This window comes from Tursiops truncatus, chromosome 4 (genome assembly GCF_011762595.2).
Source record: "Tursiops truncatus isolate mTurTru1 chromosome 4, mTurTru1.mat.Y, whole genome shotgun sequence".
Lineage (NCBI taxonomy): Eukaryota > Metazoa > Chordata > Mammalia > Artiodactyla > Delphinidae > Tursiops > Tursiops truncatus.
Window position 1 is genome coordinate 87994733 of NC_047037.1, and position 532331 is coordinate 88527063.

Sequence of the window (532331 nt, forward strand, 5' to 3'; positions counted from 1 at the left end):
GAAAACCCAGGGTGCAACGCCACAACCTCCCAGGTGAAAACCATGGCTACCTATTTGGGGATACCCCATAAACACCTGGGAGGTGCGGCCAATCAGTGCCAAACCCATCACCATCCTTTAATATGACAGAATGACTACACAGTTCCGGTGATATCCATCCCATATCTCTGGTGTCATTGGGTTGGTTCTGTTTAGAGGGATTTTTCTCTTCCCAGCATAGAGGTACCTGGGTTCAAATGTTCATAACCCCAGGTGAACGACATGAACCCATCCCAAATCTGAGTGTAGCCACCCGTGGCTCTGATGGTGGTGTTACAGGGACCTTTCCAGTCAGCAGTTTGACGGGTTCCTTGTGTAATTTGACAGAAAAAGAATACCCATGCCCAGTGTTATTGGTAGCGTATGCCACAGGTAAGCCTTCAGGATCAGTATTGGTAATATCAGGTGAATTAAGACCACTAGTCCTGAGAATTCCCTGTTGGTCCAGTGGTTAGGACTCTGCACTTTCACTGACGGGTTCAATCCCTGGCCAGAGAACTAAGATCCCGCAAGTTGCATGGTGCAGCCAAAAGAAAAAAAAAAAAAAGACCACTAGTCCTAGTTTGTTCTCTTTCAATATACTGCTATAGGGCCTTCCAATCCCCTCCCTGGAGTGATGATGCCAGTCATGGCAATCCTGATGAGCTAGAGAGGAGCAGCTGCCCGCATACCCATCAGCTGGATCGATTGCGTTACCAGGCACACATGTGGGCCCACTGTAGAAAGGTATTTCCATCATGTGCCCATCCCTTGACCAGACACCACAGAGCAGCAGAAGTCTAAGGTGGAAAATACAGATATTTAGTAGGAACTTACATGGAAGGTCTTCCCCTTGTATAAAAATTACATCTGTGGCCTGACCCTTAGAGGTTAACATGGCAGCAGCTTTAGGAATCTGACCTGGTTGTGTATACCACACACACTGGCCGGGGGGGGGCAGCACTGAGAGGCATGAGGAGATAGACTGGGGTGGGATATGCCAGATCAGGACCCCCACCTTCTCCCTCTTTCCGTGCTGTGTGTTCCATGCAGGTACAGTGCATTTCAACGGGTCCAGGTTGCAGTAAAACAACGGGTCCTAGTGGAGACAGTAGTTCTCCCTCACCCGGAGGGAGCAAGTAACTCACCCATCCCGGTGAGATGTCCTATTGCAAATTCCCGTAGGTAATGCCTTTCCCAGGTGTGCTGGGGCTTGGTGTTCTGCGCAGCATAGCACATGGGTTCACACTGAGAGTCAGGGCAATGGCTGTCTCCCATGACTTCCATACCTTTACGGTGCTGGGTGTCTCAGCAAGGGTACCCAGTCCAGCATATGGTGCAACAGGCCCTACTTGTTAATCATTCAAATGTATTAAAGCCTGGGACAGTACTTTAGTCCTCCCAGCCAAAGTGGTTTTACCTGTTAGTAATTTAATCTGCTGCTTTAATATCCTATTTTTCCTTTCTACCAATTCTGCTGCTTACAGGTTCTAGGGGAGATGGAACCTCCATCCAATGTCATGGTTTTTTGCCCAGTCTTACATATCATGACCTTTGAAATGGTACCCCGCCCATAACTGTCTATTCAGCAAGGGTAAGGGTATCTGTACATGGTACTCAGCTTCTCTAATCCCCTAACAGTAGCAGCCTGGTTTGCATGGTGACAGGGGAAAGCCTGGGTAAGGCCAGATGCAGTGCCCAAACAAAACAAGGCATATTTGGAACCCTCACTCAGAGGGAAGAGGCCAATATAATCAATTGTCCAATCCCTCACCAGATGGGAACTCCGAGTGGATGGCCCTTGGCATCCTTTAGCAACAATGCCTTGGGCATTACTTAGAACACATAGGACATGCTGTTACTGCAATAATGAAGTCACTGTATTTCGAGGGCAATCCAGCATCCTTGGCAATATGCCATCCCACCCAGGCACTATGGTGGCCACTCTCTATACACGCAATCTGCTGTACCTACTGAAGGGTCAGTTGCTAGAGCTTGTAGGGAGCTAGGTCATGTCAGTGCCTTATCAGCTGGGACACAGAAGGCAGTGAGACTACCTCAGGCTCTGGCAGGCAAACCTAAATGTCTTTCCCCATATCCTGACCCCATAATGGCTTATTCATGATCAGTCACCTCTTGGCTTTCCGTTGCCCAAGTCATTTAGTGAATCCCTTTAGAACAGTCCAACTGTCAATGCAAAGAATTAACGGCCAGGGCTCAAGAGTGAGCTTCAGCCAAACCACTGAGTTGAGCCCACTGGCTGCTGTGGTTTGTTCCTGTTTCCATCCAGATGGTGTCAGTGTTGGGCTGAATAGCAACTGCAGTCCCTGTGGATGGGTTGCCCCCAATAGACCATCTGTATAGCGGGTGTCAGCGGGAATTCCCCCACTCCCTCTCTACAGGCTGCACGGGCCTCCGCAAGAACAGGGGGATCTATGTTTGGAGGATCAACATACTCCACAGGGCCTAGTAGCACCCACGTTTCTAGAGACAGTGGCTGGTGGACACGGTGCTCCTCTGCTGCAAGTAGGCCACTCAGTTAACCTGGGAGTATAAGCCATGGCAGAGGTGGGTGGATGGAATGTATTCTCAACCCACCACCCCTTCATAGGAAAGGAAGTTCTTACCATGATAAGAACTTACCATGATATGAACTTCTTCAGGAAGGAAATTCCTTCATGAGAGGCTCTACCTGGAGGAATGCTGTGTACACTGCTAGGAGCTGTTCCTCTATGGGATATTTGGGGTATCTGCCCCTTCCAGAGCTGGGACCAAAACCCTAGGGGTGGGCTTCCCTGGTGGCGCAGTGGTTGAGAGTCCGCCTGCCGATGCAGGGGACACGGGTTCGTGCCCCGGTCTGGGAAGATCCCACATGCCCTGGAGCGGCTGGGCCTGTGAGCCATGGCCGCTGAGCCTGAGCATCCAGAGCCTGTGCTCCGCAATGGGAGAGGCCACACAGTGAGAGGCCCGCGTACTGCAAAAAAAAAAAAAAAAAAAAAAAAAAAAAAAAAAAAAAAACACCCTAGGGGTGCTCTCTCTTTCTGTTGTCTCTGCCACAATGCCCAGCCCAGCCCTTCCAGAGTCACAGACACATCTACCCAGATGGTGCCCTGCTTGGGAGATGCCCAGAGCTTTAGTCTGCTTCACTGGTATTTTTGGCTTCTCAAAGGTGACTTGATGCTCTGATCCCCAGTCCTACATGTGCTCTTTCCTTACCAGGTGGTATAAGGGACGGAGGCATTGTGCTGGGTGAGGAATAAAAGTGCTCCAAAGCCCCCCAAATCCCTACATAGGCTTGTACCTCTTTCATGTTTTGGGGGGTTGGATAGGCTAGTACTTTATCAATCACAGTTTCTAGGACAACTCAGATCTTACTCAACCAAATGACTCCCAAAAACTTTACAGCAGTGCCTGGGCCTTGAATTTTCTGTGGGTTCACTGTCCATCCCCTCACTCATAGATGTTCCAACAAAGTCTGCAGAGTGTCCTGCAGCAGAGGCAAGCCTTCACATGCTAACAGTTTATCATTAACACAATGAGCCCATTTTACTAATGTGGGGAAGGAGAACAGAGATACATCTCAGGCTGCCATCCCATGACATATGGTGGGGCTGGGCAGATAGCCTTGGGGAAGCACTTGAAAAGTCCATTGTTCCTCCCCTGTGAAGGAAAATTGATCTTGTGACTCAGTGACAAGGGGTATACTAAAAAGAACATTTGCTAAGTCCAGTACAGTAGGATACACTCCTAGGACCAGGGCCAAGGCATCTAAGATGGTGGCAATGTTGAGCATAGCCACGTGGATGGGGCCACTACCTTGTTCAGTTCTCTGTAGTTCATGGTCATCTGCCATGAGCCATCTGGCTTTTTTCCAGCAACTCTGAGCTGTTGAAAGCACTGTGGGCAGGATGTACAATGCCCACCCAGTGCAGTTCTTCCATAGTTTCTCCTATTTCCTTATGGCCCCCAGGCAGTTTATATTGTTTGACAGTTACCACTCTTCACAGGGGGTGGTACCTTACTGGTTCTCAGTTGGTGTTTCCCCTCAGTGCTGGTTTGATTACTCACTGAAAGCAGAATTCACTGACAGAGGTTTGCAGAGTTTGACATTGTTAGGATATCAATGCCCAGTATATTCTCTGGTATTGAAGAGATAAAAACCTAGTGTTCTCATAGGGGAGAACGCCCAATTTTCAGGGTCAAAGGGACCTTTCTGACCATAACAGTTGATCCTCCATAACCATTCAATGGCACTGAGGGGTCCAGAAAACTTCTGGGAGTGACCATGTATTGGAATACATTTGGTTCCAACATCAACAGAGCCATCCCCTTTTGCTTGTTTCCGGGGATCAGTGAATAGTGAGTTCAACATGAAGCCTCCAGTCACCTCCAACAGCCCTCCCTGGAGGCTGTCTTGGCCTGCATCCTATGCCTGGGCTGTACAAGCACCCACTCCGAGTAGGACTGTATCCCTGAGGCCTCTGCTGGAGCAGGTGGGGCATCAGGAATGGTAGGGGCAGGTGGAGCAGCTCTGAACTGCTCTTCAGGTTTTAAGGCTTTCCACGGGCCAACTAATGCATCATTGGGTTGCTGGTCTATTTTTTTCAGGTGGGGTCCTGGTAGCAATGAGGTCAAACTACATTTGTTCCCAGGTTACTTTTACCAGACTCTGTATAGAGGATTGGGATAGCATTTTGGCTTTTCAAGTTCCCTCTCTCTTGGGCCTTCCCCGTAGCTCATACTTGTTCCCAGGAGTTGTCAGTTTCCCCCAGGTGAGCAACTGATTTTCTGGCTTTCACTCCTGCAGTGAATGTGACTGGATCAGAGCCTTCAAAGACAGGGTGTAGGAGGCCTGTCTCATTCCCAACTCCCTAAGAATTTGTTGCACCTCCTCTACGGATTTCCAGGGCCTCACATGCCCAGGGAGATCCTCTTCATGGGGCCAAGGCTCCCTGCAGCTAGAATAGTCCAATCTACAAGGGAGTGAGTTCCTCGAAATCCCCCCACACCCTAGAACCATGCAGGAACTGCCAGAGGGGCTCATTTTCTCTCCCTCCTGCCCAGTCAGAGAAATGCTATCATACCCCATAACCCACTGCTGCACTAACCAGCCTGGATACCTTCCCTGGCCTTTCCCTGGAACTTGGTGGCTATGTCAGTAAGCTCAGCAGGAGTATATTCTCTCATCATGAACATTACATGAATTGGGGGTTGCCCTGCTGGCTGGGGTTATGGTTTCTGTGCATTGCCTTTCCTTTGTATTAGGGGTCAGACTGTGCTGGGCATTTTGTCCATTTCATCGTCAGTCACCACAATATCTTCCTCTTCACTCTCCTCACTTTCCCAGGGATTTCACTTCTTAGTGTCCCAAACAAGTAGCTTCATTTCCTAGAAGTTGCTGCTTTTTGTCAGATAAAGGAAGCTCCAAGAAGGCTTTTCTCTGAATCTGTTGAATCTCATATATCTTCAGCTTAAAATAATCTTCATATCAACTCTGGAATTCCAAATGGGTCCCCACCATTTATAGCAGGCTGGCTTCCTGGGCTGTTTATTATAGATAAGGGGGTTGCTTTCCTGCACAGGTTGCTGCAGGTTGTGAGTCAGAGTTCTATTTGTATACATGGTCCAGCCGTTGTCCGTCGTATATTCAGTTTCTCATAGTCATGTGTGATGCCATTTTTCAGGAAAGAAAGGATAGAACTTTTTCTCCTCCTTTTCTGATATATCCACATTGTAATAAATGTAGGCATATGTGCCTGAGGTTTAAAGGAATTCAGAATGAATATAGAATACTTTCAGCATAGTCAGCTTCTCCTTTTTGTTTCCAATTTAATTGTGCTGCAGTTAGACTATATTTGAGGAAGAACTGCATTCCTTCGCCAATAGACACAAAGAGAATGTAATGAAGATGAATAAAGGGGAGAAAAATCTAAAGGTAAATGAAGATAGACTCAAGACAACAGGTTGGTGCTTTCACTGGGAAGGACTCCTGCAGTGACTGGTCGACTGGCTTTAGCCCAAGAAAAGGGTCATGGGGGCTGCTTGGCAAGGTGCTGGAGAGGGACAGAGATGGAAAGAAACAGGACAAACAGGAAAGGACAACGAGCCTCGATAATTCTAATTAGCATTTAACTTTCTTTCTATCCAAAGGGGTCAGAATGATCTTCATCCACACAGGCCAGTGTCCCTCTCTGTCTTTTCCTCTACCAACTCTCAGTTGGATTTTTCTACCATTCTGAGACTAACCACAAGGTCTCACTCTCATTAAGAGAGAGTATAAAGACTTACACATACAGAGTGAAGTAAGTCAGAAAGAAAAACAAATATCGTATAATAACGCACCTATGTGGAACCTAGAAAAATGGTACAGATGAACCGGTTTGCAGGGCAGAAATTGAGACACAGATGTAGAGAACAAACGTATGGACACCAAGGGGGAAAAGTGGCGGGGGGTGGAGGTGGTGGTGTGATGAATTGGGAGATTGGGATTGACATGTATACACTGATGTGTATAAAATGGATGACTAAGAAGAACCTGCTGTATAAAAAAAAAAAGAGAGTACAAAGACTTATAGGGCAAAATCAGTCGACCCAAGCAAAATAACAAATTGCAAGGAAAATAAAAAGCAGAAAGAGGGGCTTCCCTGGTGGCACAGTGGTTAAGAATCTGCCTGCCAATGCAGGGGACACGGGTTCAAGCCCTGGTCCGGAAAGATCCCACATGCTGCAGAGCAACTAACCCCGTGCACCACAACTACTGAGCCTGCACTCTAGAGCCCACGAGCCACAACTACTGAAGCCTGTGCGCCTAGAGCAACAAGAGAAGCCACTGCAATGAGAAGGCCACGCACCACAACCAAGAGTAGCCCCTCTCGCCACAGCTAGAGAAAGCCCGTGTGCAGCAACAAAGACCCAATGCAGCCCAAAATAAATAAATAAATTTTTAAAAATTTAAAAAAATAAGTAGAAAGAAAACGTTATTAATGATACCAGGGAAAAGAAGTGCAATGAAAATGCTGCCCTCTTTTTACATGGCATACTCCATAACTGATACCTCTAAGTAGGCTAGAAGTTCTCAAACCTTAATCTTAACTTTTTAAAAAAGTAACTGCAATTTAATACACCTAATATGTGCCAGCTGTACCAAGAGAGTGGCAGACAAATCAAGACTGACTTGTCTTGGGAAAAAAATGTTGAAATGTTTTTTAGATAGGGAGGGCTAATTGGCATCCAACTTAAAATACTTAAGAAATTAGCCTACACCGCCAAGACATCAGCTTACTAAGCAACACTGGAAGATAGGACATATATGCTATGCTTGAAAAGGGCAAAAGTTATGTTTATTTTTAATGAGAAATTATGATAGCCCTGTAAATGATAGACTATTCAGCTTCACTTGGAGTCCCCAAAAGATACTGGATTTAATCTTCGTATAATCAGTGCAAAAATATCAACAGTGCCAGGTATAGAAGAATGCTCAGCCTGACTCTATGAAGAAGAAATGCCATCAAAGCCACTTCCTATTCTATGACAGCATGCCAGGCTATGTAGATAAGGTGACTACAACTGATGGAATGTTGTGGACTTGAGTAAGATTTTAATTCTGTAATACCAGATTTCTTTCTCATCAACAAAAAAGGCTTAGAGTTATAGTATAGGATTTGTAAAACTTAGGTGAAGGGTTCAAAAGTTCAGGAATTCAATATTGCCAAAAGGACATTGCAAGGAGTGCCCCATTTAAAGACAGATATTTTGGTAACCCCCTGCAGCCTCCTGAAGCCCCACCATGATTAGTCAGGAAAAGGCACCCTTCTCCCCGGCAGATTGGCTGCATTTCAGCCCCTACTTACGCCTCTCAGGCATCCTTATGTAGGACAAACTGTATTGCAACTCCCTCTACCCTCTCTCTGATCCTTTTTCCCTGCTTTATTTTTCTCCACAGCATATAACAGCCTGTAATATACTATATAAATTAACTTATTTTGTTTCCTTTTGGTCCCCTCATACTAGAATATATGCTCCATGATGGCAAAGACTTTTGTCTGTTTTGTTCACTGTTGTGTCACCAGCATCTGGTATGCCTGAGCAATCATGATAGTACTCAATAAACACTTGTTGAAGAAACTACAGGGGAAATGGATAAGACCAAATGAAAACAATGAAGGCAAATAAAATAATTTTTGAAGGCAAAAAGGAAGAGGGTATCCTTATTATCCCCTGGCTTGTCAATAATGTCCTACTGTGATAGCCAAAACCAAGAGGTGATTCATGGGGACTCATTGGCCTTGATCTAGACCGAAACACCTAGGCATAGCATTAAAATCTTCCCTCCTAACTCCTTTCAGCCCTCCTGTTGGCTCTGCCTGAATTCACCAATATCAATCCCATTTCCAAGGGAGTGTGACAAGTCCGCCCTCTAGTGATTTGCTGCTCTGCAAAAGTCTGAAACCGGGATGTACTGGGGAGACTGGGTTCATCATTTCCATGGTTTAAAAGCCCCATCCATTTCAAGGATTTTCAGGAAATTTTCACTTTGCAAAAGCTACAATTAAATACAACCACTTTAAAGGGGGTATGGGGAAGAGAGGTGAAGGCTTGATTCAAAGACTAACAGATGAGCTACCACTTAATTTTATGCCACTCATTCTAGAATCTAAGCATGCCTCTTCCAAGAAAGATGTGCAAATTAAAATTCTTTTCTTTAGCAAAGTAAATATTCTCTATTGTTTTCCATCTTAAAAAAATGTTTTTTAAATCTTTTCCTTGAGCTTGTACCTCTACCAACTGCCCCAATCTCTTGCCTTCCTTACATAAACCACATTTCAGGATGAAATGGCCTGAATCACTGGTCTCCCCTTTCTTACCTCCAAATACCACACATGTCAACTCACTTCCATCAGGCTTCCATCCACACACATGCTCTCCTGGTTCTCCTTTCTCCCAGGTTGTTCTTTCTCCTCCCTTTTGCTGGATCTTTTTGCTCACCTCTTACATAGTGGCTGTCTCCTCTTATCCTTCTCCCTATATACTATTCTTGGACAATGACATTCACTCCTTGAAATATCAGCCCATGACCCCAACCGTAACCTCTGTGCAGAGCTCCAGATTAATATCTCACAGTTGGTCATCTCCTCCTGGATAGACTTCAGTCACATCAAAATTAAAAGTACAAAACTGAAATCTTAAACTCTAATACGACAACCTCTCATTATACGTTTCCTCTTCAAGCTGCCCCTCCTCTTTTGGGCGCCCTTCTCTCACCCTTTTGGGCACCCTTAAAGTAATGGCATCATCGTCCACTAGGACAAGCAAACCAGCTCAGAGTTGTCCTTCACTCCTCTCTCTCCCATGTTCAAAAGGTCATGGGTGCAGGTTGAGTTCTCCAGATAGCAGGCTCTGAGGTGGAGGTTAGTGGGTCAGAAGCTTATGACGGAATACCCTTGGCACTTGTAGACGAAAGGGGAATCAAGCAGGATTAAGCTAGAGGAGACATAAAGTCAAGTTTTTTTGTTTTTGTTTTTGTTTTTGTTTTTTTGCGGTACGTGGACCTCTCACTGTTGTGGCCTCTCCCGTTGCGGAGCACAGGCTCCAGACGCGCAGGCTCGGCGGCCGTGGTTCACGGGCCCAGCCGCTCCGCAGCATGTGGGATCTTCCCGGACCAGGGCACGAACCCGTGTCCCCTGCATCGGCAGGCGGACTCTCAACCACTGCGCCACCAGGTAAGCCCAAAGTCCAGTTTTAATGCAGTCCCAACAACTGCCTAAGCTGACTCCATTGGGAGCTCTAAAGCTTAGAAGCGACTTTTCAGAGTTACCTGAGATGGGCTTAGGTGGCAAGGCCTTTATGCTCCATCATCAATACCAGCTACATGATTTGCAGAGTCCAGTGCAAGACAAAAATACAAGACTCTATTTGAAAATTAAGATTTCCAAGAGGGTGACGGCAGAACAGCAGAACATTAAACCAAGCGGTAGTCCCCTTCTGTGCACGGGGCACTGTGTGACTGCATAGGTTGTATGTACATGAAGCTGGGGCTGTTCCTCATCAGTCACTGCATGTGGTCAAGGTCTCTCTGTAGTTGAGATCATCCCTGAAGGGGCTGGCAGCTGAAGGTTGTTTGCCAATGGCACCCCCAGCAACTGGAGCAACTGAACATCACTCATGAGGCATCTGGGCCTGGATCACAGTATCCACCACAGCCACCAAGCCTGTCCTCTTTACCACCTTGAAATTTCTTGCATCAATTCTCTCTTCTCAATTGACCCTGCTAATCAATAGAATTAAGGTTCTCATCATCTCTTGCCTTAACTGCTGAAACAGTCCCATGCCTGTTATTTCTCTACTTCTAGTCTAGCCTTCTCATCCTCCATTAGTGGAAGTGAGGCTGTCATTCCCATTCTTAAAATATGAAATAGCTTCCCATTGCCCATAAAATTAAAATCTAAGCCAACATTTCCCAAATTGTGCTTCACAAAACACTAGTCTTCAGAGTAGAAGAAATACAATGCTTGCAAACTTTCTTCTGAGTTATTTTAAAAATACTTATGTAATAAAAATACTAAGCCATTTACACTGTTCTATTATTTTATGATATTCGCTCTGAAGGATTGGTGAGTTACACCTCAGAACTTCAGAGGTAGCAGGAAAAATCTCCTAATCAAAGGGTTTTATTCTGTCTGCAAATTGACCCCTAAACAGTATTTACTAAGTACTACCTAGTTGTATATCATCTTGTTGATAATCACTAAATTTTTTGTATTTTCTATCTACTTTTAATAATAGCTGTGATATTATTCAATGTTTTTGATTTTATGCATGGATTTTATAAAATATTTTCCCCATTGGATTTGTGGATTATAGAAGTTAGTCTGTCACTACTTTTGAGAATCCACTTTTTTTTTTTACTAACAAACATTAAATATATTTACAGAAGTAGTACATGCGGAAAGATGTAGGCATCATAATTGTACAGCCTGATGAATTATCACAAAATGAACATACTCATGTAACAACCACCAAAATCAAGAAATAAAATATCGGGAATTCCCTGGCAGTCCGGTGGTGAGGGCTCGGCACTTTCACTGTGGTGGCCTGGGTCTGGGTTCAATCCCCAGTCGGGGAATTAAGATCCCACAAGCCATGCGGTGTGGCGAAAAATAAATAAATAAAATATTAGCATCTATCTAACAGCCTCCCTTTGCCCTTATAGTCACTACTTCTTTCCTTCTCCCCAAAGTTAACCACTAACCAACCTCTAACAATTTGTGATCTACATGAATCCAAGTTTGACTTACATGAGCTCCTGTTGGTATTTCATTATTGTGCCAACTAATGGTGGAGCTGAGGTTCAAATTTGACTCTATATACAAAGCCTATGCTTTTGGAATGTTCCTAATGGTTGTTTCCATTCCCTACTGACATAGTAAAATTGCCAAGAAAAAGAAAACATAATTATTTCTTCAAATTACACAGGTTCCCACACTGCACCTTGACAGGGAAAAAAGAATGCCCTTCACACAGCCAAGCAAAGTATATGAATGAAGATGGAGTTAAATACAATTGTTTATTAAATAATGAAGCTACTAAATCTAACATTCTTGGATTGATATAAGAACTGCATATAGGTGTGTGTGTATGTGTGTGTGTGTATGTATGTATGCAAACACATATATGTATATATATTATGGTCATATAATCCCATATCCGCAATGCAATAAAATATATTTCCTAGGTTTGGCACAAATTCATTTGGCAGTAAGACCTGCCCAGAACCTATATGAAACTAAATATAGTCTTTATTTATTATGTAAATATTATAAATAACTATATTTTGCTGGTGAAACGTTAATGTGTTTGGAAAAGTTGTATGATCCCTGACCTCCTGGGTGTGTCATGTACTGTGGCATATATATTTAATCTGTAGTATAGTGAACATACATAGGTTTTTATGTTTTTATTTTATGTTATTTATTTTTTTTAATATTTATTTATTCTATTTAGTTTTTTGGCTGCGTCGGGTCTTAGTTGCAGCATTCAGGATCTTTCGCTGCAGGATGGTCTTCTCTCTAATTGTGGTATGTGGGTTTTCTCTCTCTAGCTGTGGCACAAGGGCTCTGTAGTTGTGGCACACAGGCTTAGTTGCCCCGTACCATGTGGGATCTTAGTTCCCCGACCAGGGATCGTACCCACGTCCCCTGCACTGGAAGGCGGATTCTTTACCACTGGACCACCAGGGAAGTCCCAGGTTTTTATGTTTTTAAAAAGAAAAATCCTGAAGGAAAACTGTAGCCTCTTGACCTGTTAAAGGCAAAAGAAAAATAATGCAAACAACGCCCTCACCCACTAAAAAGTAACTAAAAAATAAAACTATGGCATTGGGAAACAATAACCATAGTAAATGGAAAAATCTATGAGATGCCATAGTATAACAAGCTACCCTCTTTCATCATTTCTCCCTATCAAGGTAAACAGAAATGTCTTTTAAATATCATAGATACTTGATTTTAAGACTTTTTTCACATCTGATCATTTCTGAAATCCAAATGTATCTTACAATTAATATGTACATTTAGTGTATAAGAAAAATAGCTATGTATAAATCAGGGATGAACATTACAGTCACGATATCTAAGGAAGTAAGTTATGTCTCATCATACCTAAAGCATTCACCTGTTTCTACTAGTGAAGCGTAATTCAATAAAATTACAGAGTAATTATGACATAGCCACTATGTCAAAGACAGTTACAGAATTCCAAATGATGTGTGTGTCTAAGGTTATGAGAACTGACTTACACAGACCTAGTCAGCAATCCTTTCACAGTGTGTACATTACTTTTCGGAGCAACCCCTCAAGTTAGCAGACAAAATACATTTGTTCATTAAACACACTGTTATATCATTGAGCTATAAATATTTAAAAGGTTAAGTTAGATTGTGGAAATACCACAATAAAGAGCACCTAATTCTTAATCATTATTTATTGATTGTAAACATGAAATTATACATATGTTTATTTATTTATTTGTATATATATTTCTATGTAACATTATTATGTGTGTTTAAAAGGAAGATATCACAATGAACACATCATTCTGCAATTTACTTTTTTAATTGCTACATGGTACCCAAAGGGTACCTATTCCACAGACATTTCCCATACTGATGAATATTTTGATTTCTTATATTTTGCTGTTTCAAATGTGTTTCAGAATATCTCTAAAGGACACATTAAAAATTGGTATATCCTGGTTGCCTCTAAGAAGAACAAATCATAGAATAGAAATCTGGGTTTGAGAAGGAAACTTACTTTTCCCTGAACATCCTTTTATACTATTTGAATTTTTTGTATGTGAAAAAAACAACAATTACAATATTTATTATTATTTTTTAAATTTATTTTATTTATTTATGTTTGGCTATATTGGGTCTTCATTGCTGCGCGCAGGCTTTCCCTAGTTGCAGCGTGCAGGGCTACTCTTCCTTGTGGTGTGCAGGCTTCTCATTGCGGTGGCTTCTCTTGTTGCGGAGCACGGGCTCTAGGCGTGCGGGCTTCAGTAGTTGTGGCACGCAGGCTCAGTAGTTGCTCATGGACTCTAGAGCGTGGGCTCAGTAGTTGTGGCACATGGGCTTAGTTGCTCCGTGGCATGTGGGATCTGCCTGGACCAGGGATCGAACCCATGTGCCCTGCTTTGGCAGGCGGATTCTTAACCACTGCACAACCAGGGAAGTCCCACAATATTTATTTTTAAAAAGCTTTAAATACAATTCAGTACTGTGTAGTCATTAAAATTGAAAAAGCAAAAGGCAAAGCTGCAATGAACTTCCCCTCTTTGGCATATTTTTTGGTTACAATCTACCAGGCACTGTGTTAAGAGGTGTACACATATTGCCTCATTTAACCTTCATAGTAATCTTACTAGACAGGTATTATTGTCCTCACTTTACAGATAAGGAAAATGAGTGTGAACAATTTAATTTTCCTGAGTCACAGAGAGAGAAAAAAGGTGACAAAACCAAGATTTAAACCAAATTTTTATGATTCAAAAACTCTTGTTCTGGGACTTCCCTGGTGGCACAGTGTTTAAGAATCTGCCTGCCAATGCAGGGGACATGGGTTCGAGCCCTGGTCCTGGAAAATCCTACATGCCACAGGGCAACAAAACCCCTGCGCCACAACTACTGAGTCTGCACTCTAGAGCCCGCAAGCCACAACTACTGAGCCCACGTGCCACAACTACTGAAGCTCACAAGCCTAGAAACCGTGCTCTGCAACAAGAGAAGCCACCACAATGAGAAGCCCGCGCACCACAACAAAGAGTAGCCCCTACTTGCTGCAACTAGAGAAAGCCCGCGTGCAGCAACGAAGACCCAACACAGCCATAAATAAATAAATAAATATTACATTAAAAAAAAAACTCTTGCTCTCAGCCACTGAGGCAGAACAATAGCTTCTTCTCCAGAGACTTCTCCTAAACTCTACCAACTCTGGCTGTGCTACAACTTTGGGAATCATTTATAGGAGTCTAGTGAACTAGATTTTCTCATGTTCCTGGACTTTTGCACATTCTGTCCTTTCTGTTTATGTACCTTTCCCTCTTGGTTAATTCTTACCCAACCTTCAATGACCAACTCAAGTTTCATCTCCTCTTGCAATCTCTCTCTAAACCTCAGATTGAGGAGAATGCTTTTTGTCTGCCTTTTTCCCATCCTGTGCTACCAACATGTTCAAAATGCTGTTAAATCACCTTAGTATCTCTCAGCCAACAAGTCCTCAATGTCAGGAAATCGAAATATTCCTAACGTACTAGTCCCAGTGCTAGAAATATTTAGCATATATTAGGTCCTCAATCACAATATGCTGAATTCAAGCCAAGGACTAATATATACAAAGAACTATAGGGTATTAGAACTGATTCAGGATTTCCAACCCTGGCTGCGCACTGTAACCTCCAGAGCTTTTAAAATAGGTTATCTAGCCTTGCCCAAGAGCTAATAAATCAGAGTGGCTATAGGTGGAACTACACATTCTGTATTATTTAAAAGTCTTTCCAGGCGATGCCAAGTTTGAGAATTCTACTTGTCTCACTTCATGAAATATGGAGATTGAGACCTAAGGACATTAAATTACTGGTCAAATTTACACAGACAGAGGTAAAGATAGGACTTGAACCCTGGTCTCTTGACTTATACCTGCTTTACTTAATCACTCAAAACTATTTGTTAAATGCCTTTTATATGAAAAACATTGTGGTAGGCACTGGAGACACAGTGGTGGATAAACTAGAGCTTGCAATGTAATGGGAAAGACAGTATTAAACACATGCCCATATAATTAATAACTCTGATTGTATTAAAGAAGAACCTCTCTGTACATATACAAGTAAATGGGGGACCTGGCTTAGTCTGGGGGCAGTTGAGGGTTGTCACATAAATCTTACTCCAGCTGAAGAGTATATATACAGAACTAATAAGGTTTGTGTTTCTCAACCTAAGATATTCTTGGGCCCATAGGTCCTCTATAATACTTTTTAAAAATTTCCTATTTTCATTTTGATGACAACCTTAAAGATTGACAGAAACATTTTCTGGAAGTTCCCTGGTGGTCTAGTGGTTAGGATATGATGCTTTCACTGCCATGGCCCAGGTTCATTCCCTGGTCGGGGAACTGAGATCCCACAAGCCAAGCAGTGTGGCCAAAAAAAAAAGAAAAAAGAAACATTTTCTGGATTTTTTTTTTTTTTAATGACTGAGTTCTGCCCAAAGCTTCAAAAGCCTACATGAACATGTGTGTTTTTGATTGAGTTGGCCACAAGTAGTACTACTCTGTCTCGGGCTAATATGAAAAGAACAGAGACTGACAGTGTGTCTATATTGCATTCCTGCCGAGTGAAGATCAAATGCCCACCATAAACGCTGCAAGAATGAAAGTTTCATGGTAGTTCGAATAGGGGGCAGCAGTGGGTGAAGTGTGTCATTGCACGTCACCATGGCACTGGCCATGCTGAACTCAAAAGAACCTGGCCCTGGGCCATGGGAGTCAGGTGCAGGCACTGCGCAAATGGGACTTCAACAAAACATCATCTACTCTACTAAGTTAGTAATGCGAATTCTTATTTGAAAAAGAATGCAGCAAATCTGAGTAAAAATAAACTAAGACTAAAAAACCTATATATCTCTGGAGATATATATATATATATATATATATATATATATATATATATTTCCCCTTTAGGAAGGGGAACTGCAAGGCTGAGACAAAGTGTAAGAGGGAGAATTGCTTTTTATTACATACCCCTTTGTACATTTTTAGTAATTACATAATTTCTTTCTTTTTAGTTATTGTTTTTATTTTGTATGTGATGTTGTATATGAACTGCCAACATAAGGAGTTAACAATTTTATGTCTGTACTATTTTACATTGTAATAAAGTAATTTAAATCAATAGCTGAACACCAGAAGGTATACATTTTTTACTCGAAAGTGATTGTTGCATTACTCACTAAGCAAGGAGGGAGTGTGTGTGCGTGTTGGAAGTCAGCAGGAGGAAGCAGCTTCCACGGAGTTGAGAAGGCTCACGGGAGACAAGGTTCCCTCAGGAGGAACTAGGCAGCCCTGAGCACGGCTGGTGCAGAACCAGCAGGGGGCAGGCCAGGCAGACCAGTCCCTGCAGCAGATCTGCAGCGAGGAATCTACTCTTCTCTGTAAGAGTAATGGGGGTTTCCCTGGTGGTGCAGTGGTTAAGAATCCGCCGGCCAATGCAGGGGACACAAGTTCGAGTCCTTGTTCGGGAAGATCCCACATGCCGTGGAGCAACTAAGCCCGTGCACCACAACTACTGAGCCTGCGCTCTTGAGCTGCGAGCCACAACTACTGAAGCCTGCGCGCCTAGAGCTCGTGCTCCCGACAAAAGAAGCCACCGCAATGAAGAGTAACCCCACGCGCTGCGACTAGAGAAAGCCCATGCGCAGCCACGAAGACCCAACGCAGCCATAAATAAATACATAAATTTTAAAAATAAATAAATAAATAATAATGAGAAGCCCTTGTGGTTTCAGTCACGTTAAGCGTTTTAGAAATCAATGTTTGTTGTAGGCATTTGAAATTCTAAAACCACGTTAGTTTAAATACTATTTACTTCTCTCCAAATTCATCCAAAATATTAATATTTTACAATATCCAAGTGAAAAAGAAATGCTATTATTTGAATAGAGTAAAAAAGTTAAGTTTATAGATTAATATGTACAGACCTGCTCTGTCCAATATAGTAGCTGCCGGCCACGTGCAGCTTGTGGGCAATTGAATTGGGGTTCGTGCCAGGTGAGGTATTCTTTAAGCATGAAATGCACATGAAATTTCAAATAATTAATACCAAAAAAGATTATAGATTATCACATTAAAATATGTTCACATTATTCCATGTTGAAATATTACTTGGGATATATTCAGGCAAATAATATATATTACTAAAACCTTTCCATTTGTTTCTTTTTATTTTTCCAATGTTGCTACTAGAAAATTAAAATTACATATGTGGATCACTTTATATTTCTATTTGGACAGCACTGCTATACTTCATACTAGTATACACATAACAATTTTAAAAACTCATAAAATTCATGGTATATACCCTTGTAAGTGCTTTTACATGCGTTAATGCATTTAATTCTCGTATGAACCTGATAAGATAGGCACTATTATTACCCCATTTTGCAGATTAATAAACTGAAGCACAGATGCTGCATAGAACATTTTTGTAAGGGTACACAAGAAACTGACAACAGTGATGGTCTCCTGAGGAAGAATTGGGGGTTAAGGTGTGGAAATAAATTTCTAGGCCCAAGATAGCACCACTCCTGCCCAGGGTACCATGTTAGCAAACCAACACTTAGGTGATATGTGTGTCCCTGTAAATGCTCTGCTTGACCAGAAACGTGGTATATCCAATCAGCCAATCCCCAAACACCAAACCAACTCTGACTTACTTCCTTGCTCCTTATTCTTTTCCTATAAATCTTCCTACCTTCCACCCCAGCTTGCAATTCTCTTAGGAACAGAGACTGCCTGCTTCGTGAAGTGTTAAAGTGTTTGTTATCAGCTAAATTGTCTTCTTTAACCATTTTTAACAAAGGTCAGGGATGAAAGGGAGGTTGATTTTCATTGTTTATCTTTTTGTACAGATTGAATTTTGTTACAATGTGAATATGTCATCTGTTAACCACTTCAAACTAACTATAAAAATACATAGGGGCTACCTGCAAAACCACAGTGTTAAGAGCACAAACTCAAGTACATTAAGTACAAATGAGCACTTAATTAAGAGTAATTGAGAGAAGATCAACTAGAAATCAAAGCATAAAAACCACTGAATAATTTGTACCTTCTAATCTAATCACAGACATGTCTTCCTAGCTTATTACCTGTAATCTGCCAAAGTGACTGTTTCCTGAGTATTCAATTGGTCTAAGTGTCAAAGCTTTCACACCAAGAAACCAGGCTCAGCAATCACTTCCCAGGACTATGGTTTTCACCAAGACAAAAGGCCTAAAAAAAGCAAAAGCCTATTGCTTTAGTTTATGCCTGCAGACTTTTATTTTTTATAAATTTATTTATGTATGTATTTATTTATTTTTGGCTGCGTTGGGTCTTCGTTGCTGCACATGAGCTTTCTTTAGTTGCGTCAAGTGGAGGCTGCTCTTCGTTCTGGTGTGCAGCCTTCTCATGGTGGTGGCTTCTCTTGCTGCGGAGCACAGGCTCTAGGTGCGCGGGCTTCAGTAGTTGTGGCACGCAGGCTCAGTGGTTGTGGCTCATGGGCTCTAGAGCACAGGATCAGTAGTTGTGGCGAACGGGCTTAGTTGCTCCGTGGCATGTGGGATCTTCCTGGACCAGGGCTCAAACATATGTGCCCTGCATTGGCAGGCGGCTTCTTAACCACTGTGCCACCAGGGAAGTCCCCTATGCCTGCAGTCTTTTTTTTAATAAACTGGGTAATGTTCTTCCTTAATGCAAATGTGAATTCACCTTCTTTTTCCTAAAAACATGGATTAGAAGTCCCATGTGAACGAAGGTCAGGCTCACTATGGAGTTGTTTCAATCATACTTCTACTATATTAATCACCACTATCAAAGAAACCCAGATTAAGATCTCTTAATTAACAGCTTGTATTCACTGAAAATTCTGTCTGTCTGTTTGTCTGTCTGTCTGTCTCTCTGTCTCTCTCTCTCTCTCTCTCTCTGTCTCTCTCTCTCTCTCTCTCTATATATATATACACACACACACACCTGATATTCCTACCATTCATTTTCATTTTGCATGTGTATATTCCTCTATGTGGCAGGCTGTTCTCTAGGGTCTGGGATCATAGCACTGGTGGCCCAGACAGACAGCAGCTTTTCTCTCATGGCTAATATTCTTGTGGAGGTGCAGAGAAAAGCAATAAGCAAACAAATAGGCAGACCAATTTCAAACAGTGATCAGCACTATGTGGGGAGAGAGTCAGGAGACTGAGTGGTGGAGGGGAGGTGGCTTCTTTAGAATGGGTGATGAAGGGAGGGCTAAGGTGGTGACATCTGAGCCGAATGAAGAGGGAAGGAGCCATGAGGCTATGTAGGGGGAAAGTATTCCAAGCAGAAGGCACCGCAGGAATGAAGACCTTGAAAGGAGAGGTCAGGTGTGGGAGGAACAGCAACAGTACCTGCTCCCTGGAGCAGCTGAGCCAGAGGAGAGTTGGGGAGAGTTCAGAGAGGTGGGCTGAATCCCCACCACCACATTAAAATATTTGTAAGCCACAGTCACACGTTTAGATTTTACTCTAAGTTTAATGGGATTTTCAAGATTTCTATTTTAAAAGGTCTGGCACTCAAATGTTGATCACTGGTTTAATGATAGACAGCCAAGTCACTGCACAGAATCAGCCGGTATCTGGAGCTTATATCCAAGGGCTTGCGCTGCTCAGCTCCCCTCCCCCTTCCAGCATGGGTGATTCCTGGGAGCTGGACTGGAAATGCCCTGCTCCAGTCAGGCCCTGCCCCAGACTGGATCACAACCTGCATTTTTATTTATTTATATTTATTTATTTTATTTTTGGCTGCAATGGGTCGTTGTTACTGCATGCGGCCTTCAGTAGTTGTGGCACGCAGGCTTCATAATTGTGGCATGTGGACTCTAGAGTGCAGGCTCAGTAGTTGTGGCACATGGGCTTAGTTGCATGTGGCATGTGGGATCTTCCCGGACCAGAGCTCGAACCCGTGTCCCCTGCATTGGCAGGCAGATTCTTAACAACTGCACCACCAGGAAAGTCCCAGAACCTGCATTTTAATAAGCTCCCCAGGTGATTCATGAGCACTTTAAAGTTTGAGGAATGCTTCCTAAGCCAGGAGTCTCAACCTTGACTGGAATCACCTGGGGGAGATATAAAAAATACTGATGCCAGCATCTTTCCAGAGAGGATGGTGTTATTGGTCCGGGGTGCAACCAGAACATTGGGAAATTTGGAAGCCATTCATCTTCCAAAGGCTAAAAACCACTGCCCAAAAGGCACAGTGGGTGACCAGCAGCTGTTTTTCCTGCTCAGCTGATTTCCTCTGCTCCTTTTTTCCTTATTGTCCCTCCTAGCAGTCCCCAGGGGTTCACCTTGTTTTCCTTTCTCTGGTCACTAGCAAAAGTACTTTTCTCCCTGGGGATTTTCAACTGCCCACACTGAAGGAGAGCAGTCCTGCTGTCCCTGAAGACAGACACACTGGCTTTTAATGGTAAGGATTAACTGCTTTCTCTACTAGGCCACAGGCTGTCAAATAGAACAACCCTGAACAAGTTACAAGACTAACAGTGTTCTTACAAAAGTGATCCTGAGTCTAAAGTGCCTAATTCCCTTCAAACAGAAGGCCTAGAATGAAGAAGTCCACTCTCCATCAGTCCTCAGCTTTTCAAAAGTCCAAGGTGTCCTGCATTCAGGAAAGGCTTTTTCTTCAAACAGAATACAGTCAGCAGTCCCAATCCCCGGGTTTCGCATCCGCAGATTCTACCAAGACACTGGCGGATATGACCAATGGATGTGCGGCTGGTTGAATCCGCAAATGCGAAACCTGGGGATAAGTATGGCAGACTGTATTCATTGTACTTCGCCCTCTTATATAAGGGACTTGAGCAGCCAAGGATTTTGATATCCGCGGGGGCTCCTGGAACCAGTTCCCCCCCACCCCCCACCCCCGCAGATTCCAAGGGAGACTGTAATTGTGCGTCTCTGAGGAGTTGGTTCCTCCCAAATCCCACCCAGCACAGGAATGAGCCCCCTGGGCATTTTTTGCCAGCCCTCTTAGTCACGTCTGTGGCTGACTTTTGGAGCCAACAAGTAGGGTTCCATGATCCCTAAATTACAGCAAAGGGTCTACAACATCTCTCCCTTCTTTAATAAAGTGATTTCTTTTCACATTAAACTTCTCATATTGGGGCAATATGAGTGTAAGGGAAAAGGGAAAGGGACACTCCAAATTTTCACACAATGATTTAGCCTCAGGGCTTCAATGTAGTACTGCAAAAGGTTTAGCTTAAATCGCCTTTCTAAAAGATCATTACTCATTTAAGAGGAAAACTGCCAAGAGAGCATCTCATTGTCTTTAGGTTTTCTAAACTTTCAGCCTCAACAAGTAGTTATCATTTAAATCTACCGCTTGACAACTTATAGCGAAAGCATTGAAACTACCAATGACGAATCAGACTAGGCTGACAAATAACCTCATGAGAATGCAAACTTCGCTCAAAACTAATCTAAAATAATTAGATTAAGAGGGGAAAGGAAATGTAAGACACCTTTCCCTTACTAATGATGAATACGAATATTTACTGACCAGCACTGTTACCTGAAAAAGTTGGTTCACCTTTTGGTAGGTGTCAAAAGACACAACCAAAGACACAGCCAAGTCAAAGGTCAGGAGAAGGAGGTTTTATTACTTGCAGCAAGTAAGGAGACTACCGGGGAATCTTTCCTAAAGCAGTGTCTCCCCAACGGCAAAATTGGGGAAGTTTTAAGCTAAGGGTACATGAATATTCATGAAGGGGCTTCAGCAGAAGAGAATTCAGCATGGAATTGGGACAAAGGTTGCCAGAGTCAAAGTTTTAGTTGATTGAAGTCATGAGGGTCAGAAAAGGTCAACATCATCATCCCTTAGGTTCCAACCAGTCTAGGGTCTCAGCTTGTAGTTACCATCCTCCACCAGAAGGGAGGCCTTAGGTCCTGCAGAACTTAAAGGTATGTATCAGATTGTCATGTATATGCCTTAGAGAGGAAATAGGACTCTGTTTTATCACTGAACCACTGTTTCTTCATTGCTTTTCCTTTGTGCCTTCATTAATTATGAAAACTGTTCCAGGGAAAGCATTGTGGCCAGGCCTAGATCACAAAATTGCTTAGGCCAAAAATGGTTTCTCTTATGTCAAGAAAGCCATTCCTGGTTCTCTTTTTCTGGGGACCCCCCTACTCTATCTGCTTACAATACTGCAAGGGAACTGAAAGATATTTTATGAAATATCTTTGCAGTGCTTTTTCAGGACAGGTTTAAAACGAGATGGGAGTTATTACAAGCCGTTGCCTTTTGCAATAGTGATGTTATAGTCTGCCTTCTTCCTAATGTTCAGTCAGTGAAAACATATTCTACTCTTTGAGTCCATTTGGATGGTGTTCTTATGTTGATTTTGAGTCTAGGCCAAGAATAATTGGAATTAATTCAGGAGTTAAGTTCATTCATCCTGTAATATCTGGGCCTTTGTCAACCGGCCTTGCTTGTTCTTGCAGCACATTGCAATCATCAGCACCACTCTTGGATACTTTGCATTTAATTGCTCTCAGAACTAGTTTTTCCGCTGTCATCTTAAGCATATGTAACACAATCGGTGACTTCATTAACATGTGCATTATATTTTCCATGCTTTGTCCCTTATCAAGTTTATTTGATAAACTTGACAACAAGAAAGTATGTTCTGCCCTAGGGCCTTAGCACTAGCTCTGTCCTCTGTCTAGAATGTTCTTGCCTCAGCTTTCAATATAACTGGCTGCTTGTTTTTTAATTCTCAGTTATATGTTCCCTCCTCAGAGAGCATTTGCCTGACTGCTCAATCTAAAGGAGTCCCCCAGACACTCTCTTATCATACCACCCTATGCTATTTTCCCCCAGCACTGGGCACTGTCTGAAATGGTTTGGCTTATTTTTTGGTCTCTCTTTTCCCTAAAATGAAGCTTCCTATGCTTGAGGCCCTTGTTTGCTTCTTACAGCTGTATCCCTAGCACCTAGAATTCTATCTGAGACATACCGGGTGCTCAGTAAATACTGACTATCTTTCAGAAACATGGTGTGGATTAGCTGTCACCATCTCATCCAGTTGTGGTAACTGTGGTAATAAAACATTATGAATCTTTACCTTTAAGGCATCAGAAAGAAAACAGAAACTTTTCAATATATTATTGTTTTTTAAAAGACTTGAAAATTACAATTCTTCAATAATGAAACATCAAATCATGAACGTAGAATTGCAAACCTGAGGAATTTTTTTTCCCTCAAAGTCAGAGGATAACAAAAAAGAGATTGGATCTTTGATGCTATTTTAATTTCTGTCACTGTGACTAAAACTCAAATTGGATTCACTGTCTCAGAAAGATATCCCAAGCCATGGTGATATAAAATATAGAGAGGATCAAGAAGAGAAATCTTGGCAAGAAACGCATCTTAATAATATTGATAACTCACAGAGCATTTTACAAGTAAATTTATATCAAAGAAAAGTTTTATTGCAGTCATGGGTCCATGGGTCTGTAACTGGTTACCAATGTTTTGTTTCTGAAAAAAATATTTATATAAGCTTTGCCTTGTAAGCACTGCTGATATTCTGATAAACCATAGCAATTTTAGGAGGAAGACAAATTTGCTGTATTTATACTGTAACTCACTACCAGAGTTAATACACCATTTAAGTTTTCTATAAACTGCCTTCTTCTCATATACCATACTGTCTTAATTCCAGCTGTGTATTCCACATATGTTTAAAGGAGAATTTTTTCTTTAAGTGTATCTTTGGTTTTCACATATAACATGACTTACTTTGGGCTGTTATATTCCTGAGAAAGATAAAGAAATCATCTACTACTTGGACTTTTGTTTAGCTTGTTAGGTATTTAACTTAACTCTAATGTACCAGATGTTATGCAGTTGGCAAAACAGTGCTTTCTTACCCATCTGTGTGCTCATCTCTCCACTTAATTCTCCAGCTGTATTGCTCTCTGCTTCCTTGTATAAATAACAATATTGAAATGTTTCCCAAGAAACATGCCACTTTTTCTTAGCTTTTACTTCCTTGTCCACACAGAACTTGGGAGTCATCTGCATTCCCCTCCCGGGACCCTCTGGATCTCCTCCCATTGTACTAAAAGCATCACAGTTGCAATACTGTCATCCCATCTGTAAGGGTAAGACAGTTCTGAAGCTGACTAAATCAACTGGGATTATAGCTTACTTCTAAATTCAGCTAGGCTTCATAAAGAGCTTTAGCAAAGATGTTTACCTTTCCTGAAGAATGCACATAGATTATTTGTGCAAACTAAGAGCAAGGCATGCTGTACTAGCATCAATGAATCATGAAAGTATGTTTAAAATCATTTTCCCAAGCCCCAAAACCCACTGAAATATTTTAATATCATTAACAAATGTTATATATTTAAATAATCTTCTAAGCTTATAAATCAACTATGCCAGTAGAGCTCATCACATTAAAATTCATTATTTAGACAACATTCTTACTATTAGTTAATCTCCTCTACAAATGCTCAGAATGAGAAGAAAGTAACTCCCGATTCACTAGAAGAATAGGAAAGAAAAATATTTATATAATAATAACTAATGTTAATTGAATGGTATGATACTATGTATCAGACCCTGTGTAAAGAGATATTACATCCATCATCTTTTTTGGGGGGGGGAGCCACCCCTCGCAGCTTGTGGGATTTTAGTTCCCCAACCAGGGATTGAACCTGGAAGTGAGAGTTCACAGTCCTAACCACTGGACAGGACTGCCAGGGAATTCCCTACATCCATTATCTTTTTAATCCTCGTAAGGACCCTGAAGTTGATAGTATTATTACTGCCATTTGACCAAAAAGTAACCAGATAATTACTTTGCTCAAGGTCACATGGTAGATTCGTAATGCAGGTAAGATTCTAAATAGAATATCAGGACAATAGAAATTTACCTTGAAGGGCTTCCCTGGTGGCGCAGTGGTTGAGAGTCCGCCTGCCGATGCAGGAGACACGGGTTCGTGCCGCGGTCTGGGAGCATCCCACATGCCGCGGAGCGGCTGGGCCCGTGAGCCATGGCCGCTGAACCTGCGCCTCAGGAGCCATGACCGCTGAGCCTGCGCATCAGGAGCCATAACCGCTGAGCCTGCGCGTCCGGAGCCTGCGCGTCCGGAGCCTGCGCGTCTGGAGCCTGTGCTCCGCAACGGCAGAAGCCACAACACTGAGAGGCCCAAGTACCAAAAAAAAAAAAAAAAAAAAAAAAAAAGAAATTTACCTCGAATTTTTAAATTTTCATAAATCAGGATTAAGAGAGGAAAAACTATGGAGGTTGGGTTTCTCTTTCCATTTTTATTATGATAACTTTTAAACACATGCAAAGTAGAGAGAATACTAAAATGCATTCGTAAACCAATTATCCACATATATCTCACCAAACTTGTCACTTTCCTTCACCTATTCCTTTTTTCCCTTTGCAACCCTATTTTAAAACAGATCCTAGATATCATATTATTTCGTATCTACATATTTTAGCATGCGTCTCTTTAAAATGTGGCCATTTTCCTACTGACTGGAATGTCAAAATCAACCAAAATTAAGAATAATATGTGATGTTGGCTAATACCCAAGCCATGCATTTCCGTGTCTTAAAATGTCTAAAGTAGACTACTCAAGGGACTTCCCCGGCGGTCCAGTGGTTAAGACTCCATGCTTCCACTGCAGGGGACACAGGTTCAATCGCTAGTCCGGGAACTAAGATCCCCCGCATCCCGCGTGCGGTGTGGCGTGGCCAAAAATAAATAAATAAATAAAATTAAAGTAGACTGCTCAAACTTTTCCCCCTGTGTCATTGATTTGTCCTGTAGAACAGTGGTCCCCAACGTTTTTAATACCAGGGACCGGTTTCGTGGAAGACAATTTTTCTATGGGGGCGGGGGGCGTTGGAGGGGGAGAAGAGACGGTTCAGATGGTAATGCAAGCGATGGGGAGTGATGGTGAGGGGTTTGGCAGACCATTTTAGTTCTTTTATTTTTCTTGTACAGTTTTAAAGTAGAAACAATAAAATATTCATACGAGTCATAAAAACAAGTGTCCAATTTTCATGTAAGAAAATGTGATATATTTATTTCTCAAACAAACAGACAATGATAAGGGACAAGGACGATAGAGTTCATTTGTAACTGCTGCTTTGTTTACAGTGGGCGAAAAAAAAATTGCTTTCCAAAGCAAGGTCAGTGCTTTTAAAAAAACGTACATTTAAATCTGTTTTTTAACCAATATATTACTTGAGAGCATCATAAATCCAAAGCAGATATTGGACCTATATGAGAATCACTGAGAAAGAGGCTTGCTTTAAAATATTAAATATTACTATTGGAACTTTGCTGAATCTCATGGACAATTATAAAGATGCCACTAAATTGAAAAGGAAAGTAAACGCATATCTTACAACAGTAACATATACAGTAAAACCCCAATGTTAGTTTTTATTAAGGTTAAAATATTCTTCCCATGAAATAGAAGATCGTTGAGAAGATTTTTAAGTAAGATGGATTTTATTATGCATTTCTTTGAGTAAGAGAAAATCTTTCAAAAAGAAATGATGCAATATAAGATGAACATGGGCTATATTGCACTGTAAAGCAAGAAGGCTAATAAAGAGTAACTGGGCTTGGACTTCCCTGGAGGTCCAGTGGTTAAGACTCCGTGCTCCCAATGTAGGGGGGCATGGATTCGATCCCTGGTTGGGGAACTAAGATCCCGCATGCCGCATGGCACGGCCAAAAAGAAAAAAAGGTTAATAAGATTAACTGGGCATGCCAACATGAGCCGCAAAAGAACAGTGCAGGCCCCATGGGTGGAATACCTTGCACCCCAGGACTTGCTCTTTGTATTTCGTATCCCAGTGCTTAACACAGTTCCTGGTACCTATTACCTCTTAGGTATAGGGATATAAGAATTAGGAAAAGGAAAATCAAACTTTGATCAGATGAGTAGAAAGGGAAGTAGAGGGCACTAGAAATAAATGTACCTACTTAGATGTCTTCTATTCTGTTTTCTTTACACCCATCACCACAACACCCTCCCCTGAGCTCATACCACAAACCACCACCACCACCGTCTCCACCACGGCTTGTTAACCAAAGCCCTGACTAGTCACACATACCCAACATCAATATACACCAACTAGAGGAGCAATCTGAGCCGATGTCAGGATTCCTGTGACCACACACCCAAACTTAGTCTCAGCAACAATGAGAAGAACTAAACCAAGCACTGGAAAATTTGTCTGCTCATCCATTCAGTCATTTACTCATTACTTAGCCAATATTTATTTGTGTGCTAGGCTCTTAGACAAGGGCTGGCAACACAAAGTTAAATAAGACAGAGTCCTTTTAATCCAGGAAATCCTAATCTAGGAAATCATTATACTATAGGATAAAAGTCGTGCAAGATCTGCAAAAGTCAAGAAGGGAAGAATTAAATGGGGTGAAGCAATTTGTCAGATAACTAATTAGGATATTTTATCAAGCTGGCTATGCTTTGGACCACTAAATGGACACCAGAATTTGCAATTCCAGGTTCTTTAACAAAGAAAGATATATTATAGTTCTATCCTCTACGCTGTCTTCAGAATCTTAGCTAAAGCCTGGTAGATATTTGATTACACAACTTTGGATTTATTTTATGCCAGGTGGGTCATGGCAGGAAATAACACCTATCAACAGTTACTAAGGGCTGCGATCCCTTAAGTCCATGACACATCTCCCTTCCACATTCTCTTTGGTTCAAATGTGGTGTTAATAATACCACCGTTTTCCTGGTACCCATATTTAAACCTCACTTTCATAACAAATTTCAATCCCTCGATACCTAATAAGTTCCCATGGAATTCTACCTCATCGTGCTTCACATAATCTTCCTTGCCTTTCCAGTTCCACCGAAAACCACTTCATGCTGGTCTTCATGGTCCCTTGAGGGGAATCCCACAATCACTCCTTACCAGGGTAATTTTCCTAAAGCCCAATTCCCATGATGCTTCTCTAAGAAACACAGCTGTGCTCATCATTAAATTCTCATCAGTGCTGACCCATAAGCAGTCAACAAATGTTTGTTGGAATTCACCCCTGGCTCCTGCTAACAAACTTCCCAAGGTAAGCAGAGGGGATTTAATATTCACAGGATCGGCTTCTCTGTAGTATCAAGAATGTTTATGTCCAGTAGCTGGAGTTTCTCTCTCCTTTGGACAATTGTAAATAAATTCAAGCACTGACACGTTCTTTTTTTCTACCCTACTCTTTGGTTTATAACAGGGCATGATCACACTGCCTCTCTGCATTGCCACCACTTTCAAACTGGGTTACTATTTTGAAGTTTACAGACTTTTTAACATTTATGGTATTTCAGGTTGACTACTTCCTAGTGGTATAAAGGGCCTTCTTGTCAGAAAATTGCCTTTGAATCACATCAGATGAGTTATCATACCTGTATATACTTGCATGCTTTATTTTATTTTTTGGGTATCATGGTTGTGACTTTTATTTATTTATTTATATACATTTATTTATTTATTTTTGGCTACATTGGGTCTTCCTTGCTGTGCATGGGCTTTCTCTAGTTGTGGCGAGCAGGAGCAATGCTTCATTGAGGTGCACGGGCTTCTCATTGTGGTGGCTTCTCTAGTTGCAGAGCACGGGATCTAGGTGCTCAGGCTTCAGCAGTTGCAAAACATGGGCCCTAGAGTGCATGGGCTTCAGTAGTTGTGGCTCGTGTGCTCAGTTTAGTTGTGGCTCGTGGGCTCCAGAGCTTAGGCTCAGTAGTTGTGGTGCACAGGCTTAGTTGCTCCAGGGCATGTGGGATCTTCCCGGACCAGGGATCGAACCCATGTCCCCTGCATTGGCAGGCGGATTCGTAACCACTGCACCACCAGGGAAGACCCTTGCATGCTTTTTAAAAAAAAAAAAAAAAAACAAAAAGGATATATTCCGTAAGGATTTTTATGACCCTTTACCAAAGTCATATCTAGGTCAATATTTATGGGATTCATCTTACTCATGCATCAGAACTGTTATTCACTGTCTGTACAGGATCATCAATCTGTGTAAACAAGCTAATCACCACATTTGGTACCGTGTGGACTAATATAAGGGTCGTGTGGTTTGAATGCTCTCACCTGTTCTTTTTAAAACTAATTCTACACATAGGCAATATGGGAAACTTCGTGGATAATGTATCCCACACAAGGCTGCACTTATCCCAATGTACTCCTATCGCCATTCTGCTATGCTTGTTGCTGATTGACTGCATTAGTAGTGCTCCTTAGAGCTGAGGGATGATCTACAAAAGAACCGTAGGCCAGAATGTAAGGAGGCAATAGCTGTGCCATCCAACCTAGCAGCCACTACCATATGTGGCTATTTAAATTTCAATTAAAATTAAATAAAATTTAAAATGTGGTTTCTCAGGAGTTCCCTGGTGGTCTAGTGGTTTGGCGCTTCCACTGCCGTGGCCTGGGTTCAATCCCTGGTCGGGGAACTGAGATCCCCCAAGCCACACAGCAGAGCCAAAAAAAAGGGGGGGGTTTTCAGTTACACTAGCTGCATGTCAAATGCTCAATAGCCACATGTGGCTAGTAGCTACCTTATTGGACAGCATATTGTATAAAACATTTCCATCATCACGAAAAGTTCAATTGGACGACTCTGCTCTATAATTTAGGACATTGATGTGCTTTAAAATCACCTGCAGCACATTAAAAAAAAAAAAGCTTGAAAAATAGATGGGTCCCAAAGTTTTTTATCCATTAGATCTGAGGTAGAGACAGAGAATTTGCATTTCTAGTAAGTTCCCAGGTGATACTGATGCTTCTGGTCAGGGTCTACATTTTGATAAGCACTGGTTTAGGAGTTAACGTCTCAGGTTACTGAGACAGAAACATCTGAGTTTGAATCTTAACTCCACTTCTCATTAAGTGTATGACACTGAGTAAACTTCTGGGCACTAGTTTTCTTATCTGTAAAATAGGAACAATAATGCAATAATGTAAATATAATACTTATCACATATACGCTCAATAAATGTTCATTGTTATAATTATCTATGTCTACCTAGTTTTCCGAGTACCTAACTGATTCCTAGACAAAACTGAATCCTATTGCCTAACTGACTCACAACTAGAGGAAATCAGTCAAAAACCAGGTAGCTTTTGATGGATGAGTAGGAAATGAGCACTAGGGATCACGATTAGGGTGCTCAGAGTGGTCCCTAAGAAGAATGCCCTAGTGCTTAAGATTCTGGGCTCTTGGGGTGCTACCTGTATCTCTGGGTAAGGAACATCAGAGGATTTTTAAGGATGGCGACACTAAACACAGTCTTTACCAGTTTCACCACTTTCTAAGGATGTCCTAACCCTCTCACCTTTAGTAAAATTCAGAATATCTCTGTTCCATTCAGACATCTTGTCTGATGAATTGGAAAGTTATACTTTCCTTTCTTCTAGTTGGCCTGAATCCATGCTCCATCTTTCACTCTAATACACAATGATTAATGTTGTACATAACAAATTAAATATCTTTTTAGTGTGGTTTGAATGTCATGCGCTTAAAATACTTTTAGGTAAAGAAATAGTGTATTTTAAAATACAATTTTCTAACATAGGAAACAGTGCTTAAATCATTTTAATGCTTTTTGGGTTTTGTTTTTACTAATTATAAAAATATTGCAGGCTAATTGCAAGAATTTCAAATATTGGGACTTCTCTCGTGGCGCAGTGGTTAAGAATCCGCCTGCCAATGCAGGGGACGGGGTTTGATCCCTGGTTCAGGAAGATCCCACATGCCTCGGAGCAACTAAGCCTGTGCGCCACAACTACTGAGCCCGTGCTCCTAGAGCCTGTGCTCTGCAGCAAAAGAAGCCGCTGCAATGAGAAGCCCGAGCATGAAGAGTTGCACCCGCTCGCCACTAGAGAAAGCCCACGTGCAGCAACAAAGACCCAATGCAGCCAAAAATAGAATTAAAAAAAAAAAAAGAATTTCAAATACTACAGAAATGTCAGAAACTGACAATGAGCAATAATCTCTTCCCTCATTCTCCACATTATTACTGTACAAAAATGGTGTCAGCACACACATTGCTCTGAAATTTGCTTTTTTACTTAAAAGCATACCTAAGATTTCTTTACTATGTGAGAGTACATTTCTCTACTTCATTATTTTCAGTGGCAGGAAAGCATCGTGTTGTATGAATGCATCACAAATTTACCTCTCCAGTTACCTATGGCTGGATATTTGGGCTACTTTAAGTTTTTCACTATTTCAGACAGCGAGTATCTCATATTTTCTAAAGAACTTTCATATTGTGGAACACTTTTATGTGTTGTAACATACTTTCTTCCAATGAAACTTTGTTTCACTGTTCAAATGTACTATATTTTGTCTTTGTGATGTATTAGACTGAAAAATACACTAATTTTCTTTGACATATTCTGTACTTTAGACCCTTCATTCAATAGAACAGATCGTATCCAGTAATTCTGAATGAATGCATGTGAAGCATAAAGGACACAGATAAGAGAGAGGCTGGAGGACTTTGGGCCACCCCCACGAGCGGACCTCTCCTGGCCCAGAATTCCAGGACCTTACACTCCAGTTTATAAGCCTGGAAATCTAAGTCCTTCAGCACTAAGCAAATTACTAAGCAACCTCACGGGAGACAGAGGCATAAACCAGAATGATGCCAATTTACAAGGACAAATGTAACTCTCAAGAGAATCAGATAGCCTCCTTGGGGTGGTCATTTCCTCTTTCTAGCCAGTTGTTCATAAGAAGCCAAGTTAGGGCTTCCCTGGTGGCACAGTGGTTGAGAGTCCGCCTGCCGATGCAGGGGACGCGGGTTCTTGCCCTGGTCCGCGAGGATCCCACGTGCCGCGGAGCGGCTGGGCCCGTGAGCCATGGTCGCTGGGCCTGCGCGTCCGGAGCCTGTGCTCCGCAACGGGAGAGGCCGCAGCAGTGAGAGGCCCGCGTACCGCAAAAAAAAAAAAAAAAAAAGAAGCCAAGTTAAACATGGAATGTAGTTCGGTGAGTAAGAAAACATGGCCTGAAGAATTGGAGGTTCTCCAAGGCTCCTGTCATCAGGCCCTAACAGTAGATAGCACCTATCTTTCCCTGGCTGGACAGTTGGACAGCAAAACACTCTGGAAGCAGGACACTGCACAGTTATAATATTTGACTGTAATTTCCAATGTGTTCACTATAAGGCAAACAATACAGAAATATATAAAGTTAATATTAAACATATAGCCCCTACCTTTCTCTTTATCCCGTTGCTCTTCTTTGCTTCTGTGTTTATATCCCTCCCTGAAACTTCTACTTTGTGCTCTTTTTTTTTTTTTTTTTTTTTTTTTTGCAGTACGCGGGCCTCTCACTGTTGTGGCTTCTCCCGTTGCAGAACACAGGCTCCGGACGCGCAGGCTCAGCGGCCATGGCTCACGGGCCCAGCCGCTCTGCGGCATGTGGGATCTTCCCAGACCGGGGCACGCACCCGTGTCTCCTGCATCGGCGGGCGATCTCTCAACCACTGCGCCACCAGGGAAGCCTCCACTCTGTGCTCTTTTTACCCCCGTTTTGTGTCTTTGTGTTTCTCTCTTTCCTCTTTTCCTTCCTATCCTCTTCCTTTCGCTGATAACAATGTATGAATGAAGCATATTTTCTAATGAGTAAGGGTTCTGCCCCCATTTCCCCCTTGGGGCCGTGGGGTTGTTCCCGACAACAAGCTATTCCCTGACACCGGCTGGGTGTCCTACAATTTAACTCAATTCTGACACTATGTTCACAGAGATCGCTTCAGATCCCACAGTCCCACAGACTGCCCCTAGCCCCACTTCAGACACCAGTCGCAAGTCCAGGCAATCACCTGTACTTCTGAACAACCAGCTAGGGATTGGAGGTTCCAACAATCTCCCCCTTGGGTTCTATTAATGTACTAGAGCAGCTCACAGGACTCAGAGAAACATTGTACTTACTAGATCACTGGCTTATTATAAAAGGATATAGCTCCGCAACAGCCAGATGGAAGAGATGCATAGAGCAACGCGTGGGGAAGAGGCACAAGTGTCACTCTCCCAGCACTTCCCAAGTTCACCAATCCCCACCCTTTTGGGGGTTTTATGGATGCTTCATTAGGTACACTGGATTAAATCATTGGCCACTGGTGAATGATTCAATCTCCATTCCCTTTCCCCTTCCCAAAAGTCAGGTGGGGGTGAGGGAGGGACTGGAAGTTCCAATCCTCTAATCCTGTACTTGGTTCTCCTGGCAACCAGCCCCCATCCTTGAGAGCTTTCCAAAGGTCACCTCATTAACAAAACAAAAGATGCCTTTACTGCTCTGTCAATTAGGAAATTCCAAGGGTTTTAGAAGCTCTGCCCCAAAAAAGGGGAAGGAAGACAAAATTCGTATTTCTTATTATAAATCACAATGAGCAAGGTCCAAGACAATACCATTTTTTGAAATTCCACGTATATAGCAAAATGAAGAAATGACAATGTAAATTTACCAAAAATGTACAATTGTAGAAAGTGTTTACTTCTAACAGTTACATTGAACAATTGATGTATATTTTCTTTTAATCCTGATGGTACATCTCTGGCTATAGGGATAATCTCCTTTGGAGATCTTTGAATTGTCTAAACGTGAGGCCCTTTGAAAATGCGAAGCTTGGATCTCTTGGTTTCCTTTACGGCATTGACAAAACAATCAGTCAATCTAAGAAAGAGGTGGAAACTTTTATGGGAGCCAAACTGAGGATTATAACCCAGGAACAGCTTCTCAGAAATCTCCAGGAACTGTTCCACTCTAGAGGTCAAAGCACAGTTATATAAGTTGTTGAGACAGACAGCTATACATTAAATGATGTATTATTGACAGTTCGCACAGTCCATATCTACACATACAAAGCGAGTAGTAGGTCAGGAAGGTGATCTCCTAAGGATTTGTGACCCTTGGTGAGATTAGAAGGAATGTTATCTCCTAAGGAGGTTTGGTGAATGTGGATTCGCAATATACACTAAAGGGGAGGGAGGAGGCCCGAAGGGACAGAGAAAAATTTTACGTTTAAATTTTTTTTTGTCTTGCCACAAAATATGAATTTTATTTCATCAATGGTAACACCTGTTCTTATTTATCGTGAAAATTTTAATTACCTTGGGAAAAATATATTGTCTACTCTTTTCTTATCTTAATTTTTCTGTGAGTGATTAACCGTCAAAAAAGGTTTTTTTTTCTCCAATTTATTTAGAGATTTAGGGTCTCACTGTTTAACTTCTCTTACGTCAGTAATCAAAAATGCATGCACCGGGCTTCCCTGGTGGCACAGTGGTTAAGAATCCGCCTGCCAATGAAGGGGACACGGGTTCGAGCACTGGTCTTGGAAGATCCTGCGTGCCGCAGAGCAATTAAACCCGTGAGCCACAACTACTGAGCCTGCGCTCTAGAACCTGCAAGTCATAACTACTGAGCCCGTGAGCCAAGAGCCCGTTCTCTGCCACAAGAGAAGCACTGCAATGAGAAGCCCGCACACCGCAACAAAGAGTAGTCCCCACTCACTGCAACTAGAGAAAGCCCGTTCGCAGCAACGAAGACCCAACTCAGCCAAAAATAAATTAAATACATTTTTTTAAAAAATGCATGTACCTATAGACAGGTACAATATGAATATTTTAAAGTCACCAAAAAAATACAAGGTGACAACCTCACAAGAGAAAGTGTGAAGAGGATCAGTCACAATGTATTTCTGAAAATTTCTAGACCTACTATCAATATGCAGCACACTTACAGTAGTGCAATTCAGGGCTCTAATAGGAAAAATTTCCATTTATACCACTGAGCACATCCTGTAACTCTTTTGCTTCAGTAGAGTGAAGAGGCCAGTTCTCCGACACATTCTTGACGTGTTTGTTAGCACCATGATTGAATTGATTCTGGGGAGTAAAAGATGTTTTATCTCCTTCTTCATCTCTGTATTTTTCCAGCGCAACTTCAGAACAGCTCAGAAAAATGCCCATTCATCACTTATCATTATGTTTTTCTCCCATGATAGCAAATGCCTCAATGCCACAAAGGCAGGTGGTCCGTCGATGCCTTTGCACCTTGAGGTTGATGTTAGAGGGGAGGAAAAAAGAGAGAGAAACCTGTGTTCAAAATCAATATACACTGAATTCTAGAGATGCTTTGACTCATTATCATATTTGAGAAGGGAAACACTCAGGAATAAGGAAATTGCACAGTTGTAATTTTCAACTATAACACAGAATCAGCTACATTTTGCCTTCCTTTGAGATACTCAGATGAAAGGCAGGCTTGTCTGAATGCAAAATATTACCTGTCTTCTCTTTGAGGTTGCAGTTATTTAGTGATCATTCTCATTTAAGTTACTCTTACTGTTCTCTGCATGGTTATGCTTTTAGCTCAGGAGGAAAGCAATTCTTATAAAAGCCACCCTATTTCAGAGCTGGGTAACATTTAAAGTCAAAGAAAGAGAATTATATTTAACAGAAGTTAAGGCTTTTGAGCAAAAATGCATACATGCCGCAGAATTAAATTAAGCCTGCTTTTATACAAAATCGCAGTACTAAATTCCTTGAGATGGTCGTCTAGGTAAAAAAACCTCATGTACGCCTGTTTTCTATTCCCTGCATCACTGGGACACTAGAGCTGAAAGGACTCTAGGGGACACCACTTGCGTCGTACTCGTGTCCCCTGGAGGTGGAGAGCACAGCCTTCTATAGTAAGCCTCGCGTGGAGGATGGTTTGGAAGGGGAAGGCTGAATGAAGATAAGAACAGCATAAGGAGGCTATTACAGTGGTGCAGGTGAGAAGAAATGAAATCCTGAGTACAACGGTAGCTGCGGGGATGAAGATGAAGAATGGCAGTATTGTGAAACATTGAGGAGGTGGACCCAGTAGGACTTGGTGGGGAATGAGGATGAGGAAGGAGGGATTCATCCCTCACACTGGGAAATGGAGGAATGGTCTTGTTACTGAGGCCAAGCTAATACTGCACAATATGCCAATGAATTGAGAAATGAGTTGTTGGGGGCAAGGAATAGCAACTTTATTTAAAAAGCCAGCAGACTGAGAAGATGGTGGACTCCTGCCCCAAAGAACCATCTTGTCTGCGTTAGAATTCAGGCTTCTGGGACTTCTCTGGCGATCCAGTGGTTAAGACTCCGTGCTTCCACTGTTACAAGCACGAGTTCGATCCCTGGGGGGAGCTAATACCCTGCGTGCCGCATGACGTGGCCAAAAAGAAAAAAAAAAAAGAATTTGGGCTTCTTTTATGCTAAAGGGGGAGGGAGTAAACATTTCCTTGTCAGCCTCCGGAGATGTGTTAATTTCTTCTTCCCTGTAGTCATTCACAGGTGGACCTGTTCAGGATGTTTCCTGTGAACTAAACAAAGGTATTTTAGCTTAATGGTCATTACCTGGGAGACAGGGTTCCCAGAGATGGGCCATTATGTATAGTCTAAGCTTACAGGCAACATCCCTTTACTGATTGACTTGTACTAGAATACAAAATGTTCTTTCCTATTGTATTCTCTTTCCTTTACTTTGAAGTAGGTGACTGTATCCAGGAGAGTTTATATGATCACAAAGACTAGTACAGAGCCAGGTATTTCTCTGTTTTCAGTTCAAATAGGTTCATTAAGGCCTACAGGCTCACAGTTGCCTCTCTTCCCCAGTAAAATACAAACAAAGACTTGGGAAATCAACACTGACCTATCTACAGACACTAACAGTTGGCTTGGTGAAGAACAACCTTTGGGAAACATCAATATCCTCCACGGCAGTGATGAATCTCCTGGAGTGTTGATAGATATAATTTATTTTGGCTTCAAAAAGCTTTTGAATTGGGCTTCCCTGCTGGCGCAGTGGTTGAGAGTCCGCCTGCCGATGCAGGGGACGCGGGTTCGTGCCCCGGTCCGGGAAGATCCCACATGCCACAGAGCGGCTGGGCCCATGAGCCATGGCCGCTGAGCCTGCACGTCCGGAGCCTGTGCTCCGCAACGGGAGAGGCCACAGCAGTGAGAGGCCTGCGTACCCAAAAAAAAAAAAAAAAAAAAAAAAAAAAAAAGCTTTTGAAGATGTCCTCAATAACATATTTGAAATGAACCAGGCACACAGAACTGCTGTGGTAATAGTACAAGTAGTGGTCTCCACACGGAAGCTCCAGAGAAAGGATGTGAATTGAAGCTGGAATAAAGCTCAGGAGGCTCTTGTCAATCCTTGTGGCCTCACTCAGAGCTGCATCAGCCTGGAGAAAGTGGCAACTTTTTTCTAACTGGTCCACTTGAGTGGATACTTTTTTGCAACTTGTCAGCTCCAAAGTGTTATCGGTTTCAGATGTATACTAAATTTCATAACGGCTGATAATGGCCCTAGGACACAAAATTACTTTGGCACTTAGCACATACAGGAAGATCAGAAGCTAGAAACCTAATAATTGAGTAATGATTCTCCTGGAGCAGTTAATTGGGAGGAGAGAGGGGAAGAAAAAGGAGAACATATTAGGTGAGATTGTCAAGGAATGTTATTGTTTTATGCAAACATTTCAGTATTTATATATAATCACTGGGACAGATCTATAAGGTCTGAAGCTTATACAACTTTGGAGTTCCCTTTTTAAGAAAAAGAATATAAAATTATGAATGCACAATTGCTAGAGCCCTCACAGGAACTTGGGAAGGGCCAGTGAAAGTCAAGTACTCAAAGCTTAAACTTTAGTAGTTTCATGGTAAATCTGCCCTGATTAGCACAATGCGTCCTGTTCTTTAAAGTAGATGCCAAAGAAAACTAGGTATGTAATTCACACCATTAGGTTTGTTCACATTTTGGGAACTTCTTCTACTGTGAACAAATTAAGGACCCAAACCACCTTTTTGTTACTAGTGCCTAAGACACAAAGAAAGGAAGGCAGAAAAGAAGGAGGGAAGTTGGGAGAGAGATAGTTTATAAAGAGACAGGTTTTTTTTTTTTTTTAATTTCATTATCAGCTCTATCAGCTCCCTCCAACTTTTCCCTTTTTAAACCAAAGTTATTAACAAAGCTGATGGCCTACTTTACTGTTTAGATTTTTTTTTTTTTTTTTTTTTTTTTTTGCGGTACGCGGGCCTCTCACTGCCGTGGCCCCTCCCGTTGCGGAGCACAGGCTCCGGACGCACAGCCTCAGCGGCCACAGCTCACGGGCCCAGCCGCTCCACGGCATGTGGGATCTTCCCAGACCGGGGCACGAACCCACGTCCCCTGCATCGGCAGGCGGACTCTCAACCACTGCGCCACCAGGGAAGCCCTACTGTTTAGATTTACTTCTAAATGACTGACCTGTTTCTTAAAATAAAATAACCTAATAAAGAGCAATAATTTCCCACTATAAGAGATACTATTTGAAAGGTACATTGTCATAAATTAGGTGTGTCAAGTTCCAGTGTACTTGTAAAAGTACCAGTCTCTTGGATATGGAGAAAGAGGGGTTCTCATACACTTTTAAATTGGTAAAATCTCTCTGCATATGAATTGAGTTATGCATACATTTTAAATAAGCCTAACTTTGGACACAGCACTTCTAGGAATACACAGTGCAGAAAGATTCAGGCAAATTCTCCAACCAGCCTCCACAGTCACACCTCCCACAAAATCTCTTTATCCCATCAAATATGAAATGGTGGTCATGTATGATATAATCCTGTTTCATCTAGTGTCAATGCAGATTAATGGCTTTTTAAACATCATTGCCTCCAGGTAAACAACTATAGGCCTCATTGACTCAGCTCATTTTATTCAATCAAAATTTGGGGGGAAGAGAAAATACACATAAAAACAAAGACAAAAGAAAACCTGGCAGAAATACCCCCATATCTCTCAAATCTGTCTTCCTTTCCAACATGATAATAATAGAAACATTTAACACTGATCCAACATGTGCTGTGCCAGACACCATATATTGGGACATGTGAGAGCCCGCTCCACTCTCCCACAACCCTTTGAGCAAGGGGTATCATTTTCATCACCCCCATTTTACAAGTGAAGAAAGGGAAAGACCTAGAGGTGTTAAATAACTTGGCCAAGATCACACAGCTAGAAGAGGAGAGGTTGAGGTTCAAATGCAGTCTGGCTTTGGAGTCTGTTTTTCTTAGTTCCCCGACCAGGAATCGAACCCGTGCCCCCTGCACTGGGAGCAGAGAGTCTTAACCACTGGACCGCCAGGGAAGTCCCTGGAGTCTGTTTTCTTAACCACAACTCTACATCACCACCCACTCACAAGTTTTCACAGGCCTAAAAATGCCTCAGTAGCCTCCTAACTCATCTTCCAGTGTCTGTGCTGATTCATCTCCACTTTTCTCCTCACTGCAGTTGAGAGACCTTTAAAGTACGCTCATCAGAGTTCACTCACCCCCATCCCATCCCCACTGCCACCTTGAACTTTTCAATAGCTTTCCATTGCTCTTAGCCTACAGATCAAAAGGCCAAACTATCCAGACTCAATTTACACTGTCCTCCTCCCCCTCAGAACAGAGCGGGGCTGATCCCTCCCCACCTTCCTCTATTCAGTTAGGCAGCTCACCTGGTCCTTCAGATCTGCTACTTTCTTGACTTCCTCCATGAAGTCTAAACCCCTGTTGCAGGCTGCCAAATGTAGGAAATTTAGTCCTTTTCAAGGGTCATAATTGAATAGTTTACATTTGTTTGGATAATACATATGTATATATAAGATAAAAAGATATTTGGATTTTTACTTCATTCAATAATTCAGTAGTATTAATTATGCTCAAATATTTTAAATTGTACTAATCCTCTTTATATTGAATATATAGGACATTATTTAACCCATTTTTTTTTTGAATGGTTGGTGCAATTCTTTTTTTTTGTCTTTGTTTTTATTTTTTGGCCATGCCGTGCAGCTTGTGGGATCTTAGTTCCCTGACCGGGTATCGAACCAGGGAACACGGCAGTGAAAGCCTGCGTCTTAATCACTGGACCACTGGGGAATTCCAGGTGCAATTCTTTTAGAATTGTGTTTCTCCAAATAGCGGTTGGCCTAAGAATTTCTAAATTATAATCTCAACACACACTCCCATCTATTAACGTACAAATCACGGATTATATCTTGCCCAGGATTAGGTATCTCTTAATTTAGAACTCTGTAATGTTACACTGCGAAATTACACTGCGAAAAAGAAGATGATTCAATGAAATACCTGAATCAGCCAAACCTAAACTTGATTTCTGGTTCTTTCACTTACTGTGCCAAGCAAGTTACCAACACAATCTTATAAATGCTTTTGTCATCTATGAAATGGAGAACAATAAAATAATGGCTGTGTGGGACTTCCCTGGTGGTCCAGTGGTTAAGACTCCATGCTTCCACTGCAGGGGGCATGGGTTTGATCCCTGGTCAGGGAACTAAGATCTCGCAAGCCGTGTGGCATGGCCAAGAAAAAAATTTAATAATGATAATAATAATAATAATAGCTGTGAACCTTTAAAACCAGAATTAGTACAAAACAAATACTCAATGGACTTTAAAAAAAATTTTTATTTTAATTTTGGCTGCGTTGGGTCTTCATTGCTGTGCACGGGCTTTCTCTAGTTGCAGTGAGAAGGAGCTAGGCTTCGTTGCGGTGCGCAGGCTTCCCATTGTGGTGGCTTCGCTTGTGGAGCTAGGGCTCTAGGCACGCAGGCTTCAGTAGTTGTGGTGCACGGTCTCAGTAGTTGTGGTGCACAGACTTAGTTGTTCCACAGCATGTGGCGTCTTCCCAAACTAGGGCTCAAACCCGTGTCCGCTACATTGGCAGGTAGATTCTCAACCACTGAGCCACCAGGGAAGTCCCTCAATGGACTTTTTTTTTTTTAAGATATTGGGGGTAGGAGTTTATTAATTAATTAATTAATTAATTTTGGCTGTGTTGGGTTTTCATTTCTGTGCGAGGGCTTTCTCTAGTTGTGGCAAGCGGGGGCCACTCTTCATCACGGTGCACAGGCCTCTCACTATCGCGGCCTCTCTTGTTGTGGAGCACAGGCTCCAGACACGCAGGCTCAGTAGTTGTAGCTCATGGGCCTAGTTGCTCCGTGGCATGTGGGATCCTCACCAGGGCTCGAACCCGTGTCCCCTGCATTAACAGGCAGATTCTCAACCACTGCGCCACCAGGGAAGCCCCCTCAATGGACTTTTAAAACTTTTATTATTGTTAGTTGTTGGCAGATGGGAAGGTTCTAATTATTAGTACTGATGGAAAACTGAAGTTTTAATAAGTTGAGTAACTTGCTTAAGAAATGAAACGTATATGGTACAAGAAAACAGTTTTGCTTTCTTCAAGCCACTGGTTTGGCCCAGAATTCTGTTGTTTCCACAAGTTTCATCATTAAATCCTGTCACACATCCCCTTCAGAAGTCTCTAGCAACTTTTCTTTTTCCCTTGGAATTTTTCTGAAGGAATTTTCAACTTCCCAATGTCTCCGGAACCACACCCTGCGTAATAACGTTAAAAAAAACTCACAGGAAAGGGCCCGGAATGTTATTATGTATTCATTCATACAATAGTCACTCATGAATAAGAAAGTGTGCAAGCTTAGCTTTCACGGGTTGTGGGGGAAGGAACAGAGGGGAGGAGAAAAGGAAAAGTGCCGGAAGAAGGAGGAGCCTTTAAAAGAGCAACCTTGGGCCAGGGGCCGTTTCAGAAGTAAGGAGAGTATCAACAAGCTTGAGATTTCTGATCATGGAGAGTGCAAAGAACAAGGAGGTAAGTACAATCTGCACGGGTTTGCTTTTGTCTGTCTTTGTAAATCTTCGTGTTTCTCTTTCTCTTGGGCACACTTACTCCCTCTTTTGAGGAGAAAAGAAGGTCCCTTAGAATTTCCTTCCCTTCACTTGTTGAAAAAAAAAAATCAAGTTCCTGGATATAATTGCTCCCCGGTATACTGAACCAGATCCTTTAATTTTGCTTCTACAGACACAGGTTCGAGACCAAAATTGCTGCGTCTGGATTCATCTTTTCTTAGGGTTGTTAGGGCCAAGGAACAATGGGAAACCAGACGTATTGAGGAACACTGAGGACAGCAACTAAAGTCAGACAGGCTGTGGGGCTTTGTTGAGAAAAATTGAATCCCTCTGCCGGTGCAGCCTGACCACTCTCCGGGTCTCTTTCCTAGAGCTAGGTCATTTTTTGCCCTCCCAATTTTAACTAAGACTTTTGGGAGGCCCCAAAGTGAGTGAGGTACAAAGTGCACTTTGTGTAAGTGTTATGCCAATGTGAGATTTGAATATGAATGTAAACCTGCTATAGAGATGTAAAAATGTAATTCGTACTCCCTTCTTGGAGGTGATAGGAATTAGATTTGGAAGCAAATCTGGGATTTAGTATTGACTTGGGGTTTAATTTCTATCGCAAGTGTCTACCTGTGTGCCCTTAGTTATGTAACCTCTGAGCCTCAGCTTCTGCATCTGAAAAACAAAATAATAGATTGTTGCTGGATTGATGTGGGGATTAAAAGAAGGAAAATAAGGAGTCTGTGGTGCGGAACAATGCCTGATGGAAACTATAGCCTCAAAAAATGTTGTTTCTTTGTATCAAACAGCTTTATTCTCACTGTTCTCTTGTTTCTTTTGAATTAACCAATATTTATTGAGTGCCTACAACCAGAGGGAAAGGAATTCTACCCTTGGGGAGTTTATAATCAAATGGAGTAACAGTCATGGATCAAATCACACAAGCAAATGTAAAACTGCAACTGACAAGTGGTAGGAATGTGGCAATGGTGCAGTAGATTTGTACTGGTCTATAAAGTGGAGAAAAGGTTACCAGCTGAACTAACACTTGAAGTGAGATTCTGAAAGCGGATTAAGGGTTTAAGAACATGAATATAAGGGAAGGTTGTGTGTGTGGAGCTGAGTGATATCCTTTCAGGCAAAGTAACTAGGTTGGAAAGGAAAGTAGTTTTGTGGCAGTACCTTGGGGCAATAGTATGGGAAAGGTTTATCTGGAAGAGGTAAATGGGAGGGAGGGGGGGATGGGGAAAGAGGGGAAAAAAAACCTTCCAGGTGAGGGATAATGGATATTGTGGGTGATGTAAGGGCTTTCTCCAAAGCAGAGGCTAGTTTCTTCTATGAATTTTGTTTATATATATATATATATATATTTTTTTTTTTTTTTTGTCTTTTCTCGTACATTTTTGGACCTTGCCGCCGAGGCTTGTGGGATCTTAATTCCCCAACCAGGGACTGAACCCTGGCCCTTGCAGTGAAAGTGCTGAGTCCTAACCACTGGACAACCAGGGAATTCCCCTTTTCTCATACTTTCAGATTGGCCTTCCACTTCTCTATCACTGCTTCCCTTTCTTATAAGTAAACCTGAGTATTAAGATGATACCCAGAAGAGAACCCATGTTGCCAGTGGAGTTCAATGATTATCTTGGTACCTTGGATGTGAGGTGTCATAAGTCAGGTAGTGTATATGGTGGGTTGGACGCCCAGAGGAGTGACTTTCTGGTTCCTCTATCCCCAGTGCAACTCCACAAAGAAGACAGAGGAAGAATATATGAGCTGCAAATTCAAACGTACATCAGTAGATGCCGAAGAGGGACAGGGGGCTTCTGGTAAACCAGATATACTAGAAAACTCGGCAAAGAGGACCAAAAGTAAAAGATCTATAAAAAATAACAGAGGTAAGAGATCTATAGTTCCTCAAATCCTATTTCCCTGGGTCCGAGAAGACAGGGATTTTTCTGAAAAAGTAGGGAAGAAATTTCAGTCCTGTATTCTGCAAATCCTACACTTCCTTCGAAGCCTAGTTTAAATCTCACCTCCTGGTCGTGATCATTATTTTGCCTACTCTAGATTCTGGGAGTTAAGGATCTTCATGTGCAATGATCTGGGGACAGAGACCTATAAATTCAAAATCCCATCCTTGAAACTCTACTTCCTGTCTTAAAAATATGAGGAAAGTAGCTACCCTGCTGAGTTGGATTGAGGTCAGGGTGGAGGGTCAGTTGTAATTTACACAGAATAATTAGGTAAACAGCCTACACTTCATCTGACTGAATGGGCGCTCAGTCAAACCTAGTGACTATTAATGTCAGTCTTTCCTGAATGGTGAGAGCGTGTGAGGTGCAGCAGGAGACCAGAGTGCTGCCCTAGTGGGGTGGGCTGCCGGAATTATGGGTATTAGTCATTGTGTAGCATTTCTGGGTGGCTTATTTTGTTTTTTGCGATGAGAGGGCAAGGCATGGCCTAGTAGTTATGACCTCAGGTCTAAAACTTCTATCATTCCCTGCATCGGAAGTGCGATCTCTAGGTCAACCTCCTCAGGGTCTGTGGTTTAGAGCCCTCACAAAAGAGCAAGTGTGCATGAGTAGTGGGGAGTTTTAGGAAGTAAAAATACTGAGGGATTCAGAAATATTGTCAGTTTTAGTTTTGAGGTTCTATCCCTTGAAGGTTACGTGGTCTTTGGCAAGTCATTTAATTTTACAGTGGGGATTAGACTATAAGGACTAAAAGTGATTGTACTTTTGACATTTTAAAAGGCAACACAAAAGTTAATTATTGCTAATTTTATCTCATTCTCCTTCAGCTTGTTGTCCACGAAAAATGCCACAATGTTGTGACAGTGTGAAACCTCAGAAGAAGACGATGCCAATTCCTCCTTTACCTTCTATACTGCCGCCTGTCAATCTGATTCATAGGGATGTTGTGCGCGCTTGGTGCCAGCAGTTAAAACTAAGCACCAAAGGCCCGGTGAGTGTCCAGGGTAGGAGTTGATGCTCTTGGGAGGAAGACTACGAGCCTCAGTTTGATTATTAACTCATTTTTCTCTTGTCTTAGAAACTAGACGGATATAAACGACTCTGTGAACATGCCTACCCTCATCAAAAAGTGAGTAATTTGTAGGGAATTTGGCCAAGTCGAAGGTTTAGTTATTCTCATCCTAATCACCTATTTTAGCGTTAAAAGGTGAGTAGAGGGCTTCCCTGGTGGCGCAGTGGTTGAGAGTCCGCCTGCCGATGCAGGGGACACGGGTTTGTGCCCCGGTCCGGGAAGATCCCACATGCCGCGGAGAAGCTGGGCCCGTGAGCCATAGCCGCTGAGCCTCGCATCCGGAGCCTGTGTTCCGCAACGGGAGAGGCCACAACGGTGAGAGGCCCGCGTACCGCAAAAAAAAAAAAAAAAAAAGGTGAGTAGAAGAATTGTCTTTAATCTTTTAAACCCTCTATGTAGAACATTCCTGCCACAGCCGAGGAGGCCAGGATCCTATCACTAGCGAGAAGAAAATCAAAGATGGACGAGGGGGAACTACCTCTGGAATGTTCTGATGAAAAGATGTCTTCTGAAGTGGCTGCTCCTCCTGAGGAGGGAGCTCCTGCCCTTGAAGAAGTTCCTGCCCTTGAAGGAGATCCTACTCTTCAGGAAGTTGTATCGACTTCTGCCTCTGACCCAGGAACTGTGTTTGCCTCTTGGAGCAGAATGACGGCCAGGGCCATGAAGATGGAGTCGGTGCAATCACAGGAGACCTGTGGTAAGCTCACTAGTAAGAACTGCTTCTGGTTCAGGTGGGAAAATAAGTTTAATTGATATTAACCGCTGATTAACTTCAGGGTGTTATCAAAATCATCTGAAGACCTGGTGATTCCTGGGCCCCACCCACACATTTTCCTGGTTCAGGTCTGGGTAGGCCCTAGGAATTTACATTTCTAACAATCTCCCAGGCACGGCTAATCTGGGGACCACATTTTGAGAACCAGTGATCTAAATTAATGAGGTCATCAGAAGGGGATAGAAATCTGGCTTCATTTCTTTTCGCCTCCTTTAAAGAACTAAAAGTAAAAGCAGTCTCTAAAATCAACTGCCTGAGCTAAAGCCTTGGATCTTCTAGCATCTGTCAAGTAAGTGGCATTAACTGTTATTTACTCTAGTTCTCAGTTTATTCGTGGTGATGTAGGTTAATAATAATACCTACCTCATGATGTTATCGTGAGAGTTACAGGAGATAAAATTAAGGCCATGAACTGGTTAGCACATTACAATGCCTGTTGAGACCCCTGTCCCCCTATAACTGGTAACCTCCCCCGCCCCTTGGGAGCAAAGCCTGGGGCCAGGCCCTGTCCACTGTCTGTTGCACATAGTGGGGTGTTGCTCCAGGATCTTTCTTCAGACATGTAAGATCCCCCATCCATTAAGCCATTGATATTGCTAAAAAAAAAAAAAAGAGTTGAGACCTCTGAACTTGTTTTATGAGGGCCTTCCCAGACCACTCTGGTTTAGCCTTTCTATTGAAGGAAACCAGAACGTCACCCCAAAATATGCCTCTTTGCCATAAATATCTTGAGCTGAAGGCAATCAAAAAGCAGCAACCCCAAAAAAGCTCTCCTTTTTTGCCCTAAGGCAGGATTATCTATTCTCCTTTTGCTGGAGACAGACTTATCCACTGAGAGTGGGCACCAGAGCAACCAGCAAAGAAACCTCATCCATTAGTTTCCTCCCATATATTTACCTTCCCACCGTTTGCCACCCTTGGGAGCCTGCTTCCCTTTGTCCTGTCATTTCTTTGCAAATGTATTGTTCTTTGTCAAAGATGTTACATAAGATGGAATTCTAAGCTGCCATTTTGAGCTAGTGTTTGCATTTTTCCTGCACTATGTGCACTGCATGAATTCATCAACTGTTTTTCCCTTGTTAGTCTTTTTGTTAGAGTCCCAGGTGAAAACCTAAGATGGGCAGAGGAAAAGCTTTGCCACCCTCCCAGCCACACTGTCATCTACCCACTTGCCTCTACACATCCAGATGTATTTTTTGTTTCTTTTAAAATATTTAACAGGAACTGTTTTTGCATTATTTTCTAAAGGGGAACAGGGTAGAGTAAGTTAGGTTTCAGGGTTCATATCTGGGAGCTGGCACTTGAGGAAGACAGTAGCATCAAAGGCCATGATGCAAACTCGAAGTTTAGACTTTGGTCTTGCTATGCTCGTACTGAACCTCTCTTTCCTTCCCCAGGGGTCTGGTGGTGTGTGGTTCACGGGAGAGGTCTCCCTGCTAACACAGAGGGCTGGGTTCATTTACAATTTCATGCCGGACAGGCTTGGGTGCCTGAAAAACGAAGGAGGGTGTCTGCGCTCTTCTTGCCTCCTGCGGGCAATCATCCTCCCCCACACCTGGAGGACAACATGCTGTGCCCTGAGTGTGTGCACAGGTAAACACATGGTACCCTTCTACACACTAAAAGTGGGCATCTGGGTTTTAGTTGGGGGAAAAAGGAGATACATATTCATCTTAATTAGCCCTGTATTTCAAGCACAAGTTGTCAATAAAGATTTTCACAAAACGTTTTACTTGAGTAAGTGTCTTCCTAGGAGAAAGGGCATTTTTATGTCAAGGCATAATGCTTCTACCTGGAGACCCATAATTTTGGAGCAGTAACCAATTGTATAATTACTATGTTCCCAGTATACGCACTACACAGAAATAATGACTAGCAAAAAAACCCTTCTTTTAGGTGGCCTACAGTCTAAGGGGGATGACTGGTACGTAAACGACTGTATCACCATGTGATGACTGGTATCAAAGAAGAGGTTTCTTAATTTAAGGGAAGAATTTTCTAGATGGAAAGGAGGAAGTAAGAAAAACCTGGCTTCTAGATAGTTTTTCGGTAATTACTTGAACATTGATAAGGAGAACAGTTGCATTGGGACAGAGCTTCAAGGAACAGCAGTGTTTTAGGGGCATGTTAAAGGAGACAAAAGAAATAAGGAGAAAACCTGAAATATGAAGTCAGTGGGGAGAATTTGCATGGGGAAATTGTCTTATAAAGGAGGTAGAGATAACATACTTGCTTGGAAAAGATAAGGGATTCAAAGCAATAAAGAATATAGATAATTTGGGGGTGGTTGAATAAGGGGAGGAGAGAAATAGAGGCTACAACTGGAGGTATTTTCTGAAAGATACGAATGGAGAAGGGGAGCAGTAGGATGCTTGGAGGGGATTGCCATGTGTTTTCTGTTAAATTGGGCCACGTGTGTTCCCGGGCTTAGCTTGGAAGAGGGGCCTGCAGAGGAGGAGGATGGAGAGAAGCCCATCCCTCTGAATAGAGGGGCTTGGAGCAGCCCAGACTTGGCTCCCAGGGATCCATTTCCTCACCCTGTAATTGTCCAGGAATCATCCTGGGCTTCGTCCCGTGCTCTCTGTTGGCCTGTTGGGGACCCACTTTTGGCGTCATGATGACTGAACACCAGGGATCTAGGGCAGCTGGCAGAGGATAGAAGCCTCAAGTGGGGCGGGGTGGGGGGAGCTCAAGCTGCGGGATCTTAGTTCCCTGACCAGGGATTGAACCTGGGGCTATGGTAGTGAAAGAACTGAGTCCTAACCACTGGACCACCAGGGAAGTCCCAAGGGCAATTTTGTTGGCATTCCAGGAGTGGGTTTCTTGGTTATTTTCAAGAATGCAATTTGATATTTCGTCTTGATTCTAAAACATTTCATTTGCTTTTTAGGAATAAAGTATTAATGAAAAGCCTGCAGTGAGATCACAATACCAGTAAAAAGGGTACAGCTATGATTATAATTAATGATAGAGAAGTGACTACAAATCAACTCCACGGCTATGATTATAATTAATGATAGAGAAGTGACTACAAATCAACTCCACGGTGCTATTTGACAGCTGAACTCTGGGCCACTCTGCACTCTCCATGCTTCCTGCTTACAGGGTTGCATGAAGAAAAGCCTGTGAACTGCCAAAAGTGGAAGTGGCTATCTCTCCAAAGACTCCCAGCCCTAAGGGAGCAGACGAGAAAGGAGATGGGGACATTTTAAAAATGCTAACTCGATGAATGGAATTAATTTACTTGAAAGTGCCTCAAGTGAATTTCTACATTGGGAAAAATGGGGCTTATAGGCAAAAGTTCAAATTTGGTTATGTACACCTTAACCAAGTATTCAAACTTATCATCACCAGGAATGGTAAGAGTAGCAATGTGTTTCCTGATGTGATACAATATATCACTGATAATATATTCTTGCCCCAAAGAATCTATTCACAAGGAAGCAGTCAGCCCTGATTATGCCTCTTGTCTCCTCATAATTAAGTGAGCTTACCTTGTTTTGGGTGGCAGTTACTTAGATGCACCCATATGTAAATATTCACAGAGCTATGCACTTAAGATGTCTGTATTTTACTTATATGTAAATTATATATAATTTGTTTAAGTGTCCCACATTGAATGATAAGTTATAGTGCCTCTAGGAAAAAGGCAACTAGAAAATTTTGAAATTAAAGCTTTTACTTTAAAACAAAATTCTCAATTGTGTATGTGAAATGATTCTTTTGAAATATGTCAGATCATGACACTGCTCAAAACCCTCCCATGGATCCCATTCAGAGGGAAAACCAAAGTCATTGTAATGACCTCCAAGACCTTAACTAAAGTGCATTCTACCCCGTGCCCCTTCATCTCCTGCCTCATCTCCAACACCCTGCCTTTGCTGTTCTTCGACCATGCCTCACACGCTCTTACCTCAGGGCCTCGTCACTGGCTGGAATGCTCTTTTCCCCATATGTCAATATGGTAAACTTTCTTTTAATTCTTTCTTCGAATGCCACTTTGTCAAAAAGGCATACTGTGACCCCCTATTTAAAATCACAAGCTGTTTCTCCAGCCCTATAAGCACCCTGGGTCCCAATTTCTATTTTTCCATAACACTTGTCTCCTCTAACATGTTAATTTGTAATTTATTGTTTGTCTTCCCCTAACAATACAAAAGGATTTCTGGGGTACTTCCCTGGTGGTGCAGTGGATAAGAATCTGCCTGCCAGTGCTGGGGACACAGGTTCAAGCCCTGTTCCGGGAAGATCCCACATGCCTCGGAGCAACTAAGCCCGTGAGCCACAACTACTGAGCCCACGTGCCACAACTACTGAGGCTCACGTGCCTAGAGCCCGTGCTCCGCAGCAAGAGAAGCCACCACAATGAGAAGTCCATGCACTGCAACGAAGAGTAGCCCCCGCTCGCCACAACGAGAAAAAGCCTGTGTGCAGCAACAAAGACCCAACACAGCCAAAAATAAAAATAAATTTTTTTAAAAAATGGATTTCTGTCGGTTTTGTGCACTTAGGTATCACAGTCTCCTAGAACAGCCTGACACGTAGTTGGTACTCAATAAATGTTTATTCAATGGATGATGAATGAGAAGGTATGAAGTGAATTATAAAAGGAGATGGATTACAAGTTTCTTGGAAACCAATATTAAAAAATAAATCTCTGTCCTGTCTATCTATATTCTCTGGGAAAATAAATTGCTTTGAGTTACCTTTTGGAAAAAAAAAAACTTCTCTGTTGTAACACGCAGTATTCTGTTTTCTAGTTCCGCCATAAAACTCATAGTTTAATTTCCTCCAAAATACAATTTTGGAAGGTCTCTAGTAAATTCTTTTAAAACTGTTTAGCAGGATTTGTGTTTCCCCCATGAGCCACCCTCCTGTTTTAGAATATGAAGGGCCGAAGTGTTAAGAATGCCAGTAATCACCCAATATTTCAATCAGCCTTACCTGAAGGATATAGCTGAAATTGTATTTTTTGAAAGATAAGGAGAGGAAAAAGAACTTCCATTACTAAGGGGTAGACATCAGATGACAAAAGATGAAGTAAATGGGTCCACAAGACATTTCTCTTTAGAAGAATTAACTTGAGTCATCTTTTGTTCCTGGCCAGGAAAACCTAGATTGGAATGGCCTGCAGGAGGTAAATTGCTCCAAAAGATGTTACTTTTCATTTCTGAGTCCACTACTTAAAGGGACAGATTTCTCTGAGAAAGAGTTTTGAGCTGACATCAGATTGAATGGCAAATAAGAATTAAAAAAAGGAGAAGAAAGGACATTCCAGCCAGTAGAACGGGTTGTGAGGCTCCTGAGGTGGGAAACAAGAAAACTGAAAGGCCAGTGCGTTGGGAGTTCAGAACCAGGGAACACAGATATTGGATGAGGCTGGAAAGGAATGGAAGCCCAGACAAGAGAAATCCTTTGTTTTGCCTTTATCTTAAAAAATAGAGGGGGTCTTCCCGGTGGCCCAGTGGTTGAGAGTCCGCCTGCCGATGCAGGGGACACAGGTTCGTGCCCCGGTCCGTGAAGATCCCACATGCCGCGGAGTGGCTAAGCCCGTGAGCCATGGCCCCTGAGCCTGCGCGTCTGTAATGGGATGGGATATTGGAGGGAGGATAATAGAAAGTAAGGAAAAAGTGATTCTAAAACTGATGTCTATCAACAAATTACCACTTCCATTGTTCAATTTTTTAGTCTCTTCATTTTTTTAAAAATTTTATTTTTTATTGGAGTATAGTTGATTAACAACGTTGTGTTCTCTTCATCATCTTTTATATTAAAAACCATTTGGTAATCAAGATGAGTAAGAAGAGGGACAGTCCACCTACCCAAAGTAAATAGGATGCCACTTCTTTATCCAACTAACCCATGGGGTGGGAGTGGCCAGAATCTCCTGGAAGGGGCAAAGAGAAAATTCTGTGGTGATGGAAATATTTTCTGTCTCGACTAGGGAGTTGCCTACCATTTTTCAAAACTTATCAAACTGTACACTTAAGATCTGTGTATTTTAGGACTTCCCTGGCAGATCCAGTGGTTAAGACTTTGCCTTCCAATGCAGGGTGTGTGGGTTTGATCCCTGGTCAGGGAGCTAAGATCCCACATGACTCATGGCCAAAAATCAAAACATAAAACAGAAGCAGTATTGTAACAAATTCAATAAAGACTTTAAAAAATGGTCCACATCAAAAAAAAAATCTGTATATTTTACTGTAAATTTTACCTCAAAGGAAAAAAAAAAGGTTTAGTTTGGAGATCAAAGAGAAAATTGCATCAGTCACATGACTCCTAGGATTTGTATACAGAGGCCTCAGAGTAGAGTTTGAGGAGGTCGTTTATTCTCATGATGGATGACGAAGAGGAGTGGCCCAATACATTAGGGAGATTTATAACACTGAGAAGGGTTATAGAAGAAGTTCACAGAGACTGGACAAGATTTCCTCAGTAACTCAGAACTCCTGTAGCTCTAACACTGGAAAACGAAGGTCAGAACTTGATTCCTTCTGCTCTTCCTCAAAAGCCCTGATTAAATCTTCTCTGATAACTTTATTTGATATATTCCTTTTTTTTTTTTTTTGACCGCGCAGTGCAGCATGGGGGATCTTAGTTCCCAGACCAGCAATTAAACCCATGCCCCCTGCAGTGGAAGCGCAGAGTCTTAACCACTGGGCCACCAGGGAAGTCTCTATATTTCAATTCTTAAAACTACTACCTCTTTTATCCATACTGGATTGGAAGTCACCACTTATTTCTTACTATTAAGAAACACAAGAGCCCAAGCTTTGGGGGCAGCTAGATATGTTTACACGTTTCTATCCTGAAAGCTCAGTTCACTTGATTTTTAAAATGAAGGTAACAACTCACACTTGCGAGGTTGCTAGGTTGAAAAAAATAATGTATGTAAACCAGTTATGTTAGGAAAGTGATAGGCACTCAGCTAAGAGTAACTGCTGTAATTTCTACTATGTTTTGTCTCTATCTTTCTTTTCTGCACTGAACTGATATGTAATTACCAAGCACTTATTAGCCACTTCAAAGCTGTGTGGCTTTGGGAATTTAATTAATCTCTCTAGGCTTAGTCAGGTTTATTGAACATATAGGTTTATTTACATACAGTGAAATTCACCCATTTTAATGTATAATCCTTTGAGTTTTGATAAACGCATGCATCCATGTAACTACCATCACAAGAGCTAGAACTTCCATCGCTCCAGAAAATTCCTTCTTGCCTCTTTGTAGTTAACTCCTTTCCCCTCCTCAACTCCTGAAAACCAAAGATCTATTTTCTGTTCCTATAGTTTCGTCTTTTCCAGGATGTCTTATGAATGGAATGAGACTGGGTTCTTTAATTTAGTATAAGGCATTTGAGGTTGACTCATATTTTTGAATGTATCACCAGTTTGTTCCTTTTTATTGATGAACAGTAGTATTCCATTGTGTGGATATGCCATGTTTGTTTATCCATTGAAGGGGAGCAGAATATGCCACCCCAGAATGTGGCTTTGGCATATGGATTATTTTGAGCTGAAGACAAGCAGGGACCAGCAGATTCAGAAAGAGCTTTTTACCTTCCCCTTAACTGCCTCAAAGAATTTAGATAGAGGACCTATACTAGGAAGAAAGCTATTACTAGAGATAATATTTTATATAAGAAAGACTTATTAATAGGACTTCCCCAGCAGTCCAGTGGTTAAAACTCCACACTCTCAATACAGGGGGCACAGGTTTGATCCCTGGTCAGGGAACTAAGATCCCGCATGACGCATGACATGGTCAAAAAATAAAAGACTCATCTACATGGCAGAGCAAACATTTGTTTACCAAACATTTGCTCTTCTCATCTTCCTGAGAACTGTCTTCCTCCGCCTTGAAGCCCCAGACCCCTACCCCTTCTCTTTAGCTTGGGATGGTATATACGCCTCAGTTACCTGACTGCCAGGGAGTCCACATATTTTTATGGGGCTCCCACACATACAAAATTTGATTTTCTCCTGTTAATTTGTCTCATGTCAATTTAATTATTAGACCAGTCAAACTACCTAGAAGAGTTTTCTGCTCCTACACCATTCACCAGTTGAAAGATATTTGGTTATTTCTAGGTTTTGGTGATCATAAATAAGCCCTCTATAAACCATCATATACAGTTTTTTGAGTGAACACTCAAGTTTCACTCATTTGGGGGTAAATATCTAAGGAGGAAGATTGCTGAGTCATATATTAAGTATGTTTAGCTTTACAAGAAACTCTCACACAGTTTTCCAAAATGGTGGTGACATATTGCATTCTCACCAGAAACGTATGATATCCTCATCAACACTTGATATGATCAGACTTTAATTTTAGCTATTCTAATAGGTGTATAGTGGTATCTTAATTGTGATATTAATTTGCCCTCCATATAGCTTCTTGATGGAATGGCTGTTAAAGTATTTTGCTCTTTTTTTGGCAGCGGGGTTGAGGGGGATTGTTTTCTTATTATTGCGCTTGAGGAGTTCTTTATATATAAATTTAGAATCAGCATGTCACCTTCTGCAGCAAAAATCCTTTAGGGATTTTGATGAGTTTTCCGGGTCAGTGAGCAATGGGAAAAGCAGCTTGTTGCAGGTCCAACGGAGAGACTAACTCTAGAAAAATGATATTTGGTATTGTGTTGTAATGTGTTAGGGATAGTTATGTTTCTTACAAGAAGAATACATTTAAGTACGTTCCTCTATAAGAAAATATCTAGCCTTAAGTAGAATGCAGTGTGTAAGGAGTTCTGCAAAGTAGCAGAAGGCAATAATGGAATGCAGGTGGGTTGTATGTAGTGTGGAAGGTATTCGGAAATGAAGATGACAGTCAACTGTGTTAAATTCTAAGACTTCATTGCCCTAGATGGTTAATATAACTCAACTACAATCTAATGCAAAGATATGACCTGTGAGTGGGGACTACAGAAACAAAAAGATGACACACATGTATGTTGCGCAAAGTATTAATGACCCGCCAAGATTAAGGAAGTAAGAAGTCTAAGACCTAGGTTTGAGACCAGATGTGCTATTTTAGTAGATGGTTGATATTGAGTATCTGTTACCTGAATAGCAGTGATCATAATATTTATCTCACAGGATTATAAGAATTAATGAGATAATATATATAATATACTTCATAAATTGACAGTCTATGCAAATGCTCTTTATGACTATTTTATTAAACTCTTTCTTAGCTTCTGTTCTTCAATGTTAAGTTGCCCCGTATAGAATACTTCCCTAGCCGAGCAGTCTGCCTCCTATGGATGGGCTGTCTTGAACACTTTGGGTAGTTGGTGCCAACAACATAATTTGAGTAGTGACAGCAAGGTTAGCAAACTGGGAATTTGTGCTGCTCAGAACAAAGATGGGAATGTGAATCCTTTTATTAACTTTTATTTCCCTCTCATTCTCTCCAGAAAAAATAAACAATTTATGAGAGATTGTGTAAACATGCATTTTTTTTTAAAAGTCACTTGTTGGGAAGACATTAATGCTACAAAATCATAATTCTTACGTTGAATCATTTTGCCTAATTTGGGTATAAAGCAAGGCCAGAGAAAGCAGACAGAGAAGGGGAGGATATTATTCTTAGTGTCTACTACCATACATTACTCTCTCCATACTCTATTTTGAACTATTGAGATAAATAATGTTCATCTTTTGTTTTTTTTTTTGTTTGTTTGTTTTGTTTTGTTTTGTTTTTTGAGGTAAGTGGGCCTCTAACTGTTGTGGCCTCTCCCATTGCGGAGCACAGGCTCCGGACGCGCAGGCTCAGCGGCCATGGCTCACGGGCCCAGCCGCTCCGCGGCATGTGGGATCTTCCCAGACCGGGGCACGAACTCGTGTCCCCTGCATTGGCAGGCGGACTCTCAACCACTGCGACACCAGGGAGGCCCCGATAACAAGTATTTCTTATAATTATTCCCCCGTCTTTCTCCAAAGGGATGTATAGGCATTTAACGATGTGACTGTACACTGGAAAAGAGAAATGAGACATTTTAAAGACTATTGGACACAGGATCTGAATTGACTTTGATACCCAAATTATCATCATGACCCCCTTTTTGTTAGGTTGGGGGCTTAAAGCAGCCCCATAATAGCTGAGTCCTGGCTAAAGTCTAGCTCCGGTAGGCCCACTGTTTTTATGAAGACACCCAGGGATCATTTTCTCAGTCTCTGAATGTATAATTGGAATTGATATACTTGACAGATGAAGTAACCACCTCATTGGATCCTTGGCCTGTGGGATAAGAGCTATCACAGTGGGGACGCCAATTCTAAACCTCTAAAACTACTTTCTGTGACTTCTCTGGTGGTCCAGTAGTTAAGACTCTGCACTTCCCCTGCAAGGGGAGCAGGTTCGATCCCTGGTCGGAGAAATAAGACCCTGCATGCTACGCAGTGCGGCCAATAAATAAATAAATAGAGTAATTTCATTAAAAATAAATAAATAAAACTGCTTCCTATCTCACCCTGGTGCGCACAGCACAGACACTAAATTCCCTAGTTATGAAACTCAACTTGAGGTAACATACATCAAGCATCATCGAGAATGGGTTGGGAGACTTCCTTCGTGGCACAGTGGTTAAGAATCCACCTGCCAATGCAGGGGACACGGGTTCAATCCCTGGTTCAAGAACATACCGCATGCTGTAAAGCAACTAAGCCCGTGTGCCACAACTACTGAAGCCCCCTCGCCTAGAGCCCGTGCTCCACAACAAGAAAAGCCACTGCAATGAGAAGCCCGTGCACTGCAACGAAGAGTAGCCCCCACTCTCTGCAATTAGAGAAAGCCCACGTGCAGCAACAAAGACCCAATACAACCAAAAAAAATAACTAAATAAAATTAAAAATAAATAAATTAAGAAAAAAGAATGGGTTAAGGATTTCCCTGATCTGCCCTCCAATGCAGGGGACACGGGTTAGATCCTCAGTCGCGAAACTAAAATCCCACATGTCACGGGGCAACTAAGCCTACGCACTCTGGAGCCCTCATGCCGCTGCAAGGAAGAGCCCACGGGCTGCGACTAAGACCTGATGGAGACAAAAAAAAAAAAAAAAACAAACAAAAAAAACCACACAGAATGGGTTGAATCTGAAAAAGAATGTGTGTGTGTGTGTGTGTGTGTGTGTGTGTGTGTGTGTGTATAAAACTGAATCATTTTGATGTACACCTGAAACTAACACAACATTGTAAATCAACTATACTTCAATTAAAAAAAGACAGGATAGGTTGGCTGGGAGGTAATCTGATCAGTGAGAGATTTGAATAACGGGTTAGAGATGCTTTAGACAAGAAATAAGGCAATGGCAGTAGAATTATAGGAGAGGCAAAATCAAGCAAGATGTGTACATGTTTGACTCCACAGGACTTTGACCTATTGGAGTTTAAGGAGAAGGGGTGTTTTAAGTAGTTGTTACGTTTCTGCCTTTAGATGACTGGGTGGATGATAACACATCTCAAGAAGAAATACCAAAGGAGGTGAACGTTGGTAAGGATGTCACTGAGTTTACTTCTTACTAAGTTTGAAGTGCATAGCCTGATATGCCAAAACTTGGGTCAGTAAGGCAGGCAAAAAGATTGGGCTAGAAATACATATATGGGAGTCGTCAGCATGTAGGTGGAGGTTGAAATTGGAAAAATGGATGAAGCTGCTCTAGAAAAGCATGAAGCATGATCAAGAATAGAGAAATGCAACCTCATGGGACATCAGTGTTTTAGGAGTTAGGTGGGGAAAAGGAGACAGAAAAACTATTCAACCAGAAAGGAAAGGAACTAGACAGAATAAAAAGTTGTGTTCAAAAAGTTGAACTGGGCTTCCCTGGTGGCGCAGTGGTTGAGAGTCCGCCTGCCGATGCAGGGGACATGGGTTCGTGCCCCGGTCCGGGAAGATCCCACATGCCGCGGAGCGTATGGGCCCGTGAGCCATGGCCGCTGAGCTTGCGCGTCCGGAGCCTGTGCTCTCACAGCAGTGAGAGGCCCGTGTACCGCAAAACAACAGCAACAAAATTGTCCTTCCCACCTCATCTCCCCTGACTGCCATGCTCTGTCCTAACCACATCTTCTGAGTCATACAGAACAGAGGATAGACCTTACTTGTCTGGATTCTGAATTTAAGATTCTCCTAATTGTGACTGTTGCTTCATGATAGAGAAGAGATATTTTTTTCAGAAAAAAAAAAAAAAAAGCAAAAATGCTCATTTGTTCTTGATCAGAAGACAAAGATCTGTAACTACCGTTCTAAAGTAGAATTGAATTTTCAGTAGTGCTTGGAAGTGGGAATTTCTTGAAATGAAGGATGTGGCAAAGTTGGGAACATCTTTCAGAGTGCATCTTTTATCTTCCTCCTCAGAAAACTGAAGAACTCAGTAGCTGTCCCTTCCACATGAGAGTGATACCGAACCATAGTTTCCAAACTGTTTCTCAGCACCTGAGGGTTCTGTGGGGATGTCTTATGGTTTTTTATTTTTCAACCAGAGTTGCTCCACTTTTATCTGTTACATGTTGGTGCTCCATGAACATTTACTATTACAGAGCATGTTCCTTTGATTTAAAAAAAAAAAAAAGAAAAATTTTGAAAAACATTTATCTAAACAAAAAAATACAATGTATTTAAATATTTAACTTACAATATGGTAAATAAAATATATTTGAAATAGGTAATGCATTTTTATTTCAGAACTATTCTCTATTATTGGAATAATATTAGAATCCAAGTATACATAAACAATTTTTTTTCTTTTTAAAATCTCTACCCTACAGTCTAGGTTATTTTTAATAGCTTAACATCCATTTAGTGGCTGCTTTTCAGCTCTGAGGTATATACTGAGCCCTAAACTGAAATTGGTGTAATATGATTTGAGTCCTTTGTTGTACCTTATTAAGAGCCTTCTCTAAACCAGGCACTGAGCTGAGCATGGGGAGAATAAAGGTGAGTCTGAGAACTTCACAATGTCACAGTCTGACAGGAGAGAGCCAGGTCAGTCCGTTATCAGCATTTATAACATATCCATTAGAGCAGCAGCACAGAGAGGACCATCTACTCAAAAGGGAGTTGGTGGCATGGTGTGGGGGGCAGGGAATAGAGGCTGATGCAGGATGAATAACCAGCATTGATTGAGCCTCTGTTCTGAGCCAGATACAGTGCAATGCTCTAGGTTAGACCATTGCTCTCTGGAGCCTGCTGTCTAACTGGGGAGATGAAGTTAAACAATCAAAATTTCAAATATATACAGATTTAAAGAAATTCTATGAAGAAAAGGAATAAGAGAATAACAGGAGTAAACTCTTTTAGGGTCACTACAGGAAACTGGCATTTACACTTAAAGAACAGGATAGAATGCTAATTATAGCTACAATGGCAACAGTATTACAATATACAGATGTATCAAATTAACACGTACACCTTAAATTTACACAATGTTATATGTCAGATATACTTGAATTAAAAATAAGTTAAAAAAATAAGTTTAAAGAATGCGGAGTCAAATGAGTGAAGAGAAAGGGAAAGAGTGTTTTTGTTTTTTTTGCGGTACGCGGGCCTCTCACTGTTGTGGCCTCTCCCACTGCGGAGCACAGGCTCCGGAAGCGCAGGCTCAGCGGGCCATGGCTCACAGGCCCAGCCGCTCTGCGGCATGTGGGATCTTCCCGGGCCGGGGCACGAACCCGTGTCCCCTGTATTGACAGGCGGAGTCTCAACCACTGCGCCACCAGGGAAGCCTGATCAAGCTCATTTACAATAAATGCAGAGGATAGAAGACTAGCTTAAAGTGGAAGTACAAATGAAATTAGCAAAACCTAGGTATAAAACTACAGGAAATTCACACAATTCTTTAAGCAATAATAAGAACAAAAACAAAATTTGTGAGGAAAATAAAAGATGGAGGGAGAATTTACAGATTGAAGAAAATTTAAGGTGGGAATTCCCAGGCGGTCCAGTGATTAGGACTCCGTGCTCTCCCTGACTAGGGCCCGGGGTTGGATCCCTGGTCTGCTCAGGGAACTAATATCCCACGTGCAGCGTGGCCAAAAAAAAAAGAAGAAGAAAAACGAAAAGAAAATTTAAGGCACATATCCTTTTTTAAAAAAATTTTTTATTGGAGTATAGTTGATTTAAAATGTTGTGTTAGTTTCTGTTCTACAGCAAAGTGAATCAGTTATACATATATATATCCACTCTTTTTTGTTTTGTTTTTTTGGCCACGCTGCGCAGCTTTCGGGATCTTAGTTCCACTACCAGGAATTGAACTCGTGTCCCCTGCAGTGGAAGTGCAGAGTCCTAACCACGGGACTGCCAGGGAATTCCCATATCCACTGTTTTTTAGATTCTTTTCCCATATAGGTCATTACAGAGTTTTGAGAAACATGCCCTGTGCTATACGGTAGGTCCTTATCTATTTTATATTAAGGCACGTATCTAATCACGGTGTGTAGCCCTTATGTGATTCCAACAGATTGTTAAAACAAGAAAATGAGAGTATGAGATAATTGCATATTTAAATACTGCTGGATGTTTAAAGAGACTGAATAGTGCAATAATATTAAAAAATTATTTTAAATTATTTTTAGATATGAAAAAGATATTGTAACTATAGTTGGAAAAAGTCTTTTTTCCCCCCGAATTTATGAATGAAAACTATGAAGTCTGGTATTTCTTTTAAAATAACCCAAGAGAGGGGGAATAGGTGGTGGTTTAGATGAAAACAGATTGGCTGAGAGTCGATAGTTGTTCAAAGCTGGATGATGGATCCATGAGGGCTGGTGATATTACTGTCTTCTTTTATTCTTTTTTTTCAGCTTTATTGAGATATAATTGACAAATAAAATTCTAAGATGTTTAAAGTGTACATTGTGATGATTTGATATAGGTATACACTGTGAACTGTCTGCTTTTATATGTTTGAACTTTCCCATAATATAATATTTTAAAAAAACAGAGGGGAAAACCAAAGAAAATAAATAAGATAATTATATTGTAATAAATGCTAAGAAAAGAAATATGGTAATGAATGGTCTTCCCACTTGAAGTCCCATCCTAACCTAAGGCACTGGAATCAAACTGTTCAGGTTACCAGGTCAACTCCCTTCTAAATCATCCAGAAAAAGCCTGTAAGTAGGGGCCACACCCAAGTGGGGAGATGGAGTGTTTTCTTGGCTGAATCTCTATGGGTCAATTCAGTTTCCATCTTGGAAGGGAGGAGCCAGGATTCCAAGCATTATCTGCCTAATCCAAAACCATTTGGTCACACCCTTATCTAGCCAATGTTTACAGACTTTTAGGTGCATAAGAACAACCCTGAGGGCTGGTTGAAGCACAGATTTCTGGGTCCTGCCCTTAAGGATCTGATTCTGAAGGTCTGGGGTAGAGTCTCATAGTTTAATTTTCCAACCAGTTCTTCAGCAAACTGAGGCAGAGCCCTTGCACTTTGAATATAATATAATATTTAAGTTAAACTGATCTCGGCTCCCTGGGTCCTGAGACTGATGGACCAGACCATTTACCTAGGGGAAGAGAAAGCCCATCGTGAGACCAACGAATGTCAGAGTTGCCATACTGTTTGTGAATATATTTTCCTTTAGAAACTCTGGCTCCTTTAGAGTGACCTATAAAAACATCTGTGACTTTTCCTACCTCCTGTCTCATCACATCCTGCCCCCAACATTATCCTCCAGCAATTCCCAAGTTTTTGCAGTTCCTTCTCCTGCATTCATTAGTACATCACTTGCCTTAGCATTATGGCTTCTGCTGTTCTTATTCTGAATAGCCAAACCTTTCCCTTCGACTCAGCTCGCCATTATTGCAGGCTTAAAACCTGTGTTTAGATCTAGATCCAGAAGAGATCATGTTATCCAGTCCCTACAATCTAAATCTAATCTCCCAGTGAGTGAAACACCCATGGGCATAAATCAGTTATAAAATACCTTTGAACTTCTATTCCCTCCACAAAGCATCATTCAATCCATCACCAATATTGTTTACAAAGATTGTTTATTTGTTTGTAACTTGTCAACAAGTGTTTGTCATTTTCAAGTTTCACCTAAGTCTCACCTTAAAGGAATAAAACCCAAAAATTTTTTTAAAAATCAGGAGTGATATTAATTACCCAATAACTTAACTCTTGCCTAATAGACAAGCCTGGGTATAAAACTGATGAAATTATCACACTGTCAGATAACAAGGGAGGGGGAAAAAGAGGAGGAAGGAAGACAGCTCTTCTGGAAAACAGGAAGTAGGAGACATTTGCTTATAAAAGGAGAAATTGGACTAGAAACCTCAGGTTAAGAGGATTAAATTGCAGATATCCTTAACATTGCCGGCTCTGCCTTTCTCTGAGAGTTCCTTGGAATGGCACACCCAAATTGTGAGAAGGTAAGTTTGGTTTGAATTTCATTTATTTTCCCACAGATTCACTTTTTAAAGCCTTTCTAGAGCTCACTTATATTTCCGTCTTTCTGGATGTAAGACATCTCTATCTGAGAATCCTCCCTTTGCAAGCGAATTATTACTTTTCTTTCATGTGATTGCGGTATACAACTTGGGTGAAAGTAAAAAAGGAGAAACTAAATATTTCTGTTCCTAGTTCAAAGTAAGATATTTATTTTGTAGAAAGACATGTTGTAGCTGGGCAAGATAAAACGGTAAAGAAATGGAGAGCTGCCGTAAAAAGAAAGTGAAAAGGGTAACGTGGATAAGGTCAGAAAGTGACGTGACTAGTAGGTTTCTTTCCCCCAGGAGTAAGAAGCAAATCTACTCCCAATGTCCTTGGTACCAAAGGGTTTCCTGACTAGGTTTGGGTAGTCCTGGACTAGAGGAAAATATAAATTGAGTAGGTTTCATAGGTATTTGCAGGGGCCACTATACCGGGCTAGAGAACTGAATTGGCCAATATGAAGTATATGATTATGGGCAAGTCATATAGCTGCTTACCTCTTGAGTGGAGTGATACTCTCCCAATATAATGTCCTTTTTTTTTTTAAGCTGACCAGTGAAATGTTTCCTGGAGTGCTTTGAAAAAGTGGTGTACAAAGGCAAAATCCTTTTTGCTAGCTAAAGTGCAGAGCAAGGGGAAGTCTTTGAAGAGATTTAAACCGGCTGCGGAGGGACGGGCGGGCGGGGAGTGGGGGGACGGGGACTGGCCTGGCCGCATCGGATACACTTAGCTGTTCAGAGAAAAGAATATTGCAATTGAGCTGGAATGGAGTTTATTCACCCTTGGATTGGAGAGGAAAAGCTAGAAACTTAAGCATATGTGACTCTATGTTATTGGTCATTTAATTTCTGAGCCTCAGTTGCCTAATTTCTAAAATATGAAAACTAATAAATTACTACAAGTATGTTATAGGATTAAATGAGAAATACAAAAAGCTCCTGGCACAGTGCATGAGGACTGTACAAAACCAGTAAATATCAGTTCCTTCCTACCTATCCACTTTATCTTTCATTCATGAAATTGTTAAAAGAACACTGAGCGTCCACTCTGTGCTGGGCACTGTGTAAGCCCTGCGATAGCAATGGAGGGTAAGACAGATACCTTTGCTCCCCTCCGGTCGTGGGGCTGAAACAAGGTTGGTATGGCTGAAGCTCAGAAAGCTCAGGGCTCTTAAGCTGGAAAGGCAGGCAGGGGGCCCGGCTGTTCAAGAACTTACAGGCTACACCAGGGAGTTTTGTCTTTTAACTGAAGTATTTTGAACAAGCAGGAGAGCAGTCTGCAGAAAGGAGCCAGAATGGATTGGAATCACAGGAGATTACTGATCCTGCCAGTGATGATAACGTGAATCATGCAACAGAAGATGAAAAGGCAGAAACACCTTCTACACAGATTTAGGAGATAAAATGAAAGTATTTGGTGTTTTAACTGATGGAGAGGAAGGCCATGAAGGAAATGGTTTCCCCAAACCCAAGATCTATGCTTTAATTTCCTCTTATCATCCACATGTAAATCTGCTTTTGCCCATTTCCTCATTGTTTTTCCCATCTAATAAAGGACCTATGAATCAATACCAAATTCAGGGAATCTCAGTCTCTCCATCCAGCTATTGGCTTCTCTTATTCATTAGTTGTGCCATGAAAGTAAATATGTTAGTTGTACAGCATTAAATGAGAATCAATGATTGAGCCTTGCTTTTCCAGAATTTCTTTGAAGAGGTCTTAGGTGAAGAAAATATGGTTCTTACATTGATTCCAGTTAATGAGGAAATTGTTGAAGACCATCTAACGGAACCAAGTGTTTCTTCAACTTCAGAAGTCAAAGTGGAGTCACTGAGTCCAGATAACCAAGGTATGAGAACAACAGGGTGAGCTCAGTTTGCTGCTCCTCCAGCTCTGGAAGATTCTTCTTCACCTGTCCTTTAACTATGCAACACCCAGCTTAAATCTCACCTTGATTATCTGTGGTAGGAGATTTCTCAAACTCTCATACTGCTCATTTGCTAAGCACCATTACTGTCTTGCTTTTAAAAAGACACAAAAACTAGGCATGTGGGCTTCCCTGGTGGCGCAGTGGTTGAGAGTCCGCCTGCCGATGCAGGGGACACAGATTCGTGCCCCGGTCCGGGAAGATCCCACATGCCGCAGAGCGGCTGGGCCCGTGAGCCATGGCCACTGAGCCTGCGCGTTCGGGGCCTGTGCTCTGCAACGGGAGAGGCCACAACAGTGAGAGGCCCGCGTACCGCAAAAAAAAAAAACAAAAACAAAAACAAAACAAAAACCCAAAAAACTAGGCATGTGTAGTGCTTTGGACAGAGCATGACCTCATGGGGCAGCTAGATGTGAGCTCAAATTCCCAACCCATGAAGCTCAATCTTCTTTCCATTTTTACATACTTCTTATGAAAACCAAATCATTCCGAGCTTTTTTCATTTTCTTTTATTTCGAGCTTTTTTGAGATATAACTGACACATAAAACATGGTGTAATTTTAAGGTGTACAGGGTGATGATTGACGTACATATATATTGCAAAATGATTACCAAAATAAGGCTAATTAACACATCCATCACCTCACTTAGTTAACTTTTCCCCCACTGTGGTGAGAACATTTTAAGATTTACTGTCTTCTCAATTTTTAAGCATACATTATACGATTAACTGTAGTCACCATGCTATACATTAGATCCCTAGAACTTACTCATAACTGAAAATTTGTACCCTTTGATCAATATCTTCCCATTTCCCCTACTCCCAATTCCTGGCAACCACCAATCTACTCTCCGTTCCTGAGTTCAGCCTTTTTAGATTCCACATATAAGATCAGATGGTATTTGGGAGACTAAATCATTTTGAAAAGCATCTAGTCTTTTGCTTGGTGAGCAATTGTTGATCAAATATCTAGCAGCTCTGAATATGATCCTTTGTATCAGGGCTTCATATGAAGGCATTGAATAAGTATTTTCAGAATGATTTTATTTTGGGGGCAAATAACGAGGGCTTCCAGATAAAGTAGACAGTGATAAGTTAAGCAAAGTGATGTGAGACAAGGTACATTTTCTCTGTAGAGAAAAATGAGGCAGGTTGACAGAATGGAGGACCATTGTTGGATGGGGTGGTTTTAATTATTTCTGTAGGGACAGATATTTTGTGGTCCAACATCTACACATTTTGGAGGAGCAATCCAATATAATGTTCTATCCAGGTGGTTGTTTATGGCTGCAAAAAGCAGGTTGCTATAGGTAGTGTGAAAAAAGTGGAATTTAGAATTTCAAAATGTGTATTTGAGTCCCAGTTCTGCCATTTTAATGGTGGTGTGATCTTGGGCAAGTCCTTTAACTCCTGAATCTATTACCTTATTTGTAAGATGAAGAAAAATAGTTGATATGTATATGTACAAATTGGGTTATGAGAGATAAGTGAGAACTTCGTAAAATTTTAAAGAATTTACAAATATTACATTATTACTACTTTGGTTCTCTTCTTTTCTCAGTTCATCCTCCTCAAACAGATGAACAGTTCAAAGCTTGCTCAACATCTAGTTGTAGTAAACCAATTTATCCCTTGCCAACCATATTGCCTCCAATTAACAACGTGAGTCGGGACACTTTGCGGAAATGGTGCCAACAACTTAATTTGAGTACCGATGGTCAGGTGAGTGCACTGGTAGGAATCTCTGGTGCTTGCAACAAGTATGGGAGCTCTGCCAGCTTTTAATTTTTGAAATTAATTTTTAATTAATTAATTTTAAATTTATTTATTTATTTTTGGGTCTTCGTTGTGGTGCATGGACTTCTCATTACGGTGGCTTCTCTTGTTGTGGAGCATGGGCTCTAGGTGTGCAGGCTTAGTAGTTGTGGCATGTGGGCTTCAGTAGTTGTGGGCCTGGGGCTCTAGAGCATAGGCTCAGTAGTTGTGGTGCAGGGAATTAGTTGCTCCACGGCATGTGGGACCTTCCTGGACCAGGGATTGAACCCATGTCCCCTGTACTGGCAGGCAGATTCTTAACCACTGTGCCACCAGGGAAGTTTGCAGGTTTTAATTTTTATTTCCCTTCTTAATTTCCTTAGAAAATAGAGGTTTATCTGAGACTCCAGAAACATGCTTATCCTGAAAAAGATCAGGTGAGTGAGGAGTGTCGTGATGTAAGTTCTGATTGTGAATTTTTCCTCCTCTTCACCATCTCTATATGGTGGCAAGGTTTCTCAACCAAGACAATTGACATTTCCAGCCAATTAATTTCTTTTTGTCCTGGGGCTTGTCCTGTGCATTTTAGGATGTTTAGTAGCCTAAATATCTATGGATTCTACCCACAGTCTGTCAGTGATCTCCCTCCCCCTACACACAGTTTTGACAATCAAAGTTTCTCTCAGTTAAGAACCACTGCTCTGAGGGAACTAATATTCCTAAACCCTTCCCACACTGACATACACAGGTCAATGTACGAAGAATGATAAAATCAACCCAAATGTCCTTGGGGCAGTGACGCTTCCCTGCATACTCATCGTGAATTCCATTTGCAGTATATTCCTGAATCATCACGGGAGGCCAGATTGCAGTCATGTCCAGGGAAACACAAGACGGTGACCAAGACAGCAAGTGTTCAGAAAAGGAAGATGAGTGAGAATGAGGAAAGGACTAACATGGTTGAAGTGATAACTTCAGCTCAGGCAGCCATGTTGGCAGCATGGTCAAGAATTGCTGCAAGAGCTGTTCAACCTAAGGCTGTAAATTCACGTCCCCTGCCTACCTCTGTTGAGTGCTTTCTGCCGCAAGCTTCCGGTAAGATCAACCTTAAAAAATGGTTACCATGCCAGAGAAAAAAGGCACACTTTTATTAGTCCAATACTGATGGTAGTTAAAGGGAAAGCGTTATTAAAATATCTGCAGATGGGACGTTAGGTTCATAGAGGGCTTATCTTGTGATTGATACAAAGCCAAGTTTTGCCTGAATGGCTCTCTGAGCCAGGTGGCTGAGTGGGGACACTTTCTCATCGCTAAGCACAGATCCAAGGTGGGAAGAAAGCATAATCTGGTAATGTGGTCAGCCACAGCCTGAGGTCTTCCCCTTTCTATTGGATCGGAAGAATTAATTAAAATGACCATGGTTCAAACCCTTGTCTTACCACTTCCTAGGTATGTGACATTGGCCAGTTACTCAGCATAAACCCTGGTATCCTGATTTATAAAATGAAGATTTCAGCTATTCTACTTGATAGAATGATTGTGAGGCTTATGAAATACAACTTGGTATCCTAAAAGTAGGCAATGATAATTAAAATATTTGGGGCCCCTGTCCTCTTGAGAAATCTCGAGAATAGCTTAGCCCCATCTTTCTCCAATTCCTGCTCCACTCTTTGATATTTCTGTTTTCATTTCCATCAGACCCTACCTCAGGCCAGCACAAAGTCATTCTCTTTTTTGGCTTGAATTCCTTTCCTCTCTCCATCCCATTTCCAGAGGTGTTCTGGATCCTCTTTTTCTATTATTAATTAACTTATTTATTTTTGGCTGCATTAGGTCTTCGTTGCTGCGGGCAGGCGATCTCTAGTTGCTGCGATCCAGGGCTACTCTTTGTGGCAGTGCGCAGGCTTCTCCTTGTGGTGGTGGCTTCTCTTGCTGCAGAGCACGGGCTCTAGGTGTGCGGGCTTCAGTAGTTGTGGCACGCAGGCTCAGAAGTTGTGGCTCGTGGGCTCTAGAGCGCAGGCTCAGCAGTTGTGGTGCATGAGCTTAGTTGCTCCGTGGCATGTGGGATCTTCCTGGGCCAGGGCTTGAACCTGTGTCCCCTGCATTGGCAGGTAGATTCTTAACCACTGCACCACCAGGGAAGCCCTACTCATCCTTTTAGTTCCTCTTCATTCAGCAGTTATCAAGCACCTACTGGGATCCAGGAGTGTGCCTAGCCACATTCTTTAAATTACTCTTTTAAAATTTATTTTTTTAAATTTATTTTATTGAAGTATAGTTGATTTACAATGTTGTGTTAATTCCTACTGTACAGCAAAGTGACTCAGTTATACATATACGTATATATTCTTTTTCATATTCTATTCCATATGGTTTATCACAGGATATTGAATATAGTTCCATGTGCTATACAGTAAGGCCTTGTTTTTCATCCATTCTGTGTATAATAGTTTGCATCTGCTAATCCCAAACTCCCAATCCATCCCTCTCACACCTCCTCACCCTTGGCAACCACAAGTCTGTGTTCTCTATGTCTGTGTGTCTGTTTCTGTTTTGTAGATAAGTTCATTTGTGTCATATTTTAGATTCCACATGTAAGTGATATCATATGGTATTTATCTTTCTATTTATGACTTACTTAGTATGATAATCTCTAGGTACATCCATGTTGCTGCAAATGGCATTGTTTCATTCTTTGTTATGGCTAATACTCCATTGTGTATATATGCCACATCTTTTTTATCTGTCAGTGGACATTTAGGTTGCTTCCATGTCTTGACTATTGTAAACAGCTCTGCAATGAACACTGGGGTGCATGTATTCTTTCGAACCATGTTTTTCTCCAGATATATGCCCAGGAGTGGGATTGCTGGATCACATGGTAGCTCTGTTTTTAGTTTTTTAAGGAACTCTGTACTGTTCTCCATAGTGGCTATACCAATTTACATTCCCACCAACAGTGTAGGAGGGTTCCCCCTTTTCTCCACATCCTCTCCAGCATTTGTTATTTGTAGACTTTTTAATGATGGCCGTTCTGTATGGTGTGAGGTGGTACCTCAGTGTAGTTTTGATTTGCATTTCTCTAATAATTAGTGGTATTGAGCATCTTTTCATGTGCCCGTTGGTCACCTGTACGTCTTCTTTGGAGAAATGTCTATTTAGGTATTCTGCCCATTATTTGACTGGGTTGTTTGTCTTTTTGTTATGAACTGTTTGTATATTTCAGAAATTAAGCCTTTGGCGGTCTTGTCATTTGCAGATATTTTCTCCCAGTTCATAAGTTTTTTTGTTTGTTTGTTTATGGTTTTCTTTGCTGTACAAAAGCTTGTAAGTTTGATTAGGCCCCATTTATTTATTTTTGCTTTTATTTCTTTTGCCTTGGGAAACTGACCTAAGAAAACACTGCTACAATTTATGTCAGAGAATGTTTTGCCTATGTTCTCTTATAGTATCATGTCTTATATTTAAGTCTTTAAGCCATTTTGAGTTTATTTTTGTATATGGTGTTAGTATGTGTTCTAACATCATTGATTTACATGCAGCTGTCCAACTTTTCCAACACCATTTGCTGAAGAGGATGTCTTTTCTCTATTGTATGTTGTATATTCTATTATATATGTCTTTTCTCTATTGTATATTGTATATTCTTGCCTTCTTTGTCAAAGATTAATTGAGCATAGTGTGTGTGTTTATTTCTGGGCTCTCTATTCTGTTCCATTGATCCATATGTCTGTTTTTGTGCCAATACCATGCTGTTTTGTCTTTTTTTTTCATGCTGTTTTGATTACTGCAGATTTGTAGTGTTATCTGAAGTCTGGGAGGGTTATGCCTCCTACTTTGTTCTTTTTCCTCAGGATTGCTTTGGCAATTCTGGGTCTTTTATGGTTCCGTATAAACTGTAGGATTATTTTTTTAGTTCTGTGAAAAATCATGGGTTATTTGATAGGGATCACGTTAAATCTGTAGATTGCTTTGTGTAGTATGGCCATTTAAATAATATTAATTCTTCCAATCCAAGAGCGTGGTCATCTCTACTCTTATTTTATAGTCTGACTGGGGAGATTTTATAGATATTTAAGCCTACAGTGATTGCTCCTTTCTCTCAATTTCAGACACTTGATATCTATAGGACTTACTACTCTGTTGTCTCTCAAATATCCCATCTCTCCAATTAGATTGTTCCTTAGACTTTTAAAAAAGATCCTTTTGCCTGTTTTCTATAGTTGAGGCAGTACAATGTAATGGTTAGGCAAATTGGCTGTGAATCAGAATACCTAGATCCTTGTTTTGGTTCTGGGAAAATTATGATATTTTAACACTGTAAGCTTCACTTACTTCACCTGTAAATAAGAAAAGTAAATAGAAGGTAAATATTAATGATGTTCTTAAGAATAAATGTATTAATACATGTAAGTCACTTAGCAAAATCCTGGACACAAAGCAAGTTTTCCAAAAGTTAATTGTTATTGTCCTCTGTGCTATGTAGTTTGTGAAGTTAGATTACACTGTCTTTTGGTCTACATTTTCCATGCTTCTCATTCAGTTGATTCAAGAGTGACTCACTGAGGGGTTGGATTGGGGTACGGTTACCTGATTGTAGCAGTTTATGTTTGCTTCTTTTTCCTTGCCTAGGTGTCCGGTGGTGTGTGGTCCATGGCAGACCACTCTTGGCAGACACAGAAGGTTGGGTTCGCCTGCAGTTCCATGCAGGTCAGACCTGGGTGCCTAACACTCCCAGGAGGATGATCTCTCTCTTCATGTTACCTGCCTGCACTTTCCCATCCCCAGACCTAGAAGATAATATGTTATGTCCTGAATGTGCTAAGAGGTAATCCTTAAGTATCTTTCTAAATATGACACACAGAACAATAGATGTCTAGATGGGTTTCTGAAAAATTTAGTAGGAGAAGGCAGAGGGCAAACATGCTGTTTTCTTAATTTGCCATATAGATCAGGCAAAAATAGGAAGCAAAAATAATTTAGCAGGGGCTTCCCTGGTGGCGCAGTGGTTAGGAATCCACCTGCCAATGCAGGGGACACGGGTTCGAGCCCTGGTCCGGGAAGATCCCACATGCCGCGGAGCAACTAAGCCCGTGCGCCACAACTACTGAGCCTGTGCTCTGGAGCCCGTGAGCCACAACTACTGAAGCCTGTGAACCTATAGCCCGTGCTCCGCAACAAGAGAAGCCACTGCAATGAGAAGCCATGCACAGTGAGCCCCTGCTCGTCACAACTAGAGAAAAGCCCACACGCGGCAACGGAAACCCAATGCAGCCAAAAATAAAAATAAATAAAATAAATTAAAAAAAAATTTAGCCGTGGATTAGAACTCAGATAAATGTGGCTTCTTCTTAGCAACCTTAACAAGGTAGTTGACAAGTTAAGACCTTAACTGCCTCAATTTTAGAGAGATCTGTTTTAAGAAAGAAAAAATTAGGTTCTCACCGTATGTCAGATACTTAGCTGGGGATACAAAAATTAGTAAGACAAAACCCATGTAGCATGCTGAGATGAAAATGAGTAAGAGATGCTATGAAACTATCTGGAAAGGACCTATATTGCAGTGACTTAGGGAAACTTCAGAAGGGATTACATGTACTGAGGAAGAGTTTACCAGTTAGAAAGTAAAAACTTGGGCATTTTGGTAGTCAAAACAGCCCCTACCAATACATGGAAGAATATGACCTACTTACATTGCAAATAGGCCAATATGATTGAAGCTTATATTGACAAATAAGTCTGAGAAGGGAAGGAGCAGACTATTGAAGGTTTTATATCTATATTAAAGGTCTCATATTATCCTGTGGGTCATAGTTTCTCAGTCACTTTTGGGACATAGATTTCTTTGAGAAAATAATGATAACAACATCTTCTCCACTCAAGAAAATACACATTGTGCATACACATAAGCAATGCTTTAGGTTCTATATAGACGTGGAACTCATGAGCACAAAATTCAGCTTTTGGTGATAGAATTGGATGGAGGTGATGCAAGATGGGTGTGAAGGGAAATTAGATTTTTATTTTTTTATAGTTATATATTTTTAAAATATTTACTTATTTGGCTGCATCAAGTCTTAGCTGCAGCACACAGGCTCTTCACTGTGGCATGCAGGATCTTTCATTGCGGTGTGCGGGCTCTTTGTTGAGGCTCGTGGGCTTCTTTCTAGCTGTGGAGTGTGGGCTTAGTAGTTGTAGCACATGCGGACTCAGTAGTTGTGGCATGCGGGCTCTAGAGCATGTGGACTTTGTTGCCCCATGGCATGTGGGATCTTAGTTCCCAGACCAGGGATCGATCCTGCATCCCCTACATTGGAAGGCAGATTCTTAACCACTGGACCACCAGGGAAGTCCTGAGGTTTTTTCTTTTTTAAGAAAGTAGATTGAAATCTTGTGACAGAGACTAGATTGGAGCGTCAGAGATTACTATAATAATTTTGGAAAGATGTAATTTATGACCTTGGTAAAGAATTTGAAGCGGAATGGGACAAATGTAAGAGTTGCAGGAGTATAGAGAACAGAATGCCATCTTATTAGAGGAAAGGCAGAAGTTCAGTTCAAGGGCAAAGAATGATACATGGGACATGCTTCACATGGGTCTAGTGTTCAGAGAAGTATGGGTTAGAGAGAAACATCTTTGGGAGTCATTAACATGCAAACTGAACATAAGAATATGTAAGAATTAGAAGGGACTGCAGAAGAACCTTAAAAGAGAATCAGCTTATCGATGGCAGGTGAGCAATGAAGACTGAAAAAGTGCAGTTAGAGGTTGGGAGATAAATGAGAAAAAAAGCAACGGGTCGAGAGTTTCAGAAGGAAATAGTTGGTAGTGAGATGGCCATGTAAGATTATGGTTAATGCAGTGTTGCTGGGAGTGTGAATTTGGTACACCATTGGCGGTCTTTTTGAGAGTATGTTGAGAGGGTCAGGTGATAGTTGGAGCAGAGCATGTGAAAAACTAGGAACAGGTCATATTGATGATCTCTACTACCTGAGCTAGAGGAGATAGCAGTTAGTTGAGGCAGTAATATCAAAGGAGCTTGTTTGTGTCTTCCTTTCCTTCCTTCCTTCCTTCCCTCCTCTGTTTCTTTTTAATTTTTAATGGGAATACCAAGAGTAGTGTGAACAGAGAGAGGATGTGGGGAGAAGCTGTGAGGAGGAAAGGGAGAGTATGAAGATAAAGGAAGTAGAACCAATTGTAGTTTAGAGAATAGGAGCCCTGATATTAAGTGGACAATGTTGTTCCTTTGCTTATTACATAAAATCTTTTTACCCACCATCCTAGGGTTGTGGGGCAAACTACTCACAAACTCCAGAAGGGTATTCCTCATTTTACTGGTCATTTTCAAGGGGCTGGTATGTAATGGTCTATCTTATTCTAACCATTTTCCAAAATTTTTTTCTGACTTGCTTTATAGGAATAAGAAAATTATGAAAAGATTAATTGCAATGGGGAAGAAGAAGAAACCTGGTTTGGACATACCAACATCATTGCTTTTAGATGGGCCATGTCTTAATACAAAATAAATAGTTAGCGGAGGGGAAGGGGTGGGGTGTGGATGAAATGTGTGAAGGGGGGTAATTGTATGGTAATGATGGTAACTAGACTTATATCAGTTTTGTAGTGTACACAAATATAGAATTACTATGTTGTACACCTGTAACATAATGTTATATACCAATTTTACCTCAATATAAAAAAATGTTTGTTAGAATACACCAGTGAAGCCATCTAGTCCTGGACTTTTGTTGTTGGGAAGTCTTTGATTATGATTCAAACTCCTTACTAGTAATCATGAAAAAAAAAAGAGATAAATGATGGAGAGCCCACAGTTAAAGTGACTTGCATCCCAATGATTGCTATGCTCTGTCCTCGCCATCCTCAATGTTGCCTGATGCTTTAAGTACAGATGAGAATGTCTGGATTCTGTACTGAGGTTTACCAAAAAATGACTGTGACTGCTGCTTCAAGTACTAGCTATATAGAATGTAATTTGGTTTTATTTTAGTTAATAGATTTTTGTTTTTTTTTAGCAGTCTTAAGCTTTCAGAAAAATTGAGCAGAAAGTACAGAATTCTCAAATACCACCCGTCCTCCCCACCCCATTTCCTCTACTATCAACATCCTGCCCCCGAGAGGCACAGTTGTTGAACCTACATTGACCCATCATTGTCACCCAAAGCCCATAGTTTATATTAGGGTTCATTCTTTGTGTTGTACACTCTATGGGTTTTGACCAATGTATAATGACATACTCATCATTTTAGTGTCATACAAAATAGTTTCACTGTGCTATAAAAATGTTCTGTGCTCCACCTATTGAATACTTTCTCCCCCCAGCTCCAGACCACTGATCTTCCTGTCGGCATAGCTCTGCCTCTTTACAGAATGTCATACATTTGGAATCATACAGTAGCCTTTTCAGATTGACTTCTTTCGCAACAGGAAATGTATTTAAAATTCTTTCATGTTTTTTCATGGCTGGATTGCCCACTTTTTAATGCTGAATACTCCATTGCTTGGGTGTACCATAATTTATCCATTCACATATTGAAGGCCACCTTGGTTGCTTCCAAGTTTTGGCAATTATGAATAAAGCTTCTATAAACATTTGTGTGCAGGTTTTTGTGTGAACATACATTTTCAACTCATTTGGATAAATATCAAGGAACAGGATTTTTGAATCATAAGAGTATGTTTAGTTTTGTAATAAATTGCCAAACTATCTTCCAAAATGACCGTACCCTTTTACATTCCCACCAGCAATGAATGAGAGTTCCTTCTGCTCCACATCCTCCCTAGCATTTGGGGTTGTCAGGGCTTTGGATTTTGGCCATTCTATCTTATTTTTAATAAATTTATTTATTTTATTTATTTATTTTTGGCTGCGTTGGGTCTTCGTTGCTGCACGCAGGCTTTCTTTAGTTGCAGCAAGCAGGGGCTACTCTTTGTTGCAGTGTGCGGGCTTCTCATTGTGGTGGCTTCTTTTTGTTAATTTTTCTGGATTAATTAGTATATTTAGAAAATCGATGTTCAACATGATTGATATAGATGGATTAAGATCTGTATTTGTTTTCATCACCCTCTTTTTGAATTTTTTTGTCTTCCCCTCTTTTCCTTCTCATTTTAGTTGAACGTTTTATATGACTCCATTTTTTTCCCCTCTCCTGTATATCAATTACACTTTCACTACTGTTTTTTCTTTGTGTGTGCTTGCCCTTGAGTTTGCTATGGTTACTAGCAATCAAGTTCTTTTTCTTTTCTTTTTTAAATATAAGTCTTTTTTTAAAAATGAATTTATTTATTATTTATTTTTGGCTACGTAGGGTCTTTGTTGCTGTGTGTGGGCTTTCTCTAGTTGCGGTGAGCAGGGGCTACTCTTTGTTGCAGTGCGCGGGCTTCTCATTGCGGTAGCTTCTCTTGCTGCAGAGTATAGGCTCTAGGCGCGTGGGCTTCAGTAGTTGTGGCACACAGGCTCAGTAGTTGTAGCTTGCGGGCTCTAGAGTGCAGGCTCAGTAGTTGTGGCACAGGGGCTTAGTTGATCCGTGGCATGTGGGATCTTCCTGGACCAGGGCTCAAACCCGTGTCCCCTGCATTGGCAGGCAGATTCTTAACCACTGTGCCACCAGGGAAGTCCCTAGACTCTTTTTCAAATAACAATATAGCAATTCATGAGTATTGCAAGTGCCTTGTAATATAGTATTTCCAACTCCTACTTCTCCCTTATAACATTGCTGTCATTCATTTTATTTATCCATCTATTTATTTTGAACAAACATATGTTAGATCAACTAGGAATAAGAAAAATAAAAGATTTTATCTCCTTTTACTTCTTTTCTAGAACTCTTCTTTAGAGCTGAGTTTCTGACCTATATCATATTCTTTCTGAAGATTTTTTTTTAAAGAATCCAGGTTTATGAAGCCAGACATTAATTTGCAAGAGATTTGTAAAACAATGTTACTCTTCTGACTAAATTTCTTTATGAAAATATATTATTTTTCATAAAGATATTTATGTTAACATGTAATGGGTTTATTATTTTTAGTGAAAAAATATTTTTAAAAGTTACTCAGTTTTAATGTCTAATCTGGCAAATATTGATAGACAAACAAAATCTCAATAATTCTCAATAATTTTTAAGAGTGTGAAGGAGTTCCAAGACCAAAACAGTTGAGAATAGTTGATCTAGTCCAACCCTCTCTCTCTTGCTCCCCCAATTTTTACAGGCTTGGAGTGGGAAGGGGCCCTTCCCAGGAAGATTGTGGCTCTGGTCCTGACACTCCATATTTGGTGAAAGCCTTTGAAAAAGATAACTCCTCTCCGGTGTATTCACTCTCTCTTCATTGGGTCCTTATCTGGATTTAAATGTCTTTGAACTTTTTTAAAAAAGGCCTTTCTCTATACATATACCTCCTTCCACCTAACAATTGCTAGGTCGTTGTAACAAACTTCTTGAAGAAATTGTTTACACTCATATCCCTACTTTCTCATCTTTCACTCACTCATTCAATATATATTTATTGAGAGCTATGTACCATATAGAGTTTTAAGTGCTCATAACTCAACAATGAATTAAACAAAATCCTTGTTCTTTTAAATCTTACATTCTAGTGAGGGTAGACATGTCCAGAAAAATTGTCCAGAACTTGTAAATGGGCAGAAGAGGATTACTGGGTCATCTTTCATTGTAGTGCTGGGGTATACCTTTGATTGCCTTTATATTGACTAAGCTATCATACAACTTTGTAGGTAGAGGCTAACTTGTAGAAAACTGATAGCAATGCAAATAATTCTTGTCTGAGAACAATGCAAATACTTCCTATTCCTAGTAATGCAAATGGATTTTGTCTAGTAGAGATGGAATCCATTTCCATCTGGTTGAAGAAATAACTCCCAGAATTACAGTTTTTTGCTTCATAGGATATTAGTATTTTTGCAACTATTAGCAAATTCATTTCAGTATTCCTTTGGCTGATAATCTAAATCTCTGAAACTCAAATTCTCATTTGAACAAGTCTTACCTACCATCTTACTGGTTCCTTCATTATTTAAGATAATAATGGATGAGTAGTTTATTATGATGAATAAAATCTTTGTCATGTGTTCATTTTATATTTTTATAAGAGATATGTTTTCATTCAACCTTTTGAAAATTATTTAGCAGACTAAAAGAAAATAAAATACATATCAGGTGGTAATAAGTCAAAAGTATAAAACAGGGCAAAAGGACAGCTATTAACTGGTGGTGTAGTATGGTACTGTTTATTTATTTATTTATTTATTTTGTGGCACGCGGGCCTCTCACTGTTGGGGCCTCTCCCGTTGCGGAGCACAGGCTCCGGACGCGCAAGCTCAGCGGCCATGGCTTACGGGCCCAGCCGCTCCGCGGCATGTGGGATCTTCCCGGATTGGGGCACGAACCCATGTCCCCTGCATCGTCAGGTGGACTCTCAACCACTGCGCCACCAGGGAAGCCTATGGTACTGTTTTAGATAGGGCCAATCAGTCAAAGTCCTGCACTACTCTCTCTTAACTGTAAGTGGAATCCATTCTCTCCTCTCCATCTTCACTGCCACCACACTAATCCAGACCATTACCTTCTCTCATCTGATCTCCTCGCCTTACTCCTACCTACTCCGATCATAGGCTATCAGATGATCATTTTTATAAACAATTATCTGATCATGTCCCTCTTTTCCACTGGCTCCCTATGTGGAGTCAAGTTTTGTGGGGTCTAAACCTTACACAATTCGGGAGGCCCTCGAGAAAAATAATGCAAAAATTAGGTACCGAGCCTTGAAAGGGGTAGTGCAAATGACAGGTTCTGAAACTTAAGCTTCATTAGCTTCACTATAAGTCTGCCTCTGCCTACAAGTCTAGCCTCCTTTTTCTCTACCTCAAGACCTTTCTCCGTACAATTTCTGCCCAGAAGGCTCTTCCTGTCCCCTTTTGCCTAGATAACTCTTGAAGTACTCAGCTCCCGATCCTCCCTGAAACCCCAACCGGATTAGGGACCTTTACAGCCTCTCCCAAGTCCAAGCATCCCAGCAGAGCCAGCTTTCTGTGCAAATGATCCTTCAAAAGATCCCTGGCTGGGCGGGGTTTGCACCTGAGATGTGTCTGTGGGCGGAGCCCCAGGCGAGAATGAGCCGTAGTCCTCCCCGCTTTACGTCCGGAGTGGGGCGCATCACCTCTCCGGAACCTGCACGGCTCCCGTTGCGGTTCCGGTCGGAATTACTGGGCGGCGCACGCCGACTTGGCTGCGCAGGTAGTGAGAGTGCTCGGGTCTTGCGGAAGCGTATGGACTTCGCGACGGTCCCGCGGTGACAAAAGAAGTGGGTAAGATCCGGTGACAGCAGCCTTTTGCCGCCGCCCCTCGGGAAACTTCTCCAGCCCTTCCAATCACTTTCCTCACCCTCCTCTGAAAATTTTCTAACATTTCTTGCGAGACACATCTACTGGTGACCAATGCCCTCAGTTTTTGTCTGAGAAATTATTTCTTCACTTTTGAAGGAAAATTTTGCCAAACATAAAATTCTAAGTTTTTTTTTTTTTCCTTTAGGTACTTTAAATATCGCTTCACTCTTTTCTTGCTTGCATGTTTCCCGACGAGAAGCCATAAATTTCCCCTTTCTCCTTCAGACCTTCATTAGAAAAACATTAAAGCACACTGAAGGGACTTTCCTGGTGGTGCGGTGGTTAAGAATCTGCCTGCCAAAGCAGGGGACACGGGTTTGAGCCCTGGTCCGGGAAGATCCCACATGCTGTGGAGCAACTAAGCCTGTGCACCACAACTACTGAGCCTTCGCTCTAGAGCCCATTCTCTGAAACAAAGAGAAGCTACCACAATGAGAATCCCGCGCACCACAACGAAGGGTAGCCCCTCCGCAACTAGAGAAAGCCCGCGCAGCAACAAAGGCCCAACACAGCCAAAAATAAATAAATAAATTTATAAAAAACAAAACAGGGCTTCCCTGGTGGCGCAGTGGTTGAGAGTCCGCCTGCCGATGCAGGGGACACGGGTTCGTGACCCGGTCTAGTAAGATCCCACATGCCGCGGAGCGGCTGGGCCCGTGAGCCATGGCCGCTGAGCCTGCGCGTCCGGAGCCTGTGCTCCGCAACAGGAGAGGCCACAACAGTGAGAGGCCCGCGTACCGCAAAACAAACAAACAAACAAAAAACAAAACACACTGAAGAACTGAAAAAAGCAATACAATGAATACTTATATTCCCTCTACCTAAATTTAGTGTGTTATATTTTTCTAAAGTTGATATATATTACAGTATATATAATATTTTTACTAAATTATTTAAAAGTTGTAGAGATCAAAACCAGAGTTTTTCAAAATTTCACATTTGTTCAAAATGTTTCTAAACAAAATCCAGTCAATGTTTACACATTATATTTGGTTACTAAAACTTTTTCAGGATCAATTCCCCCATTACTTTCTTCATTACTTTTTTTTTTGGCCCTGCCTTGTGGCTTGTGGGATCTTAGTTCCCCTATCAGGGATTGAAACTGTGCCCTGGGCAGTGAAAGAAGGGAAACCTAACCACTGGACCACCAGGGAATTCCCAGTTACAATTTTTTTTTGAAGAGTCTAAACCAGTTGTTTTGCAGAAGGTCCTACTTTTTTTAAAAAAAATTATTTATTTATTTTTGGCTGTGTTCGGTCTTCGTTGCTGCACACAGGCTTTCTCTAGTTGTGGGGAGCAGGGACTACTCTTCGTTGTAGTGTGAGGGCTTCTCATTGTGGTGGCTTCTCGTTGCAGAGCATGGGCTCTAGGGTGCTTGGGCTTCAGTAGTTGTGGTGCACGGGCTCAGTAGTTGTGGCTCACGGGCTCTAGAGCACAGGCTCAGTAGTTGTGGTGCATGGGCTTAGTTGCTCCATGGCATGTGGGATCTTCCCGGACCAGGGCTTGAACCCATGTCCCCTGCACTGGCAGGTGGATTCCTAACCACTGTGCCACCAGGGAAGCCCCCTCCTTTTTTTTTTAAAGTATAGTTGATTTATAGTATTTCAGGTATACAGCAAAGTGATTCAGTTATAGGTATACATATACATACATATACTTTTTCAGATTCTTTTCCCCTGTACATTTTTACAAGATATTAAATATAGTTCCCTGTGCTATACAGTAGGTCCTTGTTGTTTATGTATTTTATATATAGTAGTGTGTAATTGTTAATCCCAAATTCCCAATTTATCCCTCCCCCCCTTCCCCTTTGGCAACGATAAGTTTATTTTCTTTTTTTTTGTTTGTTTGTTTTTGACTATTACAAAAGTTTATTTAGCAAAAGAGTTCAGTAAGAAAATGTACATGACTCAGAATTTATCATAATAAAATGTGGAGAGGGGACACATAGAAGCAGTTGATTTCTCTGGTGAACACAGCCATTGTTTATACTTGTTCCAAGGCTTCTAACATGATGATACTATTTCCTCGTATTACCACCATTCCAGTATTGTTCTGTTGCTCACTAGTTGCCATCTCCACACATTCATCTATCACAAGATTCATAAAGGGATTGAATCCCTACAGTATTCCTTGGACATGTCTGCCACCATTTAATTTTTATGATAACTTCTTGTCCATAAATTTCTTCAACTCGGGAGGGTGAGCTTTGCTTATGATGTCTACTCAGCAAGCTCAAATATGCCTCCAAACAGAATTTGAGTCATCCCTCATGCTCCAGCAGTAGCCATGTTTGTTTTCTATGTCTGTGAGTCTATTTCTGTTTCGTAAATAAGTTCATTTGTGTCATTTTTTTAGATGCCACATATAAGTGATATGATATTTGTCTTTGTCTAATATACTTCATTTAGTATGATAATCTCTAGGTCCATCCATGTTCCTGCAAATAGCATTATTTCTTTCTTTTTTATGGTTGAGTAGTATTCCAGTGTGTGTGTGTGTGTGTGTGTGTGTGTGTGTGTGTGTGTGTGTGTGTGTGTGTGTGTATTATATATATATAATATATATGCCACATTTTCTTTATCTGTTACTCTGTCGGTGGACATTTAGGTTGCTTCCACATCTTGGCTATTGTAAATAGTGCTGCTATGAACACTGGGGTGTGTGTATCTTTTCCAACTAGAGTTTTTGTCTTTTCTGGATATATGCCCAGGAGTAGGTTTGTTGGATCACATGGCAACTCTATTTTTAGTTTTGTAAGGAACCTCCATACTGTTCTCCATAGTGGTTGCAGCCATTTACATTCCCAGCAACAGTGTAGGAGGGTTCCCTTTTCTCCATACCCTCTGCAGCATTTATTATTTGTAAACTTTTTTTTTTTCCATGCCATGCAGCTTGTGGGATCTTAGTTCCCTGAGTAGGGATTGAACCCTCGCCCCGGTAATGAAATCGCTGAGTCCTAACCACTGGATCACCAGGGAATTCCATATTTGTATACTTTTTGCTGATGGTCATTCTGACCAGTGTAAGTTGGTACCTCATTGTAGTTTTAATTTGTATCTCTCTAATAATTAGTGATGTTGAGCATCTTTTCATGTGCCTTTTGGCCATCTGTGTGTCTTCTTTGGAGAAGTGTCTGCTTAGGTCTTCTGCTCATTTTTTTGATTGGGTTGTTTGTTTTTCTGATATTGAGGTGTATGAACTGTTTGTATATTTTGGAAATTAATCTCTTGCCAGTCCTATCATTTGCAAATATTTTCTCCCATCCTGTAGCTTGTCCTTTAGTTTTGTTTATGGTTTCCTTTGTTGTGCAAAAGCTTTTAAGTTTAATTAGGTTCCCCCCCTCTTTTTTTTGCTTTTGTTTCCATTACTCTAAGAGATGGATCCAATGAAATGTTGCTGTGATTTATGTCAAAGAGTGTTCTACCTATGTTTTCTTCTAAGAGTTTTATAGTATCTGTTCTTACATTTAGGTCTTTAATCCATTTTGAGTTTATTTTTCTATATGGTGTTAGAAGATGTTTTAATTTTATTTGTTTACATGTAGCTGTCCAGCTTTTCCAGCACCACTTGTTCAGGAGGCTGTCTTTTCTCCATTGTATATTTTTGCCTCATTTGTCATAGATTAATTGACCATAAGTGTGTGGGTTTATTTCTGGGCTTCCTATCCTGTTCCATTGATCTATGTGTCTGCTTTTGTGCCAGTACCATACTGTTTTGATTACTATAGCATTGTAGTGTAGTCTGAAGTCAGGGATTCCTCCAGCTATGTTCTTCTTTCTCAGGTTGTTTTGTCTGTTCAGGGCCTTTTGTGTTTCCATACAAATTTCAAAATTTTTTGTTCTAGTTCTATGAAAAATGCCATTGGTAATTTGATAGGGAATGCATTGAATCTGTAGATTGCTTTGGGTAGTATGGTCATTTTAATGATATTGATTCTTTCAATACAAGAACATGGTATATCTTTCCATCTGTTTGTGTTGTCTTCAATTTCTTTCATCAGTGTCTTATAGTTTTTGGGGTACAGGTCTTTTACCTCCTTAGGTATGTTTATTCCTAGGTATTTTTATTCTTTTTGATGTGATGGTAAGTGGGATTGTTTCCTTAATTTCTCTTTCTGATAGTTCATTGTTAGTGTATAGAAATGCAATAGATTTCTGTATATTAATTTTGTATCCTGCAACTTTACCGAATTCATTGCTGAGCTCTAGTAGTTTTCTGGTAGTGTCTTTAGGATTTTCTATGTATAGCATCATGTCATCTGCAAAGAGTGACAGTTTTACTTCTTCTTTTCCAGTTCGAATTTCTTTTATTTCTTTTTCTTCTCTGATTGCCATGGTGAGGACTTCCAAAACTATGTTGAATAAAAGTGGTGAGAGGGCTTCCCTGGTGGCACAATGGTTGAGAGTCCGCCTGCCAATGCAGGGGACATGGGTTCGTGCCCCGGTCTGGGAGGATCCCACATGCCGCGGAGCGGCTGGGCCCGTGTCCGGAGCCTGTGCTCTGCAACGGGAGAGGCCACAACTGTGAGAGGCCTGCGTACAGCAAAAAAAAAAAAAAAAAAAAAGTGGTGAGAGTGGACATTCTTGTCTTGTTCCTCATCTTAGAGGAAATGCTTTCAGGTTTTCACTGTTGAGTATGATGTTAGCTGTGGGTTTGTCATATTTGGCCTTTATTATATTGAGGTATTTTCCTACTATGGGTCCTACATTCTGAGTGAGAAGATATTACTCCCTTTACCTTACTCTTTTTTTTTCTATTATAAAATGATTACATGCTCATTATATTCAAAAAAGAAATGTAGAAAGTAAAAACTGTATATCTGAACTTCCAAGAGACAATAAGTAATCATATATTAATGGAAGGGTCAGTTCATCAAGAAGATATAACAATTATATCTGTACCAAACACGAGCCCAGGAACGTATGACTCAAACAGAATTGAAAGAGTAAATAGACAGCTCCACAATATTTGGAAATTTCAATACCCCACTTTCCATAATATATAGATAACAGAAGTTCAGTAAGGAAATAGGAAACTTAAATAATACTATAAACCAGTTAGACCTAACAGATATCTGTAGAATACCCCAAAACAACAGAATACACATTCTTCTCTAGCATACCTGAAACATTTTCCAGGATAGACAATATATTAGGCCACAAAACAAGTCTCAGTAAGTTTTAAAAAATTGAAATCATGCAGCGTATTTTTTCTGACCAAAATGGAATGAAGAAATCAATAGAATCAATAATAGAAGGAAATGGAGCAGATACAAATGAAATCAATAATATAAGAAGAAATAACAGAAGGAAAGCTAGAAAACTCACATCTATGTGGAAATTAAACAATACAATTTAAAATAACCAATGGAGGGACTTCCCTGGTGGTCCAGTGGTAAAGCGTCTGCCTTACAATGCAGGGGACGCAGGTTCGATCCCTGGTCAGGGAACTAAGATCCCACAAGCCACAGGGAAACTAAGCCCACGTGCCACAACTACTGAGCTCATGTGCCTCAACTAGAGAGCCTGCATGGCACAAACTACAGAGCCCACACGCTCTGGAACCCATGTACCACAGCTACAGAGCCCACATGCCCCGGAGCCTCCACTCCACAGCTAGAGAGAGAAAACCCGCACACCACAGCTAGAGAGACACCCGCGCACCGCAATGAGAGAGAAGCCTGTGTGCCTCAATTAAAGATCCCGCAAGCCTCAACAAAGATCCTGCGTGCCACAACTAAGACCCGATGCAGCCAATAAATAAATAAATAATAAATAAATCTTAAAAAAAAAAAATAACCAGTGGATCAAAGAATAAATCACAAGGGAAATTAGAAAATACTTAGAGATTAATGAGAATGAAAATGCAACATACGAAAACTCATGGATGTAGTGAAAGCAGTGCTCATGGGTAAATTTTTACAGTAAGTGTCTACATTTAAAAAGAAGAAAGATCTCAAATCAATAACCTAGCTGTATACCTTAACAAACCAGAAAAAGAACTAAACCTAAAGTTAGGAGATGGAGGAAATAATAAGGATTAGAACAGATATAAATGAAGTCAATAATAGAAAAACAATGGAATTAATGAAACCAGAAGTTCTTTGAAAATATCAAGAAAATTGAGAAACCTTTAGCTAGATTAAAAAACAAAACAAAACAAACTCAAATACTAAAATTGGAAATGAAAGGTAGGCATTGTCAATTTTACATAAATAAAAAGGATAATTAAGAAAATATTGTGAATAACTGTATACCAAGAAATCGTTTAAGTTGGATGAAATGGAAAAATTCATAGAAACCCATAAACTACCAAAACCGACTCAAGAAAAACAGAATAAATCAATAACAAGGAGACTGAATCAGTAATCAAAACCTCCCAACAAAGAAAAGCTCAGGACCAGATGGCTTCACTGCTGAATTCTATCCAACATTTAAAGAAGAATTAATACCAGTCTTTCTCAAACTCTTTCTAACTTGTTCTAGGAGGCAAGCATTACCCTCATACCAGAACCAAAGACACTATAAGAAAATGATAGACCAATGTACCTTGTGAATATAGATACAAAATTCTGAACAAAAATACTAAAAAGAAGCTGAATTCAATGACATATTAAAAGAATTATACACTATTACCAAGTGGGATTTATCCCTGTGACACAAGGGTGGTTCAACATGAAAATCAGTGTAATATACCCATTAATAGAAAGAAGGAAGAAACCACATAATTGTTTCAGAAGAAACATTTAAGAAAATCTAGCACCATTTCATGATGAAAACATTGAATAATCGAGGAGTAGAAGGGAACTTCCTCAACATGATAAAGGTCATATATGTAAAGCCCACAACTAACATCGTTCTCAGTGGTGAAAAGCTGAAAGTTTTTCCCCTAAAGTCAGGAACAAGAATACACATTTTTACCACTTCTTTTCAACATGGTACTAGAGGTTCTAGCTGGAGAGGTTAGGCAAGAAAAAAAGAAAAACATAATCTTACTTCAAAAGGCAGAAATAAAGTTATGTCTATACACACATGACATGATGTTACATATAGAAAACTCTAAATCATCCATCAAAAAACTATTAGAGATAATTATAGGATTTCCCTGGTGGTCCAGTGGTTAAGACTCCACACTTCCACGGTAGGGGCACGGGTTCGATCCCTGGTTGGGGAACTAAGATCTCACAGGCTGTGTGGTGCGGCCAAAAAAACCGAAACCAAACCCCCCCCACAAAACTATTAGAGCTAATTATATTTGCAGAATATAAAAATCAACACAAAAATCAGTTGTATTTCTTTATACTAGCAGTGATGATCTGAAAAGGAAATTAAGAAAATGATTCCATTTACAATAGCATCAAAAATAGCATAAAATACTAAAGAATAACCTTAACTAAGAAGGTACAAGACTTGTACACAGAAAACTATAAAACATTGCTGAAAGAAATTACTTTTCCCCCTTAGTTAATTAGTGTGGTAAAATAAAACTGATCAGTTTCAAATGTAGAAACACACTTGTGTTTTTTATACTGCTAACTTATCGTGATTCATTTTATGATTATATTTTATATGTTTTATTTGAAAAATTTTGCACCGAAGAAAAGTTGAAAGAATAGAAATAATTTGCTATTTGTTAACATTTTGGCCATATTTGATAAACCTCTTTTTCTATTTGTTGTTGATTGGTTACCCTGCTAGATAAGCAGACACAAGAGTAAGCAGACACATTCTTGGTCCCTAAATACCTCAGCATGCATCTTCTAAGAATAAGGACATTCTTCTATGTAATCACAATATCATTATAAAACCTAAGAAATATACAGCCATTCCATAATAGCATTTAATGTCTAGTTCATATTCAAATATGCTTAATTGTCCCCAAAATATGTTTTGTAGTTTTCTTTGAAAAATCCAGGATTCAATAAAGTCTTAGGCATTCTATTTGATTGTAATATCTTTTTAGTTCCTTTTAACGAAAAAATATTTTTTTTTAATATTGACCTTTTGAAGAGAAAAGGTCAGTTTTCTTGTACAATATACCACATTCTAGTTGTTTGTCTCCTTATAGTGTTCTTTGATTAATTTTCTATATTTCCTGTAAATTAGAAATTAAGACTGGAAGCTTGATTAGATTGAGATAAAACGTTTTTGGCAAGAATACTTCATGCATGAGATTGAGGATTTTATATTCCATTGTGTGAGAAGATACACAATTCAGGTTGTCTCATCATTACATTAAAAATGTTATCACTTTATTAAAGTGATGACCACCAGATTTCTCCAAGGTCTAGATGCAGATTTCACTTTGGAATTTGTAACTACTCTTTAAGGTGATACTTTGACATTGTGTGACTATCTCGTGTCTTCCCAACAAATCTTCACCTAATGAATTTTAGCAACCAGTGGTCATCCATGTCTGAATCAATTATTACACTGAAGGTTGCAAAATCTTATCAGTCTTTATTCAATTTTTAGCTGACATTCTACTGTAAAGAAGAACTTTCCTTTTCCTCTTTCCTTTTTGAGTACCATTATGGCCTCATGGATTAAAAATGTTTAAAAAATTTATTTATTTTTTAATTAAAAAGTGTTTTCATATTTAACTTTTGCTTATGTGCTGTAACCAATTAATATTATCATAATGTGTTAAAAAACACTTGGATTCGATTAGCTCATATTTTATTTAAACTTGTTGCATTACATGAGTGATTAGCTTGATCATATTTTTTACATACCAACCTACCTGGCTTTATAATATAGATTATACTGGTTTCATTAACAGAGTTTGGAAATGTTATCTCCTTTCTGTTTTTTGGAAGAAGTTGTATAATCGCGGAATTATTTAGTACTTGAAAGGTTGTGGTATTCACATGTAAAAACATCTAGGCAGAATTTGTATTGAGGGAAGTAGGTGATCATTTCAATTTCTTACATCATTATTGGTTTATTCAAGTTTTCTATTTATTTATTTGTTTGTTTGTTTGTTTGCAATATGCGAGCCTTTCACTGCTGTGGCCTCTCCCATTGCAGAGCACAGGCTGTGGACGCTCAGGCTCAGCGGCCATGGCTCACGGGCCCAGCTGCTCCGTGGCATGTGGGATCTTCCCAGACCGGGGCACGAACCCGTGTCCCCTGCATTGGCAGGCGGACTCTCAACCACTACGCAACCAGGGAAGCCCCCTATTTATTTTTATGCTAGTTATTTCATCTTATGTTTTTGCAGAACTTTGTTTCTTGCAGGTTTCCAAAGTTATCACCATATTTTTTTGTCTGCTCTGTCAGTAGTTAATGTCTCTTTTAGATTGTATATTTTGTTTATTTGATTTTTCTCTTGTTTTCTTTTTCAGTCTTGGTAGAGATTTATTCATGTTATTAATCTTTCCAAAGACCAGTGCCCTGGTAGGGTTCTTCGGGAAGCAGACTCTGAGACAGAGGTTAGGGTACAGGATATTGGGGAGCACCTTAGGACCAACACCAATAGAAGGAAAGGGAAGAAAGTGGAATTGGGGAGAGGGAGAAATCAGAAAGTGATGCAAGCAGGAATCAAAGGCTTGACTAACCTCTAGGGGAAGTTCTGGAGCTAAAATGTCAGGGTTGGCCCACCTTAAATTAAATGTTTCTGCCTTATACCCTAGCCAAATCAGTCACTGGTTATGGGCTGCACAGGGAAGGTATGACCTTGGGAAAGGGCATTTGTCTACAGCTAAGGTGCTCTTCCAGGGGCTGACAGCTGGAGACTGTCTCCTGACAACACTCTCTTTCACTGAAGGGGAATCTGGGCAACTCACACCCAAGTCCACTATAGCTGATTTCTGGTTTTGATCACTCTCTGACTTGCTGTTTTATTTTCTATTTCCTTAATTTCTGTTATTATCTTTATTTTTTTCCTTCCTGTATGGTTCTTTGAATCTATTCAATGGTTCTTTTTGTAGCTTGAGTTGTAATTTTCCTTGAGTTAAATTATTCGCTCATTTATATTCAGTCCTTCTGTTTTCTGATCAATATTATTATTATTATATTTTTATAACCTGGGCATGCACAAACTCCATTCCTTTGTCTGCTGGGCCAACATCATCTCTTTTACCAGGAATTGAACCTGGCCATGGTAGTGAAAGTGCCAAGTCCTAACCATTGGACTGCCAGGGAATTCCCTGATCAATATTTTTAAAGCTAGAATTTTCCTCATAACAATTGCTTTCTCTATTTCTTTTTTTTTAAAATTAATTAATTAATTATTTTTTACTTATGGCTGCGTTGGGTCTTCGTTTCTGTGCGAGGGCTTTCTCTAGTTGCGGCAAGCGGGGGCCACTCTTCATCGCGGTGCGCGGGCCTCTCACTATCGCGGCCTCTCTTGTTGTGGAGCAAGGCTCCAGATGCGCAGGCTCAGTAACTGTGGCTCACGGGCCTAGTTGGTCCGTGGCATGTGGGATCTTCCCAGACCAGGGCTCGAACCCGTGTTCCCTGCACTGGCAGGCAGATTCTCAACCACTGTGCCACCAGGGAAGCCCCCGCTTTCTCTATTTCTGAGGAGTTCTCAGTCATTATTTCTTTTTTTTCAGTCATTATTTCTTCAAAACATTTTCTGCTCTGTATTTTTTCCCTCTTCCAGGTCTCTTATTAAATATTGTTAAATTTCTTCCTTAATAGCTCTTTCTTTCTTTCTTTCATAATTTTATCTTGGGTTTGTGTCTGGAAGATCAGGGTTGGTATGGCATCTGCCAGATGGAAGGACTCTAGAACAAGGAGTTCCTAGATTCTTCCTTCTCTTCTGTCTGCGCAGAGTAAATTTATGCTACCATGAAAGGCAGTAGCTCTGCTCCTCAGCAAGCTAGCAGGATTCCCACCACCTCTAGGATCACCTCAGGATCAAAGTGGGAGAAAAGCCGGCCCAAGTCATTGTTACTTTTGTCCCAGCCACAGTCTCCAAACTACTTTGCTCTTCTTTTCCATTAATATTTATATCTAATCCTCCAACGAAACAAATGGCTTCTAGTTATTGCACTCTCTCCAAATGCTTCTATTTCATACCTATGTTTTTAACCTAGCTATCTATAATTTGTCCTCTACTCTGAGGGGATGAAAGAAGGGTAGAGACGGGACAGTCTATGGTCCCAAGTAAGCACTTATTTTCATCTTTTACACATTTATTGCTTACAGTTAGAACTCTACAGGTATGAGTGTAATCTGCAATATATTTTGTAGGACTAAGGTGAGGCTAACTTGAACTCAGGCTATTGATGGGTAATGACACAGTTTCCAATCATCAGTCTATTTTAGAGGGAACCCAAACCAGCAGGGAGACTAGACCAGAAAGATCAAATGTCACTTGGAAGCCTTCCCAGTAGGGTGCTTTGTTGTGCTCTCAGGGCAAAGTAGACTTGGGGCAAAGTGATACGAGGTCTGTCTTCTAAAAGCATCATGAATGAATTGTCTGCTAGTGTAAAAACTTCTTGCCTGGAAACAAGCACAGGATTAAAAAACATATAATCAGTCTTTGTGAAATAACTAAGAAGGAGTCTAATTCAGTAACCCAAAGAAAACCAACTCTGGCTGTATGTTATTTATTTTCTACTATTTCAGTCTGTCATTCTTTCTTTTTCTTTTTTTTTTTTTTTTCGGTACGTGGGCCTCTCACTGTTGTGGCTTCTCCCGTTGCAGAGCAAGGCTCCGGACGCCCTGTCATTCTTTCTTCATTAAAAGTTCTATTAGGACTTCCCTGGTGGCGCAGTGGTTAAGAATCCGCCTACCAATGCAGGGGACACGGGTTCGATCCCTGGTCCGGGAAGATCCCACATGCCACGGAGCAACTAAGCCCGTGTGCCACAACTACTGAGCCTGCGCTTTACAGCCCGTGAGCCACACTACTGAGCCCTCGTGCCACAACTACTGAAGCCCGCGTGCCTAGAGTCCGTGCTCTGCAACAAGACAAGCCACAGCAATGAGAAGCCCGTGCACCACAACAGAGTAGCCCCCGCTCGCCGCAACTAGAGAACACCTGTGCACAGCGATGAAGACCAAACGCAGCCAAAAATAAACAAATAAATTTATTCAAAAAAAAAGTTCTATTCATTCTATTTTTTATTTTACTGCACAAAGACCCTATCTTTCTTGACCTCAAAATCAGTGTATATAGCTAGAAACTTCTCTTGATTTGTATTTACAATTTCAGGTTTGCCTCTAGGTACTAGAGAAAGAGGGGTGTACTTTCAGACCATGTAATCTAATATGAAGCAATAGAAGAGATCATTTGAATTAATCTTTGTGACCTAAAAAACAGTATAATAGTGATTAGGACTCCATAGTGAAGGTGGTTGCCTGAGTGACACAACTCCATCCGAAAAGAACCTTTTTAAGGGCCTGAAAAGCCACTAAAATAAAGTAATTGCAATTAGTCTTATATTTGTTCATTCAGTGTGTGTTAATGATCCTTCAAGGAACCAGATCCTTTTCGTCTCTGATGGGTTAAACTGATTTGAAACACTGCCCATGCTGACATTGTGGTTGGGGATATGACAAATGAAAGACAACATTACAGATGGGACACATGAGGGAGAGTACCTGACTCAAGTAGGAAGGGACAGAGTAAATGGGTCTGTTCAAGCTTAATCCTGGAAACCAGGGTAAAAAGAATAAGAATGGCTTATATCTATTAGTGGACTCTATGTGCCGCTGCTGTTAGGAGCTAACTGAACGCTGGTGAAAAAAAATAGTTGTGGTCCCTGCCCTTATATAGCTCAGAGTATGGTAGGGAAGATGGGTATTATACGATGTATGAATGGGACTTCCCTGGTGGCGCAGTGGTTAAGAATCTGCCTGCCAATGCAGGGGACACAGGTTCGAGCCCTGGTCTGGGAAGATCCCACATGCCACAGAGCAACTAAGCCCGTGTGCCACAATTACTGAGCCTGTGCTCTAGAGCCCACGAGCTACAACTAAAGAAAGCCCGTTCGCAGCAACAAAGATCCAACGCAACCAATAAATAAATAAATAAACCTACAAAGTATGAATGGAAATCCAACTTTTATAGAAAGAGAGAAGGGCCAAAAAGAGTCAGTACTAGAAGGGACCTTCTATCATTATGTGGTTTTAAATAAATCACATCTAGTCCCAAAAAAGGAAAAGGAGTCATTCAGAAAACTGAGACTCAAGGAGGCCAATAATTTGCCTACAGAAATAGAACTAATACTTTTAGAATCCAGAATTCGAATCAAGTTGACCTGACTCCAAAATCATAACTGCTATTTAACGACTCAGTAGTTCCCCAGAGTAAACTTCTCAAGGGCAGGGGCTGTATTTATATCACCCTATCTTAAATCTAACACATAGTTGGCACTTAACGAATTATTATTAAATAAATGCATTTGAAATATTGAGCTTTTATAGGAAAAAGAGTAGAATGTTAAAGGCATTATAACAGTCGTGTTTCAGAAGGAGGGAGAGACTTGCTTTCAAATCTTTGACAAACATACTACACAATTTGGGTTAGAAAGGAAATAAATAAATGAGAGTATTGGTGAAAGAGGATTAGAAATAAATATTAGCATCATTAGGGTTATGTTTGGAGAGAAAGTATTATATAAAATAACAGAAAACAGAGAAGATCAAAATAAAATTAAAGATGAGAAATTTTTGTAATGAACTGCTTTTTTTGAATATTGATCTCTTATTGAAATATAGCTGATGTACAATATTATATAAATTACAGGTGTACAATATAGTGATTCACAATTATTAAGGGTTATACTACATTTATAGTTATTATAAATATTTGTTATATTACTTGTGTTGTACAATATATCCTTGTAGCTTATTTATACATAATAGTTTGTACCTCTTACTCCCCTGTCCCTATATTGCCCCTCCCCCCTTTCTTCTCCTCACCGATTACTACTAACTTATTCTCTATATTTGTGAGTCTGCTTCTTTTTTGTTATATTCACTAGTTTGTGGTATTTTTTAGGTTCCACATGTAAGTGATATCGTACAGTATTTGTCTTTCTCTGTCTGATGTATTTCACTTAGCATAATACCCTCCAAATCCATCCGTGTTGCTTCAAATGGCAAAATCCCATGAGTCTTTTTTAATGATAAATTCCTAGAAATGGAATTGCTAAGGAAAAGTAGAGATATTAATAATTGAAAATGTATTGCCAAATTGCCCTCCATAGAGTAGAAATGTATACTTCTACTCATCTCACAATGTATAAAAATGCCTGTTTCTTTACACTCTCACCAACTGAGTGTAAAATCAAATTTTAAACATTGCCAATCTAATAACTGAAAATGGCATATCTGTATAGAATTTTTTCCTTTAAAATAAACTTTATTTTTTATTACAATTTTAGATCTATAGAAAAAAATTGTGAAGATAGAGTTTCCATATATCCCATGCCCAATTTCCCTTATTATTAATTAATATCTTACATTAATATGGTACATTTATTACAATTAATGAAGCAGTGTTGGTACCTTATTATTAACTAAATTCCATACTTTATTCAGATATCCTTAGTTTTTGCTAAAGTCCTTTTTCTGTTCCTGGATTCCATCTAGGATACCACTTCACATTTAATTGTCATATCTCAGACTTCTCTTGGCTCTGACAGTTTTTCAGACTTTCCTTATTTTTGATGATCTTGACAGTTTTGAGGAATACTGGTCAGGTGTTTTGTTTAAAATGTCCCTCTATTTGAATTTGTCTGATTTTTTTTCTCATGACTAGACTGGGGTTGAAGACCCTTTGGGGAGGAAAAGCACAGAGGTAAATTGCTATTCTCATCATATCATATCAAGAGTACATACTATCAACACCATATTACTATTGAGGTTGACCTTGGTCACCTGATTGAACTAATGTTTGTAAGATCTCTCCACCGTAAGTTTAGGTTTCCCCTCACCCCTTTCTAAACTGTACTCTTTGAGAGAAGTCACTATGTATAGCCCATCCTTAAGGAATGGGGAATTGTGCTCCACCTCCTTGAGGAAGGAGTATCAAAATACATTATTTGGAATTTTCTGCATGGGAGATTATCTGTATAGTTTTAATTTGTTGATTAATATTGAGATTGAGCATTTTTTCATAAATTAAAGAGTCATTTTTATTTCAACTTAAACTATTTGTTCAAATTTGTTGTCCATTTTTTCCAACGGGTTATTTGGGCTTTTTGTTTTGTTTGCCTTTTTGTTTTTTATGTAGTTCAGTTTATCAATTTTTTTTTCTGAATGATTTCTGGATTTTGTGTCATACTTAGAAAAATTTTCCTCATTCCTAGATTTTTTATATATGCACACACAAGTAGACAAATTTTTTTGATTTATTCTGGTTACTTTTAGAGTTTCATTTTAAATATTTAAGTCTTTTATCCACTTGGAATTATATATGGTATAAGGTGTGAGCTATGGACTCACCTTTTCCACTAGGAATTGAAATGCTACCTTTATTGTATCCTAAATACATCTGTGTATTTGAGTCTATATTTGGGCTTTCTATTTTGTTCTATTGATTTGTATGAATATTCTTAGGTTAGCATTTTTAAATGTAGATTCATAATTAATTTTAATATTGTAGGGGAGGAAAAAATTTTCCCTATACCTTTCTGAGTTCTTGGCTGAGACTCCAATAATAAAAGATAAATTAAAAAGATAAAAACAAACAAATTTATTAACTTATATACCTCATGTATACATAGGAGCTATCCACAAACAGATGAGTAACTCAAATAAGTGGCTTAGAATTTAGGCTTAAATATCATCTTAATAGGGAAGAGGGAGGGGAGATGTAGGCCTCTGAGGGGAGAGTAAGTGATTCTTAGGAAAGGTGAATGGGCCCTTGGAAGAATAGATGGGAGGTATGATAGTTTATGACAGAGTTAGGTGTCGGCTTCTAGTCTCCTCTCCTGTGATGAGTCAGTCTTCCCTGATTGATGAAATTCCTGGGGAGGGCATTTATGACAATTGAGCTCCTTTCGTCTTTAGGCAGATATTAGGAGTACAGAGAAAGCCGCTGCCTGCATTTATTGTTTTTCAACAACAATGAAAAAGCTCAAAATAATCAGTATACCAAAGCAGTGTATTTTGGGGTGGCATATTCTGCTACCCTTATTTATTTACTTATTTTAATTAATTTTTAAAAAACATTTATTTTTGGCTGCATTGGGTCTTCGTTGTTGCGCGCGGGCTTTCTCTAGTTGCAAAGAGCAGGGGCTACTCTTTGTTGAGGTGCGCAGGCTTCTCATTGCAGTGGCTTCTCTTGTTGTGGAGCACGGGATCTAGGCACGTGGGCTCAGTAGTTGTGGCTCACGGGCTCTAGAGCACAGGCTCGGTAGTTGTGGCGCACGGGCTTTGTTGCTCCACAGCACGTGGGATCTTCCCAGACCAGGGCTCGAACCCGTGTCTCTTGCATTGGCAGGCGGATTCTTAACCACTGCGCCACCACGGAAGCCCTGCTACCTTTATTTTTTAAATATTTTTCTGAGCTATCATTTAGTTTATTTTTATATATAAACTTTAAAATTGTTTAACTCCCAGAAGAAAAAAGTTTCTTAGAGTTTTATTGGAACAACATCAAATTTATAAATTGAAAGAGATTTGACTTTTTAAAATAATTTATTTTATTGAAGTATAGTTGATTTACAATGTGTTAATTTCTGCTGTACAGCAGAGTGATTCAGTTATACATACATATATATATACACACGTATTCTTTTTCATATTCTTTTCTATTATGATTTATCACAGGATATTGAATATAGTTCCCTGTGCTATACAGTAGGACCTTGTTGTTTATCCATTCTATATATAATAGTTTGCATCTGTTAATCCCAAACTCTCAATCCATCCCTCCCTATCCCCCGACACCTCCTTGGCAACCACAAGTTTGTTCAAAAGAGATTTGACATTTTTAGGTCTTAGAGTTATACCTTTCCATTTTTTCAAATCTTCATTTATGACTTTCGGTAGTATTCTATTAATTTATTCATATACATTGTTCCCATTTTCAGTGGAGTTTATTTTTCTGTGTTTTATAGGTATGTACGTCAATAAATATGCACACATATACATAATTATTGTTTTTTCTTTCATTATATCTTATAACTATTTATATTTTGAATAAAATCTATTTGAAAATAAATAGTGGTTGGGGCTTCCCTGGTGGCGCAGTGGTTGAGAGTCCACCTGCCAATGCAGGGGATACGGGTTCGTGCCCCGGTGCGGGAGGATCCCACATGCCGCGGAGCAGCTGGGCCCGTGAGCCATGGCTGCTGAGCCTGCGCGTCCGGAGCCTGTGCTCCGCAACGGGAGAGGCCACAGCGGTGAGAGGCCCGTGTACCGCAAAAAAAAAAAAAAATAGTGGTTAATAGATTTGTAATAAAAATTATTTTTTTCATGGAAAATTTGTAGCAACTAAAATTATAAAAATTATAAACATAATTATAAACATAATATATCAACATAATATATCAAAATTATAATTATAAAAATTATAAACAATATATCGATTGATAAATATATTGATTAGGATACATGGAGTAAGATAATAAAATAAGTCAGAAAATAAATGATATGAATTTTAAAAAATGGTGATGCAGGTAAACATGAAGTATACTGTAACATGTAGTGATTTGTTTTCCTTTTCCAACATTCATTTTGTCACTTCTCAGGCACACTATTATAGCCACCATTTCCACTTGCCCTTAGAATTGAGTGGATGTAGTCTTTGATGTAAATATAGTTTCTCTTCAGGGAATGCTAATAAAATGGCTTTGGATATTCATTGATAGGAATTCATGGGTGTGGCAAGGGAGAATAATAATAATAATTATTATTAATAAAAATAGCATTAATAAAATAATTTTTATTAGCAGAGCTCATCTTTTTCAATTAAAAAAATTTGGCTGGAAAACAAAGAAGAAAATCCTCAGATCTGCTCCCTTTAATGCACATCCGCCCTAATCCAATATCCAGATTCCTAAAGTTTTGTCATTCCTTATCCCCACCATACCCCCTTGCTGTCACCACCAGATCCCCCTTCGATGCTTTTCCATTGTTTTTAAGCCAATGGGAACTCCCTTACAAGGTGCTTTTGGGTCTTCCTCTTCCTATATCTTCTGTATCTCACATCCTCTCTAGCCTTCAGCTAATCTGACTTTCTTTTCATTCCTTTATACTTACCAACCTTCTCACCTCCAGTGGCTGAATACTCTTCCTGAACTGAACTTCTGCCTAGTGTTTTTTAACAATGGCTACTATTTATTTCTAATCATATCTTTCTAGTAATCTGCCAGACATGTTCCACAATTGTAGCCTTTTAAAAATTATTATTATTTTTTTATTTACTTATTTTTTATTAAGTAGTTTTTTTTTTTCTTTTTCTGGCTGCGTTGGATCTTTGCTGCTACGCGCGGGCTTCCTCTAGTTGTGGCGAGCAGGGGCTACTCTTGGTTGCTGTGTACGGGCTTCTCATTGCTGTGGCTTCTCTTTGTTGCACAGCACGGGCTCTAGGTGCATGGGCTTCAGTAGTTGTGGCTCCTGGGCTCTAGAGCTCAGGCTCAGTAGTTGTGGCGCACAGGCTTAGTTGCTTCACGGCATGTGGGATCTTCCTGGACCAGGGCTTGAACCCATGTACCCTGAATTGGCAGGCAGATTCTTAACCACTGCACCACCAGGGAAGACCCTGAATTTCTGCCTAGTTAAAAGCTGCTTCTAGTTCAAATCTTAAATCAGTCATTACTTTCTCAGAGATAGGGCCACAGTCTACCGCTTTTCTTAATTAATTCATTCTTCATATCCTCCTACCTCCTCCAAGAGGGTCAAGAGGGCTGAGATAGATTGTTCTTAATTAGCCATAAGTAGTCAAGAAAGAGTATTTGATTAAATTATTAATCAGTTTAGTGGCTACATAGTTTAGGCATAAAGTAAGTAGCCAACATGGTCAGGACTTTAGCAACATTCAGCTTTAGAGAGAAATTCTTCCAGGAAGAGTTTGTTTAGTTATTCTAAACTCGGTACTCTACTAGGATCTAGAATGCACAGATTACCAATTAATTTACAATATTATGTTAATTTCATGTGTACAGCATAGTGATTTTGATATTTTTATACATTACAAAATGACCACAGTCTAGTTACCATTTGTCACCATACAAGGTTATTGCAATATTATTGACTGTATTCCCTATGCTGTACATTATCAAGTGTACTAGTTTTTATGTGCTACTATAATTAATTACTGCAAATTTAGCAGCTTAGAACAAATTATCTTATAGTTCTAGAGTTCAAGAGTCTTAAAAATCAAGGTGTCAGCAGGGCTGCATTCCTTCTTGAGGCTCTCAGGGAGTTATCTGTTTCCTAGCCTTTTTAAGCTTTTAGACACTGTCTGCATTTCTCAGCTTATGGCCCCTTTCTCTCATTACTCCAGCCTCTGCTTCCATTGTCATGTCTCCGTTTTTGACTCTGACCCACCTCTTTTTCTCATATAAGGACCATGTGATTACATTGGGCCCACTAGGATAATCCAGGATAACTTCCCTATCTTAGAATCCTCAACTTAATCACTTTTGCTAAATCCCTTTTGCCATGTAAGGTAACATATTCACTGGTTCCAGGGAATAGGGTATCTTTGGGAGTGCATTATTTGATTTTTCACAGCAAGATAAAATCCTTGTCTTCAAACAGCTCACACGAGAGCCACAGGTGCTATGAGAATTCACAGAAGGTACCTAACTGTACATTTCCTTTCAGGGTAAGAAAGGATATATCCCAGAGGGGAGGTCCAAACCAAGTAGTATTTTGGATGGAAAGAGAAATGGAAGATATTTTGATACAGGGAAATGTGCACACAAAGCATAAAAAAGTGAGAGAAATGTGATTCATTTTAGTAACTCTAATAAGACTAAAACCTGGTGTATAGTTGTAGTGGAAGAGCCAAGAATATCATAAGTTTTGTTCAGTGGGCCAATTTTTAAATTATCTCTGGGACCTCAGCTTCTGATAATCTCATGAAATGTATAAAACCCTCTTGTCAGAAAAATGCAAATACACACTGTTGTATAAAATTTCAGCTCCTAAATAACTTATATGCATTCCTGGTTATGACACTAAGCTACTGGTCCTGAAGGTTAGGTGATTACAGGGAAGTGAACTGATTTGACTTGCATCACTGGGAAAGACTAGAAGAGGATAAAAGAAAATCAATTAGGAGGAATCAATTATTGGGTCAGGAATGTAAGAGAGAAATAATTTAGGACTGAAACTAAAGAAATGGTAGAGGGGATAAAAATGTGACAAACTCAGGAGAACTTTGGAAGGTAGAAAGAATCACTGGACTTTTTTTTTTTTACATCTTTATTGGGGTATAATTGCTTTACAATGGTGTGTTAGTTTCTGCTTTATAACAAAGTGAATCAGTTATACATATACATATGTTCCCATATCTCTTCCCTCTTGCATCTCCCTCCCTCCCACGCTCCCTATCCCACCCCAGTAGGTGGTCACAAAGCACCAAGTTGATCTCCCTGTGCTATGCGGCTGCTTCCCACTAGCTATCTATTTTACATTTGGTAGTGTATATGTCCATGCCACTCTCTCACCTTGTCACAGCTTACCCTTCCCCCTCCCCATATCCTCAAGTCCATTCTCTAGTAGGTCTGTGTCTTTATTCCTGTCTTACCCCTAGGTTCTTCATGACATTTTTTTTTTCTTAGATTCCATATATATGTGTTAGCATACGGTATTTGTCTTTCTCTTTCTGACTTATTTCACTCTGTATGACAGACTCTAGGTCCATCCACCTCACTACAAATAACTCAATTTCGTTTCTTTTTATGGCTGAGTAATATTCCATTGTATGTGCCACATCTTCTTTATGCATTCATCCGATGATGGACACTTAGGTTGTTTCCATCTCCGGGCTATTGTAAATAGAGCTGCAATGAACATTTTGGTACATGACTCTTTTTGAATTATGGTTTTCTCAGGGTATATGCCCAGTAGTGGGATTGCTGGGTCATATGGTAGTTCTATTTGTAGTTTTTTAAGGAAACTCCATACTGTTCTCCACAGTGGCTGTATCAATTTATATTCTCACCAGCAGTGCAAGAGTGTTCCCTTTTCTCCACACCCTCTCCAGCATTTATTGTTTCTAGATTTTTTGATGATGGCCATTCTGACCAGTGTGAGATGATATCTCATTGTAGGTTTGATTTGCATTTCTCTAATGATTAATGATGTTGAGCATTCTTTCATGTGTTTGTTGGCAGTCTGTATATCTTCTTTGGAGAAATGTCTATTTAGGTCTTCTGCCCATTTTTGGATTGTGTTGTTTGTTTTTTTGTTATTGAGCTGCATGAGCTGCTTGTAAATTTTGGAGATTAATCCTTTGTCAGTTGCTTCATTTGCAAATATTTTCTCCCATTCTGAGGGTTGTCTTTTGGTCTTGTTTATGGTTTCTTTTGCTGTGCAAAAGCTTTGAAGTTTCATTAGTTCCCATTTGCTTATATATATATTTTTATATCCATTTCTCTAGGAGGTGGGTCAAAAAGGATCTTGATGTGATTTATGTCATAGAGTGTTCTGCCTGTGTTTTCCTCTAAGAGTTTGATAGTTTCTGGCCTTACATTTAGGTCTTTAATCCATTTTGAGCTTATTTTTGTGTATGGTGTTAGGGAGTGTTCTAATCTCATACTTTTACATGTACCTGTCCAGTTTTCCCAGCACCACTTATTGAAGAGGCTGTCCTTTCTCCACTGTACATTCCTGCCTCCTTTATCAAAGATAAAGTGACCATATGTGTGTGGGTTTATCTTTGGGCTTTCTATCCTGTTCCATTGATCTATATTTCTGTTTTTGAGATTCACTGGACTTTTGAAGTATTGAGTGTGTAGTTGAGAGCTGAGATGCCTCATTCTAGGCTTCCTGGCTTAAGTGATGTGAGTCATTAGTGTTACAACCTAAGAGACAGGAAATAGAGGCAGGCAATTCGATTTGGTGATAAAGGCACTGAATTCAAATTCAGATCTATTTTAGGTAATTTGGAACTCAGGAGAAAAGTTTTTGTTGGAGACACAAGCAGGTACTGGTAGTTGGCACCTGTGGAATGAAGGAGGTTGCTTAAAATGCATAGAGAGAAGATTTTGTCTTGAGAAAATAGTCCTAAAGATCCCTGTATTTTTATAAACAGGTGAGCGAAGGAGACTGAAAATGGGTGGGTCAGAGATAAGATGAGAACTTGGCATTATGATCAATTGGGAATAGGATTGTCTTAATCAGTTTGGGCTGCTATAACAAAGTATCAGAGACTGGGTAGCTTAGGAACAAACAGAAATTTATTTCTCACAGTTCTGGATGCTGGAAGTCTGAGATCAGGGTGCCAGCATGGTCAGATTCTGGTGAGGACCCTCTTCCAAGTTGCAGACAACTGACTTCTTCTTGTATTCTCACATGGTGGAAAGAAAACTAGCAAGCTCTCTGGCCTCTTCTTAGGAAAGCACTAGTCATTCATGAGGCCTCCACCCTCATAACCTAATTACTTCCAAAGGCCCCACCTCCAAATACCATTACAGTGGGGATTAGATTTCAACATATAAATGTGAGAGGGGGGACACAAATAATCAGTCCATAATAGTTGATGAAGATGTAGGGAAGGGCATCATCACTAGCATGGTATGATATGAGAGGCCCAGTGAAGAATAAGAGAAAAATTCTTTCCTTTATTACATTTACCTCCTTCCCCACCCACCACTCTCAGGTGTTGCTGCAACTGTTTTCTTTATTTTCCTGACCACCTTCAAGAAAGAGGCCTATGTAAAATGGTCTCTCTGACTACCCTTCTTTGGCAAACTCACGTTTTATTTGCCCCATAAGCCTCTGAGGTTAGTGAAAAGCCCCCAGTCAATACAGATGAGCAAGAGAAGGAATTGTTACGAGCAGCTAAGAGCATCCCCTGGTTTACAAACTTTGACTAAATAAACTCCAGGTATGTTGACCATAATCTGGTTCCTACAAAGGCTGCATCTTTGTCCTCACAATGCTCCTCTCCATCATGTCTCCATTGTGAAGAGACCAGAGGATAAAAGGAGTGATCTGTTTAAGATCTACTGGACTTCAGGATCCACCCAAAGTGATTGCTACTTTGAGAGCTGGTATATAGAAGAGTTTTTTTCAAAGAAAATGATGCAGAGTGCTTGCTTCCTTCCCATGCCAGTTAAAGTAGATGTAACTCTTGGGTTTATATGCTCTGAAGTAAAAATAAGCCAGCAGTGCTTCAAAATGGAATTTTCTTGCACTAAGGGTCAAGAGAGAGTCACAAGGGAGCAAATAGAAGCTTCCTTCTGTGTTGCTTCATTTCTTTTTCCCCTAGAAGATAGATGCTAACTTAGAAGCTGTCCCTTTCAAAGTGACACATACCCTCATGATTATGAAGCTGAATTTCCAGAAGTAGAGAAATTTGTTAAAAGAGAAAAAAATCTAAAAATCCATATTTACACATTCTTTGGCATCATCTGAGCCAGCAATGTTTAAGCTATTTCTCACTGGTCAAGAAATGGATCTTACTATTATTTTTTATTTATTTGCTTTTTTCTTGTGGTATAGTTGATTTATAATATTTTATTAGTTTCAAGTGTACAATATAGTAATTCAATATTTTTATAGATTATACTCCAATTAAAGTTATTATAAAATAATGGCTATATTTCCCTGTACTATGCAATATATCCTTGTTGCATATTTATTTATTTATTTATTTATTTATTTTTTGCGGTACGCGGGCCTCTCACCTCTGTGGCCTCTCCCGTTGCGGAGCACAGGCTCCGGACGCGCAGGCTCAGCGGCCATGGCACACTGGCCCAGCCGCTCCGCGGCACGTGGGATCCTCCCGGACCGGGGCACGAACCCGCGTCCCCTGCATCGGCAGGCGGACTCTCAACCACTGTGACACCAGGAAAGCCCCATATTTATTTTATACATAACAGTTTGTGTCTCTAAATCCCATACCCCTACCTTGCCCCTCCCCATTTCCCTCTCCCAACTGGTAACCACTGTTTTATTCTCTATGTCTATGAGTCTGTTTCTGTTTTGTTATGTACATTTGTTTGTTTTATTTTTTAGATTCCACATATAAGTGATAACAGAGTATTCTCTGACTTATTTCACTAAGGATAATACTCTCTCAGTCCATCTACATTGTTGCAAATGGCAGAACTTCATTCTTTTTTATGGCTGAATAGTATTCTTGTGTGTATGTATATGTAAATATACAACATATAGATATAACATCTTCTTTATTTATTTATTTGTCGATGGACACTTAGATTTCTTCCATAGCTTGGCAGTTGTAAATGAACATTGGGGTACGTGTATCTCTTCAAAATAGTGTTTTCGTTTTCTTCAGATATATACCCAATTGTGGAATTGCTAGATCATATGGTAGTTCTATTTTTAGTTTTTTGAGGAGCCCCTGTACTGCACCAACTTACATTCCCACCACAGTGTATAAAAGATCTCTTTTCTCCACATCCTCGCCAACATTTGTTATCTGTAGACTTTTTGATGATAGCCATTTTGACAGGTGTGAGATGATATGTCATTGTGTCTTTTTTAATAAATTAAAAAAAATTATTTATTTATGTATTTATCTTTGGGTGCATTGGGTCTTCGTTGCTGCATGCAGGCTTTCTCTAGTTGCAGCGAGTAGTTGCAACTAGTTGGGGCTACTCTTCGTTGTGGTGTGCGGGCTTCTCATTGCGGTGGCTTCTCTTGTTGCAGAGCGTGGGCTCTAGGTGCATGGGCTTCAGTAGTTGTGACACATGGGCTCAGTAGTTGTGGCTTGCAGGCTCTAGAGTGCAGCCTCAGTAGTTGTGGCACACAGGCTTTGTTGCTCTGCAGCATGTGGGATCTTCCTGGACCAGGGCTCGAACCCGTGTTCTCTGCATTGGCAGGCAGATTCTTAACCGCTGCATCACCAGGGAAGCCCCTGTCATTGTGGTTTTGATTTGCATTTCTCTGATGATTAGTAATGTTGAGCATTTTTTCATGTGTCTGTTGGCCATCTGTATACCTTCTTGGAAGAATGTCTATTCAGGTCTGCTGCCTGAAATGGGCCTTTTAAAATCAGGCAGCTATACTTTATTTAGATGGATTTCATGTATGACTCTGAAGAGAATCTCTGCTACTTACCAGTTTGAAAAAATCTAACCTAAATAAAATAAAATAAAATAAAATGCATTTACAAATATTTGGCTTTATTTTATTTATTTTTAAAATTTTTGGCTGCACCCCACAGCATGCAGGACCTTAGTTCCCTGACCAGGGATCAAACCTGCATTGGAAGGTGGCGTCTTAACCACTGGACCACTGGGGAAGTCCCTGGCTTTATTTTAATTAAATGTAAAGTGTAGAAGTGAAACACCTAATTTTGTTCAAGGCATGAAATTTCAATTTCATACAAATAAATATAATATATATCTTTTTAATCTAAAGCAAGAATGGGATTAAAAAAATAAAATTTCTGTTCAACACAGGTGATCACAACTAATAAACTGCACATCCTTAGCTGAAGAAATAGTGACATGTAGATGAACCATCAGATCTTGTCTTTCTTGCTTAACAAACAGAGAAACAAATTGATAACATTGGTGTGGGTGAATTTCTCATGGGAAAATACCTGTTTTAAGTACTATAGCTATTATAAGGCACATTGGCTAGAACTTGGCTATTTGATGGAATTCTGAGCTTTCAAGTTGAATTTCAATCTTGAATGTATGTCTGTTTCAGGAAAGATGGAGAGAAACTTTGGGGTGAAATGTATAATGAAAAGTATAATGTAGAGATCTAAGAGGAAACAAATCTTAATAAACTTAAGAGAAAGAGGCATTGCTGAGAGATGTAGGGAATATGTTGCTTGTGAATGTGATCCAAAAATTTAGACATACTTGATGCTACTGGAGACTTGGCAGTGAGCTAATGATTGTTAGTGCCCCATTATTATCCTGGAAAGAATTTAATTTGGATTGTTGTCAGTTAAGGTGAATTTTATACAATATATACCAAGTAGTGAATGTTAAATCATGTTACCATGGAATATAATGGGGCTATGAAAGAGAATGAGATAGCTTTACTGTTATGAAAGCTATCTGACACATATTAAGTGAAAGAGAAACTTCTAAAATAGTTTCAAGATTTACTTAACTATATTTTCTAATTGAATCTTAATGCATCAGTATGTTGTAAACTTTATCAGTTAGTTTTTGCTGCTTAATGAACCGTCCCCCAAAACATAGACACTGAAAACAATCCCTGGGCAGTTCTTTTGGGGGGGTGTTTAGGTTCAGGACACCTCACTTACACTCTGGAGAGTACACACTACTTGGTCTAGGGGGACTCCCACTCATAAATGTGGAAGTCGGCTCCATGTCAGCTGGGCAATGACCACATAAGTTTCACCATCTCGCAGACTGGCCCAAGCTCCTTCCTATAATGGCCAGAGGGTTCCCTGTAGCAAGAGGAGGCAAGTCTTAATGCACAGCTCTTTTTAACCCTTTGCCTAAGTCACATTTTCCATTTTCCAGCTGGCCAAAGCTAGTCACACAGCCAAGCACAACATCAGAGAGGAAGGGGACTTCCCAAGGGAGGGGTGTAGAGAGATGTGAACTAATTAGGGCCATTATCACTATAATCCTACCACAAAGAACTCACGTGCATTAATACAAATTTGAAAATACCCCATTTTTTGTTTTCATTGATTAAAGTTTGAGAAAAAAATTTCTTTCGAGAAACTGCGTTTTTTTGTGAACTACAGTTCTTCTTTTGTGTAATTAAAATGAGACTCTTTGAATCTAGGCCAAGAGGCTCTCTAAACTTAGAGCCACTGTGGTCCAAAGTCAAAGTCTATTTTAGCAGAAGTCCAATCTGGAAGTGAGACTACGTACAACAAATGTGGTTGGTTAACCTTCATTTTAATTTTTTGAATAGAGAGTTCATTCACACAGTTCAAAATTCAAGATACGAGAGTGAAAATCCTCAGTCCTCTATCCACTTGGTTCTCTCCCCAGAGAGAATCAATGTTGGAGGTACTTAAATGGTCTTCTAGAGATGCTTGTGCATATGCATAGGAACATTTATATGCATTCCCTTTCAAATATGATTTAGAACCCTTAGTCTAGTTCCCAGTCAGGCTCTCAGGAAGCCAGGGGAAAGAAGGCAAAACACCATGTGGTCGGTCTTTTGAAAAAATGTTACAAGTGAATTAACAAGTAATTGAAAATGAGTGTGGCATCAGAGTTGCCATGTTATTAATCTATAATACTAAGCGTTCACTAGCCAGGGAAGGAGATGAACAACTCAGTGCAAACACAGCTGACCTTCTGCTATTTATCATCTACTGCATGAAGGTAAATTAGTGGATATATGATCAAAATTATAAGTTACCTAACATTAAAGTGACCTTAGATTTTAAAAAAAAGAGAAGGAGGCTTTCTAAAAAGACCACACTTTCCTGTTAGCAAAATATACTTTCTGAAACTCTAAATATAAGCAGTAAATGTTCCATAAAGTTTATTCCTATTTTAGAAATTGAACTTGCCCTTCAAGTTAGACAGTGGTATATGAGGTAATGAAATGAACAGTTGCCTATTTGTTGCATGTAAATGTGTGTTATTGAGACGGCTCAAGAATATTTTCCACCTTCGCTATTGGATTATGATCCCCCCATGCCTAGTAGATAGTAGGTATTAAAGAACTATGTCTTTAACATGTGAAGGAATAGCTTATACATAAAAAATCAAGTGATACTTAAGGGGGCTAGATTTCTCAGTCTTCACTTTTTTCCCACTAGATACGACTAACAGCAAAAGAAGGAGTATCATGAAGATGTTTAACCATGAAATGTAGTCATTAATAAAATTCCCACAGGTAGCGAAATTTCAGAAAGACAGAGCACTTATCTGTAGTCTTCTTCAGCTTCCCTGAATTTTAAAGGCATAGTAAAAAGAATATTGATGTTGAAGTTAAACACAGAAGTGCTCAAATTCTGGTTTCACCACTTAACAGCTGTGAGAAGGTAGAGTGCTTACCCTTCCTCATCAGCAAAAGGACAGTGATGTTTCTTACCAGGCTGGGTTTTGCTTTGTGAGAGAATGTCTGTAAAACTCCTTGCAGAAAACAGATCCGTAACAGTAAATGGTAGCTATTATTGTTATTCTTAGCAGACAGGAGAGAAAGTGTGGAAAATGAAGGAGAGCCTACACCAATATTAGGCAGGAACCTTGGAAAATTATGAAGAGTTTATAGCAGGAACTGAGATAGCACTTTGTTACCTCCGGTAGCAGTTTTCTCCAAAATATCCTGACCGTTAAATAAATAATCTTAAGCTTTTTCTCTCATTTAACTCTCCTGCTTGATATCTCTTTATCTCCCTCTGCCAGTGTCTTAATAGGAAGTTCATGTCTGTTCATAATCTGTTATTTTATTTTTTTCAAATTTCCCAGGGCAAAACCTCTACTCCTGCTGCCTGGCACTGGAGATGCTCTTCTCCTTGTCCACTTCTAGGCTTCAGTGCCAACTGTCTTCCCACCTTGCCCTGTCATCTGCACTCACCTTTGCCAGTCCCCATCCCCAGTAAAAAGACGGAACAGCAATGCCCTCCCACATAAGAGTTGAGAGCTGATTTTCATGTTTTCTGAATTCTTTTTTTGTAATTTAACTTTGCATTAGGAGTATCACTTGTCTTTTCAATAAGAGTGTTTCCTCAAGGTGGTGACTGTTCTGTTATATTTCTTGGTGTCCAACCAGGATGCTAATATCTGTAATTTATGTTTCTTAGAGAATTCTACAAAGAAGTCTGCAGGTCCAGTTACCCCTTTTCTGATAATTTTGATAATGCATCTAAGGAATTAGGACTTTTAAAATCCAAAAACCACATGGGTCTGAGGTTCCCTCAGCTATTTCTGCCTAAAGGACTATTTTCTCTATGTATTCCACTGTAAATCAGTCTATTTCAGGAGCGCCCCCTATTGGGCAAGTGGCTGTTAGAGCACATCTGTTAATTTAAGGATAGCCTCATTTCTCTGTACCAAAGTTTCAGTCTACAAGCAAAAACAGGATGCTTAAAGCAATGATGCAACCCCAGTGTAAATTAGTAGTGTTTTTTTTCCTCCTAATCCCACTATGCCCCGAAGGCTCTTGATGACTTTTTTCTTTCTTTTTTTATCCTGCAACCTTACCAAATTAATTGATTAGCTTTCGTAGTTTTCTGGTGGCATCTTTAGGATTCTCTATGTATAGTATCATGTCATCTGCAAACAGTGACAGTTTTACTTCTTCTTTTCCAGTTTTTATTCCTTTTATTTCTTTTCCTTCTCTGATTGCCATGGCTAGCACTTCCAAAACTATGTTGAATAATAGTGGCAAGAGTGGACATCCTTGTCTTGTTCCTGATCTTAGAGGAAATGGTTTCAGTTTTTCACCATTGAGAATGATGTTTGCTGTGGGTTTGTCATATATGGCTTTATTATGTTGACATAAGTTCCCTCTATGCCTACTTTCTGGAAGATTTTTAAAATTTATTTACTTATTTATTTATTTAATTTTTGGCTGCATTGGGTCCTCGCTGCGTGCGGGCTTTCTTTTATTTGTGGTGAGCGGGGGCTACTCTTCGTGGCGGTGCACAGGCTTCTTATTGCAGTGCCTTCTCTTGTTGTGGAGCATGGGCTATAGGTGCGTGGGCTTCGGTACTTGTGGCACGCAGGCTCAGTAGTTGTAGCATGCATCTCTAGAGCACAGGCTGAATAGTTGTGGTGCACAGGCTTAGTTGCTCCGCTGCATGTGGGATCTTCCCAGACCAGGGCTCGAACCCATGTCCCCTTCATAGGCAGGCGGATTCTTAACCACTGTGCCACCAGGGAAGCCCCTCTGGAGGGTTTTTATCATAAATGGGTGTTGAATTTTGTCAAAAGCTTTTTCTGCATCTATTGAGATGATCGTATGGTTTTTCTCCTTCAATTTGTTAATATGGTGTATCACATTGATTTGCGTGTATTGAAGAATCCTTGCATTCCTGGGATAAACCCCACGTGATCATGGTGTTTGATCCTTTTAATGTTTTGTTGGATTCTGTTTGCTAGTATTTTGTTGAGGATTTTTGCATCTATATTCATCAGTGATATTGGTCTGTAATTTTCTTTTTTTGTAGTATCTTTGTCTGGTTTTGGTATCAAGGTGATGGTGGCCTCATAGAAAGAGTTTGGGAGTGTTCCTTCCTCTGCAATTTTTTGGCAGAGTTTGAGAAGGATGGGTGTTAGCTCTTCTCTGAATATTTGGTAGAATTCACGTGTGAAGCCATCTTGTCCTGGACTTTTGTTTGTTGGAAGACTTTTTTTTTTTTTTTTTTTTTCGGTACACGGGCCTCTCACTGTTGCGGCCTCTCCCGTTGCGGCGCACAGGCTCCGGACGCGCAGGCTCAGCGGCCATGGCTCACGGGCCCAGCCGCTCCGCGGCATGTGGGATCTTCCCGGACCGGGGCACGAAGCCGTGTCCCCTGCATTGGCAACCCATGTCCCCTTCATAGGCAGGCGGATTCTCAACCACTGCGCCACCAGGGAAGCCCCAATGGTTCTCTTTTAAATGAAATTATTTTAATCCTAACTGAGCATATAAATATTCAGCATATAAATATTCAGCATATAAATATTTGCTAATAGCCGCAAATACTGATATGGTCCTTCACATCACCCCCCTCCCCATTTTACTGATAAAAAACTGAAGCTCAGAAAAATTAAGTAATTGGGACTTCCCTGGTGGTCCAGTGGTTAAGACTTCGCCTTCCAGTGCAGGGGGTGCGGGTTCGATGCCTGGTCAGGGAGCTAAGATCTCACATGCCTCGCGGCTGAAAAACCAAAACATAAAATAGAAGCAATATTTTAACAAATTCAATAAAGACTTTGAAAACTGTCCACATCAAAAAAAACCAAAATCTTGAAAAGAAAAGTTAAGTAATTTACCCTAAGTCATCCAACTATAAATGGTAGAGCCACAATTCAAACCCCAAGACACTGTGAACCCAGTTATTTATCTTAAAAACTATTCTGGAAGAGAGCATATCTGTTTGTGAGATAAGTTACTGAAATTAAGATACCCCTGCAGTTTAGAGTGTATTATGCAAAGGTAACATGGAGGCTGCTGGTGTCACCTTATCTTTTGAGCAGAGACCTTAAGTAGTTATCCCTGTAATGGAATTGATTTAATTAAAAATCTCTTTTGTTCATGGCCCTGCTTATAAAATCTCTGTAAATAAGCACTTTTGCTAGGTGTTAAGTTTCTAGTACATACACTTAACTAGAGGTGAGGTTGAACAATTATATGACTCCCGTTTCTCTTCCACACTCAGCATCACATTAGCACAGGTCTTCCCAGTTCCCACTCTAATGCTCTAATTCAGATCTTAGGGCATGCAGAATTTTATATGGATAATTTGTTTTTTGACACATCTAATTTCTGTATTTGTTTATTACATTATTTTAGCAGATTATGGTAACTATAGTAACATTTTGTCATTCAGTGTCCCTTGTGTAAAGAAAATGTTTAAAAAATTGTATTACCCTGTTATCTTTTTTTTTTTAAGGCTTTTTAAAAATTTATTTATTTTTGGCTGCAGTGGGTCTTTGTTGCTGTGCATGGGCTTTCTCTAGTTGTGGTGGCTTCTCTTGTTGCGGGCATGGGCTCTAGACGCGCAGGCTTCAGTAGTTGTGGCACACAGGCTCAGTAGTGGTGGCTCACGGGCTCTAGAGCGTGGGCTCAGTAGTTGTGGCACGTGGGCTTAGTTGCTCCACAGCATGTGGGGTCTTCCTGGACCAGTGCTAGAACCTGTGTCCCCTGCATTGGCAGGCGGATTCTTAACCACTGCACCACCAGGGAAGCCCTACCTTGTTATCTTATAATACCATGCAGCCACTAAAAAAGATTGAGGTAGATAGATATTCATCCTACCTACCACCAGTACTACCACCTCCACCTCCACTATTACTGTTACTAGTAGCAAAATTTGCATGGCAGTTGGTTTGAGTTAGGTAATGTTCTTAACTGTTCATGTGTATTAGGTCATTTAATCTACAGGCTATCTCTGAAAGGATATGCAAGAAACTGGTCATCGTGGTTCCTCTGGAAAGGGTGTCTGGAGCAACTAGAGTCTGACCTAGAGATTTAGTTTTCACTGAATCCCTTTTTATTGGTTTGAAATTAACATACACATTGCATTGTATTTAATTTTAATTTTAATGTAATGAAAACTTCATTAATATTAAAAGAATATGAAAATAGAAATAGAACATAGGTATGTAGAAAAACAGCAAGCAGCACATGTTCACTATGGCTGCAAATTGTTGCTTTTTAAGAAATATATTATGGCCGACACTAAAAGGCACAGCTCAAGTATTCCTTCAAGAAAAATCTCACTGCCCATCTATAAGTAGAGAAGTTAGCTGACAGCCTCCAAGTATTCAAGCTGAGCTCATTCTCTTTTTCACGTGCCCTGTTAATGACTGAGTGAGGTGGTGGAACAAGGGCCAGGCCACTTCCTCCCAATGTCAGTCTCCTCTAATCTTTGCTCCAGAATTCCCACCGGGCTATTCTGCATGGCATTGTCAGGTCTGCATGACAGTTTCCCAGCTCCCTCTGACCAATCCTGTGTCCTGCATTCTTCTTTCACAGGTTTTCCTTCCCAATAACCATTTGCATTCCTAATTCATTCTCAGTTCCAGCTTCCCAAAAAACTGAACCAGCACATACATTCAAAAGGATGTAGAGGAGGAAAAATTCTTTTCTACCCTTTTAGGATCTCTGGTTGCACCTAAGATTTAAACTGACATAAGAGGAAAGATTAATGAGAGAAAAGCATACAAGTTTTATTGTTTTTACGTGTACATGGAGACCTTTATTAGAGAATGAAGACCTGAGGAAGTGGCCAGAGCAGAAAGGTTTTATAACTTTTAAACAAAGAAATGATAAATGTGTGAGGAAATGGCAAGACAAAGGAGTTTGGAGCAGGGCCAGTTAATTGTGGGAAGTGACTAGGAGACATATTGGGGTGCAAAACTAGGGTTTGTACATTTTGCAAGTTTGTACAGATGCATTTCAGCGTCGATTCCCAGTCTCTGGGGATAAGGATGTTCTTCTCTTCCTGGTGCTGGGAGGGCACTTGTACCCTCATGGGAAATTTTATGGCCTGTTTTTAGGTAGAAAAGGGTAGGTCAGAGAGCCCTTCCTGCAACTACTGTTTCTCAAATGCTTTGAACTCAGAATAATTAATATGTCAAAGTGACATATTTTGGGGTGCATGTCCTGAACTCCTTCAGGGACAAGGACAGGACTGGAAGAAAATGTAGACGATTCCTCCCTTCTCTTAAAATTTGTTACTTCATCTTTTTCTCTTCTATACTGTCTACTTAATCATGCATCTGTGTAGTTTAAATGCACACACATAGTTTAAACATATGTACATTAAGAATCAACCAGTTCCAAAAGACTTGCTAAGATCAACAGAAGTCTCTAGTTCTTCTACTCCATTTTTCTTTCTCCAGAAGAAAATACTTTTAATACTTTAAGTTGATTTTGTTTGATTTTAGCCTCTATATTGCTAATTAACAGGCTTGTATTGCTGCTTGTTGACTTTTTATTTTAGACTTTATTGGCTCTCTACTATGAAAAGATAAGGATTTTGCTCTCCTCTTCCTTCCTATGTCCACTGTGCATAAGCACCTTCCAAATGCCTCAGTGCTTTAAATAACACTGTATCATAATATCAGTATTTAATATTCACATTATTATGACTGTGAAAATGCCATTCACATCACAACCATATAGAAAACTATCATTGCTTTTCCTTATGCCATTTTCTGTTTTTCCTGAAGTTGATTCTTCTTGTTTTTTCTTAACTGGTGGCATTTCTGTACCCTTGGAAAACTAGGGTGGAATAAGGTTTACAAGAAAGTCTCTGGAGTCAGGTTGCCTGTGTTTCAGTCCCAGTGCTCCTCCTTACTAGCTGTGTGACCTTGAGCTAGCTAGTTAATTGGCTTTGCCTTCTTTTTCTTATCTGTAAAATAGGGGCAATCGGTACATCCATTGCATAAGGTTTAGATGCAGTGTGCTTAGAAGAGTGTCTGCCCACATAGGAAGCATTCCATAAATGTTACCTATATTACTAGTCACTAATTCAACCCCAACACTCTGTCAGTTTGTCTGAGTCTCTTAATATGTTCACTCACCACAGTGAGTCTGTCAATTTCATCTTAGGGGAAGTGTCTCCCAGATTCTTCCAACCTGCCCCCACGCAGTAGTGTTCACCCAACCTACGATGGACAGTGCAAACTCTTATTCAGGATTTCCATTGGTGAAATAAAATTCACATTTTATTGCAAGACAAGAAAAATTTAACATAAAATTTCTTTGCTCATTTGGGCCTCCTCCCTCCCATTGTGCATCCACATTAACCAGACCTCCTCAGGAAATAACTTTCCTAACCTTTTTTCTTAATGTCATCAAGGGTCACAACTCCTCAAGAGATAAACCTTTCTTCTTAATCTTGTACGGGGCCACGAATGACCCACGACCCACTACTCACTTTATACCTGTAGATCTGGATGGTGTAAACCGTGTTTAATGTACAGCCCTCTGTCTCAGAAACTTATGTAACTGTGCTTTGACCTCTAATGGGCAGAGCAGTTCTCAGAGCTTTCTGAGAGACTGTTCCCAGGTTAAAATCCTCAGTTTGGATAGAATAAAAATTTCCATTTCTTTCTTAAATTGGCTGATTAATTTTTTGTCAACATCTTTTACCTTCATCTTCCCTTGTTTTTGATTTTGATCCTTTCTCTTCTGGACTCCATATTTTCCTCTTTGTTGGCCTATGACTATTTTAATGAAGAATATCTTATAGCTTCCTGAGAAAGAGTTTTCTGGGAAGTAATTTTTTTTTAAGGAAATTGCATGTCAGAAAATGTCTATATTCTATCCTTACACTAATTAATAGCTTCATTGGATATATAATTCTAAAAGAAAAGTAATTTATCTTCAGAATTATGAAGGCATTTTTTTCATTGTCTTCTCGCTTCCAGTATTGCCATTTAGAAGTCTAAAGCTATGCTAATTCCTATTTTTAAATATGACTTTCCCCCCCTTTTCTAGAATACTGTAGGTCCTTCTCTTTGACTTCAGTTTTCTACAATTTCACAGTGATGTGTAATTAAATTTTAAAAGAGATTTGTCACTTTCTGCACCATTTTGCTCCTTGCTTTTTTTCACTAAGTATATCCTCAGATCTCATATATCAGCTGTCCTTACTGGAAAGCCTGTCTCACAAAGCATAGTAAACAGAGATGGCAATGTACTTTTAGGGCAAGCTCCATCATGAGTGATAGTGGGGTTATATGGTACTTTTAAATAATTTTTCAAAATGTTTACTATATTTAGTAAAAGAAAAGGATAAACCTTTCAAACAAATTGTTTGAAACAAACCTTACAAACAAACAAAACTTACAAATTGTACACACTAAATATGTGCAGTTATTTGTCTATCAATAATACCTCAATAAAGCTTTAAAAAAATGTAGGAATTTTGGGCTGACTTCAGGTCACACTTGTTTTTATTGCCACTGCTTTTGTCTTGAATGTGACTGACAAAGAGCCTGCATAAGGATATAAATGCCTATTCTGCTTTTATTTTTGTTTGTTTTTGGCCATTGCTTTCCTTGTGTATTATCTTCAATCTACATATCCCTTGAAGGAACATTTTCAAGTCATTTGTTCATTTAGTTACAGTCACTTAACAAGGCACACATAAAGTGCAGAAAATTTCAATAAACTGAGAGCGCTGCTACTAATCTCATGAACTGTCTGGCGTACTGAGCGTAGGTAACAATGTCAACCTGAATATTAAATATTAGTATAGCTCCTTTTAAAAATAAAAATTCTAATATTTTATGCCTATACTCCATTGGATTGTTTTGTACACATCCAGGGGTAAACACCTCACTCTGAAGACAGGTCCTCCAGAATATCCTATTCTTTTGGCATATAATTATGGCAGGTTCCCCAAAAAGTATAATGTTCCTGGTATGTGCATGCTAATATAGTGCCTGCTTTTTATCTTTCTCTCTTAAACTGTTATCACGTTTTGTCTCTCAGACCTTCACACCTGGTATTTTTACAAGCTATGAAACCTTTGTGTTTTGAGGGTAATTGACACGTGTTCAATCTTTTTTTTTTTTTAGAAGATGTTTTGTATTTATTTATTACACGGATAAAAAGATTTTCGTTTTTCTTTTTTAAAAAGATGTTTTCACGTGTTCAATCTTAAGGTGTATAAGACACTATGCTAGTACCGTAGTGTTTCTTTTTTTAAAAATTAATTAATCAGTGCAGATTCTGATTCATTATGTCTGGGATTAGGCCTGTGGTTCTGTATTTCTAATAAGCTCCCAGGTGATGGCAATGATGTTGGTCTATGAAGCACACTGAGTTCTACTGTTGGAATGCAAAGATGTGCATAATCAGGCCTCCACCTTTAAAGGATTTATAATGTCATCAGGGATGAGCATGGGCATGAATAGAATACCCCAGATTTATGTAATTGTGATATAGCTCTCCTTTTTTAGTGTCTTTATAGTCCTGTTCTCCTCAAGGTCACCAAATTTTACCTACCCTCTTGGACAGTTAGCAGCATGTTCCATGTGTTTCAAAACTCACCTGCATTCCCTCCATATACCCTCCCTGAGATTTTTGCTCTTTGAGAATTAACATATTGATCATTATTTTAAAATATGTTAATGTATATTAATGTTTAATCCCTTTCAGATATTATATTGAAATTTGTACCAGGTTGTCTGACGACATAAGCCCAAAATTTCGATGGTAGGAGAAATTATAAGGACTGTGCACATGCTGGAAAGTAGATTGTGAGAGAGTCCTAGAAGCTGGGAGAAATCTGCCATGTAGTTCTATGATTAAATACTCAGGAGCTATATACATAGCATAGTCCCAGAAATTAAACATTTCCTGAATGAGCGGGACCATGGGACTGATATACAAGGAACAAAAATGCAAGAAAAGAGTGCTGTTAAACCTCTAAATGGACTCATGAAAGGATTAATCATCAGTGATAAATGTTCATTGTCTCCAAAGAGCTGAATGTGTTGTGCTATTCTGAGCAAATTCCATCTATCACTGTTGACCCATAATAGCTATCCATCTATAACACTGACTGGTGAGGCTCTGCACCCACCGAGGTCAACTTTATGACTTGCTTAGCTCCAAGTTACCACAGTGGCTGTTGCACCGTCACTATCACCAAACATCCTTCTCTTCATCATAATTGCCAACACACAAACACACACACTCACTGCTTCTTCATCCTAAAGCAAAAAAGAGAAATATGGTGCTATGGTTCGTTCTCTCTAGGTATGCCTGCTAAATTTAACTGAGCAATTAAAATATAGGCTTTCAAGTCTAATCAATTATTGAACACTGATTGAGTACCAACTTTATAAAAGCACTTTGTTAGGCCCCTGGGGGACATGAAGATTTGTAAGACCTGGTTCCCACCTTCACATAGCTTACATTCTAGTTGTTTGGATAATACATAACCTTTTGAAAAATCCACTATGAGCAACTGACCAAGTTTTTTTCACCTTTGTGTTTCCCTACCTAGGAAAAGTGAATGGTAGATAGTAGGTGACAAAAATGTTACTGAAGAATGGTAATTAAATGATGAAATTAAGCAACAGTTTTAGGCAACAATGAAGTACTCTCACAGGACATGAAACAACTAATTTTAAAATGAACTTTGTGTATAATGATATAGGAACAATATTTCTCAAACTGGGCCCACAGGTTTCTTCAAGAATATTTTTTATTTTGTAGATATATGAGAGACATACACATGAGGAATTTATATCCAGTTTCATGTTTGTATGTATCTAACTGACAATATAATTAAAATGATTTAAAGTAATGTTAGGGGTCCTCAGAAATAGTATTATTTATTATTTATCTATCTATTTATTTTTTTATTTATTGGCTGCGCTGTGCAGCATGCAGGATCTTACTTCCCCAACCAGGGATCGAACCTAGGCCCCCTGCAGTGGAAGCACAGAAGCACTGGCCCACCAGGGAAGTCCCAATATTATTCTTTTAATATTATTAAAAGAATAATTCATATTATTCAATGCTATTGAATATTATTCAATGCCATGTATGGATCTTATTTGAATTCTCTTTCAAACAAACTGTAAAGTATCTTAAAAATCATAAGGGACTATACCCCAATTAAAAAAAAAATAAGGGAAAATTATTTATTTATTTATTTATTTTGGCTGCACCTGGTCTTAGTTGCGGCATGCGGGATCTTCGTTGCGGCATGCAAACTCTTAGTTGCGGCATACGTACGGGATCTAGTTCCCGGACCAGGGATCAAACTCAGGCCCCCTCTATTGGGAGTGTGGAGTCTTACCCACTGGACCACCAGGGAAGTCCCGGGAAATTTAAATAATTACTGGATAGTTGATGATCCTAAGAAATTATTGTTATTATTTTTTAGGTGTGATTGTTTTCTTTTCAAAAGAATTTTTATCTTTTAAAAATCCATACTGAAGTAGTTATGAATGAGACGATGTGACGTCTGGGATTTTCTCTGAAATAATCCAGAGGGTGAGTGGATATTATGTGGAGGTATAGATTGTGGTAGGCAGAATAGTGGCTTCTCCAAAATGTCTGTGTCCTAATCCCCAGGAATTAAGGTAGCAGTTGGAATTAAGATTGCTAATCAGTTGACTTTAAAATAAGATTATTCTGGATTAACCATTTGGGATCAATGTAATCACAAGGGTCCTTGTATATGGAAGAGAGAGGCAGAGTCAGAGTCAGAGTGATGCACTGTGAGAAAGACTTACTTGACTGGTCATTGCTTACTTGAAGATGGAAGAGAGCCATAAGCCAAGGAAGGTGGGCAGCCTCTAGAATCTGGAAAAGGCGAGTAAACGGATTCTCCTATAGCGCCTTGAGGAAGGAACTCATTCTGGTCAACACCATGATTTTAGCCCAGTGAGACCCATTTTGGACTTCTGACTTTCAGAACTGTAAGATAATAAATTTGTCTGGTTTTAAGGCTGACATAACCCTGATACCAAATTTAGAGTGTTTCCTTCTATCACCACTTTGCTTGAAGTTTTTTTTTTTGCTTTTTAGTCATAATTTGTTGAATTTTGTCAACTGTTTTTTCTATATCTATTGAGATGATTTTTTTTTTTTTGATTTTCAAGTGTTAAACCTTCCTTGCATTCTTAGGATAACTCCAATTAGGTCATGATATATAATAATCCTTTTTATATATTGCTAATTTTAATTTACCTTTCTTTTATTAAGGATGTTTGTGTATGTTTGTAAGAGCATTATACTGGCCTTATAAAATGAGTTGGGACACATTCCATCTTCCTTTATTTTTCAGGAACAGTGTATAAGATTAGTATATATCTTACCATATAGTTGTTCAATATAGTTTCTGGGAGGGTACAAGTGCTAGAAATTCCTGTACTGCTGTCTTGCTAACATCATCCTGTTTTCACTATTGGTTTTTAAATACTTATTTATATTTTAGTGGTTGTTTAGGGTTTACATTATGCATCTATAACTTGTCCCAGTCTACCTTGAATTAATACATAACTTACACTAAGTTAAGTGTAGTCAGAATCATGTAACCCTATATTTCTACTTACCCCACTCATTCTTTTTAGTGTTATTGTCACATATTTTAAACCTACATATGTTATAATCCTTAAAATACAGTATTATAATATTTGTATTAAACAATCTATTGTCTTTTTAAAATTAACATTTCCAGTGCTCTTCATTTTTCCTCCTACTGAGCTAAGTTTCTATCTGGTGTCATTGCCCTTTAGTCTGAAAACTTTTCTTCATTATTTATTGTAGGACAGTTCTGCTTGTAACGAACTCTCCTAGGGTTTTGTTTGTTTGTTTTGCTATTGTTAATTCTCCAAAAATATACTGACCACAAAATATGAGCAAGACACTAATGGTCTAATGTATTCTTCATAAGGAAAGTCATTTGTTTTGATACTGTTTTCAATTTCCATGTTGAAATACTTTGCTTTTATTATAGACTGAAAAATAGATAGCAACAGCAAGTCAGGATCAACTAAAACTAAAAGCCACGAAGAAACTGAAATTCAAGTAATTTCATAGAAAAGAATGGTGATTCATTCAAAGAAATGTAAGTAACAAAAAAATCCTATTTAAGTTATTGACATTATCACTTTCTTTACACTTTATGATTTAGAATTATAACAGTTTTTTGGGGGGGGCGAGGGGGCGTGGCACACAGCTTGTGGGATCTTAGTTCCCTGACCAGGGATTGAACCCTTGTCCTTGGCAGTAAATGCGTGGGGTCCTAACCAGGGAACCACCAGGGAATTCCCAGATAACAGTTGTTTTAACAAAGCTATTTACAAAAGGAAGCAGTAAATAGCTACTGGTTTAAGGCCAGAGTGGCAGGTGATTGGTTCAGTGTTTTCACAATTTTAAAATTTCTCAAACAGGTTTATGTAAATAAGAGATAGGCAGAAATTTCAAATTATGTGTGTGTGTGTTTGTGTGTGTGTGTGTGTATGTGTGTGAGAGAGAGAGAGAAGAGAGAGAGACTTCTCCTCAAATGTAAGTGGGTCAAAAAATGTCCCTATGGCACCTTATTTCTAGGTTAAGAAAGTTGTATTGTTGTTTTTAATAAATGGTGTTTTCAAATGTATGGCTTTTGTCCCTTCCTAGTCACTGTAGAAAATGAACAAGCGTATAAGAATCATAGCAATTACTATCAATCTTTTTGGCCTAATTAGTTCTTTCTTAGGCATAAAGCTAAACCTGGCACTATTTGTTATTTTGTCTTGTCAGATATATTACAGTTTAAGGTGAAATGCAAAGATTTATGATGCAAAAGTATTATAATACATCATCCCAAGAATGCTGGCTGCTTGCCATTATAGAAAGTATTAGGGATGAGAAGTAACTGGCCAATGAAGTTATAACCTAGATTTATCAGCATCCAATAATCATAGGCACATGTTCATTTATTTACAGCAGAGTCTGTATTTTTAGAAGTATCTTTGAAATTTCTTTCCTCCTCACTTTTATGATTTATCCAATTGTCCATTCCATTATTATTATTTTAAAATATTTATTTATTTATTTGTGGCTGCGCCGGGTCTTAGTTGCAGCAAGCAAGATCTTCGTTGTGGCATGTGAGATCTTTTAGTTGTGGCATGCGGACACTCAATTGAAGCATACATGCAGGATCTGGTTCCCCGACCAGGGATTGGACCCGGGCCCCCTGCATTGGGAGCGCAGAATCTTACCCACTGGACCACCAGAGAAGTCCCCACCATTCCATTATTATTTTTAGAGTAAATATGTTGAAATTCTAATTTAATTCATGTATAAAGACTGATCCTGAGTAATCAGATGGATATGTCCTCTGACGTGGGGATAAATTATGCCACATAGTGACTGAAAATAGAATTAACCCAGAAAGTGATTTTGACATAAGACCTCATTTTTTTACAGAGGTTATTTCAGTCCCAGACTTTGGGGATGAGTCAAAACAACTCACAATGGGAGGGGTGAGGGAGCAATTTCATACTGAGTAGATTCTGCAGTATCCAGGCAGATTGATTGTTAGCAGGAACTTTTGAAAAATCAGGTCATGTTTATCAATCAACAGAATTTAATGAGCATTTCCTTTTTTGCCTGACACTGTTGCAAATACTGTGGGAAATATAAAAATATCTGTAAGACAAATAGAGGATCTACAGTCATGCTGGAGAAATAATACAATTGTTAAGAACAATTAAATGCTAAATTTTGTAGTAATATACAAATGTAGGTTCAATAAAGAGAGGCCTTTTGTGGATTGGAATAATTAATAAGGTTTTACCAAAGGAAATGGGGAATTAGCTGTATGCTTATTAATCTTGGTTCTGTTCTGGGTGGGATGACTGTAAAGCAAAATAAATAAACAACCAAACAACCAGATTTGTTGGTAGAAATGACTTATAATGATCTAAGTAGGGTCAGTTTAAGCCTTCCAGGCGTGGACAAATAAAGATACAAGATAAATTTCAAGAAGATCTGATTTTTATCTCATTGAGATAAAAGAGAAGAGGTGTTCAACAGATTAAATTCTGGGCTGTGCTAAGCTATTGCATTAGTTTTCTATTACTGCATAACAAATCACCAAAAATGTAGCAGCTTAAAACAGCACATATTTATTAACTTATAGTTTCTCTGGGTCAAGAGAAACTATGGGCATAGCTCAACTTGGTTCTTTACTTAGGGTTCAAAAGGCCGCAATCAGGATGTTGACCAGGCTGCATCTGGAGGCCCGAGTGGAGGAAAATCTGCTTCCAAACTCATTTAGGTTATTGGCAGATTTCTGATCCTTTGGCTATAGGACTGAGGACCGCAGCTTTTTATTGGATGTTGCCTGGAGGCTGCCTTTTGGTCCTAAAGGACACTCATAATTTCCTACTACATGAACCTTTCCACAAGCAGTTACACTGTGGCAGTTTGCTTTTTCTGGACCAGCAGGCCTTGGACATGGTCTGCTACGAGTCATATGTTTAATGATCTTAAGTGATATATTCATCTATTTGTCTGTCTAATCTATATATATGCCATGAGTCTCCTAAGATATAGATGGATAGATAGATAGATAGATGGATAGACAGACAGATAGATAGGGTAACCTAATCATGGCCGTGACATCCTATGACCTTTGGCATATTCTTTTGGTTAAAAGCAAGTCACAGGTTCTTCCTGCATTTAAGGAAGGGAGATTAACTCATTAGGTCTCACCTTAGGGTGTGTCCACCTAACTATCAAATATTAAATAATATATTTCTACCATATTTTATTGCACTAATTAACAACTCAGCACTTTAGTTGGTGACCTTAAATAATCTCTTTCTTTTCACTGAATCTCAGTGTTAGGACACAGTTTTCTATATGTCTCTCACATTTCTGCACATCTTCTGAGCAAGAGGCATTAACTTCCTTGTTCTGTTTGCTCAGATGTTTGTATAGCTATTGTCTCCCTCCAGGGCAGATGACAGATTTGTTTCCTGACCCGGGTGATAAAGATAGTTTTTCCTTCTTGTAAAACATTAGGCAGGTTTGCTAGCATCCTTCTTATAAAACTGAGGGTTTTCTAAACTCAAAATTCCTCAGCTGTGACACAAATCCTCTGCATGTCCAGCATCTACCTGAGTTCACATCCTCATACCCCCATGGGACTTGGGGAGTAAATGGTATCGACTTGAACATGAAGCTCATGTTGCCTGCTGTGCCCTGGGCACTAAAGTCCTTTGTCTCTGACCCGGATGTCTCCTGTCTTCTACTAGCATCTATGAAACTGCGATCAGGCTAAGCAGGGCAATATCTCAATCCCTTCACAATTTTTGACACTCAATTTTCCTCTATGTAATTTAAGAGATTAGAGTCAGATTATTTCTAACATTCCTTTCATGTTTCATCGTTGATATTCTAATACTCTAACTGGCTTTGTCATTTTCATCATTGGCATAGAAGAACTCAACCATTTTTGTACTTGACTTCTTTAAAGGGTGTTTAAACACTCCGCAATAGTATGGAAATAGTAAACATTATTTAAAACTACCGTTTGCAAATAAGGAAACTAAACTTTAATTTGCTGGTACTGCTAATGTGAGGCATTTACTGTTTGGCAAACAAATCTATTAGGATACTGGTTTTACTGAGGTTCTGGTGCTCATCCCTTAGCTCATGTTTTTGTTGTAGTTTTTTGGCTTATGGAAACATTATAAAATTTCATTCTTTGAATTTCTTTAAGTTGTGTATCAGTCTGAAATATTCCACATCCTGTGTTTTGTTTCAAACTTTTCCTTTCTCATATTTGCAAACATTAACTTGTCTGTGACTGTTAATTAGCATTTCTTGATTGATATTTTTTGTTTATTGTGAAAAAATGAAGTGCTTTGGCAGGGGATAGAATTGTAGTGAACCATCGAAGAGGGTTGGAGCCTGAGAGGGCATCCTGAAACAAACTCGTACAGGCAAAGTGCACAGATATAATAAGTAGGTTTTCCACAAAGTCAGCAAATGACCCACAACTGCAGGTGAGACTAGCCTGGTTTTGCTATTTTCTTCAGCTATAATTGAACGTAATAAACTCAAAATTTAATTTTTTACTGCATATGAAAAATTTATAGACTTCAGAAATAGCTAATACATATTTTTCATAGAAGATTATATTTGGCTTAATATTTTAAAACAAAAACCCCAACATAAATAAAAAATATCTAACATTCTGACATCACAGTTTGTGCCACATGTGAGCATCCTATAAGTGTGAGTGTGAGCATGTATGTGCATGTGTGTATCGGCTTGTGTTTGCATGGAGGTCAAAGTGACAGTGTACCCTTACCTCCACCTAAGGGGCCAGGTTTTAAGCAAAATGACATTTCACTGGAACCATCCTTTCTCCTCCCCTCTCAGCATCAAATGATGATGATGGTGATGACAACCATGATGAAAATAAAATGATGGTGACAGCAGTAGTTACAACAACAGCTAACGTTTATCGAAGTCTCTAATGTGTATCAGGCATTATTCTATATGCTTTACTAGTGTTTCATTTAATCCTTAAAACAGTTTGTGGATTGGATATTACTATTAAACAGATTTTCATGAAACTGTAGCAAAAACAACTTGTGTAATTTTTCCAAATTAAAATAATTTTCAAGTAGTGTCAGAACTTTATCCTAAGGATAACTTCTCAGCAGCCTGGGAATTTTTTTTTTTTCAGTTATGAGCCATGACAGAGACAAGAAAAATAAAACAAAACAAAACTGAAGGTTGAATTAGTAAAAATGAACCTAATTTAGATACCTAGAAATCTATTGTTGTTGGTGGTGGTTTTTGGCCGCACGGTGAGGCTTGTGGGATCTTAGTTTCCTGACCAGGGATTGAACCTGGGTCCTCCGTAGTGAGAGCGCAGAGTCCCAACCACTGCACCACCAGGGAATTCCCAGATACTGAGAAATCTATTAAAAGTTCCTCTTATCATTAATTTGGAACAATGAACAAAATAAGAAAAAATTACCAAAGGAAGTTGGATAAGGTTAAACAGAGAGTGCCAGAGACCAAGAGCTACATCTTGGTCTTCCTACGTGTTAGCCTCTCTGGCTGTGTCAGTTCAGAAACTGTCAGATCAGTTTCAGGAGCATTCAGCATGCCACAGTTCCTCTCATGATTTAAAGCCCTCTCTAAACTGCACATTCCTCTCCTAATTTCCACTCCATTTTTCTGCTCCACTTGCCAGAAAAAAAAAAAAAAATCCCCCAAAGAGCTGCCTATGCTTACTATCTCTACCTCCTTGATTTCTCCTCTCATCTCACTCCAGTATTCCCACAGAAACTGCCTTTGCCAAAGCCATCAGTGATGTCTTTGTTGTCATCTCCAATAGATATTTCTGCTTCTTATCTTACTATACCTCTCAACATAATCTAGTGAAGTTGTTTATTATTTTCTTCACGAAACACTCCTTCCTTTCTTTGTAACATCATCCTTGCCTGATTGGCCTCCTTTCTCACTGGTCACTCTTTCTCAGTCTTTTTTCCTGCCCTCTCCTGCATGAACAAACTCACATCAAGTTTGTTCTCTTCATCTTTGTGCCTATCCCAGTGCTTAGCTCATAAGAGCACTCAATCAGTATTTGCTGGATGTGTGAGTGAAGAAGTGAATGGATAGATAAATGAATAAATTAATAAATGAAGTGTTATGGATGTGCATAGGTAGAAGAGCTTAATTTTGCCTGAGACAGAAAAATTTTTCTGAAGAAGGTGAAAATTGACCTGTCTTGAGAGATAAGTCAAGACTTGCCTAGTGAACAAATAAAGTGTTCATTTCCAGAAATGAGTGTTCCTACAAAATTAACCTATAGTGTACCATTTCTTAGAAAGCTATGGGAGAATGTTCTATTCCAAAAGGAGAAAATAGACTAAGAAGGAGAAAAACATGAGATCCAGTAGGTCCGACACAAGTGAGAGGAAAAGGAAGTCTCCTGGAAGATGGATAAGGGAGACGCTATGATGATGGCTGGGCAACAGGCCCAGGGATGAGCAGTCCAGAGTGGACCAGGAGGGCAGAGTGCTGCAAGAAGATGAATCTGGTGCAATGTACTTCTACCAAGGAAAATGAGTCTGATAGGTACACAGAAATCCAGGTTAATTAAGAAGGGGTAGTTATTAAATAGAGGTAAAATTAAAAGATGTAAAAAAAGAGCATCATGGTGCAGGTGTAGATGGTGTTCACACAGTCATAATAATGCAAATACTGTTTTATTTAATTAAAATTATGGTTAACTCTCCTGGAAGGATTAAAGAAAGGGAAAAGTCTGTGCTTTGGGAAGGGATAAGCATGAAAGGAAACTAAATTCTCATGTTCTGTTATACATAGGAAATTCATTAAAAATGACTGAAATTGAAAAAATTAAGTAGCATTATAAATATATTATTTAGAGATAAGGAGTTAAATGCTAAAAGAAAAAGCCAAAATAGTTGGAAATGGTTGCCTCTGTGGAAGATAATGGAGGAGTCAAGTGATTACTTATTTTCGTAATAAACCATATAGAAGTATTTGGCATTAAAAGGTACGTTAAAAAGAATAAAATTAGGCAGAAGAGAGGTTAAACAACGACATTAACATAAACAATTCAGTCCTCAACACTGGGTTCTCAGTGTTGATGCCAAAACCCTTGCTTCGATGTGGGAAAGTTTTAAAAAGAATTGGTGGAAAGTTTGAGAGTTTTGTATTTAATCTTTATAAAAGTAAGTGTCTGTCAATTGATGTAATCTCAGAGGGTGATGATGTGACCATAGCCAGACCTAACTGGAAAAAAAAGTTTACCTGCCCTTAAGAAAATTCAGCTGGTAAATATCATCATATAGCTTTCAGGGCTATTTGCAGTTGTGTCTTGGTGGTAAAGTCAGAGACCGCTCGGAGACCACATTCTTTATTTATGTATTTATTTTTTGACCGCCCTGCCCGGTTTGTGGGATCTTAGTTCCCTGACCAGGGACTGAACCCGGCCCCAGCAGGGAAAGTGCCCAGTCCTAACCACTGGACCACCAGGGAATTCCCCAGAGACTGAATTCTTAATATAATCTTCTTCATAGTAAACATATATTGTGGGTTATAGTCAAGCTTGTTGTAGGAAAATGTGTTCTCTTTTACTAAAAGCACTTTGAGGAGAATCATTCTTTCTCTGAAGAGCTCTGTAATTTCATAGCTTTTATGTTACAGAATTTATTTTTAATAAGGAAAAGTCATACAGCAGAGGTGACCTATTAAATAAAGTTATAACATATCTAGAAAACTGTGTCTGGTGCTATTATAGAAGTGTTGTCACAGGATGGTAGCAACACAGATCCAAGACTATAAGCCCACAGACTTAGATTTAAGCAACTGCCCCCAGATTCAGGTCTGAGAACTTTATATTTTTTAATTAGTTAATTAATTTTTAAATTTTTGGCTGCGTTGGGTCTTTGTTGCTGCGAGCAGGCTTTCTCTAGTTGCAGCGAGCGGGGGCTACTCTTCGTTGCGGTGTGCGGGCTTCTCATTGCAGTGGCTTCTCTTGTTGCAGAGCACGGGCTCTAAGCACTGGGGCTTCAGTAGTTGCGGTGCACAGGCTTAGTTGCTCCACGACGTGTGGGATCTTCCCCGACCAGGGCTCAAACCCGTGTCCCCTGCATTGGCAGGAGGATTCTTAACCACTGCGCCACCAGGGAAGTCCCAGGTCTGAGAACTTTAGTGTGAAAAGTTCCTTCTGTTAAAAAATGAAAGGGTGACATCAGACAGTTTGTACTTGGGCAGGAGGTAATTTTCCCACAGCCTATTTATGTCTGTGGGGCTTAGTTGTGGAGGTGAAATAAATTTGGATAGAGGAAATTATTCTCTGGAATAAAGAATCTTGCCTGGTTGAGTTTCTACAGAAATGATACAGACTAGGCATCCATTTCCAAAATGGTTCCATTTCTTTGTTACATCCTAGGAGCCTTCTAGTTTTTCCCTTAAGAGCCTTGAAACGTGATTTTTGAAGAAAAAACCTTGCTTCCCAGCCAGTCTTGTTAATCCTTTCTTGTGGGGAGGGAAGGCAGCAACAGAAGTTGTAGTGGGTTGAATCGTGTCCCCCTGAAAGATATTTCCACTTGGGGCCTGTAAATGTGATCTTATTTGTAAAAAAGGTCTTTGGAGTTGTAACTAAGTGAAGGATCTCGAGATGAGATCATCCTGGATTCTAGGGGGCCTTAACTTCAATGACAAGTGTCGTTAGAAGAGAATAGAAGAGAAAGAGGAGACCCACAGGGGAGAAGGTCATGTGACGATAGAGGCAGAGGTTGGAGCAATGCACATACAAGCCAAAAAATACCAAGGATTGCCAGCAGCCACCAGAAACTAGAAGAGAGTCATAGGACAGTTTCTCCCAAGTGCCTCCAGAAGGAACAAACCCTGTGAGGCATTGATTTCAGACTTCGCCCTACAGAACTGTAAAAAAAAAGTTCCTATTGTTTTAAGACACCCAGTCTGTGGGAATTTCTTATTACCATGAGAAAAGGAAAAGGATTACAGGAAAAGGATACACAGCCATTCCAGTCTGACTGTTTTCATCAGAGCCCTCACCCAGCTGGGTCTACTGTCTCCCTGCCTCCTGTCCAATTCTCTTCAGGAGAGAGTATATATAGTCAGCCAACAGATAACACTTTTCTAAATGTTTCTATGCTACAAAAATGCTTTGTATTTTCTTAAACTTTTCTCCTAGTTTGACAAATTTTATTAACGTAACCAATGTCTGTTAGATGGCTTCATCTGAGGAAAAAGCCTGATCTCAGGGAAGCTGCAGCTAAGGCACTGGGTGTCTAACGTCATGGGAAGATCAGTGATGCCATTCAACTAATATTTACCGTGGATCTAAGATGAACCAGGCACCATGGGAGACTAAGAGGTAGAGTCAGATGTAGTCCCTGCCTTCTTCCCTCCTGTAAAGGAGGGAAGACACAATCTTAAACAACTTTCAGGGAAGAAAGGAATTGATGTTATCAAAGACAAATAAGGTTCCGTAGGAAATATCTTTTCTGATGGAGGCCATTGCAGGGCTGCTTTGTGAAAGATTTTTTTTTTGAATTTCAGCTGATTCTTTAAGAGCCAGGTCAATCACCATTTCCACCGGGAAGCCGTCTCTGACCCCCTGTTCCTGGCTGCCCAGTCTTCTGTGACCTGAGACTTTGAGATTTCTCTATTTCAGCAATTAGCACCGTTAATCTTGAGGATTTATTTGCACATCTTACTTCCCTCATTAGACTTTGTCCAACCTTTGAGTGTATGTATGTGATTTTTAATAGCACATATCCTGGCACACATTTGCTACACTAATAAATAAATGAATGCATGCTAGCAGAGATGGCCAGAGGACAGAGGTACCCAGATGGAAGAAGTGGCATGAACAGAGGCACAGAGGGTGACAAGGGAAATAATTGTCGATATTGAAAACTGTCTTCTTTACAATTTCCCTGGAGGCTGTTCCCACTTAAGGATATATCATTAAGGATGCCCTTCAGCTGCAGGTAACAGAAGCCCGACCACAGTGGTTTGTAAAACAGGAATATTTTTCCCTCTTAAATGAGAATCTAGATATAGGCAGCTGAGGGCTGAGTCCTCCACATCCGAGTCTGCCTTCCTCTTTTTATTCCAGCATCCTTAGTAAGCAGCATTACCCCAGTATTACTTCATAGTCACAGTCCAACTTCATACCTGCATTCTAGGTGGGACAAAGAAACAAAAGGTGCAACAGCAAGGAAGACTCATGTCTATGCCAGGAAAATAAAACTTTACCAGAAAGACCCAACAGATTTCTACCTATGTATCGTTGATCAAAACTGTACATGTGGCCACTTATAGCTGCACGGGAGGCTAGGAATATCCATTTTGAGGGGGACCCTCTTTTCAAAATTATTATTGGAATATTTTATGTGGAAAACGAACATTTGATATGAACAGAGTCAGCTACGATATGCATGGAAGGCAGTGAAGGGATTTTATTATTTCCTAGGGTCCAGAATCAGGGGCAGCATTTATTTTCCTGCCTCATCCTAGTTCAGAAGGCCATTTACCAATGACTCTTGAACCCACTGGCCTCACTTCCACATAACCAAAGCTCTTTGGCTTATTGGAACTTATTTTTTCTCAATATCATACATAGTGGAATAGAGTCTTTGTGTTCCTTTTAAGGAGGTTTCTTTAAAACTCCCACACTCCTGAACAGGAAAACAGCATACAGACCAAAGCTGGAGGAAAGGACATAATTCTATGCACACTAAGTTTCTCCCGTCTATCATATGTAACCACTGACATTTCCTGACAGCCACTAGGCTTCTGGTATTTTTCAAGAAGCTGAGTCATTATCCTAACTTTACAGATTGAATCAGAAAACAACTGATTTTCCAAATGTGATATTGTTAGTTTAGGGTAAAGCTGGTTTCTCTGGCTTCTTGGTGTATGTTTAGTACTCTTTCTAAATTCAGAAAATTTGAGACTCTCAGTGTAAAGATTTTGTTTGTGACATTGAACAATTTTTTTTTTAACATCTTTATTGGGGTATAATTGCTTTACAATGGTGTGTTAGTTTCTGCTTTATAACAAAGTGAATCAGTTATACATATACATATGTCCCCATATCTCTTCCCTCTTGCATCTCCCTCCCTCCCACCCTCCCTATCCCACCCCTCCAGGCGGTCACAAAGCACCGAGCTGATCTCCCTGTGCTCTGCGGCTGCTTCCCACTAGCTATCTACCTTACGTTTGGTAGTGTATATACGTCCATGCCTCTCTCTCGCTTTGTCACAGCTCACCCTTCCCCCTCCCTATATCCTCAAGTCCATTCTCTAGTAGGTCTGTGTCTTTATTCCTGTCTTACCCCTAGGTTCTTCATGACATTTTTTTTTCTTAAATTCCATATATATGTGTTAGCATATGGTATTTGTCTTTCTCTTTCTGACTTACTTCACTCTGTATGACAGACTCTAGGTCTATCCACCTCATTAAAAATAGCTCAATTTCGTTTCTTTTTATGGCTGAGTAATATTCCATTGTATATATGTGCCACATCTTCTTTATCCATTCATCCGATGATGGGCACTTAGGTTGTTTCCATTTCCGGGCTATTGTAAATAGAGCTGCAATGAACATTTCGGTACATGACTCTTTTTGAATTATGGTTTTCTCAGGGTATATGCCCAGTAGTGGGATTGCTGGGTCATATGGTAGTTCTATTTGTAGTTTTTTAAGGAACCTCCATACTGTTCTCCATAGTGGCTGTACCAATTCACATTCCCACCAGCAGTGCAAGAGTGTTCCCTTTTCTCCACACCCTCTCCAGCATTTATTGTTTCTAGATTTTTTGATGATGGCCATTCTAACTGGTGTGAGATGATATCTCATTGTAGTTTTGATTTACATTTCTCTAATGATTAATGATGTTAAGCATTCTTTCATGTGTTTGTTGGCACATTGAACAATTTTTAATAGACTAGGGAAAAAATGCTAAAATAATGATAGAACCCTGAAAAATGTCACAGATAGTTAGTATTGCCCTTCACATATGTGGATACTTGCTCTTAGATTCCATTATTCATTAATAATTGTATTTTCTGTGTTTCTAGACTATATTTATGACCCTTTGAATTATCCTAAGGCAAAAATTTAGTTATAGGCAGATTAAAGATAAAACAGGTTTTATTATATTTCTCTCACAAGTGATGTACTTCTTAAGATGATGCTATAACATCATGAAAGCTCATCAAAATAATTGTAAAATATAATGTCAAATTATGTTTTGAACAACACTGATCACAATATTTAGCAAATATATCATGTACAAATGCTCCCTAATTCTTTTTTTTTTGAATGTGTGCTGTACATTTTCTTTTTTCTTTTTTAAAATTTTTGGCTGCATTGGGTCTTTGTTGCTGCGCATGGGGTTTCTTTAGTGGTGGCGAGTGGGGGCTACTCTTTATTGCGGTGCACGGGCTTCTCATTGCGATGGCTTCTCTTGTTGTGGAGCACGGGCTCTAGGCTCACGGGGTTCCGTAGCTGTGGCACGCGGGCTCAGTAGTTGCGACGTATGGACTGAGTAGTTGTGGTGTGCGGGCTCTAGAGCACAGGCTCAGTAGTTGTGGAGCCTGGGCTTAGTTGCTCCGCAGCATGTGGGATCTTCCTGGACCAGGGATCGAACCTGTGTCCCCTGCATTGGCAGGCAGATTCTTAACCACTGCGCCAACAGGGAAGTCCTTGTAGATTGTCTTAATAAAATACTGTTCAATATGTATTTTGGGGTGAAAGGAAATATTGGTTAAACTAGTTACCCAAATCTGGAGCCTGCAAATGAGAAGTGTTTCTGTAACTGTCCGAACTTAGCATCCAGTTTCAAAGTGCCTAGATTCGAATGTCGTTGCTAATACTTATCGACTGTGTGACCTCAGGCAAGTTTCTTAACCCCTCTGTGCCTCAGTTTTATCATTGTAAAGTGGAAGAATTAAAAGTATTGATGTCATTACGTTGTTATAACAATTAAACTTGGAACAAATAGCACACTGTAAGTGTCATATAGCCTTATAAATTTGGTCATTATTGTCGGAAAGTAGAGAAATGGATATGGTCGTTTTATAGATGTCCTTGACTCCTCTAAGTCTCAGCCATTGTGGGGAAGCAAAAACTATCTCCCATACTCCCTCTAGTAAGGTGCCAATTTCTGCCTCAAGGTATGCTGAGGGCTCACTAGAATGGAGTTTTCCATGCAGTTCTCTAAAGGTAAATTTAGGGAAATGTACATGGAAAATGGGAAATAGGAGTCATGGCAATGACTTAGTCGAAGTCCAACACTGAATGAGTCCAAGCACATGATTCTTGCCTTCAAAGCTGGAGACATAAGATTTAGACACCTATATAATTTAGGAGTGTTTTCAGTTGTAAATATCAAAACACACAGTGGCTGGCCTGTTCCACAAGTGTTTTTGTTATCTCATGTCTCTTGTCTTAAAGTCTCAGCAGAAATTTTTATCTTAACATCCCCTTAAATACTCAGCCACCCAAATGGGCAATTCAAAGCCTGAGTTGAATAAAATTATATATTCACTTTTCACTTCTATACACTGAAGTAGCTAAATCTGAAGACTGATAAATTTTACATTCCTTAAAATTTACCTTCTTCAATTTATGGTATGAATTCTATGAATTTGCAGAGAGAACATTCAGCATATATTAAAGTCCCTGTTAGATGGTTTTACACTTGATTTTGCTATTCAAGCAAACTTTTCTTCTTTAAGTGAGCTCAGAACCTGGCTGCAGTTTGTCCAGAAGCATGGGAACTTCAATTGTTCAGTCATTCCTCTCATTCTTACACATAGAGTTTCTGATCTCAGTTTGATAGTTTTCTGTTTGGGCAAGAGGGGACCCTCATGTTACATCTTCTTCCAGCCGAATATAAAGATTTTATTTGTATAAGATTATGATTACTTTGTACAAAAATAGCTGACAAATGCTATGGTAGCTATGTGTTCTAGACAACTGTGAGGCCTTTGTGTTGACAGGCTAAGTCACTGGTTGTTTCAGCTTTACTTTCTTGTGTTATAAAGTTTACAGTTTCCACAGTGTATTATCAAAAGTGCTTATTAGCAATAACAGCAGTTTTCTTTTCCATTCTTAGAAACACTCCAGTATTTGCATTTTCTGTAATGAGAATTAGTGTTGCTTAGAAGAGTTTTTGCCTTTGAGCAAGAGTTTTAAGAGATTACCCATAGGCAAGAGATAACTGCATAGAAACAGAACTAGACCAGGACTCCAGGGACCTGTAGTTCAGGAATTCTTGAAAGAAACTAGGAAACTATATCATTATCTTAATTCTTAATGTTATTTTTAATGGTTTTAAAATCTTTTTTCTGTATAAGTATATTCTGTTTCAGAGTACCTCAAAATAATGTCTAATATTATTTAGCATTAATATGAATAGATAATCCCATAATTTATTTAAGCCTTTACAGTTTTTAAATAACTTTCATAAATGTAAAAACCTAGAAATGTCAAATTTTTTGAAAGATACAGCATTTATAAATCACATCAGCTTAGTCAAACACACTTTTTATTTAGAAAAAAAATCCAGCATTACAAAATATTAACGTAAAAGATAGAAGGTACCTGAAACCATTGTATTAACCACTGTTTATAGTTGAGTATACATTTCTCTGCTGTTTATTTTTCTAAACATTTACTTGTGATTTTTTCCTTTTTAAACAAAGATAGAACTATACCATCCGTGTGTTTTTTCACATACCAATAGATCTTGAATAACCTCTTGTGTTTACATTATGTTGAATCTATTTAATCTTTTAAATTGCTACGCAGTATTCTATAGTTCATTCAGTCAATCAATTGATAGACATTTAGATTGTTCTCAGTGTTTCTCTAATACAATCAAAACTGCATTAATATTCTCAAACACTTATTTTTGGAATTTCTGCAAGTACATCTGAAGGATAAATTTCTGTTTAGGATGTCTATGTTAAAGAATAATAACATTTGCAAATTTAAAAGGCATTTCCAAATTGTCTTCCAAAAAAGGTTATATCAGCTTCCACTCCCACCAACAATGCATAATCAGAGTTTGATAAACTACTTATTTTCTTATCCTCTTTTCCACATGTGTTAAATAAGCGGGCTGGAGCACATGCACTTATATTCTTGCCTGATTGTCTCCCACCATGGATGGCAAAACCCTAATGTCAGGCACTATGGCTTGCTCAACTTTAATTACTTAGTGGATAGCATGTTGCCTTGCACATAGTACATCATCAATAAATATCTGTTAAATGAACACATCTGTGGATCCCTCCAGATCTCCTATTTTATGGCTCAGTGATGATGATGATGTTGATGATGTATCTTAGTGTGCTTCCATAGATAGCTAAATATAAAGTCTCATGAACTGTTGGCAATAGGTGATTAGGATGTGTGAGATAGCAGGAAAATATATATATATATTGGTCTCTGCCTTCTGTTCTAATTAGGTAACTCTTGGTGGGCTCCTGGATGGAGGCTGGTCACCACAAAGATCAAGCCATGATTAGAAACTTGGAATTTTCAGCCCTCCTCCAGAGAAAGGAGAGGGGCTAGAAATGAAGTTAATGATCCATGATGCCTAGGTGATAATGCCTCTATAAAAATCCCTAAAGTATGGGTTTGAAGAGCTTCTGGGTTGGTGACTGCTTGGAAGTGCTAGGAGAGCAGTGCTCTGGGAGAGAGCATGGAATCTCTGTGCCCCTTCTCACATAGCTTGCTCTGCACATCTCTTTCATCTGGATGTTCATCTGTATCTTTTAGCATATCATTTTATAGTAAACCAGTAAACAGCAAGTATACTGTTTTCCTTAATTCTGTGAGCCACCCTAGCAAATTAATTGAACCCAAGGTGAGGGTTTTGGGGATTTATAGCTGATAGGTCAGAAACACAGGTGACAACCTGGACTTGCTATTTGAAATTGGGGTGGGGAGCAGTCTTGTGGGACTGAGCCCGTAAACTATGGTTCTGGCTCTATCTCCAGGTTGATAGTGTCAGGGTTGAGTTAAATTGTGGGATGCCCAGCTTGTGTCACAGAATTGCTTGGTGTGGGAAAAATTCCCACACATTTGGTGACCAGAAGTGTCAGTAGTGAAGTGTTCCGTGTGAGTAGTAAAGGGGAGATACACAAGAAAGTGAGTTTTTCCTACTCAGGATGGCTCTTAAATTCCTACAGCTCTTACATAGTCTCTTGCAATTGGAGACTATAGTAGGTTGAGGTAGGCAAAAGATCAAGAAAATCTTACTGTATCCCATCGTGAGGAGAAATAAATAAACTCTTTTTCTAGATGATCTTTAGACTACTGCCTCTCCCTCTGATTAAATCTGAGACTATTTGATCAATTAAAGGAAATGCTTCCAGACATTTATTATAAAAGTCTTAATAGGGCTTCCATTCTTCTCAGTGACAGTTTTAGATTTTCATATCTATTCTTCTCTGTGACAACTGTAATATCTTGTGTTTTCATGAGAATTTCTAAGAGTATATGGGAGAAATACAAGCCAGCAATTACTATATATTCTTTTAGCTGAGTATGGTGAGAATTGCAAGAAGGGAACAGTGTGCTGGAATTGCTAAATGAAATAAGTAATGGTGAAAAAATTCTGTGACTTGGAGAGACATACAGAGAATTTTTCTCGATCTTCAGAGACAATAGAAAAGGTATGGTATTGGGATCAGGTAGACTTGGTCCTACCAGTTATTATCTCTAAGTCAGAGTACATCTGTTTCCTCATCTATAAAATGGGAATAATTATGTTACCTACTTATGGGGATTGTTAGAGATTATGATGGAAATCAACTGTTATTCATTTTTGCGGTCCCAGTGTGATCATCTCTTCTGAGAAGCTATTCTTGACTCTCTTCTCCCACAAAATTAGGTAAAATACCCTGTCTCTGGGCATTCCTCCCACCCCTACACTTATTCCCACTCTACACCAGGACTTTCTGCTATCACTGCATTTCTTATCATATTGAAATTGCATCTATATATACTTGTCACTGCCACTAGATTGTGATATCCTTATAACCTTTATGTCTTCAACACTTAAATAGAGTACCTGCTCATCAAAGAGTATGAACTCAGTAAATGTTTGTTGAGTGAATTAATGACATATTTCAAGTGCTTGCCCGGTAGTTAAAACATTAAAAACATTCAATAATTTGTTCTTGACTTCTTTTGTAAATTTTTATCTCCAAAGTTTTATCAAGGAAAAGATTTATCTTTTGTTTATGATGCTTTAACTACTAAAATGCAGAGTTAGGACTGTTTTTGGATCCATTCTAGGTAATTAGATACACTGTGAGAGACATGGTTCATGGAAGGTTAAGATCTATCAAACTACATGAATAACAGGATGAAAATTGCTTCAGACCTTTAGTCATAGCCTATGCACATACATCTAGAAAAAAATTATTTATTTGACCCTTTGTCCATATTTTTTGTAAATACATAACTTGGCAGTGTCAATTTAGATCAATGTGTTGGAGACCTTTTTTTTGCGTTTGTCTCAGCTGCCTTATTGCACTGCATTACAAATGATGTTAATTCTGTGCTTAATTATGCTTAGCATAATATATTTGCAGCCCAGTGTTTATCAGTTGGACATAACAAAAATGCTGTTGTTTCTTCCCATCTTCCTTCTGCTTATCACTTGTTGATTTTTGAAAGCAGCTGGAGTTGTTCCATGTGAATGGAAACAATTACAAGGCTGTACAATAAATGCTTTCTCTCTAGAAACCATCTTATATCAACTGTGATCTTTGCTTTTTAAAGATTTGGTGTACGTTTTCATGCAAACTTTTAACCTGATTTTTGCTACCCTTTCAGATCAGAAGAAATCTCTTAGATAAAAAAAAAGCTCACATTTGAATTTTTCAAAAGCGTGTATATTTCATCCATTGAAACAAGAACTTCCATGTCTCCAAATTGACTATTATAATCTGTCAGGCATGTGTTGATTCATGTTTACATAGAAGACCATCTTAATATAATGACGGTATTTGTGCCTTAGGTTCTCATATTTTTAACTATTGCACATGACTTCGGAGTTGGAAAATGAGTAGCTTTTGGATAGTATTTATTTTAAAATGATCGCTTCAGCTAGTTTGTCCATTAGAGATGAATTTATTAAAAAAATGTTCTTTAAAATTTTTTTTGAGTGTAAGGTCAAAACTGCAATTAGAGCATAAGTGTAATTATTGAAAAACATTGTAGATTATGTGAGTTTTCCCGAAAGTTCTAAGGTTAAACTTCATGAAAAATATTTTTGGTGGCTATCAATACTTATTAAAAATTAACATCATCTTTTTTTGGTCCCACCATGTGGCATGCGGGATCCTAGTTCCCTGACCAAGGATCTAATCCGTACTCCCTGCAGTGGAAGAGCAGAGTCCTAACCGCTAGACTGCCAGGGAATTCCCAAATTAACATCATTTCTGAGAGTAGTTTTTTTTTTTTAATAGATCTTTATTGGAGTATAATTGCTTCACAATACTGTGTTAGTTTCTGTTGCACAACAAAGCGAATCAGCCATATGCATACACATGTCCCCATACAGAGAGTAGTTTTACAAGTAAAGCTTAGGTCATTATAAAACATATGAGTTATGCTTTAATAATAATAGCCATGCTTATTAAGCAGCTATTCTATGTCAAATGCTTTACATAAATTATACATAATTATCTCATTTATTCCTCAGAACAGTCCCTTTAAAGGAGAGGACAAGAAAGTTAAGGATTTTGTTCAAATTTGGTAAGTGGAAGATGCAGGATCAGAGGTCATGTTGGCCTGTGCTAAATCCTTGCTCTATATCTGTTGATATTGCTCATCTTCCTTCACCCATCCTGCCACCAGGGGGACCCAGGGGATATAGCCAAATGAAAGCTCCAGCCAAGGGCCTTCTCTATTCTGAACTTTGCTGACACCCTAAATCCTTGCTGCCTTTCCATTTCAGTAAACTTAACACATCCAGGAAGGAATTTTTTGGCTTACTTTATTCCATGTAAGTTTCTCTTTTGTTCTAGCAAATTCTAAATGCAAGAGAGCCTCTTCCTTTAGTGTAAGTTGCTCAAGGTGGTAACAGCAATTAAATGCCACATTTCCTTCCTTTCTCTTTCTCTCTTCCCTTCTGATCCTTTCTTTGCCACCACTGACTGCCTGGCATGTATGTAATAAGTGCTCAAGAAATGGCAGCTGCTGTTGTGTTCCAGGCTCTGGGGCTCCTCTCTGAAGGGATTTTTGGTAATAATAATAATAATCATAGCTAATATTTATAGCGCAGTATGTACCAGAATCCCTTTCAAGCACTTTAAATGCATGTGCTCTGTTATTATGTCTGTCTTTATCAAGCAAGGAAAAGGTGAGGCTCAGAAAGCACATCACCTGTCTAAGATAACAGTGATAACTGGTTGGTGTCATAGTTCTGGAGCTCGAGTTTTCTGACTTCTAGTCCTTTACTGACTGATGTGGTGGCGTAAAAATGTGCTGCTCAAATCTCCTTCAAGAGAATCTGCTGTGAGGAGCGTAGCTGATGACAGACTCCAGCTGGAAACCCCTTTAAAACCACCGTGGTGTTCATACCCAAACCATACTTCCTTCCCCTGGGCTGCCTCTGGACAATGACTGAGCATGGTGGGGATAATAGTACTAGCTCATTCCAGAAATGGAAAAATAATTCAACATTAGTAACTCTGTTAATATAATTCACCTAGAGGAGAACAAATAAGAGAAATCATGTAATCCTACCAATCAAGTATTGGAAAAAAACTCAATAAACTAGGGACTGTATGGCCACATTTTAAATTAATAGTTACCACCTAAAAGCCAGTATTATGTCAGTGAAAACACAATGAGAAAATCCCCATAATGTCAAGAATAAAGCCAGAGTGTCCACTGTCACTACATTTTTTCCTTTTTTTAATTGAAATGTAGTTGATGTAGAATAATATGTTAATTTCAGCTGTACTACATAGTGATTTGACATTTACATACATTATGAAATGATCATCATGACAAATCTAGTAACCTTCTGTCCCCATACAAAGTTATTAAGATATTATTGATCATATTCTTTATGTTGTATGTTGCATCCTTGTGGCTTATTTATAACTGAAGATTTGTGCCTATTAATCCCCTTTACTTATTTTATCTCCCACCTCCCAGCAACCATCAGTTTGTTCTCTGTTTTCATTTGTTTTGTTTGTGCTTTAGCTTCCACATATAAGTGAAATCATCTGGTATTTGTCTTTTTCTGTCTGATTTATTTTACTTAACATAATAACATTTAGATCCATTCATGTTGCCACAAATGGCAAATTGTATTCTTTTTTATGACTAATATTCCATTGTATATATGTACCACATCTTCTTTATCCATTCATTTATTGATGGACATTTAGATTGTTTCCATATCTTGGCTATTTAATGCTGCAGTGAAACAATAGCATGCATAAATCTTTTCAAATTAGTGTTTTTGTTTTCTTTGGGTAAATACCCAGAAGTGAAATTGCTGGATCATATGGCAGTTCTATTTTTAATTTTTTGAGGAAACTCCATACTGTTTTCCATAGTGACTCCACCAATTTATAATCCCACAAACAAGGGTTCCCTTTTCTCCACATCCTTGCCAATACTTGTTTCTTGTCTTTTTGATAATTGCCATTCTGACAGGTAAGATGTGGTAGCTCACCATGGTTTTGATTTGCATTTCCCTGATGATTAGTGATGTTGAGCATCTTTTCAGGTGTCTGTTGGCTATCTGTAGAAAAATTTCTATTCGGGACCTCTGCCCATTTTTTAATTGGGTTGTTTTTTTATATTGAGTTGTATGAGTTCTTTATGTATTTTAAATATCAACCCCTTATTGGATATATGTGATATTGCAAATACCCTCTCTCATTCTGTAGGCTGCCTTTTTGTTTTGTTGATAGTTTCCTTTGCTGTGCAAAGCTATTTATTTTGATGTAGTCCCATTTGTTTATTTTTGCTTTTGTGTCCCATGCCTGAGAAGAAAATATATGGAACGTATCACAAATTTCTGTGTCATCCTTGCTCAGAAGCCATGCTAATCTTCTCTGTATTGCTCCAATGTTAGCATATGTGTTGCCCAAGTGAGCACTCACTACTACTTTTTTAACATGGTTCTGAAGGTACTTGCCAGTACAATTAGAGAGGAGAGAATGAGGCATAGATATTTGAAAAAGGATGTAATATTATCATTATTTGCAAATGTTATACTTGCTTACATGAATGTACAAAAGAATCAACTGAACAATTGTAACAAACAATAGAAGAATTTATAAATGGCTGAGTATAATAATAAACAGCAAGCAACTTTCATAAGTACAGACAATAACCAACTGGAAGTTATAATGGAAGAAAATATCACATTTACAATATAAAAAAATTTATAGAAATTAATTTAACAAGAAATATACAAAATCTGTACAAATAAGGAAAGCATACATTTTCTTAAATAGGAAGATTCAATGTTATAAAGATATCAGCGCTTCCTAATGTAAGTAATAAATTCTATATCAGTAAATACAATAAGAGTGTTATTTGTTCATTTGTTTTTTGAACTGGAAGGGTTGAGTCACATGGAAAATAGGGAAAAATATTCAAGAAAAGTCTGGGCAAAGAAGAGTAACAAGTTACAGTCTCTCCCATATTTTAAAATATAGAGTTATAGTAATTGCATTAATGTAATAATAATGCATGGATAAACATGCAGATAAATGGAATAGAAAAGAAAGTCCGTAAGTAGACACAAATATGTGTTGGATATTAGTGTATGGCAAGAATGGCATAGCAAATCAGTAGGTAAGTGATGAATTATTTAATAAATGGTATTGGGACAACTGGATAGTAATCTGGAAAATAAAATTATTTTTGGACTCTTACCTCATTTTTTATCCCTAAATTCCAAATGTTTCAAAGATTTAAACTTAAAAATAAAAACTATACTATAGAAATATTATGTATGTATACACACAGGTGTGTGTGTGTGTGTGTGTGTGTGTGTGTGTGTGTGTGTGTGTGTGTGTGTATGTAAAACATTTCAAGGTTAAGAAGACATTTCTAGGGTTAATCCAAAACTAAGAAATCTTAAATTAAAAGATTAATTTGATCATATAAAATTAAAATAAAATTATCTTGTCATTAAAATCCATAAGCAAAGGAAAAAACACAAATGACAAGCCAGGGGAAAATATTTTGTCTGCAACTCATGACATAGACCAAAGGATATGTTTCTCAGCATATATAAATAAATATGTGAGAAGAAGACCAATAATCCTACAAGAAATGGACAAAGGATCAAAACAGTTGGTATCAAAGGAAATATAAATGGGTCTTAACATATGAAAAGGTATTCACTTAATATATAATAGGAAAAAAATTAATTTAAGTTAAAACTACAAGGAAGTGCCATTTTCCCTTGTTAGTTTGGCAGAGATAAAAGAATTCTGATAGCATGCTATATTGAAAGGGGTGTGAGACAATAGGTATTCAATACACTGCTATTAGTTATACAATTTGGTATAAACTCTATACAAGGCTATTTAACAATATCTTATCAAAATTACAAATGCATATATTCTTTGATCCTGCAATACTACTCTGGGAATTTATCCACAGCTATGCCTGTCACGTCTTAAGTGACAAATATACAAGGATATTCCTTATAGGGCTGTTTGAAATAAAAAGATTGGAAGCAGCATAAATACCTATATTAGGACACTGGTTAAGTAAATTATGTACCTGTATGGCATGGGATTCTATGCAACCTTTTAAAGAATGAAGCTGTTCTATATGTACTGATTTTGGACAGTTTCCAATATATAATGTTAAAAGAGTAAAGGGAAGAATATGGTGTATAGTACAAGTTTTTGTTGTTTCTGTTGTTGTTGTTTGTTTTACACTTGTATGCTTTTATATGCATTGAACATCTGTAAAATGATCAAGGTACCTCCAGGGAATGAAAGTAGGAAACTAGGGGACAGGAGAAGTGAAATAGACTAAATTTTTAATCTACAAATTTTCATTTGAATTTTTTACTGCGTGAGGTATTACATACATATAATACTCAGTGACAGCACTAAGCACACTACTCAATTCACTTGATCTTTTCTTGGTACCAAGACTTTCTAGATGGAGAATGAAATGGTCATTTACATATGGAACAAGCTTCTTATCTTGTCGAAGACTGGTAAGTTTGCTGACTGGCTGCTGCTTTAGGCTGCTTTTGAAACAGGGAGTGCATGCCTGTACTTAACAGGGACTCTGGTGACGTGCCCTGTGATTTTGATGCCAGAGATGAAAACCTAGAGAGATAGTAATAGGAGGATGAGACTAGGAATTACAGTGGGTGGGGTGAACAGACTTTGGGATAAGGAGGTGAAACTTGCCAGCAATTTTCACCCCTTTTATTAAGGTATTTATCTTGGATGGATATCTGCTTTGTACTCTGTGAAAGTCAAAAATCAGGCCATGGAGTTAACCAGAGCCTGGAGTTCTTTCTAAGGAAGCAAAGTGGCTAAGAAAACACAGCAGTAATTTAATGTTTATAAAGAATGGGCTGAAATAACTATAGTATATCAAAAGCAAATAACTGCTGAGGAAATTGGCATATTTTAATTTGGTTCAGACTATATTTTACATGTTCTGGCTGTACTGTAATGTACGAGTTTGTATGTAGAGCTTAAATGTATAATTAATACAGCTTTGAGGCTAGTTCTATCCACATGATTAAAATTTGTCATGGAATTAACTTTCACATAGAGACTTTTTAACATGTTATAGTCAATGCTATAAATTAGATCTTCTCTGATGAGCTCTGAATAAAGGATTCTAATTTATCTCAGTGGTATTTTATTAGAGACATTTTAATTGCTATGGCAGGTATAAAGCACCATCAGTATCTTGGCTAAACATTTCAGTTACTGAAATCATGCTCCCTCCTAGTAAAAATAATTGGTTTAAAGAATATTCTGTTTTATTGAAGATGAACTAAAAGTCTTTTATTTTATACTCCTCACATTGATATGATTCAGCCTCACATTGAAACTTTGTGGGAAGTTTGCTCCGTAAAGGAAAAAAGGAATGTTTTTACATCAGTGAAGGAAATTATATACTATCCCAAGGAAGAAATCCCAAATTTCCCTTCCAGAGATCTAAAAGTAAAGATCTGGGAATTGATTGCTGGTGAATAGGTTATGGGTGTGGCATTTTTAAATTGCTTTCCAATTATTTGTATTTTTTCCTTATATCTATTTTTTAAAAAATCAAAATAATAGAAATATATACTTGAAAAATTTCCAATAATCCTTTCTCGATAACTACTCTTAACAGTTTGGCATACATTCTTCCAGAAATTTTCCACACAAAGTATTTTTTTCCTCCTTAAAATTCTGGATCTGTTGCCAACAAATGTCTGAATTCTTCCTGCTCTGCCTGCTGCATTTTATCAAATTTGCCCACCCCATGCAGTTTCAATCACTTTGTTGGAATGACACATTATCTAACTATAGCCAAAATTCCCAGTTTCTGGGCCTAAGGACAGATTTTATGCCAATGCATCTGTGCCGAAGAGCAGGTTTTAGATTGTGTGCCCGTGCCGAATAGGGACTGGGTGCCAGCTTGTTCAAAGCTCAGCCGACTGCAGATACCCACATGGAGTGAGGCTGCTTCTGGTGGCTCTGCTTCTTCAACCCCAGACACGAGTGTCTGGTGGAGCACAGTGATGAAGGGCAGTGTCTTTATCGCACTTCCTCACACTTTGCTCTGTGGATGAAGTAAGGTCTCTCACTTCAGTTTCGCCCTTGTCAAAATGATTACCAAGTTTATTCCATCTTGGATTGTATGTTTCCTAGCTACTAATGGATGATTTTTATGGTTTAATATTTGACCACTAATTCACTAGACGCTAGTGAGAAGTTTTAAAAAATGTCTTAGAAGACAATTTTTGTTCAGTATGATAGGTCATTTGGAATAATATCCACCATTTAAAGAGGGGCTGAAATTAACAGTCTAAATGCCATGCTGCATTTAGTGTTGATTGAATTCTAACAAATCAAATAGATCTACTAAAGCCTAATACAAAATTCCATGGACGCTAGAATATTAATGCTGAGAAACGTTGGGTCAGAATGCATCAGAAGCTGTTAAATGTCTTACTGAATTTTGTCAACTTGCCTACCCTCCTTAATATGCCATCTTCAAGTTTTATTTTGGTATATTGAGATGCATGTAAAATTACTGAGAGGTGTCAAGTAGGTAGTTGGATATACAACCGTGGGGGCTCAGAGTGTGAAACAGATACATAAATATGGGAGTTGTCAGCATAGATGGTTTTAAAAGCTACATAATTAGATGAGATCACCTGAAGAAAATGTGGGGCGAAAACTGATCCAGGTGAATTTCTAACATTTAGATGAGGAGCAGGCAAAAGAGACTGAAATAGAGTGGCCACACTGGAAGATGATGTCAGGGAAACTAAGAGGAGAGCAATTCAAGAATGAGACAGTAGGACTTCCCTGGTTGCACAGTGGTTAAGAATCTGCCTGCCAATGCAGGGGACACGGGTTCAAGCCCTGGTCCAGGAAGATCCCACATGCCACGGAGCAACTAAGCCTGTGCGCCACAGCTACTGAGCCTGCGCTCTAGAGCCCGCGAGCCACAACTGTTGAGCCCATGTGACACAACTACTGAAGCCCGCCCACCTAGAGCCCATGCCCCACAACAAGAGAAGACACCGCAGTGAGAAGCCCGCGCACTGCAGCGAAGAGTAGCCCCCGCTCGCTGCAACTAGAGAAAGCCCATGCACAGCAACGAAGACCCAACACAGCCAAAAAATAAAATAAAATAAATTTATTTAAAAAAAAAAAGAATGAGACAGTATACAGTGAGGTCAGTGCTTCTACGTGGTCAAGTAAGATGATGTCAGAGGAGTGGATGTTTTTGGTAATCTTAGCATGAAGAACTTTCAAGTTATTGTTGAGACTGAAGTAGATTGAGAAGGTAATGGAAGGTGAAGAAGTGGAAATGACGTGTGTAGAGAGTTTTTGTAATATTTTACTGTAAGGGAGAAAAGAGAATTGGTACAGTAACTGGAGGGAATTATAAGGTCAGGAGATGTTTTATTTCATTCTGCTTTTGTTACCAACCTTCCCGAGTCCGTCCCCAACAAGGGTCCTTCTGTGCAGTGTCGTTTGAGTCAATAGAACGAGACCAAGTTTGGTTCAGAAGCAAAGGAAAGCTTTATTCTTGGATCAGAGAATGGAGAGGTGCGAACTAGTGCTTTTCCCGACAGGCTGTGGGCGGGGCTGCTTTATAGGGATCTCCTCATCAGGGAGGGAAAGGGCGGAGTTCTCCCGGGGCTGGCACAGCTGTGCTGCTCATGCTCCAGGTAGCAGTGCCAGGCACAGCATCTCCACACGCAACCTGCTGCTGAGGAACTGTGGTCCAAAGTGCTGGGTGCAAGGTCTCTGCAAGCGGCCCCCTATGAGCAAGAGAAACTAGACGAAGCGCAAAGGAAAAAACAAAACTTAGACTTATTTTACTACCCAGATTCTATTTTTATTTCCCGGGAGTTGTTAATGAGCATTGCCAGTTAAAGATCCCTCCTCTGTCATTTGACCTCCTCCTCACTCTTGAGGGGCGCTGAGGGGCGAAGGTCCATGTTCTGTAACTTCTTCCTGCTGATTTTGGGTGTCAGTCAACATAACCCTGTTTAGAGGAGCAGAACTTCTCCTCAGCTGCCTGTAGATACGTTTGATTGTCACCAGGCCTTAACACTAACTGTTCATACCCCTGAGCACCCACCATTTGTCTAACCTTTTGGAGACAAAGGACACCAGACAATTTAAGATACATGGCTCAAATATTAACAAGAGAATAATGGTCACATGACAAATGTTTTCCTAAAAATGCAGGTATCTAGGTCTTTTGCTTGTAGGCAAAAGTGTGCCCTGATGTTGAGGCTCACTGCCTTGGCCTGAATATCCCTGGTCACACTTTTGTTGTTTTTCAGAAGAGAAGCTTCAGGGCAGAGAGTGGTTCACACGAGTAGTCAAGGGGTTCCATGGCCCCAGGTTGTCTCTCAGAGGTTGGGGCTCAGGAGCCCTCTTCACTTGAGTGTGAAATACCCACAGAATGATCCCTGCAACTTCAGGGCAGAATGGGTGGTTAGGATCACCAAGTGAGGTCATTCCACTTAGGAGTGAGTTGGTTTTGTTGGCTGCCAGTTTTCCAGGTTTTTAGGTTCACCCAGTCTCCTGGCTGGAAGGGGTGCAGGGCCAGGTCAGTGGGTGAAGGCAGCACCTGGTTACCATATTCCTTAGGGGCTATCACGGTTTCTCCTACCTGGAGGGCATACTTGAGTTGTTCCATTTCAAGGGGGCTAAAGTGTTCCTTCTCTTGGGTTTGGGAATGGGTCTACCATATATGAGTTCAAATGCACTTAACTTTAACTTACTCCTTGGAGCTAACTGCATGTGGAGCAGGGCAATCAGAAGCAACTTAATCTGATTTTCTTGAGTTTCCTGACATAGTTTGGCTAAGACCCTTTTCAAGGTCTGATTGGACCTCTCTACTTTCCCCAGTGAATAGGGTCTCTGGGCTGAGTGCAAGGTCCATTTTATGCCCAGGGCACTTGTTATCCCCTTCGTCACTTAAGACACAAATGCTGGACCATTAGCACTTTGTAGGGATCCTGGGAGCCCAAACCTGAGGATTATTTCTTTTAGTAATGCCCTAGTCACTTCAGCTGAATGAGGAATGAGAAAAGGGGACTCACCCTTGGGGTATTAGCTCAAAAACTGGGACTAGTGGGGAATGCTTCTATCTGACCAGAAAATGTGTCTACTTGTACCAAGAGATATACCTGAAATTGCCTGGTACTCTGGGTATGACAGTGAAATCAACCTGCCAATCTTCTCCAGGATATGTCCCTCTGGTCTGAATGGGCCTTATCTGGGGGCCTCTGGGAGATCTGGTATTGGGGTTGTTCATTGTGTAGATGGGACATATCTCAAGAATTCAACTGATTATACTTTTCATGTCAGGAGTTACCATGACCTTAACTAACCAATTATATAGGGCTTCCCTCCCACAGTGAGTTCCTTGGTGAGCCTTTCTGATGGCTTGACAAACTGCGGTTGGGGAAAAGAAGTATTGCCCGTGTTCATCAACTAGCCACTCATGGCCTCCTCGTTCTCTACTGAAGCCCTGTTTTGAGGCTTTGTCTAACTCTTCCTTACTGTAGATTGGGTAATAATTGGATGGATCTGGCCTTCAAGGTATGAGGGGTAATTGCCAAGTTACTGGTTCTAGGGCCGCCCTTTTGGTAGTTGCATCTGCCTTGTTGTTTTCCTTTATTACCTCTGCATTCCCATTTTGATGGCACCTACAATGAATCAATGACACCTTTTTTGCAAGCTGTGCTGCTTCTAAGAGCTTCAGTATGCTTAAGCCATATTTCAACTGTTTATTCTCTGCAGTAGGCATACCTGTTTCCTTCCAAATAGCCCATGTGCATGTAGGATGGCATACACATACTGGGAATCTGTATAAACATTGAAGATCCTCCCAGTCCTGAGCTCTTAGGCTCAGGTGAGGACAATCAGTTCCACCTTTGGGGCAGAAGTCCCTGGGGATAGGTTTTGTGCTTCTTTGACTTGGGTCTGGGAGGTCACTGCATATACTGCCAGCCTTTTCCCCTCTTTCATAAAACTGCTCCTGTCTGTAAACCATTCCTCATCGGCATTTGGGAGAGGTTCACTTCCTAGGTTGGGATGACTGGAATAGATCACATCTATGGTTTCTATACAGTCATGCTCTGGGGCCCTGTTTCTGTGGGTAGCAGGGTGGCAGGATCTAGCGTGTGACAGGTTTTTATGGTAGCCACTGGGTTGTCTAAAAGCATAGGGTGAATTTGAATCGACTTTCCAGGGGATAGCCATTCTGTTCCCTTAGAACTTAACTAAAGTCTGAACCTGGTGTGGCATTCATATAGTGACTGGTGACCAAACACTAACTTTCACCCTCCTTTAGCAGGGTTGTTGTAGCTCCTACTGCCCGTAGGCAAGGAGGCCATGCCTCAGCAGTTTGATCTAATTGTTTAAAGAAATAAGCAACCACTGGAGTAAGGGGTCCTAGTTTTTGAGCTGATGTGCCAAAGGTAGTTCCCCTTCTCTCATGAATGTAAAGGTCGAAGGGTTTGGCTAAATCTGAGAGGGCTAGGGCGGGGGCCTGAAGTAATTGCTTTTTCAACTCTTGAAAGGCCTCTTCATATTCTGAATTCCATTCAAAAGGATCATTATCCTTTCCTTTCAAATTTATGTATAGAAGTCTAGTTATTAGGCCGTAGTTAGGGATCCAGATGGACAAAACCTGGCCACCCCCGAATGCTGTTTTCTACTTTTAGGAGGGGTGAGGCAGCAAATGGCTTCTTCTCCCTTCTGGGGTAGGCTTCTCTGGCCTTCTATAAAAATGAAGACTATGGACTTCCCTGGTGGTCCAGTGGGTAAGACTCCATGCTCCCAATGCAGGGGGTCCAGGTTCGATCCCTGGTTGGGGAACTAGATCGCACATGCATGCTGCAACTGAGTCCACATGCTGCAACTAAGAAGTCTGCATGCCGCAACAAAGATTCTGCGTGCTGCAACTAAGACCTGGCACAGCCAAAATAAATTAATTAATTTAAAAAAATGAAGCCTAGGTAAGTCACCTGAGTTTATAATATTTGAGCCTTTTTTTTTTGGACACCTTATATCCTTTATGGGCTAGGTGGTTCAGAGTGATTACAGTATTTTTGTCAGAAACCTCCTTAGTAGGGCTGGCAATCAGAATGTTGTCTACATACTGGAGGATTGTTCCCTCCAGATGTAGATCTTTCACGTCTTTAGCTAAAGTTTCCCCAAAGATGGTGGGGGAATTTTTGAATCCTTGGGGCAGGACTGTCTAGCAGTGTTGTTTTTCTGTTGCGTGTTTGGGTCCTGCCATTCAAAAGCAAAATATTTCTTATGACTGTGGAGCTAATGGAATACAGAAGAAGGCATCTTTAAAATCTAATACAGAATACCAGGTCCTGGTGGATGGTAGAGTGGCCAGCATGGTGTAAGGTTAGGGACTACTGGATGTATATCCCAGGTGGCTTCACTGACTGCCCTGAGCTCCTGTACAATCCGGCATTCGCCATTGGGTTTCTTTACAGGGAGAAAAGGGTATTACAGACTGATTAGCATGGTCTCATAAAGCCCTGGTCAATTAGGCTCTGTATAATGGGGGCAATGCCCAAGAAGGCCTCTCCAGGATACTGTTTTCTATGGGCCATGTATGTCCAGGTTTTAGATGGACTGTCACAGGACTGGCTCCTACAGCTCGTTCCACCTGTCCCTGATTTATTAGAGATTTACTCCAGGGAGATCAACTTGCTCTGTCTGGGGAAGTTTTTTCCTCAGCCATTAACATTACCATCTTGTGCCATTTGTCTAAGGGAATGCCAATCTCCAGTTTGTTTCCCATTAGGTGGATAGTAGCGCCCAATTTATGTAAGATATTTCTTCCTAGCAGGGATATAGACTATTCAGAAACATACAGGAAGGAATGGGTGAGCATGTGTTCATCCAATTTATATTCTAATGGCTCTATGAATGTCTGTTGTTGGGCCTGCCCTGATACCCCTGTAATTTTACACCTCTTATGACTGAGTTTACCTGATCTGGTGTTCAGAACTGAGTAAGGGGCTCTGGTGTCAGCTAAGAATTTGACAGTTTTCCCCGCTACATCCAATGCCAACCAGGGCTCCTTGGGGATCAGTTGGAGTCCTGGCTTAGGAGCCCTCTGGCCCCATCATTCTCCATCTATTTGGACCATCTGCCTTTGAGGGTAATGGCCAGGATCTGACATTTCCCTTTGGGGTCAGTGAGGGCATTCTCCTTTTCAGTGTCCCTCTGGTTTACGTATGGTGCAATGATTGGGTCCTAGTTTCCTTGGCTTGCTATCCCTCAGTGGGAGCTGGGCGCCACTCACCAGAGTTGAGTGTCTCCGTGGGCAGTTAGTTCAGATTCCCATGCCAACCAATTGACATTGGAGGGCAGCAGCTTGCCTCTGGGCCTTTTTCTTCTCTGACTTTTCTTCCTCTGTATCTGGGTTATTAAACACCCTCAACCCTCAGTAGGCAACCTTGACCAGGCGATAGGTAGGGGCATCTGGTGTGTTTCCATTTTCTGAAGTTTATGCCTAATGTTGGGGGCGTTTGGGGAAATAAAATATGACCTCAGGATTGCATTCACTTCCAATGACTCAGGGCCAGTGGTAGTAGATTTAGAGGCATTCCCTGAGGTGCTGTAGGAATCCTGGAGGGTCTTCCACTGGCTCCTGATTGATTTCCTTTATCTTATTCCAACTGACAGGTTTCTGTCCTCCTCCTTGGATTCCCTTTAGGATCATATTTTTATAATGAGTCAGTCTCTGTCTTCCACCCCCTTCTCCATTGTCTTGATGGTCCCACTTGGGTTTGGTATCTGGGATCACTTGATTCCATGGTCTGAAAACGGCATGACCTGCATTGTTTCTGTTCTCTTTGGTTTTTCTTGCCTCATTAGGAGTACTTTGAGGAGGTTCTGGGTGTCAACCCAGGTGGGGTCATGGGTCTGAAAGATTCCCCTACTCAGATACAGGACCCCTCTGGATTTTCCCACAACCCCTTACTATGACTTTTACAGCTATACAGGTCAGAAGTGGTAAATGGGATGTGTACCTAGATGAGCCCTTCTTCTCCATTGGGACCTGCTTGAAAGGAAGTACTTTTCCTGGTGGGTTGTTAGACCCTGGATGATAATTAGTCATGTAAATACCCCAAGATTTGACCCAAATAAGATTTCTGGTTCAGGATATTTGGCACAAAACTAATAATGGATTCCTCAAAAGACCAAAATAGAAGGCATCCAAATGGTGTGGACTCTGATGTAACTGGAGGTCCCCCTTGAATTTTTTGTTTTTTTTGCGGTACGCGGGCCTCTCACTGTTGTGGCCTCTCCCATTGCGGAGCACAGGCTCCGGACGCGCAGGCCCAGCGGCCATGGCTCATGGACCCAGCCGCTCCGCAGCATGTGGGATCTTCCCAGACCGGGGCACAAACCCATGTCCCCTGCATTGGCAGGCGGACTCTCAACCACTGCGCCACCAGGGAAGCCCTGAATTTTATTTTTTTATACAACAGGTTCCTATTAGTTATCTCTGTTATACATATTAGTGTATATATGTCAATCTCAGTCTCCCAATTTATCCCACCACCACCACCACCCACGCCCCCTTTCCACCCTTGGTGTACATACGTTTGTTCTTTATATCTGTGTCTCTATTTCTGCCTTGCAAACTGGTTAGTCTGCACCATTTGTCTAGATCCCACGTATATGCTTTAATATACAATATTTGTTTTACTCTTTCTGACTTACTTCACTCTGACAGTCTCTAGGTCCATCCACATCTCTACAAATGACCCAATGCCATTCCTTTTTATGGCTGAGTAATATTCCATTGTATATATGTACCACATCTTCTTTATCCATTCGTCTGTTGATGGGCATTTAGGTTGCTTCCATGACCTGGCTATTGTAAATAGTGCTACAATGAACATTAGGGTGCATGTGTCTTTTTGAATTATGGTTTTCTCTGGGCATATGCCCAGTAGTGGGATGGCTGGGTCACATGGTAATTCTAATTTTAGTTTTTTAAGGAACCTCCATACTGTTCTCCATTTTTTGACTGGGTTGTTTGTTTTTCTAATATTGAGCTTCATGAGCTGTTTATGTATTTTGGAGATTAATCCTTTGTCCATTGATTCATTTGCAAATATTTTCTCCCATTCTGAGGGTTGTTTTTTCATCTTATTTATAGTTTCCTTTGCAGTGCAAAAGCCTTTAAGTTTCATTAGGTCCCATTTGTTTATTTTTGTTTTTATTTCCACTACTTTAGGAGGTGGATCAGAAAAGATCTTGCTGTGATTTGTGTCAAAGAGTGTTCTGCCTATGTTTTCCTTTAAGAGTTTTATTGCGTCTGGTCTTATATTTAGGTCTTTAATCGATTTTGAGTTTATTTTCGTGTACGGTGTTAGGGAATGTTCTATTTTCATTCTTTTACATGTGGCTGTCCAGTTTTCCCAGCACCACTTACTGAAGAGACTGTCTTTTCTGCATTGCATATCCTTGCCTCCTTTGTCATAGATTAGTTGACCACAGGTGTGTGGGTTTCTCTCTGGGTTTTCTATCCTGTTCCATTGATCTATGTTTCTGTTTTTGTGCCAGTACCATATTGTCTTGATTACTGTAGCTTTGTTGTATAGTCTGAAGTCAGGGAGTCTGATTCCTCCAGCTCCTTTTTTTCCCTCAAGATTGCTTTGGCTATTCAGGGTCTTTTGTGTCGCCATAGAAATTTTAAAATTTTTTGTTCTAGTTCTGTGAAAAATGCCGTTGGTGGTTTGATAGGGATTGCATTGAATCTGTAGATTGCTTTGGGTAGTATAGTCACTTTCACAATGTTTATTCTTCCAATCTAAGAACATGGTATATCCATCTGTTTGTGTCATCTTTGATTTCTTTCATCAGTGTCTTATAGTTTTCTGAGTACAGGTCTTTTACCTCCTTAGGTAGGTTTATTCCTAGGTATTTCATGTTTTCAGTTGCAGTGGTGAATGGGATTGTTTCCTTAATTTCTCTTTCTGATCTTTCATTTTAGTGTATAGGAATGCAAGAGATTTCTGTGCATTAATTTTGTATCCTGCAACTTCATTCCAAATTCATTGATTAGCTCTAGTAGTTTTCTGGTGGCATCTTTAGGATTCTCTATGTATAGTATCATGTCATCTACAAACAGTGACAGTTTTACTTCTTCTTTTCCAATTTGTATTCCTTTTATTTCTTTTTCTTCTCTGATTTCCATGGCTAGGACTTCCAAAACTATGTTGAATAATAGTGGTAAGAGTGGACATCCTTGTCTTGTTCCTGATCTTAGAGGAAATGTTTTCAGTTTTTCACCATTGAGAATGATGTTTGCTGTGGGTTTGTCATGTATGGCCTTTATTATGTTGAACTAGGTTCCCTCTATGCCCACTTTTGGAGAGTTTTTATCATAAATGGGTGTTGAATTTTGTCAAAAGCTTCTTCTGCATCTACTGAGATGATCCTATGGTGTTTATTCTTCAATTTGTTAATATGGTGTATCACATTGATTGATTTGTGTATATTGAAGAATCCTTGCATCCCTGGGATAAATCCCACTTGATCGTGGTGTATGCTCCTTTTAATGTGTTGTTGGATTCTCTTTGCTAGGATTTTGTTGAGGATATTTGCATCTGTATTCACAGTGATATTGGTCTGTAGTTTTCTTTTTTTGTGGTGTCTTTGTTGGGTTTTGGTATCAGGGTGATGGTGGCTTCATAGAATGAGTTTGTGAGTGTTCCTCTGCAATTTTTTGGAAGAGTTTGAGAAGGATGGGTGTTAGCTCCTCTCTAAATGTTTGATAGAATTCACCTGTGAAGCCATCTGGTCCTGGACTTTCGTTTGTTGGAAGATTTTTAATCATAGTTTCAATTTCAGTGCTTGTGATTGGTCTGTTCATATTTTCTGTTTTTTCCTGATTCAGTCTGGAAGGCTATACCTTTCTAAGAATTGGTCCATTTCTTTGTGGTTGTCCATTTTATTGGCATAGAGTTGCTTCTAGTAGTCTCTTGTGATGCCTTGTATTTCTGCGGTGTCCATTGTAACTTCTCCTTTTTCAATTCTAATTTTATTGATTTGAGTCCTCTCCCTCTTCTTCTTGATGAGCCTGGCTAAAGGTTTATCAATTTTGTTTATCTTCTCAAAGGACCAGCTTTTAGTTTTATTGATGTCTGCTTTTGTTTTCTTTGTTTCTATTTCATTTATTTCTGCTCTGATCTTTATGATTTCTTTCCTTGTATGAACTTTGGGTTTTGTTTGTTCTTTCTCTAGTTACTTTAGGTGTAAGGTTAGATTGTTTATTTGAAATGTTTCTTGTTTCTTGAGGTAGGAGTGTATTGCTATAAACTTACCTCTTAGAACTGCTTGTGCTTCATCCCATAGGTTTTGGATCATTGTGTTTTCATTGTCATTTGTCTCTAGGTATTTTTTGATTTCCTCTTTGATGTCTTCAGAGATCTCTTGGTTATTTAATACTATATTGGTTAGCCTCCATGTGTTTGTGTTTTTTACATTTTTTTCCCCTATAATTGATTTCTAATCTCATAGCAGTGTGGTCAGAATAGATGCTTGATACGATTTCAGTTTTCTTAAATTTACCGAGACTTGATTTGTGACCCAAGACGTGATCTATCCTGGAGAATGTTCCTTATGCACTTGAGTAGAAAGTGTAATCTGCTGTTTTTGGATGGAATTTACTATAAATATCAATTATATCTGTCTGGTCTATTGTGTCATTTAAAGCTTGTGTTTCCTCATTTATTTTCTGTTAGGTTGATCTGTCCATTGATGTAAGTGAGGTGTTAAAGTCCCCCACTATTGTTGTGTTACTGTTGATTTCCTCTTTTATAGCTGTTAGCATTTGCCTCATATATGAGGTGCTCTTATGTTGGGTGCATATGTATTTATTATTGTTATATCTTCTTCTTAGATTGATCCCTTGATCATTATGTAGTGTCCTTCCTTGTCTCTTATAACATTCTTTATTTTAAAGTCTATTTTATCTGATATGAGTATTGCTACTCCAGCTTTCTTTGGATTTCCATTTGCATAGAATATCTTTTTCCATCCCCTTACCTTGAGTCTGTATGTGTCCCTAGGTCTGAAGTGGGTCTCTTGTAGACAATGTATATATGGGTCTTGTTTCTGTATACATTCAGCAAGCCTGTGTCGTTTGCTTGGAGCATTAATCCATTCACATTTAAAGTAATTATTGATATGTATGTTCCTATGACCATTTTCTTAATTGTTTTGGATTTGTTTTTGTAGGTCCTTTTCTTCTCTTGTGTTTCCCACTTAGAGAAGTTCCTTTATCATTTGTTGTAGAGCTGGTTTGGTGGTGATGAATTCTCTTAGCTTTTACTTGTCTGTAAAGCTTTTGATTTCTCCATCAAATCTGAATGAGATCCTTGCTGGGTAGAGTAATCTTGTTTGTAGTTGCTTCCCTTTCATCACTTTAAATATATTGTGCCACTCCTTTCTGGCTTGTAGAATTCCTTCTGAGAAATCAGCTGTTAACCTTATAGGGGTTCCCTTGTATGTTATTTGTTGTTTTCCCATGTTGCTTTTAATAATTTTTCTTTGTCTTTAATTTTTTTCAGTTTGAGTACTCTGTGTCTTGGTGTGTTTCTCCTTGGGTTTATCCTGCCTGGGACTCTCTGCACTTCCTGGACTTGGGTGGCTATTACCTTTCCCACGTTAGGGAAGTTTTTGACTATAAACTCTTCAAATATTTCTCGGTTCCTTTCTCTCTCTCTTCTCCTTCTGGGACCCCTAGAATGAAAATGTTGTTGCGTTTAATGTTGTCCCAGTGGTCTCTTAGGCTGTCTTCATTTCTTTTCATTCTTTTTTCTTTATTGTGTTCTGCAGCAGTGAATTCCACCATTCTGTCTTCCAGGCCCCTTATCTGTTCTTCTGCCTCAGTTATTCTGCTATTTATTCCTTCTAGTGTATTTTTCACTTCAGTTATTCTATTGTTCATCTCTGTTTATTTGTTCTTTAATTCTTCTAGGTGTTTGTTCTTTAATTCTTCTAGGTCTTTATTAAGCATTTCTTGCATCTTCTTGATCTTTGCCTCCATTGTTTTTCCAAGGTCCTGGATCATCTTCACTATAATTATCCTGAATTCTTTTTCTGGAAGATTGCCTATCTCCACTTCATTTAGTTGTTTTTCTGGGGTTTTATCTTGTTTCTTCATCTGGTACATAGTCCTCTGCCTGTTCATTTTGTCCACCTTTCTGTGAATATGGTTTTCATTCCACAGGCTGTAGAATTGTAGTTCTTCTTGCTTCTGCTGTCTTCTCTCTGGTGGATGAGGCTATCTAAGAGTCTGTGCAAGCTTCCTGATGGGAGGGGCTGGTGGTGGGTAGAGCTTGGTGTTGCTCTGGTGGGCATAGCTCAGTCAAACTTTAATTTCCTTCTCTGCTGATGGTTGGGAGTGAGTTCCCTCCCTGTTGCTTGTCTGGCCTGAGGTAACCCAGCACCGGAGCCTACAGGCTCTTTGGTGGACTCTGGGAGGGCTCATGCCAAGGAGTACTTCCCAGAACTTCTGCTGCCTGTGTCCTTGTCCCCGTGGTGAGCCATAGCCACCCCCCGCCTCTGCAGGAGACCCTCCAACACTAGCATTTAGGTCTGGCTCAGTCTCCTGTGGGGTCACTGCTCCTTCCCCCTAAGTCCTCATGTGCACATTACTTTGTGCGTGCCCTCCAAGAGTGGTGTCTCTTTTTTCCCCAGTCCTGTCAAAGTCCTGCAATCAAATCCCACTAGCCTTCAAAGACTGAATCTCTGTGAATTTCTCCTCTTGTTGCCAGACCCCCAGGTTCGGAAGCCTGAAGTGGGGCTCAGAACCTTCACTCCAGTGGGGGGACCTCTGTGGTATAATTGTTCTCCAGTTTGTGAGTCACCCACCCATCATTTATGGGATTTGATTTCATTGTGATTGTGCCTCTCCTGCCATCTCATTGTGGCTTCTCCTTTGTCTTTGGATGTGGAGTATCTTTTTTGATGAGTTCCAGTGTCTTCTTGTCTTGATTGTTCAGCAGTTAGTTGTGATTCTGGTGCTCTCACAAGAGGGAGTGAGTGCACATCCTTCTACTCTGCAACCTTGAACCAATCTGAGTGTGTCCAGGAGGATGCCTGCCTCTCCACAATTGTATCCAGATTGTCTTTCCTCCATGGAAGGTGGATTATAAACCATTTCTTAATCGTCTTCATTCTCCTTACAGATCTTGGGATTTGTTAGCCTCTGTAGTTGCATGAGCCAGTCAGCCGATTCCTTATAATGAGTCAATCTCACATAAGTCCTGTTAGCCCTTTTCCTTCACTTTTGGTCAGTAATCCTTTTCTTGGCTAGTTTGCTGACTTTTTCCATCTAAGATATGCCACAAGACTGATGGCCTGAGACCTTCAATTTCAGCTTTCCTTCTTTTGCAAGTTAGGATTGGGTTTGGGTCAACTCCTCACAAAGCTTTTTTTATTGCTACCATTTAAAGGTTAGCTCTGATCCAGGAACTATCAATTTGAACATCAATTAGATCATGTTCGAGGGGGGCAGTTCGGTACTGCTGGGTCACGGAGCTCCCTGCAATCGGCTATGTCAGACCCCTCCCCCTTGAATTTGTATTTAGTCTTTCCTCAGTCAGAATATCCCACGGGAGTTTAGATGGGACTGCCTCTGGGCCAGAACAGGTTAGCCACATTATTTCCTGACCAACTTGGTGCATTAGGGAGTGGCATAGCTGTCTGAGATGGTGGTCTTATCTTTTGTCCTTTCTGCAGAAAAGGAGGAGTTTGCAGACTTCCTGCTTTGTGAGAGCTAAAAGCACGTGGGATTCCCAGTAGGATACTCACCATATTGCTGGGCAGCTGGAATCCTGTGCTGGCACTGGGAGGAGAGCCCTTGGAACTTCAGTTGATAAAGAATCACCCAAGATTCACCTCACAAGCAGAAAGGGGAGGAGAGGTTGCACAGTGGGTATTTCCTGTTCTTGCCAGCAGCTCACAGTTTCTTAATAATGGGGTTCCTGGTCTTGTGAGTGGCTCACAGAGCTCCCCACCCCACTTCAGAGATACCAGCACTGACTGAAAGAGTCAAGCCACTGTCACATACCTACCTTGGGACCCTTTTACACTCAGGCATCTTCAGTGCCTTTCCTTGAACTCAGATTGTGCATCCTTATTCCATTTTGCTTAGCCTTTTCCTGGTCTTGCCTCTTGGCTCACAGGTCTGGCCACTTCCCTTTACCAAACCAAAAGTGACTATGGAGAATGTGACTGTTGAACCCTGGAGGTTGGTGAGCCCAGTGAATAGATGTAGGCAAAAAGGCCATGATCTATCCCTTTGTGGTTCCCAAAATTTTGTTACCAACCCTCCTACAGGTGCCCAACAAGGTTACTTCTGCCTGGTGTCATATGAGCCAATAAAACAAGACCAAAGTTCAGAAGCAAAGGAAGCCTTCATTCTTTGATCAAAGAATCGAGTGGTGTGAGCTTGCACCCTAGAGTACATGCTCTCCCTGAAAGGGCATGAGGAGCATGGCTGCTTTATAGAGTTCTTGTCTGCAGGGAGGGGAGGGAGGGAGACAGAGTTCTTACAGATGGGGTGCAGTTTTGTTGCTCACAGTGCTCCAGATTGAGGTGCCAGATGTAGCATCTCTGCAAATGGCCTGATGAGCTGAAGCATCAGTTGCAGCCATTTCGCACCAGGAACTCTGGTCTGAAGTGCCGGGTGCAGGACGTCTGCATGTGGTACCCTATGAACAAGTGAAACTAGACTAAGACAAAGAAAAAGGTTAGACTTCATTTTATTACCCAGATTCTATTTTTATTTCCTGAGAATTGTTAATAGGCTCTTACTGTGACACTTTTAAGGATGAATGATAATAGCACATCTTTGCATAAGAGGAATGATTCAGCAGGGAGGAAAGGTTGGTTGATTGTAGAAGAGAGAAGGGATAACTAAGGAGCAAAATTCTTGAGAGAAGATGAGGGACTTCTTGTTTGATGCTTAAGAGTAGGGAGAAAATATCTTAAAATATTAATCTTTGTTCTCCCCGGCCAACATCCTTGTATGAAATCTTGCATATGTAATTTTGTATTTTTTCTCTTAAAGAGGGATCCTAAACTGCATGTTTGATGCCACTAAAAACCTGAATCCAGCCATAAGGGGGAATATTGATGCCATCCCACAATGCAGAGGTAGTTGGTTTTGAGCCTGCCTGTCTTAAGTTCGGAGAATTATTCTTAGCTTTTGTTTGTTTATTTTTAATTTTAGGCTAGAATTTCTCTCAGTGGCTATGGGGCCATTTAGCAGGTAGATAATCTAGCATTATATGCACCAATCTGGGAGGCCTGTGGAGTGTGTCATTACTTATGAGAACAATTTCCAATTTTCTATAAGGGCAAGTCCAGCAGTGTTAGCACAGGCTGACCTTCATATTTAGATGTACTTTTCTCCTCATATTTATTTGCTGCTGCCTCAAAAAAGAGAGAATGGGCATATTGGCCAAACAGAGATATACACCATAAAACCCTTGCTTTTCTAACTAGAGTTGCATCCATAGTGTTTCCCAAATTAAAGTTAAAATGTTTGGATTTTTAAGACATCTCAGTACCTGATGAAGGGAACAAGAGACCAGGAAGAAAAAATTTTAAGACACCAGCAGTTGTTCTTCTAAGAATGAGAAATATGTTATGTTCAGAGAGACAACAAATAATAGGATAAAAATGATCCACTCACTTTCCAGAAGCATTCTAGATAGATTGCAAGTTCTGAAGTTGAACACATATGTGAGCATACTAAAGAGTTATTCATCAACAGCATTATGTCCAAATCCCAGAGCTTTAGGTATGGGCTAGCATGGTGGTATGAAAGGAACCTGACCAAGTATAATTCCATGGACTATGGCATTCTAAGTAATCGTGCACTAAAATAAATTAGTATTCTGTCCCTGGAGTTTGAGCCACCTTATACTGTCTGCCAGGGAGACATTGGAGGTCATACCTGGACTTGAAGAGTAAGAATGGTCAAATACCCAGGACTAAGGAGGATCAAGAGAAAAATCTACTTCATCTGCCCTGTGTATGAAATGGGGTGGGGTATCAATTTGAAAGGGTGCCCAAAAGTGTTTCCAGGGCCTCTGCCAGTTTTCAAAGTTTAATGGAGAAGGTAATTGGGGGAGTAAACTACCTAGAGGCATTTATCTATTTAGATGACAGAATCATTTTTGGCAGGATTCTGGAAAAACTAGAGCAAAGACTTCTTAAAGTTAGGAAGGGCAAGGCTTTAGATGTGCCCTGGTAAGTATTAATGCTGACAAACCTTTATTAATTCTGATAGGCAAGTAAAGACACAGCATAAAGTTCACAATTCCTGAAAAAAAAATCTGATAGCCCCAATAACATCAAATTAAAAACTTTCTTTGAGGTTAGTGATGACCAGAGGACACTGAAGAGTATTTCCTAATTGCTAAACCATTAACAATTTGACAGATTACCCCCTCAAGGAAGGCCACAGAGCACACAGCAAGTGGCCATATGGCCATGTTTCTTCTCCAACTTTTCAGGGATTACTGGTTGAAAGCCTGTGACCAGGCAATCATGGAAACACATTCTGGCTACTTACCTGGAGACTATTCAAAGCAGGAAGCCTCTGAAATCAGTGTGCATGGATTTTTCTGACCCTGGACTTGGTGCTTGTAATCTGATCCAGTTTGTTTTACAGGCTATCTTACTTGGCAACACGTATTATAAACATGAGTTTTTAAAGTACAGGAGGTTTCAACTTCCGTTCTTAAAAACTAACTCGTTTATTTTACAGCCTCTAGACAAGGTGAGATCTAGAATGCTTGTTTGGAAAGAAAGAGGAAGGACAAATTTACTTCAGGTAGGGAAGGTAGGAAGGAAGAAAGGAAGGAAGGAAGGAAGGAAGGAAGGAGAGGAGGGAGGGAGGGAGGAAGATGAGATACAAAAGATATATATATAGATAGATATATAGAGATATATCTATATCTCTCTCTCTATATATATATTCCAATTTTTCCTAAATCGGTTTTTACAGTGTGCCTTTATTTTCTGATTTCAAGAAGTGTAACTTCCCCAAAAGTCAGTTTCACAAACATAAATTAATAATTCTTAAGCCAAATGAAAATGACTTTTTAAAAAATAAATTTATTTATTATTTATTTTTGGCTGTATTGGGTCTTTGTTGCTGTGCGCGGGCTTTCTCTAGTTGGGGTGAGTGGGGCCTACTCTTCGTTGTGGTGCAGGGGCTTCTCATTGCGGTGGCTTCTCTTGTTGTGGAGCACAGGCTCTAGGCACGTGGGCTTCAGCAGTTGTGGCACGCAGGCTCAGTAGTTGTGGCACATGGGCTTAGTTGCCCCGGGCATGTGGGATCTTCCCGGGCGAGGGCTCGAACCTGTGTCCTCTGCATTGGCAGGTGGATTCTTAACCACTGCGCCACCAGGGAAGTCCCGCAAATGACTTCTGATTATCTATACTCCCATTCATCTCTGATAGTGCCAATAATCGGAAGGTACAGAATGAAAGTAGGCTCAGATTCTCCAGGTACAGAAAATAAGGCCGAGGAAAATGCAGCATGTCAATCAAAGTCTCGTGGTAAATCAGTAATAAAGATAAGAATAAAACGTTCATGTTCTAACTTCCAGTGATAGGGTCACTAATTTACACTATTCTGCTTCTAATGAGCCCTGATTATTTTAAATATAAAAGTTCAGTTCTTTCACAATGCTAAGCATGCTGCAGGCTGCGTTGTATTCATGGCATCCCTGGAAATAGAGATGAAAAAGTCCGATTAGGTCATCTTGTCCACTTCCTGGAGACACAACTACCTCCATTCAACTGCAATGGCTCAGCTGATGAAAATTTCATTGTGAGTTGAGAACTGATTGCAGAACACAGTCAGCAATAGGAATTAGGCTGAATGGGATGATGGAATGGGCTTGTTAAAAAAAAAAAAAGGCAGAAACCAATTGGGGAAACACTAGAGGGGTATTTTTCTCTTGCAGCACCACACTCTAAGTGACTGTTAGAGGTCATAATTCATCTGTGGACAAGGGTATTGGGTTTATTCTAAATAAAAGTGAAAAATAGTACATCTTTCTTAGGAAGACCATTCAACAGAACTGAATTCCTAGCAGTCCCTGAAGTCAGTTCTCTTTTGTTCTGTTCTCATAAGCTGAATTTCAAATCAGGGTAGAAACAAAAAGATCTGGTAGAAAGTGGATGTTTCTTTAACACATACGAAAATTTAGCTCCCTGATGTTTGTGCAGCTTTCCATGATACCTCATCCTCTGCTTTTGTAACCTAGCAAGTCATCAGAAAAGACACTTTACTAGTCACCTTAACAAGCCCAGGGAAACCCCTTAGGCTCACTTCCCGTCTTTACCTCATCACAGTGCCCATTTTGTTACTTCTTTGACTTTAACTCTTGGAGGTACGGTAGTTAAGTGACTTGCCTAACATCATAAGACAAATAGTTAATAGGGGAGCTTGACTAGAACCTGCCTCCTGATCTATTTCTCCTACTGCATCCCTGTTCTAGCTAATGCTATGACCATCCACCAAGATGGAATCATGAACTCCATCCTCCTTATCCGTTGGGAGGGCAAGTCTTTTAATTCTACCTCAGAACTATCTTCTGAACTGGTCACATCCTTTCCATCCTTATTTTTTTTTTATTTTTTTTTTAAAACATCTTTATTGGAGTATAATTGCTTTACAATGGTATGTTAGTTTCAGCTTCACAACAAAATGAATCAGTTATATATACACATATGTTCCCATATCTCTTCCCGCTTGCGTCTCCCTCCCTCCCACCCTCCCTATCCCACCCCTCCAGGCGGTCACAAAGCACCGAGCTGATCTCCCTGTGCTATGCGGCTGCTTCCCACTAGCTATCTACCTTACGTTTAGTAGTGTATATATGTCCATGCCTCTTTATCGCTTTGTCACCGTTTACCCTTCCCCCTCCCCATAGCCTCAAGTGCATTCTCTAGTAAGTCTGTGTCTTTATTCCTGTTTCACCCCTAGGTTTTTCATGACATTTTTTTTTTCTTAAATTCCATATATATGTGTTAGCATACGGTATTTGTCTCTCTCTTTCTGACTTACTTCACTCTGTATGACAGACTCTAGGTCTATCCACCTCATTACAAATAGCTCAATTTCATCTCTTTTTATGGCTGAGTAATATTCCATTGTATATATGTGCCACATCTTCTTTATCCATTCATCCGATGATGGACACTTAGGTTGTTTCCATCTCTGGGCTATTGTAAATAGAGCTGCAATGAACATTTTGGTACATGACTCTTTTTGAATTATGGTTTTCTCAGGGTATATGCCCAGTAGTGGGATTGCTGGGTCATATGGTAGTTCTATTTGTAGCTTTTTAAGGAACCTCCATACTGTTCTCCACAGTGGCTGTATCAATTTACATTCCCACCAACAGTGTAAGAGGGTTCCCTTTTCTCCACACCCTCTCCAGCATTTGTTGTTTCTAGATTTTTTGATGATGGCCATTCTGACTGGTGTGAGATGATATCTCATTGTCGTTTTGATTTGCATTTCTCTAATGATTAGTGATGTTGAGCATTCTTTCATGTGTTTGTTGGCACTATGTATATCTTCTTTGGAGAAATGTCTATTTAGGTCTTCTGCCCATTTTTGGATTGGGTTGTTTGTTTTTTTGTTATTAAGCTGCATGAGCTGCTTGTAAATTTTGGAGATTAATCCTTTGTCAGTTGCTTCATTTGCAAATATTTTCTCCCATTCTGAGGGTTGTCTTTTTGTCTTCTTTATGGTTTCCTTTGCTGTGCAAAAGCTTTTAAGTTTCATTAGGTCCCATTTGTTTACTTTTGTTTTTATTTCCATTACTCTAGGAGGTGGGTCAAAAAGGACCTTGCTGTGATTTATGTCATAGAGTGTTCTGCCTATGTTTTCCTCTAAGAGTTTGATAGTTTCTGGCCTTACATTTAGGTCTTTAATCCATTTTGAGCTTATTTTTGTGTATGGTGTTAGGGAGTGATCTAATCTCATACTTTTACATGTAGCTGTCCAGTTTTCCCAGCACCACTTATTGAATAGGCTGTCCTTTCTCCACTGTACATTTCTGCCTCCTTTGTCAAAGATAAGGTGACCATATGTGCGTGGGTTTATCTCTGGGCTTTCTATCCTGTTCCATTGATCTATATTTCTGTTTTTGTGCCAGTACCATACTGTCTTGATTACTGTAGCTTTGTAGTATAGTCTTAAGTCAGGAAGCCTGATTCCTCCAGCTCCATTTTTCGTTCTCAAGATTGCTTTGGCTATTCGGGGTCTTTTGTGTTTCCATACAAATTGTGAAATTTTTTGTTCTAGTTCTGTGAAATATGCCAGTGGTAGTTTCATAGGGATTGCATTGAATCTGTAGATTGCTTTGGGTAGTAGAGTCATTTTCACAATGTTGATTCTTCCAATCCAAGAACATGGTATATCTCTCCATCTATTTGTATCATCTTTAATTTCTTTCATCAGTGTCTTATAATTTTCTGCATACAGGTCTTTTGTCTCCTTAGGTAGGTTTATTCCTAGGTATTTTATTCTTTTTGTTGCAATAGTAAATGGGAGTGTTTTCTTGATTTCACTTTCAGATTTTTCATCATTAGTATATAAGAATGCCAGAGATTTCTGTGCATTAATTTTGTATCCTGCCACTTTACCAAATTCATTGATTAGCTCTAGTAGTTTTCTGGTAGCATCTTTAGGGTTCTCTATGTATAGGATCATGTCATCTGCAAACAGTGACAGCTTTACTTCTTCTTTTCCGATTTGGATTCCTTTTATTTCCTTTTCTTCTCTGATTGCTGTGGCTAAAACTTCCAAAACTATGTTGAATAAGAGTGGTGAGAGTGGGCAACCTTGTGTTGTTCCTGATCTTAGTGGAAATGCTTTCAGTTTTTCACCATTGAGGATGATGTTTGCTGTGGGCTTGTCATATATGGCCTTTATTATGTTGAGGAAAGTTCCCTCTATGCCTACTTTCTGCAGGGTTTTTATCATAAATGGGTGTTGAATTTTGTCAAAAGCTTTCTCTGCATCTATTGAGATGATCATATCTTTCCATCCTTATTGCTTCTACCTTCCTCTACCCTTTTTTATCTGTCACCTGAACTCTAGCAACAGTTTTCTAAATGATTTCCTTGCCACAGATTTCTCCCCTCTCTAATCCACCTTCATTTTATACAGTTTCCAAAGAAACAATTATGCTTATGTCCCTTTTGTATGCAAAGACATCCAAATTCCTTCAAGTGACATCCCAAATCTAATCAAACTACTTCCAGAATACCTATCTATATTTTTTTTACTATACTCCTTATCCACTCTTGCTAACCATTATGAATATTATGTCATTTTAAAAAACACAACATGCCCTTTTAAGTCTCTATGTCGTTAGAATTAAATTTGGACTTATGGGACAGAAAAAAAATGTTATAAGTGGCTCACACAAGAAATAAATTTGAATTCCTTTCACATAAAAGAAGTTGAGAGATAGGCAGTCTGAGGATGGTGTGGCAGCCCCACAATTATCTCAGCCCCAGACTCCTCTCTTTCTGTCTTACCATTGTCAGCACTTGCTTCCATACTTCTTAAATATGCTCAGAACCCAAGGTGGCTTCCAGAGCTCTAATGATCACATTTGAGTTCCAAACTGACATCAAGAAGAAATATTCCTTCCTTTCCCTTTAAGGAAACTTCTTGGAAGTCTCACATCATATTCTTACATCTCATTGTATAGAACTTTGTCACATGGCCATGCAGAGTTACTTGAGAAGCTGCAAAATGTAGATTTTGAGCTGTGTTTGTTTCCAACCCCCCATAAATGTAAGATTTCTGATAGAAAGGCAAAGTCTAACCCACAGCTTTAAAAATCAACTAAAATGCCTTTACTTTTCCCCTAACTTGCAGAAGTTTTTCCTCCCATGCTTATCAAACACTTGTTATGTATCTCAAATATGTGAGATACATATATGTATGATATATACATATATGTGTGTATTTTAATTTTTTTTTTTTTTTTACTTCTATTTCCCTTACCATATGGAAGACTTTATAGGTAGAGATCATGGCTCACTCAACATTTTATCTTGACATCTAGCACAGAGTAAGTCCTTGATAATTGTTTTTTGAATAAGTGAATGCATGCATGCATGCATTATTAAACCATGGTTTTTGAGGTCCTTGAGTGAATAGCAGTTTATGCCAATGATAAAATTTGGGCCCTATTTTTGTGTTGGTGATGAAGACAGTCTGGCTAAGCCTTACAGGCAGGGTCTCTGCATATGGTTGTGCTGGTTGGTCACTGCGTTAACACAATCAGAGGGATGACTGAGGTCTGAAATTCAGGCCTTGTTCCCTCCCCCCATATCACGTGCCCTGGAGAGGGGCTGCATCAGCCTGGAGGGGGTATTTTTTCTGTTTGCCCAGAGTTACTATATGGGCTTACACTGGGCTGCGCATGGTGGTGGCTAAGAGGCTTGGGAGGCCCTTAACCAGGGAGCGGTGTCTACCTGGCCATCTGTGGGCTACAGAGTTGCAGGAAAGCACAAGGAAGGAACATCATGTTGACCCTCAGAATCAGGAGACTGAGTATCTCATTTCATCTCTTTCTCTCTGTTCCTCTGGCCGTCACTTGAGCACCCCTTTATTTACATTTCAACTTCCAGAACACAGGTACTCCCACCACTAAAGAACTGGGGATTATAGCCTCCATGTGGAGAGCCAGAAATTTAAATCAAAGGGAAAGCATCTGAAGCCACTTGGAGTGACTGTTCTGAGGCTGCAAATGGTTCCTTGCTGAACCTACTTTAAGTCAGCAGCATGGAGGGCAACTTGGAGACTGAAAGGCAAATGCAGGGGGATGGAGAATCCCACATAGCGTGGTCATGGTCCAGCCTGCGGTCCTGGGAGAAGAAAGAACTTTCTGCATTCTCTGTGTCTGCTTCACTGGCATTCACGATGCCACTTTGAGTCCCTGATTGTTTTAGTGAGGTTGTGGAGGCCTGTGGGCTCCTGGCCCACAGAAAGCTGCTCCCTCCAGTAAGGTTGCCATATATATCTTATGAGTTGTGATGCTTGGGATTGTTTTCCCATCAGCTCCTGAAGCAGGTATTCCTGAGTTCCTCCCTGGACACTGTACATTGTAAAATGTGAGGGTCAGTTATTTATTACTGGCACCTTCCTCTCCAGCGGGTGGATCAATTTCCTTTCCTCCAGATGGTTCTCACAGGCCAGCAAAAGAAGGGACTGCTGGCCATCTGCTTCCTGTTGCCTTTTCAAGCTGGCTAGCCACTCAGCAAGGTTGGTAAAGCCCAACGCACCAGCTGTCAGTCTAGGCTGCCCCCCCTGACCTTGCACCTTGCAACACTAGGTGTGATAGCACAGGGACCATGCTGAAATCAGTTTGACACTCATGAGGCGGGAAAGCTTCCTCCCAAACCCAGGCCAGCCAGCTTCCCTGAGGACAAACATAAAAAGATTGCCTGCCCTGGGACTTCCTCTGACAGTGGTATTCCACTGACTTGATATGGGACGAAAGGGGATGACTTTGCATAGAAGAAAGGCAGTGTTTGTGGTCAACAGACAGGACAAATTGTAGCATCATTCTGAATCCCATATAAGTAAAATAATTCAATCATAATTTACCCTCCCATTTTTGTTTTCTGCTTTTTCTAATTAGGTGTTTATTTATTTACAATGACAAAATAAACGTCTGCTCATTGCAGAAAATCTGTAAAGTCCTGCTGGAGATTTAAAAAGTCACTTGTAATTCCATGAACCACAGGGATAACTTACTATTTATTTTGTTGTTTAACCATTGTCTTTTTTTCTTCTTAGCATATTTAAACTCACATTCTATATACAGTTTTTCTGTTTTGGTTTTGTGCCTTAATGCTAAATATAAACATTTTTAACAAATAAAAAATCTTTATGAAAATATTTTTGGTGACTAGTATTATAATGCATGGTAATGTCTTAATTCACTTAACCACTCCCTAATTGCTGAACACCTAAGTGTCCATCATCAGATGAATGGATAAAGAAGATGTGGCACATATATACAATGGAATATTACTCAGCCATAAAAAGAAACGAAATTGAGCTATATGTAATGAGGTGGATGGACCTAGAGTCTGTCATACAGAGTGAAGTAAGTCAGAAAGAGAAAGACAAATACCATATGCTAACACATATATATGAAATCTAAGGGAAAAAAATGTCATGAAGAACCTAGATGTAAGACAGGAATAAAGACACAGACCTACTAGAGAATGGACTTGAGGATATGGGGAGGGGGAAGGGTAAGCTGTGACAAAGCGAGAGAGTGGCATGGACATATATACACTACCAAACGTAAAATAGGTAGCTAGTGGGAAGCAGCCGCATAGCACAGGGAGATCAGCTCCGTGCTTTGTGACCATGTAGAGGGGTGGGATAGGGAGGGTGGGAGGGAGGGAGACACAAGAGGGAAGAGATATAGGAACATATGTATATGTATAACTGATTCACTTTGTTATAAAGCAGAAACTAACACACAACTGTAAAGCAATTATACTCCAATAAAGATGTAAAAAAAAAAAGATTTTCCCAACTTTTTACTATTTTAAATAATTCTATAATGAACATCTTTGTGCATAAAACTTATTTTTGTGTTTTAGATTATTTCTTGAGGATCATTTCCTTGAGATAGAATGACTGTGCCAATTTTAAGGAAAATTTACTATACTGCCAAATTGCTTAAAAAAAAAAAAAAAATATATATATATATATATATATATATATGTGGTGCTGGTTTCACAGTTTCTTCAACAATAGATATTTTCTTCCTTTTTGAAATTTCATCTGATTCAGTGCATTTTACCATCTCAAAACCATAAGTCTTAACAGGTAGGTATGGATAGAGGCATTAAACCTGTTACACTGCATCAGACCTTCATTATGCCAAGTTCCATGCAGTGGATCTAGGATTATAACCTGCACACTGATTCAGAAGTAGGGATGTATTATGAATCACTGTGCTTGAAAGGGATCCGCTGTGCTCAGAGCCCCAGAGTGATACTCCTCTTTGCACATTGCTTTCTCATTGGCTCACCTCCATTAGCTGACTCTATGGCAGTCATTGATAGCCCTGGGTCTTTAATGGCTCTTTCCCAAGGCCAGGTGGCCTCACCTACAGGGAACAGCAAGAGTGCTCTGCAGAGTGGTGAGGCTCTTAGCGCCAAGTTGGGCGTGATGGTTGGCTCTCAGAACAGAGGTTCAGCAGGAGAGCTGGAGTCCTGCTAGGAAGCCAGGCTGCTTCAGAGGCACTGGGGTGAGAGGCCAGCACACCTGGCCTTCCCTGGACTTAAGTCCATGGTCTGAAGTGCCCAATGGGTGGTGATGTATAACTGTGTTATACCATCTATCATAGCCCCAGTTCTTTCTTTAGTTCTATATTTGCTGAGCCTTTTAAGTCTCTCACTAATTAGTACAGCTTTTCCACCACTGGCCCTGTTGAAATTTGTGCCTTCTCTCAGATAAACCAAATCTTGCCTATCTTCCCAGGGACCACTAATTCCATCCCTCTAGTAATATATTCTACTAATTCTGGACTACATTTGTCTTTCGCTTTTCTATATTTCCATAGTTTTAAAAAATTATTATTGGATACCAAACATTTTGGTATTTAATCAACTATAATTTTGTATTTTTTCCTAACTTGTCCATATTGTCGCATCTTGTGGTCTCAACAATATCACAGTTTTTAGAAGAGAGATTCAAGTCTTTGTTTTATATCTCTAGTCTATACATTTCCATTGGGCTCCAGACTCATATGACAAACTCTCTACTTGATATCACTCCACGGACATCACACAATGCATCGTACTCACAGTTGGACTTATTCCAACATTGCCTAGACTGACATCTTTATTACCTCCCTACCTCTCACCCAATCACCAAGCCAAACTTTATATAAATAAAAAATAAAATTTGTACATCTCAAATCTGTCCACTTCTGTCCACCCCCACTGCAAATCTAACTGGTCTCCTCACATATATCCTGGAACTCATTCAATCCTTCTTCTATACTAAAACCCTAAAACCAAAGGGATCTTTGCAAAACCTAAATTTGATCATGTCATGCCCCACACTCCTACACAGCCTATTGTAAACTTGTTAATGGATTTCCTTTTTTTTTTTTTTTTTCCGGCGGCACCACGTGCCACTTGGGATCTTAGTTCCCTGACCAGGGATTGAACCCGTGCCCCCTGCATTGGAAGCACAGGGTCTTAACCACTGGACAACGAGGGAAGTCCAATAGCTTCCCTTTTTTTCTTTTTTTAATGTGTTATTATGGTAAAAATAGATATAACATAAAATTTGCCATTTTAACCATTTTAAGTGTACAATTCTGTGAAATTAAGTACATTCATACTGTGCAGCCATCACCACTATCTGCTTCTAAAACTTTTTCATCTTCACAAACAGAAACTCTATAACCATTAAGCAATAACTTCTCACTTCCCCTCATCACAGTGTCTACTAACATATAATCTACCTTCTTTCTCTATAAATTTATCTATTCTAGATGTTTCATACAAATGGAATCATACAATTTTTGTCCTTTTGTACCTGGCTTTTTTCATAGTATTTCCAAGATTTATCCATGTTGTATATATCAGAATTTCATGACTGAATAATATTCCATTTTAAGAATATACCACAAATTATTGATTCATTCATCTCTTGAAGGATGCTTTGTTTGTTTCCACATTTTGACTTGTGAATAATGCTGCAGTGAACATTCACATATAACTGAGTCCCTGTTTTCAATTCTTTTGCCTCCTCTTTTATTTAATATTAAAAAAATAAATATCTTAACTTGGCCTATAAGGCTCTATGTGATCTGGTCCCTCTGTTCTCATCTCCAGCACCTTCTGCTCTCCTAGCTCTAACTTTTCTTTGGAGTCCTCACACCTGTGTGGCTCCTTATTGTATCAATTGAAGAACAATTGAATTACTTGTACTTTTCGGCTATTGTAACACTGTTGTGAACATTTAGGCACAAGTTTTTGTGAGGACATGTATTTTCATTTTGTGGGGGTTTATGCCTAGAAATGGAATGTCTGGGTCATAGGGTAACTCAACGTTTAACTTCTTTAGGAATCCATGTTCTTTTTTTTTAATTGAACTATACTTGATGTACAATTATTATATAAATTGCAGGTGTACAATATAGTGAGTCACAATTTTTAAAAGTTATACTCCATTTACAGTTATTATAAAATACTGTCTATATTCCCCATGTCATATAATATATTCTTATAGCCTGTTTTATACATAATAGCTTGTACCTCTTAATTCCCTATCCCTATATTACCCCTCCCCTCTTCCCTCTCCCCACTGGTAACCACTAGTTTGTTCTCTATATCTGTGAGTTTGCTTCTTTTTTGTTGCATTTGCTAGTTTGTTTTATTTTTTTAGATTCCACATGTAAGTGATATCATACAGTATTTGTCTTTCTTTGTCTGACTTATTTCACTTAGCATAATGCCCTCCAAGTCCATCCAAGTTGCTGCAAATGGCAAAATTTCATTCTTTTTTTATGGCTGAGTAGTATTCCATTGTATGTATATGTGTGTGTGATATATATCACATCTTCTTTATCCACTCATCTGTTGATGGACACTTAGGTTGCTTCCATGTCTTGGCAATTGTAAATAAACCTGCTATGGGGGCTTCCCTGGTAGCGCAGTGGTTGAGAGTCTGCCTGCCGATGCAGGGGACACGGGTTCGTGCCCCGGTCTGGGAAGATCCCACATGCTGCGGAGCGGCTGGGCCCGTGAGCCATGGCCACTGAGTCTGCACGTCCGGAGCCTGTGCTCTGCAATGGGAGAGGCCACAACAGTGAGAGGCACGCGTACCGCAAAAAAAAAAAAAAAAAAAAAAAAAAAGCTGCTATTAACATTGAAGTTCATGTACCTTTTTTTTTTTGAGGTGAAGAGGGTTACATCCCTCCCCCCCCTTTTTTTTTTCTTCTTCTCTGCGGTACGCGGGCCTCTCACTGTTGTGGCCTCTCCCGCTGCGGAGCACGGGCTCCGGACGCGCAGGCTCAGCGGCCATGGCTCACGGGCCCAGCCGCTCCGCGGCATGTGGGATCCTCCCGGACCGGGGCTTGAACCTGTGTCACCTGCATTGGCAGTTGGATTCTTAACCACTGTGCCACCAGGGAAACCCTATTCAGTTCTTTTGCCAATTTTGTAATCAGGTTGTTTTTTTTTTGTTTTGTTTTGTTTTGTTTTGTTTTGCAGTACGCGGGCCTCTCACTGTTGTGGCCTCTCCCGTTGCGGAGCACAGGCTCCGGACGCGCAGGCTCAGCGGCCGTGGCTCACAGGCCTACCCGCTCCGCAGCATGTGGCATCTTCCCGGACCGGGGCACGAACCTGTGTCCCCTGCATCGGCAGGTGGACTCTCAACCACTGCGCCACCAGGGAAGCCCAGGTTGTTTGTTTTTTGATGTTGAGTTGTATGAGCTGTTTATATATGTTGGATATTAACCCCTTATTGGTCCTATCATTTGCAAATATTTTCTCCCATTTAGTAGGTTGTCTTTTCATTTTGTTGATGGTTTCCTTTGCTGTGCAAATGCTTTTAAGTTTAATTAGGTCCTATTCATGTATTTTTTGCTTTAATTTCCTTTGCTTTAGGAGACAGATCCAAAAAAATATTGCTTCAATTTATGCCAAAGAGTATCCTGCCTATGTTTTCCTCTAGGAGTTTTATAGTTTCTGGTCTTATATTTAGATCTTTAATCCATTTTGAGTTTATTTTTGTGAATGTTAGATATTAAAGAATGTTGTAATTTCATTCTTTTACATGTAGCTGTCTAGTTTCCCCAGCACTATTTATTGAGGAAACTGTCTTTTCTCCATTGTATATTCCTGCCTCCTTTGTTGTAGATTAATTTACCATAAGTCTGTGGGTTTATTTCTGGGATCTCTATTCTGTTCCATTGATGTATGTCAGTATTCATTCTTCCAATCCAAGAGCATGGGATATCTTTCCATTTCTTTGAATCATCTTTAATTTCCTAATTCTCAGCATATAGGTCTGTCACCTCTCTGGTCAGGTTTATTTGTAAGTAGTTTTTTTTTTTTTTTTTTGATGTGATTTTTAAAAGGGATTACTTTTTTTTTTTTACTTTCCATCTCTAATATTTCATTGTTAGTGTAAAGAAATGCAACAAATTTCTGTTTGTCAATCTTGTATCCTGCTACCTTGCTGAATTTGTTTATCAGTTCTAGTAGTTTTTATGTGGAGTCTTGTTAGGGTTTTCTATATATAGTATCATGTCCTTGGCGTATAATGACAATTTTACTTATTCCCTTCCAATTTGGATACCTTTTATTTCTTTTTCTTGTCTGATGCTGTACCTAGGACTTTCAGTACTATGTTGAATAGAAGTAGTGAGAATGAACATCTTTGTCTTGTTTCAGATTTTAGTGGGAAGGCTTTCAGCTTTTTTACCATTGAGTATTTTGTTGGCTGTGGGTTTGTCATAAATAGCTTTCATTATGCTGAGATATGTTCCCTCTATACCTCCTTGGTGAGAGTTTTTATCATGAATGGTTGTTGAATTTTATCAAAAACTTTTTCTGTACTTATTGAGATGATCATGTGGTTTTTGTCTTTTCTTTTGTTGATGTGGTGTATCATATTGATTGATTTGTGTATGTTGAACCATCCTTGTGACCCATGGATGAATCCAACCTGATCATGGTGTATGATCCTTTTTATGTGTTGTTGGATTCAGTTTGCTAATATTTAGTTGAGAATGTTGAGGATTTATGTTCATCAGTGTTATTGGCCCGTAATTTTCTTTTTTTGTGTGAGATCTTTGTCTGGTTTTGGTATCAGGGTGATGCTGGTCTCATAGAATGAGTTTGGAAGTGTTCCTTCCTCTGTAATTTTTTGGAATAGTTTCAGAAGGATAGGTGTTAACTCTTCTCTAAATGTTTGGTAGAAATCATCTGTGAAGGCTTCTGGTTCTGGACTTTTGTTTGTTGGGAGTTTTAGAATTACTGATTCAATTTCATTACTAGTAATTGGTCTGTTCATATTTTCTATTTCTTCCTGGTTCCTTGGGAGATTGTACCTTTCTATGAATTTTTCCATTTCTTCTAGGTTGTCCATTTTATTGGTATATAGTTGTTCATAGTAGTCTCTTATGATCCTCTGTATTTCTGTGGTGTTGGTTGTAACTTCTTTTCCATTTCTGATTTTAATGATTTGGGCCCTCTTCCTTTTGTTCTTGATCAGTCTGGCTAAAGGTTTATCAATTTTGTTTCTTTTCAAATAACCAGCTCTTAGTTTCACTGATTGTTTCTTTTTGTCTTTATTTCAATTATTTCTGCTCTGATCTTTATGATTTCTTTCCTTCTAAACTTTGGGGCTTGTTTGTTCTTTTATCTTTAGTTCTTTTAGGTGTAAGGTAGGTTGCTTATTTGAGATTTTTCTTGTTTCCTGAGGTAAGCTTATATTGCTATAAACTTACGTCTTAGAACTGCTTTTGCTGCATCCCATAGGTTTTGTATCATTGTATTTTCGTTTTCATTTATCTCTAGCTATTTTTTGTGTCCTCTGATTTCTTCAGTGATCCACTGGTTGTTTAGGAGCATATTGTTTAGCCTCCATGTGTTTATGGGGTTTTTTTTTTGTTTTTATTTTTTGTAGTTGATTTCTAGTCTCATAGAATTGTGGTAGGAAAAGATGCTTGATATTTCAATTTTCTTAAATTTACTGAGGGTTGTTTTGTGACCCAGTATGTGATTTATCCTGGAGAATATTTCCTGTACACTTGAAAAGAATGTGTATTCTGCTGCTTTTGGATGGAATACTCAAGTAAGTTCATCTGGCCTAATGTCATCGAGTAATTAAGGCCAGTGTTTCCTTATTGATTTTCTGTCTAGATGATCTGTCCATTGATGTAAGAGGGGTGCAAAATCCCCTATTATTATGTTATTGTCGATTTCTCCTTTTATGCTCATTAATATTTGCCTTATGTATTGAGGTGCTCCTATGGTGGGTACATAAATATTTACAATTGTTATATCTTCTTCTTGGATGGATCCCTTGATCATTATGTAGTATCTTTCTTTGTCTCTTGTAACAGTCTTTATTTTAAAGTCTATTTTGTTTGATATGAATATTGCTACTCTGGTGGCTTTCTTTTGAGTTCCATTTGCATGGAATACCTTTTTTCATCCCCTCACTTTTAATCTATATGTGTCTCTAGATCTGAAGTGAGTCTCTGGTAGGCAGCATATATATGGGTCTTGTTTTGGTATCCATTCAACCACTCTATGTCTTTTGGTTGGACCATTTAGTCCATTTACATGTAAGGTAATTATCAATGTGTATATTCTTATTGACATTTTCTTAATTGTTTTGGATTTGTTTTTATAGATTTTTTTCCCCTTTCTTCTTTTTTTATTCTCTTGTGATTTGATGACTATCTTTAGTGTTATGTTTGGATTCCTTTTTCTTTTTTGTGTGTATACCTATTAATAGATTTTTGGTTTGCAGTTTCCAGGTGTTTTAATTTCAAATGCATTTTAGATACCCTGCATTTGTACTCTCCTTCCCTCAAGAGTGCTGTTTTTGATACCATATTTTACATCTAATTGTTCTGTGTATCCCTTAGCTGCTTATCGTGACTATAGATGATTTTACTACTTTTGTCTTTTAACCTCCGTACTAGCTTTGTGTGGGGATGATTTCCTGCCTTTACTGTACGTTTGCCTTTATTGGTGAGCTTTTTCATTTTGTAATTTTCTTGTTTCTAGTTGTGGCCTTTTCTTTTTTGCCTATAGAAGCTCCTGTAACATTTGTTGTAAAGCTGGTTTGGTGGTGCTAAACTCTTTCAGCTTTTGCTTGTCTGAAAAGTGTTTGATCTCTCCATGTAATCTGAACAAGAGCTTTGCTGGGTAGAGTATTCTTGGTTGTTGGTTTTTCCTTTTCATATTTTTAAACATATTGTGCTACTCCCATCTGGCCTGTGGAGTTTCTGCTGAAAAATCAGCTGATAGCCTTATGGGAATTCCCTTGTATGTTATTTGTTGCTTTTCGCTTGCTGCTTTTAATATTCTCTCTTTATCTTTAATTTTTGTCATTTTAATTACTATGTGTCTTGGTGTGTTCTTCTTTGGGTTAGTCCTGTATGGAACTCTCTGTGCTTTCTGAACTTGGGTGACTGTTTCCTTTCCCAGATAAGTGAAATTTTCGGCTATTATGTTTCCAAATATATTCTCAGCCCCTTTCTCTCTCTCTTTTCCTTCTGGAACCTCTATAATGAGACTATTAGTGTGCTTGTTGTTGTCCCAGAGCTCTCTTAAACTGTCCTCATTTCTCTTCATTCTTTTTTCTTTTTCTGTTCAGCAGCAGTGATTTCCACTACTCTGTCTTCCAGCTCACTGATCCATTCCTCTGTAACATTTAGTCTACTATTGATTCCTTTTAGTGTATTTTTCACTTCAGTTATTGTATCTTCATCTCTGTTTGGTTGTTCTTTATATTTTCTAACTTTTTGTTAAAAACTTTCTAACTTCTCACTCTGTATATCCATTCTTCTCCCAAGTTCTTTGGTCATCTTCATGATCATTACTCTGAACTCTTTCTTGGATAGATTGCCTCTCTCTACTTCACTTAGCTTTTCTGGTGTTTTATCTTGTTCCTTCATCTGGAATATGTTCCTCTGCTGTCTCATTTGCTATTTGTATTTTTATGTGTGTTGTAGGTTAGTTACATTTCTTGACCTTTGAGAAATGACTTTCTGTAGATGTCCCTTGCATCCCAGCATCGCACTCCCCTCTCATCACCCAAGCTATATGCTCTGCGAGTTCCTCATAAGAGGGCTGTGTGGGTCCTTCTGTTGAGGCGAGTTGTCTGTGTGGGTGGTCTGTAGGCTTTGTTGTCCTCTAGCCCTTTTAGTTGCCAGGCCTTGCCTTGTGCACATGCTGTTGGTTGCTGGTTGGTGGGGCCAGGTCACAAGGTGGCTGACTGCAGACTCCCAGGCAGCTCCAGAGCTAGTGCTGGCTCACTGGTGGGTGGAATCAGGGTCCAGATGACTCCAGGGCTCTTTTCCACCCACCAGTGGTTGAAACCAGGTTCTGGAGTTAGTGCTGGATGACTTGCAGGCAGAGCCAGGTCCTGGAACCTGGCTGCAGGGCCCATGGATCCCAGGACTGGTGTCAGATCACTGGTAGGGTGGGAGGCTTGTTCCTGACACAGTTGGGTATGGGATCTGGGGTTTCCAGAAACTTGTGTTGGCTTCCTAGTAGGCAAACTAGGAACCCAGCTGGTCCCAGTGTAGGGTCTGGCCTGCTGGGGCAGGCTGGGTCTGCAGGTGGTGGGATTGTGGTTTTCTTGCATCTGATGTCTGCCCCCTGGTGGTGAGGCTGGTCTGGAGGCTAGTGCAGGCTTCCTGGAGAGCAGTGCTGGTGCCTGTACCCTGGTGGGTGGAGCTGGGTGTTGGTCCTCTGGTGGGCAGGGCCAAGTCTAGAGGCATGTCTAGAGGTGGCTGTGAGCCCAGGAAGTCTTAGGTGGCCTGTCTGATTATGGGTAGGGCTGTGTCCCTGCCCAGTTAGTTGTTTGGCTTGAGGCATCCCAGCACTGGCACCTACAGGCTATTGGGTGGGGCCAGGTCTTATCACTAATGAGCTAGAGGGAGGATACCCTGATGGCACCCACCCAAATCAGTATTCCCATGGTATAACGTTCCTAAATATGGCTGCCGCCCATGTCTGTGTCCCCAAGATGACCCACAGCCACACTTGCCTCTCCAGGAAACTTTCCAAGACCAGCATGGAGATCTGTCCCAGGCTCCTATCAAATTACTGCTTTTGCCCTGGGTCCCAGTGTGCATGAGATTTTATGTGCATCTTTTAAGAGTAAAGTTTGTATTTACCCCAGTCCTTTGGGACTTCCAAATTTAAGGCTTGCTGTCCTTCAAAGCCAAATGCTCCAGTGGCTTGTCTTCCCAGTGCATGACCCCTGGGCTGGGAAGCCTGATGTGGGCTCAGAACTCTCCCTCCTGTGGGAGAACCTTTACAATACAGTTTTTCTCCAGTTTGTGGGTTGCCCCCCTGGGGATGTGGGACTTGATTATATCGAGGGTTTGCCCCTCCTACCCATCTTGTTGTGGTTCCTTCTTTATGTCTTTAGTTTGGGAAGATCTTTTCTGGTAGATTCTGGTCATGTTCATTAATAGTTATTCTGCAGATAGTTGTGATTTTGGTGTGTTCACGAGAGGAAATGACCTAGGGCTCTTCCTACTCTGGCATCTTGGCCAGTCTCCTGCATATTCTTTCTTAATCATTGCCCCTCTGGCACCATTTCATGCAGCAGGTCTGATGTCACAACTGTATCTAAAGAAATATTTTTGGGTTATTATTGCCTCTTACAATTCAGAAACTGTGTTTTTCTTCTTTTGATGTTCTATTTCGTAATTATGTAACCTTGGACAGGTTACTTAATCTCTCTGTCTCTCAGATAATGATATTTACTTGATAAGGCTATGGTAAAAATTAAATGAATTAACATGGATAAAAGGTTTATGGAGGGACCTGGCACATAGCAAATGTTCAATAAATATAAACTTTTATTAATATTGTTTTTTCCTTGCTCTAGAAGGATTCCTCTGCAGGTGCCTAGCTCTTCAGACATGCACGTCACTTTTGACTCACATGCTTCTGGAAATGATTCACACAATCGTGATTGTTTTTCTATAGTTTATCTTGTTGGTGGCCAGTCTCCCTTCTGACCCCCCTCCTTTTTAGCATAAAATTCTTCTTTCTTCTGATTTTAATTTTTGAAATAGATTTTTCCTGGTGTTATAGCCCTCGTTTATTAAGACATGACCTTCTAGAGGAAATTTCTCCTTTCTTAATGCTAGTTTATCTTTTTTACACTTGAATACCCAACAACTCAGGAGATGGTTTCCAGAGACAGCCCTGAGTGCTGAATTGTATATTTGGAGGCAGGATAGATAGCACAATCAAAAAACTGCTGTCTCACAATTAAATAAGTATCCAAAAGTCAGAATATGTTCCTCCTTCATCCAGCCTCTGTTACCTTTCTCTTGGCCATCTAGGACATGTGGGATAAAGACTGAATAGGCTTGGATGAAAAGCCATTATTATGCCAATTATGGTATTCGCTAAACATTTTCAGATATGAGTTCTCTCTCTCTCTTTGTCATTTATTTACCACAGTATGCAATCATTTATATTCATTTCCTTATACTACTTAAACTTTCTTTTTTCTTCCATCAGTCCCATCACAGTTCCTCACAAACATCCCCATATTCAGTTCTCCTGGTATAGAGGTAGTGTCTGTGTATTTGCTTAGTCTATCTCCCCCCCATGCCCCCACGCTGGTTCATATTTCTCTTTGTTTTTTCTTTTATTCAACAAATAAATATTGTGTGCTTATTATGTGCCATGCACTATTTTAGGACAAAGTCCCTACCATCATGGAGTTTACTTACTAGGTGTGAAGAGTTAGACAATAAGTACATAAATAAAAGTATAGGTGTTATGCCAAATGGAAAGAAGTACTATGGAAAAAAAATAAAGCAGGCTAGGAGTATTGGGAGTTCTGGTAAATGTTGTTTAACGTAAAGTGTCTGTGAAGGACTCATGCATAAGGTGACATTTGAGCAGAGTCCTGGAGGAAGTGAGGGAGGCAGCCATATGGCTACCTGATGGAATTGAGATTCAGGCAGGCTGAGTTAGGAGGATAGCTAGCATGTTTGAAGAATAGCAAGGAGATTAATGTGGCTGGGACATATTAGCAGCAGGAGGGTGATGAGAGAGGAGGTCAGAGAACCGGAGGAGCAGATCACACAGGATCTGGAAGAAACTGTAAAGTTTAGATTTTACTCTGAGGGGAAGGAAAGCCAAAGGCAGATTTTGAAGAGTATTGAGATAATCGGACTTAATTTTTTCGCCAAGATTCTTTGCTTCATTGCCTAAAGAGCATCTACAAATATGTAAGAAAACAGTGACCAACAAACTAGCAGAAAAATGGGTAAAGGATGAAGACAGGTACATGACAAAAGAGTAAACACAAATGACTTTAAAAAATAATATTTTTACTTCACCTATTATATCCAAAATATTATTATTTCAACAGGTAATCAATATAAAAATTTAATGAGTTATTTAACTTTTTTTGGTATTAAGTGTTTGAAATTCAGAATGCATTTTACACTTATAGCATTTCTTTTTGTTTCTTTGTTTTGTTTTTATTTTTATTGGGCTATAGGGGATGGGTTGGGAAATATCTCTGCAAGTTATGCCTCACTAAGGAAATGTCCATTCTAATTTTCCTGGGATAGCTTTCAGAGCTTTTTCTTTTTCTTAGAGCCACTGCTCTTGCTGGCAACAACCTCTTCAGGTTCACTGCTGAGTGGCTCCTCCTTGAAAGAGAATTTCCTCTTTTTCTTAGAGACACGCTTGTTTCCTGACTCTTCAGGGTCACTAACTGGTCCTTCTTTGGGGAAAGATTTCTTCCTCTTGGGAAGAGTTCCACTGCCAGCTGTCTCTTCAAGATCACTAGTAACCAGCTCCTCCTTGGAAAGAGATTTCTTTTTCTTGGATTTGGAGAAGGAGAGAGATGGGTCTTCCATTCCAGTCTCCTGAGGAGCCTCCTGGGTACATCATGTTTCAGTTTGTATTAGCCACATTGTAGGTGCTCAGTAGTCACATGTGTGTAGTAGCTACCATATTTATTAATCCACACCAGTCTAGACTCTAAGTCTCATGAAGGCAGGAACCTTGTCTATTTTGTTCACTTCTTTGCACAGAGCCTGGCACATATTATGTATTCAAGATATATTTGTTGAGCAGACTAATAAAGTGCCAGTACGAAATTAAAGGTAATTTATAAAATGTATATTCTTTTCATATATAGTGTATTTCTAAAAGATTCCTATGACTTTTTAGATTTTTCTAAAAAAGATCATGCTATACTAAAACTCTTCAAAAGAAAAATTTGGGGGGCTTTGGTACTTATTGGTCTGCTTTCAATCTGAAGAAATTGCAATCACTTTATGCTCTGTGTGTGAGATCTCACTTCTACAAGCCTACGTTCACTTTTTTAAAAAAAATGTGGTAAGAGCACCTGACATGAGATCTACTCTCTTAAGTTTTTAAATGCACAATACAATAGAGTTACTATAGGGACAATGTCATACAGCATATCTCTAGAACGTATTCATCTTGCATAACTGAGATTTTATGCCCACTGATCAGCAACTCTCCATTTCCTCCTTCTTCCCAGCCCCTGGTGAACACCATTCTACCTTCTGATTCTATGAGTTTCACTATTTTAGATACCTCATATAAGTAGAATCATGCAGTATTAGTCCTTCTGTGACTACTTAATTTATTTAGCATAATATCCTACAATTTGTCCATGTTGTCACATATTGCCCAATTTCCTTATTTTTTTAAGTATGAATTATATGCTGTTGAATGTATATACCACATTTTCTTATCCATTCATCCATCGATGGGCATTTAGGTTGTTACCACATCTTGGCTTTGATGAGTAGTGCTGCAGTGAACATTGGAATGCTAATGTGTGTTCGAGTTCCTGATTTCAATTCTCTTGGATAAATACCCAGAGAGGGATTGCTGAATCATACAGTAGTTCTATTTTTACTTTCTTGAGGAATCTCCATACTGTTTTCTATAGTGACTGCACTATTTTACATCCCCACCAACAGTGTATGAGGGTACAAATTTCTCCACATTCTCACCAACACTTGTTGTCTTTTGGTTTTTTTGATAATAGCCATCCTAACAGGTATGAGGTGATATCTCATTCCAGTTCTGATTTGCATTTCCCTGATGACTAGTGATGTTGAGTGTCTTTTCATATATCTATAAATTATTTGTATGTTTTCTTCAGATAAATGTCTCTTGAAGTCTTTAGTCCATTTAAAAATTCTGTTATTAATTTTTTGCTATTGTTTTAGAAATTCCTTATATATTTTGGAAACTAACCCCATATCTCATATATGGTTTGAAAATATTTTCTCCCATTCTGTAGGTTGCTTTTCACTTTGTTGATTTTTCCTTATACTTTTCAAAGCTTTGTAGTTTGATGTATCCATTTTTGTTTTCATTATCCGTGTGTTTGGTGTCATGAAATCATTGCCAAGACCAATGTCATGAAGATTTGTCCCTATATTTTATTCTTGAATTTTACAACTTCAGGTACTACATTTAAGTCTTTAATCTATTTTGTGTTGATTTTTTTGTATGGTGTAAGATAAAGGTCCAATTTCATTTTTTTGCATGTGGATATCCAATTTTCCCACACAAATTTTTTTTTTCTGCAGTTTCTTTTATTTATTTATTTTAAAAATAAATTTATTTATTTATTTATTTATCGTTGGCTGGGTTGGGTCTTCGTTTCTGTGCGAGGGCTTTTTCTACTTGCAGGGAGTGGGGGCCACTCTTCATTGCGGTGCATGGGCCTCTCACTGTCGCGGCCTCTCTTGTTGCGGAGCACAGGCTCCAGACGCGCAGGCTCAGTAGTTGTGGCTCATGAGCCTAGTTGCTCCGCGGCATGTGGGATCTTCCCAGACGAGGGCTCGAACCCGTGTCCCCTGCATTGGCAGGCAGATTCTCAACAACTGCGCCACCAGGGAAGCCCGCCTATTATTTTATTTTTATTTATTTATTTACATCTTTATTGGAGTATAATTGCTTTACAATGGTGTGTTAGTTTCTGCTTTATAGCAAAGTGAATCAGTTATACATATACATATGTTCCCATATCTCTTCCCTCTTGCATCTCCCTCCCTCCCACCCTCTCTATCCCACCCCTCTAGGTGGTCACAAAGCACTGAGCTGATCTCCCTGTGCTATGCGGCTGCTTCCCACTAGCTATCTATTTTACGTTTGGTAGGGTATATATGTCCATGCCACTCTCTCGCTTTGTCACAGCTTACCCTTCCCCCTCCCCATATCCTCAAGTCCATTTTCTAGTAGGTCTGTGTCTTTATTTCTGTCTTACCCCTAGGTTCTTCATGACATTTTTTTTTCTTAGATTCCATATATATGTGTTAGCATACGGTATTTGTTTTTCTCTTTCTGACTTACTTCACTCTGTATGACACACGCTGGGTCCATCCACCTCATTACAAATAGCTCAATTTCGTTTCTTTTTATGGCTGAGTAGTATTCCATTGTATATATGTACCAAATCTTCTTTATGCATTCATCCAATGATGGACACTTAGGTTGTTTCCATCTCCGGGCTATTGTAAATAGAGCTGCAATGAACATTTTGGTACATGATTCTTTTTGAATTATGGTTTTCTCAGGGTATACGCCCAGTAGTGGGATTGCTGGGTCATATGGTAGTTCTTTTTTTTTTACATCTTTGTTGGAGTATAATTGCTTTACAATGGTGTGTTAGTTTCTGCTTTATAACAAAGTGAATCAGTTACACATATACATATGTTCCCATATGTCGTTTTCTTGTGTCTCCCTCCCTTCTACCCTCCCTATTCCACCCCTCCAGGTGGTCACAAAGCACCGAGCTGATCTCCCTGTGCTATGCGGCTGCTTCCCACTAGCTATCTACCTTACATTTGGTAGTGTATATATGTCCATGCCACTCTCTTGCTTTGTCACAGCTTACCCTTCCCCCTCCCGATATCCTCAAGTCCATTCTCTAGTAGACCTGTGTCTTTATTCCTGTCTTACCCCTAGGTTCTTCATGACATTTTTTTTTCTTAGATTCCATATATATGTGTTAGCATACGGTATTTGTCTTTCTCTTTCAGACTTACTTCACTCTGTATGACAGACTCTAGGTCTATCCACCTCATTAAAAATAGCTCAATTTCGTTTCTTTTTATGGCTGAGTAATATTCCATTGTATATATGTGCCACATCTTCTATATCCATTCATCCGATTATGGACACTTAGGTTGTTTCCATCTCTGGGCTATTGTAAATAGAGCTTCAATGAACATTTTGGTACATGACTTTTTGAATTATGATTTTCTCAGGGTATATGCCCAGTAGTGGGATTGCTGGGTCATATGGTAGTTCTATTTGTAGTTTTTTAAGGAACCTCCATACTGTTCTCCATAGTGGCTGTACCAATTCACATTCCCACCAGCAGTGCAAGAGTGTTCCCTTTTCTCCACATCCTCTCCAGCATTTATTGTTTCTAGATTTTTTGATGATGGCCATTCTGTGTGGTGTGAGATGATATCTCATTGTAGTTTTAATTTGCATTTCTCTAATGATTAATGATGTTAAGCATTCTTCCATGTGTTTGTTGGCGGTCTGTATATCTTCTTTGGAGAAATGTCTATTTAGGTCTTCTGCCCACTTTTGGATTGGGTTGTTTGTTTTTTTGTTACTGAGCTGCATGAGCTGCTTATAAATTTTGCAGATTAATCCTTTGTCAGTTGCTTCATTTGCAAATATTTTCTCCCATTCTGAGGGTTGTCTTTTGGTCTTGTTTATGGTTTCCTTTGCTGTGCAAAAGCTTTGAAGTTTCATTAGGTCCCATTTGTTTATTTTTGATTGTATTTCCATTTCTCTAGCACGTGGGTCAAAAGGGTCTTGCTGTGATTTATGTCATAGAGTGTTCTGCCTATGTTTTCCTCTAAGAGTTTGATAGTTTCTGGCCTTACATTTAGGTCTTTAATCCATTTTGCGCTTATGTTTGTGTATGGTGTTAGGGAGTGATCTAATCTCATGGTTTTACATGTACCTGTCCAGTTTTCCCAGCACCACTTATTGAAGAGGCTGTCCTTTCTCCACTGTACATTCCTGCCTCCTTTATCAAAGATAACATGACCATATGTGTATGGGTGTATCTCTGGGCTTTCTATCCTGTTCCATTGATCTATCTTTCTGTTTTTGTGCCAGTACCATACTGTCTTGATTACTGTAGCTTTGTAGTATCATCTGAATTCAGGGAGCCTGATTCCTCCAGCTCCGTTTTTCATTCTCAAGATTGCTTTGGCTATTCGGGGTCTTTTGTGTTTCCATACAAATTGTGAAATTTTTTGTTCTACTTCTGTGAAAAACGACAGTGGTAGTTTGATAGGGATTGCATTGAATCTGTAGATTGCTTTGGGTAGTAGAACCATTTTCACAATGTTGATTCTTCCAATCCAAGAACATGGTATATCTCTCCATCTATTTGCATCATCTTTAATTTCTTTCATCATCAGTGTCTTCTAATTTTCTGCATACAGGTCTTTTGTCTCCTTAGGTAGCTTTATTCCTAGATATTTTATTCTTTTTGTTGCAATGGTAAATGGCAGTGTTTTCTTGATTTCACTTTCAGATTTTTCATCATTAGTGTATAGGAATGCCAGAGATTTCTGTGCATTAATTTTGTATCCTGAAACTTTACCAAATTCATTGATTAGCTCTAGTAGTTTTCTGGTAGCATCTTTAGGAATCTCTATGTATAGTATCATGTCATCTGCAAACAGTGACAGCTTTACTTCTAGTTTTCCAAATTGGATTCCTTTTATTTCCTTTTCTTCTCTGATTGCTGTGGCTAAAACTTCCAAAACTATGTTGAATAAGAGTGGTGAGAGTGGGCAACCTTGTCTTGTTCCTGATCTTAGTGGAAATGCTTTCAGTTTTTCACCATTGAGGATGATGTTTGCTGTGGGCTTGTCATATATGGCCTTTATTATGTTGAGGAAAGTTCCCTCTATGCCCACTTTCTGCAGGGTTTTTATCATAAATATGTGTTGAATTTTGTAGAAAGCTTTCTTTGTATCTATTCAGATGATCATATGGTTTTTCTCCTTTAATTTGTTAATATAGTGTATCACGTTGATTGATTTGCGTATATTGAAGGATCCTTGCATTCCTGGAATAAACCCCACTTTATCATGGTGTATGATCCTTTTAATGTGCTGTTGGATTCTGTTTGCTAGTATTTTGTGGAGGATTTTTGCATCTATGTTCATCAGTGATATTGGCCTGTAGTTTTCTTTCTTTGAGACATCCTTGTCTGGTTTTGGCATCAAGGTGATGGTGGCCTCGTAGAATGAGTTTGGGAGTGTTCCTCCCTCTGCTATATTTTGGAAGATTTTGAGAAGGATAGGTGTTAGCTCTTCTCTAAATGTTTGATAGAATTCACCTGTGAAGCCATCTGGTCCTGGGCTTTTGTTTGTTGGAAGATTTTTAATCACAGTTTCAATTTCAGTGCTTGTCACTGGTCTGTTTATATTTTCTATTTCTTCCTGGTTTAGTCTCAGCAGGTTAGCATTTCTAAGAATTTGTCCATGTCTTCCAGGTTGTCCATTTTATTGGCATAGAGTTGCTTGTAGTAATCGCTCATGATCTTTTGTATTTCTGCAGTGTCAGTTTTTACTTCTCCTTTTTCATTTCTAATTCTATCGATTTGAGTCTTCTCCCTTTTTTTCCTTGATGAGTCTGGCTAATGGTTTATCAATTTTGTTTATCTTCTCAAAGAACCAGCTTTTAGTTTTATTGATCTTTGCTATTGTTTCCTTCATTTCTTTTTCATTTATTTCTGATGTGATTTTTATGATTTCTTTCCTTCTGCTAACTTTGGGGTTTTTTTGTTCTTCTTTCTCTAACTGCTTTAAGTGCAAGGTTAGGTTGTTTATTCAAGATGTTTCCTGTTTCTTAAGGTAGGATTGTATTGCTATAAACTTCCGTCTTAGAACTGCTTCTGCTGTATCCCATAGGTTTTGTGTCATCGTGTCTCCATTGTCATTTGTTTCTAGGTATGTTTTTTTTTTTTTTTTTTTTTTTTTTTTTTTTTTTTTGCGGTACGCGGGCCTCTCACTGTTGTGGCCTCTCCCGCTGCGGAGCACAGGCTCTGGACGCGCAGGCTCAGCGGCCATGGCTCACGGGCCCAGCCGCTCCGCGGCATGTGGAATCTTCCCGGACCGGGGCTCGAACCCGTGTCCCCTGCATCAGCAGGCGGACTCTCAACCACTGCGCCACCAGGGAAGCCCTCTAGGTATGTTTTTATTTCCTCTTTATTTTGTTCAGTGATCCCTTCATTATTAAGTAGTGTATTGTTTAACCTCCATGTGTTTGTAATTTTTACTGATCTTTTCCTGTAATTGTTATGTAGTCTCAGAGTGTTGTGGTCAGAAAAGAAACTTGATACAATTTCAATTTTCTTTAAATTTACCAAGGTTAGATTTGTGACCCAAGATATGATCTATGCTGCAGAATGTTCCATGAGCACTTTAGAAAAATGTGTATTCTGTTGTTTTTGGATGGAATGTTCTATAAATATCAATTAAGTCCATCTTGTTCAATGTATCATTTAAAGCTTGTGTTTCGTTATTTATTTTCATTTTCGATGATCTGTCCATTGGTGAAAGTGGGGTGTTAAAGTCCCCTACTATGAATGTGTTACTGTCAATTTCCCCTTTTATGGCTGTTAGTATTTGCCTTATGTATTGAGGTGTTCCTATGTTGGGTGCATAAATATTTACAATTGTTATATCTTCTTCTTGGATCGATCCCTTGATCATTACGTAGTGTCCTTCTTTTTCTCTTGTAATAGTCTTTATTTTAAAGTCTGTTTTGCCTGATATGAGAATTGCTACTCCAGGTTTCTTTTGAGTTCCATTTGCATGGAATATCTTTTTCCATCCCCTCACTTTCAGTCTGTATGTGTCTCTAGGACTGAAGTGGGTCTCTTGTAGACAGCAAATATATGGGTCTTGTTTTTGTATCCATTCAGCCAATCTGTGTCTTTTGGTGGGAGCATTTAGTCCATTTACATTTAAGGTGATTATCCATATGTATGTTCCTATTCCCATTTTCTTAATTGTTTTGGGTTCGTTATTGTAGGTCTTTTCCTTCTCTTGTGTTTCTTGCCTAGAGAAGTTCCTGTAGCATTTGTTGTAAAGCTGGTTTGGTGGTGCTGAACTCTTTCAGCTTTTGCTTGTCTGTAAAAGTTTTAATTTCTCCATCAAATCTGAATGAGATCCTTGCTGGGTAGAGTAATCTTGGTTGCAGGTTTTTCTCTTTCATCACTTTAAATATGTCCTGCCATTCCCTTCTGGCTTGCAGAGTTTCTGCTGAAAGATCAGCTGTTAACCTTATGGGGATTCCCTTCTGTGTTATTTGTTGTTTTTCCCTTGCTGCTTTTAATATGTTTTCTTTGTATTTAATTTTTGACAGTTTGATTAATATGTGTCTTGGCATATTTCTCCTTGGATTTATCCTGTATGGGACTCTCTGTGCTTCCTGGGCTTGATTAACTATTTCCTTTCCCATAATAGGGAAGTTTTCAACTATAATCTCTTCAAATATTTTCTCAGTCCCTTTCTTTTTCTATTCTTGTTCTGGGACCCCTATAATTTGAATGTTGGCGCGTTTATTGTTTTCCCAGAGGTCTCTGAGACTATCCTCAGTTCTTATCATTCTTTTTTCTTTATTCTGCTCTGCAGTAGTTATTTCCACTATTTTATCTTCCAGGTCACTTATCCGTTCTTCTGCCTCAGTTATTCTGCTATTGATCCCATCTAGAGTATTTTTAATTTCATTTATTGTGTTGTTCATCATTGCTTGTTTCGTCTTTAGTTCTTCTAGGTCCTTGTTAAATGTTTCTTGCATTTTGTTTATTCTATTTCCAAGATTTTGAATCATCTTTACTATCATTATTCTGAATTCTTTTTCAGGTAGACTGCCTATTTCCTATTCATTTGTTAGGTCTGGTGGGTTTTTATCTTGCTCCTTCATCTGCTATGTGTTTTTCTGTCTTCTCAATTTGCTTATCTTACTGTGTTTGGGGTCTCCTTTTAGCAGGCTGCAGGTTCGTAGTTCCCGTTGCTTTTGATGTCTGTCTCCAGTGGCTAAGTTTTGTTCAGTGGGTTGTGTAGGCTTCCTGGTGGAGGGGAGTAGTGCTTGTGTTCTGGTGGATTAGGCTGGATCTTGTCTTTCTGGTGGGCACGTCCACATCTGGTGGTGTGTTTTGGGGTGTCTGTGGACGTATTATGATTTTAGGCAGCCTCTCTGCTAATGCATGTGGTTATGTTCCTGTCTTGCTAGTTGTTTGGCATAGGGTGTCTAGCACTGTAGCTTGCTGTTCATTGAGTGAAGCTGGGTGCTGGTGTTGAGATGCAGATCTCTGGGAGATTTTCGCTGTTTGATGTTATGTGGAGCTGGGAGGTCTTCAAATATTTGCGCTTTGCCCCCCGCACCCCTGTTGTTGTGCTCTTCTCTGTGACTCCGAAGCTTCCCGCCTCCACCACCCACAGTCTCCGCCTGCGAAGGGGCTTCCTAGTGTGTGGAAACCTTTCCTCCTTCACAGTTCCCTCCCACTGGTGCAGGTCCAGTCCCTATTCTTTTGTCTCTGTTTATTCTTTTTTCTTTTTCCCTACCCAGGACCACTGAAGTTGGCTCTTCCACCTCAGAGGCAGAGGACTGACTCCTTGCTGCAGCACCAAGAGCCTTTCATCCACATGGCTCAGAATGAAAGGGAAAAATAGTAGATAGAAAGAAAGAAAGAAAGAAAGGAAGGAAGGAAGGAAGGAAGGAAGGAAGGGAGGGAGGGAGGAAGGAAGAAGGGAGGGAGGGAGGCGGGAGGGAAGGAAGGAAAGAAAGAAAGAAGATAAAATAAAATAATGTTAGAAAATAATAGAGTTATTAAAATAAAAAATATTTTTTAAGAAAAAATTTTAAAAAAATGGACGGATAGAACTCTAGGACAAATGGTGGAAGCAAAGCTATGCAGACAAGATCTCACACAGAAGCATACACATACACACTCACAAAAAGAAGAAAAGGGGGAAAAATCATTAATCTTGCTCTCAAAGTCCACCTCCACAATTTGGGATGATTCGTTGTCTATTCATGGATTCCACAGATACAGGGTACATCAAGTTGATTGTGAAGCTTTAATCTGCTGCTTCTGAGGCTGCTGGGAGGGACTCCCTTTTCTCTTTGTTCCCACAGCTCCCGGGGCTCAGCTTTGGATTTGACCCCGCCTCTGTGTGTAGGTCGCCGGAGGGCGTCTCTTCTTCCCTCAGACAGGATGGGGTTAAAGGAGCAGCTGCTTCGGGGACTCCGGCTCACTCAGGCCGGGGAGAGGGAGGGGCACGTAGTGCGGGACGAGCCTGCAGCGGCAGAGGCCGGTGTGACATTACACCAGCCTGAGGCACGCTGTGCCTTCTTCCGGGGAAGTTGTCCTTGGGTCCCGGGACCCTGGCAGTGGCGGGCTGCACAGGCTCCCCGGAAGGAGGGTGTGGAGAGTGACCAGTGCTCGCACACAGGCTTCTTGGTGGCGGCAGCAGCAGCCTTAGTGTCTCATGCCCGTCTCTGGGGTTTGCGCTGTTAGACACAAAGAGGGAAGAAAAAGTCTCTTGCCTTTTTGGCAGGTCCAGACTTTTTCCCGGACTCCCTCCTGGCTAGCTGTGGTGCACTAACCCCTTCAGGCTGTGTTCACGCTGCCAACCCCAGTCCTGTCCCTGGGATCCGACCTCCCAAGCGGGAGCCTCAACTCCCAGCCCCTCCCACCCTGGCCGGTGAGCAGACAAGCCTCTCGGGCTGGTGAGTGCCGGTCAGCACTGATCCTCTGTGCGGGAATCTCTCCGCTTTGCCCCCCGCACCCCTGTTGTTGTGCTCTTCTCTGTGACTCCGAAGCTTCCCGCCTCCACCACCCACAGTCTCCGCCTGCGAAGGGGCTTCCTAGTGTGTGGAAACCTTTCCTCCTTCACAGTTCCCTCCCACTGGTGCAGGTCCAGTCCCTGTTCTTTTGTCTCTGTTTATTCTTTTTTCTTTTTCCCTACCCAGGTACGTGGGGAGTTTCTTGCCTTTTAGGAGGTCTGAGGTCTCCTGCCAGTGTTCAGTAGGTATTCTGTAGGAGTTGTTCCACGTGTAGATGTATTTATGTTTTAATTTTTATTAACTTTTTTTGGCCATACCGCACGGCTTGCAGGATCTTAGTTCCCCAACCAGGGATTGAACCTGGGCCCTGAGCAATGAACGTATGGAGTCCTAACCACTTGACTGCCAGGGAATTTCCCTCCACACCAGTTGTTGAAGAGACTATCCTTTCTCCATTGTGTATTATTGGAAACCTTGTTGAAGATAAATTGACCATATATGCATGGGTTGATTTTGGGCTCTCTAGTCAATATGTCTTTCTTTACACCAGTACCATACTGTTTTAATTACTGCAACTTTGTAATATTTTTTTAAATTGGGAAGTATGATGTCTTTAGCTTTGTTCTTTCTCAAGATTGATTTCAGAAAGATAAGTTCCTAGAAACATACAACTTACTAAGACTGAATTATGGTGTAATAGCAAATCTGAACTGATCAATAATGAGTAAGGAGATTAAGTCAGTAATTGGAAATATCCCAACAAAGAAAGCCCAGGACCAGGTGGCTTTACTGGTGAATTCTGCCCAATATTTAAATAACAATTGGTGCCAAGCCTTCTCAAATTCTTCCAAAAAATTGAAGAAGAGAGAACAGTGAAACTCATTTTAGGAAGTCAGCATTACCTTGATACCAAAACCAGACAAATATACATGAGAAAAGAAAACTACAGGCCAATATCCCTGATTAATATATAGATGAAAAAATCCTCAAGAAAATACTATCAAAACCATCCAATACAACATCACACTGAAAAATTCCAGATCACATTAAAAGGATCATGCACCATGACCAACTGGGATTTACCCCTGGGATGCAAGGATGATTCAACATATGCAAATCAATTAATGTAATACACCACATTAACAGAATAAAGAATGAAAATTACAAAATTGTTTCAACAGATGAAGAAAAAGCATTTGACAAAATTCAACACCTTTTCATGATTAAAAAAATTGTCTATTTTTTTCTAAAATTTTAATTCAGAAAGATAGATGCACCCTAATGTACATAACAGCACTATTTACAATAGCAAAGACATGAAAGCAACCTAAGTGTCCATTGACAGAGGAATGGATAAAGAAGATGTGATATATGTATACGATGGAATATTACTCAGCCATAAAAAGAATGAAGTAATGTCATTTGCAGCAACATGGATGGACCTAGAGATTCTCATACTAAGCGAAGTAAGGCAAACAAAGAAACATAAATATCATATGATATAACTTATATGTGGAATCTAAAAAATGATACAAATGAACTTATTTACAAGAAGACATAGACTCACAGACATAGAAAACAAACTTATGGTTGCCAAAGGGGAAAGTGGGGGAGAGGGATAAATTAGGAGTTTGGGATTAACAGATATACACTACTACATATAAAATAGATAAACAACAAGGACCTACTGTATAGCACAGGGAACTATATTCAATATCTTGCAATAACCTAAAATGGAAAAGAATCTGAAAAGGAATATATATATATATGAATCACTTTGCTGTCCACCTGAAACTAACACAGCATTACAACATTGTAAATCAAGTATACCTCAATTAAAAAATAATTCTCAACAAACTAGGAACAGAAGGAAAGTATAATAAAGGCCATTATGAACAGCCCAAAGCTAACATTGTATTCAACAGTGAAAAACTGAAAGCTTTTTCACTAAGATCTGGAATAAGGTAAGCATGCTCACTCTCACAACTTCTATTCAGCACAGTACTTGAATTCCTAGCCAGAAATTAGGCAAGACAAAGAAATAAAGGCATCTAAATCAGAAAGAAATAAGTAAAATTATCCCCGTTTACAGAAGCATGATCTTATATATAGAAAATTCTAAATACTCCACAAAAAACTGTTAGAAGTAATAAACAGATTCAGTAAAGTTACAGTATACAAAATCAACATACAAAAATCAGCTGTTTCTATACACCAATAACAAACTATCTGAAAGAAAATTCAGAAAATAATCCCATTTATAATAGCACCAAATAGGATAAAATAGTTCTTAAGAATATAGTAAGAGGTAAAAGAGATATACACTGAAAACTACAAAACATTGATGAAAGAAATTTAAAAAGATACCAAAACCAGAAAGCTATCCTATATTCATGGTTAGGAAGATTTAATATGTTAAAATGACTTAGATTTTTAATAGGCTCCCTGTGGCTGCTTTGTTGAGAGGAGAACAAGGGTGAGAAGCAAGGAGCCCAGTAGGACACTATTTCTATAATATTCATGACATATCACAATTTTATAACAGTGTAAATGATGAGAAATGTTTAGATTCTGGATATATTTTGAGTGTAAAGTTAACCGAAATTGCTGATGATTGAATGTAGAGTGTGTAAAAAATTGGAGTCAAGAATGACTGAAACAGCAAACAAACAAACAAACAAAAAACTACTGAACTGTTTTCCAAAGTGACTATATAATTTTGCATGTGTGTCAGCAACGTATGAGTGATTCAGTTTCTCTGCATCCTTGCCAATATTGGGTGTTGTCACTATTTTTTATATTAGCCATTCTGATAAGTGGGTAGTGGTATATCACTGTGATTTTAATTTGCATTTCTCTAAAAATACCCTTACAACAACAAAAACAAAACAAAAAAAGAGTGATCGAAATGGAATTAGATAGTGATGATGGTTGCACAGCCTTGTGAATATACTAACAACCTTTGAATTGTATACTTTAAAAGAGTGAATTTTATGGTGGTGAATTATATCTCAATTAAAAACTAATGATTACTGAACTGTCTTTGTCTTGAGCAACAGGAAGAATGCATTGGCAATTACCAACATAGGAAGGATGGGGTCAAGGGAGTCAAGGGAGTCGTGGAGTGGAGGAAGAGAACAGAAGTTGTAGATATATTAAGTTTGAGATGCCCTTTAGACAACAACATATAAATGTTTAGTATGTGGTTGGATATGTGAATCTGAAATTACAGGGAAAGTTTCAGTTTGGAGGTAGAAATTGGACATTGTCAGAATGTAGAAGGTATTTAAAGCCACAAGACAGGATGAAGTCCCCTAGAAAGAGAATGTAAATAGAAAAGAGAAAGACTTACGCAGGAGCACTCCAACATTTAGAGATCAAAGAGGTGTGAAAAATCAGCCAAAGAGGCTGAAAAAGAGGAGTCGGTGAGGTAGTAGGGAGAGAATTAGATGTCCGAAAAAGCGAGTAAAGAACATGCCTCCATGTGTTTTTTACAGATCTTGTAATTGATATCTAGTCTCACATGAAAGAATGCTCAACATCATTAATCATTAGAGAAATGCAAATCAAAACTACAATGAGATATCATCTCACACCAGTCAGAATGGCCATCATCAAAAAATCTAGAAACAATAAATGCTGGAGAGGGTGTGGAGAAAAGGGAACACTCTTGCACTGCTGGTGGGAATGTGAATTGGTTCAGCCACTATGGAGAACAGTATGGAGGTTCCTTAAAAAGCTACAAATAGAACTACCATATGACCCAGCAATCCCACTACTGGGCATGTACCCTGAGAAAACTGAAATTCAAAAAGAGTCATGTACCAAAATGTTCATTGCAGCTCTATTTACAATAGCCCGGAGATGGAAACAACCTAAGTGCCCATCATCGGATGAATGGATAAAGAAGATGTGACACATATATACAATGGAATATTACTCAGCCATAAAAAGAAACGAAATTGAGCTATTTTTAATGAGGTGGATAGACCTAGAGTCTGTGATACAGAGTGAAGTAAGTCTGAAAGAGAAAGACAAATACCATATGCTAACACATATATATGGAATTTAAAAAAAAAAAAATGTCATGAAGAACCTAGGGGTAAGGCAGGAATAAAGACGCAGACCTCCTAGAGAACGGACTTGAGGTTATGGGGAGGGGGAAGGGTGAGCTGTGACAGGGCGAGAGAGAGTCATGGACATATATACACTAACAAACGTAGTAAGGTAGATAGCTAGTTGGAAGCAGCCGCATGGCACAGGGAGATTGGCTTGGTGCTTTGTGACAGCCTGGAGGGGTGGGATAGGGAGGGTGGGAGGGAGGGAGATGCAAGAGGGAAGAGATATGGGAGCATATGTATATGTATAACTGATTCACTTTGTTATAAAGCAGAAACTAACACACCATTGTAAAGCAATTATACCCCAATAAAGATGTTAAAAAAAAAAAAAAGAACATGCCTTATGAAGCAGAAGTGATCAATTCAGTTAAATCCTGCTGATGGGTTCAGTAAAATAAGAATTGAGAATTGGCCATCAGACATACAAATTGGTGATCATGACAAGAATTATTTTGACTGTCTTGGGGAGCAAAAACCCACATGGGGTTTTATGGGTGAGTGGGAGGAGAGGAATGGGGTTAATGGGAACAAAAATGTGAGAGGGAGAGGAAGGAGAATATGGTCAAGAGAGGTTTTATCTTTTCTTTTAAATTGGGAGAAATAACGCAGATATATAGGTTGATGGGAAGGAACTATGGAGAGAGTGAAAATTGATAATGCAGGGGAGAGGAAAGAGAATGGTTGTAATGATATCCTTGAATGCAGATGAAGAGAATGGGGTTCAGTGACAAGCAGAGGATTGTCCTTATATAGGAGTCCAGACAATTTATACCTTGTTTAACAGGAGGAGTGTGAATGTATAGGAGCACAGGTGCAAGTAGGCTGGTAGATGTGGTTGGGAGTGTGTAGTTTCCTTCTTACTGATTCTACTGTCTTAGAGAAATAGAAACCAAAGCCATCGACCTAGAGTTAGGATGAAGGAGGAGATACTTGAGCTTTGTAAAAGGGGAGAGTATTAAATACCTGTCTAGAAGATTGAGAGAAGGAAAGGATAAGGGAAGTATAGTTGACCTTCTAGGCAGTGCCAAAGGCCCACGTGAGAGATTACTGGTCATGAAATTTAAAGTGAGATATGTCAGCACAGTTGTGTGTGTTTTTTTTCCCACCAACAGCACAAGTATAGGTGTGGAGTAGGCAAAGTTGGATTAATCAGAATTGGAGATGTTTTTCAGAAGAATAGACTGGGAAAACATGTAAGGAGTTGTGGGTGTATACAAAAAAGTGTTGCAATAATGAGCCATGACCTTTAAGCCCAGTAAAGAAGGAAGGACCTGAGCAGAGGAAGGACAGTGAGTCATGGTGGGCATACCAACTCTGCTGCATCCCTAGACATCTAAATCCAGCAGCACAAATGGCCTAGTAAAAACTCAAGGCTCGGGCTTCCCTGGTGGCGCAGTGGTTAAGAATCTGCCTGCTAGTGCAGGGGAAACTGTTTCCAGCCCTGGTCCGGGAAGATCCCACATGTCACGAAGCAGCTAAGCCTGCAAGCCACAACTACTGAGCCCTCATGCCTCAACTGCTGAAGTTCATGAGCCTAGAGACCGTGCTCTGCAACAAGAGAAGCCACTGCAATGAGAAGCCTGTACACTGCAACAAAGAGTAGCCCCCTCTCGCTGCAACTAGAGAAAGCCTGTGCACAGCAACGAAGACCCAACACAGCCAAAAAAAAACCAACCACAAAACCTCAAGGCTCACTGAAATATTCTTCATGTGAATCCAAATGATGATATTCGAAGTTGTGAATAAAAATCCCTTTACACATTTTCTTCAAGGGAACAACAATTGACTGTGTATTATCATTGCTCAGAGGCAAGAAAAGAGCAGTAGTCTGTTCATGACTGAATGTGTCAGTGTTTAAAAACACTCCAAGAGTCAGTATTTAATTAACAAATCGCCATTCTCATTTCACAGATGGCACGATATGAGAGTGTTAGCTATAGAATAAAGAATTAATGAATCCCTGTCAGGAAAACGTGGGAATTAAATCTATATGTATCTCACTGATCATTAAAACCGTGGACAGGGGAAATTAAAAAGATTGAAGAGCAGTCACTGGAAATGTCCTTGGGTCAGATTATCTAAAGAAAGCAGCTTATGTAGAATGCAGACTTTCCTTCTGTGGTCTAAATCTTGAGTACGATAAAATGGTTTATACACAGTAGGCATAAAACAAATATTTGTTCAATGAATTGTTTGAATAAATAAATGATGACAAGGAGTCATTTCTCCAACATGACATTTGTATGTAATAAAATCTGTCCCATTTTGCCCGCCCCATGTAGGTTCAGTTTCTGGTTGGTAATTGGTGATGGTAGAATGGCTGTTCAGAATGAAGAGGCTTCTGGTGGTTCATGCACCACCATTCCCACCCAGGTGATGCTTGCAGCTCATTAGACTGTTGATACCCTTTTACACCCCATGCCTTTGCAAATACGATTCTCTCACTGTGAAAACTGCTTGTTACCAATCCCCTTGACCCCCATGACCTCTCACTCGCCTGTAGCTTGTCTACCAGGAAATTCCTTATTTCTTTCCTGGAGCAATTCAAGCATCGCCTACCTCCTTTGGGCAGCCTTTTCAACTCTGCCTTAGTCTGTTTTGGCCCCAAGTTTTGCACCTCTCCAGATTCACTGGGACTCACCTACTTTGCAGGCCTCAGTCACTCGCTTAGAGGAGAACCCTCCTCTACCATCACCACAACTCCTAACGTGCCATCTTTCTCAGCCTTTCCCAGGTGAGGACTGGCTCTGGCATGGCTCCATCACACCCACTGTGATGGCACTGCAAAGACCCTGGTTCCAGAGCCTGACCCACTGTGCCCCCTGAGTTTCAGCTACCCCAACCACTTCAGAGTCAAATGAAGCACCTTGCAGTGGGGCCTGAGTACTGACGCTCCGGCCCTGGGGTGAGGTCATATAATCCAGAAATGCAAGGCAGGGGATTCCTTTTATAGTATGAACTTCAACCAGTGAGAGACAGGCTTATTCCTATCTCTTCCTCCCTGTGCCCTAAACCCATTCAGACTATTCTAAAGCATAGAGGTGTCCATACAGCTTTTTGGAGAAGTCTAGTGTGACCAAAATGTTAGCTGTGTTTCTTAAAACCTTTGTTTCCCCTTCTTCTCTCCTTCTTGCTCCTCAATAAAATGCTAACACAGGAGCTCTGGCCTAGGTTCTGATTTCTAAGGAAGGTTCTGTCCTCTAACAACCAGGGTGGCAACGAGGGTGTACCTCTATCCTAACTTTTAATAACCTGTGTTGTAATTATTAGTTTACTTTTAGAGAGATTCTTAAGGGAAAAGACTCTCTCTCAGTAGCCTCATTACTTAGCACCATGTTTGGAACATGATGGGTGATTTAATAAACAACTGTTAATTAATTAATGGCTTAATATTAAGCTATTACATAACACATTTAAAATGAGAAGATTCCTTAGACATTTTTGTCTTAGCCCCTTACTATATGGAGGAACAAGCCCAAGGCCAAGAGAAATCAAGGGACTTTTCCAAGGTTATGCAGCTATTGAGTAGCATGAGTAGACCAGCACATTGGTTTCCTGATCTCACAACACTAGTCTCTTATTTGAAAAAGATTGCTTCCATTTCTGTGAGAGGAAACTACACCAGAACCAATCTGACAAACTTGTGTTTCTCAGGCAATTAAAATATAAGATTGGCTAACACTAACAATAGGAAAGAGTGTTTCTTTGGCTCTGACCCCACCCTCCTGTAAAAGTTCCTGCTGCCTTTTTTTCTAGATGTCGCCAGGTGGGGTCTTACATGTGATTGCAAACAGAGTTCTGCTAGCTCCCACGTGACACCTGTCATTTCATGCCCTTTCTATTTTAATTTCTAGCATGAGATCCATAGCCAGGGCTTGCCAGGTGGATATCTGTATGCTTGGCACACCTGCAGAGCCTCAGGTGTCTCCTCCTTTCTTCTGCAGGATTCTTGTATGCCGATCAGCTCATTGTTAAGAGCCGCTGTGTGGTGTCCATATTTTCATATTTACCTGAAATGGGAGAATCCCCTGCACCTCGTCACCGTGTTCTGGACCTCGGAGGACAGGCATTTCTTCCTAAGTCTCCAGTAAAGCAGAATTCTCTCTTTATTTAGTCTCAGTCACAACTCAATGTCTCAGATATGATTCTCCAAGATTGGGGAAAGGCACCTGGACGACTTGACCAAGCAAGAGTCATAATTGTGGAAGAGGGAGGAGGTAAGGTAGAAAGGAGGCTCACCAAGCCCCAGACTATCACGATACGCTCCACAAGTGCCCAGTGTCCTAGTTCAAGGGTCAGCCCATGGCCTGATTTTGTTTGATCAGTAAGCTAAGAATGATTTTAATACTTTTAAAAGGTTTTAAGCTCAAAACACAAAGGAGAATCTGCTACACAGACCCATGTGACACAGAAAGCCTAAAATATTTGCTGCCTATCCCTTTATACAGTTTGTGTACTCTTGTCCTAGAAGGAAAACAAAATGCAACAATTAGAAATGGGAAATATAGCAATGCACAATATGAACTATGTAACTGTAAACTATAAATCAGTTCCATTTGTTCTGCAACCTTATTAAAATCTTGCATTTTTCATCATGATGGGAATCAAAAGCATAGAGAAATGAGTCTCATCTGGCGATGATTTGTCACTGCCACAGCAGACCATGACTCTGCTTCCAGCCATCATGACCTTGGGCTGCCTCTGGTCTTAGTGCCTGACTTGCCATTGGAGGGAGACGCCATCCTCTCACACCCTGTCCCATTATTCTTCAACCTAAAGGGAGCACTTTACATGGGTCTTCCCTTAGGACGAGGAACCCCTTCCTCCCAGAGTAGAGGTCTTCAGGCTTGTCTGGATAGACTCTTGGGATTCTTGAACCACAGTCTTCAGTTCTGCCAAGAGGAATGAATCTGAAGAAAAACGTAGTTTAGATTCGAACTGAGGCTCCTAATACACATGAAAATAGGTTTGATTTCTATTTAATTTTATTTCAATTTGGTTTTGAATAGACCACAAGTATAAATATTTGCTTCCTCTTTGCTGCAAATTTCCTTTAAGACCTGACCTAAGTGTAAAATTTAATAAAAATTTCTTGGAAATGGTAGGATGATTATTTTTCATTTATATTTTCTTTGCCTTTGAAATTTAAATTCGTGTGCCCTTTCTGGGTGGTTGTTTGCTAGCTCATCATTGGTAGATGAAAGTTCCATATGACAAGAAATATCCTAGGGTGCTAAAACACAAGAAAACTTAAAACCTTGCCATGTGCCATGTGCTACTGCTTTATTTATTAATTTGTGCTTTATCACTCCATTTCTTTTTTTTTAACATCTTTATTGGAGTGTAGTTGCTTTACAATATTGTGTTAGTTACTGCTGTATAACAAAGTGAATCAGCTATATGTATTTCTGTTTTACAAGTGTTAATTAAAAACAGCAACAAAGTAATGCCTTCTTTAGGCTTAGGAGAAAAAGAGCCTTCAACATTAATTCAATAAACACTTCTTAGATTAGTCATGTTAGAGTAAAACAATAAGGATTGTGACACCAGTGTCACACATGTGGTTAACTTTATCCATGTGTCTATTTTCCCTTTGCTTTTTTATTAGTGGAATGAGAAGAGGAGTTTCCATAAAAAGTGGCACCAGACTGTTGTCAGTCAACTCCTGTCACCTTTGTGGTGTGGTCTCTGAATAACCAATTTCTGTTCTGAGCCTCTGTTTCCTTTCTTGTAAAACAGAGCATCAATTTGTCATTGATCTATCCCTTGTGGAAGACATTTGAAGAGAGAATGAGATAATGTCCATAGAATGTTTTATGTTTCTTGGAAGAGAGGTCCTTTGTAACATTTTAAGGACAATTTTTCTAGAAGAACATGAGGATTCACCTGAGATGGTACTGGAACTGCCACTGAGAACACAGACTGGGAAAATGAATCTGTCTGGGTGGATGATGGTCAGAAACAACCCAAAGCCTTGTATTATTTGTTTTTCGGTTCAAACATCTCTTTAGTTGTTCTTCAACCATGATCCTATTTTACTTTATTTATTTATTTGTTTGTTTGTTATTTGTTTTTTTGGGCTGCATGTGTGGCATGCAGGATCTTAGTTCCCCAACCAGGGATTGAACCTGTGCCCCCTGCAGTGGAAGTGCGCAGAATCTTAATCACTGGACCACCAGGGAAGTCCCGCATTATTCCATTTTAAATCCTATGTGAAAGAGGAGATTTGATTTGATAGAACTTTGATACCACATATTTGGAATAAATAATCTCACAACAGTACCTGTATCTTCCTTTCAGCTTTTAAGACATCTACCTTTAAGTTTTTTCCCTTTTGTCCTGTTATGGAGCTACTCTTATTTAAGCACAATAGAACCCAAGTAAATTAGACAAAAAGGAATTAAATTGGGTGTTTTCAAAGACAAGCAAGCAAACAAAAACTATAGTAGACATTTTTTTAGAGGACTCTCTGTAAACTAATGCTTGTGTTCATAATTCATAGTCACTGTTCTCTACTATGCTGACATACATCTCCCTTGAGTTGAGTTGTACATTTATCAAGATCCTGTTGTGTTTACACTCAAACTGGATTAGGCTAGTTGTGTTTGTTGTTGCAATGATCTAATTTGATCACATTTTGCCAATGCTTATTAAAATATGAATTTGAAAGAAAATTATTTTCTCAATAAGAACTAAGAATAGTCAGGAAAGGAATTTTAAAAAGAACCTCAAAAATAATTACCCTTGGATTAGATCTGAGCAGTTAGGAAAATCTGGGATAATTTTGCACTCGAATTGTTTGAAAAACATCTTCAGGTTCTTGCTCCATTAAGAAAACCCCTAAAACTGGAGATTGTAGAGTGAAATATAGGTATCTTTTAAGAAATAAAACTAATATGGAACTCTAATTGATAGAACCATGATTAAAGGAATTACCAAAAAAAGAAATAAGAAAAGATACAAATCACTACATATAAACATGGTAATGTGGTTGGATCTTAAAAACATTATGCTGGAAAAAAGGCAAGAAATTGAATAAGAACTATAACACAATACCATATGTATAAGTTTAAATTCATATACATGAAACAAAAATACACATTTCTAAGAAGTCAAATAAAAACATATGCATTAAACCTGCAGGGTATCACTGCCTTTGAAGAAAAAGATGGGAAAGAGATGGGAGTGGGAGAAGGATAGAAGAGAATAAATATACATATAAAAATATACAAGAGAAGACCCTTGTCTTGGAAAACAATGTTGATGTGTCATGAACCGAGGAGTATGATTAACTCATCCCTCTTTAACAGATGGTCCTACCCCTCACTCTCTCAAATATCATGAACCTAGAAAAGAAGAGAGGTGATGACAGCATTCAAGAGAAGACAAGAGAATTTTACAACTGGGACAGTAATGGATCAGTGTAGTAGTTGTCTTAGCAGACGTCGGTGTTTGCAGTGGGAGAAACTAAGAAGAAGCAAGCTGATTCTTGCTATAGAAGTTCAACAGACTCAGCAGGTATGTCTGGAGGCAAGAGCGCAAATACAGTTGGAAATGGGATTGACTGAAATTCTGCTCAAGGAACAGCTAATACCTTGGGTTCCTTCCTCCAGCCCAAGCAGTCAGGCAGCTTCCCCTCCCTCACTGTCAAGGAAGCTGAGAAGTTTACTTTCTAGAGTAGAGAATGATCACAGTTGGTTGCAGTAGGAGGAATCCCATCTGAAAACTGGTGAATAAAGAAAACTAGTCTATAATGAATGGTGCATCTCTTCAGCTCCTCTTTCCCTCTTGCATCCCAGAACCCCAGCAACTAAGTTTATACCTACACCTACCTCCCCAGTTAGGACATTGGGAAATCTGACACACCAAGAGAAAAGACCTCTGTATAGTGACAGCTGGGGATCTGTAAATGAAATGGCTCAAGATCCTTCCCTTCCACCTACAGTGAGCAAGCCAGCTTGATTCAGCAACACAGAGCTTTCAATCAAATTCTTGGCAACTCATTCTTTTGAGTGCATTGGCAGTCAAGGATAATCAGAAGCCAGAAATCAGTTTTGAATAGTAATTTTGCATTATAAAAATGGATTCTGGATTATTTGCTGTTTTAAATTATCCATGCCTTTGTCCTCTTTCCCTTGTTTAAGATTTTGCCTATGATCCTTAAATAAACAAACACCTATGTAAATCCTCACCACATTCCCTAACTTCCTATAACGATGTGAGGCTTCCAGTCACACTGAAAGGGGAGAAAATTGCTTGTGGTTCAGACATGTATTGACTGGGATCTAGGTCGAAGTATTCTGTCATCTGCTGTTTTGAGCGTGCATGCATGTGTGCATGTGTATGCACGTGTGTGCCTATGTACTTATGCATGCACTCATACTCACGCTCCACTGCAAACCAGTGAGTGCTTGTCAAGCTTTTTGAGAGGAAATGGGCCAGACTGCTGCTGCACTTTGACTTTTCTTCCTGAGAAATCAGGAATTTGGCAAAGCAGTCAAAACCCTAGAAGAGATGCCCTATCTGCTAAACTCAGAGCCATCTATGTGACAGTCCAGCAGAAGTCTACCAGTTTTGTCATCAGTGAACATCTTGGTTGATGAATTAAAGCCTATATACAATCTCTAGAGAGCATCTCTAGCTTTACTATAGGAAGAGAGAGAGAAATGCATGGGGAAGGACTTTCTTATCAGTAGCTTGGGATTTCCCATTAATCTTCCTTTGTGCCCGTGATGCCCTTATGCACTGTTATCTTTAAGAGTGTAAGCTGGAGGTACTATTGCAGGATGATCAGATTGTTCAAATTTCCCTCCCTTAGCCTCCTATGGAAAGTACAAAGACAAATGTTCCTGTTGCAGACTAAGACAAAAACACTTCTGAGTTTCTTAGGAAATGTGTTAACCATGTGTTTTATTTTCTGTATTCTGATGCTTTGACATTTGGGGTCTTGCTGACCCTGGAGGGACCGTTCCTTTCAGGGCTAGCCAATTCCAAGACATAGTAAACAACTCGTCCATTAGGATACCTTTCAAATGTAAACCAATCAATCCAGAGCTCATATGCCTGAGCTCCTCCTTTAAAGTCACCTCCTTTATCAGGTCCTCACACCCTGGGCTACTATCCACCAGCCTAATCAGCCCAGGGACAGGTTTCCAGACAACTAGGGACAGCCCCTATGCCCCAGAACCCACTGAAATTATTTAACCTAGCCAGTCCTAAGCCTGCTTACTCTGTCTCTCTCATTTCTTCCCATGGAAACCTAATAAAGACTCTGGTCCATGTTTTCCCCTACTCCCTCTGTTTCCTAACTGACTCTGGTGCTTCTCCCTGTGGCCCTCCATGACGTGGTATGCCCCATCTTCATGGAACTATGAGTAACAAACTATCATTTTGGTGGCAATCATCTCCTGATTTGTTGGCCTTACCATACTTAACAATGATAAAAACAATTAAAACAGGGAGGGCATGCTATACTGAGTAGCAAATCATAAGAGGCCATCCCTTGAGGTGTAATTCTTCCATGAGACTTTCCCTGACCTCATCAACTTACAATGAACTTATCCTCCTATGAACATCCAGCATTATTGCCTACGACTCTCATTTGACATTTAAATATGTTCCTTCCTGATACCTTATGTCTGTTGTTTAAATTTCTTGTGTATATCTTGTTCTTCCAACTGAAATATAAATTTCCTCAGGGTATAATTCTCAGCATCTTCAACAATAACTGATGAGTTAATGAATGAATGAACAGATGTAACCTATTAAATTTGATCCAAAACTCACAAAGATCTTACTTTTTTTTCCTTTCTGAACTTTTCTTTGCAGATAACTTTGTATGACTGTGATGAGCCCCAAATTGCAAAACTGCTAAGCATTTTCTTCAGACAAGTAAATTTCTAAGCCTAATAAATACCTAATTATTTCCCTGAATTTATAATCAGATATAATTGTCTGGAGCATCCATAACTTGTTTGCTATCTGTAGGAAGAGGAAAGTGATATTGGGTGCTAGTTAAGAGCACTGTTTTGGATTCACGCAGACCTAGTTTAAATACTAGCTATACTACTTATTAGTTGTGTCTTTGGGCAAGTTAACTGACCTTTTCAGTCCTCAGTTTCTTCACCTGTAAAATGGGGATAACAATACATACCTTAGAGGGATTTTATAAGGATTGCATGCGTAAAGTTGTTAGCATAGTACTGGCATATGGTAGAGGCCAAATAAATGGTGTGACTGTACATGTTACTTTGCCTGGGATACTCTGTTTACTCCTATTGCTCTAGCACAATTATGAACAGCACCCCCATTTTACCCAGAGTTTCAAGTTTGGACAATAAATTGGTCTATCAATGAATGTATTTTTAAACTTTTAATGCTGATTACTACTTAAATATATGTGAGATGAATATATATGTATGATTGAATATACATTTACGTTGGGGCTATGCAATAATCCTTTCCAATAAAGTCCACCCCATCCCTTTGTCTCCATTGCTGAGTAGCAGATTATGGTTTAGTGGCCAAGAGCACAGACCTAGGAGCCAAACAGTCTGGCCTTGAATCCCAGCCATGCATGTTCTAATGTGTAACTTTAGACAATCCATTTACTTAGCATGTATCAGTTTTCTCATCAGTAATACGGAAACAATATAAGCAGTACTTTTATCATACGATGTCATGAAGCCAAAAGTCTATAACTGTATATATGTAAAAATGCTTACAGCAGTGTCTAGCACACAGCAAACCCTCTGTGAGCAGGCATTATTGTTGCTGTCTCTATGTCAGTGTCAACTAAGCTGAAACCAGCTTGTTTCTGTTTCCTGTGAATTGCTATTGGTGTAGAAAACAGCCCTGATACTGCCCTCAGTTCAGATAGCAAGTCTGCATGAATGTTTTACATGATAAACTCCTTAGATGATAAAGATAGAGGAACTTTGTACAATATCATGTGTGATTCTTTAGGATACAAATGTGTTTTGATAATATTGTGGACTGAGTTATGCCCCCCACCCCCCGGCAAATTCATATGTTGAAGCTCTAACCCCTGTGACTATAGTAGGAGATAGCGCCCTTAAGGAGGTAACTAAAGTGAATGAGGTCATAAAGGTGGGACCTAATTTGATAGAACTGGTGTCCTTTATAAGAAGAGGAAGAGACACCAGAGATCTCTCTCTCTCTCTGTGCATGCACAGAGAAGAGACCTGTGAGGACAAAATGAGAAGGTGACTGCCTATAAGCCAAGAAGAGAGGTCTCACCGGATACCAACCCTGACAGCACCTCAGTCTTGGACTTCTAGCTTCCAGAAATTTGAGAAAATAAATTTATGTTATTTAAGCCACCCGATCTGTGGTATTTTGTTATTGCAGCCTATGCAGACTAATACAGGTGAAAGAGTGTGGTCAAAGATTAAATGTGGAAAGAAAAATTGTGTATAATTTGGGAATTGGGCTAAGAGCATTGGAGGAGCCCTCTATTTAGGTGAGAATTACTAAGTCAAAGGATGCTAAATGAAAAGCTGGTATTGTAAATGTATGAATCTGTTCAAGGATGATACAAAAAGTGAGGACTGTGGTCAAAGTAGACGGTGCATGTCCTGTTTAAAGGCACTGAAATTCTCATTTTCTAAAGCCCCCATACAGGTTAAATGGAACACATCAATAAGGCACTGGTCCTTTGGCCCTGCTCCAGTGAATGTCTTTGGAAGTACAGGTGAGTAGGATTTTCCTCTGGAGAGCACTGAGGTGGGGTTTCATGGGTGAGTAGAATCTACACAAGCAGAGCAATAGGGAAAGAGGGTTCCAGAGAGGAAGAATGGTACAGAACAGGATACCTACAGAACTGACTGCTAGGGTTGTTATGTGACACAGGTACATCAGTTTTTTTAGGGTCCTTTTAAGGTAGTCAATTTTGTTAGAGTAGTGGCACCATATAAAGAAGACTGGAAAATAAGAATGGAAAAATTCATATTGTGTTTGGCTACAAATCCTGGAGTAATACATGTGGAATCAAGTGATTCATTTGAGCAACAGAAAGCTACCATTAAAATAATATTTCCAAATGAATCTCAAGTACTGGTTAGAATGCTTTGGAGGAAGAAGGAATTGGAATGAGTTCCTGTGACTGCACACACTCAAGTAGAGGCTGGTTTGCCACTTAATCAGAGGTGGTACATTGCAAGTAAGCAAATCACCTGGGGACCTTGTTAAGACAGAGTGATTCAGCAGGTCTGAGATGAGGTCTGAGGTTCTACATTTTGAACAAACTGATGCTGCTGATGCTGCTGGTTCCTAACTACACTGTAAGTTGCAAGGAAATAGATGACCTGTAAATTCACTTACAACCTGTAGATCCTTGATTTTACTACCTAGCATGCTGAGAAACAAGCTAAAAATTTGCATTCAATATTAGCTTGAGTCATTTTGCTTGTCTCTATGCATGAAATTATGCATTTCATAATGCCAGGTCAAACCATGCAAAAAAAGGATTAAACACAGCTCCTTGCCTTGCAATTACCTCACCACACACTGTGAGTTAACAGGAGCAAGGAGAAAATAAGCACAAGATTCCAAAATGATTGGAACTAGACTTGAGTTTAGTGATGATGAAAGAAAGATATAAAAGAAAGAACTGTGGGACTTAATCATAGATTAGTTTTGTTTTATTTCAGAATATGGTTTGGCTATGTGGAATCTAAAACAAAAGTCAAACATAAAAACAGAGTAGAAAAGTGGTTGCCAGGGGTGGAGGGTGGGGGAAATAGGGAGAGGTTGGTAAACAGGTACAAACTTTTAGCTATAAGATGAATAAGTTCTGAGGATCTGATGTATAACATGATGACTATAGTTGATGATACTATGTTGCACAACTGAAATTTGCTAAGAGAGTAGAACTTAAACGTTCACACCAAAAAAAAAAAAGATGAATATGTGAGGTGATGGATGTGTTTATTAACTAGATGGGGAGAATTTTTTCACAATGTATACCTATATCAAATCACCACATGGTACAATTTAATCTTACAATTTTGTATGTCAATTATACCTTAATAAAGTTGAAATGAAAAAAACATATCATTTGGTCTTACCAATCAATATTATACTTAATCCTACCACATCATCATATAATTCCCATGAAACTGCATGTGAACAAAATACTTTCTCAAATCATTTTTTCCTAGTGGCTCCTTTTAGACCTTGAGGTCATATAGAAAATACTTCATCAGCAGCATGTTAAAAATATTTAAGAATCACAGATTTTCATTTTAAGGAGTTTCCTGCATGGGCACTTTTTACTTTTAGTTCCTTGACAAAATCATTTTTATAAAGTTAGTTAAACATTATTATTTTAAGATTCATTTTAATCACTCATCAAAAGCACTTACAGATTGTTTTATCTATTGGAAAGGGGTGAGGATGACCTTACAGAGGAACTGAGATGAAAGCTTATGGTGAACACAATTATTCTTAGCATGAAATATTAGGAATGGGTAATTATAAAATAGAACATGGTGTGTTCTTGGATTGGAAGAATCAATATTGTGAAAATGACTCTACTACCCAAAGCAATCTACAGATTCAATGCAATCCCTATCAAATTACCAATGGCATTTTTTACGGAACTAGAACAAAAAATCTTAAAATTTGTATGGAGACACAAAAGACCCCGAATAGCCAAAGCAGTCTTAAGGGAAAAAAACGGAGCCAGAGGAATCAGACTCCCTGACTTCTGACTATACTACAAAGCTACACTAATCAAGACAATATGGTACTGGCACAAAAACAGAAACATAGATCAATGGAACAGGATAGAAAGCCCAGAGGTAAACCCACGCACCTATGGTCAACTAATCTATGACAAAGGAGGCAAGGATATACAATGGAGAAAAGACAGTCTCTTCAATAAGTGGTGCTGGGAAAACTGGACAGCTACATGTAAAAGAATGAAATGAGAACATTCCCTAACACCATACAAAAAATAAACTCAAAATGGATTAGAGACCTCAATGTAAGACTGGACACTATAAAACTCTTAGAGGAAAACATAGGAAGAACACTCTTTGGCATAAATCACAGCAAGATCTTTTTTGGTCCACCTCCTAGAGTAATGGAAATAAAAACAAAACTAAACAAATGGGACCTAATGAAACTTCAAAGCTTTTGCACAGCAAAGGAAACCATAAACAAGACAAAAAGACAACCCTCTGAATGGGAGAAAATATTTGCAAACGAATCAATGGACAAAGGATTAATCTCCAAGATATATAAACAGCTCATGCAGCTCAATATTAAGAAAAGAAACAACCCAATCCAAAAATGGGCAGAAGACCTAAATAGACATTTCTCCAAAGAAGACACACAGATGGCCAAGAAGCACCTGAAAAGCTGCTCAACATCACTAATTATTAGAGAAATGAAAATCAAAACTACAGTGAGATATCACCTCACACCAGTTAGAATGGGATCATCAGAAAATATACAAACAACGAATGCTGGAGAGGGTGTGGAGAAAAGGGAACCTTCTTGCACTGTTGGTGGGAATGTAAATTGATACAGCCACTATGGAGAACAGTATAGATGTTCCTTACAAAACTAAAAATAGAATTACCATATGGTCCAGCAATCCCACTACTGGGCATATACCCAGAGAAAACCATAATTCAAAAAGACACATGCACCCCACTGTTCACTGCAGCACTGTTTACAATAGCCGGGTCATGGAAGCAACCTAAATGCCCATCGACAGATGAATGGATAAAGAAGGTGTGGTACATATATACAATGGAATATTACTCAGCCATAGAAAAGAATGAAATTGAGTCATTTGTAGACGTGGATGGATCTAGAGACTGTCATACAGAGTGAAGTAAGTCAGAAAGAGAAAAACAAATATTGTATATTAACGCATATATGTGGAACCGAGAAAAATGGTACAGATGAACCGGTTTATAGGGCAGAAATTGAGACACAGATGTAGAGAGCCAACATATGGACACCAAGGGGGGAAAGCGGTGGGGGGTGGGGATGTTGATGTGATGAACTGGGCGATTGGGATTGACATGTATACACTGATGTGGATAAAACTGATGACTAATAAGAACCTGCTGTATAAAAAAAAATTAAATAAATTTTAAAAATTAAAAAAAATAGAACATGGTGAATTTACTTGTTTTAAAATCAAAAGGAGATTGAACTTTAATGGGAGTAGGTCATAGGATTTTTGTTTATATCAAGTATGCTGACTATAGAATAGTGGAATTTAAGGAAAGAAAAGTGTTCTCTCTTTGAAAGAAATAAAGAATGGCTGATGTTCTTTCTTTGATTTCTTTGAAATCATGTATTCCATTGCCTTCATTTTACAAATGAGAAAATCAAGGCTCAGAGCATCTGAGTGATTTACCAATGACCACTCAGTATATTAGCAGCGAGGGAGGAATGCAGTTCTCTCTAAGCAGTGCTGAGCTGTTTCCACAACACCATATAGATATATTTTGGATAACCAATAATCTCACCATTATTCAGATTAGATATTATCCTTTCATATGTCCCATCATTTCAGAGGAAAGACGTTAGTGATACTTTTATGTGATCAGAGAAGATTTTACTGAAGAAGTAGGCCTTTAGTTTGTCAATAAAAAATTGCATAGCAAGTGAATAAGCAGAAGGATGAAGAAGGGATTTTAGAACCCAGAGGTGATAGTTTAGCAAAGTGCAAAAGCAGAAGTAGCAGGAGATAGTCCTGCGACCTGAGGATACTGACTAGTTGGAGGTATTGGGGCAGCAAAATTGGGTGAGAGGGTGGGACCAATGATCAAAGATCTAGGAAAGCCAGGCAAGTAGTTGAACTTAGTGCCAGAACTTAATTGAACTTAATGTCAGAGTGCAGGGCCAGCACCAGCGGTATGCTGGGGACCAGCTCAAACCAACTATGAGCTGATTATATGTTTCTCCTCCCAATTTGGAGGTTAGTAACATCATAGAAGCAGCTTGAAACCGGTCATGGTGGGAGTATTTACACCGTGGAAATCAGCAAACACTACCCAGAAATGTTTTTCTTCCTGGAGAGCCAGTGTAGTGGCATATCTAGACAAAATGTAAGTCTGTGTTCTGGTAGCTGGACTAGACAATGCAGAAGGAAGGAGAATTGAGAGGAGGATTGTGGGCATGGAAACCTCCATCACCCTGTCTGTTGAGAAGCTTTAGAGGCATGTTCTCCCTCTAGTTTTCACAGTAAATATTAAGTACATGTCCATGACTCCTTAATTTGTGGAACACAGAGATCCTGATTCGTATCATTCAATCTGGTGCCATACCTAGCATTCTGAATTTGGCTCAATTCCAAAGTGCTTCTGGTAGGATGAGAATGAGCAACCCCATTAGGAAAAGAATAAGCTAAGAAAAAGAGAGTCTAAACACTGAAAATAATTCTGTGTTACATTAAACTCTAACATCTGCCATGCCTAAGGCAAGATAAGATTTCTATTAAAAATTACTGTTATATTTACTCCAGTCATATAGAAGGCTCCCAGCAAACTTCTCATCATGATTTTCATCACCACCATCAGCACATCAGCAGCAGCAGCAGCAGCAGCAGCGGAACGCTCATTTATTGAGCACTTACCCTAAGCCAAGCCCTATTCTAGCAATCCAATCATTATTTTGTTAAGTGGTTACCATGTGCCAGGCTTGTGCTAAATTAGTGGTTCTTGGTTTTCTTGGTCTCAGGACCCCTTTACACTCTTAGAAATTGTTTAAGGCCTCAAAGAAACTTTGATTATGTAAGCTATAGCCATTGATATTTACTGTATTAAAAAGTACATTAAAATGTGTATTTATTAATTCTCTTAACAGTAATAATATAAATCCATTACACGTTAACATAAAACATTTTAATGTGAAAAACTATTTTTTCCAAAGCAAAATGAAGTTAGTGAGAAGAGAGTCGTTGTTTTATAATCTTGCAAATCTCTTTAATAGAAGGCAGCTGGATTTTCTCATGTCTGCTTCCTCGTTCTATCTACTGCAATATCTCTCACCATCTAGTTTCTGGAAAATTCCATTCTGCACTCATGTGAGAATGAGATAAAAAAGGCAAATAGTGTCCTAGTATTTTTACTAAAATAGTTTTGACCTCATGACCCCACCCTGCCAGAGTCTTGGGGATCCCTTAGGAGTCCCCAGACCATGCTTTAAAAACTTCTGTACTGAACTGGATATGTAAGAGTGGAGTCAAATTTCTCTCACCCTCACAGAACTTACATTGCAAGTCTCATTCTCTTATATGCCTTATTTAAGCTCACAATAACCCTATGAAATGGTTGCTTTATTGCTTCCATGTCCCACATGAGGAAACTGAGGACCAGAGAAAATATAATATTGAGGTACTATTGGCAGAATTCAAAATGGCAGAGCTGGTACTCGATCCAGAGATGATGCTCGTATCTACTACATATCCTGCTTCCTAAAGCATGACACAAAGAATGAATTTCTTACCCACTTTTCAAAGGTTCCACCTAGTAAGAAAGTGTAATCATCTTTTGAAGAGATCCTTTACAAGACAACTCCCAATCCAGGTATTCTGTCACAACTGAAAGTATTATCCCAAGGCAGGCCTTTCTTTTTTGGAATGATAGCAAGCGATTGGGATGGCTGATGTACTCTCAGAATTTGGAAGTGGAGGATAAGGATGTGTATGGGAGACCTGGCCGGGAAACTGCAGTCTTCGAACCGAGCCCTGCTGTAGTGAGAGTTAAAAAATGAAAAGGTTGTTTCTTGTTTCCAGTCAGCCAGAACAGTGAGCTGCCATGGCCCACAGGACTCTCTACTTCCCCAAAGATTCATTCCTGGCTGCAGAGACATGGTGACACAGGTTAATAGCTTTTCTCTGCTGAGATCAGGCAATAGATCTGAGTGCTACCTATCACCGTACTTACAGGGAGTAATGAATTATAGACATCATTATTGTCAGATGACCCAGTGATGAAACAGAAAATAACTGTGACATCATCATAATTTATTGAAAAATTCTCAGGACTTTTATAAATAAAACTCTCTTTACATATAATTTCTACTACCTCAGTACCATGCAATGAGCTTCTTAGGTATAACTACCATAGAATTCTTTCAAGAATTACAAGGTCTGTGAGACTTCCTTGGTGGTGCAGTGATCCTGCCAATGCAGGGGACTCTTGTTCAATCCCTGGTCTGGGAAGATCCCACATGCCGCAGAGCAACTAAGCCCATGTGCCACAACTACTGAGCCTGCATGCCACAACTACTGAAGCCCGCGCACCTAGAGCCCATGCTCTGCAACAGGAGAAGCCACCGCAATGAGAAGCCTGTGCACTGCAATGAAGAGTAGCCCCGCTCACTGCAATCAGAGAAAGCCCACGCGCAGCAACAAAGACCCAATGCAGCCAAAATAAAGAAAATTAATTAATTCAAAAAAACCTAAACCTTCAATGGCTCTCATTACATGCAACATGAAGTCTGAAAAGTCTTTGGTGATTTGCCTCTGACTCATGTTTTCCAGCCTCTCTCATCCTTGGCCACTCCTCCAAGAGCACTGTTGTCATTCTACAGTGATGTTGCTTTTTCTTGCACAGGCTGGAAGGCCCAATCCCTAATTTTCACCCCATAATCTCCTTACCTATCTTCAAGACTTAATTTAGGGAGCACCTTTTCTCTAAAGCTTACATCAGTTACCAAAGCTGAGTTTATTTATTCATTTAACAGGGAATTCATTGAGTGCCTATGTTATGCCAGAAACTGCTCTAGGGGTTGGGGGTGCTGCTGTCATCAAGGTAGAGACCAAATTCTTATTCTCAATATTACAGAATAGTGTCGGGGAAATGGGTAGATGAAGGGACTTTCATATAATAAAAGAATGTGTACTAATAAGTAAATTATAAGTAAATAAATAAACAAGAGCAAAATAAATAAGGATTTCATATGATGCTACAAAAAATAATAAGAAATAAAAAGGTAATATAACAGAGACTAGGGGAGAGTTAAGTGTGGCAGTGTGTTAGACAGAACTATGAGACCCCAAAGATGTCCACACTGTAACCCTGGGAATCTGTGATCATGTTATTTTACATGGCAAAAGGGATGTTACAGGTGTGATTAAGATTAAGAACGTTGATATGGGGAGATTATGCTGGATTATTCAGGTGCATCCAGTCTAATCACAAGTCCTTAAAAAAGGAGAACATTTCCCAGCTCTGGTCAAAGTGTGAGGGGAGAAGAGAAAGAGAGAAAGAGAGAGAGAATGATGATTAATAAAGGTGGAAAGGATGCAACATTGTTGGCTTTTGGGTTTTTTAAAAAAATAATTTATTTATTTATTTTTGGCTGTTGGGTCTTCGTTTCTGTGCGAGGGCTTTCTCCAGTTGCAGCGAGCGGGGGCCACTCTTCATCACGGTGCGCGGGCCTCTCACTGTCGTGGCCTCTCCCATTGCGGATCACAGGCTCCGGACGCGCAGGCTCAGTGGCCATGGCTCATGGGCCCAGCCACTCCGCGGCATGTGGGATCTTCCCGGACCGGGGCACGAACCCATGTCCCCTGCATTGGCAGGCGGATTCTTAACCACTGTGCCACCAGGGAAGACCCAACACTGCTGGTTTTGAGCATGGAAGAAAGGGACCATGAGCCAAGGATTTCCTAGAATCTGGGAAAGACAAGGAAACAGATTCTCACCAAGGTTGTTCCGAAAGAAACACAGCCCTGCTGATATTTGACACCTGTGAGATGGGTGTTGGACTTCTGACCTACTGAACTGTAAGATTATAAATTCATATTGTTGGAATATTACCCAGCCATAAAAAGAAAGAAATTGAGTTATCACTTTATTATTTGTAGTGAGGTGGATGGACCTAGAGTCTGTCATACAGAGTGCAGTCAGTCAGAAAGAGAAAACAATACCGTATGCTCACACATATATATGGAGTCTAAAAAAAAAAATGGTTCTGAAGAACCTAAGGGCAGGACAGGAATAAAGACGCAGATGTAGAGAATGGACTTGAGGACATGGGGAGGGGGGAGGGTAAGCTGAGATGAAGTGAGAGAGTAGCATGGACATATATGCACTACCAAATGTAAAATAGATAGCCAGTGGGAAGCAGCTGCATAGCACAGGGAGATCAGCTCGGTGCTTTGTGACCACCTAGAGGGGTGGGATAGGTAGGGTGGGAGGGAGACGCAAGAGGGAGGGGATATGGGAATATATGTATATGTATAGCTGATTCACTTTGTTACACAGCAGAAACTAACACACCATTGTAAAGCAATTATACTGCAATAAAGATGTTAAAAAATAAATTCATATTGCTGAAGCCACTACGTCTGTAAACTGATGCAGTTAGCTACTTAAGACCAGTTGGTCAGGGCTGCTTTCACTGAGGAGGAACACTTGACCTGAGATCTAAATGATAAGAAGAAGCCAACGTTGTGAACCTCATGGGAAAAAGAATCCAGGCAGAGGGAAGTGTAAGTCTCTGAGGTTGGAGCAGACTTGGCATGATTTACAATAATGGTGAAGGCCAGTGTGACTGGAACATGTCATGAGTGGGAGCCCAGGATGAGATCAGAGGTACAGGCAGACACCAGGCCATTGAGAGCCTTTTGCTGCTATAACTACCACTGTGGCACTTTCATCACCCCAGCTTACACATAAGGAGACCCCTCATTACACTTGAGTCCCTTGAGATTCTTAACAGCAGGGGCTGCTCCCATTCATCTTTGACACTCAACACAAAGTAGTTATAGTGGTTCAAACATAGCAAGTCACACATGTATAGCTGTGGGGTCACTGTTTGAGATTCTTTAGAAAAACAGAACAATAGTAAGATTAATCTCTGTTGTTTTGGAAATACCCACACTTGGGAGCTCCCTGAGTTTTAATTTCTTCCTGCTTGTCATCATTTGGGTAACCATTTTATGGTACATTAAGGGAAAATGATCTATGTTGGTCTGTGAACTAAAAAGCAGAAATTCAGGTGATAAAATTGTTGACTGGGGTCCTTAGCGGAAATGTTTTCAACACTGTTATCATAATCAGGTATATTTATAGCTTAAAAAAGAAAGTATCCCTTGTGTGTTTATGAGATGCAGAATTTTCCTAATAGTTAAATCTATTTTGGAAAACAAAGTGGAGATAACGTGCATTCCATTACTGCAAGCATGAATTTGTAGAAAGCCTGTTTTGTGCCAGAAACACATCTCGTGCAAGCCCTGCTCCACCCCACTGAGGTCGGTGCACTTATTATTCCTGTTTCACAGATGGCAAACTCAGCCACAGCAGGGATAAGTGACATGACCAAGGAGACAATGCTAGCCAAGGAACCATGACCCCAGGCCTCTGGCTCCAGAGATTACATTCTTAAATACCAGACTACATCCTTCCCATCCCTCAAGGAAGAGGCAGAATTAGGAGTTAAACTTTAAGCCTCTCAGGAAAAATGTCAGAGAGCTGTGTATGGTAAATTTAAAGGTTTCTAAAATTTCAACTATACTACAAGTCATTGTTTTCCTCTCTGTAGTTACTGCCTGGATTAAAGATCATCAAAGAACCCCTTTTAAAATATACTTTTGATGGAGCAAAAGAGGGTAGGCCTAAGAAGGCATACCTTTCCTGAAACTGTCTGCTAAAAAATAATTAGCTTGTTTTCTAACATTATGATCATAAGGAGAAAATGCAGCTGCTTTTGTCACTGTGATGGATGACATAAAATATTTTGAATTTAGATAATTTATTTTATTTTTACAGTTGAACTGCCATCCAAGACAGTTCCAATTTGTGATGTAATCTCCAAAGATTTGTTTTTTGTCTCTAATTTGAAGGAGTCTGGCAATATCTCTGCTTCAGATGGGTAGTTTATATAGTTAACCAGTCAATGCTAAATTATTTTCAATAAAATTAATTCAGGCTGCCACTAGCATTGAAGATTATATATATATATATATATATATATATATATATATATATATATATATATATATATATTCTCTGCTGGTTCAGTTGCCTAAGATGTCCTAGATCAGTTTGAAGAAAATAAATAGAATAAGTAAAATCAACACATGAAAATAAATAACTTCATTTTTAATTTGTTCTATATGTACAGTACTCCCATTCATTAGTTATTCTATTTAAATTATAATGAATTGCCACAGGAGGATGGATGTCTTTTGAGATTGGGTCTGCTCTGTGGATGAAACTAAAGGCTAGAAATGAAAAAAAAATGTTATTGAGTTCTCTTATTGATTCACTGGATAAATTATATTGCATCTTATTTGTTTGTCCGGCCACTGATACAAGAAGGTGTCTTAGTTCGTTTGTGCTGCTATAACAGAACACCATAAACAACGGAAATTTATTTCCCATAGTTCTGGAGCCTGGGAAGTTTAAAATCAAGGTGCCAGTAGATTTGGTGTCTGGTGAGAGCCTGCTTCTTGGATCCTAAATGGCCATCTTGCTGTGTCCTCACATAGCAGAAAGGGAAAGGGAGATCTCTGGGGTCTTTTTCATAAGGGCACTAATCCCATTCATGAAAGTTCCACTCTCTGACCTAATCACCTCAAAGTTCCCACCTCCAAACCCATTACATTGGGGATTAGAATACAACATATGAATTTGGGGGGAGTCACAAACGTTCAGTCTATAGCAAAAGGTAACAGGAAACTCTTGTGAATACTACTTACCTCCCTGATAGTCATCCTTCTTAACAGTACCAATTGATTCATCAAATTCTCACTGCATACCCGGCACTGTCCTGGATATTGGTGGAGTTGCAAATACAAATCTCATGTAAATCTTGATCTTAAAACACTTATACTACAATAGTGTAATAGTATAAATTTATACTATAATAATATTAGTTTAAATATATACTATAAGTATTAAATATAGTATCATAGAAAAGCTGTCATTATAGTGATGGCATATACATGTTATTCTTTTTTTTTTATTTTTTCAGTACGTGGGCCTCTCACTGTTGTGGCCTCTCCCATTGCGGAGCACAGGCTCCGGACGCGCAGGCTCAGTGGCCATGGCTCACGGGCCCAGCCGCTCCGCGGCATGTGGGATCTTCCTGGACCGGGGCACGAACCCATGTCCTCTGCATCGGCAGGTGGACTCTCAACGACTGTGCCACCAGGGAAGCCCTACATGTTATTCTTACGTGTCCTTTGAAACTAAATCTAGAGCTATCTCCTCAGTGAAGCTTTCCCTGATGCCCCCAGGCTGAGTAAGCTCTCTATCCTCTGTGCACACATGATTTGTAAATTGAGTTTCTGTAATTCATCTGTATTAATACAGTGGATACTTATATCTCTTCCTGAATTTAAAGCTCTGTGGAGAAGGGAGTGTGTCTCAGTCCTCTTTGTACCTCTACCTTGACTAGGCCAAAGAAAGATGGCCATGGTGTTTGTTAAATAAGTAAATAAATGAATCAATAAAGGATGCAACGTAGCAAGAGTATTTGAGGAGAGTAGAGGAAATAATAGGAGAGGGGCGAGATCATGGGGAGCTTTGAGTTCTGGGCAACAGAATTCAGGAGCAAAATTGTGATACAGTGAAAAGGGCATGAACTGTCATGAAACATTCGGCAAGGTAAGAATAATAGCTAACTTTTTTTTTTTTAGAATAGCTGACTTTTATTGAGTGTTTATTTACATGCCAGGCAGTGTTCTACGTGCTTTATGTATATCATTTTAAGTATTCCTCACATTAAGTAAGTCCAATTATTCCCATATTACAGAGGAGGAAACTGAGGCCCAGAGGGGTAATTAACTCCACAAGATGGCATAGCTAGCAATGGTGAAGCCAGTATTTAAATGTAGACATTCTAATTACTATTTTAGAGCTACCTCTAGTTAGCTCTATCTGGGGAATATATCTAAGTATATAAACTGTCTAGTATAGTACACAGCAAAGTCTATGTCAATAAAAAACATGTTATTTCTTCCCCTCTTCATCAGTCAAAAGTTTTAAAACAACAGGTTTTTGAGCAGGATATATAACAATATTAGAACCATGCTTCTCATGAATTGCATTGAGGAAGGCTTGGAATTATTTCCTTGGACCAGTTTAGCATTGGAACATCCACTGGGAAACTATGAAACAGAATTACAGGAATACTAGAGGGTAGAGTGTCCAAGAGACCATTAAAAGGGTCAGTCTGATCTTTGGCATATTTGTTGACTGGTTCTATAAAAATACAGGAAAACTTAACAGATACTGTTTATGCAATAAGAGTGAAGTTGGTGAGCCTCAAATTTGCACTGAAGTCTCAGGGGAGTCTGAATTTAGTGGGAATATCATTATCAGTCACTTCCACTTAAATACTGTGCCTATTTAATCAATCAGACAAAGAGGGCAAATCAACATGGTTCCCTTTAGACCTTAAAATGAAAAGCTTCTACTTAGAAGAATTCAGAGTCACCACAGCAGTTATGTTCTTAATGCTGCAGTAGAACATGTAAACACCCAACCATGGAGATCATGTAGAGGCTCAGGAAGTAAGTGAGGAAAAGTGTCATCTCTGATCCTCTCTATTTTTCCTAATATTGTCCAGATTGCTTTAGTTTGTTCTGGTCTCTTAAAAATGTTGAAAGAGGGCTTCCCTGGTGGCGCAGTGGTTGAGAGTCCGCCTGCCGATGCAGGGGACACGGGTTCGTGCCCCGGTCTGGGAAGATCCCACATGCCGCGGAGTGGCTTGGGCCCATGAGCCATGGCCGCTGAGCCTGCGCGTCCGGAACCTGCGCTCCGCAACGGGAGAGGCCACGACAGTGAGCGGCCCGCGTATCGAAAAAAAAAAAAATTGAATGAATCTTCAGTCTTTAAAAAGGCAGATTTTACATACAATTTGTAAATTAGATACAGACATAAAGGAGTCCCCCACCCCTACCAAAAAAAAATCACTATGTCAATTCACATACCACTGGGAAAATAATCAGTTAGAGTGAGTCAGCCAGATAATTGGTACCTCAATATGATCAATACCTTTAAGCCCTGAATTCAGAGTTCTTGTAGTCTAAGGCAATTTTGTATGCAGATGCTAAATATGTATTACCTGGGTTTTCTTGAATCCTATCTGTACAACTGAGTAGTCACCTCTTCCTGCTCAGCTATGTGGAAGTTAACTACTAGATTTCTACATAAATTATTTTAGGTGGACCTAGGTTGTCTCTGTTTTGTTTGTTCATTTTCTGACATCCTGTTAATTTCTAATAATTTCTTAAAATTGTTTAGACAAGAAACCACCTTTCCATGCTTGTTTGATCAGATAACAACCTAATTGCAGAATCGCTTCTTAGTGTTATCTAAATCAAAATCAACTTGGCAGCTAACTTATAATTTCCCATTATTAGTGCCCCACAAGCCACCAAGCTTCTTTCTTGTGGTATACTGAATAAAATGAATGGATGAAAGTCTTTTTCTTTTTTTTTCCACCATATGTTGCTCCAATCACAGCTTGGTGAGTGTGTGTGTGTGAATATGTGTCGACAATCTAAATAACTTAAACTATGTTGTAGTAGTTAACTTTATGTGTCAACTCAGTTGGGCCACTCTGCCCAGATATGTGGTTAAACATAATTCTGGGTGTTTCAGCAAGGGTGTTTTTGGATGAGATTAACCCTTAAATTGGTGGACTTTGAGTAAAGCAGATTGCCCTCCATAATGTGGGTAGGCCTCATCCAATCAGTTGAAGGCCTGAATAGAACAACAGGCCGACCTCTTCTGAGCAAGAGGGAATTCTACCAGCACATGGCCTGAGGACTTAGACTGCAAGATTGGCTCTTCCGTGATTTTCTAGCCCAATGGCCTTTAGACCTGAATTGCAACGTTGGTGCTTCTCTGGTCTCCAGTCTGCTAACCTACCCTGTAGTTTTGGACTTGCCAGCATCTGTAAACATGAGTCAATTCTTTAAAATAATTCTCTTTTTATTTATATACATATTCTATTGATTCCACCTCTCTGGGAAACCCTGACCAGTACATAGGCATTCTCTAATTTTTTATTAAACAATCAAAGAGTAGAACTTTGTGGTAGCAAAATGTATATCACTGTTGTCAAGTTTGTTTCTTAGTGCAAAACCAAATGATTCGTTTTCTTTCTCTTGTCTATTCAGTTGTGTTTTGATTTAAAAATCTACGTTTATATGTATTAGAGATGAATAACAGTTAACACAATAAATTATGTATTAGCCTCAAATTTCTCACTGAGAATACCTCTAAGGGATGGGATAAGAAATGCGGAATATTGAGCAGCTGCTGGTGCCCTTTTGGAGAAGAAAGTGCTGGGCCAGAGTCTTTACAGTGCAGCTTCTTGGCATCTGATTTTTGTTGCTAAAAAAGTGCTTAAGACTGTTTTAAGACCACATAAGACCAGCTATGGTCTTGTGGGGGATGTTTCTATTTACCAAAAGAAATCCCTGAAGAGACCAATTGACCTAGGTATACAGAGAAATAGACTTCTGAAGGCAAAAAGTCCACTTATCTGTGATTATGGGGGGCAGTCTTGGTGATTGGGTAGATCATCTCTCAGTACTTCTCAAGCTAGAGTACTGAAGTATTCCATGGATATATGGGAAACTCTAGGATAAATGTAGTCCAGTTTTCCATAGAGTCAATTTTTCAGCTTTATTGGAAAGATTAATAAAAGCACATGGCCAGTGAGTTTAAAATGTTATTTCTATCAGTTTTTTATAACTACAGAAAGTTTATTAGTGGTTACTAGGCCTGGGGCATGGGGGGGTTGGGGAGTGACTGATAACGGGTGTGAGATTTCTTTAAAATTATTTCATAGTGAAGCAAACATAAATATATTACAGACCAGAATGCAAAACTTGCACAAATTTTACAAAATTGCTAAGGAAGACTTTACAGATACGTGGCTTCCAGTGGATTCCTAATCATCATGTTTCCCAGTATGAGTTAAGATTTGATTCTCTATTGCCCACAGCAATACAGCTTTTTTTTTTTTTTTTTTTTTACTTATTTACTTTTGGCTGCATTGGGTCTTCATTGCTGCATGTGGGCTTTCTGTAGTTGTGGCGAGAGGGGGCTACTCTTTGTTGTGGTGTACGGGCTTCTCGTTGCAGTGGCTTCTTTTGTTGTGGAGCACGGGATCTAGGTGCGCGGGTTTCAGTAGTTGTGGCGCACCGGCTTAGTTGCTCTGCAGCACGTGGGATCTTCCTGGACCAGGGCTCGAACCCGTGTCTCCTGCATTGGCAGGCGGATTCTTAACAACTGTGCCACCAGGGAAGTCCAGCAGTACAGCGTTGATTAAAAACAGTTTCAAAAATATGGTCTTGGAATAGACTGGCTTTAGGAAATGACAAGTATTGAAGAAAAGAGGAGAGGATGAGCTCCATTTGAGAGATCCTATTTCCTTCCTTGGATTAAAAGTGAATTAACTCTCCTAAAGAAGAGTCAATAGAAAGCCGGAGCTACGAACAGAGAGGTTTTTTTTCTTTTTGGACAGACAATTTTAATGACACAACTGTTTTGTTTTATAGTTCCTTTTCCCATGAAAGCCCCTTTTTGGTAAATGTTATTACTACAGTCTCTATTTTAGTTCTTATTTTAAGAGCTACCATTTATTGAGAACTTCTAATTCTAGGTCTATATGTGGGTTTTCGTATTTACTCCTTTCAACAGCTCCATGAGGCAGACATAATAAATAACCTAGTAGACGGTATGGATTTGCCCTCAGGTCTCCAAAGCTGCTTGTTTGGGTACATCGCCACTTTTTGTCTCCCTCTATTCTTGCTATCCTGATTTAACCAGCAAAGCACATTTACTGGGCAGTAGACATGTCAAGGGTGAAAGTATTCACATTCAGATAATACTGTGCTGTTGTTTTCAAAGCAGTCCATGTTTCATGAGCCTGCAACAAAAGGAAACTCAAGTCACGATCTCTGAGTATTTAGAACACATGTTGCATCAAGTATTCTGATTATCATGCAGGTATTCTCAAAAGACTGACAGAAATACAGTGGAAGAATAATACTGAGTAAGGTTTGGTTTTCACACTTTTAGTGACCTGTTTACTTCGGTGCTCAAATGTTTTGCAGTATGTGAGGGGCCACAGTATGAACAAATGTAGTAGGGTCTTGTTACATTATGGTATTTGTCAGTTGATTACAGCAATGGTCTACAATTATAGGCAGGAGTGTGCTTGAAAATTTCAATATTCCATAAAGAAGACACAGTCTACCAGCTTATGTAATTATTTAATTTGCTGAATAAACAAATGTCTTGTTTTAATACTTCTACATGATGCCTGTTGGAGAAAAACAGGTATAAAATGCATTATTCAAGCTGGTGGTTTTCATCAACAAATGCTAAGCAGAAACTGATCCTAGTGGATGAGTTAAAACCCAGCCAAGCAGAATAAGGATAGGACCCAGGCCCCAGAAGAACAAGGACTTCAGTTTCTTTATGACATGATACAACCCTCATGCCTGGTGATAGTGAGAGCCTGATACATGTGAAAAGAAAGAAAAATAAGTGAAGGAATTAATTAAATTATTAATTGTACATTTTTGTTTTCTAAGTTGCTAAATTGTAGAGGGAAATCATGAATAATTGAAATTCTCAGATAATTCAGCAGCTTCATTTGACCCGGAGTTTCAATGTCATCTTCCATCAAAAAGGTAAGCATGAAATAAAACTGGCTAATGAAAGTTTCTTCTTTGTTTCTCTTGGGGTGAGAATATAAGTAAGTAGGAAAATGTACAAGAAGCAAGCAAATGAAGGAATGACATTAAAGGCTTAGATAATTATCATGGAGGAAAATTAGTTACTGAACAGCTAAGGGGGAACTGAAATGTGATAATGGTCCATCCATCTACCTACCCAAACATGTAATAATTAGTTCACTGAAACTTGAGAATAATGACCTTGATGGATAAGACAAGCACCTTACCTTTGTAGTCTAGCTAGGGAGATTGGGTACATACGACAAATAATTCCAGGGTGACATTTGAGAGCTATTCACATGTGAACAGCCTGCAAAGGGGAGAGAAAAAGGAAGGACAAATGCCTTCCTGGGAAGAAGGAAAAAGCTTCAGAAAGGAGGGACATTTGATCTTAGTCTTGAAAGAGGAGGTGGAATTTACCAGATGAAAGCCACTCCATGGGGAGGGAAAAGCAGGTATAGCTCAGGGCAGCTAGAGAGAAAAACTAGGAATTGGGCTTGTGGTATGTTAATGCCAGCTGAAACCTTCCTATTTAAAAAGAGAGATGGTGTGTATGTATAACTGAATCACTCTGTTGTACACCTGAAACTAACACAACATTGTTAATCAACTGTACTCCAATATAAAATAAAAAGTTTAAAAAATAAAAAAATTAAATTAAAAAAATAAAATAAAAAGAGAGATGGTGAAAGGCCATTTGTTTCTAATGCAAATACCTGATCAGTCAGTGTGTTTCCCCATGTATTCGGACTGTGATCTGGGTTCCAGTAATCCTGAAAATATATGTGTCTTTTCAGATGTAGGAACTGGTTTGATGGGTCCTCCAATAAAAATGGTGCTCCCAACGCTCCTGTAATTGAGTCCAAAAACACAGCATCTCTTAAGGCAATGTTTTACATTTCAGTGTTTCCTCTTAAAGAAACTGTGTCCTTTTAAAGCAGCTGTGGTCTTTGGGAGGATGGACAACTGAGAAGGAAACTCTGGAAAAGCTATGCCCTGGGGGAGAAGGCTGCTTCTCACTCCTGTGGCATCATTGTACTGTCACAACCCTGTGTGACCTGCATATCGTACAGCATGAAAACCAGTGCTGTGTGGTGGTGGAGAAGATTTTCAGAGTTTCTGTTCACGCATGGGAGCCTGCAGACTTAAATTAAAATTTCAGCTCTGTCACTTTTTCAGGCAAGTTGCTTAGTTTCTCTGAGCTCTAGATTTCTTGTCTGTAAAGGGTACAATAATAACACAGTAAGACAATAACAGCCTTACTATAAGGATTGGATACATTAATACATATAAACAACTTGGTTCAAACCTGGAAGTCTACAATCTTATTCTTGCTTTCCTAGCCTTCCAAAATAGAACATATCTTTCATTTTGAAGTAGACTGACCCAAATCTGACACTGTAGTTAAAATTGTTAACATTGATAGAGCCTTCTTTAAATCAAACAGGCTTGCATTTTCTATCTTCTTCCCACTCTAGAATTAAGAAAAAAAAATTTTTTTAAACCCATACTTCTTTAGGATCTTGAAATTTTAACAGTCTATATTGTGCTTTCATTCTTTAAAAAACTGCAATCATGTTCAGAGTTGTAACTTGAATCAATATAAAGCAAGAACATATTCTTGACTTATTCATGATAACAATAAAATCTGTTCATTGCTTGTGATAAAGAAGCATTTATTAAGAATCTAATTGTAAGTAATGTTACATTAGACAGTCTACATCTTCATCATTAACAAGCCTTCATTGACCAATAATCTATAGATCAGGGTTACAGTGAGTTTTCTATAAGATATGAAACCTCTCTTCTATAGGAGAGGGGATGAAGAGTCTAAGACACAAAATAAAACAAGGCAACACAGGATTTGATTGTGCTAAGGGAGCTTAGGAGAAGGTGTTGATATGAAGCATTGGAGCACTGGAGCACAAGCAGACATTTTCATGGTCAGGGAAATTGCTTAGACTATTCCTTGAAGAAAAGAATATATTTAGCATAATGGGAGAAGGGGCAAGTCTTTTAATTTGAAGCTGAAAGAATGATGTGAACAAAGGTATGACATTAGGAATCTAAAGACCAATGTCTGACAATAATGGTTAGAGGTGGCTGGATTAGAGTTTTAAATAAATAAATAAATAAGTTAACACTAATTGAGCATTATGCTGAATGTTCTACCTGAATTACCTTATTTAATACTCACAACAAACCTAAGAAGTGATACTGTCTACTTTATTATGTAGACAAGGAAACTAAGGCACAGAAAAGTTACATAATATGTTCAAGGCTACAGAGCTAGTGGGAAAGGGAGATGGAATTCTCTCTTCAGAGCCACTGCACTATATTATTACTAAGAGAGAGGAATGCTTGGGGCCAGATAACAGTAACAATAATTATAAAAATATTTTGTATTTACAGAAAAAAGGAAATAATCATTCTTTACACATTCCTTATGATCTCATGCTTTTCCAAGCTTGGCCTTGAGCTCTAAGCAGCTCAAGTTATCAGCTCTATTAGTCTAGTTATCAGCTCTAGTTATCAGCTCTGTTATTTCTACTTTAATTTGTCAGTTTAGTCAGCTCTAGTTCTAAACAGATACTGAAAATGACAGCCTCTCTGGATATTATACATCAATCAAGCTGCTTCTGAGTGCAAAACACTGTACTACTAATGGAGGATTGAAAAATGAGTCAGGGGACTTCCCTGGTGGTGCAGTGGTTAAGAATCCGCCTGCCAATGCAGGAGACACGGGTTCAAGCCGTGGTTCGGGAAATCCCACATGCTGCGGAGCAGCTAAGCCTGTGCACCACAACTACTGGGCCTGCGTGCCACAACTACTGAAGCCCGCGGACCTAGAGTCCATGCTCCGCAACAAGAGAAGCCACTGTAATGAGAAGCCCGTGCACCACAATGAAGAGTAGCCCCCATTCGCCGCAACTAGAGAAAGCCTAAATGCAGCAACAAAGACCCAATGCAGCCAAAAATAAATAAGGAAATAAATAAATTTTTTTTAAAAAGAACAAAGGAGAATGACTCAGATGTATTGTCCATTTATAAAATGTTAACAATTTTATTTATTCAATGATTTAAAAATAAAAAGCAAATGTCAACTTCAGAAGATAATAGTAACAGATGCCAGAAGTAATACTGACCCGCTGCTAGGTAATCTAATCAATATAATCAAACTAGCATGTCTGTGGAAGCTATCCTCTAAGATGACCCCCAAAGATCACCGCCTCCTAGTATTCCTATCCTGGGTTGTCCCCTCTTTCACTTAGTAGGGTTGACATGTATAACCACAGGATAGTGAGGCAATGACAGTGTGTGATTTCTGTGGCTAAGACATAAAAGACATTACAGCTCCTGCCGTGCCCCGCTCTTGGATCACTTGCTCTAAAGGCATTCAGCTGCCATGTGTGAGGGCACTCAAGCAGCCCTGAGGGAGAGACCTCCATGTCAAAGAACTGAAGTGTCCCACCAACAGTCATGTAAGTGAACCACCTGGGAATCTGATGCTTTTGCTCCAGTCAAACCTAAAGAAGACTACAGCCCCCATTAATATCTTTACTGCAACCTCATGAGAGATCCTAAGTCAGAACCTAGGACACTTCCAAATTGCTGACCCTTAGAGACTGTGAAATAGTAAGTGTTTATTGTTTTAAGCTGCTAAGGTATGGGGAAATTAGTTATGCTGTAGTAGATAACTAATACAATGCATTATAAGCATTAACAAATGTCAAGGTAAATTGTTAATCACCAGAGTTGAGACTAGGATGAAGTGAGGTCAGTACGGCATAAAATATAAGAAGGAATTAACTCACATAGAAAATGAACTTATGGTTACCAAAGGGGATAGCACGGGAGATGGAGGGGCAGAGAGATAAAACAACAAGGACCTACTGTTTAGCACAGGAAACTCTACTCAGTAGCTTGTAATAACCTATAATGGAAAAGAATCTGAAAAAGAACATATATATGTATAACTGAATCACTTTGCTGTACACTTGAAACTAATGCAACATTGTAAATGAATCATACCTCAATTAAAAAAATACAAAAAAAGAAGGAATTAACTCTTAAGGTTATACAAATTTTGTGCCATAAGACCTCCACTTGCCTCACCCTAGTTCCTACTCTGAAAATCATCATTGCATGGAAAGACAAACAATAAATAATCCTTGCCACTAAGGAACTCACATTATATTCAGAGTTTTAAAATAATTATAAAAAGATATATCGTGACTAGGTATCTGAAGGGGGAGTGATTAATTCCAATATTGGCAGGAAGACCTCACAGAGAAGTTGGTTCTGAGTTAACCTTCAAAGGCTGTAAAGTTTCCACAGCCAGGAGGAAGGGAGTGGAAGCAAAAAGCATACATGTCAGGCTGAAGAAGCTTGGAGAGCCGAGGAACAGAGGATCAGAGTAAGGCACATGTTCAATGACCCTCGCTTTGCCAATGTGATTGAAAGGTAGGGTTGTTTGTGGTGTAGATGTGTCAGAGATAATGTTGGAAAGATAAGCTGGAGCTCCATTCGGAAGGATTATTGCCATCATACCAAGGAGTTTGGACTTTATAAATAATTATCATTTCTGAACAAGAAAAATGATAGGATAGATATACTTTTAAAATTGTTTTATTGTGATAAAATATACGTAACATAAAACCATTTGAGCCATTTTTCTGGGGTTTTATCTTGTTCCTTCATCTGGTACATAGCCCTCTGCCTTTTCATCTTGTCTATCTTTCTATGAATGTGGTTTTTGTTCCACAGGCTGCAGGACTGTAGTTCTTCTTGCTTCTCTGAACCATTTTTTTTTTTTTTTTTTTTTTGTGGTACGCGGGCCTCTCACTGTTGTGGCCTCTCCCGTTGCGGAGCACAGGCTCCGGACGCGCAGGCTCAGCGACCGTGGCTCACGGGCCCAGCCGCTCTGCGGCATGTGGGATCTTCCCAGACCGGGGCACAAACCTGTGTCCCCTGCATCGGCAGGCGGACCCTCAACCACTGCGCCACCAGGAAAGCCCTGAACCATTTTTTATTGTACAATTCAATGGCATCAAATGTATTCACAGTGCTATGCAACCATCACCACTATCTCCAGACTTCATCATCCCCAGTAGAAACTCTGTACCCTTTAAACAATAACTCCCATTACCCTCTCCCCCAGGCCCTTGTAACCACCATTTACTTTCTGTCTCTATGAATTTGCTTATTCTAGGTACCACAAGTAAGAGGAGCCAAGCAACCTTTATCCTTTTGTGTCTGACTTACTTCACTTAACATAACATCTTCAAGGTTTACCCATGTTGTAGCATAGGCCAGCGTTTCATTCCTTTCTAAGGCTGAATAATATTGTGTATGTATATGCCAACATTTTGTTTATCTATTCACAGATTAACCTTTGCAAAGTCCTTTGTCAGTGTTGTGGAGGACACGTGGTAAAAGGAAGAGAGCAGAGTGAGAGATGCAAAGTCGGATGCTCTTCGAATAGTCCAGATGAGAGATTAGTAGGACCAGAATCAGGTAAGTGACAGCAGGAATGGGAAGACAGGATTGATTTGGAGAGAACAGGAAACTCTCATTCATTTGGGCTGATTTCTGTGGATGAACCAGCATCAAAACTTTGGTTTTACCTGGGATGTGTTAATAGGCGACTTTTCAAATTTCTCTTCATTCTTTTTGAAGAAAATGTGTCAGTTACAGTGTTACATGTTTAATGTAGATTTGTTCTGTTAAAAAAAGGGAAACAAAGGTAGTGGCTAGGCAAGTAGACCCAATACCATCAATATCTAATAAATATTTCTAAAAAAACTATGTTTAGAATATAATTTACAGCCACATAAGAAATTACAGTAATTGCTTAAAATAGTGTTACTTGGAGTCATCCAAAAGTAAAACCAATATTCTGTACCATAATTATCCTGGTGCATTGTACAATAACTAAGAAAAAATGCTATTCATAAGTCTTAGAGGAGGCATGCTTTAAAATATAAGCCATAGGGGCTTCCCTGGTGGCGCAGTGGTTGGGAGTCTGCCTGCCGATGCAGGGGACACGGGTTCGTGCCCCGGTCCGGGAGGATCCCACATGCCGCGAAGCGGCTGGGCCCGTGAGCCATGGCCGCTGAGCCTGCGCGTCCGGAGCCTGTGCTCCGCAACAGGAGAGGCCACAGCAGTGAGAGGCCCGCGTACGGCAAAAAAAAAAAAAAAAGCTATAGCTATTTTAAGCTCTAATAATTCTGTCTTTTGTAAACCTTCCATCTCTTTGCTCATGGAAAATGTTCCATCTCTTCTTCCCCCCACCTCCCAGAACAAATTTTCTACCTCAGCATTATGCACCCAACAGGCACCCAATAAATATTAATTGGTGGTGATAACATCACCCATGAGAGAGACAGAAAGCAGTATTTATTATCTTACTTCACAAATGAGAAAATTGATACACGGAGATGAAATGACTCACTCGAGATCACATAGTAAGTCAGTGGCAGGGCTGGAAATAAAATGGAAGTAATATAGAAGGGCATGCTATTATCCTCTCTGCTTGAGAAATTTCCCCTCCCTTTTTCATTCTGCCTGATCAACCTTGAAAGTTAGTGAGAGCAAGATGAGAGTTTTGTATTTGTAAGCCTAGATAATACTGCTGGGGATTGAAACTGAACCCTGAGTTTTATTATTCTTTCGGTTTTTAAATATGTGTGTGTGTGTGTGTGTGTGTGTGTGTGTGTGTGTGTGTGTGTGTGTTTTAATGTAGGCAGTATCAGCCAGGTTAGTTTTAAACTTTATAATCATAAGCTGTAAAAAAAATCTTCCTCTCTTCCTTTCCAACTCCCTATATACCCTCCTTGCTTTCATGCTGTATCACAGTCAGTTGTAATAGGACCTGTCAAGCTTCATACTATTATCTAAACATTTCTGGAATATCCTCTGCAGAAAAGTCTGTATGGCAGAAATAAGGCAGACACTTAAGAGTGTGGAGAGATTTGAGATCACAGCTCTCCCCGTGCAAGCCCAGAAGGATCAGAGATCCAGAGTCACTTCTTACTCCTGCATCTTCATTTTATGCTCTGCAAAACAAGGCTGGATCATATGATCTCTTTCAGCTCTAATATTTTGAACTGGAATATATTCATAACAAATAGGTCCTTAACTGAAAATTTCTTTCTCTGTATGGTATTATATCATTGGAAGCATACAGAATATGCTAAGTGGGCACAGCCCCTACTACTGTCAAGGAATTTACATGCTGAGACTTATTTCTGTCCGAACTGAGACAGAAATAAGTGAAAGGGAAGTCAAAATAGACCTGGCCAATAATTAAAGCAAAACAAATAAAAATGTATTCTCATTAGGCACAAAGAGATGAGTGCCCATCACGGGCTGATAGGCAGTGTGGAAGTAAGGGAAGCTATATAATTAGAAGTGGAAAGACTTCCTATGTTGCTATTGCCCAGGGGAGGTTGAAAAAGAGTCTTTAAATTTGATAATGGGGAAATGACTGAATAGTCTATATACTATGCTCATGACCATGAAATGGCCTATATATTATACTCATAACTGTTCCTACCTATGGTAAGAACCTACACACTGAAAACATCAGAAAGCCTGATGTGCAACTTAAGACGCAGAATGAAAGGGCAGAGTCTGACGGCAGATTCCTTTTTCTCCCATGCAGAGGGGTCTCATTTAGAGCTCCCTCTTGGTAAATCCAAGAGACATAACTTGGCATGTCCAGCTCATTCTTCCTTTTTCTTCTTGAGAGTGAGCTGCCCTTTCTCAGAACTTGCTGTACTGGTTCTGCAACCTGAAATCGTATATGAAATTCGCCCAATTCTGGGGTCCCGTCACCTGGCCCTGTACGTACTTGTACTATGCTACATTTTCCTAGTTAGCCTCTCAGTGATAAAGGAAATGGGTTGCTTTACATAATCAACTCTGGTTTATTTCTCAAGTTGATCAAAACCAGGACTCAGAAGGGGAGTGTTGTGTGTCAGAAGGTGTCAGAGAATCCAACAGGTGTGTTGTCACAGAGCCTCACTAAGAAACAGGGAAAAAAAAAAATTAAAAAAAGAGCATAGACCAGGGCACTCAACTAGCAGGAGCTTGTCATCCCTGGATCGCTGCAACTGTAAACTCCTTCCCTCATGTAACCTTCAATGTCTATGAAGGATTCGATGGGGACAAAAGACACTAGAAGTCTGGTAGATTCACAGGATAGGCTCTCATCTAGCTATTTCCCTTAGGTGCTGGGTGATATTGAAGTTTGTACTGGAGCAGGAGACTAGCAGTACAGTCCTGCCACAAGCTCAAAACTACTTATGAATGGGATTCTGCAAGTAAAGCACTTAGCACTCAGTATAAGCAAGTAAAGAATAATATTTTTTTATTTACTATTTTGTTGGACTGAGTCTCCGTACCTGTCCTTAACATGTTTATGTCTTTAAAAAAAGATGAAATAAGTGCCCAGGCAATTATGTGTGCTTATAAATTAAGTACTAAAATAAAGTATAAATGGTCACTAGTAATTAAGTACAAAAAAGGATGGGGAGTAAAGGATATACAGATGTCTTGGAAATAAGATAAAATTTTCGAAGATCTCTCTAATTGTAGGAGAAATTTTATAATTTTGTGAGAGATTAAAATACGCATGTTTAGGTTCATATTTTTTGGACTTGAATATTCTCTGTGTTGTAAAGAATTTTCTTTACAAATAACGAAATTGTTATTTTTTTCCTTCCCACTCTAAACTTTAGTCACTGACACAAAACTTTGTGGCAGAAGATTGAAGAGTTGTATTTTAGTATAATAGATTCTCTCACTTGGCTGAAATTCACATAAAGTTGAGAGAGAGAGAGGAGAAATTTGGATTGTGAGAGAAAAACTGTGAAGAAGAAAAGAAAGGATGAAGGAGAATAGAGAAATCAAGAAAAGAAATCAAAGGAAGGAGAGACGGAAGAAGGGAGGTTACAAAGGTTACAAACGGTGAAAAGCCATGGGGAAAGGGGCAGGGCAAATAGGGGAAGTACAGGCAGAAAACAATGAGGGTTGATGGAAGCAAACTGGAAAAAAAGAGGTGCTGAACTACAAGACCAGCTTACAAATCCCCATGATTTTATTAAACTGTCTGTTAAAACACTTCGAAACTGAACTTTTAACTCAGGAACTTTGGCTTTATTGACGTTACCATTGGCTTTGGCTTTATTGACGTTACCATTGCCACTGTGTCGAGTACTTTGAAAAGCAAACAGAAACTGGTATTACCTGAGTTTAACTTCAATCTGTTTTAACCCACTCTCAGTGCACTAACATACACCCACATACGTGCTCACACACATGGCACTGGCACGTCTTTTATTTGTTCTGAATATTATTTGACACTAGCACGTCTTTTATTAGTTCTGAATTTTGTGGACAGAGACATCTGTGACTCACAAAAGGCAGCATTTTATATGATTCAATCAGTGGTGACCCCTTCTGTGTCACTGCCTATGTGTGTGTGGATGGGATTCCAAACTCTAGAGCCATGACCAATGGTGGCACGTGGGTAGGAAAACAGTTTTTCTACAACATCAAGAGTGCTCAATGAACCTAGTCACGGGCAGTGGCATTTTTTTCTCCCACCAGGTTATTTTCCAGTTTACTCTCACTACCCACCTCTTTGACAGCATCAATCAATCTTAAGCCAAAGTGAGTAGGTAAAATTAAGAACAAAATCTTTTTTTTATATATAGTTCCCATCTGGCTAGGTAATACCTTTCAAATTTGAGTTCTTTTTTTTTTTTATTTGGTTGCGTCAGGTCTTAGTTGTGGTGGGCGGGCTCCTTAGCTGTGGCATGCAAACTCTTAGTCGCGGCATGCATGTGGCATCTAGTTTCCCAATCAGGGATCGAACCTGTCTCCCCTGCCTTGGGAGCACGGAGTCCTATCCACTGCTCCACCAGGGAAGTCCCAAGAACAAAATCTTATATAATAAACTAAAACTATATCAGGGACTACAGGCTCTCCGAGGAAGTGGAGGGCTGCAGTGATGACTGAGAAGGTCCATTCCTTCTATGCAGAGAGGAAGGCAAAGGGAAGGATCAGAGGTGCTGACAGTGTTGTGGGGAAGAAAATGTGAGCTTGAAAGCTCTTGTCAAAAACAAACAAACAAACAAAATAACCTTTCAAGACAAAGAGGACTTGGTTACTAACTCTGGTTTGAAAAACAGGAGCTGGAACTATGCTAGAGAAACAGGCCAAAGGCAGTTTATTTCTTTCCCTGTCTAAAACCAGAAGGCATACTTGTACTTTATGGACAGATCTGACCATAAGCCAACAATATGGGCGTGAACCCTCAAATTGTTTCATGGATGGGTCAACCCCAAGGACTGCTTTACTTACTCAGTGAAGCACTTTCCAAATATGTGCATTGTCCATATTTCCTCTTTATGAGAAATAAGGCTGTTTCATTTTTAAAAGTGCCCTGTTACAATACTACAAAACTATGGTAATCAAAACAGTATGGTATTGGCATAAAAACAGACATATGAGAATAGAGAGCCCAGAAATAAACCCACACACCTTCAATCAATTAATCTTTGACAAAGGAGGCAGGAATATACAGCAGAAAAAAGACAGTTTCTTCAGCAAGGGGTGTTGGGAAAGCTGGATAGCCACATGTAAATCAACGAAGTTAGTACATTCCCTCATACCATATACAAAAAATAATCTCAAAATGGTTTAAATACTTAAATATAAGACATGACACCATAAAACTCCTAGAAGAGAACATAGGCAAGACATTCTCTGACATAAATTGTAACAGTGTTTTCTTGGTCAGTCTCCCAAGGCAAAAGAAATAAAAGCAAAAATAAACAAATGAGGCCTAATTAAACTTAAAAGCTTTTGCATAGCAAAGGAAACCATAAACAAAATGAAAAGTCAACCTACAGATTGGGAGAAAATATTTGCAAACAATGCAACCAACAAGGGCTTAATTTCCAAAATATACAAACAACTCATACAACTCAATATCAACCAAACAAACAACCACATCAAAAAATGGACAGAAGACCTAAATAGATATTTCTCCAAAGAAGACATAGAGATGGCTGACAGGCACGTGAAAAGATGCTCAACGTTGCTAATTATTACAGAAATGCACACCAAAGCTACAATGAGGTATCACCTCACACCAAGTTAGAATAGCCATCATCAAAATGTCTACAAATAACAAATGCTGCAGAGAGTGTGGAGAAAAGGGAACCCTCCTACACTGTTGGTGGGAATGTAAATTGGTGCAGCTACTATGGAGAACAGTATGGAGGTTCCTTAAAAAACTAAAAATAGAATTACTATATGATCCAGCAATCCCACTCCTGGGCATATATCCAGAAAAGATGAAAACTGTAATTTGAAATGATACATGCACCCCAATGTTCATACAATAGCCAAGACATGGAAGAAACCTAAGTTTCCATCAATGAATGGATAAAGAAGATGTGGTACATACATACAATGGAATATTACTTAGCCATAAAAAAGAATGAAATGTCATCTGCAGCAGCATGGATGGACCTAGAGATTATCATACGAAGTGAAGTAAGTCAGACAATGACAAATATCATATGATATCATTTATTTGTGGAATCTAAAAAATGATACATATGAACTTATTTACAAAACAGAAATAGATTCACAGACATATAAAACAATCTTATGGTTACCAAAGGGGGAAAGGGAGAGAGAGAAATTAAGAGTTTTGGAGTAACAGATACACAGTATTGCATATAATGTAGATAACCAACAAGGACTTACTATATAACACAGGGAACTATATTCAATATCTTGTAATAAACTATAATGGAAAAAAATCTGAATTTGAATCACTTTACTATACACCTGAAACTAACACAACATTGTAAATCAACTATACTTCAAAAAAATTAAAAATTAAAATAAAAGTGCCCTGTTGAGGTGGAACAAGTTGAGTTTGGGGCTTTTCTTTAAATCAGTACAACTAGGAACTGTTCTTGATTATGTCCTGGTTTGGCTCTATTTTCTCAGATAAAATCACCCAGCTCCCTAACTTCTGACCTTTTCTTGTGGAACCAATGGCTACCATATTGGCTATATTACGTTTTTGGGAGGAGATCTTGTGTGCTCTGCTGCCTATCTGATGCCTGCATATCCCATATCTGGTACTGCAGTGACAGAGGGGACAGTTTGTGTGGCAGAAAGAAGAGTTTTGTTCACAGAAGACCTGGATGTAGAATTTAGATGTAAATCTGGCATTGATCATTTTTGTAAAAAAATTTTATTTATTTATTTATTTATTTTTGGCTGCATTGGGTCTTCATTGCTGCACGCAGGCTTTCTCTAGTTGCAGCGAGCCAGGATGCTCTTCATTGTGGTGCACAGGCTTCTCATTGTGGTGGCTTCTCTTGTTGTGGAGCACAGGCTCTAGGCTCAGGAGCTTCAGTAGTTGTGGCATGCGGGCTCAGTCGTTGTGGCTCCCGGGCTCTAGAGCACAGGCTCAGTAGTTGTGGCGCTCAGGCTTAGTTGCTCTGTGGCATGTGGGATCTTCCTGGACCAGGGCTCGAACCTGTGTCCCCTGCATTGGCAGGCGGATTCTTAACCACTGCACCACCAGGGAAGTCCCTGGCATCGACCGTTGACCGACTGTGTAGCTTGGTCATTTAACTTCTCTAAGCCTCAGTTTCCTCTTTGTATGAGACTCATAACACCTATTTTCAGAGTGATTATGAGAGTTGAAGTAACATATGGAAAGGCCCTGACACATAATAAAGATTTAAAATAGTAATATTACTATTTGATGTCTTATTATAGGAGAAGGCAATTCTGGACCTAAATACTAAAGAGAGGATTTTTGTTTTGTTTTGTTTTTTAATCAAATCATGACACTTAGACTTCTAATTGTCTGACCAGGGAATCAGCCCCAATGTGTATAAGTTACTATTTTGAGAAAATCAGTAAAATAATATGGGGACTCTGCTCATAAATTTAATTAGTTGAGTAGGCTCTTCATCATTTTGGGCTTCAGCATTACCACTAGGGAAATGGATAATGAGATCTTTTCCCTACTTACTTCGAATTAAGTTCTAGACAAAAGTAATTTATTAGACAACTAATCTTTAACAGAGAAAATTTTTTTAAATAATAAAAATGAACTTTTAAAAATTGTTGTTTTGTTATGACAAGCAGAAGGGCTCCAGGGAAGTGCAGATGAATAGGCTACATTCTTAAATGAAAAAGGAGGGGGAGAGTGGGTGGGGAAAGAAAAAAGTTGGTTCAAGCTATTATTTCCTACTTTAGAGCTATGTGATTTAGAAAATGTCAGTTAAACTAGTTTTTAGTGTAACAAATGAATCTGGTTCTAAAGACTGCAGTCCCCTCCTCTTGTAAGCAGTAAAGGATTCTTTCCTGAGATCTGAAGGGTTAATCCAGCAGTGTAAACATCCCTCTATCCTTGGATTCTGATCCTCAACTTGTTCTTTCGTGAACTTCAACTACCTAATTTTACTTATTTATTTATCAATCAAGTAAAGTTAGTCAAACCAGTCGTCTTTATAGGTAGACATATTTTCATCTCATCTGGAGTTAAAGTTAATTCCAACTTGTTTTTAAAGAAAGTCAATGAAAGTCTGTTTACAGAACCATTTTCCTTTTGGCCGGTATTTTTTTTTTTTTTGCGGTACGTGGGCCTCTCACTGTTGTGGCCTCTCCCGTTGCGGAGCACAGGCTCCGGACGCACAGGCTCAGCGACCATGGCTCACGGGCTTAGCCGCTCCGCAGCATGTGGGATCTTCCCGGACCAGGACACGAACCCGTGTCCCCTGCATCGGCAGGCGGACTCTCAACCACTGCGCCACCAGGGAAGCCCCAGGCCGGTATTTTTGACTCTGCAGTGTTCACAGGTGAATGTGGACCAACTATAGTGCTTTTACCCTTGCGATCATCCACTATCACCCACTCTAAAGTCAGCTGCATGGACGAGTAGTTAAGGCAAAGCATTGTACTGATGGATTATAACCAGCCCCTGACTTCAGTTTACAGTTGCCCCTGAGACACGCTCTTAAACTGAGCCAGACTCACTTACCTCAGCTGGATGTGTGGGCTGTAACTGGGTGTGACTGTATTTGCCTTGATGATAACTGCTTAATAATAACTTGGCTAAAATTTGCTAAATCATTTGTTTAAACATGTCCTAAATGCAAAGTGCAATACAGATGATTAAAGCTCTTTATTAAAATTATTCATATGCTTAGGAATACAGGGCTAATCATATACACACATATATATGTGTACACACATTTCTAGATTCATACTCTAAATATATATCTATATCTATCTGTGTGTGTATCTCAAGCGAAATACATATTTCTTTTGCTTGGGTCTCAAGCTTATCATAAAATTAGAAATTTATTATGATTTAAGCACCTTCATCAGAAGTATTTATAAATTATAAAGATTTAAGCATGAAAATAATTTACATCTTTATAAGTATTTGCCGTTTTGGATACAAAGTGACCTCTCAGTTCAATTCAGGTATAAGCCACTGAATTACTGGGTCACTTTGGCAGCAAATCATCTGGCCTTTGGTGCCTTCAGCACTTCTCTGAGCTACAGCTTGCCTAAAAGGTTAATGAATTCACACTCTCAAAGTCCCTTGAGGTTTCCACATAATTGTATCATGTAAGTATTACAGTTTATAAAAGACATTGAAAATTTTTCTTTGTTCAAAGAGCACTTCTTTGGAGGTAGCAGTTAAATAGACTTCTTAGCAACAACAGCGTGTTAATACATAATTAGGAATAGAATGATTGCGCATACAATTAACACTAACATGTCCAAATCCACAGCATGACATAGTAGTTTGGTTTCCCCAATGCTTTAGAATTGGTCTATGAACAAAACATGTTTGTTCATTTCTTTAAAAAGTCAAAAGGGGTTATCAATCAACCTAACAGTTGTAAAAGATATGGTAAAAAAGAAAAAGAAACAGGCTCTTACCTATAAGCAGTGTTGAACACAGGGCCACTTGAAACATTTTATAGGCCATGATCCTGTTTTGGAAAGAAAAGATTTATTTATTTTAATTTAGACTGAGCAAAGCTTTAGGGCATATGGGGTACTTTCCAGGAATATGAAGCATTTGCTGCATACCTGGAGGCTCTATGAGCTGAGACAATTCAGAGAGGCTGCTGCATGCATGAGATGGCCTTTTTATATAACTCCTACCTTTTTACCCTTTGGACTTTTTGAACTGACTTTTTACAGGCTGTTCTTATATGGGCTGTGTGTTTATTCACTAATTTTACCAGACTAATGTAATGTTAAAAAACATACCACAACAAAACAAAAAAGGTGAAAAAACTGGATCACTTACACATCGCTGTGGGGATAGAAAATGGTACAGTCACTTTGGAAAACAGTTTGGCAGTTTCTTACAAATCTGAGCATACAACTAACCATACAACCCAGCAACTGCACCACTAGGGATTGATCTCAGTGAAATAAAAACTTGTGGGGCTTCCCTGGTGGCGCAGTGGTTGGGAGCCCGCCTGCCGTTGCAGGGGACACGGGTTCGTGCCCCGGTCTGGGAAGATCCCACATGCCGTGGAGCGGCTAGGCCCGTGAGCCATGGCCGCTGAGCCCGTGCTTCCGGAGCCTGTGGTCTGCAGCGGGAGAGGCCACAACAGTGAGAGGCCTGCGTACCGAAAAAAAAAAAAAAAAAAAAAAAAAATTGTGTTCTTACGGAAACCTGTATAAGAACGTTCACAGCAGCTTTATTAGTAATAGGCAAAAACTGGAAACAACCCAGATGTCCTTAACAGATCTACACCATGGATTACTACTCAGCAATAATAATATAATAAAAACTATCGATAGACACAAGAACTTGGATAAATCTCTAGGGAATTATGATGAGTAAAAATAGCCAATCTCAACTGGTTACTTCCTGTATGATTCCATTTATATAACCTTCTTGACATGACAAAATTATAGATGAAGAACGTTTTAGTATTTATTAGGGATTAGGATGGAGGCAGTTGGGTGTGGTTATAAAAGGGCAATACAAGGGACTCGTGTGGTGGTGGAACTATTCTGTATCTTGACTGGTGGTGGATTTGTGAACATAAACATGATGCAGTTGTATCATCTTCTTAGATTCCACATGTAAGTGATACAAATTAACTGATTTACAAAACAGAAACAGACTCACAGACTTCGAAAACAAATTTTTTTAAAGATTTTTTTTTTTGATGTGGACCATTTTTAAAGTCTTTATTGAATTTGTTACAATATTGCTTCTGTTTTATGTTTTGGCATGTGGGATCTTAGCTCCCTGACCAGGGATCAAACCTGTACCCCCTGCATTGGAAGGTGAAGTCTTAACCACTGGACCGCCAGGGAAGTCCCCCAAAACAAATTTATGGTTACCAAAGGGAAAGGTGGGGAGGAGGGATAAATTAGGAGTTTGGGATTAACATATACCCACCACTATATATAAAATAGATAATCAACAAGGACCTACTGTATAGCACAGGGAACTATACTCAATATTCTGTAATAACCTATATGGGAAAAGAATTTGAAAAAGAATGGATATATGTATATGTATAACTGAATCACTTTGCCCTACACTTGAAACTAACACATGCACACACAAAACATGATAAAATTGCATAGAACTAAATACAGCTCTCTCCATCTCTCTTACATACACACACACACACACACACACACACACACACACACACACACAAATGACTACATATAAGACTGAGGAAATCTGAATAGGATTAGTAGATATATCAATGTCAACATCCTGGTTGTGATACTGCACTGCATTATCGTTTTGCAAAACATTACCACTGGGGGAAGCTCAGTGAAGGTCACATGGGATTTCTCTGTATTATTTCTTACAAGTGCAAATGCTTCTATAGATCTAAAAATAAAAAGTTTAATTAAAAACAAAGGAATGTTTAACTGAGTGGTAAAATTTGCTTGTTTCCAACAAAAGTGTATAATGAATACAATCAGAACACTTTTTTTATTTTGATTTTTCAAAGAATTCCCTTTTTCAGTGGCATGATTAACAGTTAAATGAATAATTTCATCATCATACAGTTTATTTGTAACAGAAACTATGCATCTTTTAGCCAGTGTCATCAAATTTATGCAATACGTAACAAGTAAAGTGTAGGGATAGAAAAGTGGTAGGAGATGACTTTCTGGATGTTTACCTTTGAATCTTAGAGTGTTTAGAAACCTGGATCTACCTAGCTGGGAGCTGTGCTTCCAATTACTGATGGAGGGCTTGGGAAGACAGGTATCTGGAAATAAGCACAGCAGAGTCTTGGCAGCCTATCCCATGTGTCCATCTAGAAAAGATTTTGTTGGTGCAACAGCTACTGCCACATTTCTGTAAGCCTCCTTGTTTATTACTTGATGGAGTGGTATAAATAGGCACCTGTGTGATAGACTAGAAGAACCTCAAGAAAACCAAAGGGAAAGTACTTTCTTGTTATTTAAAGTTTATAGAACCAAAGGAGAAATTCATCTTTCCCTCTTCTTCTCTTCTTTCCATCATTCTTCAACTTTTGACACCTAAAATGAGCCTTGTCTGGAGGAGGGATGGGAGCAGGGCTGCATCCTATCTCTTTTACTTCTTTCACAAAATGGGTCATTAGTTATTTTGGCTGAAGTGTATAATGCAAGTGTAAAGTAATAATAATTCTTCCATAAATTATATATACAGTCTCATTGAATCCTAGTGACAATTTTATGGTGAAGGTATCATCATTTTACAGATGGGTAAACTGAGGCTCAGAGAGATTTAATAACTTGTTGAAGGAGTGTCCAGAAATTACAGGGTGAAACTTTGAAGCAGAAGTAGAGCGCTGCTTGTGCTTAGAGGCAAAAGCCAGTGAAAGGAAACAAATTAAGGTGAATGTGACCCCAATTTGGCCCACAGGTGAAGGTGGCCTCAGCAACTCAGGTTCGCAAGGGAAGTAAAGGTATTTGATCCTTCATGGGCCAGAAAATCTTGTCCTTCCTGGTGAATGAAGCCATCTCTGATCCCCCCAAATCAGATTTGGCTGCTCTTTCTTACATTTGCGTATCCTTAGTACATAGGCCATCACTCCCTGTATTATGGTTATGTATGTACATTTCAATGTTCCTGAGTAGATTACACGCTTCTTGAAGGCTGGTGCTGCATCTTACTCCTATTTGTATGCCTTCAGCACCTAGCACAGGACCTTTCATACAATAGCTTCATATAATAGACCTCAATAAACATGATTGAACTTTGAACTTAATGAATCAACTGATTCAAATTAAATTGAACTGCGTTAAACTGAGTCAGCATTTTCCTGCACTAGTCTGTCAATATACAGCCTTATCCTACTGGCAGCAAAACAAAACAAAACAAAAAACAGAACTAAAATGTAGCTGTTTTGTTTTTATGTTAAGCTTTGGTTTTTGAAGTGTTCCCTATAACTTGTCTCTTCTTATGATCTATGAAAGAAAAAAGCTAGATCCATAAAAATTGGTAATCTTAATTATAAAGACATAGAAATGCTCTTGGAAATGAAACTGGAATATCTATATTTGAAAAACAGAAATATCAAGTGGCATGAATTAATGAAACTCACCAATGGAGTCTGTTTACAACTTTGATGCTTTATATTTAGAAATTATTACTTTAATATGGTCTGATAGACCTTGGTAATATCCCATGGCCTCTTCCATATCAGTGAAATATAAATGTTAGAAGAAAAATGTGTGAAATCAGATCTAATACTATAAAAAAAATTTTTTTAACAAGAAAATAAAGAAAATTTTATTCTACCAAGGAGCAAACTCAATTTAGTTTCTGCTCTGAGTCATGCTACAAATGCAATCAGACCCAACAAATTGCAAAGCTTTGTAGAATGCAATGCTCATGTATAAAATTCTGATAAGAAGTGATGGGGAGCATGGTACAGCCTAGCATGATTCAATGACATCATCAGCATCATGAAAAGGTGGAAGGTTAGTCAACGTGTTGAAGGAGAGGGTACTATCCCTTATAAACATTGTACTGAGCTTTCAGCAGCATTCAACCTATTGAAAATAAGCTGGTGATAGCACTTAGTTTTGTGAAGTTATTTGAGATTCTCAAAGAGTTACTACCTGAGAACAAAATTTTACCATAGCACCTGGTAAAGGGGTCAGTTTTAAACTGATTTGACTGCAAATGGGTTTGATATAGTTTGTATTCTAAGATAGAGTATTAACATGTCATTATTATCATGTCATGTCATTATTATCAGGTCAAACCTCTTAGAGGTACCATTTCCCTCCTAGGACTGAGGGAATAGCCCATTACACTCATGGTTTTGTTTTACATTTAGGCAGAGAATGACACAGCAACTATATCCCAAGATTGAATGAGAGTTTCTGTAGTCTGTCCTACGGGCAGAAAGTAGCTGTTGAGTGAGGCACAAGAAGTCAGATTCAGGCTCAGTTGGTAGAACGCAGAAACTATTTTTGAATTACTATGTAGAATATTGTTTTGCCTTGGAAGCTGGAGCTTTTGTTTTTGTTTTTTTTCTCCATTTGTGAGGAAAACAAAGCCCTGTTGTAGGCAAATAGAAGGTATAGTCTTTCTTTAACCTTTTCCCTCCACTTAAGTATACTATATTCCCTCTTGCCATCATAGCTATTGACTTTTCAATGCTGTTGTCAGCACATGGGGGCATGTACCCCCTCCCTTCATATATTAATAGCAGGAGCTGGATTCATTTGGTGATATTAGCTAAAATGTTGGAGAAAAGTATTCTGCTTTTGTATTCATTTTCAGTGTGACTTCTACAGATTTTAAAACTTGCTACAGCTTAAGATGCGTTCGGTTTAATGTGGTTTGGTGAAGTTTAAGGACTTGCCTAATAGACTTCTCTTTTACTAGATGTAGGTGGTTCAGGGTCTTTGAAAGATTGGGCTGATCCTTCCTGGTTTGGGGAGGAGGGGAGAGCTCCCCACTGTCCAGGCTCATTGTCATCTTGAGATCTAGGCTACCCCTATTGTGCGGGGTTCCTCCGCCTCCCTCTTTCCCATTTATTTGTTAATCTGGACACCCACTATAGAGCAGTATGAAGACAGACAATGGGAAATTTACAGATTTATCCTTCAGGTGTTCCTTCACTCACCTATTTACTGGGCACTTCCTATGATCTAGGCACTTTTCAGAATCCATCTATTTTGAACACATTCCATATACATTGTTCCAAGTACTAGAGTTATAAAGATATGTCAAACATTGTTTCTTGTGTGGGAGAAGATCATTTCAGGGAAAGTCTCCCAGTGAGGCCAACTGGATTTTTTCGTGAGGACAAATACAGTTGAGGGAGGAAGAAAATTCCAGGAAAGGAAAGAGGATGGGTATAGATCAAGGTGCTCAAATGGACACAATACATTAGTCAGCTGTCATTTGAGGCTATCACAATAACATCTGGGAATATTGTACCTAAGCAATCCTCTATGTTATTGATGTTCAATAATTTCAGTGATTTCTACTGGTTGTCACCATAAACAAATTGGAGTAATTTAAAGATGTGTCATCAATACAAATGTATACAGTCTAGCAGTTTAAGTAAAAATACCAATCTGTTTTATGATATGGTGTCAGAATCACACAACTTCTTGATTAAGCTTTGAGATAATGCATGCCAAGGCATTTTCCTCATTATACACTGAATAATTGATAGTTGATGATATGTGACATTTATTGAGCGTCAGCAATGTGCTAGCTAGTTTACGGAGCACAGAACTATCAAGGGACCTTGCCCAATTGGCTCACTATCAAAACACAGTCTGTCATTTGCTATGTCTTCCATGCTCCACTAAAGTAAAAGCAAAGAAAGCATTTCTTGAGAATCACTGTAGTAGTGAATGGGGCTAGGTTTTTCTCTGCAGGTGGCTCTGTGAGCATTAGTATTAGTTTCATAGGGAAGCAATCTGTTCCCATGGTTCTGGTAATCTCAGAAGATAAACTTGATAATCTAGTGTAGATCTGAAGTAAAGGCTGTTCTATCATTTTATGATGCTTTTTTTTCTCTGCTGCAACCTGTAATTGAGCCCTTACCAGTGTGACTTACTCAGGATCAAAATGTAAGGGCATGTGTTTCAGTCTAGTGTATTGAAACAACAGCTGGATTTTCCAGGGAAAGGAATAGCTTTAAAGGATTTAAAGTATTGCTTGAAATGCCTTGTTCCTTGAGGAAAAGATGGGGGAGTTAAGATATAGGAGGTTATGGATGAGGGCATTTGAAAATGAAATGCCATGGGTGGGGAGGCAGATTGGGGAGCATAAACAGAAAATCTTGAGTCCTGGGTTGGAAGGGGCAAGAGGTTAAAAGGAGAACATTTGTTGGCACAGTGGCTGCGTAAGAATGGTAGAAATTGCTTCCCATTAATTGTTGTTGGGTGGCGGGTATTAGTTTGTAATATGCTAGAGCATATTACAGCTAGGGCATGTAATATGGCAGCTAGAGCTGCCATAGCAAATACCACAGAATGGGTGGCATAAGCAAAGGAAATTTATTTCTCACTGTTCTGGAGGCTGTAAATCCAAGATCAAGGTGTCGACAGACTTGCTTTCCTCTGAGACCCTTCGTTTCAGCTTTTCTTTAGCCTCCCTCTTGCTGCCTCTTCACATGGCTTTCCCTCTGTGCACGCACACATCCCTGGTGTCCTTGTCCTAGTCTCCTCTTCTTACAAGGACAGCAATCAGACTGAATTAGAGCACACCCTAACATTCTCACTTTAACTTAATTACCTCTTCAAAGGCCCTATCTCCAAATACAGTCACATTCTTAGATACTGGGGGCTAGGTATTCAACATATGAATACATAAAGTTTGGGGGGGATATAGTTCACTCCATAACAAGTTGGCAAAGAGAAAAACCTTCAAACTTGGGTAGTTTTGCTTTTCCCAACTCTTGTTTGTCCATAAGGAATAGGAGTATTTGGAAAGTTAACCAAAAATAGTGGATGGAGGAAGAGTCCCCCTGAGACTCTGTCAGCTGATGATGTTTTCCATGGTGAAATTGTTTTTCTCTCTTCAGTAAAAGAGAGGTTTGAGAAAGAGAAGAAATCTCTCTCACAAGCCTCTCTTTCTGTCTTTGCTGATTCAGATTCCATCCTAGGAATTTAAAAATTGTTGAATTATTTATATCTCTGGGTCAACATGTTGAGGCTAATGTAAAATTTTAGTTCCTGTTCCCATGGAGGTTGACCACCAGGTTGATGGATACATTTCTTTTCCATGGAAGCAAACTGTATTGGGACAGGTATAAATGGGCAAGAGTGAATTAGGGAGCTCGGAAAGAGGCCTTTGTACCATGGCAGCACTGGTTTCATTTTTAACAGGCTATTCAGATAGAATTCATAAATTTCTCATGAGCCCTAAAACCAGATTATATGGTTTATTCCTGGTCATATAATAGGCATTAAATGCATTATTATAGTCATTTTTTGTTATCCACTGTAATATAGTTCTCAAGCAATCCTGAGAATATTATCCTTTGGAACTAGAAAATCAAATTTAGTGCAGGTTCCAAGGCTCCTGGAATTGTGATTATCCCCATACAGAGGGTTACTATAAGGAATAGAGATTTAACTTTTAATAGAGGTATAATGGCTTTCAATGTCCCAGTCCCCTTTAGGTCAGAGAGATGTCATATTCTCTACTGTCACCATCAGACTTTCTGCTCAGGATTAATCCTTTAGTTCCTCTAGATGAGAATTATGATGCCACAAAGAAGAGAACTTTAGGTGGGGATAAGAATGGAGGGGTAATCCTGAAAAGGAGGATGAGAAAAAGGAAGAGACTACAAACACAGAAAGAATAAGCATTAGGACTCAGTCTAAGATAATTAAACAAAGGTATTTTATGGTCTGATTGAGATACGGTTATAAAGACAAGACCATGACAGAGTTTGGGGTATGTTTGTGCTCTAGGGGAAAGTGAAAGACAGAAGAGGGGGTGGGTAAATGATCAACTATATACTATTTTATCATGCACATAGCTGCCTTGAAGAAACTTTTGAATACCTAAGTTATAAAATAATGTGAGGCAATATTTAATAAATCCAGCCAAGTCTAATGAGCCCAGTCCCTCAAACTCCTCAGCCTATGATGGCAAGCTTCTTTGTGGGGGAAGATCCTGCCAGTGGAAAGTTGATAATAATAATTACTTATCACCTCAGGTATTATGGGGATTTTTATCTATAAGAGTTAGGTACAAGAAAAAAGGAAATACCACTTTTGGAGTGGTGATATCCACTGCAAATATGACTTTTCAGTGGTGAGAGACTACCTAGGGATGGGGGCCCCTTAAATGATAGGGTGATTAGCTTTGGCAGGAAGTGATGTTCTGAATAGAGACAACAACCCAATTGACCAATTCGGTGGTTAGTGATCAGAGGGTAGAGAGTGCTTTTCCTAGGAATGGGGAGGAACAAGTGAGAAAGTTAAAGAGAAAGAAATAGCGCCCCCAAAGAAAGAGTGGTGGAGAGAAGCATGTTACAGAAACTGATACAAAGTCAGGAAGCCACTGTGAAAAGGATTCAGGCTCTAAACCAATGACTCACTTCCCACCCCCAACCTCCCTGTGCCACACTCAAACTGAATGATTTGGGGTGAAAAGGTGTGGAATTTGGAAACTCGAGAGATGTTATGAACTCTCAATCCCCACGTGCATACTTCATATCAAAGTCTGTTGGCATTTTTTGTTGATTAGATGTTTTCCAATAGCATTATGTGTTATCAGTCACCACACCCAGGAAGACGCTCCATCATTAACCATATCACTGGGATAAGGTGTAAGAGCAAGTTGCCTCTTCCGTACGGCGCTCCAGTCCCCATCCAAGGTAGGGATATCGAGAAAATACCTCTGAGCCAGAAGAGCAGGATGGCATCAGTGTTTGAACTGGGAACCTTGAAACTAGTTACTTCCACATTCAGCCCACATTCAGTAATTCCTCTCTGCCACACCATATGATTTCCCCCAGCAGTATCTGTGAAATGAAAGGCTTCATACCTTGTTGAGGAAATATCAGGCTACAAATAACAAGATGGTAGAGTGTTAGGCTGATGATAGATGAGCCCTTATATCACATCACAGGCTCATTTCTTCATTTACATGTTGGATTTTTTGCATTACTTTTTTGTTCTATTTATGGTAGAACAAAGATAATTGAAGTTCAACAGTAAAATAAAACCAAAAACTATTCTAAAACGGCTGTGCAGTTTTGATTGTAGACAAAATTTGCCCCTGCTCTAAAAACTTGTTTTTCATTACAACATTCTTTGAGCATACCTCAAATAACAGAAGTTTGGTGATTTGATATGGGAGGGATATGATAATAGTAAAAATAGTCAGCAAATTTTATATTAAAAACAAAAGTTTATTTAAGTTTCTGAAATATACCGGGCATTTCCTGGATGTTATTGTGGTATGTTCTTGGGTGGGGGGGGGGGGAGACAATACAATTATGGGTAAGAAAGGTCCCCAGACTGAAAATTGTCCATTGGAGAACATACAGGACAATTTGTTTCATTTCAAAGGTCTGCAATTTGAGTTAGATAAGAAATTTTAAGAGGTGGTTCTTTTTGCCACAGCAGGAAAAATGTGCTTACCTCTCCCTTTGAATTGTCAGTGATTCATTACACGTCTGTAACTGCTGTTCTCAAAGGTCAGGGTACGAGTCTTACTTACATGTGTGAGGTTTTTTCCACCTTTGAACTTTAAAAAAGACTCATTACAGAGTGCCCCAAAGATGAATGTGTGTTGTTTTATCACTTTGCATTCTAATAATGCACTAAGTTTGGCTATTTGCAATGATTTTTTTCTTTCTTTTTAATTTTTATTGGTGCATAGTTGATTTACAATGTTGTGTTTCAGGTGTACAGCAAAGTGAATCAGTTATACATATACATATATCCACTCTTTGTTAGATTCTTTTTCCATATAGGCCATTACAGAGTATTGAGTAGAGTTCCCTGTGCTATACAGTAGGTCCTTATTAGTTATCTATTTCATATACAGTAGTGTGCATATATTAATCTCAATCTCTCATTTATCCCTCCCCTCTCCCTTACCCCCTGGTAACCATAAGTTTTTTTTCTATATCTGTAACTCTATTTCTGTTTTATAGATAAAAGGGTTTTGTTGAAAGAAGATGGAACAAGTTTGAGAGGGATCTGGACACATTATTTCCCCTTCATTTTTAAATGGACAAATCCCAGGAAATACAATTATAAAAAACACTGTCTTGACTTCTCAGGGTGAGGCTATTGTATAATTCTAGGCAGCCTATTGAGTTGATATACAGCCTCAATTCACAAATTAGACATCTGTATGTAAACGGGGGTTCAGGAGGGAAAATTTATTTGCAGATTTTTTTTGATCAGTCTTGACAAATATTAACTCATAGCCACAAAATTCGCATTTCCCCATACATTCACCTGAGTGTGTCTCTTTTCTTCCTGGTATCTTTAACCAGCTTCTCCCATTCCCACGAACTTCTCAGCCTCTGACTTCAGAGGCACACAAGGCTCAATAACTTCACTAATATTTTCCATAACACAAAATTACATTTTGTTGAAAAATGACAACCTGTTGTTAGCTAACTCCATTGAAGACAGGAAAACCGCATATTTATTTAAAGTGTAAGACAATACTCTACTTGGATGTGCTGTTTGTTTCATGCGAAATTCTAACGTGACAAAAATGAACTCATTCTCTTCTACCTTTCAAACTGGTAATTTGGGGTGCCTTACCCAATACTGTCAACGGCAAGACCATCTCCCCAGGACTTCAAGCTTAAAACCATGGAGTAACTTTTGCCCTTTCTTTCTTTCCTGCTTCCCTCAGACCCCTGAAGGACTAAGTTAAGCCAACCAAACTTGCATTTTCTCCTTGCGTTTACTAGTATCTTGTGGTCCCATTGAGGAATGCCCACTCCCAGGTTTTCCTAATATCGACCTTTCTTATTCATCTCTTTCTCTCCATGGGCACCGCTCCAGTCCTCATTTCCGTGGTTTCTTCTCCACTTTATTGCAAGTCTTCCAGAGATGCCCTTTATGGCTACCTAAACTATCAGGGCATCCAGTTCATCTCTTCCCCACATAGTATCAAATTCTCCCCAGCTCAGGAGGCTATTTCTTACTTTCTACTACAACACTCTGCTAACTAGCCTTCCTGCTTCCGGGCTTGAACTCCTCCAACCTAGTACTCACATGCAGCCAGAGCAATCCTTACAAAGCCCAAATTCATTCATAGCCCTCCATTGCTGGAGGCCTGACTCTGGTTTCCAGCCCCCGCAAGATCCACTCCAAATTCCTCAGTACAGCATTCAGGGTCCACCATGACCTGACTCCCACTTCCTTCCCAGTCCTCTTGAAGCTTGCACCCCCTCCTCTCCTACCCCACTTTGTGCCCCTCACTCCAGACACAGTGAGCTGCCCATGGAATGTCTGTGTAGCTTCACATTTTTCCTTTTTTCAACTGAGCACACTACTGAAAATGCCAATCCTGATTCTGTTCACCCAACAAGTATAAGATCATCTTTCAAGGCACTGGTCAAGTGCCATGGCTTCTTTGAAATCTCTCCTAACCCACCTCCCTCCTTGCAACCCAAACTTCTCTCACAGGACCTGTAACACCTTCATGCACGAATGGAGGCTTTAAAAGTCCATCAGTGTGGTGGAAACTGTGCATCATTTCCCTTAGTCTCCAAGCACCTTCTCTCTAATCCCTCCAGTTAGAGAGACTGAAAAACTAGAAACTATACTTAGATTTTGTCTTGTTTTGCTGCTACTAGGCAGGACGTGGGATGTGATTGCGCAGAGGCGATGGCCAGCCTCAGCATTCCTGTACATGGAAACCGCCCTCACGTGTAGCTGGAGGCAGTTGCGACAGTGGCATCAGGAGACTGCTGCCCTCTGTTCTGAAACTTCATGGTGTGAGGCTGAATTCAGCTGTCCTGTGGTGGGCCCCTGACTCGAGCCCTGCCATCTCTTCCATGGATTTTGTCAATATCCATTTCCCTGCATCATATTACTTGGTGTCTGACGTATGCAGAATGGTTTCTGTTTCCTACATTGAAACCTGATACACTCTGCCTCTATTAAACTGTAACCAGAAACGTGATATTTGTATTTTTATATTCTTGGAACCTACCATGGAGCTGGCTCTCACCAAATGAATGACTGATTCACTGCATGAGCCAATAATGGCTCAAAATTATACATCACTCTAAACATAAATTTCACCCCGACACTCCAACTTCTCTTTAATGCTCTCCTCCCTTATCTGGCCAACACTGTCTCTTCCTGTGCTTTAGTCTAACAACTCTAGTTATGATATTCTGTATACACACACATGTCTTGCCTCTTCCTCTCTCTCTTTGTTCTAATGGCTCCTGCAAGTGTCTTCCTCTCTACTGACATTTACCACTTCTGTCAAGAAAAAACTTATAAATCACAGTTCATAACAAATAATCTTCTGCTGATGCCCAGTGATGGAAAGAAAGTATGCTTCTGGTGCTTTCTGGCATTATGCTTTGTCTTTATTTCTATTGGTTAAGAACAGTTTTGGCTACAACTAAAAGAAAATCCAATTATAATTACTTAAACCAATAAAGTTTTGTTTCATAATGAAAACTCTGGAGGTGAGTGACTTCTGGCTTTGGTTTAGTAATTCAAGAATGTTTGGGACTGCTTCATGCAATTCTCTTGACTTTCCCTCATGGATGCAAATGACACCTCAATATCCTGTAATTGCACCTGTATTTAAAGCAGAAACAAGAAAGAAGGGAGGTAGAACCAGCCGCGACTGTGCCTTTTATCTAGTGGTTTTCTAGAAACCACTCAACACATTTCTGCTTTTATCTTATTCAAGAGTAGTAAGTCAGATGGCCACCTTTGCTGCAGGGGAGTCTAGAAAAGTAAGTCTTCAGCTTTGATAGTAGAAAGAGGAAAGTTGGGAAAATGGCTAGTGGGTTAGCCAACCCAGAGTGAATACCATATTTTCTAACTCATTTAATACCATCACTATTCTTTGAGCAAGTTTTGGGTCTCATATTTTACACCGTCTCCAGGGATGCTTATCACAGTGCTGAATATTTGGGAATATAAAGATGGTCAATTATATGGGTAACAGAATTTCTATAATGAAAACCCCACCATTGTCTAACCTGGAGTAGATTGGAAGAGATGAGAACACAATGACTAGGTTCACACAAAAGCAAGAAAATGAGCCATAATGGTGTGAGGTGCTTTCAGAGACATTTCATTATTATCGATTGAGGGTTATTGGCCTCTTTCAACATTATCACCTTAATAGCATTTGTTTTCTGTGTTTATTATCTTAGGACGATGTCACTTCTTATAGTTCCTAGGAGATGGCACACCATTGTGCATGGTTGGAAGGTACAAGTGTCCGTTTTTTATGTTTATAAACTTTGTTTTGTGTTTAAACATGTTTGTGTAGAGTAATGAAATGTTGGTTCATACAAAGTTAAGCGAAAGGGGGAAAGTGGAGTTTGAAAAATTTGAGCCGCCATTTGTGACTAGTACATGAATGTTGCAAAGCTGAAATGTTTGGTTAGGAAGAGCTGAAGAGTCTCATATCCCAAATTGACTGTTCTCAACATCAGGATCAACCATAAGATAAGCAGATGATGTTCTCATTTTAAATTTCTCCTCCCTGTTATTCCCCTAGTATTTTTATCATGAAGTAATGTTAAAATGAATACTGAGGCAGGGCTGAGGGGGGGTGGCTGAGACAGGCAATCCCAAAAGTATACGTTAAAGAGGAAACAAATTGCCTTTATGACAGCAGAGTGGCAAAGCAGAGTTCAAGTGGGGAAAAAGGCTTTTGGTGGGTTGTGCACAATGACCTCAGGGCTCTTTTTCAGCACCATCTAATAGATTCCCTCCCGCGTGTCTGTCATCCAGGCCAGCTGGAAATGTCTAGTGCTTTGGGACTGCCCACTTACTGTAGGAGGGCTCTGCTCAGATTATTAGACGGAGTGCTTCTGTGATAATCACACCCTTCCCTCTGGTAGAAATTAGGTATTACAGCCCATTACTAATTATAGGCTAGTGGCTCTGGTGCCCTCCCAAAAGTAAATTTCTTTGAGGTAGCGGCTGGAAATTGGGGGTAATAAAATAAATCCAGGAGAGGCTTGTCAAGCTTTTCTTACCCATAAAATGAAAATAAAATATCATACTTTCATTGAAGTTCTATGAAAGGAAAGATGGGAAAGATAGCTCACGTTCCTTAGTAAAGAGAATTTTGCTATCAAAACACCGTCATAGCCACTGTTAAAACAAAAATGCAATCAGGAAAATTATTTGAAATGTTTGTGCTTACTACCGGTTTTCAAATTAGAGCACCATGTGCGCTTGGGTTGCCATTCAGATTCTCTCTTCCTCTACTGAGTCTTACAAATGTAGTAACAGATAAACTTCTTTCTTTGGAAGTAGAATGAGTACCCCAAAACTGACATTGTTTTTCTTTTTTTTTGTGAGCCTCATTGCTTGTGTAATGCCTGGAAATCACAAACACATCTAGTCCAACTTCTTTATTCCATAGATGCTTGTTTCTGATTTTAAAACTCTCATATAAAACATCTGCTGAGTACTATCGAACTACCTTATTTGCAAGTCATAGTGCCTTAGAATGAATGAGTTTGAACACTTAGAAGTCAACTAGGCCTACTAATTTGTCATCCCAGCCAGCACCTTTCCCTAACACATCCTTGACAAATCTTGTTTCAGCTCAGGGTTTGGTGACTCAGTGCTTTGTATCCCCTTTTGGACAGCTGGCATACACAGCCCTTCCTTATATTTATCCCCAATCCCCCTCTTTCCACCTTCCACTTGCCCAATTCTGTCTTTTGGAACAATACAGAATGTCTATTCTTTGAATCGCGCCAGCACATCAAACAATTGAATGGCAGCTGACAGGTGAAAAAGGTTCTCACGGAACACAAGCCTTCACATTCTGTTCTGATTGCCTTTAGTTCTTCCTTCCTTTCTCTCTCTGGCTGACCGCTTTTCTTCTTTCTTTCCTTCAACTGGAGAAAACACAACCCAAGGGACACGGGTAAGTGCTGGGGTGAGAACACAAAGGGCCTTGACCTCTGCTGTGTAACAACCGCAAAAGGGAAACTATCCATTTTCCTTCCCTACCGTCCCCAGCTCCCTTACCGACCTCGCCTCCCAGATTCTTCCCATTCTGTGTGTTTATGTGTGTATGTGTGTGTGCGATCATTTCTGATCGAATTCTAGCCCCAGCCCTGGGCTCCATTTTCCAGTTGGGGAATGATAGAAAAGAGTGTTTAGTAAGGTTACGTAAACCTCAATTCGGGAAGAGGAGCCTAGCCCAGACGCCTTATCACCAGGTGGATCCAAGATCAGGACCAGACTTAACTTGCCAGACACTCGGGCCCACAGCGCAGGGTGAGCTTCGCGCTCCGGCCACCAGGGGGAGCGCGTGCTCGCCGAGCCATGTGTCTGCGCAAGGGCGTGGGCGTGGGCGTGGACGTGGACGTGGGCGTGGAGATGGGCGAAAGGCTGCTGGGTCTGTCGTCTGGGTGCCCGAGGGCCGCGCGGGTCGCGTTCCAGGCCATGGACGACAAGTATACCGCTCTGCGGCGGGCCCAGCTGAATCTGGACTTCATCCACGCCAACTCGTGAGTACCCTGGCGTAGCCGGAACGGGGGAGCCTGTCCACACAATGGAGACGTTTGTCCATCTCCTCATTCTACCATCCTGGCCTATCTCTAATGATTTCTCTCCCTAACACACTGACATTTTAAAGATTAAATTTGCCCACCAAAGAGTAATTTGTATTTATCGATTCCAGCCGCTGTTGCATCCTGAGTCTTTCTGAAAATGTAACCTCTATGAGGATAGGAATCTCACATTTTAGTTATTACCAGGGCACTGTTTCTTCTGTCAGGCCAGTAGCCCCTTTGGCTACTCTTTAGGTGTTATATTGAATATTCAGATTGCAGAGGCAGGTGACAGAGGTTTTCTTGTCCATCTGTTATTTCCAACAGAGCAAAGCATAGCAGTGAGTGCTGTGTAATTCACAGTGGTATGTTGAGTTTTTGGAACCTTTTAGTAATTTGTATTTACTGAAAGTACCGATTGATAGAAAGGATGCAGCAGATTTGAAACCACAGAAATGGAAATGTAAAGAAGCCTGGCCTTGCTGCTTGGGAAAAACAGTGTAATTTTTACAGACAACAGAATAAAACAAACAGGCAATATTCAGCAGATATTTAGTTTTATCTTGTTATCATGGAGAATGATTTCAAGCTGGAAAGGATGGTACAAGTAGTTAAAAGTTAACAGGTAGAAGACAAATGAAGAAATAGCAATTTTGAGCAAGTTGAAAAATTATAAGCTGAGTGCTGGAAAGACTGTGAATTTTATCTTAGAAAAGTTCCTCAGCCTCAGTTTTGCATAGTTTCTATAGCTATTGCTCCCCAACCTCCCCCCTGCCACCATACTACCCCATTATCAGTTGGTGGTCTGGTAACTTAACAACAAAAGTGACAGCAGTGTGAAGCCACAGCAACAAAATCAGATACAAATTGGCATAGTCTCAGCTCCCAGAGATAAAATTCTTATCTGAGACTGGCCTCAGTAAAAACAGGAGTGATTTTTTATTCCTTCTTTGCTTCACCCCCACATCCAATCCATCAATCATCAAGTCCTCTTCATGCCACCTCTGTGTCTCAAATTCATCCATTTCTCCCCATCTCTACTGCCATCTCCCCTCTGGATTTCTCATAGCCTCTAAACTAGGTTCTCTGCTTCCCCTTCTTGCTTCCCTATGATCCGTTTTCCTAAAAGCTGCCAGAGTGAGCTTTTAAAAACTTAAACCAGATGTGTCACTCTTCTTTTTTTTTTCTTTTTAATATTTATTTATTTATTTTTATTTTTGACTGCGTTGGGTCTTCGTTGCTGTGCGCGGGCTTTCTCTAGTTGCGGTGAGCTGGGGCTACTCTTCGTTGTGGTGTGCAGGCTTCTCATTGCGGTGGCTTCTCTTGTTGCGGAGCACGGGCTCTAGGCGCGCGGGCTTCAGTAGTTGTGGCATGTGGGCTCAGTAGTTGTGGCTCACGGACCTAGTTGCTCCATGGCATGTGGGATCTTCCCGGACCAGGGCTCGAACCCGTGTCCCCTGCGTTGGCAGGGGGATTCTTAACCACTGAGTCACCAGGGAAGCCCCAAGGTGTGTCATTTTTCTTAAGACATGACAGTGGTTTCCAGTTGCATGGGGACCAAGTATGAGCTCCTAACCATGGAGTAGGAAGCACTGCATGACCTGGCCATCCCATGTCTTGCTGTGATCTCCCCGTTTTACCATAGCCAGAGCAGACTGGCCTGCTTGGCTCTTTTCTGCTTCAAGGTCTTTGCACCTCCTGCTCTTGCTGGAGCATTTTCACTCCAGTTCTGCAAGGGACTGAGCTCTCATCTTTCAGGGTTCAGCTTATGTCTTCTGTGAAGAAAGGCTTTCCCTTCCTCACCAGTTACTCTTCCCCATACCTCTTTCTTAGTAGCATTGAATCATAATCTGTGTTTTCATCTTTATATGTTTGTTTACTTGTGTATTTTTCATATCCCCCACTAACTTGAGCCCGCAGAGTGTAAAGAACATGTCTGCCCACATTGGCACATAGCAGGCAGTCAGTAAAAATCTCAAGTGAAACGGTACAGAAGCTTATATGGCATTTTTGGCGGGGGGATCAGAATGATTGCAGTTACTTTCCTGAAGGATTGTTTAGAAAGGCTTGTGGTTTGAAGTGCTGCTTTTGTAAAGCATGTCACCGACACTTTTCTTTTGCTCCGTTCTAGATTTTTAAGTACTAACTTTCTTTTGAGTGAAGGACACCTTTTTGCAATAATTGCATTTAGTAGGTTTATGCTTTTTTTCACGAACAGTGAATATTTATTAAAAGGCAACTATTTTATAAGAGCAGCTAAGCTCAGAAATCAGAGACATCTGATGTCTGCCATTAAAGGAGTTAGTTCTACTGTAGGGTATAATTAAGAGTCAAATGAATGGTGTACTAAGCAATTAGGATAGTGGTTCACAAACTTGTCTCTTCATTAGAAGCATAGTAAGTTTATTCTGATGACGAATTTGAAAGCTGACTGGAGTCAAGAGACCCCTCATCAGCATGTGTTTATAGTTTAAAATTCCAAAAATAGATATATGTATATATTTTTTTAAAATAAATTTTTAGCTAACATATCATCCTGTGGCCTGAGGTATTTGGAGTCCCTGAGACATTGCAGATTATCCTTCCTCCTGTACAAATGAGCAGATGTTTTCTGATAAATGGGTCTCTCTTGCTTCTGCTACCTGTTTACTAAATATAAAAAGAAAATTGCCTACTGAATCTTACTTTAATGCTGCGATAAGGTTGCTGATTGAAATAGCCACAACAACAAATGAAAAGCAAGTGTGGGACCCTGAAGGTGGCTTGATATCACCCCAGAGGAACATTCAGCCTTCAAAGTATAAATAAGGATGGCTATCTAGTGTGTTCTATTGCCCAGGACTTGGCAAGAGGGATACAGGGGAGAGTGACCACTGGTAATCTGTGAGATTATTTAAGGATCAGGGTTGTCCAAGGTGAAAAGATTGCACAGAAAAGTGTAGATTAGTGGTGCAAACAGGGTCCCCTGCCAGTGCCTGTGTCTGCAGATGGAGTCTTAAGGTCTTTCAGTGAGCCTGGATTTTGATCAAGGTTTTTCAGAAGTAATTTGGCCTTAAATAATACAGCTTTAATGAAACATTCTCTAAAAAAACTTGAGTAAATGCTTATCAAGCAATTTTAAAATGTCAAAATTTGCTTTAAGTACAGTCAGGTCCTTGAAGTCTTTGTTTCATTAGGAGTAGACAGGATATTTTGGCAATAGTGTTCTTAGCCCTGGCTTTGTCATGTACTTCAGAATCTTGACCATGCTGAGAAAGTAGTTTCTAGAATAACTCCGTAATTGATTATCTGCCTAGAACTGGAGAACCTTGTCTGAACGTGTCTTGAACCTTTTACATTGATTACAGAGTTGGTTTAACTTTGGTTTTTCCTCTATTTCTTCATCAGCACCACTCACAGTTTCCTTTTTGGAGCACTGGCTGAATTGCTGGACAATGCAAGGTAAGGATTATGTGTAAACAAAGGTTATTCAAAGGGACAAAGGCATTTCATAACATTAATAAAGTCTAGTCATATTAAGAGATGAAAATACGTTGTCATTTCCCCACTTGGAATGCTTTGTGACTTGATTTCCTATAAAATCAAGGTATTACAGGAAAAAACAGATGAAAGGAGGAATTATTCATCTTTATTCAGTTTGTATTTATGATCATACTTGAAGTGCAGGTAAATTGGGCATCTGTTTTTTTTTTTTACATCTTTATTGGAGTATAATTGCTTTACAGTGGTGTGTTACTTTCTGCTTTATAACAAAGTGAATCAGTTATACATATACATATGTTCCCATATCTCTTCCCTCTTGTGTCTCCCTCTCTCCCACCCTCTCTATCACACTCCTCCAGGTGGTCACAAAGCACCGAGCTGATCTCCCTGTGCTATGCGGCTGCTTCCCACTAGCTATCTACCTTACGTTTGGTAGTGTATATATGTCCATGCCACTCTCTCACTTTGTCCCAGCTTACCCTTCCCCCTCCCCATATCCTCAAGTCCATTCTCTGGTAGGTCTGTGTCTTTATTCCCGTCTTGCCCCTAGGTTCTTCATGACCTTTTTTTTTTTTCTTAGATTCCATATATATGTGTTAGCATACGGTATTTGTTTTTCTCTTTCTGACTTACTTCACTCTGTATGACAGACTCTAGGTCCATCCACCTCACTACAAATAACTCAGTTTCATTTCTTTTTATGGCTGAGTAATAGTCCATTGTATATATGTGCCACGTCTTCTTTATCCATTCATCTGGACATCTGTTTTTGTGTTTATAACCATGTAATAGCAGATATTCATTTGGATTTTATTTGAATTATGTACCAATGTATACTATGTATTGAGAATTTAGGTTTGGGTTTGGGCATTTACTGAAGTCTGCATCAAAGTGAATTGCATAGTTAAGGAGAAAAGAGCTAAGTGTTGTTGGTACCCTGCTGTGTATCAGATCCTGTTCTAAGCTCTTCATGTAGAGGTATTAACTCATTATTCTTGACAACAACACTTTGACCTGGGAATCATTATTTGAATTCCCCAGATGTAGAAATTGATGCACAGAGAGGTTAGATGACCTATTCAAGGAGATACAGTTAATATTTGGTAGAGCTAGAATTCAAATTCAGGCTGTCTGGCTACAGAACTCCCTTGCCCCATTTTACTGTCTCTGACAAAGGTATTGATGTTTAAGGAAATCTCTTTAACAATTTAAGACCTGCTCAATAGTGTGTTTGTGAAGGAGTCAGTTTTTCAGCTCACTGAATGTGGCATTTGATTTTTTATATTTGTATTTGCCTGTAACAGAAGATTTTGTCACCTTTTCTGCAGAAAGCAAAGTCCACCCAGGGAGTAGTATGCGGTTGTTAGATAAGGGATCTCAGTGGGGAGATCTAAATTCCCTGCCACTGATTGATGACTGTATTACAGCATTTTGCATTTTCCTCTCGTTTCTGGCCTTTGAAGGGAGGTGACTGAGTGTGACCACAGGGTGTAGTCATTTAACCAGCCATCTAGAACTTCCTGCACAGCCATGCTCAATGCTAAGTAAAAAGTCCCTAGCTCCTCTTTATATGAAACTCTGCAGGACTAATGGAATCACCGTCATCACGAAAAGGGAGGGGAGAGGAGAAAAAGAAATTTGCTTGGTCAGAAGAGCTGTGAATGCAACTTAGGTGGAGCTAACAGAGATGGGGCTACTACACATGAATGTTCATGGTTAGTCTGCAGGAATTCAGGGTTTCTACTGTTTGCTTCTGCCCAAAGCTTTGAAGCAAGGCTCCTCCTGTATCCATTAGTCCTCTGTCCTACTCAGTGTCCATTTCCAGCAACTTGACATCTGTAACTGTGAAAGAACACATCTGTCTCTTTTGCCTACTGTCTTTTCTCCTATAAAGTTGTTTCACTCATTTCAACAAAGGAGGGCAAGTAAAATCATAATGTAGAAGAAATAGAACAGTGGGAACGGTTTATGGAGTAGAGAGGGTGATTAGCAAAGAAAGATTGACTGCAGACTCAGGGGAGTGAGGGAAATGTGATCAATCAAGCAATTCTTCAAGCAGCATTTGTAAACAGGCAGCCCCTGAACAAGTCCAGCCTGTCTCATGTTTCTTTGACTCATACTGAAAGTTTGCACAATATTTATAAAAAAGAAAAGAAGGAATTGTTTGTAAAGTTTGAGAAACATGAGGTGCCACATAAAAGAATCTGGATCCCATGCTTTTTTAATGTTTTTTTAAAGATTAGACGTACCAACCTTGAGGCTGCCTTCCTCAACGGGATCAGGTGTGTAGCAGGTGCACTCTTGGGACCAGCCTGTGTTTTCAGCTTTGCCATTCCCAGTGTTCCCCACGGCCAGCCTGAACTCTTCAGCTCCTCTGTCTTCAGGGCACACTGAAGTTTGTCACCGCTGCTTAGATGCTAGTAATTGACAGCAAATGAAGCTATTTAACAGACTTACGTGAGATGCTTGCTTGGTCTTACAGAGGTCTTCATAAAGTCCCTGTGTTACTCTAAGACGTTATTTTATATCATTGTATTCAAGATTTTGATGATTTCCTGGAGTTGTCAAAATTAGAACTGGAAGGTATTAAAAGAATGTTGTGGAAAGAGGAGGAAAAAATGTGACAGGATAGGAAGGAATTGTTAGGGGACTCTTCCTGATACAACACATTTCAGAGAGAAAGTACCTGGGCTCAAGTACAAAGCTTATTATGAAATGTCTTAATATGCCGTAAAGGTAAATGACTGTTCTTTGTCTCATCCCATGGAATTTTTCTATGAAGAAACTGTTTCTATGAAAAAAACGGTTCAGTACAGTGGCGTTTATTGAGCAATTATTGTATACATGGTACTTTGTATAACATGTAATTATACAATGGAGATAATGATACCTATGTGTCACGGGTCTGTGGTAAGGATTAGAAGGGAAGGTTTAATATTTATTTGTCACATGGATAATGACCAAGAAATGACAGTGGTAACCCCAGAATTTCTTTAGAGGAGGCACTTAGAAGCAGCAGTTGGCTAGAGGAAGGAGCTAAGGGGCCAACTTTGTAGAACAGGTACATTGTACCTACTCCAATTTATCTGGGGTAGTTTTGGGTCAGGACTGATGGAAATTTTGGGAGACACTCAGATTTTCCCACCAGAGTCCCGCTGGTTGTTATTATTCTGAGCTTCCTTCTAGACTCTTCCTTCCCTCAACATACCCACTTCCTCATCAGCTAAGCCCTCATTGCCCTTCTCCTTTCTCTCACAGCCTTCATGTGGAAACCAGGATCTTCTGGCTCTTTCTCCTTTCCTTTTAAAGTTTCTACTTTAAAAAGTAATTTAAGAAAATACATAAATAATATCTGTGAATTGTAGAGAACTAAGAATAAGAAAAAAAGAAAAGGCACCAGTAACCTCATCATTTGTGTGTGTGGGTGTCCAGCATACTTCTCTGTGCAAGACCAAATATTAAATATTTTCACCTTTGTAGGCCATGTGTTCTCTGTTGAAACTACCCAACTCTACTATTGTAGTGTGAAGGCAGACAGACTATAAGCAATAGGTATATGACAATATGTAAATAAACGGTCATGGTTGTGTTCCCGTAACTTTATTCACAAAAACAGTTGGTGGGCCCATAGACCATAGATTGTCAACCTCTGACCTAGAGAAAATCACTGTTAACATTTGATTTCTTTCCTTACAGATATGCACATGAATATCATATATGTTCTTTAAAAATGTGATTATATGGTACACAGTACTTAGTAATTTTCTTTTTCTTTTTGTACTAAAATATATCATGAAAGTCTTCATATGACTTCTGGATTATTCTCCAACCATTTTTTTTAATGTTCATGTCCATTTTCTTGAGCTTCTTGTGTAACTACCACTAAATTCCATCTCTTCTTTTAAATTTCTGACTTTTAGGCTTTGTAATATTCTCAGATTACGAGTGATCATAGGTCTTAGTCTACAAATGCAGGGTGAAACATTTTAGTGTTTTTAAAGCAATTTAAGCAGATTTCTCCATTGTTTGCTATCTGACAGTAGATCATATGTCACATGAGCAATTCAGATTAATGTAATTTTTAAAAATACAATTTCATACTGAAGCAGTATTTTTATATTGTTTTCAGAGATGCAGGGGCTGCAAGACTTGATGTGTTTTCAGGTGAGCAGATTTTCTTTCTCCTTTTTTCTTCTAATGGAAAAGCCTGTAGTTATTTTGATTTTCTTTCATTTCATGAAAATCAAACCACATTCTATAGATTTTTAATGTAATCTAAGTGCTTTGTGAGTTCAGTGACCCCGTGGGGAGCCAGGTTGAGAACAATATACTCTTTGAGTGAAATTGTTCACTTGTTAGAGGACTCATTTACAAAATTAGATCTTCCAGGGTTTTGTGAAAGCATCAGTGATTTGGAGCAGTCAGTTTGTCTGCCACGAGAAAACAGTTTTATTTTAAAATGCATATTAACTTAATGGTTATTCATAATTAAGTATACATCATCCCCAACATATCACAGTTTTAAAGTGTGTAAGTGAATGTGTAGTATGAATGTTTGAAGGCTATGAAGTTCAAACCAAGCATGTTTTCTTTACTGACTTCATTTCCAGTCACCAAGTATTTTTTGCACTTATTAGTTCATTTCACTGAATATGATGCAGAGGAAGTTAGGTTTTGTGATCCAGTCCTGTAGTTAACACTACCTGGAGAAACGCCTATTGTGTTAAAACTGATCCCCAACCCAGATTCTATCAGCTTTCCTGTGAATATTGGCTGTTGGTCACAGGCCAGAGAATGTGGTCCATGATATAAAGTTTTATCATTATTTAAAAAGCAACTCAGTTCAGTTCAGTTTTCTAAATGTTTTAAGATTTTGTGCTAGGTGGGTGCTTCTGGTTCACGAGGAAGAGAGACATGGACATCTTGAGAGATTTGAAGAACCATAATAAATGACACTCTTCTTCCCTTTCTACTCCCAGGTTCTGAGAAGTTTGAGAAATCAAATAAGAGAGTCAGTCTTCATTGCTGATAAATGCTAGGTTGGAGTGTGGAGCTTAGTGTGGGAGAGCATCAGGCCCTCGCCCACCTAGTGGAGTCATGCTCTCTGCAGGCAGCTTGATCTCAGAGGGAACAGGAGAGACCTGAGCAGAACCTTCTTAAGTTACTTTTCCCCAACTTACTAGTCAGATGAGTGAGCTCACTGCTTCAGGGAAAAAATGGTCAAGGTACAGAGAAGGGCCCCATTTACTACTACTGATTGAACTCCATTCTGCATAGAAGGAAATGCCAGTAGTGGAGAAAGGGTGGTCTTTCCATATATATATCCAATTATATAAGCGTGAAAGAGAATAAGCATCTCTTGCCTACGAGAGACTCAAAGCATGGTGGGAACACAGAGAAAGAACACCCCATATTAAAGAGCCAGGGCTTGAAATATGGATGTGATTTTTGTCAGGTAGTGTAGGAAGAAAAGAATAGTCCTGTCTGAGGAATTATTGTGAAAAAAAGAATGGAGGTAGACTAGTTCAGAGACTCATTCATTTATTCAATAACAATTTACTGGGTATCTATTATGAATGAGCCAAGCAGTTTTTCTAGGTGCTGGGGATAGAGCAATGAGTAAAGTGTTTGATTAAGCCTGTGCTCTCATGGAACATGCATTCTAATGAGGAAAGACAGACAATAAAGAAGTGAACAAATAAATAATACACCAGGTCACGATAAGTGCTAAAAAGAAACAAAACAAAACGAAACATAGTGGGTTAAGAGAACAGAGAGGAATGGGAAAGATGTACTATTTTTCACGTGGTGCTCATGGAAAGTTGCTCTAAATAGGTGATATACCAGCAAAGACCTAAATGACATGAGGCAGTGAGCCATGTATATATTTGGAGAAAAAGCATCCAGGAGACAATGATGGGGCTTGGTTGACTAGAGCTAAGGGTTAGAGCCAAATGTATGAGCACCTTGAATACCATACTAAGATTTTTTGTTTGTTTCTTTTTCTGTAGCCAGTGAACCATTAAAGAGTTTTGAGCAATGTCAGTTGCAAATTATTCAATAGAAATGTGCTCTTTTCTTTTTAAAGAAAGATACTCTAGCAAGAGCATACAGGATGGTTTGTAGATGGTCTGTAGAAGTGTGAAAGACCGATAGCAGGGAAGTGGGGCTATGGCTGATCTACACAAGATTTTATGAGGATTTGAACAAAGGCAGTGGTCCTAGCAGTGGAGGAAGGAGAAAAGATTCGAGCTGAATTTCATTCAGAGCACACGTATTATTGAAGGGTCGAAGGGTTGAGAAGAATTATCTGGAATCACAGAAAGTACAACAACTGTGATCAGAATTCACACATTATGTTCTTTTGGGTTTGTGCAAGACATCAGGGCATGGCAGTATTCACTTCACCCCACTTTCTTTAGCACTTGGCATTGTCACAAAAAAGAAAAAAGAATCTTTGCAATTTGATTTGAAAGGGGCACGTCTTTCTTTATTTAGGTAATATGTGTTATTGCAGCAAACCACAATATGGCTATCAACCTAGCAAACTGATTTTTCTTCAAAAAATAAAAAAAATAAATAAACTAGGGCCAGGGCTTATGCACCGATAGAATTGGTATGGGGGTACATAATTAATCTAAGCATTGGACTAGTTTTTAAATTATTTACTGAGGCATGTGAATTACTTTCTTAAGTTTTCTTCAAGTAACTTGAGGGCTATAAAATTCAAACTGAATATGTTTAGCCATGGATGTTTTATCTTTCTGTGTGTATTATTCTAGTAAACATGGGTATGCATTCAGTACATTTTTTTAGTGCTTACCAAGTGGCAGGCACTGGGCCAAGTGCTGAGTACACACAGTGCCTGCTTTTAAGGAATTGGCATCCTAGTAAAGGGATCTGTGGAAAATATTGTGTGCAACTTCACTTTTATGAGTAGAAGGCCGTTGAGCTTTCATCATATCTCTGAGGCAACTGAGTCCCCAAACGTGGAAGAACCACTAGTCTGAAAGAGAAATAGATGCATGAACAGGTATTTGAATATACTTTGAAAAGTGGGAAACACAGATTAGAAAGAAAACATTCATTATGGGCACCTGATGATGTGGAAGGATTAGGAAGGCTTGCTAGAAGAAATCATGTATGAACTAGAGACCTAAAGGGAAAATAGGCCTTAACCTGGAGAATCAAGGATGGAAAGGACGAAGGAGAAGAATGTATAGTCGCTTGAATCTGGAGAGAACATAGGACACCCTGATGGTGTTGAAGAAATGTTTGAGATGTTCAGGATTAGTCGCAGGTGATTATTTGTGTAGAAGTGGAAGAGTGCAGTATGGGCAGGGGAGGGGATGACAAGAGATGAGCTTGGAGGGGTTCTTCAGAGAAACAGAACCAATAGTAGATAAATAGATATCTCTCCCTGCCCCTTCCTCTCTCTCTCTCTCTCTCTCTCTCTCTCTCTCTCTCTCTCTCTCTCTGTCTCTCTGTCAGTCTCTCTCATTCTATCTATGGATATACATATAGTAGAGAGAGGGAGGAAGAGAAAGAAGGGGATTATTTTAAGAAGCTGGCTCCCATGATTGTGCGGGCTGGCAGGTGTGGAATCTGTAGGGCAGCTGGCAGGTTGGAAATCCAGGTCAGAGTTGACGTTGCAGTCTTGAGTTCTAAATCTTCAGGCAGGCCAGCAGCCTGGAAACTCAAGCAGGGTTTCTGTGTTGCAGTCTTGAGGCAGAAAATTGCTGTTTCTTTGGGAAACCTCAGTCTTTGCCTTTACGGCCTGCAACTGATTGGATGAGGCTGACCCACATTATAGAGGGTATCTGCTTTACTTACAGTTAGCTGATTATAAATGTTAATTGTATCTACAAGTACTTTCATAACAACATCGAGTTGACCAAACAATTGGACACCACAGCTTAGCCAAGTTGACACATAAAATTCACCACCACAGAGAGGTTGGAGGGTCAGGTGATGAAAGGCAAGCTAGATTTGCTAACTGGTTGGGTTGCACCCTGTGGGCAGTGGGAAGGCATGCAAGGGTTATAAGCAGGAGAGGAGTGAACTGCATGACTGGCTACAGACTCTCGGCGTGCTCTGATTTGTGGGAGCAAGAAGTGGGGGAGCTGCTACTGGAATCCAGAAGAGAGGGGTGGTTTCCTGAACTAAGGCAGTGTCATGGGGATGGAGAAAGTGGTCAGATTTGAGAGATGTGAGGAGGTGGAATGGAGAAGACATGTCTACATGGGTGGAAGAGGTGGAGAACTTGATCTTGAGGCTTTGACGTGGGCAGCTGAAGCCTAATGGCAGAGAGATGCCATTTATTGAGCAGGACACACCGGAAGGAGGAGGCAGTCTGATTGGGGAGAAGGTGCTGTGGTTTGTTTCGGACATGCATGCTTAATGGTTAGTAGAAATCGATCTGAAATACATAGTTTTAAGGAATTGAAACAAACAAGTTGGCGCCAAGCCTCTGAGTGGGTACTTGGGGAACGTTAAATTTTGAGGCTGTGATTGTCTGCAGGCCTTCATGGGAAGTTATAGAAAAATTAAGCACTCTATTAAGACTCTTGGGAATTTTGAGCCTTTCCCACCTATTCACCAAAGAAATGCCCTGCTTTCTTACGTGAGAACTATATACCAAGAGCTGCAAAATCAACTGTTGCAACTTCACAGGCTGAGGCTTGTGTTAGGTGGTTCCCAGTTCTGATAAACCTTAGGATAATAGGGAGGAGTTTTTATTGCTGAACTGCATCCAAGACCAATTAATTTAGAATATATCCCGGTGATTCAAATGTGCAGCCAAGGTTGAGAACTATCACATTGTGCAAAGAACTCAACAAGAGCTGAACAGTGGAGAAGTGTCAGCCTTAGTCAGGGGACGGCTGAACAGAGCAAATACCTAAAGCGGGGAGGAATATTCTGACACAGAAGTTGAGGTAAGCAGACCAGAGGACCAGGTAGGGAGAAGAACTGGGGAAATGAGATGGTAGGGAAGATTCAAAGGGTTTGTAAACAGGAGGTGAATTAGAGAGAGGAGGGGGGATTACAAGTGGACATGTGAGCATAAAATTATGAACCCAGAAAACTTGGGTATGATTTTTAGATATGTATTTATAGATTATTTTGAACATTTAAAAAATGTAGATTAGAGGTGACCATTGAACCCAGAGTTGACTTAACTGATGTGCTAGAAATGAATCTGTGAGGATGGAGTTAGTAAATCCATGGCTGCCTGGGGATGGGGTCGGGGGTGACAGGGCATGGGAGGGGCAGAAGGCAGAGACTACAAGGGGCACCAGGAAACACCTGGGGTGATGGTCATGTTCACTATCCTGATTGTGGTGATGGTTCCACAGGTATTTACGTATGTCAAAATGTGTCACATTGTACACTTTAAACGTGTAGCTCTCTTGTGTGTAAGCTATTTCTCAATAAAGTTGTTATGTTAACAAAAAAAAGAGAGAGGTGTGCTGGAATTCACGTATCCACATGTTGAAATTACTTCAAGAGCCAGATTACAAACTGTGCATTAACATTACTCTCATTACTTTTAGTTACACCTTCAAAATTTTTTAAACAAGAGATTATATTATGTAATTTAATATCTCTTAATCATCAAAATTGACTCCAAATAACTTAGCTATTTTCAAAAATCAAATACATTTTTCAAGAGGCAAATATTTGCTGCCACTGAGAAGCATGCACGAATGGCTCTTATGGGAATTAGCTACTTGGAAGAGAGCCTGATGAATTTAATAAGAATGACCTGGACTGACTTTAGAATTAGTGCTTTGGTGGAAGGGCATCAGGACTGATCAATTTGATAGAGGGATCCTGGGGCCACATCACTGGCTACCTTTATTCCCTCCCCCAGGGAGAAAATACCTGAAGTTTAAAGGACCAGTCAGATTCCAGAACAGGGCATGTCATGCTGTATACATAATTTATTAATATGTACATGTTTTATGTTAATTTAAAGCCTTTTTGTTGCATGATTGTTTTCCCCCTGTAGTTTCTCATGAAACTAGCCAAGATGCCTTTCTGAGCTTTATCCTTGTGCCATAACTCTGTCACTCAGTGGCTGCATTTGAGGAGGACAAATAATTATGTGAGCAGCATGACTGTCTGATGAACAAATTAAGCCCACTATTTATTAGTAATAACTGCTTTCTCTTACAGTGGATAATGAAGAACTGCAGGGTGGATTCATGTTGTGCTTCCTGGATGATGGATGTGGTATGAGCCCTGGTAAGTGAATTATCTAGATTCCTACCTGGCTGTTAGAACAAACAGCCTGAAAACCTATAAAATAAATAAAAATAAATTGATATATATATATATATATATAAACAAGTATGGAGCTATTAGGGAAAATAAACCCCAGACTTAACATCTTGTTGAGCTTTTTAGGTTTAAATATTCCAGCTGACAGAGTAAATTCACTGTAACCATCTAAAGCAAGACCAAAAGTGAACGTAAATCAATATTATCAGAAAAATGACAGGCACAGGGCACAGATTTCTTGTAAGGAACAGCATCTGGGAATGAATGGAAAACAAACACAGACTGTGAGGTTGTCTTTAGCACACCCTTCAGGTACTGCTTGCAAGAGATTTTAAATTTTTTGTTTAACCTTGAGGTAGAGGTCACCTCTCCTTGTTTTTAGCAGTCTGTGTTTTTTCCCTGCACATTCAAAGGTTTAGTTGCTTCTTGAATGTTCTCATCGTAGTGAAAACATCTACAATGCATTGCATGATTATCTTCGTATCTTCAAGGCTAGCAAAAGGCAGCACAGAGTAGGTACATAATATTGTTTGCTGTGGAATTGAGATGTTATTCCTTCACATAAAAGATTTGCATGAATTGGGATACCTTATCCCTGAATTCTTTTTTTTTTTTTTTTTTTTAACATCTTTATTGGAGTATAATTGCTTTACAATGGTATGTTAGTTTCAGCTTCACAACAAAATGAATCAGTTATATATATACATATATTCCCATATCTCTTCCCGCTTGCATCTCCCTCCCTCCCACCCTCCCTATCCCACCCCTCCAGGCGGTCACAAAGCACCGAGCTGATCTCCCTGCGCTATGCGGCTGCTTCCCACTAGCTATCTACCTTACGTTTGGTAGTGTATATATGTCCATGCCTCTCTATCGCTTTGTCACCGTTTACACTTCCCCCTCCCCATAGCCTCAAGTCCATTCTCTACTAAGTCTGTGTCTTTATTCCTGTTTCACCCCTAGGTTTTTCATGACATTTTTTTTTTTTTAAATTCCATATATATGTGTTAGCATACGGTATTTGTCTCTCTCTTTCTGACTTACTTCACTCTGTATGACAGACTCTAGGTCTATCCACCTCATTACAAATAGCTCAATTTCGTCTCTTTTTATGGCTGAGTAATATTCCATTGTATATATGTGCCACATCTTCTTTATCCATTCATCCGATGATGGACACTTAGGTTGTTTCCATCTCTGGGCTATTGTAAATAGAGCTGCAATGAACATTTTGGTACATGACTCTTTTTGAATTATGGTTTTCTCAGGGTATATGCCCAGTAGTGGGATTGCTGGGTCATATGGTAGTTCTATTTGTAGCTTTTTAAGGAACCTCCATACTGTTCTCCACAGTGGCTGTATCAATTTACATTCCCACCAACAGTGTAAGAGGGTTCCCTTTTCTCCACACCCTCTCCAGCATTTATTGTTTCTAGATTTTTTGATGATAGCCATTCTGACTGGTGTGAGATGATATCTCATTGTCGTTTTGATTTGCATTTCTCTCATGATTAGTGATGTTGAGCATACTTTCATGTGTTTGTTGGCACTCTGTATATCTTCTTTGGAGAAATGTCTATTTAGGTCTTCTGCCCATTTTTGGATTGGGTTGTTTGTTTTTTTGTTATTAAGCTGCATGAGCTGCTTATAAATTTTGGAGATCAATCCTTTGTCAGTTGCTTCATTTGCAAATATTTTCTCCCATTCTGAGGGTTGTCTTTTGGTCTTCTTTATGGTTTCCTTTGCTGCGCAAAAGCTTTTAAGTTTCATTAGGTCCCATTTGTTTACTCTTGTTTTTATTTCCATTACTCTAGGAGGTGGGTCAGAAAGAATCTTGCTGTGATTTATGTCATAGAGTGTTCTGCCTATGTTTTCCTCTAAGAGTTTGATAGTTTCTGGCCTTACATTTAGGTCTTTAATCCATTTTGAGCTTATTTTTGTGTATGGTGTTAGGGAGTGATCTAACTTCATACTTTTACATGTAGCTGTCCAGTTTTCCCAGCACCACTTATTGAATAGGCTGTCCTTTCTCCACGGTACATTTCTGCCTCCTTTGTCAAAGATAAGGTGACCATATGTGCGTGGGTTTATCTCTGGGCTTTCTATCCTGTTCCATTGATCTATCTTTCTGTTTTTGTGCCAGTACCATACCGTTTTGATAACTGTAGCTTTGTAGTATAGTCTGAAGTCTGGGAGCCTGATTCCTCCAGTTCCTTCTTTCGTTCTCAAGATTGCTTTGGCTATTCGGGGTCTTTTGTGTTTCCATACAAATTGCAAAATTTTTTGTTCTAGTTCTGTGAAAAATGCCAGTGGTAGTTTGATAGGGATTGCATTGAATCTATAGATTGCTTTCGGTAGTAGAGTCATTTTCACAATGTTGATTCTTCCAATCCAAGAACATGGTATATGTCTCCATCTATTTGTATCATCTTTAATTTCTTTCATCAGTGTCTTATAATTTTCTGCATACAGATCTTTTGTCTCCTTAGGTAGGTTTATTCCTAGATATTTTATTCTTTTTGTTGCAATAGTAAATGGGAGTGTTTTCTTGATTTCACTTTCAGATTTTTCATCATTAGTATATAGGAATGCCAGAGATTTCTGTGCATTAATTTTGTATCCTGCCACTTTACCAAATTCATTGATTAGCTCTAGTAGTTTTCTGGTAGCATCTTTAGGGTTCTCTATGTATAGGATCATGTCATCTGCAAACAGTGACAGCTTTACTTCTTCTTTTCCGATTTGGATTCCTTTTATTTCCTTTTCTTCTCTGATTGCTGTGGCTAAAACTTCCAAAACTATGTTGAATAAGAGTGGTGAGAGTGGGCAACCTTGTCTTGTTCCTGATCTTAGTGGAAATGCTTTCAGTTTTTCACCATTGAGGATGATGTTTGCTGTGGGCTTGTCATATATGGCCTTTATTATGTTGAGGAAAGTTCCCTCTATGCCTACTTTCTGCAGGGTTTTTATCATAAATGGGTGTTGAATTTTGTCAAAAGCTTTCTCTGCATCTATTGAGATGATCATATGGTTTTTCTCCTTCAGTTTGTTAATATGGTTTATCACATTGATAGATTTGCGTATATTGAAGAATCCTTGCATTCCTGGAATAAACCCCACTTGATCATGGTGTATGATCCTTTTAATGTGCTGTTGGATTCTATTTGCTAGTATTTTGTTGAGGATTTTTGCATCTATGTTCATCAGTGATATTGGCCTGTAGTTTTCTTTCTTTGTGACATCCTTGTCTGGTTTTGGTATCAAGGTGATGGTGGCCTCGTAGAAGGAGTTTGGGAGTGTTCCTCCCTCTGCTATATTTTGGAAGAGTTTGAGAAGGATAGGTGTTAGCTCTTCTCTAAATGTTTGATAGAATTCGCCTGTGAAGCCATCTGGTCCTGGGCTTTTCTTTGTTGGAAGATTTTTAATCACAGTTTCAATTTCAGTGCTTGTGATTGGTCTGTTCATATTTTCTATTTCTTCCTGATTCAGTCTTGGCAGGTTGTGCATTTCTAAGAATTTGTCCATTTCTTCCAGATTGTCCATTTTATTGGCATAGAGTTGCTTGTAGTAATCTCTCATGATCTCTTTTATTTCTGCAGTGTCAGTTGTTACCTCTCCTTTTTCATTTCTAATTCTATTGATTTGAGTCTTCTCCCTTTTTTTCTTAATGAGTCTGGCTAGTGGTTTATCTATTTTGTTTATCTTCTCAAAGAACCAGCTTTTAGTTTTATTGATCTTTGCTATTGTTTCCTTCATTTCTTTTTCATTTATTTCTGATCTGATTTTTATGATTTCTTTCCTTCTGCTAGCTTTGGGGTTTTCTTGTTCTTCTTTCTCTAATTGCTTGAGGTGCAAGGTTAGGTTGTTTATTCGAGATGTTTCCTGCTTCTTAAGGTGGGCTTGTATTGCTATAAACTTCCCCCTTAGAACTGCTTTTGCTGCATCCCACAGGTTTTGGGTCGTTGTGTCTCCATTGTCATTTGTTTCTAGGTATTTTTTGATTTCCTCTTTGATTTCTTCAGTGATCACTTCATTATTAAGTAGTGTATTGTTTAGCCTCCATGTGTTTGTATTTTTTACAGATCTTTTCCTGTAATTGATATGTAGTCTCATGGCGTTGTGGTCAGAAAAGATACTTGATACAATTTCAATTTTCTTAAATTTACCAAGGCTTGATTTGTGACCCAAGATATGATCTATCCTGGAGAATGTTCCATGAGCACTTGAGAAAAATGTGTATTCTGTTGTTTTTGGATGGAATGTCCTATAAATATCAATTAACTCCATCTCGTTTAATGTATCATTTAAAGCTTGTGTTTCCTTATTTATTTTCATTTTGGATGATCTGTCCATTGGTGAAAGTGGGGTGTTAAAGTCCCCTACTATGAATGTGTTATTGTCGATTTCCCCTTTTATGGTTGTCAGTATTTGCCTTATGTATTGAGGTGCACCTATGTTGGGTGCATAAATATTTACAATTGTTATATCTTCCTCTTGGATCGATCCCTTGATCATTATGTAGTGTCCTTCTTTGTCTCTTCTAATAGTCTTTGTTTTAAAGTCTATTTTGTCTGATATGAGAATTGCTACTCCAGCTTTCTTTTGGTTTCCATTTGCATGAAATACCTTTTTCCATCCCCTTACTTTCAGTCTGTATGTGTCTCTAGGTCTGAAGTGGGTCTCTTGTAGACAGCAAATATATGGGTCTTGTTTTTGTATCCATTCAGCCAATCTGTGTCTTTTGGTTGGAGCATTTAGTCCATTTACATTTAAGGTAATTATCGATATGTGTGTTCCTATTCCCATTTTCTTAATTGTTTTGGGTTCATTATTGTAGGTCCTTTCCTTCTTTTGTGTTTCTTGCCTAGAGAAGTTCCTTTAGCAGTTGTTGTAGAGCTGGTTTGGTGGTGCTGAACTCTCTCAGCTTTTGCTTGTCTGTAAAGGTTTTAATTTCTCCATCAAATCTGAATGAGATCCTTGCTGGGTAGAGTAATCTTGGTTGCAGGTTTTTCTCCTTCAACACTTTCAATATGTCCTGCCACTCCCTTCTGGCTTGCAGAGTTTCTGCTGAAAGATCAGCTGTTAACCTTATGGGGATTCCCTTGTGTGTTATTTGTTGTTTTTCCCTTGCTGCTTTTAATATGTTTTCTTTGTATTTAATTTTTGACAATTTGATTAATATGTGTCTTGGCGTATTTCTCCTTGGATTTATCCTGTATGGGACTCTCTGTGCTTCCTGGACTTGATTAACGATTTCTTTTCCCATATTAGGGAAGTTTTCAACTATAATCTCTTCAAATATTTTCTCAGTCCCTTTCTTTTTCTCTTCTTCTTCTGGAACCCCTATAATTCGAATGTTGGTGCGTTTAATGTTGTCCCAGAGGTCTCTGAGACTGTCCTCAGTTCTTTTCATTCTTTTTTCTTTATTCTGCTCTGCAGTAGTTATTTCCACTATTTTATCTTCCAGGTCACTTATCCGTTCTTCTGCCTCAGTTATTCTGCTATTGATCCCATCTAGAGTACTTTTAGTTTCATTTATTGTGTTGTTCATCGTTGCTTGCTTCATCTTTAGTTCTTCTAGGTCCTTGTTAACTGATTCTTGCAATTTGTCCATTCTATTGTCCATTCTATCTCCAAGATTTCGGATCAACCTTACTATCATTATTCTGAATTCTTTTTCAGGTAGACTGCCTATTTCCTCTTCATTTGTTAGGTCTGGTGGGTTTTTAATCTTGCTCCTTCATCTGCTGTGTGTTTTTCTGTCTTTTCATTTTGCTTATCTTACTGTGTTTGGGGTCTCCTTTTTTGCAGGCTGAAGGTTCGTAGTTCCTGTTGTTTTTTGTGTCTGTCTCCAGTGGCTAATGTTGGTTCAGTGGGTTGTGTAGGCTTCCTGGTGGAGGGTACTAGTGCCTGTGTTCTGGTGTATGAGGCTGGATCTTGTCTTTCTGGTGGGCAGGTCCACGTCTGGTGGTGTGTTTTGGGGTGTCTGTAGACTTACTATGATTTTGGGCAGCCTCTCTGCTAATGGGTGGGGTTGTGTTCCTGTCTTGCTAGTTGTTTGGCATAGGATGTCCAGCACTGTAGCTTGCTGGTCGTTGAGTGAAGCTGGGTGCTGGCGTTGAGATGGCGATCTCTCGGAGATTTTTGCTGTTTGATATTATGTGCAGCTGGGAGGCCTCTTGTGGACCAGTGTCCTGAAGTTGGCTCTCCCACCTCAGAGGCACAGCACTGAGTCCTGGCTGCAGCACCAAGAGCCTTTCATCCACAGGGCTCCTTAATTTGGGATGATTCGTTGTCTATTCAGGTATTCCACAGATGCAGGGTATATCAAGTTGATTGTGGAGCTTTAATCCGCTGCTTCTGAGGCTGCTGGGAGAGATTTCCCTTTCTCTTCTTTGTTCTGACAGATCCCAGGGGCTCCGCTTTGGATTTGGCCCCGCCTGTGCGTGTAGGTCGCCGGAGGGCGTCTGTTCTTTGCTCAGACAGGACGAGGTTAAAGGAGCCGCTGATTCGGAGGCTCTGGCTCACCCAGGCCGGGGGGTAGGGAGGGTCACGGAGTGCGGGGGCGGGCCTGCAGCGGCAGAGGCCGGCGTGACGCTGCAGTCTGAGGCGCACCGTGCGCTCTCCCGGGGAGCCGTCCCTGGATCCCGGGACCCTGGCAGTGGCGGGCTGCACAGGCTCCCCGGAAGGGCGTGTGGCTAGTGACCCGTGTTCGCACACAGGCCTCCTGGCGGCGGCAGCAGCGGCCTTAGCGTCCCACACTCTTAGCCGCGGCTCGCGCCCGTCCCTGGAGCTCTCTCAAGCAGCGTTCTTAATCCCCTCTCCTCGTGCACCAGGAAACAAAGAGGGATGTAAAAGTCTCTTGCCTCTTCGGCAGCTCCAGACCCCTCCCCGGACTTTCTCCCGGCCAGCCGCGGCGCACCAACGCCCTGCAGGCTGTGTTCACGCCGCCAACCTCAGTCCTCTCCCGGCGCTCCGACAAAAGCCGGAGCCTCAGCTCCCAGTCCCGCCCGCCCCGGCGGGCGAGCAGACAAGCCTCTCGGCTGGTGAGTGCCGGTCGGCCCGATCCTCTGCGCTGGAGTCTGTCCGCTTTGCCCTCCGCACCCCTGTTGCTGTGCTCTCCTCCGCGGCTCCCAAGCTCCCCCACTCCGCCTCCCGAAGTCTCCACCCGCGAAGGGGCTTCCTAGTGTGTGGACACTTTTCCTCCTTCACAGCTCTCTCCCGCTGATGCAGGACCCGTCCCTATCCTTTTGTCTCTGTTTAGTTTTTTCTTTTGCCCTAACCAGGTACGTGGGGGGTTCCTTGCCTTTTGGGAGGTCTGAGGTCTTCTGCCAGCGTTCAGTAGGTGTTCTGTAGGAGTTGTTCCACGCGTAGATGTATTTCTGGTGTATCTGTGGAGAGGAAGGTGATCTCCGCATCTTACTCTTCTGCCATCTTCCCGGAAGTCTTCTCCCTGAATTCTTATAACACTTGTGTATGTCCCTCAAGCTAGGCTTTTTGACCACCAGATTTAACAAACAGTGAGGGAGTTCAAATAATATGGTAGTGTTCTGGTCAGTTCCACACCAGAGGAAAGAATGATCACCGGTACTGATAGAAGCTAAGAATAAAAAATAAAGCAATTATCTTCTTTTGAGTCTCCAAAGACCCCCTTGGTCTGAATGGTAAAAGACTATGTGTGACATATTCTAAAGCAATTCCTTAAAAAAAGAAGCAACTCCTTTATATGGGTCCACAAACAAAATAATCAAAACACAGGTAAGACAAATATTCAGATCTTCAGAAGAAACTCACTTCAGTTGACATATACAGTTGTATTTTAAAAAGGCCCAGTAGTGTTGAGAGCAATTCTTTATTAATGTTGGAACTCAGGTGATAAGTTGGAAGAGTTTTTCTGATGATTGAAAATAGAATCCGTCTGTTGTCCAAGCTGAGCTCAATCAATTTTGACCCTTAGAAGATGACTGCGGTGATTTCCAAACTCTTTTCACTTGCAATCTTGCCCCATCACAGTGCATTCCCCACACAGCAATCCTGAGTGCATTTTTTTCTTTTAATAGATCATATTGATGCCCCTGCTTAAAACCCTTAGTGGTTTTCCATTACTTTAGAATAAAATTCATATTCCTCAGCAACACTTTCAATTTCTTGCATTATTTGGCCTCTGTCCACCTCTTTGACCTTTTCTCGTACCTCGCACTCTCTTGCTCATAGCACTCCAGCCACACCTGGCTGGCCCTTCATCATTTAAATCTCAGATGACACCTTATGAAGGAGGCCTTCCCTGAGCATTCTATCTGCAGGCTACATTCTTGTTAATTCCCTGTAACATTACCCTGGTTTTATTTCCCTTACTTAGTACTCTCCGAAAGGATCTTGTTTGTCTACTTCTTTCTCCTACCATGACATAAAGTTATTGAGGACAGGGGTCATGCCTGTCCTATTCAGTGTTCTGTCCCTGTGCTCAGAACTCTGGCCACCGTACATGGGAGTCTATATGGTGTGTGATAAAAACCATGGGATTTGGTCTTCTGCAACTCTGGGTGATATTTCTGTGGGTACCATTTATCAGTGTGACCTTGGGAAAGTTACATAAACTCCTAAAACTTAAATTTCCTCATGCGTAATGTGTAGATAATAATAATAATAGTATCTTCCTTGTAGGCTTGTTATAAATATTAAGTAGTTGGTGCAAATAAAGTATATGATATAGTACCTGGCACATACTAAATAATAAGCAGTAGCTAATATTATCATTATGGATACCCTTGTCTAATAGCCAACCCTTAATAAGAACATGTGATAAAATGTCCAGTTAGCTTCAGACAAGCAGAGTGTCTTTACACACCTCATGCCACGTGCCACTGAACTATAGCATGTCTGCCCCCAGACTGACACAGGGTCCTCAGGGCAATTCTGGAGCATGTATTCAGGTAGCCCAATTGGGAGACCCATTTCTATCTCTTCCTATTTCCCTGGGAACATTCCTGTGCTTGGAGGTATGTATATTCTGAAGTTCAGGGGATTCTTCTCTAGAATTCCAGAATGCCCTGGAGAGATCAGGAGAATAACTCTCAAAGTCTGAAATAAGCAGCCCTTCCCAGTTAGTAGCAGACCAAAAGCTATTCTGCCCTTCTCAGTCTCACATGGGACTGGATAAGTGCCAAAAGCATAGAAAATTACTAGTGGTACAAATAATTATAGCACCTTTATTAGCATTTATTAAATGGCATGTATTGTCTTTAAGGTTAACACATCATCTCATTTAATTCATTTCATTTATCTTCATCAACAAATCTGTGATATAAGTGTTAGTAGTTCCCTTTTAGGGACAAGAAAATATTTTTAAAATTAATTAATTAATTTTTGGCTGTGTTGGGTCTTCGTTGCTGAGCGTGGGCTTTCTCTAGTTGCGGCAAGTGGGGGCTACTCTTCCTTGTGGTGCGCGGGCTTCTCACTGCGCTGGCTTCTCTTGTTGCAGAGCATGGGCTCTAGGCGCATGGGCTTCAGTAGTTGTGGCACGTGGGCTCAGTGGTCGTGGCTCACGGGCTCTAGAGCACATGCTCAGTAGTTGTGGCACACGGGCTTAGCTGCTCCGTGGCATGTGGGATCTTTCCGGACCAGGGCTCGAACCCGTGTCCCTTGCATTGGCAGGAAGATTCTTAACCACTGCACTACCAGGGAGGCCCAGGGAAAAGGAAATTAAGGCTCTACTTCCCCAGGGTCACGTGGCTAGGTCTGTCTGACCTCCTTCAATATATTGCTGTTATGATCCTGGTCAGAGATGATGGGGCCTGACAAGGATCCTTGTCTTTGGACTGACCCAAGAAGTATGGATTTGTCCTAATATATGTGTGACATCCTGACAACTGGACCTCTGGCCGGTGTGAATGACTCATAAGTCCTAACCACTTACATGTCTTTGTCAATTATAGAGGAAGCTTCAGATATCATTTACTTTGGAACATCCAAGAAACGGTTATCAAGTTTGAAGTTTATTGGGCAATATGGCAATGGTCTTAAAAGGTGAGAATTGTTTTCCTTAATGCATATATTATTGATTTTGATTATTGGGAATAATATTTGGTTAAAGGAAATTTTAGAAACAAATATAAACTTGAGAGTCCTATCTTGTTTTAGAATTTCCACTACCCATAACTGACTTGAACCTTTACAATGTTTTAAAATTTAATTAAAATTAAAATTTAATTCTTAAATAGATGATGAATCTTTTTTTCAGAGATGGCTGAAGTAGCACCCCTGTAGCTTAAAGCTTCATCACATCTCTAGGTCCTATTGTTTCTCAAAGTGTATCTTAGTGTAGGTGTTATATGTGTCCACAGCTTATGTTACTGGTCTGCCTCAAAGAAAAGTGAGGACATGAGGCTACGATCACCTGTGTAGCACCTGCCAGGGACAGATGATTGTTCTTTGCTGGAGCCATGGACAGCACCTTATCTCAAGCCAGAATGTGGGCCTGGATTAGTTCAAATTCTGCTCTGCTTTGAGAAAAAAAAAAAATCATACTTATACACTCTTGGTGATGAGTCAGCAAAACAGGGGAGTTATTTCTGTGAAAAGAACAACCTGGTACAGTACACGATATCATGCTCGCCTGTTCCTTCTTTCTAGTGTTTGAGATGTAAACCGTTATGTTCTTGATTTTTAATATAGTGGATCCATGAGGATTGGAAAAGACTTTATTCTTTTCACAAAGAAGGAAGAAACGATGACCTGTGTGTTTTTTTCTCAGACATTTTGTGAAAGAGAAGGTCTAAGTGAGGTAAGGGTTGAGAATTTTCCTTCGGTTCCCATGGTAATGGAATTGTTTTCATTTACCGTTTCAGGAGGTAAAGTCTACCGTGGGTTCTTTCTGATTATGCTTTAGAAATTTAAGAGTATATTTGGGAAATGGAGAGAGGGTAGCTGGCCATTCTGGGGTCATTGGAGGCCTGTCCTATTGATCCTTCCTTGAGTAGGTTTGTAACTCCTAGACAGTTTTCAGAACTTTATTTTTATTATCCATGTACACAAATTTTCCAGAATAAGAGGCTCCCTTTGGCACAGTGAGCTTTTTGGAAGAAGCTTGCAAAACATTTCCACCACTTGTCTGTAAATTAGAGTATCTTTTTTTTTTTTTTCGCGGTACGTGGGCCTCTCATCGCCGTGGCCTCTCCCGCCGCAGAGCACAGGCTCCGGACGCGCAGGCTCTGGATGCGGCTCACGGGCCCAGCTGCTCATGGGCCCAGCTGCTCCGCGGCACACGGGATCCTCCCGGACCGGGGAACAAACCCCCGTCCCCTGCATCGGCCACTGCGCCACCAGGGAAGCCCTAGAGTATCATTTTTAAAATAGAATATTGGATTCAAAAGACTTGGAAAACAACATCTAAAGAAATTGAATGCAAAACAGACTTAAAACTGTAACTCTGTTGACCATAATTTCAATTCCATTTGCTGACCCAGAGACATTTTATTAATTTGCAGTGTCTGAGTTTAGTATTATGAACATCAGTTATAATTCAATATAGCAAATACATGTTGAGGAACTGCTGTCTGCCTAGCACTGGGTAGACCCTGTGGAAGGTAGAAAACAAGCGGGACCACCCGACCATCAGTATTTTCAGTCTTATCACCAAATAAGGCAGACACGTATGAACTGGATAAATAAAAAAACAGGGGTGTTTAAAAAGCATGCTGTTCAATGAGTATGTGTTCCTGCTGTTACTCAATTGTCAAAAGCAGTGATATGGATGGAGAGATGAGAGAGCCTTGAGTGACCAATGAGGGTTTTATGGGGAGAGGACAACGTGTAACTGGAAAGGTTGGTATATGGTGAGAAATAGCATGTGGCAAGTCTCAGACCTGAGATGACTGTGGGGTTTGGAGGGACAGTGTGGAGATGGGGGACTGTCCAGCAGGAGCCCAGCATGCCCGCTGGCAGCAGTGGAGTGGGGCTGGTTAACAGGAATAGTCTGGAAGCAATAGGGAGTAGCTGAGTGGGATTCTGACATGAGGAAACACAATACTTTAAGCATTTATATTGTACTTTTTGTATGTAAAGGATGTGGGAAATTGGGCCAAAGCTGAGGTTATAGTTTTCCTAAAATGGGTCATTTCCTTTTTTTTTTTTAAACTAAAGCCTGCAGCCCCTTTCCATTTCCACTTCTACAGAGGCAATCTCTTTCAACAGTATTAGCTGATTCTTTTGCTATTTTCCTGTAAATCTCTATATAACATACTTGTATTGCTACTTCTTGATTTGATTTAGGCATTATCTATTCTGTTAACCTCCCACTGTAAAAGGGGAGGATTTATCTGTTTCTTTGCTCCCATCACACATACATACCCTTCCAATTCTCCACCCTCAATATGGCTCAGTTGTAATTTTGGTTGTGCCAATATTCACTATTTACATTAGAGACTATACAGGCACTACATACAATTATACCGTGTCACAAACTATGATTTTTCTCTCTCCTGCAAAACTTTTAATTAATAATTACTAATTGCCTGCTTAGTGTTCTGTATGCTTATCGCTATCACTGAATATTTGCTTGGTCTTATATGTCTTTTATCACTGTGTTAACCCCAGTCTCAGCCTGTTATTTTGATGGTTCCACCGTCTTGAAGAACTCTACTCTGGAATCTTCTTATGTGCTGCACCTCACATTCCTGCTTTCCATGGCTGGTATTCAGCTGCCATCCTGGGATATGCCCCTGCCATCATTCTGGCAATTCTCTTTATTTCTCTTCTGTGTCAGGTCTTTCCTAGTGTGCTCCCTCTTCTTGGTGTAACATATCCTCCATTAGTTTTCTCAGCAAGAGGGCATGAGGGGTAAAATATTTTGAGACTTCACATGCATGAAAATGTTTTTATCCCACCCAAACACTTAATGATAGTTTGGCTTGATGTTTTTTCTTGGAATTAGTTTTCTTTCAGAATTTTGAAGGCATTGCTCCATGATCTTATAATTTCTAGTGTTGAGAAGTCTGAAGCCATTTAAATTCCTGAGTTTTCTAGGTGACCCATTCTTCTCCCCCCTCCCTCTATTTTTGGGAGGGCTTTTCCCCCTCTGTTCTGATTTCAGTGTTTTGCCTCTGGGTGGGTCTGTTTGTACCCATCGTGCTGGGTGCTTGTTGAACATTTTCAGTCTGGAAACTCATGTCCTTTAATTCTGGGATATTTTCCTGTAATATTGCATGATTTTCTTCCATCCATATTATCTTTTCTCTCCTTTTACAACACCTGTTCTTAGCTCTTGGATGTCTAGAGACAGTTCTTTAGTTTTCTTACCCTTTCTCTCCTGTTTTCTGTTCTTTATATTTTTGTTTTGTTTTCTGGGAGATTTTCTTACATTTATCTTCCAACCTTTAAAAAGAAAATTTTTTCTGTAATCATATTCTTTACTTCTAAGGAGTCTTTTTAGTCTCTCAATATTCCTTTTTAAAGATATGTAGTTCTTGTTTCATGGATACAATATTTCTTCTTAGAGCACTGAAGATATTAACTACGATTGAATTTTTTCCCCCTGAAATTTTCATCTTCCTCTTATGGTTTTTGTTACCACTGAGTTGCTTTGTTTGTGCTTGTTTATTTGGTCTCTGTCTGTCACATTAGAGGCTTTTCTTAGATGACTGTTAATCCTGAATACTTTAAAGATTAGTTCAATAAAGTGCCAATTGAAAGCTCTGAGAGTGTGGGTGGGGCTTGACAGCTATGCAGGTCACAATAATGGGATCTAACTGGGATGTTTTATTGGAAAATCCTCAATATAATTTGCCTCATGTCTTTCCTTCTGGGCTGGTCAGATATCTCAAAGAAGACTCTTACAGGCTTCTGCCTGAAGGTCTAGCTGACAGCTTCCTGGGAGCCAAATGAGAGAAGGGATCTGGGGTTCTCAGCATCCAATATGTATACTTTTATTTAATCCCTCTAATCTAAGTAAGGTCCCCTGCCAACTGTGCCTGATATATCCGCTAATCCAGACGTGCTTTGTTCCACTCTTTCCAGTTAATAAACATCAGTCCCTGTGGAGGTGGGGGAGGAGCTATTGCCAGGTGAGGACCTGGATGCTACTTCTAGCTCTCTTCTCCTTTTACCCTACCTCCAGAGTTAATTCATGCCATCAATCTCTGAGCCTTTTAGCAGATTCTGAATTGTAAATCAGGCTAGTGCTTCTCCTGCCTGGCACGGGCTTTAGATTGGTTACTTGGATATGCTGTCATACTTCTTGGATATGCTGTCATACTTGGATATGCTTTTCAACTTCTAAAATGCTGATACTGTTGTCCCCTCTGCCATTCTACCCATAATTCCATAGGGGGCTGAGGTAGATTCCATCTGTTCCCACATTCTACAGTGGAACATTTTAGAATAAAACTCCAAGTATACATATTTGTCATGTGTCTCTTCCTTATAAAACTAGCATACCTGGGAAAAATAAACATTTAACCTAGTGTTTTATAATTTGGCTGCATGGTAAATGAACTGAATTAGGATCAGACAAAAGAATGATGGTTTTTCTTTGTGTATTTCATAGTAAATTGATGTGTGTTTTTTTAATAGGTTGTGGTTCCAATACCTTCATGGTTAACAAGAACCAGAGAATCTGTCACAGATGATCCTCAGAAATTCTCAACGGAATTGTCTATAATTTTTAAGTATTCTCCGTTTAAAACTGAAGCTGAATTGATGCAGCAGTTTGATGTGATCTATGGGAAATGTGGTAAGATCATCACAGCCCTGAAATTTTGATGTGAAAGTATTTGTTTTCAGTGTCTTATGAAAGACTATAAATATGATTTCGTATTTTCTTCTATTTACAATATCACATGGAGTCTCATATGGGGCAGTTATTCATTTTATTTATATAAGTTTTGTCTCAGGAGAGTCCAAACAGGAATAATTCTTAAGTCCCTGACATTGGGAGAAAAGTTTGTACTTGTGTGAGCTTGGTGAAACTGGATAAGAAGAGGATGATACAGGCTATTACCGCAGGGAATCACAGTCTCTGCACCAGATGCTATACTGAAGCATCAATGATTAGATGATGCCAGGGTTTATAAGAGAGTTAGCAATTTATAAAATAACGAATCCAGGTTTCTGTGCCAGTCTTTCTCCAGACTTCTAGCACTTTTCATATCTGGAAGCAAAAAGATTCCTACTCTAGAGAAAACTATTTGCATTCTACTTTTTGTAATGTTTATATGCAAAATTCTGTTGTGTTTATATTAAAATTCTGTTTTATGTTATGCTTATAGCAAATTCTGAGATTTTTTTTTTGTGACTTGGCCTGTGGTTACCTTCAAAATTTCTTCTCTAAACCTGTGTCATTTTGTTTAAAAGTGATGTTTTATGTCATCCTTTTCCCTTTCTCACAGCAGAAAAATAGTGGCAATTAAATAAATATTCATTTCATTAACATATGTGGCATACTTTATGGACAGTTAATGTAATCTCTTAGTTGCCTTCTAATTGTGAAATACTCATATAAATGAAAGATGTATTGTTTCCTGAATACTTTTCTAAATGCTTTATAAAAATTAACTCATTTAATCCTCTAAACAACTCAGTGGTTTAGGTACCTCATGAGCTCCGTCATATAGATTAGAAAACTTAGGTTCAGAGAGGTTAGGAAACTTACCTGAGGTCATTGTGCTAGTAAATGGTTGATCCAGGATGTAACCCAAGTATTTAGGCTCCCAAGTCCAAGTCCAAATTCTTAGTCACTCTGCTGTTCTCCTTTCTGTTTTAGTATTACCAAAAAAAGTGTAATTGGTTGTTCTTAAAATTTCTCTGACAGTGGTGTTTGTCTTGATATTATAATCAATTTCATAAAGAATTTGGATTTTTTTGTTTACTGTGCTTTAGAGCAGGGGTCAGCAAACTCTAGCGCCTGCAGGTCCTATCAGCCCCATAGCTGTTTTTGTTAATAAATTTTTATTGGAAATAGCCTCATCATTCATTTGTGTATTCCCTACGGCAGCTTTCATGCTACAGCTGTGGAGTTGAGTTGTGAGTAGATGTGAGAGGCCTGCAAAGCCTGAAGTAGTTATTATCTGGCCCTTTACAGAAAAAGTTTACCAACACCTGTTTCAGGGTCTAAAAGCAGTACTTCATATTTATACAAATGTTGAAAATTCATCTTTGTTCTTATGTGCATTGACTTCAGTTCTGCCAGTGAGAGCTTTGCCTATAATACAAATTTGGTTCAGGCTTCTAACAGTTTTTGTAATGCAAATTATGAACAGAGTTCCAAAGTTTAAGAATCCACATTGAAAGACATAATGAATAGTAAAAAGAAGCGCTATACTGTAGAAACTCAACACTGTTTGGCAGAGAGTGGAATTTGCTATAAGACGTATATCTTGGAACTTATCCAAGCGTATTATTTACTGAAGTACAAAAAGAAATTTGGTCTATAGCAGGCTTAATTCCATAGGTGAGATAATAGCACCATGACTAACACATAGTATAGTTAAATATTGATGAGTCAAATATCTATTTTTCCACTAGGTACTTTGCTGGTTATTTATAACTTGAAGCTTCTGCTTAGTGGAGAACCTGAGTTGGATGTTAAAACTGACAAGGAAGATATACTGATGGTTGGAGCTCTTGAGGAGTGAGTAATATGAGTGTTTGTCAGAACAGGTGTCAACAATGGCAGTGAGCTGGAGTTAGGAGCTCTACATCCTTGCTCCAGGTTGGGGGCCACCAGGCCTTGTCTCTAGAACAATTAATTTTACCCCAGCTACAGATGAAGTAAGTTAGGCTAGACAACTGATTCCCAAACCTGGCTGAGCCTCTGAGTGATGTAGGTAGCTTCTTGAGAAGTATAGGATCCTATCTCATACCAAAGGTACTGAGTCAGAATCTCCAGATATCAAGCCTAGGAATCAATATTTTTTATATGTTCCACAGGTGATTCAGAGGAATATGACTGAATGACAATTCAGAATGGCCCTATGAACTGTATACTTCCAGTTTATAAATAAATAAATGGACATTCATTTTTCTTGGCTACTGGGGATCCGTAGGAAACAGAATTGAGAAAACAGTAGTGGGCATGGGTGAAAAAGTGTGGAGAAATATGAAATAGTAATTAACCCTGTATTTCTCTAAAGTAACTTTGAAATTAAAACTTATTAGCTTGAACCTATAGTCTCTTAGTGTCAGCATGCTAGAGCTAGACGGGATTTATTTTTTTAACATCTTTATTGGAGTATAATTGCTTTACAATGTTGTGTTAGTTTCTGCTGTGTAACAAAGTGAATCAGCTCTATGTATACATACATCCCCATATCCCCTCCCTCTTGCGTCTTCCTCCCACCCTCCCTATCCCACCCCTCTAGGTGGTCACAAAGCACCAAGCTGGTCACCCTGTGCTATGAAGCTGCTTCCCACTAGCTATGTATTTTACATTTGTTAGTGTATATACGTCAATGCTACTCTCTCACTTTGTCCCAGCTTACCCTCCCCCCTCCCCATGTCCTCAAGTCCATCCTCTACATCTGTGTCTTTATTCCTGTCCTGGCCCTAGGTACATCAGAATCATTTTTGTTTGTTTGTTTGTTTTAGATTCCATATATATGTGTTAGCATATGGTATTTGTTTTTCTCTTTCTGAGTTACTTCACTCTGTATGACAGACTCTAGGTCCATCCACCTCACTACAAATAACTCCATTTCTTTTTATGTCTGAGTAATATTCCATTGTATATAGGTGCCACATCTTTATCCATTCATCTGTCAATGGACATGTAGGTTGCTTCCATATCCTGGCTACTGTAAATAGTGCTGCAGTGAACATTGTGGTACATGTCTCTTTTTGAATTATGGTTTTCTCAGGGTATATGCCCAATAGTGGGATTGCTGGGGCATATGGTAGTTCTATTTTTAGATTTTTAAGGAACCTCCATACTGTTCTCCATAGTGGCTCTATCAATTTACATTCCCAGCAACAGTGCAAGAGGGTTCCCTTTAGAACTAGAAGGGATTTTAAAGGAATTTAATCTAGTCTGATTCATTTCATGAACCATTGTGGTGCAATAGAAATATAGTGAGAGCCGGATAGCCTCATACACTAGAGTGCAGACAGCAGAAGCAAGAACTACAGTCCTGCAGCCTGTGGAACAAAAACCACATTCACAGAAGATAAGACAAGATGAAAAGGCAGAGGACTATGTACCAGATGAATGAACAAGATAAAACCCCAGAAAAACAACTAAATGAAACAGAGATAGGCAATCTTCCAGAAAGAGAATTCAGAATAATGATAGTGAAGATGATCCAGGACCTCGGAAAAAGAATGGAGACAAAGATCGAGAAGATGCAAGAAATGTTTAACAAAGATCTAGAAGAATTAAAAAACAAACAAACAGAGGTGAACAACACAATAACTGAAATGAAAAATACACTAGAAGGAATCAATAGCAGAGTAACTGAGGCAGAAGAACGGATAAGTGACCTGGAAGACAGAATGGGGGAATTCACTGCTGCAGAACACAATAAAGAAAAAAGAAAGAAAAGAAATGAAGAAAGCATAAGAGACCTCATAGAAGAGAGAGAAAAGGACCTGAGAAAATATTTGAAGAGATTATAGTCAAAAACTTCGCTAACATGGGAAAGGAAATAGCCACCCAAGTCCAGGAAGCACAGAGATTTCCATACAGGATAAGCCCAAGGAGAAATATGCTGAGACACACAGTAATCAAATTGGCAAAAATTAAAGACAAAGAAAAATTATTGAAAGCAGCAAGGGAAAAACAACAAATAACATACAAGGGAACTCCCATAAGGTTAACAGAGGATTTCTCAGCAGAAACTCTACAAGCCAGAAGGAAGTGGAATGATATACTTAAAGTGATGAAAGGGAAGAACCTACAACCAAGATTACTCTACCCAGCAAGGATCTCATTCAGATTTGATGGAGAAATCAAAAGCTTTACAGACAAGCAAAAGCTAAGAGAATTCAGCACCACCAAACCAGCTCTACAACAAATGCTAAAAGAATTTCTCTAAGTGGGAAACACAAGAGAAGAAACGGACCTACAAAAACAAACCCAAAACAGTTAAGAAAACGGTAATAGGAACATACATATTGATAATTACCTTAAACGTGAATGGATTAAATGCTCCAACCAAAAGACACAGGCTCACTGAATGGATACAAAAACAAGACCCATATATATGCTGTCTACAAGAGACCCACTTCAGACCTAGGGACACATACAGATTGAAAGTGAGGGGATGGAAAAAATATTCCATGCAAATGGAAATCAAAAGAAAGCTGGAGTAGCAATACTCATATCAGATAAAATAGACTTTAAAATAAAGAATGTTACAAGAGACAAGGAAGGGCACTACATAATGATCAAGGGATCAATCCAAGAAGAAGATATAACAATTATAAATATGTATGCACCCAACATAGGAGCACCTCAATACATAAGGCAACTGCTAACAGCTCTAAAACAGGAAATCGCCAGTAACACAAAAATAGAGGGGGACTTTAACACCTCACTTACACCAATGGACAGATCATCCATACAGAAAATTAATAAGGAAACACAAGCTTTAAATGACACAATAGACCAGATAGATTTAATTGATATTTATAGGACATTACATCCAAGAACAGCAGATTATACTTTCTATTCAGGGCGCATGGAACGTTCTCCAGGATAGATCATATCTTGGGTCACTAATCAAGCCTCAGTAAGCTTAAGAAAATTGAAATCATATCAAGCATCTTTTCTTACCACAATGCTATGAGATTAGAAATCAATTGCAGGGAAAAAAATGTAAAAAACACAAACACATGAAGGCTAAACAATATGTTACTAAATAAGCAAGAGATCACTGAAGAAATCAAAGAGGAAATAAAAAAATACCTAGAGACAAATGACAATGAACACACAACGAACCAAAACCTATGGGATGCAGCAAAAGCAATTCTAAGAGGGAAGTTTATAGCTATACAAGCCTACCTCAAGAAACAAGAAGAATCTCAAATAAACAATCTAATGTTACACCTAAAGGAATTAGAGAAAGAAGAACAAACAAAACCCAAGTTAGCAGAAGGAAAGAAGTCATAAAGATCAGAGCAGAAATAAATGAAATAGAAACACAGAAAATAGTAGCAAAGATCAATAAAACTAAAAGGGCGTTCTTTGAGAAAATAAAAAAAATAGAGAAACCATTAGCCAGACCCATCAAGAAAAAGAGGGAGAGGACTCAAATCAATAAAATTAGAAACGAAAAAGGAGAAGTTACAAAAGACACCACAGAAATACAAAGTTTCCGAAGAGACTACTACAGGCAACTCTATGCCAATGAAATGGACAACCTGGAAGAAATGGACAAATTCTTAGAAAGGTATAACCTTATAAGACTGAACCAGGAAGAAATAGAAAACATGAACAGACCAATCACAAGGAAATTGAAACTGTGATTAAAAATCTTCCAACAAACAAAAGTCCAGGACAAGATGGCTTCACAGCTGAATTCTATCAAACATTTAGAGAAGAGTTAACACCCATCCTTCTCAGTCTCTTTCAAAAAATTGCAGAGGAAGGAAAACTTCTAAACTCATTCTATGAGGCCACCATCACCCTGATACCAAAACCAGACAAATGTACTACAAAAAAAGAAAATTACAGACCAATATCACTGATGAATATAGTTGCAAAAATCCTCAACAAAATACTAGCAAACAGAATCCAACAGCACATTAAAAGGATCATACACCATGATAAAGTGGGATTTATCCCAGGGAAGCAAGGATTCTTCAATATATGCAAATCAATCAATGCGATACACCATATTAACAAATTGAAGAATAAAGACCATATGATCATCTTAATAGATGCAGAAAAAGCTTTTGACAAAATTCAACACCGATTTATGATAAAAACTCTCCAGAAAGTGGGCATAGAGGGAACCTACCTCAAAATAATAAAGGCCATATGTGACAAACCCACGGCAAACATTCTCAATGGTGAAAAACTGAAGGCATTTCCTCTAAGATCAGGAACAAGACAAGGACGTCCACCCTCACCACTATTATTCAGCATAGTTTTGGAAGTCCTAGCCACTACAATCAGAGAAGAAAAAGAAATAAAGAGAATACAAATTGGAAAAGAAGAAGTAGAACTCACTGTTTGCAGATGACATGATACTATACATAAAGAATCTTAAAGATGCCACCCAGAAACTGCTAGAGCTAATCATTGAATTTGGTAAAGTTTCAGGATACAAAATTAATGCACAGAAATCTCTTGCACTCCTATACACTAATGATGAAAAATCTGAAAGAGAAATTAAGGAAACAACCCCATTTACCATTGGAACAAAAAAAATAAAATACCTAGGAATGAACCTACCTAGGAAGACAAAAGACCTGTATGCAGAAAACTATAAGACACTGATGAAAGAAATTAAAGATGATACCAACAGATGGAGAGATATACCATGTTCTTTGATTGGAAGAATCAATATTGTGAAAATGACTATACTACCCAAAGCAATCTACAGATTCAGTGCAATCCCTATCAACATACCAATGGCATTTTTTACAGAACTACAACAGAAAATCTGAAAATTTGTATGGAGACACAGAGGACCCTGTGTTGCCAAAGCTGTCCTGAGGGAAAAAAATGGCATTGGAGGAATCACACTCACTGACTTCAGACTATACTACAAAGCTACAGTAATCAAGACAATATGGTACTGTCACAAAACCATAAATATAGGTCAATGGAATGGGATAGAAAGCCCAGAGATAAACCCATGCACCTATGGTCAACTAATCTATGATAAAGGAGGCAAGGATATACAATGGAGAAAAGACAGTCTCTTCAATAAGTGGTACTGGGAAAAATGGACAGCTACATGTAAAAGAATGAAATGAGAACATTCCCTAACACCATACACAAAAATAAACTCAAAATGGATTAGAGACCTAAATGTAAGACCGGACACTATAAAACTCTTAGAAGAAAACATAGGAAGAACACTCTTTGATATAAATCACAGCAAGATATTTTTTAATCCATCTCCTAGAGTAATGGAAATAAAAACAAAACTAAACAAATGGGACTTAATGAAACTTCAAAGCTTTTGCACAGCAAAGGAAACAATAAACAAGACGAAAAGACAACCCTCAGAATGGGAGAAAACATTTGAAAATGAATCAACGGACAAAGGATTAATCTGCAAAATATATAAACAGCTCATGCACCTCAATATTAAAAAAAACAAACAACTCAATTCAAAAATGAACAGAAGACCTGAATAGACATTTCTCCAAAGAAGACATACAGATGGCCAAGAGGCACATGAAAAGCTGCTCAACATCACTGTTAGAGAAATGCAAATCAAAACTACACTGAGGTATCACCTCACACCAGTCAGAATGGGTATCATTAGAAAATCTACAAACAACAAATGCTGGAGAGGGTGTGGAGAGAAGGGAACCCTCTTGCTCTGTTGTTGGGAATGTAATTTGATACAGCAACTATGGAGAACAGTATGGACGTTCCTTAAAAATCTAAAAATAGAATTACGATATGACCCAGCAATTCCACTACTGGGCATATACCCAGAGAAAACCGTAATTCAAAAAGACACATGCACCCCAATGTTCATTGCAGCACTATTTACAAAGCCAGGTCATGGAAGCAACCTAAATGCCCATTGACAGACGAATGAATAAAGAAGGTGTGGTACATATTTACAATGGAATATTCCTCAGCCATAAAAGGAACATAATTGGGTCATTTGTAGAGATGTGGATGGGTCTGGAGACTGTCCTATCGAGTGAAGTAACTCAGAAAGGGAAAAACAAATGTCGTATATTAACGCATATATGTGGAACCTAGAAAATGGTACAGATGAACCGGTTTGCAGAGCGGAAATTGAGACACAGAAGTAGAGAAAAGACGGATGGACACCAAGGTGGGAAAGTGGTGGGGGTGGGGGGTGGTGGTATGAATTGGGAGATTGGGATTGACATGTATACACTGATGTGTGTAAAATGGATGACTAATAAGAACCTGCTGTATAAAAATATATATAAAATAAAAATTTTTTAAAAAAGGAAATATAGTGAGAGCCAAAATATGAACCATGTATGTCATCATAAATTTATTAGGAGGTACATTAAGAAAAGTAGAAAGAAACAGATGAAATTAATTTAATAATTTTTTAATAGATCTTCATTGGAGAATAATTGCTTCACAATACCCGGTTAGTTTCTGTTGCACAGCAAAGCGAGTCAGCCATATGCATACACATGTCCGCATATCCCCTCCCACCTTATCCTCCCTCCCATCCTCCCTATCCCATCCCTGTAGGTCCTCACAAAGCACCGAGCCGTTCTCTCTGTGCTATGCTGCTGCTTCCCACCAGCCAGCTGTTTTACATTGGTAGTGTATATATGTCGATGCTACTCTTACTTTGCCCCAGGTTCGCCCTCCCACCCCATGTCATCAAGTCCATTCTCTATGTCTACCTCTAGGTTCATCAGTACCATTTTTTTTTTTTTAAGATTCCATATATATGCGTTAGCATATGGTATTCGTTTTTCTCTTTCTGACTTACTTCGCTCTGTGTGGCAGTCTCTAGGTCCATCCACCTCACTATAAATAACTCAATTTCATTTCTTTTTATGGCTGAGTAATATTCCATTGTATATATGTGCCACGTCTTCTTTATCAATTCATCTGTTGATGGACATTTCAGTTGGTTCCATGTCCTGGCTATTGTATATAGTGCTGCAGTGAACATTGTGGTGCATGCCTTCTTTTGAATTACGGTTTTCTCAGGGTATATGCTCAGTAGTGATATTGCTGGGTCATATGGTAGTTCCATTTTTAGTTTTTTTTTTTTTTAGTTTTTTAAGGAACCTCCATACTGTTTTCCATAGTGATTGTATCAAATTTACATTCCCACCAACAGTGTAGGAGGGTTCCCTTTTCACCACACCCTTTCCAGCATTTATTGTTTCTAGTATTTTTGATAATGGCCATTTTGACCTGTGTGAGGTGATACCTCATTGTAGGTTTGATTTGCATTTCTCTGATAATTAGTGATGCTGAGCATCTTTTTATGTGGCTCTTGGCCGTCTGTATGTCTTCCTTGGTGAAATGTCTATTTAGGTCTTCCACCCATTTTTTAACTGGATTCTTTGTTTTTTTGATATTGATCTCCATGAGCTCTTTGTATATTTTGGAGATTAACCCTTTGTCTGTTGTTTCATTTGCAAATATTTTCTCCCATTCTGAGGGTTGTCTTTTTGTCTTGTTTATGGTTTCCTTTGCTGTGCAAAAGCTTTTAAGTTTCATTAAGTCCTATTTGTTTATTTTTTAAATTTCTGTTAATCTAGGAGATGGGTCAAAAAAGATGTTGTTGTGGTTTATGTCAAAGAGTGTTTTTTCTATGTTTTTCCTCTAAAAGTTTTATTGTGTCTGGTCTCACATTTAAGTCTTTAATCGATTTTGAGTTTATTTTTCTGTATGGTGTTAGGTAGCGTTCTAATTTCATTCTTTTACATGTAGCTGTCCAGTTTTCCCAACACCACTTATTGAAGAGGCTGTCTTTTCTCCATTGTATGTTCTTGCCTTCTTTGTCGTAAATTAGGTGCCCATATGTGCGTGGGTTTATCTCTGGGCATCCAATCCTGTACCATTGATCTATATTTCTCTTTTTGTGCTGGTACCATAATGTCTTGATTACTGTAGCTTTGTGGTACAGTTTGAAGTCGGGGAGCCTGCTTCCTCCAACTCCGTTTTTCTTTCCCAAGATTGCTTTGGCTATTCGGGGTCTTTTGTGTTTCCATATGAATTGTAATATTTTTGTTCTATTTCTGTAAAAAATGCCATTGGTAATTTGACAGGGATTGCACTGAATCTGTAGGTTGCTTTGGGTAGTATAGTCATTTTCACAATATTGATTCTTCCAATCCAAGAACATGGTATATTTCTCCATCTGTTTATGTCATCTTTGATTTCTTTCATCAGTGTCTTATAGTTTTCTGAGTACAAGTCTTCACCTCCTTAGGCAGGTTTATTCATTGGTATTTTATTCTTTTTGTTGCAGTGGTAAATGGGAGTGTTTCCTTAATTTCCTTTTCTGATTTTTCATTGTTGGTGTACAAGAATGCCAGATATTTCTGTGCATTAATTTTGTATCCTGCAACCTTATGAAATTCATTGATTAGTTCAAGTAGCTCTCTGGTGGCATCTTTAGAATATTCTATGTATAGTGTCATGTCATCAGCAAATAGTGACAATTTTACTTCTTTTCCAATTTGTATTCCTTTTATTTCTTTTTCTTCCCTGATATCTGTGGCTAGGACTTCCAAAACTGTGTTGAATAAGAGTGGTGAGAGTGGACATTCTTGTCTTTTTCCTGATTCTAGTGGAAATGCTTTCCATTTTTCACCATTGAGTATGATGCTAGCTGTGGGTTTGTCATATATGGCCTTTATTATGTTGAGGTAGTTTCCCTCTATGCCTATTTTCTGGAGAGTTTTTATCATAAATGGGTGTTGAATTTGGCAAAGTTTTTTCTGCATCTATTGAGACGATCCTATGGTTTTTATTCTTCAGTTTGTTAATATGGTGTATCACATTGATTGATTTGTGTATATTGAAGAATCCTTGCATCCCTGGGATAAATCACACTTGATCATGGTGTATGATCCTTTTAGTGTGCTGTTGGATTCTGTTCACTAGTATTTTGTTCAGGATTTTTGCATCTATGTTCATCAGTGATATTGATGTATAATTTTCTTTTTTTGTGATATCTTTTTCTGGTTTTGGTATCAGGGTGATGGGGGCTTTGTAGAATGAATTTGGGAGTGTTTCTTCCTCTGCAATTTTTTGGAAGAGTTTGAGAAGTATCGGTGTTAGCTCTTCTCTAAATGTTTGATAGAATTTGCCTGTGAATCCATCTTGTCCTGGACTTTTGTTTGTTGGAAGATTTTTAATTACAGTTTCATTTCATTACTTGTGATAGGTCTGTTTATATTTTCTAATTCTTCCTGGTTCAGTCTTGGAAAATTGTACCTTTCCAAGAATTTGTCCATTTCTTTGTGGTTGTCCATTTTATTGGAATATAGTTGTTTGTAGTAGTCTTTTATAATCCTTTGTATTTCTCCAGTGTCAGTTGTGATTTCTCCTTTTTTATTTCTAATTTTATTGATTTGCATCCTCTCCCTTTTTTTCTTGATGAGTCGGGCTAAGGGTTTATCAAGTTTGTTTATCTTCTCAAAGAACCAGCTTTTAGTTTTATTGATCTTTGGTATTGTTTTCTTCATTTCTGTTTCATTTATTTCTGCTTTGATCTTTATGATTCCTTTCTTTGTACTGACTTTTGGTTTTCTTTGTTCTTCTTTCTGTAGTTGTTTTAAGTGCAGTTTAGATTGTGTATTTGAGATTTTTGTTGTTTCTTGAGGTGAGATTGAATTGCTATAAACTTCCCTCTTAGAACTGCTTTTGCTGCGTCCCATAGGTTTTGGGTTGTCGTGTTTTCGTTGTCATTTTTTTCTATGTTTTTTTAAATTTCTTCTTTGATTTCTTCAGTGATATCCTGATAATTTAGTAGCACACTGTTTAACCTCCATGTATTTGTGTTTTTTATAGTTTTTTTCCTGTAATTGATTTCCAGTCTCATAGCACTGTGGTCTGAAAAGATGCTTGATATGATTTCAATTTTCTTAAATATTCCAAGGCTTCATTTGTGACCCAAGACATGATCTATCCTGGAGAATGTTCCATGTGTACTTGAGAAGAAAGTGTATTCTGCCACTTTGGGGTGGAATGTTATATAAATATCAATTAGATGTATGTGGTCTATTGTATCATTTAAAACTTTTGTTTCCGTATTTATTTTCTGTTTGGATGATCTGTCCATTGGTATAAGTGGGGTGTTAAAGTCCCCTACTATTTTTGTGTTACTGTTAATTTCTTCTTTCATGGTTGTCAGCATTTGCCTTATGTATTGAGGTGCTCCTCTGTTGGGTGCATAAACATTTATAATTGTTATATCTTCTTCTTTCATTGACCCTTTGATCAATATGTGGTGTCCCTCTGTATCTCTTGTAGCAGTCTTTATTTTAAAGTCTGTTTATCTGATACAAGTATTGCTACTCCAGCTTTCTTTTGATTTGCGTTTGCACGGAGTATCTTTTTCCATCCCTTCACTTTCAGTCTGTATGTGTCTCTAGGTGTGAAGTGGGTCTTTTATAGAGAGCATATATATATGGGTCTTGTTGTTGTATCTATTGAGCAGTCTGTGTCTTTCCCTTGGGGCATTTAACCATTTATATTCAAGGTTATTATCAATATGTATGTCCCTGTTACCATTTTCTTAATTGTTTTGAGTTTGTTTTTGTGGGTCTTTTTCTTCTCTTGTGTTTTCCACTTAGAGAAGGTTCTTTAGCATTTGTTGTAAAGCTGGTTTGGTGGTGCTGAATTCTCTTAGCTTTTGCTTGTCTGAAAAGCTTTTGACTTCTCCATTGAATCTGAATGAGACTCTTGCTAGGTAGTGTAATCTTGGCTGTAGGTTTTTCTCTTTCATCATTTTAAGAATATCCTGCCACTCCCCTCTGGCCTGCAGAATTTCCACTGAAAAATCAGCTGATAACCTTATGGGGATTCCTTTGTATGTTATTTTTTGTTTTTCCCTTGCTGCTTTTAATACTTTTTCTTTGAATTTAACTTTTGTTAGTTTGATTAATATGTGCCTTGGTGTGTTTTTCCCAGGGTTTATCCTGTATGGGACTTTCTGTGCTTCCCAGACTTGGGTGACTATTTCTTTTCCCATGTTAGGGAAGTTTTCCACTATAATCTCTTTAAGTATTTTCTCAGACCCTTTCTTTTTCTCTTTTCTACTGGGACCCCTATAATTCTAATGTTGGTGTGTTTAGTGTTGTCCCTGAGGTCTCTGAGTTGTCTGCAATTCATTTCATTCTTTTTACTTTATTCTGCTCCTTGGCAGTTATTTCCACCATTTTGTCTTCCAGCTCACTTATTCATTCTGCCTCAGTTATTCTGTTATTGATTCCTTCTAGTGTATTTTTCATTTCAGTTCACTGTGTTATTCATCTCTCTTTTTTGTTCTTTAGTTCTTCTAGATCTTTGTTAAACATTTCTTGTATTTTTCTCAATCTATGCTTCCATTCTATTTCCGAGATTCTGGATCACCTTTACTGTCATTACTCTGAATTCTTTTTCAGGTAGATTGCCTATTTCCTCTTCATTTATTTGGTCTTATAGGTTTTCACCTTACTCCTTGCTTTGCTGTCTCATTTCTTTTTTTTTTTTTTTTATGAGTGGGATTGTTTTCCTGTTTTATTGGTTGTTTGGCCTGAGGCTTCCAGCACTGGAGTTTGTAGGCTATTTTGTAGAGCTGGATCTTGGTGCTGAGATGAAGAACTCTGTGAGACCTCACTCCAATGAATATTCCCTGAGTCTGAGGTTCTCTGTTAGTCCAGTGGTTTGGACTCAGAGCTCCCACCACAGGAGCCATGTGGGTTGACCAAAAAAAAAAAGAGAGCAATAACAAAGTAAAAAATAAAACTAGACTAGGAAGCTAAGAGATATAGAAAGAGAATGTAAAAATAAAAATATAAATGAGTCAGCAACTGGAAGGTACATCAGTACCACAGTAATAAAAAAGAGGAGGAGGGAAAAGAAGAAAAAAAAACGGGGGGGAGGGGAAGGCCTTGGCTGTGGAGAGCGGGTCCTAAGCAAGGGCAAGGTTTGGGTGTTGGGTGGAGCCAATGCTCAGGACCCACAGGGATGAAAAAGGCCCTGGGGACTGTGGGGGGTGGGGCTTAGGTCAAGGAACAGAAGGGGCCCAGGCGTGCCTCCCACCCCTGGTCTCAGAGGGCAGGGGACCTCACCTGGGAGCTTAGTAGGCTTCCTGGGCTCGAGTAGGCAGAGTAAATGCCCTCCTCTCCTCTCCTGCTTCTCTGGTCTGGGAAGGCCCCTCCCACCTGCCTCTCCTGATCTCCCCAGCCTCCCTCCTATGCCCTCAGGACCCACGTGGCCTGGATGGGGCCTTGCGGGGGGATACCAGCTTGGGACTTCAGCAGGCTCCCTGGCCCAAGTGGGTCAGGCGATCGCCCTCTGCTCCTCTCCTGCTCTTCATACAGAGTCCCTCCCACCTGCCTCTCCTTATCTCCCTGGCCTCAGGGGTGCCGATCTTGTCTGGCCTCTACTTCTCCTCCCCTGCCAGTCCCCCTGTGTCCTACCAGTTCACTCTGGGGTTCCTTCTGTCTCCTTGGGCATCAGGGTCTCCTACCAGTGGCTAGCAGGTGCCCTTGTTGTGGGGAGATGCTAACTCCGTGTCTTCCCACACCTCTGTCTTGACTCCTCCCCCAATAATGTTTTTATTTAATCTGGTAAATATAAAATATTATAATTTCAATTTCTGTATGCAAAATATTGAGACATTTTACATTGTTTTTTTTCCATTCTAAATCTTTGAAATCCAGTGTGTGTTCTACACATATACCACATATCAATTTGGACTAGTGCCCAATAGCCACACATGGCCAGTAGCTACCGTATTGGACAGTGCAGCTTTAGACTAAGATATTGAGACCCAAGTAAACACATCAGCTTAGACAACTTCTTTTTCTTTTTCCTTGGAGGTGAAATTTTGAAAGTTCTTTTACCAGTTAGAGAATTTAACCTTTGATAACCTCTTTAGATTAGCTTTTCTATATTTTTCTAATTTATATTTTTTCTCATTTTATTCTAACATGTGGAATTCTTAATTTACACAGAAATGGAGGTTTTTTTCCTTTTGGAAAAAAATATCCTGCCTAATTACTGTTCTGCAATTGCTGGGAACCCTTTTGCCAACATTAATGTGCCAATGTCAGAAAGGAGGCCTAGAGTTGTTACTGGCAACTCCATTACTGTGTCCCCCTTTTCTTGCTGGCCTTGTCCTCTGCTTAACAGCTGGTTCAAAAAACAATATCTTATACTATTTAAAAGCTTTGAGCTCAAATTTTCCAAAAGTTCTCTCTCAGAGTGCCTTGGCATTTCAACACTAGCATCAAGAAACAATACATTATTAGAGGAATAATTTGACAGCTAATTCTTTGCAAAAAATTCTTACTGTTTCCAGATTGTTTAATGAAGCCAGAAGCTTCTTAAAGCATTTAGACAGTTAATTACAAAATAAAGAAAATGGATCAGACCCAGGACATGTACAATTGACATGGAACATTGTTCACATTGGAATTTTTTGTTTGTTTGACTTTTCAACAAAAATTTTCACACTTTAATCACAAGAGAAGTTTTTTTAAAGACAAGGATGGGGTTTTATGAGGAAGGATTATTGTAAAGAGGAGGCATACTTTCTATACCAAAGATGCTATACATTTCATGGCTTCTGATGTGAGCACCTTGATGGTGTCAAGAAGGGACAGCAGTACCTCCTCCTGGGGATGGGGTAATAATGCCACTGTAGTTTTCTCCTCTAAAAAGTCAGTGGATTCTGACAATTACACCTAATTCCTCTTCACTAAGGGACTAGAAAAACATTAACTCTTAAGGCTGAAAGAATACATCTGGTCCCAAGGTGGCTCTTTTTCTGATTCCTTTTCCATTTATGACTTCTGATCTTTGAACTTCTAATCAGGTACAGTTTACATAATCTTGGTTTCGAGAACAAGTGGTTTGTAATATAACAACTTTTTTACTGTTTCTTTTTCTTCTGGCTATTGTATCCCCTCAAAGCCATTGTGCATGATTTGATATCTGTCCAAAGCAAGTTTCAAACCTTCCAATTGTGTAATTTTCACCTTTAGTCTTCGATGGTGTGGTTCTGCTGATTCTGAAAATTTAATTTTCTACATAAGAATAGGGAAATCCAGGCTTTCAGACTTTTGTTTGGCCTCAGAGAAGAGGTTTCCTGGTATTATTTACTTTCTTCCAATTTTGTTTATTGTAAAATCAAAAGTAAAACAATATTTTTTAACTTTTTAAGGAAAAGAATTTCTATATCGTAATTGATTATTTTAAAAATTTATTTATTCATTTATTTAATTTTTGGCTGCATTGGGTCTTTGCTGCTGCACGTGGGCTTTCTCTAGTTGCTAAGAGTGGGGGCTACTCTTTGTTGCGGTGCACAGGCTTCTCATTGTGGTGGCTTCTCTTGTTGCGGAGCGTGGGCTCTAGGCGTGCAGGCCTCAGTAGTTGTGGCACATGGGCTCAGTAGTTGTGGCTCGCAGGCTTTAGAGAACAGGCTCAGTAGTTGTGGTGCACGGACTTAGTTGCTCCGCGGCATGTGGGATCCTCCCGGACCAGGGCTCGAACCCGTGTCCCCTGCACTGGCAGGCAGATTCTTAACCACTGCGCCATCAGGAAAGCCCCTCATAATTATTAATTTATTATTCCATTCTAGTGTTTTTTAAGTGCAGTTTCTCTTTTTTCATTTATGATTTGCTTCTAAACTTTATTCTAAGTTATACAGTCTTAATAAGCCTCATTTCATAATGATTTCTTGATAAGTGACCACTGAACTGATTCGTCAAAATTTACATAACAATTCCTGTATTTTTGGACAGTGATATTGGTCTCAGTGTTTCACATTATTTGTGGATGATGTTGGAATAAACATATTCATACAGATAGATTTTTTAATTTTTTGAATTATTTTCTTAAGACAGATTCCCAGGATGGGAACCAGTGAGTCAAAGGGTCTGAACTTTGATACAGTTCTTGTGAGTATTTGGTATCAGTTTTAAACTTAAGAATCAAACCCTTTATCGTCCTGCTTTGGGCTGAGGCTCTAAGAGCAGTAATCTGACCATTGGCAGGACCTTGTTTCAAGATGACAGTAACCTCATGAAAATTTCATTAGGAGTGATGTTTAAGCACAGGGCAGTAGCATGTGCTTTGGCAATGTCAGTCTAAAGACAACCTGTTTTCCCTTAAATTAAAAAAATTGTATGTAGATAGATAACAGTCATCTCAGAATTTCAGAATGCAGATGAGGCAGAAGTTCGCATTTAATGTGTGATATATCACACTGCAGTTTGAATCTGTGACTGTGGTATGTGGAGAGTGCTAGGGAAGCGTACAGAGGTTCCAGGGTGACATGCAGAAAGTCAGTTGTATCTGTAGGGAAAGAATCACGTTGAATTATATCATGTTAAACTTAGTTCCCAGAAAGGGAAGAAGATGATATGAAAAATAGCTTTGTAAGAAATCAGAAGAAAATCAAGTGTTTGGAATAAAACGGAGGTGCAGGGGAGGGCTGAGAATACTGAATATTAAAGGAATAAAAGTGGACTAATAACAGAAAACAAGATGCTTCTTTAGAGCTGCTTAGACAATTTTTGTTTATTAGTTTATGTTGTGGTAATTTTTGGAACTCTGAACCAAGTCCCACACCTCAAACCTTTGTAACTTTTCCCCCCACTGAGTTGTATTTTTTTCTTTGAAGTAGTCCATTTGTGCAAAAGAGAATCAGATTAATCCATTTTCTCCTCACTGGTGCCTGTTAGTAACCTTCAGTCACAGTCATACAAATTATTGAAATTTAGAGTCATTTTCAAAGGTCCTGTATTGCTAGAGTGCAGTAGGACTAAGCAAATGGAAGATGACAGGCTGGTGGAGGGTTTTAAAATGAGTCAGTGCCCATCACTACCTCATATGTGGTTAGTATAAATTGGCATCTGCAAAATCTGCAGGGTTGTAATTCTACTTCGGCATTCCTTACTCAGAGGGTTTATGTAGATGCCAGGTGTGGAATTATAATTCTGTAATTTGGATATTTTAAATTTCATTCATAAGACATACAGCTTTTTTATGTGGCTACTGGTATGGAATTATAATTTCATAACTGAGATTTTGAAATTTCATGTAAGATATGCCAGTGAATCCTGGATCCATGTATTAGTTTTCTTTATTCTCTCCTATATCTCACTCTTCCTTGTTTACCTGGTGGTCTATCACCTGTTCCAGGGGCATTAATCTTTGGGGCAGAGGGTGGAGTGTGGATGAAGGGAGGGGCTTCAAGTAGTACACAAATATCAATTTATTGAAAATTATTCAAACCTGCATAAACACACAGATTAGAGTAATAGTGCTTCCTCATTCTCCACACCAGTTCCCTTAGTCTCTCTTCTTCTATAGAAATAATTCTGCAAGTTGAGTTTTTAAATATATCATCTAATTTTTTTCTAGTAATTGTCAGTTTATATTAGATTTAACTCAGACATTTTTCTTCTTAACCTTTTATTTTGAAATAATTTAGACTTTTCAGAAGGGTTGCAAAGATAATACAAAGAATTCCAGTATACTTTGCACTCTGATTCCACAAATGTTATTTTACTGCACTTGCTTTATCTTTCAACCTCTCGCTCTTCCTCTCTTTATATGTACTATGGATCCATGGATTCTCTCTTATTCTCTTTATTCTAAGGGTTATAATCCATCACTATCAATATGAATTTTGTGTCTAAAGTTGTCCTAGATTTGGCTCTGGCTAGTAGGAGACTGTTTAAGCTGAATCTTGTGTTCTTTTCACGTCACCATCATTTTTGAATGTTTCTGTACTTGCTGGAACCACAAGATGTTCCAGGCTCATATTATACTCCTGTTTCCCCTGTCTGCAATAAGCCATTTCTCCAAGGAACCCTGGTTCCCTTTAGTAGATAATGCTATATTTCATTTTAAAAGATAACGCTTTTAAAGATGGTATACTTAATCTTTGAAATAGCTGTATACTGATCAATTATTCTATGTTGGTATATAACAATTTTGCATAATATTCAGTTACTATACACTATAATGTAATGTATAACATGATATTATACATCAACACTCTCCTATTGATGGGACTTCAGTTTTTTCACTCTTTTAACAATGCTGATCTTTATACTTATATTTTGGGGCACATGCACAAGTATTGATATTTCTTTAGTATTCTCAGAAAAAATATTGCCAGATTAAGTAGTGGTAATTTTAAATTTAAATAGTGCTAAAGTATTGTGTGAAATGCTTAAATTTTCTGTGCACCCAACCAATGGTCTGAGTTTTCTTAATGCCCTGATTCTTATCAAGAATTTATATAATCAATCTTTAAAATTTTGCCAGGTAGCAAACGATCAGAACCCAGGCAAAAGTCAGGGAACAGATTTTTCTTCACAGCCCTCAGAAAAACCAACTATGGTGGCATCTTCATCTCACACTTCTAGCCTCTAGAACTGTGAGACAATGAATTTTTGTTGTTTTAAAAAAATTTAGCGGGTAGATTAAATATTTCTCTGCACTCTAGTTTTCTCCTAATTATTGACAAAATTGAGTATATTTTCATGTTTTTTGAACACTTACTTTGCTTCCATAATTTGCTTGTGTGTTTTGCTTATATTTCTATTATGTAGTTTTTCTTGTTGATTTATAGGAATATTTAATTTAGTCTAGCTATTAATACTTTGGGTGTTAAATATGCGGAAAGTATTTTCCTCCAGTCTGACACTTGCCCTTTTTTTAATTGAAATGTTCATTGAGATAATTGTAGACTTACATGCAGTTATAAGAAATAATACAGAGAGAGACCATGTACCCTTTACGCAGCTTGCCCAGTGTTGGCATTTTGCAAAACTATAGTGCAATATTCCAACCAGGATATTGACATTGATACAGTCCACCAACTTTGATGAAAATCCATCAATCCATCAGCACAAGGATCCTTCCTTTTGCTTTTTATAAATACACATACCTCCTTTTCTCTCTCCCCATTTGACTTTTAACATTGTTAATATTGTCCTTTGTGTTATAGATATTTTTGATTTTTTGAGGTCAATTCTGTCAGTGTTTTCCTTTCTGTGCTTCTTACTTTTGCATTCTAAACTCAGAAAGTCCTTCCTCAGCCAAATGTGTTTTTTCTTATAATCTCTTAACATTTGTAGTTTATTTCTGTATAGCCTTTTAATCCATCTGGAATTTGTTTTTGAAGTGTGTGCACATGGGGAAGGATAGATTAATTTCATGTTTTCCTCATGGATATAGCATTTTTAAAATAGTCCAGCCTTTCTTACTTATTTGAAATGCATTGTCAATATAAACTAGATTTCCACCATACATGGATGTGATTCTAGATAATCTGTTCCTTTTCAATGATGTAATTTTTTATTCCTCCCCCATTAGAATTTCTAAATTGCCATAGCCCTTATGATCTGTTTTGTTATTTGGTAAGGGAAGTACCCCTAAGCTCTTTTATAAATTGTCTATGCTTGTAGATGTTCTTTTCTATATGAATTTTTAAAATAAGCTTTTTAAGTTTTATTATAAAAAATTCTTGACATTTTGATTTGTAGTCCATTGAATTTATAGATTAATTGGGGGAGAACTAGCATATTTATGTTTTGGTTCTTATTCCTGTCTTCTATTATATAGCTGAGTGGAGTTTTATAACAGCATAATATATCAAACTAATTAAGAACAGAGCTTTGGTAGTGAGACTGTCTTCAATTTATACTTCTACCTCCTGTGTTATTATGGGGAAGGTAGTTAACCTCACAGAGCCTCATTTTACTCATTTGAGAATGGTAATAATAATAATAGTGTTATATCACAGGTCATTGTGAAGATTAAGCAATGTATGATGTAAAAAGTGCTTAAAACACTTCTTGGCACATAGTTCATACCCAGTAATTGTTAGCTATTATTATTACTTCATATAGCTCTAGTATATTTCTTTTTTTTTGAGATTTTGAATTTTATCTTATTTATTTTTTTATACAGCAGGTTCTTATTAGTTATCCATTTTATACATATTAGTGTATATATGTCAATCCCAGTCTCCCAATTCATCACACCACCACCCGTCCTCCCAGCTTTCCCCCTTGCTGTCCCTATGTTTGTCCTCTACATTTGTGTCTCAATTTCTGCCCTGCAAACCAGTTCATCTGTACCATTTTTCTAGGCTCCACATATATGCATTAATATACGATATTTGTTTTTCTCTTTCTGACTTACTTCACTCTGAATGACAGTCTCTAGATCCATCCACGTCTCTACAAATGACCCAATTTCTTTCCTTTTTATGGCTGAGTAATACTTCATTGTATATATGTACCACACTTTCTTTATCCATTCCTCTGTCAATGGGCATTTAGGTTGCTTCCATGACCTGGCTATTGTAAATAGTGCTGCAGTGAACAGTGGGGTGCATGTGTCTTTTTGAATTATGGTTTTCTCTGGGTATATGCCCAGTAGTGGAATTGCTGGGTCACATGGTAATTCTACTTTTAGTTTTTTAAGGAACCACTGTACTGTTCTCCATAGTGACTGTATCAATTTACATTCCCACCAACAGTGCAAGAGGGTTCCCTTTTCTCCACACCCTCTCCAGCATTTGTTGTTTGTAGATTTTCTGATGATGCCCATTCTAGCTGGTGTGAGGTGATACCTCATTGTAGTTTTGATTTGCATTTCTCTAATAATTAGTGATGCTAAGCAGCTTTTCATGTGCTTCTTGGCCATCTTTATGTCTTCTTTGGAGAAATGTCTATTTAGGTCTTCTACCCATTTTTGGATTGTGTTGTTTTTTTTTTTAATATTGAGCTACATGAGCTGTTTATATATTTTGCAGATTAATCCTTTCTCCATTGATTCATATGCAAATATTTTCTCCCATTCTGAGGGTTGTCTTTTTGTCTTGTTTATGGTTTCCTTTGCTGTGCAAAAGCTTTGAAGTTTCATTAAGTCCCATTTGTTTAGTTTTGGTTTTATTTCCATTACTCTGGGAGGGGGATCAAAAAAGATCTTGCTGTGATTTATATCAAAGAGTGTTCTTCCTATGTTTTTCTCTAAGAGTTTTATAGTGTCCGGTCTTACATTTAGGTCTCTAATCCATTTTGAGTTTATTTTTGTGTATGGTGTTAGGTAGTGTTCTCATTTCATTCTTTTACATGTAGCTGTCCAATTTTCCCAGCACCACTTATTGAAGAGACTGTCTTTTCTCCATTGTATATCCTTGCCTCCTTTATCATAGATCAGTTGATCATAGGTGCGTGGGTTTATCTCTGGGCTTTCTATCCTGTTCCATTGATCTATATTTCTGTTTCTGTGCCAGTACCATATTGTCTTGATTACTGTAGCTTTGTAGTATAGTCTGAAGTCAGGGAGTCTGATTCCTCTGGCTCCTTTTTTTTCCCTCAAGATTGCTTTGGCTATTCGGGGCCTTTTGTGTCTCCATACAAATTTTAAGATTATTTGTTCTAGTTCTGTAAAACATGCCATTGGTAATTTGATAGAGATTGCATTGAATCTTTAGATTGCCCTGGGTAGTACAGTTATTTTCACAATATTGATTCTTTCAATCCAAGAACATGGTATATCTCTCCATCTGTTTGTGTCGTCTTTGATTTCTTTCATCAGTGTCTTTTAGTTTTCTGAGTACAGGTCTTTTACCTCCTTAGGTAGGTTTATTCCTAGGTATTTTATTCTTTTTTTGCAGTGGTAAATGGGAGTGTTTCCATAAGTTCTTTTTCAGATATTTCATCATTAGTGTATAGGAATGCAAGAGACTTCTGTGCATTAATTTTGCATCCTGCAACTACCAAATGCATTGGTTAGCTCTAGTATTTTTCTGGTGGCATCTTTAGGATTCTCTATGTATAGTATCATGTCATCTGCAAACAGTGGCAGTTTTAGTTCTTCTTTTCCAGTTTGTATTCCTTTTATTTCTTTTTCTTCTCTGATTGCTGTGGCTTGGACTCCAAAACTATGTGGAATAATAGTGGTGAGAGTGGGCATCCTTGTGTTGTTCCTGATCTTAAAGGAAATGCTTCCAGTTTTTCACCTTTGAGAATGATGTTTGCTGGGGGTTTGTCGTATATGGCCTTTATTATGTTGAGGTAGGTTTCTTGTTTGTTGTTTCTTGAGGTAGGATTGTATTGCTATAAACTTCCCTCTTAGAACTGCTTTGCTGCATCCCATAGGTTTTGGATCATCATGTTTTTGTTGTAATTTGTCTCTAGGTACTTTTTGATTTCCTCAGTGATCTCTTGGTTATTTAATAACATATTGTTTGGCCTCCATGTGTTTGTGTTTTTTATGTTCTTTACCCTGTAATGGATTTCTAATCTCATAACGTTGTGGTCAGAAAAGATGCTTCATATGATTTCAGTTTCTTAAATTTACTGAGGCTTGGATTGTGACCAAAGATGTGATCTATCCTGGAGAATGTTCCATGCACACTTGAGAAGAAAGTGTAATCTGCTGTTTTTGGATGGAATGTCCTATAAATATCAATTAAATGTATCCGGTCTATTGTGTCATTTAAAGCTTGTGTTTCCTTATTTATTTTCTGCCTGGATGATCTGTCCATTGTTGTAAATGAGGTGTTAAAGTCCTCCACTATTATTGTGTTACTGTCGATTTCCTCTTTTATAGCTGTTAGCAGTTGCCTTATGTATTGAGGTGCTCCTGTGTTGGGTGCATATATATTTATAATTGTTGTATCTTCTTCTTGGATTGATCCGTTGATCATTGTGTAGTGTCCTTCCTTGTCTCTTGTAACATTGTTTATTTTAATGTCTGTTTTGTCTGATATGAGTATTGCTACTCCAGCTTTCTTTTGATTTCCATGGAATCATGGAATATCTTTTTCCATCACCTTCTTGCAGTCTGTATGTGTCCCTAGGTCTGAAGTGGGTCTCTTGTAGACAGCATATATATGGATCTTGTTTTTGTATCCATTCAGCGAGCCTGTGTCTTTTGGTTGGAGCATTTAATCCATTCACATTTAAGGTAATTATTGATATGTATGTTCTTATTACCATATTTTAACTGTTTGGGGTTTATTTTTGTAGGTCGTTTTCTTTTGTGTTTTCCACTTAGAGAAGTTCCTTTACCATTTGTTGTAGAGCTGGTTTGGTGGTGCTGAATTCTCTCAGCTTTTGCTTGTCTGTAAAGCTTTTTATTTCTCCACTGAATATGAATGAGATCCTTGCTGGGTATGGTAGTCTTGGTTGTAGGTTCTTCCCTTTCATCACTTTAAATATGTCATGCCATTCCCTTCTGGCTTGTAGAGTTTCTGCTCAGAAATCAGCTGTTAACCTTATGGGAGTTCCCTTGTGTCTTATTTGTCATTTTTCCCTTGTTGCTTTCTATAATTTTTCTTTGTTTTTAATTTTTGTCAGTTTGATTACTGTGTGTCTCAGCGTGTTTCTCCTTGGTTTATCTTGTGTGGGATTCTCTGCACTTCTTGGACTTGGGTGGCTATTTCCTTTCCCATGTTAGGGAAGTTTTCAACTATAATCTCTTCAAATATTTTCTCTAGTCCTTTCTCTCTCTCTTCTCCTTCTAGGACCCCTGTATGCAAATGTTGTGTTTAATGTTGTCCCAGATGTCTCTTAGGCTGTCTTCATTTCTTTTCATTCTTTTTTCTTTATTCAGTTATGCAGTGGTAAATTCCACCATTCTGTCTTCCAGGTCACTTATCCATTCTTCTGCCTTAGTTATTCTGCTATCGATTCCTTCTAGTGTAGTTTTCATTTCAGTTATTGCATTGTTCATCTCTGTTTGTTTGCTTTTTAATTCTTCTAGCTCTTTGTTAAACATTTCTTGCATCTTCTCGATCTTTGCCTCCATTCTTTTTCCGATGTCCTGGATCATCTTCACTATCATTATTCTGAATTCTTTTTCTGGAAGGTTGCCTGTCTCCACTTCATTTAGTTGTTTTTCTGGGGTTTTATCTTGTTCCTTCATCTGGTACATAGTCCTCTCCCTTTTCATCTTGTCTATCTCTCTGTGAATGTGGTTTTTGTTCCACTGGCTGCAGGATTGTAGTTCTTCTTGCTTCTGTGTCTGCCCTCTGGTGAATGAGGCTATCTATGAGGATAGTGAAAGTTTCTTGATGGGAGGGACTGGTGGTGGGTAGAGCTGGGTGTTGCTCTGGTGGGCAGAGCTCAGTAAAACCTTAATCTGCTTGTCTGCTGATGGATGGGGCTGGGTTCCCTCCCTTTTGGTTGTTTGGCCTGAGGCGACTCAACACTGGAGCATACCCAGGCTCTTTAGTGGGGCTTATGGCAGACTCTCGGGGAGCTCACGCTAAGGAATACTTCCCAGAATTTCTGCTGCCAGTGTCCTTATCCCTGCAGTGACTCACAGCCACCCCTGGCCTCTGCAGGAGACCCTCCAACACTAGCAGGTAGGTCTGGTTCAGTCTCCTATGGGGTCACTGCTCCTTTCTCTGGGTCCTGATGTGCCCACTACTTTGTGTGTGCACTCCAAGAGTGGAGTCTTGTTTCCCCCAGTCCTGTTGAAATCTTGCAATCAAATCCCGCTAGCCTTCAAAATCTCATTCTCTTGGAATTCCTTCTCCCGTTGCCGGACCCCCAGGTTGGGAAGCCTGACGTGGGGCTCAGAACCTTCACTCCAGTGGTGGACTTCTGTGGTATAAGTGTTCTCCAGTTTGTGAGTCACCCACCCAGAAGTTATGGGATTTGCTTTTATTGTGATTGTGTCCCTCCTACTGTCTCATTGTGGCTTCTCCTTTGTCTTTGGATGTGGGGTATCTTTTTTGGTGACTTCCAGTGTCTTCCTGTGGATAATTGTTCAGCAGTTAGTTGTAATTCCGGTGCTCTCGCAAGAGGGATTGAGAGCACGTCTTTCTACTCTGCCATCTTAAACCAGTCTTCTTTTGTATATTTCTTTTTTTTTTTTGTGGTACGTGGGCCCCTCACTGTTGTGGCCTCTCCCATTGCGGAGCACAGGCTCCAGATGCACAGGCTCAGCAGCCATGGCTCATGGGCCTAGCTGCTCCGCGGCATGTGGTATCTTGCTGGACTGGGGCACGAACCCGTGTCCCCTGCATCGGCAGGCGGACTCTCAACCACTACACCACCAGGGAAGCCCTGTATATTTCTTGTTATGTTTATGCATAGGTATTTTGTGACTCTTCTTGGCATGCAAATAAGACTTTTTTTTTCTCCATTTCTTTTTTGGATTTTTTATTTATTAGTGTACAGTTGGGAATGCCATTGACTTTTTGCCTGTTGATTTTATTTTTTTTTAATTTTTAAAATATTTTATTTATATACTTATTTATTTGGTTTTGCCAGGTCATAGTTGCGGTAGGCGGGCTCCTAGTTACGGCTCGTGGGCTCCTTAGTTGTAGCTCGCTGGCTCCTTAGTTATGGCATGTAAACTCTTAGTTGTGGCATGCCTGTGGGTTCTAGTTCCCTGACCAGTGATCGAATCTGGGCCCCCTGCATTGGGAGCTCGGAGTCTTAACTACCGCGCCACCAGGGAAGTCCCTGCCCAGTTTTTTTTTTTTTGCGGTATGTGGGCCTCTCACTGTTGCGGCCTCTCCAGTTGCAGAGCACAGGCTCTGGACATGCAGGCTCAGTGGCCATGGCTCACGGGCCTAGCCGCTCCGCGGCATGTGGGATCTTCCCAGACCAGGGCACAAACCCATGTGCCCTGCATTGGCAGGTGGACTCTCAACCACTGTGCCACCAGGGAAGCCCTGCCCATTGATTTTATATCTCAACATTTACTGAACCATTTTATTCTAATAGTTTTCAGTTAAATTTTCTATATCGTTTGTATTTTCAAATAGTGCTGGTTTGTCTTCATTTCTGTTACTTATACTTATTTCTGTTTTTCCTGTTTTAACTAATTAGCTAGTTAAATAGAAGTGGTAATAGAAGACATGCTTTTTTGTCTTGTTTTTGTCTCAGTGGGGTTCTTTTACGTTTGACCATTAGGTGTGATACTTGTTCTAGTTATTCTTCCTTCAAATCAATGTCTTTTGTCAAACTGAGGAAGTCAGTTATTCCTAGTATACTGAGTACCTTTTATTTATTTTTCACATCAGGAAATGGGTATTAAATTTTTGTCTAATGCTTTCTGATATCTATTGAGGTGATTTAGTTTTGTTTTTCTCCTTTAATCTGTTAGAGCAGTGTATTATTATATTAGAGTTTATGATGTGGAACCATCTTTGCATTGCCCAAATAAACCCAACTAGTTTATGATGTATTATTCACTGTGTTGATTTTGCTAGTATTTTATTTAATATTTTTTGCTTTTATGTTTACACATGAGACTGGCGATAATTATGCTTTTATTATCCTTGTCTTATTTAGTATTGGTGTATATAGACTATAGTAGAATAAGTTGTGAAGTATTTTACCTCTTTTATTGATTTGGAAGTGTTTATGTAAAATGAATCATTAGTTTACCTATAGGTTTTGTAGAAGTTCCCTGAAAAATCTGTGGTCCTGTTACTTCCTTTTTACATTCAATACTTTTCAATTGTGTTATAACTGTTAATCTATTGAAATTTTAAAATTCTTGGGCCAAATTTATCACTTATAACTTCTTATAAAAATATTCATTTTATTTAGATTTTCAAATTTGTTGATATGGTGTTTTACAGAAAATATTCTTATAAAATTTCTATTTTCCTCAAATCTTATAGTTGTGTCCACTTTTACTTCTTTTTTTAAATTTTATTTTATTTATTTATTTTTTGGCTGTGTTGGGTCTTCATTGCTGTGCGTGGGCTTTCTCTAGTTGTGGCGAGCTGTGGCTACTCTTCGTTGCTGTGCAAGGGCTTCTCACTGTGATGGCTTCTCTTGTTGCAGAGCACAGGCTCTAGGTGCACATGCTTCAGTAGTTGTGGCTCGTGGGCTCTAGAGCGCAGGCTCAGTAGTTGTGGTGCGTGGGCTTAGTTGTTCCGTGGCATGTGGGATCTTCCTGGACCAGGGCTTGAACCCATGTCCCCTACGTTGGCAGGCAGAGTCTTAACCACTGTGCCACCAGGGAAGCCCACTTTTACTTCTTTTATCATGTAGTTATGCCATTTCTTTTTCTTGCTAGAGATATTTAATTGTTTCAACTGTCTTTAAAAATAAAACAATTTTGGATTCTTCTTATTAAGTCCATTAGGTTTATGTTAATTTTAAATTAAAAATTTTTTTTACATATTTTTTGGATTTATTTCCCTTCTTTCTATTTCCTTGAGGTGTGTATTTTATCTGTTCACTTTCAATCTCATTTTCTTTTTTTCATATATATTTTTACTTTTTTTTAATAGATCTTTATTGGAGTATAATTGCTTCATTTTCTAGTCTAAACAATTAAGGCTCTTATTTACCCCCTGCATATGGCTATATTATACAGATTTCAAAATGTAGAACTATCATTGTTGCTTATTTTTAAATAATTTATAAATTCCATTGTATTTTCTCTTTAGCTCAAAAATTATTTTTAAAAATATTTAAAATATCTACAAGAGTTATATTGGGGCATATCAAATATCCTTTTTCTTATTGTTCTAATTTTATTATATAGTGATCAAAGAATGTAGCCTGTATTATATCTGGTCTTTGAAATCTGCTGAGATTTTCTTGTGACCTAATGTTTTAAACATTGGAAAAAATGTGACACTCTGATAAGGTGAGATTCTGATACATCAAGCTTTCAAAATAAGTTATTCAAACCTTTCATATCTTTTTTCCCCCTTAATCCCTCGATTTCTGAGAGAAGTGTGTTAGAATCTCTGAAGTGCCTATAAATATGTCCATGTTTCTTGTACTTCTATTAGTATTTGCTGTATATTTTTCTGAGTCATTAGATTTGTGGCACATATCTCATTTTGCTTAAGTGAACCTTTTATTAATTTAAAATATCCCTTTATGTTCCAGCTAATGCTTTCCAGTAACTTTGATTCTACTTTTGTCTAGGATTAACCTATGCTCTCTTTCTTTTAGTTAACTTCTTCTTACTATATGTTTTACCACTGCTTTACTAACAACAGTGTTACTTTGTTTTTGGTCTGCCTCATATAAGTGTTATAAAACTAGATTTCCTACTCAGTCTAAGTGCATCTATCTTTTAATAGTAAATTTGTCTAATTCACATTTATAATGACATCTGATATGGTTGGAATTACACTGCCTTCTTATTTTATGTTTCATTTTTCTTTGCTTCCTTGGTTATTTGTTTACACTTGGTTTTTATTTGTTTTATTTTGTTCTGCTTTATTTTTCCTTTCTCCCCTTTTGTCAGATTGGTTGAGATGTGATTTTTTTTCTCAAGGAGGAATATTCATTTATTTTCCATTCCATGTTTGAAAAATTATACATTCCATTCTGTTCTTTCAGTGGATTATCTTTATATCTTAAATAAACATATATAAACTTATATATAGTTTTCTTATTAAAGTTTACAGTTAATCAGTATCTATATCATCTCACAAAGAGGCCTTAGTATGCTCTTTTATTTCTCTTCCTTACCAGTTCCTTCTTTTAAAATTATTTTATATTAAATTTATTTACAAATTTTTACAATATTTTTATCACACCCTGCATATGTAATTATTTAGACTAAATTATAAGATTAAGAAAATTTCATTTGCTTACCACAAAATCTTCCACACCGTATCTTCTTTATTGGTTAATTTACTGGATTATGTTCTCAAATAATTACATCAGAGTCTATTGGAGGTAAATTTGTGGAAGCTTTATATCCATAAAAGTGCCTTTATTGAGGGGGATTGGTTCAAGATGGCAGAGTAGAAGGACGTGGGCTCAATCCCTCTTGTGAGAGCACCAGAATCATAACTAACTGTTGAACAGTCATTGACAGGAAGACACTGGAACTCACCAAAAAAGATACCCCACATCCAAAGACAAAGGAGAAGCCACAATGAGATGGTAGAAGGGGCACAATCACAATAAAATCAAATCCCATAACTGCTAGGTGGGGGACTCACAAACTGGAGAACAGTTATACCACACCAAGTCCACACAGTGGAGTGAAGGTTCTGAGCCCTACGTCAGGCTTCCCAACCTGGGGGTCCGGCAATGGGAGGAAGAATTCCCAGAGAATTAGACTTTGAAGGCTAGCGGGATTTGATTGCAAGACTTTGACAGGACTAGGGGAAACAGAGACTCCACCCTTGGAGGGCACACACAAAGTAGTGTGCCCACCAGGACCCAGGGGGAAGGAGCAGTGACCCTTAGGAGACTGAACCAGACCTACCTGCTAGTAGTGTAGGAGGGTCTCCTACCCGCTAGAGGCAGGGGGTGTCTGTGGCCCATGGCAGGGAGCAGGACACTGGCAGCAGAAGTTCTGGGAAGTACTCCTTGGCGTGAGCCCTTCTGGAGTCTGCCAATAGCCACACAAAAGAGCCCATAGGCTCCAGTGCTGGGTTGCCTCAGGCCAAACAACCAACAGGGAGGGAACTCAGCCCCACCCATCAGCAGACAAGTGGATTAAAGTTTTACTGAGCTCTTCCCACCAGAGAAACACCCAGCTCTACTCACCACCAGTCCCTCCCATCAGGAAACTTGCACAAGCCTATTAGGTAGCCTCATTGACCAGAGGGCAGACACAGAAGCAAGAAGAACTACAATCCTGCAGCCTGTGGAACGAAAACCACATTCACAGAAACATAGACAAAATGAAAAGGCAGAGGACTATGTACCAGATGAAGGAACAAGATAAAACCCCAGAAAAACAGCTAAATAAAGGGAGATAGGCAACCTTCTAGAAAAAGAATTCAGAATAATGATAGTGAAGATGATCCAGGACCTCAGAAAAAGAATGGAGGCAAAGATTGAGAATATGCAAGAAATGTTTAGCAAACACCTAGAAGAATTAAAGAACAAATAAACAGAAATGAACAATTTAATAAGTGAAATGAAAAATACACTAGAAGGAATCAATAGGAGAATAACTGAGGCAGAAGAACGGACAAGTGACCTGGAAGACAGAATGGTGGAATTCACTGCCGCAGAACAGAATATAGAAAAAAGAATGAAAAGAAATGAAGACAGCCTAAGAGATCTCTGGGACAACATTAAATGCACTAACATTCCCATTACAGGGGTCCCAGGAGGAGAAGAGAGAGAGAAAGGACCCAAGAAAATATTTGAAGAGATTATAGTTGAAAACTTCCCTAACATGGGAAAGGAAATAGCCATCCAAGTCCAGGAAGCGCAGAGAGTCTCAGGCAGGATAAACCCAAGGAGAAACACGCTGAGACACATAGTAATCAAATTGACAAAAATTAAAGACAAAATTTATTAAAAGCAACAAGGGAAAAATGACAAATAACATAGAAGGGAATTCCCTTAAGGTTAACAGCTGATTTCTCAGCAGAAACTCTACAAGCCAGAAGGGAGTAGCATGATATATTTAAAGTGATGAAAGGGAAGAACCTACAACCAAGGTTAATCTACCTGACAAGGATCTCATTCAGATTCGATGGAGAAATCAAAAGCTTTACAGACAAGCAAACGCTAAGAGGATTCAGCACCACCACCTCTACAACAAATGCTAATGGATCTTTTCTGAGTGGGAAACACAAGAGAAGAAGAGGACCTACAAAAACAAATGCAAAAGAATTAAGAAAATGGTAATAGGTATATACAGATTGATAATTACCTTAAATGTGAATGGATTGAATGCTCCAACCAAAAGACACAGGCTCGCTAAATGGATACAAAAGCAAGACCCATATATATGCTGTCTACAAGAGACCCACTTCACACCTAGGGACACTTACAGACTGAAATTGAGTGGATGGAAAAAGATACTCAATGCAAATGGAAATCCAAAGAAAGCTGGAGTAGCAATACTCATATCGGACAAAATAGAACTTAAAAAAACGAATGTTACAAGAGACAAGGAAGTGATGCATACATAATGATGTATGATGTATGTTGTATTACATACATCATTATGATTATATTATATGATCAATATATTATATGATCATATCATATGATCAATAATATGATCAGTCATATTATTGATCCCTACATAATGATCAAGGAATCAATCCAAGAAGAAGATACAACAATTATAAATATATATGCACCCAACATAGGAGCACCTCAATACATAAGGCAACTGCTAACAGCTATAAAAGAGGAAATTGACAGTAACACAGTAATAGTGGGGGACTTTTAACAACTCATTTACAACAATGGACAGATCATCCGGGCAGAAACTAAATAAGGAAACACAAGCTTTAAATGACACAATAGACCAGATAGATTTGATTGATATTTATAGGACATTCCATCTGAAAACAGCAGATTACATTTTCTTCTCAAGTGCACATGGAACAGTCTCCAGGAGAGACCACATCTTGGGTCACAAATCAAGCCTCCATAAATTTAAGAAAATTGAAATCATATCAAGCATCTTTTCCAATGACCACGCTATGAGATTAGATACCAATTACAGGGAAAAAACTGTAAAAACCACAAACACATGGAGGCTAAACAATATGGTACTAAATAACCAAGAGATAACTGAAGACATCAAAGAGGAAATAAAAAATACCTAGAGACAAATGACAATGAAAACATGACGATCCAATACCTAGGGAATGCAGCAAAAGCAGTTCTAAGAGGATAGTGTATAGCAATACCATCCAACCTCAAGAAACAAGAAAAATCTCAAATAAACAATCTAACCTTACACCTAAAGTAACCAGAGAAAGAAGAAGAAACAAGACCCAAAGTTAGTAGAACAGAAGAAATCATAAAGATCAGAGCAGAAATAAATGAAATAGAAACAAAACAATACCAAAGATCAATAAAAATAAAACTGGTTCTTTGAAATGATAAACAAAATTTATAAACCTTTACCCAGACTCATCAAGAAGAAGAGGGAGAGGACTTAAATCAATAAAATTAGAAATGAAAAAGGAGAAGTTACAACAGACACTGCAAAATACAAAGCATCCTAAGAGACTACTACAAGCAACTTTATGCCAATAAAATGGACAATCTGGAAGAAATGGACAGAATTTTAGAAAGGTATAGCCTTCCAAGACTGTACCAGGAAGAAATAGAAAATATGAACAGACCAGTCACAAGTAGTGAAGTTGAAACTGTGATTAAAAATCTGCCAACAAACAAAAGTCCAGGACCAGATTGCTTCACAGGTGAATTCTATCAAACATTTAGAGAAGCACTAACACCCATCTTTCTCAAACTCTTCCAGAAAATCACAGAGGAAGGAATACCCTCAAACTCATTCTACGAGGCGACCATCACCCTGATACCAAAACCAGACAAGGATACTACAAAAAAATAAATGTACAGACCAATATCACTGATGGATATAGATGCAAAAATCCTCAACAAAATACTAGCAAACAGAATCCAACAACACATTAAAAGGATCATACACCATGATCAATTGGGATTTATTACAGAGATGCAAGGATTCTTCAATATATGCAAATCAATCAATGTGATACACCATATTAACAAATTGAAGGAGAAAAACCATATGATCATCTCAATAGATGCAGAAAAAGCTTTTGACAAAATTCAACACTGATTTACGATAAGAACTCTCCAGAACATGGGCACAGAGGGTACCTACCTCAACATAATAAAGGCCGTATACGACAAATCCACAGCAAACATCATTCACAGTGGTGAAAAACGGAAAGCATTTCCTCTAAGATCAGGAACAAGACAAGGTTGCCCACTCTCACCACTATTATTCAGCAGAGACTAGGACTTTTGGAAGTCCTATCCATGGCAGTCTGAGAAGAAAAAGAAATAAAAGGAACAGAAATTGGAAAAGAAGAAGTAAAGCTGTCACTGTTTGCAAATGACATGATACTATACATAGAGAATCCTAAAGATGCCACCAGAAAACTACTAGAGCTAATTAATGAATTTGGTAAAGTTGCAGGATACAAAATTAATGCACAGAAATCTCTTGCATTCCTTTACACTAATGATGAAAAATCTGAAAGAGAAATTAAGGAAACACTCCTGTTCACCACTGCAACAGTAAGAATAAAATACCTAGGAATAAACATACCTAGGGAGACATAAGACCTGTATGCAGAAAATTATAAGACACTGATAAAAGAAATCAAAGGTGACACAAACAGATGGAGAGATATACCATGTTCTTGAATTGGAAGAATCAGTATTGTGAAAATGACTGTACTACCCAAGGCAATCTACAGATTCAATGCAATCTCTATCAAATTACCAATGGCATTTTTTACAGAACTAGAACAAATAATCTTAAAATTTGTATAGGGACACAAAAGACCCTGAATAGCCAAACCAATATTGAGGGAAAAAAACGGAGCTGGAGGAATCAGACTCCCTGACTTCAGACTATACTACAAAGCTATAGTAATCAAGACAATATGGTACTGGCACAAAAACAGAAATATAGATCAATGGAACAGGATAGAAAGCCCAGAGATAAACCCACACACCTATGGTCAATTAATCTATGACAAAGGGAGTAAGGATATACAGTGGAGAAAAGACAGTCTCTTCAATAAGTGGGGCTGGGAAAACTGGACAGCTAGATGTTAAAGAATGAATTTAGAACACTCTCTAACACCATGTACAAAAATAAACTCAAAATGGATTAAAGACCTAAATGTAAGAGTGGGCACTATAAAACTCTTAGAGGAAAACATACAAAGAACACTCTTTGACATAAATCACAGCAAGATCTTTTATGACCCACCTCCTAGAGTAATGGAAATTAAAAAAAAAATGCGACGTAATGAAACTTAAAAGCTTTTGCACAGCAAAGAAACTATAAACAAAATGAAAAGACAGCCCTCAGAATGGGAGAAAATATTTGCTAACAAGTCAATGGGGAAAGAATTAATCTCCTCAATATATAAACAGCTCATGCAGCTCAATATTAAAATAACAAACAACCCAATCAAAAAATGGCTGGAAGACCTAAATAGACATTTCTCCAAAGAAGACATACACATGGCCAAGAGGCATATGAAAAGCTGCTCAACGTCGCTAATCATTAGAGAAATGCAAATCAAAACTACAGTGAGGTATCACCTCACACCTGTTAGAATGGCCATCATCAGAAAATCTGCAAACAACAAATGCTGGAGAGGGTGTGGAGAAAAGGGAACCCTCTTGTACGGTTAATGGGAATGTAAATTGATACAGTCACTATGGAGAACAGTATGGACGTTCCTTAAAAAACTAAAAATAGAATTACCATATGATCCAGCAATCCCACTACTGGGCAAATATCCAGAGAAAACCATAATTCAAAAAGACACATGCACCCCAATATTTATTGCAGTAGTCTTTACAATAGGCAGGACATGGAAGCAACCTAAATGCCCATCGACAGATGAATGGATAAGGAAGATGTGGTACATATATACAATGGAATATTACTCAGCCATAAAAAGGAACGAGATTGGGTCATTTGTAGAGACATGGATGGACCTAGTGACTGTCATACAGAGTGAAGTAAGTCAGAAAGAAAAACAAATTTCTTATATTAACACATATATGTGGAATCCAGAAAAATGGTAGTGATGAACTGTTTTGCAAGGCAGGAATAGAGACACAGATGTAGAGAAGAAACCAAGGGGGGAAAGTGGGGGCTGGTTGTGGGATGAATTGGGGATTGGGATTGACATATATACACTAATATGTATAAAATAGGTAACTAATAAGAACCTGCTGTATAAAAAAAATAAAATTCAAAAAAACGTACCTTTATTTCCCCTTTGTACCTCAGTATTTAAATGGTTAAAGGAATATTGGTTTAAAAATTGTTTTTCTCAGTACTTATTACTTGTTTGACTTCTTGAATCCATGTTGTTAGTGAGAAGTCTGATGAAGATGTAATTATTAAAATTTTGTAATGCTCATTTTTCCTGTGCATAGCTTTTAGGATTTTCTCTTAACCTTTAATAATTCCATAATGTGGGTCTTGGCTTTCTCTAATTCTTCATACTCAGCAGTTGGAGGACTCTTGTAACTTATTACTTTCATATGGGCTCTGCCTTCAAATAGATCCAGATCCAACCACTTATCATCTCCTCTGCTGCTATGATCCTGGTCCAGGCTACCCTCATATCTCACCTGGATTATTGCAGAAGTCCTCCCACTGGTCGACTGGTCTTCCTGCTTCCACCCTTGGCCCTGTAAAAACTATTCTACCCTTGCTCCTCTGTAGCAGCCAGAGTAGTCTTTTAAACAGTCTCTGTATAGAATTCTCCAGTGACTTCCCATTTCACCCAGAGAAAAAGTCAATGTCTGTACAGTGTTCTGCAGCATCCTGCATATTAGTCACTTATATTTCTCTGATCTTCTTTCCCCTTTTTCTCATTCTTCTCTACGCACCCAAGCATCCTTACTATTCTTCCTTGGATTTCAGCAGGAGACTAGTATGTGTTCTAAGTCTACCAACTTGATTCTAGCTATGTCTTTGATTTTTAAAAAAAGATTCCTTTATATGATGTCATGGTCTGTCAGCAGAGACATTAGGGTTAATTGAATGAATGGGAAGCATTTGCAGTCTAATGCCGTATCATATGTTCTTTGTAAAGTCCATACAGAATTAGAAAATATGGGCACCATATCCTTGAATCCTGTTCTGTGGATGGAGTTGAAGGAGCCAGAACCTCAGGCTTACAGGCAGGTAGGGGCTGTGGATGGAGGCTGCCTTAGCCCGTCCACTAATTCCCACCACTCTGCAGCAGTGCTGGGCGTCCAACCACTCAGCCTTGGAGGCAGTAGGTACATTATAAAAAGCATGAACTTTGTAGTCACTTAGAACTGGTCTCAAATTCTGGTTCTTCCACTGAGTAACGGACTATAGATAGATTCATTTTACATTCACTCATTCAGTGGATATTTACTGAGTGTAAGTATCAGGCCTTGCTTTAGGATCTGGGGATATATCAGGGAAGAAAACAAATATCTCTGCCCCCAAGTGGCTTGAATTCTGTTGAGAGAGCTTTCATTCTAATGATAAGTTATTTGTGGTCTCTGAACTTCAGTGTTCTCATCTACAGGATGAGGCTATTGCATCATCTACTTAATACGAATACTGTAGAAATAGAAGAGGCACAGTACTGGGCATGTGGAAGTTCTCAGTGCATTTTAATTCTGTCCATTCTTCTTCTCCCATAGCACTTCTTTCTAGCACTTACTATAATGCTCTGTAAACTAACTCAGTGCCTGGTACATAGCAAGTAACAGATGAATTAAGGTAAACCGAATTGAATGTCAATGTCTAGGTAATTTTCTAAGGATATTGCAGATACTTTCATTGGAAGGTGCTGGCACTTTCCGTAGTGGGTTCTACTGTCCTCCATCCCTGAAGATCACTGGGGACCTTTATTAGGATGAGAGGGGGAGTTTTAGGAAATTTTGTAAAGTGCTTCTGTTACCTTTGAAATCTTTTTTGACTTCCAAACTGTGAAGGCTTGATCACTCCTATAACATTTTTCCTGATTCCCTTTTGGGGGGCCAGGATCATATGACCATTTCACTTGGTCTGTTATATATGCAATTTCCTTTTGTCCATGTTGTTTTCAATTACTTAATATCTTCTTAACATATTCAACTTTATGAAAAAATGGAAGAAACCACGGACTCTAGTAAAAAAAAAAAAGGCATGTCATGGAATTGGCTGTTATCAAAAGGGCCTTTCTTGCCCCTGGAATCCATCATGGCTCAGGATCTCAGGCAACTAGAGGAATCCATCCAAAAGTAATGATATAATACGGAGTAATGATATAATACGGAGTAATGGAGTTGAAATTTTGTGCTAAGTAATGTTTTGAAATTAGGTGTCATGTTGCCAGTGTGTTTCTAAATTGACAGTCGTTGGGCAGCATTCCATAATGTCTCTAGTTTATGTCTTAACTGAGCTGGCTAGGAACACATCAAAAGTCACAGCTTCAGCTTGTTATAATGTAGTGCTTGCCATACTACGGTTATGGCAGAAGCACTTTCATTACTTTGCGCAGCTTATAACTTTTCTTTTAAATTGCCTCTTTGAGTTGACATTTCTCTTAGGTATAATCTACCCTGAGATTAAATTTGGTTAGCCCCTTTATAGTTCAGAACTTAAACTAGTTTAGTTTAAGTTCTTCTTTATATTCAAGATAATATAGGCCTTGTTAATTTCAACTTCAAGAACTCTTCAGAGATTTTATAGGGATTTTAGCAATAAATTTAGAAAATTATAAACCAGTTTTGGTTATAGTATTTTCATGAATAGAAATATGACACTTCAGAGATACTCCAAAAGGGATCTAATTTAGTCTGGTGCCCAGATTTTAGAGTTGTTTTCTCAACTATGGAAGGTAGCTCAGTGGTTGGACTGGATGGGAGTCTGTTGTCTGTGTACCCAGTGTAGATAAATGTGGAGGGTGTCCTAGGTCCAAACACCTTCAAGCGATTGTTCTGCTCCCTTCTTTCAGGAAAACTGCTTTACATACTACCCTGTCCAGTAGGTCTACCAGGCAATGGTTCTTAAAACTGGTGGAGTTAAAGAAACACCTGGATAGTTAAAAAAAAATTCACATTCTCAGACTCCAGCCACAGAGAATCTGAATTGGTAGGTAAAGGAGATTTGACCTTGGTCATGAGACCCCTCTTTCTGGACCCTCTCCTACCCTTAACATAGTTTGGTGGTCCCAACACACCAGTCCACCCATGATATGCCACATATGGAGCAACACTTCCAACAGCAGGAGGACAGGGTGATTAGTCTGGGAGAAGAGAGAGGCCACACAGAGGCCACAGCCACAGCTGGAGGCTAAATTTGAGACTTTTTGCGAATACCCATTGCTGAGTAGGGGACAAGCACATAGATTACCCCAGCTCCTCTATCATATTCCACAGACTATAAAGCCAGTTTCTGCCTGAAAATTTTCCCTTCTCAAGTCTGTCACATGACGGGGTGTGTGTGTGTGTGTGTGTGTGTGTGTGTGTGTGTGTTAGGGAGCTTGCTCTCTCTCTTCTTTTCTCAGTTTATTATAGACAGTTAAATAGAAAGTAAGAGAGAAAGATGATACAGACAAAAAGAGAGAAATATGGATACTTCTGGAAAACTTTAGGTTGGAAAAGACATTTAGGAGGAAACAAGAGACGAACACCTCTTGGAGAAGATCTATGAAGCAGCTCCTGCATGACGGAGAGTAACACTATATTTTTTCTTAGATCTTCTGAAGATACCATGATGACAGAGTACATTTGTATCTCAGTTTCCCCAGTGGGTGGCTTTATTTGTAAACACTGGTAACATCATCACTGAAGATGATCAGTCATTAAAAAGTCTTGTATAGGGAACCCTCTGTTGTTCGTTTTAAATTAAGCCAAGGAAGTCCTGAATAATTATCATTTATTCAACAAATGTTTATTGGTGAGGATGCTAGCCTCATGGAGGGTACAGCCTGATGGAGATACAAGTAAGTAAACAGTCAACGACACCACAAAGCGGCAAGTGCTGTGGAGGGGGCCACAGAAAAAGGAGGGGAGCACCGGAGAGTGACTCACCCAATCTTGGGGAGTGAGGGAAGGCTTTGAGAGGAAGTGCGATCTGAAGCGTGAAGAGCAGCTCACTGAAAATGGCCACAGAATTGAATGTGTCAAGGCTTGGGGGTAAGAAAGCATGACCCCATATCTGGAGAACTGAAGTGGTCCTAAATGGCTAGACTGAAACTGGCAGGAGACGAGGCTGGAGAGTTAAGTGGGGTCCAGATCATGAAGGACCTTATGTATCACATAAAGACGTTTGAAAGTGACATTGGGAAGCCTGTTTCATATACAGATGTCATATTTAGCCTTCTTTGTCTTTCTATCACTGACATGATAATAGCATAAGAAGTATTGCTGTTCTCTTTGTCACAAGTAAATAGGAACTTTCAAAAGTAGGTGTGTGGGGGCTTCCCTGGTGGCGCAGTGGTTGAGAGTCCACCTGCCGATGCAGGGGACACGGGTTCGTGCCCCGGTCCAGGAGGATCCCACATGCCGCGGAGCAGCTGCGCCATGAGCCGTGGCCGCTGAGCCTGTGTGTCCGGTGCCTGTGCTCCGCAACGGGAGAGGCCACAGCAGTGAGAGGCCCGCGTATCGCAAAAAAAAAAAAAAAAAAAAAAAGTAGGTGTGTGTGTAGAAAAGGGTTAATGCTAGAAGTCTTGCTTGCAAGATTGGCCCTTGGCTGGTAAACAGTTCCCCTCACTGATATAAAACTTTCTGTAACAGGTGAAGGTGGCTCACTGTGTCCAGACTGTGCAAATAACATGATATATGCTGAAAATCTACTTTTTTTTCTGGGACTCTGGAATTTTTATACATGCTAGGCAGAGGGTGTTTATATGACCAGCCCCAGTAAAAAGACAAAAACAAAAACAGAAGCAAAGAACAAACAATGATGAAAAAGCCTTGAGGGCCCAGAGTCTCTAATGGGCTTCCTGAGGCAGAAGCATCACACACACGTTGCTACGTTTTCATAGCTGGGGAAAGAGTATTCTCTCTGTGACCCTTCATGAGGGGGAGAATATAAGAAAGCCACACGAGGATTCCTCCAGACATCACCTCTCTTTTCCATAGGAGCCATTGTATATCCTTACTTCGTCACCGTGATAAAGCTTAGCCATGAATACAATTACATGCTAAGTCCCGTGAGACCTTCTAGCGCATCTTCCTCACGTAGGGGAGGTCTTGAGGATCCCCAGCAAACATGCTATGAATATTTACCTATAAATATTAATGGAATGAGTAAAGAAGTGACCTGTTAAGAAGTAGACATATTAGTGTCCTTATTTTATATTTGTATAATATTTTTTTAACCAAAACTTGTCTAACCCAGTTGGATCTCTCACCAGATTTCTCAAATTCTCCAACTTGTCTCTGAATTACTTTTGACTTTTACCTTCAAATGACAAAGAAGTGTTAGCTTTGAGGAGAGTCAAAAGAAGGAGCTTCTAGCTGTAAGGGCAATTTCAAATCAGGAGATCCAGAAAGGATTTGAATAATGGCAGAAGTCCTCAGAATTTTTATAGTGTCCCAAGGTGACTTTTTTTTCTCTCTTAACAGGGGAGGACTTACTTGACTGTGCAGCTTCTGGTATACTAATAATTGACTACATTACTGTAGTCATGCAGATAGCCTTTCGTGTCACATTAAAGCTGCACTTGTATTTATGGAGTAATAGCCATGGACTAGATACCTTTACGTAATTTATATTGGGAAATTCTACTGAAGGCTTTCTTTTTAAACAACTAATAGAAATTCCTGACTTCATAATGAGCTTCAGATCCTGCTTGGAGGAACTTATAACCAACCAGGAAATCCTTGGACTGCCTATGGATTTCGTCTTCATTTTTGTAAATTCCTTGGAGCTCGGTTCTTTCTTACTGAGTAATTGCCAATAATGTGACCCCATTGAGCAGCCACCTCTCAACAGGCTTTATATTTCCTTTCCACCAACTTGTCTCCCTCTGGACTGAGGTAGGATTATAAAAATGATAGGTTTACTGCTCCCTGCTTTCTATTTGTGCCTTGTAGCCCTTCCCTTGTAGACTTTTCTAGCACCCAGGAGATGAAGAGCACTACTTCTTAAGCATGGCTGGGCCTGTTTTTGATCTTTATTTCTTGTCTAATTGGAGAGGATTTACAGTTCACAAGTAGACTTTAATATAGAAGGTCCCTGGAGTTGTTGTTATACAGCAACTCAGCGACTTCTCAACAATGTGCTGTTTTACAAGGGTAGTTTTCTTCATAGGCTATTTATGTTGTTTCTGCTCCCATTTTATTGCCTTTCCACCCTTTATTTTTCTCTTTTCTTTTTCACTTATCATGTTATCAGACTTCTCCCCTCAGCTGGCCATTAATACTTATTTTAACACTTAATTGCACTTACAGAGTGAAGTTTTATGTTTCTTGTTCATAATTTTTAAAGCAAATGAAACATTTTATTGTATTTCTCTGTTTGCAGTAACTTCATGGAAATGTATTTCATTCATGTGGGCCTAGATTCATTTTGTTATGTTTGAGCGGGGGATTGTTTTGTATATTTGAGGCGGTTTTGTCCTTCTGGGCTGATAGCTTTAATGAAAAGTATCTTTTCTATTGCTGATGTAAGTCTACTTTGAATTGGCTAGTTGCCAACCAGAGTTCAGTTCTAATCAATGTGTAGGTTATTCACGGAAGCCCTTGTATTTAGGGGTGTGTGAGTGTTGCAGGATTTGCTGGTATTTGTTGTGTCATTAGGTTTAGAAAAAAGTTCCTGAAGCTGCTAGTAGTAACCATTATGACTTGGTAGTCTTATTTTTTCTTCTCAAATAATGTCATTATTATATTGTCTACAGTATGGCCTTTGATATTTTCTTTTCTAGTTTTCCAGAGAGACGGTCATTCAGAGCCTATACATCTGTTCTGTATTTTGACCCTTGGATGAGAATATTCATTCAGGCCAAAAGAGTTAAAACAAAATACCTATGTTATTGCCTCTACAGACCCAGGTAACTCACCTTTGTTCAATTATCTTCATAGAGTTTTCATTTGTAAAATACCTCCCACCCCAATTGTTAAAGTGATTTGATAGTAAGATTTTTATAATTTGATAGTAAGATTTTTACAATTGCAAATAAAATTCAAACTGCATTCTGGAAGGTTTGCTGAAGAGTAATTATATGAAACAAATATTTGGCCATAATAGTAACATACTGGAGTGAACACTGCAGTTAGATGGTCCCCCCAAGTAGGAATATGTTATTTACTTCAGTGACTCCTAGGTGCTTTGATTGTAATGGGTTCTATTAAAAAAATCTGTTCACTTATATTTTCTTTTTACTCAAATATATTTGAACTATTAACATATATGTGTATGTATATTTTATATAGAGAATGCACATATGTACATCTGGTTCACTTATATTTTAATTACCATTTATATTTTAGCATAAGCTTTTTTTAAGCTTACATTTGCCTATGATATAACTTATCTTGCACAACTACGCATGCTATGAGAACAGTTTTTTTTTTCTTGGTGTGTGGTGTGTGGGTGGTCATTTATTTTCTAAACATTTATCAAAACCTGTTAGTCTGAGATTGTGCTAGAAAGATAAGATTAGTTCTAGTTTTCAGGAGTTTACTATCTACTGGGAGGAATATTTAATGCTTGTACATTGTCTATATGTACGCCTTTTGATATACATTGTTATTTAATTTTGGAGTGACCCTGTGGGTTATGTTTTATCATCATTTAGAAATAAATAAATGTCAGAACTAGATAAGAACTCAAATCTTCTGGCTCCGAATTCTGTACCAATTCAAATTCCATGCTCTTTCCCCTATACCACACTAATTCTTTATAACAGACCCACATTTGTTATATTGTCTTATTTCCATGAATAAGTAGTTGCTGTTCTGGGGCCTTGCAATCACTCATATTGATATTAACATGAAAAATTGTGGATCTCTGAATTGAATGCCCTGACCACACACGAATGGATTCCTCAAAAGCTTTACTTTTGATTTCTGATTCTACTGCAGGTCATATTTTGAAAAATGAAGTACACCAAGCCTGAGACTTACTGTATAAATCTGTTTGTTCCTTAATTCATATCAAAGTGATACTTCCTTTTCATCAGTCTCATTCTTCTGGGAAGCACCAAGGGTCTCCTGGATCAATCAATATAGCTCATCTTTTCAAATTAAATTATTCCTCTCTTAGTGAGTTTGGATAAAAAATGGTTTAAGCCAGTGGAAAATGTGGATTTATCCGTATATTCTGAGGGAATTTTATTAAATTGAATTTCGTCTACCTAAATTACTTATATCAAGTGATGGCTGTTTCCTACCCTAGTATATTTTTTAATGCACCTTTCAGTGTAATATTCTTAGATATATCTTACCAGGAAGTAGATATAATATAAATATTTATTTTATTCCTTCAAAGATACTTAAGGAGGCTCTGGTACTTACACGGGGCTCTGATAAACTGTTAAGTCTGATATGTTTTGGGATCTACAGTATAGCCAGGTTTAATTTTTCATGGCTTTATCCCTTAGGCTTAACTTTCTCTCCATTTGACTTATTTACTTGCATATTGTTTTCCTCACAGCTTCTCTGGTGGCAAAAGTTTTGTGTAAGAAGTACGTGGCGTTCTCTGCATGTTATTTCACCCCTAGTGGGGTGACCCTTACTTTATTTCTTCCTTAAAAGGCACTCTAGCTCTAATGGCTGTATGGAAACAAATTAAAAGCTGGGAATGACCCTATAGGACCAGAGTAGAAGCATGTAAAATGTATTAAAAATGATTAAATACTCTGTCCACTTGACCATCCAGCCTCCAATAAACTTCTAGACATGAACCCTGAAGTATTATTTATAAGAATACATACCTATACTTTATGGTCAGTCATTTCTCTATATTTTCGTAGCAAACAGAAAGAAGAAGATTGCATTTTAATTGTGTGGATGGACTTACAGTTGCTGTAGTTCCTTTACCCCAATGTCTCTAACAAGTTCAGAAGGTGCTAGGGGGGAATTTTTGGTGTCATGTCATTGGTTTCCTCCCTTAATCATATTCTCTTCAGTGTTTTTATCAATAGCTTGGGTAAAAAACAGGCATGTTTGAATTCATAATAGACCCTGAACTAGAAGGAGTATCTTATATCAGGCATAATGCGAACAAGATGTGAGAGAGTTGAAATACGAAAGATAAATGTAGTATAAATAACCTACAGTCCCGAATTTAGATTTAAAAAATCTATTGTGTTAATATCCTAGACTTGGACAGTGATTTACATGAAAAAAAATAGATGTTTTCATTGACCACAAGCTTAATCTAAGCTGATAGTGTGACAGGGTTGCTGAAAATATTTATGGAACTTAGCGAGCAGCACAAGATGGTAGCCATCCGTTCTCCCCCCGCCCCGCCGCGGGTGCCAGCGGCTCGGGCGGCGGGAGCAGCGGCAGCGGCCAGGCAGCCCAGCTTCGCGAAGGCTCTGCGCCCGCAGGCACCCGGTCCGCGCCCGCCCCGCCGCCACGATGCCCACGAGGAAGAAACCGGCTCCTGCAAAAGTAGAAACGAAGCCAAAAAAGGCGGCAGGAAAGGATAAATCTTCAGACAAAAAAGTGCAAACAGAAGGGAAAAGGGGAGCAAAGGGAAAACAGGCTGAAGTGGCTAACCAAGACACTAAGACAGACTAACCTGCAGAAAATGGAGAAGCTAAAAACGAGGAGAGCCCAGCTTCCGATGAAGCAGGAGGGAAAGAAGCCAAGTCTGATTAATATCACCCACCTGGTCCTATCAGGGGTCCCTGTCTCCCTCCTTGTACAATCCAGAGGAATATTTTTATCAACTATTTTGTAAATGCAGGTTTTTTAGTAACTAGAAACATTTTTAAAAAGGAGGGAGTCCCACTTCATCCCATTTTTTAAGTGTAAACGCTCTTTTTTAAGAGCAGCGTTTGCTGGTTGTTTATTTTTTGGTAGAGTCAGAAAATAGTGGGATATTGAATATGGGAGGCTTTGATTGTCTTGGGTGTCAGCTTAACATTCCACAGATGGGGGATAGCTTTTCTATCCTATAATACAAAGCACACTAAATGGCAGTTTGGAGACAGTTGTGCATTTAATGTCTTAAACGCTTTACATTACTTGTTTCCCATGTTGTTTTTGGTAGAATTGTTTCCTAAAGGAAACCACTCACCCCTTGATCTTGGCTCTCCTGGGCAGAATTTTGTGCACTTTGTAACATCTTTGGTAATGGTAGTCCAGTTCTTCTAGTAACTGTTAATGTGCTGTGGACGACTGACAATTTGAGTGTGTAGTGTATATGATATTAAATTGTGAATTAGTTGGACTTACGATATAATAGCATATTAGTATTTGAAGGTATTGGTACTTGATATCCTGTGAAGGGAAATTTGCCTCCAAATTTTAAGCTGGAAAGTCACTGGAATAACTGTTCAGAAAAGAATCACAACTACATGATTTTTTAGATTTTTGGTACGTATATTGAGAATTGTGTACAAATTGAAATGTCTGTATACTGATCCTCAAAACAACCAATAAAATCTCAATTATAAAAGAAAAGAAAAGAAAAGAGCAAGATGGTAACACTACCAATAAACCATGTCCTGCTTATACCATGTCTGGAGGGTGATGTTCAGATGAGGATGCTTTAGGAGGGAAGGGACTTCCTAGCTCACAGTATAAATTAACTATCTGGTTATCTGGTAGGGGGTCATTGGTGGAATTGAGCATCATGCCGTGGCTGAGGGAATACACAGGGCCTGAGTGAAAACGTGAAAAGCTGCCATGTGATGGTTGGAATTCTAGAGGGCAGAACTTGGATGGCTGGATAGAAGTGGAAGACAGAGCTAGCTCAGCCTGAGAGTGTTAGGCTGTTTTTGCAAGGCAGAGACACACAGATTACCTTTTTCTATTGGTGTATATTTATTTATTTAAATTTATTTGTTTATTTATTTATTGGCCGAGTTGGGTCTTCGTTGCTGCGCGAGGGCTTTCTCTAGTTGCGGCGAGTGGGGGCTACTCTTCGTTGCGGTGCGTGGGCTTCTTATTGCGGTGGCTTCTCTTGTTGCAGCGCACAAGGTCTTAGGTCTTAGACTGTAACAGAAACAAGCTGCTGGCCTAATTAGGCCCACGAGCAGTATTTTGCCTATGCCTGGCATAGGCTCATTGGGCATATAGATGTAGACTCTCTCCTCTGCCTGAACAGATGCCTCTTTTTATATGTCTTTAAATGTTTTGGCTTCAAGAGATGTTCTAGAATTCTCCATCTAACTCTCACTGCCTTTCTAAACACTGCCTTTCTAAACATTGAAGTTATCAGAGAATGTTAAGCTCCTGAGTCTACATGGGTATCAGACAAAATTAGGGACTGAGAGAAGCAGTTTATCCAGTATCAGTGATGATCTGGGTAAGAGGGCTAGGTATATTAACCAGAAACTTTGATAATGGAGCAGTTACATAGAAAATTTTCTTTTTAAGAAAATTGTCCTATTTTACATGTATAAGTGAACATTTGTGTGGCCAGAGATTTTCTTATATCTCTCCTGAAGTTCCCTTACTAAAGCAAAATTGCCAAGTATCAAAAGGCAAGAAATTTTTTTTAGGCCTAAACTTTGCTGACTTACCAGCTGAATGCAACTTACTTGATGACTTTTTCTTAATAATAACATATCTCTGGAGTATATAGTCTTCCTAAAGAACATTTTTGTATTATGAACTTTAAAATGATAATCTGACTTACGTTCTTTCTTGTTTCATTTCAGAAAGTATCTGTATGTCACATCTTCTTTTAAAGGAGCATTTAAAAATGAAGTTAAAAAGGCAGAAGAAGCAGTAAAGATAGGTATGTAATTACCTATGGCCTACATCGTTATTGTTAATTTATCCAGCAGACGTTAATTGAGCAGTTATTCTGAGACATACCCTGCTTTGGGCATTATAGGAATAAACACACGTAATCAAATGTAATTCCTACCTCTAAGGAACTTCATAACACGTTTTCCATCTTTGATTTTGTCTAAATATGATGTTATTATTATAAAAGTAATTCAACTTCTGCATACACACTTGGAACTAGATTGATGTATATTAGGGTTGTCCTGATGCAGAGTTAGATCATTTTAGAGACTGGTGTTGCATCCACTTTAAGAAGGCATGCTCTACACATTCACTCCTCCCACAAAAGGACAAAGCCATCCTTCCCCAATGATCCAGGAGGGAAGAGTAGCTCTGTATCCATATTTCATGGATTTTAGAGAGTTTCCAGTCAGCCAAACATTCAGTCATGACTTTTGAATTCGTATGTGTGTGTATATATATATATATATATATATATATATATGCCCTATAAGTTGTCATGACTTAGAGGACCCTGTATGGCTACCTAGTCTTGGAATGTGTGAAAGCTATAGAAGGAATACAGGATTTTCTGAGATTATCATCTGTAAGCCATTCTTACTGGTCATGGATATATTATATATATGTAATATTCATTTAAAGATGCTTGAAAGGGTTTCATTTTATTGAATCATCTTGCTTCTGTTTCTAGCTGAACTCATATTGAAAGAAGCACAAATCAAAGGAAACCACTCTGACAGAGCTTCTTTGTCTTCTCCTGCCAAGGTATGACATATAGAGTAGTCTTCTTAAATGGTGAACAGGGTCATTTGCTTTTTCCTGTACACAGATGACTCTTATTTATCACTTACTTCTTAAACCTTTAAACAAGCTCAGAAGATTGTTAATTTTAACACAGGTAAACAGATGGGTGCAGAGAAAGGGGAGGAAACTCAGCAAGTGGGGGTAGGCTGAGATTGAGAGCAAAGGTGAACAAAATGTGGGGTGAATTGAGAAGGAAGGAAGATCATCACAACTCATTTCTTTAAAAGAAAGGGAGGGCTTCCCTGGTGGCACAGTGGTTGAGAGTCCGCCTGCCGATGCAGGGGACATGGGTTCGTGCCCTGGTCCGGGAAGATCCCACGTGCCGCGGAGCGGCTGGGCCCGTGAGCCATGGCCGCTGAGCCTGCGCGTCCGGAGCCTGTGCTCCGCAACGGGAGAGGCCACAACAGTGAGAGGCCCGCATACCAAAAAAAAAAAAAAAAAGAAGGGAAAAGTGATAGAGAAAAGGAGAAAATAATGAAAAGCTAGCAGAAAAAACTAGCCTATCAAGTCTCCCTGAAAATATCTCTTCAAATTATAGCTCCCTATGGACCTAAATAAATAGGAAGAACAAGGAGAAGACTAATAAGCAATCCTTCTTTCTAGTGCTAAGAATTATTTACTGTAATTATGAATATTAATAACAATGCTTCCAGCTTACAAAGCTCTTTTCTTATGAGTTGCTCCACACAGTTCATAAACATTCTATGTAATCCTTGCAATATGCCCATGAGTAAGATAGGTTATAAAGAACTATTATTATTAATTATAATGCATAGAAACTAAGAGAAAAAGAATATTGCAGCCGGACATGTATTTTAAGTTTGCTAACTTTTACCAAAAATATGGTACCAAGCTTGCTACCACAGTAAGTCATTGCACGACATATTTACGTGCTTGCATGGGATAAGGAGGTATAGGGAGAAAAAAATGCTTCACTTCACCCTTCCTTCATCCTCTTCTGCGCACTCAGTATATGAATTCTTTCTGTAATTTGCCCTCAAACTTTCAAGAGCGTGTCTGATAAAGAGCTCTCATATCTAATGGTCATGAATATGGGATGAAATCAAAGAGTAGCACATGTTAATTCCCCAAATCTATCCATGACTTTCCCCAAATTCTTTTACCTTTTTCTTTTCACTTATTTTTTTTAAGGTAAACATAGACCTATCTTATTGTTGTTGACTTTTAAGGAAGAGTTTAAGCTTTCTTTATTTTGTCTCTAAAAAAATCAATCCTTGGCTGTATGTATTTGGGAGACAAGAGAAACAGACTCTTTCTAACGGGTCAGGACCTTGCTTTCTTCTTGCCTTAGCCAGTTACCTCTCGCTGCCCCTTTGCTCTGTGCTCTAAGTTCATTGACAGGAAGGGCAGGGATGTCTTTGAGCAGCTTGCTTTGTTGCTCTGATGCACACTGGTTTCTTTAACTCAGAGAAGAGAGCTAAGCAGAATGACCTCGGCTTTTGACCTCTTAAATTCCTCTAGGCGGTTGGGTGGTTGAATTTGAAGTGAAGTACTTACCAAGCATTTACCATTTTCTTTTACTTTAAAGGCCGCGAAAATAAGGTTCAGTCAGAGGTATAGCCATCAAATGAGATGCCCATCTTTCACATCAAGTGGATGGATCACATTAAAAGTCTATTCTTATTTGTGAAATAATAACAATGCATTTTTTTTTCTGCCTGGTTATAGAGAGCATACCAGAGATAGGGTAGTGAATGAGCCAGTATATCAAATTAAAAGAGAAGAAAAGAAAGACAGGTGGGTACCAGTATTGAGGCACTCTGAAAGGGAGAAAGCCCAGGATAGGATACCCTATAAAGGGAAAGTTTGCGGAGGATTAGTTAGGGGTATATATGGAATTTGATATAGAGGAGACATTTTCTTTTGGCCTCTGATAAAATTTTTTAATTACAATTTTTTTTTTCCCGAAGGAAGCCTTAGTGATGGATCACGTGATTCAGCATTTTCTGTTCTCACAGACAAAAGCCAGAGTCTAGGTGCATTGAATGACTTTCCCAAGCTTTCACATAGTTTGTGTGAAAGCCACTGTGACATTACAGGAAGCAGTGACTCTTTCTGTAACAGCCAGAGAGGACATTGGCATATGTGCAAAGGGAGAACTGTGGGCTTGGATTTGGTTTGTCTTCTTAGCTATTGGAACTTAATCATTTATCAAGTATTTATTGAGTATCTGCTATTGTAGAATTGCATTAGGCAATGTGACCTATCACTATTACCCTTGTGAAACCTTTAGATAATAGGATAATAAATATCAACTCAGCTCTCATTTATTTAATGGCATTATGTGCTCTCCTAACCAAATGTACTTCTCCAGGATGTATTATGGAAAGCTTTGGAAGATGTAAAAGCAAAGCAGAAGATTCTTCAAGAGAAACGGAGGTAAGACATAAGATTTTCTGTTTGCTAGAATCCTCTGTACTATGTTAAAACAAATTCTGATTTCTGAGTAGGCAGATTTGGTGATCATTATGACAGTTTCTCTTCCTTAGCTTGTGACATCTTATGATATTAAGCATAATATGGTCAAAATCCCCCAACCAGCGTAATCAATGGAAAGTATTTATAAAGTATATATTTTCATGTACACATATGTTAAAACTTCTCAATACAGAGTGAAAACTTAGTTCAGTGTTTGATTAGATGAAGAAGAGAACTGCCCAGGGGTCCAGCTGACAACTTCTCTTTCCCTGTGTCCTTTGCCATTTAAACTCTGGAGGGTTGGTCCCAGTTCCTTCCCTCTTCTCATACTGCTTAACAATTTAAGATAGAGTATGCTTCAAGTAAAAGTATCACTTATATACGGTTAAAATAAAAATAGCAAGCCTATATTACAAAACCATTGTTTACATTGGTAGGGTTGACTTGATGTCCAGTTCAGGTGTTAAGCAAGTTAAATTGAAAATAATCACTGTTGTCCAAGTAAAGTCAGACTTTGGAAGCTGTGATAACTTTGAGAAACAAATTTTTAGGGAAGTGTTATTAGTTTTCAGCATTTTTTGGTGTGTGTGAACCATGATGTGCTATATAACCATAACTTTCTTCAAAACTTAAATTTGAAATGTTAGTTATGCATTTATCAAAATAAATATAAAATAAATGTCATAGAAATCTTCAATGAAAAGCAAAGGCCTCTTTAAAGACTTCAGAAAGAAAAAGCTGGTTGATGACTTTTTTTGTCATCACAGTGATAGGCATGAAAGGTGACCATCCTATTACAATAATGTCAGTTGGTGTGAACTTATTTTTATAGCAAAATGCTTTTTTTAAATTTGAAGACAATCAGTATGCCATTTACTGTCGCAGAGTGATTATGTCATACCCTCCAATACTCTGTTTTGGGGTCCCTTACAAAGTCAGTATTCTATTTAGTTAAACAACGGGAACATAATTATAGAGTAGACATTTTTGAGAAAAACTTTGATTCATATATATTTAACCCGACATGTATATGCATTTAAAAAATACATAATATATTAATTCATGTCAGTAACTCCCTCAGAAAGTCTGATGTACTCTATATATCATATCCATATAGAAGGACTGATACAACTTTGTCATTGTCCTTTAATGATAGATATATTTAATCAGTCCAGTAAGTATGTCAGTTGTAATAGCCCATGATCATGAATTTGAAAAGAAAAGCTGTTTTTGTGGAATGAGAGGAGCTACAGGATGGGTGGAGGGAAAGAATTATATTTGGTACCATTCTTGGTTGGGAAAGGAGAATAACATTTGCCAGGCACCTAATGTCTTCCAAGTTTGTACTGAACATTATCCGTTTTACTCCTCACGGAATCCCAAGTGGCTAGGCAGGTATTATTCCCATTTTTCACACGAGACAGAAAGTTGAAGCGACTCATCCATAGTCACATGGTTGTTGCAAAGACAAGCTTGTATTTGAAGTCACATCCATCTTTCTGGTTCTTACATCCAGGTGTTTTTCATAGCTCCAAGCAGCCTCCTGTTATTAGGACTGTTTCTGTCATGTCTGCTATGTCTCATTTTCTATTTTTACACTTTTAGTACAAAAGTCACATAAAACATAGTATAGCAGACAGAGTCAGAAAAAACAGGAGCTAATGTCTGTCGCCCTTGTAAACTTGCTTAATTAACTTTGATGTACCTTTGAATTTGGAAAAAGAGAGAAAACTAAAGAATATCTTTTGGCACATTCCAATCTGTGTAGAATATTTGGAGGTTTGAGAACATGCTGAAGGTTAGAAATACCTAAATTTTAAAATGGTCAAATCATCATTTTTCAAAAAATGCTGTGATGTACATATTAGACCAGTTAACATTTTACAACTTGCACTTTCTAGTTCTTGTAAACTGTAAACTTTCTAGTTCTTGTAAATTTAAATTGGCAAACTCATTTTTGAATCGGAGTGCTTGTGTTTGACTGGTATTGTTATTGCCTATCATGTTTATGCAGAATACTTAGCCATACAGAGATACCAAGTCTGCTTACTAAGTTCTGCAAAATATCTGTATATTTTATGTATATAGTTCCTTTGATATTTATCTTCTGAGTTTGTTTATTAACAGTTTGTAAACTGTATATTTTTATTAATATATTTTTTTCACTTTCTAAATGTAATGCTAGAGAATTAAAAAAGGCAAGGACACTCACCCTGTTCTTTGGTGTGAACATAGAAAACCGAAGCCAAGCCGGGATGTTCATTTACAGTAATAACCGCTTGATCAAAATGCATGAGAAAGTGGGCCCACAGTTGAAACTGAAGTCCTCGTAAGTATGTTTTTGTTTTCAGAGGCGCAGGCAGGATGAGGGAAGTTGCAGTAATCTTTTGTCTGTGGAGTTAAGTGATTAATCATAATGGGAGCAGGTGTCATATCCCCCATCCACCCTTCCCATCAGTGTGCAGGCATTCATCTGCCTAATTTATAATGTCAGTGGAGCTGTGTGCCTGCTCTAAGGAAAAAGCACGCTTTTGGAAACTTTACCATTTCTTGTGCCATCTACTAGGGTTAAGTTTCTGATATTTCACCAATTAAAAAATAATATAAGCAGAGTAAAGAAATTTTAGGAAAGAAAAATCCATAGTCTTATACCGCAGCCCTGTTAACATTTTGTGCAGCCCCTGCATGTATGAGTTCCTGCCAGTTACCTGCATGAGCGTATATTCTTAACACTCTTCAGCCTGCTTTGATCCCAGAGTAATACATTCTGGTGCTTTCCCAGTGGTGGGTCTGAAACTCCACAAGCTGCTCTCATGAATTATGTAGAGTCCCGAAGAGAGACCATAGAAAAGCACAGAGTCAGACAGGATAACCGCGAGCAGTAGGATGGCTCAGGGGGACCGTTTTTCATCTTGTTCCCTCACTCTCAAGGAATTAGTGATTCACTCATTTGTTCATTCAACAAGCACTTGTATTGCAGTATCTTGTGCCAGGCACTGTACTAAGCTCTGCAGACAAAATGTTGAAAACCTACTACCTTTTGCTAAGGAACTTATAGTCCAGTGAGATGGACAAATGTATAAATACGTATTTATTATTGTATGGGAACAGCAAGAATGATCTTTTAAAACATAAATTAGTTTATTCTCTTGCTTAAAATCCCAGTGCATGTAGAATAGAACTGGTTTTCATAGTCTGCCAGTGATCTGGCTGCGGCCTGGCTCTGGGACACACCCCACCCATCCCCAGACTCTGCCTGCATTCCCCTCACACCAGCAGGCTCCCTGTTCCTTTGACATCCTAAGCTTGTTCCAGCCTTAGGGCCTTGACATTTGCTATTCCCTCTGCCTTGAACCTTCTGTCCTCAGATCTTCTTACTGCTGGTCCTAGCGTGTCACTCAGGCACCAGCTCTGAAGTCTGCTCCACAGGAAGGTCTTCTTAGACTGTCTAATTAAAATCAGCCCCTGCCATCACCCCTCTCTACCTTTTCTCTCTTCGCAGATTACAGCACCTGCTGTATTTTCCTTATACAAACTTATTGCCATTTGAAATGCCCTTATCACCCTTAATGGTCGTCATCCCTTAATAGAAGAGAAACTTCATAAACAGGGACCTTGTCTTTCTTATTCATAACGGATTCCTAGTTCCTTGAATAGGGCCAGGTGCTGAGCGTGAATGAATTGATGAATGAACAAATATATGTTAGAGGCAAGTATCAGGTGCAAAAAGCCTCTTAGGAGGGGCAGTAAATGAAACTGGGGGAATTTAAGTTAGGTTTCCTGGAAGAAATGATGCCCAAATTCAGACTTACAGAATGACTGGCTGAAGGGAGGGCAGGGTGGAAGGGGAAAGTAATGAAAAACATGATGGGCAGCGGCCCCAGATTGGGAAGGTGTGACTTGTGTGCCAGGCTGCGGGCACTGGGGAGCCCCTGAAGAGCTAGACTTCTGGATGCCCTTTCCCTCAACAGGTTATAGCACTAAGCAGAATATCCCAGCTACATACATCATGAGCTGCTAAAAATGTGAAAAAAAAATTGCGTTTATCCATCAGGCTGTTACTTCTCAGATACTACAGCCCATATATTCCCACTGAGCACCTGTGTACCTCTGCAATGATGAGGAGAAATCCAACCCGACGGGTGAAATGAGGATGAAAAAAGTGACTGGCTCATATTGCTAAGAGGACCATGTCAGTTTATTGCTGTAAGGGATTGTTAGGGATGTTTATTGCTAAATGGCCTCCTCTTCCCACCCACCTTGACTCCCCATGTCAGGTTATAGGTTTGAAAAGGAGTCATATTAATTCAATAATGATGTATTAAGAGATTTTGTATTATGGGACCGAGCACAACTAGGATAACCGTAGACTTACATTAAAAAGTACAATTGTAAGATAACTTGTTAACTTTGACATGGTTTGGACCAAATGACTGAATTTGTTTTTTAAAAAATTGATTTTGAAAGATGAGGGTATATTAGCTTTTTCTGTTTCCTTAGCTCAATTTCGTATAATTTCTATATGTATTTATTCTTCCAGACTTGATGCAGGTGTGGTTGGAATTGTTGATATACCCTTGGAGTTCATGGAACCATCCCATAATAAGCAGGGATTTCTCAATGTCCAAGAGTATAATCATCTTCTAAAAGTTATGGGACGATACTTGGTCCAGTACTGTAAGGACACTGGAATCAGTGAGTATTCAGTAGTCATAGTAAGAGATACTTAATGGGAGATTAACTTGGTGATGTCTTTAAGCTGGAATGATTGTACTGATTCGGGTAACCAGTAACCCCAAACCCTGAAAGAGAGTGCCTGCGTTAAAAAAACAAACATAAGGGAAATTAGTCTTAAAATCTTCCCCAGAATATTACATGAAAAATAAAGCAGCAGATTAAAAATTCTAAGAGGAGGGCAATCAGAGAGCACTATGAAGTGGCAGCTGATCGTGTAGAGAGGGGGCAGAAGTTTGCTGGAAATAGGCTGAGAAACCCCCAAAGGACACTCTAGGACTCTACTGTGTAGGAATTGCACAGAGTCCCACATGGACGTGAGTAGCACCTGCAGTATTGTTATATCATGCTGTAGAATAATCATTGTTGACCCTGGATAATTGTAGATACATTAAACCATGTTTTGTATATCTAATAAATCTTCAATATGTTAACTCCAGAAAGATTTAGATGAAAAAAATCACTAAAGTACATATGCTTGGAAACGTAAAAAGACAAACTTTAGTTATCTGGAAAATTTGACTTTTTCAGATCACCTCACTCTCCAGAGATACCTGAACAGTGGTGTGCTGTGCATTAATTAAATAAACTTCCTTTAAATTATGCAGACATAGGGCTTCATTTATGGAAAGAAATAGGCTACTGTGTATTTGTTCAGTGAATTGCGTGAAGTATGTATAATTCATGCATATCAAAAATTATGTCTCTAACCTTGAGACAACTTAAAATCTTATTATTGTCCCATTTGAAGTTGTAATCTTAGAATATTTTCTTTTCTTTTGTACCCACTCTGCTTGGTTCTGAAATTTTCTCATACCAGTGAAACAGGAAAGAGTGCAGGAACTCAGGGGAAAAAATGTAAAGGGGGAATGACGTTGAGGGCACAGATTTCCTGCCCAGACTGGATTTTCCTGTCACAGTCTAAAGCCTCCTCAGAGTGTGGTCTGTGGACCGGCAGCATCAGCATTACCTGAGAACTTGTTATAAATGCAGAATCTCAGGTCCCATCCCAGAACTACTGGACTAAAATCTGCATGTTAGCAAAATCTCCAGGGGATGTGTATGCGCACTGAAGTTTAAGAAGCACTTCTCTGAAGAGTACATCTTTTGCTTATCATAGGCATACTTTTTCACGTGGTTTTTTTTTTCTCAGAGACATGTTTGAAGTTATACTAAATGTAGGAATGACTACATTATTTGGCTGGCTGTGCTTAAAGCTGTAGAACACATAGGAATATACAGGGTGAGGTGGTATAAATCAATGATCTACTTGGTGGTCTTTAAATGCTAGCATGACATGGTTCAAAAAGAAAACGCTGAGCATTTGAAAATTATGTCACTTCCCCCATCCTCATATTTTCTCTGGAAGCTCCTTTGTGTGGAGTGTGGGTAGCCTCCCAACTTTGTACTCTCAACTCCAGGGTGTGACGTGCCAGCCTTCCCCCCTGTATGTAACTTCCTATTTCTATCTTATCTACCTAACTTTTTCAAAACGTTCTCAGTAGATGTAATAAGATTCAAGATTAGTAAGTTATATTTGTATTGTAATTATTGGTGGTTAATAACATGTTGATTTCCTAATTCCGTAATTGTCTATGAATTGATTTAGGGCTAGAGGATACTCTCACAAAAGATGTTCCTCTAGAAGGAAAGCAGAGAGTGGAGAAAGGACAGTGAGCATGTGCATTTGCTCACGTATCTCACGATTTCATCCCCAGACATCATTATCAAACTGAATCAAGTGATCAAGGTCAGGACTGGTAGACTCAGGAACTGTGCTGAGGAGATTGACCTTCAAGGTCTTTGCTTATTAATTCCCACAGGAGTAAGCAAAGTTATGTAATGCTTGACTAATACTCTGAAAGCTAGTATTCCAGGACACGCATTTTAATGAAAAGTATTTGGGTAGATTTTTTGCCTTATAAATAAAAGATGCAGCCTTTGTATTTGCCGCAAGTCTGATCAGTTTCTGTGGAAAATTGGGCCCTTGTAAAAATCGAATCAGCAGAAAGGGGAATGGAGAGGTAATGACTTTTGTGTCATTTGTCAAATCTGCATTTACTTTTGGCCCAGTTCATGCTAAGAGTCTCAGAAGTGTTTTTCTTGTCTCTGAGTCTGTCCTCACCTCACTGTCTGCTACTATGTTTTCTGAAACTTTATGCATCCTACAGTAAAATGGAAATATTAATCAGCAGCTTTTTGGAATAGGGAGAGAAGGAGAAGAAGAAGATAGAGGGAAATATCAAATGAAATTTGAGTTCGAACAGCAGCGATTACGTAGAAGTGTATTACTAAAATTTTCCGAAACGGATCAGAATATAGCTGACGTGCTAAAATGAAATCTATGATGTAATAAGCACAGTCTTGCCTAGCAACACTCAAATCATAGGGCTTCAGGTTGGTAAGAAGGTTAAAAATCATTTAATTGAGTCACTACCTCCCACCCCATGCTTTAATTCCCCTCTACCTCACGCACCTCTGCCCTAGGCAAGTGGAAGCCACTTTAAGCCTGAACAAGGGTTTTCCATGAAAGAAAAATCGCTACTTCTTGAGGCAGCCCATGAATCTTTGCACAATTGTGTTAGAAAATACATTTTCATGCTAATGTCAAATCTGTTTCTCATATGTTCTTTTACTCATTCGTCTGTGCCAGGCATGGAGTGTTATAGGACCAACACATCAGATGTGGTCCACCCTTTCTGGGAATTTACAGTCTAGCAGGGCTAACGCAATTTCACAATTAGAAATGGGATTGGTGCCCAACAGAGAAGAAGTGGGAGCCAGTGATCAGGAGCTCACAGTTTAGAGGCCAGAGAAGGCCTCAAGGAGGAGTTAGCAAGGGTAACTTCGTTCTCCCCCTTGGGGCCAGGAAAGATAGGTCTAAAGCCTTTTCAAATGACAGCCCTCTATTTGAAGTTTTCTGTCTCTCTTCAGTCTTATATTATCCTAACATTTCCAAGTTCTGTTGTTATTCTTTATTTGACAAGGCATTAAATATATTCACCATTTTCACATTATTTTTTGTGAAGTCTATTACCTGGAAACAAAAGGTTCAGATGAAAACTTGAATAAAATGGGATCATCATCTCTTTAAGTTGTAATTCTGTTGCTATAGCCTAATATATTCTGAGTAAGCACATTATTGACCCTCAGTATCTTTATTACCAATTAAAGTTCTTAATAAAATGTTTAATGTGTGTTCTTGTTAAGCCATACTTCTTTTATATTTTTCCAGTAAGTGTTTTTGGACCCTAGTGTAGAATCCTACATTTATTCCTATTAAATGTTATCACCTTATTAGGCTCATTTTTTTCATGTTGTCAGGACCATTTTTGGAATCTAATGGTGACTTTTACCTAATGTGCTATTCTTCCTGATATGTTAGGTTTGGCCAGTATTTTCTCTCTGATTTTATTTAAATCCTGTTGCACTGGATACAGAAATCAAGCACTTGGCCCTCCACCGATGACCTCCAATGAGGTAGAATTGGGACACTGGGTGAGGACAATTAACCATATTAATTTTTCAGTTTGTGTAATTTTGAAAGTAAGGGATAATATTTGTTAGATGAAAAATTCTTTTAAAAATAGATAACTCTCTATGCCTTAGCTTGGGCTGCTATAGCAAGATACCATAGACTGACCAGTTTATGAGCAACGTAAATTTATTTCTCATAGCTTTGGAGGCTGGAAGTCCAAGATCAGGGTGCCAGCACGGTTGGGTTCTGGTGAGAGCCCTTCTTCCAGTTTGCAGGCTGCTGACATCTTGTTGTATCCTCCCATGGTGGAAAAAGAGTGAGTGAGCTCTCTGCCCTATTCTTATAAGGGCACCAATCCCATTCATGATGGCTCCCCCTAGTGACCTCATTACTTCCCAAAGGCCCCACCTCCAAATACCATCACCTTGGGAGTTAGGCATCAACATAGGAATTTAGGAGGGACACAGATGTTCAGCCCGTAACAGTCCGGTAGCTAGATGTAGCTAGCTGCTCACAACAAAATTTTGTTTCTCTTATTATATTCTTAAGTCTCTGAGATCTCAGGAAGGCACTTCAAGAAAAGTGAAACACAACATTCTACTAGGGATACACACGTTGAGTGAGGAGGCCTGTGTAAGTATTAAAAGATGAGGCTTGAGACAAGTTTATTTGAAGGTGTAGGTTGAGAAGCAAGTCATTTTTTTAAATTCAGTTTTTGAAGTTACGGATTTTATGTATTTATTCTATTTTTAAAATATTGTGTTTTATCTTTTATTTAAAAACATTTTTATTATGGTGGTATGGGCTGAATTGTGCCTCACCTGAATTCATATGTTTTAGTCCTAACTCCCAGAAACCCCCAGAATGTGATTGTGTTTGGAGATAGGACCTTTAAAGGGGTGATTAATTTTAAATGAGGCAGTTAGGCTGGGCCCTATCCAATGTCACTGGTGTCCTTATACGAAGAGGAAATGTGGACACATGAAGAGACACCAAGGATGGGTGTGCACAGAGAAAAGAATATGTGAGGACACAGTGAGAAGGTGGAGAGAGGCCTCACAGGAAACCAACCTGCCAACACGTTGATCTTGGGCTTTGAGCCTCTAGAGCTGTGAGGAAATAAATCTCTGTTGTTTAAGCCACCCAGTCTGTGGTGTTTTGTTATGGCAGCCTTAGTAAACTAATATATATGGGAAATTGCAAAATTAGACAGATTTAAGGAAAATGAAATCCGTAAACCCTTCATCCAACCTCAAAAGTTATCAACTTCTGGGCAAACTGGTTTTATACATGCTCCCACCTACTCCCCCACAACTGGGTTATGAAGGACATTCCAGACACTTTATAATTATATCCGTGTGTGTGTGTGTGTGTGTGTGTGTGTGTGTGTATATATTTTTTTTTAACATGGAAGAACTTTTTAATTAATTTTATTTATTTTTGGCTGCGTTGGGTCTTTGTTGCTGTGCACGGGCGTTCTCTACTTGCAGCGAGCGGGGGCTACTCTTTGTGGCAGTGTGTGGGCTTCTCATTGCAGTGGCTTTTCTTGTTGCGGAGTACAGGCTCTAGGTGTGTGACACCACAAGCTCTACTTGTGGTGCATGGGCTCAGTAGTTGTGGCTCACGGGCTCAGTAGTTGTGGCTTGCGGGCTCTAGAGTGCAGGCTCAGTAGTTGTGGTGCATGGGCTTAGTTGCTCCGCGGCATGCAGGATCTTCCCGGACCAGAGCTTGAACCCTTGTCCCCTGCATTGGAAGGCGGATTCTTAACCACTGTACCACCAGAGAAGCCCAATACTTAATATCATAAAAATATCCTGCCTATCTTTTATATTTCGAATTATTTTCTATTATAATTCATAGCCCCTCTACCCCATCCTCATATTTCTCTTTACTGCTCACTCTCTCTTTTTTTTTTTTTTTTTTGGCAGGGGGAATTTATTTGTAGGAAAAACTGAGTTGGTTGTCTTATAGTTTTCATGGTTTAAATTTTGCTGACTGAATTACTGGGTGTAGTTTAACAGATTCTTCCATTCTGTTTATTTCTCTGTAAATTGGTAGAATCTAGCAGCTTGACCAAATTCAGATGTGTTTTTTTGTTGCTGTTTCATCAAGATGCTTCAGAGGTGGTAGTGTGTTCTATCAGGAGCCATAAGTCATTCGATTGTCTCTCTTTTAATGATATTAACAGTTAATGATCAAAGCTCAGATCCCTTAAGACTTCCAAAATCTTATATTCTAATTCTTTCGTATTTTCTTTGATTATTAACTCTAATACTTCTGTAAAGAAAAACTTTTTTCATCTACTATTTGGTTACCCATGTTAGTTGGTAATTTACTATTTGAGAGCAGAAACAATAGAACTCTATATGACTAAACAAATTACGTTGGCTGAAAGCTTGATTTGAGAGGAATTAGAGATACAATTAAAATATTTAAAAAATTATAGACATTTGCCTAACTGATTTATATGGCATAAATATGTATTCTGTTTAAAATTGTTACTTTGTGCCAGCTCCCAGCAAACAGCAGGATGGTTCAGGAGTTCAGTGGATAGATTTCTGTTTTTTAAAAATGATCACATTCTTAGATTTTATCCATTTACACTGCTTTCACCTGGTAATTGAAATTATCACCATTGACAGCACTTACGCTTCCTTTTCTTTCTGACTGCACTTGTATTGTTATCATGATAATGACATTTTTCACATCTACAATGAAGTTTCTTGCTAAAATATCTCAGAGGATCTCACCTATATTGCAAATAAAATATGAAAAAGCCAGCCCTTCTTCTTTTGTCTGGAATTAAATACACTTGGATTCTTACACTTTGATTTTTCTCTGCCATACCAGAAGCAAGACCTCAAAACTCTCTTCATTAGTCTGTATATGTGTACCTTAGAAGAAAGAGTAAGTTGTATCTAATGACTCTGATATTAAGACAGTGCAATCAGAATTAAACACAAGTTGTATTAACAACAGCAAAAAGAGTCTTTACACTTTTGAGACCATTAAGTCAGTTAGGGGGCTTTGTGTATGTCTGAGTAAGGTAAAGAGAGTCCTGGTAGAAAGAAAAATTATGCTAATCCAGGTATTGAGGAGACTTAGGTAACTAACTAGGCTATTGCCCATGATAACACAATGTTTTATGAATATATTTCTGTTATTATGTCTAATTTTGATTTCCACATTTTAGAAAGAATAAGAAAAAATGAGTATATCTAAAGAAAGCTATGAACATGACGAAATAAAAGTATAACCTAAAAAGGGAAAGTAAAATTGTTCCTTTATAAGGAAAGAACCAGTAGAAACCTAAGTCTCCTGAGGTTTGTTTTTGAAAGTTTGTACCCTGAGACCTCCATCCATCTTCCTTCTAGTCTCCAGTGTGCAGAATGATGTGGTTCTGAACTGGTAGGCAGGAAGCCCTAGGGGACCTTAGAGGGTGGCTTGGAGTCCTTGAATCCCTGGCTACCAGTAATTGTCTAAGATGGCATTATGTCTTGTACATGTACGTGCTACAGTTTTTCAAATACGTATAGATGTAGTTGTGAGTAGTAAGATGTAAAATCACACAAAAGTATGATTAAATTCATGATTTATTTATTTATTTTTGTCATCATGTATTTTCTCAAGTCGGGAGCAGGGGGTGGTTCTGAAATCATTTTTGCAGCTTAAGGAGATCCTAGTGGGAAGCAGCTGATATGGAACAAGCGAAAATGATGCGGCATTGTCAGGTGAAGTAATGACCTTACTATGAAGTTGGACCAACTCCGCAGATTCCTGGAGTCTGTGGAGTCTGCTGTGTTCACGGTAGAGTGGAGAAGGTAAGGTATTCTGACTGCAGCTGCCACCTACTTCTGCCATTGACTGTACTGTACCATGAGACTGACCCAACCCCACTCCGCCACATCCACGAGCCAAGAGAAAGAATGGCGCTGGAAGCACCTTCAGCACCACTGAAGACATCTTGCCTTGTTTCATCTCGGCTCAATTTTTTTGGTTTTTTATTTTTTTTGCGGTACGCGGGCCTCTCACTGTTGTGGCCTCTCCCGTTGCGGAGCACAGGCTCCGGACGCGCAGGCTCAGTGGCCATGGCTCACGGGCCCAGCTGCTCCGCAGCATGTGGGATCCTCCTGGACTGGGGCACGAACCCGTGTCCCCTGCATCGGCAGGCGGACTCTCAGCCACTGTGCCACCAGGGAAGCCCCCATCTCGCATCAATTTAAATAGAGTTCTTTGGGAAGTGATCATATAGGCCTTCTCTCATCTCAAATGCACCACACATTCTCTAGCCATCATGGCAGTTCTTCCTGATAATTGGCCGCTGGCCTCAAGAGTGTACAGGCTTCACTACCAGCTGATGGGAGTTGGCGTATCAGTTGAAACCAGTTTGCTGTCCCTAACCCAGAGATGCCATAAATGATCACACCATGAATCAGCTTAGCAAGAGTCTCATGTCTAGCTTAGCTAAGGTAATGACAAATAGGACAATATTCAACAGAGGAAGAGGTATGATCAACAGTCCTCTGAGAATGGATGTGTAATTTCTATTTGAGATCTTTGAAAATCGAATATAATCATCTATTTAGACGCAGAGCTACCTGAAGGCAGGGACCTCATTTAAATACCTTCTCCATCTTAAGATTTTCCTGGTGCTTTTATTTCATAAACTGTTTTAGGTTTCCTTATTTTGATTGAAAACATCAAAGCTTTGCTTTGGTAGTTTATTACTGAATTTTATTACTTCTCCACTTGGCTAACTGATTCCCTGAATGTCATTATACATTCTATGAATAGATACGAAACTGACATCTAGGAGGCTGTTACATTTCTCCTCTTTTTAAGAGGCAAAATCTATGTGAACTGCTCTTTTAGTTACTGGTTTTTGACAATTTTTTTAGTAAGTTATTGCACTAGTTCCCACTATTTTTCCCTGGTTTTAAGAGGCTTCTGAAAAATTAATCAAATTAATTTAAATGTTAGGAATCTTCTGAATACAGTACTCCATACATAGCAATAAATTAAATTTTCACAGCTTTTCTCAGATACTTATTCTAGAAATCAGGACTTTAATTGTGTGCATTGATCCCTGATTATTCCATTAATTTAACAAGCTTGTTGATTATTCAAACAAAAGTCTCAAGGTATGTATTCTATAATTTTGAATATTACAAATATTTCCTGTTTATAAATGTAAACTAAATTTTAAAATCAGAATACCTTGAGGTTGTTAAAATAATATAATTATGAAATTAATAAATTTTGTGTTACCTACATAACATTCTCCATTGGGTGGAAATATTTAAGATGTATTTTTAAAAGTCAAGTACTTTTTCATATTTTGAAATTTCACTTTTTTGCTCTTAATTTTCTTCTTGATGAAAGGGCAATTTAAAAACCTTCATTAATACACATTAACAAAAAATAGTTTATTAAAACCATATATTAAAAATATCCATAATTGTATACCACTTCATATGTTAAGGCCAACCTAGTTTAATAAATTTTATTATTAATTTTACTATTTCTTGCTAGACTAGGATAGACAAGAATTTTTTTCCAGGTTTATTGGGCTATAATTGACAAAAAAAAATCATGTATGTTTATAAAGTGAACAACATGACAATTCATGAAATATTTGTGAAATATTTACCACAGTCAAGTTAATTAAAACATCTGTCACGTCACACAGTTACCTTGTTGCATGTGTGGGGGGTAAGAATGCTTAAGATCTACCCTCTTAGCAAATTTCAGGTAATGCAATATGGTATTATTAACTATAGTCACCATGCTGTACATTAGATCCTCAGAACTTACTGAGTTTATAACTGAAAGCTTGTACCCTTTGACCAACCTCTCCCCATTACCTCTGGCCCACAGTTGCCAGCAACCACCATTCTACTTTTTGTTTTTATGAGTTCAACTTTAGATTCCACATATAAGTCATATCATATATTGTTGTCTGGCTTATTTCATTTAGTAGTAATGACCTCCACATTCATTCTTATAGCAAATGGCAGGATCTTCAACATTTTTGGCTAAATAATATTTTATTCTCTCTCTAGCGCACATGTGCACAGACACACACACCATTTTCTTCAACCATTCAACCGTCGTTGGACACTTAGGTGGTTTCCATATTTCCATATCTTGCCTGTAGTGACTAATGTTGCAATGAACATGGGAGTGCAAATATCTTCTCAAGATACCGATTCCATTTGCTTCAGATGTATACCCAGAAGTGGGTTTCTGGATCATATAATAGTTATATTTTTAATTTTTGAGGAAACTCCATACTGTTTTCCATAATGCTCATACCAATTTACATTCCCACCAACAGTGCACAAGGCTTCCCTTTTCTCCACATCCCCAACATTTGTTTTATCTTCTCTTTTTGATAATAGCCATCCTAACAGGTATGAAGTGATATCTTATTGTGGTTTTGATTTGCACTTCCCTGATTATTCGTGATGTTGAGTACCTTTTCATGTACCTGTTGGCCATTTGTATGTCTTTTTTGGAAAACTGTCTATTCAGGTCTTTTGCCCATTTTTCAGTAAGAGTTTTTTTGTTGTTATTCAGTTGTGTGAGTTCTTTGTACATTTTAGGTATTAACCCCTTATCATATAAATTACTTGCAGATATTTTCTCCCCTTCTGTATGTTACCTTTTCATTTTTTTGATTGTTTCATTTGCTATATAGAGACTGCAGTTTGATATAGTCCCACTTTTTTTTTTTTTTTTGCTTGTGCTTTTAGTATCATATCAAAAAAAAATCATCACCCAGACCAATGTTAAGGAGAGCTTTTTGTATGTTTTCTTCTAGGAACTTTATGGTTTCAGGTCTTACAATTAAGTCTTTAATTCATTTTGGGTTAATATTTATGAGTGGTATAAAATAGTTTCATTCTTTTGTGAGTATATCCAGTTTTCCCACCATTTATTGAAAAGAATGTTCTTTATGTATGTTCTTGGCACCCTTGTCAGAGATTAGTTGGCTATATATGTGTAGGTTTATTTCTAGGCTTTCTATTCTATTCCACTGGTCAATCAAATATTCTCTCAATCAAAGAACACAGGATATCTTTCCATTTATTTATGTCTTCAGTGTTTTTCGTCAGTCAATACATTTCAGTGTGTAAGTCTTTCATCTCCGTGGTTAAATTTAATCCTAAGTATTTTATTGTTTTTGATACTATTGTAAATGAAATTGCTTTCTTAATTTCTCTGTCAGATAGTTCATTGTTAGTGACAGAGATGCAACTGATTTTTGTATGTTGATTTTGAATCTTGCAACTTTACTGAATTCCTTGTTTAGTTTTTTGGTGGAGTCTTTAGGTTTTGCATATATACTATTATGTCATCTGCAAACAGAGAAAATTTTAACTTCTTCCTTTCTGATTTGGTTGCCTTTTATTTCTTTTTCCATGACTAATTGCTCTGGTTAGGACTTCCAGTACTATGTTGAATAGAAGTGGCAAAATTGGATATCCTTGTCTTATTCCTGATCTTGAAGAAAAACTTTAACTTTTCACTGTTGAGTATGATGTTGGCTGTGGGCTTGTTGTCTATGGCCTTCATTATGTTGAGGTACATAGTTTCTATAATTCATTTGTTGAGAGTTTTTATCATAAAGTGGTGTTGAATTTTGTCAAATGCTCTTTCTGTACCTATTGAGATGATCATATGATTTTTAGTCTTCATTCCATTAATGTAGTGTGTCATATTTATTGATTTATGTATGTTGAACTGTTTTTGCATCCAGGGATAAATACCGCATGATCCTTTTATTGTTCTGTTGAATTTGGTTTGCTTTGTTTCATTGAGGATTTTTGCATCTATGTTCACCAGTGATATTAGCCTATACTTTTCTTTCCTTATAATGTCCTTACCAGGTTTTGGAATCAGGGTGATACAGACCTCATAAAATGAGTTTGGAAGGGTGTCCTCCTCTTCAGTTTTTCAGAAGAGATAGAGAAGGATACATATTCATTTCTTTAATGTTTGATAAAATTCACCACTGAAGCCATCTGGTCCTGGGCTTCTTATTTGTTGGGAGATTTTTAAAAAAATGTTTTATTGACATATAGTTGATTTACAATGTTGTGTTAGTTTCAGGTGTACAGCAAAGTGAATCAGTTATACATATACATATATCCACTTTTTTTTTTGATTCTTTTCCCATATAAGCCATTACAGAGTATCGAGTAGAGTTCCCTGTGCTATACAGCAGGTTCTTATTAGTTACCTATTTTATATATGGTAGTGTGTATATGTCAATCCCAGTCTCCCAATTTATCCCTCCTGCCCCTTATCCCCTGGTAACTATAAGTTGGTTTTCTACATCTGTGATTCTACTTCTGTTTTATAAATAAGTTCATTTGTACCCTTTTTATTAGATTCCACATATAAGTGATATCATATGATGTTTGTCTTTCTGTGTCTGACTTACTTCACTCAGTATGACAGTCTCTAGGTCCATCCATGTTACTGTAAATGGCATTATTTCATTCTTTTTTATGGCAAGTAATATTCCGTTGTATGTATGTACCACATCTTCTTTATCCATTCCTCTGTTGGTGGACATTTAGGTTGCTTAGATGTCCTGGCTACTGTAAATAGTGCTGCAATGAACATTGGGGTGCATGTATCTTTTCAAATTATGGGTTTCTCTGGGTATATGCCCAGGAGTAGAATTGCTAGGTCATATGGTGGTTCTATTTTTAGTTTTTTAAGGAACCTCCATACTGTTCTCCATAGTGGCTACACCAATTTACATTCCCATCAACAGTGTAGGAGGGGATTTACAACAGTGTAGGAGGGGATTTACATTCCCATCAACAGTGTTCCCTTTTCTCCACACCCTCTCCAGCGTTTACTGTTGGTAGATTTTTTGGTGATGGCCATTCTGACTGGTGTGAGGTGATACCTCATTGTAGTTTTGGTTTGCATTTCTCTAATAATTAGTGATGTTGAGCATCTTTTCATGTGCTATTTGGCCATCTGTATGTCTTCTTTGGAGAAATGTCTATTTAGATCTTATGCCCATTTTTTGTACGGAAACACAAAAGACCCCAAATAACCAAAGCAATCTTGAGAAAGAAAAATGGAGCTGAGGAATCAGACTTCCTGACTTCAGACTGTACTACAAAGCTACAGTCATCAAAACAGTATGGTACTGGCACAGAAACAGAAATATAGATCAATGGAACAGGATAGAAAGCCCAGAGATAAACCCATGCACCTATGGTCACCTAATCTATGACAAAGGTGGCAAGAATATATAATGGAGAAAAAGACAGTCTCTTCAATAAGTGATGCTGGGAAAACTGGACAGCTACATGTAAAAGAATGAAATTAGAACACTCCTTAACACCATACACAAAAATAAACTCAAAATGGATTAAAGACCTAAATGTAAGGCCAGGCCCTATAAAACTCTTAGAGGAAAACTTTGGCATAACACTCTTTGAAATAGCAGCAAGATCTTTTTTCATTCACCAACTAGAGTAATGGAAATAAAAACAAAAATAAACAAATGAGATCTAATTAAACTTAAAAGCTTTTGCACAGAAAAGGAAACCGTAAAGAAAACAAAAAGACAACCCTCAGAATGGGAGAAAATATTTGCAAATGAAGCAACCAACAAGGGATTAATCTCCAAAATATACAAACAGCTCATCCAGTTCAATATCAAAAAAAAAAAACCCAATCAAAAAATGCTGGGAGATTTTTGATTACTGATTCAATCTTTTTACTCACTCTTGGTCTGTTCATATTTTCTATTTCTTCATGATTCAGTCTTGGTAGTTTGTATGTTTCTAGGAACTTACCCATTTCTTCTTGGTTATATAATTTGTTGGCATATAATTGTTCATAGCAGTCTCTTAAGATCCTTTGTATTGATAGTTCTGTTGTATCAGCTGTAATGTCCCCTCTTTCATTTCTGACTTTATTTGAGTCTTCACTGTTTTTCTTAGCTAGTCTTATTAACAGTTTAACATTTTTGTTTATCTTTTCAAAAAGCAGCTCTTAGTTTCATTGATCTTTTCTATTGTTTTCTGTTCTCTATTTCATTTATTTCTGTTCTGATCTTTGCTCTTTTTTTCCTTCTGCTAACTTGGGCTTAGTTCTTTTTCTACCTCCTTGAGGTATAAAATTAGGCTATTTGAGATCTTTCTTGTTTCTTAATGTAGGTGTTTATCGCTATGCATGGGTTTATTTATGGGCTTTCTGTTCTATTGCATTGATCTCTATTTCTGTTTTTGTTCCACTGCCATACTGTTTTGATGACTGTAGCTTTGTAGTATAGTCTGAAATCAGGCAACCTGATTCCTCCAGCTCTGTTCTTCTTTCTCAAGATTGCTTTGGCTCTTCAGGGTCTTTTGTATTTCTATACAAATTTTTAAATTATTTGTTTAGTTCTATGAAAAACCCCATTGGTAATTTGATAGGGACTGTATGGAATCTTTAGGTTGCCTTGGGTAGTATGGTCATTTTAACAATATTGATTCTTCCAATCCAAGAACATGGTATATCTTTCCATTTGTTTGTGTCATCTTCAGTTTCTTTCATCAGTGTCTTATAGTTTTCAGAGTATAAGTCTTTTGCCTCCTTAGGTAGATTTATTCCTAGATATTTTATTCTTTTTGATGTGATGGTAAATGGGTTGTTTCCTTTGCCCTTTTGATTTCCTCTTTGACTCCTTGGTTGTTCAGTAGTCCATTATTTAATTTCCACCTATTTGTGAATTTTCCAGCTTTCTTCCTCTTGTTGATTATTTTAGTTTCATTATGGTCAGAAAAGATACTTGATATGATTCAATCCTTGTAAATTTGTTAAGATTTATTTTGTGACCTAACATATGATCTATCCTGGAGAATATTGCATATGCATTTGAGAAGAATGTTTATTTTGTTGCTATTGGATGAAATATTGTGTGTATGTCTGTTAGGTCCATTTTATCTAATGTATAGTTCAAGTCCATTTTTTCTTATAATTTTATCTCTGGATGACCTATCCATTGTTAAAAGAAGGGTAATGCAGACTCCTACTATTATTGCATTGTGGTCTATTTCTCCCTTTAGATCTGTTAATATTTGCTTAATGTATTTAGGTGCTCTGATGTTGGGTGTATGTATTTACAATTATTAATAGCCTCTTGATGAATCAGCTTCTTTATCATTAAATAATAACCTTCGTTTTCTCTTCCTACAGTTTTTGACTTAAAGTATGTTTTGTCTGATATAAGTATAGCTACCCATGCTCTCTTTTGGTTTCCATTTTGCATGGTATCTTTTTTCCATCACTTCAATTTGAGCCTATGTGTGGCCTTAAAACTGATGTGAGTCTTTTATAGACATCATGTAGTTGGGTCTTGGTTTTTATCTATTCAGTCACTTTACATCTTTTGATTGGAGAATTTAATCCACTTATATTTGAAGTAATTATTGATAGATAAGGATTTACTATTGCCATCTTATTAATTGTTTTCTGGCTATTCTGTAGTTCCTTTGTTTCTTTCTTCCTCTCTTGGTCTCTTCCTTTGTGATATGATAATTTTCTGTAGTATTATACTTTGAATCCTTTCTCTTTATGTTTTGTACATCTGCTATAGGTTTTTGCTTTGTGGTTATGAGGCATACATAAAACATGTTATAGTTATAACAGTCAATTTTAAGTTTACAACAACTTAACTTCTATCACATATAAAACTCAACTGTTTTACTCCCTCCCCCCACAAGCATTTTATGTTCTTTATTTCACAATTTACATATTTTAATATTGTGTATTCATTAATAAATATTGTAGCTATGGTTTTAATACTTTGTCTTTTAACCTTTATACTAGAGTTAAGTGATTTATATACCATCATTATAGAATTAGAGTATTCTGAATTTGACTATATACTTACCCTTACCAGTGAGTTTTATATTTTAACATTTTTAAGTTACTAATTAGTTTCCTTTCATTTCAGCTTGAAGAACTCCCTTTAGCATTTCTTGTAAGGCAGGTCTAGTAATGAACTCCCTCAGCTTTTGTTTGGGAAATTCTTTATTTCTCCCTCATTTCTGAAGGATAGCTTCAATACAGGTAATGTATTCATGGTTGGCAGGTTATTTTTTTCTTTCAGCACTTTGATTATATTATCCCACTCTTGCCTGATCTATAAGGTTTCTGCTGAAAAATCCACTGATAGACTTTTGGGGGTTCCCTTGTATGGGAGGAATTTTTTTCTCAGGTTAGTTGTATAAATCTCTAGAGACTGAGTAACACATGAAAGAAAACAGACACTGGTGTGATATGTTTCCTCCTACTGCCGTTTCTCTGGTCTGGCCAACTTACTTATCCACTTGCTGAAGCATCTACCTAGTCTTCAGGGTCCACTCCATGGAAATTTGTTTTAATAACATATTATAAATTATGCATATTGGAGTAGCTGCTATCTGAAGGAAAAAAAAGTTCCATTGGCAGTTAGGAAAAGCAATTTCTGATTCCCAGATTGAATATCTCTGGTTATTTATTTCCTTTGTCCTGATATCTACTTTGAATAGTATAATATCTTCTATCAGTCCTGGTCATTAGATGTTGGGCTACTGAGTGTTCTCATTTATATCTTTGATAGCCAGTAATTCTTTAGTATTATTTAGTCTTATAAGTAAACATTAAGCTCTGAGTGTCAGCTACTGAAAGCAAGATCCTAAATATAGCCATTGTCTTCAAGGATTTCACTTTCTAGAGGGAAAATAGACATAAAGTGAACTGAAATGTAACGTGTAAGCATTGTAAGAGTGGTGTGACCACAGAGCAGGTATCACCCCACCCTTGAGAGGCATGTGTCTGTGTTTCTAACATGCTAGTAGTTTTATCGCTCTTAAAATGTTTATTTTGGGATTCACAGTTGATGTTCGTTTTATAAGTTTGCTGGGTTGTGTTAACTGTGATTAGTCAATATTTTCAGGGAGAGATGCTATTTCGCTTCCGTTTTATCCAAACAAAACATTAATGAGCTATTTTATCAAGAATGGCAGCAAGATTTTTTGAGGGCTTATTAGGTGCAGGTTGCTGAGCTCTGAGTTGAGGGCATGCATAGTGTTAAAGCACAGTTCCTTGTTTGCAAAGGTGAGGTCTTCTTGGGGAAGTAACATTTAGAGAGAGAACAAATACAGAACAGCAGTAACTTAAATTTCTGCACAGCACTACTGTTTTTAATGCACCTTCATATTTATTCTTAGTGATAACCATGTAAGGCAAGTTATTGTTAACACTCACTTTATGGATAAGAAAATTTACGGCTTTCCCGCAATTACACAATAAATCTGTGGTAGACAGCACTCAAAGTCACCTGACTTTAATCTACAGCACTTCCTGCCTTGACATAATAAGAACTGAGTAGTTCATGTGGAAATCAGAGAACAAGGTCTCACGAGCCCTCTCCAGACACTAAAGAGTGTTTCAGGATCTGGTGTGCAGCGAAAAAGTGGAGTCTGGGCTGGGCCAATACCAAATGCTGAGCCAAGAGCAGAAAACCAAAAGTCTGAGTTGAGAGAAGCCCAAGAAGCAGAATCCAAAGGGAAATCTGAGGCAAGAGCTGGTAGGGATTTTGTGAAGGAACAAGGTAAGAGACCCAGGAATTTGTGAGGGTAGCTGTCAGCCCAGCTCAATTGCAAAGCCCCTTTTGAACACTGAGTTCCTTCCCTGCTGGTCTTAAAGGCACATAGCATTCTGAACCTAAATTTAAAAAGGTATAGGAAGGTGTAAAGACGTTTATTGGTATTTTGCCTGGATTACACAGTCAATTGTTAAGGTTGATGTAAGGCTGGCCCTATTTCGTATATTTTATTTCCAAGGTATATATTTTAGAATATTACTCTTTGAACTTTGTACATTGATGAAATGTTCTGTATCTGCCACATTTCAATGCTCAGTAGCCACATGTGGCCAGTTGGTTACCATATTGGACAGAACGGTAAATGTGGGCGCGTTTTTTCAAAAAAGTATTTTTAAAGTAATACATGCACATGTAAAAATACTCAAAGTGTTCAGAAAGTAAAAAAAGAAAAGTGAAAGTACCTTCCCCTGCCTTCCTCTCTACCTCTGTCCTTTCTCCAATGGTATCCACTATTAAAACTTTCTTTTGTGTCCTTTTAGGAAAAGAAAAGTGTGCCCTTCAAAATTTTATACGTATATGCTCTGTTTTTACATTACAAAAGCTGATTATACTAGGTTTGCTGTTTTACATCTTTTAAAAAAATTATTATTAAAACTCTGTCTTGGAGATCTTGATGCAATAATATATTTAGCTCTAACTCTGTGTTTTAAAGTTTATCTAATGTTCGCTTGTTTGAAAATGGGATTTATCAGTTCCCTATTCTGGACTTTTACCTTGTTTCCAGGGATTTTTTTTTGTTTTTTTGTTTTCTATTCAAACAGTGCTATGATATATATGGCCATTGTGTTATATGTTTGTAGGGAAGATTCCTAGCAGTGCAATTGCTGGATCAACAGATAAGAATACAGCCTCTTAAGGAGGACTCCTGAATGGGCCTCCATGACAAGTACTGTTCTAAGCAAGGAGGAAGTTTAGAATGTAGGGCAAGGGTAGGGCATAAACAATAGAGACTGGAAGAGAAGGGAACCAGAGATAAAATAAAACTCTGACTGTGAGACAAGATGATAAATATTTGTATCAATAGTCTTAAGGGTGGCTTTTAAGTTTAATCAGTGCAGTCTCTCCTAGGAGTATTTAAGAAAAAAGTTTTAAGTGTCAATGTATTTTATTGCAACAATAAAAGTGCGTATTATTTTTATAACTGCAATTGTGTTCAGTTTTATTATAAAGATGTTGCATATTTATTACATATAGTTTGGAAAAATGTAAGAAAGTGTAAAGCAGAAGACAAATTTCACCCATACCCAGAGGAAACCAGTGTCAAATATTTTAATCACTTATTTTTGTATATGTATTAGTTTTTACATGTTCGAGATCGTATTGTATATACATGTGTTTATATCCAAATTTCCCTTTGCTTATCATCTTTATCTTACTGATTTTATTTTCTTTCATTATTCTTTGCCTGCTTTCTTCTTTCTTTTTTTTTAGGTAATAGAAATCTAACATTGTTTTGGAATGAACTTGGATACCTGAATAATAAGGACATGGAGAAATCTTCAGATTCTATTCAATATCAAAGAAGACAGGCCATGGCCATCCCATTCATTATTCAGTGTGGTGAGTGTTAAATTTCATTCCAATTAGCAAACTTTTAGTGAGAGCCTAATATGCAAGTTGTTCTGTTAAAAGATAGGGCATGAGGAAGACAAAGGTGGGTAAGACAGGGTTTTCGCTTCCAAGGAGATTAGGGTCTAGGAGAAAGGTTAAGATGAGTATGAAAATAATTGTAATAGAGGTGAAAATAGTGTAAGTGATGTAAAAGAGGCCCAAAGTTGTTTGAGGGTTCAAAGAAAGGGGAGAGGAGGAGATTAAAGCAAGGCTTCATGACAGAGGTAGCTTTGCCATGGTGTTTAAAGTAGACTTTTGAAGGGCAGAGACGTAGCTGGAAATCTGTGTTAATATCAGGTGTATACTTCAGCTAATATTTTTGTGGTGGATAATAGAAACAGTCATTTTTCTATTTTTAATACTTAACACTATGTTAAATAAGAGTAGGTACTTAGTAATTGACTACTGACTGAATGAATGATGAATAAATAACAAAAGACAAAACTGTTAGGTTGAGTAAACATGTTAAATGGCCTTGAATGCCAGGATAAGGAGTTTTTACTTTAATAAGCAATGGAGAGGCACCAGAAGTTTTTCAGAAGGAGAGTGATATCATTGAAGCATTGAACACTTATTATGTGTCTCTACTGTCTGCAGGGAATCGGCCATTCAGTGGGGAAGGTGGTCAAGCAAACAAAATATCACCCTGTAGCTATTTACACAGGGCCAAGGGAACACCTCCCCAGCCTTGAGCCTGGGGTGGTCCAAAGAGGACCTGACTGGTTAGATGTCACTTGTAGTAAGGTTGCTCTGGCAGCTTAGTGCAGGATGATTTGGAGGAGGGCTAGAGCAGAGGTTGGGTGAGACCTCTGATGAGACTACTGGCATAATCCAGGATCCAGGTGAGAAACTGTAAATGTCTGAATAAAGGCATGGCAGTGAGATTTAAGAGGAACACAAATGACAGACAGATGCTTAGAAGGTATAGCTGAGGAAATTGATGACTATATGCAACAGCCTATTGGATGATAATATTACTGGCTAAAAATGACAGTGTTTTTGATATGTGCAAGGTACTGTCAGAATCCAATCTCCAGTACCTGAGAGCTGTGTGAAACTGGGTAAATTCCTTAACTTCTCTAAGCCTCAGTTTTCTTATTTATAAAATGAGGTTAGTATTTGTAGTTACATCATGAAGTTTTGTGAAAATACAATTAATTCACACATGTAAAGTTTACTAAGTGCTTGGGATAGTGTATTAGGGTTCTCCAGAGAAAGAGAACCAATAGGATAGATAGATTTATGGACGGATGGATGGATACTTAGATAGATATTAATTATAGGAAATTGGCTCACATGATTAAGGAGGCTGACAACTCCCAAGATCTGTAGTCAGCAAGCTGAAGACCTAGAAGAGCCATTGGTTTAATTCCAGTTTGAGTCTTAAGGCCTGAGAACCAGAAGACCTGATGATGTAGTTCCAGTCTGAATGTTGACAGGCTCAATACCCAGGAAGAGCCGATGTTTTAGTTCTAGTCTGAAGGCAGGAAAAAACTGATGTCTCAGTTCAAGACAGTCAGAGGTTTCTTCTTACTTGCAAGAGTGTCAGCTTTTTTTTTTTCCCTCTATTCAGGCCTTCAACTGATTTCTTGAGGCCCACCCATATTAGGGAAGACAGTGTGCTTTACTCATTCTACCAGCTCAAATGTTAATCTCATCCAAAACATCTTCACAGATACACTCACAATAATGTTTGACCAACTATCCAGACACCCCTTGGCCCCATCAAATTGACACATAAAAGTAACCATCACAGATAATACCTAGCAGTGTTGGCTTTTATCATTGTTTTTATATCATATAATCCTCAGGAACTCTTTTAGGTAAGTAGTAATATTAATCTCTTTTTACAGATGATGATGCTGAAACATAGCGCAGTAATTTTTCTGAGTTATAGAGGTAGTCATTGTGGAGCTATTCAGATTCTTTTTTTCTTTTTTGCAATCAAATTTTTAATAACAAAGATACTATATTTTAATATGGTCAGATACATTTGGCTAAGTACAGATTTTAAAAAACACAAGTGTCTAGCCCAACAGTACAACCATACAGCTTTGTACAGAACATTCCATAGATCAACAGAAAATACATTTGAGCACAAAAATAAAAAATATTTAAAGAGAATCTCTAAGCAGCATTTTATTTCTTCAAAACAGACATATAGTACTGATTAAATATCTACAAGTGCTTTTCCTTTACAAAAATACACATATTCGTAATAGACTAAGTCATTAACAATGACCTGGTAATCTTTCACTTCAATTTGAACGATTTATAAGCTAAATCTTACAACTACAAAAAGGTTTGTATTTGTATGTTAAGATGTTACCACTTTTGACCAAAAAAAAAAAAAGCTTAAAATATTTTACATTTCAAAGGAAAATTAACAACATAACTGTACAATATAGTCTATGATGGTTTTATTTAATGTGAGGGCTACTCTATTAAAAACTGGTGCTTGCTGTTGTGTTGCCAGATGCAGTGAGATGTAGATATTGGTTGTGGGAATTACAAAAATGAGTGAGTTTGCCATAACTTTAATTTTCTGGGCTATTCAGATTCTTAACCACTGTGCAAACTGCCTCCATCTTATATGAGCAGAGGGAAGTATTTACCCAAAAGCCATTAACAGTGGGTCTGGAGGGAACTGAGGATTAAAGTGAGGAATAGCCTGGGGAGAGTAGAGTGCCTTAGTCCTAAAACCCAGGAGGGACTGAAAGGGAGAAAGAGATAAAGAAGTTAAGACTGTAGACTGGAGAGTAGGATAAGAGATGTAAAAAAAAAAAAAAAATGCAGAGCAAGGAACTATGTGTAAATGGTAGAGAGAGCTTGATTTTCCTTGTTATGTTAGTCATGTGGTTGGAGATGAACAGTGGTATTGTTGGCAGATAGATAATAGGTCAGAAAAAATGGGAGAGTCAGGTCACTGGAAGTCTTCATATGGTTTGAGAAGAGGTGAAGAGGGACCTATTAAGATTCTTCTGGCTGAAACTAGTAGAAACCAACTGGAAAGAACTTAAGCAATAATGGCGATAATAATAATAACAGCAGCAACAATAATAATTTATTGATGGTGTCCTAGGGTAGCTCATAGAATCCCGAACTATTTGTGCCATCAAATATAATGGTATATGATCAAGGATTCACTTGTCTTTGGATTGAAATACCTCATACTTTCGGTATATGCAACCTGACATCTTACTATGTTAGATTCACTTCTGATTGTGGTCTTTCTTGTATGTACATGGTTTTGTTTTGATTATTTTAGATCTTTGCCTTAAATGGAGAGTCTTGCCTCCCTCTACTAATTATCAGGAAAAAGAAATTTATGACATCTGGATTTGTGCTAATAACGCTAACCTCTTGGAAAACAGGTAGTTTTTGATAGTTTTCTAAAATTCTTTATTCATTTTTAATTCCTAAAATATATATGTGTGAAACTGGATACATAGATAATTTTTAGCTTAGTAGCTGTCATTTCTTCTAACTCTTTCTAGCTCCTTGCCACCTCTGGAAGGATATTTCGTTAGTATTCTTTTCCATCAAGTTAAGAGAGTCCTGGGTGTAACTTTTTGTCAGCATTTGGTGTGCAGCTCTGTGCTTCCACTGGCGGGAGACATACCCTGGTGTTTAAGAGTTCTGCCTTCCAGTTCATTTACACGCAATGTACAATCTTATCCTGCAGGAGTCTTATCTAGAGGGTGTCTCTAGAGGCGCTAAACTGTTAGACTATGTGCTTTTCCTGTTTAAGTCATATATTGATTTCATTGCTTTGTGCTTTTGGAGGAAGAAGTTCAGACTAAAACAGGAAAAAAAACCCAATTAAATATTGATGAATATCAATGTTATTACAAGCCCTTTTTGACTTACTTCTTTTCCTTGTGGGCAAAAGAGTTAATACTCCCCTTTAACAAAGGCACCCTTAAGTGAGGCATCGGTTTTCCATGGAGTTTATTCTAAGTACTTTGACCTGGATAAGTGGATCAATATTGCTAATACAGACATTAGGGTAATAACTCTTGTTTATTTTTATCCAGCCCTGAATAAAAAATAAAGAGCAACTGAATAAAAATTAGAAAGAAGAAAACATTTAGAAACTGCTACTAAAACCCCTTCCACTTGGAGTCTCCAGGTTAATCATATTTAGAGATTAACAAAAAATGTCAGAGGTGACAGGGGCTCTTAGATTTCACATGGCCCGGGGGGTTTTTTAGTCTCCCTTTCTTGGTTTGCAGCAGAACCTTTTTTTTTTTTTCTCCCCCAAATAAAATTTGTCTCTGACCTCAAGTATATAAAATAGATAAAAACAGAACTGTCCTGATTTAATTGGAGGTTGAGAATCTGGAGGCCAGAGGTATCCACTTCTCATTTCTGTCCCTACTCTCTCTAAAAAGCTTAGAGCTCCAGGGAGCATGATTATAAAACAGTGATATAGTCTCACTTCTTCATTTTAGAGAAATGGAAATTGAAGCCCAAAATGTGGGGGTGAGAAGCCTGTTCATGAAGCCACTGGCCCAGGTCTTCTAACTCCCAACCTGATTCTAGTCCTAACTTGTAACTTAAATATCTCCCAGATAGGAACACAGTGGTGGCTCAGTTTCAATATTAAGAATAGATAGTGTTTTCATTGTCATTGTCATGATTTTCACCCAAGTGTTGTTTAAGAGAAGTTTTTTTGTTGTTGTTTTGGTTTTGAGTTTTAAATTTCTGCGTGGAATGCCTTATGCTAGGAAATGTAAGTAAAATTGGTCCAAGCCCGCAACTGTCAAAAAAAAAAAAGTTAATAATATTGATCACTTTCTGTGAGCTCAGAACTTTCATACAGTGTAGGATAGTGTTTAGAGTTTAGACTCTGGGTCCAGACTGCCTGGGTTTGACTCCTGGCTTCATTAGCCTCTGAAGCCTTGGACAAATGATATAACCTGTCTTTAAATCATCTTCCCATCACCTAGGATGGAGTGTAATAATAGGACCTTCTGCATGTTTTCTAGGTCCAACTGAGCCCCTTGTAAGGACAATCTAAGTCCCTGGTCACAGGGGGCCCCTTGGTAACAAGCCATGAGAATTTAGATTCCTCCCCACATTCTAACCATATACCCATTACTTCTCACCCCAGTCTTAGGCCTTCTCGGACCCACAGAACTGGGAATGTGTCCTCTGTAGCTTCCCTTTTCTCAAACTTACTATTGTCCTTGAATTGGCATGGTTGCCCCCTCGTCTCCTTGAAAAGTGATGGTGCCATCACTGAACGTTATAAAATTAGTTTCAGAACTGTATTAATTCTCTTTTACACATCAAAACACTGCCACTTGTGATGACAGGCAAGATAAATTTGCCATGTTGGCAGAAAACTGATGGACCTTAAAAGCCTGAAATGCAAAAAATCTTCTTATATTTAAAATTTCTTAAGTCCTTGATTCTTTAAATATACTGACATAATTTTGACCATCTGTATTTCATTTCCACTGAAAAGATTAGGACAAAAAATATGCTTAAAGTGATAGCAAGAGATTTAGAAATGGGAGCTGTAGAGAAAAACTCCTGATTATAAGGGCAGTTTCTTTTTTTTTTTACTATTTTTTTTTTTTTTGCGATATGCGGGCCTCTCACTGTTGTGGCCTCTCCCGTTGTGGAGCACAGGCTCCAGACGTGCAGGCTCAGCGGCCATGGCTCACGGGCCCAGCCGCTCCGCGGCATGTGGGATCTTCCCGGACCGGGGCACGAACCCGTGTCCCCTGCATCGGCAGGCGGACTCTCAACCATTGCGCCACCAGGGAAGCCTGGGCAGTTTCTTGAGAGCTGACACTTCTTTATGGGAGATCGTTAACAGCGATGCAGATGAAGATTCCCAAGGGAAGAGGAGTTGATCTGATGACCTCACTCAGTCCTCTGATTCAGTATGTTTGGATGGACCGTGCATAATTTGAGACTAAGCCATGAAATAGCAAAACCCTGATACATATGTGCTATTGGATTTGGATAGAATCACATAAAATAAGTGTGTTAAAGTGATGAGATGTGAAATATAGTTATTTATTAGGCAACATTTGATGAGCGGAAGGACAGAGTAATGGGGCGAAAAGTGGCATCGTCTGTATTTACAGAAAATACGGTTTATTGTCAGCAGTTAATTGCCAATTGTCCTCAGGGTTAATGCCACTGAATAGCATTTGAGTGAACAATGTCCGTGTAACCAGAACTGGGGCAGGAAACATAATAATAGCTCTCTCTTACATAGCAATTACACGTTATGTCATTTCCTCTTTACAATAATCACGTGAGCTTTCTCTATTTCTCAGAGGAGAAAACAGTGAGACTAAGGGAGGTCCAGTGACCTGTCCAGGATTCCTCCCTAAACCTGAAACTTGCAGCCAAGCAGTCTGATGCAAAACCTGTACTCCTTCTGCCTTACTATATCATGGACTCTCCGAAAGGATCCTTATCTCGAGAAGCCTAATTCCAGACAAATACTTTATGGTGACAAAACACACCATTTTACAAATGGTAGTATTTAGAGTTGGTGACCCAGGCAGGGTAAAAAGGAGCCATTCTTTTTCAGGCCACCGAAGCCCCTTTTTGTTTTCCACAGAGGAAGGCTACACATTTTTGTCACGGTACCCAAGAAGTAAACATCAGTGTGCTTCCATTACATTCATTCTATACGTTTCTCTGTATTGAAAATAGGGTTCACCAGCAGGGTAAAAATGATGCCTATCATTTGACTAAACCCAAAAGTCTGAATTTTGAAAAGGATGTTAAAAAGTATCTGTGGCTTGTATTCCATATTAAAATTTAATTTGTTTCTAAACATCTTTGAGGACAATTGGATGGATTGCATTTTAATAAAATATCTGAGGTTTCTCTTTTCTAAATAAAAACTTAATGCTGCCACAAGGTTCTTTTCTCAAATGAAATAGAAACCTGTGTAGGCACCACCTCACAGATGTCTTCAAATGAACACTGCAGGTGGTTATATATATATAGGTAGGTGTCCCCTGGTTTGTTTACCTACCACCTTTCTTTGAAAATAACAGTAAAAACAAATACCATATGTGGGTGAAATTAAGTGTTTTTTCACAGTAGTATTTGAATTTGATTGTAGTCCTCACTCTTCTCTGCTGGTGGGAGCAAGAAAAGTGTATGCTGCAGCCTTGAAAAATAGAGAAATATAGTGGGTACGATATGCTTTGCTTTTCCTACACTGTTTCAGGTGGGAGAAGTCCTTTTCTCTATTTTCAACCACCTCCTCCCTTTCCTAGCTTAATACCCATTTAGTTTAGAACATGAACTTCCCCCTCTTTTGGGTACCTACCAATGATGAAAAATCGTTCTTGTGTAAAGCAGGCTCTAAGAATAGACCTCAGCATTTTGTTCCCTCCTCCCACCCCCCCACCATGTCCCCAGCCATGCCCTGAACTGAGGCCATGTCCAGTGGGAATGGAACTTCTTGTCTCTGCCAAGCCTCCATACCAAAGTGAATAAGATGATATCTCAATTTTTGAACAGTTTGGCTAGCTCAGCTCCCCAAAACATAGCCATGAAACCAGAAGTAGGAAAAAAAAAAAAAAAGGCCTCAAACCTCTCCAACCATATGTCTCAAAAATCATTAGTACTTTTTGTAACTGTAAAGATGGACGCCCTCAGAGCAGGGCGCAGAGGGCCAAAAAAAAGAAAAAAAAAAAAAAAAAGATGGGACGCCCTCACGCACAGCCTTTTTATCGCAATTTAAACACAATTCTACTTGACTATGTACAATAATACATGTATTAACCTACTAGTGGTTGGAGACAGCACATCAGTAAGGCTGGGAAGCAGAGTGCCCACCAGCACCAGGTGCACTGACAGCAGCAGGGAGAGGAGGGTGCTAGGGTGCTGCATCAGGTCACCGGGCAGCTTGATGAAGGGCTCCACTACGCGGCTCCGTAACCCCCAAGGTGGTCCCTGAGTACCGCCTCCCATCGCAGTAGTTGCTGGTCTTCACAGTGATTCTGAGTCATCAAACGAAGGATCTCTGTGTTTCAGAAGCAGAATTATTTGGTGTATTTTACAGAGACATATAGATTTCAATCCCAAATTTTTTTGGAAGAAAAAAAACGCTTGGTAGTAATAAGGTAAGCTTCAATTATCTAAAAAACATTTTTGCAAAAGGCCTCATTTCATGATAACGCAGGATAAGTGAAGCATTAGTGAATAATGAATATTCTCCCATTCTCATAGATATATACTACCCTCCACATTTTCCAGTAAGTTCTTTTTCAAGCAAATTGGAGATTTAAGGTCATGTATTACCTAAATTCTCAGTATAATGCTCTATTTGAGTAATGCTGCATTTGAGTTTTGGATATAAGCCAGAGAGTTACTCCTGGTAGAAGTAAATAATCTTTTACGGACAGTAAATAGTTTTATATTTCCTCCTGATGTTATCTCTTGTACTTGTTGATTGTGAAAAGTTGTCATCAGACACAACGACTACCTTCCATCCCCCTGGGCACTTCAAGCACAGTATCACCATCAAAAAATGAGAAAGACAAGCAACTTCAAGAGTCAGTCCAGAGGTATCAAAATCGACTGGAAGAACCTCATCGACAGGTGAGCCGTTAGTTATTCTTTCCAACATCTACCCAGAGTCTTGAGCTGTTGATTTTGTGTGTGCGAATTGACTGATGTGGTTTACCCGAGTAAAATATGTAGCCTCTTTTTTTCATCTTTTTTTGTCACCCCCTTTTAATTTTGGATCTAAGGACTGTTCTAGAGTTGATCACAAGTACTCCAAGGGTCCAGAAAGGAAGAGAACTTCTTCAAATAATACTACATTTTGTACGTGATATCCAAGTCCATCTCCACAACAGTGCATGTGAGGAACAGGGGAATATATTTCCACTCTAGGATGTAGAAGTCAACCAGCGTGTCAAAGGGCCCAGGGTCAAGTTTGGGACACTGGTCTGTATGACTCCAAAGATTAGGCTCTTTTTATTTCTTTGGGCTTCTTCCCTGGGTTTTTGAGATAAAGAGTTGTTCTTTTAAAATATTAGCCTATTAATGCAGCAACTTAAAGTCGTATTTAATTATTAAGAAAATTCAATAAATAAAATATTACTATCAGTAAATGTAGGTAACCATGACAGTTGCAAGTGAAAGTGGCATGCAGAATTATTGTTTTAATCTCTTAATAAATTAATTACATCTCTGTTTATAAATTTAGCACCCAACTTCAGCATTTTTTAATTGTGTAGCCTGTCGAGCTCCTCAAATAGGAATTGAGGAGGTCCACAGCGTATGTCCAAATATGTTGACTCCTGTGTAGGTGTCAGGAAATAAGATGCTTATTTGAGTAGAAAACTGCCTTCCTGGGTGGGAGTTAAGACATCCAGGCTTACCACCTGATTATTACATGTATTCCTGGGTTCTTAGAAGATGAACTTTCTTTTCTACCCCAGCTTCATCTTCTTACCACTCCCACGTTGCTGGGGATCTGCCATGCAGGTCAGCCAGCACCTGTGATCACAGACAACAAAACCTGACCCTCCCTTTATAGTCTGGAGTCTCAGGGTTTCTTTTGGGAAGATAACTGAGAGTTATTTAGAAACATATTCTCCTAAGCATTCTTCAATCCCTAAAAGTGGCTCAACTTTTTACAATTCTTAGAGCATCTGGTTGTGGTTTTGAGAACAGGTCAGATGTAAAAATATCACCACCTGTGGTTATTTATTTTATTTTGTTTTTTTGCGGTACCCGGGCCTCTCGCTGTTGTGGCCTCTCCACACAGGCTCCGGACGCACAGGCTCAGTGGCCATGGGAGCACAGGCTCTGGGCGCGCAGGCTCAGTGGCCATGGCTCACGGGCCCAGCTGCCCCGCGGCATGTGGGATCTTCCCGGACCAGGGCACGAACCCGTGTCCCCTGCCTCGGCAGGTGGACTCTCAACCACTGCGCCACCAGGGAAGCCCTGTGGTTATTTTTATAAACAATTAGGTGAAGTCAAATCTTTTCAGTGTGAAATATCTTAATTTGTTTTGTTTCTTATTTTGCTTACCACTTCTTGTAGCTTTGTGAAGGCATTCGAAACATCCTGAATTGATTTTATCTTTATTGTAGTCTCTGGATATTTCTTTTCTTACAGAGGTCAGAGCTGACCCTTGGATAGTGATAGTGCCAATCACTAAGTCTTAACTACTTTTTCTTTGTTTGGGATTGGATGTTTGATTCATCATTGAGGTAGAGATTTTGATAGAGGCTGATGGAGTAACAGATTTGGGCCATCTGTTCTGCTTATTCTTTCTTTCTTGGTAGTTGATTTTTTCATAAAAAATTTGAGCCAGGTTTATAGATTCAGTCTGCTTTAGATATAAACAAAGAAGTTTTGGCAGAACTTAAATAGAAACATACTCCTACCAGTTGAAAGGACGTTAAGACTCTTCACCATCCTCCCCTACCCCGTTTTGTGAAAATAATCCTCACATCTTTTTTCTTCTTTTCTTTTTAATTTTTTTGGCCGCATCGTTCGGCATGTGGAATCTTAGTTTCCCGACCAGGGATCAAACTCATGCCACCTGCGGTGGAAGTGTGGGTTCTTAACCACTGGACTACCAGGGAAGTCCCAATCCTTGTATCTCTAACACACTTCCAGCATGCAGGGCCCTTCACTGACCCTGTTTTTGCGGTAGTCAAGGAAAAGTTTGGCTAGGGGTCACCTAACCACGGGCAACCAGTTGATTTTGATGTGGTCATTGAACACATACTTGCCCTTGGGTCTGTCCCATGCTAAGCATGGTGGGGAATAGAGTGACTCTAACACCAGAATGTAAGCCCTGTGACTGCAAGGCTGGTTTTGGTTTTGTTCATTGTCTGTATTACCAAAAACACTGCCTGGCATGTAGTACGTACTCAACAGATAGTTGTTGAATCACGAAATAAAATATGCCCTCAGATAATGTACAGTCCCTTTGAGGACCAAGTCTGACAGCTATTTAAAAGATAGCCACTACTGTAAGACAGTACTAGTTTACTACTTGTCTGATCATAGTGGAAACTAAATTAGAAGTTACAAGGAGATAGTGAGGGCAGCTTCATTCAAAAAAGCTTCATAGAGGAAGTGGCACTTAACTTGTATCTTGAAGTCTATTTAGGGTAAATAAAGGGAAAGTACAGGGCATTATACGTGAGAAGAACATTATAAATGTAGACTTGGAGATGAGCACGGGCTTGTTCCTTCATAGAACCAATCTTTTGAATTACATGCTAAACTTATGTATTTTTAAAAATAAAGTCAGCATTTGTGTGACATATTTGTCTTTTAAAAACTGTGTAACTCATTATAAAATATGAATAGAGGACCTCTGAAAGGTGACCTCAGTTCCCCTTTCACAAAAATAAATCATGAAAGTGTTCAAAAACTAATTAGGTGATAGCTGCCTGATGCCAGAAAAAAGACTCAAAACCATCCAATGTTCAGTGAGAATTTACTTTCTTCCTGACTGCTTTTTAGAAGAAGTGCTGTTAGACTATGACATAGGAAGGGTGGGAAAGCTATACAAACAGGGCGTTGGTGCCATTCAGGTTCAGGGCAGATGTGATTCAGGTGTAGGGTAGGCACCACTGGAAAATCAAGTAATGGCTAGTATATTACCATGATTCCACTGTCTATTAATGGTGCCCAGTCTCTCAATATCAGGAAATAATGAGCTGCATGCCATGAAATTATGGTTTGCCCACCTCCTGTTCTCTCTTCCTGCCTCCCACTGCCAATGCTCACTTATCCATTGATTAAATCTGGGGAGCAAATATAAAAATGACCTATATCTGCCCACCCTGTTTCTTACTGTCTTGCATTTCAGCTTTAGTGGCAGAAGGCATCCTGATCTGGAAAATGAAATGTTGACTTAGTAAATCAAAGACCTTTCTGGATCTTAGATTCTTTGGTTCTGGGTTTTGTGTCATTGACAACCGAAAGGGATAGAATAATGGTAGGAAGGGTAGTATTATGGTACTAGTATCAGAAATCAGCAGCTACAGCCTCTTTTCCACCCCTCATACACCCTACTGGTATGTAGAGTGACAAAAGTCTAAATTTTAGGTGTCCTACACACAGGGTGCCCTAGTTACAGAAAATTCACAGTGATTCAGAAAACTTTTCTGGTAGAAGAGGTACCTCAATGATTAGATCTTGTCCTCTAGGAGAAAATGAAATAGCTAGGCCCAAAGCTGTCATTTCCACAGATGGTATCATATTTAATCCCCACAACATTACAGCTAATTATATCAATTATAGCATCAGAAGGGGAGTGAATTTCAGAGAAGTTCAATAACTTGAATCAGCCAAACATCTTTAAATGGTGAAGTTGGACTTTGTTTCCTTTTTACCTAATTCCAGCACCGATCTGCTCACAGTATCATATGATAAATACAGACAAAAAGGATATGAGAACATTGACAAAGGTAACAAACTGATAAAATGCAAATCATATTTGTTAAGGGAAATGTGTAAGTTCAGTAAACCTAATAGGAGGGCTCAAATCCAAGATGTAATTGATAAGCTGTGTCAGCAAGCCAAGGGCTCTTTATAAATTGTGCTTCTGGAACAGCCCATTCTTTTTCTCCTTTCTGAATAGATGAATTCCTAACTCCACGTTTCCCCTCATCCTTCTATATCGAGTGACAAGTGCCACCTGCTGGCCAAGCAATGAAGCATTTTCATTTTCATCGTCTCTCGTGATTGTTTAGCTACTAATTGGCCTATCATCTAGATAATTGTTATTCTGTTTTTCAGTAAGCCTAGACAATAATTTTAAAACCATAAGGTAGAGTTACAGAGTCAAGTCCTCTGCATTTGAGGACTTTCCAGTCCTCAATTTTTCCCCTTTCTCAGTTTTAACTCACAATTTACAGTCTCTTCTACCTTCTATTGTACGACAGGACAACTATGTCATAATCAAACACACGGAATATAGTTTTAGGTCCATTTCATTCAGGGATTTTTGGTATCACTGCAAATCCACTTAATGTCTTCAAATCATTATAAGGCAGATGATAACTTGATTCCCCGAATGAAGCCTGCTCTATATTTACCCATTTGTACATAAGTATAGTTAATGGGTAGTATATTTATATAATCAATATGTTTGTGCAAATGTGCTGTATTGCTTATATATTCTCTAGGTCTTTCTGGGTTAATCTTTTCTGATTAATGTTTATTTCTCATCTGGAGCCATAGTTCAGGCTCTCTCTAATCTGACACTACTCCTTTTTTGGCCTGAGTTTCTTCCCTTCTGCAGCATTCTCCCACTGAGCTGCCCCATGTTCCTTATCTGCTTTCTCCACTTCCACGCTGCTGAGTGCCTTCGTTCCTGCCATTTTTTCTGAAATGACCTCTGCCCCTTCCCTAGTCCTTCAAGATCCCAAACTAATGTCATTGCTGTATGAAGTTTTCTCTCATTTCCCTACCTGTAAAAATATTTCCTTCCTTCCAGTCCCCTTTGCCCTTGATGTTTATCTTTCTCAAGAGCATGTTTCACTTTCTACCTGGTATTATAGTTAGTGTGTACCCGATCGGTCTCCTATATTCGACTATAAGGTTTTTGAAAGAAGAGACCATTCTTATTCATTGCGTTTCCAACAACACCTAGGCCTGGCCATTTTACAGAGTAGGTGTTCACCAAACAACGAGTGAAGGATTGAAGGAACAATTTGATTTGTTCCTTCACAAATAGGTAAAAGGATTCTTCACAAATAGGTAGAAAGATAGTAAATATTTTTCATTGGATCGGTTAAAGTTATGTAGGTTAGACTTAAAATCTTCTGCATATATTCTTGGAGACCATAATGTTCTTACACTTGGTCAAAATAAAGTGTTGCATTTGAGTGGGAGTATAGAGACTGTATTTGGATTTCATTTGTCACATTCATAGTTTTTGCGTCAAATGAATAGCCTTTGTAAAATTCCATGCCTGTTGGAAAGGAACTCCAGCAATAGCATTCTGTTCTTTTGCGGTGCTCGTGTGGACACACAAACTGAAACCGTATAGTCTGGCAATTCCCACATTGGCTGTTTTAGCGGTAAATGTGGAGCAAAGAAGCCTTGCTGAACTTGTAGCTGTGTTTTTCAAATTGAAATGGCATATCTGAGCACAACTTTATAATGAATAATGTGGATGCATTTTCCCATTTAGAATTTAATCGTTTTAATGTGTCATTATTGTGTAGGATGCTGAGATTTCAAATCTGTATAACTATGGAGACAGATGCCTTAGAAAATATATTTATTCGTTGAGTAATTTTCAGCCTCCTTACGTAAACTGTCATGATCTAAAATTTATGACACCTAAAGACCCTTGTCTAACAAGAGGCTAATATACTCCCTGTAATTGAAATGTTTTACTTTATTACTCTTGCTGCAAAGATCCCATTTTTCTATGGTGATGCATTGCCTTTCCAAAAAGGATAATGCATGATATACTCACCCTGGTGGGCCCTGTGTTCACAGCATAGCAGACGAGATGTTATTGCTCACGAGGAACTAATGTAGAAGTTCCTTGAGAGCAGGTATCATGTGTTCATCTTCTCATGTACCTCTCACCATCACATCTGGCTCATTGTTGGGCACAGTAGACGTTGAACTGCAGCTGTTCAACTCCTTAGCTTGATTTACTTGTCCAAATTCTTTTCTTTTTTTTATTGAATTATAATTGACATACAGTGTTATAGTAGTTTCAGGTGTATAACATAGTGATTCAATATTTTTTATGTCACAAAATGATCACCACAATGTTTAGCTACCATCTGCTACCACAAAGGGTTATTACAATATTATTGACTGTATCCCTTATGCTGTACACTACATCCTCCTGACTTATTTATTTTATAACTGGAATTTTGTATCTCTTAATCAGTTTCACCTATTTTGCCCATTTCCTCATCCCCTTCCCCTCTGGCAGCCACCAGTTTGTGTCTATGAATCTGTTTCTGTTTTGCTTTGTCCACTTTTTTTTTTTATGCTCTACATATAAGTGAGATCATGTGGTATTTGTCTTTCTCTGTCTGACTTATTTCACTTAGCATAATACCCTCTAGATATAGCCATGTTGTCACAGATGGCAAGAGTTCATTCTATTTTTATGGTGGACTAGTATTCCATTGTGTGTATATATATATATATATATATATATATATATATATATAGGCTACATCTTCTTTATCCATTCATCTGTCCATGGGCATTTAAGTTGTTTCCATGTCTTGGCTATTGTAAATAGTGCTGCAGTGAACATAGGGATACATATACTTTTTGAATTAGTGTTTTTGTTTTCTTCGGATAAATATCCAGAAATGGAATTGCTGGATCGTATGATAGTTCTGTTTTTAGTTTTCTGGGGAACATCCATACTGTTTTTCATAGTGACTGCACCAAGACATTTCTGCCAGTGGTGCACAGGGGTTCCCTTTTCTCCACATCCTCACCAACACTTGTTATTTTTTGTCTTTTTGATGATAGCCATTCTGACAGGTGTGAGGTGTCATCTAATCTCATTGTGGTTTTGGTTTGCATTTCCCTGATGGTTAGTGATGTTGAGCATCTTTTCATGTGTTGATCAGCCATCTCTATGTCTTCTTTGGGAAAATGTCTATTTAGGTTCCCTGCCCATTTTTAATTGGGTTGTTTGGGGTTTCTTTGATACTGAGGTTATGTAAGTTCTTTATATATTTTGGATATCAACCCCTTGTCAGATTTGCAAATATCTTCTCCCATTCAGTAGGTTGCCTTTCCTTTTGTTGATGGTTTCCTGTGCTGTGCAAAAGCTTTTTAGTTTGATGTAGTCCCAGTTGTTTATTTTTCCTTTTGTTGCCCTGTCTGAGGAGACAGATCCAAAAAAATATTGCTAAGCCTGATGTCAAAAAGTTTACTGCATATGTTTTCTTCTAGGAGTTTTTTTTTTCGCGGTATGTGGGCCTCTCACTGTTGTGGCCTCTCCCGTTGCGGAGCACAGGCTCCGGATGCGCAGGCTCAGTGGCCATGGCTCATGGGTCTAGCCGCTCCACAGCATGTGGGATCTTCCCGGACCAGGGCACAAACCCGTGTCCCCTGCATCGGCAGGCGGACTCTCAACCACTGTGCCGCCAGGGAAGCCCCTTCTAGGAGTTTTATGGTTTCAGGTCTTACATTTGAGTCTTTAACCCATTTTGAGTTTATTTTTGTATATGGTATGAGAAAATGGTCCGTCAAATTATTTTCTTATTCATCATTTCTTGAGGAGCTGATGTCACGCTACCTGACAGAACAGCACTGTAGTTTACTAAACAGACCAGGACAGTACCTGTGATAGGAGCATCAGAACAGCCTGGCTTCAGGGAACAGTGTGGTGTGGGGAGTCTATGACAGCTCCTGGCTTCATAAGTCACCCTGTTTTGTCCTGGAGGTTGGGACCAAGGAATGCCATCCATTGTTGTCTGCTCCTGGGTTTCACATAAGTGACCAAACGTTGTTGCTGAGGGACAGTAGGAACTCCAGAGGGAGCTCATCCTTCCTCTGAGAAGGACAGAAGTAGCTTTGACAGTGGCTGGCAGTCTTGCCACACTCCGTCCCTCTCTGCATGTCAATCAGCCATTCTTAGTCACATCTGCAGAGACGCAGAGAGAAGGAGAGGTTTAGGTGTGTTGCCTGAATGATTTTCACTGCAGCGAATACTAATTTGGGTTTCACTGCAAATACACCTATTTGATCAGTGCCCATAAGCACCTGAACTCTATCCACAACCAGTTTTTGATGAGTGCACGTACTAATCAGGAACAGTCAGAGGCTGCCTCGTATCCCAGATGCACCTCAGGGCCTGTTTCCTGACTCTTCTCAGAGTGAGGTTCAGGTATTTGGCTTCCTTCCAGAGCAGGCTACTCTCTGGTTCCCTCTGAAGGAACCCTGTGTGTCTGAGCCTGTACCTCTGAGCTTGAATACTGTTTCTCATCTGTTAGACCTAATCTCACTTCTTACTCAGGACCCAACTTTACATTTTGAATTCAGTTTAAGGAAATGTACCTCATGATTTTTCTGATTTTGAACTCAAACCCCATAGCTTGTGCCCCTCAATTTAACCTTGTTAAGTCTTTGTCTCCTGATCATATTCTTTTTTTTTTTTCCTGATCATATTCTTGATCTGAATCTGTATCCTTCTTCTGTCCTAACTCCTGTAGGCTTAAGCAGAATTTAAACTTAGTCTCACTTGAGTTACATTTTCCACCTTGTCCTTTATCAGTATATGCTTTAACCTCCCACTCCTCCAGTCAGTCTTGCTTGGCTGGGCCCAGCCTTCTAACAAAGGGCATGGAGTCTCTTGACACACTGGGGGGTTCTAATCCAATCCAAGAGAAATAACTGATGTTTGTCCATGACTTTTGCTTTGCAGTGGTCTAGAATCATCCTTCCTCTACTCTGAGAATCCTCAAGAAGGTCTTCTAGCCAAGACCACTAGTAGTAATACCTGGCATTTGAAAATAACTAAGTATTATTTAAAATACTTCTGAACAAGGGCAGATCTAGTTTTTTGGAGTCTGAGGTTTATACATTTTGGGGGATCCCCTTCAAAAAAGAAGGCGCAAAATTATAAACACGAAGTGAGACACAGGGCCCTGTGTAAGGGAGGGGTCCTGAAGCTCACACTTCATTTGCTTCCTGATTTATCTGCTACGTGGTTCTGCATATACTATACCATTTGATCACCACAGGGTTTTTGTAGTAAAAGATAATTGCATAGGTTTCGTATGTCCAATTCCCTTCTCCTCTCCAGTTTCTTCCCTAAGATTTCCATAATTATGTATATTTTGGTGAATTCTAAAACTACCCTGAATGATTACTCTAACTGTACATATTACATACATGTGGAAACTTAAATGAGAAGGGTGAATGGAAGGATTAAATGATAAGAGCACTTACAATGTGCCACCCTTAGAGGTGCTTTATTTATTTGTTTAAAGTTATTTATTTATTTATTTATTTTTGGCTGTGTTGGGTCTTTGTTGCTGCACGCGGGCTTTCTCTGGTTGCAGCGAGCAGGGGCTACTCTTCGTTGCGGTGCGCAGGCTTCTCATTGCGGTGGCTTCTCTTGTTGTGGAGCATGGGCTCTAGGTGTGCGGGCTTCAGTAGTTGTGGCACACGAGCTCAGTAGCTGTGGCTCACAGACCCTAGAGCACAGGCTCAGTAGTTGTGGTGCACGGGCTTAGTTGCTCCACGGCATGTGGGATCTTCCTGGACCAGGACTCGAACCCGTGTTCCCTGCATTGGCAGGTGGATTCTTAACCACTGCGTCATCAGGGAAGTATGACGTGCTTTAAATATACTGACTCATTTAATCCTTATGACCATCCTGTGATTGTTATGAGTCCTGTTTTATCCACAAGGAAACCGAGGCACAGAGAAGTAACTTGCCAAGTGTGGGGTTAGGAATCTGCAGAACTGTGATTTCAACTGACACAGTCAAGCTCCAGACCCCTCATTCTATTACTGGACTATGTTGCCTCTCTGGCTGAGTCACAGAAACAAGGTAGGAACAGAGCTAGATCAAAAATATGAGATTAAAGGCCTTCCCTGGAGGTCCAGTGGTTGAGACTCCGTGCTTCCACGGCATGGGGCACAGGTTCGATTCCTGGTCGGAGAACTAAGATCCCACATGCCACACAGCATGGCCAAAAAAAAAATAAAAAATGAGATTAATTCTTAGTTCAAAGCTGTTTGAACTACTCTGCTCTCCTGCTTTCAGTTTGGATTGATAGCTCTTCAGTGTGGGAGAAATTGGGTAATTAATAACTAATGGTAATCAGATTTTTTTATTTTTTGAGGAGCTCTGACTATATTAGGCAGAGTTGGAGGGCAGTGATCATTTTGGAAAGCTGTGCAGAGGGAGGGATGCTTAGGGGCTCCTTGAAGAAGGAGGCTGTGGAAGCAGAATATGGCGGACAGTACACTGGCCTGCTGTCAGGATACCTAACTTCAGGTCCTGGCTCTGCTGTTTATAAGCTGAGTGACCTCAGGTCTGTCTGATGTCACTAGTCCTTGATCCTAGTATACCCCTCCCCCTCCAGCTCAGTAAAAGGGGATTAGACTAGATATTTATGAAGACACATCCAATTTTAGAGCCTATGCGTATTAGTTGCCCATCTTCATTTACAGGCTAAGTTTAAAATATCTATATATATTAATTTTATTCTGAATGCAAACATGAGGTTTCTGGAGCAGAGCAGATCATTATTTAATTATAGCCAATAATCATACTGATTCCCTTTTGCCCTAATTTGTACCCCTGGGTCAACGGATGAGATGAGGCAGAGCGTATGTTATCCTACATATACTGGAGTTTGTACCACTAGCATGGAACTCTGAAAGAAATGAATCTGGATATTTATATAGGAGAGGGACAGCCATCTCCCTAATCCTACGCTACCCCCTGACAGACAAGCACACTTCTTTGCTCTTTGAGAAGGATTCTGGGTTCTTACTCTTACCCTTTGGAATATAAATAAATCTCTTGGGGGCAAGATAAGACTAGCTTCTTCGGCTATGTCTCCATGGCCCCAGGTCTCATTCCTTCCTTAAAATGTAAACACATACCTCCAGGGAGGTAAATTTCTTCAGATGCTCTCTCACTAATAATTAGTCATAAATTAAATTCCAAGATTTGTTCTTCTAGGCTAGGTCTCAATTTTGGTAAACTTTGATCAGAAAGCCTTCACGGTGCAGAAACATAAAAATATTTTCTCTACAGTCCCACAAAGCATGGATATAAAATTAAAAGGGAGAATCTCCTGCCTTCCAGGTCTGTGAGTCTATGATGATTGGGCCATCTGTGTAAGTATGTCACATGTTTGTAAAAATACAGATTCCTGAGATCTGCAGCAGACTGACTGAACAAGAATCTGTGAGACAGAAGCCTTAGAATCTGCATTTCTGCACAGCTCCCCACACGATTCTTATGCACCGCAGACTTTCTCTTCTTTATTCCTGAGTTAAGGATCCTTCAGTTTTTCTGCTGCCAGAGATACTTCATATTATGCAGGTTTTGCTATTGAATCTGTGATTTTCAGGACTTTCCAAACATGTAAAGAAATGTAACAGTCTTGCCAGGAGAGTTTATGAGTGTCATATAAAAATAAATACTGATATTAGAAAGGTTTCTAGGGTGATGATGATTCTTTGAAATCTGAAAAGGTGGTGGTGATGATAAAGATGATACCACTAGTAAACAACTACTCATTAAGTAACTGAGACAGAATTTGAAATGGATTAGCTGTGTTACATGGATTTCTGTTTTGCAAAGAAATACAAAGCTGTGCCAACATTATTGATATTTTTCTATTCAAAATGTAGTTGAGACATTTTCTTTTTGAATATTGTATTTATTTATTTATTTGGCTACACCAGGTCTTAGTTGCGGCATGTGGGATCTAGTTCCCTGACCAGGAAATGAACCTGGGCCCCCTGCATTGGGAGTGTGGAGTCTTAGCCACTGGACCACCAGGGAAGTCCCTAGTTGAGACATTTTTGCTGTGTTTTTCTATGATGTCTGAAGTTCTTTTGTAGAAACACAACTCTGAAATGAATATAAAAAGAGGAAAACTAATGGAATTAAAAATTTTTTTTTATTACTCACAACTCTAGTGATGAGATTAGTAGTTCAGGTCAAAACTCATTACAGTAAAATTTTATAGCCAAAAGTAATTATCTTTAAGCTAGCACCAAAATTATACAAACCCAAATGATTTAAGTGCATCATACATTGTAACTAGGCTAGGCTCAATCCATTTTGCTATATTAGGAACACTGACATTTAATTAAGACACTGACATTTAATATAAAGCATCTCGGGCTTCCCTGGTGGCGCAGTGGTTGGGAGTCCGCCTGCCGATGCAGGGGACGTGGGTTCGTGCTCGAGTCCTGGAAGATCCCACATGCCGCAGAGCGGCTAGGCCCGTGAGCCATGGCCGCTGATCCTGCACGTCCGGAGCCTGTGCTCTGCAACGGGAGAGGCCACAGCAGTGAGAGGCCCGCGTACTGCAAAAAAAAAAAAAAAATATATATATATATATATATATATATGGCATCTCAAAGATGTGATAACATCTGACAGGTAGTGGAGAAGTTTAGTCACATTATGAGTGCAGAATAGACTTGTGGCAGTGTTTCAACAGTGGAAGAGATGAGCAGTAGGCCCTGGCAGCATCTGTTAATCACCAACATTTTATTGAGTACCTATAAAGTGCTAAACATTGTGATAGGTACTACAGATAAAAAATGACTTTGAGAGTTTACAGTCTGTTGAGAGAGATACCCATATTACCATAACTATAAGACAGTGTGATACATACCATGATAAATATAGGTAGAAAGAGATATAGGAGGCTTCTGCTATAAATATGGCTATATAGATGTAGCATCTTCCTGTTTTTTCCTGGGAGTCTTCTAAGAGCAACAGGAAAACAGAAAACAAAAATGCAACTCCAATTTCAGTCAAGCTAGGAAACATATACCAAAATACTGCAGTGCTGCCAAAAGCAGTCAAGATAATGCAGGAGCTCCAACAGGAGGAAAGGAAGAGGAATGGAAAGACGAGCCCAGCAATAGCACCTCTAAAGAATTAACACAAATACACTTACTGAAGAAGGGTTCATCTGGAGATGGAACAGCTATAGCCTTTATCTACAATAGCTGGGAGGCAACAGGAACCTTACTGGACCTGCTTTGGTTCACAGAAGTAGAAGATGTGGAATGCACATGAAAGTACTCCAAAAAGCCATATTTGCAGAAGCAGTGTTTTTTGGATAAAGATTAGAAGAAAAGAGGTTTTTGCTTGTGGAAAAAAAAGACTTGCCTAAACTCTTATCCTCTACCTACCCTTCCTATAGAAAATTCTGGGAAAGAGCTAGTCCTGGAAAACCTAACTCTTATAATGATGTATTTAAGAAACAAACTAGTAGCATAGCTAAATATCTACAAAAAAAAAAAGAAAAAAATCCAGTAAAATATGAATATGGCACCATATAAATATATAACATATAAATATCATAAACAAAAAGGAAACAAAATCCAGTAAGATATAAATGGCAAAAAAGGAGCAACTACATCCGTTGCTGATAAAAAAAAAAAACTCTTAGCAAATCAGGAACAGAAGAAAACTCCCTCAGTGTGATAAAGGACATCTACAAAAACCCTACAGCAAAAATTGTACTTACTAGTGAAAGACTAAAATCTCTCCCCTAAGATCAGGAATTAGACAAGGAGGTTTGCTGTCATCACTCCAATTCAGCATTTACAGGAGGTTCTAGAAGTACAAGAAAGACAGAAAAGAAAAGGCATTCTGACTGCAAAGGAAGAGGTAAAACTGGTTCTTTTCAGATGTGATAGTCTATGTAGGAAATTGAATGGAATCTGTTAAAAAGTTACTGGAATTGGTAAAATGAGCTTAGCAAAGTTGCAGCCTTCAAAATCAGTATATAAAAATCAACTATTTTGATTTACTAGCATCAGACAATTGTAATTGAAATTTTAAAATATAATACCATTTCCAATAGCATTAAAATACATGAAATACTTCAGGAAAAATTTGACAAAAGATGAGTAAGACCTGCACTGAAAACTACAAAACACTGATGAAAAAATTAAATAAAGCAAATAAATAGAGAGGTAACCTACGTTCATGAGTTTGAAGACTCAATATTGTTAAGATGTCAATTCTCTCTAATAGGTCTATAGATTTAACCCAATGTTAATCAAAATCCAAGCTAGTTGTTTGTGGGGTTTTTTTTTGGTAGAAATTGTAAAATGTATAAAATTCATATGGAGTGCAGAGGATTTAAAATAACTTTGAAAAAGAACAAAGTTGGTGGGGTTGACACCATCTAATTTCAAGGCATTATAAACCTATGGTAATCAAGACAATTTGGTATTGGTGTTAAAAGAGACAAATAGAGCCATGGGACATAATAAAGAGTACAGAAATAGACTCATACATTTGTGGTCAATTGTTTTTCAACAACGGGACCAATACATTTCATTGGGAGAAAGAAATAATCTTTTCAACAAATGATACCAAAACACTTGGATAGTCATATATACCTTAAAATAATGAACCTTGACTCTTACCTCAAACCAAATAAAAATTATGGGAAATGCAGCATAGGCCAAATGTAAAACCTAAAACTATAAACCTTCTAGAAGAATGCGTGGGAAAAAATTTTAGTGGCCTAGGGTTTGGCAAAGATTTCTTAAATATGATACCAAAAGCATGAGCTATAAAAGAAAATTTAACAAATTTGACTCCATCAAAATTTAAAAACTTTGCTCTTCAAAGGACACAAGAAATCAAAAAATCAAGCCACAGACTGGGAGAAAATATTTACAAAACTCTATCTGATCTGGACTGATATCTAGAATGTATAAAGAACTTTAAAAACTCAATAATAAGACACACAACACATTTAAAAAATAGACAGTTTTGAGACTCTAAACAGGACTCAGCTGAGCCACACTGTACTTGGGCTTCTGCCCTATAGAACTGGTACTATCAGTTCTTACTATTGTCCCTCCAACCTGAGGGCTCTAAGAGCTTCCTGCTTTTGCTAACATCTAGGGTACCTTCCATCTGCTGGTAGTCTTCTTAGCCTCTTCCATCTCTTCTGTTACCAATCACTGTAGTAAATTCCTTCTGTTCTAAAAGAGTGGGAAGAACATTTGAACAGACATTTCACTAAGGGAGATATACAGACAGCAAATAAACACATGAATGTAAGCATACATCTACACAAAAACTTATACTTGTATGCTCATAGTAGTTTTTTTAATTTTTTAAAAATTTTTTAACATCTTATTAGAGTATAATTGCTTTACAATGGTGTGTCAGTTTCTGCTTTATAACAAAGTGAATCAGTTATACATATACATATGTCCCCATATCCCCTCCATCTTGCGTCTCCCTCCTACCCTCCCTATCCCACCCCTCTAGGTGGTCACAAAGCACCGAGCTGATCATCCTATGCTATGTGGCTGCTTCCCACCAGCTATCTATTTGACATTTGGCAATGTATATATGTCAATGCTACTCTCTCACTTTGTTCCCAGCTTACACTTCCCCCTCCCTGTGTCCTCAAGTCCATTCTCTATGTCTGCATCTTTATTCCTGTCCTGCCCCTACGTTCATCAGAACCATTTTTAATTTTTTTAGATTCCATATATATATATGTGTTAGCATATGGTATTTGCTTCTCTCTTTCTGACTTACTTCACTCTGTATGACAGACTCTAGGTCCATCCACCTCACTACAAATAACTCAGTTTCATTTCTTTTTATGGCTGAGTAATATTCCACTGTATATATGTGCCACATCTACTTTATCCATTCATCTGTCGATGGACATTTAGGTTGCTTCCATGTCCTGACTATTGTAAATAGAGCTGCAATGAACATTTTGGTACATGACTCTTTTTGAATTATGGTTTTCTCAGGGTATATGCCCAGTAGTGGGATTGCTGCGTCGTATGGTAGTTCTATTTGTAGTTTTTAAGGAACTTCCATACTGTTCTCTATAGTGGCTGTATCAATTTACATTCCCACCAACAGTGCAAGAGGGTTCCCTTTTCTCTACACCCTCTCCAGCATTTATTGTTTCTAGATTTTTTGATGATGGCCATTCTGACCGGTGTGAGGTGATACCTCATTGTAGTTTTGATTTGCATTTCTCTAATGATTAATGATGTTGAGCATTCTTTCATGCAATTGTTGGCAATCTGTGTATCTTCTTTGGAGAAATGTCTATTTACGTCTTCTGCCCAGTTTTGGATTGGGCTGTTTGTTTTTTTGATGTTGAGCTGCATGAGTTGCTTGTAAATTTTAGAGATTAATCCTTTGTCAGTTGCTTCATTTGCAAATATTTTCTCCCATTCTGAGGGTTGTCTTTTGGTCTTGTTTATGGTTTACTTTGCTGTGCAAAAGCTTTGAAGTTTCATTAGGTCCCATTTGTTTATTTTGTTTTTATTTCCATTTCTCGAGGAGGTGGGTTAAAAAGGGTCTTGCTGTGATTTATGTCATAGAGTGTTCTGCCTATGTTTTCCTCTAAGAGTTTGATGGTGTCTGGCCTTACATTTAGGTCTTTAATCCATTTTGAGTTTATTTTTGTGTATGGTGTTAGGGAGTGTTCTAATTTCATTCTTTTACATGTAGCTGTCCAGTTTTCCCAGTGCCACTTATTGAAGAGGCTGTCTTTTCTCCACTGTATATTCTTGCCTTTACCAAAGATAAGGTGACCATATGTGTGTGGGTTTATCTCTGGGCTTTCTATCCTGTTCCATTGATCTATATTTCTGTTTTTGTGCCAGTACCATACTGTCTTGATTCATAGTAGTTTTGTTTGTAATAGCCAAACACTGGAAGTCACCCAAGTGACTATCAATAGGTGAAAGGACAAATTGTGGTATGTCCGTTCAGTGGAATACAACTCAGCAATAAAAAGGAATGAACTATTGATCCACAAAGCAATATGGATTAATTTCAAAATAATTCTTCCTAGTGAAAGAAACCAGACGAAAAAGATTTATGATTCCACTTAAGATAAAATTCTAGAAAATGCAGATGATCTATGCTGAGAGAAAGCAGATCAGTGGTTGCCCATGGATGGGATGGGGGTAGGAAGAGGTGTAGGGAGGGGTCAGAGGGAGGGAGCTCAAGGAAACCTTTGGGCATAGTTAACTATAGCAAACACTGTATGATATATATGAAAGTTATTAAGAGAGTAGATCCTAGGAGTTCTCATTACAAGGAAAAACTTTTTTTCTTTTTTTATTGTATCTATATGAGATGATGGATGATAACTAAACTTATTGTGGTAATCATTTCACAATATATGTAAGCCAAGCCATTACCTTAAACTTAATGATGTATGACAATTATATCTCAAAACTAACTGGAGGTGCGGAAGGAATACAATGCAGCTGTAAAAAGGGAATGAAGAAGCTTTTTAAGTACTAATGGAGAAAGATCTGTAGGGTATATCCTTAAGTAAAAAAGAAAGATGCAGACTGTGTGTATAATATACTACCATTTTTCCCCACCTCAGAAAAGCAGGGAAACCTTATGTACATATGCTTGTATTATAGATGACGTATAAGCAAATCTCTGGAAAAATAAACAAGAAATAAGTAGCAGTGGTTACTTGTTAGTGGAATATGAACTGGACAAATAGAGAATGGAGTAATAAGGAGACTTAAAAATACACGTTTAAAAATATATGTTTTTCCATGTGAATCTGTATGTATAGTTAGAGATATCTATATAAACATCCAGAAAAATGTCAGGGGAGTATAGAAGTTAAAGCAATTAATTTTCCTTTGGGGAATAGGAGCAGGAATTCGGTGTGGGTAATACTTGAACTGAGACTTGAAGGATGAGTCAAATTCGACAACTGGAGGATATCAGAAAGGTCATTCCAGGCAAAGGAAATGGGTGATACAAGGGCACGGGGACATGAAAGTGAACCTGAGGAATAGTAAATGTGACTGAGCATTTAGTGTATGAGGGCAACAAGGGGTGTCAGATGGAGGGAAAGAGGTTCAGAAGAAGAATTTAGAAAGTTAGTTGCAACCGTTTGAAAGCCGCTTGTATGTCATGCTAGGTGCTGTTTGGCTTTATTTAATAAACTTGAATTGAATGTGGTCTGTGTGCCACACCATGTGGCAGGTGCTACCGAAATGAGACTCTGTCTTCTAAGCTAGTGGTCTCAGTCCTGACTGTGTATGAGAATCACTCAGAGAGCTTTAATAACTACCGATGCCAGGCCCCATCCCCACATAATTGAATTAGAATGTCAGGGTGTAAGGACTTGGCATCAATAGTGTTTTTTTTAAGTCTTACCAGGTGATTCTAAGCAAATGCATCCAAGTTTGAGAATTCCACCTCCCCTTCTCTTTCCCCCTCTTCTTCTCTCTTGTCTTCCTTATTTTAATGAAGTGAATAATATTGTGTAGAAAGGGGTTGTGGCACAGGTCTAGAGAAGTCTCTGAACTGGAAGCAAGAAAATGAGGAGGTTATAGAAAATAGTTCAAGCAAAAGATGGTAAAGTCATTTAAACAGGGAGGTGACTTGAGGCTAGTGCAAACCTGTGGACTGAGAGTGATTATTAGCCCAGGACAGCCTAGCTTGAATGTCTGGGTGTTTGGTGATGTTACTAGTCAAAAGAGGGACTGCACGAGGAAGTACAGATTGGGGGGGGGGGCGGTGGGTACAGGTACACAGGTGAAATAATTCAGGTTTGGAAGGGTTGCCTTAAAGGTACCTACAACTTATAAGATGCCACCAAGGGCCATTTGGATCTCAGGACAGAGGAAAAGGCCCTATTTCAACATCTATGCAGGCCATTCACACTGGAAAAATTTTCAGCAGCTCCAACCCTTAACATCCAACCCAAACTGGAGTCAGGACTCCAGTTTGGATGTTAGGGTATTAACAAGAGCAAGGTAAATTTTCTGTGCTAGAGAGCGTGGACACTGTGCTAGATACCACGATGGCATCTGTGGCACAGCGAAAGAAAGTGGGTGCACCAAAAAGGAGGTGCAAGCAGATCCCCTAACCGGGGTCTCATTCCAAGGGGAGTGACCCTGGGTCTGGGGTGCAGGCCCACATTACTCTTTATGTTCTCTTTGAATATTTCATTAACATCTCATCGTTTTAGTGTAACAATTATCACATCAAAATATTAGCTTAGAAGGTGCTTCTTTTTCAGGAAAAACAAATGCTTTCTCTCTCTACTTATGCCTCTGAGTACAAGGCAGGAGTTGGTTGCTGAGGGTAAGGCAGCATCTCAGTTATTAGGGACACAGTTAAGGCCAGTCTATCCTCAAAAGTCCCTTGAAGCTCAGGCCCAGAACTTTGAACTATACAGAGCTGTTGCTGAAGGTCAAGATTTATTCCAGATGCTGGGACCTACAAGTGGAGACAAAGGGTCTCCAGAGAGGGGAGATGAGGGCTGTGGAGACAGTGTTTAATACAGTGGCCCCTTGTATTGCTTTTAAGACATTTGATCTATAATACTTCATTGGATTGTCTTGTACTGTCCAGTCGCTACCAGTCAGACATCATTGCTCTGTGTCTAAACTGAAAGGGACTCCTTAGTAATGATTGGTGAGAGTATGTGATCTTGGCGCTTCTTTAAGAAATGAAGAATATTGAATTATTTTAATATGTCAGTTGAAAGTTATTTTTACTTACATTTGTCTAATGATTTTTTTCCATAATAGCCTCAGTTTATACCAACAATTAGGATCCCTGAGTTCACTACCACCGGCCAAACTTCAGCACCTAAGGTGAGTAATTAAAGTGGGATTGAGCCGTTTGTAACATTTCCCATATGAAGGATAAGACTTATCAAGGGCTAAATGTCATCATGGTTTAATAGGTTCAGAAAGTGAAGCACTGTTACATATTTTTTCACTGTCATCATTTTTTTCTTATTAGAGTAATACATGTTTATTAGGAAAAACTCAGAAAATAAAATATAAATAAGAAATTTAAATCACCTATTGTTTTACTGCCTGGAGACATTGACCATTTTAAATATTTTAATGTATTTATAATTGTATCTTTTCAGTATATCCTTTCCAATATATTTCAAGATATATTTCATAGAAAAATGTATATTTGTGTATTATATAAAATTATACATTTAAAATCAGAGAGAGTGTGTGTTTGTCCTTGGATATATATTTGCCTAGAAATATGTTGTGTATGTAATTTCTACATTGTTTCTTGTTTCTGCTAAATGTCATATATTCCTCAAATGTCTGTTATTATCTAAAATTAAAAATTTTTCAAACCTTTAGAGTTATACCAATCACACACAAAAAATTATGGAAAACTCTTTATAATTTTGTTTCTTCACATTTCTTAACAGGCAAATGGTGGGATTGATAAACCCCAACCAAACTTCAGATGAATAGATTACTGACCTATATGCACCAGGGATCCAAAAGCAAGAAAGTTTTTGTTGGGGAGGAAGTCAGGAAGCACAGTGTATTCTCAATTTGCATCCTCAAAATCAGAAAGTTTCTTTACTCAGCTGAGCTCTGCTAAATCAAATTCTGAATGAGCCATTACAGCTGTATACATTTGCCAATGTATTTGCAACATACATTTGCCAAAATTCTAAGCTTCTGATTTTTAAAATTTTTATTAGAAATAAATATCATCTAATGTCATAAGATTATAAGGGAAATGGTAATTAATTATAAATAAGCCAGCTGCCAAAAATTAAAAGCATGTTCTTTGTTATTTAAGGGAAATACGAAAATTCAGAGAATCAGGCCTTCCGGTGATGACTTGATGCATGAGTCTCTTTCATCCTTTGAGCTTTCGGTCAACCATAGAGACTGGAAAAGTAACACAGGAGAGGCGGATTCCGGTGTAGAGTATGTTTCAGAGACTAAAATTACGAAGAAGCCTATGCAGAAGAAAGTGAAACCTCAAAAGTGCAGACATCCAGCCACCCTGCTGGAAAATGTCAAACTAGCTGAGAGATCCCAGGTGTTTTTTTTTTTTCTTCTCTTATTCACAAAATGTATAGTAATTCACTTTTCCAGGAATAGCATTCTGTAAGGGTTTTGCTTCGTTTTCACATTTTTAAAGCACTCTAATTATAGCATACACATTGTAATCTGAGTTTCCTGGACAAGGTCCCAATTTCTTTTTTTTTTTCTATATTCTCTCTTTTGGAGCAAAAGTCAGGTTGCTAATATCAGCACCGAAGGGCTCCTAAAGAACACCTCTGTGGGATAAAGATTTTAATCTGTATTTAAGAGAGAAATATTTGTATAGGATAAACCTGTAATCTTGAGGATTTTGCATTCAATGCTTTATAGCAAAAATGCATAGCCAAATTTTACATAAGTAGTTATCCCTGTAGTCAAAGTTCTGGAAAAATGAGATGTGATGTTGATAATAGAACTAAGTGCTGAGCTTGATTTTAATGAGTGTACCACCCTAGAGTTTCCATGTATCTAAGTGAGTTTGTTTCTTTTAAAAGGAATCATTACACTTTTATTCTTACAAGGTTACACTTACTTAATTCCTCTTTGAGAATCTGCCCTCAGATTCAGTATATAACAGTAACAACACTTACAACTGAGTGGGCATTTACCCTGTGCCAGATTCAGTGTTAAATGACTACAGATATTATCTCACTACCTTTTAAAAAATCTTTTATAAGCCAAAATTTATTGCCTAGTTTATCTGCCTTCTTAATCAAATTTGACTTCTAATGTCTTTTTACTGTTTCCAAAAATTAAATTCACCCTTAAAGGGTGAATATGGGGCACATGGAAAATATTCAAATGAGTTACCATAGGTTCTGAAAGCAAGAAACTAATTTGATTAGCAAATATCCACTGAGCCCTGTGTAAGATACTGTGTTAAGCATGGTGGGAGACAAGATTTCAGGCATGGTTCTTTCAGAAGGAATTATTCTGAATAATAGTTACATTACAGAAATATCTCACACATTTGTGAGATATCTTTGTAATATCTTTGGAAAATGGTATGGATTCTTGAAAATCTTTAGTGATGGAGACTCATTACCTCCTAAGGCAGCCTTTCTCATTTCATTTTTGGGTAGCTCATTCTCTTAAAATATTTGAAATCCAGTTCCCTATAATTTTGAAACTTTGGCCCTAAGTCTTTTCTTGAGACTATAGAAGAAGCTAAGCTGAATCTGTCTACAATCTTCAGAATTTTACTTCAAATTATGTATCATATTTGAATGTAAAAATTCATCTGTTCAGCAGATACTCAACTTCTGCTATGTCTAAAAAACTTCATGCTTATAGTGTAAAAAGTAGTTGCTATTACTTTATAGTTATATCTCCTTTAACCCCTGATTTCCATTCATTAGCTGTGGAATTTCAAGATTTGGGATTTGTAGGCCTATTTTGTGGGTGGATTGCATGCTCCAAAAACAACGTACAAGTGATCGCAAAGTTGAAGTGAGCCCAGGTGTTAGAATAACACATTTTAGACTTTAAATATGGAGATTCACGTAGGTATATGTGAATATATATATATATATATGTATATATATATATATATATATAAAATCATCTATTATGTGCTATTCAGTATGCCAGCCAGCTACAGGGGATTCAACTATGAGCAAAATCACATATGGTCCCAAGCCCCCACTGAACTTATAGTCTAGTGATGGAGACAGACAATCCAATGATTATACAGACAAATGTGAACTGCTACTGTGGTAATTTTTATGAAATAGTAGCATGAGTCCTTGTAATAGGAGATTTGACTCTGGGAGGACAGAGAAGTCTTCCCTGAAAAAGCAATGACATATAACTTTTAGGATAGAATTCCAGCTAAGTGGGTAAGAGGGGAGGAAGAGCATTTCCAATCAATGCAAACATCATTTGCTAATGAGGGAACATGTAATACAAAGTAACTTAAGAAGACAACTAAGCTATGGTGGGGCAGAGAGGGAAAAGGGGGCTGTGGTGTGATCAGAACCATGCAGACCTATAGGCTTTGATAAGTGGTTTTGTATTTATCCTGAAAGCAATGGGAAACTACTGAAGGGTTTTAAGCAGGGAAGTGGTGTGATCTTATCTTCCTTTAGAAAAGATTGCTTTGGTTGAGTATGAAAGATGGATTAGTAGAGAGCAGAGTGAATGTGGGCAGAGCAGTTAAAAGGCTATTGCAATGGCCCTGTGGGGAAATAACGGTGTGGGTGAGGGTGATCCTGTGGAGTGAAGAGGAGTGGATACTTTGTTCCTTGTGTGTTTGCCTTGAGGAGGGAGCACTGACCTGTTTGTTGAGATATTGGGTGTAGATGGTCAGAGAAGCTGAATTCTGTTGAGAGGCTAACTCAACCAGGCAAAGGCCTAAAAAGTCCATTGACTTAATGACTTAGTGGTAATAGGGATGATCACAGGAAGAATTTTATTGTTGTTGGACTAGAGAGAATAGAAACCAGATTAGAATGGATTGATTAGCAAGTGGAAGGTAAAGAAATGAAGACATGTTGTACGTCAACTCTTGGGAAGATAAGTTTACCTCAGAAGATAGTCTATACTAAGAAAATCTGGAAGTGAAGTGGATGGATCAGAAGACTGTGAAATTTTTGATAAGAACTTGAAAAATGAATTTAGTCAGGTTTAAACTGCAATTCAAAAGGCTTTTGATTACTTGAGGATTATTTGCAGTACATTCTAATCTCCTATCCAGTTAACACAACAATAGGCATTACCACTTCCATACAGAGGAAGTACAGGAAGTGTGATTAATTTTGATATTAGCCTAAGTAGATGGAATTAGGAAGACAGGCTAAACACTCCAACTAAATCTTATTATGTGTTCCAAAAGCTTGATAAAAATGGCTCTGGAATTAGCCAGTGTTTTACCTTATATATACCACAATTCAGCTCTCTGAATACGGGTAATTAATTAATTGTTCTTCCTAGAGAATTGTTTTATCACATACTTGAATTTCTCAGAAGATTCCACTTTTTTTATACTAATCCCCCCCCACCATTTCCTGAAGATGGGGCTCCCAATAAAAATAATGTATTTGTTTCCTACATCTGCAACTTTTAATTCCTTTGAATTTTCCCTTAGTTTCCTTGATTAATTCATTTCACTCAACAAACATTTATTAAGCATTTACTCTGGGCTGGGTGCTGTGGACTCAGAGATAAATAAGACAGGTTTTGCCCTCAAGAAGTTGAGTCTACCTCTAGCCATTCCAATCAAAGGAGACCTTTCCCTGTATCATAAGCTTTTCATTCCAGTGGTTTCTCACCTTTTCAAGTATGAAGAAACACTTTCCAACATCAAAAAGTGACTGCATTTAGGTCTTTAATCCATTTGAGTTTATCTTTGTATATGTTGTTAGAGAACGTGCTAATTTCATTCCTTTACGTGTAGCTGTCCAGTTTTTCCAGCACCACTCATTGAAGAGACTGTCTTTTCTCTATTGTATATTCTTGCCTCCTTTGTCGGTAATTGACCATAAATGCATGGGTTTATTTCTGGGCTTTCTATCCTGTTGCATTGATCTATGTGTCTGTTCTTATGCCAGTACCATACTGTTTTGATTACTGTAGCTTTGTAGTACAGTCTGGAGTCAGGGAGCATGATTCCTCTAGCCTCTTTGTTCTTTCTCAAGATTGTTTTGGCTATTTGGGGTCTTTTGTGTTTCCATACAAATTAAAACATTTTTTGTTCCAGTTCTGTGAAAATGCTATTGGTAATTTGATAGGGATTGAACTGAATCTGTAGATTGCCTTGGGTAGTATGGTCATTTTAACAGTATTGATTCTTCCAATCCAAGAACACGATATATCTTTCCATTTGTTTGTGTCATCTTCAGTTTCTTTCATCAGTGTCTAATAGTTTCCAGAGTACAGACCTTTTGCCTGCTTAGGTATGTTTATTCCTAGGTATTTTATTCTTTTTGATGTGATGGTAAGTTGGATTGTTTCCTTAATTTCTCTTTTTGATATTTCATTGTTAGTATATAGAACTGCAGCAGATTACTGTATATTAATTTTGTATCCTTCAACTTTACCAAATTCATTGATGAGCTCTAGTCATTTACTGGTGGTGTCTTTAGGATTTTCTCTATATAGTATCATGCCATCTGCAAACAGTGAGTTTTACTTCTTCCTTTCCAATTTGGATTCCTTTTATTTCTTTTTCTTCTCTGATTGCTGTGGCTAGGACTTCCAAAACTATGTTGAATAAAAATGGTGAGAGTGGGCACCCTTGTCTTGTTCCTGATCTAAGAGGAAATGCTTTCAGGTTTTCACCATTGAGTAGGATGTTACCTGTGGGTCTGTCATATTTGGCCTTTATTATGTTGACGTATGTTCCCTCTGTGTCCACTTTCTGGAAAGTTTTTATCATAAATGGATGTTGAATTTTATCCAAAGCTTTTCCTGCATCTATTGAGATGATCATATGGTTTTTAGTTTTCAATTTGTTAATGTGGGATGTATCACGTTGATTGATTTGCAGATATTGAAAATTCTTGCATCTCTGGTATAAATCCCAGTTGATCATGGTGTATGATCCCTTTAATTTATTGTTGGATTCAGTTTGCTAGTATTTCGTTGAGGATTTTTGCATCTATGTTCATCAGCGATATGGAACTGTAATTTTGTTTTGTGAGAGCTTTGGTTTTGGTGTCAGAGTGATGCTGACCTCATAGAATGAGTTTGGAAGTGTTCCTTCCTCTGTAATTTTTTGTAATAGTTTCTAAAGATAGGTGTTAACTCTTCTTTAAATGTTCGATAGAATGCACCTGTGAAGCCATCTGTTCCTGGACTTTTGTTTGCTGGGAGTTTTTTAAATTACTGATTCAATTTCAGTACTGGTAATTGGTCTCTTCATATTTTCTATTTCTTCCTGGTTCAGTCTTGGGAGATTGTACCTTTCTAAGAATTTGTCCATTTTTTTCTAGGTTGTTCATTTTAATGGTATATAGTTGTTCATAGTACTCTCATAATCCTTTGTATTTCTGTGGTGTCCATTTAATTTCTCCTTTTTCATTTCAGATTTTTTTGATTTGGGCCCTCTCCCTTTTTTCCTTGATGAGTCTGGCTAAAGGTTTATCAATTTTGTTTATCTTTTCAAAGAACCAGCTTTTAGTTTCATTTATCTTTTCTATTTTTTTTTCTTTTAGTCTCTATTTCATTTATTTCTGCTCTGATCTTTATGATTTCTTTTCTTCTATTAAATTTGGGTTGGTTTGTTCTTCTTTCTCTAGTTCCCTTAGGTGGAAAGTCAGGTTATTTGAGATTTACCTTTCCTGAGGTAAGCTTGTATTGCTATAAACTTCCCTCCTAGAACTGCTTTTTCTGTGTCCCATAGGTTTTGGATCATTGTGTTTTTGTTTTCATTTATCTCTAGGTATTTTTTGATTTCCTCTTTGATTTCTCCAGTGACCCACTAGCCATTTAGTAGCATATTGTTTAGCCTCCACGTGTTTCTGTTTTTTGCAGTTTTTTCCTTGTAATTGATAATAAAATAAACTCAAAATGATTAAAGACCTAAATGTAAGACCGGATACTATAAAAATCCTAGAGGAAAACATAGGCAGAACACTCTTTGACATAAATCACAGCAATATTTTTTTTGCTCTGTCCCCTATAGTAATGGAAACAAAAGCAAAAATAAATAAATGGAACCTAATTAAACTTAAAAGCTTTTGCACAGCAAAGGAAACAGTAAACAAAATGAAGGGACAGCCTACAGAATGGGAGAAAATATTTGCAAATGATTCAACCAACAAGGGATTAATCTCCAAAATATAAAAGCAGCTTATACAGCTCAATATCAAAAAAAACAAACAACCCGGTCAAAAAATGGCAGAAGATCTAACTACTGTATACATTTCTCCACAGTAGACATACAGAAAGCCAACAGGTACATGAAAAGATGCTCAATATCACTAAACATTAGGGAAATGCAAATCAAAACCATAATGAGATATCACCTTACACCTGTCAGAATGCCTGTCATCAAAAAACCCACAAATAACAAATATTGGTGAGAAAAGGGAATGCTTGTACACTGTTGGTGGGAATGTAAATTGGTGCATTCACTGTGGAAGACAGTATGGAGGTTTCTCAAAAAACTAAAAGTAGAACTACCCCATGACCCAGCAGTTCCACTCCTGGATATATATTTGAAAAAACCAAAACACTACTTTGAAAAGATGCAAGCCACCCCAATGTTCATAGCAGCATTATTGACAATTGCCAAGATATGGAAGCAACCTAAGTGTCCATCAACAGATGAATGGCTAAAGAGGAGGTGGTTCTATATACAATGGAATACTACTCCACCATAAAAAAGAATGAAATGTTGCCATTTGCAGCAACATGAATGGACTTTGAGGGCATTATACTATGAGAAATAAGGCAGACAGAGAAAGACAAATACTGTATGATATCACTTATATGTGGAATCAAACAATACAACAAACTAGTGAGTATAACAAAAAAGAAGCAGACTCACAGATATAGAGAACAAGCTAGTGGTTATCAGTGGGGAAAGGGAAAGGGGGGCAATATAGGTGTAGGGAATTAAGAGGTACAAACCACTAATGTATAAAATAAGCTACAAGGATATATTGTACAATACTGGGAATATAGCCAATATTTTATAAAATGTATGTTGAAACTGTCAAAAAAAATTTTTTAAATGACTGCAGACATCTCACATGATACTAGGCATATTCAGTATCTACTGATTAAGAACAATATAATAGGGACTTCCCTGGTGGCACAGTGGTTAACAATCTGCCTGCCAATGCAGGGGACACGGGTTCAAGCCCTGGTCCAGGAGGATCCCACATGCTGTGGAGCAACTAAGCCCATGCACCACAACTACTGAGCCTGCGCTCTAGAGCCTGCGAGCCACAACTACTGAAGCCCATGTGCCTAGAGCCTGTGCTCTGCAACAAGAGAAGCCACTGCAATGAGAAGCCTGCACACTGCAATGAAGAGTAGCCCCTGCTCACTGCAACTAGAGAAAGCCTGCTCACAGCAACGAAGACCCAACGCGGTCAAAAATAAATAAATAAAATAAATAAATGTATTTAGAAAATAATAAAAGAAAGCCATCATAGATATTTTGAAATGAATATATATCTTATTTCCCCCAGCGACATCGGCATAAATTTTAAGAACAACGTATATATCCATATGAGACATTATATATTCAGTATATAGACAGTAATTCATGCAGATTCTTTGCAAAATACTACAAGCCCTTTGATTCACCATTGAGCACTATAATCTACACCACACATTTCATACTTAACTTGCATTATAATATTATGTCGTTGTTGTTTTCTATTATTTAGCCTTCACATGTGAATATCTAAGTCATACTTCTTGAAGGCAAAGATCAAAAAGTGAGTTTCCTCTGTTTATCCTACAGAAGTCAGCAGTTACTAGAGGCTGAAGAAGGAAAGAGTGAAGGTGGTTTAATGTGTACCACTGATTGCTACTAATCCTTGTATATTTTTTGTTAATACCTTGCTATAGGCCTCTTCCTGGGAAATGAAGAGGAAGCAGAGACAAAACCCTGTGCAGGAATGTAAGGCTCTGATTGAAGTTGAAACCAGCAACAGCAATTTGGATATAATCCAGGTGAGATAAACTTTACTGACTAAATGATGCCTTGAAATTTATTCACATCCATAAAGATGAGAGGAATCCAAGAAGCATTTCACATTAGTGCCTCAAGTAACTGAAACGTTTAATTGAATAACCTAGTTTTTAGGTGAAGAAACAAGACTCAGAAAGTTTGTTGCTTGCCTAAAGCTACAGAAACTAGTAAAAATACAACTGGGACTTATACCTCCTGACCACTAGTTCATAATGCTTTTCATTTTAGTTATCAGGGTGAGAAAGCTTTAATATTATGTTAATGTGTATGCGTGTGTATATATAAAACTGAAAGTTCATCTCAAAACCTGCATGCCCAAATCCAAAGCCTCTGAACCTTTCTGTAATTCACAGTGTGGATTCTCACCAGAAAGTATAATTGTAATCTGACTTAAATTAGGCCACTGCCATAAGTCCTGGTAAGAGAAGTCTTTTCAAGAAATATGGACATACTTTCCATTTACTTCTGTAGATTGTGTATCCCTGATTCTAACTTGGTAGTCAATTTCAAAGACCTACATATCTGGACTGCTGTACCCTAGACCCCAGCAGAGTTGCCTTCCCTCACTGAACCAAGTGTAAAAGCCCTTAGCGTATAGGAAGAATCAACTCAAGGAATATGAGCAACACTTCATCTGTGAAGCCATGTTAAAGACACTGTCCATTATGTTATAGAGAGCCCTTTGTGTTATAATAAAAAGGTTCATTTGAATGTTTAAATTTAATATCAGGAAAAAATCAATTTCATATTTTCTTTTATCGGAATATGAATTTTATTACTCACTGTATTTCTCTTTATACCTCAGTTGCCAAGAAGCTTATAACTAAATTTCAATTGAAATAAGAATAACTATAGTTGCCATGATTGTTGTTATTTTCTGACATAATAATATAAGTGAGAGTATTCAGAAAAAGGCCTGTGTCATTATACATGTCTTAAGGTAAATTACCTCAAAATGCTATTTAGGATTGTGGATTAAATTTCAATTATAAATGAGCCAATGAGGAGGATAATGTCTTCTGACTTTAGCCTAATTTATGTGCTCTTCAGCAAAACAATATTGTCACAAGGCACATGATATAACAGTAATGGAGGTTTTATTTTTAAAAGTTTTCATTATGGAACATTTCAGACATAGCACAGTCAACCCGAATGTGCCCATTTCCCAGCTCCAACAGTTATCAACTCATGGCTGGTCTTGTTTCATCTGTATCCTCCCCCTCCCTTGCCACCCTCATTACTCCCAACCATCATATCATTTCATCCATCATTATAATTGGTTTAAGAAGGTATCTGAAGGGATGTTGAAAAGCTCTAGGAGTGATTTGTGAGTGAGAATTTATTGACAGTTAAATCCAGGATGTGAAGAAAGTGAGCACCAACATGTTTCCAAAAGGAAAAGGGTCAAACTTTAATCAGAGGCCAGAAGACTACAACTGGTGTTGTCAATAACTCAACCTCTTTACCTCTTTGAAGCCAAATGTGATATAACTGTACCTGTGAATATTACTAGTCACGACCTGCTTTGCAGAATCTTCAAAGTCTTTGTGTGTTTTTCATGTAGCCATTGCTTTGTCACCTCCCTAAGCTTTGCATGCAGCTTTTAGCAAGTGCTTTTTCACAAATTAGGTATGACATTTATACTAAATTTTTTGCTTATGTCATATTTCTCAGGTTCTTATGTTACTTGTGTGAATGTGTGTGGTGTGGTTTATTTGTGTCCTATGATCCTGACAGGAGGTCTGTTTTCAAATTCATCGTGTCTGGTTAATTTGGATACATACTGTACATTATCCAGTAATGCCCATTAACTTTTCTGTTTGGCTGCGGTTGCAGCAGTTCAAGTAGGAAATAATTGCTTCTGAATGCTTGTCTGCCTGGACTTCTTAAACTCAGAAATTAAAAAAAGATTGTTCTTAACCCCTGGGCTCCTCCCCAGTTATCGTCTAACTGTGGTGCTTGTGTTGTGTATGTGTGTGTGCATGTGCTTTAATTCTGACCCTGCGCCTGTCAAATTTAAAGAAGGAGGGTGTGCAGGGCTGCAAGAGGTTATCACTTAAGGAAGAGCAATTGGCTACTGACCACCTGCTGCAATTAGGTGCTTTTTATTATTTTGGTGAATCTACTGCAGCCCAGGATCTTATTTTCAGATGTAATAGGCTCCAAAATATATGTTCAGCTCCACAAACAAAGTCCATCTCACAGGAATGACTTCACATTATCCAAACTCCCAAGACTGTCATATTATATCATAATGGCAGTTTAGTCATTTAAAATATAAATCCAGCCTCAGTCCACTTGGAAGTTACATTCTGAATTTCATCGTGTATTCTTTCCCTTTATACCAGTCTGCATGGGTTGGCCAGTTACAGTCTGATGGTGCTGGTGAGCTATGTGCCTGAATACTTAAAGGGCTTCCAGCTAAGACAGCCCACTGTGTCCATCTCCCTGCATAGGATGACAGGGTTGATGTTACCAATTGCAACTGTAACATTAAAAGGGCACTGGCCCAGCACCCTCATCCTGTGCCTCCCTGTGCTCTTCTGAGTGTGTTTTTTTCACATTATATGGAGAACATCTCTATTCCGGTCAGCACGTTCTTACTTTTGGGTATTGTTAATGTCTGTCAGTCTGCCTTTGGAAAGGATTTTTTTTCATACTAGGGCATTTCATTTCCCTCTCTTCCAAGTTTCAGGCACATGTCACTCTGGCTCTTGTACCAACAGTTGTGCAATTTCAAGTGAAATGATAAGAGTATTGATTACTTTTCAGATTTATATTGAATCTGACCACTGCTGATTATTTCAGCTATATTGTCGTATAATCTCCAAGATCACCTCATCTGCTGTGGCGCAGGGTTCTAACAGTTTGATCTGTTTTCCTAACTTCTTCCTCCTCCTACTCCCCTTAATCCTTTTTTATTGGGGGGGGTGTCAGATTTTATTACAATAATAAAATTGAATTTTTATTCTAATTGAGCTTCTCTTCAAAAATCAGTTAGGGTTTTACTTTATTTTTATTTTTTAAACATCTTTATTGGAGTATAATTGCTTTACAGTAGTGTGTTAGATTCTACTGTATAACAAAGTGAATCAGATATACATATACATATATCCCCATGTCTCCTCCCTCTTGTGTCTCCCTCCCTCCCACCCTCCCTATCCCACCCCTCTGGGTGGTTACAAAGCACCGAGCTGATCTCCCTGTGCTATGTGGCTGCTCCCCACTAGCTATCTATTTTACATTTGAAAAATACTACAAATAACTCAATAACTACAAATAACTCAACTTCGTTTCTTTTGATGGCTGAGTAATATTCCATTGTGCCACATCTTCTTTATCCATTCATCTGCTGAGGGACAATTAGGTTGCTTCCATGTCCTGGCTATTGTAAATAGAGCTGCAATGAACATTTTGGTACATGACTCTTTTTGAATTATGCTTTTCTCAGGGTATATGCCCAGTAGTGGGATTGCTGGGTCATATGGTAATTCTATTTGTAGTTTTTTAAGGAACCTCCATACTGTTCTCCATAATGGCTGTATCAATTTACATTCCCACCAACAGTGCAAGAGTGTTCCCTTTTCTCCTCATCCTCTCCTGCATTTATTGTTTCTAGATTTTTTAATGATGGCCATTCAGACCAGAGTGAGGTGATACCTCATTGTGGTTTTGATTTGCATTCTCTAATGATTAATGATGTTGAGCATTCTTTCATGCAATTGTTGGCAGTCTGTATATCTTCTTTGCAGAAATGTCTATTTAGGTCTTCTGCCCATTTTTGGATTGTGTTGTTTGTTTTTTTGTTATTGAGCTTCATGAGCTGCTTGTAAATTTTGGAGATTAATCCTTTGTCAGTTGCTTCATTTGCAAATATTTTCTCCCATTCTGAGGGTTGTCTTTTGGTCTTGTTTATGGTTTCCTTTGCTGTGCAAAAGCTTTGAAGTTTCATTAGGTCCCATTTGTTTATTTTTGTTTTTATTTCCATTTCTCGAGGAGGTGGGTCAAAAAGGATCTTGCTGTGATTTATGTCATAGAGTGTTCTGCCTATGTTTTCCTCTAAGAGTTTCATAGTGTCTGGCCTTACATTTAGGTCTTTAATCCATTTTGAGTTTATTTTTGTGTATGGTGTTAGGGAGTGTTCTAATTTCATACTTTTACATGTACCTGTCCAGTTTGTCCAGCACCACTTATTGAAGAGGCTGTCTTTTCTCCACTGTATATTCTTGCCTCCTTTATCAAAGATAAGGTGACCATATGTGTGTGGGTTTATCTCTGGGCTTTCTATCCTGTTCCATTGATCTATCTTTCTGATTTTGTGCCAGTACGATACTGTCAAGATTACTGTAGCTTTGTAGTATAGTCTGAAGTCAGGGAGCCTGATTCCTCCAGCTCCATTTTTCGTTCTCAAGATTGCTTTGGCTATTTGGGGTCTTTTGTGTTTCCATACAAATTGTGAAGTTTTTTGTTCTAGTTCTGTGGAAAATGCCAGTGGTAGTTTGATAGGGATTGCATTGAATCTGTAGATTGCTCTGGGGAGTAGAGTCATTTTCATAATGTTGATTCTTCCAATCCAAGAACATGGTATATCTCTCCATCTGTTGGTATCATTTTTAATTTCTTTCATCAGTGTCTTATAATTTTCTGCATATAGGTCTTCTGTCTCCTTAGGTAGGTTTATTCCTAGATATTTTATTCTTTTTGTTGCAGTGGTAAATGGGAGTGTTTTCTTAATTTCACTTTCAGATTTTTCATCATTAGTGTATAAGAATGCCAGAGATTTCTGTGCATTAATTTTGTATCTTGCTACTTTACCAAATTCATTGATTAGCTCTAGTAGTTTTCTGGTAGCATCTTTAGGATTCTCTATGTAGAGTATCATGTCATCTGCAAACAGTGACAGCTTTACTTCTTCTTTTCCAATTTGGATTCCTTTTATTTCTTTTTTTTTCTCTGATTCCTGTGGCTAAAACTTCCAAAACTATGTTGAATAATAGTGGTGAGAGTGGGCAACCTTGTCTTGTTCCTGGTCTTAGTGGAAATGGTTTCAGTATTTCACCATTGAGGATGACATTGGCTGTGGGTTTGTCATATATGGCCTTTATCATGTTGAGGAAAGTTCCCTGTATGCCTACTTTCTGCAGCTTTTTATCATAAATGGGTGTCGAATTTTGTCGAAAGCTTTCTCTGCATCTATTGAGATGATCATATGGTTTTTCTCCTTCAGTTTGTTAGTATGGTGTATCACGTTGATTGATTTGTGTATATTGAAGAATCCTTACGTTTCTGGGATAAACCCCACTTGATCATGGTGTATGATCCTTTTAATGTGTTATTGGATTCTGTTTGCTAGTATTTTGTTGAGGATTTTTGCATCTATTTTCATCAGTGATATTGGCCTGTAGTTTTCCTTCTTTGTGGCATCTTTGTCTGGTTTTGGTATCAGGGTGATGATGGCCTCGTAGAATGAGTTTGGGAGTGTTCCTCCCTCTGCTATATTTTGGAAGAGTTTGAGAAGGATAGGTGTTAGCTCTTCTCTAAATGTTTGATAGAATTTGCCTGTGAAGCCTTCTGGTCCTGTGCTTTTGTTTGTTGGAAGATTTTTAATCACAGTTTCAATTTCAGTGCTTGTGATTGGTCTGTTCATATTTTCTATTTCTTCCTGGTTTAGTCTTGGCAGTTTGTGCATTTCTAAGAATTTGTCCATTTCTTCCAGGTTGTCCATTTTATTGGCATAGAGTTGCTTGTAGTAATCTCTCATGATCCTTTGTATTTCTGCAGTGTCAGTTGTTACTTCTCCATTTTTTTTTTTTTTTTTTTTTTTGCGGTATGCGGGCCTCTCACTGTTGTGGCCTCCCCCGTTGCGGAGCACAGGCTCCGGACGCGCAGGCTCAGCGGCCATGGCTCACGGGCCTAGCCGCTCTGCGGCATGTGGGATCCTCCCGGACCGGGACATGAACCCATGTCCCCTGCATCAGCAGGCGGACTCTCAACCACTGCACCACCAGGGAAGCCCTACTTCTCCTTTTTCATTTCTAATTCTGTTGATTTGAATCTTCTCCCTTTTCTTCTTGATGAGTCTGGCTAATGGTTTATCAATTTTGTTTATCTTCTCAAAGAACCAGCTTTTTGTTTAATTGGTCTTTGCTATCGTTTTCTTCATTTCTTTTTCATTTATTTCTGATCTGATCTTTATGATTTCTTTCCTTCTACTACCTTTGGCATTTTTTTGTTCTTCTTTCTCTAATTGCTTTAGGTGCAAGGTTAGGTCGTTTATTCGAAATGTTTCCTGTTTCTTAAGGTAGGATTGTATTGCTATAAACGTCCCTCTTAGAACTGCTTTTGCTGCATCCCATAGGTTTTGGGTCGTCGTGTCTCCATTGTCATTTGTTTCTAGGTATTTTTTGATTTCCTCTTTGATTTCTTCAGTGATCACTTCATTATTAAGTAGTGTATTGTTTAGCCTCCATGTGTTTGTATTTTTTACAGATCTTTTCCTGTAATTGGTATCTAGTCTCATAGCGTTGTGGTTGGAAAAGGTACTTGATGCGATTTCAATTTTCTTAAATTTACCAACGCTAGATTTGTGACCCAAGATATGATCTATCCTGGAGAATATTCCAGAGCACTTGAGAAAAATGTGTATTCTGTTATTTTTGGATGGAATGTCCTATAAATATCAATTAAGTCCATCTTGTTTAATGTATCATTTAAAGCTTGTGTTTCCTTATTTATTTTCATTTTGGACGACCTGTCCATTGGTGAAAGTGGGGTGTTAAAGTCTCCTACAATGAATGTGTTACTGTCGATTTCCCCTTTTATGGCTGTTAGTATTTGCCTTATGTATTGAGGTGCTCCTGTGTTGGATGGGTGCATAAATATTTACAATTGTTATATCTTCTTCTTGGATTGATCCCTTGATCATTATGTAGTGTCCTTCTTTGTCTCTTGTAATAGTCTTTATTTTAAAGTCTATTTTGTCTGATATGAGAATTGCTACTCCAGCTTTCTTTTGATTTTCATTTGCATGGAATATCTTTTTCCATCCCCTCACTTTCAGTCTGTATGTGTCCCGAGGTCTGAAGTGGGTTTCTTGTAGACAGCCTATATACAGGTCTTCTTTTTGTATCCATTCAGCCAGTCTGTGTCTTTTGGTGGGAACATTTAATCCATTTACATTTAAGGTAATTATCGATATGTATGTTCCTATTCCCATTTTCTTAATTGTTTTGGATTTGTTATTGTAGGTCTTTTCCTTCTCTTGTATTTTTTGCCTAGAGAAGTTCCTTTACCATTTGTTGTAAAGCTGGTTTGGTGGTGCTGAACTCTCTCAGCTTTTGCTTGTCTGTAAAGGTTTTAATTTCTCCATCAAATCTGAATGAGATCCTTGCTGGGTAGAGTAATCTTGGTTGTAGGTTTTTCTCCTTCATCACTTTAAATATGTCATGCCACTCCCTTCTGGCTTGCAGAGTTTCTGCTGAAAGATTAGCTTTTAGCCTTATGGGGATTCCTTTGTGTGTTATTTGTTGTTTTTCCCTTGCTGCTTTTAATATGTTTTGTTTGTATTTAATTTTTGATAGTTTGATTAATATGTGTCTTTGCGTGTTTCTCCTTGGATTTATCCTGTATGGGACTCTCTGTGCTTCCTGGACTTGATTAACTATTTCCTTTCCCATATTAGGGAAGTTTTCAACTATAATCTCTTCAAATATTTTCTCAGTCTCTTTCTTTTTCTCTTCTTCTTCTGGGACCCCTGTAATTTGAATGTTGGTGCATTTACTGTTGTCCCAGAGGTCTCTGAGACTGTCCTCAGTTCTTTTCATTCTTTTTTCTGCTCTGCAGTAGTTATTTCCACTATATTATCTTCCAGGTCACTTATCCGTTCTTCTGCCTCAGTTATTCTGCTATTGATCCCATCTAGAGTATTTTTCATTGCATTTATTGTGTTGTTCCTCATTGCTTGTTTCCTCTTTAGTTCTTCTAGGTCCTTGTTAAATGTTTCTTGCATTTTGTTTATTCTATTTCCAAGATTTTGGATCATCTTTACTATCATTATTCTGAATTCTTTTTCAGGTAGACTGCCTATTTCCTATTCATTTGTTAGGTCTGGTGGGTTTTTACCTTGTTCCTTCATCTGCTGTGTGTTTTTCTGTCTTCTCATTTTGCTTATCTTACTGTGTTTGGGGTCTCCTTTTAGCAGGCTGCAGGTTCGTAGTTCCCGTTGTTTTTGGTGTCTGCCCCCAGTGACTAAAGTTGTTTCAGTGGGTTGTGTAGGCTTCTTGGTGTAGGGGACTAGTGCCTGTGTTCTGGTGAATGAGGCTGAATCTCGTCTTTCTGGTGGGCAGGTCCACGTCTGGTGGTGTGTTTTGGGGTGTCTGTGGCCTTATTATGATTTTAGGCAGCCTCTCTGCTAATGTATGGGGCTGTGTTCCTGTCTTGCTAGTTGTTTGGCATAGGTTGTCCAGCACTGTAGCTTGCTGGTCGTTGAGTGAAGCTGGGTCTTGGTGTTGAGATGGAGATCTCTGGGAGATTTCTCCGTTTCATATCACGTGGAGCTGGGAGGTATCTTGTGGACCAGTGTCCTGAACTTGGCTCTCTCACCTCAGTGGCACAGCCCTGACGCCTGGCTGGAGCACCAAGAGCCTGTACTGTTGGTGTTGGCGGGTCACCTGCCGAGGCGGGGTATGGCTGTGTGTCACCGTGAGGACACTGGCAGCAGAATTTCTGGGAAGTACTCCTTGGCGTGAGCCCTCCCAGGGTCTCTCCAGTTGCTTCTGATCACATAGTTTGTGGGTGTCACTTCTGTGGCATTTTTTCCTTTTCGATATTACTTTGTGCTTGGCCTTTCAGCCAGGGTGGGCCATTTGTTTTCAAAGTCCATGCAGTGAGAGTGCTCTTGGTAAGAGCTTGCTTGCATATGTCGTTTGTGGCTGTGGCAGTTTCCAGCTGGGATTCAGTTAAAACTCCAGACATTTTCTTAGAGATTAAAAAACTGTCATGAGAATAATGAGGAGTTTTTTTTTAAAGGACCTCTTAATCCTCTTCATAATGCCCTAGATAGCTGCTTGATTGGACCTTGGGGCCATTATGTGTGGAGCCATCAGTCTGCGCTGCAGCAAACTTCTTTCATTATTTTACACAATCTTGTTAGCACAGCTACCATTCCATCCCCCATTTCAGGACAACTAGTGTGATCCCGATTTATTATCTCAGCTCCTGCAAAATTGTATTTTACTGAAATTCTACTCTGTGTGTGCATGCATGTGTGTTTTAGTGGAGTTAGCCTTTCCTTTTTCACTGTGGCTGCGATGAAATTCAGCTGCTATTCTTCACATGTATCATCTCATCTAATCCTTTTAATAACCTGAGGGGTACATTCTCTTTTCATCCCCATTTTACAGAGGAAGAAAATAAACTCGCTCAGGATCACAGTCAGGAACTGGTCACCTTAAACCCTAGCTGTTCAACCTCAGCTCCCACTTTCTTAACCACTCCTCATTATGACTTCTCCCTTTATTGCCCATCTGCATGGGCTGACCCCCATATCAGTTCAGCCCATTGCATACAGGTGGGTTGGAGTGCACAAATACACTTTTCTTAGGGGTGAGGATTTGGATATTTTGGCTTAGACAGGTTTCCAAAGTTTCATAGATGGGCATTCTCCAGCCAAGAGTCTTGAATTCGTTTAAAAAAAAATCAAGCCGTCATCCACTCCTTGCCCAGATCAAGCTAACTTCCCGTTAGCCCATTTCTGACCTTATTCACTCCAAATCTGACCTACACAGTAATGTTCTTTTGTGCTCAATATCTGACTCTTTTCTTTCCAGTCAACCTAGAATCACATAGGCACCATCAGGATCATCATCTCAGGGATGATTCCTGGGAAGGAGCGTCTTCTCCTTGCCCAAGATTATGAGTCTAATAATATGGCTGCGGTCATAACCATAGCACCAACCCCTCCCATGAGCTGGTGTCTCCTGACCCTTGGCATCCAGAAAATCCTATTATTTCCCATCTTCCAGCTCAAAACACATGCCCTGCCCTCTCTTTTAATGAATACTGGATGTTCTGAACTGTTTCTGTCTCAAGCATTTACAAACCCATGTGTAAAGTTCAAATATGTCCCAGTTAACCCCAGATGGGGAGGAAGTAGAAATTCTTTTCTGCACCCCTTACAGATGTCAGGGGAATCAACATCTAAGTGAAGCTTGCTACAGCTCTGTTTTACTGGAGCAATGCCCTGTGGTACTGTTGTAATTAAGGGTTTTTCTAAGTTCAATTAAAAACTCCTTGTGCACTGCTATGTGATAAATTGGCACTTCAACTTTACTCCAGGCAAAAATTTGACATATGAGCTCCGTAGGACCCCAGTGCCCCTCAGAGTAATGCAATCTGATCAGCTGTCACTGTACCATGCTTAATAGAAGCAATAAAAATAAAAATGAAGCAATGGGACTAGATTCCCAAGCATCTTGTCAAAGAGGTAAGCAGTCTCAAGTTATGTCACCAGTTGAGATGTAAGAAATGACTATACAGAATAGACATCCTAGAGGATCTATTCTGAAAGGTGACTGGGAAAATTAGGTTGCCAAACCACAGCAGATGGTCAGGCAAGCAGATGATCAATTGGGAGAATGCTTCAAAATGCAGGAACACCAGGGGAATAAAATTACCAATGCCAACAGTAAGTTAGAGAAATTGAGCAGGAAAAATATTCTGAGATGTTAAGTCAGACTGATGGAAGTACTAACTTTTTCTTACACATGGGCATGCTTTTGTTCATCTTGGTGGAGCATGTACTCCAAGTTGACATTATGCAGATGTTCTGACTCTCATATGAAGGAACATTTACCTTTTTCCTATGCTAGTATTTGTTGTTTTTCCATATTTTATAATAACCTTCTTTCAGTTTCTGCTCTGAATATCAGTTGCTAAGGCAGTGAAAGAACATCTATGGGTGTGGTTATTTTAAGTCAGGTTGGACCTGCCTGTTTAATAACTAGGAACCATACTACCTTTTTGGTTGGACTGGCTTTGCCCCTTTCGTCCTCTGTGGTCATTTAGGTCTTTTTGCCTCTCACCTGGCCTCAGGAGCAGACTGGCAGATGGATTCATTTCATTTTCCCAATCTTCAGACATTTAAAAAACTCAACGGCCAGATCACCACTGACAGATGTATTTTAAGAGTTTGGCAATGGAGTCTCTGGGGTTTACTCTGAAAGGTGTAACCTCCAGCATATAGTCCAGAGTGTGATACTTTCTGGGGCTGAAGAAAGATTGATGAATAAAGGAATGAATGGATGGAACCATCTTCCTGTTTGGGCATGAGCTAATAATCCTTTACCAACTACATCTGGTTAGCTCTTTAGGGCATCTTTCAAAAGAAGGTGATGCCAGCTCAGGAAAGGCATCAACCCACTCTGAATCCCTGGGGTCATTGATGGGGCCTCTGTGGTATGTTACAAAAGCTGAGGAATGTCTGGAAGAGTTGATGAGTTTCCAATGTCTAGGTTTATGTTCTATGATAGCCAAAAAAAAAAAAAAAAAAAACCCAAACTCCCAAACAAACAAACAGACAAACAAAAAACAACAGTAAGTACCCTGTTTTGGCATCACTACTATATAACAATGAAAGTGAAAAGGTGACTCAGTAATCCAAAAGAGGTGAAGAAAGAAGAAAAGCAAATAACCTGCATAGTCAGTACCTAAATCAGCTGCATCCACCCTAAATAGGCAAATTTTTCTGACTCCTCTAACAGAAATTTTTTTTAAATGGGAAACTGCATTGATATTGCAATAACATGATTTCTGATGATTAAAGTTGCCTTAATTTCAAAAGCAAGACATTTATTAGTCAGTTTTCCTGGGTGATGATGTTACCATTGCCTCTATATGAACCTGTATAGTCCTGTGATTGTTGCTAACAGTATCAGAACTTTCACAGTCCCGTGATTGTTGCTAACAGTATCAGAACTTTCACAGACAGAGCCACCCCCTTATGAGCTATAAACCAGAGCTGCCCCAAGGGCTTTGGAGGAAGAATTGTCTATACTCACCCTCCATAGCATCATCCATCAACTCACCAACAGACTTACAGACACAAAGACAGTATGTGATACCTCCCCTGACTTATGAAAGGAAAATCTCCTGGGCAATTTATAATGAATCTAAATACTCAAGTGCTAGTGTGTGAACTACCAGGAACCATGCACCAATTCAAGACACATTTACTGAACAGGACTATGTTAGAGATTTTGAAGGACACCAAAAAAAAAAAAAAAAAAAAACACCATGATCTCTTCTCTAAAGGAGCAGAAAAATTGGAAGACAATTCTACAAAACCATGAGTTAGCATTATTTTATGGAAAGCAGACAGGATCTGAACTCTGACAGATTGACCCAGGTTCACATTCAGACCTGCATGCCACATGTCAGTTGTATCAACTTATGGTCTTCTGTTTTCTTTTCTGTAGAAGGGGAATAATAATATTACTGACTCTCAAGGTTATTATGAGAATTAATGGGATGATTTGTGACAGAATGAAAATAATTCCTTGTGTTACAAGAAACAGTTTTTTAAAGATTTTTTTTGATGTGAATCATTTTTTAAAAGTCTTTATTGAATTTGTTACCACATTGCTTCTGTTTTATGTTTTGTTTTTTTGGCCACGAGGCATGTGGGATCTTAGCTCCCTGACCAGGGATCGAGCCCACACCCCCTGCATTGGAAGGTGAAGTCTTAACCACTGGACCCGCCAGGGAAGTCCCCAGAAAAAAAGTTTTTAAAACACACCTTTGTAATTCCAAAGAAGGAAAATTCAGCTTTGGGTAGGCCAGGAGATGGGAGTAAAGAATGAAAATTGGGAGAGTGACATTGCTTTGTGGAAGAAAAGGTAGAGCTAGAGAGTGACCCTGTGTTTGTGGGAAGGGGTGGGAGGAAGGAGAAAGGATGTAATCACACAAGCAGAAAAACACTGGTGCTGCAGAATTGGAGAGTCTGGAGGGGAAGGTTTGTAGAGAGAGATGAGTAGGCTAACAATTGACGAAGTAAAGTAGACCTGCTTTATGGTAATTTTAAGCTGATTTTTGCCTTGTGTAACTATTTCCTCCATTTCTCAACACAATTTTCAGTAAAATCTGTATATTTATTAATGCTTTGTACAGTTGGATTTCTTTTTGGGAGGTGGACCCAAGTGTTGAATTCTGTTTTGAAGTGTCATGGCAAGAATCAAGGCTACTACAGGATCCCAGTCTTATCTGGATCCCGTAGATATGAGGGTTGGCTATTAAAAATAATTAAAACTCTTTGTAATTTACTGTTAATACTTTTTCAGAGAAAGGAAGAAATCAGCATGTGCTAGAGTAAATAAAATAGACATTTTGGAAAGAGTATGACTTATACTTGTCTTAAAAAGTGGGAAAGACATAAGAAAAGGAGGAAAGAATGTATTTCAGGTAGAGAGAACTATGTGGGCAAAGGTATGGAGGCAGAAGTCTACCTAGTGGTTACAGGGAATTCTGAATAGAACTTTTTGGTTATTATAGAGAATGTTTATTAATATTTCCAGATATCTTAGAATCACATTGAGAAGAGTTTTGAATACCAGAAAAGGGTTTGTACTTGAGGGAGAAAGTAGTCAGGACCTGTAGGCAAGTTTTGAGAAGGAACGTTTAATCATGGAGATTTTGTCTAAAGAATTAATTTTTTGTGTTATGAAAATGTTGTGATAATGAAGCAGTACTGGAAAGAGGAGGAACTGAAGACCAAAAAACCAAGTAGGTTGCTGCTGCCTGGAGATTGTAGTACAAGAAGACAAGGAAAAGTGAAACATCTTGAAGGAAAATAGCACAACTTGGAAAGGCATATGGTAGACTAAACAGTGACAGCAGTTTTGAGATGGCACAGTCTGGAATGAAAATGTTATTATAAATAGAAAGAGGACTTGACCAGAGGAATCTAAGTGGGCAAAGGTGAGACTGAGGATTTGAAGTTCAGCAAGACATTCAAGGGTAAGTGTCCTGAAGTCAGTTGGAAATAACTGGGGCACAGATGAGAAGTTAGGGTTGATGATGCTGGGAAGCCATTGTTTGCGTAAGGGTGATAATTTAACCCCCTGAAATTTTCTCTGAGGGAAAATTTTCTTTGAGGGAAAAATAATAATTACCCAGGAAGAGTTGGGACACAGAAGATTATCAAAATCAAGAGAGGAAAGAATTCCAAGGGACTTCTTCATGCTTCCCCATCTCAGTAAATAATACCATCACTCACAGTTGCTCAGGCCGACACCTGAATTTCTCTCCTTTCACACCCTGCACTAAAGCCATCAGCCAATCTTGCTGAATCAACCTTCAAACACATACTCTGTTCTACCCCCTCCACAGCTACCCACCTGGCCAATTCACTAACATTTCTTACCAGGATTATAGCAGTAGCCCTATAAATGATTCCACTGCTTTTGGCCTCCACAGTCTAAAAATCTGAGTATCCCATCCAAAATATAAGTCAGATTATGCTATTCTCCTACTTAGAACCCTCCACTGGCTTCTTTTTTTAAAATTTTATTGAAGTATAATTGAGTTACAATGTTGTATTAATTTCTTTGGTACAGCAAAGTGACTTAGTTATACATATATACGTATATTCTTCGTTTTTTAATTTATTTAATTTATTTATTTTTAGATGTGTTGGGTCTTCGTTGCTGTGTGCAGGCTTTCTCTAGTTGTGGCAAGCGGGGGCTACTCCTTTATGTGGTGCACGGGCTCTAGGCACGTGGGCTTCAGTAGTTGTGGCTCGCGGACTCAGTAGTTGTGGCTCGCGGGCTCTAGAGTGCAGGTTCAGTAGTTGTGGCACACGGGCTTGGTTGCTCCGTGGCATGTGGGACCTTCCTGAACCAGGGCTCAAAGCTGTGTCCCCTGCATTGGCAGGCAGATTCTTAACCACTGCACCACCAGGGAAGCCCCCCATGTATTCTTTTTCATATTCTTTTCCATTATGGTTTGTCACAGGGTATTGAATATAGTCCCCTGTGCTATACAATAGGCTCTTGTTGTTTAAGGAACCTCCATACTGTTCTCCATAGTGGCTGTGACAATTTACATTCCCACCAACAGTGTAAGAGGTGAACCCTCCAATGGCTTCTGCTCACACTTAGAATGAAATATAGTGCCCTCCAAGGCCCTACATGACCTGGCCTGACTTCCTTGCTGTCCTCACTGCCTATAATTCATTCCTTCTCTCACTCCGCTGTAGTCACCCTCACCTTCCTTGGCCTCCAGCACCCTAAGCTTATTTTTCCTTCACAGCCTCTTCCTTTGTTGTTCATAATGCCTGGACTCCACTACTTCCTACCCCCAGCAACATACGTGGATTTTCTTGACTTGCGTTTCAACTTTCTTTTATTCTGTGAGTGTATGGAGCATCAGTTACTGTCCTAGACATTGGGGATACAGCAGGAAAAAATTAGGCACTACTCCCTGTCTTCATGGTGCTTCCATTCTAGTGGGGAAATCAGACAATAGACAAGATAAATAAGGAAAACATGTTGCATGGTAGGCAATTGTAAGTGCTAAGGAGAGAAATAGAGCAGAGTTAAGGGGACAGGAAGTGTCAGTGTGGGTGTGGTGAGAGTGAGAGCAATTTTATATAGAGGGGACAAGCAAGGCCCAATTGAGGGGAGATGCTTGAGGAAAGACTAGAAAAAAGTTGAGGGGAATAAACAAATCAACAGCAACTCGAAGACCTGGAGAAAGGAGGGTGTAGATGATTACAGTGACCCCAGAGAGGCAGTTGGGTAACCCAGGTCATTCTCCTTCTCTTACCTGTGATATTTTTCTTCAGAGAACTTATATTATTACATATCCATCTTTTTATTTAATATCTTTCTCCCTCACTAGAAAATAAGCTCCATAGTCTTCATCATAACAGTGTCTGACTCAAACTGGGAACTCAGTTTTACTGAATAAATTAATGAACAAAAGGGAGGCGCCTAGAACATAATGTTAACCATGGAAGAGTGAAAACAGGAAGGGCCTTTGAACTTGGCAGGAGGGCAAGAACTGGTAGCCTTTATGGGTCCTTGATAAAATGTTTGGGGTCGGTGTGGAGGGGCAAAGAAGCAGAAGGAAAGAAGCCAGACAAAGTGTTATCAACCAGTTCTTAAGCTTCCTTAATGCGGGTTGAATGAGAAAAGTGTTACACAGTTGACTATGCTATGCTCTTTTTCCTCTCTCTAACTTATTTATGATTTATTTATCCTCTTAAATAGATACTTCACAAAATTGAGCATGTGGTATTATGCTGATCCTTTGCATGCCTTGGAGAATTGACAAATCCCACTCTACTCATTGTTAACATAATTTTAATTAAGGTATCTAAAACCCCTTGTTAAGACTTAACTGTAATCTCATTTACTGTGTGGGAAGTATTATCTATTCCATGACCGAAGTAAAATCTTAGGAAAGCGATATCCTCAAACTGCAGAGTATGAGACACAGTTAAGCCTAAGTGGCTGGAGAGCATTTCTATACTGAAATGAAGTCATATATGTGAAAGAGCTTCACAAGTATCAAAATACACAAATAGTGTCATTGAAAAGACAACTGCATGTTTTCTTGTCTCAGCTTGAAAAAATCCAGACCTTCAAAGCTGCAAGTACATTGTAAAAAAAAAGGCGGCATCCTATGAACTCAGATATTTACACAGTGTCATTTAAAAGGAAATACTGTAGGCTGTGAATTGTTTATCCAAAATATTTTAAACATTACTATGCCAAAGAATAAAGGAAATAAAAGAAAGGAAAGGAAAAGAAGGAAATCTCTCCTGCAATAGAGACGGTAAAGCCTCGTGTAAGTAACACTTTTGGGGTGAGGGGACCATATCTGACCTTCATGGAAACAGCCCTCACACGGCAGAGCTCAAAGCAGAGAACCAAACAATAAAATGTAAAAATAATTTCAAGAGGCTGTGTTAATAATACCGCCACCAGGAGTTCCCTGCTGGGAGTGCTGTCATTTTTGTTAAGCTTAGATACTTTTATCTTGTCTGATTTCCATCATAAGGAGAAGTTACCAAAGAAAATGAACACATCCTGAGTAGGATCATCATAGATTATTACAAAGTGGTTATTGCTAAAGGCGTTAAGTAGTTCTTCTCATGAGCTTATCTTGTGGTTGCTGTTAACTGTGGTAGGAAATAGTCTATGCTGCCTATAAACTGTTCAAAAAATATTCACTTCAAAGGGAAGACACAAAGTATGGAGCTCTTCCTTACATATCAACAAATCAGGAGAAAACTTTAGATTTTATGTTACATCAGAAATAAATAAGATACCATTTTAAAGTCATTTTGCAAAATGAACTTTAAAAATATATGCATTTCTGTCCTGCGACTTGAGGACACAGGGAGGGGGAGGTAAGCTGGGACAAAGTGAGAGAGTAGCATTAACATGTATACACTACCAAATGTAAGATGGATAGCTAGTGGGAAGTAGCTGCATCGCACAGGGAGATCAGCTCGGTGCCTTGTGACCACCTAGAGGGGTGGGATAGGAAGGGTGGGAGGGAAACACAAGAGGGAGGGGATATGGGGATATACGTATACATATAGCTGATTCACTTTGTTATACAGCAGAAACTAATACAACATTGTAAAGCAATTATACTCCAATAAAGATGTTAAAAATATATATATGCATTTTATTTACTTCCTGGGGCATGAATTTATTTACAGTATAAGAATAAAAGGGCTTCCCTGGTGGCGCAGTGGTTGAGAGTCCACCTGCCGATGCAGGGGACACGGGTTCATGCCCCGGTCCGGGAGGATCCCACATGCCACAGAGTGGCTGGGCCCGTGAGCCATGGCCATTGAGCCTGTGCGTCCGGAGCCTGTGCTCCGCAATGGGAGAGGCCACAACAGTGAGAGGCCCGCGTACAAAAAAAAAAAAAAAAAAAAAAAAAGAATAAAAATATTTTGAAATGGACCAAAGTAACTTAGAATCATTTATTTCCCCCTACCTACAAGGCTTGCTTTCTCTTAATTTGGATAAAATAGAAAATGACAGTGATGGACGGCCTCTCAGTTCTTTCGTTGCTAGGTTACATGTGTGTCCATTTACCCTGCTTCCTGACAGAGCACAGTTTCCAGAATGCCGTGTAAAATATATGCCTTTGTTTCCTGGGAGGGGAGAAAAGGAAGGTTGATAGCCTCCCCATCCCACGTTTGTTTAGCAGTTTAGAGGGGGCATTGAAAGGCGAAGGATACACACAATGGGTAAGCTCCAGAAAACTGAGAGCTGTACACCTCACACCAGGTGACAGAGTCAGGAGCCCAGTGTGTCTCAGCACGTGTTCAGGGGTCTTCAGATCAAGGAGCAGACAGAGCTTTTGCTTTGCCCCTGTCTTCTTCAGATTCCTTTTTTTTACTGCCTTTGCCCCACCTTCTCAGACACTTAAAAATACGTGAAAGGAGCTTCTGGATCTGTTTTCTTGGGTGGCATAAACAAACTCCATCTCTCTCTCTCTCTCTCTCTCTCTCTCTCTCTCTCTCTCTCTCTCTCTCTCTCTGTCTCTCTGATCTAAAGAAGCGCATTCCCAAAATGTAAGTTTTCTATGCAAATATTGGTAGAAATGTAAAAATCCCACTAAAGAAATGATAGACATAAACATGACAATTATAATGCAACCATCCTTGAGCTGCATTCCAGTATAATTTTTGACAACACGTATGATTGTCTCCCTTCAGAACATGTCCCTAAACTGTCCTGGCAACCTTATGGTCTCTCTCTGATATGGGCATTGATGTTCAAGGTCAGTTTTGCACCTTACTATATGTCCTTTGTTTTTGTACAGCTTTAAATACGGAGCTTGTTTTTCAGGTTTTAGATAAAAGTGACCCTGATGTTTCACTGAGACAAGAAGAAAAGGAAGTTTCTCTTATGAATAAAGGTAAAAAAAGAATTCAGTTTACATCTGTTAGCTGTAACGTCTTGAGTCTTTTTCAGTATGACTTATGCGACATATCTTATGTAGGATGTAGATCAGAAGTTTGGTAGCAGTTCGGATTTTAAAAAATTAAATCTGTTTTTCCAATAGTGGGAGGAGAGGTGGGTAGAGAGTGAGCTGCCAACCTCACACATTTTGGAGGGGCAGGGGGACACTTCCTGCCTGAGCGCACTTCCCCCAGTACTACCTCACTGCCTGAAATTCCAACAGTGGACGTCTGTCACCCCCTCATTGAATTCTACTTAGAAATTTGCTGACGACTGATATCAGGCCTATAATTTTCAGAAACTGTTTTTGAATATTACGATGACATTCCTCTGTTTTCAGTCATTTTAGTTCTTTCCCTATTTTGCATGATTCCTCTGAGATCACTAAGAATAGTTCAACAAACGCATTTATTAGTTCCTTCATGTCCGTGGGATGTAATTTGTCTTAGGTGAGAGATTTGAGCTTCTTTTAAGCATAAAGTTGCCATCTGATAATATTCAATCTAAAGACAATTTCCCTGCATAGAGAAGCTGGAAACAAGCTAGACTCAGAAAATTTTATTTTCTTAGTGTCCATTCATTATTATTAGTAGAATTCTTTTATTATGTGTTATATTATTATTATACCATTGTCTCCTTTATTGTAAAATTATACCATTGGGCCTAAGCAGCAGGACCATTCTTTTCATTGTCATCTTCTTATTTTGAAATAAGTTTTAAAGCCTTTCTTAGTCTCCTAAACAGGTCTCAGTTCATTTTGACTCCATAATTTCCAGTTGTTTTTGTGTCGATCCATGCCATCATTTCGTGTTCACTCTTGGTTGTAAGCTCTCCCTTCTTTTATACTTCATTGCTTAGGTAACCTAATCAGTCATTCATTCACATCTTTATATTTGAACCCATTAGGGAGGTCCATAAGAAATCACGCTTTTTCTCTTTCATCATAACTAGGATAGTTAGCTATTCCACAATCAAGATTTCTTTTGTAAGGGTCTCTTAATTTTAAAGCCAGTCTTTTATAGAAGTTTCAAACTATTAACATGCCTTCAAGTATGTGCCTGTTGGATTTCCAAATGGTAATGAAAAAATTGTTAATACAATTTTGATCCTAAAATTAATATTTAATTTCAAATACTCATCCTGGATTTGGAAGGAACAAATCGTGAAATATTTTCAAATGACTGTAGTTATGAATTAGTTGGCTAATGGGTTAAGAAATTTTACTTTGCATGCAGATCATGAGCAAAACCAACTGTGCCTGCAGTGCGCTTGGAAAACCTGTCTATTCTCTTTTATGTTTCCTTAGAGGAGTCAGGCAGGTCCTCAGCCATTTACTCACCATCCAAAACTTTCCTTGTCGCTGTCCTGTTCCCCTTGGCCTTCAGTGGCCCTAAACTTATTGGCAAGGGTTTACTTGGTGGGACAAGATCACAGTTATCAAAAAGAATTCTAGAGATATTAGCTGGAAGAAGAACACATTGACCTATTCCTTAACACGCTCCCCAAGACACTCTTGAAACCAGTCCGAGGAGATCAAAGCATTTCTGCTCTTCTATGGACTGTAAACAAAGCACTAACCTCCCTGAACCTCGGATTCTGAAGTTCCCTGAGTGAGATGAACTCGATGACTGTAGGTCGCTTTCTGCTTTAAAGTTCTGCTCTCTCCTAGAGGCACATTTCTGATTGGGATCTGTCAGGATGTCTTTGAACCTGAACTCAAAATGGAAGAGAGTAAGATACTGGGGGAAGACAAGTGGTTGTCTGGGTAGGGGCTGCTGAGAGAAGGGACACTGGACAGTTCCCATTAGTCATCCCGTGCACAGCAATAGCAAAAAATAAGCATCATTAAAAAGAAATTATAAAAAACAAGCTACAGAGGCTCTTGGATTCTTTATTAAGAGGTTATTATAAATCGCCTTAAGAACATATTGGTGCAGTTTTACAAAAGAGTGTTTGAATACAAAGCCAAATTATATACAAGTTGTTAATGAACTGCTAACACTTCTTTCAGTTCACTTCATTGTGTAATCACCAAAATGTGATTGACTTTCTTCATTTTGTCTATGTTCTTTTGAAGAAACACAGGAGTTGTGCAGTGATACTGCAGAAATAAAGAGAAACCCTTCATCACCTAACTGGGAAAGGTGAGTGTACTGCAATTATACAAATTCCAAGGGAGTACAATTATACTGTTGAAAAGTAATTATCAATGTTTAAATACAAGAAGAAAGAAAATAATAGCAACAAGCAAAGGCAATGAAGAGTGGAACCAGATTTTACAAAGGAGACAGGAAAGAATAGAATACACTAGATTTCTTACCCTTTTCCCAAACTTTTTCATTTTCTTTTGTGAGGATTTGGGAATTATGAAATGGAACAGGCTTAACTTCCTGCTCACAGAAAGCAACTAATTCAAATTATTGTAATATAGTCAAAGAACTAAAAATGTCACATATACGTATGACTGTGAAATCATGAGCTGATTTTTTGTGTGTGGCTCATTATCTTATTGCCATACATATGTGCAATAATCATCGTATGCTAGAATTTTCTTGACATAAGACTCTTGTCACTTTTAAATAGAAGCTGAATATTTTGGTTATCCAATAGAATGAAAAAAAAAATGTTTTCAAGGAAACAGATTCTTATCCTCACGCTGCTCCAAATTTGTCTAAGCTGCTTTCCAAGCATTCAGACCCAGTGTTGCTGGGAAGAATCCTGTGTTCTTTTTGCAGAGGGGCAGACTGAGTTAAGTACAAGAAAAACAAAACAAAACCAAACCTAGGAGGAGCTGTTATTGTCCTGCACTTGCTGACTGAGTAGTCACTCTAACCCTCAAATCCCATCCCTCCACTCTTCCACTCAGAAGCCTTTCATAGCCCCACCACTTTTAAGACAAGGCAGAAACTCCTGAGCATGGCACAAGCCCCCTGTGCTCATGACTCCCAGGTTAGCTCCCACTTTGCTTCCCAGACTTTCAAAATTGCTTCCCGTTCTGTTATATCACAAAATTCCACCTCTTTTTCCACACCACTTCCTGGGTTTGAATGCCCTCTTGTGTACTGGTCTGTTACCCTTTCATTCACGTCCCAGTTCAAGTGTTCTCTCCTTTGGGGGCCCCGATTCTCCTGGGCAGACTCAGGTGTTCACAGAGCCACAACTGCGGGGATCAGATTGCATCATAGTTCATTCCACTGCAGTAATTATTTGTTAAATACCAACCACGTTCTGACACACAGTGTGAACAACTCCTCACGTCAGGTGGAATTGTTGTCTGAGTATCTGTCTTCCCTCTGCATGTGAGCTTCATGAAGGACAGGGCTCATATCTTTTCTTCTTTGTAACTCTGGCCTCTGACAGATCTTCCCCGAACACTCCATCTAAAATAGCCCACCCCGCTTCTGATAACGCACACCATCAAATTGTATCATCCCACTGTATTTCTTTCAGAGCCTTTATTATTATTTTAAAGTATCTTATTCAATTATCTATTTCTTTTAACACTTTACATTCTAGCTTTCTTATTTTCTGTATTTTCACTTGAAACTAACTCACTCCACAAGAACAGGGGCTATCTTACTCACCGCTGTGTCCTTAGTGTCCAGAATAGCACCTGCCTCAGAGTTGGCACTCTATAATATTTGTTGATTGAATAAATGATGTAATTTCCCCCCCCAGTGCTGTTGTTAGGTCATTTTATGGACGATGTGTTAACCTAAAGTTATTTATTAAAATTTGAGTTGAAATTTAAAATCCATCCAAAAACTAAAACATGTTTTTTTGCCTGTGTGTGTATTATTTCATATATTACTTTTAGACTTTTATGACCTTGTGTTTTTTAAAAATAATCTTTGAGTCATAACCACAATATGAATGTTAGAACTATTATCCAATTAAAACAATCTTAATGGGAGAATCTTATCAAATTCATTAGTAGTGGTAGTAATAATGGAGATGATTATAATAACATTGATAACTAGGTACTGTCTGCTGAGCACTTACTGTTAGTAGGCATTGAGCTAAATTCTGTGTATGTATTATGTAATCCTCAGCACAGCTCTGTGAGGCAGGCACTATTATTATTTGGCAGAAGAAGAAACAAAGGTTCAGGGAGGGATCTCTGTGCTCTGGTGTAGTGCATTTTACCCTCCACCTCCCACCCCAGCACGAATTTCCAGCATCCCAAAAATGGTAAAAAAAAAAAAAAGAAAATTTAAATTTAAGGACTTCTTTAATAAAATTTCAGCATAAAAGAGGTTATAATTAATAGGCTTCAGACATTGTGTGAGTGTTCTTTAACAGACAATTAAGCATTAGTTATAACACAGTGTTCTTAATCTTATATAAAGTATCAGCTGAAGTTAGGCAGTATAATTACTGACAAAGAACTGTTGACAGTAGAAACATGTTCCATTTGATATAAGCTATTACCCAATTTTTTAAAAAAGGTCCATACATTGTAAACATAGGAAACTCTCTAGAGTTGCGGTCTTAATTCATGGACGTTAGCATGAAGGGATTACTAAAATCTCCTTTTCACTTGACAAATAAGACCCTACGTGATCTGGCCCCCACCTGCCTACCCAGCTTCGCCTCCCGTATCGCGTGTCCCCCAGCCCTCCTGAGCTTTTTTGTTCCCCCGGTACTGAAAGCCTTGGGGCTCATTAACACACTACACACTACTTTTTGCATCCTCATTGTGAGCTCTTCTCCACGCTGCAGCCAGTTATCTTTTTAAAACATGTATCAATCAGCTCACCTCACTCCCATGGAAGAAACCCTCCAATGGTAGCACCTGCTCTGCTTAAAATAAACTCCAGTCCCCACCCCATGGCCAGTGCCTCTCACCTCCTCTCTCTGCCTCTTCTTCCTGTGCACTCCCCCCCTGCAGCCCTGGCCTTCTCGTGTGTCTCTCAACAGCCCTACCTTGTTTCTCCCCCAGGATCATTACACTCCACCTGGAATGCTCTCCTTCCACCAGATCTTGACTACATATTTCTTTCAGCTGACTTTGCTTTATTTCTGGACCTACCTTCTGTACTTACCTTCCCCCAGGCTAAAGTAGAACTTGGGTTTAAAGCCTCTTTCAGCAAATAAGAGACAAATGGTATATGACTACTGTTATTAAGAATAAATTACTGCCAATTCTATTTAATTGGGGCTACCCAAAAACCTTGAAACAAGATTTGTCAGGAATAAATAGTAATTCTTATACCTGAGAATTGATTTTATATAACTACATAAATGACAGTTTTCAGCATTACATCTATGTCCTAGCTTTCATTTTTTGCGTATTAACATCTCATTTGTTGTGTATTAATATTTCTGAATTTATTAGTATCTAATGTGATTTCTACTTAGAAACTATAAACCTTGGCTTGTTTTTGCCCAGTAGGCCAGTGGAAGATTTAAATTCAAGTTCTGGATATGAAGCCAGCGTGTCTGTGAGGGGTGGTTGTAAAGTTGCTTCTTCACTGACAACATCTTCTCAAAGCACATCTGTCAAGGAAACAGTAAGAAAACTGACATCTAATTTAAGGTAAAAATACTTACTAGCATATTTCTACATATGCTTTGTTGAATTTTCTAAGCAGTGACAATTCCTGATATTCTTTTCTCTGTTGGGTGGTGATATTATTGAGAAAATTCAATAAAATGACTTTATGACTTGTCTCCTAACTGCACTGATTTAGATATAACGTGGGTGACATGTCTTTTGAAAGAGAACTGTTGTCACTAACTGCCCTCTTGTTACATGGTCCAGCAATATGGTGGATGTTAATCCTCTCTCCAGTGTAATAAAGAACCAGGATTTGTAAGGATAGAAGACAGGACAGAAAGGGCTTTTAAAAACAGATGAATGGTAGTGTATATATGTCCATGCCACTATCTCACTTCGTCCTAGCTTACCCTTCCCCCTCCCCATGTCCTTAAGTCCATTCTCTACGTCTGCGTCTGTATTCCTGTCCTGTCCCTAGGTTCTTCAGAACCATTTTTTTTTTTTAGAGTCCATATATATGTGTTAGCATATGGTATTTTTTTTTCCCTTTCTGACTTACTGCACTCTGTATGACAGTGGGAAGCAGCCGCATAGCACAGGGAGATCAGCTCAGTGCTTTGTGTCCACCTAGAGGGGTGGGATAGGGAGGGTGGGAGGGAGACGCAAGAGGGAGGAGACATGGGGATATATGTATATGTATAGCTGATTCACTTTGTTATAAAGCAGAAACTAACACACCATTGTAAAGCAATGATGCTCCAATAAAGATGTTAAAAAAAAACAAAAACAAAACCAAATAGGGGCCATTTATAATGAACGGGGCAAAAAAAAAAAAGAATTCTTACTGAATTTCTTCCTTCCTTCCTTCTTCCCTCCCTCCCTTTCTTTCCGTTCTTTCTCTTTTTTTTTTTTTTTTACTGCCTCACGAAGACCCTCATGACATTATGGCCTTCTAGAAAGTCTCTTTTTGTAGCTTTAGATACTGAACTTATTGAGAGAAACTGAGTTGTACTTTTTGGTTCAGTGTACAATCTTAACATTTGTGGGCATGGTTAATGAGGGGTTTAAATGTCTGGATCTCAGTTCTCAAAGGATGGAGACAGGGAGGGGGTAAAGTCCAAGGTTCAGAGTTTTTCCAGGTAGGGACCAATGATAGGAGAGGGCTTTACAGTCAAGCCAAAGAAGTTAGTGTACAGAAGAGTGCTCTCAAATAGGTGTCATATGAGTGGGTGGGGGACAGTAGCAGAAGCACCACCAAATTAGTATAGCCAATTGGTTTGGCTGGGCTTCACAAGCTTTGAGGGGCCTGGGTGAGGTAAGAGGCTTTCAGCAGAGGGAAATACAACATGCTCTAGCTGGAACAGTATTTTCCCTTAGGATGTTACTTTGACTTTCTGATCAGTGACTGACAAAATCTTCCTGAAGAAAGGAGTTGGCAAAGGATAGAAACAGGAAGGAAGAGAAAGTTAGAGGTGGGGCATATATATAGGGAGCTATGGCCCCTACGCAGGTCCAGGATAGGGTCTAGGTTCCTGTGTGTGACAGTAGACTGCAAACCACTGGAAGCCATGAATTGCGTTCTGCAGTTGCCCTGGGCTTTATGGAAGTTTCTGTGTCTAGGGCTGCGGGGCTGTGCTTACATGGATGAGGGCCCCACCTACCATCCTTTAGGAACACACACCTAACATCCGTCCTGCCCTAGGAGAAAGGAGGACGCTCTTGTTATATTCAGGTGGATCCAACTTGGACTTTGCATCAGGACACATTTTCACTAATGACACTAGGGATCCAGAGACAAGTCACTGATCAAGGAGTGAAGCCAGAGTGCTGCATTCCTGAACAGTAAGTTCTGACTACCAGCTCTGCACAGTGTCTGGGTTGGCAAGCTTGCACGAGCCTGGGAACGGGACAGAAGCAAGCCAGACCTCAGGGTTGTACAAATATTATGAGGTTGAAAAGGCCGTTCGTCCAGTGATCTGGATGGATGTCAGTCTCATACTGCCATGGCCTACAGTATAGTCCCTAGAAAATGGGATTCTCCAACCATCTTCTTGCCTTCTATCAGTGTTCTTCTGGACGTAGTATGTAAGATCCTCATCCTTGATGTTGGGTAGCCTTAAATTTGAATCCTGGTTTCTTACTCACTAGTTCTGAGATTCAGGCATGTCAATTGGTCCCTAAGACATGGTAGTATGGAAAAAATTATATATCAGTATGCCTGTGTATATCTGAATAAATGTGTGCATATTATTAAAAAATGTATGGATATGACATGTCAATGACTGGGACATTGCTTCAAGTGAACCAGGCCTTCTTGATGATAATAATAGCCACTGTTTATGAGTCATTATTATATTTTACACAGTCACCTAAGTGCTTTGTATACATTAGCTCCTTAGACAAACTTACAAGGCTGGTATTATTTTTAATTTTTTTTTTTTTAAAACGCTAAACTGAAAAAGAGAAACTAAGTAACACTCAAAATCACAAAGACAATTACACAGCTACTAAGGACAGGGCTCCCTGATTCGGAAGCTCTTGCTTTTAATCGCGGTGTATATATATACTCACACATACATATGTACATACTTACGTATATACACACACACTTTTTGTAATATTCACTACATATACACAGACACAGACACCCACACACGCTTTGCTACTCTCTGCACTATGAGCCTGGAGAGATTTGCCTGGTTGTGTTGCAGCAGAGTTTGGATGTACAACTGTGCATTATCATTTTCTTTATTTTTTCTTGGCTAATTTTTGTTCTGCCTCTAAGTGTATCATCATTATTCATTTTCATGAGTTACATGTGATCAAAAAGGAGATAATCTGATTGAGTGTACTAAGGCTTTAAAGTGCATCCACCTCTATAATTAGGCATCACTAGAAAATTTAAATTTCCCAGAAACCATCTCCCTAATGAACATGTAGAATCTTTAGTACTTGAAATCATCATACTGTTATCAACTGAACACTCTGAAAGCCAAATGAATTGATAAATAAGCTCCTTTCTGTACCAGCTTGAATTTTTTTGTGGTGATTGTTTTATAAAAATATTCAGTGGGAAAAGGATTGTACACAACACAAGGCTTTAACTGGAACAAAAGGAGCTCCTCATTTACCAATTTTCTCTTTTGCCTTTGGCAGCATGTCATATGTTTTCTCACATTTCACCAGTGAAAACAGATTTCTTGTCTTCTTTATGTTTTCTTCCCTGTACTGCACTATTCTATTGTCTGGTCCACATATTAGTCCTTGTGTTTACTAGACTTTAAATTCCTCCAGGCATGAAGATTGTGGCTGGCCATGTACAGTGTGGAGGGGACCATGTTCTTTACATTCACGATTGTTCACCAGACTTGCCTTGCTTGTCACAGATAAGAGAGCAGTCAGGCCCTTTGAAGTGTGTGGAGTGTTCCCTCCACTTGGTTCACTTTGAACATGACATCATCCTTATCCCTTCCTACACTGCTAAATGGGCCTCTTCTATTAGTTTCATGTTATAGATTAATAAAAAATAGTCGTTCTTATTATCCTTTTTTATCACCCGATTATGCTCAGTTTAACATTTTCCTATCTTGCATTATGTTTTGTTTTATGTGTATTAATTTATTTAATCCCCAAATGTAGTAACTCCTTTGAAAACAGATTGAATTTTCCACAGTGTCCAATGTGTATTAGTAGATTTTCAAAAATAATTTTAGTTAAATTGAAAGGGATTAATGTAAAAACCAGTGAATAGTACTACTGGATGTTAAAGTATTTTCAAATAATGGGGTGCAACTGAGTTGTGTGAATAAATCAGAGGTAAATAAGGTAAACTGAGATCCAGATTGTTAAATTTTACCAAATGGTCCTAAATATTGAAGCAGTATCAAATCTCAAATCACTTTCAACAATAATAATAATATTTTTTATGTACTTACTATGTGCCAGGCACTGTCCTGAGGGCTCTGCATATGTTAACTCACTTAAACCTTACAACAACCCTATAAATAGATACTTTTATTATCCCCATTTTACAGATGAGAAAATTGAGGTATGCAGAGGTTAAGTAATTTGCCCAGCATTACATAACTCTTAAGTGGCAGAGCTGGGATTTGAACATTGGCAGTGTGGTCTCATAGTCCTTACTCACAAATGCTAACCTATAATGCCTTGTTTTAGTTTATCGTTGTATATGTAAACTCGATATAAGTCAGGCTTCATTTATTTCACCTCTACAAAAGTGCAAACATGCTTCATGTTATCTTAACTTTTAAAAATACCAAAAATAAATTTTAAAAAGAAAGTCACTTTTTACAGGTTGCTGCCAGTTACTGAAGCAAAAGAAAAGACCACAAAAAAAATAAAATAAAATTAGCATTTGAGGTCTATCAAAAACCAGGACCTGACTCCTGGTTTTAGAAAGTGGAGCCATGCCATTTCCATAGCCTTTCACTGGGTTGAAGGAGAGAGTTTCGCTCTACCTCAGGTAGGAGGCTTGCTCTTCTCCTTAGCCAAGACCAAGCTTATTATTAACTAGTTTACTCTTTAAAAAGAACAGCAGGATAACCAGGAACCTCTGTGTATCTCTGCTCATGTCTAGAAAGAGCAGAGTTATATTAATGCAAGAAAGATTTTTCTTAAGGAAAAATTACCCTGTTGAGAAAGGATATGACCATGGAATGAAAAGGAAATGGCCCTTAGCTGGAGCTTTTCAAAGCTTTGTCGTCATATATATATGGAGACAGAGCTGATTAGTGTTGTAGCTCAGCTAGTTGAACTCTATAAAAATTCCCAACTCAAACTTGTAGATATGGATATGGTTTCTGTAGGAATTAACTGAAATGGGCATTATAGCCGAGAACCTATTACAGTCCTGGGTGCAAACAATAGCTCTGGAAGATCTTCAGGTTACTTATTTCTTGAATCCCCAAGAAGAGAGATAATGTTAATAAAGACAAATTCCTGATTTTATTAGCAAGTTTGGGGTGGAACTATGAATAAAAGCTCCAAGGGAAGAAGGGGTGTTCTTGGTAAGAAAAGACTCCCCTTGAATGGTAGCACTTGGTTCTTGAGTCCCTCCAAAATACACAGTATCCATTTCGATACTCCAGACACCAGGTTATTCCTATAGTTCTGTGCTGAGCACATCGTTGAAGGACCTTTTGTGAATTAGAGGATCACTGTTTCTGTCTTAAAGGAAACCTGAAGTTTGAGGGTGGAGAGAAGTTTGATTATATATACCCTCCTCAGGAACAAAAGAAGGTGTCATTGAAGAATTGCATCGAAGAAAGGGACTCAAGACAATAAATGAAGGAATTTTTAAAGAGTTCTTAAGCATCTACATTCATCTCCCACATTTATGATTTTTGGTAGCTTACAGTTTTTAAGAGGATCTAACAGTTTTCCTGGATTAATTTTTCAGGAAAAGGAAAATGCGGAGGTCTGTGCGTTTGTGCCTAGAGACTACAGGAGCAGGATAATTTGTCTTCCTCTCCAGTCAGTCTCGTGGGACAGAATCCCCAAGGGAAGAGCCTTTTAGCAGAAGTGAGATGGAGGAGAGAGTACAAAGGTGGATACTAAGGTCTTGGAGGGAGAGGGGCAAAGGAGAGTACAGGTGGGCGTGGAGATGAGGATCCTTAACAATTAGGGAACCAGAGAGGTTCAAAATAGGAATAAGTCCTTAATCAAAGAGCTTCCATAGGGCTTCCCTGGTGGCGCAGTGGTTGAGAGTCCGCCTGCCGATGCAGGGGATGTGGGTTCGTGCCCCGGTCCAGGAGCATCCCACATGCCGTGGAGCAGCTGGGCCCGTGAGCCATGGCCGCTGAGCCTGCATGTCCAGAGCCTGTGCTCCGCAACGGGAGAGGCCACAACAGTGAGAGGCCCGCGTACCACCAAAAAAAAAAAAAAAAAAGAGAGCTTCCATAAAGATGACATGAAGTTTTCTATATGAAGCCTATAGCAACACTTAGCACATTTCCAGCACTTTATAAAGAATGGATGAATCTGACCAGGGTGCTCAATACCGTCAGAAAATACTCAGTTCCCCAACATGTAGTGCAGTTGGCCTGGCATTCTTCCTTCACAGGCTGTACCCCCCTGCCCCACACAGCTAGCTGACTCCTACTCTTCCTTTGGGGCTTCCCAAATACGAATTTGGGCCCCGCCTCTAGGTAGCCATGGTGCTGCATTCCCTTTCTAGCTTCTGTCACACTGTATTGGAATAGTTTTCTTCCTTGTCTGCGTTCCCTACTAGGCTGAATTCAGTGTAATAAGAATGTATTGGGTTCCTAGCATGGGGCACGATGCCAGGCTCTGGAAGGTGCACTAGATAAAGGCTTTGTTTTAGTAGCATTCAGGGAATGTCTGTGGAATTAATGAGCTTGAGGATATTGAGAAAATACAACATGATGAGCTACTTGTGACAAGTGATTCCAATAAAACCTTTACATAAGGTGTTTCACTTTAAAATAATCTCTCCTTCTCTCTGTGTGTCTTTGTCTCTTTACCTGTCTTTAGAAATAATAGTACACACGTGTGAGACATTATTCAGACTATAATGGTGTTTCATGTAAATTTTGATGTAGAGATTTCACAGACTGAGAATCATCCAGAACTGATTCAGAGCTTTGTCTCTCCCCAACCTGCCCCTTCACCCTTTCCCACTCCCCACCAAATGCCACCACCTCCGAATATTTGTTTTTCTAGAAATACTTCCTTGGAAGATTGCTGATTAGCTCTAAATCTAAACCCCACAGAATTTATACCCACCATGAAAAGGACCAATACTCAGGACCAGTACAGGGGTTTCAACCCTGTATTGGAGGAAGGGAGGCTGGATTTAGGGGAGGAAGGAGGTGGTTTGTATTTAAAAATACCTCTCACCACTTCTCCTCTACGAAACCTACCGTAAACTTGACCACAGGCCTCCTTTCCCTGGGACTCCACTTGAAGCTTTTCTTTCTATGCCATCTGATTTCTGCTCAGCTCAAATACCCAGAAGCCCTTTCTCATCCTGCCTCTTCCCTACTCATCTTCTTACCAGCCAGGCAAATAATTCTGAGGACTGTGTGTGTGTGTGTGTGTGTTACATTTGATGTTGTGAAATGCTGAGGATTTTTAACTTTTTGGATTGAATCTCCTTAAAATTACAAATGAATATTGCCACAAATAATATAATTAAAATACTAGGAATGTAAATTATATAAGAAATAGCTGTCTTATCCTTTGTGTGCCATGTTATTTTATAATTGAAAAATTTTGTAAGTCCCTTGGGTAATATACATGAAGTTCTTGGAACACTTCAACATAAAACACTCTATATACTTTTAAGATGTGGTAACTGTAAATTTCTAGATTTCATATTCTCCCAGGAGTGAAATGTATGTCATCTAGGGGATTAATCCTAGAAAAGCCATCACACTAGAAGGGTGGGGTGCTCCTGCCTTTTGACAAAAGGAAGCACCTGTCAGAACAATGCTGTCTGGAAAGAGCAGGGTCCATGTATGATTTCTAGGGGTAGTCCCGGAGGCCCTGATGAAAGAATTACTCCGAAGAGTTAAGTTCTTTGGTTTTCTTAGGGAAAAAGTCAGTAAGCCTCTTTTCCTCCGGGAATTTTGCAACGCTGACTTAGCTCTCTGCCAAGGAGAAATTCAGGTAGGTGCAAGGCTTTCCTGGACTGCTTGGTTATGCATGGGCATTGTGAGCTCACGCTTGCTTGCTTTAATAAACATTTTATTTTAAGATAAATGTACAGAGATATCCCCTGTACCCTTTACCCAGTTTCTCCCAATGGTAACATTTTGCAAAACTATAGAACAATATGGAAATTAGGATATTGACGTTGACACAGTCAAGATACAGAAGACTTCCATCACCACAAGGATTCTTCCTGTTGCCCTTTTATAGCCATGGCCTCCTCCCTCTCCCCAGTCAATGCCTTTTGAAGAACACTTTGATGCCACTTATAAAAACAAACTACTTGGCAGGCACAAATGTTCATCTTTGCCAAGATATTTAACAAAACCCAGGAGATAGAGCCAGTTCGGACACATGAGCGCTGCATCTCTTTTCCTGGTGTATTCTCATCTCTGCTGTGCTTATATTCCTAGGGAGATTCTTCTGTATTTTTTCCCTGAGTATTGTCTACCATCAGAATTCGGCCACACGTCTCTGGAGGAACTTACAGCAAGTTTGGAGGCAAGCTGACTTTTTTTGAACTTTGAGGGAATGACAGAACACCCTGAATTGAATCTTCAGTGAAGAAAAATGTAAAGGGTTACCAATGAGAGGACCTAGAATAGCTTAAGTGAATGACGATGGGGATCTTTGTACTAAGTGGGTAACTCGGAATTAAAACTGCATGGGAAACCAGCATGGCCAAGGTTTAAATAAACTCTGGGAAGATTGTACAAACTGAGAGTAGTCAGTCTCTGAGATGAAAAGAGACAGGATATAGTCCTTAACTTCTCTCCCTGCACCAAAAATAGTTCCGATCCCTTAGATACACTTCCTCAGCTACCTTTTATGAGGAACTGAGGTGAAGATTGGGTTAGAATCACTAAGACGTCACAGGGAAAGATGAAGAAAATTGCATTTACCAAATCTCCTCTCAGAGGCAATACTATATATGATGGGAAGGAAAACTTTGATCAGCAGCTACCTGGGGTGCACAGGGTGAGCCTGGCACTGGCCCACAGTGGGCGGTCCCTGAGCTGCTGAGTCACAGCAGGCTGTGGTGAAGCTGAGTGAGGGGTGCAGGCCTCAGGCCGCCAGAGCTGCTCACGGGACTGGAAGAGCCCCGCCAGGTACAGGAGGGTGGGGGCCTTCTTCACCACCCTCATGCTCGGTGTTGCTTGTGGAAGGGATGGATACACATGAAAAGCTATCAGTGAAAAGAGCACCACATGATTAATTTGCACAGGTGCCATGTGTCTTCATCTGATCCTGGATGAAGTCCTACATCATTGTTTCTGCTTCTTCACCGTCTACTCTCACCTCATTCTTTCCCGTGGGGCTTCTGACTCAACAGCGTCACTGGGACTGTCTTGTCAAACCACCAGTGACCACTGTGCTGACAAGTGCAGTAGTCACTTATCTTACCTGACCTCTTCAGCCCAGCTGACCACTCTTTCTTTCTTGAAGCACTTTCTTTATGTAGCTTCCTTGACAACACACTTCTCATTTTCCTGCTTCCCTCCCTCCCATCCTCTGCGCTGGCAGCTCCTTCTCTATTTGGTTTCTAAATGTCGGTGTGTCTGAGGGCTTGTTCCTGGACCACTTTCTTCTCTCTATTAAATGTTGTTTCTAGGTGACCTCAGCTAGTCTCTGACTTTAAATACTATCCCACATGCCAGTGACTCTCCCCGGTCTATTTCTGTGGCGTCCCCATCCAAGATATCTAGACTCCAACGGCTTTATTATTTATCATTTACTTTTCCTTCACCTTGATTTTCTTTTTCATCTGAAAAATTTTAAAACCATGTTGTATAATATAATTAGACCCTGGCTTAAAAGACCCACAGCACCAATGTTGGCAAGTTCTAGGCTTTGATGCTTTTTTATACTAGGTACTTGCATGTTATAACTCTACTGTAGACAGCTCATTCCCTAAAAGTTAATATCCTGTTCTGTTATGATTTATGAAAACAGCTGGAGCAATGCCCAGAACAGACAAACAAGAAGCTGAAAATGTGTTTCAACCAGGTAAGCTTCCTTTCAACGTAATCATTTATATTCTAAATGATCCTGTATTCCAAAGGAGAAATAATATATATTTCTAAATGTTAGGTTTGAAAGGAAATCAAATTTGCATTTACTTATCAAGACTTAGATTAATCTGTAGCATATCAGATGCCACAAAGCAACATCTTTTTGAATTTTAAAGATGCAAATGTTTCCAAACCATAAAGCTTATGAAACACTTGGAGTAGGACTATATTTTGAACAGGAAACATGACATTCTGAGTCTTTAAGCAATAGGTTCACTGGATTCTTGAGACACTGTGCTAAATCAGAAATCTTTTGTATAAAAGTCTTTAATTATTTTGGACAATTTGATATCTCTCTGGGTTTTTTAAATTCTATCAACAGTTTTTTTTAAGTTTATGATTTTTCTATTTTAAAAGCAGCTATAAAATAATGCTAATAAAAGAAAGTAAAAGGAATTTTAAGAAATTCATCCATAGTCCCAAACCATTCCAAGATCACTGCTATTTTTTGGTGTGTTTCATTACAACCTTTCTCTCTCTCTGGGTAGATGGTTTTTTGTTTTTGTTGTTTTGTTTTTTTTTTACAGTTTTCTTATAATACTGTGTATCTAGTTCTTAAAGGTTTCCTTGGTGGTGGCAGGGAAGAGTCCATAGAGTCCTTCAGTTCTACTAGAGAAATATCTCAAAAAATCATATGCCCTCAACTTCCTTAAATCACAATCAAGGGAACTGAGACTCCAAGATGTGAACCTGGCCCAACTAACACAGGGGATTAGCACTGGAGCCAGTACAGCCACTGAGGTTCCCAGATACTTCATGGAGGCCACAACAGTCTAGAACTTTTCATGGCACCAGGATCAATATTGAGATGCTTAGGTTTCTGCTGACACTTCACCTGTGTTTGCTCAAACAGGTGCACCAGCTCTATCACTAGCACATATACTAGCATCTTCTTCCAAGTGCTTATGCTTACAGCCATCTTCTGGAAAACTCTCATAATAATATGCAAGACTGGGAGGTGAATGATGCTTCCTGGAATTGTGCACAGCACAGCTGTAAGCACAGGCGCCGCCTCATCTCTTTTGTGGGGAATGGAATATGTTTGAATATTCATGTTTTATAAATGAAATAGAATTGGGAAGTAAGTTCCCCAAAGCATATAACTAGGCAAACTTGAAATGAAAATTAGAACCTAAACTAGATTTCTTCTTAGAAAGGCTGTGTCACACAGTGTTTGGATTTTAGGGTGTGCCTAAATGTAATACCCCTGTTGATATATTTGCCTCTGATATTTCTGCCTGAGTGCCTACTGGCCTGTGATAAGCAACTGGAAATGAAGGAATATTGTGGTTCTTAATTTCTCATCACTGTTCAACTGAAAATTGAATTTATTTTCTGAGTAGCATTTTTGTTGAAAAAGCAGTAATTGAACATTTTCGGTGTGAAGACTTAGTTGTCATTTCCTAATTAGAGTAAAAGACAGCTTTTATCCAACATATTTTTGACCCTATTCTAGCACTATTATTATTATTATTATTATTTTACTAGTATTATTTTCATCAGCAAATCTAACACTGTGATTGATTAAGAGCCACTAGCTCCAGGCACTAAACTAGGCCTTTTATATATGTTACCTCATTTAATTCTCACAACTTTGGGATGTATAGCTGCCACTATCCCCATGTTAGTAATGAGGAAATGGAGAACCAGAAAGATAACATTCCAATGTCATGATGCAAGTAAGTAGTAGATTCAGGATTGGAACCCAGATTTGTGCCACTCCAGAGCTCTCTTCACTACCTCACTTTATTCCATCTCATTCTTATCCAGACTGTAATACTTGATCCTTATGATAAAGTTTGCAAGTATTACTTGCAGTAGGTATACTACAGCTTCTCAGCCTATTGGCATAAAAGAATTATTGTTTACTTACTAGAGACCTTGACATTACATGGTGAGATGTATATGGGGAGATGCTGACAGTAAAATATGGTGTGGGGAGGGCATGCGGTAGGCAGGTTGTTTACTGTCCCACCAGGAATTGTCCCAACTCTGTGGCAGCCAGCTTGACAAATCACCAGTAGGGTTCCTGGATCTCTTGACACATCCTTATCTACTGGTTAGGGAACTCTGATTTAACTATTTACACTAAAAAACTTAGAAATTTGCTAAGAATTAGTTTATCATACATCTCAGCGTATCCAAGCTTATACATGTCCTTCATGTCTGTTTCTAAATGATATTTTTTCAGTGTCTACACTCAGTAATGGAGCCAAGTTGTTGGGTCTTGGAGGCCAGACTGAATAAGTGTTTATTCAAGGTGTTAGCATAGATGATGAGTAGAATCCTCGTAATGTTCAGGGCAAATGGAATTCAAAGAATCAAAGCAAGATAAACAGTCAAGAGACCATGAGTTCCTGTTGAAATGGAGATGTTGCAAGCAAAATACAGAACAATTGGAATCACGATTTTCTTCACATGAAACTGGTTTTAAGGACTTTATTAATGATTAGTAGCTTTAAGTGGATGGTTATAAAAACTATTGAAATCATTTATTGAAATCCATGTAGGGTTAACTCTATGCCCCTTGCTTTAAGGTGTGTACGTTTAATAAAGGGAGGACCCTTTGTAAAGCACAAACTTTTTTGGTCACCCGCCCTGACCACATCAGCAGTGTCCATAACTATTAGAGTAGCAGATGATTCATGACAGCATTGGTGGTCCTTTGCAACCCAACCTGAACCACCATCTTTTATTCTTTCCTCTTGCAAGCCATCTGCTCCATCCAAAATGGAGTTGCTCCAACCTACTAGACTGGCCTGCCTCTGAGCGTTTCCCCGTGCTGTCCCCCCGAATACTCTTCTCCACTCTCCCAGTCCACGGTTGGCCTCTGGAAATCCTGCCCACCCTTTGTACAGCCTGATCAATGCTACCTTCTACATCAAGCCTACCTCAGTCTCTCCGTATGAAATTAATCTTGACTTCTGTGTTCTGAGAGGACCTTAAAACTCTACTTTAGCATTAATTAAATTTTCTGCCTTGCATTACAGTAGTTTCCTGTATTTTATTTTCTCCTCAACTAGATTATTGAATCCTTGAAATTAGCAATCCTCTCATATCCTAGCAACATCAATAAGTAGCTTTGAATGCATCTGGACCTTACTATTGTGCATTGACTCAAAGTTGATTGTTTCTGCTGTAGTGTCTGCCCACACAAACACATGCATATTCTTGTAAATAGGGTGCAAAATCTATAGATTTTGTAGTCCTGCCTTACTTTGTGCAAACTTATTAGGATTCTGGAGCTCCAGAGCTGCCAGAGCTCTGACTTTTTAAATTCAAGGCAGAAAATTAAAATCTCAGTTGAATATTCTTTCTTTCAAATCCTAATTCCATTCTGAATTAATGGGGTTTGGAAGAATTCCATTTTTGATCTGCCGCAAATACCTCTACAAGAGTGAGTTTAACCAGCAGAACTAAGCCTCTCATCCTGTTACAATTCTATACTCACCTTAATTAAAATGTTAAAACAACCAGAAGTCCTTTTATATTGAGCTTTAAAAGTTGTCAAAAGTGTTACCTTTTTTAGAAACCTCATTGAGATGTTAGCCTGAGAAAGCAAGAAGCATAAGTCAGGAAACTGGCTAAACTGGCCGCTAGTGCTTGAAGGAAATACAGTTTGCTGGTTACAAAATAGTGAACGTTGAGAGACTGAATATGATTTTGAATGTAGCATGCTGTATAAACATTCTTTTTTTCATTTTTGAATTTTATTTTCTTATACAGCAGGTTCTTATTAGTTATCTATTTTATACATATTAGTGTATACATGTCAATCCCAGTCTCCCAGTTCATCCCACCAACACCACCACCACCCCCGCCGCTTTCCCCCCTTGGTGTCCATACGTTTGTTCTCTACATCTGTGTCTCAATTTCTGCCCTGCAAACTGGTGCATCTGTACTATTTTTCTAGGTTCCACAAATATGCGTTAATATACGATAATTGTTTTTCTCTTTCTGACTTACTTCACTCTGTATGACAGTCTCTGTATCCATCCACATCTCTACAAATGTCCCAGTTTCGTTCCTTTTTATGGCAGAGTAATATTCCATTGTATATATGTACCACATCTTCTTTATCCATTCGTCTGTCGATGGGCATTTAGGTTGCTTCCATGACCTGGCTATTGTAAATAGTACTGCAATGAACATTGGGGTGCATGTGTCTTTTTGGATTAGGGTTTTCTCTGGGTAGATGCCCAGTAGTGGGATTGATGGATCATATGGTAGTTCTATTTTTAGTTTTTTAAGGAACGTCCATACCGTTCTCCATAATGGCTGTATCAATTTACATTCCCACCAACAGTGCAAGAGGGTTCCCTTTTCTCCACACTCTCTCCAGCATTTGTTGTTTGTAGATTTTCTGATGATGCCCATTCTAACTGGTGTGGGGTGATACCTTATTGTAGTTTTGATTTGCATTTCTCTAATAATTAGTGATGTTGAGCAGCTTTTCATATGCTTCTTGGCCATCTGTATGTCTCTGGAGAAATGTCTATTTAGGTCTTCTGCCCATTTTTGGATTGGGTTGTTTGTTTTTTTAATATTGAGCTGCATGAGCTGTTTATATATTTTGGAGATCAATCCTTTGTCCGTTGATTCGTTTGCAAATATTTTCTCCCATTCTAAGGGTTGTCTTTTCGTTTTGTTTATGGTTTCCTTTGCTGTGCAAAAGCTTTGAAGTTTCATTACGTCCCATTTGTTTATTTTTGTTTTTATTTCCATTACTCTAGGAGGTGGGTCAAAAAAGATCTTGCTGTGATTTACCTCAAAGAGTGTTCTTCCTATGTTTTCCTCTAAGAGTTTTATAATGTCCGGTCTTACATTGAGGTCTCTAATCCATTTTGAGTTTATTTTTGTGTATGGTGTTAGGGAGTGTTCTAATTTCATTCCTTTACATGTAGCTGTCCATTTTTCCCAGTACCACTTATTGAGGGATGTTATCAAAATGGTATCATACAGTAGGTGTCACTTTATGATTGGCTTTATTCACTCAACATAATGTCCTTCAGATCCATTAAGTATATCAATCGTGTGTTTCTTTTTATTGCTGATGAGCAATACTGTTATTTTTCTAGGTAATATTGTTTTTTATATTTTTAATTTTATTTGTTTTGGTTTGTTTTATTATTGTTGTTGCTTTTTACAAGAAAGTGTTTCCTGGCTGTTGTTTAGGATGGCAAAAGCTTATAAGATTCTGAAGTTCTGAAAACTAAGAACTATAATTGGCTGCTGACATCTGAACTGTCCATGACTCTGTCCTCATTATTCCAGCTGTGTTGAATTATTTACCCTACTCTACCTTCAGGCCGTGGGAGATCTCACTTCCTGCGTTTGACAGAAGCCACCACGGGAAGCACCTGTGAAGCTTCTTGGAGGAGGTGGTTATCGCCTTAGTTTTAAGCCATCAACTTCTTGTAGGTTGAATTGAGCATGTTCAAAAAAGGATGCCCCTCCAAGATCTCAGAATGTAGCCTGCATTTCAAGGCAGGTTTGGCCCTCGTATTTGAAGTCCCTTTGCTGTTAATTCTGAACATCTGCTGTCCTAACTCTTCACTATTTAGTGCCCTGTGGCAGGTGTTGGAAATAGAGAGGTGTACAAAACCAATTTTTTTTTTTACATTGAGGTTACGTTCCCGAGGGAAAGATAGATAACAAACACTTAAATAAAACATAAATAAACATACAATGTGATGTGCCATAAAATGTGCAAGGCCAGGGGATAGACAGTGACGGTGTGTTGGGGAAGGGGAGGCTATTTCAGATACAGAGAGCAAGGAATATCTGAGCCATGTTTTCATACTGGTTGAGACCAAGAGTGAGCCTTGTGTATATCTGGAGCTGAATCTGCTGAACAAAGACAGCAGCAAGGGCAAAGGGTCTGTGGCAGGAGGGAGCTTGATGTATACCTGGAAGGGCGAGGCCTAGAACTCAGGAAATGAGGTAAGAAGAGGCAGAGCCAGGTCAAGGATTTCAGAGTCTAATTCCTTGTGCCCTCACACAAACATCCAGGCAGTGTAAGTCTCGAAAGAAATCTAAGATTTCTTTACGTGGCAATCTACAGATTTCACAATTAAGTCTCACCTTTAATACAACATATGAAATATATGTGTGAATGTATGTGTGTATATATATAAACGCACACATATATGGCCATTGTTTACTACTGTGGAGTGGTATTTGGGTCCTTGCTCCCAAATATTCCTCTCAGTTAGTAGCACATGAATAGTATACATAATTGGAGGTAAATTAGTGATGTCAATCCAACTCAAATACCTTAAGTCAGGACTTTAATGCTCTTCTATTTAATGGAGACTCCACACCCGCCTCTCAACTCTAATAATATCTGTGCCTTACTTGGGGCACAATACATTTTCTCCCATAAAGATACAATATTTGCATACTTGTATTATCTCATTTTGTAGACTAGAAGCTTCTTGAGAGCAAAAACTGAATCTTACGTATCTCTGCATCACCTATAATAAAATTCAGTGCCTTGAATTTAGGAAGTAGTTGGTGAACGTCTATTAAACAGAATTCAGTATACTTAGGGGGTTTTGTTTGTTTGTTTAAAGAATTTTATAGAAAAAGGAGAAATGTGTGAGGTCAATGAGTGCTTAAAGGGGATGATGTGGCAGTGTTGGGGAAGGGCCTGCATGTATTAGTGAGTGTAATGGAGGAGGGTGAAGGGGGACAGGGTGGACCCAGAAGACAAACGAGGCTACCGTACAATTTTCCTGGCAACCCAGCATATTAGAATACAGAAATCTTCTTATTGCTGAAACATTCAAATGTTTATCAAAACAGGATTTGCCCTGTATCTCTTTTCTCAGAATATCCCCCGGCCCTCTCAAAATGTTGATACAGGCAATTAATGTCATTTTGAAATTGAAGCATTTGACCACTCCATTACTTCTTTCTATTCTGTGAGTGTCTCAGATGCAACACGAGCTCTTGGAAAATAACCAAGACTCTTGAATTAGCAAAGGTCACATGCGTTAGTATATAACCGTACTCTTTATATCAGATTAGGGAACCCAAGGAGAGTGGCAGACTAGGAATTCCTCTTACTGTAGCTTCTGTGCTTTTCAGATGCTACAGACTTGAGTTATAAATCACACATTTAAAGCCCCAGGTGGCTGGACACTCTGTCGTTATCTGTGAGTTACTGTCGTCATCTGTGAGTTACTGGTGCTGTGGCGAGTAGTCACAGGCACCTATCCTCTTTGTGCCTTGAAGAATACGGTAGCCCTGGTAGGAGAACAAATTCAAGCATTACTAGGTTTCTTCTTTATTCCAAAGCAAGGGTTTCTGAGCTGACCTTGGCGTGCCTCTTTATATTATAGTTACTGGACTATTGTGCATTTTTCCTTCTTTCTCTTCCTCTTCCATCAGATTGTTAGTTCCTTAAGGGACCAACATATCTTAAATGTAGACCACCCATAGTACATATGTACAGAGTTGACACGTGGTATATATGTGTAGGATTGGAATATGATATTTTGCTATTAGGGAGGAAAGTAATATTTTAAAAATATACTAAAACTGTTTTTAAAACATTCCCAGGTCCGTAATGTTTACATGGTCCAATATGAAAAAAAACTAAAGGAAACCATGCAATCCATTATCTATGATGCAAACAGAAGAGGAGTGCTTAATGAAGTATCCCTGGGACAATGTGAAAAAAAAAGAAAAGTCACTGAAGACAAACTGAATAATCTTCGTGTGAAACTGACAGTATTATTGCAGAAACTTCAGCTGGTAAGAAATGAAATTTTATTTGAGTAATAGGAACACACATTGTGTAGAGAGCGCTGGGCTAGCTTCCTCTCCTAATGTCGTCATCCACTTATGACTTTGGACGAGTCACTTAACCGAGCCCTAACTCTCTCTTAATGGATATTGAAATCACAAATAAATGAACTTTGAAAGTATAAATTAGAACACTGTTTTAAAGGCCTATTATATTTTCCCTTTAAAAAATCAGAAGCTTTGCTTGTGCTGTTGGTATAGTTCGATCATGCTGTCTCCTCAGTAGCATATTTCCAGTAGGAAATTTTTTCCTAATTTTTTCAGACAACAAAATATTTTAATTTTTATCCTAATACAGAGGTTAAAAAAACAGACTCTTCTAATCTTAGAGGAAAATATCATGTAACTATGAATTACTGTTCTTCTTGTTTATTTATATATTTGAATGCATAAAGAATTGGGCTTCTATGATAGATTGAGCCAGTGAGGAAATACCCATCTTCTACTATAGCATATACAAATGCTGGGGAGAAAACATCAAAAATTAAAGTATATATATCCAATGTTGAAAAATCTTTCTGTAGATGCTAGAAATAAATTGAGAAATCAACAGTGAGCCCAGGAACTATGACTGTGCTTCTCAGCTTTCCTTGGGGTATAAACGAAGGTTGTTCAGTGGGACTCCTAGGAAAGCTCCCTGAGAGGGGGTCAGAGAGCTCTCTGGGGGCCCGCAAGGGCAGGTCTGTGTCTGGAGCAACTTGGCATCATACACTCAGCACCCAGCACTTTGTGTTGCTTCCCCAGCACTGGTGATGGAAACCTGGGCACTCTCTGGGCTGCCTCAAGACTAGCCTTTGGTTCAGTTTATTGTCATGGTAAACTGGAAGCTCCTTAGAGATCATCTAGCCTGCTTTAAAAAAGTATATGGAAATAGGGTCTGACGGGGAGAAAATTGTCTCAGGACCCAGACAAAACTCAGACATAGGCTCTGAGTCTGGAACAGGAGACAGGTCCTTCCTGGGCCATGCAGGGAGAGAGGGCAGGAGCTGTCTCCCAGAGAAACCTGCCTGGAGGCCTGGAGGACGGCTTTGCCCATGAAGGGGGTCGCGGAGAGACAGACGAGGAAACTTGCTGAGCATCAGTATTGAACATGATGAGCATGGACTTTGAAGCCGACTGTCTGGTTTTCAGTCAGTGTGAGAGTTCATTGCTCTTTCAAAAACTACACATCTTTGGATTTGCTGGGATTTCTCTTATGTAAAATACAAAATAAAAACACAGAAAGTATTTTTGATTAAGTATATAGCCAAAAGAGACGATCCCTCTCTTCTTGGGTGGTCTAGGCAACAGTTAAAATGTTTCATTATTAAAATAAAAAGGATGATTAAAGCTAACGATTTTCACATAATGGTAATTATATTTGTCCTTCTGTCAACAGTACTACCTAAGCCAATTTGTGAGAGTGGGATTTGAGTGGAGCTCCTTTGGGTTCTTGTGGCTACAGAGGGTGGTGAATGTTTTTGCATGTGAAAGGTCTGGTGGAGCCTCACACATGGTAGGGTTTCAGTGATGACTGTTGTTTCACTAACAAGAACAACTAGAGAGACCAAAGAAGTTCTTTATCATAGTAATGGAATACCACTGTCTATCAAGAAAGTTCATAAAAATTATTTGGTTCTCACAATAGCAAATCTGTTCAGCTAGGAAAAACAAAATGAAAGAATAGCAGTTTACTCTTCCTTCTGTGTCAAACCCCTGGGTTCCCTCACAGTAGCCAGAGTAATTATACTAACTTAATTTGTTTTATTCACAAACATTAGTAAAGAGGTGAAGGGCTTTAGCCCACAGAATGTGAAATGTTTTATCCAGTATCATTGTAGAGGTACTCAAAAGGCTCCTGCCCAGATATGTTTACTCTCATCCCCCACTTGAAATTTACATTCTCAGTGCCTTTAATTGCGCGAGCAGCTACCATGGAGTAGAGCAGACACATGAGATGCGGTGGACCTGGAACAGACGGTTGGGGCAGCACATGAAGAACCTGGGAACAGGATCAACCTGGAGTCCTAGCAGGAAGTCTAGTCTGCAGGGTAGAAAGCAGGAGCCAAAGGATTAGACCAGACTGAACAGGCTGAGAGCTGTCGGTGTCAGAAAGGATCACACAGGGCATTCCTCAGGGTCAGTGAATATTTGGAAATCCTAGTGAATATCAGTATCATGGAAACCCAAACAGCGTCCTAGTTACAAAGCTGGGACTCAGTACAATTCAGGCTTGTTAGAAGACTGAGCAAATCTAGGGCAAAGGGAGCAAAGCAAAAACACATTTAATGGAACCAGATGAGGGATGGAGAAACTATGATAGTGCCAGACACTTGTTGGAAACAATAATAACATTGGGATTATTTCTGAAAGGTCCTTCCTAAAAATTCTCCTGTCCATCAGCGCAGTTGGAGAATGAGTTGATCCCATGGTTGGGCCTGAGGGAGTGAGACTTAGGTCAGTAAAGAGGGAGCATTTGTCCAGCTGTTCATGGATCAAGAAGCTCAAGGAAGGAGAGCTTGAGATTACCCCAATAGAGAACTGAGGGAAAGAGAAAAGGGGACAGATCAGGGCAGCAAGCCAAAGGTTGTGGGAAAAGATGCTGCAGAGGAAAAAGGAGAAACAGAGAAGTCAGAATTTGCCTACCCGTCTGTTTTGCCTCTAAGGCTAAAAATTCATGAGAGCCTATAACAGAAAAATGAGATGAGGGCGGGGGCTTTAGGAATATGACAAGTAATTATATAGAAGGGGAAAAAAAAAAACCCAAAAAGCACAGTTGAACTAATTTCCACTAAAGAAGAAGAAGAAGAAAAAAAAAAAGATTCAAGTTCCTAACCACTTGTGAGCATAAAATGAGATTAAATGCAAAAACATTTCAAAAGGTTAAAAGCATTATTCGAATGCAAGCTGGGTTTTGTTGCTACATGAATCATAGGGAAGACTGGTCCAAGGCCACCCAGATTACAGGAATAAACCCTGTAGCTTCTTCCCCTCCTATGATTGTTGCTTCTCTTTTCCAGGGCGGTCCAGCAGGAGACCTGGAGCAAATTGACAGTTATTTAGAAGCTCTGCTTAAAGAAGATAATCTCCTTTTTCAGAAGACTTTTAAATAAAATGACTGCAGGTACAGGACATAGTCTCCTTTCAAAAAAAAGGAAAGTACTTCTCAAAATTAAAAGAAAAGACATTCCATTTTTTAAAATGCTAATAAGAAAAAAAGAAGATTCTGTAAAAATATCTCCTTTGCACTTGTTATTGTAAAGTTCATCTTGTTTAACAGTAAGAAAATTTTATGTTTTAGAAATGGAGACTGGTTTACAATTTGTATGTTTCCCAGTTCTATTCCCTAACTCTTCCTGTTCTCTCAGAAACCATTTCTAGAGTTCTCTAGTTCCCGTGAGCTGCTAAGAAAGATGGAAATGTCATTTAGGCTTAAATTTTGTTTTCACTAAAAAGATTGTAAAAACTGGAAAACAGTGGTTTTTAAGAGCCAAAGAACTACAGAATCACCTCCTTTTGAAACTTGAGTTGAAAAAGAAAGACATTATACCCCTTCTCCACTACAGCCAGTACTCAGTAAAGCAGATAATATACATCCCAAAAGAACTTTGAGATATATTTTATATGTTAATTTTATTATTGAGTTATAGTAAAAGAGCCAATCTTCTAAGCATAATATGAATACATATTACATATATGTAAGAATTGTGTTTTACATTTTCCTTGACAACTGTTTGTTTTATTTGTTTAGAAATGTCTGCAACTTTGGACAAAAGCAATAAAACATTTAATAAATGTTTGTGTAATTGTATAATTTTAATTTTATGTACATGCACATAGTATAAAATTCAGAACATGTGAAATGGAATACAGTACAGTGAAAAGTCTTCATCCCGTTCTTGTCTTTAGTTACTTAATTACTCTTCTCAAGAGGCATGGTTTTACTAGTTACTTATGAATTCATCCAAAATCAGTCAATGTATATAAAACCATATAAATCATTATGTGGATATAAATATGGATGTAATAGCATCCAGAATATGCTTTTGTTTTTTTCCATTTACTATATCTTCAAGATCATTCCATATCAGGATCAGTATATGCAGCGCTGTCTCATTGTCTTTAAACTGCTCTTTATTATTCGACTCTGTAGGTATACCAAAATTTATTTTAGGTAAATATCCATCTTATGATGGACATTTACATTTTTCTTTTTTTTTCTCTTTTATAAGGCTTTTGCTTTTCTTTCTTTTTTAAAAAATTTATTTTATTAAGGTATAGTTGATTTACAGTGTTTTGTTAGTTTCTGGTGTACAGCAAAGTAATTCAGCTATACATATATATAATAGTTTGCATTTGCTAATCCCAAACTCCCGATTTATCCCTCCCTCTCCCCCCCTCCCTCTTGGCAACCATAAGTCTGTTGTCTATGTCTGTGAGTCTGTTTCTGTTTCATAGGTAAGTTCATTTGTGTCATATTTTAGATTCTACGTATAAGTGATATTATATGGTACTTCTTTTTCTCTTTCTCACTTACTTTGCTTAGTATGATAATCTCTGAGTCCATCCATGTTGCTGCAAATGGCATTATTTCACTCCTTTTTATGGCTGAATAATATTCCCTTGTGTATATATGTACCACATCTTCTTTATCCATTCATCTGTTGATGGACACTTAGGTTGTTTCCACGTCTTGGCTATTGTAAATAATGCTGCTATGTACATTGGGATGCATGTATCTTTTTGAATTATAGTTTTGTCTGGGTATATGTCCAGGAGTGGGATAGTTGGATCATATGGCAATTCAATTTTTAGTTTTTTGAGGAATCTCCATTCTGTTTTCCATAGTGGCTGCACCAATTTACATTCCCACCAACAATAGGAGGGTTCCCTTTTCTCCACACCCTCTCTAGCATTTGTTATTTGTAGACTTTTTAATGACGGCTGTTCTGATTGGTGTGAGGTGGTACCTCAGTGTAGTTTTGATTTGCATTTCTCTAATGATTAGTGACGCTGAGCATCTTTTCATGTGCATATTGGCCATATGTATTTCTTCTTTGGAGAAATGTCTATTTAGGTCTTCTGCCCATTTTTTGATTGGATTGTTTGATTTTTTGTTATTGAGTTGTATGAGCTGTTTATATATTTTGGAAATTAAGCCTTCATTGGTCACATCATTTGCAAATAATTTCTCCCAGTCCATAGGTTTTCTTTTCATTTTGTTTATGGTTTCCTTTGCTGTGCAAAAGCTTTTAAGTATGATTAGGTCCCATTTGTTTATTTTTGCTTTATTTCTGTTGCCTTGGGAGACTGACCTAAGAAAACATTGGTATGATTTATGTCAGAGAATGTTTTGCCTGTGTTCTCTTCTAGGAGTTTTGTTGTATCATGTCTTATATTTAAGTCTTTAAGCCATTTTGAATTTATTTTTCTGTATGATTTGAGGGTATGTTCTAACTTCATTGATTGACATGCAGCTGTCCAGCTTTTCCAACACCGCTTGCTGAAGAGACTGTCTTTTCTCCATTGTATATTCTTGCCTCCTTTGTCAAAGATTAATTGACTGTAGGTGTTTGGGTTTATTTCTGGGCTCTCTATTCTGTTCTATTGATCCATATGTCTGTTTTTGTGCCAATACCATGCTGTTGTGATTCCTGTAGCTTTGTAGTATCGTCTGAAGTCTGGGAGGGTTATGCCTCCTGCTTTGTTCTTTTTCCTCAGGATTTCTTGGCCAATTCTGGGACTTTTATGGTTCCACATAAATTGTAGGATTATTCTAGTTCTGTGAAAAATGTGATGGGTAATTTGATAGGGATCACATTAAGTCTGTAGATTGCTTTGGGTGGTGTGGCCATTTTAACAATGTTAATTCTTCCAATCCAAGTGCATGGAATATCTTTCCATTTCTTTGAATCATCTTCAGTTTCCTTTATTAATGTTTTAGAGTTCTCAGCATATAAGTCTTTCACCTCCTTGGTCAGGATTATTCCTAAATAATTGTTTTTTGATGCAATTTTAAAACGGATTGTTCTTTTACATTCCCTTTCTGATATTTCATTGTTAGTGCTCATTTTTTTTTCATGTTTACATGTTCTCATCCTTTTGGATTTACATGCACACAACAGTGAACATTCTTGTAAATATGTTCATTTCACATATATGCAATTATACTTGTTAAATAAACTTCAGAAGATGCATTGCTGGGCCAAAGGGTACATACAGATATTATTAATAGATATTGCCTAATAACACTTCATAAAAATTGTATTAATAAATACCCTCCAGCAATATATTAATGTCTGTTTCTCACACCTTCACCTATCCCGTAAATTATCAAGCATTCTTATGTCATTGATCAAACAGGTGAAAAGTGGTATATACTTGTAGCTTTAATGTACATTTCTTATGAGTAAGACTGAGCACCTTTTCATGTTTAAAATTCATTTGAGGGCTTCCCTGGTAGCGCAGTGGTTGAGAGTCCGCCTGCCAATGCAGGGGACACGGGTTTGTGCCCCAGTCCGGGAGTGTCCCACATGCCGCGGAGCGGCTGGGGCCATGAGCCATGGCCGCTGAGCCTGCGCGTCCGGAGCCTGTACTCCACAACAGGAGAGGCCACAACAGTAAGTGGCCTGCGTACTGAAAAAAAAAAAAAAATTCATTTGAATTTTCAAATTTGGCCTTTGTTCATTTTTCAACTTGGTTATATTTTCCTACTAATTTATAGGAACTATTTTCATATTAGGGAAATTATCTTTTTTATATGATGTGTGTCACAAATGTTTTCTCATAATTTTTCATTTTTTAATGTTTTTATTATGTTTTGAGCCATGTGAGATTTTCAAAAATGTTTGCTTTAATTTCCTTTCATTTATGGCTTCTGAGATTTTTAGTCATATTTAGAGAGTACTTTCCAATGCTAAAATTCTAAAGAAATTTTACATTGTTTTCTCTAATGATTTTGATAATCATATTGCTAAATCTTTGATTCATCTAGAATTTATTTTGCTGTCAGGAGTAAGTTACAGATCTGATGTTGTTGTGTGTGTGTGTTTCCACAATAATGTCCCAGAATTATCAGTTGAATAAATCTTTTCCCCAATGATCTGCAATACCACCTTATTGCAGGTTAAATTCCTATTTGTATTTGCACTGAGTTCTAAAACACAAAAAGATCTCTATTTTTTTCCATTGATTGTCTCATCTTTTCTCTTATTGAATCCATGTTGTTTTGGTAGGGCTAGCTAATAATTTTATTTTTCGAAAATTTCCTCTGTATCTTTGCATGTATAATTCTTTTTATTTATATATATATATATATATATATAAATAATTTTACATCTTTATTGGAGTATAATTGCTTTAAAATGGTGTGTTAGTCTCTGCTTTATAACAAAGTGAATCAGTTATACATATACATATGTTCCCATATCTCTTCCCTCGTGCGTCTCCCTCCCTCCCACCCTCCCTATCCCACCCCTCCAGGCGGTCACAAAGCACCCAGCTGATCTCCCTGTGCTATGCGGCTGCTTCCCACTAGTTATCTACCTTACGTTTGGTAGTGTATAAATGTCCATGCCTCTCTCGCGCTTTGTCACAGCTTACCCTCCCCCCTCCCCATATCCTCAAGTCCATTCTCTAGTAGGTCTCTGTCTTTATTCCTGTCTTACCCCTAGGTTCTTCATGACACTTTTTTTCCCTTAAATTCCATATATATATGTGTTAGCATACGGTATTTGTCTTTCTCTTTCTGACTTACTTCACTCTGTATGACAGACTCTAAGTCTATACACCTCATTACAAATAGCTCAATTTCATTTCTTTTTATGGCTGAGTAATATTCCATTGTATATATGTGCCACATCTTCTTTATCCATTCATCTGCCAGTGGACACTTAGGTTGTTTTCATCTCTGGGCTATTGTAAATAGAGCTGCAATGAACATTTTGGTACATGACTCTTTTTGAATTATGCTTTTCTCGGGGTATATGCCCAGTAGTGGGATTGCTGGGTCATATGGTAGTTCTATTGTAGTTTTTTAAGGAAACTCCATACTGTTCTCCATAGTGGCTGTATCAATTTACATTCTGACCAACAGTGCAAGAGGGTTCCCTTTTCTCCACACCAGACAGCAGTTATTGTTTCTAGATTTTTTGATGATGGCCATTCTGACTGGTGTGAGATGATATCTCATTGTAGTTTTGATTTGCATTACTCTAAAGATTAATGATATTGAGCATTCTTTCATGTATTTGTTGGCAGTCTGTATATCTTCTTTGGAGAAACGTCTATTTAATTCTTCTGCCCATTTTTGGATTGGGTTGTTTGTTTTTTTTGTTATTGAGCTGCATGAGCTGCTTGTAAATTTTGGAGATTAATCCTTTGTCAATCCCTTCATTTGCAAATATTTTCTCCCACTCTGAGGGTTGTCTTTTGGTCTTGTTTATGGTTTCCTTTGCTGTGCAAAAGCTTTGAAGTTTCATTAGGTCCCATTTGTTTATTTTTGTTTTTATTTCCATTTCTCTAGGAGGTGGGTCAAAAAGGATCTTGCTGTGATTTATGGCATAGAGTGTTCTGCCTATGTTTTCCTCTAAGAGTTTCATAATGTCTGGCCTTCCATTTAGGTCTTTAATCCATTTTGAGCTTATTTTTGTGTATGGTGTTAGGGAGTGATCTAATCTCATACTTTTACATGTACCTGTCCTGTTTTCCCAGCACCACTTATTGTAGAGGCTGTCCTTTCTCCATTGTACATTCCTGCCTCCTTTATCGAAGATAAGGTGACCGTATGTGTGTGGGTTTATCTCTGGGCTTTCTATCCTGTTCCACTGATCTATCTTTCTGATTTTGTGCCAGTATGATGCTGTCAAGATTACTGTAGCTTTGTAGTATAGTCTGAAGTCAGGGAGCCTGATTCCTCCAGCTCCGTTTTTCGTTCTCAAGATTGCTTTGGCTATTTGGGGTCTTTTGTGTTTCCATACAAATTGTGAAATTTTTTGTTCTACTTCTGTGAAAAATGCCAGTGATAGTCTGATACAGATTGCATTGAATCTGTAGATTGCTTTGGGTAGTAGAGTCATTTTCACAGTGTTGATTCTTCCACTCCAAGAACATGGTATATCTCTCCATCTATTTGTATCATCTTTAATTTCTTTCATCAGTGTCTTATAATTTTCTGCATACAGGTCTTTTGTCTCCTTAGGTAGGTTTATTCCTAGATATTTTATTCTTTTTGATGCAATGGTAAATGGGAGTGTTTTCTTGATTTCACTTTCAGATTTTTCATCATTAGTGTATAGGAATACCAGAGATGTCTGTGCATTAATTTTGTATCCTGCTACTTTACCAAATTCATGGATTAGCTCTAGTAGTTTTCTGGTAGCATCTTTAGGATTTTCTATGTATAGTATCATGTCATCTGCAAACAGTGACAGCTTTACTTCTTCTCCGATTTGGATTCCTTTTATTTCCTTTTCTTCTCTGATTCCTGTGGCTAAAACTTCCAAAACTATGTTGAATAAGAGTGGTGAGGGTGGGCAACCTTGTCTTGTTCCTGATCTTAGTGGAAATGCTTTCAGTTTTTCACCATTGAGGACGATGTTGGCTGTGGGTTTGTCATATATGGCCTTTATTATGTTGAGGTAATTCCCGCTATGCCTACTTTATGCAGGGTTTTTATCATAAATGGGTGTTGAATTTTGTCGAAAGCTTCTCTGCATCTATTGAGATGATCATATGGTTTTTCTCCTTCAATTTGTTATATGGTGTATCACATTGACTGATTTGCGTATATTAAAGAATCCTTGCATTCCTGGAATAAACCCCACTTGATCATGGTGTATGATCCATTTAATGTGCTCTTGGATTCTGTTTGCTAGTACTTTGTTGAGGATTTTTGCATCTATGTTCATCAGTGATATTGGCCTGTAGTTTTCTTTCTTTGTGACATCCTTGTCTGGTTTTGGTATTAGGGTGATGGTGGCCTCGTAGAATGAGTTTGGGAGTGTTCCTCCCTCTGGTATATTTTGGAAGAGTTTGAGAAGGATAGGTGTTAGCTCTTCTCTAAATGTTTGATACAATTCGCCTGTGAAGCCATCTGGTCCTGGGCTTTTGTTTGTTGGAAGATTTTTAATCACAGTTTCAATTTCAGTGCTTGTGATTGGTCTGTTCATATTTTCTATTTCTTCCTGATTCAGTCTCGGCAGTTTGTGCATTTCTAAGAATTTGTCCATTTCTTCCAGGTTGTCCATTTTATTGGCATAGAGTTGCTTGTAGTAATCTCTCATGATCTTTTGTATTTCTGCAGTGTCAGTTGTTACTTCTCCTTTTTCATTTCTAATTCTATTGATTTGAGTTTTCTCCCTTTTTTTCTTGATGAGTCTAGCTAATGGTTTATCAATTTTGTTTATCTTTTCAAAGAACCAGCTTTTAGTTTTATTGATCTTTGCTATCATTTCTTCATTTCTTTTTCCTTTATTTCTGATCTGATTTTTATGATTTCTTTCCTTCTGCTAACTTTGGGGTTTTTTTGTTCTTCTTTCTCTAATTGCTTTAGGTGCAAGGTTAGGTTGTTTATTCGAGATGTTTCCTGTTTCTTAAGGTAGGATTGTACTGCTATAAACTTCCCTCTTAGAAGTGCTTTTGATGCATCCCATAGGTTTTGGGTCATCGTGTCTCCATTTTCATTTGTGTCTAGGGATTTTTTGATTTCCTCTTTGATTTCTTCAGTGATCACTTCGTTATTAAGTAGTGTATTGTTTAGCCTCCATGTGTTTGTATTTTTTACACATCTTTTCCTGTAATTGATATCTAGTCTCATAGCATTGTAGTCAGAAAAGATACTTGATGCAATTTCAATTTTCTTAAATTTACCAAGGCTTGATTTGTGACCCAAGATATGATCTATCCTGGAGAATGTTCCATGAGCGCTTGAGAAAATGTGTATTCTGTTGTTTTTGGATGGAATGTTCTATAAATATCAATTAAGTCCATCCTGTTTAATGTATCATTTAAAGCTTGTGTTTCCTTATTTATTTTCATTTTGGATGATCTGTCCATTGCTGAAAGTGGGGTGTTAAAGTCCCCTACTATGAATGTGTTACTGTCGATTTCCCCTTTTATGGCTGTTAGTATTTGCCTTATGTATTGAGGTGTTCCTATGTTGGGTGCATAAATATTTACAATTGTTATATGTTCTTCTTGTATCAATCCCTTGATCATTATGTAGTGTCCTTCTTTGTCTCTTGTAAGTCTTTATTTTAAAGTCTATGTTGTCTGATATGAGAATTGCTACACCAGCTTTCTTTTGGTTTCCATTTGTATGAAATATCTTTTTCCATCCCCTTATTTTCAGTCTGTATGTGTCTCTAGGTCTGAAGTGGGTCTCTTGTAGACAGCATATATATGGGTCTTGTTTTTGTATCCATTCAGCCAATCTGTGTCTTTTGGTGAGAGCATTTAGTCCATTTACATTTAAGGTAATTATCCATATGTATGTTCCTTTTACCATTTTCTTAATTGTTTTGGGTTCGTTATTGGAGGTGTTTTCCTTCTCTTGTGTTTCTTGCCTAGAGAAGTTCCTTTACCATTTATTGTAAAGCTGGTTTGGTGGTGCTGAACTCTCTCAGCTTTTGCTTGTCTGTAAAGGTTTTAATTTCTCCATTAAATCTGAATGAGATCCTTGCTGGGTAGAGTAATCTTGGTTGCATGTTTTTCTCCTTCATCACTTTAAATATGTCCTGCGAGTCCCTTCTGGCTTGCAGAGTTTCTGCTGAAAGATCAGCTGTTAACCTTATGGGGATTCCTTTGTGTGTTGTTGTTTTTCCCTTGCTGCTTTTAATATGTTTTGTTTGTATTTAATTTTTGACAGTTTGATTAATATGTGTCTTGGTGTATTTCTCCTTGTATTTATCCTGTATGGGACTCTCTGTGCTTCCTGGACTTGATTAACTATTTCCTTTCCCATATTAGGGAAGTTTTCAACTATAATCTCTTCAAATATTTTCTCAGTCCCTTTCTTTTTCTCTTCATCTTCTGGGACCCCTATAATTTGAATGTTGGTGTGTTTAATGTTGTCCCAGAGGTCTCTTAGACTGTCCTCAGTTCTTTTTTTTCTGTTTATTCTGCTCTGCAGTAGTTATTTCCACTATATTATCTTCCAGGTCACTTATCCGTTCTTCTGCCTCAGTTATTCTGCTATTGATCCCATCTAGATAATTTTTCATTTCATTTATTGTGTTGTTCATCGTTATTTGTTTCATATTTAGTTCTTCTAGGTCCTTGTTAAATGTTTCTTGCATTTTGTCTATTCTATTTCCAAGATTTTGGATCATCTTTACTGTCATTATTCTGAATTCTTTTTCAGGTAGACTGCCTATTTCCTATTCATTTGTTAGGTCTGGTGGGTTTTTATCTTGCTCCTTTATCTGCTGTGTGTTTTTCTGTCTTCTCATTTTGCTTATCTTACTGTGTTTGGGGTCTCCTTTTAGCAGGCTCCAGGTTCATAGTTCCCGTTGTTTTTGGTGTCTGTCCCTAGTGGCTAAGGTTGGTTCAGTGGGTTGTGTAGGCTTCCTGGTGGAGGGGAGTAGTGCCTGTGTTCTGGTGGATAAGGCTGGATCTTGTTGTTCTGGTGGGCAGGTCCACGTCTGGTGGTGTGTTTTCGGGTGTCTGTGGACTTATTATGATTTTAGGCAGCCTGTCTGCTAATGGGTGGGTTTGTGTTCCTGTCTTGCTAGTTGTTTGGCATAGGATGTCCAGCACTGTAGCTTGCTGGTTGTTGAGTGAAGCTGGGTGCTGGTGTTGAGATGGAGATCTCTGGGAGATTTTTGCCATTTGATATTATGTGCATCTGGGAGGTCTCTTGTGGACCAGTGTCCTGAATTTGGCTCTCCCACCTCAGAGGCACAGCATTGACTCCTGGCTGAAGCACCAAGATCCTTTCATCCACATGGCTCAGAATAAAAGGGAGAAAAAGTAGAAAGAAAGAATTAGTAGAAGTACAAAGAAAGAAAGAAAGAAAAAGGAGGGAGGGAGGGAAGAAGGAACGAAGGAGGGAAGGAACGAAAAAGGAAAGAAGATAAAGTAAAATAAAATAAAGTAAGATAAAATATAATATAGTTATTAAAATAAAAAATAATTAAGAGAAAAAAATTTTAAACAAAAAACGGATGGATAGAACCCTTGGACAAATGGTGGAAGCAAAGCTATACAGACAAAATCTCACACAGAAGCATACGCATACACCCTCGCAAAAAGAGGAAAAGGGGAAAAAATCATAAATCTTCCTCTCAAAGTCCACCGCCTTAATTCAGGATGATTCGTTGTCTATTCATGTATTCCACAGGTGCAAGGTACATCAAGTTGATTGTGGAGCTTTAATTCGCTGCTTCTGAGGCTGCTGGGAGAGATTTCCCTTTCTCTTCTTTGTTCTCACAGCTCCCAGGGGCTCAGCTTTGGATTTGGCCCCGCCTCTGCGTGTAGGTCGCTGGAGGGCGTCTGTCCTTCGCTCAGACAGGACGGGGTTAAAGGAGCCGCTGATTCGGGGGCTCTGGCTCAGGCCGGGGAGGGGGGGGCGGGGCACAGAGGGCGGGGCGAGCCTGCGGCGGCAGACGCCGCCGGCGTGACGTTGCACCAGCCTGAGGCGTGCCGTGCGTTTTTCCGGGGGAGTTGTCCCTGGATCCCGGGACCCTGGCAGTGGCGGGTTGCACAGGTTCCCAGGAAGAGGGGTGTGGATAGTGACCTGTGCTCGCACACAGGCTTCTTGGGGGCGGCAGCAGCAGCCTTAGCGTCTCATGCCTGTCTCTGGGGTCCGTGCTTTTAGCCGCGGCTCGCGCCCGTCTCTGGAGCTCCTTTAAGCAGGGCTCTTAATCCCCTCTCCTCGCGCACCAGGAAACAAAGAGGGAAGAAAAAGTCTCTTGCCTCTTCGGCAGGTCCAGACTTTCCTGGACTCCCTCCCGCCTAGTCGTGGCGCACTAACCCCTGCAGGCTGTGTTCATGCCGCCAACCCCAGTCCTCACCCGGCGCTCGGACCGAAGCCAGAACCTGAACTCCAGGCCCCGCCCGCCCCGGTGGGTGAGCAGACAAGCCTCTCGGACTGGTGAGTGCCGGTCGGCCCTGATCCTCTGTGCGGAAATCTCTCTGCTTTGCCCTCCGCACCCCTGTTGCTGTGCTCTCCTTCGGTGCTCCGTAGCTTTCCACCTCCGCCACCCGCAGTCTCCGCCCGCGAAGGGGCTTCCTAGTGTTTGGAAACCTTTCGTCGTTCACAGCTCCCTCCCACTGGTGCAGGTCCCGTCCCTATCCTTTTGTCTCTGTTTATTCTTTTTTTCTTTTGCCCTACCCAGGTACGTGGGGACTTTCTTGCCTTTTGGGAGGTCTGAGGTCTTCTGCCAGCCTTCAGTAGGTGTTCTGTAGGAGTTGTTCCACGTGTAGATGTATTTCTGGTGTATCTGTGGGGAGGAAGGTGATCTCCGCGTCTTACTCTTCCGCCATCTTCCCGGAAGCCGCGTGTATAATTCTTATTCAAACTTAGAATTAGGTTTCAATTCAGTACTTACCCCTCAAGTTTTATTTGTACTTTGTTGGATTTGTGGTTAGGGAGAATTGCATATATATGTATATATATATAAGTCTTTCTACCCAAGACCAAAATATGCCTTTCAGTATGTTCAGGGCTTCATTAGTGACCTATATTATTATTTAAAATTTTTCTTCAAATATATCTAGTATATTATAGTTATATTTTTTATAATTAATTAGATGTACTCTATGGCCTATTAAAAATCAATCTTTTTTCCCATTATCTTATGACTAGTTAATATTTTATACAGCAAGATTTCTGATTTTGAGATATAAATATTGTATCCAGTGTAAGAATTCTCTTTATTTCAAGTAATCATTATGCAGTTTTTTTTAAAGCATAATTTATATGATCAAACAGTTTCTGGATCTCAGGTCCTTGCATTGTTGATCTAAACGAAGTTTTCCTTCCACAAGGGATTTTCTTGGCCCCTTAAAAACTTTCATTATCTTCCTCTGCCAACATCAGTATCCATTCTTCCTTTAATCTAAAAATTGGTGATTAATGAATATTAATGGCGATAAGAAGTCAATGCCTCTGAGCATTCTTCTGGCAGACATTTAGAAAGAGTCTGAAGGGGGACTTCCTCAGAGAATGGTTTTTGAAGATTTTTACAGGATATTCCTCATATCTCCTAACTGAATATTCCCAAGGGCTGAGTCCTCATTATCTCATCTTCTCTCTTTTTACTCTGCATAAGAAATCTCATCTAGTCTAATGGTTTCAAGTAATACTTCCAAATGAATAAGTTCTAAATTTCTATGACCTGATTGAACACTTCATTTAAATCTAGTTATGAAATAGAAATTTTCTATTGAAAGTCTATATTGGTATGTTTGACAGAAAATTAATCATAACCTCTCCGATTCCTGTCAAGGCAGTTCATTTAGGCCCCAGTGCCTCAAGTTCTTTGAGGATCTGGGGTTTTAAACAGGTAATCAGGTAGGACTAAGGAATGGGGACTAAAGTAGTAACTAGACTTATGAACTGAGTCAACATGGGAATCGAGGGGGGGAAATGGAGTAAGTTTAGGGGAGGAGAGCCATGTTGGGACCAGATGACTTCAGGAGGAAATAATATAATTCTGTTGCTCCTAAGTATGGTTGGTAGCAAGATGGCTTGGGGACCACACGGGGCAATTCATTTCCATTATTAGACCATGGATACAGTTCTTAGGCCCATTGGATCAGCTCTGAAGTCCATTGGCAATTTGGGCTTGGCTGGGACCAGATAAGCTCAGGAACTAGAGTGGGATAAAACCAGCAGGCAGAGGGTATGGCTAGATGCAGGTTTGAGAGACAAAAGACAAGAACAGAAAGTGGGGGTGGGGCGGGTGGGTGCGGGCAGTGGCAGGTACAATGCCGGAAGACACAGCCCCATATCTTCCTTTACCTGCAGTCCACACTTTACAGCCTACTACATCTACAACTCTTCTAACTACTTATTATCTGGTTATCTCTGCCTATTTCCCTCTCGTACATAGAATTCCTTTAACAATACTCAGAATGTTTAATTTTTCCATGGCTTGAAACAATGTTCTTCATCTAAATTTATCTTCACAATATTCAGATGTGAGAAGGCAGATACTCTTAATACTATTTTACAGATGGGAAACTGAGACTTAACTGAAGTAATCGTTCAATGTCGTTATTAATAAGTGGTAAACAAAGCCTAGAACCCAGACTTTCTGATTGCAACTCTAAGTTCCTTCCATTAAACCCCACTGTACCACTCAATAATGTAGGCGTAACTTATGGCTAACGATATGGCAAGGGTTACCCTCTAAAATACTGTCTCTGTCCTTTACAGAAAACTCTATCTCTGAATGGCAGTAAGCAACAATCCCATCAGCTAGTAAGTGACCTTGGTCTTAAAATTGTACAGGTAAATTAATCTCACTGGCTTTCTATTCTTATTTAGCCTATAGCCGTAAGAGGTTTAGCGTAGTTTCTAAGTGCATATGTTAACCTCAAATTTTAGTGAAGAGTGAGGGACTAAATCCAGAAAGACCTTACATGAAAACAGCGGGAGAAAACCTGTAGACTGTGAATCATGTTGGGGATAGCGAATCTATAGCTGGTGGTGAGACAGCACCTCCTGCTAGAGACCTGTGTGTGGTACAGAAAACTTAAAATGCAATATCCATCCGGTCTGCAAACACTGTGTGAGTTGAAGACATGCTTGCGTCTGCAAGGTCTGAATCAAAAAGCCAGTCAACGTGTTGATCAAATCTGTAATACCGTTGACAAGAACAAAGTAAGAACTTTCACTTATCATTTGGCTATGATTCTCCATTTCCCTCTTTTTTCAGTAAAATAGCCTAAGGTAAAAACTGTGTGTTCCACTGAATGGGGAGGTCTTCAGAGAACTCACAGCTTGTAGGTGAGTCATTAAACACATTTAGCACTGCCGGCATGAAAATAATTGGGAACTAGCCTCTCTGCCCTTGGAAATGTTCTGCATGTAGGGAGTTATTTTATTTTATTTATTTGTTTATTTTTTGCGGTACGCGGGCCTCTCACTGTTGTGGCCTCTCCCGTTGCGGAGCACAGGCTCTGGACACGCAGGCTCGGCAGCCATGGCTCACGGGCCCAGCCGCTCCGGGGCATGTGGGATCCTCCCAGACCGGGGCACGAACCCGTGTCCCCTGCATCGGCAGGCGGACTCTCAACCACTGCGCCACCAGGGAAGCCCGGGAGTTATTTTAAAACCAAATTAAATCTTGGCATGGAATTCTAATGCTGTCCTTTAAACAAATCTAATAAGTGCAGATTGATTTACAAAGACTGTTTTCAAAGTATTTAATGCATTGGTGACATTTTATAGAAAAGCAAATTACAAGAATCTGCTTTTAAAAGTGTGATTGCATCTAGACTGGCAGATAAAAATACAAATTAGCCAACATGTTCATACTCAAATCAAAAGTTAGAATGCTTCATAATCCTTTTCTTTTTTTCATATCTGACCAATTTATTTTGGGGAAAAACAAACTAATTTACAGTTTTAAATTCAGATAAATATTAGTTTCTAAAGATTGTTACTCAACTGTTGTCTTGAATTTACTCATTCCTGAGCTGCAGCACGTTTTATTTCATGTCTTAAAAAAATATAAAAACGAGAAAATAAAATATGGAATAGAAAAAAAAATAAGACAAAAAAGTAACAATGTGAAATACTAGGCTACTGTCTGCTTTTCCTTGTACATTTCAGTTGTTTTACCTCTAGATCTGTATATTTCAAAATGTGCTGATGCCATCTAGAATAAAAGGGAACGGGAAATACTACTGGTAGAAAAATAGATGACTTTAGAAGGCTGTGCATGATAATAGAAGATAAAGAAGGGATAATTAATTCAGTACAGTTAAAACAACTGGCTGTCCATTAGTATGTATGGAATCTAATACAGCCTTTTGAGCCCTTAGGCCAAAAAAACCAGATGACTTAAAAGGAGGTAACATCCAGGAACTGGGGAAAATTAAACCGATGCAAAATTAACAGCTATTTTAATCCTTGTAGCAATGTCAGGAACATTTCTTTTAGGACATTACTGTCCTTTGTTCTTTGTTTTAAAATATGAATTAAGGACTGCCTGCTTATCATGACTGTTTCCCTCCTCATAAATTTTTGCTTAGTGTAGTTGCAAGCAAACCCGGCTCTGCCCCCGAGGAGCTTACAAATCAGTAGAAAAATGAGGCAGATTCTGCTTTTAACTCTGAAAAAGGTTTTGGATATGCTATAGACTGAGTATTTATGTTCCCCTCTCAAATCATATGTTGAAATCCAAACCCCAATATGATGGTATTTGGAGGTGGGGCGTCTTGGGGGGGTGATTAGGTCATGAGGGCAGAGCATTCATGAATGAGATCAGTGCTTTTATAAGGAGGCCCCAGAGAGCTCCCTTGCCCCTTCCTCCATGTGGGGACACAATGAGAAGACGGTTGTCTATGGGAAATGCGTTGTCTATGGGCCCAGGAAATGGGCCCTCACCAGACACTGAATCTGCCTATGCCTTTGATCTTGGACTTCCCAGACTAAGAAATGTGAGAAATAAATGTGTTTAAACCTTCCAGTCTATGGTATTTTTGTTGTAGCAGCCTGGACTAAACAGGACGACCCTGTGTGCACACTGGCATGTTGTCTCTCTTTGTCTCTGCCTGTATATGTATCTCTCTGCTCTCTCTCCCTCTCTGTCATTCTGTGTCTCACTCACGTGGCAGCTGCTGACCCACTGTGCCTGCTGTGAGCGTCCCAATTTCACAATGGAAGTCTGTTGCTCTAGACAGCAGCTTCTTAGGCTCTGATGGTGGCATTCCTGAGAGTTTAGAAGATGAACTATCAAGTTCTTTAGTTATTCTCCAAAGGTGTTGATGTCATGTCCCAGGCCAGTAATTTTGTTGTTAGCCCAATGTTTGTGGAAGCACTGTGAGTGTCAGTGGTTCACATGCAAGAACAGGAACATGCTGTCGAGGAAGCAGGCACAGACAGTGTCCAAAGTGTCTGGGGCTTGTGTGCCACTGGAGTGAGAATCCTCTTAGTGACAGTCATGGGATGGCCAAACCCATCTCAGGAGCTCAACTGAAATGACTTGGAAGTTCTTCTCTTTATGATTTATCATAGAGATTTCATGTTTGCTTAGGGAGCAAGTAAACCTAGGCAGGCAGTGATGACTAATGCCACGAAAGGTGTGGAGATCTCAACATAAAATCAGGTCGTAAAATGAGAATAGTATGGATTGCTCATTATCAGGTGATAGCGAGAAATGATATGCAATTATGCACAGGAAAACAAAAAAGCCACATGTTTAATTAGATCAATGAAACTATCAGCTGTCCAGAAACCTGGAGGATTTACTCTAAGAAGCTCCTCTGCAATTTTACTATTCTGGATGGACATCATTCTGAAGCACTTTCCTGCTTCCTCAAAGTGCTGGTAAAACATTTTCTTGATATTAGAGTCATTATTATGAACATTGGTTATTTCATTTATGAAATGCCAAGAAGCGCCTATGCCTATTGAAGTTGCTGGAGCTAAGTTCTCTGATGTCAAAAACCCTGAAAGTATGCACTTTTGTTGTGTTTGCTCTTACTGTTTTTCTGTCCCTTTCCCTGCTGTCAAACACACTTTACCCATATTTCTGGTTGTTATAATACCAAAAAGCTTCCAATCTCTTTCTACTCTGCCATTTCTAAGTGGCTTCGGCTTGTACTCAAGTTAACCAAGACTATTAGAATAGGGCTTAAAGTAAATAGATTCCAAAATTTAGAGAATAAAGTTTATAACTATTCTTTGGCTAATCACACACATTTGCAGCCTGCTCTTTGGCACTCAGTAAAAACAGTTAAGGCATTCTGAGCACTTGTGATGTGCCTACCGCTGTTCTAGGCACAGTACATAGACTAACACACTCAACATAATGATAATAAAACCTGCTTTATAATAGTGGCCATGATGTTAGCACCCCAGACCTCCAGGGAAGGTAATTGACCAGGGCCCCAGGTGCATTGCTTTGAAATCCATCACTGCACTTGAGCTGAGTCTGTGCCCAGGTTTAGAATATGACCAGTGATTGAGTGCAGCAGAAATAATACGGTCAGCCCATTCCTAAGGCAAGGGGACTCCTCTGTCAGCTGGCTATGGCTCAAGGATTCCCTGGCGGCTTTGTTGAACCGTAAGTTTCAGGAGTGTCAAGGACACTTCCACCCAACCTTCTCTTGCTCTCTTCACCTGGGTCAGATTAGCATCCTGGTCTGGCAGCTCGTTCAACCTTCCCTGACTTCCTTCTTGTTTCCTTCCACACAGCGTTTTTCCAAATAAAATCCTTAAATTGGGATCGATAGGTCTAATATCCTGTGAGTGAGAGTCATGGAAAAACAGCCCAGAGAAAATGTAAGACGACATAACAAACCAGAAAAATCAGACACATGTTTCATAAGGGCCTGGCACAATCAAAAATAGAGATCAACCTATAGCATATGCTGAGAAATTTTGTAATTTTCATAAAAGGGGGGAAAAGAAATCAAATTAGCATTGAGCTTCTTAACACCTACACCGGAGACTAGAAGTAAATGGAGAAAATCTTCCAAAATTTTGAGGGGGAAGGTATGAGGCCAAATCAAATGTGGGGAAAAAAACAAAAACATTCAAGGACTGAAAAGTTTTACTTCACATTTATTTTTTCTTAGGAAGCTACTGGAGCAGGTGCTCCAGCAAAAGGAGGGACTAGATCAACAAAGAGGGAGAAAATGAATCCAACATAGGAAAACAGATGTGGGCAGTTGAGGGTCATGGAGGAGGGCAGTGCAGATCAACAGCTATGCAGAAAGCCCAATGTGCTGCTCCTCCGATTAAAAAGGAAGAAGGGGGACTCAGGGAGGAAAACCTGAAGAAATGACATTGATGGATTATCTACTATGTTTAAGGATTTCAAAAACAGTGTTAATTCATTAACTGATATTTAACCAATCTGATGTGGTACATTGGAAAAAAGTTACAAGGCTAGTAAGCACAAAGAAAACTATTGAATAGATTTAGAATGAAGCAATTACATTCTTTTATTATGAAAATTTTACACCTAAGTAGAATAATCTAGTAATCTTGCATAGACCCATCATCCATCTTCAACAGTTACCAAATTTTATCACTTTGTTTCATGTCCCCCTATATTTTTCCCAGGGTTTTTTAAAAGAAAAAAATTACTCAAACTTTGCAGGATTTCACCTGCAAATACTTCATTATTCACCTATTACCAATAAGGACACTTTTTAGCCATAACTACTATGCCATTATCATACATGGCAAAGACAACAATAATTCCTAATGTCATCTAATACCTGGTCTATGGGCAAATTTTCCTGATTGTCTCAAGCATACTTTTTAATTTTTCCTTGATTTGAGTTTGGGTCCAAACAAGGTCCATACATGAAAACAGGGGATTATGACTTTTAAGTCTGATTTTTCTATAATAGTAGTTTCCTACCTCCCTGCTCCATTTATGCTATTGAGTTAGTAGGAAAAGTGAGTCGTTGGTCCCGTAGAATATCCTACATTCTAGATTTAGTTGGTTGCTTTCTTGTGTCATCTAATTTGCTTTCTATTCTTCGTATCACCCATAAACTGGTATTTAGCTGTTGAAGCTTAAATAGATTCAGATTCATTTGTTTGGCAAGAATACTTCATAAGCACATAATTACTGATTGCCTTACTTTTTGTGGATTGTCCGTTAACTTCAGGAGGTGTCAGCACGATGAGGCAATTATTAACTCCATGTAAAATAAGGAAGTCAATAATTTTGGTATACCAATGAGCTATGCAGAGAGCAAAATTTACCAGAGTTGTTAAAATCAAACTTCTGACTTTTAGATTAATCTACAATTGTGAGAGTATGCAGGAGGAACAGTGGTATGCTGGGAAATGTGTAACAACTAGTTTTCTGGGGGAAAATAGCCCTGATAACATTTGCTGGTTTCCATGGCATAAATACTTCCACCATGGCCAATTCCAAGCTACCAATCATTTAATAGTTGACTTGCAGATTTTCTGAAGATTTAACAGTCAGCTCCTATCAGCAGGTAGAATAAGCTCCAGCACACCACTGGGATATGTATAGGAGTCATAGAGTTAAATACTTGTCACTTGCTATAACAGGAAGTAAATAAAGTCTAAAATTGATCAATCAAGACATAAGCAGAATAAGCATCTCAATTGCAAACATGTAAATAAAAGAAAAAATAGCCCCAAAGTTCAAAGTTTTAAATTATAAGACTTTTAGTTTAATTTTAGATATGTATGTGTATGATGTATATGATAAAAAATTAAAACTGATTTTTTAAAATTTTATAACAAAAAAGAAATGGAAAAAATTATGGTAACATGAAAGATATTAGCAAATCTTTGTAGGTGAGGTCAGTGATGGAAATGGCTCTCCTCAAAAAAAAAGGTCTGTCTCTGTGCAAGGAACAACATAGATTCCTTCATTTCTACAACTAGGAATCGTCCATTCCATTATGGAAATCCTATGGACTTGAAGCTGAGGGTCTAGCCTGGCCCAAACTTGGTAGTGAGTAACCTCGTCAAAACATGAAGTCTCCATTAAAAAGTACAACACGATGTTTTCTAGATTCCACATATATGCGTTAACATATGATATTTGTTTTTCTCTTTCTGACTTTCTTAGTATGGTTACCAAGAGGGGAAAGGGGGGGGTGGGATTGATTGGGAGATTCGGATTGACATATATACACTACTATGTATAAAATAGATAACTAATGAGAACCAACTGTACAGCACAGGGAACTCAGTGCTCTGAGGTGACCTAAATGGGAAGGAAATCCAAAAAAGAGGGGATATATGTATATGTATAGCTGATTCACTTTGCTGTACAGCAGAAACTAACACAACATGGTAAAGCAACTATACTCCAATTAAGAAAAAAAACTGGAAAAAAAAGTACAACATGATGAAAGCGTGTGGCTCTCGTGGTCAGTATTAAACCCACACAGGGTGAGACTGTGGGACTTGAAGTTAAGTGGGCTCCAAGGACTGACCAGGGCCACCTCCTCCCCCCACATTTACACCATTGGTTTGCTAGGGAAAATGAGTCATTTCCTAATGACTCACTGCCAAAGGAGAAGCTGATGAAAGGCTGATGAGCATTCGAGCTGGGTCTGGGCCAGCACCAATATTCCAAAAACAAGAAACACTGTGAAATTGTAGATGTTGCTGGACACTGGTTCCTAAAAGGCAGTGAAAGTGGACATGGACTACACTGCTCTCACCTAAGTATCCACATGCTTCACCTAGAGATGGATGCAAAATGCCCAGTTCCCTGGAAACTACTTCCTATACTAGACATGACCCTGCACCCTGGGCTGTATGCATCCAGAGTGCATGACACTGAACTTACTTCTGCTCTGCTGAAGTTCGGGCAGAGCCTGGCAATGAAGGAGCACCTAGCACTGCTCTTCATCCTGTATGCCTTGCATTCCAGCCACACTGCTTGCTTCACACTACACCTTCAGTTTGCCCTTCTTCGTGTCTCTTTTTTCTTTTTAAATGCAAGTGGTGCATGAATTCCTCCTCATGAAACAGCAGTGCAGAAACTGAATCATAAAAATGAAGAATTAATCATCCCCTGTAAACCCCACGGGCTTCCGCATACTACGCACCTAGCACAGTGGCATAAAGTGGATGTTGAACAAATATATACTGAGTCATTAAATAAAATAATAAGGGAAGTAACAACTCCAGTACCCTATCTTTTATACATGAACTTCTTTCCTTTCCATTCCTCTCTCTCTCCTTCACTCCCCCTTTTCCCCATATTTATACCAAGGAAGGCTACTGTGTCTTCCAAATTTTAACCTAGTGCCCAACTGGAGTGATTATCTGAAGGGAAATTTTTAAATGTATTTTTTATTTGTGTAGTTGGTAAGAATTTCAGTTCACACACTCAGGCATTTTAAAAATGTAACTTTTGATTTTCATAATAAAATTAATTTATGTTTTGAGTCCCCATCTTACCAAGGAGATTTCTCCCTCCACTTACCAGGGTTGCAAATACACCCCACGGGTGCATCTAAAACTCAAGGTATTAACACAGGTCAGAGGAGCACCCGTCCACACTGGTATTCCCTGAGACAGAATCTCTCATCTCCTGCTTCACTTAGAAGGCTGCTGTCTCCGCACGGCTAGGCCTCCTGAGTCAGATTCTCTCTCAGTTACTTTATACTCCTAGGCTTGGAAGCCTGTTAGGCTGGCTCAGGGTTGTCTGACTAGATACTCCTTACAGACTTTCCTCCCAAGCTATGTTAGGTTCAGGGAAACTTGGTGAGTTTCTACCCAGTAAATCACAAGTGCTTCTGCTCTTACATCTGCCAGCCACACCTGGTGTGTCTCTCTCCGCCCCGCCCCCCCCAACTAGTCTTGACCCTCACAGAGCAGTGCCCCTAACCCACTGTCTTGTAATTCTCTTTTCCTTCCCTGTTCCACACTTCCCCAGCCTATGGAATTTTTATCTAGCTTGAGAGTAGCCAGGAGAAACTGGCTCTAATTATGTGTTCTTCCAAATCTTTTGTTTGTGGCATAAAATTTATGCTGTGAATCCCAAATGGCTTAAACTATTGAAACTCAAGAGCTAAGAATGAACTCTCGATTTCTGCTTTTCTGTTACAATGACTTATCTCTCAGACAATGAATGTCTTTACTGAATGTGGGAGGGCTGGTTGATAGAAGGGATTACCAGAAACAAAGTCACATCCTTGATACACAATATTATTACCCCACTGCATTTGCAAAACTTTATTGAGCTCCTGGGAGGCATGGTGGAAGGAAGGAAGGCACAAAGATGATATAGGAATTGATCCCTGTACTCAAAGGAGTTTACAATCTAGTGAGATGACAAATGCATCCTCAAAAAATAAAAGTTAGTAAATGAAGAGTCAGATTGAAAGAGGGAAAAGCATTGTAATGACTCTCTAGCTTCAAGGTTCCAGATGAGTCTTGGATATTATAGGGCTGCTTTTAAAACCTGCCCAGTATTGTGAGTAATGGTCCAGCCTATGCCTAGACAGGCAAACTGGATGGAAGGGCCAGGGGAACTCTTCAATCCCATCCCAGCAGGGCAGGTAATAGAAAAATCACACTCAAATTTTGAAGGGGTGTGGGGATGGGGGTGAGCAGGCAGGTAGAAGATACGATTTTCTGTGCCCCCAAAGAGTTTACAGTCTACTGGATAAAAGTCATGTCGAGATTAAATGCCTTAAGAAGAAAATAAGGCAGTATAATATAACAAACTATAGCAGGGTTGTGCTATTCAAGGTACATCTACTGGGATCAGAAGATGCAATGAAAACTAAGTTGCCAAGTTAGGAAAGGCTTTTGGAGAAGCTGAGACATTTTGAGCTGTTGAAAGAAGTTAAGAGATTGAATTATTACTAAGAAAAGTAACAGTTGCTGAACATTTCTATACCAGTCACTGTCTTAAACACTTTACATTTATTATAGAATCCTCAACAATAATGTAAAAGTAGGTACTATTTTTATCATTCCCATTTTACAGATGAGGACACTGAGGCACAGAGAGGTTAAGTAAATTGCCTAAAACTACACAGCAGAATTGGAATGCTGGCAGTCTGACTCCAGGGGCTTCACTCTAAATTGCTATGGTATTCCACCTTTAACAAAATAGTTGAATATTTCAACAAAGAGAACAGCTCAAATTAAAGTACAAGGTAGGAGACAGAAGGGTCAGTGGGGACCTAACTAAGGCAGAGGGTTACCGCTAGAGCATAACTTGGAAGCACACACTCTAGGCGCCTCACCTATATCTTTTGCTCCATGCAGACAACCAGTGTGTTGCTGGGACTACATTTATTCTTACATTGTGGCTGAGAAATGAGGCACTCAAAGAACCAAGATGCTAGGAGGGAGTTGCCTGGAGAATCTCAAAGCAGAAAACCAGCCCTCGGTCCCTCTGGCTCCTGATCCACATTCTTGCTGCTGTAATAGGTGTGAAGGTCAATGCACAACCCTCAGGGCCACACCTAGGCATCTGGGGATGAAACCGTGGGTTAAATCCATTTCACCTGCCTTCACTAATCAAGGTCATTTTAAGATTTGCATGTCCTCCAAGCTGCACGTAGCCTATATAATAAGATGTTTGCCCAAGTTGTTGTCCAGGAACTCAGAGTCAGCTGCGCCTAGTTCGAGCTGAGTCGATTAAGATGAGATAGGACCACCGACCATCCAACTGGGCATGCGCGAGTGTCGCTCAGTGACCTTTTGAACGTGGAGGCCCGTAGCCTAGTTACGCCTGCGCAGAATGTCGATTACCACACCTTTTTCCAATCACCTTTCCCCACCTCTCCATGCTCTCCACGCCTCAGACCACCCTGCTGCTTCATTCCTCATCCCATAAATACCCCCGCCCCTTGCCTTCTGCGGGGGAGGTTTGAGTTCTGTTTTTCTGTGTCTTCGTCTGACTGCCTTGCCGCAAATATATATAACTGCCTCAAATCTCGGTATCTCAGCATCTTGGCTTGCTGTGGTCAGGGCAAAACAAACCGCAACTGGTGCTCTCCAAGCAGTGCCATTGTCAGCTCTTAAACTGAGCCCAGGGTTCTCTAAGAATAATCTTTTGTTAGCTATGGACCTGCAGGAGGGCAGGGATGAGGCCATTTCCTCAGACAGAAGTGGGGTAACAGAAGTCTGATTACCGGTCTAGAAGAAATGGTGGGGGGAAAAGGGACCTAAAAGACTTGTCAGAAGCTTTGGCTCCTGTAAAACTCTGAGGGCTTACAAGGGAGGTAGAATAGTTTCTCTAAATTTGTGGGTTTGGAACTCAAACTCTTACCGAGTCCCAGCTCGTACAACTTGCTTTCTGCACGGCAGGCCAATAAGTCAGGGGATAGTGTTAGGGCCAGAATACAGACTTTTTGGAAAGTCAGCAGACCGAGAAGATGGCGGGCTAACGTCCTAAAGAGCTATCTTAATTCGGAGTACAGTTCAGGCCTCTCTTCTGCTAACGAAAAAGCGGGATTGCAGACTTCTTAGAGCCACTTGGCCTTGAAGGAAAGCATCACATTTCTTTCTCTGCTTGCTCAGGTGGGCTGGATCACAGAGCTCCAGCAAAAAATTCAAGTAGTTAAGTTACTTTTACTTTATCACTCTTATCTCTGCTTATTCGAAAGGTTTCTAGGCTAAAAGTGAATTTATCTACAAGTAATGTCTGTAACTAACCCAGGACTACGGGATGGGAACTTTCTTAAGGGGACTTAATGAGCTATTCGGTCACAAGAAACATTTCTTTAACGCTTAACTTTTGACCTGAAGGGCTAAAGTAGTAAAATACATAGGCTAAAGAATGAGGGAAACAGTTTCAATGTGGTGTTCTGTTCTTTGTTACAAAACCATAAATAGAGCAGTGGTTTGAGCCAGAAAACATTGTCAACAAGGATACATTGGAACACTAGGATAAAACAAAACCGCCAACACAAATTCTCAGATTATTTAAATTAGCGACCTCAGACAAATCCTGGGAATCAAGCATGAGGGAATGGTGAGGAATTTTTAGAAGCATGGGTGATTAACCTGTTTACAGAAAGAAAAGTGAGAAGGGCAAGCTGTGGGATTTAATGATGACTACAATGTAATAGTTTACTCATAATATGTACACAAATCAAATCTTTGCTTTAACATATCAGAAGTCCTTGCTCTTTTTAAGGAGCCCTTCTGTGAATCTCTTAAATCACCGGCCGGTCACCGAAGGGCCAGTGGGGGCAGTACCTTGGGAAGAGTGGGATTGCTGGGCTCCTGGCTCACCTCTGACCCTTACTGCTGTGGACAAGGCTCATGACCTCTTTGTGTCAAAGTCTTCAATCCCAAAACTGAGGCAAAACCTATACTGCCTACATTATCACTGAGCTCATGTGAAATAATGTTGGAGAAAACTTTGAAAATATGTGTAATAAACAGCCCACAAAGGGAGGGTATGTTTATCTGTAAAATGCAGGTAACACTGACCTCAGGCCCCAACAGAGATTAACTCTCCTTGTTATCAGCTCCAGTTATACTTCCAAAGGACGAGACATGCCTACACGTGCAGGGGTTGCTTTCCTGCAATTTCTTGTCTTTTATTGACCTGAGTGCATCAGACATTCACCTTGCTGGTTGGGGCAACACTGGCCCTATGTAATGGTTGCCAGTCACAGAACAAAATTTATTACATGGGAATCATCTTAAGCGTTTTGACTGTCTTCTTAATCTAACCCAGGACACCTGAAAGGGAGCCCCAGCTCTACTTGACGTTCAGAAGTGACCTTTGGTTACCTGGTTTCTTAGCTTCTCTTTGTGTGAGAGCCCTTAAAAATTGCAGTAGGCCACCTGGCTTTTTAACTTGTGTCATAATTGTTGCTGGTCATTAACCCCCTGGCTGCCCTGCAGCCTGTGATACTGTATCTGGTTGTCTGGCCTACAAGGTGACTGCAATTACTGCTGCTATTCATAGGACACACTTACTGGAAACAAATGACCATCTATTCGATTGTAAACAACTAGGCCAAAATCTCTTAATAAGGGTGAAAACCAAGGCTACTAACTTCAGAACTCCCAGCACAGACATTCTTAGGAAACATTTGTTGGTGATTAATAAAAAGACCTCATTTGTTTAGCACTTTAGAATTTACAGAGCCTTTTCCCATATACCACCGATTATTAACATTTTGGCTGAGTCTCTCAGGCTTTTACCTGTTAAAGATACCAACCGTACTTGCTGATGTACAGTACATTTAAACTTAAGCTGTTGTAACTCATATGTTAACAAAAATCTGTTGGAATGGTGGTTCTCAATTCTGGTTGCATACTAGAGGTGCAACTGAGTAGAACCCTATGGGACCTTCCTGGGAGAGACCACCCCATGTCCTCTGCCTGCCTCTTGCTTACAGAAAACTTGAGCCTCTAAGGCCTTCCCCAGATTCCAAAGAGCAAATTTAATCAGAAAAGTGAGAAAACGCAGAAACAAAGGAAAACAGTCAAGCAAGACAAAAATAATAGCTTAGCCATTCAAGTCAAGGACTTTTAGTTCCTCCTGAACCACACCCTTGAGCTCTTGGGCAGATACTGAAATGCCCACCAGGTGGAAGAAGTTAAACTGCCTGCTGACCACAAGCACATAGATCCCCAAACTGGTTGGAACTGGAAGGTTGATGTTGACTTCGGATTACCTCACCACCAGCTAACTAGAAGTATGTCCACAAGCTGATCAAGCACTCAGCAGCCTTCTCCCTCACCCTGTCTTTAAAAACCTTTTCCTAAAATCCACTGGGGAGTTCAGGTCTTTTGAGCATTAGCCGCTAATACGCCTTGCTTGGCCTTGCAATCAAACCCTGCACTTTCCTTCAGCACAACCCGGTATCGGTAAATTGGACTTACGGCACGCAGCTGAGCGGACCCAAGTTTGGTTCGGTAACAGAAGCACCTGGGGGTATTACAAATACCAGGGGCTGGGTCTCCACCTCAGTCCAACTGAATCAAAATGATGTTTTGTTTTACTCTGTCAGGGGGTTCAAATGTGCAGCCAGCGCTGCTGTTATACCAGAAAGACCGCAGAGTGGCAGAAAACTGGGTTCTAGGCCCATTGGTACAAAGAGCTGTGTACCATGGATACATATAAAAAGGGAATTCTGGGTCCCAAACTATTAATTCAGAAACAGTTCCTCTGACTGTTCTTTTAGATACAGCCATAGTAAGAAAAAAAAGTGCTGAAGCCAGGAATTATATAGGTACACACTTTCCACCTTCTAGCCTGCTGGCGTCCACATCCCCACTTCTCCTAGTTACTAAAGAACTAAGGTCCAGCCTTCTCCATGGGAAATAATACAGTCTTAGGAGGCAGGCTGACTGAGTTAGGGTGAGGCTGGATTTTATTTTATCTGTTGCAGTATCAGTTGAAGGAGACAGGTGCTCGTAAGAAGAAACCCACATTGGCTAGTTGAAGAAGTTCCTTGCGGAAGGCTGCGGTTGCTATAGTCGGGGGCAGGTCTTCTGAAGTTAGCTTGTACACAAGTGATCAAACTCGGACGATTATCTTGCCTTCTCCCAAACGTATGCGAGACTGGCTTCTAATTCACCGTGGGCCGGGTACGTTGCTGGCTGCATTCTGGGGTCAGATGGTCAAGGCTCCCTGATACCCAGGAGACCTATTAACAGTCAGGATCTTATTTGACAAGGCTTTGTCCTAGAATCCTCAAATTTTGTACAGTCACGGCCAAGACAAGAACGACCATGTCTGATCTGCATAACAATCACATTATAGAACCAATTTACCAGGCCAGCATCATATTTCTCATATCACAGAGACAAGGTTCTCCTCAGGACATTCCAGCAATTCCATGGCTGAAAGAGACTATGTTTGCTGTTAGTAGAAGTGTCAGTAGGTGAAAATGAGCTAGGTCATAAATGCCAAACGTCATGTTTCCCTTAACAGGTTTTAAAAATTCACAAAAGTATTTAAAAAGTATTCACGTGTATTTGATGTGACAGAGATGGCCCTTATTGCCTACTTTCTTTTCAGTTCCTAAAATGCAACATAAGTATCACTGACAATTGTTGATCAACAATATAATGTGCTTATACTCGCTCTCTGGGTTTCCTTCTGACCATCTGAGTAACCATTTTCAGGCAGAAATTTCAGTTCATATGTTGCTACTGACCTGCCACAACTGGCAAAATGTCACTGAAGTGTCACATGTAAAAGAATGAAAACATCAGAATGTCTCTAGGTTAGAGGCTGTGACGATTCATGAATTTTTCACAGATAGTGATTCTGTGAAAAGTAGCAGAAAGTTAATGCTGTTGAAGGGAATAGTTTTAATCTGGGCTAAAGTTTGGATTTTTGTTGGATTTGGATTATTTCCTGAGGGTGCACTAGAACAAATGGGGTTTTATGGCTAGTTGTTGTAATAACACTCATTTCTATTTCCACGATCTTAATGTTACTAGAACCCAGATGCTGCGCTTCATGGTTAATACTGTTAGGGCCTTGTTAGGGTTAAATGAGCTCCTATATGTAAAGCACAATGCCTGGCCCTATATGTATAGCAAAGATTACATCAACACCAACAGTTGTCACTGCCGTCATGATTATTATTATAATTGTTATTACTAGTCCAGTCCATTTTTCATCTGCAAAATGAAGGACTGTTTCCACTAAAATTCTATGATTTGAATCAATGAAATGAAGCCAAGTTTCCCTAATGATATTACCCAGTTCATAAATTCATGGTTCTATCATTGAGACAAAACCCTAAAGAGAATGTCTCAAATATACTGAGATAGCTTTCAACATACGTATCTCAAGGTCACTCAGGCAAACAATGGTGGCGGGACCATATTGAGCCTATCAGATGATATCTACAGTGAGATTTTACCCAAAGGTTTTATAGGGTGGGGAGAATGGAGGAGTGAGGGCTGTAATGCAGAATGTAATGCAGGTGTGAAGCCCTGAAGAGGGGGGAAATGCTGAACCAAAGCAAGGACCAGCTGCACAGTAAAGGAAGGCTCTAGATTCCCAGCCAAGAGCGTGGGTGAAGACTAAGAACAGGATCGGCTGAAACAGAACCAGTTTGTGTGCTGGTTCAGCCAATCAGCTATCCTGGAGGAGCAGCTGGGGATATTTCCTAGGGGAAACTGTAAGCAGAGAGAGGCTGTTCTCTATGGGGTGCTGGAGGCTAAACCATGGGCCAGGAGAGAGGGGCTAAGGATTCCAGAATGGACAGAAGTGTTCATCAAACATGGGAGCAGGAGAGGGCAAGAGGAAGGATGAACACCTTCTGTCCTGCTGAGCCAGATGCCTACGGTGGCAGGATGAGGGAAGGCCTGGCAGTGGAGGCTCACAAGTCTCCCCTAGGCTGAGTGGCTTAGAGCACGTGGCCAGCTTTACCTTGGGCAACACCAGGTATGAAGGAAACAGGCTCCAAGGTGCAGCATCTTCAGACGCTCTTGAGTTAGCTCACCTTATATGATTGCACTACCAAGTAGTTCACACGTAGGAATCCACAACAACCCACTGCACTGAACATGTCCCATCTATTCAAGTCTACAAACACCTCTTCCAGAAAGAGAATTCAATTGTTATGAATTTTGAGGGCAATATTGGATGATATGAAGAAAAGTCTTAGAGTAAGGCTGACTGGATCTTAAATCCTGGATCTACCCACACCCCAGTTTTGCTACTTTAACTAGTTTATTTAACGTCTCTGAAAATCAGTTTTCTCTTCTGTAAGATAAGAATAAGGCTACCTATAAGGCTGCTGTTAGAATGAGAGAGATGCATGGAGAGTGACCAGCACAGTCACTGGGACGTGGGCTACTCCCGACCTTTTCTTAAAATATATTAATTGTCATTCTTATACTTAGTAATAAATAATAAAACAGTTGTCTTCATATGCATATCAGCTTTATAATTTAACTTTCTACCTTCATTTCAAATTGATTATACTCTTAAAACAACTGTGATTTATGGCGGGGCATGAACATCACCTGGAGATCACACATTCACCTGTGGCTTTCCCGTTGGACAAAAACATATGACTGATTTCCTGATTTTTTATTAGACTTATAAAATTTCATCTCTTTATTGGTAGCAAAAACTTAGTTTTTAAATCTTTAATCTTTATAGATATAAAGTATACCTTATATTTTCTGTACATTTTAGAGACCATGAGAAAGCTTAAATTTGAAGTTTCCATGCATTTTTTTCTCTTTCTCTCATTTGAACCCCCCTCTACAAAATGATAACATATTAATGGAGCCAAACTCCTTCAGGAACCTGAGGAACTGTCACGTTTCCATATTTTGACCCCTGTTTAACTCTTCCCTGTAATCTGCTCCATCCTAAGAACAAGATATATAAATCTATAAACATGTTGGGAGTAAAATTATTTTTGTACATAGGCTCCCAAACTCTCCTTTCCTGAGGCTCACCAGAATGGCTTTGTCTGCACCCAATTTTCCCCTCTCCTTCAACCTCAAAGGAGGATCCTGCCCTTGCCAAACTCATTTTTTAGGATTTTGTGATGCAGAATTAGGAGAGAAGTTGGTGGAAGAAAAGAATGAAATGTTCTCATGGTAGGGCTGGCAGTGAAGGAATAGGGCCGTGGAGATCGCTGAAGACTGAGCAGCAGGGTGTACGTGGAGGAACAGATGGGAGAGGAAGGCGGTGTTGTGAAGAAACCCATAAATGTCTTGCAAGTTGTGTTCTTTCCAGAAATGAAAGACTTGCTGTTATTTTGAAATTAATTTTTGATGGCTGGACTGTATTCATGACTATGTCATTATTCTGGAATAATAATTATTATTAATCATTAATAATAATAATAATAATTAATATATATTATTAATAATAATTATTAATATTATTATATATTATCTATATATTTATTTTATATTATTTATAAGTAATAAATTTATATATTATTTATATATTTATATTTATTATATATTATTTATATTTATTATATATTATTTATATATTTATATTATTATTATATTATTAATATATTAATAATTATTATTAATATTAATTAATTATTATTAATCATTATTCTGGAACCATGTGGGTCATAATTTTTCTAATTAGTCTTAATAAGGTTAAATTCATGTGAGACTAAGCCACAATGATAAGAGTCACTTGGAGTGATGGTTAGATGTTAACATTGCCTACGAAGAGACACGGATAAGAAAAACAGCGTAGGTCCGTGGTTCGCAGATCTTAGGATACATAAGAGTCACCTGAGGATCATTTTACATCTTGGACCCCATCCCAAGTAGTTTTGATGCTTTGTTGGGGTCAGAGTCTAGGAATCTGCATATTTCATTGTCCCCACATGATTCTGACACAGAGTGTTTATGAACCCCATTCTGGCTCAAGGCCAGTGTCAGTCTTCTCCAGAGTTCTGTGTGCCATGGGGGCTCCTGTAGCTCAACCACAGAAATATAATCTTAGCAGTGTTCCTTTGGATTGGCCCAAAGGAAAGTCTCTAGACGTTTTCTATTGCATGCTTCCTAGTCATTTTTGCAGAGACATCTCGGCTTCTCTGGGGCTCTTTATCTCCCCTCACCCTTCTTTGTAATCTATAGATCAACTGAAGACAAGAATTGTTTTTTTCTGTTTTACAGAACAAGCATTTATCTAAAACCCTCTCCAACACGAACACAAGCTATTAAATTACATTCACCGGGGTTGTCTCACCAATGCAAATTTCTACAAAATCTTAATAGGACGATAATTGGAAAAAAGAGTAGTAGGCTGCAGATTGTAAGGATTAATTTGCCTGACTACATAACAGAATGCTGCAATGAAAACACGAAATGTTTTGCTTACAGGGGCCTTTGAATGAGGCTGCATCTGTCTAAGTAGAAATGTTTCCTCACCCATAATCAACTTTGGCTGTAGATTACCCAGGTTGCCCATTTGTAAACCACACAATGAAAATATTTATGCTTGTCTCCTGGTAGGGTTTGCCTAGAGCTTTCAGAGCCTTGATTGGAAGGTGTTAGGACCACCCACCCATGGTGCCTCATCATAAAATACCAAAAGTTCTAAAGACAACATTGCTCAATCTAGCCTGTCGCCATTCATCATGCAGGTGACACAGAAAATTGTGATCCCTGAAGCGGGACTCAATGTGAAATGAATCATCATGAAATATATGATTTTGTGGAAACGCTGGAATATCAACTTGCCAGCTCAGTCCTCACAGGGAAGATGCTTCTGTGACCTTTTGATAAACATGCACAGTAACTACCCAGGAAATGGCTGTATTGATTGGTCAGCCCTGGAGACACAGGAGTAAGAAGACCTAGGAGCAGATGTACCCATGATTAGATACTGTTCCACCTAGCTTATATCCTCCATACCTGTCCATCCTGTAATGATCATGTCCCACCAAATCTGGAGATGATAACTTGAAGATGATACTCATCTTAAATAAATTTCAACTTTATAATAATGTATTTCCCTTGTCTCAGCCATAGCTCTGCTAGGGATTAATAAGTGAAGCGGTAGCAAGCAATAAGAAAGGCAGATGGAGAAAAGGTAAAACCACTTAACGTTTTGGATACTTGAGCCAACTTCCTTTAGGAAACCATTCTACCGGACTCCTGTCTGTTAGCAGATGTCTTATCTCTTAAAAGACATATTAATTATTGATGGGCTAAAGATGCCTGTTGTAAAAATCTAATACCCAAAGGTAGTGAAATGATTTTTAAATATTTTCTTTTTTTTCTTTCTTTCCACAGTGTAGAAAATTTTAAAGTGTAATACATTTTGAAGACAATGCTATAGTGATTAACACACTGGCTTCCAATATCTGAGATGTTGTTGTCTTAAAAAAAAAAAAAAAAAAAGCATTAACCAGCCAAACAGGCTTGCTTCACATCCAGAACTGCTGGTGGTTTCTCAGTTACTTTTCTTAGAGACTTGGGGGAACTAGACTTAAAAGCTTAAGACTCAAATCAAACACATATCACTTTACAGACCAATAAGCCTAAAGCCCTTTATCTCCAAGGGAAAGGGGTACGTTATATCACATTCTGTTTTGTAAATAGGACTTGATATCCCAAATATTCCAAAGAGAATGCAGCAGATAGCATGTTTTCCTGGGCTGAAGATGCTACTATCAGCAGCTGAAAGCACATGGAGAAACAGTGGAGAGTGAATCAGACACCTGCCTAGAGCTGGCCACCTTTCTCAAAACAGCTGAGCCTTTGGCTGAGCAAGGTTTGAAGTATATGATTCTTAAGAATGGCACGGGCTGTTTCTGTTTTCAACTGAGAATGTTTTACAGATTTAAAACAGAACGAGGGGAACTACCTGAGCTTGCACCCCTTAAACAATCTTTTCTAAGATTGAATATAACAAAAATCATTATTAAAAAAGAGGCTAGGGGACACACAGTTTTTGAAGCACAAGCCTACTGTGTCCCCCTCTGCCTGGCAAAGCAATAAAGTTATTCTTTTCCACTTCACCCAAAACTCTGCCTCTGAGATTTGATTTGGCACTGGTGCACAGATGCCAAGATTTTGGCTTCACTGGCATATGTCTGCATTATTTCCTTTCAGGTACTTTGATTGAATATGAAATGAGCTAACATGTAAAAGTGATTATCTGAGGGATACTGCTCCCTCCCCTCCCTCCCTCCCTCCTTTCCTCCCTCCCCCCCTTCTTCCTTCCTTTCTTTCTCTTTCTCTCTCTCTCTCTCTCTCTTTCTTTCTTCCTCTTTTTCTTCTTTCCACCAGGACCAGGGGAAATTTCTTCCTATACTGCACATTAGGTCCAAGATTAAACCAAATCTGCCATGGCTTCAAGTTCAAGGCTCTTTCTGCTTCACAAACCTCTTGCTGTTACAATCTCTGAAAACCATGTCTAATACAAAAATGTTTCTGAATTTTGAATCTATTGGAGTCATAATGTCATGTTGATATGCTTTTGGAGAATTTGAGAGGTAAGGCTGAATTCAACTTCTTACTGAAACCGAGCAAGACCCTGTGGGGCCCTCCTGGGCACAAAAGCCTTTCCAGGTCCCCCATTTCTTATTTCCAGGGTAAAGGTTTCAGCCTCCTAGACCTGCCCTGAGTTCCAAAGGGCCGATTCAAACAGCTACTAATCAAGGAAAGAGGGAATACAGTAACAAAGGAGGAACAATCAAGAAACTATAGTGCAGCAATTAAAACAGGATCCTGGTCCCTCCTCAAGAAAAAAAGAAAAAAACAGAAAAAAAGAGGCTAATAAGGGGACTTCCCCGGGGGTCCAGTGGTTAAGACTTCGCCTTCCAATGTAGGGGGCACAGGTTCGATCTCCCCTGTGAGGCCAAAATTTTTTTTTAAAAAAAGGCTAATAAATTTTGATTCATACTGAAAATGATGCAATTAAAAGGAATCCTGGAGATTAGCAGTCCAAAAACTTCCACCAGTTTCTCTAAAACAGTACAGAATTTAGCTATGTTTCCCTTCAATTAAAAATTCGTTCCTGGTCTTCTCGCTGAGTGGACGACAAAACCTGAAGATATTCAGAAGAAGACAACTGCTGTAGGGTGCTCAGTGGTGAGGACTCAGCCTTCCATCATGGCATTTGAGAACCTTTTTTTTTTTTTTGTCATAAGAAGTAGACATTTTCTCTAAAAATGTACTCACCTATTTAAAGTTACTTGTTTTTGTACACTTTATACCCATTTAAAAAAATTAAGTGCCAGGGAAAATTTTATGCCAAAATCTTGTGGGTTGTATTAAATTGTACTGATGGTCCTGCTCATGAATGATGACTTTGCAAATAAAAAATAATTGGTCTTAAATATTTATTTCCCTTTCCACCTTGCTTTCCATAGGATGGATGTATTGCTGCTGTAAATCTAGTAGTACAAGGAAAAATGAAGCAAAACTTCTCCATGTTGCAGATGGAAATGGTTCTATTGACAAAAGGGAACTACTGAACATCTTCGTGGTAAGTGAAGTAGTAAAGTATCCTTTTCAGGTCATTATATAGTTAATTCAATTTTCTTCCCTGTAGAGTCAGTGACAGTGCCCTATGTGGTCGGCTGTTCTCGGGATATACGTTTGGAATGGCTGAAGCAATGTCAGTTTCACCATCCTGTTGGTTACTGAATGTGCAATTGTGTATCAGCATTTTCTTCTGGGTGCAGTCCACTCTGAAGCTTACAAACTTAGCAAGGTATTGAGATGAAATATAAACATGATCATGGGTTTCCCTGGTGGCACAGTGGTTGAGAGTCCGCCTGCGGCTGCAGGAGACGCGGGTTCGTGCCCCAGTCCGGGAGGATCCCACATGCCACGAAGCAGCTGGGCTCGTGAGCCATGGCCGCTGAGCCTGTGCGTCCGGAGCCCGCGTACCGCAAAAAAATAATAATAATAATAATAAAGTAAACATGATGTCCTAAAACAACTTATCATGTTTTCTCTGCCTCGGTGCAGAAAGTCTGTGGGAGCAGCTAAAATACAAGATGGTTTATATAGCAAAAAGACATGGACAAAGAATAAAGGTACCTGAGGAACTAATCTTTCTGGGAGCTTGACTAAAGTATTTTCTAATAGATAGCTCAGGGATCTCAGAGATCCTTTCCACCTCTAAAGTTCAAGGAGTCCCTTTATAAATCTTACCCCCCCACCCTCTGCCAGTGGAATGAGGATAGTGATTACCATGGTATGAGATAAAATGGATCCCAGAGTAAAAGAGTATTAAGTGGGACACTGTGCCTGAATAAAGATACGAAGTAAAATAAACATTATGAATGTAATACACTGAATTTGTAACACAGAATCAGAACTAGAATCGGATATCTTAGAAATGATCTGGTCCAAATGCTCTCATTTATAGATGGAGCTGAGTCCCAAACATGATACATCGTATAAATCTTAGCAAAAATGCGAGGAAACATCAATGGGTAGAGCTACAATTATGACTGAATATTTTAACAAATGGACAAAGCTGTTAAACATTTAAAACTATTTTAACAAATGTATAGTTAACCAATATATGAAAAGAATTCAAGAGTATGATAATACTAATATTGCTTCCACTTTAATCTCATCAGAAAGAGTACTAAGATATATTTTTGTAGTTGAACTTTGTAAGCATTAAAATTCAGAAATTCTGCATACATACTATATGTTGCAACACAAAATTGGGAATCTAAAATATTCTATAGAGAATTCCCAACCCCATGTAAATTTTCAAATATCCCCTTAAATATACTTATTTTAAAAACATTAAATAAGTAATACAGCATATAAGTATTAGGGGTGCCTCCAAAGCAGTACTCAGATCAGGGGTTCGTATTCTGGGATCTATGGATCTATGGCCTGTAGGAATCCTTGGCCACCCCCTTGGAATCAAGGGCAAAATTTTGCCTGCACGTGATCCATTTTCTTCAGGGGAGGGAGAGGGTCATCAGATTCTCAAAAGAACTAGGAAGAACAAAAGGATAAAAGTGATTATTTTCTAAATCTTATAGGAAAATTTACATAGGTTTTCATTAGTTAAAATGTGTAGCTTAGTGAGTCAAGGAAAGAGAAATATTAAGTAGCTAGTTGAGTAGCTAGTTGAGTAGCTAGTTGAGTTTTTCCTTAAAATGTTTAGAAAGAGAACAAAATAAAAGTAGGGAAACAATAAAAGCACAGAGCAGAAATTAATTTAATAATTGGATACTATATGTCTTTGATTAAATCAATAAAGATTAAAAACAATAAGATGTAATTCTGTCAAGGGCACTGTGAGAAGAGCGCCCTTACACACTGTGGAGGGAGCATAAATGGATATAACATTCCTGGAAACTGGGTGGTCTGCATTAACAGGCTAAAATTTATCTTCATTTTTAGGGTCAACGTTACTTACTTGTGGTCAGGAAAAACAATAATTAATGTTGCCAAAGATAAACGTTCTATGATTTTACATCACAAAATCATTTAAGATAGTAAAAATAAAAAACAACCTAAAGGAGGGTAATTTTAAAATTAATGCAATGGAATATGTACTTATAAAAAAAATCAGTGGTCTACAAACATACTCTCTATATAATGGCAAATGAAAGAAAAACAGGGTAAAGAATAATACATACTGTATAACATAAGTTCTCTCAACATATGATAACAGGATGTTAAAATGGAATTCAGCCCAGGTATCAAGAGATTCGAAGGAAGTACTAGATTATAGGCAGAATTTACAATGGAAGTAGTTACATCTTAATCTCACTTTAAGGGTATGAAACGGTCAAGATGAGGGTTTTGGAGAAGGACTACTGGAGAGGATTTCTTGTGTGAAAGCCCCCACGTCAGTAGCATGAGGGTTTAAGGAGACCAGTGAGGTGTGGCGTGCCCTGCAGTTTGGGGAACATGATGTTGCAGTGTTTGAGTCACACGTGAGAGATCTAAAGAGCAGACCGTGGCAGCAGAGTAGCAGGATGCATTCCTGGAATCTGCTGCTGGGACAAAGGATGCTTGGGTTTCTCCATGGATCAGCTATGGGCCACTGAGAGAAGAAGCTGGCAGAGAGCTGTCTTGGATCTTGTCCAGCTGAGCCACTTGGAGAAGTGAGGAATCCTCAGAAGAAGAAAGCTGGAGGTAGATCTGGAGAGTGGTTCTCAACCAGGAGCGATTTTCCACTCCTATTCCCCCAGGGGACACTTGGCAGAGTGTGGAGACATTTTGGTTGTCAACTGGAGAGATGGGGAGGGTGTGGTGCTACTACTGTCTATTGTTTAGGGACCAGGGATGCTGCTAAACATTCTACCATGCACAGGACAATGCAGAGCGAGAAAGAATTGTCGAGTCCAAAATGTCAGTGGTGCAGATGTTGAGAAACCCAGACTTGGAGCCTGTAGAGGGAGCCTCAAGATATCAGCTGGAATAGGTAGAAATAGAAATACCATTCTTGCATATATGCTCAACAAAAATTTGTGTACATGATCATCAAAAGACCTGACCAGGAGTGTTCATAACAATTTTTGTAATAACCAAAAAGTGGAAATAGCTCATGTACATCAACAGTAGAATGGCTTTAAATTGTGGTATATTTTCCCAATGATATACTATAAAACAATGAGGATAAACAAACTATTGCTGTGTACAACAACATGCATGAATTCCACACACTTTAAAAAAAGTGCGTGATTCGTGTCTAGGGAGTTGCAGGAGAGTCTCAGTAGTGAAAAGGGGGTAGGAGGCCTCAGAGAAATAGTGGTCTTTAAACATCTGCTATCCGGAGAGCTCTGAAACTATATGATCATGACAGTACCTGCCAAGTCAGGGCTCTCCTGGTCCCCTTTTCTCTCCTCTCTCCTGCTGTTCACACTCAGAGGGGTCAGAGAAGGGCTTAGTAAGATGCAGGAGAAAGAGTAGATGTACTAAATGAGGAAGGAAAGAAGGAAACAAACCATGCCTCCTTGCCCCACCCCCATGCTTCTCCTAGAAGAAGAGGGAAAGTATGAGGCATCCTGACGTCTCCCTTCAAATTATTATCCTCTTAGGCCTCATCAATCTTCCAGTCAATCCTTCACTCTCACTTATATTGCCTGGAGTTGGGTGATGGACAAATTCTAGAAATTTCATAATCTTTTCTTATGACTTATGCATGCAGTCTAGTATCACTTAAGGAGGTGGGAATACTGGATGCCTAGCCTAATTTTCAAGGCTTTCGGAGCCTCTGCAAAGACACTGAGAAACCTTAAAAACTTTCATCTAATAGGCAACCTGTATCTAACCGTTACTCTTGTATTATTGGACTGTGAGATCTTAGCTTGCTAAGGCCAAGAGTGATGCTTTGCCACTGTTAATTATGATTGTTCCTTGGATTCAGGATTAGTCATGCTTGGGAAGCAGCAAGAGAGAGTTCTATTTAAGACCATGCCTCTAATTGAAATATGTTGCCAGCAGTTTTTCTAAAGATTCCTTCATGTTCAATCAGGATAGTTATGTTCAAATTCCCAGATGACTAATCCATTCTCTCTCTGTCTCTCTTTCATTTTATTAGGAATTTCTACATCAAATATGGGTCATTTAATTTAATCACCTGGGGCAAGGGTGGGGGTGGGGAGGGAAGGGTGGTTGAATCGTCTCTCTAGGAAAGCTGGAAATGTCATTTTCCCTGCGTCCCCTGAATAGCTTTTATGATGAAAAGTTGCTAGTGGAGTGTGAGAAATTCAGTGTCCTTCCAAGGCATGCGTATCTGTCTTCCCAGTTGATCACTCTGCAGAAGGGCACAAAAAAAACCAAAGGTGCCAGTGGCAGAAGCCAGAGAGGAAGGATTAGATGCTTACAGAGCATCCTTTTATATTCATCTTAAGATCAAAGATAATTAGTCTAAAATGAGAACACTGTTTTCTGGGTCCAGAATTCTTATGACAGTTACCCCTTCGATGTTTTCTCCAATGGGCTCTTAGAAACTTTTGTTACTTAATATGTTGAATGGATCCCTTTGTTCTGTAGGAAAAACCTAGACTATACTCAGTTCATTTGATTTCCAAGCCTCATTACCCAGAACTGATATACAATCTTTTTATTTGTTTTTAACAACTGAAACAGGTTGGATAGCAAAACTGACATAAACAATTGCCCCAATTCTGTCACATTGGGGTAAGAAATGTCACAAAATGAGTTTGCTTCCAGAGGAGTTGAACTCTCTGATTTAGTTTCTTTGCAGGCACTACAAGCCCTCAATGGCCAGCAAACTCTGCATCTTGAAGAATTTACCAACTTGGTATTCCATAAGATCGATACAAACGATGACAGCAAAGTAGCTACTTACCTTGGTCTCACTTTTCTTACTGAGCAGGAGTTAGTGGCAGTGTGCGAGATGCCCCATTTAGACAAAAGCATGAACCTTTCAAGCAAACCCCACTTGTAATATCACTGGGGCTTCATAATTTGACCGGTACAGTGTTCTCCAGTTGATACAATTGAATTGAATAAATATTTATTGACCATATTTATACTTAATGCACAGGGATTGAGACTTTGGTATATATAAAGAAGAGTAAAGGGAGATAAAAGGAAAAAAAGTTAGAGAATAGGAGATGAAGGGCCCTCTGCTGTTTGCTCTGGGAATTTCTTTCTACTGGAGGCTTCTCATTAACTTACGAATAAACTTGTTTTCCCTCCTAACTTCAATTATGCCATCTTCTATCAGATTTTTCCTTCCATTTGACAGTACATTTCTGGAAAGAGTTGTCCACACTTGCCTCCACTTCTGCTCTATCTTTTCTACATTTCTACTCTTTCTGCTCATTTCTTCAGCTGCGTTTTTTACCTGAAAATCTGGTCTCCTCTTTATCTCAGAGAAGGTGCGCTTCTTCAGAGGTAGGAGTGAGAAGGGAGGGTGCTTACACCAAATGGCTTTAATCTGTAAACTGGGAGATGAGCATATTGATTTGAGATTGAGGCATCATATCTAGGGATGATCCTTGAGAAACAGAAAGCTTGGAATTGTGAAAATATGATGTTAGTAAGATTAAAAAGGGGTGGGGTTTCCCTGGTGGCGCATTGGTTGAGAGTCCGCCTGCCGTTGCAGGGGACGCGGGTTCGTGCCCCGGTCCGGGAGGATCCCACATGCCGCGGAGCGGCTGGGCCCGTGAGCCATGGCCGCTGAGTCTGCGCGTCCGGAGCCTGTGCTCCACAACGGGAGAGGCCACAACAGTGAGAGGCCCGCGTACCGCAAAAAACAAACAAACAAAACAAACGAACAAGTCAGTTCATGTGAAAGCTTGCAAGGAACAGATTCAGACCACTCAGAGTTGATAAGGAGGCTAAGTAAAGCTAGAAAAGAACCAGAAAAATGGAGAGAGGAAGGCCCGGTGAGGCCAGTGAAAACTTTATTTGGAATATGCATCCGAAAATGGTAATCATCAAACAGGAGAAATGCCAGAGATTTTGTCGTGTTTTGTTTTCATTTTTAATCCCAGAGGTGCTGCAGGATGGCAGGGGTTGGAGTAGAGAGGATAAACCATTCAACCCAGGGTCAAAATCGTTGCTCAAAGGATGAGTATTCTGGAAGTAGACGGAACATCATGAACGTTTAAGACTTAGCATCGTAAGTGAATTTCAGAAGGACAGGTCAAGAATGTTTGAAAATATCCATGGATCCTGCTTCTAGTGCTGGCAGCGGGCGGGGGAGGGGGGGAATAGGAAAAGTGACTTCCCATAGAGAAGTATGAGGGTGGTTCAGTTCGAGGAGTCGGAAAACATGTTCCAGAAAACAGAAAATTGTGCAGGACTTTTTGTTTCCTATCTGTGCTGCTTCCTCAAGAACAAAGTATAAGGAACCAATAAAATGGGGAATGTAGTTGGAAGGGGCCTAGAAATAGAAAGAGCTGAGTTGAAAAAGGATGCGAATCTGAAAGAGAGAAGGAGTTGGGCTCAGGCAACTGAGGTTACCTGCAATTCGGGAACGAGGATCTTTGACCTGTAAGAGTATCTCAGAAGGAAGAGGATACATTATGATTTCTGGACAGTTTACAGATCTAATCACACAAATCATTTCCTCTGATATAAAAATTTATATTTGAAGAAAAAATATTGGCTTTTATAAAATGAAGATATCAAATAAACTAGTTGCACTCTGGAGTAACAATGAACCACTGTTTCTTGGCAAATGCATATACGGAATTAAAACTGATAGAACTTGCTTTTACATGGAAATTATTGGAGACTGTTGTATTGTCTCGTCAAGGGACAGTGAGGTCATTCCACGTATCAAGAAAAAAGATGCTAAGATTGTTCTGTTGAACACAGACAGTTCGGTGCACCAGAGGACAAGGAAGAGAGAGTAATGAAGACATAGAGGGCTGATATTTGCAGAAGTGTAAAAGGACTTTGCCAGTATTTGACAGAGGAGAATAAAGTGCTTCACTCACATGTAAAGGGAAAGTGAGCATCACAGAGAATATTTGCAGTTGTACAAGCCTAAGTATATATACCTCAAATAAGATTTCTGTTGTTATCATTGTTTTCGAAACATCAGTGTTGGGAGAAATGGAGATGTTTGATGAGGTGTGCCAGAATAGCGTTGCCTATGTGACAACATACATCTTTTTTGATTTCTCAAAATAAAAAGCAGCAAGCACACCGTTGGTATCTGGTGATCCAATGAGTATTGAAACCAAAGGTCCCCAGCACACCCAGATACAACCAAAACAACTTCAGGAACGTATATGAAAATCCCAATTTGAATGCCAATTGTCTGCAAAAGAATGACCAACATCAAATCCGTTGGAACAGAAAAATACACAATAGCTATAGAATTCTAGACATAATTATCATGGTCATTAGCAAATCAAAGTTAGAAGATTAATCAAAAGAGAGGTATAGGGTTAATGCTAAGATAATAAAACGCTGAAGAGCCGTAAGCTCCATGAGGGCAAGAGCTATTCTGTTTTACGTACTTTGGTATTTCCTGTGCTCTCACACTTTCTGGCACATAATAGGTGCTCCATAAATAGTTGTAAAGTGAATGAGTGTCTGATAAGATGTCATATGAAAAGCAAATGAAGAAATAAAGAAGAAACAAGAGCAATACGCAATGCTATCTGTAGGAAGAAAGGCCTCTAGGAGACAAGTTTGGAAATTAACATATATTTGAAAATGCATTGCAAATGTCAAAATATAAACACAGATAGATTAGCAGAAGTTAATTACCAGTGGAAAGTAGCACTGGGGGGGCCAGAGAGAGGTTAAAGGGAGATTCTTTCTTTTTATTACACTTTTCTGTAGGGTTAGTTGTTTTTTGTTTTTGTTTTTGTTACCATAAGCATGTATCATTGCTATAATTCAACAAGTTAGTTTTTATTTTTATTTTATGAACAAAAGCATCCAGGAAGGAGATCTTGAAGAGAATCACAAGGACAGAAAATTGAAGCTCAACATTCAATATTATTGAAGAATGAAAACAGAAGGGACCTCAAGACAAGTCAGGATACATGATCAAGCATGAAATTCTGCAGACTTTACTTGGAAGTATAGCAATTGGCATGCTACCATGCGCCGCTTAGGAGTCGTTCTTGACATGATTTAGGAAGATTTATAGATACTGTTCACAACCTCAAGAGCAGAAAGTGTCCAGACGACAAAGCGCCAAATAGCCCAGGGACAAAGGAGACTTAAGTGGCTCGTAATAATAAACCATGAAAGTGAAAAGAGAGGAAATGAAAGGTTATTGAGCAGATATTTGGAGTAAAAGAAAACAGGGACAGAACATAATGGAAGACCTTTTACTGAGCGACTAACCAGAAAGACCAGTGTTTTAGACTGGAACACCATGGAATCAAACTGGGAAACTGGGAACTACCAGGAGATAATAGGGAATCAAGTTTCCTTATAAAAGAGAAAAAACTGCAGCGTTTAACACTGCTATAAAATGCTGCTAAATGCCTCTAGTGCCACCTTGCTAATGAATACAGAACTTGTCATTTAAAATCCTGCATCCTCCCTTGAAAATCTGGTCATTCTCATCTCCTGAGACACTCCAGTCCCACCTTTGCTAATTTCCCAGCCCCAGCACAAATTTTCATGAAGTTCTTATTTGAAAGAATTGAAAAACAATTCCTTGACACAGGTTGGCTTCTTTTCTAGGTTGACTTCTTTAGAGCAAGAAATGCTAATGTGAGCATGTACAGTAAATTTTGACTTTTTGGAGGGAAGAGGCAATTTTTTGGTAGTGTTATAAAAACATTTAAGATATTAATGGGAAGAAATACATGATCCATAAATATCAACAAAATAACCAGATTGCAAAAACAAGACTAAAGACAATATTCGAGCAGCTGTCCTATCACCAATAAAACTGCTGAACTTGGTAGTGAGTAATGGAAAAGCGTCCATAACACTGAACTTCAGAGTCCCCAGGAGGAGCGAATGTGTTCACCAACACAACAAACAGCCCTGAATAACGTGGATATAAATTACGTGCATATGTATATTTCAACATATAAAAACGGTGCAATTCTGAATTATGCCTGACAAAGATGGATATGTGTTTTTAAATAGAAAAAAAAAATAATGAAAACTCAGACATGATTTTAGGTCCTTCTGAGTCCCATGATCTCCAGCTCAATCATCTCTCAGCAGCTTCAGCTCTTGGCTGGTCGATCTTTTGATGGGAAGCTTCTGGATCTGCACAGGCAATCCTTTCTAGGGAGACCCAGCAACCAACCTTCTAATTTGTCTGGGCATAAATCCACAGGCAAACTGAAGAGGATTAGGAAGCAATGTGTAAGAATATCAGAAGAAGGAAAGCAATGCATCAGCCTAGGATTTCTGGGCACCTTCCACATTCACAACCCTGGTTGGCTGTGCTGGTGGGGCCGTGTGGTGAAGGAAATGGCAGTTGTAGTCAGGGCTTGATAAATGTTCGGAGAATGAATGAACGAATGCTAAGACTTAGAAGGAAAGGAGCGAGGAAAACTTCAAAATAAGTATTTAGAAATAGTAAGCATCATAAGTTGCTATAGGTAGAGGTTGGCTTAATTTGGAAAAGAGAAATTCTTTTTTGGTAAGTGATAACGTGGAAAAAGCAAATATGCAGAGTTCATGGTATTTTGAAAAACGTGATGAAACATCAGCGAAAAATTCCATCTTTTAAGTTGTTAAAAGAGGAAATCTTAAAAGTTGTCATCACAAGAAAAATACTTGTAACTATGTGAGGTGATGGTTATTGACGAAACTTACTGTGGTAATCATTTTACAATATATACATATCAAATTATTATGTTGCACCCCTTAAACTAATATGTCAATTATATTGCAATAAAAAGAATCCCCAAAAAGCATTTTCTTTCTTCTCTTTTCCACATCAGTAACCTGCATTGCTTTTCAACACAGGCAACTATCTCCCAGCACCTTCCAATACAGCTTCTTTCCTTGCCAGCAGTGAGAATGGAGAAGTGTTATTATAACTAAGTGGTCAAAACAGATTTCAGCTCCCCTATCTCCACTCCCACTTCTCTGTGGGTCATGCTGGGTCCCTAGAAGTTTGAAAAATCTTTTGGGTTGTGAACTTAGCAGTGTGTTTTCCCTTTGCAAAGGATGGTTATTCTTCTGTTAGCTATGATCCCCCTGACTTTCCCTGGGATACATAGGGAATTCTAATCCTACCTGCTGTTACCGGGGTTTTGCACAGACTTCTTTGGCATAAGGAAAACATAAGGAACAAAGATTAGATTTCTCTGTAAAAAAAAAAAAAAATAGACAAAACATATATTAGTATTTTGCCATGGAAACCAAAAGGAAAGTATCTTATGAGAATGTGATGATTTATGCTTTATATTTGAGCCACTAATTGTGGCGTTTAGATATTTGTGTTTATCCATTAAAAAGTACAGGGACAGTATAACACTTGCTTTCACTTCCTGCTGACTTTCTGCCTCAGGGGCATGTTCCCTAGTTAGTGACTCAGTGTACTTCGCTTGTCCTTGGTTGACCTCCCACCAAGCCACAAACCCTATTAAGTACAATCTCCTTAAGATCAGAAAATTCATCTGTACCTTTCAACTTGAATATGCCCATAATTACAATCCAGATGATTTAAATTGAGAACCCCTCATGCCCAACCCCCAAATGTTGAAAAGTTGTCTTGTAAGATGAGGGTAGTGGGAAACAAGGCAGCAGGTGCCCATGGGTATAAGGCGATAGTTTTATAGCACTGAGCTGGTCAGCATAGACCTAAGGCTTAAGTCAAGGTGATACAATGAGAAATCAAAAAATCAGAAAAGGAGAGGAGAACTAGGGAATGAATAAATGTTTAACCTTCTGCACAGCTTTGGATGGTCCTTGAAATTATTTCCTCAGGGAGAAGAATATTGAAAACAGCCTTGCAAACAGTCATTTCCTTCTGATCTTAGAAGTCTGCAATTTTCATGCTCCTATGACTTGGTCATAGCTTCAAGATTAAAGATCAAATAATCAATATCGTATAGAGATGTAAATGAATATGTGAAACAGGTACATTACCTGATGTTCTCAACTCAAAATGAAAAGAGATTTTATTCGTCACTTGTATTTTCACCTAACAACCCTACCACTGAATGTTTTTCTATATAAGGATATTCAAGGAATTGAGAGTCTGGTTGAGATGAAAGGATATAAAAAGATGAATGTCAATAAAAATGCCAGTGAATATATTGTATATGCTAGTGGGTGGTATTAGACAAAGGCTCTTGCTAATTGTTCTTTTACTATTTTCTGGGAGAATTGACTTTAGAAGAATTTATCAATGGCATGGAAAAAGAATAGCATCTTCTGGAGGTTGTTTCCAAGAGTTTCGACCTTTCCAATGTACTGAAAGTAATCTGTGTTGGGAAACAGCCAGACAGACATAGGAGAGAGGCTTCTTCCAAACCATCTGACAAGGCTTGTCTAGGGAAGGTGAAAATGAAGTGGCTATGGGAATGCCTTAGCCAGCCTTCAGTGAATACACATCTTTCAGTGGAGAAGAAATGTGATTTTCTGTACATACATGCTATTGATTTCAGGTTTTTATTATCATTGGTATCCGCTTATGAATGACCCACTTAAGTCCCACAGAGACTGTCATAAAGATCCTAGACAGAAGCAGTGTTGCTTCTGTTTATACATTAGTCCTCTCTCTGCAGATTAGAATGGGGTGATTAAACTGAAGGATTGCCTCCATAGCTATCAGTTCAAAATAGAGCTCGCATGTATGCTTTCTTGCCCACCTAAGTTGGTCTGCATCTTGAAATAGAACTGGGTTATCTGGGCAGTGTCTCCACAGTTTAGCATTCTTAGACTAAACGTGCACTTGGCACATGTGTTTGCTGCCTCATGGCTCTTGTCGCATTTGTATATTATAAGTGACTGAGTTCTGGTCTGTTGAGAAACTTTTTTTTTTTCTGCCCTTTTTCTCCTCCCTTACTCTGAACGCTGTCTTGAATCAGTAGTAATGCCCTGCTCCGAAGGAAAAGTCTTAAACTATGTAGTAAAAGGAGAAAATTTCCAGCCGGGCAATGAGAATGTTTCCATCTGATTTGTTAAAAATCTGGGTCCAATTGTGCATGAAAATGCGATGCATCATCTGTAATTATTATGCCAGTTGGAGGTTTGATCAGAACAGCAGACAGCCAGGCTGTGCAACAATAAGCACTTGACATTTCAAACAGTCCTGACATTATAGCTCTGACATTTCATTTTTTATATCCTTTCCCAAAAATGAAATGATGAATGGGATTTCTTGATGGGTTAGAACTTTTAAAGTTTTGGGTTCTATATCACAAGCCCATTAGTACCTCTGTCAATGCCATGCTTCTTATGGAAACACAGTGGAGATTGAAGAGGAGATGTAAGCTGTCTTTATGTTAAAAGCTTCCTAATTACACTTTCAAATTTGAGTTAAAAACACACAACTTAAACTACAAAGACAGGAGTGGACTGTCCCTATCTCCTCCATAGTTACAGATGTGGATAAACTATAGATAGAATTATAGATGAGACACACATGGCAGTAGAAATGAAGTGTAAATGGAGGTAGGAAAGTTATAGGCAAATATATTGATGAAGATACAGATGAAGGTCATATAGATGGAAGTAGAAATATTCTAGGATCTTCCAGTAGGCTTTGAGGAGATTTACAAAGTACATAATGTAATGTAAAATATGTTGAAATAAAATGATCACAGATAAAGTAAGGTGAGAAAAATCATTGCAGCCATAATGCCACAAAGTCCTGCTCATTTGGTGAAGGTGGGCTACCCACTGGACTCTGAGCTCCCTAGCAGTAGAGGTGAAAAGGAAAACATCATTACAGTCTTACCCCAGCATCAGCCCCATCCTGCAGTAGTGGTTGATTTCATTTTTTTTCTTCACCCACATTCCTCTGAGGCACCCAATATCCTTTCCACATAAAAATGGGTCCCAGTTCCCCCTTCCAGGCTTCTGTGTTCTAATAACCTCAACCCCTTCCCTTTGTTTTCCCAGTCTAGGATGGAAGCTGCTCCCTGCCATTTCTGTGTTACTTTAGTGTCTTCCCTGTGCTTTTCCAGTCCTCCAATGTCTTTTTAACCATTTTTTTGTATTAAATTCTCTCTGGTAAAATAACTGGCGTGTTTCCTGTTTCCCTGACCGGGATCCTGACTGATCCTGGGCCCTGACCGATTGAAGGGTCAGTTCTCTTTAGGGTGGGAAACTCACCCCTTCCTTTCCCTCTATGTACTGAGTCCTTACTCTGGAATTGTGCTGAGTGGGCTTGTTTAATACTAATAGCCCAGTGACGTGACTGTTATCCCCACTTTATGTCTGGTAGCTGAGACTCAAAGAAGTGATCATTTTCCCAGATTATTGCCCGATAGTATCACATGTTACAGGTTGAGCATAACAGGGAAACTGCTGGCAACAGAGCAATGTAGTCAGCAGGACCCCAGCCCAGCACCACAGAGAGGAATATGGAAGGATGGGTTTGGAGCTGAGGGTTTATAGCTTAATTACCAGCACAGATGGAATACGTGGGACAAGCCCAGTAGACAACTTAAGGACACCTCCCCACCCATAGGTACCATAGTAAGAGCATCCAAGCTCTGCTTTATCCCAGGTCCCATCTCCCACTTTATGCTTTGAACCCTGTAGTTCTCAGGTGGCCTCCCCAGGCTCCAGTCACCCTGTTGCCTCCTTGGATTCTCCTCCTCCATTCATCACCCGCTTTGGAATCATGACTGGTTTGTCTAATTTACCAGGTTCAGTTTCAGTTTTTTCTTGGATGCTGCCTGTTAGATTTCTAAGCTCTGTTCCATCACTGTACCCAGCTCTCACTCCAGATCTACCTCTTCTCAAGTTGACCCAAGGCTTATGGAGGAGAGGTGAGAGCAGTACTCCCTTCCCTTTCCAAAGAATAGCTTCGTTCATTTGTGAGAAGGGTAGGTAAGCCCACAGGGCATACACTTGTCAGCTTCTTAGGAAGATGGGTTTGTGGGTATAGTTGAAGGATGTGAAGATACTAGCTGTCTGTTATTAGAAAACAAATCATAAAATAATGTCTACTACATAGTTTTGCTGAGGATGGTCCTAAGAAGGAGATGAGCTGAAATTCAGGTACAAAAGAATTTAGATTAAATCATGGATAGGTGAGGTAAAAAAAAAAAGCTGGAAAAACAGAACCATATTCTTTCCTTCCAGTCTCCATCTCTTAAGACCATATCTCCCCAAAGTCATGTTCTTCTCTATGGTTTCTTCTGTAACTAGCATTGTGACGCTGAGTCCTAGGAAATAGTCCTAATTGAAATATGAGGTCATGTTACTTTAATGAACTGAATATTTTAAAGTAAATTTAAATTCCTCCTTTAGATGATAAGCTTTAATCAGAGCCTCTGCCCAGTGATTTTTTTTTTGAATTTTGAATTTTTATTGTATTTATCAGAATTCCATGTGTTTCCCCACTAATGGTTTTACAGTAAAATTTCAGGCAAGGGATTCCATGACAAGTAGGGACTGGTGTGTGAAGAACCTCAACAACTTTAACTTCTGAGACTGTCACTCCCATTTATCAAAGGGCAGTAGAATTATAGCATCTAACGAGATCCTAGATCTTCCAATGTATCTTCCTCTTTTTAAAAAATAATTCCTTGATGTTTTGAAGGAAAGTGACTCTATTTTAAGAAGAGACAAAGATAAAAGGGAAGGTATTAAAGGAGCTAATAATCTTTACCTTTATAAAAATACCCCCCCCTTAAAAAAGAAGGCTGAAATCCTATCACTCACATCTCTCTACATAAAGATGCAGCAGAAGGAATATGGCCTGTTTCTTTGGCCCAAATATCCACAAAGAAAGGAAATAAGAAGGGAAAAGAGATGAGTGGCAGCTGGCGCAGGATGAGAATGAGCTCTCTAATGCAATTTCTCTTCTTTCTCCTCAAGTCAGAGACTGGTGTGTAGTTGTTGCTTGCCTTGGTTCTTTCTGGCACAGAGAGAGGACACTCCCCCTAGAGAAGTCTACTGACATAGAACTGTGGTTTAAAGCAGAAGAGTATGCTTGTGGGGACAGCAGAATGGTTTAGGTGGGGCAAATATTTCCTTCATTTTTCTTTCCAAAATATATTGGCATAAGTGTAATGGGAAAAGAAATGAGAAAATATGGTTTGTTTAAGTATATGTCTGAGAGGCAAATGAAGAGGCCTAAAGGAAGGGTTACTGCATTAAAGAAACAAGATGAGTGCTAGAAAGAGCCTGCCTCCTCTGCTCCCTCCCTCACCCACCAAATTTATATTAGAGTAACCTTTAAAATGAAAATGAAATACAGAAAATTCCTGACATTTAAAACCAAGCTAGGGTCTTATGCTTGCTGAAGAAACCTAAATCGTTAAAACAGTGTGGACAGGGAGTAGCTTTTTCAATACTCAGAGTCTGTGGGGACAGCTGTAGGTAGGCAAAATTGGACATCCAGACTAAACCCAGGGAATACAAAGTTTTATCAGTAGGATGACTGACAAGATTGAGAAAACTACTTGGGGAGGCAGAATTGCTTGGTGGAAAGAGCAGTGGCCCAGATTCTTGTGACCTTTGACAAGCCATTTACCCCTCTGAGTCTCGGTCTGCTCAGCTCACAAAGCAGTGTGGGTGTGGGGAAAATCTCTGAGGTCCCTTCCACCTTTAGTTTTCTATGATTCCATGACACATTCATAATGCAGGGAATGACACCTCAGTACCTCAAGAAGATTAGTTGCTTAGAACAAAATTTAAGAGAAAACTTGTTTGACACAATTTGCATGAAGCCCAGATTTCTTTAGACTCATGGCCAGTGAGTTTCAGGTTGCTCCCTGTGGGCTCTATGTTTCCGTTTGTTACTTTGGGGCCTAACCCCTCAATCTGAGTTGCTCCCCATCCTGAATGGAAGGGAAGATAATTGACAGGCTGCCTACAGAGAAGTCACCTGAAAGTCTTTTTCAAAATAAATGTTTTGATATCCCCGATATCCCTGGTGATTCTAATGCATGACCAGGTGTTGAAACCACAACTGCCCACAACTCCTCTCTGAGATACCCACCCCCGTGGTCATCCATCCACACTGTCTCCCAGCATTGATCTTTTTAAGTTCTTTGGAGCCATGGAGTCCTGCATACTTCATTTATAACATACAACAAAAAGATCAGTCTTGCATGTAGGCCTGCAGACTAATTTAAATCCTACCTCCCTCACTCATGAACTGTATTACCCTTTAAGTCATTTTCCCTCAATGTGTCTGAGTTTCCACACTCATGAATGAGATTAAAAATACTCCAATGAATTGTTATGAAGATGGCAGGAGAGAACATATATAAGCACCTACCACAGAGCTTGGCCTAGTATACGCTTAGTACATGCTGTTTCTCTAACTTTTAGAATATTTAAGGCCTTAGATACATGGAGCTAAGCCTACTTCTTAGGGAATAGATTCCATTCTGGCCTAGAGAGAGACTATATGCTTGTCCCAGACACTTTAATCCCTAGCTTCTCAAGCCATATTTAATTGGCTCTTCTAATGAAATCTGAGAAAAGAGTCATCGATAAACTATTATCTCTAGGTGGGCAAAACCTTTAACATGCCCACAGGGAAAGGGTCATCTAACTGTCAGCTGCAGACTTTTACTATTTTGCCCATGTTCTTCAAATGACAATGAACCCTCATATGCATTTACAGACAAGAGTCTTACAATCAGACTGTACACTTGGTCCCTGCTCCAGTACATACGATCATTCCTTCTGATCACGCACTTTACATTTCTATAACATTTTATACTTTTATGAGCATCTTAAGAAACATAATATCAAAACTATTCACAATTTATTAAGATAATTTAGATAGCACGATTATCATATTATGAGCAATCCATATGAATATTGAATAAAATTGAATAAAATTCAATAAAATTGAATAAAATAAAATTGAATAAAATAAAATTGAATTCAATAAAATTGAATAAAATAAAATTGAATAAAAAATATATCCAGAACTTGACCCCATTCTCTACCAAGCTACCACCTCCCACACAACCAGAAGCTCCAGGCTGCCATCGTCCCTCACCTGGATTATCATAGCAACCTCCTGACTAGACTCCCTGCTCCCACCCTCTTCCCTCCACAACCTGTTCTCAGCAGAGCGCCACAGTGCTCCAGCTAAAGCAAAAGGCAGATCACGTCAATCCAAATGTTGTGTGGCTCCTAGTTTCTCTTGAAATAAAAGCCAGAGTTCTTGGACTGATCTGCCCTCCCCATTCCCCATATCTTTCTCAGCTCCTCTGCTGCGACTCTTCCCCTCATTCATCTCACCTCAGCCATAGTAGCCGCTTTCTCTTCCTAAAATATCCCTGGCACCAGTCCTCCTCAGGGACTTTCTTCTTCTCTCTGCCTAGGATGCTTCTCCCCAGATAGCAACCAGGCTTTTTCTCTCACCTCCTTCAAGCTGTATGCTTAACTTCTCACCTTCTCAATGAGGTCTTCCCTGACTACCTACTTAAAATTGCAAATGTCCCTTCTCTCCACCCTCATGCTCCCTATGGCCCTACTCTACTTAACTAGTGCTATGGAATAAATTTCGAATAGATTTATCTTCTAATCTACTATTTCACTGCTTGTTTTGTTTATTCTTTGCCACTTCCCATTGGAATACAAATTCTACAAAGCAAAGTTGTTGGCTGTTTGGTTTATTAACATATCTCCAGTGCTTAAGACAGAGCCCAGCATGCAGTAAGCACGCAACAAGTATTTGGTTTTTTTGTTTTGTTTATTTTTTTAATTGTTAATTAATTTATTTTGTTTATTTTTATTTATTTTTTCTTATTAGTCATCCATTTTATACACATCAGTGTATACATGTCAATCCCATTCTCTCAATTCATCCCACCACCACCCCACCCGCCGCCACTTTCTCCCCTTGGTGTCCAAACGTCTTTTCTCTACTTCAATATCTGCTCTGCAAACCAGTTCATCTGTACCATTTTCTAGGTTCCACATATATGTGTTAATAAACAATATTTGTTTTTCTCTTTCTGACTTACTTCACTCTGTATGACAGTCTCTGGATCCATCCACATCTCTACAAATAAACCAATTTCATTCCTTTTTATGGCTGAGTAATATTCCATTGTATATATGTACCACATCTGCTTTATCCAGTCATCTGTCGATGGACATTTAGGTTGCTTCCATGACCTGGCTATTGTAAATAGTACTGCAATGAACATTGGGGTGCATGTGTCTTCTTGAATTATGGTTTTCTCTGGGTATATGCCCAGTAGTGGGATTGCTGGATCATATGGTAATTCTATATTTAGTTCTTTAAGGAATCTCCATACTGTTCTCCATAGTGGCTGTATCAATTTACATTCCCACCAACAGTGCAAGAGGGTTCCCTTTTCTCTACACCCTCTCCAGCAATTGTTGTTTGTAGATTTTCTGATGATGCCCGTTCTAACTGGTGTGAGGTGATACCTCATTGTAGTTTTGATTTACATTTCTCTAATAATTAGTAATGTTGAGAGCATTTCATGTGCTTTGTGGCCATCTGTATGTCTTCTTTGGAGAAATGTCTATTTAGGTTTTCTGCCCATTTTTGGATTGGGTTGTTTGTTTTATTAATATTGAGCTGCATGAGCTGTTTATATATTTTGGAGATTAATCCTTTGTCCAATGGTTCATTTGCAAATATTTTCTCCCATTCAGAGGGTTGTCTTTTTGTCTTGTTTATGGTTTCCTTTGCTGTGCAAAAGCTGTGAAGTTTCATTAGGTCCCATTTGTTTATTTTTTTTTTATTTCCATTACTCTAGGAGGTGGGTCAAAAAAGTTCTTGCTGTGATTTATGTCAAAGAGTGTTCTTCCTATGTTTTCCTCTAAGAGTTTTATAGTGTCCGGTCTTACGTTTAGGTCTCTACTCCATTTTGAATTTATTTTTGTGTATGGTGTTAGGGAGTGTTCTAATTTCATTCTTTTACATGTAGCTCTCCAGTTTTCCCAGCACCACTTATTGAAGACACTGTCTTTTCTCCATTGTATGTCCTTGCCTCCTTTCTCATAGATTAGTGGACCATAGGTGCATGGGTTTATCTCTGGGCTTTCTATCATGTTCCATTGATCTATATTTCTGTTTTTGTGCCAGTACCATATTGTCTTGATAACTGTAGCTTTGTAGTAAAGTCTGAAGTCAGGGAGTCAGATTCCTCTGCTCCATTTTTTTCCCTCAAGACTGCTTTGACTATTCACGGTCTTTTGTGTCTCCATACAAATTTGGATACAAATTTGTGTCTCCATACAAAGATTTTTTGTTCTAGTTCTGTAAAAAATGCCATTGGCAATTTGATAGGGATTACATTGAATCTGTAGATTGCTTAGGGTAATACAGTCATTTTCACATTATTGATTCTTCCCATCCTAGAACATGGTATATCTCTCCGTCTGTTGGTATCATCTTTAATTTCTTTCATCAGTGTCTTATAGTTTTCTGCATACAGGTCTTTTCTCTCCCTAAGTAGGTTTATTCCTAGGTATTTTATTCTTTTTGTTACAATGGTAAATGGGACTGATTCCTTAATTTCTCTTTCAGATTTTTCATCATTAGTGTATAGGAATGCAAGAGATTTCTGTGCATTAATTTTGTATCCTGCAACTTTACCAAATTCATTGATTAACTCTAGTAGTTTTCTGGTGGCATCTTTAGGATTCTCTATGTATAGTATCATGTCATCTGCAAACAGTGACTGTTTTACTTCTTCTTTTCCAATTTGTATTCCTTTTATTTCTTTTTCTTCTCTGATTGCCATCGCTAGGACTTTCAAAAGTATGTTGAATAATAGTGGTGAGAGTGGACATCCTTGTCTTCTTCCTGATCTTAGAGGAAATGCTTTCAGTTTTTCGACATTGAGTATGATGTTAGCTGTGGGTGTGTCATATATGGCCTTTATTATGTTGAGGTAGGTTCCCTCTATGCCCACTTTCTGGAGAGTTTTTATCATAAATGGGTGTTGAATTTTGTCAAAAGCTTTTTCTGCATCTATTGAGATGATCCTATGGTTTTTATTTTTCAATTTGTTAATATGGTGTATCACATTGATTGATTTGCATATATTGAAGAATCCTTGCAACCCTGTGATAAATCCCACTTGATCATGGTGTATGATCCTTTTAATGTGTTGTTGGATTCTGTTTGCTAGTATTTTGTTGAGGATTTTTGCATCTATATTCATCAGTGATATCGGTCTGTGATTTTCTTTTTATGTAGTATCTTTGTCTGATTTTGGTATCAGGGTGATGGTGGACTCATAGAATGAGTTTGAGAGTATTCTTTCCTCTGCAATTTTTGGGAAGAGTTTGAGAAGGATGGGTGTTAGCTCTTCTCTAAATGTTTGATAGAATTCACCTGTGAAGCCATCTTGTCCTGGACTTCTGTTTGTTGGAAGATTTTTAATCACAGTTTCAATTTCATTACTTATGATTGGTCTGTTCATATTTTCTATTTCTTCCTGATTCAGTCTTGGAAGGTTATACCTTTCTAAGAATTTGTCCATTTCTTCCAGGTTGTCCATTTTATTGGCATAGAGTTGCCTGTAGTAGTCTCTTAGGATGCTTTGTATTTCTGTGGTGGCTGTTGTAACTTCTCCTTTTTCATTTCTACTTTTATTGATTTGAGTCCTCTCCCTCTTTTTCTTGATCAGTTTGGCTCATGGTTTATCAATTTTGTTTATCTTCTCATACAACCAGCTTTTAGTTTTATTAATCTTTGCTATTGTTTTCTTTGTTTCTATTTCATTTATTTCTGTTCTCATCTTTATGATTTCTTTCCTTCTGCTAACTTTGGAATTTGTTTGCTCTTCTCTCTCTAGTTCCTTTAGGCGTAACGTTAGATTGTTTATTTGAGATCTTTCTTGTTTCTTGAGGTGTGCTTGTATAGCTATAAATTTCCCTCTTAGGACTGCTTTTGCTACATCCCATAGGTTTTGGATCGTTGTGTTTTCTTTGTCATTTGTCTCTAGGTATTTTTTGATTTCCTCTTTGATTTCTTCAGTGATCTCTTGGTTATTTAGTAATGTATTGTTTAGCTGCCATGTGTTGTGTTTTTTACGTTTTTTTTCCCTGTAATTCATTTCTAATCTCATAACGTTGTGGTCAGAAAAGATGCTTGATATGATTTCAATTTTCTTAAATTTACTGAGGCTTGGTTTGGGACCCAAGATGTGATCTGTCCTGGAGAGTGTTCTGTGAGCACTTGAGAAGAAAGTGTGATCTGCAGTTTTGGGATTGAATGTCCTCTAAATATCAGTTATATCTATCTGGTCTATTGTGCCATTTAAAGCTTGTGTTTCCTTATTAATTTTCTGTTTGGATGATCTGTCCATTGGTGTAAGTGAGGTGTTAAAGGCCGCCACTATTATTGTGTTACTGTTGATTTCCTCTTTTATAGCTGTTAGCAGTTGCCTTAGGTATTGAGGTGTTCCTATGTTGGATGCATATATATTTATAAGTGTTATATCTTCTTCTTGGATTGATCCCTTGATTATTATGTAGTGTCCTTCCTTGTCTCTTGTAACATTCTTTATTTTAAATTCTATTTTATCTGATATGAGTATTGCTACTCCAGCTTTCTTCTGAATTCCATTTGCATGAATTATTCTTTTCCATCCCCTCACTTTCAGTCTGTATGTGTCCCTAGGTCTGAAGTGGGTCTCTTGTAGACAGCATATATATGGATCTTGTTTTTGTATCCATTCAGCAAGCCTGTGTCTTTTGGTTGGCACATTTGATCCATTCACGTTTAAGGTAATTATTGATATGTTTGTTCCTATTACCATTTTCTTAATTGATTTGGGTTTGTTTTTGTAGGTCCTTTTCTTCTCTTGTGTTTCCCACTTAGAGAATTTCCTTTAGCGTTTGTGTAGAGCTGGTTTGGTGGTGCTGAATTCTCTTAGCTTTTGCTTATCTGTAAAGCTTTTGATTTCTCCATCGAATCTGAATGAGATCCTTGCTGGGTAGAGTAATCTTTGTTGTAATTTCTTCCCTTTCATCACTTTAAGTATATCATGCCACTCCCTTCTAGCTTGTAGAGTTTCTGCTGAAAAATCAGCTGTTAACGTTATGGGAGTTCCCTTTTATGTTATTTTTCCCTTGCTGCTTTCAATAATTTTTCTTTGTGTTTAATTTTTGCCAGTTTGATTACTTTGTGTCTTGGTTTGTTTCTCCTTGGGTTTATCCTGTATGGGACTCTCTGTGCTTCCTGGACTTGGATGGGTATTTCCTTTCCCATGTTAGGGAAATTTTTGGCTATAATTTCTTCAAATATTTTCTCAGGTCCTTTCTGTCTCTCTTCTCCTTCCTGGCCCCATATAATGCGAATGTTTTTGCATTTAATGTTGTCCCAGAGGTCTCTTAAGCTGTCTTCGTTTCTTTTCATTCTCTTTTCTTTATTTTGTTCTGTGGCAGTGGATTCCACCATTCTGTCTTCCAGGTCACTTATCCGTTCTTCTGCTTCAGTTATTCTGCTATTGATTCCTTCTAGTGTATTTTTCATTTCAGTTATTGTATTGTTCATCTCTGTTTGTTTGTTCTTTAATTCTTCTAGATCTTTGTTAAACATTTCTTGCATCTTCTCGATCTTTGCCTCCATTCTTTTTCCGAGGTCCTGGATCATCTTCACTATCATTATTCTGAATTCTTTTTCTGGAAGGTTGCCTATCTCTGTTTCATTTAGTTGTTTTTCTGGGGTTTTATGTTGTTCCTTCATCTGGTACATAGCCCTCTGCCTTTTCATCTTGTCTATTTTTCTGTGAATGTGGTTTTTGTTCCACAGGCGGCAGAACTGTAGTTCTCTTGCTTCTGCTCAATAAGTATTTGTTGAATGAATAGAGGAATTGTGAAACTTGCCAATGATTATACATCTTAATAGTGACTGGAGCTAACAGAGCTCCTCTGAGTCTCTCTGCAGAGCCTTTCTTCCACCCCATGTGTCCCTTCATTATGTCACAAAAGTCAGAATGGCGAAATAATTTTTTCCATTATCCTTCAAATTATCTTCCATAAGATCTCATATAATCCATCTGATGCTGCCATTTAAAAAATGCTTTTGAAATTTGCTTTCAAGCAGTTTCTTAATCACACAAGAAAATCATAATGTTATCATCATATTATCGTCACAGCTGGCTGATGGTTTTGTTTTCCAGTTTGTTCATTTTTTTACCAAAATGATATTTGTGTATCTGTACTCTGGTTACCAGAACCAGCTATGAATGGTTCCTGGCTCTTTTCAGAATTCAAAATATTTCTCAAAGAGTAAAATGATATGTCACCATTGAGAGCAATATAGCTCTCAAAATGTGAATAGATTTTTAAAAAGATGTTTAAGTATTAGATTTTTAACTAAACTATTGGATCAAAAAATTAAAAGATAAATAATATGTTGAATTTATTTGTACCAGTGTGACATCACATTTAAAATATAAAAGTTCAGACAAATTTACAGGAAAACCACTAAGACTCCAAAGATTGGGAAGTCATCAGGAAAGAAAATGTGCAAAGTAGAAAATACAACTGAAAACTTTTCTTTGTGTTTGTTAATCAGTATTCAAGGTCACAGATAATAGGAAAAAAAGCACCACAAATTTAAACAAAACAAACAGTGTCATGTTTCAAATATACACTACCATGTGTAAAATAAATAGCTAGTGGGAACCTGCTGTATAGCACAGGGAGCTCATCTTGATGACCTAGATGGGTGGAATGGCTGGGCAGGGGGGGAAAGGAAGGTCAAAGAGGGAGGGGATATATGTATACATATACCTGATTCACTTTGTTGTAGAGCAGAAACTAACACAACATTGTAAAGCAATTATACTCCAATAAAAAATAGCTTATTTTAAAAGTCAGTCATAAGATGGTAATATTAGGGGTTGTGGGGTACTGGATATAAGATAATTGTTTTGTACTATTCTTGCAACTTTTCTGTAAGTTTAAAATTTGTTCAAAAAGTTTAGAAAAATAATAGATGCTCTGTTCTATCTCTATCTCTGCAGTGATTTATACTCTTAATTACTACGATGTTATAAGTCTTGATATCTGATATCTGCTTTCTACTTTGCAATTGTCTCAGCTATTCTTGACCCTTGGCATTCTCATATAAAGTATAAAATCAGCTTGTCAACTTCCACAAAAATCACTAGAATTACTTTGAATTTATAAGTCAGTTTAGGGAGAATGAACTGAAAGATAGGGGATGTGTATGTCTTCCTCTGTTAATGCTCCCTGAGCTCCTCTCTCAGGTCCTGTATATGGAATAAAACTGGACCTGATCAGAGCTTAGGTCTCTGCAGATTTACTGGCTGGTGTAATGGGTATATTTTTCCACTTGGATTATTCCCTTCTGATAAAATTTTAATCTGGTGTAGAAAAGAAAGCTCATTTTTCCTGTCTTCTGAACTAAGTCCCATTTTAGCAGGTGTGTGTATCATGGTTTAGAGTAAATTGATGACCCTACTCACACCAGTTTAGGAATTGAGGATGCAGATTAATTCCAATGCAGTAGTCAACCGCAGAAAACTAGGTTAAAATAGCTTAGGTAGAAAAGGGAATCTACTCACATAACAAACATTCAGACAGCTGGATACAGGGCGCAAAGAATGTATCAGCTCTTGGATCTCTCATGTCTGATTGTCTCTGTACTTGGCCTCATTCTTTTCAATGTCCTCCCTGAGGCTGAGACAGATGGCTGCAAATGAACCTAACCTAAATTATTTTTACAATGCTCCATTCCAAAGAAAGAGAGCCTCCCCGCCCCCCCATCTCTCTATCCCTCTCTATTTCTTTCTTTATCTCTATAGCTCCAACTCTATCAGTATCTGTCTTTTCCCCCCTTCCTCCCAAAAAGCACCCAGATATCAAATCTTAGGGAAGACTGACTCTCTCAGGTCATTGCCTGCATCAATCACTGGCCAGGAGGATGGGGGGCTTGGCTAACCTTGCTCACGTGCTCACCCTCTTTGAATTGGTGTATATTGAGGTGCTGGGAGTGGGAGCAAACATCACCCTCTCCTGAATCTTAAGAATGGTTTTCCACAACAGAGAAGAGCTCTGTTTCCAGAGGGGAGGGAAAGCTGGATAGACGAGAATAGCATATGTCACTGAAGTTCCAAAAGTACTCGACCTCATTTCACACCACCTGTGGCAGTGTTCAACTACCTCTCCTTTAGAGAACTAAGTGCATGACAAAGTAAGACAAAACATCTTTCATGAAATATTGTAGAAACACAAACTTTGCAGAGTCTATGCAAATTTTAATTGTGGTCTGAAACATTAAACATGGTCTAAAAATACTGTATAAATCCTTTCCTGTTTAGGATTCTAATGTCAGTGCTCAAAACTATTTCCTTTTCTGATGTGGATCCCCATAAGGCTTCAGCACTTTCCCACTTCTGTCTGAATGTACTAACAACCACTACTCTAGGTGTTGGGCAAACTCTCCACTTCCCTTTATCACTTTGGTGACAACAACTGGGCTGCACATTAGAATCGCTTGGGAAATTTTACAAAATTCCCATGCTTGGGATGTAAACCAGGTCAGGTGAATTGGAATCTCTGGGATTGGGACCTAGGCATCAGCATTTTTGAAAGCTCTTCAGATGATCACAATGTGCAACCAAGGTTGCCACCACTGACCCGCTGATGTCAGTCTGCTTGCTCACTCCTCCCTAGACAGGTCTTGCTTCTAAAACACAAAGGACTGAGATGTAATCGGAACCTCAGAGGGAATAGACAAGGAAGTAGCTCTGCCTGTGTTGGTTGTAGGCCATGAATCCCAAGTAAGAAGTTCATGGGCCAGATGCAACCATTTTTTGCTGCCCACAGTATATTTTGAAAATTGGAAAACAAATTCCATAAAAATCTAGATTTTTATCTTCTCTTAAAGTTGGAAGATTGGGGAAATAGTGGGTAGCTGTTGAGTAGCAGCTGTGGCCTCTAGACAAAAAGTTCTTCCCAGTTTCCACCGCCTTGTATTGATATGACCAGTCAGGGTCACTAATTAAAATAATTTGCTTTGGCTTTCTGAGCATTTCAGTTTACAGACACTTCTAGGTACTAAGCCTCCCTGTAACCTAGGCAAAAGGAATTCTTTATGTAATAGAATGTAACTCATTAGAATTGGGTTTCCCCATTGTTACGGATAAAGGCCTCACAGTAGCAAGGTGTGTTTATTATCTTGAAGTTTTCCCCTGGACACAAATCTCTCTTGAGTGACTGTGTCAGAATAAGTCATAGAGATACTAGGTTCCATATGGATACAGAGATATATTGATGCATATGTCCTTGTAGATATAGATATATCACACCTTTAACAAGACTTCCCATGACTATCAACGGGCCGTAAAAGACGTGGAGACAGATCTCAATGCTGTTCTTCTCCACCAAGGCAAAATTAATACTATCTTCAAAGGGAATCAGCTGAATTCAATTTAATTCAGCAACAACAAATAATAGCATCTGTGCAGAACTTTCCAATTTACAAAGAACTTTCACACTCGTTCGTTATCTCTTTGATCCTCATAGAAGCTATTTGAGGGAGTCTTTATTAAGTTTCCTAATTTATAGATGAAGAAATTAAAGCTCAGATCATCTTAAGAGATCTTAGGTCATTAAGTCCCCAAATCAGGACTTAAATATATGCTTTTTATCCTAAATCTTATACTCTAAGTCGTAACACTGTACTCCCCCCGTAAATAATAACAGTTGGAGAGGAATGTTGAGAAGTTGTGATGGGCAATGGAGCTAGAAAATTTCATGGTCTTATGAATGCTAAGTCTGTTTCAAACCATTCCAGGCACTAGCTGAGATCAACTACAATTCCCTGGCCTCCACAGAGCAGAGGTTCAAAGTCAGGGTTTTAACTTGGTTAAGGGCCAAATGAGTAGCCTAGGTACGGTTAATGTTAATTTGGACTCTACTTATCCAGAATTTATGAAATATTTAATCCTTGCTAAACTGCTGTTCACTTTCAAACTTATATGATCCAGGGAATTCCCTGGCACTCCAGTGATTAGGACTCTATGCTCTCACTGCTGAGGGCCTGGGTTCAATCCCTGGTTGGGAAGCTAAGATCCCACAAACCGTGCAGTGCAAGTTTGTTATATGATCCCAAATTATTTACTAAGTGTATAGTAAAATGGAATTTGCTGGGGATTTAGAGAGGAAATTATCAAGATATTTTAATTATTTGACTCAAATTTCATATTGAGGATTTTGTGATCAACTACCTCAAGGATATGTACCTATCTTTATCGACAATTTCTGATTTACAACTACTTATTTCTTCTTACTGAAACTAACCTAGCATTGTATTTAGATGTATATTGTAAGTGCACAATAAAATTTAGGTCTTATAATTATTACAGCAATCCTTCCAATCTATTTGTTACTCACTTTTTATATTCTGTGCTCTTGCCATGGTCTCTTTTTCACCAGCTTTACTGAGATATAATTGACATATAACATTGTGTTAAAGATGTACAATGTGATGATTTGATATACACGTATATTACAAAGTGATTACCATAATAAGTTAATTAACGCCTCCATCACCTCATATAATTACCGTGTGTGTGTATGTGTATATGATGATCTACACTCTTAAAAACTTTCAAGTATATAAAACAGTATTGTTAACTAAAGTCATCATTCTGTATATTATCCCCAGAACTTATTCATCTTATAATTGGACGTTTTTACCCTTTGACCAATATCTCCCTCTTACTTCCAACCCCCAGCTCCTGGCAACCACCATTCTACTCTCTGTTCCTCTGAATTAGGCTTTTTCAGATTCCACATATAAGTGAGATCATGTAGTATTTGTCTTCCTCTGTCTGATTTATTTCACTTACACGTAATGCCCTTGAGGTCCACCCATGTTACAAATCTTGCCATGGTCCCTTGCACTTAGTATATATTCAATAAATGTCTGTTACATTTAACTAAACTGAATAATTTTATAAATTTTCAGGTATAAATTTCCAAAAAATACCCCCTGATGGTGGTTTTGAAAAATTCTGCAACATATAAAATACAAAATATTTCCAAAATGATATAGCAATAGCTATTAGAAGTTAAACAATTTGCACGTTAATTTCAAATATTTTTTTGAATAGTGAAGGACTATACCAAACACTTCTTTGTTAATACAATTTAATAACCACTGGTTTGTATTCCTCTATAAATTGGGCTTTCCTTCCAATTCAATCTAGTTTGTCTTAATTGCTCCAAGGCAGTAAAGTTTTATGGAAAAATTACCTTTATAATTTTAATTATTATAGAAACCAAATTCTAAAGTATTATCAACTAACATTAAACTTAAATTGATAAAATTCCAGAATTTAATTTTTTATCATAGGTTTAAAATATCGTGATATAAAGAGAAAGTTAAATGTCAAGTGAAAAATTCCTAAAAATCAGTAAGAAAAAGATAAGCAACCAAATGGAAAAATGTACATAGTTTGGCAACACAGTTATTCACCAAACATATGAAAAGATGTTTACCACTAATAATCTAGAAAATGCAAAATAAAACAATGTTGTGGTCATCAATTGGGAAAAAGTAGAGGTAATAATATCAAGGTTGAAATTGATGGTGGATGAAAACAGAGTGGAGGAGATGTTGAAACTGTGGGTAATTATTAGTCAAATCCACTTCCCCTGCCTTCACTAATCAAGGTTGTTTTAAGACTTGTAAGTCCTCCAAGCTGCATGTAGCCTAAACAATAAGATGTCTGCCCAAGCTGTTTTCCAGGAACTTGGAGTCAGCTGCATCTATTTTGAGCTGCAGGTTAGGACTACCTGGGACTTCCAACCCCCCAAATAGGCATGCGAGAGTGTGACCTTTTAACATCAGAGGGCTGAAAACTCCACCCTCAGAATGTGCAGAGCCCAGAAGCCAAATTACACCTGCACAGAATGATTATCGCACCTTTTTCCAATCACCTTTCCCCTTGCTCCCCACAGCTCAGACTGCCCTGTATTTTTATTCTTTATTTCATAAATACCCTGAGTCCCTTGCCTTCGTGTAGGAGGACTTGAGATTTGTTCTTCCATCTTCTTGCTTAGCTGCTTGCAAAGAAACTCTCTTTGCTGCTAACCTCGGGGTCTCAATGTTTTGGCTTGCTGTGCCTCGGGCCAAATGAACCTGGTTCCGTAAGGATATCATTGTCTTTAGAGTCACTCTGGTTAACATTGAACATGTTCTTGCCTTATCAGCCTGAAATTCATCTTTTCTGAACCTAGTCTAGAGAAACATTCATACACACACACAAGGAGACTTATACAAGGATGCTTACTGCGGCTTTGTAAAGTTGAAAACAAATTATCAACTTGGAATTGGTAAACTGTAGTATACTTGCATTAGTTAGGGACTGGTTCCTGGTGCACATAATAGATAGAGTGCCTTGGCCAAATAGATGATTTCTTTCTCACACTGAAGAATTTGGAGATAGTTGGTCCAGGGCTGGTGAAACAGATCCACAATACCATCAACAGACCAGGTCCCTTCTACCTTTCCTCCCTGCTGTCCTTAAGCCTTGCTCCCATCCAGCTGGTCTCAGGGAGGTTCCTGACACTCTCCTCAGGCATCACAACTATGCTCTAAATAGAAGGCAGGAGGGAGAGTACATGACAGCTGAGTCAGCAGCATTTGAAGAGCTTTCCTAGAAGCCTCACATAGTGACCTCCACTTCTATATCTTGGCCAGAACTGCGTACAAAGGCACCTGGAAAATGTACTGCTTTATCTGGGCACATTGGCACCCTAAATAAAATCAGGAGAAAAGAGGAAGGGTAGAATGGATACTGGATTGGCAAATATCAGTTCTTAACAATATTCATATAAGTGGTGTATTGTTAGGGCCATGCTAATCCAAAAGAATCAAGGTAGATCTCTAAGTCCTATTGGTGAATGAAAAAGTTATGGATCAAAACCAATGGTCTAATGCTACTTACACGCTCACATACACACACACAGACACAGAGGAAACAGTACAGTGATACATAGGAAAGGGTCTGTTGGGACACATCAAAAATCCCAAGAATGATTAATCGTGAGGGTAGTGGGTGAGAGTCTTTAATTTTATTTATAACTCAGGATGTGGTGGACATGGTGGTGTTGCCCAGATCCTGCTTCAAGGAAGGGCTTGTTGCCCCAGCTGCTGAATGTGTTATCAGCAGACAACCCCCAGATGCAGCTCCTTCTGGAATTGCTCCAACTGCAGAGAGCTGTCTCATTCAAGGTCACACCCTTGGTGCTAGAAGGGGGTGTCCCACACAGAATAACTGATCAAAGGGAGGGTAGAAAACCCCAGCTATTTCAGACCAATGATAAGCAGTCTAAGGACCACTCTAGCTCCACAGCTACCCAGTGGAGTCAGATGAGGCTGTTCAGCTTGCATCCCTGCTCACTTCCTTCCACAGGTGTTGTTCACGGATCGTCCGTAATAAACATTCTGCACAGTGAATACTCTGTCTTGGAGTCTGCTTTCCAGAGAACCCAACCTGCAACGGTGTTCTTTCTGTTATAAAGTGACATGTGTACTCTTGAAAAGCCACATGTTCTGCAAAATTGTACATGAAAAATAATTGGGCTTATGGAAAAAATAGAGGGAAACTATTCAAAAACAATGCAGTTGTGTAAGTAGAACACGCACTCAAAAACTAATAAAAATTGTATCAAAAATACTAAACAGTTAAATTTCCAACCATAGTCAGTAGATCCCCATGGCCTTAAACCCCAACTCAGGCCTTCTCCATCAGAAGGTGCACCCCTGACAGCATTTGCTTCTGGTAGAGGCCAAGCTCATCAGAATTAAAATGAAAGGGTAGCCTTCTCCATCAATCACCTTTTTTTAACCAAGGGGAAATTATATCCTTCATAGATTCTTTATCTGTACTTGCAGCCTCACCAGATAGCTTAAAGGTGTGGAAATTGAGGCAGTTCAGCCACTACTTGGGATGAAGGAAGATACTCTTGCAGGATTTTCATTTTTTCTCTAAGGTTTCATATGTTGTTAAAGTTTTCTCTTGAATTGTGAAAAAGCTTGTCCTGATCACTTCAAAATACTAATAAGATGGAAAATTTCATGTAGGAACCAAAGCATCTTCTGTGTTATAGTGACATCAATCCCTGACTCTCATTTCCAATTCAGAAAGAGATAAGACTGTGTCAGATTTTGAAAAAGGAGACTCTATTTACATATTATCTCTATTAAAAATCTTTAAATGTATCTATATGAAAGAGGAATATTGGAGAAAGGGAAACTAAGTATAAGAATGATACTTTGGTACAAAATGAGAGTAATAGAGCTACAACATGATTTTTTTCAAGTTCCCCGGCCTCTCTGGACATTAATCCCTGTAATCAGAATTGTTCTTCGCTGTCCATTTATTGTTATTTGTCTGAGTTAGTCTTACCCACTGTTCTTTTATTTTCAGTTCATTTGGCAAAACACGGTACCAGGCAGAGTGAGGATTCCATACTATTGGGCTTCCCAAAATTGCTCCCACATCCCACATTGCAGAATATGATTAAAAGCAGTTTGGTGCAATAGAAATAACCTTGATTTGAAGTTAAAAGGCTTGGATTCTATTCCTAACTCTGCCCCAAACATTGTGGCTTCAAGGGTGAAATAGGTAATGAATTTAAAATTAGTAAGATTGATGAATGCAACTTTCTGTGCCCCCCTGACCACCGACCACCCTATACTCCTAAAATGCCAACCTCACCAAAGAGCTTCCTATCTTAACCTCTACAGCTTCTTCCAATACTTATTTCCCTAGCACTTAACTGAAAGACAATACATATTAAAAACAGTGGAAGTATGCATCAGGGACCAACCAGATGTGGACAGAAAGAGATGGGTGTACCTGCTTTGGTGATGTGTTTTAGTTGAAATGGTTCTGACAGCCAGGCTCAGAGGCAGGGAACAGCTTGCCAATGTTCCCTGACTTAAAGCGACTACAGCCAATTTTAAAAAGGATGGTGTTTAGGCTGTTCTCCTCTAGTGAGCAGTTCATTAGGTTTGAGATGCCTGTGAGCATTGGGCTATTGGTGGAAAGTTTGTATAAAACAAACAACATCCTTGATGAGTCTTGACACCTAGATGATATTTACTGGGAGAATTCTTAAGTTGACTGGGTTCAGTGTTTTTGTTGTCACTTACTTTGATATGTTTATATTTCTATGTATTTATTTATTTTGTTCTCAGGGAAGTAAATTTTCCTCTCCTAAAGAGGAAGAGATTTTTGTTTTAGATGGTAAACAGAGTGCTGAATTAGCACTGCCTGTCTCATACTGATAGATGTCACAGAAAGTGAATCTACACAAAAAGCCACTAATGAAATAGCAACATGACATTGCTACACACTCTGGGGACTGTGTGTGTGTGTGTGTGTGTGTGTGTGTGTGTGTGTAAAATGTTCATGTATGTATGAACTCTTAGTCCACAGAGTCAGATGTGTGGGGAGTGTAGTGTATTTTCTATAATTGAACTTAAAAACTATTTAAAGATTACATTTCTATTACCAAGAAGAACGCTAATCTCAATTTAGAAACTCTTTTCCATTCTCTCTTTCGCCTGTAGTAAGGTGAACTTATTGAATACTAAACGTTACCAACCCTTTCAAGTCGTTCCCCAGTGAGGGTCCCTCTGCCCAATGTCGTTCAAACCAGTGGAACAAGGAGTTTGGTTCCGAAGCAAAGGAAAGCTTTATTCTTTGATCAAAGACTGGAGAGGTGCGAGCTCGAGCTCCAGAGTACACGCCCTCCCTGAGAAAGTCCCTTGGGGGCTGCTTTATAAAGCAGGGATCCCATCGGCTGGAAAGGAAAGAGTTCTCCTGAGGCTGGCACGGCTGTGCTGCTCTCGCTCGAGATCTCAGTGTGGGAGCTGCATCTCTGCGTGCAGCCTGATGCCGCCATCTTGAATTCTGCCTTCGCCCGTGGAGCTGAGGTGTCAAGAGCAGCCATTTTGCACAAGGAACTCTGGTCTGAAGGGCGAGGTGCAGGGCGTCTGCTCGTGGAACCCTATGTGCAAGTGAAACTAGACTAGGCACAAAGGAAAGAAAAAGGTTAGACTTCATTTTGTCACCCAGATTCTATTTTTATTTCTTGGGAATTGTTAAGGGGCTTTGCTGGTGACACCGATGTATGAGAGGGTGGGATCTAGTGTGTGTTGCCATATATTCAGTTGACTTCCATAGTGATCAAGGATAATCATCCACATATATTAGGAATATTCAAAAATCAAAATGGCACAGGCACAGACAATCAAAACGGATGCCTGTAGTAACTAATTAGTACAAATGAACAACACCTACTGATGACCTTGCCCTTCTGGTCTTCAACTATTGGTTCACCCAAGCCACAGCTACATTTTTGTCCCCATAGAAGTTTCTATGCCATATCCGAGTGCTTCACGGGAATATTAAATGCATTATACTACACCTATCCCACTTTGGGCCATAGGAACTGTGTCTTCTTTACTACTCCTTGGGACATGGGGGAAATTATGGGCCTCACATCTTCCTCTTCTACACAAGAATTGGAGGAAGGGGCTTGGTGTCAGAGGGCTACCCTGCTCTTGATTTCCCCTTCCTTAAGGTTTGAGTTGGGTTTGGGCCAGGTTAGAGGCAGGGATCAGGTACCTGAAATAAGGCACAGATAATTTTCAGAAATCTCAGCTTCTAACTCTATTATTTCGTATTAAACACTCTCCTTCTAAAGAATCTTTATTTAAGAGGGGACACTGTAGCCTGGCTTTTCATATATATTTCCAAATATTCCCAAAATTTTGTTTAGGACAAAAATTTTATTGTCTGAGTCCTTCAAGGCTCTTTGCCTTGGCTTTTGACAAACAAGGGTCATTTTTCTACTTTTTTGTTTCCCACCCACTGAAGCAACAAATTTTGCCCATTAAACACTATAATGTTCACAGCATAATAAGAAATATCAAGAATGGTAAACTGATCGGCTACTGCATATCAATCCACCATATCTGCTTCAGGCTCTGACCCATCTGTCATCTCTACATGAACATCTCAAACATGGCAGCAGTCTTCCTCCTTGAAAGCCTACCCAGTCTTTGGGTCACTCTATTAGGAAGTTATTTGTTGTCAGGGTCTGAAATCTGTCTCTGTGTAACTTTCCAAAAATTATTAAAATAAAGAGAAAACAAGGAGTCACTTTTGTATTATCAGTTCTCTCCTGGTCTCCCTTCAGATACCCCGTTCTGTTCACCACTTTAATGACCCAAGGGCAGACCCTCACACCAGCAGGCAGATGGAAAATTGACTTTCTGGAACCACAGTGTTCTGTGTGGCTCTTCTGCCATCCAACTTTCTGCTCCAGATCCCTGCTGCCTGATTAGCAGTGTGGGCAGCCAGCTCTTGATCAGTATGCCTATCTTCCAATGAAAGGATTTCAAGCCCAGGTGGCCTGTGTTTAAGGGAGTTAATTCATCGGTCATTGGAATTCAAACCCTCCACAGGTCATTAATATGAGGCTCTATAAGGCTCTACCTTGTCTGGCTTTTTCTGTGAGCCTCAGCTCACACTGTGCTTCCTCTGTGCTTACTCCATACTGGGTGCTTCAGTCATCTTTCAATTTCTCTTCATCATGCTTCCTCTTGACATAGGGCCTTTGCTTTACTGTAACCACTCTCAGAAAAGATTTTTCTTTTCCATTTATCCAGTACTACCTTCCTTCAGAGTTTAGCTCAAATGATATGCCCTTGGGTAAATGATCCCAAATTCCCTAACAAGATCCTTTTTTTTTTTTTTCCTGGAGTCATTGATTTACACTTCTTTGTATAATTATTTATTTCCCCCATTCTATCCTTAGGGCTATCATCTAGCTGGCAAATGGCAGGGGCTGCGAAATAGTTTTTGAATGAATAAATGAAGCTAGACCTCAGCCTACTGACTCAGCATGGCTTCCTCCACTCTCTCCTACTTTTTATTTTTTATCTCTACATGTTTCCTTTCCCTCTAGTTTCAGTGCCTGTTTCCAGCAAGCAGTAGAATGAAATAGATGGGTAAATATCTGTAGTTTTTTTTTTTTTTTTTCCTTAAGGCGAATTACAGGCTGTGGTGATGATTATCCTATGGAGTCACCGAGATCTCATTTAATGAGCAACATGAATCTATAGGGAAATACGCTTTCCCAGGGCTGGAGTCAAAGTTTGCAGACAGAGATTGAAAAAAAAAATGGTGAAAAAAAATTTTCCAAGTGTCATTTACATTGCTTTGTATTATTTACAGTATATCTTAAGAATTCCACTAATTAAAGGGGGAAATGGCAGAATGCTCCCAAAAAGTTTATATAACAAACTCTGCTCTTGTTCATATTTTCTATCCAAAATATAACATATCTTTAAATTAGATGTCATTATAAATCCTTTGACATATAATTTCCCTTCAGATGTAGCCCACTAGGTTACATAAAATATTACTGAAATATATCTTTATTTTTCAGAAATCGGATATGTTCATTTGAACATTTGAAGCAGGCTTAAACAAGTTCTTGATTACATTTTTATAACTAGTGATGTTTTCTCAGTCTAATTTCTTTCCAACAACACTTTTAGAAACCTACCAGGCACTAATATTCAGCGAATATTTATTCTGACCATTTGCCTCTTTAGAAAGGTGGTATTAGACATTGTGTCGGCATAATTTTAAATGACAATCTTGTATATTGGTCACAAAAAAGAAATAAAACCAAACAAAAAGCTTTGAGGCTGAAAAATGATGGCAATTTGAATATGAACAGTGTACTATCAAGCCAATCCAAACTTCATTTTCCACAGCTATATTTAAAGCTGGTAAAGCTCAGGGATAAGATGTCCACTTATAGGAAAATGACTTCAAGTAAGTTTTTAAAAAATAGTTTATTTGAAACTGAATAATAACAAAAAACGAGGCAGATATTTTATGTATGATGCAGACATTTTGTTCATGATAACAGCTGCATTACCAAAAAGCCACATACAAGTTTAGATGTGGAAAACTGTTCTGCAGTAAAATCACCATCTGAAGCACTGGTCACTTTAATTTTTTTCCAATACTGTTCATTTGGCGGAGAGACTTTTTTTGGTGGTTTACACTTACGCTTAGCAAAAAATATATGAAACATTTCATAAAGAAGATACGGCAATTTGTTCAGTGGTTTTGTTCAGTGATAATTTAAGAAGACACTGTTGAAAGCAAAACAGTTTGATTTCAAAATATTATTTGTTACTTGGATTTTTCCCAAAATAGTCTATAAAGGTAGTTTGTGATCCAACCATGAATTTTGAGGGCTTAAACTAAGCACAGCATCCTTTTAAAATCTATCCTCCAATTTAATATGAGGTTGGCTAGGACAGGTGAGCAAAGTTAAGACCAGCAGTAGGAAAGTGTGTTTTGGTAGTAGGGGAAAATGGGGAGTTGGAGGGGAGACTGATAATCAAGACAGTTGCATTAGAAACGTAATTCCTACACAAAAAACTCTAAATTGCTGTTCTCTCCAGGCAAGAGTCCCTCCAGAGTCCCTGTTGTGAAAAAATGTGAAATTTGTGCAGTAGCACTGAATACCCAACATAATTAACATATAACAGATAGTTCAGTGATCTCGCAGTGTAAAATAATTGGTGTCTATACAAAAGAGAACAAGTAGCTTTCTGTGTTGCCCTCTGTTCTGATTAAAGTTAGGAAATGTATTATTTTTTTCTGTATAGGCTAAGATTGTCCATTAAAACACACACTCTCTGCTTGTTTTCAATTTTGAAAATTATTCAGTATTTTCAGCTACATTCTTTTAGGCAGAAATACATTGCAACAAAGCTAGTGTGGTCACAGCTAGTATACCTCATATACTGACTGAATAGCAATTTAAAACGCTAAGGTCATATCAGGTGAGAAAAATAGAATGTGCGACTTGTTTTGGATTATGAAACATTAAAATGCAGGTACTATAGTTATTATAGTAGAAGATCAATTATTTTTCTCTGAAAAAAGTTATGAGGAAAACCAGACTAATGGTCTTGTAGCTCAAAGAAAAGAAAGTCCCTAACCAAATCTACATTACATTAACTAGTACACAAAGTGATTTTGCACAATTGCATTATTCTCAACTGAGTGGATACCAAGTGTTTTTTTGTTTATATCGTTGATATACAATATTAAGTTAGTTTCAGATGTCAAATCACTAAGTTGTATATTTGCATACATTACAAAATGATCACCATGATAAGTCTAGTAACCATCTGCCCCATACAAAGTCATTACAATATTATTGACTATATTCCTTATGTTGCATATCACATCCCCATGGCTTATCTTTTTATAAATGGAGGTTTGTACCTCTTAATCCCCTTCACCTATTTCTCCCAAACCCCCACCCCCCACCAGAGGGTGGTTCCCTCTGGCAACCACCCTTTTGATCTCTGTATCTATGAGTCTGTTTCTGTTTCGTTTTGTTTTTTCAGATTCCACATGTAAGTGAGATCATATGGTATTTGTCTTTGACTTATTTCACTTAGAGTAAAACCCTCTTGATCTACCCATGTGGTCATAAATGGCAAGATTTCTTTTTTTTTTTTTGGTAGTGGCTGGGTAGTACTCCATTGTACAATGGACCCTTGAACAACATGGGTTTGAACTGTGCGGATCCACTTACACATGGATTTTTTTTTTTGCTAAATACAAACTCCAGTACTACATGATCCATGGTTGGTTGAATACAAGGATATGGAACCAAGAATACTGAGGGCCAACTGTGAAGTTAGGGTCAGCACCCCTAACTCCCATGTTGTTCTAGGGTCAACTGTGTATATGTGTATATATACCAGGTCTTTTTTATCTGTTTATCTGTCAATGGACACAGGTTGCTTCCATATCTTGGTTATTGTAAATAATGCAGCAATGAACATTAGGGTGTGTATATCTTTTCAAATGAATGTTTTTATTTTCTTTAGGTAAATATGCAGAATTGAAATGCTGAATCACATAGTAGTTTTTTTTTTTTTTTTTTTTGCGGTACGCGGGCCTCTCACTGTTGTGGCCTCTCCCGTTACGGAGCACAGGCTCCGGACGCGCAGGCTCAGCGGCCATGGCTCACGGGCGCAGCCGCTCCGCGGCATGTGGGATCTTCCCAGACCGGGGCACGAACCCGCGTCCCCCGCATCGGCAGGCAGACTCTCAACCACTGCGCCACCAGGGAATCCCAGTAGTTTTATTTTTAATTTTTTGAGGAACCTCCATTCTGTTTTTCACAGTGGCTGTACCAGTTTACAATCCCAGCAACAGTGCATGAAGGTTCCCTTTTCTTCACATCCTCTTTGTTTCATTTTTTCCAACCACTTCTAATAGGAATAAGAGGCAGGAGCAGCAGCCATCGCCCCAGGTAGAGCTGGATATCCCTTAAACGTATGAACTGAAATGAAGTGAAGAAGGTGCATCCACATCTAGCTAGCCATAGCCCCCATTGAGCCTTACTGCCCAGTGAATTCTTTAGACAGAAAGATAAGTCCGTGAGTCTCTGTGCTGCTAGGAGAGTGGGATTGATGAAGTGGGCAGAGACAGAAAGAGGCATTCATTAGTTTGTTCTTTAATTCATAAAATATCTATTGTAGACCTATTGTCTGCCAGACTCTGAGAGAGACACTACGGAGACGAGAGGCAATAAAACCAGACATGGACCATGCCCTCTTGGAGTTTAAATGCCAGTGGGAGTTATTAAACAAATAAATTACATTAGGAGTATAAAACTGCAAATCTTGAGAAGCACTATGAAAGAAAGCAAGGACAGTTCAGCTCAGAATTTTACAAACAATGGTAATTCAATTATTCAGTGGACATGAAGGACTTTCATGACACTTTCAGAATACCTTCTGAGATCTTGAAAGTGTTTATATCACTGCCTTTCCTTGTTTCTTTGAAGGATGTGTGATTGAATTGCTGTAAAAGCACAAGGAGGTGGAATTATGTAGATGTGCTACTACCTGGAAGAAAATAAAATTCTTTGGAAAGGAATATTTTAATTTTATTTTTAATTAATTACAGTTACTATAATTGTTGGCACAGCATGACTTCTCAAACTTTAGAATCAGATTGGATACCATATTTTCTGTTTCCATACTGATTTTCATGTAGTAACTTGCTTTTGGTTAATTAAACTTTTTTTATTTTTAGATAATTGTAGATTCACATGCAGTTGTAGGAAAAATACAGCGAGATTCTCTGTACCGTTTCCTCAGTTTGCATAGTGGTAACATCTTGCAAAACTATAGTGCAATATAGGGATTATATAGCTGTCCCATTTTACATTCCCACCAACAATGTGTGAATAATCCAGTTTTTCCACATTCTCACCAGCTTGTGGTTTGCCACTATTTTTTATTTAGCCATTCTGATAGATACGTAGTGATGTCTCATTATATTTTTGAGTTTCCCTAAGGGTTAATGGTTGAACATCTTTTCATGTGATTATTTGCCATCTGTATATCCTGTTCAGTGAAATGTCTTTAGCCTATTTTTCAACTGGATTTTGTTTTAAACAGTTGAATTTTGAGGGTTCTTTATATATTTTAGATACTCATCTTTTGTCACATGTGTGTTTTACAAATACTTTCTGTCTGTAGCCTAGCCATCATTTTAACAGGGTCTTTCAAAGTCCAAAGTTTTTAATTTGATAACACTAATTTATCAAATTTTTTTCCTTTTATGAATAGTGCTTTTGGTATCATTGAAGAACTCTTTGACTAACTCTGGATCCCACAGATTTTCTCCTGTGATTTTTCCTAATGTTTTAAGTTTTATATTTACCACTTAAGTCTGTGATCTATTTTGAATTAAATTTTGTATAAGATATGAGACTTCTGTCAAAGTCCATTTTTTTGCCTACAGATGTCTGTTTGCTCCAGCACCTTTAGTTGAAGTGGCTGTCTTTCCTGTATTGAACTGCTTTTGCAACTTTGTCAAAAATTGGTTGGACATATTTATGTGAGTCTATTTTGGGTTCCCTATTCTGTTCCATTGATATGTGTCCAAACTTCTGTCAATGACACACAATCTTGATTACATTAGCTATATGATATCTTGAAATTAAGTAGACTGATTATGTTCACTTTATCTTTTCCAAAATTGTTTTAGCTATATCAAGTTACTTTGCCTTTTCATATAAATTTTAGAATATACTACTCAGCCATAAAAAGAAATGAAATTGAGTTATTTGTAGTGAGGTGGATGGACCTAGAGTCTGTCATACAGAGTGAAGTAATTCAGAAAGAGAAAAACAAATACAATATGCTAACACATATATATGGAATCTAAAAAACAAAAAAAGGTCATGAAGAACCTAGGGGCAAGACAGGAATAAAGACACAGACCTACTAGAGAATGGACTTGAGGACACGGGGAGGGGGAAGGGTAAGCTGGGACAAAATGAGAGAGTGGTAGTGTATAGATGGACATATATACACTACCAAATGTAAAATAGATAGCTAGTGGGAAGCAGTCGCATAGCACAGGGAGATCAGCTCGGTGCTTCATGACCAGCTAGAGGGGTGGGATAGGGAGGGTGGGAGGGAGGAAGACGCAAGAGGGAAGAGATATGGGGATATATGTATATGTATAACTGATTCACTTTGTTATAAAGCAGAAACTAACACAACATTGTAAAGCAATTATAATCCAATAAAAACGTTAAAAAACATTTTAGGGGCTTCCCTGGTGGCGCAGTGGTTGAGAGTCCGCCTGCTGATGCAGGGGACACGAATTCGTGCCCCGGTCCGGGAAGATCCCACATGCCGCGGAGCGGCTGGGCCCGTGAGCCATGGCGGCTGAGTCTGCGCGTCCGGAGCCTGTGCTCTGCAACGGGAGAGGCCACAATAGTGAGAGGCCTGCGTACCGCAAAAAAACAAAACAAAACAACAACAGCAAAAAAAAAAAATTTTAGAATATACTAGTTTATATCTAAAAAAATATTGCAGGTGTTTTGATTTCCCTCATGAATATAGATGCAAAAGCCTCAGTAAAATATTAGCCAATAGAATTCGGCCATGTAGTAAAAGAATTATAAACCATGACCAAACATAGTTCCCTCCAGGGATGCAAGGTTAGTCCAGCATTCAAAAAAATCAATCAATGTAATTCACCATATTAAGGGACTAAAGAAGAAAAATCACATGATCATATCAATTGATTCAGAAAAGACATTTGACAAAATTCAACACCCATTAATGGCATGGATGTCTTTGGGTTTATCCTGTTTGGGGTTTGGTTAGCTTTTTGAACATGTAGGTTTCTGTTTCTTGCCAAATTTGGGAAATTTCTAGCCATTTTTTTTTTTTTTTTTTTAACATCTTTATTGGAGTATAATTGCTTTACAATGGTATGTTAGTTTCAGCTTCACAACAAAATGAATCAGTTATATATATACATATATTCCCATATCTCTTCCCGCTTGCATCTCCCTCCCTCCCACCCTCCCTATCCCACCCCTCCAGGCGGTCACAAAGCACCGAGCTGATCTCCCTGCGCTATGCGGCTGCTTCCCACTAGCTATCTACCTTACGTTTGGTAGTGTATATATGTCCATGCCTCTCTATCGCTTTGTCACCGTTTACACTTCCCCCTCCCCATAGCCTCAAGTCCATTCTCTACTAAGTCTGTGTCTTTATTCCTGTTTCACCCCTAGGTTTTTCATGACATTTTTTTTTAAAATTCCATATATATGTGTTAGCATACGGTATTTGTCTCTCTCTTTCTGACTTACTTCACTCTGTATGACAGACTCTAGGTCTATCCACCTCATTACAAATAGCTCAATTTCGTCTCTTTTTATGGCTGAGTAATATTCCATTGTATATATGTGCCACATCTTCTTTATCCATTCATCCGATGATGGACACTTAGGTTGTTTCCATCTCTGGGCTATTGTAAATAGAGCTGCAATGAACATTTTGGTACATGACTCTTTTTGAATTATGGTTTTCTCAGGGTATATGCCCAGTAGTGGGATTGCTGGGTCATATGGTAGTTCTATTTGTAGCTTTTTAAGGAACCTCCATACTGTTCTCCACAGTGGCTGTATCAATTTACATTCCCACCAACAGTGTAAGAGGGTTCCCTTTTCTCCACACCCTCTCCAGCATTTATTGTTTGTAGATTTTTTGATGATAGCCATTCTGACTGGTGTGAGATGATATCTCATTGTAGTTTTGATTTGCATTTCTCTCATGATTAGTGATGTTGAGCATACTTTCATGTGTTTGTTGGCACTCTGTATATCTTCTTTGGAGAAATGTCTATTTAGGTCTTCTGCCCATTTTTGGATTGGGTTGTTTGTTTTTTTGTTATTAAGCTGCATGAGCTGCTTATAAATTTTGGAGATCAATCCTTTGTCAGTTGCTTCATTTGCAAATATTTTCTCCCATTCTGAGGGTTGTCTTTTGGTCTTCTTTATGGTTTCCTTTGCTGCGCAAAAGCTTTTAAGTTTCATTAGGTCCCATTTGTTTACTCTTGTTTTTATTTCCATTACTCTAGGAGGTGGGTCAGAAAGAATCTTGCTGTGATTTATGTCATAGAGTGTTCTGCCTATGTTTTCCTCTAAGAGTTTGATAGTTTCTGGCCTTACATTTAGGTCTTTAATCCATTTTGAGCTTATTTTTGTGTATGGTGTTAGGGAGTGATCTAACTTCATACTTTTACATGTAGCTGTCCAGTTTTCCCAGCACCACTTATTGAATAGGCTGTCCTTTCTCCACGGTACATTTCTGCCTCCTTTGTCAAAGATAAGGTGACCATATGTGCGTGGGTTTATCTCTGGGCTTTCTATCCTGTTCCATTGATCTATCTTTCTGTTTTTGTGCCAGTACCATACCGTTTTGATAACTGTAGCTTTGTAGTATAGTCTGAAGTCTGGGAGCCTGATTCCTCCAGTTCCTTCTTTCGTTCTCAAGATTGCTTTGGCTATTCGGGGTCTTTTGTGTTTCCATACAAATTGCAAAATTTTTTGTTCTAGTTCTGTGAAAAATGCCAGTGGTAGTTTGATAGGGATTGCATTGAATCTATAGATTGCTTTGGGTAGTAGAGTCATTTTCACAATGTTGATTCTTCCAATCCAAGAACATGGTATATCTCTCCATCTATTTGTATCATCTTTAATTTCTTTCATCAGTGTCTTATAATTTTCTGCATACAGATCTTTTGTCTCCTTAGGTAGGTTTATTCCTAGATATTTTATTCTTTTTGTTGCAATGGTAAATGGGAGTGTTTTCTTGATTTCACTTTCAGATTTTTCATCATTAGTATATAGGAATGCCAGAGATTTCTGTGCATTAATTTTGTATCCTGCCACTTTACCAAATTCATTGATTAGCTCTAGTAGTTTTCTGGTAGCATCTTTAGGGTTCTCTATGTATAGGATCATGTCATCTGCAAACAGTGACAGCTTTACTTCTTCTTTTCCGATTTGGATTCCTTTTATTTCCTTTTCTTCTCTGATTGCTGTGGCTAAAACTTCCAAAACTATGTTGAATAAGAGTGGTGAGAGTGGGCAACCTTGTCTTGTTCCTGATCTTAGTGGAAATGCTTTCAGTTTTTCACCATTGAGGATGATGTTTGCTGTGGGCTTGTCATATATGGCCTTTATTATGTTGAGGAAAGTTCCCTCTATGCCTACTTTCTGCAGGGTTTTTATCATAAATGGGTGTTGAATTTTGTCAAAAGCTTTCTCTGCATCTATTGAGATGATCATATGGTTTTTCTCCTTCAGTTTGTTAATATGGTTTATCACATTGATAGATTTGCGTATATTGAAGAATCCTTGCATTCCTGGAATAAACCCCACTTGATCATGGTGTATGATCCTTTTAATGTGCTGTTGGATTCTATTTGCTAGTATTTTGTTGAGGATTTTTGCATCTATGTTCATCAGTGATATTGGCCTGTAGTTTTCTTTCTTTGTGACATCCTTGTCTGGTTTTGGTATCAAGGTGATGGTGGCCTCGTAGAAGGAGTTTGGGAGTGTTCCTCCCTCTGCTATATTTTGGAAGAGTTTGAGAAGGATAGGTGTTAGCTCTTCTCTAAATGTTTGATAGAATTCGCCTGTGAAGCCATCTGGTCCTGGGCTTTTCTTTGTTGGAAGATTTTTAATCACAGTTTCAATTTCAGTGCTTGTGATTGGTCTGTTCATATTTTCTATTTCTTCCTGATTCAGTCTTGGCAGGTTGTGCATTTCTAAGAATTTGTCCATTTCTTCCAGATTGTCCATTTTATTGGCATAGAGTTGCTTGTAGTAATCTCTCATGATCTCTTTTATTTCTGCAGTGTCAGTTGTTACCTCTCCTTTTTCATTTCTAATTCTGTTGATTTGAGTCTTCTCCCTTTTTTTCTTAATGAGTCTGGCTAGTGGTTTATCTATTTTGTTTATCTTCTCAAAGAACCAGCTTTTAGTTTTATTGATCTTTGCTATTGTTTCCTTCATTTCTTTTTCATTTATTTCTGATCTGATTTTTATGATTTCTTTCCTTCTGCTAGCTTTGGGGTTTTCTTGTTCTTCTTTCTCTAATTGCTTGAGGTGCAAGGTTAGGTTGTTTATTCGAGATGTTTCCTGCTTCTTAAGGTGGGCTTGTATTGCTATAAACTTCCCCCTTAGAACTGCTTTTGCTGCATCCCACAGGTTTTGGGTCATTGTGTCTCCATTGTCATTTGTTTCTAGGTATTTTTTGATTTCCTCTTTGATTTCTTCAGTGATCACTTCATTATTAAGTAGTGTATTGTTTAGCCTCCATGTGTTTGTATTTTTTACAGATCTTTTCCTGTAATTGATATGTAGTCTCATGGCGTTGTGGTCGGAAAAGATACTTGATACAATTTCAATTTTCTTAAATTTACCAAGGCTTGATTTGTGACCCAAGATATGATCTATCCTGGAGAATGTTCCATGAGCACTTGAGAAAAATGTGTATTCTGTTGTTTTTGGATGGAATGTCCTATAAATATCAATTAACTCCATCTCGTTTAATGTATCATTTAAAGCTTGTGTTTCCTTATTTATTTTCATTTTGGATGATCTGTCCATTGGTGAAAGTGGGGTGTTAAAGTCCCCTACTATGAATGTGTTACTGTCGATTTCCCCTTTTATGGTTGTCAGTATTTGCCTTATGTATTGAGGTGCACCTATGTTGGGTGCATAAATATTTACAATTGTTATATCTTCTTCTTGGATCGATCCCTTGATCATTATGTAGTGTCCTTCTTTGTCTCTTCTAATAGTCTTTGTTTTAAAGTCTATTTTGTCTGATATGAGAATTGCTACTCCAGCTTTCTTTTGGTTTCCATTTGCATGAAATACCTTTTTCCATCCCCTTACTTTCAGTCTGTATGTGTCTCTAGGTCTGAAGTGGGTCTCTTGTAGACAGCAAATATATGGGTCTTGTTTTTGTATCCATTCAGCCAATCTGTGTCTTTTGGTTGGAGCATTTAGTCCATTTACATTTAAGGTAATTATCGATATGTGTGTTCCTATTCCCATTTTCTTAATTGTTTTGGGTTCGTTATTGTAGGTCCTTTCCTTCTTTTGTGTTTCTTGCCTAGAGAAGTTCCTTTAGCAGTTGTTGTAGAGCTGGTTTGGTGGTGCTGAACTCTCTCAGCTTTTGCTTGTCTGTAAAGGTTTTAATTTCTCCATCAAATCTGAATGAGATCCTTGCTGGGTAGAGTAATCTTGGTTGCAGGTTTTTCTCCTTCAACACTTTCAATATGTCCTGCCACTCCCTTCTGGCTTGCAGAGTTTCTGCTGAAAGATCAGCTGTTAACCTTATGGGGATTCCCTTGTGTGTTATTTGTTGTTTTTCCCTTGCTGCTTTTAATATGTTTTCTTTGTATTTAATTTTTGACAATTTGATTAATATGTGTCTTGGCGTATTTCTCCTTGGATTTATCCTGTATGGGACTCTCTGTGCTTCCTGGACTTGATTAACGATTTCTTTTCCCATATTAGGGAAGTTTTCAACTATAATCTCTTCAAATATTTTCTCAGTCCCTTTCTTTTTCTCTTCTTCTTCTGGAACCCCTATAATTCGAATGTTGGTGCGTTTAATGTTGTCCCAGAGGTCTCTGAGACTGTCCTCAGTTCTTTTCATTCTTTTTTCTTTATTCTGCTCTGCAGTAGTTATTTCCACTATTTTATCTTCCAGGTCACTTATCCGTTCTTCTGCCTCAGTTATTCTGCTATTGATCCCATCTAGAGTACTTTTAATTTCATTTATTGTGTTGTTCATCGTTGCTTGCTTCATCTTTAGTTCTTCTAGGTCCTTGTTAACTGATTCTTGCAATTTGTCCATTCTATTGTCCATTCTATCTCCAAGATTTCGGATCAACCTTACTATCATTATTCTGAATTCTTTTTCAGGTAGACTGCCTATTTCCTCTTCATTTGTTAGGTCTGGTGGGTTTTTATCTTGCTCCTTCATCTGCTGTGTGTTTTTCTGTCTTTTCATTTTGCTTATCTTACTGTGTTTGGGGTCTCCTTTTTTGCAGGCTGAAGGTTCGTAGTTCCTGTTGTTTTTTGTGTCTGTCCCCAGTGGCTAAGGTTGGTTCAGTGGGTTGTGTAGGCTTCCTGGTGGAGGGTACTAGTGCCTGTGTTCTGGTGTATGAGGCTGGATCTTGTCTTTCTGGTGGGCAGGTCCACGTCTGGTGGTGTGTTTTGGGGTGTCTGTAGACTTACTATGATTTTGGGCAGCCTCTCTGCTAATGGGTGGGGTTGTGTTCCTGTCTTGCTAGTTGTTTGGCATAGGATGTCCAGCACTGTAGCTTGCTGGTCGTTGAGTGAAGCTGGGTGCTGGCGTTGAGATGGAGATCTCTCGGAGATTTTTGCTGTTTGATATTATGTGCAGCTGGGAGGCCTCTTGTGGACCAGTGTCCTGAAGTTGGCTCTCCCACCTCAGAGGCACAGCACTGAGTCCTGGCTGCAGCACCAAGAGCCTTTCATCCACAGGGCTCCTTAATTTGGGATGATTCGTTGTCTATTCAGGTATTCCACAGATGCAGCGTATATCAAGTTGATTGTGGAGCTTTAATCCGCTGCTTCTGAGGCTGCTGGGAGAGATTTCCCTTTCTCTTCTTTGTTCTGACAGATCCCAGGGGCTCAGCTTTGGATTTGGCCCCGCCTGTGCGTGTAGGTCGCCGGAGGGCGTCTGTTCTTTGCTCAGACAGGACGAGGTTAAAGGAGCCGCTGATTCGGAGGCTCTGGCTCACCCAGGCCGGGGGGTAGGGAGGGTCACGGAGTGCGGGGGCGGGCCTGCAGCGGCAGAGGCCGGCGTGACGCTGCAGTCTGAGGCGCACCGTGCGCTCTCCCGGGGAGCCGTCCCTGGATCCCGGGACCCTGGCAGTGGCGGGCTGCACAGGCTCCCCGGAAGGGCGTGTGGCTAGTGACCTGTGTTCGCACACAGGCCTCCTGGCGGCGGCAGCAGCGGCCTTAGCGTCCCATGTCCGTCTCTGGGCTCCGCACTCTTAGCCGCGGCTCGCGCCCGTCCCTGGAGCTCTCTCAAGCAGCGTTCTTAATCCCCTCTCCTCGTGCACCAGGAAACAAAGAGGGATGTAAAAGTCTCTTGCCTCTTCGGCAGGTCCAGACCCCTCCCCGGACTTTCTCCCGGCCAGCCGCGGCGCACCAACGCCCTGCAGGCTGTGTTCACGCCGCCAACCTCAGTCCTCTCCCGGCGCTCTGACAAAAGCCGGAGCCTCAGCTCCCAGTCCCGCCCGCCCCGGCGGGCGAGCAGACAAGCCTCTCGGCTGGTGAGTGCCGGTCGGCCCGATCCTCTGCGCTGGAGTCTGTCCGCTTTGCCCTCCGCACCCCTGTTGCTGTGCTCTCCTCCGCGGCTCCCAAGCTCCCCCACTCCGCCTCCCGAAGTCTCCACCCGCGAAGGGGCTTCCTAGTGTGTGGACACTTTTCCTCCTTCACAGCTCTCTCCCGCTGATGCAGGACCCGTCCCTATCCTTTTGTCTCTGTTTAGTTTTTTCTTTTGCCCTAACCAGGTACGTGGGGGGTTCCTTGCCTTTTGGGAGGTCTGAGGTCTTCTGCCAGCGTTCAGTAGGTGTTCTGTAGGAGTTGTTCCACGCGTAGATGTATTTCTGGTGTATCTGTGGAGAGGAAGGTGATCTCCGCGTCTTACTCTTCTGCCATCTTCCCGGAAGTCTGACTAGCCATTTTTTCTTCGAGTACTTTTTCAGCTCTGGCCTTTTCCTCCTCTCCTTTGGAAACACCATTGATACTAATGTTTGATTTTTTTTATAATCCTACAGATCCCTGATGCTCTATTTTTTTCAGTCTATTTTCTCTCTTTTGTTCAAAAAGTACTGGATAATTTCTACTGTTCAATCTTTAGTTCACTGATTCTTTCTCCTGTCCTCTCCATTCTGATGTTGAGCCCATCTACTGAGGTTTCATTCTGAGGTTTGTATTTTTCAGTTCTAAAATTTCTCTTTTGTTCTTCTTTATGTCTTCTACATCTTTGCTGAGGTTGTGTTTTCATTTGTTTCAAGCATGTTCATAATTTCTCATTGAAGCTTTTTATTTTATCATTCCTGTTTTAAAATCTTTTTCAGATCATTGTAACATCTCTGTCATTTCAGTGTTGGCACCTATTGAGTGTCTTAATCAGTCAGTTGAGAGTGGTCTCATTATTGCTGGGCAATGCTGAGTGTCCTGACTCTCCATGAAGCCTCCTCTGATGCCCCTACCCCTGCCAAGTGATGAGGAGAAGGGCTCTCTTAAAATGGTTGGGTGAAAGGGGGAAGTCTATGTTCTCTATATGAGCTCCACTGATCCTGCGGGATGGAGAGGAGGACCTTGTTACCATCTGAGGTGGGAGAGAGATGGAAATCCTGGCTCTCTACTGGCCTTCCTTGACACCACTCTGGTGGGGGTTTTGGGATGCCTCTTTCAGCGTCATGAGTGTGGAAGTCTAGGCCTCTCACTTAGCCTTTGCTTGCATGAATGGAGATGAGGCCACAGTTTTCTCTATGGTATTTGACTGGAGTTGACCAGTTATTGTCTAAAAGCTTTTTGTCTTGCTAGGCTGCCTCTTTCCTGATCCTTTAGCTAGAGACACTAAGCTCTTTTGTCTGGGCTTGTTGGCATTTTCGGGTTGCTTGGCTTCTTTAGTTCCAAGTGTGGGACATATGAGGCAAAAAGAAAACCCAAGAAACTCACTTCTTTGTTGTTTCTTGGGACTCTAAGTCCCTAGCTGGTCTGCTGCTTCTCTCAACCTCTCAAGTCTTCTTATGTTTGTCACATATATAATGCTCAGGGGTTTTAGTTGTATTCAGTGGGAGAAATAGGAAAATTATGTATGTTCCATGTTCCTGGAAGCAGAAGTCAATTTTTTTCAATTAATGTATTTTCATCAAACAAATGCTCTCTTCTTGAGTTTGAGAAATAAAAGAATCTAAAAAACTCAGAAAGGAACATGGACATTCTCAAAATACATACCCAGAATCCAAACACTCTTCATCACTGCTACCATTTTGGCTCAAACCATCATCATCTCCCATATGAATTATTGCAATTATCTCATGATTGCTCTCCCCTTGACTGCCTACTATCTAAATTTAATACAGCAGCCAGAGAGACTCTGTTAAAACATAGTCTAATCACTGTGCCCTAAATCTTTCAAGGGCTCCCTGTCACCAAAGCCAAAATCCATACAGTGGCCTATAAGGTCCCATACATTCTCCCCTCCCACCCCCATTTACTTCTGTTGACTCCTTTCCTCCTATTTTCCCCTCACTTACCCTGATGCTGCCACAGTGGCCTGCATGCTATTCTGTTCATATGTTGAACGTATTCCCACCTCAGAACCATTGCAGTTACTGTTTAGTTCATGTGGAAAATTCTTGCCCCAGCTATCCTCATGGGTAGCTCTTTCACCTCCTGCAGATCATTGCTCAAACCTTCTTAGGCCTTTCTTGATTACCATATTTGAAACTGTAACTACCCATCACTCCCTCTACCCACCATGTCCCTCTTCTTGCTTTATTTTCCCCACAATAATTTTCCTTCTAATAGATCATACAATTTACTAATTTAGTTTTTGTATTCTCTGCCTCTCCCCATTAAAATATACATCCCACGAGGGACATGCTGTCTCATCTGCTGTTTCACTGTGGTGTTGTCCACATCAAGAACCATGCCTAGCATATACTAAGTGCTTGATAAATATCTGTTGAATTAATAAATGACCTATGCGTCCAAGTTTCAGTGAGACAGAAATATCTTCATGACACAGCGATAGCTCTAGTGGTCTGATGGATGGCAGCTCTGGTGATACAAACTGAATTCTAGTAAAGCTGCCTTTAGGAGCACTTAACACAGATCCTTGTTCTAGAGTTATGCCGCTATGTTTTTCAGATATTCTTTCTCCCTCTGCTTCTTACTGTCTTTCTCATTCTAGACCCACTACCAATTATGGGTTTTTTCAGTAATCTCCAGCCTAAAAAAATAACAATATTGAATCTGATTGGTCCAGTGAATTGTCATCACTCCTTGGCTTGAAAAAGATCCATATAACAGATCATAATATAGTCCAGTGACCAGGGACCACCCTTGGGTCAGCCATGGGTTGAGTGGTATAGGATGTGACCATCTCAGCTGGACACATTGCTTTGGGTAGTTCTCTCAAAAGCAGCAAGTGGGCAAGGCAGAGGCCCAGAGAGGAGAAGATCCTTTTCTGATGTGCTAAGCCAGTCTGTAGACTTGCAAACATTTGTACAGATTTAAAAATGAAATCCTTAGATTCTTTCCTTGACTGTTCCATCTGTATACAAGCTACTCAGCCCACACACACCTTAGAAAAATGGAAACAAGATCATGATTCAGCATTTATCAAAGGGATCCCTGACCTTTTCGACATCCTGCCCAGTAGAGAACTTCATTCCCTGAAGAACTTAAGAATCTATGCAACAAATAGCAAATAGTTTGATTTGACTCGACTTTTATTTTTGAAATGAAATTGAATTTCAATACAAAACAAACAGAAAGGCTTTCCTCTTGGGTTTATGCATTGTCAGAAAAGTGACAAAACCCTTTGCTTTGCAGCATATCCTGGAGGGGCCCTACAAAACCCTTGAGCATTATTGGGGGTGGGGTGCTGTGTCTCAGATCATATGGCCCCGCTGCAGTGCTTTTCTGAGCTCTCTGAGCTCCCTTGGAAGCATACAAAAATAAAGTAGAAACATCAGAACCAAGTGCCGAGAGGCATGATAAGTAGCAGACAGCAGTTTGGCGTTGGTGTGGATTTTGGATTTTGGGGAGGAATCCTTTTCTGGCCCTACTCAGGCAAAAACTGTTGCCAACACACACAGCATGATTAGGCTCACTGTATACTCTCTCACTTTTTATGTAACATAATAATACATTATATACAACCTATTCTGTGATAAGCAGCTTTCAAAACACAGCAAAAAGATGAGAAAAATAATATTAAGCATATTTTCTTTCTTAGGAAATTTCTATCACATCCAACAGCTCTTTGTTATTATGCTATTCTGTGGGCTTCCCCCCCTGCCCCCCATATCTAGTGATGAAAGGAAAAAGCTATTATGACTAAATCGTGATAAAGTTACTAAAGCCCAAAGAACCACTGGAATGATTTAATATGAGTATAATTAGTTTTGGAAAAATGGGCCAGTTTCAAATTTAGCACAGGCTTTTGTTTTCACTTTTCTTCAGAATCATTTCGTTTTCCTTACTGAACACAAGATATTGATTATTAAGGAAACATTTATTTACTTTTCACTCAATACCAATTGACTTTGAAAGTAGAGTCAAAGAGTTTGACTTTTGTTGGTGACACATAGGCAGGTGCTATTAAGCAAAATGCACATACAGATAGCTTAGCTTTTTCAGCCCTCCTACCTTATAGATCGTTCCTCTATAATTGAGTATGCTTTAATTTCCCTGATTAGAGTACAACACTACCCAAATTGAAAGGAGGTACATTAAATAGTAGCATGTCTGAGCTAGATGAATTATCTGCTGATGAGATTAGAATGACAAGTGATTACCATGCTTTTTTCATCTTCATTTGCCCAATTATCTTTACTTGTTTAATTATCCTGGATAGAAAGTGAGGCCAATAAAATGTTGAAGACAGAAATTTGTATCACTTTTGTACAGCTTTATACTGATAAACAGCCGCCAAATAAAATAATCAGGACACAACAACGTCAACATTTAAAAAGTCAATTTTATTATATTGCTTTGTTAATATTTAGTGCACTTACTGTCAGACCCATCTGAGGCAAGGTGAATCTGAGCAATCATTAAACAAAAGCCTTGAAAGAAGTTGTGCTCCATATTTTTGCTGTTCCCCCGTTTCTCTGGCTGTAGTGCTGTGATTTATTTCTGCAAGAGAAACCCTGTTCATTTGGGTTGGTGTTTGAGTAGATCAGTCTCTGGAACAGGAAAAGTTACATTGCTTTTATAGTGTAAATCAAATTAATTCTGCACTTGTTAAGATTGTATGAAATTCAATCCTGAGTGTGTTTTTGGAGGCGCCTCCACTTCCCTAGAGGGAATCTTTCATGTTGCCTGAACATAAGGTCCCTGTTACCATTTTTGCTCCTGCTGCATGTTGCTGTTGACCTGTTTCTCACAGGAGTCCTCCCCCTGTTCTGCCTCAGAAACCTTTAACACCGCTCCCAATATGTCTGTGATTCAAACCCTGCTTCCATAGACATTTCACAGCCAACACCAAATATGGGGTCCCAAGAGTAAGGCACATATATCTGCCCTTTGAAGATACCCCCTAAACAACCATCATCTCCCCCATGCTTGCAAAAGCCCTCCATCTTGTTCTCCTTCTCTCTCTCTCCTCCCCTCCTTACTTCCCTCCTTCCTCTCTCCCTCCCCTCTTTTTTGGTGTGCTCTCACGTCCCAGCACCAACTTCTCTCCCCAACTTTATTCTCCTTCAAAAGTATTTTGGCTATTCTTGGCCCTCTACATTTCTATATAAATTTTAGAGTCAGCCTCTAACTTTCATGAAAAAGCCTATTGGAATTTGGATGGAAATGCATTGAATCTATACATATATTTAGGAAGAAATGATATCTTTACAACTTTGACTCTTGTGATCCACAAACATGGCATTTCTCTCCATTTATTTAAACAAACTTTAATGTCTTCCATTTAAATTTTCATATCTCTGCTATATTTACATAAAGGCACTGTTTAATTAATTAATTAATTTATAAGTGGTAACTATTTTAGGCTGTATTCTGTTACTGGTATGTAAAAATGCAATTGCTTTTGGTTCGATTTTTTTTTATGCCTAGCATTCTTATAAACTCTCTAATTCTAATATTTCTGTAACTTAGGAATTTTTTAAAGTTTATAATATAATCTGTTATTATAGTTCTAGTTTTTTAATTTATTTTTTCTTATCATGCCAAAAAGAATCCCACAGAATCATGTTGAATAGGAGCAATAATAGTAGGCATCTTTATCCGACTCCTGATTTTCTAGACTAAATGTCCTGAGAGGTTTTTTTTTTGTTTTTTAATGAATAAATGTTGCATTTTCTTCATATATTGAGACCTTTAATGTGGTAAAGCGCTATCTTTTGTCAAGCTGTTTTTAATAAATTGCAGGGTTTGTTTTGCTAATTTTTTATTTAGAATTTTTTGTATCTATATTCTTAAGTGGGGTGGACGTATACCATTGTTATCTGTTTCTGCTATCAAGATTATCATAACCTCATAAAATAGATTAAGGACTATTTTCTCTTTTTCTATTCTCTGGGTGAGAAGTCACACTCCCAACCTTTTCCATGTTCACCTCATTTCTTGATTTTTTTGTGTGTATATTGATTTTTCTTTATACAAATAAAAGTAAATGCAAATATATGTATATTCTTATTCCTCCACCCCTGACTTTCTTATGCAAAAGACAGCATATATTATACACTGTTACAGACTGTGCTTTTAAAAAAATGTTAATCCATATCCTGAGAACTTTTCACATTAATGCACAGTATGTCTTCATTCTTCTTTATAGCTGCATAATATTCCATTTAGTGACTTTACCAGAATTCATTTAACAAGATTCCTATTGCTTTGCTGTTGCAAATAATGCTGCAGTAAATGCTGTGTAAAAATATCATTTCAAATATATCCTAATGTATCCATAGAATGAATTCTTTAAAATGGGAATGCTGTGTCAGAGAGCAAATGGATTTGTAATTTTTATAAGTATTGCCAAATTGCCCTCGATTGTGCACTGTATTGTATTCTTTACCAGCAGAGTAGGAGAGTACCTGTGTTCAGTAGGAAGACTGTAAACTATTGAGTCAACTTCTGTAACAGTTATAGAACATTTTAGTTTTTCTGTCTTTTCTTTAGTGCTGGTAATTTGTATTTTCCTAGGAATTTATGCATTTTATCTAAATGTCTATCCATTTTTGCATATATACATTTGGTAACAATATAATTATCTTTCTTAATATTTTTCTGTATTTGTGGACATGAGCCCCTTTTCATTCCTAAGACTGTGTACTAATGGCTTCTCCCTGTTCTTAATCCATCTAACTAGGCAGGGTTTCTCAACTTTGACATTTGGGGTCAGATGATTCTGTTATTGGGGGCTGCCCTGTGCTTTGCAGGAGTTTTAGCATCTACCCACTACATGCCAGTAGCACTCCCCACCCCAGGTTGTATTTCCAATCACACTTTGTTGTCAGACACTGACAAGAGTGTCCTCTGGGAAAGGTTGTGAGAGGGGAGAGCAAAATTGCTCTCAGTCGCAGACCACTGATCTAGAAGTTTGAAAGTATTATGCCTTATCAAAGAATAAACTTTGGCTTTGTTAATTCTGTTTTTTTCCTTTTTCTAATTAATTGCTGCTCTTACCTTTGTTTATTTCTCTATTTAGACTTATTGATGTTTATTTTTATTTCCAGCTTTTTACAGTTGATATTTAATGCTTCAGTTTTCACCTTATTTTTTTTCTAACATGAGCATTTAAGACTATGCATTTTCTTCTAAGTATCACTTAAAAACAACCCACAAGTAGGTGGAATTAGAGTTTAGTTTTAACTTTCATTATTCTTTTATCTATAGTCTATTTAAAAATGTTTTTATAATTTCCAAATTTATGATTTTTTTACTTATTTTTTTAAAAATCAATTTCTATCTTAATTGTCAAAGAACGTGTCTGTGTAATTCTGCTTCTTTGATGTATATTGAGGCTTAGTTTATGGCTTAGAATGTGGTCAATAATTTTCATAAATGTTCCATGTGTTCCTGAAAAGAATGTCTAGTTACTGAATATAGTTTTCTATACAAGTCCATTGTCTCAGTTCTTCTCAAACATTTTCATATCATGTCTTACTAGGGTAAATGAATGAGGTTACTTGAGGTCAGATGAGACTGATCTGTGAGGCTCAAGACACCAACTGTCTGCACTCCCTAGGACAGAAAGAATCAAGTTCTGGGCCAACTTGTAACCCTTTCACAGTATAACAGTTTGCCAGAGCATAGCAGCTTATACGTTTTGCATTGGGTCAATATTAACTATATTTTCTGCATCTTCCAAATCCTTATTGATTTCTTTGTGTATTAATCCATAAATTACAGAGAAAGTTGTGTTTAAGTTGATGTGGCTCAGGGCAGGCCATGACAAAATACGCCAAAGTGGCATATGGATTATTTTAAAGTTATTGAAGAAACAGCCAGTGCCAGAAGGACCCTCTGACCCTCTTTTGTCCCCCTGAAAGCAGGAAATAAATCTCCCATATGAAAGGTAGCTTCCCTGCACCAGGAGGTAAAGAGACATCCTTATCACCAGAGATAGGGAATTAGGGCTGAGAAGGCTGTGTAAACAAATTCTGCTTAGATTCTTCACTAATTAGTACTCAGACCTAAGCTTCTTTGTCTTGTCAGTTCTTCACAAATTTATTGTCTCTTTGTCTAAAAGGTATAAAAGCTTCCTGCTTTGGTCCCTTCTCTGAGTTTCAGGTTTTTGGGGACCCCATACATACAAAACTAAATTGGTTTTTCTTCTGTTAATCTGTCTTATTTTAATTTAATTATTATACCAGCCAGAAGAACCAGTAAGGGTAGAGGAAAAATTTCCTCCTTAACAAAGTCTCTTATTTTTATACTTTCTCCTTTTAGTTCTGTAAATTTTGGCTTTAGATATGATATTAGGTACATACAAATTAGCATCACTATATATCCTTAGTAAATGTTAACTTTATGAATTGCAATGATCCTCTCTATTATTGCTTTCTGTTTTCATGTCTATTTTGCCTAACATCATTATAGCTATGTCAGCTTTCTTTTGTTACTTGCTTATTATATCTTTTTTCATCTTTTTAATTTTTTGTATCCTTATGTTTTAGATATATTACTTGTAGGCTGCCTATAGGTGGATTATTCCTCCATTTTCAAATATTTGTGACATGTTATTCCTGATAAGTTAGTAGACAATCTCCCTGTTAAAATAAGAAAAATTGCAGTTATTGGCTTTAAGTTGTTCAATCATGATTGTCAGAGAACTGGAAAATGCCAGTGATTATTGCCTGTTATGACTTACTAGTACAACAAGTATTTATATTGTTTAAAAACACTGAGATGACAGTTACAATAATACTACCGGTTCAGGTAAGATAACTAATCAGAACTGCAAGTTTCTTTTGGTTGTTATTACAGGGCATGGCAACAATCTCTAAAGTCTTCAAAGTCTTACAAGAATCTTTTCTTCAAATGCTGCTTCCAAGGACAAATTTATATTCATAGAACAGTACAATTTGGTAATGGTTATGAATAGTCACAAAATCTTTTTGCGCAAGAGACGAGATTGATGTGAATGTTCTCAATTTAATACCTTATCAAATCAGAACTTCTGAATTTGTTTTATGATGCAGAAAGCTCTCTATCTCTGTAGCTTAAGGAAAGAGGGGACATTTCTTTTAGACTCCTCTTGTTAATTGTGAAGACTGGTACTTTTTTTTAAGACGAGGCTTTGTAAACCTCATTACTTAGCATAAAAAATAAAAAGCAGGCTTGCGACCTCATTTTTATTTGCAGAAATGGACTAAGAGATGAATGGGATTTTACTTATTAACAGTGAAAGAAGGTGTATGTAGCATTAATCTTCCACATTCTGATACTGCAAATGAAGTATGTGTTATTCCTCATTGAATGCAAAGGATGCAAGAATGGCAAAATTGACAAAAAGATGTCAACAGACCCAGGCAAAGGTTTTCTTTTTTTTTTTTTTGCGGTACGTGGGCCTCTCACTGTTGTGGCCTCTCCCGTTGCAGAGCACAGGCTCCGGACGCGCAGGCTCAGCGGCCATGGCTCACGGGCCCAGCCGCTCCGCGGCATGTGGGATCTTCCCGGACCGGGGTACGAACCCGTGCCCCCTGCATCGGCAGGCGGACTCTCCACCACTGCGCCACCAGGGAAGCCCCAAAGGTATTCCATTTTTAAGGTAATCAAAGGTTTAAAAACTTACAGAGCAGGGGACACTGCGTCACTCCAGGTTAGAGGAAAAAGGAAACTTGCTTGCCTAAGTGCTCTACAACAAAAGGCTGCACACCTGCCTCCTGGTTAGAATCTGATCTCACTTCTCTATTGCTTTCCTCTGACCTATATCAGGGTTGAACTCTGCAGGCCACTTAATTTACATCTTTTCTGGAACCTTGTCTTCCAGGGCCAGATGGGCTGACTGAATTAGGTCAAACTGATAACAATTTTGTAATTAAAAGTACAGCAAGTGTTATTGTCCCTAACAATTTGATAGCAAGATTTAGAGTGACAAACTAGTTGTTTAATATTTATTTAAAATATCTTGCCAAATAGTTTCTTTTCAGTGATCTCTTAAGGCACAATTTTATTCTTTTGATTGTATTTCCTCTGAACTTGTAAATAATCAATAACGGTATGCAAATTTAGTTTTCAAAATCATATATAAAACAGTCTAAATTAAAAAGAAAAAGGTCTAAATTTTAATGTAGAGGAAACAAGTTTATGCATATGTGAGGAATTTCAATATGTATTTATCTTCCTGAAAACTGGCTTTTCTTTAATCTCTAAGATTATTCTGACTGGTATGGAACAGATACTGTGCATGGGTATTCACCAATGGATCTCATTCTGCCAACCCCCCGCACCCCAAACAACACTATTTTAGCACTCCTTATTACCTGCTGGAGAAAAGTTAGCTAAAGAATGAAACCAAGATATTTGTGGATGCATTACTTAGATGAGGCCCACCTGGAAGTAACAGAAACATCAAAATAGCAATGGCTTAAATAAAACAGAAATTTCTCTCTCACATTAAAGAAGCTGGATATAGTTGGTCCAAGATTGGAACGATGTTGCATGTGTTAGGGGCTTAGGCTCTTCCTGTTGTTTCTCTGCCATCTTTAGCCTGTGGCTTCCATCCTGTGATCTAACATGGCTGCTCAAATTCAGCCATCACATCTTGTTTTTTTTTTTAATTGAAGTATAGTTGATTTATAATATTGTGTTAGTTTCTGGTATACAGTAAAGTGATTCAGTTATATATATATATATATATATATATATATATATATATATATATATATACTTTTTATATTCTTTTCCATTATGGTTTATTACAGGGTGTTGAATATAGTTCACTGTACTATATGGTAGGACCTTGTTGTTTCTCTATTTTATATATAGTAGTTTGTATCTGCTAATCCCAAACGCCTAATTATCCCTCCCCCACTTCATTTCCCCTTTGGTAACCGTAAGTTTTTCTATGTCTGTGATTATGTTTCTGTTTTGTAAATAAGTTTATTTGTATCATATTATAGATTCCACATATAAATGATATCATGTGGTGTATGTCTTTCTCTTTCTGATTTACTTCACTTAGTATGATAATCTCTAGGTCCATCTATGTTGCTGCAAATGGCATTATTTCATTCCTTTTATGGCTGAGTAGTATTCCATTGTCTATGTATACCACATTTTCTTTATCCATTCATCTGTTGATGAACACTTAAGTTGCTTCCTTATCTTGGCAATTATAAATAATGCTGCTATGAACGTTGGGGTGCATGTACTTTTTCAAATTAGAGTTTTCTCCAGATATGTGCCCAAGAGTGGGATTGTTGAATCATATGTTAGCTGTCTCATCTTTATTCCAGCTAGAGAAAAAGACTACCTAAGTAGGCCACACCCAGCTTCAGGGGGGAAAGTTGTTCCAGCAGCTATGCACCCAGCATCAATTGCACAGGACAAAGTTAAACAGGCAAGGAAGACTGTATTCAAGACTGTTGCAATAGAAGGGGGAGACTGAACTCAACTCCACTGAAACAAAGGACTGGAAAAATTTTAGGAGCTGGGGTGCGGGTACACTTAGGCCACCTGTTTGCTAATTGGCCTTACCCAAAGGAAATGTAAATTTTCTCCTATCTCCATGACAGAAGGTAGTTTTACAACTTGGAGCAAGGTACCCACTAGAGTTAGGCGTCTACCCTCCCAAGGAGACTGAGAAATAAGGGCACCATCATCCTTGATGTTTACATTTCAAAGAAGTGGTTCCCAGGA

At 39.1% G+C, this 532331-nt stretch overlaps 4 protein-coding genes, 1 non-coding gene and 1 pseudogene across 8 annotated transcripts; 4 read left to right on the forward strand and 2 right to left on the reverse strand.

Annotated features, from left to right (window-relative positions):
* Positions 1-41947: 41947 nt before the first annotated feature.
* Positions 41948-49627, forward strand: DPPA4 (developmental pluripotency associated 4). Its single transcript, XM_033856364.2, has 7 exons — positions 41948-42087; positions 43849-44008; positions 44914-45077; positions 45165-45215; positions 45558-45855; positions 47331-47526; positions 48824-49627. Exons 1-7 carry the CDS (start codon positions 42064-42066, stop codon positions 48852-48854), a joined length of 924 nt encoding a protein of 307 aa, XP_033712255.1. The 5' UTR covers positions 41948-42063; the 3' UTR covers positions 48855-49627.
* Positions 49628-62582: 12955 nt separating this feature from the next.
* Positions 62583-73575, forward strand: DPPA2 (developmental pluripotency associated 2). Its single transcript, XM_033855218.1, has 7 exons — positions 62583-62615; positions 64067-64214; positions 65855-66015; positions 66432-66485; positions 66885-67143; positions 70681-70876; positions 73467-73575. Exons 1-7 carry the CDS (start codon positions 62583-62585, stop codon positions 73573-73575), a joined length of 960 nt encoding a protein of 319 aa, XP_033711109.1.
* Positions 73576-78287: 4712 nt separating this feature from the next.
* MORC1 (MORC family CW-type zinc finger 1) lies at positions 78288-438956 on the forward strand. Of its 4 annotated transcripts, XM_073804253.1 has the most exons (33): positions 78288-78389; positions 118626-118736; positions 141359-141425; positions 205387-205467; positions 222316-222414; positions 227847-227976; positions 250878-253205; positions 256635-256688; positions 260860-260894; positions 266910-266978; positions 276950-277040; positions 277689-277797; positions 281583-281742; positions 283533-283638; positions 324191-324316; positions 329102-329181; positions 329887-329960; positions 332335-332399; positions 334624-334767; positions 336979-337133; positions 355751-355879; positions 359199-359304; positions 364381-364519; positions 384188-384253; positions 385224-385469; positions 392999-393103; positions 411995-412064; positions 414186-414252; positions 417504-417647; positions 425714-425801; positions 427254-427307; positions 434939-435133; positions 438184-438956. In XM_073804253.1, the coding sequence occupies exons 7-33, from the start codon at positions 253021-253023 to the stop codon at positions 438274-438276; spliced, it is 2955 nt and encodes a 984-aa protein (XP_073660354.1). In that variant the 5' UTR covers positions 78288-78389; positions 118626-118736; positions 141359-141425; positions 205387-205467; positions 222316-222414; positions 227847-227976; positions 250878-253020; the 3' UTR covers positions 438277-438956. The 4 variants fall into 4 exon arrangements, with proteins under 4 accessions (XP_073660354.1, XP_033711741.1, XP_073660355.1 ...); XM_033855850.2 differs by lacking the exons at positions 141359-141425; positions 222316-222414 and having other exon boundaries at positions 417501-417647; XM_073804254.1 differs by lacking the exons at positions 78288-78389; positions 118626-118736; positions 141359-141425; ... (2 more) ...; positions 227847-227976; positions 250878-253205 and having other exon boundaries at positions 253302-256688; positions 417501-417647.
* Positions 80424-80678, reverse strand: LOC101323313 (small nuclear ribonucleoprotein G pseudogene; annotated as a pseudogene).
* On the reverse strand, positions 139228-139334 carry LOC117312307 (U6 spliceosomal RNA). Its single transcript, XR_004526563.1, has one exon. It is a non-coding gene; the product is annotated as a U6 spliceosomal RNA (small nuclear RNA).
* Positions 438957-451093: 12137 nt separating the features above from the next.
* Positions 451094-484292, forward strand: GUCA1C (guanylate cyclase activator 1C). The gene is given in 8 exon segments (XM_033855219.1): positions 451094-451186; positions 451545-451619; positions 451778-451836; positions 451838-451991; positions 472613-472664; positions 472667-472728; positions 477439-477525; positions 483972-484292. Coding segments are annotated over 8 exon segments (903 nt in total).
* The last annotated feature ends 48039 nt before the right edge of the window (positions 484293-532331 follow it).

Excerpts from the sequence above, each read along its gene's own strand:
- MORC1 (XM_033855850.2), top strand. The coding sequence starts at position 253,021 with ATGTGTCTGCGCAAGGGCGTGGGCGTGGGCGTGGACGTGGACGTGGGC. Across the intron at positions 329,182-329,886 it reads AGAAGAAGCAGTAAAGATAG|CTGAACTCATATTGAAAGAA; the intron begins GTATGTAATTAC and ends TTCTGTTTCTAG. Across the intron at positions 393,104-411,994 it reads GCAATTTGGATATAATCCAG|GTTTTAGATAAAAGTGACCC; the intron begins GTGAGATAAACT and ends CTTGTTTTTCAG.
- DPPA2 (XM_033855218.1), top strand. The coding sequence starts at position 62,583 with ATGGAGAGCTGCCGTAAAAAGAAAGTGAAAAGG. Across the intron at positions 66,016-66,431 it reads ATTTGAGTACCGATGGTCAG|AAAATAGAGGTTTATCTGAG; the intron begins GTGAGTGCACTG and ends TAATTTCCTTAG. Across the intron at positions 67,144-70,680 it reads CTTTCTGCCGCAAGCTTCCG|GTGTCCGGTGGTGTGTGGTC; the intron begins GTAAGATCAACC and ends TTCCTTGCCTAG.
- DPPA4 (XM_033856364.2), top strand. The coding sequence starts at position 42,064 with ATGGAGAGTGCAAAGAACAAGGAG. Across the intron at positions 45,856-47,330 it reads GCAATCACAGGAGACCTGTG|GGGTCTGGTGGTGTGTGGTT; the intron begins GTAAGCTCACTA and ends TTCCTTCCCCAG. Across the intron at positions 47,527-48,823 it reads TGCCCTGAGTGTGTGCACAG|GAATAAAGTATTAATGAAAA; the intron begins GTAAACACATGG and ends TTTGCTTTTTAG.